The sequence below is a fragment of the Ciona robusta genome, chromosome 3 (assembly GCF_009617815.1).
Source record: "Ciona robusta chromosome 3, ASM961781v2".
Lineage (NCBI taxonomy): Eukaryota > Metazoa > Chordata > Ascidiacea > Phlebobranchia > Cionidae > Ciona > Ciona robusta.
In genome coordinates, this window is record NC_143237.1 from 3,615,088 (window position 1) to 4,134,781 (window position 519,694).

The 519,694-nt window shown below is 34.4% G+C and overlaps 51 protein-coding genes and 6 long non-coding RNA genes across 116 annotated transcripts in view; 30 read left to right on the forward strand and 27 right to left on the reverse strand.

Moving 5' to 3' along the window:
- The window catches only part of LOC149738249 (growth/differentiation factor 8-like), a 4,376-nt gene extending 3,447 nt beyond the window's left edge, over positions 1-929 (reverse strand). Inside the window, exon 1 of the mRNA XM_089875011.1 lies at positions 1-929. This exon is cut by the window's left edge and continues 92 nt beyond it. Within this exon, the coding sequence (XP_089731137.1) occupies positions 1-578 (578 nt within the window). The 5' untranslated portion in view covers positions 579-929.
- A 3,238-nt stretch (positions 930-4,167) lies between these two features.
- LOC149738250 (protein shisa-like-1a) lies at positions 4,168-6,068 on the reverse strand. Its single transcript, XM_089875020.1, has 3 exons — positions 5,886-6,068; positions 4,955-5,153; positions 4,168-4,812 (listed from the first exon to the last, which is right to left on the reverse strand). The coding sequence occupies exons 1-3, from the start codon at positions 5,941-5,943 to the stop codon at positions 4,689-4,691; spliced, it is 381 nt and encodes a 126-aa protein (XP_089731146.1). The 5' UTR covers positions 5,944-6,068; the 3' UTR covers positions 4,168-4,688.
- A 2,061-nt stretch (positions 6,069-8,129) lies between these two features.
- LOC149738251 (neuronal-specific septin-3-like) lies at positions 8,130-15,014 on the reverse strand. The gene is made up of 8 exons (XM_089875014.1): positions 14,234-15,014; positions 12,814-12,936; positions 12,536-12,617; positions 12,232-12,369; positions 11,373-11,490; positions 10,128-10,229; positions 9,474-9,622; positions 8,130-8,818 (listed from the first exon to the last, which is right to left on the reverse strand). Exons 1-8 carry the CDS (start codon positions 14,334-14,336, stop codon positions 8,563-8,565), a joined length of 1,071 nt encoding a protein of 356 aa, XP_089731140.1. The 5' UTR covers positions 14,337-15,014; the 3' UTR covers positions 8,130-8,562.
- A 3,714-nt stretch (positions 15,015-18,728) lies between these two features.
- LOC149738252 (tyrosine-protein phosphatase non-receptor type 23-like) lies at positions 18,729-37,785 on the reverse strand. Of its 2 annotated transcripts, none has more exons than XM_089875004.1 (27): positions 37,113-37,783; positions 36,481-36,689; positions 35,597-35,673; positions 35,037-35,218; positions 34,490-34,570; positions 33,899-34,033; positions 33,278-33,453; positions 32,616-32,810; positions 32,358-32,423; positions 30,587-30,732; positions 30,213-30,304; positions 29,818-29,904; positions 29,188-29,314; positions 28,771-28,931; positions 28,064-28,215; positions 27,618-27,797; positions 26,787-26,965; positions 24,158-26,187; positions 23,734-23,906; positions 23,088-23,290; positions 22,625-22,731; positions 22,002-22,183; positions 21,668-21,772; positions 21,064-21,202; positions 20,220-20,330; positions 19,951-20,064; positions 18,729-19,609 (listed from the first exon to the last, which is right to left on the reverse strand). In XM_089875004.1, exons 1-27 carry the CDS (start codon positions 37,251-37,253, stop codon positions 19,061-19,063), a joined length of 6,099 nt encoding a protein of 2,032 aa, XP_089731130.1. In that variant the 5' UTR covers positions 37,254-37,783; the 3' UTR covers positions 18,729-19,060. The 2 variants fall into 2 exon arrangements, with proteins under 2 accessions (XP_089731130.1, XP_089731132.1); XM_089875006.1 differs by having other exon boundaries at positions 19,608-19,746; positions 37,113-37,785.
- A 3,476-nt stretch (positions 37,786-41,261) lies between these two features.
- Positions 41,262-42,323, forward strand: LOC149738253 (large ribosomal subunit protein mL43-like). The gene has a single exon (XM_089875017.1). It carries the CDS (start codon positions 41,359-41,361, stop codon positions 41,986-41,988), a length of 630 nt encoding a protein of 209 aa, XP_089731143.1. The 5' UTR covers positions 41,262-41,358; the 3' UTR covers positions 41,989-42,323.
- Positions 42,083-43,755, forward strand: LOC149738254 (putative palmitoyltransferase ZDHHC24). Its single transcript, XM_089875016.1, has 3 exons — positions 42,083-42,324; positions 42,593-42,773; positions 42,837-43,755. The coding sequence occupies exons 1-3, from the start codon at positions 42,087-42,089 to the stop codon at positions 43,270-43,272; spliced, it is 855 nt and encodes a 284-aa protein (XP_089731142.1). The 5' UTR covers positions 42,083-42,086; the 3' UTR covers positions 43,273-43,755.
- Positions 43,291-44,812, reverse strand: LOC149738255 (KATNB1-like protein 1). The gene is made up of 6 exons (XM_089875019.1): positions 44,675-44,812; positions 44,253-44,422; positions 43,812-43,910; positions 43,651-43,758; positions 43,501-43,594; positions 43,291-43,425 (listed from the first exon to the last, which is right to left on the reverse strand). The coding sequence occupies exons 1-6, from the start codon at positions 44,702-44,704 to the stop codon at positions 43,393-43,395; spliced, it is 534 nt and encodes a 177-aa protein (XP_089731145.1). The 5' UTR covers positions 44,705-44,812; the 3' UTR covers positions 43,291-43,392.
- Positions 44,813-45,113: 301 nt separating this feature from the next.
- On the reverse strand, positions 45,114-50,035 carry LOC149738256 (RNA 2',3'-cyclic phosphatase ANGEL2-like). Its single transcript, XM_089875010.1, has 9 exons — positions 49,309-50,035; positions 48,714-48,747; positions 48,483-48,621; positions 47,724-47,834; positions 47,453-47,643; positions 47,052-47,179; positions 46,627-46,800; positions 45,938-46,048; positions 45,114-45,887 (listed from the first exon to the last, which is right to left on the reverse strand). Exons 1-9 carry the CDS (start codon positions 50,000-50,002, stop codon positions 45,550-45,552), a joined length of 1,920 nt encoding a protein of 639 aa, XP_089731136.1. The 5' UTR covers positions 50,003-50,035; the 3' UTR covers positions 45,114-45,549.
- A 2,115-nt stretch (positions 50,036-52,150) lies between these two features.
- Positions 52,151-62,724, forward strand: LOC149738257 (corticotropin-releasing hormone receptor 2-like). 3 transcript variants are annotated; one of them, XM_089875657.1, is made up of 14 exons: positions 52,159-57,034; positions 57,385-57,505; positions 57,680-57,731; positions 57,786-57,892; positions 58,125-58,244; positions 58,307-58,386; positions 58,518-58,574; positions 58,864-58,973; positions 59,499-59,631; positions 60,769-60,925; positions 60,981-61,114; positions 61,492-61,737; positions 61,798-61,918; positions 62,002-62,724. In XM_089875657.1, the coding sequence occupies exons 1-14, from the start codon at positions 56,987-56,989 to the stop codon at positions 62,244-62,246; spliced, it is 1,731 nt and encodes a 576-aa protein (XP_089731783.1). In that variant the 5' UTR covers positions 52,159-56,986; the 3' UTR covers positions 62,247-62,724. The 3 variants fall into 3 exon arrangements, with proteins under 3 accessions (XP_089731785.1, XP_089731784.1, XP_089731783.1); XM_089875659.1 differs by lacking the exon at positions 61,798-61,918 and having other exon boundaries at positions 52,151-57,034; XM_089875658.1 differs by lacking the exon at positions 58,518-58,574 and having other exon boundaries at positions 52,158-57,034.
- LOC149738258 (uncharacterized) lies at positions 62,409-73,844 on the reverse strand. Of its 2 annotated transcripts, none has more exons than XM_089875655.1 (19): positions 73,542-73,844; positions 73,216-73,312; positions 73,066-73,123; positions 71,516-71,563; positions 71,283-71,371; positions 71,095-71,224; positions 70,678-70,814; positions 70,233-70,414; positions 70,073-70,176; positions 69,387-69,817; positions 69,203-69,283; positions 68,411-68,846; positions 68,175-68,346; positions 67,276-67,324; positions 66,759-66,923; positions 66,432-66,509; positions 65,890-66,069; positions 63,836-65,833; positions 62,409-63,557 (listed from the first exon to the last, which is right to left on the reverse strand). In XM_089875655.1, exons 1-19 carry the CDS (start codon positions 73,705-73,707, stop codon positions 62,564-62,566), a joined length of 5,595 nt encoding a protein of 1,864 aa, XP_089731781.1. In that variant the 5' UTR covers positions 73,708-73,844; the 3' UTR covers positions 62,409-62,563. The 2 variants fall into 2 exon arrangements, with proteins under 2 accessions (XP_089731781.1, XP_089731780.1); XM_089875654.1 differs by having other exon boundaries at positions 66,432-66,512; positions 73,542-73,843.
- A 2,681-nt stretch (positions 73,845-76,525) lies between these two features.
- LOC149738259 (uncharacterized) lies at positions 76,526-78,244 on the forward strand. Its single transcript, XR_016384711.1, has 2 exons — positions 76,526-77,567; positions 77,729-78,244. It is a non-coding gene; the product is annotated as an uncharacterized LOC149738259 (long non-coding RNA).
- A 725-nt stretch (positions 78,245-78,969) lies between these two features.
- LOC149738260 (uncharacterized) lies at positions 78,970-94,359 on the reverse strand. The gene is given in 14 exon segments (XM_089875170.1): positions 78,970-81,496; positions 81,840-82,040; positions 82,236-82,757; positions 82,895-83,537; positions 83,540-84,194; positions 84,252-84,302; positions 84,481-84,528; positions 84,729-84,782; positions 88,927-88,980; positions 89,374-89,439; positions 91,139-91,171; positions 93,443-93,472; positions 93,854-93,908; positions 94,066-94,359. Coding segments are annotated over 13 exon segments (2,487 nt in total). The 5' UTR covers positions 93,856-93,908; positions 94,066-94,359; the 3' UTR covers positions 78,970-81,368.
- Positions 94,360-100,305: 5,946 nt separating this feature from the next.
- LOC149738261 (uncharacterized) lies at positions 100,306-102,011 on the forward strand. The gene is made up of 2 exons (XM_089875169.1): positions 100,306-100,505; positions 100,579-102,011. Exon 2 carries the CDS (start codon positions 100,582-100,584, stop codon positions 101,890-101,892), a length of 1,311 nt encoding a protein of 436 aa, XP_089731295.1. The 5' UTR covers positions 100,306-100,505; positions 100,579-100,581; the 3' UTR covers positions 101,893-102,011.
- Positions 102,012-103,141: 1,130 nt separating this feature from the next.
- Positions 103,142-118,601, forward strand: LOC149738262 (uncharacterized). 3 transcript variants are annotated; one of them, XM_089875163.1, is made up of 26 exons: positions 103,142-103,351; positions 104,874-105,038; positions 105,390-105,548; positions 110,186-110,328; positions 110,418-110,547; positions 110,622-110,727; positions 110,803-110,984; positions 111,610-111,752; positions 112,202-112,459; positions 112,738-112,885; positions 113,032-113,146; positions 113,206-113,378; positions 113,451-113,660; positions 113,728-113,919; positions 114,180-114,344; positions 114,398-114,446; positions 114,502-114,638; positions 114,708-114,881; positions 114,946-115,590; positions 115,704-115,756; positions 116,047-116,734; positions 116,791-116,953; positions 117,358-117,484; positions 117,535-117,624; positions 117,686-117,738; positions 117,845-118,601. In XM_089875163.1, the coding sequence occupies exons 1-26, from the start codon at positions 103,288-103,290 to the stop codon at positions 117,903-117,905; spliced, it is 4,593 nt and encodes a 1,530-aa protein (XP_089731289.1). In that variant the 5' UTR covers positions 103,142-103,287; the 3' UTR covers positions 117,906-118,601. The 3 variants fall into 3 exon arrangements, with proteins under 3 accessions (XP_089731289.1, XP_089731290.1, XP_089731291.1); XM_089875164.1 differs by having other exon boundaries at positions 113,454-113,660; XM_089875165.1 differs by lacking the exons at positions 103,142-103,351; positions 104,874-105,038; positions 105,390-105,548 and adding an exon at positions 107,496-109,003.
- Positions 118,602-119,079: 478 nt separating this feature from the next.
- LOC149738263 (uncharacterized) lies at positions 119,080-135,050 on the forward strand. Of its 6 annotated transcripts, XM_089875162.1 has the most exons (24): positions 119,081-119,362; positions 121,175-121,351; positions 122,708-122,755; positions 123,390-123,560; positions 127,562-127,704; positions 127,782-127,911; positions 127,970-128,075; positions 128,155-128,336; positions 129,261-129,409; positions 129,469-129,726; positions 129,927-130,086; positions 130,149-130,260; positions 130,333-130,508; positions 130,565-131,032; positions 131,089-131,250; positions 131,318-131,360; positions 132,205-132,287; positions 132,502-132,666; positions 132,751-133,857; positions 133,945-134,317; positions 134,378-134,504; positions 134,576-134,677; positions 134,735-134,802; positions 134,865-135,050. In XM_089875162.1, the coding sequence occupies exons 1-24, from the start codon at positions 119,305-119,307 to the stop codon at positions 134,950-134,952; spliced, it is 4,656 nt and encodes a 1,551-aa protein (XP_089731288.1). In that variant the 5' UTR covers positions 119,081-119,304; the 3' UTR covers positions 134,953-135,050. The 6 variants fall into 6 exon arrangements, with proteins under 6 accessions (XP_089731286.1, XP_089731288.1, XP_089731284.1 ...); XM_089875160.1 differs by lacking the exon at positions 122,708-122,755 and having other exon boundaries at positions 119,080-119,362; positions 133,945-134,047; XM_089875158.1 differs by lacking the exon at positions 122,708-122,755 and having other exon boundaries at positions 134,585-134,677.
- Positions 135,051-136,072: 1,022 nt separating this feature from the next.
- On the reverse strand, positions 136,073-141,709 carry LOC149738264 (dipeptidyl peptidase 4-like). The gene is made up of 18 exons (XM_089875166.1): positions 140,948-141,709; positions 140,794-140,889; positions 140,633-140,727; positions 140,447-140,524; positions 140,335-140,390; positions 140,165-140,276; positions 139,645-139,796; positions 139,290-139,455; positions 138,924-139,068; positions 137,839-138,020; positions 137,615-137,753; positions 137,416-137,553; positions 137,259-137,357; positions 137,065-137,199; positions 136,878-137,011; positions 136,702-136,823; positions 136,505-136,643; positions 136,073-136,427 (listed from the first exon to the last, which is right to left on the reverse strand). Exons 1-18 carry the CDS (start codon positions 141,072-141,074, stop codon positions 136,167-136,169), a joined length of 2,376 nt encoding a protein of 791 aa, XP_089731292.1. The 5' UTR covers positions 141,075-141,709; the 3' UTR covers positions 136,073-136,166.
- An 11,197-nt stretch (positions 141,710-152,906) lies between these two features.
- On the forward strand, positions 152,907-156,314 carry LOC149738265 (uncharacterized). Its single transcript, XM_089875168.1, has 3 exons — positions 152,907-153,892; positions 153,960-154,123; positions 155,006-156,314. Exons 1-3 carry the CDS (start codon positions 153,302-153,304, stop codon positions 155,559-155,561), a joined length of 1,311 nt encoding a protein of 436 aa, XP_089731294.1. The 5' UTR covers positions 152,907-153,301; the 3' UTR covers positions 155,562-156,314.
- A 9,271-nt stretch (positions 156,315-165,585) lies between these two features.
- LOC149738266 (tubulin epsilon and delta complex protein 1-like) lies at positions 165,586-169,956 on the reverse strand. Of its 3 annotated transcripts, XM_089874439.1 has the most exons (10): positions 169,816-169,948; positions 169,670-169,758; positions 169,441-169,550; positions 169,220-169,377; positions 168,546-168,691; positions 168,049-168,147; positions 167,756-167,842; positions 167,204-167,371; positions 166,660-166,777; positions 165,586-166,312 (listed from the first exon to the last, which is right to left on the reverse strand). In XM_089874439.1, exons 2-10 carry the CDS (start codon positions 169,676-169,678, stop codon positions 166,122-166,124), a joined length of 1,086 nt encoding a protein of 361 aa, XP_089730565.1. In that variant the 5' UTR covers positions 169,679-169,758; positions 169,816-169,948; the 3' UTR covers positions 165,586-166,121. The 3 variants fall into 3 exon arrangements, with proteins under 3 accessions (XP_089730565.1, XP_089730563.1, XP_089730564.1); XM_089874437.1 differs by lacking the exon at positions 169,670-169,758 and having other exon boundaries at positions 169,816-169,956; XM_089874438.1 differs by lacking the exons at positions 168,049-168,147; positions 169,670-169,758 and having other exon boundaries at positions 169,816-169,956.
- On the reverse strand, positions 169,957-171,205 carry LOC149738267 (baculoviral IAP repeat-containing protein 5-like). The gene has a single exon (XM_089874443.1). The coding sequence runs from the start codon at positions 170,921-170,923 to the stop codon at positions 170,507-170,509; it is 417 nt and encodes a 138-aa protein (XP_089730569.1). The 5' UTR covers positions 170,924-171,205; the 3' UTR covers positions 169,957-170,506.
- A 4,910-nt stretch (positions 171,206-176,115) lies between these two features.
- On the forward strand, positions 176,116-177,859 carry LOC149738268 (serine/arginine-rich splicing factor 3-like). Of its 2 annotated transcripts, none has more exons than XM_089874440.1 (5): positions 176,116-176,394; positions 176,515-176,649; positions 177,271-177,339; positions 177,399-177,455; positions 177,569-177,859. In XM_089874440.1, the coding sequence occupies exons 1-5, from the start codon at positions 176,186-176,188 to the stop codon at positions 177,666-177,668; spliced, it is 570 nt and encodes a 189-aa protein (XP_089730566.1). In that variant the 5' UTR covers positions 176,116-176,185; the 3' UTR covers positions 177,669-177,859. The 2 variants fall into 2 exon arrangements, with proteins under 2 accessions (XP_089730566.1, XP_089730567.1); XM_089874441.1 differs by having other exon boundaries at positions 176,121-176,394; positions 177,581-177,859.
- LOC149738269 (DNA-directed RNA polymerase II subunit RPB7) lies at positions 177,332-180,202 on the reverse strand. The gene has a single exon (XM_089874442.1). It carries the CDS (start codon positions 178,561-178,563, stop codon positions 178,045-178,047), a length of 519 nt encoding a protein of 172 aa, XP_089730568.1. The 5' UTR covers positions 178,564-180,202; the 3' UTR covers positions 177,332-178,044.
- Positions 180,203-180,375: 173 nt separating this feature from the next.
- Positions 180,376-188,801, forward strand: LOC149738270 (uncharacterized). 3 transcript variants are annotated; one of them, XM_089874434.1, is made up of 17 exons: positions 180,376-180,449; positions 181,715-181,834; positions 182,389-182,460; positions 182,537-182,695; positions 183,548-183,810; positions 184,785-184,943; positions 185,005-185,129; positions 185,483-185,513; positions 185,794-185,839; positions 185,896-185,956; positions 186,025-186,109; positions 186,159-186,210; positions 186,421-186,503; positions 186,700-186,820; positions 187,165-187,316; positions 187,736-188,059; positions 188,653-188,801. In XM_089874434.1, the coding sequence occupies exons 1-17, from the start codon at positions 180,407-180,409 to the stop codon at positions 188,734-188,736; spliced, it is 1,980 nt and encodes a 659-aa protein (XP_089730560.1). In that variant the 5' UTR covers positions 180,376-180,406; the 3' UTR covers positions 188,737-188,801. The 3 variants fall into 3 exon arrangements, with proteins under 3 accessions (XP_089730560.1, XP_089730561.1, XP_089730562.1); XM_089874435.1 differs by lacking the exon at positions 180,376-180,449 and adding an exon at positions 180,463-180,601; XM_089874436.1 differs by lacking the exon at positions 180,376-180,449 and adding an exon at positions 180,597-180,736.
- Positions 188,802-190,536: 1,735 nt separating this feature from the next.
- Positions 190,537-200,043, reverse strand: LOC149738271 (RAS guanyl-releasing protein 2-A-like). Of its 3 annotated transcripts, none has more exons than XM_089874447.1 (19): positions 199,910-200,043; positions 197,289-197,421; positions 196,509-197,034; positions 196,327-196,429; positions 196,035-196,091; positions 195,817-195,945; positions 195,592-195,751; positions 195,362-195,535; positions 195,180-195,296; positions 195,026-195,126; positions 194,856-194,964; positions 194,632-194,793; positions 194,299-194,406; positions 194,126-194,241; positions 193,912-194,059; positions 193,530-193,566; positions 192,506-192,685; positions 191,028-191,815; positions 190,537-190,946 (listed from the first exon to the last, which is right to left on the reverse strand). In XM_089874447.1, exons 3-19 carry the CDS (start codon positions 196,642-196,644, stop codon positions 190,803-190,805), a joined length of 2,769 nt encoding a protein of 922 aa, XP_089730573.1. In that variant the 5' UTR covers positions 196,645-197,034; positions 197,289-197,421; positions 199,910-200,043; the 3' UTR covers positions 190,537-190,802. The 3 variants fall into 3 exon arrangements, with proteins under 3 accessions (XP_089730573.1, XP_089730574.1, XP_089730572.1); XM_089874448.1 differs by having other exon boundaries at positions 197,289-197,439; positions 199,910-200,038; XM_089874446.1 differs by lacking the exon at positions 199,910-200,043 and having other exon boundaries at positions 197,289-197,450.
- A 2,342-nt stretch (positions 200,044-202,385) lies between these two features.
- LOC149738272 (double-strand break repair protein MRE11-like) lies at positions 202,386-214,048 on the forward strand. The gene is made up of 17 exons (XM_089874454.1): positions 202,386-202,561; positions 205,328-205,374; positions 206,041-206,137; positions 206,314-206,484; positions 206,752-206,839; positions 207,137-207,278; positions 207,483-207,597; positions 208,149-208,334; positions 208,931-209,186; positions 209,804-209,924; positions 210,327-210,430; positions 210,688-210,822; positions 211,263-211,387; positions 213,005-213,100; positions 213,312-213,427; positions 213,582-213,661; positions 213,809-214,048. Coding segments are annotated over exons 1-17 (1,911 nt in total). The 5' UTR covers positions 202,386-202,559; the 3' UTR covers positions 213,839-214,048.
- On the reverse strand, positions 213,952-223,567 carry LOC149738273 (uncharacterized). The gene is made up of 27 exons (XM_089874445.1): positions 223,374-223,567; positions 222,971-223,283; positions 222,458-222,632; positions 222,304-222,404; positions 222,092-222,244; positions 221,818-222,032; positions 221,576-221,757; positions 220,772-220,904; positions 220,439-220,622; positions 219,972-220,079; positions 219,727-219,907; positions 219,506-219,672; positions 219,220-219,433; positions 218,841-218,956; positions 218,568-218,783; positions 218,141-218,384; positions 217,857-218,058; positions 217,488-217,543; positions 217,265-217,429; positions 216,946-217,209; positions 216,572-216,789; positions 216,324-216,521; positions 215,739-215,939; positions 215,157-215,345; positions 215,004-215,101; positions 214,627-214,777; positions 213,952-214,422 (listed from the first exon to the last, which is right to left on the reverse strand). The coding sequence occupies exons 1-27, from the start codon at positions 223,505-223,507 to the stop codon at positions 214,114-214,116; spliced, it is 4,887 nt and encodes a 1,628-aa protein (XP_089730571.1). The 5' UTR covers positions 223,508-223,567; the 3' UTR covers positions 213,952-214,113.
- A 1,333-nt stretch (positions 223,568-224,900) lies between these two features.
- Positions 224,901-229,765, forward strand: LOC149738274 (uncharacterized). Its single transcript, XM_089874453.1, has 8 exons — positions 224,901-225,062; positions 225,131-225,251; positions 225,655-225,735; positions 226,290-226,357; positions 226,731-227,148; positions 227,209-227,447; positions 227,690-229,016; positions 229,110-229,765. The coding sequence occupies exons 2-8, from the start codon at positions 225,143-225,145 to the stop codon at positions 229,355-229,357; spliced, it is 2,490 nt and encodes an 829-aa protein (XP_089730579.1). The 5' UTR covers positions 224,901-225,062; positions 225,131-225,142; the 3' UTR covers positions 229,358-229,765.
- Positions 229,766-229,919: 154 nt separating this feature from the next.
- On the forward strand, positions 229,920-237,023 carry LOC149738275 (uncharacterized). The gene has a single exon (XM_089874464.1). The coding sequence runs from the start codon at positions 231,829-231,831 to the stop codon at positions 232,933-232,935; it is 1,107 nt and encodes a 368-aa protein (XP_089730590.1). The 5' UTR covers positions 229,920-231,828; the 3' UTR covers positions 232,936-237,023.
- A 72-nt stretch (positions 237,024-237,095) lies between these two features.
- Positions 237,096-238,465, reverse strand: LOC149738276 (mitochondrial import inner membrane translocase subunit Tim17-B-like). Its single transcript, XM_089874468.1, has one exon. It carries the CDS (start codon positions 237,750-237,752, stop codon positions 237,270-237,272), a length of 483 nt encoding a protein of 160 aa, XP_089730594.1. The 5' UTR covers positions 237,753-238,465; the 3' UTR covers positions 237,096-237,269.
- Positions 238,466-242,833: 4,368 nt separating this feature from the next.
- LOC149738277 (radial spoke head protein 3 homolog) lies at positions 242,834-244,123 on the forward strand. The gene has a single exon (XM_089874465.1). The coding sequence runs from the start codon at positions 242,899-242,901 to the stop codon at positions 243,907-243,909; it is 1,011 nt and encodes a 336-aa protein (XP_089730591.1). The 5' UTR covers positions 242,834-242,898; the 3' UTR covers positions 243,910-244,123.
- A 4-nt stretch (positions 244,124-244,127) lies between these two features.
- On the forward strand, positions 244,128-249,643 carry LOC149738278 (uncharacterized). Its single transcript, XM_089874456.1, has 10 exons — positions 244,128-244,260; positions 245,347-245,449; positions 245,574-245,696; positions 246,129-246,864; positions 247,136-247,231; positions 247,478-247,613; positions 248,191-248,222; positions 248,280-248,334; positions 248,414-248,478; positions 249,107-249,643. The coding sequence occupies exons 1-10, from the start codon at positions 244,202-244,204 to the stop codon at positions 249,190-249,192; spliced, it is 1,491 nt and encodes a 496-aa protein (XP_089730582.1). The 5' UTR covers positions 244,128-244,201; the 3' UTR covers positions 249,193-249,643.
- A 1,710-nt stretch (positions 249,644-251,353) lies between these two features.
- Positions 251,354-264,740, forward strand: LOC149738279 (MAM domain-containing glycosylphosphatidylinositol anchor protein 2-like). 4 transcript variants are annotated; one of them, XM_089874449.1, is made up of 23 exons: positions 251,355-253,677; positions 254,575-254,716; positions 254,781-254,914; positions 254,990-255,160; positions 255,449-255,628; positions 255,691-255,853; positions 257,011-257,123; positions 257,571-257,710; positions 257,994-258,109; positions 258,166-258,290; positions 259,079-259,239; positions 259,298-259,430; positions 259,728-259,824; positions 259,999-260,325; positions 260,541-260,647; positions 261,174-261,311; positions 261,367-261,402; positions 261,460-261,627; positions 261,783-261,920; positions 261,998-262,122; positions 262,186-262,297; positions 262,356-264,118; positions 264,347-264,740. In XM_089874449.1, the coding sequence occupies exons 1-22, from the start codon at positions 253,560-253,562 to the stop codon at positions 262,466-262,468; spliced, it is 3,057 nt and encodes a 1,018-aa protein (XP_089730575.1). In that variant the 5' UTR covers positions 251,355-253,559; the 3' UTR covers positions 262,469-264,118; positions 264,347-264,740. The 4 variants fall into 4 exon arrangements, with proteins under 4 accessions (XP_089730578.1, XP_089730575.1, XP_089730576.1 ...); XM_089874451.1 differs by having other exon boundaries at positions 251,357-253,677; positions 261,786-261,920; XM_089874452.1 differs by lacking the exon at positions 254,990-255,160 and having other exon boundaries at positions 251,354-253,677.
- Positions 264,741-266,791: 2,051 nt separating this feature from the next.
- Positions 266,792-268,606, forward strand: LOC149738280 (uncharacterized). The gene is made up of 4 exons (XM_089874466.1): positions 266,792-267,082; positions 267,140-267,235; positions 267,315-267,529; positions 267,656-268,606. Exons 1-4 carry the CDS (start codon positions 267,005-267,007, stop codon positions 268,266-268,268), a joined length of 1,002 nt encoding a protein of 333 aa, XP_089730592.1. The 5' UTR covers positions 266,792-267,004; the 3' UTR covers positions 268,269-268,606.
- A 2,872-nt stretch (positions 268,607-271,478) lies between these two features.
- On the forward strand, positions 271,479-276,623 carry LOC149738281 (putative sodium-coupled neutral amino acid transporter 6). The gene is made up of 12 exons (XM_089874455.1): positions 271,479-271,803; positions 272,052-272,166; positions 272,767-272,930; positions 273,318-273,444; positions 273,676-273,797; positions 274,029-274,170; positions 274,257-274,541; positions 274,611-274,690; positions 274,753-274,853; positions 274,946-275,070; positions 275,126-275,270; positions 275,627-276,623. Exons 1-12 carry the CDS (start codon positions 271,748-271,750, stop codon positions 275,797-275,799), a joined length of 1,635 nt encoding a protein of 544 aa, XP_089730581.1. The 5' UTR covers positions 271,479-271,747; the 3' UTR covers positions 275,800-276,623.
- Positions 276,624-277,946: 1,323 nt separating this feature from the next.
- On the forward strand, positions 277,947-280,239 carry LOC149738282 (uncharacterized). The gene has a single exon (XM_089874467.1). It carries the CDS (start codon positions 279,118-279,120, stop codon positions 279,925-279,927), a length of 810 nt encoding a protein of 269 aa, XP_089730593.1. The 5' UTR covers positions 277,947-279,117; the 3' UTR covers positions 279,928-280,239.
- A 4-nt stretch (positions 280,240-280,243) lies between these two features.
- LOC149738283 (dolichyl-diphosphooligosaccharide--protein glycosyltransferase 48 kDa subunit-like) lies at positions 280,244-283,832 on the forward strand. The gene is made up of 8 exons (XM_089874461.1): positions 280,244-280,404; positions 280,463-280,573; positions 281,403-281,539; positions 281,877-282,022; positions 282,649-282,790; positions 282,852-282,952; positions 283,008-283,155; positions 283,217-283,832. The coding sequence occupies exons 1-8, from the start codon at positions 280,266-280,268 to the stop codon at positions 283,607-283,609; spliced, it is 1,317 nt and encodes a 438-aa protein (XP_089730587.1). The 5' UTR covers positions 280,244-280,265; the 3' UTR covers positions 283,610-283,832.
- A 273-nt stretch (positions 283,833-284,105) lies between these two features.
- Positions 284,106-288,496, reverse strand: LOC149738284 (integral membrane protein GPR137B-like). 2 transcript variants are annotated; one of them, XM_089874462.1, is made up of 9 exons: positions 287,995-288,492; positions 287,268-287,669; positions 287,007-287,056; positions 286,604-286,688; positions 286,038-286,193; positions 285,805-285,954; positions 285,299-285,424; positions 284,794-284,915; positions 284,106-284,447 (listed from the first exon to the last, which is right to left on the reverse strand). In XM_089874462.1, the coding sequence occupies exons 2-9, from the start codon at positions 287,646-287,648 to the stop codon at positions 284,411-284,413; spliced, it is 1,107 nt and encodes a 368-aa protein (XP_089730588.1). In that variant the 5' UTR covers positions 287,649-287,669; positions 287,995-288,492; the 3' UTR covers positions 284,106-284,410. The 2 variants fall into 2 exon arrangements, with proteins under 2 accessions (XP_089730588.1, XP_089730589.1); XM_089874463.1 differs by lacking the exon at positions 286,038-286,193 and having other exon boundaries at positions 287,268-288,496.
- A 1,791-nt stretch (positions 288,497-290,287) lies between these two features.
- LOC149738285 (protein numb homolog) lies at positions 290,288-300,894 on the reverse strand. 2 transcript variants are annotated; one of them, XM_089874459.1, is made up of 9 exons: positions 300,633-300,894; positions 298,195-298,269; positions 296,252-296,287; positions 294,513-294,728; positions 294,203-294,389; positions 293,976-294,084; positions 292,289-292,419; positions 291,647-291,784; positions 290,288-291,103 (listed from the first exon to the last, which is right to left on the reverse strand). In XM_089874459.1, the coding sequence occupies exons 1-9, from the start codon at positions 300,759-300,761 to the stop codon at positions 290,796-290,798; spliced, it is 1,329 nt and encodes a 442-aa protein (XP_089730585.1). In that variant the 5' UTR covers positions 300,762-300,894; the 3' UTR covers positions 290,288-290,795. The 2 variants fall into 2 exon arrangements, with proteins under 2 accessions (XP_089730585.1, XP_089730586.1); XM_089874460.1 differs by lacking the exon at positions 296,252-296,287.
- Positions 300,895-303,884: 2,990 nt separating this feature from the next.
- LOC149738286 (choline/ethanolamine transporter flvcr2a-like) lies at positions 303,885-308,379 on the forward strand. Its single transcript, XM_089874938.1, has 11 exons — positions 303,885-304,556; positions 304,644-304,765; positions 305,233-305,371; positions 305,435-305,599; positions 305,667-305,734; positions 305,806-305,909; positions 305,971-306,081; positions 306,145-306,250; positions 306,387-306,498; positions 306,832-306,875; positions 307,733-308,379. Exons 1-11 carry the CDS (start codon positions 304,100-304,102, stop codon positions 307,886-307,888), a joined length of 1,584 nt encoding a protein of 527 aa, XP_089731064.1. The 5' UTR covers positions 303,885-304,099; the 3' UTR covers positions 307,889-308,379.
- Positions 308,380-308,649: 270 nt separating this feature from the next.
- LOC149738287 (caveolin-3-like) lies at positions 308,650-310,329 on the reverse strand. Its single transcript, XM_089874943.1, has 3 exons — positions 310,173-310,329; positions 309,916-310,103; positions 308,650-309,290 (listed from the first exon to the last, which is right to left on the reverse strand). The coding sequence occupies exons 1-3, from the start codon at positions 310,254-310,256 to the stop codon at positions 309,134-309,136; spliced, it is 429 nt and encodes a 142-aa protein (XP_089731069.1). The 5' UTR covers positions 310,257-310,329; the 3' UTR covers positions 308,650-309,133.
- A 3,274-nt stretch (positions 310,330-313,603) lies between these two features.
- LOC149738288 (protein kintoun-like) lies at positions 313,604-324,874 on the reverse strand. 2 transcript variants are annotated; one of them, XM_089874936.1, is made up of 17 exons: positions 324,289-324,874; positions 322,753-322,918; positions 321,068-321,210; positions 320,572-320,749; positions 320,360-320,467; positions 319,880-320,085; positions 318,983-319,178; positions 318,546-318,671; positions 318,244-318,343; positions 317,693-317,814; positions 317,215-317,395; positions 316,247-316,481; positions 315,811-315,951; positions 315,239-315,271; positions 314,916-314,961; positions 314,687-314,794; positions 313,604-314,049 (listed from the first exon to the last, which is right to left on the reverse strand). In XM_089874936.1, exons 1-17 carry the CDS (start codon positions 324,370-324,372, stop codon positions 313,940-313,942), a joined length of 2,283 nt encoding a protein of 760 aa, XP_089731062.1. In that variant the 5' UTR covers positions 324,373-324,874; the 3' UTR covers positions 313,604-313,939. The 2 variants fall into 2 exon arrangements, with proteins under 2 accessions (XP_089731062.1, XP_089731063.1); XM_089874937.1 differs by lacking the exons at positions 322,753-322,918; positions 324,289-324,874 and adding an exon at positions 321,601-322,712.
- Positions 324,875-326,867: 1,993 nt separating this feature from the next.
- Positions 326,868-354,751, forward strand: LOC149738289 (multiple epidermal growth factor-like domains protein 8). Of its 6 annotated transcripts, XM_089874910.1 has the most exons (44): positions 326,871-327,602; positions 328,591-328,809; positions 329,356-329,451; positions 329,985-330,080; positions 330,954-331,248; positions 331,304-332,307; positions 333,210-333,301; positions 333,735-333,883; positions 334,382-334,535; positions 334,609-334,741; positions 335,248-335,331; positions 335,576-335,763; positions 336,310-336,438; positions 337,323-337,524; positions 337,817-337,898; positions 338,063-338,189; positions 338,648-338,786; positions 339,226-339,344; positions 339,983-340,214; positions 341,857-342,040; positions 342,098-342,203; positions 342,264-342,415; positions 342,838-342,983; positions 343,040-343,227; positions 343,642-343,766; positions 344,101-344,368; positions 345,004-345,120; positions 345,547-345,653; positions 346,296-346,393; positions 346,692-346,810; positions 347,021-347,484; positions 347,542-347,749; positions 347,809-347,941; positions 348,119-348,221; positions 348,730-348,903; positions 349,298-349,525; positions 349,859-350,070; positions 350,470-350,538; positions 350,599-350,659; positions 351,541-351,771; positions 352,606-352,763; positions 353,416-353,562; positions 353,717-353,896; positions 353,981-354,751. In XM_089874910.1, exons 1-44 carry the CDS (start codon positions 327,433-327,435, stop codon positions 354,525-354,527), a joined length of 8,235 nt encoding a protein of 2,744 aa, XP_089731036.1. In that variant the 5' UTR covers positions 326,871-327,432; the 3' UTR covers positions 354,528-354,751. The 6 variants fall into 6 exon arrangements, with proteins under 6 accessions (XP_089731038.1, XP_089731037.1, XP_089731036.1 ...); XM_089874912.1 differs by lacking the exon at positions 353,717-353,896 and having other exon boundaries at positions 326,868-327,602; XM_089874911.1 differs by lacking the exon at positions 329,356-329,451 and having other exon boundaries at positions 326,870-327,602.
- On the reverse strand, positions 354,103-356,097 carry LOC149738290 (uncharacterized). The gene is made up of 2 exons (XR_016384633.1): positions 355,299-356,097; positions 354,103-355,212 (listed from the first exon to the last, which is right to left on the reverse strand). It is a non-coding gene; the product is annotated as an uncharacterized LOC149738290 (long non-coding RNA).
- Positions 356,098-358,347: 2,250 nt separating this feature from the next.
- LOC149738291 (U5 small nuclear ribonucleoprotein 200 kDa helicase-like) lies at positions 358,348-368,737 on the forward strand. The gene is made up of 4 exons (XM_089874916.1): positions 358,348-358,581; positions 359,708-360,101; positions 362,356-367,772; positions 368,006-368,737. The coding sequence occupies exons 1-4, from the start codon at positions 358,450-358,452 to the stop codon at positions 368,492-368,494; spliced, it is 6,432 nt and encodes a 2,143-aa protein (XP_089731042.1). The 5' UTR covers positions 358,348-358,449; the 3' UTR covers positions 368,495-368,737.
- Positions 368,738-373,566: 4,829 nt separating this feature from the next.
- LOC149738292 (uncharacterized) lies at positions 373,567-375,770 on the forward strand. Its single transcript, XR_016384632.1, has 2 exons — positions 373,567-373,926; positions 374,210-375,770. It is a non-coding gene; the product is annotated as an uncharacterized LOC149738292 (long non-coding RNA).
- On the reverse strand, positions 375,718-377,694 carry LOC149738293 (uncharacterized). Of its 2 annotated transcripts, XR_016384631.1 has the most exons (4): positions 377,412-377,694; positions 377,084-377,194; positions 376,838-376,929; positions 375,718-376,282 (listed from the first exon to the last, which is right to left on the reverse strand). It is a non-coding gene; the product is annotated as an uncharacterized LOC149738293 (long non-coding RNA). The 2 variants fall into 2 exon arrangements; XR_016384630.1 differs by lacking the exon at positions 377,412-377,694 and having other exon boundaries at positions 377,084-377,405.
- A 228-nt stretch (positions 377,695-377,922) lies between these two features.
- Positions 377,923-384,866, forward strand: LOC149738294 (CLK4-associating serine/arginine rich protein-like). 5 transcript variants are annotated; one of them, XR_016384629.1, is made up of 11 exons: positions 377,924-378,282; positions 379,156-379,256; positions 381,158-381,286; positions 381,595-381,782; positions 382,119-382,390; positions 382,672-382,738; positions 383,105-383,158; positions 383,359-383,466; positions 383,728-383,829; positions 384,393-384,495; positions 384,638-384,866. XR_016384629.1 is itself a non-coding variant. In XM_089874941.1 (11 exons), the coding sequence occupies exons 1-11, from the start codon at positions 378,157-378,159 to the stop codon at positions 384,755-384,757; spliced, it is 1,413 nt and encodes a 470-aa protein (XP_089731067.1). In that variant the 5' UTR covers positions 377,933-378,156; the 3' UTR covers positions 384,758-384,866. The 5 variants fall into 5 exon arrangements, 3 of the variants coding, with proteins under 3 accessions (XP_089731068.1, XP_089731067.1, XP_089731066.1); XR_016384628.1 differs by having other exon boundaries at positions 377,928-378,282; positions 383,725-383,829; XM_089874941.1 differs by having other exon boundaries at positions 377,933-378,282; positions 383,105-383,201.
- Positions 384,867-387,660: 2,794 nt separating this feature from the next.
- LOC149738295 (neurexin-1-like) lies at positions 387,661-412,762 on the reverse strand. Of its 17 annotated transcripts, none has more exons than XM_089874925.1 (32): positions 411,530-412,762; positions 411,314-411,411; positions 411,011-411,028; positions 410,523-410,552; positions 409,576-409,716; positions 407,038-407,198; positions 406,824-406,850; positions 405,783-405,944; positions 404,411-404,632; positions 404,188-404,295; positions 403,887-404,006; positions 403,629-403,793; positions 398,870-399,065; positions 398,701-398,814; positions 398,512-398,604; positions 398,411-398,440; positions 397,382-397,501; positions 396,781-396,834; positions 395,987-396,158; positions 395,077-395,202; positions 394,866-395,010; positions 393,425-393,572; positions 393,184-393,363; positions 392,995-393,114; positions 392,699-392,716; positions 391,536-391,723; positions 390,956-391,124; positions 390,436-390,522; positions 389,822-390,004; positions 389,617-389,756; positions 389,489-389,540; positions 387,661-388,783 (listed from the first exon to the last, which is right to left on the reverse strand). In XM_089874925.1, the coding sequence occupies exons 1-32, from the start codon at positions 412,273-412,275 to the stop codon at positions 388,131-388,133; spliced, it is 4,986 nt and encodes a 1,661-aa protein (XP_089731051.1). In that variant the 5' UTR covers positions 412,276-412,762; the 3' UTR covers positions 387,661-388,130. The 17 variants fall into 17 exon arrangements, with proteins under 17 accessions (XP_089731051.1, XP_089731060.1, XP_089731043.1 ...); XM_089874934.1 differs by having other exon boundaries at positions 387,661-388,552; positions 398,378-398,440; XM_089874917.1 differs by having other exon boundaries at positions 398,378-398,440.
- A 3,163-nt stretch (positions 412,763-415,925) lies between these two features.
- On the reverse strand, positions 415,926-419,776 carry LOC149738296 (uncharacterized). 2 transcript variants are annotated; one of them, XR_016384684.1, is made up of 5 exons: positions 419,288-419,776; positions 418,628-419,051; positions 418,396-418,573; positions 416,696-416,810; positions 415,926-416,570 (listed from the first exon to the last, which is right to left on the reverse strand). XR_016384684.1 is itself a non-coding variant. In XM_089875340.1 (5 exons), exons 1-5 carry the CDS (start codon positions 419,463-419,465, stop codon positions 416,495-416,497), a joined length of 981 nt encoding a protein of 326 aa, XP_089731466.1. In that variant the 5' UTR covers positions 419,466-419,771; the 3' UTR covers positions 415,926-416,494. The 2 variants fall into 2 exon arrangements, 1 of the variants encoding a protein (XP_089731466.1); XM_089875340.1 differs by having other exon boundaries at positions 416,696-416,820; positions 419,288-419,771.
- Positions 419,777-427,698: 7,922 nt separating this feature from the next.
- On the forward strand, positions 427,699-429,775 carry LOC149738297 (uncharacterized). Of its 2 annotated transcripts, none has more exons than XM_089875342.1 (2): positions 427,699-427,768; positions 429,085-429,775. In XM_089875342.1, exon 2 carries the CDS (start codon positions 429,125-429,127, stop codon positions 429,539-429,541), a length of 417 nt encoding a protein of 138 aa, XP_089731468.1. In that variant the 5' UTR covers positions 427,699-427,768; positions 429,085-429,124; the 3' UTR covers positions 429,542-429,775. The 2 variants fall into 2 exon arrangements, with proteins under 2 accessions (XP_089731468.1, XP_089731467.1); XM_089875341.1 differs by lacking the exon at positions 427,699-427,768 and adding an exon at positions 428,284-428,362.
- Positions 429,776-431,300: 1,525 nt separating this feature from the next.
- LOC149738298 (uncharacterized) lies at positions 431,301-456,667 on the reverse strand. 4 transcript variants are annotated; one of them, XM_089875337.1, is made up of 23 exons: positions 456,436-456,667; positions 453,815-454,105; positions 451,562-451,721; positions 446,145-446,284; positions 444,817-444,900; positions 444,296-444,400; positions 440,565-441,360; positions 440,280-440,412; positions 439,748-439,874; positions 439,207-439,302; positions 439,096-439,144; positions 436,499-436,595; positions 436,026-436,124; positions 435,403-435,528; positions 434,994-435,147; positions 434,441-434,503; positions 433,743-433,859; positions 432,799-432,975; positions 432,574-432,741; positions 432,439-432,516; positions 432,196-432,244; positions 431,611-431,720; positions 431,301-431,556 (listed from the first exon to the last, which is right to left on the reverse strand). In XM_089875337.1, the coding sequence occupies exons 1-23, from the start codon at positions 456,532-456,534 to the stop codon at positions 431,416-431,418; spliced, it is 3,459 nt and encodes a 1,152-aa protein (XP_089731463.1). In that variant the 5' UTR covers positions 456,535-456,667; the 3' UTR covers positions 431,301-431,415. The 4 variants fall into 4 exon arrangements, with proteins under 4 accessions (XP_089731463.1, XP_089731464.1, XP_089731465.1 ...); XM_089875338.1 differs by having other exon boundaries at positions 436,026-436,121; positions 440,277-440,412; XM_089875339.1 differs by having other exon boundaries at positions 434,994-435,141; positions 440,277-440,412.
- A 2,643-nt stretch (positions 456,668-459,310) lies between these two features.
- On the forward strand, positions 459,311-464,711 carry LOC149738299 (N-alpha-acetyltransferase 30-like). Its single transcript, XM_089875371.1, has 4 exons — positions 459,311-460,115; positions 462,092-462,215; positions 462,475-462,530; positions 464,204-464,711. The coding sequence occupies exons 1-4, from the start codon at positions 459,414-459,416 to the stop codon at positions 464,339-464,341; spliced, it is 1,020 nt and encodes a 339-aa protein (XP_089731497.1). The 5' UTR covers positions 459,311-459,413; the 3' UTR covers positions 464,342-464,711.
- Positions 464,712-468,492: 3,781 nt separating this feature from the next.
- LOC149738300 (monocarboxylate transporter 13-like) lies at positions 468,493-472,735 on the reverse strand. Its single transcript, XM_089875367.1, has 5 exons — positions 472,509-472,735; positions 470,587-470,777; positions 470,237-470,380; positions 469,136-470,110; positions 468,493-468,918 (listed from the first exon to the last, which is right to left on the reverse strand). Exons 1-5 carry the CDS (start codon positions 472,640-472,642, stop codon positions 468,710-468,712), a joined length of 1,653 nt encoding a protein of 550 aa, XP_089731493.1. The 5' UTR covers positions 472,643-472,735; the 3' UTR covers positions 468,493-468,709.
- A 1,393-nt stretch (positions 472,736-474,128) lies between these two features.
- LOC149738301 (epiplakin-like) lies at positions 474,129-480,735 on the reverse strand. 2 transcript variants are annotated; one of them, XM_089875369.1, is made up of 5 exons: positions 480,513-480,735; positions 480,063-480,209; positions 479,296-479,474; positions 478,435-478,501; positions 474,129-475,438 (listed from the first exon to the last, which is right to left on the reverse strand). In XM_089875369.1, exons 2-5 carry the CDS (start codon positions 480,175-480,177, stop codon positions 474,315-474,317), a joined length of 1,485 nt encoding a protein of 494 aa, XP_089731495.1. In that variant the 5' UTR covers positions 480,178-480,209; positions 480,513-480,735; the 3' UTR covers positions 474,129-474,314. The 2 variants fall into 2 exon arrangements, with proteins under 2 accessions (XP_089731495.1, XP_089731494.1); XM_089875368.1 differs by having other exon boundaries at positions 480,372-480,513.
- Positions 480,736-483,580: 2,845 nt separating this feature from the next.
- LOC149738302 (ras-associating and dilute domain-containing protein-like) lies at positions 483,581-505,593 on the reverse strand. 3 transcript variants are annotated; one of them, XM_089875365.1, is made up of 19 exons: positions 505,373-505,593; positions 505,055-505,172; positions 501,966-502,155; positions 498,174-498,339; positions 496,744-496,922; positions 496,029-496,658; positions 495,425-495,579; positions 494,918-494,997; positions 492,508-493,519; positions 492,401-492,438; positions 490,189-490,326; positions 489,984-490,107; positions 488,491-488,701; positions 487,652-487,824; positions 487,418-487,568; positions 486,596-487,153; positions 486,313-486,500; positions 484,906-485,024; positions 483,581-484,274 (listed from the first exon to the last, which is right to left on the reverse strand). In XM_089875365.1, the coding sequence occupies exons 1-19, from the start codon at positions 505,576-505,578 to the stop codon at positions 484,175-484,177; spliced, it is 4,536 nt and encodes a 1,511-aa protein (XP_089731491.1). In that variant the 5' UTR covers positions 505,579-505,593; the 3' UTR covers positions 483,581-484,174. The 3 variants fall into 3 exon arrangements, with proteins under 3 accessions (XP_089731491.1, XP_089731490.1, XP_089731492.1); XM_089875364.1 differs by having other exon boundaries at positions 496,029-496,661; XM_089875366.1 differs by lacking the exons at positions 501,966-502,155; positions 505,055-505,172; positions 505,373-505,593 and adding an exon at positions 499,031-499,207 and having other exon boundaries at positions 496,029-496,661.
- LOC149738303 (uncharacterized) lies at positions 483,757-484,786 on the forward strand. Its single transcript, XR_016384689.1, has 2 exons — positions 483,757-483,970; positions 484,204-484,786. It is a non-coding gene; the product is annotated as an uncharacterized LOC149738303 (long non-coding RNA).
- Positions 505,594-514,527: 8,934 nt separating the features above from the next.
- Positions 514,528-515,124, forward strand: LOC149738304 (uncharacterized). The gene has a single exon (XM_089874530.1). The coding sequence runs from the start codon at positions 514,657-514,659 to the stop codon at positions 515,077-515,079; it is 423 nt and encodes a 140-aa protein (XP_089730656.1). The 5' UTR covers positions 514,528-514,656; the 3' UTR covers positions 515,080-515,124.
- Positions 515,125-516,080: 956 nt separating this feature from the next.
- LOC149738305 (uncharacterized) lies at positions 516,081-517,910 on the forward strand. Of its 2 annotated transcripts, none has more exons than XR_016384605.1 (2): positions 516,081-516,746; positions 517,139-517,910. It is a non-coding gene; the product is annotated as an uncharacterized LOC149738305 (long non-coding RNA). The 2 variants fall into 2 exon arrangements; XR_016384604.1 differs by lacking the exon at positions 516,081-516,746 and adding an exon at positions 516,763-517,053.
- Positions 517,911-519,694: the final 1,784 nt, after the last annotated feature.

A 519,694-nucleotide genomic window follows, 5' to 3' on the forward strand; every position in this document is an offset into this window, starting at 1 on the left:
ATGCCATAACGCCGCATCAGCTCCATAATAGGCGCTGAATCCGTTGACAAGGGTTGTTCTGTAATGTTTGGAGGAGAGGAGAGTCTCAACTTGCTTAAAATATTTTGCTTTATCTTTTCAATGCGCATTGACCTCATTTCTTCGCGCTCAGAACAAACTTTATGTCGACCACACGAAGACTGCTGTTGGTCCATACTGTGACGACGATCTTCATTTGCAACTGCTTCAACACTTTCTATAATGATAGGAACACTTTCGGTAGACACTGTAGAGTTGCGTTCCACCAAATTCAACGTTTCGTTCCTATGCTGTTTGCCATGCCTTGAGCGAATGGAATTGATCGGGCGGTTTCTATCTGAACGGTCAGAGCCGTCTTTGCTTTGGAAACTTTGCTCGCTATGCATAGTTATAGCGTACGTTCTGTCATCAGATCTATCGGTTTCTGGTACGCTCGGCGACAATAAAACCTGACGCTTCGTTCCTTGTGTGCTTGTGATAACATAAGCGAAGACGCAAAATACAAAAAAAGTTGGTGCCGGCCGCTGCATGCTTGAACTTCCTAATATTACGTGAACCATTTCGTTGAAGTTCTAATAACACTTCTGAGTTCAGATTGTGGTTAGATAACCTACAAAAAAAATTAGTCAGAGTTAAGTTACACTGTACATTGACCCTGTCAATGAAAGACTAAATCTAGTTTCAGCGGAGGTCCCGGTATGCGGCCTTACACTTCTTCTTTCCTTCTGCGCTCAAACTCTCTTGCCCAGGCAGAACACAGACTTGGCGACATAGCTAATTTAGCTGAGCGAAGTGTTAAATATTTACGATATAAAATCGTGAGTGTTTCGTTCTAAAAATCGGCCTTAATTGCACCCCGCCGGGTATACACTCACTTTCTCAGTCCGTCGTTTGCTTTGTAACAACACGACCGCGAGGCGAAACTCGATCCTACAAATAGCTTTTTACGTCCGAGAAAGTTACTGCTGGACTGCGAACTTCGTGTGTGACGTTTATCTACGCGAGCAGCTTAATTTATGGCAAAACTGTTAAGCCGTAGGCGTTGGTGTGCGCACGATTTAAGGTTGACCCGGCAAGGCGTTGTTGCTTAATTAGTTTGTTCAATTTACAACCTGTCCATTAAACTTAAGTCAGTAAAATACCGGACATTGGTATGACGTAACAGGGCGTGAAGATACATCCCGAAGATTTTATAGCAGCAGCTCATAAAGAACTGCCCGGATTAATTTGGGTTTGACTTCGACTTTCTCTCTACCATTACATAATACTAATTCTGTCACAGTGAAAATTTAACTATAGACAATATTAGGTAATTACTAAATATTAAGTATACGGAAAACACCATCACGAACGGGGTATATATGACTATAACGACCTGTAATGTGGGCGAAGACGCGTGAGAACTATAGACCCATAATTAAATACCACATAATATATACTTGAAACTGCTTGGTTTCAATATTTTAGGTCGGTAAGCTGCTGTGGTGTTTCTTGCGCACTTTTAAAAAATTTTCCGCTTAGTCTTAATGATAAAACTGACTCGCATGTCTGTGAACTATGGTAACCGTTAAACAAACAGTTTACCTAAGTGTTGATTATTAGTAACGGCATATTGTTTTCAAGTATAATTTTTTTAACAGGACCCATTACGCATGTATTAAATATAGGTGAACAGTCTCGTGATCTTATCCGGCCAATATCTAAAGATAACAAATTTGTACAACGGACATACGACTGTAATAAGCCTTGTACCCATAGTAAAACGCCTAAAGGCAACTTCAATGTTGTTTCCAGATTAGCATCAGGTAAAAGCACAGAAATGCAAATTATCATCTTGTCCAAATCACAATAGTTCTATAGCCGGACGCTTCCTACGCATTGTTATGACTTCCATGTCGAATTATGCGCGGGATTTTTACAGCAACGATATCTGTTTATGTAATAAACCAGCGACGTTGTCTGAGACAAAATCCTGCGGAATTCGATCACCAGAACTCGGTAGCCCCCTTGGGCAAATTATTTCATCGATCATTTTGAGAAGTGAACAATTTATTGGCGAACACACACCTGTAAAGCAGGTAAATTAAATTCCTTAACTGTTAAACTATTGCGACTCGACATTGTCATATTATTTGATGATCTTAAGCACACATATTCGACATTTGTGTAAGGCTACTGAAATGAAGGAATTATTGGCATGGGCGTTAATGTATTACTTCATCCTTTACAGGTGCCTTGTAAAACCTGTTCCGCATGCGTATACCTCACAGCTGGATAAGCATTGGCTTACGATTTATGAGAACAGCGAGTATAATAATTTAATAAACGTGATATAAATCGTTCGCGCGGAGCTCGGTTACATTTTCTAATGCGGTAAGTCACGTCTACTAGTACCAGAATGATGTTTTCGTACAAGAAACTGTTGATTTTTTTACTGTTTGTCACACTGTTGGTAATAAGTACAAAGCATGTTTAAAATTTTGAAAAGCGTTCATAGAGTAATAGAAAATAAATGAGTCGTCACATTTTGCCGGTCGTAAAACTGCTTTTTACCTTTAAAATCCCAAAGTCAGTAACGTTATCCAGCAGTGACCTAATTGTCAGTACGATTACATATACGAATGATGGACAGCTTGGCGCTGCTTCAACTAGTTAGCCACAGCCAACCTGGCAATAAAAAGTTTCTAAACCGGCGTGTGTCAACTGATTGCCGGAATAGCTCTGTTCCTTCAATTCCCGAGAGAAATGTTCTGTATCGTTGTTTTAGCAGCATTGCTGCAACTTTCACACGCTGAAATTTCCCTTAGCGAAGGTAATTTTCTGTAACGTAAAGATTTACCAGAAACCAATTATTCAATGTTCTCCGATCTTTTGCAATGCCAAACATGGTTTACATTCTGCCCCTTTGCCAGAATGCTGAATAAGGCATTAGAAGCACGCGCCGAAAATTGAATTAGTTTGTTTGGGGATGGAAAAAATCGGTAACTATTTCGTTTTGTAAATTTTAAAAGTAACTTTTTAGCAATGACGTTTAAAAAGAAAATGCCTAATGTGCTTAACGCTGACGTAGTCAGGCCGCTGGCATCGATCATCGGTTGTGAAAAGAAAGAAACTGCAGGGATACTTTGATTTGTGTACCAAATATCGAACATGGTAAAGAACTCGTTTTTTTTTCTGTCCGGGCGCTCTGTGATGTACAGAAAATTATTTGTGGACCGCAAGCCCGGCGACAACTCGCGCCACAAGTACCAAAATAATTGCACCCACTTAAATCTAGACACTGTGGTTAACGAGATTCACCACAGCAAAGTTAATATTTTAAAAATTACAAGCACCTTTTAAAGTGTTCGTCGCTTCAACCACTCGCCGGTTCGACCCGTTGGCGACGACCAAGCCTTTCGGCCTCTTCAACCAGGTCAACACTTTCGCGTTTTTAGCAAAGTTTTGCATGTTTAGTCACGGATGGAATACTATGATCCATGAGACGTTAACATGTACCACACGACCGGGTGAAGGGCATTTTAAGGCGCCTTAGAAACCGGCGCTAATTCTGCACTGCATTCCTTTTGATTAACGCTCATTTGCAACCGCTACGACTTTAATTTGTTTCAGCGCCTCGTGCGCTTTACAATTAATCTAGTATATCTGGTAAGCCCAATGAATGGAGGAAAATTACTTTATTCAAGCAACACAATCGCAATGTTTTAATATTTTTTTCAAACAAGGCTTAGAAACTTCTTCCAAAGGGGGGCTGGATGCATGCTGCGACGAAAACATGTCGGGAATGTTAATTTAACTTCCAGAGTACAAATTTAACAGTAAGACGTCCTATTCCCGAATTCAACTGCTTACCTATATTTTAAAACTGGAAACATAAATGCGCGCAAATAAAGGTAAAAAAATATAACGGCTCTCTAGCGACATGTTGTGCCTAGAAAAATTGAAGCGACCAAAATTGTACAGCGATTTTTGCTCTCTAGTCCCACCGTGCGAAGCAAATAAAGAAATTAACTACAACAAGAATTTCCACAGTATGTGCAAACACCTAAATACAAGTTTTTATGCAAACACCTAATACAAGTTTTTATATGACAATTGACCCACTGCCCTAATAGTTTAAGTAATGTGTAGTATACAAATTACAAAGACTGTCAGTGAATATAGATGTTTTATTTTAAGCACATTAGATACAAAAAGTAACATTTGCAAATATCACATAAAAGCACAACAAAAAAAAGAGGATAAAATAAAAGATATCACAAGGTGCTCTAATACTAAATGAATACAAAAAACGCAAATGTTACAGTTTTCTTTTACAAACATTACCACAACTAATAATACATACTACAAATATACAGACGTTATCATGTAGCTAAGTTCTGCCCTTTCAGAATTTCAGAACAAGTTACAACATGAAAAACTTTACAACTTACATTTTATGCACAATATATGAAGGTAGTATCTTGTAGCTGTACAATCATTTAATTTTGTAAAAATAAAACTGAGCTTCTTGTGCAGCATGCAATAAAAAATAAATTTACAAAATTAAACAACATTTTACAAATACTGTTCTGCTTTTAGATGTACTATTATGAAGTAAATGAATTATATTTAACACAGTGATTTTAATGTTGGCAGTCTGGATCCATTGAAAAACATGTACATGATATTTAAAATGTTTTTCCTTTCTGTCGCCTTTTCTTCCAAACACCAAAATGCGAGACACAGTCCAATGCCATAATAATAACCAAGATTCCACCATATATTGAAACAACAATGAGGGAAGCACTGTCCCTGCAAAACAAAATTTATAAACTGACTAAAAAAAACACAGCCAAATCTGTAACAGAATTGTTTGTTAAATTAATGTTAAACAAGGAATGGGAGAAAACCAGCCAAAAATTTGAGATTTTTTATTTTAATCTATAGTCAGTACCTTGGTTTTGAAAGGTTTTCCATTTTTGCTGCATAATATATTGATTGAGTTTCGTTACTACAGCAAGTTAAAGAAACAGATTTATTTCCGCAGCAATATTTATTCTCCTTCATCTCATGCAACCTTGGACATCCAAAAGCTTGCAGCATTTCCCCTTTTAAGTTGACAATGTCTTCGCAAATTTCAGACGCACATCTGGCTAACAAGTAGAAGACCAAAAATGGTTGTTGGATTTGATAGAAAACTTTTTAAATGAATGTTACTTATTTAACCTCGCATGTTAGTGGCAGTCGGTATAACACAGTTGCTTAATTTTAATTATTTCATACACCTAGGTAACGCTTACAAATTAGTAATTACATTCGTAAGTCGGTAAATGTTTAGTTTTTTTTGTAGTACTAGTATATGTCTGATAATAAAGAAAACTAATAAGGGGACACTGGATTGGAGCAATAGCTGTTAATTGTCTTGCCTAAAGGTAGGACGCATATAAAGGGACACACTATGGTAGCAGCATTGTTTATATCCCATTAAGGGGCACGCCAAGTATATGCACTTGGCAGGGGCGTCAATATTTATACCATGCCACAAAAAAATTGTTTCATTAGAATTTTGGCAGTAGTAAAGAATCCTCCTCCACATTACAGATTAGGTTGGTGGTGTTAGCAGTTGGTAGGTATGAGTTATTAGTTGGATGTTGGTGGTTATAGAGGTCAGTAGTTAGGGGTTACACGAAAATACGAGTTAGTATTTAGCTATGTTCAGTGGTAAGCAGATAATGTAGTGGAAGGATTCTTCACAATCACCAAATTTAATTATGACAACTACTGAACGTTTTGTGAATGTTTAACCGAAATACAAAGTTTTATATACACATAAAAAACACAATAACAAAGTTTTAATTACACATAAAAATATTAAAAGCATTTACCTGTAAGTATAAACAAAAACAGAATTTGAATCATCATCACACCTCTAGTAATCGTCATGTTGCTATCAGTTCTTTCACTAAATATTGAGGTTTAAAATAAAGACATAAAAATTAACAGTTCACTTTTAACTTAAGTAAAACTACAAATACGCAGTATCTATGGTTAACTGCGCGGAGTTGTCACGCTTGACTTCACCGATTCACGTGACCTTGTTTGTGTTCACGTTTGGTTGCCTGTATGTGTTTTCCGTCAAAAAATCGGCGTGTGTTGCGTTATTCGCTGTATTATTTAGTTTCTTTGTCAGATATCGGTTTCGTTGCCAGAAAAAAATCGTTTTTGTACCCTTTAATTCTTGACATTATCGTTCCCAAGGATCTTAGAAACTTGTAAAAACAGTTTTCCTTCTACGACTAAATACGCCGATGCATTTACAACTGTGCGCGATTTTTGTTTGACTCTGTTTTAAGAAAACATTTTTTTATATTTCGAATCTCTATATATTGTGTAGGCAATGAACTACCGGGTTAACTATACATGTAAAATGTGCCTAAAATTTTAATAAAGTTGATGGCAACATACAAACCTTTGTTTACGTATGTTCGATTTAATATCGTGATGTTTATACTACCAATATGTTATTTTGCGGGAAAATCCGTACATTTGACGAATATATAATTCTTTGAATGTTTTTTATATTACTACCAAATAGAAGGTTGAAACTTTGATGGCACCATTAAGATCACATTTGGGCATCTCTATATACAAATTTTCATTTTTCGTTACATTTGGGCATCTCTATATACAAATTTCATTTTTCATTTTTCATTTTTCGTTTCAGTATATCCCTTTAACTGTTTAAATCACGATTAGGATATTTGGACATTAGGTGCTAAATGCGTCCTGTCTTCCCCTATCCTAAATGTTTTAATATGATATAGGATTTTTTCGGCATCGTTTCACAATTAATAATTTAGGCATCAAACATGCACCAGGTTTAAATTCTAAATATATATAGTAGGTAGGGGGAAGATGGGACATCTGTAGTACATAATATCGAAATATCCTGAGCGTGTTTTAAACAATTAACGACGGTATATGGGAGTCGCGAGGATACGGTTTTGTAATTCTTTGATTGTTCTTTGTTTACTGCCAAATAGAGTGAGAAAATGGAATGAAAAGGCGTCCCATCTTCCCCCACCGTACTATAATAGGGTTGGGAAAGACGGGAAACTTATCCACACATTTCCCAATATTTCCAATATTAAAGTTTTTGGGGTAATACCACGAATTAGTAGTATCATACTTTTATTAATTGACAACAATTCAATTAAACGTACATTAAAACACACTAGGAATAGCAGTTATTTAGCGATTCGCACAACAGATGAAATTTTACCACATCGAAAACAGTGTAAGTGTGGACGGGACAGTGTAAAATCTATGTTAATTTTGATTAATCATTGATTCTTTGATTAGAATTAAACGTGGATAACATGAAACGTATTAAATATAATATGAAACGCATTAAAAGTCAAGTTTAACTTGTAATAACACAAATTATAATAATTATTTATAAAGTTAACATTTTTGCTACAAATTTGGAATTGCTACATTTTTTTGCACACGCCCTTATTTTTTATGAATCTCCAAGTGCAAGTGACTAAATTTCGAATACTTTCACCATATATTATAATAGGATGGGGGAAGATGGGACACCTTTTCATTCTATTTTCTCGTACATTTTGGTAGTAAACAAAGAATATTTAAAGATTTATAAAACCTTGTCCTTGCGACTTTCATAGACCGTTGTTAATTGTTTAAAACACGATCATGGCTTATTAGATTTGTTATAACGTAAAAGCAACTCCTTTTCATTTAATTATGACTCAGGTTAGTCCAAAACCCGACTATGATACGCTTTCCTTGTCTAACCCTCAAAGATCGAGTATGCTAATTACATCTGAAACCGGTTACGTTCGTGTAAACAATGAAGGTGGTTAATGTATCACATTACAATAAGTTCATGCTCCCCTGCATACGCCTATTTTGACAGCTATGAAATGTTATTACTATTTGCGGAACGTTTGGTATTATTTAATGATTTTGATTCAAGTAGCTTCAATCTTAATGGAGATTTGTAGAATGTTTACGCACAGTCTGTTAGAAGCTGATGCGTCCAATTTTAAAACGCCATCCAATAGGTCATTTACTAATGAAGTGATACCATTAAAGTAACGTGTAGCCTGGGTAGAACGATTAACAATTTATTTGTAATCAAAATGAAGATACAGTAGAGTAATAACGACACTATAATGCTGTGAGTGGCTCTTGGTTATAAGGAAACGGTTAAAATAAACGTAAGCGTAAAACGGAGCAAGTATATATTGCTAACATTTAACATATGTTTTATTTTTCATTTTTTACCAGGTTGGTTTGCGTTTTGTGCCCTTGGGTAAAAACCTTTATGTAGCAGCGGAATAGCATATAGTTTGAACACCATGCTTAAAACTACAGAACAAGGGCGCGGTACAAGTTAATGCAAAATTTGACACAGAGAATAACTGCTTCAGAATGCTTACGTTATATCAGCTCATTGTCTCCACACAGGTTACACACGATTTAGCGGGATTTCGTATGTCGTGAGTAAAGGAAAAAAGTAAAATTATAGAAACAGCGTTAAATTTTGCTTTCTGACAATGCTTCTACCACTTCTTTCTGGCTTGCTGCAATCGCCTTCCCAGTTTCGCCAAGTTTTGGTGTGTTGGCAACTTTTTTATGATTCGGCTCACTGTTGGTGATGTCGTAACTCGGTGAGCTTGGAGTTGACCCTACTGAATCAAGCGGAACTTTTTTTAATGTTTCTAACCTTCTGTGTCGGTAAAGCTCGTAATGAACCTGGGCGGTAACTTCTTTAAGATCTTGAAGGTTTGTTCTGAAAGGTTTATATATGGGTTTAAAATCTGAAAAGGCATCACAAAACAATCTCATTAAAAATACAGTGTCTTGATAAAAAAAAACGGTTCCTTGCGATTTTAAGTGTGGAACATTATTTATAATATAGTAGAGGGGGGACGGGACATCTTTGGCACATCATATTTAAATATCATGACCATCTTTTGAATGAATAAATGAATGAATGAATGAATGAATGAATGAAACTTACTTTTTGCTCACGTGGCCGGAAAACGACAGTCGTCAGTCGTTATCACACGGGTGTTCATACACCTCGTGCCAGCTAACGATTTACCATGTATGTTACTTTGTGGGTGATTATATATTTTTTTCTTTTTTTATGTATGGATAATAATTTCGACAATCCATTAGTGACCATTGGGTTGAAGCAATTGCCGTTGGGTGTCTTGCCCAAGGACATACGCAGCAGCGTTAAACAATTAACAACGGTCTATGGGGTCTTAAGGATTCGGTTTTATAATTATTTGTAAGTTCTTTGTTTACTAACAAATGGGACGAGAAAATGGATTGAAATGGTGTACCCCTCCTACCATACTTTGTTACTAATATTAAGAATTGTGTTTGAGCCCAGTTTGTTCGACTATTATAATATCTATATATAACACAAATTAAACCTTATTATCATATTTCTTAAATGATTGAATTCGCAGTGAGCATCGTTCTCCACCTCGATTACTCCCCAACCCGCTTTTCTACCCAACACAGCTTTGCTTCCAACTTGATGCGTGGTACTCGAACCAACAATGGCAAAAGGTAGTCGTTCCTACATGAAATTTAACAATCCCCTATTTGTTAAAAACATGTTTACACATTTTGGGAATAAAATTTTATTGCTATGATAACAATTTTACGCATTTTATGAAAGAAATTTTATTGCTATATCATATAGTAGGGTGGGAGAAGATGGGACACCTTTTCAATATATTTTCGCCTCCAATTTGGTAGCAAACAAACATTCAACGATTGTTTATAGACCTTTATCCTTACGGCTCCCATAGAGAGTTGTTAATTGTTTAAAACACATCAGGATATTTGGTTATTATGTGCGAAAGGTGTCCCATCTTTCCCCACCCTATAACATTTTTACAGATTTTAGGAATGAAGTTTTATTGCTATGATAACATTTTTACATATTTTTTTGGAATAAAATTTTGTTGCTATGAGAGGAACAAGCTTAAAAGTGATGTTTGACACCAATATATTTACTTAATCCTTTTACAACGTATGCCACCATGCAATTGTAAATGTCTAGACGTCGGTAATAATACCTTCAGTTTAAGATTCCTTTGCCTCTCAGTCTCATCATCAACATCAAGGTTTTCTAGATCAGGATACACACGGATATTGTGCTCAATCAGCTGCTGTTGGATCTGCATACAAAGTGTACGCATGACGTCACCAAGCATGTGATATCAGGAAGTTCGCAAGTGAATATACGCGCGTGTATAGCCTACATTGGCGTATCATTTATAGCGCATATAATATCCTCCATTGGATTTAACACAAACCGGAAACAAAACACACATTTAGACCTATGATGTAGGTGTAACTTTGATTTTCTCAATACTAATAATGCGTAAGGAATTACGTTCGACCAAACGAAGACGCCATTATTACTGCGAACAAACTTCGTTTACGTTCGTTAAAATATGTCAATACCGATGCGTCATTCACGACACAAATGCATTCAACTGGTATTTAAACTCCTGTTTGCTAAATAATTCACGTGTGAATCGCTATTGTGACGTTAGTAATCAACGTGTGAATCGCTATTATGTCGTAATCAATTGCCAGGTTCAAACAACCGCTATTATGATGCAATGAATCCACGTGTGAATCCCTACTATTTCGTAATAAATATGCTGCTTGCCTGAGGAAAACATTGCATATAAATATAAAGCAGTGTTGGAAACGATTTAGGCAGTTTATTTCAGCGATATTTCGTTCTGGAAACCTACTATTTCCGACGGACGGGTCTTCGTTTGTAAGATAACCACACACTCGTGCGGGCTTGACGAAAGGCGCATGCGACATAGCTACTGTGACGTCACTCGCCAGGCAATCGGATTCGACCGTTTCTCATTACACGGACTCGCCGAACGCGCGTAATTTTAATTTGTCTCATCCCTACGTAATTCTGAATACGTTTACGTTTGTATGAGCTTTTACAAAGCACATATTTAAAGGGTTTCCACCCGAAAACAAAGGGTTGCAAACCGTTTTTTTTTTCGCGCCTACCGGCGCGAGGACTTCCTTTTTTTCTGGTTTTTGCAACCCTAACGTTTAGTAAAACTTTACGCCTATGCGCTAAGGTATTTATTAACACTTAGTTATCCAAAGTACAAACGGTGCTTGGGAACTTAAAGGTTTAGCGAAAGTAGTTTGTAAGGATTAGTGACAATAAGTGTATACGGTTGATTTTGATAACTCCTAATTTAACAAATATTTACAACCTCACAGTTGACGCTCCAAGTATAACTTACAACGACATAGTTTTACTTTCAAGTACTCACTGTCGCTTTGAACCGTTCTCGTTCTTCAAGAGTAAGTGAGTCTGACTTTGCAATTACAGGAATGACGTTTACAATTTCCACCAGCCGTTTCATGACTTCAATATCAACTAGTCGGAGGCTGTAATACATCATCAAATGTCAAAATAAACACAAGAACTAATAAGCGTTTTTAAATGAATGGTTTTCATGTTTGCAAAGCTTGATATCCAATAAAGTTTAATATTTATGTATTTGTTTCGGTAAACCGTTTAACACAACGGTTAGGTTTTTAAAATTAGTATTAGTTCTGTAGCTGGTTTTATGTTCACTATATACGCAGAAATACGTGTTTCTATAACGACTATAAGTATAATTTGTGCCCAAAGGGAAGTCAAAATTTGTGTGAATGTATCTTGTTACAATTTAGGCAACTCGCTTATAGGAAGTCCAACGTCTGGTGCTACTTTCAAATTTCAATGCTGTCAAATGCGTCGTGGGAATTTACGCAAAAAATACCTTCATTCGAATATATGTCAAATTGGAAGTTCAAGTGCATATGTATATGTGCTTAAATACCGCCACATACATTTTCAAGTATAATGGCTACAATGATTGTACATTCGTTTAAAATCGTTTTCTAAACCTGATACATAGTAGGGTGGGGTAAGATGAGACACCTACTCATTCTATTTTCACGTCTCATTTGGTGGTTAACAAAGAACGTTCAAAGAATTATAAACCTTATTTTGCGACCCCCATAGACCGTTGGTAATTGCTTAAAACACAATCAGAATATTTGGATATTCTGTGCTAAAAGTGACCTGATTACCCCACCCTACTAGATATGATAACATTTGAATTGGACATGACTTTGACTTACGAGTGACCAGAGGGTGGGATGAAATAAATGCAACAGTGCACTCTAGTGTCGGGTATCCTTTTTCTTCTCTTGATTGAAATTTCTTCGTTTAAGTACTTCTCATATTGTTCGTTGACATGTCGCATTATTGGCTGCCAGCTAATAAAACAAATTTTAAATTAACGTCTACAAGGCACTTTATACTTTACTGATGGGCAGATTAACCACCACTATAAAATATACAGGCGATTGTTTTGTAGGATCCATTATAACCTATTAATGAGAGTTGTAAATGCTTTTGACGTGCACAGTACAACTTTCCTACCAGTTAGTGTTGTCAACTTGATCCCCAAAACCTGGCGTGTCTGTTACTGATAGTTTGAGGAGAATCCCTTTTTCTTCGATTACTGAAATATATAAAATATATCACAAGTTAATGCGTGTGTTCGGTTTCACGACGATGAATGTTCCTTGTGACGCATTCTCGTGTTAGAAGATAAAACGTGTTAGGTCGTGTTTAATCTTCGCACGAATTAAGAACTCGGCATTTAACATAGATGAACAGACAGCACGCGAGGGAAATGCATTAAACAACATGCTCACCATGGCTGATCGTTTTTATCTCCACAGTGGATGGTGTGTGATAATCTTCCTCAGGCTGCCGACGACTTACTTTTGATTTGAAAATTGTGTTAACCAACGTAGATTTTCCGAGCCCGGCACTTCCTGTGTGTTTGGATAATGTGATAAATCTTACACCACAGCAATAAAAAGCGTTCCGACGCGCTCTAGAATTCCTCTAAAAAGTCGCCAACCTAAGCATTACATCATTCCTTTTCACGCGCAAATGCCCACACCAGACATTCCATCGGCGTATAAGGAAAGCGTAAATGTTTTTGATAGTCATTATTTTTCGGTTGTGTCTAATACCAGCGTGACTCGCTTAGCTATAAAAGTGTATACGAGCGAAGGTCTGATTGTATTTTATGATTTGTAATGTATCAGTTTTGTGGGTGGTCCCTGATGACACCGGCTGATAAATTAAAGTGACGGTTTACTTTGGTATGTACACAAAGATTGTTCTTAGCAGCCAGGAACCTATCGAAGGTTTGTTTTAACCAAACACACGACCACTTCACCGCTTACGTTGTGATTGGTGTGCAAATGTACATCAGTCTACGTCGACACGTTGTGTCGAATTGCGCAACGAAACTGTAAATGCGACATTTTACCTTTAGTGGTAAACAATATGACCGTGAAGCAGACGAGGGTATTGACTAAACAACATTGAATAAAACGGAAAAGGTAATTCTAAAATGAAAAATATTTAGTGGTTAAACCAAATAAACTATATATATTATACCGTCTATATGACTCGCGAGGAAGCACGCTGCCGGCTTAATGGAACGTGATACCCGTCATAATACCTACACCCAGGAGATGGTTACGCATTCCATGAATTATTTAAAGTAAAACAGCCATCGACACTATAGGAAAGTGTTAGTTGAGAATGTTGACTTTGGCCTAACAAATGAAAACCGTTATTTTCAAACCCATCTGGTAGTATCTGAGTCCGTGTAAGTAAAGACGAGATACAATTTTACGCGGAAGGTTTTTCGCCACAAGCTTAACATACGTTGCTTATTGTGTTATCTTACCCCATATATATATATATATATATATATATTACTATGTAACGTTACACCGTATAGATATTACTCCGATATTTAAACATCTATCATTGGATTGGATTACACGGTCATGTGACAAACTTAAAGGGTCGTTTTAAATTGGATTTCTAGTTAATATAAGATTGCTAGTATACGCTACGTATGTGCTTCTTACGAAATTAGGAATTTATACAATAAATTCTAAAGAATATTTCCTGTTAAAGAATGGTTAAACTGATATGACTTAGTCTGCAATATGGTTATATGAGTAGTATACTACATAATAAAACACTGGAAATTTTAAACAAAACAGTAGAAAGGTTGCCAACCCTTCAAAGTATAAGGTTACTTACCTACGACCATAACGTTGAATTCAAAACCTTGACGAAGAGCCTTCTTCCTTATCTGTTCAGTAAGCGTGTCAATTCCAACATAACCTTCAAGCGGCGTTGTCATATTTACAGTTATATGATTATCTAAATTTAAATTCTTTAACCAGCATCTGCAGTTTAATATCACTTAACTTGCGATGTCTGCTGTCCTGTTTAAACCATAAAATCAATGAATGTCTTACAGTTGGTACATTCACACAAGTGCCTCTCAAAACTGTAAACCACATAAGACCTGTGATTCAAATGTTCACTCTCTGCTTGGTTTAAAACGCATCTCGTCTAGACTGAGCACGCTTTACACAGGCAGGAAATTACCACTTCCTGATCCAAATCTGCATGCTATACAGCTTGGTGTAGAGGCGAGTTTTCACCGCAGTTACACACCGACGCGAAATGTCCAACCACCGGCCACCAGCACTTGAAGTAAACACGCAAGCTAAAATCGAATACTGCATATGATCGATTGGCGGCAGCTAATTTTTGTCAGCTAAATTTAATCACCTTGCAAACAAATGCTGATTATGTCAAAACAATATATAATAGGGGTACACAACAATTAAGCGAGAAACTCTTTTAACTAATATTGTACAGTACTACACTAAAATAAATCGCAAAACGGCTGTGCAATACCTATCTCCGGATTAGAGCTATCCACTGACTATCAACCAAAGCGAACCTACAGCTCACATGAGTCAACTCTAAAACGTCAGCTTTCTCTGGTTATCACGTCGTTTGATCTCATTGCACGACACGCAGCTTTTGGTCCAAGTCAACAGCGTGTAATTTGTAAGGGTAAAACATGCCCTCGGGCTACTGTGCAGCAAATTGGCATAATCATTACATCTGCAGCGTGAGACGTAAAGGCGATAAAAGGTGGCCGACAAATTGCACTGATTCAAAACACTGAGTGCCTAGAGCACTAATCCGTTTCAATACTATTAACACCATTCAATCAGTTTCTGTACAACTGGCGTCAGTGGCGTGTTATCAATTTTAAATAAACCTTCTTTCTTCCTTTCGCTGTTCCAATATAGCAGTTTACATGTAATTAATAGATGCCTATATATAAGTAACAACTACGTTTTATGAACTAAAGTATATGTGCCACATGGTCAACCGTATGTAGCTACAGCTATAGTTTACTAACGCTATAACAAACAACCTGCAGCCCTTTAACTTCGATTAAATAATTTCAAGTGACTCTTTAAACAAGAACGACGTGAGTATCATTGAACATGTTAGTAGTACTAATTAGCGATACCAAGACATGTCACACAACAGAAACACGACTTTGCTCGAAGCTGACTGTTTCATACAATGTAGGCGTGTCCAGCATACACATGCGACATACGCGCTGGCTATTTTCAAAACTTTATAAATTATTCATGTTTCAAAAATACATCCAAAGATTCAATGACGTAATCCACAATAAAGCAGACAGCATATGAAGGCGACTTATTAAACATATGGCAGTGCATGTCAAGGGAACTGAAATCTCTAACGACCCGGAACAACAAGCAGTAGTTATCTCGCACTTTGCTTACTCAGGTCGACCTGCGATTAGTCATCAGTTTCGAGTGAAGGAACGTATTGTTCTGCTTTAAATAAAGCATGGCATAAAAGTCAACATGTACTGTCGCATTGTGACCGGGTTGAAATACTGAACAAAGCAAATAAATTCACTTAACCATTCCTACTTTTCTTACGGCGTTTTCACTTTATCGTTCTACACTCTCTATGGCCGCTATGTTTGAATGTGACGATACTTTACTGCGTTGTCTAAACATGTATCAGCCAGCTTGGCATTAAGATCCCTCGCAATGTTTGCTTGCGGTTGGCATCGTTCCATAAAGATCAATCAAATTGTGATGTGTCCACTTGCAACTAGACTACTAGAGAAATGGTGAGATACGGGTTGTACCACTTCGCTGCCTTTTCTGGTAGATTATGCAAGTGTTTTGGCAGAAAGTCACTTAAACTCAAGTAGCTTCATAAAGATAATCCTCACTCCGTGTTTTCTTTGTGTTGTGGCACTAGTATAATATTTTACCAATTTGTTTATGTAGCTACTGATCACACACGCTCTCTATTATCGGTAGTCGAACAAACAATCTTTTCAGCAAATTTCTATACTTAATAAGGCGCCTACAATCTACGTTAAACCTATATTATGGCCTTGTAGGTCTCTGGACAACAGAAAATAATGATCTGCAATGCGGTCAAATCCGCCTTAATCCGGATTCCATGGATTCCGACTGCCTACTCAAGCTTCAGGGCGTTGTTTCGAAAACTTTGCACAGTTGCTACTGAGCTCTAATCACGTATAATTCTTTCCCCTCGACTGAAGAATAAGGCATATTGTTACAATTTTAAATAACTGGGGTCTGTATTATCACACGGACTGAAGTAAGCAAACGTCAGTCGGCGGATCGAGTTACCACGCATCCTCCCGAACGTTACACTCGATCATCATACTGCTTTTGATTCAATTCTAACTTCTCTTAACACCAGTGTGTACCCAAGCAAAAATGTTAATATAAATATGAAAATTGAGGGAAATAAACGTGTGGAACAAATAAAGTTGTTTTAAATCTTTATAATGTTGCAAATGATTTAATTAACGTAAGGTAATTACAGTAAAGTAAAGTCTATTTTGTAAGCCCACCTATCCTAACCGGCGGCGTGATTTATATATTTCCTTCTGTTTGTTTGGCAACTCAACCAATCTTTAACGATCCGTTAGCGCGGGTTCGGCCCATATGTTAAGCGTAGCATAGCGATCCAAGTATGCTCGTAGTTTTACGCTTAGTTGAAAATAATCCTCTTTTCGCTTCTCGTTCATAGAATGGCTTAGTGGTTAAATGTAAAATAATCGAACTCATCTTGGGTGGTTTACTAAATCTGTAGATAAGAATCAATACTACAAGGCTAAGAGAAACAACATGACTTGACGTTGTGCCTATATTAAATGTATATATGTCCATTTGTACCTAACAACAAACTTTCGTCATGGTGCTGACTGCAAACTCACAAGTGTTTGCTTAAACAACCTTTACTGCTCAATAAATTTGCCAGCTCAATATAGAAAACGGAATCGCTCATTCTGTATTATAAATAACTCTCAATCTTACTACAGTAGCTGTTTTGAAGCTCTGTTCAAATCACTTGGTTAAACGGCTCTCAGTAACAAACGTTTTTCAATCGTTTCCGCCTTGCCGCCACAGCGGGTGTGTGCCACAATACTGGCACGACTGTGACGCGCTGTTGATTGTGTTCCCGCGTGAGGAACTTTATGATTCCAGAATCCCCACTGTGAATCATGACTGCTCCCCGGAGAGAGGACCTGAAGACTAAACCACGAAAAAGAGACGCGACCGACTGTAAAGCGCGAACTAAACTTGATGAAAAAGCCGACTCACATCATACAACTTACACAGCGGTTACACCCAACTAAAATCAAGAGCCCAATCTCTGTCAACCCCGGCGAAAATTTTATGAGTTTTACAATTCAAGACAAACACACAATATTTTATAAATCGTTTAAAAAAATTATGGAACGCCTAAATATATCGCATTATGTTTGTACAATTTCATACCCACTGCATAGACAAGAAAGTTTATTCTAACAGGATGTCTCTATTTTCTAAACGTTCAAAACTGTTGGCTCGGTTTCTAAATGGTAACTATTTCGGTTATTTCCGCTTTACACACAACATGCCCTGGTACATTTGCACACCTAACGCTGGCCAAGGTGCTTCATACCTTCTTTAATCCACCTTGATTGTATATACTATCATTAACATTTCCTAAACCGGACGGCTTCTATATGGCAACGGTAGAACAACTTACCATATAGTAGGGTGGGGGAAGATGGGACACCTTTAGCGCTGAATATCCAAATATTCTGATCGTGTTTTAAACAATTAACAACGGTCTATGGGAGTCGTGAGGATACGTTTTTATAATTATTTTACTGTTCTTCGTTTACTGTCATATGGGAAGAGAAAATAGAATAAAAAGGTGTCCCATCTTCCCCACTCTACTATACAAAATATAAACCAAAACCCTACACACCGTATGCCATTGAGAACTGACTGAATCGTAGCAATACAGTAAACAGAGGTGGCCCAGTTTAGTCAAACAGATTAAATCCTGACGTTTTTGTAGTGTAGATGATAAAACAATGATTTAAATTAATTTAAAACAAACAAACGCTAGTTTACCTCTAGTAGGGTGGGAGAAAATGGGACACCTTTTCGTTCTATTTTCTCGTCTCATCTGGTAGTAAACAAAGATTATTCAAAGAATTATAAAACCGTATCCTCACGACTCCCATAGACTGCTGTTAGTTGTTTAAAACACGATCAGGATATTACGTGCTAAAGGTGTCCTATCTTACCCCACAGAACTATATATACGAAGTCGGTACCACCTTACGAACACAGACCTTCAACAGTTTATATATATAGTGTTTTTAATACGACAAACATGGACGATTAGTTAGAAGCACACCGCATACAACGGATACATGAATGAGGAAAAATAAGAATCATAAATATAAACAACTCTACACTGTAAGAATAGTCCATTGCACAGAATGTTTACACATGTGATGGCTACACCACGCTTGGGTATATAACAGCACAAATAACTGTGTCCTTGTGGAGACATAAACTGTTCGTAATAGTATATTTTAAAGCAGAATTAGATCATTTTCACATGAAACATTTAAATAACACATCAAATGATTATGAAACGTTTAAAATTAGAAAAAAATATTTGGAGCGATTACTTTTTCAAGCTCCACAGGGGGTCTAAGTCTCCAAACGGATCACTCGCATCAGATTTTGGACCAATCCTATCACGTGGTTTGTAAAAGTCAGCTTTTGTGATTTTCTTCTTGTCCTTGCTCTCTGGCGCACCTAGTGTGAATGACTCTGGAGTAAGCTGGTCTAAAATTGAAATGTTTGTTTCTTTTGGTGGATTCAATGCTGGTTCGCTGTTGTTAGTTGGTTCTGGTGCCTTCACTTCACTGGTATCAGGTTTTGGTGCTGACGGAGTGTTGTTTGTTGCCAAAACTGGTTTGCTACAATTTTGAACCACATCTGGTACCACTATGTCGGGTGAACGTGTTTGAGGCAATTTCTGAGTGTTTGTGACATCACATGATGTGATTGTCCCCTGGACAAGGTCACTCATGTTGCTTCCCATTAGAGCGTCTAAGTGTGATGTCATATGCGTTTGTGACATCACAGCTGTGGAATCGTTGGTAGGCGTAAAATTGTTTTTAATCTCATTATTATTCTGCATTGTGTCTGCTGTGTTCGTCGGAACTACCTGGTGATAATAAATAGATTTTGCGTTATACATTGTACAAAACGTTTTCATATCGACTACATACATGCAAACCACATGTAAAGTAAACGTACACTACACATGTCATGCTTAGAATGTTGCTTCTTACCAATGTCCTCCTAGTTTATAGCATAGTAGAGAGATGGTATGTTTATATAATAATAATATCTTTATTTGTCTTTTTGATTACGGAAGCGAAGGTTTAGAAATATTTTAACCGTAAAGACAACATAAAGCGCCAAAACAACAGTTGTTAAAACTCACTTACAGTTATATTTATCAAAATTATAAAGTTGGGTGAAAGTGAATCGGTATATATTTACCTTTTCAGGCTTTACTGTCATTTTTTCTACACTTGCTTTAATAGAAGACAATGCACTGCTACCAAAAACATCAAAAGCATTCGTAGTAGAAGTTTGGTGCGTAGGTTGATGTGTCTGGTGATATTAAATTTAATACAAATTAATAGAAAAAACAAAAAAAATTGTTTGTTTCTTTGATTACTAAAGCAAAGATTACGAAATATTTTAAACGAAAAGACAAGATATAGCGACAAAACAAAGAAAATAGAATTATGAAAATAGTTTCATACCAGCACAGGAGATTGTGGAATAGCATGTTTTGTATCAACTTGAACTCCACGTTGAAGCAAGAGGTCGGCAGCATGAAGATAAACCAAGTCGTGCACAAACTTCAATTGGGCCTAAAAGTTCAAGTTGAAAATTTAAAATACTGTACAATATATTACATCTGCAGCCAGCATTATATTAAATAAATAAATGAAATTTATTTTTCGTTTCTTCGGCCAAGATAACAGAACAATGGAGTTGACAGAAGCGTTTATTCAAATTTCGTTTCAAACACTTGCATCGTAACCAGGACATACCAGGTTTGAGACTCAATGTTGTCACCATTGTGGACAAATATGTACTTAGCCAAGACACTTATACATACACAGTTGGATGCCTAATAACTCATAACAAGTGGGCATGTGGTAAAATATGACATCCAGGTTACCAGGTTACAACTCTAAGCTGTCCTGCCACACAAGGACAAATAAGATACACCCATTCAACAAGACTGTAAAAAATATAAATCTCCCAAGGAAATGGTAGCCAAAAATTCATTACATTCTTGGCATTTAAAACAGAAATAGTAGAGTGAAGAAAGATGAGACACCTTTTTAATCTATTTTCTCGTTCTATTTGATAGTAAACAAAAAATATTCAAAAAATTATAAATCCGTACCCCCACGACTTTCAAAGACCGTTGTTAATTGTTTAAAACAAGATTATGATATTTGGATATTATGTGCTAAAGGTGTCCCGTCTTACAACAGTCTACTTTTAAATAAAACATTTAAGATCATATACACCAGCACATGCTAATAAGCTTTAATTTACCCTAATAAATGGTAAAATAAAATATCTTGTGACCTTTTCTTGAACCATAAACTTTCTCTTCTTCCTCATCATATGAACGATGTTGAGAACATCTGGGATCCCTAATCCTGCATCCATGTCCTGGATGGAAGAATAAGCAGAGCAGAATGTTCCCGTGTGTCCCACACCGTTTCTACATCATAGGAAAAGCAAACTTTTAAAGATATATGTCACATTAAGTAAGCAGCGGGATTAAGTATTTGTTATGTAAGTAATCTAATAAAGAATATGAGGCTTTCTGCTAAATTTAAAAAAAAAACAAGGAATCTTGTGGTCATGTAACATTGTAAGATTGATAAGCAGGCATGAGTAAAGACACAGCTTCTTGTGAATCACAGGCTGTGATGTATGATTAAACATACTTTTTCAGGAATAAAAGAAGTACACTTTTATGTCAATGCTAAAATGTTCAATTAAATCTTTTTTACATTGATAAATGAGAATGAAACTCAGTTTATTAAAAACTTAACCTAAAAGCATTATTCATACAATCATTTTTTTTGAATGCGGTAATATACTAAACTCTTTTTCAACCATGTATTTCTTGTGAATTATGCACACGGTTCGAATAAGAGTAAATTGTGAAGATGGAACTCACTCGCAATGAATAATGATGGGACATTGTAAACTTCGCTGTTGTGAGTGGAAAGTGTAAACGATACGCATGAACGATAACAGGTCATGTGAGGAAGAAGGGAGACCACTGTGAAGTAAGAGGTCTTTATTAAAACTTTATATTTATTAAAAATGGTTACAAAAATGTTTTTGTTTAATAAAAGGTTAGGTTTTGTCAGTTTAATTCACAACATTTCTTTTGCATGGAATATAGAAACACAAGATATTTTGTTTCTACATGAACCATTAATTTTTTTATGTTTATTCAGAACTTCAAAAACTATTAACTGTTATTTTTTCTTCATAACCATACTCACTGTTCAGGCCATGCAGTAAACTGGAGTTGAATGACAGATCTTGGTAAACTACTTTTCGCGTGCTTCAGTGTGAAAGTACGTTCGATGTATGTCTCGTGTACACGACTCGTTGTGAAAGTAACAGACAGCGGTCCGTGCTTTTGTAATATGTTCCGATCTTCAGGCCAATACATGGCACATTTCTGTGTGAATTAAAACAACCATGTTAAACATTTTACATTAAGTTTTCTATTTTGTACATATTAGAGCGGGGAAAGATGGGACACCTTTAACACCTAATATCCAAATATCCTGATCGTGTTTTAAACAATTAACAACGGTCTGTGGAAGTCGTGAAGATACGGTTTTATAATTCATTGAATGTTCTTTGTTTACTACCAAATGAAAAGAGAAAACTAAACGAAAAGGTGTCCCATCTTCCCCCACCCTACTATACATTACCAGAAATTATAAATGAATTATGACACGTACAAAACAATATATTTTCAGTATGGTGTTGAGATATAAAACTGGCTAATAGCAGCGGAATATTTAAACACCAACGCAAATTTTAAACAGAACCAAAGCTGTTTTTTTAATTGTATGTTTCTTATAAAGAACTAAACCATTGGTGTTGTCGTTACCTTTGGAATATCATTTTTGCTGACCAACATTACGATGAGGTTGACTTGTTGTTCATGAACCATTAACCAGAAATCGGCAGAAGAAGCAGGCAGGGGTGACTGAGTGGCTGAGAATGATTGGTTTGTATAAAGTATCGGTAACTATGGTAAGAGCTATTTTTTAGCTGAGAGCCTGAGACACAACAGAACACCATTCTAGAAATAGAATAAAATTGCTAGACCAACATTCTAGTAATTTTTTAGCAAGGTTACAATTAATTTAATTAATGTGAGTTTCAAAAGTTATGGTTTTATAAATCCAGGCGGCAGAGACAGGTAATAGTTTAAACAGCTAAAGCAGTCTCTTGAATGATTTATAAAATAGATGTTAAAGTTAATTTAAAACTCATGGAAAAATGAACTATGCGATGCGCTTGGAAAACTTTAACAATAGTTTATAATAACCACAACACTTCACACATACCAATAAATCGTGGTGAGTAACATGAGATACCATCCACCAAACTGGCATTGATATAATCATCTTTTGACTCGGACAACAAAACCCTGCTTTGATCGAACGGTAAAATATCTTGGAATCGATTTTTGTAAGAAGAACAACGACCGATCGCTGTTGAAAGTTGTCGAGAATACTTTTCTTGCTGCTCGGAAAGTTGTTTCCAATCTCTGTGCGAGAAATGATATCAAAATAAAGTTAATAATTTGTTGATAAATAGAAAAAAATTTTAATAAAGAAATCTTAGGAGTGTCATGTATTTATTTTCATGTCGTAGCATGTTGCAGGTATAAGAAGTTACACCACTATAGCCCTGTTTCATACACCTCATGTCTGCCGACAAGTTATAACAAAGGCAACTTTTTGATTTTACAAGTTTTTGAAACTTTGTTTGTACCTATAGATCACATTTGAGCATTTTTATCAATGCACAAATTTTGGTTTTAGTTGTTATGCTCCTTAACCCTGGTATCTTAAGTTTAATTGCCATGGCGGTGGGTAATCTGCTAAAAATCCTATATACACATGTCACATACTTACTATCTTTTTGTAAAATAAATCATAAAACAAGGAAGCAAGGAGTTATATCACAATACATGTTAGACTAACATACTTGTCAAGCTGGCACAGTGTTCCAGGTGTCTTGGTAAGCAGTGAAGATATTTTGCGATGAAAAGCTTCTGTGTCAGTTTTAAACTGCATCAGTTCAGCTTCTCCTTTATACGGTATTTCCTCAATTCGACGAACTACAATATTTTCTTCATCAGCTCGTACTGGAACCAGAACCTATTAACAAAAAAAATTAGAATTGTTATTTTAAATGGGGTTGTGAGTTCTGTTTATATGTATGGAAAGTATCAGCAATGATTGAACTAAACTCCTTTAATTTATTTAATACTTTAGTAGAAATGTCCATTTACAAATGACTGTTATCTTATTGCATTATTTTGTCAGCTCAAAGTTAATTACAATGCATTGCAACTGTGTTCTAGCATCACACGTAAAAATAGAGAAAAAGACTTTTATATAATACGTACCGGTTTATGTGCTGGTGAAGTGTCAGTTTCTGGACTTCCAGACAACAATTCATCAGCAGAAGTGCTGGATAATGTGTGTTGCAATGTGTGGGGTATGTATGTGAGGCCTTGAAGGTCATGTGATGGTTTGGGTGGAACAACAACCTCTGTCTTGGGCTTTCCAATTACTGTTGGTTGCAATGGTGCTGCCATTACGTTTGTTGGAGCAAGTTTCGGCAGGCTTTGTGGTTTTAAAGATGAATTTAGAGTGAGTGGTTGCGTGGTGCCATGAACATTGTATGGCTGGTTAGATGGTTGGTGATGTTGGTTGCTTGGTTGGTTCGGGTAACTTTGCATTCCTTGGTTGGTGGAGACTTGTGGTTGTCTGGTTGTTATTGGTGGATTGCCAAAATGATTATTTGTTGGTGCTGAAGATATGGTTTGCTGGGAACGTGGGAATTGTTGTTGATTGGTGTGTGATGGTTGGCTGTTTTGTTGAGGAAGGGTAGCTTGTTGTTGTTGTTGTTGAGAAATCATCTGACCCTGACTGGATGTCGCAAATTGAGTTTGAGGGTTGTTTTGAATCAGTTGTTGTTGTTGATGTTGTTGTTGTTGTTGTTGTTGATGTTGTTGTTGATACTGACCATGCTGTGCTGGTTTAAACTGATTTTGTTGTTGTTGTTGATTTTGCAATTGCGGTGCAAGTTGATGATTTCTTTGTTGGTTTGGATGTTGTTGGTTTGTTAGATTTGGTTGCTGTTGTCTGTATGGTGGGTGAGTGGGTTGTGTTGGGTGTTGAGATGGGTGTGGAGGGGGTGTGGGGTGCTGGGGTGGATACCTTTGCATGGGTGCTTGGTTTGTAGTAGGTTGGTTTGGAAATGAGTGGGCTTGCGTTGCCTGGTTGTATGGTTGTTGAATTTGCTGGTTTTGTTGAATAATTTGTTGATCACCTTTTGGATGTTGTCGGAAGCTTTGTTGTTGTTGATAAAACTGAGGAGGTGTTCCTTGTTGTTGGGGTCGTTGTGGTATATGTTGTGGTTGTTGTTGTTGCACTTGTTGAGTAAGATGAGGTTGTTGTTTTGGTTGATGCATGTGATGACCCAGTTGTTGTTGCTGTTGTTGTTGTTGTGGTATAACCTGCTGTTGTGGTTGCACAAAACGTTGGTTTTGTTGTTGTACATGGTGGTGAGGCTGTTGGTGTTGCGCATATGAAGCAGCTTGGTTGGAAGGTGGCTGGTTATGCGTATGTGGCCCCATACTTGTTGGTTGGTGTGGTTGTTGATAACTTTGTTGATACGGTTGTTGTTGGTGTGGGGATGGTGCAGGTGAAGGGTGGTTGGGATGGTTGTTTGGTGCAATAGATTGACCATGTAAAGATGGACTTTGGCCATTTGACCATGTTTGTGGTTGAACATGCAACTGGTAGGATTGGTTGTTACTTGGAGGGATGGCACCAGCTGAATGGTGTTGTTGTGGCATTACATGTGGTATGTGTTGAGAACCAGATGTTGGGATTTGGTGGTAAAACTGGTTGGCTGGTGAATGAGTAGGTACTGGTGCCTGGTATTGGGATGGTTGTTGGTAGTTTTGTTGGTGGTGATATTCTTGACTGGTTGCTGGTGCTTGGTAGGTTGGTTGGGTGGAACCTGGTGTTGGTTGGTTTGGGTAATGGTTTATTTGTGGTTGAGCTGGATTTATGTTTTGGTTAGGATGTGGTGACTGACTGGTTACAGATGGTATTGAACCAGATTGGCTGATGTATTCCTGATAAATCTGGTTTCCAGATATCTGGTTTGCTGGTACGTTGGAACCAGTTCGTGTTGGTAGTGAGTTCTGTTGCGGCAGCGAAACCGGGTAATTCTGGTTCTGGTAACTTGTGGGAGGGGGTTGGTCATAATGTACACGTGGGTTCGACAATATTGTTTGCGGCACATTGTGGTTTGGGGGTAAGGGTTGGGGTACAGTGGGTGAGATGGGAAGTCCCCTGGTGCGAGTATTTTCTCGTGAACGAAGTGCAACAGGTGTGTTGGAAACAACAGGAAGGTCCATACCTGTGGTGGGGAATGTTATGTATGTTAAACCTAATGTGGAATAATGTGGAACAATAAGTTATGACAGGTTTCTCAAATATTGTTTAACTAAACTGCTGTTTACTTTTAATCTGTTCCAACACCAGTTAAAAGTTTAATAAATAAGATCAGTCAACAAGATAGTTTTAATTACATACCAAACAATCCTCTTATATTGTAATTGGAACCCCATATGTATAAGTGTTGTGGGGTGTAACGTGTAACTGGTTGAATTTTGCAATTTTAAGCTTAATATCGCAACCACATAAGCCAATGGTTCCCAAACTGTGGTACGCATCACAAATATACAGCAGTGCTATGTGGTACTTCTGGAATAATTTAAACCAATTATTACAGTCTGTTACCCTGTTTATTTGGCATATTACATACATTTTACCCACAACTTTGAGATAGGCAGTGTCAAGTTTGTGTTACGAATTCCTGCCAAAACTACGCAACTAATCAGGCAACTTTTTTGTTTAACATTCACAAGCTAGTATGTCAGTGGTACGGGACCGCTGCATGGACCAAGAAGTGGTACGCGAGTAGATAAAGTTTGGGAACCACTGACATAAGCTCACCTGCTGGTAAACCTCCAGACATCTGCAAATATCGAAGAAATGCCGGATCGTTGAATTCTTCCAAGTCATCTCCAAGATCTTGCAAGCTTGATGACAATGATGAAGGGGGTTTGGAGGTTGGTGGGGGAACTTTAGGTTTGGGGGCGCTGGGTCTTGGGGGGGCTTTTTTTGCTTCATGTCTGAGGTAAATTCACACTTGATTATTTGATTCATAATGTTGTATAACTAGTTATGACAATTCAAAGCCGAAAATAAAGTAGGACACAGTTTCTTAACCTTTCATGGTCCATTGCCCTTATGTTGACACCGAACACCCATGGTGTTTCAGTCAACCCCGCTTAAAGAGGGTGGTCCGATTAAACGTGGGCCGATTAAGCGGGGTTGAGTGTATTATTAGCGGGGTTGACTGTATTATTGTATTATTATTATAAGTTTTTTTATGTCTCCCAAATAAACAATGGGTTGCCCCTTGTTTGGCATTTGTTGAGAATCTGTATAGGGTTAAAGGGGTTTAAAAAGGCCAACCAATAAAAATATCAAACTTTGCCTATAGATGGAAATGTTCAAACGTGATTTAAAGGTACAACCAAAGTTTCAATAAACAACTTTTAAATAATCGTGTGAAGTTTAACCATAGAGGTAAAAAATCAGTCGTGCAACAATCACAATGCGTTTCTGTTTTCCAAAGTACTTTAAATTTAAGATTGCATTTGAGCATCTTTATCAGGCTATTTATATTTAAAATTAGATATTTTGTTTGTAAACTTTTCATGCTTCTTTAATGTGCTATAGGTTAGGGATTAGGATTTGTCTTTAACATGAAAATCTTACTGATCCATAATCTTCTTTCTTAAAGTGGAATTCTTCTCGTTCAGCTTCGTTATCTTCTCTTTTACATCCTGACTCTTCCCAAGGAGCTCAGTGAAAAACAGACTCCCTTCCCTGCATCTTTGAACCGCTTCTTCATATCCAGTGCATGAGAGGAGCAGAGCTTTGGACTTACTTTTCACTCTGGACAAAAAATTATTTCAATAATATATGTATAGTACTGTGGGGTAAAACGGGACACCTTTAGCACATAATATCCAAATATCCTGATCATGTTTTAAGTAATTAACAACTGTCTATAGAAGTCGTGAGAATATGCTTTAATAATTCTTTGAATGTTCTTTATTTACTATTAAGTGAGACGAGAAAAAAGGATGAAAATGTGTCCTATTTTCCCAACCCTACTATATTAATAAGAAAAAAGTAGTCATATTATTAAGCCATCTTACTTATTAACATGTTCATCCACTATTTTACGAATCTTGGCATATTTCACATTTGCTTCAGTAACCGCTTCAAGGATATTTTCTTGTGCAGTGAAATTTTGCTTCAAATACCCAATTTTTACATCGTGTTTCTTTAACTCATCTTGAAATAAATCCTGTTAAAGTTGATGAGAAAATTAAAATTAATACACTAACTATACACCAGATTGTTCTTATTGCCCAATGAGCCTTAAATGGGCATACCAACAAAAAATCAAAACTTTTTATATAGATAGAGATTCTCAAATGTGATCTGAAGGGATAACCAGTTTAAAAAACGAATTAGCCTTTGAAAAAATCACTTGCACAAAAACGTTGAAGTAAAAAAATTCAGTTTTGCGACAATTCATGCGATTTCACATAAGAAAACGTGTCACTCAACTTTGACTGTTTCTAGTTTTTAAACTACAAAATATCTTTTTCTTTTCGGATTTGGTATGGTTCAATTGCAAATTGAAACATATAAAGTCTATATTTTTTAAATATTTTTTATATATTTACAAAGAAAAGTTATACTAAATCGGATATAAAATTTAAATTTTCTTCAGTGGTTTAGAAACTAGAAACAAAATTGAGAAAACTTTTTCCACATCTGTTTACTGTTTTACCACCTCTGCATTGGCTTTGATTATTATTAATACCTACACGAATTTTACAAAAATCGCACAAACCTCCGCATCAATCCCCGGTCGTGTCATGAGCGCTGATGTTACATCATCTTCCTCCAGATCGCTCCTCAGTTGAGCCACAAGTGTTCTCCTCTGCTCTTCCATCTCCTGGACCTTGGAACACAACTTCTCCATCAGTGAGATGTGATTTCGATCCTCGTCACCTGGAAGAGCAGATTACAAATACATCACAAGCTCATATAGTAAACTCCGAAATATTCTTTTTAAAACATATTAACTATTTTTCTTTTAATTTTTTTTCCTTTCATTATAAAAAGGTTTAAATTTTTATTTGAAATAACTCAAACTATGAAAGTGATCCAGCAAAACAACAACAGCAAAAAACAATTTAAAGCAAAAAAAACAATAAGGAATATATATCATCTGTAATCCAAGCAGATAAAACTTTCATTTTCTTACTTAGTATATCGGCCATGCTTTTAAGATGACATTCTTTTTTCACAGCATCCAAACCATCAGCAACGGTGCGTAAGTTGGTGATGTGAATCTTCATTGCAGTATGAAGGTCATCATTCATCTTACGAGCCTATCAAGACACTTATTTAGTTTATTTCACTGTTTTTCATTTCTTTGTTCAAGTAACACTGGCATATTATTAATTCTGTTTGTTTCACACCGAATTTGTAAAAAAAAAATTATATTGTAAACAGCACATATGCCAAACTTTGTAGATAAATTTTTGTTACCTAGAATACACTATATATAATATTATTGTGGTACACAGTTTAAAATACTATGTTTTTTATTTGTTTGTATAGAAGTACATTGATATAAAGAAAGTAATATTCACAATTTTGCAATATTGTGTTTATTGCATTACAGCAAAACTATGCATTAGATTAGGGTGTCCAATGTATTTCTTGCACAGTTGAGATGAGAAAAAGACACATTAAACACTAAACATTATTGTAGAAATTATTTTACTTAATTTCTGTTAATCCACATTCTACACATATGTTGATGTACAAAATATAAAATACATAAATTATTTACACCACTCAGTAAAACATAGCATTAATATTTAAGTACCTTGCTGTGGACATCCTTGCACACTTCGAGCATCTTGCGAATTTCGCCGACCTCATTCGGTGACTCAGCAGTTTTTCCGCACACATCCTGTCGGAAAAAATGTTTATAACCATATTTATCTGACTGTGTAAAAATTTATTTTTAATGTTTTGTTAAAATTGACCACTTAATTATATAGTAGTTTGGGGAGGATGGGACACCTTTTAATTCTATTTTCCCCTCCCATTTTGTAGTAAATAAAGAACATTCAAAGAATTATAAAACCTTATCCTCACGACTTCCATAAACAGTTGTTAGTTGTTTAAAAAAAGATCAGGATATTTAGATATTATCTGCTAAAAATGTTCGGTGTTTCCCCACCCTACTATATAGACCTTAATTATAAAATCTTTTACCTTAACTTGTTTAGTTTCTAATTCTTCATCATCAATCACTTCCTCTGCTTCTTCCAACAGTGTTTCCACATCCATGTAACGATCCGATAGTTCTATAAACATCGGATATATTTTATCATGGTGGAAACACAAAAAAATCCAATATTCCTATATTTACCTAAGATTTTTTTTCAGAATTAATTTTTTTTTTCAGAATTAAATTTTTTTTTCAGAATTAAGTTAAAACCAGGTTATCCCATGTTAAAAACCTATAATCTTTACAACACAACAAGATGTTACTATATTTTTACATAAGTGTGACAATTTTAAATACTGTTTATATTCGAATATTGGCTTATGCTAAATTAGTGATGCAATTGAAATTTCATCCCAACCTTTCATAGCTGAAGTGAGTTTATTAATTGGAGATTGGTCAACACTGAGAGAAGCACAGTGCTCCACAAGAAGAGGATCAATATTATCTGCATCATCAACTTTTATCAGTTGATCAGGATTAAGTTCAATAGATTCCTTGTATTGCCTGTGTGTAAAATTGAACTTGTAATATGGGGTCAGTATTTAGCATTGGTTTGATAAGTGGCAAGACGCAAAATCTCACCCCAAAACAAAACTAATATACTTGACATGTTTATGATAGTAGTTTCTATGCTGCATACCGCTTACCAAAACACTAATACTCTGACAGGAGCTCATAGGCGCCGAGTACGCGTTGGCGCTCGAGTACGCGTAGGCGCCGAGTATGCGTAGGCGATGCCTACGTACCAAATAATAGCACGGAGGCGGCCTCCGTATACGAACTAACAAAAAATATGTATTTTTACTAAATTTATTAATATTTTCGTGTTTTTCTCCCAAAAATATACCATTGCAGTAAAAAAAAATCAAAATTAACGATGTGACAATAAGAGAACGAAAATTTAGGCATGGGTGACCACGTGGTACTTGGGCAGAATCTGTTCTATAGTTGTTACGTATGAGTAATTGTCTTATTTACATCACAATCATCACTTTGAACATGCTGTAATCATGCTTGAAACAGGTTAGTAACGTTAGTTCAAACCAGGTTCAAACAAACGTTGTTGATCCATCGTTGTTAAAGGATAAAGGTAGTTAGATTATTATTCATTGTAGATGGGACAACCGGACAATTCCTTATTTGATCCAAACGTTCAACTTCAAACCTGTTTTCAAGCTTCTACAGGCTGAATAATCAAGGGGACAATCGCTATTATGATGCAAACAATCAACGTGTGAATTGCTATTATGTCGTAATCAATTACCAGGTCAAACAATCGCTATTATGATGCAATGAATCCACATTTGAATCCCTACTATTCGTAATGATTATGCTGCTTGGCTGAGGAAAACATCGTAAATATACAGCAGTGCTACTTCTGGAACAGATTTAGGTTGATTATTACCGCCTACATTGTTTAGAAACTTTAGAATAAGATAACATCGTCTGTTTAGCCTGTGGTTGTTCTTTATTTTCTAACCAGGTAACATTGAATGTGTTGCTTTAGCTTTGTACGACGACGCACGAAAAGGTTAAACAACGACGCACGAAAAGGCTAAATTATGACGCCTGTGTTGGCTAAACTACGACGCACGTGGACGTTAAACTACGACGCCCGTAAAAGTCAATTAGAAAGCTCGTCTCCTCAAACAAACGAATTATGTATCGATCAATCTTGCAAGTACACACAAGGAAAAGGATCAACGCGTAACACTGACGTCTAGCGTTGAGCAAGGGTAAAATACCGTCAATCGCTGTTTTTAAAAAAAAAGAACGTCAAAGTGTTATGACGTCACGATTGTGTTACGTCATAATAGACTTCGCCTCCGCACTACATTTCAAAACTCGGCGCCTATGCAGCAGCTTATATGTTTGTTAGATATTTTCCACCATGTTTTAAAAGAAAACCAACACTTGGTTATTTTAAAGAGTGTTGTTACATGAAACGAATGAAGCATCGCAAATCACCGGACTTTTATTCTATGTTAAAACGCGCCATAATTATTTGGACCTGAAGGCCTTATTGTATATGAATTTAAAACAAAACTATCACCTTGAGATACTATCATTTTTTATTTTATATAAAACAGGTAAGAAAACAATAACAATTAAATCCAACACAAACTCACGCAAGTATTGTGTCTTTTTCTTCTTGTTCAGAAACAATTGGACGAAGAAGTTTAGCTTTCTCTTCGCTACAAATGAAACAATTATGTATTTATTAAATAAAAAGCAAAAACTCATGACTAAATATTCCACATTTTAACCGGAGTAAATTTTATCATGAAATGATATCTTTGGTTATGAAGGTAGAAATCAAATCTTTGTTTCAAGAGATTGGTCCGATTGATTTAATGCAAATTCTTAAAAAAACAATCCACTCCAACCTGTATGATGATGCAACTAAATGTGCCTCCAATGGAATAAGTTTAGCGAACATGTCAGGTCCTGTGACAGTTGTATTGGATGGATCAAAGGGAAGTGCTTTCACCAATGATGCTCCTTTGATTTCAGGAAGTAACGCCACACTTGTTGTTCTTTCGTGGTAAATAAAGTCATTGTCTTTCTTAGCAGCATTGTATCTATGTAATAATGTAAGTAAACACATTTTAGAAAACTCTCATCGAAAGTTTTTAATGAAAATCTACTAAAGTGGAATACTGAATAAAAGTGAATATATATACGATATATATATATATATATATATATATATATAATATATTAACAGCTTAAATGAATCTGTTTTTTTGTCAGCCCAAAATATTCAAAAGTAATAGATTCTTTAACACTTATTTACTTGCAGTAATGGTACAAGGGGTATGTGTGCAAACCTTGCGTTTAATGGTCATTGTTGGCACACTTTATTCTGCTCAACAATTTTTAGTGACAGCGTAGGTTAATAAACACTTTGAATAAATAAGAAAGCTGTATATTCCCTGCACAGACACAACACAGCAGACTCCAGACTTAAGTTACTTCATAATTTACATAAAATTGTTATATATACCAAATCAAAATTTGCATTTAACTTTATAAACCAAACTATCACCTTCCATGAAAAACATCACTTGAATATTTGAGAGCGTTCTCCACCTTATTCTTCACGTCACCTTTCAAACTCTTGGATGCTTTCACTGCTTGTTCATAGAGCTCGACAGCAGACGCAAGGTATCCAACACCTTCTCCATATCGCTCCTGATCCCAACTACTACATCCTGCATAGTACTGGAGAAATGAAAAATATAAATAAATTATGTTATTTATTTTATTGGTCTTAACTATACTTTACAGCTTATGTACATATAAGTATAGAACTGAAAAAATTTGGATTTTTTATTAAATAATGTATAGTACGGTGGGGGAAGATGGGACACCTTTGGCGCATAATATCCGAATACCCTGATCGTGTTTTAAACAGTTAACAATGGTCTATGGGAGTTTTGAGCATATAGTTTTATAATTCTTTGAAAGTTCCTTGTTTACTACCACATGGGAAGAGAAAATAGAGTTATTAAAAGGTGTCCCAACTTCCCCCATCCTACTATATATTTATTCACTTTTAGCATACCTATTAAGAAACTAGAAAAAGCTACCCATTACAATAGTCACTAAGTCAAATAAATTTATAATATATAAATACAAATCGTTAACTAATTATTGTTCAACCTACCCTTGCAATAGCTGTGTAATATGTGGTTTTGAAAGTTAAAAGTTTAAGCCAAATTTTATTTAGAGAGTCTCCCATAATTGCTTTTGCTTCCTGGTTTTGCAAACTTGTCACTGCAGCTTTAAAATAATCCACAACCTGCAAAAAATTAAGTTATATGAAAATTTATACCAACAACAACAATGACTGATAATTAATAATGATGTAAAATCAAGAACACCAGTAACAGAGTTTCATTTTGGAAACTTACCATTGTTACTATTTAGACTTGGCGGTACTATAGCCAGGCACCTAACTTGGGGTGACAAGGGAACATGGCTAGCTATGGAATTTTATTCACCACAATAAGCAGTAAAAAATACATTCGGTAAAATAAAAAAACTGCAAATAGGAAATTAAAGTTTCTAATGATCACTGCCTCCCATACAATTGCTAGCACAGTTGAAAAAGTTTAAAGGGTAATTTATAAGCAAAAGGCCTATGCTATATGTAACTAAATAAAAATTTGAGTCAACACTAACTGTAACATACCTAGTTTGTGCCCTTATTGCAATGCTCTAACAATATAAAATACATTAAACAAACCAGCCTTACCTGTTGTGCTATCTTTGAAACAATGCTATCTTTTCTGTTGTCTTGCATTGATTTTTCAAGCAAGCATTCTTGCCCTTGACCCTTAGAATAAGTTTATTAATATACTGTTAAAGAAATACACCAAACGAGAACAAACTTGAATATTGATAACATTTGTGAGAATATGTTTTAAACATGTTTTTTTATGTTTTTGGTTGGTAAACTTGATATTTTCTGTTTTTTACTCTTTAATCGATTGAGAGTTTAATAAAAGTTGATTATTTATGTGAGGTTTATTATTGTGATAGGATATAACATTAGTAGAAAGCCATTTTTACGCGCAGAAGTGCTTGGCTCTTAAAACAATTTCAATACTTAGACGAAAAACAACACCCAGCGATTATAAAATGCCATGCCTTGAGATCGAAAATGGCAGCAACTACGTCACAGACGGGGGACAATGAAAAACAAGACTTATTGTTTTACAAACCGCTTTCTAACTTGGTCTCTACTAAATTTGCAAAACATCGATAACGGCAAAAATCTATACAGAATTAAACCCACTTACCAGCATTGTGTTTATAATTAGCTTCAGCATGAACTGGCTTGAATCTGCAGAGAGTGTTGTGTCCAAATTATCAGCCAGATATTGAAACATTCCAGCTGAACATTGGAAATGAACGCATGATGTTTTGATGCCTTCTTCTGATGTGCGATTGTCCATTTGTCCAAGAATTGAATGACACGCCCCTTTGAAACATAATAAAGACAATGCACAACTGACCACTTATAGCACTTTGGGAAAATTTCTATATTTTCAAAAGGCATAAAATGTATATATATATATTTATTTTTTTAATTTTTCCAACATGTGTTATGAAAGTTCCTTAATAATTTTAAAGATTGTAAGAGAGACCTTAATAAAAGACCTTAATAATTTTAAAGATTGTGTTGTAAAAAAAGCCAAAAAATTACAGCATAGTTTACTAAAAATCCCGTTTTAATGTTGCTGAAGCCAGTATAAAAAAATTAAAGGTTTGTACAACACAGTATATATAATAATAATGAAATAGATTTATATTAGTAGCTTTCATATGCATTCTGCATTGGATTATAACAACAGCTTACCGATGTTAAATATGATCGCAACCTGTTCGAATGTGAATTCATTATGTTGCACGTAACCACCGGAAAAAGCATCTGCCCTGTAATTAGTTGAACAGGTGTAGGTATTAGTTGCTCTTAAAATATGGATAACAAACTGAAAATAGTCCAAAATCTGCCTTCAATGGTTTTAATCAAAATTCCTGCATTTTTAATCTGTTGTACAATGTTAAACCAAGCAGTTTCTTTCAAAATACCAGAATATTCATAATACCAAAAAAATTCAGTCTTTCATGTGGTTGGTAAGATAATGAAAATAACAATTTCACCAAGCTGTACACTTAATATAAAATTGATGTACAGATAGTCTATATAGAGTTGAATCCACAATTTCAATTAAAAACCAACTACTATATCGCATGTGTGTTCTACTATCTCTAACAATGAGAAATCATGCGCTACATAGCCTATTGAGGCGATATTTCAAAAAAATTAAAAGAAAAGCTTTACCTGCTACTGTGTTTTTTACACAATAAGGTATTTCAACATTTTGCGCAGGACCGCAACCTTGGCTTTAAAGCCATTTTCAGTTACAGATAGCAAAGAGTTATAGACTGAGCACGAAAAAAATGGTTTATAAGTTTCAAGCAAACTATCACATTGCACAAAAGAATAGATTCAAGTAAAAATTACTTTTATTGAAGTACGAACACTGAATAGTTAAATACTAATTCAGCTATAAAAAATTCATTAAAAAATCTTAGCATTATCTAAAGAATAAAAAAGATTTTCTAATGTGTGAGATATGGGTCTTAAGCGAGAGGCACAAAAGATGCCACGGAAACAAATATAAATAACGATAACTTGTCTGTTCAGCTTCATAAGGCCAATACCTCTTGTCTACTTACCATCCAAATACAACTTTTAAAGCATCAGCCCCTGTGAAAGGAAACCGACTCTGCATGTAATGTAGCTGCCCATAATATTTCTTCAATGTGCTGCAACCATCGAAGTCTGGAGCTGGAATCACTTTATAGGCAGCTACATGCAGATTGAGAAAGTTCTTTATACAATCCTTGTACTTGTCCGGGTTGTCCGAGTAAAAGTCACGAATGTGCTAAACATATTTATGCTTGTAATTATTCATGACTTTAAACAGATGTAGTATGTAAAATTAAAACCAAAATTTGCAAAAATTAAAGCAACAGAGTGAGACAATTAGTGGATACGCATAAAAGATTACTGACAATTTCAATTCATTGTCTGTAAAAACACACTCTTCAAAACTTGATCAACGGTAGATCAAAATAAAAATCTAATATATATATTTATACAATCAAATAATTTGGGCTGAACATTATTGAATTAACTTAGAACTACTAGGTCACATTCAACGGCGTAGACGGGCAATATCAAGCAGAAAAAAGAAAGATTAATTAAATTAATTACCCCAAAATTAAACTTTACAGTCTGGTAGAAAATACCAATAAAAAAACAAACAAGTTGAACACAAAAATAATTCAATAGCCTATTATATTACCCTTTTCAATTCTTCCTCGATTTGGTTTTGAAGAAGTTCTCGTGTTCCATCTCCCGGTGCATCAATCCAATCCATTGCAGCGTATTCTTGGTTGTCCTTCATGTCAACTTTTAACATGGGCAACCTTGGTACAGCCTCCATGGTGGTTGACTAATCAATAACAATATTTTGGAAGGTAATTCTAATTCATTAATGTTTGAATGCAATCTGTGTTATGTATACCAAAGTTACAGTTTTGTTGATATGATTAATATGATAGGCCTGGCATGATGAACTTGTCTATGTCGTGACAACATCTTGCAAATGCAAAACCGGTTTGCGCATGCAGTCTAAAAAATCATACTGCACAAGAAGTTCATCAAACATACAATCTTAAAATGTCCTATGTAACTTCATAGTTTTGCAGATGACACATCATATCAAGGTGTAAAGGATTTACAAGGTACAGTAATAAAAAAACAGTGCATAATCAAAACAACTTTCAAAAACTTTGTTCAACCAGTTTAAGAAAACTTTAAAAAACACACGACACAAATCATCATTCTTTCTCACTATCATTGTGTCAAAGAATATACTTATAATTGTAACAACAGGTAATCCTGTCGACCAGCAGCGGCAGGAACACCGCTTCAACAATCACATTACATGAAAACAAACCAATTACATTGTTTTAAACTTATGTGTACCGTTGATTTAAACGAAAAACAGCACCCAGCAATGATAAAATGGTATGCCGTGGGCTCCGTAATGGTGGCGTCTATGACGTCATAGACGCGCGACAATGGATAACAAGACTCGTTGTTTTACAATCTGTTTCCTAACTTGGTCTATACAGTACTAACTTTGGGCTAGTAGGCAATAGGAGTACGAACTGTCTAAAAACAATGGAGCAGAGCTCTAATGAATGACCATGTATTACAATAATTCGCAGATTAAAACCCTTGTACAACAACAAGAAATCACAGATCTAATGCGTGAGCACGTTTAAAACTAATTAGCATAGTATTAATTAACCCTTTTACTACAACGGTCGACTACGCTCGATTAAAAACAAACCCGAAGTAACCAACAAAGCGGTTTTCAGTAGCCATTGGTGACCGTGGAGCAGTAGATAGAATGCATTTTTTACATGTATTATAAAGACTTATTATTATTATGTATGAGGATTGAGTGATTGGTAAAGAATATGTGTAAATACGCTCTGTACAACTCCCATACCCTTGTATACTTACATTAGTTAACTTTGTCGTTGCTTAAAATCGCTTGTTTTCGTGAATTTGGATAAACCGTAGTCATACAGTAATTAGGTAATGTTAGAAGTTATTATTATTTATATGGTATTTAATTAAAAATAATGTTTCAATTACGATTAATGATAATACTGTATAAGAGTAGTGCATTTAATGCGTCCCCACTTAAATGCTAATAGTTTGATTCAGTCGTGAATCGTTGTGTGGATTTTTTATCTCACCAACACGTGCCGTCGTTCCCTCCCAAACTCCCAGACAGTGTTTCCGCTATGTAAAGTGCATGAGGAAAGTAATCGTTAATTAATCGCTCATTGTGCGGTTTTAAATCTGAAAATTCAGTTCAAAAATTATAAATATATATTATGATTTGATTTCAATCAAGAGAATAAAGAAAATTGCTAGAATTAAGAATTGAGATAAGTGCGAAAAAAATCACGAAAAAAACAACAACAAGAACAACTGTTTGACGAAAAAGGATCTATATGACCACTAACGTGCTCAATTAGCGGTCGACTATAAAACCATAGTACTCTCTTAAAGAGTACTAGAATGCATTTAGAAACGTTAATAACTCATCTAAAATAACAAGAGATCAAAGATTCAATGCGTGAGCACGTTACAAATTAATTAGCATAGTAATAATAATAATTAACCCATTTACTACTACGGTCGACTGAACTCGATCAAAAACTTCTAATGCGTCCCCAACTAAATAGAAATAGTTTGATTCAGGCGTGAATCGTTGTGAGAATTCCTTATCTCACCAACACGTGCCCTTTCCAAATTCCCAGACAGTATATAAGCGCTGTCTCGACAAATCTAAATGCTGGTCTAACGGTTATGTCGCCCGCTTTATAGCCAAACGTCCCGGGTTTAATCCTCGCCTGCCGTGACCACTCTTTTGGATTTATTTTCTTTTATTAAGAGATATGGGAGACTAATACTATATACACTTTTCATTTATATTTGCACACTAAACAAAGCCAAAGGTTACCGATTACTGTGTTACCAACGAGTTCCCGATGCTTGGCAGTTTACTTGACTCGTATTGGCTAATGTTATATCTGCCTCTATATTCCATATAGTTTGGTTTTATTTCATCATTTTTCTACAAAGTAATTGTGTACCGTGTAATATTTAACTGTTTTGATCAGTTTTTTATGAAAATGCTCTTAGCAATAGTCGCAAAACACCTTAACAATCGTTTTTAATATTATTACGCTAAATTTACAATATAGTATTCCTGCAAAAAATTATATTCATTTTTTCATTCATATTTATTCGAAATTATCTCCGACGTTTAATTTGGAGCGAAATAGTTTACGCGAAAACTGTTACATTTCGCGCCAAAGCCGTTCATCGCTAGCGATCATCGGCAGAGTAATAACTGTTTCCAAACGATTTTCTTTCGCTCGTATCGCTAGCGATGGAGGAAGTGAGGTCAGAAAATCGCCAGACTCTCTCGAATCACCCAGAGCCATAGAAATACCGAGTAGTCCAACCCATTGTTACGTAAAACACAAATTGAACGGCAATTTGGGTCCAAAATAACACAGTAGGTATAGGGAAAATGTATGTTTTTCGGTAAATTACAGAAAAGCTTGGGCCTAAAAACAAATTTAAAGGTTGAAAAATGTAAAAAATATGTGTTATTTGTTTTCTGTGTCAAAAAAAGTCTAAAATTAGAATTAGAAGCGGTTGATTTGCGACATTTTAGTCATTTAATGCGGCTAAATTTATACATTTTTTCTAAAAAATGTTTGGTAAGGTAAATAGAAGCTGTTTTACACCTTCCCACAATAGGAAAACACAAACAAAACTTAACAAGTTCGTTTAAACCCTTTGTCAAAGTCACCACTTTTGCTCTATTTTGGACACACATAGACGGCAGTTGGACTACTCGGTGTTTATACGACTCTGGAATCACCAGCCATCGGCGCTGGTGTGAACCCGCATTAAAGTAAACGTTAATTAAACCAACACTTATAGATATATAGGCGTTAATAAAACCCTAATTATGCGGTTTGAATTCTAAAAACTTAATCTCAAATTTATAAATATATATTAATATATAATTATATATATATGATTCGATTACAATTAATAGAATTAATATAATAGCGAAAAAACAACAAGTATACGTACTCAACAAATGTTCGACGAAAATAATTCTATATGACCACTTACGTGCTCAAAAATCTCTCACGTGACCGCTAGTTTCCCAACTTGTATCTATATGTTTAGATATCTATGGTCGCAAATTTAAATGCGTACATTTGATTTACATCGATTACATTTTGACGACTCCTGTTGCACTGCATTTCAGTGTTTCCAGTTTTAAAGGCTGAGTTCTTCACTAGCACAAAAAAAATATTTGCGTATATGAAATGAATGATTGTAACTTACTTTATCCTTGAGTATAACCGGGGAAACGACAGTAGGTATAACAATGTGTTCATACACGTTGTGCCAGCTTACAATAGCTTTAGCAAAATGTGTTGTAATAATAAAGTTTAAATTGGTGTGTGTTATGGACAATACTAAAAGGAGAGACGGAGGTAAACTGAATACTAAAAGTAGAAGGCGAGGGGGGAAATACCGTTACTAAAACGAGGGAACTGATGGAAACTGTTTTTACTCCAAATAAGTGGAGGGACGGAGAAAAATGGTGTAAGAACTGAGGAAAACTCATGTTACCGCATGATGATAAGTCTGCTGTAAAGTTTCCCTCCGTCTCTTTACTTATTTGGGGTAAAAAGTAGTTTCCACCAATCTCCTTCCTTATACTATAGTAACGGTATTTTTCCTCCTCCCTCCCCTCCTTTTAGTATTCAGTTTTCTTCTTTTCTTTCTATTTGTGTTGTCTCTTGTCTGTGTGTTATGGTTAATCCATAAAAAGTTAATCTGTTTAAATACAGGATAATACCATTGCTGGATTAGAACTATAAATATAAATAAGTTTTTTTTACAATTGTTACTTCTGAACTGGATTTAAAATGGCTGGTGTAGGTGGATCCAGCGGTTTTACTGGAAAAACTTCGGCACATGCATTTTTAAAAAGTGTTTTGCAGAATGGTGTTGGAAAACATGTAAAACAGTTAAAACGGATCACATTAAACTTCAGTGAAGCTTCACCAAGCAGTCGGCATGTTCGAAAGTTTGTAGAGAATGATTTGGTGGAATTTGCTAGAAAACATCCTAGTGTCGTAGTTTATGCGATGCCGGAAATGGAACAGCGACCATCAGTGTGTGTGGAGTATTTGAATGGAAGGGAAGAAGTTGCATCATTGGAAAAACTTGAACCAGATGAAATTTTGCAAAAACTGGACACCTACAGCAATAGATCTGGAGTTGAAATATTAAAAATAGTAAAGGATATTCATACAGATCATCCTTCAATTCAAGGACAATGGCACTTATTTACCAATAATACCCATAACATTACAAAAAAATTGGATTATCAAACAAAATTATATGACACATGGGAGCATTTATCAAACCCATGGGAACAGTACTATAGGCAGCATGAAAAACATCGACTGACCAACAGAGTCAAGTTGACATTGGAAGAGAAAAAGGATTTGCCTCTTGGAAAATGGGGTCCTGTTTTAAAACCAAGATACTAAATATAAAACATACGTTTTGTAAATCTAATTGGTCGTTTAAGGCTTTTAAAAATGTTATTATTGGTAAAATAATCGCAATTTGTCTACAGGTTCACAAAATGACACAGCCTTCATTTTTAAATCGTAAAAAGGTTGCATTTATTCACACTGTTGGCGTGGCATATTTCTTCCTTGCAACATTTGGAGTTGTGTATAGCTGTATTTTTATAGCATATCCGGTAGTATACACGGAACCAAAAGATATTCAATGGAGGAGCATTTGTTTGATCTACGTCTTTATAAACATTATTGGAAACTATTTTCTTGGAATTCTTAATAAAAGCAATTACACTCCAGGTGGATACAAAATAATATATATATATATATCTACTATTTAAATATATAGTTGGGTAGGGAAAGATGGGACACTTTTAGCACATAATATCTAAATATCCTGATTGTGTTTTAATCAATTAACAATGGTCCCTGGAAGTCGTGGGGATATAGTTTTATAATTCTTTAAATGTTCTTTTGTCTAAATGAGTCGAGAAAATAGAGTTAAAAGGTGTTCTATCCTTCCCCACCCTACTGTACAAATAGTTACAGTAGTTACTACTATTGACAGGTATACAAGTTACTGACCCACCAACGTCGTGGAAATTTTGTAGTGTTTGTGATCGATATTGCCCACCCCGAACACACCACTGTGAAATTTGTAAAGTTTGCATCTTAAAACGCGACCATCACTGTTTCTTTTTCTGCCAGTGTGTTGGATTACGAAATCAAAGATATTTTATTCCATACACGTATGTATTAATGTTTTATTTTTTGGAAAGGACAGATCCATATAAATGAACAATTCCTTTCAGATTGTATGTCGCTTTAGGATCCCTTCATGCCATGTACATCATTACAGCATATCTCAACATGAAGTATGTTACTTTTAAATTTTCAATCTATGCAATTCTTTCCTACACTTTACCAGGAATTGTGTATAATTGGGTATACACTTATGGAAACATTACTTTAACAACTGCATCTTGTATTTTGCTTCTGTACTTATTATTTAGTGCTGGATTTGGTTCACTGTTTCTGTTCCTTGCTCAATGTTTTCTTTTGGTTAGAGGTCAGACCCCATATGAGTACCACAAAAATATACACACTTTCAATCATGGTGTAGTAACTAACCTTACTCAAGTATTCGGTCAGTTTTGGTTTCTTTATTTTCTAATACCTCTTCCTTCTAATATAATGTCTAAACAGGGCATCTTACCCTGTGGCACTTCTAATTATAAGGATGTGTAATTTATTCAGTTAAAAATGTTTAAATCAATTATTATTTTATTTTCAACTTTTTTTATTAATGGCAGTTATTTATTCGCACAGTGCAGCTATGATGATCCATTTGATCTTTATTCTTTAATATCACTTCAGTTGATTTAGAATTTCATGCACAACCTACAAAATATTATGCACTTTATAACTATATAAGAATAAGTAGTTTTTATTTGCATTAAAAAAACACAAACAAACCTTTGCCTTGGTTGCAGTTGTGCCTGATTTTTTTGATAGTCTTTCTACAAGCTCATTTAATGACATCAACTTAACATAAATTGGTGGCAAGCTCCTAAAAATTCACCCAATCTAGTTATGTTTTAAAATATTGTTATTTTAACAACCTACAAGCTGGAATTGAGTGGTAGATTATTTTCATGTTGCTTCATATTGTACAATTCTCGATACCAGGTTTTCATCATGGTTCTTATTAAATCTAAAGATACAACCACATACCTGCAAACAAAGTATAAGTAACTGTACTCATTAGTCAATTATATCAAACCCACTCCTCATATTTCTTTGTTAAAAGTCGTTCCAGTATTGGCAGAAGTTCCAAACAAACACCAAGTGTAACCGGCTGTTTTTGCTTTTCATTTTCTGTTAGGCTGCAAGATAGGTGTTTCAGTTATTTCAAAAGGTTATCAGGAGATACTGTAAAGGTATAGTACAAAGGCGCTGTGGAGAAGTGTTTCAAGAAAAAATGGGTTTAAGGCTTGTCACTGCTATCATTGTAGGCGTAGTGGTCACTAATGGGTTGAATTATCAGCCATACATAAAAAAAAGAAAAAATTAACACCCACAAAGTAACATACATGATAACTCTGACATGAGGTGTACGAAACAAAACATTCGTGTTATATCCACTGTTGTTTTACCGTTTAAAGCAAGGTTAATTGCAGAAAGCAACATGCAGGTACAAGTACAACCAATGTTTAAACTGTCTAAACCTTTTTGTTAAAAAAGGAAGAATGTCAACAAACAAACTGTCATCATTGGTGCGTAGAAGATACGAGATAAGCTGTGTGAAATCTTTGCTTTTCCAAAATGTAAGAGCTGCGTTTATTCTCATTGCACGAGTTTGCAACACACTTATCACAACTTGATGTTCTTTCATTATCTGTAACAAACAATGCTGTAGTTGTATATCCATGCATCACATATTTAATATTACAACTTATTTGTTTTTTTTTGTTTATTCGATGGTAAAATAGGTAATTTAGTTAAGGAGTAAGTTACATCGTTCTCTTAGGAAGAGGCTTCTTAATTCTTATAAATAGTACTGGTTGGCAACTAGCATGAAGTCAGATTAATATACGTTTAATTATTCCGTGCATAAATTTAAATGAACTAGAGAAAAAGTTTCGTTCACCTGTTCGCAACGTGTTTGATGACTTGCCATTCTCGTGTTTTTTAAAACCACTGTGGAGGACGGAGGAGTTCATCAGTGTTATTGTGGCGTCGTTAGCAACACGCACAAAACGTACGTAAAGCCCAAAGGGTCCAGAACAAATATCTACTTTGGTCCAGAACGCACGAAAGATTTTGAAAGCTCAAGTTCATAGGGGTGAAGGAGGATCTCTGGGCACCGTGTTTGTCATGTAAAGTATTTTTAAAAAGTACAAGTTAAATAATTTTTTTCTATTTAATGTACCGGAATCGCATGAAACTTTTCTATTCATAGACCATTAAACTTGCTTCTGCAAGATGTTTTACCCAAGTTTCTTGCAACTACTTCAATCAAAGAACTCTTTTATACACTTTAATGGATAGTAGTAATATACGCTTACCTACACTCTGGTTGTTCATACTTGTTAATCAGATGGTCAATAAAATGTATTGCATCTTGCACATAAAAGTAATAAAAAACACTTTGCACAAAAAATAAAAGATATATTAGTAGATAATATAAATTCTAAGCAGAATGGAGCTACCGATAGAAACAGCACATGCAAACCAGAATAATTTTTAAACATTTTTTTTGCACCGATTGGCATCTGAAAAAAGTTTTTTACATTACGCTTATTTATTTAGGTTTCAAACAGCAGTATTGATTACCAACAAGCTGTAGGCTCATTTTTGGAAAACACCTAAAAAGATATTGCAAACTAAATCTGACATGCAAATGTAAGGAATATGAAATTCAATGTTTTAGTTGAAGTTAAAACAATAAATATAATAAACCAAACTGAAGAAACATTTAATAAATTAGGAACCACACTGTACCTTTAAACAACACAAAAATATCTATTTCAACAAACTAACACCAAACTCAGCAATTACAGGTAAGTGGTCGGAGGAATGAAGTGCATTTGGGATTCCTCCGACTTTATAAACATTTTTTGCCAATGAATGAGATAAACGACCACGTAGTTTTAACTTGACAGAAAATTTAGGTTGATTTGATTGACAGCTTGAAACGTTTAATTTGTTATTCTCAGAATAAAAGATGTAATCAACTGTTGCACCATTGTTTTGCATTGTAGTAGCTTCATCAAGTTGATGAGGTTGATTAGATGACATTATATTACCAAATCCATGCGTTAATGTGTGTTTGATTCCATGAGGAGAACTCTCATCTGGAGCTGTAATACAAACGTTTACACACAAACATTAACACAGTAAGATTACTCACATTGTGTGCAGTCTCCATTTATATTTAAACATTGAGGCAACAGAACAGCTGGTAGTTCCCGATTTAAACCTCCTGAAGTAATTTGACCTGAAATCTGCTTTGCCGACATACCTGTTATGTTGCGTTTATAAAGTACATAAGTTTACTTCAATAAAATTAACAAATAACAACAAAATATAGCGATAGAACCGTGATGATAAAATTACCAAATATTTAAAAATTTATAGTGGCTCAAAAGGTGTTGAACAAGTTACAATTAAACCAATAAAGCGGGTATATGATCCTAAATCTAATGACGTCACCAGAGAAATTGATTTTAAAAATAATTTAGGTTTTTGATGAATTTGTTGAGACCTAACTATTAAAAAGTTGTATGTTGATTTGTAGCTGAAATACTTACAAATCAAGCTAAAATGAATTTATTTCAAACCTAGGTCAATACAAATCAATATTACGACAGAATTAAGAATAAGAATACACAAAGAATAATAAATGAAAAAAGTCTCTACCAACAAAAAGTGAACTTATCAACATTTTAACAACTGTGGTTTAATATGAAACACTGCAATACTTTCTAAAAAGAGTAAAAAAAATATTTCTGTTGTAATTGCAGTGTTTGCTCCAACCTAATTCACTAATGAGTTGACCAGAGGTTCAGAATCAACCTGACCATACATGTAAAAGATTACCTTGGTAGTTGATGTGACCAGAAGTGACAAACTGATACAAAGGTGAACTTGGTGTGCTGTTGAAGTCACCACATAACACTAATGATGGATGTATACCAGTTTGTCTTAGACTGTTTTGCATAGCGTTTCTCACAGCAGCCAAAAACGTTGCTAGTTGAATCATTTTAATATCACCTAAAGAGAAAAAAAAAACAGTTAAACTGCAAATTACCATTTTTATTGTTATATTTTTTTAACAAATAATTTTAGTTAACGAAAAGTGATGTATCCACCAAGAAAAGTTAAATAGCATGAATACTGTAATGTGTACTATAAATATGTATTTAAAAATACTCAATAGCTTACTGAAACAAGCAAGTAGAGATATGTACTAGACTTACGTTGCATTTTATTTATTACTATTAGTTAGCGAATAACTATCAAACCTCTTTTTGGGTTGTATAAAAGATGTGTGTTTCCAATGCAAACAGTTGCTTCATTCATGTCAGGGTGAAGCATCTTTAACATAAGAATCAATCCAACATTATGACATTTTGTCAACTCATCTTTTTGTCTGAAATTCAAATGTTTCAAATTTCATACACCTCCATAACACAATGACAAAAACTCAAAACAGCTGCTTCTGCAAATTTATTTTGTATACCAACATTTAAATTGTCCCATTTTATTTACCCAGGTGGAGGCAACCTGAATAAAGCATTGAAACCTTAGTATAAAAATGTTCCCGAATAAAAATAAAATTTCTGCTATATTTTTTTATGTATTAATATATTATGCTTGGCAGCAGAAGTTAATACAACTGCAGTTTTTAGTTAAAATAAACTACCTGTAGTATTCAACAGGAATGGCATCAACAATATGAAATTTATTTGATCTACATGCAGTTAATACACCATCTGGTTTAGTTGGGTCACTGCCAGTCCGCTTCTTGTATGCAAAGTTATAACCTCGTGATTCCAGCCATGGTTTAACTTGAGCTTCATAGTGACACTCTTCTACTTCTTGTAAACAGATAATCTACAAAACGAACAACAAAAATAAATAAAGCTAAATATTCATTTGTTGTACACAGTTTAATTTTTAAAACATATTCTTACATCTGAATTAATTAAAGACATTTCTTTCATTAAATTTGGCCAGCGAAAATCCCATTGAAGAACATCTGGATCACAGTCAGAGTACAGATACGAGTTGATGTCAAGAAGTTTCTGAAAAAATGTAATTATTGAGGAAAATGAAATGAAGAATTATTACCAAATTTAAATGTTTCTGAAATTTGATAGTTAAGTCAACCCCACTTAATCAGACCCATAATTTTTTACTGGTCCGAATTTGAATCTAATTTTTGTGCAATTTTTTAGCTTCAACAAACCACTTTTCCACCATCAATACGTTTTTATGGGTGTTTCTTTATCGACAATCGTGTGCAGATGCGCGTACTATTTAGATTGAAAAGGTGAGTCTTTCTTTATTGATGTGTTTAGGGGAATAGGACAAAATTTGTTCAACCCGGATTAATTGGATCAGTTTGGCTTGGTCCAGATGGTCCGATTAAGCAGGGTTGACTGTACTCCAAGTCATAATGTGGGTATTGTGTATTACCCACTAAATAGTGGCTAAATCCAAGTAACTCATACTTATTTACGAGTTACCTAGTTTGTAACTTTGTCAGTAATTAAAGCAATTGCTGTTAAATACATTGACAAATGAATTACTTTACTATATAGTATACCCTACAATGGTAGCACCAAACAGCATCAACCTATGAAATCTGCAAACTTCTGTGACAAAAGCTTTTAACCAATATCCTACAGCACCAGTTCAACTTAAAATAATGAAACTTTAAAACTAATCACCTGGGCTAATATATTATAAGACATTACAGAAAATGAATCTTGTTGTGTAGTTGGAATGAAACGTAAATGTTTCACTGCTTGTTTTGAAGTAGAAACCTGAACCCATTGTCGTCTTAACTTTTCAGGTTTGTGATGAAAACTGCAATAAATATGTTTCTCTAATTGTTATACAGGATGAGACATGTTCACTGTTGCTATTAATCTAGTTCAAAGTGAAACACATTAACGTACTTTTTTCTTCTGTTGTAGATGCCATGGCTGTTATCTAAGAAAAATAGAAAGTGAAACATTAAAATATACATATGTAGTGATGTTTAGTTTGTTACTAATAACAAAGGCAGCTGGCAGGTGTAAACAAACATAAGTTATGTAACATTTGAGGATAGTATAGTAAGTGTCCGTACATTGCTATTAATATACTTGTAAATTGAATGGTGGGACAGAAGTATAAAGGGGGCTGTACACAGTATCCGGCATGCGAATTCGCTTGCGAAGTCGTATGCAAACTCGTGTCCAATTCCCCATGCGGCAGCGAAATCCGGACAAAACAGACAAAACGGACGAATTCTGGATACTGTGTACAGCCACCTTAATAATGCCAAGTGCATGATTATTAAACGGTAGACCAACTATATATCTTCCCACCTAAAATTAAAGATGAAAGATTAAACAGAATTACCTAATCGCAAACCAAGGTTATTATGTATAATGTGTTCCACATCTACCTTCAGGGTGCTTTATGATAAACAAATACAAGAGGCAACAAGAACTCTCCAGAAACCAGAAAAAGATTGATATGAGCACATACAAAAATGTAGTTACTCACAGGTTAAATGTGATGAATGGTTTAAGCCGGTATTCCATCTAGCTTGATCTTGGGAATAACCTATTTCCGATTCATAATTGGAAATTTTATTACTTGGTGGAAAAGAATGACTACTCGAATGATGACCATCATGTGTGTCGCAATATTCTGATGACCTTCTTGTGGGTTGGTATGAACTGCTTTTTAAACCAGAGGGTTGCCTTGGATGGTAATCATTATTTAACTTTCTACTATAGTCATTGTTTGAGTTATGATCAGTAAACGTTGAAAAATAACTTCGTTTTATGCAGTGACTACTCGTAGTTCCATATTTATAACTTGGTTGCTGTTTTTCTCGATGAACATTCCAGTTTTGATTCATTTGACAGCGGTCATAGGATGAGCTGAACTTATTTTTCCACACATGTGTTTGAGAATTTCTGTCATTCCATGAAGCTTTAAACTTAGGATGAGTTGAACTGTTTGTTTTGCTATTTCTTTGAGGATTCACACAACGATCAGCAGCAGTTTTCTGTCTATCTACTTCTGAACTGCCATCTTTACGACCAGTAACTATAGATGAAATACCACAGGCCTTTTTATCAACATGTTGTAATTGTCTTTGGGCTGACTTTACCCATTGAGCAGGAACAAACTTATGCGGATAGCTTGATGCCATCCACCTACCTAACAGGTCAAAGCGACCGGCAAGCATTTACCTTTAAAAAGTTAAATATTACAATTACAATGCATACAAATATTTGGTAGAAAAAAAACATTTCATTTAAATGTAACATACCATTCATATCATACTTTACATTATTATATATAAATTATAAGCCTAGCTTTTACTTTTTATAATAGTAAATTGGTAAGTAGCACTGTAGCAGCAGATTACTCAATATTTGACTAACTTAACAGAAATTCATACATATTTTGTTCATAATGTTTCTTGGTTTACACAACCACAATTACTTCTTAAGATTGCCTTTTTGCTAAAATAGAGATTTGCTGACAGCAGCTAGACGTTTATTTTAACTTTCACAAGTTCCTTCACCTTCCGTGTAAAAACACATCATTGTTGTCCACTAAGTGTAAACTAACTGTCAATCAACGGACGTGATGACATGCAAAAAGAGGTTGATGCTACCATGACGTGCGAGATAAAATACAAATGATTGAACTGTAATAAGTAACCGAATAAGTAAGTTCGTTACGACTGTCAAAGTTAGTATAGAAGTTGATTACGGTATACTTGCTATGCTTACAGACAAGAGAGCTGGGCTCTAATTACTGGGCACATATGGTCAGAGCCAGAGCCATAGAAATACCGAGTAGTCCAACCCATTGTTACGTTAAACACAAATTGAACGGCAATTTGGGTCCAAAATAACACAGTAGGTATAGGGAGAATGTCTGTTTTTCGGTAAATTATAGAAAAACTTGACCTTAGAAACAAATTTAAAGGTTAAAAATGTAAAAATTATGTTTTATTTGTTTTCTGTATCAAAAAAAGCCAAAAAATAAAATTAGAAACGGTTGATTTGTGACATTTTAGTCATTTAATGCGGCTAAATTAATATATTTTTTCAAAAAATAATGCTTGGTAAGGTAAATAAAAGCTGTTTTACACCGTTCCACAAAAGGAAAATACAAACAAAACCTAAAAAGTTCGTTTAAACCTATTGCCAAAGTCACGGCTTTTGCTCTATTTTGAACACACAAAGACGGCAGTTGGACTACTCGGTGTTTATACGACTCTGCATATGGTTGTAACCAAATTCATAGAAACCCCAAGTATGACTAAATAAACGAATGAATGTAACTTGTTTTATCCTCGCGGAACAGGAAAACGACAGTCGTTATAATACGGGTGCTCATACACCCCGTGCCAGCTTACACTACTTTGTGAGTGATTAATTTTTAGAGATTTTTTATTTTGTTATGTGGGGCTGATAATTTGGACAACCCATTGTGACCACTGGGTTGGAGTAATTGCCGTGTCTTGCCCAAGGACACATATACGCCCACAATGGTGGCAGCGAAGAGCCTTGAACCCACTAGGCCTACCTCTAGCAGTCGCGCGCTAAACAACTGTGCTAGGCAAAATGGCCGTTAATTTGTGTCCAAAATAATACAGAAGTAAAGGCGGGTTCACATTACTGGCAGTAAAAGCGCTGCCGATGGAAGAGAGCGATTGTCGGCCGATATGTCTGCCGACAAAGCATTTACACACAAATGTAAAATCGCTTGGTATCCTGTTCTGTTTGGCGGGAAGTTTGAAATTACATTTAATCGTTTCAATGTAAATATGCGATAAAAACAGAGGAAAATACCCATGAAAGAATATAACTTTGTTTAGCAGGCATTGGCTTTTAAAAATAATGGCGCAGATGCCGAATTTGTCAAGTAATTGGCTAATGTTATATCTGCTATATAGTTTGGTTTTATTTAACCTTTTTTGTACAAAGATTGTGTATTAAACACGCCCGTGTAATATTGAACTGTTTTATTCATTTTTTTGTTGAAGTTGTTCTTCACAATAATTGCACAACACCAACAAACGCTATTTTCAATAATTTTACGCTAAATTTATAAAAAAGTATTCCTGCAACAAAATATATTTCTTTTTACATTCATATTTACTCGAAAATTTACTCCATGGTTTAATTTAGAGCGAAACAGTTCACGCGGAAATTGTTACTTTTCGCGCCAAAAGCCGTTCATCGCTAGCGATCATCGGCAGAGTAGAAACTGTTTCTAATCGATTTTCTGTCGCTCGTATCACCAGCGATGGAGGAAGTGACGTCAGAAAATCGCCTCTCGCCAGCCATCGGCGCTAGTATGAACCCGCCTTAAAGGAAACTTAGACTTTAAATAATATTAAAAGCTGGAAATTGTGAAGATACAAGAATGATTTGTTTTCTACATCGAATTCCGAGTTTGTAGGTTCGTGACATTTTAGTCATTTATTATTATGGTATTTATATATTTTTGGGTTCTGGATTATGCTACCCTTTTATATGGCTTTGGTTATAACATCGATACCTAAAGACATTTTTATACATAGGGATAAAAAAGGATTGTTAAGAAGATGTGTAAGTGTTGTGTTAAACGAATTAAACGACTCCGGGAACATGTGTTGGATTGTAAACTTATATTAGATAAATCTCGGAACAATTGTTGAACACATAGACTACGGCGCTACGTCAACGAAGGACACATATAACCCGTATTTCTAGGTTAATCTTGTACGCTTTGGTAGTCAAGTTTAAACGTTCTTTGTTTTGCCTAACTGCTACAGTTTTTTATGTACCTGCAGTATGTTATTGTATGAAGTACTGATATTGATCTGATTCAACAATAAATGGTTTGTTGGAACTGTATTTGGCATGAGTGCCTGTGGGGGAAGATGGGCACCTTTGGAACATAATGTTCAAATGTCTTGTTTGTGTTTTAAACAATTAACAACGGTCTATGGGAGTATATAGTTTTAGAGTATATAGTTTTATAATTCTTTGAATGTTTTTTGTTCACTATCAAATGGAACGAGAAAATAGAACAAAAAGATGTCCCATCTTCCCCAGCCTACTATATATATTCTGTGCATTATTGTGTTAATATATACCAACACATTATTTTAAAATTACCCATCAGGTATAAATTATTAAATTACAAACAATTATTTTAAACTTAGGCAATAAGTACCAGTACAACTATACATGTGGAATAAGGTGGGCCACCAAGTGTTTTTTATAAAAATATTATTCTGCAACTTGTAGGTAATCCAATAAATTTGTTGTTGTGCTAGATGTTAACCTGTTGTGCTAGTTTCTTTACCACATTAACTCTAATTAGGTAGTATTGTGAATGTTGCAGCCAAAATAAAGGGAAAATTATTCTTGCTTTTTATCATAGTAGGCCTATATATCTATCTTATTTCTTCTGTCAAAACTAAAACTATAGTTGATCAGAAAGAATCAAACTGAATGAAATATTACAGCCTGTTTTAATATACCGCGATACTCGATTGATGGTTTAAACTCGCAAACCATGAATTTTGAAATCAATTTCTCCCGCGTCCCACTTTACCCCACCAACACAGCAAAGTTGGTGGCTCGCACTTCATAAATAAAGTTGTCCGCCGTTGACTTAGGTTGCTGTGCAGGCGGCAGTGCAGCGATAGTGCCGGTGTCGCGGAAATCTGGTTCCCCAGAAATCTGGTTCCCATTGGCTACTGCGCATGCGGAGACGTGGTATATTTTTATGAGAAATTTTTAAACCTGGTTCCGAACGAATCATATATTCATGTTTTTATATAGTTTATTCTATTTAATGCGAAAATGTAGGTTTTGTCGCCCTTTTCGTTGTTGATGTGTTAACGGTAGTGGTCTGGTTATACTGGTTATACGTCATAATGTATAATTTAAGTTAAAATACAGCATAAATTTCTATTAAAAAGATAAACCCTTAACATAAACTTACGAAGTATGTAGCATCTAACAACTGTTATTTTTAGTCGGAAACAGAGTTCTAGATTCCTCATAAAATAAGTTATAAGTATAGCCTGTGGGAACCAGTTTTCTTGGGGAACCAGATTTTTCGACACTGGTGTCGTGATATAATTGTTCTGATTGATATATTTGTACCGGGCGCAATTGCGCATGCGCCGAGACGCTACTGCGCATGCGCAATAGCTCGGAACAAATACAATACGAGCTCTAATAAATACGTATCGACTGAAAAAAAGTTCCGGGAAAAATAGTTATCACGTGAGCAACTTAAACAAATTTGTTTTAAACATTTAACAACATTTATGCAACAAAGAAACAATTTTGTAAAAGCTGATACGCGCTTATAACGACGTGTTGACAGCCCTCATATCGTAGCAAATGATATGCCATTATTGGCGTATACGGTGTTTTTCGACAAGGTACTATAGTAGCAGTTGACTTTGTTCTAACATAGATATAGTACACATGATACTTTTTTAACCCAGTGTAAACATAATGCATTGAATATTAAAGAACGCTGGTTATTTAATTACGGCACAGCTGTTGTATGTAAACGTGTGTTTAAAGATCAACGTCTTGCGTGTTTTACTATTTTCGTAACCAATAAAACCTTCTGTCGAGTATATTTTTCTGTGAACCAGCATCTGTTTCCGACTTCACTTTCTGGTATATATGCTAAAAGATATTCATATTGTTTCTTTATCAAAAGTGCAGTAAATGAGCTTCCAATAATCGACTGTGCTTAAACCTATTTACCATCACTTGGCGGTGAAACAACAGTTGTTATACCACAAGTTATACGTTTTGTGTGTTACGTTTTGTATACCTCGTGCCCGTTTACGAGTTACCACGCGTATGTAACTTGTTATTATTTGGAAGGATTATTATTTTTTTTTAGTGTATAGCTGCTGACAACTCAGACTCATGTTTTGTCACTACATCATCGTATTGCGCAATAATGTGTTCAAGAAAACAGAAAGAACAAAGAAGGAATTCAGCGGAGCACATTAAACGTCACTGGAGATAGAGAATGTGGTGGTAGTTCATCGCCCTTTTCCGTCCTGTGATTCATGGAATGTTGTTTTGTTCTAGATTTCTAGAAACGAGAAAATATTATTATTTAAATAATTAGCATAGCTTTGCCCATATAATGTAACTTAAGGATGGTATGCAAATTTTGATTACCAGAAATGTGTTTTACAAAATTTCACAGTGCAACAATTAAAGTTTCATGCTATACCGCTGAGTGAATGATGGGATTTCGAAAATACCTGTAAGTTTTTTGCAATAGCTCGATTAGCTTGCGTTTAAATTCGATGGGGTCCTCAAAAGTATATGAGACTCTAGGTTACGGGCCAGTGCTTTATTTAGCACTCCACAGTTTATACCATCAGTTCGACAACCTTTTTCGTAAATATACGGTAGAGTAGAGTGTGAAAAGACGGGACACCTTTACCACATAATATCCCAATATTCTACTCGTGTTTTAAGCAATTAATAACGGTCTATTGGAGTCGTGAGAATACGCCGTTATAATTCTTTGAAAGTTCTTTGTTTACTACCAAATGGGACGAGAAAATACAGTGAAAGGGTGTCCCATCTTCCACATCCTACTATATATAAATCAATACAGAAGTGTTAATCTGGTCAAAGCATTAATCAGTTGAAAATTAACAAAACAACAACAAGTTTCCAATAGTATCTATGTTCTAATAAACACGCTATATAAAGTTAAACGGAGCACATTTGATTCTAATAAATAGTAATTTGTACACAATGAAGCAATTCAATTAGGCTTTTATTACGACATGCACGATCATACATTTCCCATTAGGAACATATAACCACGAACCACAGCTCTTTTTATAAAACCTTTAACTGAGTCTAACTGTAACACATTCTCTTATTGTTTTAGAGGTAGATGTGCGGTGTTTTAGCAATCTATTTTTCTTGTATACAAAAGTAATATGAGTATTGAATAACGAGGTGTTCTGGATTAAAAGAAATTATACCACCAAAAACTCAAGTAACTCTGCCAGCGAAAATTGAATAGCCATGGCTTATCAATAAAAGTTACCCATTCACGTCTGATTAGCCAGCACCTTAGCCACAGATTTGAATCATACTTAAAATTAAATCAACCGTAAAACCAGTGATCTAAGTATGATTACGTGTTTCTTCATTACTAAACAGAAACTTACTTAACGTTGCCAGCTGAACTAATCGTCGATTATTATGCAAGGCTATATACCACCTATACAATGCAATGCTTTGAAACGGTCTAGTTGCCCGCATGAGTGGTTGTAAATAACAATGTTATTCTAGCTCAAATTTGGTTTTCGAAGCTCTTGTTTCAAATTTGTCAATTTCACAACTTAACCAAAAAGCGTAGCGAAATAAATAAGGATGGTACAATTCAGTGAATTTCAATACAGTCCCAAATAATATTGTTCCTTAAAACTGTTGGTTATAATCTGTAGCAGGGAGGCCAATCTCATATTATGGACCTGAACAAACAATGGTTAAAATATACTGCGAATTTTATAAGTAACCTGCCAACAATCTCGTTCAATGAGAGAATTGAACGATCCGTGCGTTTTTTTACAAAGCTGGTTTTGATCAGACTCGATCGCTCAGGCTTATCGCCAAGGCAGCCCATTTCATAAAGTGGTAATCAGTCAAGAAAGTGTGCAGCTGTTGTGTTATAACATTAGAAAAAAACGTTGACTAACTGAAACATTTTATGAGCACATAATGAGTATTTTTGATTGCTGCGCATTTTCGTTAAACCACTAACAGCCATTAGTTTAATATTTAGTTTTAACATTATTTTAAAATCAGTAACCAGTTACAATCTAAAGTAAAAATGTAATTCGAGAGTTAATTAGGCAACACTTGAGTGAGTTTAAGTGTTGCTTAGCACAGCAATATCATCAGCGACGATATGTCTCCAAAGCTTCGCTCTAATTATGTTGAACTTGAGACAGCGGGGTAACCACAACAATGTAAGGTCGCGATTGAAATATACTCAGCTTTGATACTGGCAGCATGCTCCAAAGAAGTTCAAACTATTGCGAGCGAAACCGCAGCATACTATAAGCGGACGTGACTAATGAGATTACAACAGCTCAAGTAGTTTTACAACAGCATAGGGACTAAGGTGTCTAAATTCTTAGAAGTTTAACATGATGAAAGATGCGATGTTACGGATAGCCTGCTTGATTATATTACAGGTATACTATGCATGATTTGTATTTATAAGCTACATAGTAAATTGCTTTCATTATTTCTCTAAATATATTCTTAACCGGAAGTATATAACATAAACTTAAGTATAAACGTTTATTTTATTAAATTCAAAGCACAAAATTGGATACAAATTTCACAAGTAAGTGTTATAAGGAAGCCTACGTACACCGTAGTCGTGATCGCTGTAGGCCACGTTCCAAGCAGATCGTAAACGTGAAATTGAGATATCGTGTTTTGAGAATCGAACAGGGAAATCAGAATACTCGAAATAAGAATCTATCACTGCGTGTTTTCGTACATGACCGCGTCAAAGTACATAATAATATATCTGCAGATGTTTCCCGATAGAACTAGCCCAAAACACACTGCAACGATGTTTACCTCAAGCGGTCAGACCACTTTATCACCGCAGCCGATTGACTTCAGATCTTCGACTGATTCGAATGCAAGATCAGGTAAACTACTCTACTGTTATTGTTGTGCTGTGTATTTGGACGTGTGGTCAATGAAATAAGTATGTGGTGAGATTACGACGAATGATGAATATCTGACACATAGACAACTATACGCTGATAAAATTGACGAAACATTTTTCTGTGCGTATTTCATAAAAATACCAATTTTATCAGAAAATACATCAATACGAGATCCCGCAATTGAGGAAGCATGTAACGAATACAGGTTAGTGCAAATTGTTACAAAATATGTATTTAAGCTCTAAATTTACCCAATTAGATCAATTGCCGCAAATTACACAAACAAGCGTGAAGTTCTAGAACGTATTATGACGTCACAAGCGGCTTGTCAAGTTATTCACTTCTGCGAAATGGAGAATAAATTTGGTGAGTAACTTGATAACAGAGCTCACCTTGTCCGCAAATAATTCCGAAACTGTTTCTAGATAATGTACTTAAACTACGAATTTATACATTAGCGCACTAACGTTGTGTTTTGGTGAACTGGAATAAATTCACGGCGGGAGAAATATTCGGATGTTTGATCATTATATTACATCGATAATTTTTGTTTTTTTTAAAAATAGTTTGTTAATTTTCTTTTTAATTTATCGTGCAGATGGTTTCTGTCCAAGTATGATAGATGGGTTAGGTACATGTTTCCATCAATCGAAAAGTGGTCAAACGGCGTCAGTTAGTTGTTTGGAAGAATTGAATGGCATACCATACAATACTTCAGGTAAAGTTTGTGCAAATGTTTAAAAGAAACATAAAAGTCATAATATCTTCTTTTCCCCGCAGATACGGTAACCAGAAAATGTTTGGAGGGCGGGCGTTGGGAAAATCGATCAGAATATAACTGCCGACCTATACTTGACGAGGTATGCTAGGGCACAGGATTTTTAGCTGCTGTGTTTTTTCTCTAATACTTGCATGGGCATTATAGTAAGTTTGATGACTGGAAAGCATGTTTTGTATAAAAGCTGTAGTTATTTATAGTTGCATTGCTTAGATTGTTTGCAAAGATGTCGCTGAGTTCTTCCACACGTATGGTTTTACACCAAAAGAGGTGAGACGGTTTCGACATATTTTTGTTATTTTTAAACAAATTAAATTAATTTTCGAATTTAGAATTGTTGTTTGTCAAGTTTAATTTATCACAGAGTAATAATCGATTTTGTTAAAAACCATGAATTATGCATCGGAATGAATTTAGATTTTGTATCGACTGTTAGCTTTGTTATGCCAAATATGCACGGTAATATTTGTAAAATGCATCTTGGTAAAGTAGTTTATATACCTTTTATAGACTATATAGATGTTTTGGTGCTTAATAAGTAATGAAGTGATCTTTTCAGAAACAACCGTGTGAGATTCATTTTGCTAATGTTGTTAAGATTTCAATGGCTGGTCGAGGTCTATCATTGTTTACATTGATAGTAGCCTTCATTATATTTTGTTCAATTAGGTGAATATGCTATATATGTATTTAAAATGATTACTTTATAGTTTTTTTATAAACTTTTCTCATGGAAATCATGATTTTCTCGATTTATTTAAACCATGTGGTCAGCAAACACTCATAGTCCAGACTCGAATTTTGATTTGATCAATTTTCTTTGCTTTTCACCCAACGGTCAAAGTTTAGTGACACTTTTTTATGGCCAACTCAATTGTCGTACGGCCGTTTTTTCCAGTTGGATTTACGGTTTTGACATGCACTTTTTAAAAATCTGTTTGAAACTTTGGTAGTACCTTATAGATCACATGCATTTCTATCAATACACAATGTTTGATTTTCCATTGCTGGTAGCCTATGCCCCTTTATGTGCATAGTAGTTATATAGCAATACGGCCTAATTAACCTGTAACGAATGTTTTCCAAATCATTTTCTGGCGGTAAAAATCATTATACCACAAAAACACATTATCTATGGTAAAATTAAATGCTATTATAGTACACTCTGTAAATAATGTCCCAAATATTTAATAGATCACAGTGGAGTTACAGAAGCGGTTGTCTGTACATTATTCATTGGAACTTTGTCATGTCTCTAATGTTGAGAAACGTGTTATGGATATGCTTGTACCTCTTTATGGGTTTCAGCAATAATGAAAACAAAACGGTAAACACCAACACGTTCGATATGTTTCGTTAAATTATGTAATATTATCGGGCATGATAGCACATGCTTTACTAAATGGATGTATCATTTTCAGTTATTTTAATTTATTTTCAGTAAGTTATGTATATTCATTTTCATTTGTTTATTTATTAATGAATGTTATTATATCACTTATTTATCCTCGCGTGGCGGAGCAACGTTAAGGTCATTATAGGAACCCCGGCAAAAATTTTCATTTACACGATACATCTGGTGCTTCATATAGGAGGATGGGGAAGATGGGACATCTTTATTTTCATTCTACTTTATCGTCTCATTTGGTATAGTAAACACAGAACATTAACATTCAAAAATTATAAAACTATATCCGCACGACTTCCATAGAGCGTTGTGAATTGTTTAAAACACGGTCAGAATATTTCGATATTATGTGCTAAAGATGTCCCAACCTACCCCAAAGTACTAAAACTATGTTTCCGTCGCAGCGTACGTATTGCCACATGTCCTTTATAGACACTTTGGATTTTTTTAGAAGAAAACATGTCACTCAGTTTGACCGTTTTTTGCTAGTGTTTATTTTTAAATATTTTAGATTTTTACAATTAATGGATGCTTCTGACTTTGAAATAATTATCGAAAATGGCCGCGCCGGGGTAGGCTGGTGTTTTGCCAAAGAAATATAACTAAACGTTGATGTTGCTGTGTTAAAACGTTAAATTAAAATGTAATAAAGTCTAAACTTCACAATATCATGAAGCATATAAGCATCCACTTAACAAATTCCGAAATATTTTGTTAGTAGAATAGAAACTGGAAACGGTCAAGTTGGGTGACGTATAAATTTCTTATGGAAAATCCCATGCATTGTCGCAACACAGCGGATTATTTTACAGCTGTTTGATTTTACGAGACTGTTTTGTTGTTTTAACTTTGTTGGTTCATGGAGAGACCGTTTGAGAATGAATAATTTACATTCCTTTAAAACATAAACATAAAGGTTACATATTTCGTTACTCGATCTGCTCAGATATGATACATACCGCACATTTTTGTTCGGCTTATTCTCCCTTTTGTTGCGAAAAGTATTTTTGTAGCCGCGTATAAACAAAACTATTCTTTTGATTTATTTTAAACCAGATAATCTGCCCGATCATGGTAACGGTATTTAATTACGGTCAAACAACCAGCTATTGTTGGATGTTCCTGGAAGGTATATACCTGCATAGATATGTTGCGATCCAACTTGGTAACGACGATAAATTGTCATGGAGGTTTTACGTAACCGTTGGTTGGGGTAAGTCTCCTAAGTTTTAGTGTTTTTAAATTGTGACGAAATGCTCTTTATCCAGGATTTCCTGTGTTGATAATGAGCGCATGGGCTGCAACGAAGTCTGTTTTAGAAACCGGAACATGCTGGTTGCCTGGTCAAAGCTTAAGTAACGCAGATTACATCTTCAAAGTGCCGGTGCTAATTGCACTTTTGGTAAGCTAATGTCTTAATAGAAATTTTGATACCACACCAACAATTATCTCTCTTTAGCCGGAGCATTAGTCGCGACAGTTAAGGAGATTTTCCTGATTTTTGTTATCAAACTAATCACGCCTGAGGCCATGTAAACACGGAATAAACCAAGTTAAACAAACAACAAAAACAAACTATGCAAAGACCTTCTGTATAAATAGGCCTATTTTTATCGCAAGCTTGATATTTTATTATTTAGTCATATATCATATATATTAAGGAGAGGTTTTGTACCTACCTGATTAGTAATTTAATTCATGTAATGTCTCCACCAGAAATTACCCACAAAGAAAACTCCACGTGTAATAAAACTAACAAGCAATATCGTTACATCGCAGATAAACTTTGTGATTATGATCAACGTTATTCGGATCCTTGTCGTTAAACTCTGCAACCCACCAGCTCGAAGGCCTGCTGACGGTTCTTCTATTGAAAGCACGCATTACTTCAAAACAGCGAAAGCAGCCTTAGTGCTTTTCCCATTGCTTGGTTTGACCTACGTTCTATTTATTATCAGTCCAGGTTATGGAACGACCGGCGAAACAGTTTTTCTCTATTTCAATACTGTTTTAGATTCTTTTCAGGTAAATATTTTATAAGCGACTCGAATTGGAACCAGATTTAAGTTTATATTTTATTCCAAGGGTTTCTTTGTTTGTCTTGTTTACTATTACGCACATCATGATGTACAAGTAGAAGTGTCCAAGAAGTTACGACGAGTCAAATCTTGTTTTATGTGTACCAACAGAAAAGAATACAGCAGGCGTAAGAAAAGTTTTTTTCTTATGCCAACAGCAAAGTTTTGTTATTTTTGGCAACTACGTGTTATAACTATGATAATATTACAGAGAACCAGTGGTCGCGCCACCTGTCAAGGTCGAAGCAAGCGAACGGTTGTGCTGGAAATGAGAGAAACCGCAGCATTACTCTTGTTACAAGTGCACTCAACCCTTCACCAGAAATAATTGAAACTGAGAACAGGGATATTTCACACGAGAACACATCGGATGATAACCAGATAACAAATGGCTTAGAATGCACGTCTTTCTTTACAGAAACAAGCGAATTATCCAAACCAAAAGACCTGACATAATCCCTATTACAGACACATGTTTATATAAGAAAACGTTGCCAAGGTTAATCGTTTCGTACAGTTCTATTTCACGCCTTTAGTTCCATGTTTTTAATCACCAACTGTTTTGCATTACTATTATCTTGCCTTATTGTCGCAGTAGAGGAAAATATTAAACTCAACTTATTCAAATAGCTTAATTTTATTTCGTTTACTACACGAGTCTATTATGATCGTATTGAAATTATAGCAACAGCCGCATTTGGAAGCAACTATTTCGTCCGTAATCGGCGAAACCAAAGATCACTTATAAGAGCAAAATATGTCTTTTAAATCCGTTAAGTGTCAGAGTAAGAAGTCGATGGAGATTGATCATACGAATATTTCCTTTTACGATGTCGACGTCGATCTTTCTTTCGCTTCTTTCCGCGGTTTCGGGAGCGGTCACGTGACTTTCTTTCGCTTGAAATGCGTCGCTTTCTTTGTGAATAATCTTCATCACGAATTGAAGACGAGCGACCTCGATGTGATCGTTCACGCGAATAATGACGTCTAGAATTTCTTTTTGTAGTTTCATCATCGTCGGAGTTTTCCATCCTTCCATCATCACTATAATCAGATGCTCGCCTCCTTCGCTTCCTATCAACCATCTCCTTCCCACTCTTCTTTGATTTAGTTTTCTGATGCGGGGAACCTGAATCGCTTCGATGCTTCCTCTTATTATTTTCTGCTGCTGCATCTTCCTCACAGGGAGTAAACTCCTTTTCATATTGTGCAGTATCCGAAAGAGGAGCATCTTTCACTTCACTTTTGGATTCATGGGAATATTTCTTAGATTTATTTTTATGCTTCTTTTTCTTCTTCTTCTTCTTTTTCTTCTCAGTTTTATCCGAAATTGATTCAGTGTTACTTAAACCTGATAAAGGTTGAAGATCCAAAGCATCTTCGTCATGATATTCCTCCCCACGAGAAGACCTCATGGATGTCACATTGAGAGCTTTTCCCTTTACAGAAACATGAATTTCTTTTTTCTCTTCAACATCTTGCTTTGTATTTTCGGTATTTACTAATGACACTTGGCGATTTTTTACATCTTGATTTTGTTTATCATCGTTTTGTGGAAGAGTGATCAGAATTTTTGCATCCACTGAATGTTCAGCTATTGACGAAGATTTACCAACTGTCGAAGCAAGATCATCGGAAACACCTTTCATCATTTTATCATCTTTGATGACTTCACTTTGAAGAGATTTCCGTTTGATCCTAATCCTCCTACTTTTACCTGTAGCTTCTGATGTTTCATGGGGAATTCCATCATCTGAATCATCCCACCTACAAACAAGCCAGTTAAGTAACACAAGTAATAAACTGCTCCCAGTCCTTACTAATGTCAATCAAATTGAACCATACACTAAATGAAAATCAATCAGCAACAAAAATATACAAGTAAGCTTGTAGGGTGATAAAACATTGGACACCAGTGTTTTTAACTCTTGGAGTTGCAATGTTAAACAAATTTTATTAAATCATTTAAACCAAACCATTATTAGGCAATAAAACATAAACAACTGAATTACTAAAAGTAGGATTTAATCTTTAGATCTAAAAACCTTGATTTTGGTAGATTAATCTTCACAAGTTCATCTCCAGGAGGTGGGGGCGCTGTGCCATCGTATTCAACAAACTTCTTCTCTTTCCCGGATGGTTCTGTATTACTTTTATCTTTACTTTTCTTTCGAAGTGACTTTTTGCTCTTTTCTCGAGGAACTAAGTGAGATTTTGACTTTGAATGCGATGGTTTGGCGTTTGGTACGATAAGGTTGCTCAAGCGCTGTTTGTCCTCAACTGAAAAAACTTCTTTTACTTTGCGTCTGTGTGTTGAAGGTGCTGGTACTTTGTCAGAGGATTTCAAGTTGTTCTCAAAAGTTTCATCAGTCTTTGTAAATATAATGGGAGACGGAACTCGTTTGACATCTTTACTTTGCATATCATCTGTATGGTAAACTATTGGATTTTCTTCCTTATTACCCAACACTTTATTGCTGTCTTTTTTATCTGACACCTCATCGCTTCCTTCAGCATTGGCATCAGCTTCAATTTGAGATTGAGAATTCAAAATCTCGTGCTCTACAGAGGACTTCATTTTACTTTCATCCTCATCAGCAGCTGAAACAACTTCAGGAATGTTTTCATCCGAAGCATCTTCCTGTAAAGTTTCATTATGTTTCTCTTGTTTAGATTTTAAATCATTTTCAACATTATGTTCTGCTGTCGTTTCCAAAGGAGAAATTTCTTTAAATGTGGAATTTGTAAATCCTTTTAGTTTAGCTGAATCATCACCTGTTTTGGATTCAGGACTCTTGTTTTGAACAGAAGATTGGGGTTCACAAGTGTCACCATAGAAATTCTTTTCAACAATCTTATTACTTGCCGACTTGGTTGAAGTCTCGGAAATCTCATTGCTTGGTGCTTGAGAAACAGGCTCTGGTGTTACATTAGTCGCTTCATTGTTATTTTCATTATTTACTCCTGGTATGCTTTTCAGTGTAATAGAAATTTTCTTTTTACTTGATACAGGCTTAGGCTTTGAGGTTGATTTGCTTATTTTACTAGATTTTGATGATTTTGAGGATTTATCATCAATTGTCCTTTTAGAAGAGTGAGATGTAGATTTTTCTTCAGATTTTAAACTTTTGGAAGATGATCTTGTTTTTGATGAAGATTCTTTATGATGATGACGATTATAATGAGAATCCCTCGAAGAATATCTTCGCTCTTCTTTCAATCGATTCTTCTCATCTTTGTTTCTTCTATCATCTCTTCTGCTTCTTCTATCATTATCTCTGCTCTTGCGTGACTCGCTTTTTTTAATGATCTCCACTTCATCCGGAGGCGGTCTCTCATCACGAACAGGAGTAGCATCCCCATCATCAACAACACGATCTGGAGAAGATGTCCTCACACGTTTATCACTCGATTCTCCTCTTCTCACATATCTACGTGAATCCACATTACGTCTACTTCTGCCACGCAAAGCTTCATCATCATATCTTCGAGAAGACCTCGGTGAAACATCATCCACCATTGCGTTGTCGTAACCGCTTGCAATTGCCTGCAATCTATTACCAACTGGAGCATAAAAATTGCTGTTGTCTTTGTATAGTTGAGCTGACTGTTGGTTAAAATGAGGATGAAACTTCCCTTCCTCACGCCATTGACCACTACCTGGCAGCAGTGGGTTGCTTCCAGTACCAGGAGGCGACGGTGATCGAGAATATCGGGGTTGTACGAAGCGATCGTATGGTGGGGGTGGCATCACACCTTTCTCATACCAGTCCCTCTCATATGCTTGTCTATAATGAGCATATAATGCTTGATCTCTTTCATAATCTGCAGCTTCCTTTGATGGAAGACCTGGTATGACTGGGTTTGAAACAGTTCCACCAATCACAGGAATGGGGGGATGCGAGGAATTTTTATTGTGACGTTTGTTGCCACGTGAACGTGCATCTTTGCTCCGTGATGGAGGAGGAGATCTTCCTCTATCTGATCTTCCTCTCCCATCTTTCCTTGGAGTGGGAGAACGGGAATTACTGCGACTGTATTTCCTAAGTAGAATATTCGTTAATATTTCAAACCAATAATTATTATATTATTAAAAAACCTGCTGCGTGGAGGTGATTTATGTTTCCGCTTAGTATGTTTTCTGCCTCGGGTTGAATCATGTCTTTCCCTCGATCGTGGACGACTCTTTTTTCTACTCCTAACTTTGGAGGATCTTTTCTTCTTATATCCTTTATTACGAGGACTTGTTGAGCGACTTCGTGAATATGAACTACTTGACCTGCGAAAAAAAACAAACTTTAACTGGGTTATTCACAAAAATAGAGGAACATAAATTATTAAACAGAACTAAATTGCAAACAGCTGCAACTGTAGGCATAAGTTTGTACATTGGCAAGACATAGAAATTACTCCCATCTAGTAATCACCAGTGGTTGTGTAAATTGGTAGCCTATTCATTGCAAATAATCACCCTCTAAAATGCACAAATGGTAAGTTGAGAGTAAGAAACTATACAAATTTATTTACCATGCCGTAGCAATTAAATATAAATAACAACTTTAAAAAATCGATTTACAAAACTGTTAACCAAAAGAAACAAGCATCCCTGATATACTTAGTATGTTGTTTTATTCAACTCACCATGATGAGGATCCAGATGAATATGAAGAACCTGATGAGTTACTTGATGATGAATCACTATATGAGCTGGATGAGTAACTTCTGCACAAACATAACATTTAAAACATATTCATATGTATTCTCATGAAAACAAACTTTAAGTAATAATTTGTTTCAATATAATTTAAACAACAAATTTGTAACACTTTAACCTGACCCAGCAAACCAACCATGGTTTTTTCTAACACTAAAACCTATCACCCTCAGTCATTAACTCCAGAAACGATTAACTTTCTTTGTCATCTATGAAATGTGAATATACCAATTACCAATACAATCCTATTTCACCTTCTACGTCTTCTTCTTGTTTTGTTTTTGGACAAATTTTCAGTAAATTCATCTGACATTAAATCAAGTTTGGTTCGTTGGCCCCGATGGTTACTCCTCCTCCAATCATCTGGATGTTTTCTCGGAGGTGGGGATCGTTGTTTGCGTTGCTGACTCGCAATATGGCTGAAACCATCAACATAGATTAGAACAGTGGCTCCCAAACTGGGGACCCTACAGCAGTTTTAGAGCGTCCGCAATGAAGCAATGATTGTGGTCCAAAGCCAAACCTAACATTGATGCGTTAATTGCAGCAAAACAAGTGAACCCATCCCATTAAACAGCTTACCGTGTTTGATAGTTTTAGCTTTTTCTTTTATTGGTGTGGTTTTTGCATTTTTTCCTACAGCATTTTCTGATTTTTATAGGGCGGCAAAATATCAAAAAAATTGCAAAGGGTCAACCAGGCAAAATTTTTAGAAAAGTTTAGGAACGGCTGCATTAGAGTATCAAAGTAAATGTTAAAATAAATATTTACCTCGATGATGATGATACAGATGGAATAAGTCCTGTCAGTGTTGGAATACCTGTGGTATATGCATTAGGTAAGGTCCGATGTCAATTGAAAAGTTCAAAACTCTAAGCCTTGTTACTTCTAACCGTTTTACAATGAAGTGCCTAGTTTTGTCAGCTCTTAAATTGCGGATTTGAATAAAGGCTTTTTAATTGCTAAGAAACCTAATACAAAACAATTAGGGCTGTGTAAAAGTTAACGGTTAACAGAACTTATTCGCAGAAAGTTCAAGTTATTAACCGGACTATGACATCATAGGGCATACACGTATATCAATATCTGTCTTATTTACACGAAAGGTGTGTGTCCGCGTTCGCTGATTATCGCAATAAGACAAAGAGCGCAGCGACGCTGTGGCTTTGATCGTGACCTACAACTGCGATTACGTCGTCAATCTTGATTGTTAATACCGCAGGGTATGTAACATTATATTGACGTAATTGACAACTTAAATGTCAACCAAGCAGCATGTTTATTACGAAATAGCAGGCATTTACATGTGGATTCATTGCATCATAATAGCGATTGTTTGACATAGTAGCAATTCACACGTTGTTTATATGCGTCATAATTACAATTCACATGTTAATTATTTAGCTGACTGGTGCTTTAAAACAGGTTTGAATACGAATAAGAAAGCATTACTTTAACGTTAAGTACGTTTGTGCGTGTATTCCAAGCATAGTCCAATCGTACATCGTAAAGCTGCCTTTAAATTCGCAAATCAAATGCGATAAACAAGACGCTTTTATTAGGATTACACTTGTATTGGTTAACCGGTTAAAACTGAACGGTTAACGATTAAACAAAAAATGGGAAAATTCACAGGCCTAAAAACAACCATAAATGAAATGTCATCTTACTCGATGGTGGAGGACCTTGAATCAATGATTGGATGTTGATCCCTGGTGGAGGAAGATTTGGAGGAAACCCTGGAGGTGGCTGAGTAAAGGGAACGGATCCAAGAGGGAAGAATGGTGGGAATGGAAAAGGAGGTGGGGGACGTTGGAACAAACTTGGATGTGAGGCCGATTTCTTTATAAAAAGATGTAGTGTCAATTATATTTATTTTGTATTTTTGTTTATATTTTTAACTTACTGAAATTACGGGTGGTGGTCCAAGAATTGACTGTGTGAAGCTAACAGGTTGCTGTGATGTAGGTTGGAGTAGGGTGGGCATTCTTGGTAAACTTGGTGGTGGGATGTTTATGTTAACTGGTGGTAGAATGGGAAGTGGGAGGTTTGTCGGTGGAACATGGGGTGTTATGACAGCTTGTGGTTTGGTAACTACTGGGTGCTCTATTTGGGGAATATTTGGGTTTATTGAATTTGGTTGTTCAAACTTTGGTATATCTTCTATTGGTTTTATATTTATATCTAATGTTTGTGCTTTAACAGCTTCAAATGAATCTGTATGTTCAGGTTGTTTATCGGGTTGTTCATTAGTTTCATTTTTGTCGTGTGGAAGTGGATGGATTCCACTCAGCTTCTCAGGAACATCATTGACAATTTCATCTTTTTCATCTTTCTGCTCACTGAAATTTAAGGTTATTTTAAACCAACTGAATCATTTTCAGTATTTATTAATTACACTTTAGTGTCAAATGCAGAGTTGTGTTTAATTTAATTTTTGAAGCTAAAGAAAAGGCTTAAAGATTACATGCCACATGTGTGAAGCCCTAGCCCCTATCTTATAGTGATATATACCAGGGATTGGCAGGGAACCTGGGATTTAGTACTGCCTTGGCTTTTACCACAAAATGACTTACACATAATGCTATGTGAGAAAAACAAAGGGTAATACTGTTAATGGTGTTATAGGAGTCGTGACGTAATAAAAAAAAAAACTGTTACACTGAGGGAATACAAATGTTGAGTGACAAACCCAAACCTGTTTTCTTCAAGAGGACGTACAACTTTAGCAACGGGAGGTGTAATACCAGGTGGTCCTGGCTCAACCACAGCTTTTGGTCTGATTACAAAAAAATCATTGTAACAATAAAACTATTTTTAATGAAATTTAACACTAAATATATTTTTACTAATACAGATGTAAAAAAAACAAAGAAACTTACTTTTCTTCAGTAGTATCAGGTGTGGAGTTAAAAGTATAGTTTTCACTTTGTGGAGTAATACTAGTTGTTGTTGACTGATCTGATGGCGTGGTTGTAGCTGATGATGGAAGTACCTCAGATGATGATCCTCCAAGCTTAATTCTGATTGGTTGATTTGAATCAACAGGTGATGAGCTTCGAATTTCATTGGTTCTTTTTACAATGGAGTAACCACGGGGAGCGATCTGGTCAGTTTTAGCTTTCACGACGTATGCACCAGATGTTGTGGGACGATCAAGTTGAGAACCTGCCTTTGGTGGTCCGTAGCTCACTTTCATCGGAATGTTTGTTTGTTTTGGTTTTGTAGATTCTGATGCAGCAGGTCGAGGCCACACAGGGGCATTGGATCGCTTCTTTGCAATTCCCGTGTCATTTTTAAACTTGTTCACTGCCTGTAAAAAAGTATAGAAATGTAATATAAAACTACAGCATTTAGAATTGATACTAGAGAATTTTATAAAGTAGAAAATCGGATAAAAAAGTTTTCCATGTACAAACAGTCAAACATGCTTATCAGGAAGAGAGACTTATTTTGAAGCTGCCATTAACAGGAGTTTCTTGAAAACTTTCGTACACAATTAAAATGTAGTGTCAAGATGATAACTGCAGCTTTTCGTGCAATAAAATATTGAGTTGTAAACACGCACCTGTCGAAGAAACTTGTTGGCAATCAATGAATCAGGTGAAATGTTTTGTTTGTGGCAAGTTGGACACTGGTGGTCATCAGAATCAAGTAATGCATTTCTGATACCTTTAGTGAAAAGTGTTTAAACAATTGAATCTAATATGATGTCATAATGCTCTTACATTCATCACAATAGCTGTTTCCGCAACATGGAATAACAACAGCATCTACGAGCAAATCTTTACAAAGAAGACAAATCAACTCATCAGGAATCGGTTCATCTTCTTCCTCATCTTCAATCGACTTCGTTTCACTCTGAGGAATAAATGGAGGTTTCTCTTTCTTCCCAACTTCATATCCTTTCCTAGATTGAATAAAGTTTTTGTCAGCTCCTTATTACAAATTGTCACACTTTAGAGTTCGCTATAAACAACACCAGCAAAAAAACTTAGTAAAAATAATGTAAATATTTTCACAGCACATCTGGCACACCATTGTGCACAAGTTTAGTGGCATATATAGAGGGGGTGTTTAATGTCCGAATACTCCCCCCAAAAAAATTGTTTTTAAAAAACTCTGTAAACATTCCAATCTGATAATTTTTAGCTAAGCAACAAATCTTATTACTTGTCCATAAATGGGACGACATATTTGCCATCAGTGGTTAACATCGCTCCTTTACTCTTCTGCGTTACTTCAACCATGTGACTTCGGGGAATCCCCGTGGCATGCCGGTAAACTTTTGGTTGTCGGTCAGGATCAACCTGGTGAAAAGTATAAAAAAATCTGCTGATATAGGAAATTAGTTTTGGTTCATTATATATAACTCTAACATGGTGTTCTCCATTAGTTAGTTCGGCACAACAGTGGTTTTATGTTGTGTAAATATTCTATTTCTCTTGTTTTTCGATTTTACCAAACAGACTTTTTAAATACAAATTTTACCTACAGGCATAAAAGACAGTATAAGAAGCACTGTAATAGTAATAAATCACATGCAATATTTGCATCCAATTAAAGCACTTTTTATTTGCCCGAACTTACTTTTGGTAACGAACATTGAGTTGAATAATGTCCCATTTGATTGCAACGAAAACATCTCATGATTGAAGTTTGGCCAACATTATTGCTTGTGTATTTATTGTAAGTACCATGGCGTGGCGGTCTTACAAAACTGAAAATAATTAATGAATTAAATAAAAAGTATATATGAGGCAACAATACATTCATACTTGGCGGGATCATATTCATTTGTTGATTGAGCAATGGCAGCTTTAATCTTGTCTTCCTCAGATGCATTAGCTTCAGCAAGGTTACTTGTCTGCAATATTTTCATAGTTTAATAAAAAATTATACTCATTTCATGGAGGCATAAACCAATAATTGAAACAAGAACATTCATTATGTTGTATTTTATTTAATAACATAATTTACTGAACTAGGAAAAAAATGCTTTTCCACCTACCTTTGCAAGTTCTTCAAAGCTTAGTTTCGGTTGTGTGGAACTTGTGTCCTTTGTTAGAAAAAGAATGAACGTGAAGCAAAAGCAACAAATAAATATTGAGCACAACAAGGACATTTTACACAGTGTCGATCACACCACATTTCAAGTGTGATCGGTAAGTGACAATAAAATACAACGATTTTTCTTAAATCAATTAAGAAATGTTTAAAGCATAAAAAGAAGAACAATTAAGTATTTGAATTACTATTTTTTAAAAGTCAAATGTATATAAACAAATACATAAGGCTAACTGATTCGGACAAGTGTAACATTTTAAATATTTATATATATATATATATATATATATATAACAAAAATAATGTAATAAATATATTATGTTATAACAAGTTCTAAAAACATCTTTGATAAATACAAAAGTCACTTTAAAGAGTTAATCAAATTAATTCAAAGTTTCTTGTAAGAAATAAAAATTTACTGTTTGTACAAAAATAAAACGCTCTTTAATGTACATGACTATGAGCACAACATATCAGAGAGAAATGCAAAGGAATGATAACATATACTTCTATCAATCTAATTTATAAAAAATATATCAATAGTGTTTTCATAAAAAACATCAACTACAGTTTAAATTAATCAAGGTTAGCTCATGATTGTCAAAATGTCATTGTTGTAAAAAGCAAGATAAAAATATGCATTAACTCTTTATTAAAACGGTTAAACGAGTGTAAAAAACCTACAACATCTATAGACAAGGTTGCCCGATTTAAACTAATCAATATTTCATTCAACAAAAAAATGATGTTTATTTGAACTTTAGTTTGCCATTGAATCAACATCAGATATTTCGTTGTTAACTAAAATAAGGTTTGTTGGTACTTGGTAGTAATGTAAAAAAGATTTACCACCAGTTAAGAAGTTAAAATAAAAATCTACTTGCCACGCGTAGATCTTACACAAAGTAGTTTAAAACAATAATAGTATGGCAACACGGGTTATATATATAGCATACATAAGAATAGGCAATGATTCCTACAAAATATGTAATTGCATTACATTGATTTAGGAAAATATATATATATTTGAACATGAAGTTAGGGTTAAAAATAAATTCACTGATTTAACTGCAGAAATCTATTTCTTCAACTAAACCTAGGTAGTTGTGCCTGTTTAACATTTATTACATAAGACACAAAAATCACGAAAGTGCATTTATTCGTTTTCATAATTGAATATGATTTTTAAGCCATAACAAGACAATACTAGAACTTGAATGAAAGCTTATGTTAGATATTCACTTCACAGTGACATGAATATTATTAACCACTCATATAAAACTCTTCAATCTTATAACACTTATAGTAGCATAATGCACATACTTGAACTTATTACTTCCAAAGCCCTTACTTTCAAAGTAAGCAGGCAAACATTGGAAACATAACAGTAATTACAAAGCATTGCAATACTATTTCACAGACACATATCTTCGAAAAACACTGAACAAAAATTCGGGGTCAAAATGACTGAAAATAAATGTAAAGTTTACATACTTGAGCTGACTTTGATGCAACACTGTAAGATGAGGAAGTACCTTTTTCACTACGTTTCCTGATAAAAAGTATATTGGAAATAAAATGTAATAGCAGAGTCAACAACATTCACTTATTTCATTTTAATGCACTCACACATAAGGCACTTACACAACATAAACTTTTGAATCTCGTACAGGACCAAGCGGTATTCGTCTTACTAAAACTGCTGTATTTTTTGGTATCAATGCAAGATCATCTTTGTACACTGTATATAAAGAAAACTTCTATAATTTACAGAAATACATGGAGAACATTTTAGCAGGTATTTTCAGAAATATTGTTAAAAATTTCCCTCTTTGGAAGGAGTTTTTTCTTTTTTTTTATAAATCCACAAATTCAGTAACTTAAAGACATAATATATCTGCACAAAAGCTTTTGCTAACAAACATTGAAGTAATATTGATAAAATTACACCAAAATCGGTTAAAAATTACCTTGTAAAGTCTGAGCATTTGTAATTTGAAGATCCACTTCTGTACTTTTAAGTTTTTGCTTTTCCATAATGGATTTTTTAAGGTCCACAAGGGACAGACTAATTCCATCAAAAGTAACATTTTTGTATTCTGTACTGCACGAGAATTTATAATGGATTGCCGACATCACCAACTGAATAATATGACCCCGTTGAGTTAACACATGTGGAGGTGTTTCCAAAAATACATATGATGGCTTTTTTACTACTATTCTGTGTTCTTATACTTCTGCAAAGTTTAAAGTAAATTGTTATTTGGGAAACAAATTTCGATAATCCTTTAGCTAGTGACAAGTTAAAAATTGGTTGGAAAATTTGTTTTGGGAAAAAAACATGGACATTTGTTTTGAAAATGTGTAAAAACATGAACTGTCACCATATTTGGCGAACTTGCGCAAGATTAACAGTTTAATACGTTTCGATATAATATATCTTGCCATATACGCTTGCATTTTTAAACATTTTTTTTCAGGTTAAGGTGGCTGTACAAAGTATCCCAAATTCGTTTGTTTTGTCTGTTTTGTCCGGATTTCGCTGCCGCATGCAAACTGGGTAATGGGTTTGCATACGACTTCGTAGGTGAATTCGCATGCCGGATACTATGTACAGCCACTTTTAAAATGCAAAAAATGAAATCAACAAAGTAAGATGAATTTAAGCGAAAATAAATTCGCATAAACAGTCATATCTAACAGACAACTCTGACTTGACGATAGTACTTTGTTTTTAATTCCAACTAATAATATTCTTTCTTACAGGTTTCGAGTTATGACAAAATAATTTACATGGAGCTATACAAGGAAGACGGAAATTTTTTTCCGCTAGGAGGTGATGACAAATTCGTTTCTCTATACTATGGGGAGCAGTTAGTTTCACGTTTGTTCATTTTTCCGTATTTTTTAATTTAAATAATTACCGACACCTAGCGAAAAAATTTTCCGTCTTCTCTGTATAGTCCCATGTAAATAATTTTAACTTTGTTCAATTTATGACATCTCGCATGGGAAATACTGTAACACAGCACCTTTTTACTTTCAGGGTTAATTTGTAACAAGTATGACAGACTTTTTACAAAGACATATACAGTAGGTATTAATGAGGCGTGAGGCCCAAGGAACATTTAAGACTAAAATTTTTACTGGTAACCGGCTAAAGGATTACCCAAATTTCTTTGTTAAAGCATTATTATTGCATAAACAAAAACTAGGGTGCTAGTGTTCATCATCGTTTATTGTTTAATTAATTTTATACAACTAAAACGCCAGCAAACTACAATTAATTGAAACTGCAGTGGTACTGGTACATAAAAGTTTCTCTGGAATTTCTTTTATGTGCTGGTCTTAATTTATGTAGGAAACGGCGTTTACAAGTGCGTCTAAGCGTATTTTTACTTAAGCTTCTAAAGGCATTTTTAAAAAATAATTAGATCTATTCTTTCTGATGGCAAACAACAGAAACAAGAAGCAAGATAAACCTTCCAATACTCGCACAGTACACCGAACCGAACAGAAGTACAGAACACATTACTTATTTTCAACAGCGCCCTCTATAGAAACAAGAGAACCGAGCTGTAATAAATTGGCACGCATTGTTACAAATGATTGGAGAGTTATGAAAGATGTGTAAACTGTAAATACGCACTGTACAACACTGTGACTCTATGCTGTTGAGTTGTATACTTACAATAGTCTACTTTTTACATTCATTTATTCATCCATTCAACTAGAAATAATGTTTTTAATTGTCATCTGTTCGGCGCCAACATTGTTTCCTACAACAATATATATTGTTTCCTACAACAAAATATTAGGTCTAAGTGCGATTGTTGTAGTTTTAAGTCTAAAGTGGGGTAGTTGGTAGTCCAGTGGTTACCGTTTGGAGACGTATTTTTAAAGGCCAGAATCCGATGTTCATTCAGCGCTGCTTTGTGTTTATTTGATATATAGTACAATGGGGGAAGATAGGACACTTAAGCACATATTGCCAAATATTTCCCAAATCAAAATAGATGACGGTTTTTGGGTAATAAATTAAAAGCAAACCTTTCGAATTTTGACAATGAAAACATACAAAACTACAATGTGGGGGAAGATGGGAGATTTATGAGACAAAATCAAACTGTACGAAATATTCAAGATTGTTTTATGAAGCTATGAAACTAGTTTAACCGTTTGCACACGCAAACTAAAAAAAAATCATCGGCTTTACTATGGTTTAGCGAGCATTAAAAAATAGCACCTTACTATTTCGCATTTTTTTACCTGTTCAAAGTATACTGTTTCTATTTTACATATTTTTTTTTAATATTTAAAAACAGTAATCAGCTTTGACGGGCATTTTATGAAGTCGTGATAATACTGTCGAATAATTCTGTTACCTTATTTTCCTGATTATCATTAAATTGGGGTCCGTAAAATAAAAATTAAAAAAGGTCTCGTCTGAGAAAGTGTCCCATCTTCCCCCACCCTACTATATATTGATATGAGCCATTAACAAATAATGGCGGTGATCATATAGGATAGTTGCTGTCAATGTACGTAGAGCTTCATGAAAAATAGTGTAGTAATGGTGGTGTGAGATATTAGTACCTTATATTCCATATTTTGTAATCGTGTTTTTGATAATTAACAACCATATTTGGAAGTCGTGAAGATACGGTTGTATAATTCTGTAAATATTTTATACTTAATATTAAATTATGGACAGTAAAAAGAAGGAAAACGTAGACTATCTAATCTTACCCTAACCTAGTACATGATTGTTTCTCTTTGGGTGTGTTTTTATAATAGAAAACCTCGAAGGGTGGTGTGAAAAATATGACCGACAGTTCACAATACACTGAGACTCATGAGAAAAGGGTTTGGTGCTAGTTTCTCACTCTTATCTTATTCCCACTATCTTAAGGTTTATATTTTTGTCTCAAATTTGGCTATGCTACATTGTAAAATTATGAAATACGGTTTTATTATTATAGTAGGGTGGGGAAAGATGGGCCACCTTTTCATTCTATTTTCTCGTCCCACTTGGTAGTAAACAAAGAACATTCAAAGAATTATAAAATCGTATCCTTACGACTGCCATTGGCCGTTGGTAATTGTTTAAAACACGATCAGTGTATTTGGATATTACGAGCTAAAGGTGTCCCGTCTTCCCCCACAGTACTATATGTTATAACTTTCAGATATAGCTACACCAGCTTATACAGTGACTCAGCACTTTTGTATTCCAGTGGTTCACTTTCACCAGTTTTTAAGAAGTTGTTTTGTTTTTGAAACTTTGGTGGTATCTTCTGATCGCATTAAAGCGTATCTATCTTATATATACAAATTTTAGATTCCGGTATTTTTTCGTGGCGAAATTTCGGCGTCTTCTGCGACTTAACTTAAACACTTCAGTTGAGGGGGCACACCAAGGAAAAATTTGTTCATTGATAGAAATGCTCAAATGTAACCTAAAAGTACTATAAAAGTTAGCCAAACCTATACTCATACAGCTTCTAAAAAATCGCCAAAAGAAAACCCGTCGGAGTAAAAAATCAGCTGCTTTTACAGTACTTTTGTGGTAGCGACGTTCTATTACCCCAGAACAGTGGTTCGCGTCCAACCACGTGTCGTAAATATGAGGTATAGTCATAATTTCTGAAAAAGAATATGTTCAGTTATATATGTGGTTTTGTATGTCGAGTTGAGAAATGTTACGGAATAATGGTAATTGAATATTGTTCTGATGAATAACAATAGTGATTATTACCTGAATAATTTTGTTACTAGTTCTGATGTTAAAACGTTAATTTTCACAATAGTATTTAAAGAAACAGTTGTATACTCGGCAAACCAAGGTATATAGCCCTGAAGTTTCGACTGTTTAAGAAGCTAGTTAATGGTCTAAGATTCTAAGCAGATTGTACTAACTTGTTCAGTGTTACTCTGATTTAATAAGGCCCCTGTAAGAAGAAGAATTAAAATAAAACTACCAAACAGCAAAACAGGTATTCATAAATTGTTAAAGCGAGTGTCAAACTAGGACTTATAAAAAAACACCAAATTGTATAAAATTATGGCCTGCAGCTGTTTTTAATTTAAAACTTACGTTTATTCGTTTTTTTAAATCATTTTTTAGATCAGTTCTAGTTAAACTGTTGCATTACAGACAAAAATGAACCCGACGAGGCATGGACGAATTCATGGAGCAACACTACTTACAATGTTAAGTTTGCCGGTTGCTGCGATAGTAACATATAGCTGTAGTGTGGTTTTTCGAAATGTCTGGTTTATGGCATTGACCAAAACACTGCACCACGATGTTCTCCATACAAAACTGTATATGGTAGCTGCATTTTCCAGCACTATGTTGCATTCACTTTTACTGATAACTGTGTGCCACTACAAAATAACCTTTTTGCTAGATATGGTGACATGCTTGAATAAACCTCATACCGCCTGTGATCACCAAAATTCAATATATATGTTTAAGATTGCTGTATTATCTTGCTTATATTTTTCATTAACGATTGACGTTATATTGAACTTACCGATCTAGAATATTTGAACGTTAATGGTAATTGGAATTTTAACCATTAAATACGGTTTATGCACCCTGTTTCGGTGAACCTCGTAGACTCACATTTTAAAATTGTGATGGCGTTAAATAAAAAAAAAAATTATAAGAAGATTTGGTGGTAAATACCTGCAAAACAACAAACATTTTACAATTTTGTTCGACAGTATTCTCACGATCTTATAAAATGAGCGACAAAGATGATTATTGGCGTTATAACTATTAAAATTAGGTGTTAAACAAATACAACATTTTAATTGGCCAATAAAGCATAATAATAAGATGTTCATTTTGGTTGCTTGCTAAATCATATTAAAACTTCCAAAATTTTGTAGTTTGCGAGTTTGAATATTTCAGTCTATTTTATTAACTACGATACTGGATTGAGGGTAGTCGCAAACTATACAAAATTTCAGAAGTTTTAGTATTTAGTAGCGAGCAATTCAAATGCGCATCTTAGTATTATGCTTTTTCATCTATATATATATATAGTGGTGTGGGGAAAGAGGGGACACCTTTAACACATCATATCCAAATATCTTAATCGTGTTAAAACAATTAACGAAGGTCTATGGAAATCGTAAGGATATAGTTTTATAATTCTTTAAATGTTCTTTGTTTACCTCTAAATGGGCCGAAAATAGATCTAAAAGGTGTCCCATCTCCCCCCACCCTATGTACTGGTGAGAAACACTTTTTGCTGGAAACAATTTTCCGGAAACAAAACAATACGTTTTACAAAAATTGTTTCTTACTTGGTTTTTGATTTTTTTTCTTTTACCGTTACATGGCAGCATGGAGCTATAAATGAAAAAATGATATAAATTTTTGAACTTTTCTCCTTAACTGCATCGACCATAATACGATGTGTAATATAAAGTAATCGTCATAATCGACTGAGTTTATGAATTGAACTACCCTCCACCTCCCTTAAAGAATTCTCGGATTTGTATTTCTATGTACAGACAAATTATCCCACGCCACATTGATTTTTTTCAATTTTAATTTATGTACATAAATAAAATCACAATTTTAAAGAAGAAATCAGTAAAAACGAATCGGAATATTCAACATGTATTTATCTAATACAGAAACTACCAAATCAAATTACAATAAAAGAAGAAATTGATAAAAACCAATTGTTTTTCTATGTATAAAAAAATTATTATTCGCCACATTTGAATTTAAAAAATAAAATTTTGCCAAACTAATCTATGTACATAAAAAATCACAGTTTAAAGAAAGAATTTGTAATATCAAAATAGAAATTTATTGGTAATATCAAAGTAGAATTTTCAACTATTATCTAATTTAGAAACACTAACAAATCACAAGTCAAATCACAATACGGAAAGAAATAAAAAAATTATTATTCGCCACATTTGAATTTAAAAAAGAAAACTTTGCCAAATTAATCTATGTACATAAAAAATCACAATTTGAAGAAAGAATTGGTAATATCAAAATGGAATTTTCAACTATTATCTATTTTAGAAACACTAACAAATCATTAAGTCAAATCACAATACGGAAAGAAATTGATAAATTATATATCAAGTGGGGTAATAAAAACAATGGGGTACTTGGGGTAAAAAAGGACAACCACCCCCCTAGCCCGCTAAAAATAGTTTTATCGCAAACAGCTTTTGTGGGTAAAAACTATATTAATTTAGCGTATTTTTTATCCTAACTTTCATTCTAAGTGGTAATTATATTTTCAGTATGACACAAATTAGTAAATCAAACAAAAAATTGACAATTTTTTTTATGGGGTTTGCTAAGAGCATTTTTTTGTCTGAAGGCTGTTCATGATAAACCTTATATGAATGCAGTTATTTGCTATGTATTAAAGTACCTTGCTTCTGATATATTTTAATTTTTGCAAACATTTCATACATATATACACATTATTCATATTATATTTTTTGCACTATTTCTCTTGATTTTTTTAGCCCAAAATTGCCGTATTGGAAGGGTAAAAAAATGTTTTTTTCTGTTTTAGTTTTTTTTAACCCAACAGGTCAGTTTTATTATGTTGCTAAATTTAGTTTAGAATAAGTTAAATGGTCATATTTTAAAATTTGTAAAAAATGGATCTTTAATTTCTTTTAATTGGCTTCTTGATTTTTGTTTCACAAAATTTTCTCTCTGTTCTTTTTTTGTTCGTTGCCGCAAGAGCCAATGGTCTGTGTACTTCAATAATTTTTTAAATTCAGCGGAATGAAAATTCTCATGCTGTGTCTCTACAAACTGTATGAAATTTTTCAATGTACAAAGATAAGAGTATTTTGTGCCATCCGCACCTTCTCCGGTTAGGGTACTTTGTATATTATGGTAAATTATTCCTGGTGATTTTAAGTCTGCTTCACACGTGATTATTTTACTCAATTGATTAACATAGGTTTTTGCTGATTCTTTCGTGGTTGGGTTTCTTTTTGCAACACCCAATTCTACGAACTCTTGTTGATAATGAGATAAGACAACTTCCAAATTATACAGCTCCCCCCCTTTTTTTTAAACTGCATTTAATTTTAAATAATAGTATCAAAAACAGATATTTTACAGCTTGGCCTATATTTTCTAAGGATGTAGTTTAGGTTAAGACTGTTTAGTTACAGGTCATTTTTATGATTATATTGCTGAATTTAGTTTAAATTAAGTCAGATGTCATTTAGAACGTCATTTAGTTGAATTAAATGTAATCCTTCGGTTACTTCTTGTGCTTTATATAGGTTATGAAACTTACGAGCTTTGTTTTTAGTCTAATAAATGTTATTTGTGGGTAAGCTTATGTTTAAAAGGAAGTAGTTCAGTAAAAATGATAAATTGTAAGAGAAGCATTAGTTCAAGGCTGTTAGAAATGCGTTAGTTTTGATATTTATGAGACAAAATAGACCGCATAATGCATATTGCATAAGTAATAAGTTGTCTGATTAATATTTGTATTATTACCTTGTTTTTGCATTGTTAATTTGTTCTTTTAATTAAGTTTAGTTGCTTTTTAAAACATTGTTTTTTATTGCCCGCAAATGTTTTTTTATCCCAAAAGTCAGGAACATAAAAAAAACAGTACAAGATTTCGAATAAAATTTTAAACAATCATAGAAATCCCACAATCTTTTATAGGCATGTGTGATAAATATTATTCCTAAACACTAACAAAAATTTTTTTAATGCTGAAAATTTGTGAATTTTGTCTTATATTACCCCAATTGATGATTATTAAAAAACTTCAGAATTCTCTAGAATTTTCATAGAAAAAGTCCATTCTTTTTTTTGAACAACTTTTCCTCTTTTTTCTTGGTGACTCTTTCATCGTGTCCGTGTCCGAATGCACAATGCAGCGTTTTTGAGGTGACCCTTTAAAAAACAGCACCATTGTGACAACAATTAAGAAGAACATGAAATGCTAACCAAACAAATATTTAAACCATGTTAAACATACTTCTGTAAATAGCTATACAATATTTCTTACATGTGAAAATAGGTATTTACTTTATCCTCTGACCTCTTCAAGTGTCATATTTCATACAAAACATACACCTCAAGCCTTATATAACTTTTATACATGCAAAAAAACTTCAGACGACCCGTTAAGGGCAGTTAACTGCAAAATAAAGCCTCGAATCCTTTATTTAATGGTTAAAAAGTGAGTATGTGACAACAGTGCCATACAAAAAAATATTATATGAACAAAACTTACAAGACAATGGAACTCTTTTGGCAGGATAAAACAAGTTATCATCCCATCTTGCTTTGCACTCTTCTTCCATACAAACGTCCTCAAAACATTTAAGTCGTTTTCTGTCTTTAGTTTTTAAATCTCTCAAACGATATACATCTTTAGGTTCAGCATCGTCCAAAAATACCACTCGTATAAACTTTGCAGGAATGGTAACATTGTCTAAATAAAATAATTTTGTAAGGTAAAATAATTTTGTAAGGTCAACTGAAAAGCATCAACAACACAAAATAATACAAAAATAACTTAAAAAAGAATATGGTTTTGAATGAAAAAATGTTTAAACATACACTAAGCAATTTAAGATTATCTGTACACAAATTCAAAAGTGTAGTTGGTTATTAAGTAAACACTTACCTTGGTCTGTAATTGAGTTGAAGTAAGACTGAACAGGAACATTTGAACATTGCATATCAGCTTCAATAGGTTCGGTATCCGAAGAGGAGCACCCCACATCACCTGGTGCTACATCTGAAGAGGAGCACCCCACATCACCTGGTGCTACATCTGAAGAGGAGCACCCCACATCACCTGGTGCTACATCTGAAGAGGAGCACCCCACATCACCTGGTGCTACATCCGAAGAGGAGCACCCCACATCACTTGGTGCTACATCCGAAGAGGAGCACTCCACATCACCTGGTGCTACATCCGAAGAGGAGCACCCCACATCACCTGGTGCTACATCTGAAGAGGAGCACCCCACATCACCTGGTGCTACATCCGAAGAGGAGCACCCCACATCACCTGGTGCTACATCCGAAGAGGAGCACCCCACATCACCTGGTGCTACATCCGAAGAGGAGCACCCCACATCACATGGTTCTACATCCGAAGATGAAGGCTTATGACCAGTTGTAATTTCGATTGAAGACTTTTCTGTTGATAAACGAAGTTATTACATTTGTCATTAATTAATCAAAACATAGTGGTTATTATTATTATAGAAGAATAAGTTAAAAAACTGACAGAGACATGTACATTAATCTAAACCTGAGAACTGCTGAAAAACTAACCTGTAGCAATTGTTTGCAAAGTCATTCTTGCCTTTTCTACTAACTGGTGTGGATCTGATATATCATAAACTTTTTCAGCGATAGCTATTGAATGTCCTTTTGACCTCGCTACTGCCACCTGAACATCTTTCGGGAGTTGGCTAACACCACGTGTAATTAACTTTCTAACTGCAGTCACACTGATGACTGACCCGAACACCAGTTGGCATCTTTTTCTCCAGATACTGTTGAATTCGGAAGCGGACATCTTTTCTCTGTCACTTATAAATGATGGAAAAGCTTTTAATTTATTTGAATAGGACGTTCCTTTCCATGAATGTCCTGATGCAGCTTTTAAGTCATTAAGCTCCAATTCAGAAAGGACAAGGCAACCATGTTGTGCCTTTTCCTTTTGGTCTTTTACGTAAATACTAAAATTTCCCATATCTGTTTTTTGAGCATTATTTAGTTCGTCAAGTGTTAGTCCAGTCAGTACAGATGATCTGCAGCCAGATTTGCACACTACTCTTAAAAAGATATCAGAGTACAGGTGTTTGACGCCTTCTGGCGTTGGTTTGGGATCTTCTCGAATACTTTGCATGACTTCTTTAAATTTCTTTTCATATTTTAAAATTTGTAAAAATGGATCTTTAATTTCTTTTAATTGGCTTCTTGATTTTCTCTCTGTTCTTTTTTTGTTCGTTGCCGCAAGAGCCAATGGTCTGTGTACTTCAATAATTTTTTAAATTCAGCGGAATGAAAATTCTCATGCTGTGTCTCTACAAACTGTATGAAATTTTTCAATGTACAAAGATAAGAGTATTTTGTGCCATCCGCACCTTCTCCGGTTAGGGTACTTTGTATATTATGGTAAATTATTCCTGGTGATTTTAAGTCTGCTTCACACGTGATTATTTTACTCAATTGATTAACATAGGTTTTTGCTGATTCTTTCGTGGTTGGGTTTCTTTTTGCAACACCCAATTCTACGAACTCTTGTTGATAATGAGATAAGACAGTTTCCAAATTGTACAGCTCCCCCCCTTCTTTTAAACTGCATTTAATTTCAAATAGTCTAAAACTGTCAGCTCTTACATCTACTTCTTTATGATTGTATAGACAATGTAGTTTGATAGACTTTACTACTCGGTGACAGAGAATGCATGAATAGCCTGTATAGTTTTTATATTCTCCAGAATTTTCTTGCTTTAACTTGTTGTCATACAGCATGGCTGTCTTATCAAGATTTGAATGGTGTAATCTGTGGTGTGTTGTGACATTCACAAATTTCATGGAACAATAGGGGCACTGACGAAACTTTCTATATTTAAGTATTTGTTACTAATATTACATGAATAGTTTCAAAACTACACTTTACCTTCCGGATTTAGAAACTCTTTCTTGATTACCTTTGGTACTAAATTTGCACCTAGAAAATAACAAAATATAGCATTAGTTATATATGTACATACATTATCATGATACCATCAAAATAATACATATAGTCAAATACAAAAAAATAATATATATAGATAATAAATATTTAATAATAATATATATAATATATAAGAAACAATATATTAAATTTGAAATGAAATCAGACGAACCTTGGAGTCTTTGTCTTGGTTTTCCCATTGTCCCTCCCAGAAATCACTCTTAAACACAATGAAACATTACTAGTTACATTAGTGGAGACACTAAATTAATTGTAAAAAATACTCTAAATTTTAGGCTGTTTTTGAAATGATGTCAAAATAAACGAAGCAGTGCTAATTTTACTATTTTAGTTCATAATATATATATATATATATATTTGAATTCATAAACAAAATTCTTAAAGTATAGAAAACCATACTTCTCCAAGCGGCCTGTGAGCGAGTCCAACTGATTTTTAATCTCTTGTAAGCTTCTGAAATCATAAAAAAAAACAATTACATTATTATCTTAAATAAAATTGTTTAACCAAAAATCTACCTAATGTATGATTAAATGTTAATTTACATACGACCCAGCCCAACGTCACGTCAGGAAACGGCGCTTGTGTCCGCCATTACGGAGCCCACAGAGCGTGAATCGCCTATACAAATGCATGGTCGGCGTGTGTTTATTTGGTTCTTGTAAGCGATACAACGCTAGAAAACACGTATAGCGGTTGTTTTAACATTTAAAATATAATTTCTAATATAAATCTTGTTATATAATATTAAATCTAAGAATTAATGTGGAGTAAATTAGTATTTTGACTGGTTTTCAGCGTACAGTGTGGTTTAACAGGATACTTTACGTTGGCGATTAATACTAGCAGCAATCAGCTTAGTTTACATAATAGTATATGATCATACCTACGAATCTACAGAACCATTATATACTACATTTATAATCCAACATGAGTGGACATGCAGCTCCAAACTGCTTTTAAGTACTAGCAGATAAGGTGTTTGCGTTTTCCGATTTCATAAAGACCCGGAACGCAGAAAAGGTAGCTTATTAATTCAAGCAGAGGACCAAAAATGGTAACTCAATATTGTTTTCCTCAATGTCACTTCGATATTAGGCAAATTTTATAAAGATACCTTAAGTTTCGTTGCCGGGTATACGTGTTAAGTTTGTGAGCCAAAAAGTAAAATCACGGCAATTTACATGCAAAACTGCAGCTAGATACACCAGTATATGTTAATGTTATGCGTTTTTGTTTGTATTTTTATATTTTAAACATGTTCTTTTATGTTTTTGGTTGGTATACTTGATATTTTCTGTTTTTTTACTCTTTAATCGATTGAGTGTTCAATAGAATTTGATTCTTTATGTGAGGTTTATTATTGTGATAAGATATAACATTAGTAGAAAGCCATTTTTACGCGCAGAAGAGCTTGGTTCTTAAAAATCGCAATATTTAGACGAAAAACAGCACCCAGCAATGATAAAATGCTATGCCGTGGGCTCCGTAATGGCTGCGACTATGACGTCACAGACGCGGGGACAATGGATAACAAGACTCGTTGTTTTACAATCCGTTTCCTAACTTGGTCAATACTAACTTTGCCCCAGCCTATTAAATAGGAGCTGACAAATGTTACTTCGATTTAAATATGATCAAGTAAAAATATTTTTAGCAATACAAAAACAGACGAGAGTCTCTGGCTGCTGTCAAAACCTGGGAACATGTTTTCGATACGATCAATTGTTACGTCACATGCCCTATTGCAGCGTAACTATTTATTATGACGTTTAAAAATATAACAATCGGGAGGTATGTGCTCACTGCTCAACCAACTGCGAAATCAAAACATCCTGTATCAATAATTTATCACATAAAGTAGAATAGATATTGATGTGAACAACCAATAAAACATTTTTATTGCATAGGACAGTGATTGTGGTGAATTTAAAATGATATTACATTTATTAAAACGACGTATCAAATCGGCAGAAACAAATGAAAAGTTTTACGCACGTTCATCGTGGATTAAAAATGTAACGATGATTACGTCATAATGCCTTTGATAAACTATTAAAATTTAAGAAAACAATTGTGGTTTATGTGCTTCTATATTTCGTATAATTGTTTTATTTCCGACATATTTTAAGCCAGCAACCAAGAATAGTTTAAACTTTGAATGCAGGTATATTGCGTGTATGTGATTTTTAATTGGTGCAAATATAAGAGCGAGGAGCGACGCTATCAGTAAATTGGAATCAACGCAAATTGTAATACATTATTACAAAGTATCTTCCCGGCCGAGCTTGGACAGAAGCCAAAAAACATCGTTTGTTGGCACCGCACGAGAACCAGAGTTTCATTACGTCATTTTTCACGAGAATAAATTCACAACGATTGCTTCGGTTGATAAGTGTTAAATGTATGCTACCGCATGCGTCTTCCTTTATTTCCTACGCCGGCGCAGAGCGTAAAAATGTGACGCTCATACACATGGCGCCCTCTATAACAGAGGGGGGCGCCATGCTCATACACGATGTTTCGATCTCGTGGTTGGTTGGACAGTGGGCACATTCGTCCCGATTGTTACGTAATGAAACGTCATAGTTAATAGTTATGTTGCAATAAGACATGTGGCGTAAAAATTAAGCGCAAAATGACCAAATTGCAGCATGGCAATGTTTGTTACTCGAGCGAATTCGTTAGCTGATAATTACGAACACGCGACGAACATAAAATATTAGATCGCAGCTTTAACAACCGTTTCTATCGCACAGGCGCCCGAACTAGACTGTGGTGATGGTTAGTAATACGCTTTATAACAAGATTTGGTTGCTTGGGTGACAGACGCACGTAAAACATAACACGTCCGGATTTTAAATAAAATTAAACGATCACCGTCCGGATTTACAACTTTTACAATCCTGCAGGACTTTAATTATAAAACTAATAAAAAATTATCAAATACATAATCATAACAAACTAGCAAGTCATGTTCTATTACGACACCATTAAAGTATGCCAGATATTAAGATTTTTAAAATGGTACTGTTTTGGTTGGTTTATTAATAATTATTATTACATGTAAGGTCTAGGGAATTGAGGACTACCTCTGCATAAATGAGACATTTTCCTGTAACGAATGTAATTAGGAAGAAAAATTTACAACACATAATATGTTAAAACACACTACAAACTTAGAATTATATAAACACACAGTTTGAACGAATATTTAAGAAGCAAAAATTAAGTTGAAGTACTTTCAGTCACTTTAAAAAAGTAGTTTTTTTTTAGTAAAGTGGGGTAATGAAAAACAATGGGGTAATTGGGGTAAGAAAGGACAACCCCCCTAGCCCACTAAAAAAATCATTTTATCGCAAACGGCTTTTGTGGGTAAAAAGGACATTTATTTGGCTTATTTTTTATCCTAACATTCATTCTAGGTGGTAATTATTTTTTCGGTAAAACACAAATTAATAAATCAAACAATAAATTGACAAAAACAACTTTTTATGGGGTTTGCTAAACTTTTTTTTGTGAGAAAGCCTTTCATGATAAACTTATTATGAATGCAGGTATGTGCTACATATTTAAGTACCTTGCTGCTGGTATATTTTAATTTCAAATTTTACGAACATTTCATACTTTTTTCTCTTGTTTTTATTTTACCCCAAAATTGTGGGGTAAAAATTATGGGAAGGGGTAAAAAAACTGTTTTTTGTTTATTTTACACCAACCAATATTAACTTGGTGATAAAATTAATTTTAATGTTATGTATGTATATTATTTTAATTTAATTAATAGTTTAATTGATTTTAAAGGTAATCAAGTATCAAAAACAGATATTTTACAGCTTTGCCTACATTTTCTGATGGTGTAGTTTATGTTTTACGTTAAGCCTATTCAGTTACAGGTCATTTTTATGATTATGTGGCTGAATTTTAAATTTAGTTCGGATAAAGTCAAGATGTCATTTAGATTTTCAAAAGCCTTTACCATTTAGTTAAACCAAGTGTAGTGCTCTAGTTACTTCTTGTGCTTTATATAGGTTATGAAACTTACGAGCTTTGTTTTTAGTAATAAATGTTATTTGTGGGTAAGCCTATGTTCAAAAGGAAGTAGTTCAGTAAAAATGATAAATTGTAAAAGAAAAGCTTTAGAAAAAGGCTGTTAAAAGTGTGTAGGAGATATTTTGATTTTGTGGAAAAAAGAGGAAAAGTTGATGTTTCTGAGAAAATATAGACTGCATAATACTTAAGTTGTAAGAATTATATTTGTATTATTGCCCTGTACTTCAATTATTATTATTTTTTTTTTGATTAAGTTAAGTTGCCTTTAAAACCATTGTTTTTATTGCCCCGCAAATGTTTTTTTTACCCCAAAGCCAGGGGAATAAAAAAACAGCACAAAATTTCGAATAAAATTTCAAGTAATCATAGAAATCCTACAATCTTTTTTGGACATCAAGGTATGATGGATACTGTTCCTCCAGACTAAAAATATTTTATTTTTATTTATTACTTTGGGGGAAAATCGAAAGTTTATATTTTCTGTTTTTTATTACCCCACTTGACTATATATTAGATTTAGAACATAAAAAAATATATATAATACTTGTCCAAGCGTCTTGTAAGCCCGTCCAATTGATCTTTAACTTCTTTAAAGCTTCTGAAATCACAAATGTAAAAATGAATCGTGTACTTACACTAAAGTTTATTGGGGCTTAACCTCTAAGTTATCCAAATGAAGTGGGAAGTCGAATAATGCATATCAGATATCACATTAATCAGATTTTCATGCAGCTTAAATATTTGCTTAAGGTTATTTGGATTTTTAGCAAAGAAAATATGTTTAAATGAGAGACCGACCGATATCAACTTTTTCCACCGATACCGATTAACTTAATTGTATAGGCCTATAAATGTATTATTAATTAATATTTTAGATCATGAATTTGCTGTGTGTGTTCATTTTACAGTACAAATGCTCTCTATCGTCATTAACCATGATATGAGGTGTATAATGAATTATTTGCAAATTTGGTTATACATAAATACAAACCTTGAGTCTGAAGAAGCACTAGTATCTGCATTGTTATAATCAGTGCAAAGAAAAAGATCCTCCTCACTGCAATAAAAAGGTATATGTATAATACAGTTATAGTTAGGGATGTGCCGAGCCGAGCCCGAACTCAAAAGCTCGTGCCCGAGCGTCTCCTTTTTTGACGCTCGGCGCTCGGCTGAAAACTGGGCCGAGCGCCGAGCCTTATGCTATAATGTTGCACGCGAGAGCAAAAAGTATTAAAAATGAAAAAAGTGAAGCTACTAAAAGATAACGAGACTAGTCAGCGTAGCTTTCTCTTTAATTATTTTTCGTTCGTTGTGAATTTGCTCTGTCGCAAGTAACGAATCGCAACGTCAGCGAATTTGCCCGTATCGAATTACAGCAGGTGTCGAAATACACGAGCGCCCAATGTTTTCGTATCACATTTTAAATAAAAAGCCAAAAACTCTTAAACTTTTTTATAATGAAATAATATAAATTGCTGCAACCACGGTTTTGCAACCACAGGGTTTTGCAACCCCACCTTTACCGCAGACACGCACGCAGCCAGAAAGTGCTAAGATGCACACACACGCGTTGCATTCAATATAACATTCCTTCGCTTGGAATTAGAACAATTTTTCATTCAATTGTTACGTCACGTGTCCTATCGCAACGTAACTATTAATTATGACGTTTTATAATATAACAATCGGGAGGAATGTGCCCACTGCCCAAGTTGGGCAGCCCAACCAACCACGAGATCAAAACATCGTGTATCAGCGTCACATTTTTACACTCTGCGCCGGCGTATGAAATAAAGGAAGACGCATGCGGTAGCATACATTCCACACGTAACAAACGAAGCAATCGTTGTGAATTTATTCTCGTGAAAAATGACGTAATGAAACTCTGGTTCTCGTGCGGCGCCATCAAACGATGTTTTTTGGCTTCTGTCCAAGCTCGACCGGGACGATACTTTGTAATATCATATTACAATTTATGTTGGTTCCAATTTACTGATAGCGTCGCTCCTCGCTCTTATATTTGCACCAATTAAAATTCACATAATCGCGATTTACCTGCATTAAACTAATCATCAGAAACAAAAATTATACACAAACTACAGATCGTATGGAAGCAAATAAAACACGATTGTTTTCCAACAATCTCGTTTGTGATGTAACGATCGTAAAGGTTTATTCTGACGTAAATAATCGTTACATTATCCAAGATGAACATGCGTAGAAACTTGCTAGTTGTGCCACTGGCTGTAACAGTTATAAATATTTTTTTAATTAAATATTTTTTGTATGAATTTTACATTTTGCAATAGTAGGAATTATGAAAAGCGAGACGCGTCTTTAACCGCAAACCACGTGTTCTGTATTATTTTGATTAGCGGCGCTTTTCGGCTGAATAGGAACGCATTCTCGTACGCCTTTCTCCTTGATGACGTCATAGGTGCTCGGGCTCGGGCTCGTGCCGAGCTTTTCGTTGAAGCTCGGCGCTCGGCGAACCCGAGCTTTTTCAACTTCAGCACATCCCTAGTTATAGTATATATATATATATATATATTATTAGAATGAATCTAAACATACATCCTATCAATGTTTAGTTTGTTTTTCCTCCATAGAAAGAAAACAATACTACATTAACAGTTAACAAAAGCCCAGAACTTTAAATAGCACCCAATATCAAATAGACAAACTAATTATTTATTGATTAATGTAGTAAATGGTACTCAATGAATGAAAATATTTAAAACAATTTAAGTTCTTACCAATCAAAAGGTGATAAAAACGAGTCCGTATCACTAAAAATAAAACAAATTAAAAATAGAAGAGGTGTATAATGGTAAACATTTTATTAATCCTACAATTAGCTTAATGTTCAAATCATGAACAGCCAATAATGTTTGATATAGTCCAGCACTCCAACAAACTAATTAAATATATATATACAGTGCTGCGATTCGTTGCCAGGTGTCGCCGGGCGCAAATTTCGACATCCAAATTCTGGCGAGACACTTAATCATTCTGACGTCATAATACGTCACATCAGTGCCGGATTTAGAGGGGCTGTTTGGTGTTTGAACACCCGCCTCAGAAATATTATACATATTTTCGTTTACGCAGCTCTAAACGAATAACTGCGTGCGTCAAAGTAACGATCGTTTGAAGTTGATTTAAAATTCTGTGACTTAAAATCAACTACAATACGACTGCTTTTAATATATGTGACAGATTGCGCAAGTTATTTCAATCGTTATCTATATTATCATATATACATGCTGACGAAAAGATCACTCGACTCCCTAGTCACAGGAACGGTAAATCGACAAAGGAAATGCGACAAAATTTACAAACGGGCATACATTAATTTGATATTTTATTGGGTATTTTGACACCGGCAAGCAGATTAGACGAGAAATTTGATAAAAACTTTTTATGGGGTTTGCTAAACTTTTTTTGTGAGAAGGCCTTTCGTGATAAACCTTATATGAATGCAGTTATTTGTAACATATTTAAGTACCTTGCTGCTGGTATATTTTAATTTTAAATTTTTCGAACTTTTTATACTTTTTTTCTTGTTTTTTTTTACCTCAAAATTGTCTTATGGAAAGGGGAAAAAACTGTTTTTTTTTTGTTTTTTTTTACCCCAACCAATATTAACTTTGTGATAAAATTGATTTTAAAGTTATGTATGCAGATTGTTTTCATTTAATTAAAGATAATTAAGTATCAAAAAACAAATATTTTACAGCTTTGTCTACATTTTCTGATGATGTAGTTTACGTTTTAGATTGAGACTGTTCAGTTACAGTTTCAGGTAATTTTTATGATTGTGTTGCAGGATTTAGTTGAGATTATGTCGAGAAGTCATTCAGATTCTCCCAAAAACTTTTTCACTTAGTTAAATCAAACTTTTTCACTTAAATCTTAAATAAATAAATCTTAGTTAAATTATGAACTTTGTTTTCAGTCTAAAAAAATGGTATTTGTGGGTAAGCTTATGATTAAAGGAAGTAGTTATAAATTATAAAAGAAAAGCATTAAAACAAGGCTGTTAAATGTGTGTAGGAGATATTTTGCTTTTGTGGAAAAAAGAGGAAAAGTTGATGTTTTTGAGAAAATATAGACTACATAATGCATAAGTTGTAAGACTTCTATTTGTATTATTGCCCTGTACTTCCACTGTAAATATTTTTTCTTTTAATTAAGTTAAGTTGCCTTTGAAACCATTGTTTTTTATTGCCCCGCAAATGTTTTTTTAAATAATCATAGAAATCCTACAATCTTTTCTGGACATCATTGATCAAGGTATGATAAATATTGTTCCTCCAGACTAAACATTACTTTTGTTTATTACTTGGGGAGAGAATCGAATGTTTTCTGTTTTTATTACACTTGAAAATACTTATTATATGTATACGTAAGCTAAAAAGGTAATTACCGCTTACCGCACATTGTGTATCCCAGAGCAGGAATACACAATGTCTCGTTGACCGCGAGCGAGCATACCACATACACAGTGAATGTTCAATTTTATAATTTTTTTACAATGTCAATGTTACCTCTTATTCACTACCCAGTCCGCGCCCGATTGTCAAAAAAGAAACACTCTGTTTCTTCTTAAAATGTGCCAGTGTCTGCTAGCGATACGTATTATTTTGACGTTGAAATTTCTAAAAGTGTACGCAGAAAAAAATCTTTCGTGGCACAGAGTATCGATCCAAAAATATGCCCGCCCATCTGTCGCAATGGTTTTTATCAAGTTTAGTTTATTTCTACATAGAAGGGAATGACATGCCGATTATTTGCAACACAATAGCAGTTCAATTATAAATCAATTGTTTTCAACATAATTACAATTTACACGATTGTTATTTTCCGCTCTCGCATGCAACATTATATCAACAGCATAAGGCTCGGCACTCGGCCCAATTTTCAACATAGTGCCAAAAAATGATACGCTCGGGCACGAGCTTTTTAGTTTGGGCTCAGCTCGGCACATCCCCATCAAATACCAATAGAGAAGAATCAATGTTTCTTTTTTATTATATAGATTAACATAAAAAACTCACCTATCACTACTCTCACTGCTGACAATCTCCCTAATATTAAATAATGTCATTATATGCATCGTTGTACTGGATATTAATTAGCAATTATATATATGTACATAGTTTATTGTATCTGTAGCATAGTTGTTTATGATTTAGTGGCATGTTTATAATATTAATATCGGATAAGAATATTAAAAACATATAAATATATAAACTATTTTAAGTGTTTTTTTTCCTTTACATTAAGGAGGCTGTTTTATAAACACAGTAAAAATTTTAACAAATCGATTCTATATTTCATGTTAAAAAAGCCGTTTGAACTGGAAAAATCATGCTTGCCATCACAAGTTTGCTATAGGAACAGATTGGTCCACACGACTAACATAATTCCCCAAATTTTAAAAAGCATTGTAAATGTATTAAACTTACATAATATTCTGATGAAGATGGTCTATCAATGATCCTAAATTGAATTATATCTGCACTGTAAAGTAGAAATTAAGTGGTTAAGAACAGGAAAAACGTAAACTAATGTAATAATTCAAGCCTCGTCCCTATATACAAGCACTGTTAAATATATAATTTCAAAACACGCACACGTGAATAACACATATATATATATATATATATACTGAATTTACCTTCCGCCAAGTATTGTAATTTTTCCACTAAAATACGATCACTTCAGATATGCTGAAAAATTAATTCTTGTTTTTAAAATTCTAAAACGTGGTCTGTAAGAACTAATTAATTTTTAACATTAACAGCTCAGAGAAAATATCACGTGACTGTGAACGTGCGGTATGATTGGTTAAATGTTTACAGTAAAATGGCGGGCAAAAAGCTCAACCAATTAGAGAAGAAGGCAGAAGGAACCTGACAGTTACGTTTCTCTTCTATTCTTTTCTTTTTATGGGACTTAATTAAAGCCACGAACAAGATCGATAAAGCGTGACCGATAAAATGAAAGATAGGGGAAAGATTTCTCTTTTGCTCTTTGAGAAAAAGAGCAAAAGAGAAGTGGGAACAGGATACAAGTTGTATAGTGTTTTTTAATGACTACCACCACGATCCAGTCTGATAAGAGATTTTGGTTATTAAAACACAACTAAAACTGCAGCAGTAACAATTAATTGACACATATATGATCGCCTCTAGTAAGCGCAATTAATATTCAATGTAATTCTTTTTAAATTGAAACCATGTTTCGATTTAATCGAAGAAATATTTGAACAACACAACTTGGTTCATTGTTTGAATTTTTTTCTTAAGCGAGATTTTGTGGCAGTCTAACCTGGAGAAAATACAACACGAATAAAATGCATTTACTGAATAGGTTGTAATATTTTTATATCACATGTTGTTTTAAACAAAAATACATTATTAGCATGGAAATGTAGCGGCCCGTCGTAGTATTACGTCACACAAATTCTGTTGTCCCCAATATTGACCTCAATGTTTGACGTCGCGCGCTAACTTTCCGTTAACGCGGCGGATGCACCCTGCGGTTAACCGAGTTAGCGCCGATGCTCCCAATTGTAACCTCATTCATTATAACCTCGTTATCGCCATTTATCACGTCGATTCGTCTGACAAAACAATATTATATATAATCGACATAAAGTTACAAAGTATACGATGTTAAATTTCGTGTTTCCATATATGGCTATTTTTACCCATATAATACACATGAAAATGGTCCATGTTTACAAAAACACGAACGTTAATTTTATAATTCATATTTACATTTTAAATTAAATGGTATATAAAGAATTATTTTTTTACACGATGAAAGTTCTAATAATATAAATAGATGCGACAATTCAAAATTGTGGCGTAAGCGACGTAGCAGCACGTTTCACAAGTTGGCGACAAATCAATACGATTATTAAATCTTAATTAAACAATAATTAAGCGTGATTACGTAAACCTATTTATGACGTTTTTATATGTTCATTCTTCATTAACTATGCTATTAGTAATTATACCGATAAAGAATTAACATATCATCGTGGATGCCAGCGTTTTAATAATTAAAAATATCGATTATATTTTAAAACTTGTAATCGTGATGTAATTGAAATATTTAAATGACCTATATACTTCTTGCAAATATTTCATTTAGCAAACTGCATACATTTCTTATATAAAATGTTTAAATCTTGAAATGTAAATTAAATTGAGGTTTTTCATTTACTGATAGAGGTTTAAATATTAAAAGTGGGTGACACGTGATAACTTAGGCTAATCATAAATTTTACCACTTTTACACCACAGCAGGTTTATTATAAATCAAGACGGTAGCACCTGAAATTTCATGCTATATAAATATTTTGTGTAATACTACAATTCATTTAATAAACATTAGACTAAATCGGTATTTTCGTTTCTACAAACAAAATATTACGTTTCTGTAGAAACGAATTATTGTCACAGAAACGAATTTAGCAACATTTTTGTTTCTCAAAACGAAATATTTTGTTTCTGTAGAAACGAAAACAAAAAATTGCAATAGACGCAAAACAATATTATATATAATCGACATAAAGTTGCTTAAAGGAAGCATACGATGTTAAATTTCGTGTTTCCATATATGGCTATTTTTACCCATATAATACACATGAAAATGGTCCATGTTTACAAAAACACGAACGTTAATTTTATAATTCATGTTTACATTTTAAATTAAATGGTTTATACAGAATTATTTTTTTCACGATGAAAGTTTGAATAATATAAATAGATGCGACAATTCAAAATTGTGGCGTAAGCGACGTAGCAGCACGTTTCACAAGTTGGCAACAAATCAATACGATTATTAAATCTTAAACAATAATTAAGCGTGATTATGGAAACCTATTTATGACGTTTTAACATGTTCATTAACTACGCTATAGTAATTATACCGATAAAGAATGAACATATCATCGTGGATGCCAGCGTTTTAATAATTAAAAATATCGATTATATTTTAAAACTTGTAATCGTGATGTAATTGAAATATTTAAATGACCTATATACTTCTTGAAAATATTTCATTTAGCAAACTGCATACATTTCTTATAAAATGTTTAAATCTTGAAATGTAAATTAAATTGAGGTTTTTCATTTACTGATAGAGGTTTAAATATTAAAAGTGGGTGACACGTGATAACTTAGGCTAATCATAAATTTTACCATTTTTACACCACAGCAGGTTTATTATAATCAAGACGGTAGCACCTGAAATTTCATGCTATATAAATATTTTGTTTAATGCTACAATTCATTTAATAAACATTAGACTAAATCGGTATTTTCGTTTCTACAAACAAAATATTACGCTTCTGTAGAAACGAATTATTGTCACAGAAACGAATTTAGCAACATTTTTGTTTCTCAAAACGAAATATTTTGTTTCTGTAGAAACGAAAACAACAACAAAATGCAATAGACGCAAAACAGTATTACATATTGTTGACGGTGCAGGAACAAGTCAAATTGTCGCGTCCATCTTAACGTAACGACTGTATAACACAAGGTCGACAACTCAGTTTATTAGGTGACAAACGAGCGGCATTAGGCTAGAGACAAACGTGGGGACAGCAAGAGTATAAGAAAGCTCCCACTGCCCTGTCAACACAGAATATACGAGGGCTTTTATAGCATAAAACATGTGTGCGAAAGCAGTAACAGGAAAGAACGTTTTACACTGAAAAGTGGCGTCAGTTCGACAAACGAGCGGACTGGGCATACAGTTTCTAAAAACGCAAGATGTGCCGCTTAATCATAAACACAGTTACCCCAGATGTAATAGTTACGCAACACAACTGTTTCATATTCTATCTTTAAGCATTAATTAAATTTTGGATAAATTAAAATATTAAAAATCTGTGCTTGAAGCACACTCAACCGCTACAATATAATCGACATAAATTTACTTAAAAGAAGTATACGATGTTAACTTTCGTGTTTCCATATATGGCTATTTTTACCCATATAATACACATGAAAATGGTCCATGTTTACAAAAACACGAACGTTAATTTTATAATTCATGTTTACATTTTAAATTAAATGGTATATTAAGAATTATTTTTTTACACGATGAAAGTTCGAATAATATAAATAGATGCGACAATTCAAAATTGTGGCGTAAGCGACGTAGCAGCACGTTTCACAAGTTGGCAACAAATCAATACGATTATTAAATCTTAAACAATAATTAAGCGTGATTATGGAAACCTATTTATGACGTTTTAACATGTTCATTAACTACGCTATAGTAATTATACCGATAAAGAATAAACATACCATCGTGGATGCCAGCGTTTTAATAACTAATAATATCATTTCTTTTTTAAAACTTGTAATCGTGATATAATTGAAATATTTAAATGACCTATATACTTCTTGCAAATATTTCATTTAGCAAACTGCATACATTTCTTATAAAATGTTTAAATCTTGAAATGTAAATTAAATTGAGGTTTTTCATTTACTGATAGAGGTTTAAATATTAAAAGTGGGTGACACGTGATAACTTAGGCTAATCATAAATTTTACCATTTTTACACCACAGCAGGTTTATTATAAATCAAGACGGTAGCACCTGAAATTTCATGCTATATAAATATTTTGTTTAATACTACAATTCATTTAATAAACATTAGACTAAATCGGTATTTTCGTTTCTACAAACAAAATATTACGTTTCTGTAGAAACGAATTATTGTCACAGAAACGAATTTAGCAACATTTTTGTTTCTCAAAACGAAACATTTTGTTTCTGTAGAAACGAAAACAAAAAATTGCAATAGACGCAAAACAATATTATATATAATCGACATAGAGTTGCTTAAAGGAAGTATACGATGTTAAATTTCGTGTTTCCATATATGGCTATTTTTACCCATATAATACACATGAAAATGGTCCATGTTTACAAAAACACGGACGTTAATTTCATAATTCATGTTTACATTTCAACCTAAAAGGTATATACAGAGTGCTTATAAGTGTCCCATCTCCCCCCATTGTACTATATATCGCGGATTAATTGAGTGAATTAGAGATGTACTATATTCTAAATCAAAATAATCCGTTTCTGAAGAAGCATATTGATATACACAGAAACAAAAAACTTGGTTTCAGTTTGTAAAGACGCATTATACTGTTTCTAGAAACAATTTATTTGTTCCTAGAAACAATTTATTTTGTTTCCGTAGAAACAGTTTTTTTTTTCGTAGAAACATGTTATTTTTTGTGCCCGTAGAAACAGTTTTTTTTTTCGTAGAAACATGTTATTTTGTTTCCGTAGAAACAGTTTATTTTGTTTCCGTAGAAACACTTTATTTTGTTTCCGTAGAAACAGTTTATTTTTTTTCGTAGAAACATGTTATTTTGTTTCCGTAGAAACATGTTATTTTGTTTCCGTAGAAACAGTTTATTTTGTTTCCTTAGAAACATGTTATTTTGTTTCCGTAGAAACAGTTTATTTTTTTTCGTAGAAACATGTTATTTTGTTTCCGTAGAAACAGTTTATTTTGTTTCCGTAGAAACACTTTATTTTGTTTCCTTAGAAACAGTTTATTTTTTTCGTAGAAACAGTTTATTTTGTTTCCGTAGAATCAGTTTATTTTGTTTCCGTAGAAACATGTTATTTTGTTTCCGTAGAAACAGTTTATTTTGTTTCCTTAGAAGCCTGTTATTTTGTTTCCGTAGAAACAGTTTATTTTTTTTCGTAGAAACATGTTATTTTGTTTCCGTAGAAACAGTTTATTTTGTTTCCGTAGAAACACTTTATTTTGTTTCCGTAGAAACAGTTTATTTTTTTTTCGTAGAAACAGTTTATTTTGTTTTCGTAGAAACAGTTTATTTTGTTTCCGTAGAAACAGTTTATTTTGTTTCCGTAGAAACAGTGTATTTTGTTTCCGTAGAAACAGTTTATTTTGTTTCGTAGAAACAGTTTATTTTGTTTCCGTAGAAACAGTTTATTTTGTTTCAGAAACACGTTAGTTTGTTTCCATAGAAACAGGTTATTTTGTTTCCATAGAAACATATTATTTTGTTTCAGAAACACTTTTTTATGTTTCTGGTAATAATAATATCATATTAGGAAGACCAGTGCGGATTTACAGTAAATACTACTCTTTGTTGCCATCCAGTGTGCGAAACGAAATAAATTGTTCAGAAACAAATTTTAATTTTTACAACATAAACAAAGTTGTTTGTTTCTTTTGAAAAAAAACGTTTCTAAAATTTTGTTTCTGGAAACAAAATAGTGCATTTAGAAACATATTTCGTTTCGGAGAAACAAATTTAGAAACAAAATTTCAGAAATGCATTGACTGAGATAGGCTATACCATACCCTACTGTATTATGATAAAAAAGGTTTATTTTTGCAACAAAGAGTTTTATAATACTTAAAACATATGAATCGCTTTACCGCGGGCTTTTGTTGGACCGTGAGAATACTGTCAAATATTATGTGTTAGTTATTGTTTGTTATAAAATAAGGACTCGCAATAAAAGGGGATTTTAAAAAGTGGCCTAACTTAAACAACGTCCCAGTTTACCCTATATATACTGTATTTTATATCGGCGTTTGTACGTTTTATGTGATCGGCCCAACCAAGAATAGAGCTAATAAACAAGAATATCGAAACTATATTATTTTTATTAACTATTTCGTTAAGTTGTGAACCTTTATAATTATTCACCCACAGATTACGCTGTTGCAAAGCGTTTTATTATTTTAGTTGTTTGAGCGGCTACTACAACTCGCTTAGTTGAAGGACTTTTCAAGAGCACTTAGTTTCGTGACTCGGTCGAAAATTTGAGTTGATCTCGAATCTAATGGCTTCCAAATTGACTCTTCGCCCCCATCAGCCTATACTTTGTGTAGGTTTTAAGCGTTAGTTTTGCTACTTTAGGTTCAGGACGCGCAGCAACTAAAACCACAACCGATTTAATCTGTAGGGAAGGAATATTAGGCATTTAGTAACTTAAACTGCGATCAGTACCTCGAAGCATGTATTATCTGAATGAATGCACATCATATAATATGTGCACGAAAAGCGCAATTTGATAATAATAGAAGTAAGTACAACTAATGTTTTCAAGATTGCTTTGCATTACTTTAATTCTAGAATAAAAGTAGTGTTATTAACAGAATATGACAGCAACACCCCCAGAAGAATGTCTCCTTTCACCAAAACTTCGCGTAGCTGCATTAAAACGAAGAAGACTACGGCTTACAGGTACTGACGACATTTCGAAGTCAGCACAGGAATTTTTGAATGCTCTTCATGATAACTCTGAAATATCTCTCATGAAAACTGATTCACTGAAACCGCTTCCAGCTATAGAAGTAAATGACCGTCCGACAAAACCGCGTCCTGCTATATCAAGAGAGAACACAGTAACTTTAAGTAACAATCCTCGTAATTGTGATTTCTTGGATAAAGCAGAGTGTAATGAAGGAAATAAACGAACTCGAGATTACGATGCAACATTCATACTTAGCAATGAACTGGTATGTGACGATATTGTAAAGACCAACAGTTTAAGGAAGACGAACCAACGTCGACGTTCAGAACGGCACAAACTTGAAGAATACAATGTTGCCACATCTTCGATTGGAACAAATGAGACAAATTCAAATAACACAATTATTCCTATATTACCAAAACCCAAAGAAAAGGAACCTCTGTTATCGAATTCTAACCTCGCTAGAAACAGCAAAAACAAACAGGCCTCTGAAAATAAAATTTCAACGCCAACACGTCGTCAACGTAGAAGAAATAGAAACCCGCCAACTGTCGTGACGCCTATTAGAAATTTATCGATTGAAGATAACTCTACTTTATCTGTTCCTCGAAGTACAAACAAAAGTAAATTAAATAAACTAACTGAGAAAGCTGAACCGTTAACGGTTTTAAACGTTAAAAATGGCTTGGCATACAGTTGTGTGGATGACAGTCCTTTAAATTGTAATGGGAACAATATCAGAAGGTCGAGAAGAAATCGTCAAAATACATCTTCATCGTTATCAGATTGTTGTATCACAGATGGACTCTCGGATGCGATGAGTATGCTGTCGGATGATCAAGAAGCATACCAGCCCACCCTACGTAGCAACGATAAAGAAGAAAAAACTAGGAAACATTTTAGTAACCAGAATTTATCTACGAGTACAGCTAATGAATCCTGTGACTCAGGACTTGGTATCTTTACGTCACCCCGACGTCATAAGAAGCGGGCCCGCCCACGGCCTGTAAATGCAAGTGAAAACGCAGAGTTATTAAAGACCCCGATAAACAACTGCAATTCATCGCCGGGGATAGTCCTCGAACCGATTGTGTTAGCTTCAAACGAACTATTTAGTCGAGAGGAGATGGAAGGTTTAAACGATAATCGACAAACTAGACGCAAAACGTACAACAAATACCTCCCACCGTTGTCTGAGTCGTATAATAGAAAATAGAAGCTCCGATTATGCATACGGCGATAGTAAATACAATGAGTGGATCCTTGTATTTAATTGAAAAGCATAGAACGTATACGTATATTGCATTGTTAAAATACAGCTGTTTCTTCATGATACTTTAATAGTTTCTATAACAATACAAAGAACGGTAGAGTGATAAACTTAAGTTTTGTCTCAATGAGAAATTCAAGTTTGTCTTATTTTATTCCGCTACTTGCCAGGGCATACAAGAATAGATAAATGAAGTGATCGGAAACAATTAATCAGGCAAACGAATAAATGATAGATTAAATTTAACTTGTTTATAAACTAAACAAATGAGTGATATAATAGGGTGGGGGAAGATGGGACACCTTTTTATTCCATTTTCTATTCCCATTTGGTAGTAGACTAGGAACATTCAAAGAATTATAAAACTGGATGCTCACGACTCTAATAGACTGTTGTTAATTGTTTAAAAAATGATCAGGATATTTGGATATTCTGTGCTAAATGTGTCCTATCTTCCCCACACTACTATATATGAATTACATTTCGGAAGCTATTTGTTGGTGTATTAAGTATTGACGTACAATATGGCATTTACAAACATTAAATGTTTTGTGTAAAAATATGTTTTATCCATCAACATTCACAATGTTTGTTTCGTTTTTAAATTAAAAATCTGGTTTAATACCGAACAGCAGCTGATTCAGACTACTTTCGGTTAATTGCGATATTCGATCTTTGTATTCACTTGGTTTTAATCATTTTGTCTTGCAGTTGGCATGTTTCTTTGATTGAATCCGCAGCAATGTCGAACGCCTTCTGTTCTGCCCTCCCTCCACTTTTTCACATTTCTCTTTCTCAACCCATGTAACATTGAAGCAATACTTCTTCTATTGCTTCTCTTCCTCACAAAACCAGATGTTGCTGGCTTCAAAAACATGACAACGTGTTGGTCGAGCAATAGAACTGAAAGTTTTTAAGCTTAGTTTAGCCAGGCGAAACAAAATATAGTACTCGTTGTGGTATTGGTGTGGCAATGAGAGATAAAACAATCACGAATAAAATAATCGAACTTCGATATTTTGTTTTCAAAAAGATTCAGTTGATGAAGCATCGCCAAGCTTTCAATCTTATTATATTCTCCGGAAGCTAATTATATCGATGACTGGAATATATTTAAGCAAACAGCTTTAACGCGCTGTTTCTAATACGTTGTAGGCAGGAATGAAATACGAAAATATGTTTTTGCAGAACCATATTTTATGTTATTCCGCTTATCCAAACTACCAACAGATGTAGTTTCTACATTTAGTTTATAATTTAACAAGTATGTTTATCTCTGCTGTTGTAATCTGAATTGAGGTAATAACATGAGCTTATCCAGCATAGAAGCTGGGAGAAAATATGTACGTGCTGCTACTACTTGCATGCTGCTTAGTGATCGTAACCACTAAGCAGTTAATTGGAGGTATGTGTAACCGATTCATACAGTTGTTACATTTATGTGTTGATTGTTTTTCCGTTCATGTCTCTCGACTGCTCTACTATACTCATGAGACCGATTTTGCCAAACTACACTTCAGCGACAGGCGTATCACACATTATGGTTGGATAGTCGTCGCTTTATTGTTGCGCACGCAAATACCTTGATTTTTAATTTTAGCGAAGGCAAAAACAACAATTGACGTACTGTTGACTTATTGATGTTACTTTTCCACGTGCTACTTAAGCTTCTTTGTCTGTATAGTACTGTGGGGTAAGATGGCACAACTTTAGCACACAATATCCAAATACCCGGATGTTTTAATCAATTAACAACGGTCCATGGAAGTCGTGAGGATACGGTTATACAATTTTGTGGATGACTTGTTTACAACCAAATGGGACGAGAAAATAGAACGAAAAGGTGTCTCATTTCCCCCCCGCACCCTAATATATGTGGTTCATTTACCACTTGTGATCAAGAAGTATTACAAGCGTGTATAGGAATTAGTTTTCGTTTCTTGCAATCTTAACATCGTATTGTTCCTCAAAAGGTGACTTGTCACCTCCCAGCTTATAAATAATAAAACTCTTTCAGGCCGTTTAGGTTTTTAGATTTAATTATTGTGAGCTCTCATATTGATCAGACGTCTGAGGAAAACTCCTTAAAACGTTCTGTATATACGAACATAAAAGTTATTAGTGATTTTATTCAATTTAAAACTGCTTTGGTCTAATGAAATGTCAATGCGAGCCGTAACAAGCCAAATTTTCCGTTTTCGTTAAGTCAATTTACCCAAGTGAAAATCAATGAAACCTTTAGATGTTTTATCGTGACACATATGAAATGTACGTTGTGGTTTTGCCTCTGTCAGTTTAAATATTCAACTTCAAATTAAACTCGAACACAAAATAATTTTAGCGTTATCTTTAACTTTATGCATTTTTAACGCTTTTAATGAAATACCGTATATTGATTCTGTCGACCTTAATACACTTTGTCAAATCAATTTTGTTAAATAACTGAGAATTAACTATGCGGTAACACACGGTCTTGTTTTTCACTCTAGTTTTAGGCGTTCCACAATCGGATTAGCATGTGGCAGAATTGCTGATATTGATTTGCGCCTGTTTCCACTCGCCCCCTCTCTCGCTCTCTCTTCCCTTTTCTGCATTTGTTTAATTGGTCGCCGTTAAAAACGTCAAAGCCTATAATTGATTTCGCGGCGATTTAGTGGAATCTGCAAACTGCCAATTGAACGCACGTTCGTCTGTTCGACATGCTCACGTTGGAACACACGTCTGGAACTCGCTGATTACAACGCCAGTTATTGATCGTTGTAATCAGATTTAATCAACCTATTTCCTGTAGCACTTAGCTTTACTAAACTACATCTCATAATCACGGTAACATGATGATCTCTCAATATACACTATAGTCCATAAAAACAGCCAAAATTACAGAAAAAACATTTCTAAAAATGATTTACTTAATCTGTTTAATTTAGAGGTGAAATGCAATCAAGGTGAAACCGTTATACTTCCTTGTGATGTTACCCACGATTCCCAAATGTTCTCACCCTACGTCATCGAATGGTTACGTCACGGTGAAAATATCCCAATCATGATGAAAATATGGAAAGGTCGTGCGCAAGTCAGCTCCGCATATGGAGGTAAATAAAACGTTTTTACTGCGGAGTAGGAAGGGACACCTTTGGCAAATAATATTCAAATATTCTTATTGTGTAATAAACAATTAACAACGGTATATAAGAGCCGTTAAAATAGGGGACGAGATAATAGAATGAGAGGGTGTCCTATCTTTCCCCACTAGACTATATCACAAATCGAATAGAATGATTTCATAAGTTGTTTACACCTTTACATGCACATTTACCGTAAGGTAAACTATATTACCTGTTTTACTATAATGCGTAGTAATAAATAACTTTACCATAACAATAAACAAGTGTATAATCTCGAACGAGATAAAATTATGATGATGAACGAGATGTTATTTAAAGGACGGATTTCGATCAAGAATTCAACAATTCCAGATGCGTCTCTTCTAATGCGCAACGTAACAACGGATGATGCTGGAATATATGTATGCAGGGTCCTATTTCTCAATGAAAAGTTCCCAATGAAAGAAGACGATGTTACTGTTCGTTTGGTGGTGGAAGGTACATACGTATAAGTAAATATATTTCATGTCCCAGCTCCACTGGTTTAGGCGCTTGCACAGTATTTAAAGCGTACACACGGTTCGATGCTCGACGTCGATATCAATTCGGATTGGCGCACGTGTCCTTGGGCAAGACACTTAACGGACATTGCTCCAACCTAGCGGTCACCAAGGCCATAACCTTTATTTTATTCAAGGTCATAAACACAGCCACAATGGTGACAGCATTAAGTTCTATATAACGTTTACAATTTGTGCCACGTGGTTTGTAACTCTTAGTCTATATATTGTAAATTTGTGAAAAGTTTTTGGTTACCAGTTCAAACAGAGAAGTATGTTTATATTACATTGGTGTATGTAACAGAGAGAAACGATGTGCAGATTTTGCTACACGAATAATTATTTCTGTAAACCTATTTACATGGGGCATGACATTGAACGTGGTCCAATAATTGAAATTAATTTGGAGATTATGTCGAGCGAATGTACATACATATTTCATAAACCACGTGGCCACGTACTTGCAGTGCTGCACGGTTAAAATTCAGTTTATTTCTTCATCCTATTCATTCCTCCACATATATAGTAGGGTGAAGGAAGATGGGGCACCTTTAGCTCAGAATATCTAAATAATATCCTGATGGTGTTTTAAACAATTAATAACGGTCTATATATGGGAGTCATGAGGATGCGATTTTACAATAGTTTGAACTGTCTATGTTTACCATCAAATGTGACGTGAAAATAGAATAATAAAGTTTCCCATCTTTCCCCACCCTACTATATATTCGTGTGGCTAGAGGGGTTCACCGTCTAGCTGTCATGCTTGTAACTAAAATTTATTTTTTAACCGAAAACACCCATTAGTGTCCAGTATAAGTAAACGCTTGTAGTCATTATGTTGAAAACAAAATACCGTACATTCGCTTCTAATCCCAAAAGCTTGTACCAAAAACGTTGATGACAATTTTGTTATAAAATAAATTTGATTTAGTAAAAAATAAGTAAAACGACAGACGGCGAGCAATCGTCATGATGTCTTCGGTGTTATCGATTTCTCTTCGGTGATTTTGGTTGTTCACTCAGTGTTATTGGGATGTGGGTGATATGTGCACGTTTGCTGCAATTCCTGTAGCACCAAAGTGTTGAGTGTGTTAAACAAGGTGTAGGCTATAAGCTTTACTTTATAAAATATCTGAATTAACACCGCTAAATTATTAAGTCCAACTCTAAGATTATGATATGGTAGGACGGGGGAAGATGGGACACATTTTCATTCAATTTTCTCTCCCAATTTGGTAGTAAACAAAGAACATTTAAAGAATTATAAAACCATATCCCCACGACTCCCATATAGACCGTTGGTAATTGTTGTTCAAAACACGATCAGGACATACCCCACACTACTAGAAAAGTACTTGGCACATAACTCAACCTTGATATATTAAATGATAACTATTATGTTGCCTTTACCTCGCTGTGTATGTTTTCAGTTGTAACAACCCAGTAATTATGTACATTTTACCTCGTTAGGTCTACATATTCTAAACATCAAATATTTGCTAGTTTTGCATGTTTAAATTGATAATCCGTACCAAAAGCGTCGTTTCTTCTTTGTCAACGTTTCAAATTGCGCCGTTTTCTAAATATAAGAACTAGTTTCAAAATATGTAGGATTGTTTCTTGGTGTCTTAAAACCAAAGCTTTGTTAGCAAGTGGTTTCAGGCTGCATTTGGGTATATTCGGAGCGTTCGAACGAACCACTGTTTTTACGTCGTTTTTATTCGGAAAGGTTCGGTTTTTACTTGTAAGTGCAACCATAGCGCCCTCTGTCGGAAAGGCTAAAAAGTAGAACGTTTTTAGTAGGAGGCGCCACAGAGCAATATACTCGTACATACGTATATATGCAGAAGCTGTACGTTGATTACGGTACGTTGATTATTAACATGTGAGGATAAATTTCGTCATTTTAAAATACATTTTTGTTCTACTTGGTTAATGACATATGGGGTCAAATTCGAGGTTACTTGCATACAAAATTCAAATGTTCATACGTATGCAAACTTTTTTCTACAGGCGGTTAATTTACGTCAGTAGTTGTTTAATTATTTGTACGTCACCTTTTTTAGTATTTTATTGGTTTGTGGTCTATAAAAAACTCTAGATTAAACATGGCCATAAAGTGTATTACCAATGCTAGTCTTAATTGCTTATTGTGCTCGATTTATGTACCTAAAAAGTGCATTGTCAGATAGTGCAATCTTTAATTAGCGTCGTGGCAGCGCCCGGGCAGTCGATATTCTTGCTGCCTATCCTTTTCATCGAGTGAATTACAGCGCAGGATCCAGGATTAAGTGCAGGCGTTTAAATAAATTAGCATTGACCGCCAGTAAAAGCAGTTGCAACTAGTCTTGGCAGTTATGGCTTCTAACATACGTAGTTGCAGTTGCAGAAGTCTTATAACTTATTTATAAACGTACAACGACTAAGTGGGTGTTCGCTCTGAAGAGTATATGTGTTGCTACTGGCGTAAAGTAAGAGCGCAGCCGGCGTTGAAAGATTGTTTTATATATTTTGTATTTGAATCGGAAGTGAGATCTTAACTGTAGGTTTAGGGGAAGGAATGTTGTGACGTTGCACACCCTGGGGCGCCGGTAGATTTTATTCATTACCACTTGCTTTGCGATCATTTAATAAAACACAGCAATGCCATTTGCAAATATAAGATTTGCCTCTTCTGACGTACAGTATAAATGAAGATTAATTTGAGTATTGACGTTTTAATATAACTCCTCAAATTTATTCGTCGATTTGTTGTCTGAGTAAAAATTGAATGTGTGGATTTGTAACTTTGGTCAATTTTTCACCGATCATGTTAACGTGTACCTGCTTGCTATATATTTTATTGCGATAATTTCGTTCCCATTTTTTTTCATGAGCTAGTATAATCAATGTGCCAACAATAATTGGCCAGTTCAATAACGTCGATCGTTCTCTGTTCGATCCTTGCGCGCTTAGTATAGCTATCACTTGTCTCTCAAAGATATTGAGCCATATTTGCAGAAAAAATAACCGCAACGATGTCTGGATGGTAGCTGCCCCACCTATATAGATCGACTTCTTTCCAGCCGAAGCAAGGTCGAACAAGTAGTGTAGCAGATTCTGTCAGATTATGTACTGTAGCCGTATATATAGTTCCGTAGCGTATATAGTTATTACCATTTATTTTAAAGATTGTAATGTAGTTAGGTTTAAAGTTCTCTACAACACCGTGGAGTTGGATATATCATTGCTAAGATTATGAAAGTTTCGCAAGAATGTTGTATTCTTCAAAGATAAATGCAACAAGCTGTCGGGCAAAGAGTCAATGTACAGCATGGTTGAACACGACTATTGCTTACGTCATAGTCGTAAATCTAATTATTCGCAGTGCTCGTGCAGGTCTCAACGGAGGTGATGCTTACTTTTATATTAATTAAAGTAATTTGTTACATGTCTTACCACAAATTTCATTGTAAAAACAGAAACAGACGTTTTTTTTTATATATTATTGTAGTATCATTGTATTACAAGGGTTGCTAATGCAATTTGCAACTCAATAAGTCCTAAAATTCAACTTAATCTAGCGATATAAAATATTAATGACTTCGAAATACAGTATCGAAAGATGGTACAAGTGCGGAAAACAATAGCATGGTGACATACGATTTTAGTTTAACTTATTTTAAAACATTGGCTATTGGCTGCTTTGGTTTAGTTAAAAACTTGTTAAAATTGTAAAAAGATAGTAAGTTGTTTTTTTTGCAATTGTGCAATCATTCAGTTGTCAAATACATTTAAATAACCGATTGATTACTGACGCGAATATATAGATCGTATCAGTACACAAACTACTAAGACATCGCGTATGTGTGGTCGAATGGCGTTGAAAATGATTTGAAATATAATGGAATCCGATTACGGGATTTCGTTTCTGCCCGGATTAACTTCTTACATGATATGAAGCTTGAGATTTTATTGAAACCTTATGATTGTAGTTAATTTAAACTAATCCGCTTGCTTCGGTATTTACGTTGATTAATTAAGCGTCATTTAAAACGACGATTGATCAACATGTCGGTGGTTGAACCGCTTATATGGAAACCACTCACTTTCTTATCTTCCATCGCCCAATTAGAATGCAGTAAACACATTCAAACTTGTTTCCATGGCAACATGAGTCACGGTTCATTGCCTGCATCGGTGATTGGGGGAAAATTTTCAAACGTCAAGTTGACAAAGTGCAGCAAGCACTGAAACTTATCTGTGTCTGCTTTATGAATCGTTAAATGTATTAGACACTATAGCAAAAGTATAGAACTTTTACAAATAGTGGCATTCAAATTGAACACCGGGCGACCTATAACGGAAGTATAAATGCAATAACTTCTCGTACGATCGATGCTATTAAACAAATCCCATAACGATGTTGGACTTAAGTTATTAATATTATTGATGAGTCGAAGCAAAGCAATGATAAATTTAAAGCATCGTATTTGCCTGCGATACCCGAAGGGACACCATCGATCCATTTTTTGTGCGCTACGTTACATAGATATTTGAAGCTCATGTAATTTGATGCAAAGTACTTTTCAGCTCCTCCCACGCTTGTGGTCACCCCACCACCCACTGAGCAGGGCAAGGAAGGGAGCTCCCTACTGTTAAGATGCTTAGCGAGTGGAGTACCACAACCTGTTATTACGTGGACGAAAGATGACTGGTCCATTCGAGATGGGCAGGTAAATTTGGTTTAAAACTATTATAACTCCTTCACAAAAGTTCAATACACCAAATTGATATAGCTAAATGCTAAAAACCATTATTTCAGAATGGTATAAAGTTAAACGAAGGGGAGCTTCATATACCGAAACTACGTCGTTCTCACAGTGGACGGTATACGTGTCGTGCCCAAAGTGTACAAGGTCAGGTCCAGCACACAACTGTGGTATATGTCTCAGGTGAATTCATGTCACCAGTCATATAAAATGTTTGCTACAATTTAGAAAAAAATATCACACTCGATTTATTTCAGCACCTCCCGTTTTTACCAAATTACCTCAAGATTTTACGCCAAAAGAAGCGGGAACAGCTTTGTTCTCGTGTGAAGCCAAAGGTTATCCATCAGCGATATCGTACAAGTAAGTATAATTCCAACTAGCTTGCAGTACTTAAGTCGATGAAACGCCCAGAACCCAAAATACCTCGTATTCTAGGTGGTATCACAATGGTACACCTGTTACATCTTCTGAGAACCTTCGTGGTAGATACAACGTGTTGGACGACCACACTTTATACATATATGACGTCATATTGACAGACAAGGGTACGGTCACGTGTGAAGCAACCAACGGTTACGGTTCACCGATCACATCTTCTGCAAGTCTTCGAGTGGAATGTAAGATATTCGCAACATTTCAATCATGCTTAACTCAACTGTCATTCTATTCATTTACGGCTTACCCATTATTCAGCTGCAATCTTTAAATAAAACGTGAGCACATACTATTATCAATGACAGGCATTGAACTTAAATGTATCTTTTAAGGGAGTTTTAATGTATAGTAGGGTGGGGGAAGATGGGACACCTTTGACACATAATAAATAAATATTCTGATCGTGTTTTAAACAGTTAACAACGGTCTATGGGAGCCGTGAGGATACAGTTTTATAAAAAATCGTTGAATGTTTGTTTACTACCAAATTGGAGGAGAAAATAGATTGAAAAGGTGTCCCATCTTCCCCCACCCTACTATATCTTTTGTATACTGGCTACATACATGCTGCAACCTTCTAGGTGCCTGGCATTTGACTATTGGTTTTAATCACTTAAAAATATAAAGTTGTCCAATCATATACCTGCCCACTGCACAAAATCTTGGATTAAAAGAAACGACCCAAAAGTTATTTGGTTGTTAAGTAGACGTCGTTGTTGAACTGTTTAACTAGATATTTTTGTACAGTAAAAACTACAGTTAAAACTAACATTAAGACTTACATTAAAAATTAACACCATTTTTTAGTTCGTGCACGCGTGACACACATGCCATCGATAGTATATGCGGGTATTTCCCTGCCAGTCAAGTTGTTCTGCCCTACTTTAGCTGAACCACAAGTGAACAGAATAATCTGGGAAAAAGATAATTTCGTAATACGCATTCAGCAGGTGAAATAATATCTATGCCTTCTGTTTTCATCGATTTTCTGGTCTTAAAACAATGTTTTGTAATGTGTATTTTTCTGTATAGTGTCTGTGCAGTTACGGACACGAGTATATGTGTTGTTTTGACTTTTGGCTTTTTTAACCAATGCCATCCAGCCGCTTAAATCACTTTGTGAAGAATTCTTCTGCTGAACGTGCTTTAGCAAGTGGTGAAACACAAGCAAACGTTTGTATCGATTTCGCATTTGCGCTTGATCAAGATAAAAGAGTTGACAGGATGATCTTTCCGTGCATTACTTCGCATCCAAACCTTCAGTTATTGAATTATTAAACATTCCCCAACCTCACTTACTTTTTATTTGAATTAAAAGTGTCAACGATGAATATTGACATAAATTCAATATCTCACAAGTTTTAAACGCGAATGTTTTAAACAATTTATTACTTTTCAGAATTCAAGAATGTCAACTGATGGTAATGGAAGTCTAATCATCCACTCAGTAATTCAAAGTGACGCCGGTCGTTACACATGTACACCTTATAATATCGTGGGTACTGTAGGTAAATCCCCACCAACACACGTTGTCATAAGGGACCCTCCGAGGTTTACAATTCGTCCAAAAGGAATTTATGAACAAAGCGTCGGTTCACAATTGCTGATCCCATGTGCTGGTATCGCTGATCCTACACCCAGTATATCTTGGCGGAAGGTATTTTCCTACATAGCAAAACTTAACATTCTATTACTTTTATTCGTCTCTTCGACTAAGGTGGTAAAGATTTTGGAATATTTTAAACGAAAAGACAGGATATAGCGACAAAACTGCAGTTGTTAAAGCACGCTAATAAGTAAAAACATGTTTAAGTTTAATTGAAAGAAAATAAGCGTGGTCGCTACACCTAGCGGACAGACGAGTCAAAACTTTAAAAGAATAAAATAACACACGAAAGTTTGTTGTGGATAATATCCTTACTTATTTATATACAGGTATCATCCAAGGTACCAGCGACATATTGTGTTGATGGTGGTAATCTAAGTATTCTATCATTGCGTAAATCACATCATGGTGTTTGGCAATGTGTTCTTTCAAATCAAGTCGGTGATGTAACAACTAATGTTATGATAATTGTTACATGTAAGTTGATTTAAGTTTGTTTTATAAATTGAGCCATATCGGTTACAAATAGGGCGCGCTGTTATAAATTCTCATGTTTATAATTTTTTTATTTTGTTTTGTTTATATATTTTAATGCAACCTAGTAATAATTTAATTTCAAACAGATACGACACCACATGGCGTCAGTAACTTAACAACATGGGTCGTAAGCGATACTTCGGTTTCAGTAAAATGGAACGCCGGGTATAGCGGTGGTTACACTCAAGTGTTTACGTTATGGTAAGACAATAACCATATTAAAAAATATGTTTTTATTTTTCACAATTTTTGTTTCCAAGGTATAAACGTTTGGACCAGGGCAATCATACATGGAGAACAATATTTTCCAACACTAGGAATGAAGCTGTACTGCAAAACTTGATTCCAGGAACGACGTATGAAGTGGCAGTCATTCCGTCTAATCAAGCTGGAAAGGGACCATTTAGTGTAACCAAAACAGTCAAGACAAGTGGTATGTATTTGTACATATTTTAGTTAAATGGACTGCTAAGCGCACGGGTGCTTAGGTTTATTTTCGTTTCAGTAGCAACCGCACGCAGTTCCCCTACGCCAGCTTTCATTGCTCGACCGTCAAATCTTGCTTCGCGAACTACACCTGATGGTAAAGTTATTATAGAATGGGAATATAACGACGTCTCTTCAGTCATTGGTTACGTAATAGAATACAGAAGAATTGGTGAAGACCTCTCCATTTTAATCACTACACCCTTGCCAATCCCGGTTGCCAACGGAGGTTACTTGTTATTGTTATTTTATATTTTACTAAATTACGAACAATTTGATTTACATTTATACCATAGTTTCAGAAGTGCGACGAAAAAGAAGTTTGGTTGCAGAGTGGAAACGATTAGACATAGCACCGAACAACGTTTCATCTTACGTCATTGAACCAAACAAACTGTATCGGAATCAAATATACGAAATACAAATAATGGCTGTTACCTCATTCCAGTATAGCGAACCAAGTGTTCCTTTTAACATATCCACAAAGGGTAAAACTAATTAACATACATTAGAATATTATAGTAGAGTGGGGGGAGATGGAACACCTTCCTATTCCATTTTCTCGTCATATTTGGTGGTAAACAAAGAACATTTGAAGAATTTTAAAACTGTTTTCCTCCCGAGTAAATTGTTACAAACACGATCAGGATGTTTGGATGTTATGTGCTAAAGGTGTCCCGTCTTTCCCCACCCTACTATATCTAATTAGCCTAATGCGACTGCCACCAATATAAATGTTATCACCCAGGTTTAACGGCCTACCCAATATATGTTGACAAAGAATTTGTGAAAACCGGTGATGGTTCCATCATAGGTGGGGTGTTTGGTTGTATCCTGGCCATTCTCATCTTGGTAGGGGTGATCACTTGGCTGCACCGTCGACGCAAACTTCAAAGAGAAAACAAAACAAATGGTTTGAATTGTTATTTTATTCTTAAAGTATGAAAGCACATTAATATATCTCAGGTTCTCCTTCAAGAAGTAATGTTTCTTCCTCCGATGAAAACCAAATAAGGTAAACTAATATCTTTCAAAATTTTGTTTTTATGTGTAATCATTTATTTGCGCAGTTATGATGATAAACAAGATAAGGAGCGGAATTTTCACTTGACAAGAACTGATGGTTTTACTTCAGCTGCCTCGGACCAAACCTACAAGACTAACGTTTTGAAAAACCGGTCCGTATTTAGTTCTGAAAATAACATAGGTTAGTAAAAGTTACCACGCTTATGTGAATGATGGATACTTTATTGATTATTTTTTTCAATATAAACAGATTCAGAAGACTGTTTGCTCCATCAATCGTTTTCTCAAGATGTTGGTGGCTTGAACCATAATCAAAGAAGTAAAGATAATGACTCCATTCGAACCAGACGTGAAACTGCTGTCAAAGTTTTATTCGCCCAACAAGAGAATATGCGAAAGGTTTTGGGAGTAAAATACAATAAGAGTAAGTGTTTTTAAAATGATATTTCTTTTGGTTTTAACCGCATGACCTGAACATTGTTCTGTAGATGCCACGTTACCAAGTCGACCATTTTCCGGTGTACCCGATTACCTCAAAGAAACTTTATCAACTTCATGTGTACCTGATTTAAATGGAACTACAAGCAGTAGAACTTTTGTACGACGTATATCGTTTGAAGACAGACGGCACGAAGAGTCACCACAAATTAAAGATGATCTTGTTTTTGGTGTTGTTGGCTTTGACTCGCCCCACGGTGTCACCTCTCCACATCCAAACTTATGTCAGGACAATGACAATGTAATTTCAAGAGATCACCAACAACAAATCGATGACGTTGTAATAGCTGGATATGGAAGTCGATTTTGTGACATCAGTGATATTACGTCACACCAGACTCCACTTTTGTCTTCATCTCCAATTAAAAACCGTCCCAATGATCAAAATCCACTCAGGGAGCAATCTTTTAACAAAGAACAATTTCTCTTGCAACACAGAAGACCAAGAACTCGAGCCAGCTACAGTTGTGACTATGAGCGTGCTAGACCGCATCGGTGGAATCAAAACCACAGTTTGGACGACCGCTCCGTAGCGCTAGAGATCGACTGCAGTAACAGTGACATCGAGGTTCGTTACATCAAGAGTCTGACGAAGCAAGTCGTTAAAGAACTGTTAAGGAATCCTTTAAAAGTTGGTGAGTATTATGTGTTGAGTTGTAAGCATGATTGTAACTAAGTGTTCGCAAGCATGTTGATAGTTGTTGTGATGATATAACAAAATAAAACATGTTCAGTTTGTTTTGGAAAGGATCAAATAAGATGGGAATGAAGTCGGAGGAATCGTCGTTCTCGCGACAAAAGGTATTTATTATTTGATGATAATTTAGGATTTACCGCGTGTAATGCACTTGTTAACTATGATTAACGGTAGATCATCAGTTAAAAACAATTAAATTGTTACGAACTATACCCAAATAACGATTTAAAAAAAATGGGAACAAAAATATTGTACAAATCGTTTCGAGAAGGAAAATTTGGAAACAAAAATTCGTTTTCGAAACAGAATTCGTCATTTCGGAACGAAATTGGAAACGTTTTAAATTTTTAAAGGCAAAAATGCATTAGTGACTTTACCCAATATTTCAATACAGAGACCATCGATAGAAAGGAGCGACATCTCACCGAAACACCGTACGTCACTTGAGGCGCTGTTGAGTCCCACCCGTGAGATAAGGAGAAGGGAACGAGGATTTCCTCAACTTAAGTTGAAGGAGGCAGACGAGATAAACACATCCTCCCATCCAAGAAATACGAGATCTAAGTTTTCCGGTACAGCACCACAGCTGTTGGATCAAAGTTTGCAACCTAGTATTGAAATATCAACTTCTTTCATCCCGAAACCGACAGTGATATCCCTTGCCGACATCCCTGATTCTTTACGAGTTGAAAACAATGACAAATCTGTTTCTTCCCCAACTTCATCGTCGTCGTGTAGTCCGCGTAAATTTAAAGCTCACCCTCAAAACTTCGAGCCTTCTAAAACATGTTCGCCGGATCAAATCAATAAGCCTTATAATCTAATGCAGGATCTTCAAACTGACACGAGCACATGCCAATGGGGAAGCCTTGGTAGACTTTCTAAACTAAAAACTCTTTCCTTGCCGATAAATTCTTACTTACCGCCGGAAACTGCAGTTTCTGGCATTGACGCATGTCTTCAAACCGACCTTCGGGGCGGAACCACTTCTTCAAATAATTGTCCAACGATCAGTAATTCTTCGTTCAATGGCGATAGTACCATTACCACCGGAGATGTTCGGTCTGCCAATGCATTTAAAGGTTAGATTATTATACACAAAAGTTTTAGACAATTACAATCCGTCATCCTTCATCAGATGAACAAGCAAAATGCAAGTTTTTCGGAGGTGGAGCCGATGAATGTACCAATACCGCCCACCCACGTCATAACCGGCATGGTGAATCAACAAGTAGTGGTTACGTCACACAAGATACTTTACTTTCATCACCAGGAACTAAGGGAGCAAGGAATTCTGACAGGTGTGTATCGCTCTAAGCTTACACTGTGCGGTGCATTTAAACATTACCTGGTACTAAATGTTTATGTATAGTACGATGGGCAAAGATAGAACAACTTTTTATTCTATTTCCTCGTCCCATTTGGTAGTAAACAAAGAACATTTAAATAATTATAAAACCGTATCCTCAGGATTTTTATAGGCCGTTGTTAATTGTTTAAAACACGATCATGTTATTTGGACATTATGTGGCAAAGGTGTCCCATCTTACCCCACGATACTATATTTGTTTTGATAGTAAATATTGTTTCAGACCATATGTGTATCCCAATTATAAACTGGACTACATTTTGGTAAACGAGTAATGGCAAAAAATATATCTCTGGACTACATTTTGGTAAACGAGTAATGACAAAGTTAAACCAGGTCAAGACGGGACAACTCCTCTGTGGAAGATAATTATGAATGGGATTCAGAATACGCAATGGAATCAGAAATTCTGGAAGCTTTGAAGAACTTTGAAAGTCTCAAATCATCAACTTCTGTTTCAGAAGTAATTTGTTTCATTTGTTTAATAAAGATAACTAAATCATATATTTGCAGGAATTACGACGCCAGCTCTGCAAGTTTACTGTAAATGCAGAATCTGATGATTCTTCTATGGGTGTCGATGCCACGTATGAAGCAATAAAGGTTTGTTTTTTGACTTTATTAGTAATACTGCAACAAACCAACGTTCAAACATTTTGTTTAGAATGATTCAGAAATGCGTGAAGAGGATTTGAAAAAAGAAGATATTGAACGAAGGTAAGAATATTTAATTAAGTAAAGAAAGAATGTATTTACACTGTTTTGTTTCGCGTTGATAAAAAAGATTCTCTTTATAACTCCAACTCACAACGTTTCTGTTTAGGTGTGCAATTCTAAAGCGGGAATTTCTTCACTTTCGTCGACTACAGCAAGATGAATTTTAAATATCGTTTTAACTGTGCCAAGCACTGGAGAAGAACTTAAGCTTTATTAGATCAGAGTCAATTATTTTTGATATCTTGTGTTGCTGAGGTATTGCTTAAATCGAATATAAGTTCATCTTAATTGGGGAATATGTTGTTTTTAAAGTTTATTTAATTATTTATCTTTAATCCTCTTTCGCCAAGAACTCAGTGTTAATTTTACGTAAACATAAATTTTTCTGTAGAATTTTATTCTTCAATACAAGACTTCCAAATGCAGTTAAAACACAGACCTCTAATTTAATATTTAAAAATCATCTATAGTTAGTTTACTGTAAAGCTACGTGCTGAGAATATAGTAAGTCAGACACTGAGTGTTTGTTCAACTTTACTAAAACGAAGTTGTCAGTTTATTTCTTTACTTGCGGTGGGTTGTGTCACAATACAACTGATGTTAATAATTTATTTCCCTCTACTTATATCGGCCTCTTATGTAGTTCACTGCGACTGGAGATTCAAACTGAAGAAAAATAATGAAATGAAACATTTTTTTCTTTAAACTGTGACGTAATCCTGAAATACTGTTAGTGTAAATAGTTCGTCGATAATTCCTTAATATAAAGTGTCACATTGGCGAGCAAATATATACTTTCGGAGAGAGGAACATGACCCGTCCATATAATCAAATATTACACTTATTAAAAATCGATTCATGCATTGCCGTTGGTAAAGTTCTGAATTGAGTCCTTCATATGTGCACGGTTATAGCTTGCTGTGGTGAGGTGCCATATTTACTCAATATGTACATAAGCGATACCTGCTTATATTAGCTATGTAAACACAGAATATAATTAGTTGGCTCGAAGCGAGAGTGCGAACCGTCACAGCTAGGGTATAACAATCTTTATTACTATAGGGCAAAATTTAAAAACGATCGTTCATTTTAATAAAATCGAGCTTAACTATAGCTGGTTATACGACTTCGTACACTATTGTAGCCTGCTATAGTTGTTAAAACAGAATAATTCAAAGCAGTTCTTTGTCAGTGAATGAAATTGAGTGTCGCTGTGCTTATATAAATATAGAGTAGACAGAAGACTAACAACAGATACTTAAAAAGAAACTGGTTAAAAATCGCACTCGAGAGGAAGAAAGAGAAAACGAAAGGCAGCGTCTTGTAGGTGATATTTATCACGGACGTATTTTTATTCGCTGGGCATTTTGGTACAGGTTGTATAGGAAGACAACCCAAGTTTAGCTCGTGCTTTCAAATATTATTGGTCCCATAAAGGTATAGTGAAAAATGTGTGTGCAGAACTAGAGTGATCTATAGGTCAACACCTGAACCACCGAATTGGAAAGTCTATCTGACTTTTGTTGCTTATTTTAAAAACTCAAATTGTTGAAACAACAGTGTTAAATGAATGGACAAAGTCAAGCCCTGTTGGTTGGAACTATATTCTGGATTTTTTTGTCAGGTGAGGTTGTATATAAATTTTTTTTCAGGATATATAGTAGGGTTGGGGGAAGATGGGACACCTTTTCATTTTGTTTTTTCTTTCCATTTGGTAGTAAACAAAAAACATTCAAAGAATTATGAAACCGTATTCTTACGACTTCCACAGACCGTTGTTAATTCTTTAAAACATGATCAGGTTATTTGGAAATTATGTGTTAAAGGTGTCCCATCTTCGCCCATCCTACTATATTGCAATAAAGTGATGCTTTCAAAATCTGTTATAAATTGTCTATGAACGCCATCGTGGTTTTACGCCAACACGCGTTAGTAGACCCCTGTGTGTTATAAATCATTAACATGTTTCTTACGCCGGGACACGAAGTCGCATCATTGAAGGTTTCGTTCAATGAACGAACATGAAAATCTGCGGGTTTCGTTCTGTATAACTGTCGCGGTTTTTCACAGCTGTATCCCTTCCTTCGTACAATTATCACTTCGCGACCGGAGGATATGTTTCATAGACATAGATCAATATTTTGCGCCGAATTTTAATGGATTTACGACACTACCACAACAAAATTACACCCTTGAGTTCATAATATCACCATACAGTATTTGTTATATAATGGTATCTATATTTATCGTAATCTTTTTCACTTAAATTTGGAACTGCATAGCTAGGTTATTGACTGATCGATTCATTTAACATTTAATAAAATGTTATATTCAATAATTGATAAGTCATTCGGGACATTTTTACTCAGTTTAACAAAAATAGCGAACACAGGGAGTACGTAACACACTAAAAATTTGAGAAATGTGGTAACGAAACCTTCTTGACCTAAATGTTTGTTACAGTAACACTGGAACACGTATTTCTTTAATCGAAATATAGGGCAACGTTTTTTTATTGTTGTGATTTCAATATTTGCTTTTGCAACAAAGCAAACAAATTGAAGTTTTTTAAAGTCTTAACTTCACTATGGATATTGAAAACAGGGCAGAACTCCGTTCCCATAAACCTTAGGGCCGAAAAAGCAAGGCAAGACAGAATTTCTTTGTTCGAATGTCGGCTACCGTATTTACAATATAATACCGCTCAAAAAGCTAGCCTATTTTCAAGCCAAAGTTTTGTACACGATCCGTCATTCAAAAGCACTGAAGCGCTTGATATTTTACCTGAATTCGTATAGATCGTTATCAACAACTTGATCGGACGTAAATATTTTATTAAAATAAAGGGACTTAATATTTTGGTTTCATTGTTAAATTTTTATAGCAATTTAATAACGTAAGCTTACTAAATGTTAAATTAATAATGAGACTACCGCTGTCACACAACAGCATTTTCTTTCTGCAACATGAGCTTTGATGGACGCAGTCTATCACTGATGGTTTTCCCACGAAGATTATTTGTTCTTCATTTTATATGCAAGCGAATATTTTTACACTGCAATTAAATAAATCATTGGCCATTACAATAAGTTTAACTACATAAAACGAAAGATTATTTATAAAAATGATGCCAATTAAAATAAAACTTGATTAAATATTGTTTGGACATATCCAACATACTCAATCGTGGGTCATCAGCTGCCAACAATCTTATTGAGGATTGCTGCGTCGGAGAAGAAAAGTCGTAAAATATTTAAGGATTTCCTTTCAACGTGTCGTTAGAACATCATTTATTTATGTCGGTGCTTGGGCAAAGATAAGCGGTTATAATCAATTCCATTTCTATCAGTCGGTTCATAAAATTAAATTAACCGCTAAGTTTATCATTTTTTTTTGTAAGAACTTTTTTTAAAAAACAAACAGTTTATACTTTCAGTTGAAACAAGGGGTCTGATATCAGTAAGCGTTGGAGCCACAGCATTGTTACCTTGTCCTAGTTCACGAAACGATCAAGATCTCCCCCACGTCATAGAATGGTTACGTCAGGACAGGCCTGTTCCAGTCTTTATCAAAATAGGAAAATACCCGCCGCATGTCAATCCTCACTTTAAAGGTTAAATAACTTACTTTATAAATCAATCTAATAGGGTGGGGCAAAGAGAAACAAGGGGTAAAGCGGCACACCTTTTAAAATTTCTTTCTCACGCCCCTGTTTATAAATACATAAAAAATCTGCAGAGTATTTTTCTGACCATATCATCGTATACTTAAGTATTATACTTAAGTATTATACTTAAGCATTATACTTAAGTATTATACTTCATTTTATACTTAAGTATACGATGACCATATAAAGAGCACGCCAAAGCCGATTACAGTTTTCAACTATTAAAATCAGTAATAAATGGAAAATGTATCTTTTAATATTTATAAAAGGCGTCATAATAAGGTGCTAATTTTAAATGGTCGCTAAAACATATATTAAAACTGCCGAAATAATGTCGTTTGCAAGAATCACCAATGGAGCATTGTAGTTTATTAAAAATACAGGCCAAAATTTTTCTTTCAATTTAATTTTGTTTAATATTTTGTTCAGTTTGATTTTATCTCTTTAAAAAAAAGATTTTGAATAAAAAACTAGGATAGGATTATGACATGATAAAATAGATTTGGGGCAATATGGGATCGGATTTTAAACAATTGACAACGGTCTAAGGGAGTCGTGAGAATACGGTTTTATAATCCATGATATATATTTTTGTTCACTACCAAAAGGAACGAGAAAATAAAGTAAAAAGTGTCCCATCTTACCCCACTCTGTTATATAAAGTTTACGTGACAAAAAAAGAACAGTGCAAACAGTAAATTTTGTTGCATTATACGCATAAGCTGTATAATAATATTGTAATATAAAAACTTGTGCAAATTTAAGCATAGGATTATACAATTTGTCAAAAATATTGTTATAACTTATAGTGGAATTTTTAAATATAACTTGACATGCATTTATGAAATACATGATTTATCAATTGATGTTCGAGCAATTCCCATTATTATTCACTAATACCAATTCTTCATACAATAAGAATAACTCACTCTATAGAGTCTATACCTGTGCAAGAAAATGCATCTTTAAGCTTGATTTTCAAAGCGTGCAATATTATTTAGTGTTATTTACGTGTATTTATGATAAATAATTCATAAATTAATCAAAACAAACATAAATCTGTCCTGAAAATTTATCCGACTGTGTTCGAATTGCAAAATATAACACCTATAGAGTGCGAAGCGATCGAGTGTTTTAATATAGGTGCGCTCAATTAATAAAGGCGTCGTATTACCGAAAAACGTCTTGTATTTTAATGGGTAAAATATTGGGCAATATGTGCATACTTATCCCATCTTACCCCACCCTACTATAGTTCAAATTGGTTTTCATGCATATAGTTAACATTAAACTTAAACATAGTTTTGGAGTCCTTAGCAAATGGTGTTAATGGCCAAGAGAAAACTAAAGGTTTGTTTCTTTTTCATGTCTGATATGTTTGTGATATTGTGCAGCATGTAAGGCTTTGTATTGGCATAAGCTGCTTGTCAAGAAAAATATTTCTTGTTGTGTTTTTGTGTTGTATTATTCCTTTATAGAAAGTTTTCTAAACCCACGTATAGTGTTGGTTATAAATGTAAACGATCCACATTTTTTGCCACCATTAAATGCATGTATTTCAGCGCATGTTAATACGACGCTAATGCAGTGTTTGTTAATGTGTCTACAAGGAAAAAAAAAAAGCTTTAAAATTTAAAATTTAACCAAGTATGGTGTACGTTTCAACTTTGATTTACTTTTTTTTGCGCTGTTGTTGTTTAACCACCCCTCTATAATCACAATACTCTAAGAAGTATGTGATACACTTTATAATTATATATAAAAATCACTTGTGTGTTACACCCGCTACGCTTAGACATAAGACGTTACATTTTCCTCGATAGAATTCATACCAACGTGCACATTCATTAATTCTCTGCTAGTAACTTTTTTGACAACTGATTTTTTGACAACATCACTCATGTCCATTTATAATGCTGTTCTCTCATGTTAAAATGTCGTTTCAAATATTGGTTTTCGTATTTTATTGTTTTAAACGCAACAGGACGCATGTCACTGCTATCCAACACTGCCACCTTACGGATACAAAAAGTAAAACTAGAAGACGAAGGATGGTACGAGTGTCGTGCATATTATTTCAAACATGCTGTGGAAAGTTCAAACGGAACTCTAGTTCACCCATCTAATGGAACACTTACCAAACTTTACGTAACCGGTAAGTTACTTTATCGTATAACGAAGTTATTTTAAGTAAAATAAATCTGTTTACAAAAGTAAAGTATTTAATTTCAGCTAATTATTTTTCGGTGTGACTTAAAATAGAGCAGTTTATCTTTTTCTGCCATTTTAGTTAAACAGTAATCACAGTTCAACAAGTGTCTTCTATATAAATATTAGACATACCTACATACATATATGTGGTACTGACTTTAATGTCATGGTTATACAACCCAACGTCTATGTATTTTGGAATGGCCCTCTCAGTAGCAATTGATTTTAAAATAACCAACCCCACACTAGTTAAAATCCAACTATAAATGAAGTTACAAATTAATGACCACAGTTAAAAGTTAATGATTTGTTAACACTACATTAAAATTTGCGATCAACGAAAAATTGTGTTGCCAACACCGTGGCACAATTGATTAGAGATTTCGACGTATACTGTTATTGGCTCGAAAAAGCAATTCTGTCGAAGATTTTGTTATCGTTGCCCGCTACGCATTGGGACGGATATAATAGGATGGGGTACCATGGGACATGGGGTAAGATGAATACTTTTTAAAATCTCATCAGCGAAAAATAATATTTTGTTTTAAACAGTCCCATCTTACCTCGCCTGTATGCAAATCGTCAAACATCACCTAGTATATATGCGAACCGCTAATTAGTTTGTTATGTAATTTAATACTTTCCTTTAAAACGTTGCCAAGTAAAAAAGAAATGTTAGTTCTAAGTCATGGTATCATCCAAAACCATCATACGTTTTGATTTTGAAATATTGCGAAATGTGTGCTTAAGTGTCTCATCTTACCCCAACCTAATATACATACGACACACTGATTTATTCGTATTGAGATGGTATTATTAAATCTGAGGGATTTTTAAACTAGGGTTTGGGATGTTTGTAAGGGGGTGGGAGAAAAGATGAAAAAATAAATTGTTGGCGTTATAAACATTTTTAGCCTTTTTATCTGTTTAATTTTGACGCAGACTTTTTTCTTGTCACGCCAGCATTTTCTGTGAGTTAACAATTCAACATTTTTTTCTGATAGAAGTTGATGACGAAGTTTTCATTTGTTATTATTTTTAAAAGGTATGGTTAGTTAAAAGTGGCTTGTGTCGAAATATTTACGAACCCGTGCTATAATAGGATTGCCAACGCAGCAGAAATCGCCTTTATCCTCGTTTTTAGAAACGTCGGTCGAAGCAAAAAAGATTTAGCGTAATCCTGATCCTAATAAGACATTAACGTTAAGCGACATACGCGCTATTTATTTCCGAAGCCCAGGGTGAGTTGACGCATTTTCGAGAGATGTTGTGATAATTTTAATATTGATTGATTGGTGATAGATACTCCATGTGTATTAGATGTGATCAATCATCTTACTTGTAGGAGGAACACATTTGTGACTCTGGATGTATATTTCCACCCAGATTGGTGTCTTTTGTCTAGTTCGTTTCGAGAACAGAATGTTGAAACGTTATGAGACACTCGATTCAAGTGAATGTTAACACTCGAAAAACAGAACGCAGCAAAACAGAACTTATTGTGACAACACAATTGCCACTTGGTAGTTTTACCATCAGTGTAGTTGGCATGGTAACACCTCAAGTGTAACTTCAAGTTTAGGATTAACAAAGGTGTGGCATATTTACCAGCACCACGTGTAGCGGACATTATAGTTGTGTTGGTTTTAATTTGTTTCAAGGTCTGATGCAAATTTTAGGTCGCCTGGGAATTCTTAATGAAACCCGTATCGAAAATATGCAATGTAAACGAACTGCTTGTGATATTCATAATTAGTTCGATCGAAATTTGTAATGTTTCATGCAATGAATTTCGATTTCGGCCAAAGCGAGCGACCACGCAAGAGTAAATATTGCAGGTGGATTAACCGATCGTTGGTCGTTATTAAAAAAGGAAGGATTTTCATTTGCGGGATGCTGGCTTCGCTCAGTATAACAGCTTAGAACTGGGTAGCAAGGTTTTTCGTTTCACCGGTGATGTAATCTATATGAATATATTCCGATTTGATTTGTAAAATTCCCATGCTCGACGTTGTTTTTAATTGTATTATAAACGATCCGACATTATAACTTACGTCATTAGGTTCTACTTTGTAAGAGCTAACTAACTCCGCACTTAAGTTTTATGTCGTGGTAAAATTTCCACATGATTTTATTTGTACTGGATTAATTATGACGTCATTATTTTCTGATGTCTGAGGGATGTCGCCATTTTCAAGATATATGAGAGTTTTGTTAAAGTTTTTTTTTCGATATAGAATTTTGCTTTTAATTGGTCGAAGTTTTCTTTGTTCGTTTAGTGACATTAGAAGCGAAATTTAAACTCAAGAAAAGAGGTTTTTAAGACCGAACTAGCGAAGACTATTCTTTTGAGCTTTTGTTAGTTGTCAAAGCGTTCGCTTCAACTCAAAAGGGGCGTGTAGTGCTACTTAATTATTCAGACCGCAAGACTGCTTGTAAGACAGAACTAGCTCATTACTCTTGAGTGTCGTTCTACATGTAGTCATGTTTGTGGAAATGGCTCGAGATATATGTGGGTATGGAAGGTGGTAAATGCAGCATTCAGCATCGAAAGATATATTGTTGAAATAGTAACCGGGTATAGGAAGTCGATATTCTGCAGTGAAGACGTTTTGTTTGAACTTGCCGAAAGCCCTTTATCATTTTTTTTATTGGGGCTGCTGGAGTGAAATATTAACATGTAGTCGCACGTGTTAGAGAGAGAGAGTTGTTGTTGTATGTTGTTTATATATGTTGTATATATGTTGTATATATGTTGTATATGTTGTAATATGTTGTTGTAATATGTTGCAGGGCAATATATAAACCGTAAATGGTTAAAAGCTTTAGGTTTGTGTCAATTAAACAGCAAAAATAATTCATTTACCTAACTTGTAAACTGAGCCGGTAAAGTAAAAAATGTTTCTGTTAACTACTGGTAGTTCGTGATGGCGCATTATCGTGTCGATTAGAAGGACATAAGATTCCACTCCATCGATTCTTCACTGATAGCTCCATATTTCATAATACTAGGAGTTGCGAATATCAACATTGTAGAAGCATCCGTTACTTTACGTTGTTGAAAAATCAATGTGTGGATGAGACATTTTTCTTTAGAAAGTTATCTTTTATTTAAACAGCAGTAAACTTTCTACGTGATTTTGTTAATGAATTTATTAAAGCCGAAATATGAAAGTTTTATTATTTGATGTTTAATTTCGCAGCGTGAAACTAAATTTTTTTGAAGTCGGATCAGTTCCCTTTAAATCGAGTCGAAATAATTAGATCTACGATCGATGGTTAGTCACCAGGGGTTGAATGCAAACTATTGACTTATGGAAGACGATTGTTTGTGTAGACTCCATATCAATCAATGCAATGTTTCGCATAAAGATGAGGATATAATTTAGGATTTGCATATTTCGTCCAAAATTAAACGTTTTAGATCAATGCAGGGCCTGTTATAGTCACTGCGTCCAGTTAGTCAAAATATGGGTTTATAGTTGTTGTTATATGCAGGTGTTTAGCTTACATTATACAAAATTAAAATTAAATATCATGAACTGTTTATTTCTTCAAGTATTCGTGACCAGCTTCGTTATTTGTTATTCAGGTATATAAACCATATACCTATATATGTATAAGCCATACATACCACCCTTTAGCCGCTTAAACCACAAACCAATTAAGTTGATTTGTAACATATATCGTGTTAATAATTCAGTCGGTGTTTAAATTAATATTTATGACTTTTGAATTAGTCTTCTGTAAATTATAATTTATTTGTCGTTGCTGTTGTTAAAACATCTTTTCGTATAATGTCTAAACAGTAATTTTTATTACTTACAAATAAATTAATTGCCTTTTTGTAATAAATTCGTATATTGCTTTGAGCAAGTTTATTTGAAAATATGTGTTCACAGTGAAAAATAATTTAAAAAAACAATTTTCTTTTATTTACCTTAGCGCCCCCTGCCTTTAAATCGACCCCACCACCCTCAACCGTGGCTCGTGTTCGTGAATCGTTACTTCTGCAATGTCGTGTTGTCGGGAAACCCCCTCCTGACGTCACATGGAGGAAGGATGGCTGGTTGTTGCAAAACGGCGAGGTTGGAATCATTGCAGTTTTCTTAAGATTTTCCGATTTTTGCTGATACTTTATTCGTTATAAAACTCACTTTTGTAGAATGGGATTAAAATCAACGGAGGAAAACTTCTCGTTAGATCACTGACTACGTCACATCGTGGCAACTATGAATGCCAGGGCAGAAACCCACAGGGCCAAGTAGAACATACGACATCTGTGTTTGTACAAGGTAAACTACGGATAAGGTTGTACTAAAATAAATGAAATATCATCAAGTTATCTTCCAGCCCCGCCTGAAATTACGGTATCTCCGAAAGATCTTGAGGCAAAAGAAGAACAAGACGCTTTTTTTTACTGCAAAGCAGAAGGATATCCAACTGATATAAGCTACAGGTCATTACAGAAGCTTAAACATTTAAATTAATCTACCCATTACACTGAATATTACTGATTTATTCATCTATACACGCAGTTGGTTTTTCAATGGGTTGGAGGTTGGTAGTTGCCCACAGTTACGCGGTCGGTTCAGAACATTTAACGACGGAACATTCGAAATTGAGAGTGTTAGCAAACAAGACTCTGGAAATATAAGTTGTGAGGCTGCGAACGATTTTGGGATTGCACCACGTGTGACTGCACGGCTTGTAGTTCAATGTAAGTTTGATGTGTAATGTAGAAACAATGAGTTATATACGCAAGTTTGTTAATAAATCTGTATTAATAGGCAACCCCAAACCTGCGCCGTGGTTTATTTTCGAAAAATATTTGTTTCAATTTAGTAATAGTACGGCCATTAGAATCCATGTTTTATAACGACAAAGACAAGAATCCTACAATGAGTTAATGCATGCGCTGTGCCTGTGCGCGGAGGGAGCAGCGCATATAATACCCTGGTATGTGTTTAGTGCAATTACTCTTGCGCCTTAATCAAATTCAACGCTCGATCTGACACGCACATATTACATTTTGCCGCTCAGGGAATTTTCTATGCCATATTGCGCTCTATGAATCTAGTGATTCGTTCACGCCAAAATCAATTATTGGGGTCGAGGGCTGTCAAGTGCGTCCATTTCGAAGTAGTCAGAATGCTGTTGCGGTCGTGTCGATTCTGACAACCTTCGAAGGCGAGACCAGAGTAACACGGGTTGGATCTCACGCCAAACCCTTCGCTCAAAGCGCTCGTTTACTTGACTTATTTTAGACCCTTTTAGCCAATTTCGTTATCTTAACGAGATATAAACAAAACCACCCGTCCCGGTGTCATTATTGCTTATCTGATATAGCCAGTCTATTATTGTTCGATATATTAATATTTAATATCATTCAATTTGCCTAAATCGCTAATTACAAAAAAACAAGGCTGTGCTGCGGTTATTGCTGATCAAAATGCCTTCGAATAATCATACTGTCACAAAATTAGATTGAAAACTATAGTTTATCCTAATTTTGTAATGTCGCCAATATTGCCCCGTGTCTTTAGATTGGTGTATTTGCTTTCTTCTCTATAGTAGCAGAAGTCACAAAACACAGTTAACCTTTAACATCGTTGAAAGATATCAAAACGATTTGTTTTACTAGATGCCGCCCAAGTGGTCGATATGCCGCCAATTAACTTCGCTGGAATTTCCCTTCCTTTAATTTTACGTTGCCCATCGATAGCTGAACCGGAGGTCAGTAGTGTAACGTGGAGGAAGAACGGAAACAGCGTTGGAAGTGGCAACAACGGGGTAACATTTGGACAGAGCTGTATAATGTTTTAAGGTAATAACATATGTTTAATTCACAGGGTGATCGTGTATTTGTAAATATCTCGGGAGATCTCATATTTAAGGCCATCCAGCAATCTGATGAAGGTCTTTACTCATGTACACCTTATAACATATTGGGGACGGGAGGAGAGTCTCCTAAAATGCGACTAGTTGTAAAAAATCCCCCGCAATTTATTGCGAAACCTGAAACGCAATATGAACTGGAAATCGGGAAGCCTTTTATTGCGTCATGCTACGGGAACGGTGACCCCCCGACAACTGTGACCTGGCGAAAAGTAAATATCGAAATAAGACATTTAATATAATTTTTTATATATATTAAAAAGTGTCTTTTATTGTTAGATAATTTGGCTACTTGAATTAGTTACAAACTATTGTCTATAGTTGTAAAAATCATAAAAACTTTATTTATCATTTCGACAAAAGTGGACGTTTAGTTATTAATACGAAACCCACTAATGTAAATTTGTTTAAGGTGGAAGCAGATAATAATTACTTCAACGGTGACCGTGTCTCACGAAATCATAGCAGTCTCTTCATTACCTCTGTTTCCAAATCTGATAACGGAATATGGCAATGTGTTCTTTCCAATGCTGTAGCGAATGTAACTACTAATACGACAATTAATGTGAAATGTACGTTGATTAAATATTGCATTGAATGATTTGTATCCCCCCTACTTTATGTCTTTATACAGATACAACACCACATGCTGCGAGTGAGGTTACAGTTGCGACGTCATCGAGCAACGCGACTGTCAAGTGGGTGCCTGGATATGACGGTGGTTACCCGCAACATTTTATGATCTGGTGCGTATACTCGTTGTTTTTCAATGAACAACATTTGTTTTTTACTCACTAAACATGTACTAATATTACTAGGTATAAAAAAGCTGAACAGGGCGACCATACGTGGTCAACGTCTTATGTTGAAGGAGGTCGCAAGGTGGCGACTGTAAGTCGTCTCGAACCAGGAACAGTTTATCAATTTTCATTACTCTCGGAAAATGTTCTTGGTAGTGGTCCTTTTAGCAGAACTGTCACCAAGAAAACTAAAGGTAAATATCATCTATGAACAATACGGCGTGACGTTTGACGTTATTTTATTTATCAGTGATTACTAAGAACAAGAGCCTTGCATCTGTTACACACGTCGCAATACCGCCACCTCGTGACCTTCAATATTACATCGAATCAGAGATAATTGTGTTATCATGGAAACCACCTACGCTCCCACCATCTATTAGTTTGCTAGGTTTCTTGGTCGAATTTCAAAAACAAAACAATAATCCTGATGAAGCTGCCCCTCTTGATAAATCTATAGAAAATCGATCCAAAGAAACAATGAGCAATGCACGATTGAGAAGGAATTCGATCTCATCACCAGTGATCGTAAAAGGACAATTAACAGAATCGGATTCAAATGCATGGACAATCTTAAATGCGGTAGCCGCTAATACGACTTCATACGGCATACCAGCTGGTAGTCTGGTGCAGAATGCGATTTATCGATTTCGTGTTTTATCCGTTACCAGCGAATCATACGGATTGCCAAGCCAATACGTCACCGTGAGCACCGAAGGTCAGTTGCTTCCAACACTTTTCCTGCATTTTTTAATTTATTTTACATGCTTTCAGGGCTTTCGGTGTACCTCCCCGCTTCACCTATTGGGAATTATGCTTCCTCATCCATCGCGAATGCTGGCTTGATATCCGGCGTTATAACCGGATCTATATTTATATTTGTAACCATTGCCATTGCTATCGGATACTGGCATCACCGATACGGAGCAACTTCGGGTTAGTGCAGGTTAAGCATGTTGATTTTAGGAAATACTTATATTAAAATACTTAACTTCTTTTTTAGCACTTCAACAAACGAGCTACTTAAAGGAAGATGCCGTAGAAAGGTATATTCTGTTTTGTCATCTATTTTTAACATATATCTTTAACAAAAATTTCCAAAAACACCAACATCTTGCCAAAGAGTCACTTTGCCTTTCGATCGTTTATAGTTTTACCCTGATTGCCATTTACAAAACTTACGTTTCTTGATTACGTCATTTTCCGCTTGTCTGCACTGATTTTTGGCAGTTATTCCCACTGGAATAACAGCTTCGTTAAAATTTTATGTCTTGGTCGAAGTAGCATGGCACGTATAATGAGCAGCAATAAGAGGTTCCAACAGCACAAACAATTCGCATAATACAAATTGCATGGTGCAGGTTTCATTATTAGTTGGTATTGTGCGATTAGATAAGTCTGTGTGCTTACTAGCTTACGTTGTTTGACAGTTAAGCTGTTTTTTCTACGTTACAATGAGGAAAGTCAAAGTTCGAAAGCGATTTTCCTTTGTGATTGTTAATTGCCGTTTGTTCTTTTCTTCACTAGCGTAGTCGCCATAGAGATTAACTCTCAAGTTTGTTCTATTCAGTAGGTTAAACAAACTTGACTTGTATTTGATGACGTCATAGAGATAACAATGAGATGTCCTTTCCCACCTTTTGATTAGTTGTTAAAGACGCAGCTGGTGACATACTATTTGAATGACGTTGTTTAGTAAAGGCCAATTCGTTCCTTAATTTAGCAAACTGGTTCCGACTAGTTAAGACGGTTGTTCTATATGTGCCCACATTTAGTTTTAGTACAGTAACGACAAGGATGTTTCGAGCGTTCATAAGGTATCCTGTGATTAGTTTCGTATTTTGTTGAACAATTTGTATGTCATAGTTTCTACAACATTTTGATTTTCAGCTTTCTTACCAACCGGAAAGAAGACCAAGATTTTGCAAAATCAGAAAACTATAAATATGATCTTTCTCCGCCTGAAAGCTCAGGTATACAGAATAACTTTGTAAGATTAAGTGTTTATGGTTTACTTTTGTTTTATTAGAAAACCTAGAATCAAAGGCAAATGGTAATTCTTTATCTAACAACTTAATTGGCCTGCTGGTACCAACCTATTTACTGTAGTGGTTTGATTACGTTATGTACGAGAATGTAGACTACACATTAGGTAATAAAACCTAGTTAGTAACCACTTTTTTGTAGTTTTGTTCACGAAAGAGCGAAGGGAGGAAAAAATTAATGACGGAGTTTTGTGGAAGATGAAAAAGAAGATTGAAAAGAACAAAAAGAGAAGAGATGATCATAAAGTAGAACACTACTTTGAGAAAAATAAGAAAGTGAAACGCAGCAAAAGTTTGTCACAACACGGTATAGAGTTTTACGATTCACCTTATATTGTTAGATTTATTATTTTCATCGCATTGTTGTCTTTACTTTTTCTCACCTGTTTAGGTAAAGAAACAAGCAAATTATCTTCGATTCAGAGATCACTAGATGGAAAATTCCATGTTTCTAATGTCCGCAAGTCCGATGCATCTTTATCATATTCCCTCGATCAACCAAACCAAGTGACTTGGAGGAAAGCTGGAAGAAGTGAAAGGAAAATGAGACCAATCAGCGACTCTTATCTTTCGAGAAATCCTCCGAAGATGTTTGAAGTGGAGGAAAGCATCATAGAAGAGGAAGGAACGTTGGAAATTGATTGCAGCAGAAGCAATATAGAAGTTCGGTATCTCAGAGATGACGCTCAAAGATTTTCTACACGAAAGTGGGAACCGCATTTCAATTATCCCGCTAGTATGGGAGGAACACTACCTTTAATGAACTCAACGGTGAAGTCATATGAACCGGGATTGAATTTACCACGTCATCTTTCACCACGTGCTGACGTTAGTTTACATTCCACAGACTCACATCTATCTTGTCCAGCAGCAGAATATGTTTATCTTCGTGACATAAATAACGATACTGCGACAAATTCGGTAACTAAACGAATTAGTTCGACATCTCATATTATGTTTCCGAGGCTCAGGCCAACTTCAACCGCTTCATTAAATTTTAAGTATCACACAACTCAACACCCACGCCACAATGAAGTTTTAAGATTAAACGAAACGAACAAAAGGCATCCTTCAACTAAATCTCTCTCAACAAGACAAGTCAATCAGCAGTTAATCGTAAACACCGCAAACGATTTTGCACCCTGTAATAATAGAAACATGCAATCCACACAACAGCCGTTGATAGCTACCAATTCTTTTACCACTCACCCAAGCACGACCACCAATAACCATAAGATGACATTAGAAAAACAAAAACATCTTCGACGATCATCGTATTCAACTTCTCTACCGACTTTAAATCCCCTGGTTAAGCAAAGCATGACAAATAAAGATGTAATTTTATTTCGTCGGTCAATATCCGAAGAAACTCTTGGGTTACTGGTCTCGGATAACGATTCAGACCAACGTATTAGTTTTACATCGGGAAGCGCAAGCACTGTTCGCCATCAGAACTCACGGGAAAATGTAGCTGATGCCAAACCTATATGCAAGACAAGTAAGTAAACGATTACAAACCGTTAGTTTATAAATGTTTTGATTCATACAGAATAGTCTCATCATTAATGTTCGTTATCTTGTTTAGATAATTATCCCCATGGTGATGAACATCGGAAGGAAATATCAATGACAGATTCTGCTCATCACTTATTTAAACAAAGTCCTCCAGAGATGGGTAGTAGCAGCGGGTATGACAGTTTAAACTGTTCATCATCAGACGCATCACATCGAAACAGCTTCATGTATGATGAAAATTATCACCATCATGAAAAAACAAGCCATAGTCATCATCATTCAGAAATACTCAACCGATGTTTCAATCGTGTTCCTCCCCATGCTCAAATTCATTCACCCTTGCATAAATGCAACGCTGCATTTGATATCATCCATAAATCTGTGAACATTCGAGACCGTTCCGATGCTCGCTGTAGCAATTATGCTTCATCGTTGGAATTAAGGTTGAAACATGACAATTATGTAATAGTGATGGCTATTCTTAAACTCACATTTATATTTAGGTGTCGTAAAGATACGTCATCAGTAGATGAGAAGTATGAATGGGATTCTGAATACGCAATGGAAAGTGAAATCATTGAAGCAATGAGAAATTTTGAAAGTCTAAAAAGCACCGGAAAAGTGTCAAAGGTACTTATTGTACTACTAAACTACATATAAAAAACACTTGGAAAAAGACTAACCCGTGCACCTTTTTTAAGGATTTGCAGCTTGAACTGCAAAAATTTGGCATTGCGCAAGATGAGAGTTTACAGTCGGATAATTCGAATTCTGAAGAAGCAAGAAGCAACATAGTGTCACAGGTAATTTTACAAATACCTCGTAACGTTCAAGTGTATTTAATATTATTTAAATTACAGAATGACTTAGATTGGGATAGTCCTTCTCCTGACGATGTAATGTATACAAAGGCTAGCATTGAAAAACGGTAACTTTCTTGTTTTTACAAAATAATGCATTTATTCATGCTGTATATTTCGTTGTACACAGGTGTGCGGCGTTAAAGGAGGAATATATGGAATATCAAAGAAGAAAGAACCCTGACACTGATGTTATAGGGAAAAGCGAAGATTATTGAAATTTCTTATATTTTATTTTAAGAAATTAAAATCAATCGGCGTAAACCACATTTTTACAAAGCATTTCACCTGCAAATAAAAATACAAAAAAGTAAAATCGCAAATCTACGCACAGACGACATGAATTAGTATGCGTTAGTTACAGGTCGTTTTATACGGTAAAGGGCGCGGGAAGACGATCGATTGTTCTAGTTTGCACTTTGGTAGGATTTACAGAACTGGGAGGGTGGGGTAAGAGGGGATACTTTAACACATATTGCCCAGTATTTAAAACATATGGCAGTTTAAAATATCTTAGAATTACCCATATAAATTGTTAAATTACATACAAATCTTTAAAGTTTGAGAATAAATATCCGCAAAACTATGAGGTAGGGTAAGATAGAACAAAAAAAAAGATTCTATAATAATAGTATTTTGCAACTTGTATTTAACCTATTGAATTTAACTGGTTGAGCTAGTTTCTTTATTACATAAACTATGAATGCCTATATATGTACAATTTTAAAACGTAGTGATTGCGTTAGTTGCAACCTCAATTTGATCTATGTTGACCCCTACCTATTTTTCTCATGATACATATAGTAGGGTGGGAGGAATTGGGACACCTTTTCATTTTGTTTTCTTTTTCCATTTGGTAGTAAATACGGAACATTCAAAGAATTATGAAACCGTATCCTTACGACTTCCACAGACCGTTGTTAAATCTTTAAAACACGATCAGGCTATTTGGAAATTATGTGTTAAAGGTGTCCCATTTCCCCCCACCCTACTATATAGATCTTCCTACAAAGCTAAACTAATTTTACTTCACAAAAATAAACTGTACGAAACAATATTTTTATTATTCCACAAAACTAGTTTAATAGTTCACAGTTGCAAACCACATTTTTTTACCATGATCCAACGATCATTAAAAATTAGCATCTTAATATTTCAAATCTTTACAATGCTTTATTTAACCTTTGTTTTTATTATTTGCCTGTATCATACGTTATTATTTTCACTGTACTATCTTTAAATATCTGAACAAAACTCCTGACAGCCTGTATAATTCAAATAATTTTCATTTTTACGTATGCATAACCTATGCATAACCTAAAACAAAGCAATGCCATATACACTTCCAACATTTAATCAAAATCTCAAAAATGTCTAAAATTAAAAGAATTAGCAAAATTCCGCTTTTAAGAATTAAACATCATGTTAAAATCTACAAGTTAAAACAAATTTCCATTTGTCTCGTAAGTAGTTTATAAATATTTTTGTAACCGTTGTCAACTCGAGACATGCTGTGATCATCATCAGCAGCGAAGAAAGCTCCAAACTTTACGTCGCCTTCAATGAGATACTTGGAGAGTTGGGCCGAATTTTGAAAGTGAACGTTCTCATCTCTAGTTCCATGGAATAGATTGTAATGATGTGAACGAAAACTTTCAATTCCTTGCAGCGTAGTACTTTTCTCATAGCCGTCCTAAAAAAAATTATTACTTAGAAATGTACTAACTTACTATGATGCGTTAATGCATGCTTGTTGCTATATGTACTTACAGGATTGTCCTTCGGTTGTTGCATGTATCTCTCCGTGTAAATGGTATGATAGTACTCCCATTTTGTAACTGGTGCAACAGCAAACCCACATTTGAAAACATTATTCACATCTTCCCCAATCGTACGCGATGTTGCATATCTGTTAATATATTAGACAAGGTAATTTGGTACAAAACAAACCAAAGAACATTCCTTACCCTCCATAAGACCAACCCCATATAGCCATCCTTGTTTCGTCAATAAAACTGTTTTCGTTTGCTAATTTCTTTGCCGCTGCTATTTGGTCGTGAGGTTCATACTGACCAAGTTTCCGATACACCTTAAGTACAACGATAAAGATTTTTATTTAAATCATTAACGCATTAACACAAACCTGGTGCATGATTTCATCTCCACGGAAGCCGGTACCTCTCCCATCGAAACTCATCACAATGACGTCACGAGCGCTGCTGACGTAATCCTTCCAACTGACACCGAAACGATCTTCGACCTCCTGGTAAGCAGGTCCTGAAACACAAAATGTGGTTTACAGTGCCCAAAAAAAGTTGTAAAAACTTTACCTGAGTATACTTGAACCAACATTGGGTATTTTTTACTTTCGTCAAAATTAGGAGGTAGTTGAAGCATATAAAACCATTCCCCTGATATTCCCGGTAGAGTTAAATTTCCATAGATGCGCTCACGGAAATAATAATCTGAATATTAACACTATTTAAGATTACCAACATATTGTTTAAAATAATAATAAACAAACCATTCAATGTTTTAACTAAATCTTCGTTCCCTTCGACCACTCTTACAAAATCAAAATCACCACCGGCATTTCTCTTGTGAAGTGTTGATAAAGGCGCAGCTAAATGGAACGCATTGCCGTTTAGATATATACTTATTTGTAACTAACATTAACTCACCGTTGCCAGATCCTCCACAATTTATAACCACGTGACTCCCATCAACACTAAACGATGGTGTGACCCAGTTGCATCTGTCCATAAACACCGTATTAAGAGAACATGTGATGCAGAAGCGAGTCTTATCGCTACCGGAACCTGTGCAAACATATCAAATCAAACACGTACTTATTTTAACACACCATTATACGAACGTCACCTTTAACTCTCCACATGTGACGTATGCGAGGCAATCCTGTACTTGGTTTGCTTTCCAATTCAGTACTTGTGAAATAAATCCAATCGTTTATTTCATCGTAAAAGTAAATTGGTGAATACCCCGAGCTTGTGTCTGTCACCTGCAAAAACACATGGTATGGTATATGATTTGCAAGAGAAAAAATTAATCGCCATTTAGCCAGCATATTAATATTTATAAATTACTTCAAAGTCGCCGGATGTTCTCCAGTCATCCTTATTGTCATTAACGTTGAAAACAGAGATATGCGGGAAACCGTCTAAGCTTCGCACAGTCAAATAAACCTCTTCATTGTTAGTGGGAATAATATGAGCAACTTTGTAATGACCCAACCAACCTGTCGTGCTCTTGCTCATCATTTCAGAAACTGTACAAGGGAGGTTAATGGGTCTCACTCACGTAGAAGATTAAGCGAAAGAGATAATAAAAACTAACAGGTGACAAACAAGTTATTCTAACACTACATTAAATAAATAATTAAGTATATGAGTACAAGTGAATAATGAAGATTCCTTGAAGAAGAGACTACCGATGCCATTAAGGCGAAATATATATATATATATTAGTATACAATTAATTGGACTTGATTTTGTACGATATGCTTAATAAGATGCTCATTTTGAATGCTTGATGAATCATATTAAAACTGCCTACATTTGTAGTTTCCCAGTTTGAGTTATCAATCCAGTACCGTAGTTTAATGAAAATAGACTGAATTATTTCGTATACTTGGGTTTGGCTCATAAAACGTGTTTTAGTTTTGTCAAAAAACTGAGATATGTGAATGCATGAGAAAACTTGGCAGGGGTCGAAGGGCTTTTAATTAAGAATAAAATCAACCCCAAAGTATGCTAAAATATAGTAGGGTGGGGGTTACCAATCTTTAAAAGGTTTGTTTTAACTGAATATTTTATACCTTAGGGGTAATCCGAACATAATATACTGATATAATAACAAGATTTATGAAAAATATATTCGAAATTGAGACATGGGCCCTTGGAGATAAGTTATAAGAAAGAGCTCGAGCGAAATAGAGTATGGCAATACCCAATTTGTGGCAAAAAGTATAAACTTTATTTAAATTTTCGTTATTTAAATTTTCTGTTATTATACAAGTTTAAGGGAGTATACCAACAACAAAAACAAAATTTGTATATTGATAGAAATGCTCAAATGTGATCTAAAGTTACCACAAAAGTTTCGAAATGTATTAAGACCAAACTTATATTGGGTTTTTCATTTAAATTACTTCATAGTCTTCTACACTTACCATGTGAACAAATAAAATCGGGCTTTCCACAATTTTCCACCACAGCTTCGTTTGATATTCGGTTCTTCCACAGTGGGCTTAATATGCTGTTTCCACGCCAAGTTACTGAGTTAAGGTAATAACCGTCGGACCACGAAGAAAAATCCTAAAAGCAAAATTTTCTGATTTTTAAATGTAATAAATGTTGTACATATCAGCTACAGTCTAAAACAAACGGTACGCTGATCCTACATTAGAACAGTCTAATTTATGTTTAAGTCTTATAAGACTCTTAAAAGTTTTGTTCAACTACAAAGTTCAACTTTAAGTCTTATAAGTTTTGTTCAACTCCACATACACAAATGAGCATAACCACCAAATTCATACCGATGTTGTAAGATTTGTTATAATCATAGTGTTTACGTCCAACACAGAAATTGATGTAAACGGTATAGGTGTACCAGGCTTTGGGTAAGGAAATTTTATCATTTCTGGATATTGATAGTTGTTGTACACCGCAAACTCGAACGGTAAAACATCAGTTTGATAAATTCTGCAAAAGAGTTTGGTCATTTCCTTATATGGACGAAAACAATAGTCAGTTGAAATTGAATTTCTATAAAACATGTCATAGTTGCCCTATAGCTGTAAAACTATAACATGTTTTAAAAATATACGCAACGTTATGGAGTTTGCTTGATTAAAATTAAATTTGCTTTAAATAAAGTAAACAATTTATTACGTTGCATAAGCCAAGTATTGACTGTCAGGTGACCACCACATCAACGAATCATCGTCCGTTATTTCAACACTGAACAACCAATCAGCGATCCCGTTGAACACCATCTGTTCATCGCCATTGCTCGTAATTTGATGATGATCAAGGAAAGAATTCTATGAGAAGAACTTTACAATGTTGTGTAAAAACAATCACGTTTCTATATATTTTCCAAAAATTGTCAGTTTCGTATAGTAGTGTGGGGTAAGATGGGACACCTTTAACACATCATATCCAAATATTCTGATAAAAAAACGATATATGGGAGTCGCGAGTGTATGGTTTTATATTTATTTGAATCTTTTTTGTTTACTACCAAATAGAACGAAAAAAATGAAGTGAAAAGATATCCCATCTTCCCCCACCCTAATACATAACAACTTTATTTTAGATTAAATTTTAGATGCGACAGTTTGACAATAACTCACGTTACCATACTGTGTGTTAGTATAAAAAACTTAGTATTTTATTGTATGCGACTAACCTTGTACAAATAAATATTGAATTCGTAAACGTATGAAAAATCATGACCACTGGCAGACCATTGAAATTTTTGAAGATTTTCTTTCGGAAGTTTAGAAAGATTTTGTTTCGTTCTGCACAAAAGGCGTGATTATTGTTACTCGCTTACTTAAGAAACCTTGTGTTTTATACCCAGTCGATATTTCATAAATGTCACATGAGAATGTCCTGACGTAATGAGCATAACCCTAAAATATAAAAATATATTAATTGAAGGTTTGTGATAGTTTTACGAACAACTTACGTCCGTTTGCATATAAAATATGGCCAGGTAGTTTTGGTCAGCAGAAATTGTCCATGAGAAAGGTTTCTCCGTGTTTGTCTGCAGAATATAAACTCAGTCGCAAGCTTGCATAAACTATCGGAATGTTTGTTGTAGGCTAATAAAGCACTCGACAAACACAAGATGACTATACACTTCCATACTAACCCATGGATCGCCGTTTAAAATTTCTGTTGCAACGTTTGTATCAACATCAAATTTATAAATAGCGCCTGTGTCGTTCTTATACACATATTCACTGCCTACAAAACAAATTGTTATATAAATTTAACTTCCAATAATTTCACTTCAATAAGCGACATGATCACCTGACACCCATCGTGGGTAGAACGAATTAGCTCGAAAAGTTCCATCCAAGAAATCATCAAATTCCATCCATTGTTTATTTGGCATTTCTTTTACATCTATATTATAAGAGAAACAAAGTTTAAAAAATGTCGGAAGAAATAAAGTAATGCCTACCTCGTTCGTGTTTAACTTTCACTTCTGACGGATTATCTTTTCCAGGCATCTGTACAAACAGCAACCATGTTCCAATGAAGGTTCCTGTGAAACATACTGCGGCAAATAGAACTCTGTTGATGTTCATTGTATCTGTGCAGTAAGACGCCACAATCTTTCTAAATAATCCTATAACATACACAGATGCATAAGGGAGGTATCGTTTAATTATTAACCTGGCCACATTACGACAGCTATTTGTCGATTGCCATCAGCACCACCATGAATAGTATTAAACCAAAAACAAAATGCAGGTCTGTCAATTCTAGATTACAAGTAATACTTGGTAAGAAAATGTGGTATATGGTTAGTAGCTAAATCACACATTTCCTGATTGTGTTTTAAACAATAAGCAACGCTTTTTAGAGTCGAAAAGGTTGGGTTAATTAGTTACGAAATATATTGTTTACTACCAAATAGGTCTTGAAAATTACTGAAAACGTATCGCATGTTACCCCATACTACCATATATAGATGTATTGCTATCATTTAACCTATGTTTGTTTGCAACTTCTTAGTCTCCAATTTTTACACAAATGTATAAAAATGTTTCCGATTTATTTTTAGTTTGGGCTTGAAAAAGCAAGATTATCGCCAATAAAGCGCATGGCTTTGACTACCTAAAAGCGTGTCGACACTTAGATATTTTCTGGAAATTTGTTTAAAATCGTCAATAGAGTACACAGCGCACATGCGGTAGATGGCGTACGTGGGCTGTGTAAAATCAAACAACCGAAACATGTCCTCGTGCAAAAAAAACATGTCCTCGTGGGTCGTACTAAATGGTCGCAAGCCCAGCCACGCCACAAAAAAGGTGCTACTCTGTAAACTGCATCTGCAGTTGGTTAGTAAAGCACTCGCTATAAAAACAAGTTTCCCCCAAAACATACGTGGTAACTCGTAAGCACGTGATGTATATAACAGAACCAGCGTGTTATAACGACTGTTGTTTTTTACCGCCACGTAAAGATAAAGCAAGTTACATTCATTATTTATTATATCATGGCAAATATTTGTAAAATCAATGAATGCATGTAGTAGGGTGGGGAAAGATGGGGCACCCCATTAGCACATTTTATTCAAAACATTTGAACCGAACAAACGTGTTTAGAACTTTATTCAGTAACCCATAATGATATTAAAAGCCACTGCGCCTCAGTCAGGGTTATTCAAAAATAAAATTTAGCTCATATATGGCATATAGGACACGTCAGCAAATCGTTTTCTAACTTATTCCTTAGCGATATAGCGCTCTGTCTATGTAACTTCATGTAACGGGTTATATTAAACAATCGTTAAACAGTATTATAAAATAACATGTGAATAAAAAGGAATATTTTGTATACATAACTGTAACTAAACATATTGTAATGGTGTATGCGTTTAGTAATGAATACAACTGATGAAGAATATATACCTGAAACAAAATCTTTTTTAAAAAAGTGATAAGCCTGGAAGAGGCGGGGGTCACGTGCCTGTTGACCTCTACGTGACCGAAACCATCGCTAAAAAACGAGCAAAGTTTACACCCTCTCATGGGAATTTCATGGGAAAATAACTTCACACAACTCGCATATTTTACGAACCGCATCTAAGCACCAGACGCGTTTTAAAAGAATATTTCATATTTTAAAGCTTTGTGGCAAAATGAATTTAAAGCAAAAACCTAGCGTAAAGGGCAGATTAATAATAACGATGAAAAGAACGAGTTTCACTTTTTTGATTTATATTAATGACGAAAAAGCTTCCCCATCAATACCAACACATTGCATCGCCATGCCGTTCTCGTGTGAAAAACAAACCACAAACAGTAAGATTAGACTCTGTAAATTACCGCAGTCGACACAACCCAACTTCGTCCTTAAATAGTTAGTGCAGCATAAAGGAATGGCGGGTCGTTAATCCAAATGTTATTAACTTTTCCAACAAAATAAATACACGCGCCATTCATGTAACATTCAACTTACATATTGAACAAAGTAAGTGTCAACAAAATAGCCATTTCCTTACCACCAACAAGGCCTAAATATGACTTATAGTTTTGTAGTGTAATTGGTAGCGCTTCAATTACAAACTGTATATATATGGGCGCTTATCGTCTAGAGACTTAGCGTGATTCGCATTTCTTGAACGGCAGTTATTCTGCCCCGGAAACCCAATCCGTGGCGTTAACATGCCATACAGCCGGCCCCATGCGTACAAACTCAAGAGGCTGTGGGAACGGGGTACGGGGTTATAGTAAGCAGCAAAAGGCCATCGTTTCGGCGCCACACTCACACGGAAAACGCTTGAACGCTCCTATGATACAAAGCCAAGAGGATTTAGACTGCTGTTTTTTAATTAATCATCATAAAATCAAGAGTCCTACAGTATCAGATGTTTTGGCCAGTCTAAATGAACTAATAATTTATTCTGACTTTCATTTTTAAATATTGTTGAAAAAATACCCGCAAATAGGTGAGAATAAGGGAATGACAATATAAATATTGCATTTGAAATTGGATTATCACGAAATGTAATACATTTAGGCGATTTTTAGAATTTTAATCAGCGCGATAAAAAAACGAAAAAAAGATTACTCTGCAATTGGACCGCTCATCTAATCTTTGCTCACATATGCTGTAACAACATACGATACGGGCTGGTGATCAGCGAGTCCCCGTGCTCTGAAATTGTGACAACGGACGAAACAAATCCAATCATTTAATGACGTTGAAGTAGGATTAGATGAAGAAACAAACATGAGACATTATAACGCATTTATTCGTCATCAGAAACAGACAAATGTAAAGTAGGGTTGATAGCCCCATATACATAGAAGGATGTTGTGGTCTCGATTACGATGATCCAGATATCTGAGTGGGTGTTCGGGGAATCCCCTCTTTCGTCACAGTATCCAACAACGAGGATTTGAAGAATGTTTCGTTTGCTTCGTTTCTTGAAATCAGACAAGTGTGAAACAGTGATCGATGATGGGTTAATTACGCGCATGCAATCTTTCATTGCTACATGCTGATGTTAGTTTTGTAAAGTACGCATAAAACTAAGCACCAACAAAAAATTAAAATACAGTAACTAAAAATTAAAATTTATTGAGAAACCTGAAATATTTCCAGCAACAAACCTTTAGAAATGTGAGTGTAAATAGAATGCAAAAGCAAAAGTTAAATTCTTTTAAAACAGAAAGTGACAGCCATACCGGTATCGCTAGAAACCATTATATACGTTACTTATATGAGTCATTAAGGACTTAGGCGAAGCGAAGTATACGCCACCCCTAAACTTGAAGTGGTCATCTATTAAGTTACATTTTTCCAGTATGTTGACTTAGCCGTTTCGCTCCACGTGTGTTCGCGATGATTTGTGGTCTACACTATAACTGGTGGTTTTAAAACACCACGAATTACTCGTCGCTAAATGTTTGAACACGGGTGGGCAGTATTTATTTTTTAAGGAGCTTTGGAAAATTACTTATTCCACCAACGCAACGCCGTTATAAATATTTATATGGAAAATATTTTGTATTCTATATTTGGGGCGAAATTCTCAGGAACGTTTGGTGCAAACGAAACATTTAAATCTTATTCTGTTTAATTAAGCAGAGTGGTTATCTAGTCTGTTACGTTTATTGTATCAAGTTTAATAATTTTATTATTTTTGCCCTAAAAAAATATATATATAGTAAATTGGGGGAAGATGGAACACCTTTAGCACATAATATCTAAATATCCTGATTGTGTTTTTAAAAATTAACAATGGTCTATTGGAGTCGTGACGATACGGTTTTATAACTATGTAAATGTTCTTTGTTTACTACCAAATGTGACGAGAATATAGAATGATAAGGTGTCCCCCACCCCCCTACTATATACAATTAAAACACGTAACGGTTCCATGCGTGTTTGATGCATAGTTATGATTTTCAGTACAATTGAATAAACCAAGTTATCTTTTAATGAAAATTATACGAAATGGTTTACAGTTCGCGTACAATAATATACAACGCGCTGCTTTATATTTGTGTAATGTTTTTAATTTACGACATAACCATACGTAAGTACCACATGCACAGCTAGGCTATTATATATTTTTATAATACCTTATTTTAACCTATTGGGTGGCCATTTATATCAAGTTTGTAATTTATACGTGAGTGTAAGAGACATGGTTAATTCCATAAGTGGTTGACACATCTGGCCAGGCGTGCAGCTAATCGTCGCGGTGGGGTATCAGGTAACAGAGGCTGTTTCGAATAAAATGCCTTTTCTCGAATACGCACCAGATGCAGATCATATATATTAGTGTACGAACGTATAAGAAGCTGTAGGGTGCAAGTCTAATCCGGCGGATATACGCAGATGTAGTTAGGTATATTATTGTGGATTTTTTCGCTTGAAATGGATGAAATTGGAACCCGAAGTTAGAAGTCTGAAAGATAAACAGGTACTTTTGCTAAAAAGTTCGTGGGTTGTTTAAATGTATATGTGCAGAGATATCGTTAGGTACTATGAACTTATCAATACAGCAGATGATGAGCTTGCTTCACGGCTGTACCCTGTTTTTTCTTATATAGATGATATATACGGTTTTTCATTCTCTATTCCAACATTCGGGCAAATAGCAGAAAAGTAGAGCTTTTAAAACTTTGTAATACGAAACGCTCGCCACTTAAGTAATCGCTTTTGCGTGCAGTTTTTAACCAATTCTGTAACTGCTTTCAGCAAACTTGTTTAGACTTCACGAAACTCTGTTTTAAATTTTCGGCTAGAATTTCGTCTCGGTCAATAAAGTTACTCTCAGAACATAATACCATACTTGTCAAACGACCTGACACGTCGAATTCGAATTCAAACACTTTTTTAGCAATATATTTCTTATTAATGCAACATACGTAACAAGCTATATATCAGCATAATATTACCCATTAACAAATAGGGTAAAGGTTCGTTTTATCATACTGCTATTACTTACGTGTTTAAAGTTTAAAAGTGTGTAATATCCTTGCCTGTGGTCAAGGTGTATAGCCTGTCACATCAAAGGGTTGATCGGGCGGGAAATCATTGTAATATGTTGTAAGTAGCCCTTTCATGTCCCCGCTCTACAAACGAACTTCAGTTTGTTTATAGTAGAATTCAATACGATTGAAATTTGCTCGAAATCTTCGAGAATTGGACACCGAACACGACTAAGACATTTATACTGTCGGGTTGGACCGGTGAAACACGTTGACCAAATCGTTCATTCTGCTCGGGGATATCTTTATTTTTCGTACATTGTTAGGTATATTTGGCTTCCTTTATGGATGAAATATACATGACCGGTGCAATACTATATTTAGATATTTAAAATTTCGCAATTCCAGTATCAATTCACCTACTCATCTTCAGGTAATTGTCGCGAAAATCGAAGACAAGATGAAACTTTAGAATGCAACTAATACAGGTGTTTGCGTCCACGAGAATGGCGCCACAGCACTGCTTTAAACCAGGAAAACAAAACAAAAAAATTGTTTTGCAATTTAATAACCCACAAACAGCGTACCTGAAGTAAATTTAATGCCAGAAATGCTAAGAAGTATATTTCGCTAAATACAACAAACACGCTGTTATAACGTTGCTTCTGAAAGATAACGTCGCGCGTTGCTCATAACAGAAACAAAGAACACTGATAATCTGTTGTGTTACGACATGCGTGAGGTGGAAATCAACGTTTAGTCACGAAAAGTCATATAAGAAACAGATGTTTAAGTGTAAAGTTTAAAACGCCGCAAAGGTGGTCTGATGTTCATGTTGTGATATGCTTGTAAGATCACAGAACATTAACCTCACAATGTTTTGTAAACTACACAACGTTTATAGTTATATGTACTTCCGCACAAAAACACCGCTCATAGATTTTCGACTGCAAATGTGTTTGTTTTCAAAGTTTAACGTTCTTCGCTTGAGGTTCAGAATTTATGGAGTCCATTTTGTTTACTTATAAACACACTACTAATTTACGAAATTCAGGAATACGATGGCTGCACAAAATAACAAAGTGCTAGAAACACATTTCTAGTAAATAGTCCTGCATTAGTTTTTTGCTCCCAAGTAAGTTAATAAAGTAAATAATAAACTTCTTCAGAAATCATATTTTGGCATTGCAGCTTTCATATATCGATAGCGGCCATTTTCGATGCATGAGCAGACTACAATACACACCACTTCACTACACTGACACTCTATGTAGCCACGCAGAAAGATCAAAACAGTGTTAAAATGATTAAAATACTTTTAGTTAACTAAGGGGTAATATTTTGATTTAAATCTTTACAAAATTCGTAATCAATACTTAAACAAAACATAGTTAATACAACAATATTAACTGTATCATTATTTATTGGACAATAGAAATAATAAACTTAAGGCAGTATATAGGGGTTTGAAGCGTAAATTAACAAATTACTTATTTTGGTTCGGTTGGGTGCTTCACTGAATGTAGTCAATGTTCATAAACCCTCGATTCCGACTTTCTTGAGATTAAACGTAATCGTGTATCATGTTACCCGATATCGGAAAATGACAGACATGAAAATTGGAAATTTATCCGTAGATCTGACCGTAATCGAAAATTAATGGAAGCTGTTCAAGTTTGTAACTGAACGTGGTGGTATACTGCTTAGTTTTTTTATTTTAAGTAACTTTGGAGTTTCCGATGCGGCAATGTTCCATGTAATGATTTAGCAGTATTTGGTAAGTGTGGTCCGTAAATAAGACCAGTATAAAGCTCAATACACGATGTCTTATCATAATATAGATCACGTAATAGCGAGAGGGTGGAGCATTGCATGGAGACAGATGATACCCTGTAACTACAAGCAAGCGAATATTCGTTTATGAGTTCAGCTTAAATGTGCCGCATTCCTTCTTGGCTATAATGGCTAGATTAAATCTTGCCACGAATACTTGAGAATTATCGATGGTCATGATAGCAGTTTTAGTAGAACCAAGTTAAGGCAATAGCTTCTAATATATTTCAGCCCGAAAAACAGACAACCAATTGAGAAAAGTCGGATAAAGTTGGCTTTAAAATTAGAACTCACTTTATAAATCCCGTGAGGAAAGATTTCGAATTAAGATTTCGCCATTTCTATCTGTTTCCAAAACTTTTCCCAGGTGGGTTTCAAAGAATTTGATCCCCAATCCTTTAAGTATTAATATTCAGCGATGAACAAATTACTTTTGTCGAATCGTATACTAAATCATTATATCCCTGTATCAGCTAAATAAAATGTAAACAATATTTATACCTGCTTCGAAACCAAAATTTCTAAAGCAAAAATTGTATTTGGGAAACAATGTTTCCATGCCGGTAGGACAAACCAAGGTCTCCAAATTTCTCGTATTTGTTCAACGAACCGTGCATCGTGGGTAATCTGAGATGCATTTTCGAAAAGTTTTGAGCAATTATCAGGGATCACGTGGTGTTGCTGCAGCAGAAGGTCATGCGAAAGCACAAGAATTACGGAGAAATTCCACTTGTACGTGAGAAACGTTCCTGTCGCACGAAGCAATTAAACCTTCTATATACACCGAAAGTGTTCACAGTTCCCACAGATGGTGTAGAATTTTTACTTGCAATGATTATGATCTTGTAAACATCAAGAAATATAACTATAGTAGGGTAGGGGAAGATGGGACACCTTTCATTCCAATTTCACTTCCAATTTGGTAGTAAACAAAAAACATTCCAAGAATTATAAAGCCGTATCCTTACGACTCTCATAGACCGTTGTTAATTGTTTAAAACATGATCAGGATATTTGGATATCATTTGTTAAAGGTGTCCCATTTTACCCCACTCTACTTTATCCCGAACTAAAAAATATTTTTAAACCGGTCATGGTGTGGGGGACAATATCATTTAAGCCTGTTAAAAACGCGATAACAGTTGGTTTAGATTTTTAAACTTCGAAAAAATATAACGCTTTAATATACTTTGGTTAAGTTGCTGTAATCAAAATTATTTAAATATGATTTTAGGTGTCTTTTTTGTGACAGGAAACGTCTAGGTTTAAAACGTATTTATTGACTCTCACTTTTCCGGTGATGGTTTTGATTTCATTTACACGTTTTGGTGCTTAGCTATCTTGTAGCACGGTTTAGTGTGATACGCATAAACAGGTTGTTGAAAGTGATGCTTTGTGCTAAACAATGTACGCGGGATGTCTTAGTCACACGCACGTTTAGATCTTGCCGCTGTTAGCACCTTATGTTACTAACATAATGTTTATCCATAGGATCAAAGGGAACGCTTAGTGTTTTACAAATAACAAAATATCGTTTCACTGGGAATTTTATTTGTATCCTAATGGGAAAAAGTCATTTTATAGGAAAAAATCTAACCACTTTATATAATTATAGAGGGGGAACGTGATAGCGTTTCTACACCGAGCATTGCTTTGATATTGAGCCACGTCAGTAACGAACGATTTGAAATTAAATTAAAACAATTTGTTTACGGTTGACACCAAGCGCGATTGATGTTCACTCTCAGGACACTTCATAATATGTCGCGGCCTACAACAACATTACCATGGCTGTGAAATGAACAGTCGACTTTTAACATCTTTCAGTCGTCTGGTTAAAAAAAGGAGTCAACCGGTACAAGATTAGTTTAGTTTCTGACACTAATACGTCACACTCAGTTAACGTTGACAACGATTCAATGACGTATCACGGGTCGGTCATGGTCGAGTGGAAATATGGGGAACTCAATTCTGCAAAGTGGATTTCTGGATTATGACTCAATCCGTACCGACAAGGTGTTACATGACGGGAAAATATAAAAATGTAAACAGTCTGACCGCGTTTTAAACGTAGGATTGCTCTTTATAACGATGGGAATTAAAGCTGCTGCTGGTAGAATTCCCCACGGTAGTTTTGTTTGAGAAAGGTTTGAATTGGCAATTAGGCGTGTGAACGTTTGAGTAAAACATGGATAGAACGATTTATTGTGAGTCGTGTTTTGGCTACTGAAATCAAAGTATTTATCACCGACTTAAGTGATTGATGTGTTTGTTTGAAATGTGGATCCCCGCACCATTTACAATAAGCTATAATGATCATGACACGGATAAGTATTTAACACTTCTCAAAATACTGTCAGTTAAGTAAAACTTCAAAGCGTTTTCTGAAAAAAAGAGTTATCTATACCAACTTTACTTATAAAACATCTTGTGACAATGGCAAACATATGGGGAGTTTGCTAATACATGCAGACCAGTTGCGGTTATGTTTTCGCATTTGTGTATGGTATTAGGTTTAATGCGTATACTATTTTATATCATGATACTATATCATTTTGTACAATATCATGTTGTCGTAAAAGTGAAAAGGATTATATAGCTTGCCTGGTGTAAAAACATGGGGTGCGGGGTGGCCAAGACCCAATGCACCATCGGCTTTGATGAATCACGTTAATTAGGGGCTACGTGGGAAAGAGGGGTGGGCAGAGAAAAATCTGTGGGAAAATGATTCGTCTTCACGACCCAGCGCCCCCGATAAGACAGATAAAGGTAGAACGTCGCTCACACTCTACTACCTTTGCACTGACGAGCGATAACGAGTTTTTCTCTCAGTGGAAACCAGCGAAAAGTTAAGAAATAGACAGTGACCGAAAGTGCATTAACTGGTTTGCTATCACATTCTATTATTTGTTTAACTTTTGTTTTTATCGAAACATGGACGCTGAACTTCGATTAGTGTGTGACGTCACTCAACACACTGTGATCTAAAAATTGGCAACTTCCTTTTTCGTCTCGAAGTGTTCGCCCTCGTGTTTCTCTTGGTCTAACAAACGCAATAGTTGAAATAAGTGAGCATCTGATAAATTTGTTAGAATAAGAACTTAGCAATGAAGTGGAAAAAGCGAAAACAATGGTTTATCCGAGGTAGTAGAGTAGATTTCTAAGCAACACAGAAAGTTTGTAACAACAATGAAAGAATATTAAACGCACTGAGATTATTGTAATTGTAGTAATATACCTTTCATATTTTCAAACGATCTGTCAACTGCTAAACTGCCAATTAATATTAACGCATATTTGCATAGTAATTATTTACTAATTCCGACACGCAAGGACCGATTTCCCAACGCTGTTTGATCAAAGGGAATCGCTTTGCTTGTTTAATGCGATCATCAACGCTACAAATGTCAGCAATCGGATATTTTAAGCTCCGTATTAAGTCACGTGCTACGAGCGTGATGAAGTGGAACGAGTTGTTTACTTTTAAACTCACGTGGCGTTAATTGGTCGGATTAAAGTGCGCGTACATGTAAGAAAACAATTGTCTATTGTTTTTCTTATAATTTTGTCTATAAAAGCGGGAACTATCAAAAGTATTTGTTAACCACTAAATTAAAGATATCACGTAACGGAAAACTGGATTAATAAAACTTCAAAGATTTTAAAAAGTTCCGTTCTAACAACAAAAGTGGGAAATTAACGAATAAAAGCTAAGTAATTTAAATAGGAGGTATAATTTTTAAAATAGTCAAACTTGACAAGCTATAGATACCAAATTAGTTAGAAGAGAATAGCGATACTTTTAAATTGTTAGGTGCGTTGAAATATTTGTATAACATTAATTTTGCCATGGGTGGTAATAAAACCGTTTAAAACCTTTAAGGTGTGTTTTCAAGCTTTTATATATATTGTAAATGGTGTGTTTGTTTACTGAACTGCATTAAACATTCTTGGATTGCATTCTTATATATTTAGTATAGGGTGGGGGAAGATGGAACATCTTTTTGATATTTTCTCGTCTCATCTGGTGGTAAACAAAGAAAATTCAATTAATTATAAAACCGTATCCTCACAACTCCAATAGATCGTTGATATTTGTTTAAAACACGATCAGGCTATTTGGATATTATGCACTAAAGGTGTCCCGTCTTCCCCCACTCTTTCTACTATATACAGTGGGGTGGGAGACGATGGAAAAGATTTTCATTGTATTTTCTCGTCCAATCTGCTAGTATACAAGAAAAAACATTGAAAAAAAGTAATATTCCGTATTCTCACGACTTCAATAGACCGTAGAATACAATCAGAATATTTTAATATTATATACTAAAGGTGTCCCATCTCCCTCACAGTACTGTATATGAGTAGTGTTTTGATAAGCGATAAAATGGCGGGTATGATGAGTATTGGAGCGTCGATCTACAAAATATCGTTGCATGCATTATACATAAGGCTGAAACCACCACATGACGTTTTTACAAGAGGAAAAATAACGAAACCCTCTGGTCTATGTGCAGATCTACCAAAATCAGCAACGATAAAGCAATTTGTTCATGCCTATGCATCTCCTATTAATGTAGTATAAGCCGAGGATACACTGCAATCATTATACATAAATGCTCTTTTTGAATTATAATCACGGTTACCTTGTCAACGCGTTCGAAAGCTTTGTTTAATATTCTAACAGGTGGCGCGGTGGAGCGAATACGTTTGTTAATCATTGGTGTATGAGCGACACTTTACAGTGTTGGTTATTTCAATATGATGGCATATATCATACACGATACCAACATTAAAAATGGGTTTTTAGTGTAATTTATTTGTAAATCGAACGTATTCCTAAAATTATACCCTAATTGTTCATAATTGCAACGTATGCAACGATTAAAAGTTGGAGTTTTAAGTCAAAAAGAAATAAATAGCTTAGAAGGTGGAAGATTAAAAATAAAGTGAAACGTATGTTTTTGAAGAGTGTTGTCTGCCAACCTTGTGCCCTTACGTGAAAAAAGAGATTCGAAAACGAGAGAACTTGATTGATCGGCTGGTGACATCCGACAGTAGAATCTCAAATCAGAATCTGTTTTTCGTGTCTTCTCGCGCACTCCTTATTAATGTGTTAGATTCAATTTTAAGCGACAGTAGTTTGGGTGAATGTACACCTGCGACTGATGTTACTGAACCACTTTGTTTAAATAAAGGAGGAAGAGAACAGAAATAGACTTTAATTATTATCGCATGTAGTCAGGTTTTGCGGTCAGATTGAGTCTTTAATTTGTGTTTGTATTAAATTAACGCTGGTTGTGTAGCAATGTACTAAAAATTACCCTCAGATCAAATATATTGCTGAAATTCGTCGCCATTTTAGTTTTATCAGTTCCACCATTAACGTTGGATGATAATGTTAATTTGGGAAATAAATTTTATATTTTTCATTTTAGAACTGAGTAAAACACTTGGAGTGTTCTGCACTTAACGAGGTTTTCATCGTAACGGAAACACATTATTCTACAATCACGGCCTCAGAGCCAATGATGGCAGCCACCCTGGCGCTTAATCCTTACCCAGCAATGCTTCCCCAGGTCGTTCAACATCCATCTGCTGTTGCCGCTGCAGCAGCTGCGCATTTTTCCGCTGTTTCGGCCGGACCAAGCACACAAATGAACCCCGGCATGATGAGCGGATACGGCGGGATGACAGGGCCCACACAACCGCCGACGACACAAAATGGACCCGGCCTTTCGTTTGGTTTCACACAAGAACAAGTGGCTTGTGTTTGCGAAGTACTTCAACAAGGCGGAAACATAGAACGTCTTGCAAGGTTCCTTTGGTCGCTTCCTGGATGTGAACATCTTCACAAGAACGAAAGTGTCCTGAAAGCAAAAGCAGTCGTCGCATTTCACCGAGGAAACTTTCGAGAGTTATACAAAATCATCGAAAACAATAATTTTTCGGAACACAATCACGCTAAACTTCAACAGCTTTGGTTGAAATCTCATTACATCGAAGCTGAGAAACTGAGGGGTCGTCCATTGGGAGCCGTAGGAAAATATCGGGTTCGACGAAAATTTCCACTGCCGAGGTCTATTTGGGATGGTGAAGAAACCAGCTACTGCTTTAAGGTATTTATTTTTTCGATTGATTATTTAAGTATATTGAATAGGACATTAAAATGCCCCTAATTTTCAGGAAAAATCTAGAGCCGTTCTGCGGGATTGGTATACACACAACCCATATCCTTCCCCGAGAGAAAAGCGTGAATTGGCTGAAGGTACGGGACTTACTGTGACTCAAGTTAGCAATTGGTTCAAAAATCGGCGACAACGCGATCGAGCAGCAGAAGCTAAAGAAAGGTGAGATAATGTAAAGTTAAATTATTTGGATTGTTGTACATAGTATATCGCAGGCGATTTATAGACACATATCAAGAAAAGGTTTTTTTTTTATTTATAGACTTTGTAATGTTATCCGCTCGTTTCAGAATATTCTACGTGTTAACTTTATATATTTAGAAACGTGACCGCATATAGATCATCGTATCTCTCCAGGTTTCATATCTCAATTACGAATTCGGTAGTAGCGCTTTCTCATAAGTCAAACTATACTATTAATTTGATAAAAAAAAACTTTTGCTTCAAAATAATATATAATACCGAACTACGTGTGACATATTAGTAAGAGCTTCATGGGTAGCAAATGTTAATTCAAAAGTTACATATCGACGCGGCCGATAGAACATAATCTGCGACAATAAAATTGTACATTTTGTGGTTTAGGGTAAGAATATTCCCGTTAACATATAGTTTTTCATATGAATAATATTTTTACAATTAACATCGCTATTGCGAGTCGTGAGTTTACGGTTTAAAATAACTCTTTAAATATTCTTTGTTTACTATACCTAATAGAGGGATAAAAAGAATAAAAATATGAACCATATTACCCCACCCTACCATTAGTTTTAAATTTTCATTTATAATTTTCGATAACGCAATGCTGGCGTCGCTTCAAAAAATTCACGCAGCAAAAAAATCCTAGACCCGGAGACGCAGCGTCGCCATTTTGTTGAACCGCCGTTTTTTGATTGCGCATTTTGGTTTGTGCGCATGGAAATATAACACACACTTGTCACATATGCGATGTATTTTACAGAAATACTTTAAAATAAATAAAAATAAATATGTTAAATGTAAAAGTAATTTAATAATAATTAAACGCGCTATTGATATTTATAGAGATGGAAGCGACATGTCCCAGGGCGGTATGTCCATCCCACCATCGGGTATGGGGACACCACCGCATCAACAAACGGGAATCGACAATATCAACACACCGGCACATGGAAGTCAGATTGGAGCAGACATGATGGAACAAAAATCCAGCATTGATGTGATGTCACAACAACATGTTCATCAACAACAGCTCCATCAACATCATCAAGATCAAATGATCCACCATCACTCACACACTCCTCCGCATCCATCACATCATCCCATGAATCCGCATCATCCGCAGAACAATCGCCTCCCACCACAAAGTATGATTATGAGTTCATTAAACGACACACATCTCCAGCATCATGGTGTGCTTCCGTCACAATACACATTACCCGGCACACCACATAGCGGACAAATGACTCCGCTCCAACACCCAGAGATGCATTACCCAACTCATCCGCAGCAGTTATCTCATCACATGTCATCATCCGCAAGCAGCCACGCAGCAGTGTCAATGCACGAAACAATGTTGCAGCATGGATTAGCGAACAACCCAGTCGAAATGGGATCGTAACTTTTAAATTGTAAGGTGGATAAACAAAGTTTTATTTTTGTATTTGCAGTCACGCTATTTTATTATTATTGTCTATAGTTATACGGATATGCACAACTAGAATCAGATGCTGTCGTACCACTGTTGATTAGAAAATTGTCAATATAGTTGGCCACAACACATTACCATACATTCGACAGCCATTCTAACTTTAATTTTAGAGAAATATTTAATAGCATTTTGTAATGGCATTTCTCTACACAATCTTATTAAATATTTAGTAGTTTTCCTGACAAGCATGTTGCATTACACTTGTAAGAGCCATAATGTTGACATCTGCATCGCAGATATATCGCTTCGGTGACGTGTAGTAGTCCATGTGCATATTCACACGCTCTAATATCCGCTGCTTTTACTCGAATCTTAATGTGTATTACTGTGATGTCACAATTAATTTTCCATGTGCTTAGCAGTGACCAACAAACATGGATATTTTTTACGATTTGCTAGATAACAGTGTGTTTCGTATATACTTTATTTTGAACCATGACCAAGACGCATGACAATTTAAATTGATTTTTGTTGATATTCAACACATAGGGCCATTCCTTGACGATGCTATATATTTGACCAATTTTTTTATGTTAGTCGTTCGCAAGTGTTTAACTGATTCTGACATTCCTTTTCAATATTACATGCACTCAAACGTTTGTATCGCTCATTTTGTATGCTTGCGCTGAGTGTTAAGAGCAAATTAATAAAAAGCGGATCTTATTCTTAGTTTGTTTTATGCTGAATAAACATGTTTGTTCTTCTGGTATATAGCTAAAACATACACTGCAAGATGCCAGCAGTTCTCATGTATTTGGGTGAATAGGGGTCAATGAAACGATTATGGGACAATTAAGACAACGGAGATGACAACTGTACTAATAATGAATATGTTGTTTAATTTATCTCCATATATAGTTAAAAAAATAAACATAATATGCCAAACTTAAATAATGTAAACTACATAAAAAGATATGACCACAGTATGCTTGTTGTTGAGCATATATGGGTGTTTGAATTTTCCTGCGATGCACTTCGCACAAGTTGTACAACCCACCAGGTGGTATCAAATTTCACGAATTCCCTGCTTGAGCAAGTTAGGGTCCGTGAGAACGGAAACTAAAGTAAAGCTCGCTGAGTTTAGCTTTTGTTTTTGCGACAACATTTCTTAAATACGAGTTAACGAACAAATTATGAGTGCAAACATATTAACGCTCTCAGGGTTACAATAGAAATGTAGAAGGGCGATAGACCGTCGGTGACTTTTGGTTTTCGGTAAATAAAATAATTTTGTAATAAGTTACACATGGTACAAATACTTCATTTACGAAAAAATTAGCAAAGGATTAAACCGTTTATTGGATAACTATTATACTTATTTTGTTAAACCTCAAAATCGATTGGCAAAGCGGATTGTAATTACGTCGGATTAGCGTAATGGCCGCACGATTTTTTGTTTTGTTATTTGTTTGCTATACAAGTGAAAGAGGCTTTTGATCAAAGTGAATGTTTAGCAACAGTTAAAACTAATTTAAAAATACGATTGTATTTTAGTTGACGAAAAAACATACAGATATAATAGTTGTTGAAACGAAAGATATAGACACAATAAAATAAAATGTTGGGTTTTATGTCGGAAATTTAACATGTTTCCCAGATCGTATAAAGTGTATTTCCAAGTTAAACGGTGCTACTATTTCATATAAATACGTAATAAAAAGCGCAGGAAATCCATGATCAAAGCGAATACTATACGCACAAAGTCGATGCCAATGGCATACATTACGCTGGTGGTCGCTTTCTCATTATTTCTGTAATATTATGAAGAAAATTAAAGTTTTGCGCGCTAGAAGAAAAACTATATATAGACTCTCGTTAAGTACCTGCTGTGAGTGTTCCACGCTGAATTTTAGGGAACGCTGGTGCATGATGTTGTGTTTACGTTACCTCAATGTGGTGGCCACCTGCTTGCGCGAGATCCAACGATCGGTCATCTCATTGTGGTGTCCGGAACAAAGCGGCTGGAGGCTGCTAGGACATCAACAACAAACACTAGACAAATCAAAATCACTCAATTGAGATGAATGAGTTTGAAGAGGCCGGCACTTCCTATATGCGCCACAATTTGATAGACTGCCCGAGGGAAATGCGAATAGCACGCGACAGAACGGACAAACACAATCACGAATATTTACAAACATTATTTGCAGCATTCGACACTTTGAAACAAAAGGCAAAATGTGTAGTTTTATTGCTATATGATTAAAATCGATAATTACATTTACCAAACATTGTGTGCATAATGTTGCACATGCTAGTACAAAGAAACATTATCGATAAACGGTATCGGTTAATATGGCAAGGCGATAAAAACGCGGGTAAGGCATAAATAAACATACGAATGAATGATGATTCCTCTAATGGGGAACACGTGCGGCTCTTGTGGCAAATTAAACAGAAATTTCACGCTCGCCTCGATATGGTTAAGATTTTTAGATAAGTTCTCTACGAAAGTAGAATCCTCAGTAAAGCAGTATCAAAAACGAAAATGATTTATGTTTCATTTGGTTAACCGTTAACACCATTATAATTTTGTTGCAAGAAGCCTTTAACAAACTTAAGTCTGGCCAAAATTGCAAACCAAAAATCAATAAACTATACGACTAGCAATGACGCAACACATATATGGGTCATTTTGCATTTTTATAAAGAGTTGGAAACAGGTGCTTTCTATACAACACAGCTACAAACCGAAGATTTCCTTTCCGCTTCTAAAACAACTAAAATAGTAATTTGAAGACTTGGAAAAGACGAAGAAAACACGTGACCACGATCGAGGAGTCACAGCAATTACAATGATCGTGTCTGGTTTCGAAATATTTTTCTTCTCCACCGTCACAATTACACATTTAGAGAACAACGAACAGGAAATAGTGATGTTAAGAAATGGAATGCCGGTGATACTTGAGAATAAAGTCACACCGGTTGTAGATATTTTAAACATTGTAATTGTCCTAGATAAAAATCTACAAATGTTTGTATAAAACCTGCCGCAGCCGAATGTAGAATATATGACATCATCGTTACCAATTAACGATGCGTTTAAATCTATAGTCTGTGACGTCAGACAAAAATTGCAGCATCGTGATAAACAAATTTTATAAATTGTAAATGCACTGACGCCGTATTCAACTTTCGCGTGGTTTGTTGATGTCGGTCATGGGAGATTGTACATGAAGTGTTGGTAGATATAGTATGACACCAATACAACGAGCTTATTACACATGCCCCCTTTCATCGATAGTGTTGATCAAACAGTCCACATCCCAAAGAAAATGTCCGACATGAGAACCATTTTCAGTTTAAATTTTTGCTTGTTTTTTTAAATGATATTTTATTTAAACATATAAAAAAAACGTAACAAAATTGAATACTAGATCAAAGCAAAATGGCGCCGCATAAAGATTTGATTATTTTAAAATTTTGCTGGATTTCTAAAAGGAAAGAAAAAAAATCTACGTTAAACAATATGGCTTTAAAAAGTATCGGAAGTACGTTTAAGTAGTATATGCTGAAGAGAAACAGTTAATATATAAGAGGCGTGCCTACGGCGGTGATAACGATAAAAACGGCATGTAATTACGACGATGTTAAAAACGCTTTTCGGTTAAGTTATACACCCTATGCAGATACGAATGTTGATAAGCGCTCGTATCACATCGCATTATGCTTGCCGCACTTCGGAAAATCCAATAAAAACAGAGTAAGCGTATTTTAACGCAGTTGACTTGCGCGCAAACATCGGAAGTGTGCGCAGGATGCGTTTTACTCTATAATAGGAGGGTAATGGGAATTTGCTGGAACAGATGATATCTCTGTGTCTTCAAGTAAGATCATCGCTGCAAGGTTCGAATTATACAAGCTCTCTTTGGTGATATAACGTTCAGAACACGCCGATCCCATGTTCAGTAACGCTGTTGATTGCTAAATGTGCGTTTAGAATGTAATAATGTATGTTCAGTGTTTTAAGCTTGAAAGTTCACTTGGTCTTTCTTTATTTTAATTTAATGTCGATTCTTATATCAACAATCTCGACATATAGTCATTATCTCGGAGGCGATAACATGAAACAATTTCCATATCTGAGGATTCTTGCGTCACCAGCACCATCGGTCAGGGGCTAATAACGCATAAGTGGGCAATTCTTCTGACCATCCCTTTCACCTCGTGTACATGGACAGAATATGAAATTGTTGCAAGCAAAATTGATGCATGTCAGTTTATTCCATTTTAAAGTTATTTAAATGTATTAGTGTAGTTATTGTGATCAATTCTTACGAGTGTGAGTATTCTGCCGGCAATAGATGCTTAAATGACTGAATAAAGTCAACTTTGGGTAAAAAGCAGAAAAAGCAGCCGCAATAGACGTTTTACTGGCACGTGCCTCATTCATTAAAACTCAAGTAACCGGAGAACTTTACTTCTTCGTCAATTTGACAACCGTATAACACCAAATAACGATAAAGAATTACAACTTCGCCACATCGTAGATATTCTCGCCAAAATGAAGGTGCTGGGCAAACAAAGAACTTAGGAGATAATTTAACAGCAAACACTATGATAGTGCAACGAAGCGAGGAAAATAATAATTGCTTTAAATAAATGTTGTTTTTTCTGATGGAACACGAATTTGATAAGATTGAAGAAATAATTGAACGTGAAACACTGCAATAACTTTTAAGAAAAACGAACATTGTTTTAAATTGACCCAGAAAAAGAGAGTAGCGCATAAAACTGCTCATTTAGTTGCCGAGCTTACCGACAGCTTTTGGATAAGTGAGTGTCATTCTCAATTAACTGACTTCAGGGTTGTGGGAAGCTGACATGTCAAAATACCGGAACTCTTTTAGCCGGAACCTCGGCGACTTTAAGCTCAAGCTGCTGCTTTGATGCAACTGTTCTTATTTACTCACTGCAAGTGTGGGAAGCAGTGTTGCCAGCAGATCGTCTTGAAAGAAATAACTTATGTGCATCACTGCACTGGTTTTAGCCGTAATGTTGACTGATCACACAATCTTAACATATTCTTACAACGGGCAACATCCCCGGTTAGTTTCTTTAACATTCCACTATATTATGTCATTTATTTTAATTACTTGCTGATTCGTTGGAGCACTGATAACAGTGTTGTTTTTAGTAAGAAATACAGATTTAACCGGCGTATAGGATCGGGTGATTAACAATATATCTTTCATAACTTTCTCTTTTTAAAATACGTGTTTCATTAGGGGCCTATCGCGCTGCTTTACTTCATAAAAATATAAGTCACGTTAAAGAATGAATGTCATATATTGTTTATTGTTTGTACCAAAATAAAAGGCGCCAAGTGAAGTTTGTGCTTAAACCACATCAATTTCTTCGTATTCAAACTGAAGGCGGCAGATGAGCATTTTCAACGTTGTTTACTTTTCACACAACATACAACTTTCAACAGCAACCATACCACACACTTACTGGGGAGTCGGTCACAGTTTGCGAGAAGAAAATTACCCGGTTGAGGGTGAAAATGAGTTAAGCCCCACTCGCTGTGTGCCCAAAACAAACAAGACCCCATGAGCAGCAGCACCACAAGCTTGCTTGAAAGGCGAGCTCAGCTTCAATTAAAATATCGAATGCATCGTACCTCGCAGCGGCCGACTTCACCCTGACAGCCGATATGTTGTTATTTACATCAATTTGACCACACGTTCTCGTTGTAACGTTAGCCAACCCCACCTTTGGGTATCGGAATTAGAATGGTTGGTCGAATATCAGTTGAAGCAATTTAATCACCCCCACAAGACACACCTTTCCTGTGCAATAAACAAAATATCATCGCGATGATGATACACTTATACCTTTCTTTTTTCAATGTCGAAACTGAACTTGGGTTCGGTGGATTTTTAATTTATTAATTGGATCGATTTTATTCAATTTGAACCAGTTCCAATATAAGGACGACCAATAAAATACCTAAAGTTAACCTATGTAAGAATACACCAAACAGGTGACTGGAAATAGTTTAATTGCTTCAACACACACGGGTATTGTGCATGGTGGTCACGCAGAAAAGCGAATTGAATGATCACACACCGAATGTGATACAGCGGTGACTTTTTAAGCCAATAAAATATAAAGTTACATCCAAGGAGTGGGAACTGTCTCTTCCTGACTCTATCTTTGACGCAGCTTCTTAAATAACCAAGTCATGTTAAATTATTCTTCTGGAGCGAGTAATGTCAAAATTACTGCTATCATGGTAGGGTAGTTGTTCGCGGCCTCTTTGAAGTGAAACCGTTTACGTTCTGCTTCGTCGTCCAGCGACTACCGTTTCATTGTCACGCGTGTTGGTCAGAGGTGATTTCGCTCAAATTATTCTAACCCCGCAATATAAATAGGTTACCAAGATCAAAGTTAAACTTCTATAATGCGGTAATGCTATTTATTAGCGGAAGTGGGTAGGCGAAGATTATTGAATGCGCTCGATATATATTTTAAGTGGGGATGAAACATTTTAAAATTACTTTAATTGCACGAATTGCTTTTGCGAAAAAGAAAATGGCGATTAGTTCACCGTCAAAAGCACATATAACATTAGTTTTAAACAACTATTGCGTTTTTTCGGACGGAAGATACCAGCTTCCGGCTTAAAACACCCCTATAAATGGGAAAAGGTTAATTAGGGGTTATGAAGCCGAACTAATCCGACAGTCTGCCCCAGGTTAAGTTTCCCAAAGCATTTTGTTGCACTACTTGGTCTGTTGCCTCTGTTGTTTTAGAAACGAAAACCAAAAGACAAAAAAATCTTGGAACGAAGATAGTGACAAAGAGTATATTTTGCTTGTGTTTAAATATTAAGGTGTCGTATATGCACACACGTAATTTACATATATCTGCTTTCCACAATATTTATGCGAAACTACACACAACGTACAGAACGTTTTTGTGCACACCTCCAGAACAATGAGGGCATTAAACACCAACTAGGTATAAATAAGCCGTGAAATTGGTGATTTAATAGACCCCGTATAATTTACGTGTTTAATGAAGCGGTATATAGTGGCAGTAAGTCAGGGCGGGTAAACACTACGAGTCTAATTTTCTATCCTTTTATTTTTATATCTTTCGGCCATAAAATATTGCCTCATGTTTTGATGTTAGTAGCTGCAACACAATCTTGTACAAATCATATTGATTTTGTTTCACCTTGATTGGCATTTGACAATCGACAATCCATTGTGACGTACACGTATGACGTAACATACAGCAATTTGTCCATAAATGCGAGTTGAACCGAATCCAGAAGGTTGAACGAAAAAAACGGCAGTTCATTACTGCATTTGTTTCTACCCCACCCTTTGGTAAAAGAAACATTTTTATCGTAATTGAAAAGACTGCACGAACCGTGGGAAGAAAAAATAACAGGTGGGGATAGGATTTAACTTTCGTACCATTAATGGGTTCCCACCAAATCATTGTTTGTCGCCTAGGATGAATCAGAAAACAAAAGTAAAATGATAAAACATGCGGATGTGAAGGTTTTTGGCCGTTGTAAATGGATATTTTGTACTGCTATAGGTGTAGAGTAATTATGTACTAACCACAAAACTATGGACAGTTTACATTTAATCGTACATTATGTCACGTAAGAGACCTCATTACGTCACACCAGTTAGAGACAATCCTGATTGTATCCTAGTGTTTGCAATACAACGTTAATATTAGCAATACGGATTACCGGTCATTGTTGGGGAAAGATACCCGATGTCTGTCATAACAAAACACGCCGATTTAACGCGGACGTACCGTCAAAAATCACCACAGTAAAGTATATAAGGTTGTTGAAATACGAACTTGCGAAATTGAAATAGCGTAAAATTAATCTTTCAACAATGGACCACAGTGGCTGCGACGTTAAGTTTCGGCTAAGTAAACTAAAAAGCCGGAAATGCTGATAACCAGCAAATCGCCACTGCCAATGCTGAGCATCTATGATTGAACCGTTGTTTTGAAATCGAACCTTAGCGACCAAAGAGCAATAAATGGTTCAAGTAAGAGCTTTGGTATGGTTCAAATAGCTCGGTTTGAACTGAACAAACGGTAACTTTACAGAAACCTAGATTTTTTTCGGGTGTGGGGCTCAAGTTTTTAACCTTTTGCGGTGCGGGGACACCTGGCGGAAAAGAGAAGAAATATTAAATTGTTTCGAGGTTTAAACTGTATATTTAACTTTCTTTAAAAAGATTACCATGACATTGTACATTTTTGAATAAAACGAATTTACCCGAACACGGCAGAACAAAAGGAAAGATACAATAAATACATGTGTATGTTGCTAGTGTAAAGTATTTAATAGTTTACCGTTCTAGAGAGGGAATTTACATTATACTTAGGTAGTGACGTAACCTGGTATACGAAAAAAGGTTGAAATTCAATATAAGGACTCACTTGTATCAACAATAGGTACAATATAACTACCCTGTCCAACATGGGATTACATTACTGTGAGAAATCATAACGCGAAACCAGACGCGAATGACGTCACCACAGCTTACTATTTCAATTTCGGTGGCAAAACGATGTCCCTTTCGTAACAAAAAAAACAGAAAATTTTGAAACAAACCATAAAAACACACAACAAATTTTGGATACTCTCAGCAACTGTGTTTTATATATTTCATGGCGAGTGAATTAGTTAAGAAAAGATCGATGTCTAAAACCAGCGTTAAATGTGTTCACAACGTTTTCACGGTAATTATTAGTTCCACGCACCGTCTACTATGTATCAGAATTTGGCTTTACATAAATGTAAAATTGAGTCACAAGAGATTCTATCGTATTAAATTACCCTTAACTCTTTGTTAAAAATCCATTGTGAAAATAGCTAATAAGTGACAGGAGACGGTTCAAAACAGGTTTCGTTGGCCAGAGTAGTGAACAATGCTCAGGGGACAAAAACAGGAATTTTAGACTGATAACATTTCGACGCCGGAGCGCTCAGCTACCTGATACTGTTATGTTTGTTACCCAGCACGGCAAAGACAAAGAAGTGCGTCGACAAAAGCTTACGACTAAATGAAACGCACCGATGTATCAGGTAACTTGGGAGGTGGATGACGCCAACACAATGCGTTGTTTCCTACCTTCCACACCAAATTAATTCAAAAATTTCCCAACCTCTCGGACAGTGAGTGCCGGATAGCTTAGGCTTGGTCTCATCCGCAGCCTTTTCAATGCAGACAAAAGTCAGTCAATTCATTAGAGTTAACTGACAAAAGTAATATAATACTTCCAAAACCCTGATCAACCAGATTATAGATTCAGGTTGCAGGTAATCAACTGACTGAATAAAAATAAACTTTGATAAGTTAACGGTTTGTATTTCCATTTTTTTATAAAATTACAATTACATATTGTTTGAACCGTAAAAAATGTTTCAAACTTACAAAAAAACAAGTGTTGGTTTCACTAACCGAAAAAAGTATCATGACGTCATAAGGTTTAAACTTTCCTTTAGATGCAAAAGGCTCTCTACCGCCATGTGTGAACAAATAAGTTTTACAAATAGTATCAAAACCAGGGTTTATTCTTAAAAGCCTGTACCTCTTGTCCGGAACATTGTATACAGTGGGGTGGGGGAAGATGGGACACCTTTTACCTCTATTTTCTCGTCTCATTTAGTGGTAAACAAAGAACATTTAAAGAATTATAAAACCATATTCTCACGACTCCCATAGACTGTTGGTAATTGTTTAAAACGTGATCAGGATATTTAGATATAATGTGCTAAAGGTGTCCCATCTTCCCACCCTACTATATATCACTCTTTTGATAATTGTCGAACTGGTGCGTTCTCCAAATAAATACCGGTTACCGGTGTTTTTTAAATTTCTGGTTATTCGCCAAGCCTATATTCAAGCTTCCTACGTGGTTGGATCTCACCCACACACAATACTTTTGTTTTTGCACATACAAGTGTGTTGTAATCATAAAGCTATTTAAACGAATACATTCACTGTTACCGAAAAACACATTCCACCGTTTGAGATAATAATGCGAACAGCAACGCGATATGCGCCTATTTGTCTTCGTGTAAAATACTATTATTTTGAATATAAAGTAAAGTGGAATCTCGCAGTCAACCACAATCGAATACATCAATTCACATTTCATATCTTTGGACGGTGGCTCGCAGTTTGGTTAACAAAAAAACAACATAGTAATCTGGGGGAAGACGGAACATCTTTAGCACATAATAAGCAAATATTCTGACCGTGTTTTAAACAATTAACAATGGTCCATGAAAGTCATGATAATACGGTTTTATATTTCTCTAATGTTCTTTGTTTACCACCAAATGGGACGAAGAACGAAAATGTGTCCTATCTTACCCCACCCTACTCGATATAAGTTTACGAAAATACAACCAAGAATTGCTATACACTTCATATAATTGCACGAAATAAACAAACGCAATTGTGTTAACAAAACTTAGAAGTGGTGATGCTTAATAAACATGACTTTTCCACCCATCACTTGATCAGCAACGTGTGACAAGCGATCATCAATCTCTTGTTTAATGTTGAGTACCTCAGATGACTTTTTCCTAAGATTTTCACAAATCTCTTTTGTTTTCGTTGATAATTTCATTGAATCTTCTCTCGCAATTTTCCGAGACAATGCTATAAATGTATATGTCAAAAAGCTGAACATTCTGAATCTATGTAATCGTTTGAACCTATCTAGAAGTCTGGCATATTTTGTGTGGCCACTATTACAGTGACTTTTTACAATTTTTAATAAGTGAAGTGAAACTGTACATTGTTGTTCATGTATAATGAGTTGGTCAGACTAAAGAAAAAAACTGAGGTGCAATGAAACAAATTCAAAAGAGAAAACAATTACAAAAAATTAAAATCCCCACCAATATTTCTCTACTTCTGTTTAAAAATATTTGAAACAGTCTTTGATATCTAATTATATATAATATAAGTCACAAGATATTAAAAGAAGCTTATTAAATTCTTACCTGATTGAGGTACTAAACTAGGCTCATGTTTTAAGCTAATTCGATTAAAAACGTTGTCCAAGTTCTGATCAATCTCGAACTTGTGCTCAATACCTGCTTGGGTATGCCTGGCTGGGATCTGTAATACAGAACTTGTAATATTCATTAATGTACTGAGTAACTGCCCAAACATGTGTAATGTTTTAACCACTATGCAGTTCTGAAACAATGTACATGACCTAACAAAAAGCTAACAGTTGATTACTTTTTTTTTATTCCTCAAATAAAATGTTCGCTATCGCTTTCAAAGAAATCAAAAATCTTTTTAGGTTAGTTGTATGTAAATTGTTTGCCCAAACTTAATGTTTCAAAACATTTGTTTGAGGAGAGGTAATATGTATGTGTTTTATCAAAAGAAAGAAATAATGAATCATGCAGATTGCTAACATCTATCATGGCACAATTGATTAGAATTAAATACAACTATGGGACATTACACAATTTCATTTAACTGGAAATATAAGCCTCTTCAAGTTATATTTAATGAAATAATTCCTTTAAATACCTTGCTTTCCATTACTGTGCACTCCTTTTTCTTTTCAAGCATTTTCATTTTTACATCACTTATGTTTTTATTATATATCATTAAATTTGATTTAACAGATTTGTTTGGAGCTTGAGGAAAAACCATTTCATCATCACGCAACTTTATCCCTTCATCCAGACATTGCTCCTTTGAAAATAAAATGTGAATCTATTAACATTAAAATGTAAAGAATAAAATACTACATGAAGAAATTGTACCAAGTATGGTTCGTTTTTTAATTTATGGTAGCTGTAATAAAAATATATGAAAGTACTAACTACACGCTACAAATATTCTTAATGCAAGTAATTCATCATGGCTGTTCATAATGTCATAACACAGATGTCCTATTTTATTCATCACATCTTCGTTTGCGAAAGTTGTTGTTAAATGTCTTGCCCAATGAAATAAATGCCCAGAATAAAAGCAGGATCAAGCTTCAATTAATCCATGCATCTGCTTGTTAGGGACAAGTGATCTAATCATTCGACTACGGTAACGGATTTATATACTGATAGCAACAAAACATACCATCCATTGCCAAAATAAAGATTCCACGGTCTTCCATTTAACATAAGCGTGCAGGAGCTGAATTTTTTGCTCCAAATGATTTTCCACCTAACAATATTAGAAAAAGTACAGAAAGTTATACAATTTTTTGTGTATTGGTTATCGTAAAACATTTATTAAGTTTTTCGAAATGACGTACGTGTGGGTTTTAGCTAAAAAAAGAGGTCTACAAAGTATATTGTTTAGCTTAAGTACAATTGTTGAGAGCTGTTTAAACAATAGGTTGTGTGTTTAAAAATATGAAAATGGATTACCAGCTGACAAATAGAAGGATATTTAACCATAAGAACATCATCAGAAACATGATTTATGTTTTTATTATTTGTTGAAGCTTTTGACGATCTTTGCAACATCTAAAAATATGCTTAACATAAATTTAGTTAGATCTATTATTCAAAAACAACGAAGCAGATATTAATGTAGATGTAGAAACAACAGCAAGTCAATCACATTTGTAACTCAATCCTTAAACGGGATATTATGTGATTTTTACTACCAAAAGTTTTTAATGATATTAAAAATATTACAAATATTTGAATGTGACAATGTCTGAGTGTGACATCTTTATCCAAAATAAAAAAAATATTAAAGGTAATAATTGCTGTAACTAGCAAAATTAACAATAGGAAATGCTACTAAGATTCTGTTAAAAACCTCTTTAATAGCCTATTCCAATTATTGTATTGCAAGTAGGTTACACATATTACCAAATTTAACCAGTAAAAATCTCTATCCTTAAATGAAATATTACATTTGCCTCACTCCTTGCATTGTTAATTCTCAGAGATCTCAGATTATTTGAAATTGCTTCAATCCTTCCCAGCAGCCAAGAAACATATTGAAATTGATCAGCAACATTCAAGCTTTCAAAATCTTGGTGACAGAAACCTGAGGGTTCTAAAATACACCTGTTTTATTACTAGTAATGTTGTTTACCAAATTAAATCCTAATTTAACAACATAATTTCTATTTATACCAATAAGAAGATTTTGTTACAATAAGATCATATTATTTAGAAGAATAACAAACAAAAGCAGCAAAATATCGGGCGCCTCGGAACAGTGGTCAGCATGCTTGTATCAGCAAAGAATATACTGTTCGAGTTTCAATTCTGGTTTTCTATTGCAGGTTCATCCGCTCATGTGTACTTAGGCAATACACTTACTGTTACTAATAATTAATGCACACGATGGTCCCTTGTCTTTTTTATTTGTCAGCCATAAAGTAAGAAAAACAATCACAAAGTTACATATTTGGTAACTTGTTATCATACACAAAAGCTATTTTATATATTATTGGCTGTTATCGTCCCGCAATGTGAGAACAATTAATATATATATTATATATATATATATATATATATATATTATACATTAAGTAGCCTATACCATATATAGGCCTATTAAACATAATGTTATAATTACTTGATGTCACTCTTTGTTTTTCTTTCATCAAAATTGTAAAAACATTAATTTCTTTACGTGCTTCATTACAAAGTCGTTGCAATAAAGTTGTGCAGTGTAGGATCCAAGCAAAACAACACAGGTAATGACGACTTGAAGAGTGAACATAGTTTGGATACCTATGAAAAAATAAATACTGTTACATCACAACTCAAATATTTGATGCTTTTCTCATTTCAAACCTGTATATTAACATAATTCTCTGAAGGGAAGTGATATTCAATTGTGAAACTAATTTAGCATCAGAAACATAAGACAAGACAAACTGTAGCAATTTCATCATCTCATCTTCCTGAAAAAAATAACATATAGTAGGGTGGGGGAAGATGGGACACCCTTTTCAGTCTGTTTCCTCGTCCAATTTGATAGTAAACAAAGAACATTCAAAAAATTATAAAACTGTATCCTCACGACTTCCATAGGCCGTTTATTGATTGTTAAAACACGATCAGGATATTTGGATATTATGTGCTAACGGTGTCCCATCTTCCCCCACCCTACTATATATATAATTGTTGATTGAAACTAATTGGGAAGTTTATCATGTTATGACTCACCGCATCTTTCAGATCTAACTTTGCTCGTCTGAATAAATCAGGTGTTAAATGATTGCAGACCTGACCATATTTTAATAATCGGCAAAGTTGAACAATGCTCTGTTTTACTTGGTTGGACATACTTATTCATAACTAACAAAACTATAAACAAAAAATATATAAAATACTTATAATACAAATAATTTTACAAAATGTAGAACTTCTTTAATACAACAGATTTCGTAAACAATATATATTTATTTATTTCTCTTTGTTGGTCTATCAAAGAAATATCATGTTACAAAAAATACAGACAATCATATCGCATTATATATATTTCTTGTATATCATTCCTATTGGTTCTTAACTGGGGGCGTGTGAGACTTGTGGTTTTGGGAATATCCATGTCGATTATTTTTATTACCAAATATGGCAAATACCACCATAATTGTATGAAATAAAAAATTCCCTGTTGTCAGTTGTAACTTGTTATGCAGCATGCTGGGGCGCTGTGGCAGGAAAAAAAATCAGTACTACAATTTCTTGCACACAAGTTTTGTTGGAATTTTCAATAAGTGGCGTTCTTCAAAAAGTTAACCACTGCTGTAGACACTGGTATGTAAGTGATGTAATATCTTGCGATGTAATAAACACGTTAACAGATGGCAATTTTTACCAATAATAACCTAGCCAATGTAAGGGATTTAACCCTTTAGTTTTTTAACTCATCACAACAAGTTTCATGTTTCTGATTAAATTCTGCCAGAAATTTTTCCGAAGCTTTTAATGCAGACTGAATTTCTTTAACGTAAAATAGTTTAATATCATCTGCAATTGTTATGTCTAAAAGATCCTTTCCTTTGTCATGAAGGAATGGACATTTTGAGCTATGCATGCGATGTTCGTCATGAGGATCATCATTCGGTTCCCAGCCCTCCATCTCTTTCTTACACATAAAACACCGAGCAAGGTCAGGTTCACTTTCAGGGTTAGGTCTGAAAAACCCTGTAGCTGCCATCTTTTCTGCAACACACTTCGCACCATCCTTGCTCACATAAGGCCAACCAAGGAAAGTTTCAAGTCGTTTTGAATAGACAAACATTGCATGCACGTCACTACCGTTCGACATTTTTTGGGCTTGATTGGATTATGTTACTATTTTCACAATTTAAACAAATTTATTTCTATGGTTATAAACAACAGTATTAGGTACACATTGACGAAACTGTTAAACAGTTAATGAGCAATAGTTCATAACAATTCTAATATAGGTTGGTCTGTCGTGCAATTCACGTTACCTTATAAAACATAACCTACTCTCCACTCATATAAGTAACGCATTTGTATTGTATTTACTATTTCCCCGCAACTCTATTAATATATAAAATAAAAATATCTAAACATCTATGCTCTATTTAAATTTAACACGCACCACTGAATTTACCGCTCTCTTCGAGCATAGATACCTGAAAATATGATTAATAGAAAAAAAAATATTAATAATAAAATATTTCCGACTAGTTGGCCAGAGAATATTAAATATTGATATTGATATACACAAAGTAGGGTGGGGGAGGACGGGACTCGGGCAAGCAACGAGATTTTTTAAATCTTATTTTACCGATACCCATTCAATTATAGACAAAACAAATTGTTACTATTCGACAGTAGTCTTAAGGTCTAACAATGTGCGCGGCAAAGGCAGTTACCGTTGTTCAGTATTAAAAATCGGTATTGAAAAAATACATTTATTACAACACTTTTTCTATAGATAAAAAGTCATAACCAAAAGAGCAAAAGCTCTAATAAGTGAGCACGTATTAAATTAAATGACTTAAGGTGTCTGAACACAGTATCCGGAATTCGTCCGTTTTGTCCGGATTTCGCTGCCGCAAGCGAATTCGCATGCCGCATACTGTGTACAGCCACCTACAGTATTAATTGACTCTTTTACTACAACAGTCAAAAAAGTTCGACCAAAAACAAACCAGAAGCAACTTTTTCTAGTTGCCTTTGGTGACTGTGGAGCAGTAGGTAGAATGTGTGGTGTTTCATTTATATTCAATTTAACTATGTTCTTTATTCGTTTTCAAACAGTCCCCGCTATCGTTTTCCGTGATTGATACCGTCACGACTCGGTGAACCCACGTGTGCGCTTTTTCGTGTAACCTTGCGTTCTCGTTCACCGCTAGGTTATCGACTCCTCTCTGCAGTCACATTTGGTTCAGGCGACGTGATAGAACGTTCTATTACTCGCAACGCGTGTTTGTGTTGCAATATCTATTTACTTTTATATTTTACATTTCTAACTGTTTTAATTTGTATTCTATTTGAAAAAGGTTTTTAAATAAAAAAAAAACAAACTGCTAAACACGATCTCCCGACGCTTCAAATGCATTTGTACTTATGATGTATGAGCATTGACTGATTAATAACGAATATATGTTTAAATACGCTTTGTACAACTTCCGCATGTGTTGACTTGTAAACTTACACTATTTTTCATCGCTAAAAAAACATTTGTTTTCGTACAAAGTATAATCACGCATTAACTATAAGTTATGTTACTTAGAAGATAACATTAACCATGTCATGTTTAACTAAAAACCAGTCATTATAGATATAATGGATGAGCACGGTTTAAACGAATTAGTATAGTATTAATTAGCACTTTTACTACAACGCATTTTACGTGTTTTAAAAACCGACGTCCAGCTAATCCGTTTTAATATCGCAACCCCTACATTTTTATAAAATCGACGCCACTGCTATTATTTGTCAAATAAACCTATTTGGGGCAATTCTGAATTCTTATTAAAACCAAATCAGTGCAATACAATGGATTTGTAATGAAAAAACACAAGTTCGACAAAGAATACATAAAATGTTTGTGTATATTAGCTTATTACGCATTTATTCTTTAACCACACACATATAGGCTATTATAGTATTTTGGATACTATAACAAATGAAGAAGCATTTATATAAGTTGGCATAGGTGTCAATTCAGCAATACTGAGGTGACAAGTAATTCTCTATTCTCAAAGCTGGGTTCACAAAGCCACATTTTACGTTTATTCAGGTGACCTAGTTCAGCTCAGAGATGTAAACAATTATTTGCATTAAACAGTTTATTATGAAACTCATTTGTATATACCAAAAGGTAAAACATGCTGTTATTGTATGATTACAATGTATTGAATAAATTAACATGTACAACCTACTTATTGCATGGTAATACCCAAAAACTCTACCATTTTACAAAACAAAACGGTGATTTAGGATTGGCATCGTGATTCACATTTTAACAAAATTTGGGATGACGTGATTAAAATGCATTTACAATCACAGCTTAAAACATAAATAAATTTCATTGAATAGTATGAATAGAGTAGGGTTTGGGCCTGATTGTTTCTATAGACACTTAACAGCAGGTTAAAAGCTGTAGTGACCTGTAAAACTGGGGTGACAAAACACACTATCTCACTCTTGTTTTGTAAATTGGGGTAACAAGGCACCCTCGGAACCCTAACTGAACGCCTATGAATAGTGGTACATAAATGTCATTAGGTAATATACTTCTGTATACACTATTGTTTAAGAATTTTTTCTTGTTGCTATGCATAGAAAACCATCTCTTTAACTGTTATGCTTTTCTTGAGTTTGCTCTGCGTAATAGATTATATACAGAACACAATATGACTTACAGTGTACAAGGCATAAATATTGGTACATGTTAGTCTTCGCGAAAACTACGTTAACAACTTAAGTAACAGCATCAACCTATGTAGTTAGTCAAACATTTCGCTTGCCTGCTAGTGCTGTTATCAAGTGAAAGTATGTAAACATTGGTATACCGTTTGTAGCGGTTGACTGTGCTCTGGCACAGACTTAATGATATAAAGATAGCTAAATTTAACACTAATGCATAAAGATTGAATATAAAGCAACGTTGTATAGCGAAAAGAAAAGCATGACAGGGATAGAATGCAGTTTCGCTGCTTATCTAACATCTACTTTTCCGTCATTCTAATCGTAAAAATAAAACAATTACCCAGTTGTGTGTATGCCAGGCGAGGCAATTGCCACATGCCAATGACGCGTTTTATTGTTTTGCTACACGTGTTTTTCGTTATATAAACCTTTCACTTTCCTGTACTGTCAGGCAGTAGGGGGCTTGTAATACCCTGCTGTTTTCACTTTGTATTTACCGTACTGGGAGACAGTACGGGGCTTGCAATACCCTGCTATCTCATTTTGTCTTTCCTGTACTAGCTGGCAGAACGGGGCTTGCAATACCCTGCTGTCTCAAATTTTCTCTAAGCACGATGCCGCACGTTCACCGTACAATAAACTGAGCTGTGCCGTACAGTATCCTACATCGATGTGCAATCTTGTTGTGGAGTCGGATAGCGTGTGCAGCGGGGCCGGATGGAACAGCGTCGTCGCGAGGCTACGGAACGTGAACTCGCGAACTACAACTTCAAAATTAGCTGCCCCCACACGTTCTACTTCTATTAAAGTGGCTTTGTTTAAGAACTCGTAATAAATTAATGCTTACCACTTTAAACACAACCAATATATGGTCATTGAATAATCCGTAGTTCAATATTCAATCTCTACAGTGCTGAGTAGTAGGTACTAACCTTATTTCACGATGTAAACTGTTCTTGGCCCAATTGCACGCTGTTAGCATTAACTGAATTTGTTTGTATGAAAGCAAGTGTACCAACTTACGGTGACAATTTAACGTCCAAACTATAATGTAAACGATTTACTAACCAGACTAAATAAAAAATATGATCGTCCGGCGCCGTGGTATAGTGGTTAGCGCGCCTGCCTGTAACCCAGAGGTAATGGGTTCAAGGCTCGATGCTGCTACCATTGTGGGCGTATGTGTCCTTGGGCAAGACACTTAACGGCAATTGCTCCAACCCAGTGGTTACTAATGGGTTGTCTAAATTATCAGAAATACATAAAAAAAAAAAAAAAAAAAAAATTACTTACAAAGTAACATACATGGTAACTCGTAAGCTGGCACGAGGTGTTAAACCCGTGTGATAACGGCTGTCGTTTTCCGGCCACGCGAGGATAAAGTAAGTTACATTCATTCAAAACATAAACAAAATTGCCAGCCAGAGTCGTAGAAATACCGAGTAGTACAACCCATTGTTACGTAAAAGGCAAATTGAACGACATCTTGTTTCCAAAATAACACACAGCGGTATAGGGAAAATGCATTTTTTCGGTAATTTGAAAGAAAACTTGTTCTTCGAAATAAATTTCAAAATTAAAAAGTCTAAAAAAACATGTGTTATTTGTTTTCTGTATCAAAAAAGCCAAAAAATGGAATTAGAAGCGGTTGATTTGTGACATTTTGGTCATTTAATGCAGCTAAAATTATATATTTTTTCAAAAAGATGTTCGGTAAGGTAAATAGAAGTTGTCTTACGCCTTTCCACATAAGGAAATCGCAAATAAAACGTTTCGTTTAAATTCATTGCGAAAGTCACCGCTTTTGCTCTATTTTGAACACACAAAGACGGCAGTTGGACCAGTAAATAGACATACAACTGATATCTATGTTCTTTGAGTTGGACTACTCGGTGTTTCCATGACTCTGTTGCCAGCGAAGCAAAAATGAAAATTCGGATTTCTATGTTATTTGGAGTTTTTAGGGGAAGTCCCGATTGAGTCGACCAGACGGCCACTATTTAAGATAAATGCGGAAAAAAGTCGCGAAAAAAACAACATCAACAACAAGAACAACTGTTCGACGAAAAAGGATGTATATGACCACTACCGTGCTCAACAACTGTTCGACGAAAAAGGATCTATATTACCACTAACGTGCTCAATAACCAAACGGGCCTAATAAACTTGTTGGTGCAGTTTAAGAAACAGCCAAATCTTCCTAAAACCACTATGTGTCAAGCGAAATGGGGATGAAGTTGTAAAAAAGAGTGCATCACGGTTTTGGGCAGTTGCGCGTTCTACTCTATTTTATTTCTGTGAAGCCAACCGATTGCGGATGAATATCTGGAACCTTGCGCATGCGCAGTTATTCTGCGGAACTGGGGATGTTTTGCGAACGTTTCGCTTTTTGCGCTACAGTTCTGGTGAAGGTCTAAAATACCTGCGTTTGTATTTATACGCAGTCAAAAGATTTGTTAAAGTATAGCTTGTTGCCATATTATGTTGTTATTGCTTACCAATGTTATACTTGTCACAGTTATTCCAACTATTTCGCGCATAATTTTGGTAATTTTGCAAAGAAGCAAGTTTTTCGTTGCGATATATTAGTCAAATATATCATATTACATATATATATGTATATCTAACATAAAATTGTTTTAATATAAGAAGTAGCACAATTTAAAAGTAACTGAAAATGTCTTACCGAAACTCTGGTCCCTTGGATTGCAAGGTTTATGTTGGAAATCTTGGCAGTCAAGGATCTAAAAATGAACTTGAACGTGTTTTTGGGTACTATGGTGCTCTCAAAAACGTGTGGGTCGCAAGAAACCCTCCGGGTTTTGCTTTTGTTGAGTTTGAAGATAATAGAGATGCAGAAGATGCCGTTCGTGCACTTGATGGAAGGTAAATATTTGGTGCTTCAAATAATCAATAGCCCATTTTCTTATTCAAGTTGTGGGGAATACCATTTGATATCAAAGCATAGTAGTCATACTTAACATAAATATTTTTATGGTATTTTAGAACCGTTTGTGGAGTAAGAGCGAGAGTTGAAATGTCATCTGGACAATCCCGTCGTGGAAATGATAGAGATCGTGGACCACCACGCGGTCGACGAGATGATTATTATGATAGAAATCGACGTGGTAGATATGACAGGTGACCTTTTACCTGAATGTTTTAGCTGTGAACTTATATTAAACAACTTCGAATTTCAAGCATAAAACAGTTTTCTTGTTTTATATTAAAGGATGGTATGGCATATGTAAGTAGTTTCGATTGTGTCAAGGTGGTATTTTAATTGTGATTAAATTATAGTTGTGGAGCTGTGTATTTATAGAAGCTAAATCCGTTTGCAAACGTTTTCTCAGGCTCACCACAACCACAACCAATGCCCAACTTCAGCCTGTAATCGTTTTTTAAAGCTCACCTACTTAGCTACTACACGACTACAATGCAGCAACTATAAACTTATCTTCAATCAAATTCACCTCCTCATCGCGCCCATTCTACATTCCTACTGCGTTAAATTAAACAACGGATCGATAATGCCAACCTCGGAACTTCATCTAATATTCTGATAAAACTAATTTCTTCATGCATCTGACAACCACCACTTCGTCTTCTGCCAGTGAACAACTATTTTTATTGCTGTTTAAGTTTTTCATTTTTAAAAGATAATTTTAAAACAACAGCTGTTCAAGTAAATTAAATTTAGGATAAACATTTTTTGTGCTTTGTAAAATCCATTTATTGTACTTAACTAAATTATAAAACCAGATCTCGCTCAAAGAGTCCACGCCGTCATTCAAGAAGTCGCAGTAGAAGTCCTCGCAGGGAGAGAAGAAGGTAGTGATGTTTATTTATTTTTCTGGTTGTGGTAAAAGTATTAACATTTTTTATTACAGAAATAGCTACAGCAGATCCCCAGTAACGAAAGATAGGGGTTCACAAAGTCCAAGAAGGTAACGAGAACAAAGTGGTGTTATAAATACAGTTAAAACGTACAGTATTTATTGTCACAAATTTCCCTAATCACAATTGTTGATTTTATAGTTCGATATTCTCTGTTAAACAGGTTATTTTTTAGATCTGTATCTCCACCACGAAGATCCTTAAGCAGAAGTGTAAGTCCATATGGTAATGGACGCGACAGTAGAAGCAGAAGTCGTTCATAATATAAAACACAGAAGTTGCTGCCAAGAAACAACTTCTATATGCTGTACAAACCATCAACAATGTTTGTAACAAGCAGAACTATACATAGCACTACAATTGGGGTACTGTTGTATGTGGCTATGTTTTATGCATTTTAAATTTTGAAAGCGCTGTATATCTGCTATAATAATAAAACATTGTTTAAATAAAATGCATGTATTTTTCGTGATCATTTTAGATTTCAAAATTTTATAGTGTCTGGAAATGACGATATAAGATCAGTTGATGTCACAGAATACTAGTAGTTTTTACCAGCAAGGACTAAATATTTGAGTGGTTATACTGTAAGAACTAAATTGGCAGCTTTGTGAGATATTCTGTATATAACAGCTTAATCTAACTGATCAATCCCAAATAATCATCCATTAGGGAACCAATGGCAAAAATATCATTTGCATCAACCCGTGTTCCAACAATTTTAAGTCTTATTTCATCATCTTGTTGAATAACCACATCTTCATCATCTGTTTTATAACACGGTGGATGAGATTCAGGGTCAAATTTCATATCAGCAGGTATGGAGTGTCTGGATATAAAGCATGACATGGGGCCGATTTCTGTAAAGAGTCCAACTTTATTTACTTGAGTAACAACAGCATCAACAACTTCTCCTTTAAACGGCCGAAAAACAATTGCTTTGTATTTTATTGGATACAAAACAAATCCTCTTCCTGGTTGTATTAAACCATCTCCAATATTGTCAATGGTAGTGACAGCAATCACAAACCCATGTTTTCCTGTGCATGTTCCTTCAACTTCCGTAAAGAGCTTTTGTTTTACTGTTTCCAGAAGGTTAGGTCCGAAATATCTTGGATGCAAAAGTATTTCGTGTTCCAGAGAAATGTGGTAAAACATTATTTAAAGTAAACTTGTAAAATATAGGAATTTTAGATTAAATAGATTAAAAAAACTAATACGGTTACAAGTAACTCCTACGACAAAACTTAACACATAAGTCTACATAAATAACGAACAACTACTCAACCTAAAATACGTACACTCTCACATTCTAGTACTCATAATACATTAAAGTATTGTTCTGTCCTCCCCGTAAAAAAGTGGTTAGCAGCACAGAGTTAGAACAGTGGGGATCTAAAGATAAAAGGTAGAAACGTAAAACAAGTAAAGTCCGCATCCAATGTTGCTTGTGTAATATCATAATATCATACGCTCGGCTAATTGGTTGTGTAATATCATCATACGCTCGGCTAATTGGTTGTGTAATATCATCATACGCTCGGCTAATTGATTGTCGGTGTTTATCTCGGTGGGGCAAAGTGGTTAGAGCGCCTGTCTGTAACCAATAGGTAATGAGTTCAAGACAAGTTGCTGCTACCATTGTGGGCGTATGTGTCCTTGGGCAAGACATTTAATTGCTCCAACCCAGTGGTCACTAATGGGTTGTCCAAATTATCAGCCATATAATATATAAAAAATGAAAACACCCCTTAAAAAAATAATCACCCACAAAGTAAATGGTAACTCGTAAGCTGGCACAATGTGTATCAACAGCCGTGTTATACCGACTGTCGTTTTCCGGCCACGCGAGTTTAAAGTAAGTTACATTCTGATTCATTCATTCGCGCATATTAACATTGATAAACACATTGCTTTAGACTTAACGCCAAATTTAGTCTTAGTTCCACAAATGGAAGAGCATCAAATGGGTATCCAACGGCAACCCATATGATATTGGGTCATGGTGAATTCTCCAATGCGTTACAGATGGTGGTAAGTGCTGGAGGTTGATAGTTCCAATTAATAGTTAGCAGATAACCTAGGGGAAGGGAATCTTCACCAGCACGGCTACATCCCCATGTCTGATGTGTGTTTTCTAACATGATTTTATTAAATCCTGTTTTGTTTTATTCATTCTACCCATTTTACCGATATTGCCTTAGTTTCCTACTAAAATGGCTCCCGTAATTCGTCTGATTTGCGTAAGGTCAACGATTTATTACGTCACAATCGCAGTCTGTTCGTCACAATAGTGGTATATTACATACATTACAAGACGGTATGGCCTTGTTTTTTCCCCACTGTTTTAACATAGAAATCAAACGTAATAATACGCATTATATGACGTAATAAACCAACCTTGGTTTATTCATAACTGGTGTAGAAAATATGTTGACGCATCACAATTTCAAAGTTAATTTTCGACACGAACGCCCGAGAAAAAAATCATACAGTAGGTTTCAGTGAGACCTAAGCAACATTTTGAACCCAAAATTTCACGTGGCCACCAGCTAAAGCATTACCGCCACAGGCGCCACTGCCTAGCAGTGGTTTCAAGGCTCGTCCCTGCTAAACAATTATACACAAAGTTACATACGTGGTAACTCGTAACAAGGCACAAGGTGAATGAAACACCGGAGTTATAACGAGTGTCGTATTCCGGCCACGCGAAGATAAAGCAAGTTACATTCATTTATTCAAAATCCGATCAGAGTTAACCAAATTTACTACAGACGTCAGAATAACTGCGGTGCACTAAACCGTAATTTTGACCAAAAATAAATTGTATGAGAAACAGTGATGCCGAATTAAAAAAAACACAGGTTAGAAAGTTTTATAAAACCATGCTTGGTTCAAGTGTTTTACAGAGTTTAATCATTTAACTGTTTTAAAAATTGGTTTGCGTGCCTGTGTATCACTAATGAATTGCCAGCCATACAATACGGTATATTCTATAGCTATGGCCCAAACGGGCTCCAATGGATCCCAAACTGCACCAATAGGTTCGTTCCAACGGGCTCTAACGATGGTAAACAATCATAGTTGAAGCACAGATACAAAATTAAAAGACCAGAAACATTCTACTCTTTCTATAGCCACAGCCAAAGAACATAGCTGATATCTATGTTCTTTGGCCACAGCAATATCTACCAAAGTATTTACTACAAGTTTAATTTTTCTATACCTAATAATTGGAATTCTAAATTTAACTTTTATCTGTAAAGAAATTATATACGGATTAACAAATATATCCAATCTTTGAATCTTATAATGGATTACATGAAGAAAGGTAAGGTAATTCTTTAGCTGGTGGCCACCTAAAATTTTGGTTTCAGTATGTTCCTTAGGTCTCGCTGATACCCACTGTATAATTTTTTTTTTTTAAAATTCGAGCGTTCGTGTCGAAAATTAACTTTGAAAATGCGCGAAATCGTACTGCGTTATCGTATTTAACATTACCAGCCATTATGAATTAAACCAAGGTTGAATTATTACGTCATAGAATGCTTATTGTTACGTTTGTAATATACCACTATTGTGATGTAACAGATCGCGATTGTGACGTAATAAATCGTTAACCTTACACAAATCAGACGAATTACGGTAACGATTCATGTTTTCGCGCATTTTTAAAGTTAATTTTCGACACATACGCCCGAGTTTTTTCAAAAAAAAATTAGACAGCGGGTATCATTGAGGGCTATAGAACATTTTGAAACCAAAATTTCAGGTGGCCACTAGCTAAAGGATTACCGAAAGGTAACTGGTCTTGATAGACAATATACAATGCGTCGCTTTCAGTCTGTGTGTTTCTAGCAAGCATATTTTAAAAACTCTTTAAAGACTTTTTCATTTCGGTAATCCGAAATAATGTTCTTAATGCTTTCTTATTTAACTGTACTGACGTCACACGGACGACGTGTGTTCAGCTTTTGTGCAGAAGAAATATAAAATGACCTTTCGCAAAGTTTGCTCAATTATTGCTAAATAACGAAAAACTCTAAATACCACAGTACAGCCTATACAGAATATCCACGTATGGCATAAAAAGCACATAAAGCATATACAGCGCATGCAGCATAAACATAAAATGCAGCATATAAGCAAGTTTATGTTAACACAATTGCTAAAATCATTGAAGAGTTGATGGTGTTAGCCAACAGTGGGCACTTTGTATTGTAATGAAGGGGCCTATATAATTAGTAAAACACAAACTAATGATAATAAACTCTGTGCTTTGCAATGTTTTTTATTTTACAAAATAAAGGTGGATTATTGTACGATAACGCCGACTTTGAGGCCAGTGAACTGTTTCATGGTCAACCTGTCATACGATCGGGAAAGCAGAAAAAATCTTCCAAAACAACAAATCTATCAACTTCTAAAAGTATGTTGATGTCATTTGTATAATTTTGTGTTGCTGCAACGATGATATAAATAAGGTTAAAAGAGGAAAAATCTAACAGACCAAATCCAAACATAAATATATAATAACTTGTAAATTGTTTTTCTGTTGTGCAAAATGTACATAAAGAATCTATTGCAATGTGGATTCCTGGTTTTCTTTATTAGGTTACCCTACTAAAAGGATTTTTTGAATTGATGACAAAAACAAAATCAATTGCGTCACACATAACCAGATGACTTCTGTAGAAATAAGTTGGAAGTCAATTTTTATTAAAAACTTGCTAAAAATTATTGGTTCTGATTTAGGAATATAAATCACAATATAACCATGTCTTGGTGTACAATTCCTTCCTCTTTCAAATTACAACAAAAATATATTTTACTAACTACAAAAAAACTTTTGAATTTTTTTTGAAAACATTTGTCCGGATGCATATTTGCATATCTTGCCCCCAAAAGCATTAAACTTGTTGAAGTAATTAACTTTCTATGTATGAAATCTAAGTATGTATATATAAATGTTGTGTTATAAAGGTACAAATAAACCACGCAAGAAAAGAGGTCGGTATCACAAAACCATCCAAACCCCCAAGAGAAATATTGACGGTAAATCTTCTTAACATAAATGTTTTTTATTGGAAACTATGATAAATAAAAACTTGTGCAAGTTTTCTGTTTTCAGATGGAAATTCAGACGATGACCCGACTTTTGACCCCAATTTTGGCTTCGACTCAGATCTGGAAGAAGGATGTAGACGAAGAAAACCTAGACTAAGAAAAAGAGATATCAATGTTGATGTGAAGAGATTTGATGCAGAACGTGGAATCTTCTATAAGCCAAGTAATAGCCTTTATATAGCTAGTGCATATAATATTATATCAGGGTATCAACTGTAGAAGTTTTAATAAGTTACGTATGCACCATGCAGTATATTTGAATATATAGGTAGGTTGAATATTAAAATATTGACCAGATACCGCATACGAGGTACATTAGATTTGTCTAAGCAGCAGACTTTTTACCTGTAGGGATGGGTTGTACAATTCTGTGAAAACAAACCTGCCATAGTTTAGTAATTTGCAGTAGAAAATTGCAGTGTTGTACTCATCTTGCCATCCCAGGTTAAGTTGCATATGTCCTTCATATAGCCATCCAAATCATCTTAATTTACTTCATTTCAACATGATATGATCAGACAACCCCGGTTAAAGTCAGTACACTGGGTAGCCCATGTTGTTCCCAACCATTAATGTTTCCAATGGTGTAAAATAGAAATTGTACTTTTTGCCATAAGTTTTTTAAATATTGGGCCACAACAAAATATTCGTGTTCGTAAATATGTGTACACTTGAAGTGGGATAAGTCTAACACAGGGTTATTGTTATTTAACATACCCACTTACCCTTTCATAGAGGTAAGTTTGTGTGACCACATCAGGCTTAAAATGAAAAAAATTAAACAGATCTGGTAGTATGTGTTTATTGTATGGCGTATCAAATTCATACATTTAAAACCCCTACATTTAAAAGGTGCCAAAACCTATTTAAAAAGCAACGTGATAAACGATGAGGAAAAGTCATAATATCTATATGTTGTAAACTTGTAACCTATCTTTAACATTGCGTATTGTCTTACATTGTTGCATATGAAGTTATATTTTATCTTCTGCATATTTGGTTTAAAATATCACAGACACAGCTGAAGTTGGGGGTTTCATTATACTGAGAGGTCAACCATCAGTGTCTAATGTACGAGATGTTGGTTTAAACAAACAAAGTGAAAGTCAGCAATATCATAGTAGTGATGATGGTGTGTTGGCTTGTGGTTTGACTTCAACAGAATCTGTGAAGCAATCTTTAGATGATGATAATATTGATATCTGTGGTGGGCAACCTGTTTTGAAACCGACTGCCTTTTGCTATGAAGAGAATGTTCATTCTCAAAATAAATTTGTAGTAAGTAGACCAACTGTTTTGGATTGGTTATTATGTTAGTTCTAGTTAAGTATCATCAACTCTAATCATTTATATGGAACATTTATAGTTTTTTTATATTGTATTTATGATATTTTTTTAACTACAATGGTTTAATTTTAACTTTTTCTCATAAAGCGCTTGTTTTAAAAAACAGATTCACATATTGATATTTATGCAATGATTAAGCTTAAGTTTAATTTAAAAATACTAGCTATTTATGTAATGTATGTTACAACTTTATTTTGGCCTTTAAAAATAATCTATTATTTTACATGGGCGAAAAAAATTACATCCCTTACGGCTAATTTACAAACTCAAATTGTAGGCTATAATATTTGATAAAACACATATAAAAAATATATATTTGATAAGAATAATAAAGTGAAACACCTTCGTCAACGCTCCAACATTTGCCCTTCAGTCCTTAGTTCCAATTTTTTCATTGAACATAGCTGCATACCACATTTTGCTGACTTGGCACTTTTTCAAACCCTAAGACTGACTTTTTTGTAAAGTTAATAATACAGAGGTGTCAGGGAGACATAATTAACATTTTAATATTAAAAAAGTGCTGATTCAGCGGCTCAGCATATTATATAGCTATAAGCTATGTTCAAAAAAAAGATTTAAAATTTTATAAAGTCTATATTTCATTGCTATTTTGTTATATATTTAATCCAAAATTGATTTTTTTTAGTACTTTGGTGGACATTAGAAAGGTTAATTGACAAAGTTAATTTAGTTGACCCTCTCTTTCATGCAAGAACAGGGCTATTTTTTTGGCAGTTGAATTGGTATCTGTAGATCACATTTGAGCATCTATACACCAGCTTTTCGTTGGTAATTGCTCTTTAGGTGTTTCAGGTTTACTAACATTTTAATAAACACAAAATTAAAAATCATCCAAAAAGTGTCCCATTTATTTTTTCCCTAAACAAATATTTCTGTTACAGAAAGAGAAAACTAATGAGAAAGATGAGTTTGTTGCTCACATTGGTAATATTGTTAAACTTTATTCGATTGCATTTCATGGTGGTTTGAAAATCTACAGAAAAGTTCGAGAGTTAGACAAACTTTACATTAAACAGTATAATCAGATTGGGGCAACAAAGGTTTGTTTATTTTTTGTGACTCACATGAAGAAGGAATTAACATTTCTACATGTCATTATAGAATTTTAAAGAAACGTCACACATTGAAACTTTTGTTGAGTCAAATTACGTTGCTGTAGAAATACAACAACAAACTGGTGATGTTGTGCAATTGGTTTCACCAGATTTTAATCCTGACCTTCCAAGGTATATAGAAAATTAAACACCTTCGTCTGCATGCGTGTACTTGTTCACAATGTCTAATAGTAATTGCTCTTGCTCCTATAGAGATTAGTAATGTTGTCCAAAATAGGGTAAAGAGAAAAATTACTTATAAAATTGCGTACATTATAAGTAGGCCCAAGGTGCATGTAGCGATCACTAATGTTGTACGGTATGCTCACTCTTGCTGTAACTTTAAGTTACCACACAACGATGAATAAATAATGAAAAAATAGTTTTTTCTTAACTATGTTTGCTTACAATATTGGTGTTTATTTAATATGTTTTAAAGATTTTAATGTGAACGCATGTACTTAACATTTTATGTTTGTTAATAGGAAGCTTGAGTTGTCCAGAGGTATTCATACAGTAAGTATTCTTTAATTGTGGTTTGTTTATGAGTGGTGTATAAACATTTTCTGAGCCTTAGACATGACAAACATAGTTTATTTTTTGTATTTATGTTTTTACTTAATATCAGATTCAATGGTACCATAATCCATGGCTTAAGGAAAATACATTTATGTTATATATTTGTGATTTTAGTATATCCGCAAGGTATATGATTATGATTGTTGTATTTGCTATTTATTTGTACTTTTTAAAATATTTATTATGTGATTTATAACATCCCAATCAATATTTGCAGAGAGGAAAATGCAAAAGTAAGTCTGATGAAAGTTTGGATAACGAAGGTATATTTCATTTATGCAGTTAAACAAATTTTGTATTCTAATTGTACCATCAACAGGACAAGCAAGTGACGTTTTACGAATTAATTCATTCAAACGTTGTCGCCCACGAAAAGCAAGGTAGAATTACTTCAATTCATTTTTTGTAAAAAATTAAACAAATTTATTTTTTAATTTTTCTTTGTTAGTTTACAGACATTGTATGAGGAACATGTAACACTTTTAACATATTCTCAACGTTCAACTTGTGTTGCATTTAAACAACTTATACAGGTAAACAAATTGTTTAATATTTCTATTATATTAACAAAATAATTTACAGAAACTCCTTGTTGCAATAACTGATCCCGAATGTTTATCTCTTCATTCACAAGGTAATTGTTGTTTAGCATATGTGAAGCTACCACTGATAGTGTGTTATGAAACAACTGTAACTCTATGCCCCACCATTCAAGGATAAATACCAAATTATCATAAACTTTATGCATCTCGTTCAGCACAAACAGCATGATTTAGAGTTGTTGTCCTAACTGTACAATGCTATTCCTGTTATGATCAGTTTTTATTAGATTTATTATTAACAGATAATAGCTGTGAAGTTGCAATTATACTTAACAAACTGAAGAAACGTTTAATAAATGGTATTCTGGTCTCACAAGAATTTCTTGTAAGTTGGACTTCAGATTACTAAAACTTTGTTGTTTATTAAACTACGCATTGGTCTGTTAGTGTTAAATGAATTTAAGTTCTGATTTTTAACCAACTGGTAATTTTTCCCTTGTATTAAATTAAACTGTACTGGTATGTATACAGTTAGTTATCTCTTGAATTTATTTTTACATATAATGTTTAACAACATTCAGGATGAAGTTGAGCGTCGTCCTTGTATGTTTCAACGCGCCGGTGGTGGAGGGAATCTTTGTGAGGCGTTGCAAGATAATTGTGATGTCATAGCTGATAGGATCGTCACGTTATCTGGCTCGCGTAATATTACTGTTTACCTTGATATTTCTGTTTTTCTATATTTTCCGCTTTCGTAATATTACTGTAATACTGTTTTATAACTGTCAAAATTTTAATACTCTTTTTTAACCAAAACTAGCTCTTGAAATAACCACAACAAAAGTAAATTTTAAACATCTGAATTTTACTGTTTTGGATTCCGGTTCCTACCACAATATAAGTTTGGAAATTATTTTTTTTTTTAATTAAAATTTGTGGTAACATAGGAAAGGAGTTGTATTTTGGTAGCCATTGTGAATGTTACAGGCAGTGCTTACTGTAAAAATATCATAATAAGCTTTACTAATGTTCAATCTTGTTTACAGCTTATAGTACAAACACTCTGCTTCAAGAACAAGATGAACCAGATCAAAAATACTTTGTTAGCAATCAGTTTGGTGACAAATGCAAAGCCTACCATACTTTACACCATTATAAATATCATTTATTTGAACATTGTAAAGACAAATACAATAACGTATGTCCTGTTTGTAATTTATCTGTTTGTATTAGGTTTTTGTAAAACTTTTATTGTATGCCAAGATGATAAGTTTAATTGTACATTATGTACAAGGAGAAAGCGATTCTCACTTTATTATTTGTTTTATTTTTGTATTATCGCTGGCAAAGGATTATGTTTGTTGTTGTTCCTTGTTTTCTTTATTTTACAAAACCTTTTTAATTTGAATATTTGTCAAATTTGTGTTTATAACAAATTTATAACTGATAACTGTTAACCCGTATCAAAACCAGTTAAATTGCAATTATGAATTTTTTTGCATAAAGATTCAAATAAATATAGTTTTTTTAAATATTAAAATTAATTCATTAGAGCTGCAATACCACTTGCTTACTCTTTAAAATACGCTGGAATGTCAGTTGTTCATATTTGTTCAGATCACCAGAGAGAAAGTTGTTACAATTCCTCAAGTTGATGATGATCACCTTCACGTGACTGTTGATCATGATTCATGTGAAGAATCTCCACCTTACCAAAAATGTTGCAAAGATCACGTTGATGAGGAGAAAATTATAATCCCATCTGCAACCATAACTTCAAATCAAATGGTTAAGAATACACCCAATGAAGAGAATACCAAACATTCAGCAGATATCCATGTAGCTGAAACTATTGATCCGAGTAAACCAAAAGCAGACAGATGTTCAGGTATACGTTCAAGGGTTTATGAATGTTTAGAGGATGATGCCTGGGTAAATAAGGTAAGAAATTCTTTCTATAAGACTATATTTTTAGAGCTGGAGCATTAACAACTGTAAAGGACTAAAGGTGGCTGTATACAGTATCTGGAATTCGTCCGTTTTGTCCGGATTTCGCTGCCGCATGTGGAACTCGGCAATGGGTTTGCATACGATGCCGGATACTGTGTACAGCCACCTTAGGTGAATAAGTGTCTTTTTCCTGCGCCGAAGTGCAGTTGGTTAGCGCGCATGCCTCTAACCCAGGGGTAATGGGTTCAAGGTTGTCACTGCTATCATTGTTGGCAAATGGCTTATCTAAATTGTGACCATACATACATAAAAAAAGTCTCCCACAAAGTTACATGTGGTAACACAAGCTGGGACGAGGTGTCTGAAACAGAATACCTGTGTTATCACCACTGTCGTTTAGCTGGGTTTAATATATTTATTATAAGTACCCAAGACCTGTAACTTTAAGTATGTATTTAGCCGGCACAATGTGCTATCTAAAATAGATCTCTGCATGTTTATGTCTAACAATGCAGATTACGTATCAGCAATAGTAAAAACAGTGCTATATAAATGACAAATGTTTATATTTTGTAACTTTGCAGCTTTACAATCACTGGATTGGAATCTTTACTTGGATATCTCAGATTCTACAAGAAGATAAACTTCGCACTTATTATGACTTTTAAATTTTTTAATGTTCAATTAATTTGTCTTTTGTTAACAAATATTACATTTACATGTAAATTTTTAATTTTCCACATTTGCTCAATGTGAAATGGAAAAAAAAGTGTCATTTTCATAAAATATTCGATCTTAAGAATGCCAAACATAAAAAGAGGTATAGTAGGGTGGGGGAAGATGGGACACTTTTTCATTCTGTTTTCTCGTCTAATTTAGTAGTAAACAAAAAATTTTAAACAATTATTAAACCGTATCCCCACGACCCCCATAGACCGTTGTTAATTGTTTAAAATACGACCAGGATATTTGGGTATTACGTGCTAAAGGTGTCCCATCTTCTCCCACAGTACTATGTTTGAAAAATGTCCCAATATATTGTTACAGAAGCCCCCAGGTTTCGTACATTGTAGATAAGTTTTGTAATAACGCGTGTGGACTGTGGTTATTCCTTTCTATTCCGTTCGTTGTGGGTGAGGTCCACACCCGGCGCCGTGGCTTAGTAGTTAGCGCGTCGTTTTCCAGCCACGCGAGGATAAAGAAAGTTACATTAATTCACCCGTGAAGACCAATTAATTCTTTCATGCGATCCACTTTATCTGGGACCCCCATCAACAACACAGTCCCCAATTCCGTCCACGACACACATTCCAATCAGCTTAATCCGCGATCCTCAAGTCATTAACTAAATCCAGTGGCAGAATTTAGACTAAGTTTGTGTAACTCATGTCATCGACTTCTGTCCGCAACTTTGCGACATCAAATCGCAGTCAGACACGTATTTTGGCACTTTTTACCCTTGTGTGCTTCCGAATTGTCACACTGATCAACTTTGTGTAGAATGTTTGTTTTTTATATGGCTTATAATTTGGACAACCCAATAGTAACCGCTGGGTTGGAGCAATGCTTGTTACCTTATTCGTTAGGTGGCGCACAGATGCAAAGTCTCGTATAGTGAGGTGGCGGAAGATGGGACACCTTTTTATTCTATTTTCTCCTCCAATGTGGTAGTTAACAAAGATTATTCAAATAATTATAAAACCTTATTCTCATAGCTCCCGTAGACCATTGTTGATTATTTAAACCATAATCAGGATTTTTGGATATTATGTGGTAAAGGTGTTCCATCTTCTCCTACAGTAGTATAATAGTACGTAGCGCTATATCGTTTAAAGCTGGATCGGTAGAAAATTCTCTAAATATGTTTTTTTATGACGAATATTAAACTTTATATACATATAAAATCAATACTTTCTGGATATTTTACAATCGATGCCGGTAAGGTCTAGTTAGTACAGTGCCCAAAGACGCAATAGCGTCAATACTATATATAGTAGGGTGGGTGAAGATGGGACACCTTTTTATTCGATTTTCTCGTCCCATTTGGTAGTAAACAAAGAACATTCAAGGAATTATAAAGCCGTATCGTCACGACCCCCAAAGACCGTCGTTAATTGTCCAAACTACTACCAGGATATTTAAATATTATGTGATAAAGGTGTCCCAACTTCCCCCACTCTACTATATATCAATCCGAAATATTACGACACCGTGTTGGGGCGTCAGTAAACCACAATTAAAATAAATAAACATGATTAAACTAGGAATGTCTTGTTAAAACGGTTGAAGTCAATAAAAATTGAAATCAATTAAATGATATCCGATTTTATCTAGGATGATAAATTATATATTTTTTCGGTCTATTTCTATTAACTTCAAAATAAAATCAATTAATATAAAATATTTATGCGTTGTTGAGTTTAACTCAATAAATGAAGTAAATGCGTAGTCTGTAAGTTTCGCTCGGCTAACTGTTCTCAGAGTTTTTATTAAACGTTTCACAACACTTGATAATAAAAGTAGTTCCACTGCACCAAAGATGTTGCGGAACAAATTGCACATAAAATATTGATTTTACATCAAGGCGTTAATAAAACAGTAAAATTTCAAATGAGAACACAAAATACTATTGCAGTTGTTGATGGTTTTGCACATTACGTATGCTTAAAAAGTTCAGCTGTAGTAGCACCGTAACCCCTTCATTAGTTCGCAAGAGCAAGCAAAACATAACGAATTAAACGTGACTCTCTGACTGCATATTGTCGACCTGCACTTGTAAATTCTTTATAATGTCGTGAGATTTGGCTAGCTCTTTCGTGAGGGCTTCGTTTTCCTTCCGCAGTCGACGGTTTTCTTCTTCGAGTAAAACTTTTACATCCTATTTTTGATATTAACAAGGTGTCAAAAAAGTAGTGGTGAAAACACAATTGCTATTTTAAGATTAAGACTATTAACGTACCGTGTTTTTATCATCTGCGGCGTTTGATGAAGAAAGCTTTGTTGTTGCAGGGTAACAAAAATGAGAAGCTGCTTTTTCTTCAAATACAGGAGTAATTGTGCCAGATGGAGATGCTGCATTAGTTACATTCCCACATCCACTTAAACCACTATCTCTTCTTTCAGCCGCTGGTCGATCGGATATATCCGTGGTTTTGTTTAATTGACTTCGCAATCGTGTTTTGGTTTGAGGAGTGCCTATTATCGAAGCTGGTGCGCCTACCATGGCATGCCCCATTGCGCTGTAACTTGGATCAAACTCTTTGTCGTCAGTAAGGTCTTCTCCAGTGCTGCCCAATCTTTTCGGCTTAAAAGAAGACGGGTTCCCGTACAAAAACGATGAGATTGGTGAGGGTGTATCAGGGGGTGAGGCGGAAGATGCCTCCACCACTCCACTAGATGTTGGGAGGATGGAAGGAGCGGTTTGCGTCCCAACTTCCACATTCCCTTCCGATACTTTCTTCATAGAATTCTTTTTCTTCAGAATATTCTGCATTTTCTTTTGAAGCGACACTCGGCCAAGATCACCGGCAAATGTCGATGAAGACACTTTTCTCATGGGCGGGGGAGTTTTCGACATCAACTTTGCTTTTCTTCTATCATTTGGCTGGAGTTTTGTTTTTCGAGATCCGATTTCGTCAACCGAGGCAAGCGACGACGACCGTATCGTAGATAAATTTTCGTTTTGATGAAGATCGACGTCAAAAGCTTCGTCTTCAGTTATCGATACGGCAGAAGCTGATATTGTATCTGAAAATATACCCTTTTTATCGAAACTGCGAAATGAATACCAAATACTTCTTTAGACAACAAATTGCCACCTTCTACTACTATAACATCGTGGTGGCTGAAACATTTGTTTCGACAATATGCCTATTACAGCTGGTGTCGTAATGACAGGTTGCTAACCTTATTGTTATTTGCCACATAAGAAAAAAGAGCGAGTTGTGGTTGTGTGTCGTCGTGTGAGGAAGTAGTCGTAAGACGTCACGGGTATTTCCCGTGAAACTATTACTGATACACAGTAAAGTATTCGTCATAATATTGATGGTCACAACAAACCAATCGTAAAAGTAAACATGCGGGGGTTTATTGATAGGTATAGTTGGGTAGGGGGAGATGGGACACCTTTTTATTTTGTTTTCTCGGCTCATTTGGTAGTAAACAAATCATTCACAGAATTATAAAACCGTATCCTCACGACTCCCATAGACCGTTGTTAATTATTTAAAACACGATCAGTATATTTAGATAAGATGTACGAAAGCTGTCCCATTTTCCCCCACCCTATACGCCATTATACAGAACAGTCGCATACAGCTAGCTCCCTGACAAATTTATTTTTCATAAGGACATTTTAACGTTTTATTCAGTTCTATCGAAAACCCATGCTTATTTTGTGCCAGGTAGCAGCAGTTGATACAGGCACAAGACACTTACCTCCGTTTAAAGAGAAGTCCGACTCCGAAGAAACTGACGATTTTTCCCGAAGTTTTTCGCTTTTTTTTACTTTTTCCACTGGACTTTGACTCGATATACTTCCGTTTCTGCTTTGCTGTTTTGGCCGGCACTCCTGTACGATCCTTTCTTTACAATGCTTGTGACAGTTTATTCCGCAACCTTATAACGTATATAGGGAATGTTTATAGAATAACTATATCCACGCAGACGCATTGCCTATAGGATATTAGTAAGGGACCAACAATAACAAACGATACAGTTTCCGGGATTTATAAAACTCACATCACGAACCTTTTGTTTGTGTTGTGTACTGGAATATATGAGGCGTTATTATAGTTATTCCCCGAGGGCAAAAGTAAATGGTTCATAAGTTAATATTTGTTTTTTTTTCTACAGGAAAAGTTTAACCAAACTACATTTCCTTCTTTAAATACGAAGGTAAAGGTTCACTGAATTATTGCAAATACTATAAAACATTCGCAATAAAACTATTTGATAAGACCGATTATTAATATATAGTAGTGTGGGGAAAGATGGGACAACTTTCATACTATTTTTCTGTTCCGTTTGGTAGTAAAAAAAGAACATTCAAAGAAATATAAAACCGTATGCCTATAACTCTCATAGACCGCTGTTAGATGTTTGAAACACGATCAGGAAATTTGGATATAATGTGCTAAAGGTATCCCGTCTTCCCTCATTCTACTATACAGCTTAATCTTTTCTCACATGAACCGGAATACTTAATATGTGTTTAATGTGATATACGTCTATTGAAAAACAACGATAGCAACTGTTCAAATAGTTTAGACGGATTCACGAAAGGCTACAGAGCGTGGTAAAAATGCGAGTTGCGACCGTTCGTTTCCAATGTTATGTTGTGGTAAATCCTACCATGAACTGTAACCTCTCCGTGGATAAAAGGTGAAAATATATGAATAATTCAAAGGACTTTATTTTTAACATAACCAGCAACTATATTTAGAGTAGACAACGGACTAACCTTTACATTTCCAACCTTGTTTGACCAAGCCCCACAACTACAAAGAAATTATAACGAATATCAAAGTATGAAATCTTATATGAAAATATAAGGGATAGATCTATAGCACAATATAGTTACAAGCTCGTCACGTTACCAAAACATACCAAATTTAAAACTCGAGTCTTCTACCAGTGTAAAGGAGGTTTGGTCAAGACGGTAAGACGTTTTACTGTAGTTTTGGTTTATCAAATTAAAAGACCTTGGAAAAAAATCCTTAAGAAAGCTACATACTTGACAGTCCATATTTAAGAATATGGTGTTCAACTTCAATGTGGCAACCGTGCGATAACTGAGTTGTTCCGCGAAACAAATAAGTTAACATCCCGTCATTCTGACTTACCAGTTTTTCACATTCCTCGCAGAAAGTTGGGTGAAAATAAGTTGTTTCAACAAAATCATGTTTGAAAACCTGATATACTTCGTTGCGTCTAGTTGAACTTATTTTTAAGAAGTAATCCAACATCTCAGATATACTGATGCGTCCGTCCCTAAATGACACGTGTTATGTGTGCTTTATAATAGCTACTTCCAAATGTATAACGTGTGGTACTTACTTATCCTTATCAACAGTAGAGAACGAATCAAGGCCAGGAAAATTACGAATAAATGTCTCAAATTCGGCTTCTGATATAAAACCATCCGAGTTTTGATCGTAAGCCTTAAACACCGACTATGAAAAAACAAAGTTAATATCATCAACGTAGCCACAAATTAACGTCGAACTTACAGTGACCATCGCAGTGACGTGTTGCCGAATAGTTTCGCTATCAAGGTGGCACGTATAACGAGCGAACTCACCAAACCCCATGTTCTCAAACTTAGATGGAGAATTGTACTGTACCAAAAAAAGTATTTATATTTGAACAAAAGTGTCGCAATCTTAGGGGTAGATGAATTGCACACACCGACGTGTATGATCGTGATTAAGATATAACGCGTGAGTAAAGTCAAGGTTATGATAAATTGTTTTTACAACATATGCAGAGCAACACACGCATTGATTTAACATGAAAAAGCTTTTAAACTGTTAAGTTGCTGATGATATTTTATTTGAACTTACATTAGCTGCGTTGTTATGTTTGACATCTCTCGGTTCACGAGAAATTGAAAGTTGGTATATCTCCTCCTCGCTATAGTAAAGGTAAAGTGAAACGCGCAATGTGTTTACTAAGTCTCTGTTCACTTCATAGGGAAATGGTGTTCGTTGAAGATATGATATTTCCTTGAAGGTGAAACGAGTATTAAAGGTAGAATTACATGCTACAAAGCTTTAATGGTTCTTACTTGAAACCGGCCGCCGATGCCTATCATCTTTCTAACATTAATCAAACCATCTCCCACTCGATCTGGAAGCGCGGCATGTAAAGCAATTAAATCTTTCATCAAAATTCCTCTAAAATTTGTACACAATTAGTATATTAATGCATATATATATAACAAACCTTATGCCTTACATTATAGGAATCTTGAATTCTTTCCCTGCATCTGAATAAGCTTTTCGATATGCTCCATAGTTTGATTTGGAATCAAGCAAATCTACGAATTCTTCCAGAGCCTAAAACCACAACGTTACCAACATTAAAAATATAACAACCAAACTAAAGTTACCTTCATAGTCTCTTTAGGAAGAACTGCCATTGTTTTCTTCATTCGTGATATAACAGTATGTGTCAGAGCACCCACTATTGCCATTAATGTGTTAAAGTTTCTCATTGCGTGAAGTTTCTAAACATATTATAAATAATGAAACGATTCAAAGTGTGATTGTTTTGAATATTTCTAAAACGTACCTTTGCGATTTCCACGAATTTTGCGATCGCGACCGCGCGTTCTTGTGCTTTAGGATGACCAAGCACCATGCATTGCACCCAGTGCGTAATGTTATTAAACAACACAACAGCTCTTTCTAGTTTTGGATTGTCCTTAATTGCACCATGGACAGCGTAATTGTGAAAGTCCGATAGCTACAAGATTGTTATTTAAATTCATGTTTAAGTTGTTTAAGAAAATTTAAACTTACGGTCAATCGCCTGAAACATTTATATTCAAGATAGGAAATATGAATGGCAAGTTCTTCAGGTTCCAAGTGGTTAAATACGAGAGATACTTTCCGACGTTTCCTATTTACTTGGTTCGGACGGATAGAAAGATGAGCTTCGGACATCCATTTATAAGAACCCCTGCGTTAATAAGTATAACACGCATTGACATCGTGACCTGAAAATGTTTAAATATATAGACATACTTATTACTGAGGTCGATGATTGAGGTGTCTACGTCATCATCATTCTCGGCATTTGATTGTAGTTGCTGCAATGCTCGAACGAGGTTTTTATCAAGATCGAATATGTGAGGAAACTCATGAAGCCACGATCTGAAAAAAAAAACAATATATAAAATCCGTTTTATATGTAAAATATACAAGAATATTTATAAGGCTGTATTAGGACATGACAATTTCACCTTATGGAATAAAAAACCTTTTTCTTCGTAAGTTGATCATCCTTTGCGCTATCGAACGTATAATAAAGTTAAGAAAATCAACAGCACAATGAACATAATTGTAACTTAGTTTTAAGCTTATAACATACATCATATTGTATTGATGTCTATATTATATTCCTTTATATAAATTTAAACTTAGTATATGGCTTAAACCTATGAGACTGTCTCTGATTTTTTTAAACTGAAATAACATGGTATTGTTGATAACTATCTGCGTAAACAATTTTATAAAACTGATAAGAAAGGATATAATTGACTGAACAACACCAACAGCTGTTCTGATGTCATAAACCATAGATGTGTGAGAAACAGAACTCGAGGAAAATTTTCGTCGGAACAACTTCCATCACCATCTGTGATGCAATGGGTATTACATTCAATGTTTTTTTTTTATTCCACGAATAAAGTATTGGGTTTTGGAGATCAACTTACCATAACAATCAGCACACCTCCGCACTAGAGCTTCAACACTGGCTGTGTGTGGCTCGTCATCACGTTTAGATGCAGATTCGTCCAAACCAGGTACGCTGGCTGTTTCCACAGTTGACGACTGGACAGTACGCGTCATCACACGTGCTGACGTCACTCGAACAACTCTATGACCTTTAGTTCGATTCTTAGTGTTATCACGTACGAGAGGCGATTTGCCAAGCGAGACACGATGTGTAAGTTTTTTTTCGGTAGGAGACTGCTGGTATTTTTTGCTTGATAAGAAAAGCTTGGTAAAACTTCGAAAGCGGCGATGTTTTATCAGGACTTGTTCATCTGGTGGTTCTTCCTCGGTAACTGAAGGAAGCCGACAACGATCGTCTTTAATTTGTGTAACTCTTGTAAGTGAAGTCCGAGTTGGTATTGTGTTGATAGACTGTGTTAGATGACGTTGCTTTCGACAGGCGGTCGAATCAAGGTCGCAATGTGTTGAATATGTTCGAGATCGCCGAAGTTCTTGTCGACCAACCTGGTTACAAACATGGATACATAACATTTTATTTTGAATAAAACATGCACGGTTAATCTAAATATGCATATTAGCGTTATTGGATATTTCGTTATACAAAGTTCTAAACTTCTGTCGCAGGTTGACAGAAAACAGGAAGCAACTGTAATGCATCATGTGCGTAACCGTTGCATAATGTAACTTTCCCTTTATATGACGTCACACTGAGTTGTGTCACACCCTCTAAAAATAAGAAACTTATAGCACAGACTAACTTGTGTTAACGTTGCTTTCCCTTGTGTATATTGCTCAAGTTCACTTTGTTGTATTGAGCTCGTTGATTTTCTTCTTCTTCGATATTTTTCTGTTAAGAACTGCTCGTCACGTGGGTAGGTCACCCGAGCGTGACTAAACAGTTGTACCCAACTGTTAGACATTGTTTAGATAGTTTCACATATAAAACACTGGGTAGTAAATGTACTGGGTATGTTAAAGATAACTCGTATATATGCTTATAGTTAGCTTGAAACATTGTTTGTAACTAGACTAAACTAGTTTATTGCACTTAACAAAATACAAAAAGCACAACCTTCTGATCAATTTAAGTAACAGGCTAGATTAACAAAATCACAGCCAGATTTGATTAACTGGCCAACTGCTAGCCCTTTTATCTACATATTTTCCTCCCTCACGAACTGTTTTTGTTCACAAATTGTCTAATCAACTAGCCTATGCAGCAACCCCTTCCAAATAAAATTCGTTTACTGAAACCGAAACTTATACTGCAGATGTGATATATTATTATCTGGCTCCACAACGAGGCGTACATACGCAGGAAGTAAATTGTTTGCAGTCATTCGGATCTATCAATACCTTCGATACATCGCAGTTCTCTATAATTTAAAGTTAAACCTGCAACTCACTATCTTTTAACAAGAAAGCAGTAAAATTTTAATTGTGGTCACCGCAGTCACGCTAAGTAAGTGAATAACGTCCAAATGTCCAATGTAACTGCTGTGCAAGAACTAAAATATAATCTGTACCACTGGCTGCATGAACAAAGTCTATTCGAAGTCCTTTTTCGTGGAAATTGCAGTCAACATATACATTGCGCTATGCGTAGCTCAACTCGTGCTCATTTGTGTCAATTTGTTATTCAAAGTTTTAAGTAAAGTCACCGACAATATTTTCCTTTCTCTAATTTGTCTTCTTAATCCTGTTAATGAATTATCAGCCAAAATAGTCGAAAATCATAGCCGAACTCGTAACGTACAATCATTATAACAGGGTGGCAAATTTTTAAACAGTTTGATAAGCAAGCTACTTTTGCCTTTATTCCTTAGAAGACATAAACCGACGCAGGTTCTTTGAGTACATCAAGCACACATCATCAAGCTTAGTACACGGAGCATTTGCACATTAATGGTGAATCAAATAACGCAAAGGAAGTCTGATGTTACTAATATCACGTGTATTAAGCAACGCGACATAAAACTGGCTGTATACCTCATACTTTATTCGTATAATAATTAATAACACAGTTTGTGTTCAATCTCACGACTTTATATGAAGTAGAAAACAAAAAAACGGGTCATCCACAAATACATATAAAATAAAAATATAGGCCTACAAACAATGTTAACCAAAACTGTTTTGGTCTTAAAGTCATCTGCAAAAATCCTGGTATAATTTCTTTAAATAACTTGAAAATTAATAAATCAGACGGATACGTTTATTTTACAAGCACCTACTCTGCAAGAAAATTACATTTTATGGCACATAAAGGTTGTAATAAAAGTAGCTTATATTCATTTTTACTTTTGCGCAGAATGCATTAGCATTGTGTTTAAAGTAATTACCTTGAACACGTTTAGGCGGTTTACAGACAAAACAAATGGCATAATGGTGCTGGATTGAGTTTTATAAATTATTTAGTATGTCACCAATACAATGAGATGCGCACTTGTGTGACTATAACTATCCTAATACAGGACCATGCCCGTGTTTTAAGTTGATGGGTTGAGTCATGTGTCTATATGGTAAGTCCCGCGTTGTACCATTAACTATAATTGATTGCATGCGCAATATCAAACAAATCGCCAACAAAAGTAATCACGCGCCAATTGCATTTGTTAAGGAGAGTGGCCAAATCAATAAATGCCATATAGCATCAAATCAAACCCATCTGGAAAAGGCCGGAGACCCAAACATTGATTTCGTTAATTTGGTTGAAAAGTTGCACGCGTACACCACCACGTGGTCAAATATGTATGTAAATACCAAACGTGAATGTGTGCGTCAGAACATAATGAACAATCCATAACTTAGTCAGCCTAAAAGGTAACATAAGATTTATAAAAACTCATAAAAGGTACCTTTTGTTTTATAATGAAAAGCATCTCCATTTTAAAATATACTTTAATTTACGCTACATTAATGGTCATACGTAAATGCCACTTCATATGGTACATATCATAAATTATATATTTTAACTATGAAGTTATACGTAAATTTTCTTCAAACAAATATTAAAAAGATACAACTCATATTACGCAACAAAATAAGATACGGTCAAGCTTAAGTTGGTTCCACAAAGTATTAGTTTTCTGCGACTAAACTGTCCGGTCTAAATTTCTTTATTTGTGCTAATAAATGTTAGTTAGTACTAATCTTTGTGACAACTAATCATTGTTATACACTAAATAAGTTGCTTATTATTTGTACATCTTATAAAAGTATCACGCGAATGTGAGCTAACAAATGCACTGCAAGCCAAACATTACGCCTACGGGCAAAATATATTTTCAATTTAGTTGTCAGTCACAGCGCATTGCGTAAGTGGTTTAAATGAAAGCAATTTTAGGTTAAATAGAGAATGATGAGTTCATGAAATTACCTTGATATTCCTTCTTCTTCTTCTTTAGTTTAGCAAGGTATTCCATTTCTTTCCAAACATGTTACGCAATGTATTAGCATACTTTTAACAAAAATCTTATTGAGAATAACTAAAAAATAAAGGTGTTTAAGAATTGTGATAAATCATTTTTTAATCTGTAGAAGTCAGAGTCTGCGTCACAAACTCCACAAGACGATCGCCCATGCTTGACCAGCCGTATCATAACAAAGGGTTAATAAGCTTATCTTGTTAGTGTTTGAATAGTTACTTCTATCGATTACCTTTAATTGTCGCCTCTTAAAGTAAATGCCATGTTATGTTCTACATTGTTGTCTGTCTGCACATGTGACGTTGTTTTATAATGCACCAGTGCGAGGTTGCAAACGAGTGCAAACTAAGCTGAACTTTCTGTGCGACAAACAATGTTTAAAATACTCTACTGTCTCGCTCCATTTATAACTGTATGTTCCAGACCGCGAGTACTGTTCCATATAAACCAGGACGAAACTATTATGAAACGTTTTACCAGTTTAAATACCAGGACGAAACTATTATGAAATGTTTTACCAGTTTAAATAACCTACTGTATAAAATCAAATATATGACTTAGTCAAAATATTTAACAAATGGTCTATAGTGTATTTTCCTTTTTCTGTTCTCCACAAAAAACTCCTTTCACACCCCGGCACTTACGGATTTATATTACGGTTGTAAATCTGATCAAGAGCGAGCTTTCGTATTGTCACTGGATAAAATCCATATTTCTTGTCAGTGGTACCGCAGCGGAAGACATCAGCGCCATTACCCGTGACGTTTAATCGATGATGTATAAATAGATGGCTAGCTGGATAAATTGTGTGACATTTAATCTTTTCGCTTTCTGATCATTTATTATTGTTTTAACGTCTAGTTGCTGTACATATGTAAGGTTATGCACATATATATATGGCATCATCCGTTCACCTACTATCGATTGCAATGTCATTTGCTCATTAATTTTCATGCATTAGCGCTCAACAAATTCTTTAAGCAGTATCAAGTTAATTTTTGATTTTCAAACACAATCGTGTCACTGTTCATTCAAGCATGCACTCTATGACATCATAAACTACTGTATTGCTGTTCTGAAACGAAATAGCTCTGCGGAAACAATTACAGACGAATATATGACGTCACAGTAAACTGTTGGAAACCGAGTCTACATTTAAGCTATACACAATTTGAAATAAACATTGTTCCGTAAACAACTAAGGGTGATTTGCAAACTTATATGCATAAATTACCATAATTCGAAGATCGGCATGCCTAACTGTTAAGTATTAAAAAAAACAATGACTGTCTAAACTTCCCCTTTACTAAATGGCCAAGCGTAGAACGTACTTTCCACTGATTATAAGTAACTATGATGTGGTTACCACAGAAAACAGGGTGGTATGATATACTACACACTACTACGGTTATTCATTACTGCCAAAACAACAAAGGATGTCTCACGTTATGATCTCACAGTTATTTTACCGCGCATATTAATACGTCATAACCACAGCTAGCCTACTTATCCGTTGAGTTGTTACCAACGTTTTAAACTACTTACTCACCAACTGTGCTGTTGTAAATGTAACTATTCAAGAAACTACATTCACTTCGTTTCTAACCGACCCTGAAATAGCTGCTGTAGTACAATGACAATACAAAACTTTTTAAAGATGCCGTTGACGTGCATTAGAAAGGCAATACCACGATATTGGGTAATAGGAAAACATTAGACTGTTGGTGACGTTATGCTCTATTTGTGTAAATCTAGCGACAAACGATTGTGACACACAGTTACACTCTATTATCCGCACTGCTGAATTATCTAATTAACGCTTCACTGCTTATCACTTCCCCAGCACAATACTTGCTCGAGTACAGTCCATCATTCATGTGTGCAGTGCGCAAATAGCGCCGCAGGAGAAATAGCCAAAGCATGTTCAGATGCTGTGAAGTCTGACGTTTTCGCCATAATTCATTGCTCTAAGTCTAACGATACAATTCGTCACTTCATGTCTCACAAATACATTGTATGTCGTGAATGTAAGACAGGTATGGAACTAATAGATATAGTGACGTGTACTATTCTCATCCCTTTGGCTTTGACAATTTAAAGGGCACTCTACTCATCTACTGAAACCAAAATAAGTTGAAAAAGATAACAAGCCAATATTAAAGGGCACTAAAGTAGTCCTTCCTTTTTCGTTCGATCATATCATTCATTGTAGTAATTATAAATTTTACCTTTTTACGTCACTGAAGATTTTCGTATGTGCATACCTATTTAGTGCATTGGAAAACAACGTAGCATTGTTTCTACTTTTTTATTCGTTTCAGTACTTTTACGTAATATATTAATTCTTTACAAAAAACTGAGGTATTTTTATCAGGGCTTTGCAATGTAAGCTGTGAGCACTGATGTAACTGTAAAAATTATTGTTTGTTTGCTCTCTTGGTCCTATTATCACTCTGTGCAGTGTGCAGGATGTTCGCTTTCTGTATTGGGGAATTTTGAGTTCAGGAGCATTTGGCGGGAATGTTGTTGCTGTTTCTCAATCCAGATATTTCTCTTAAATAAATGTAAAGTCACGTCTCATTAAAGAAAAACCACAACAAAATGTAAGATTTTTTTATAATAATGTGTAATTAAAGGTAAAACCAGTTCATAAGATTTATAATTACACTATTTACGTTCTTTTGCTTGTACAGTGTGTAGGTCAGGATTGTAAAAGTTGTAAATCCGAACGGTGATCGTTTAATTTTATTGAAAATTCAGACGTATTATGTTTTACGTGCGTCTGTCACCCAAGCTACCAAATCTTGTTATAAAGCGTATTACTAACCATCACCACAGTCTAGTGCCTGTGCGATAGAAACGGTTGTTAAATCTACGATTTAATGTTTTATGTTTATCGCGTGTTCGTAATTATCAGCTAACGAATTCGCTTGAGTAACAAACATTGCCGTGCTGCAATTTGGTCATTTTGCGCTTAATTGTTACATCACATGTCTTATTGCAACGTAACTATGAATTATGACGTTTCATTACGTAACAATCGGGAGTAATGTGCCCACTGCCCAACGAACCACGAGATCAAAACATCATGTATGAGCGTTACATTTTTACGCTCTGACCCGCGTAGGAAATAAAGGAAGACTTATACGGTAGCATACAATTCAACACATAACAAGCGAAGCAATCGTTGTGAAATTATTCTCGTGAAAAATGACGTAATGAAACCATGGTTCTCATGCGTTGCCAACAAACGATGTTTCTTGGCTTCTGTCCAAGCTCGAGCGGGAAGATACTTTGTAATAATATATTACAACTTGCGTTGGTTCCAACTTACTGAGCGTCGCTCCATGCTCTTATATTTGCACCAATTAAAATTCACATAAACGCAATATACCTGCATTCAAAGTTTAAACTATTCTTGGTTGCTGGCTTAAAATATGTCGGGAATTAAACAATTATACGAAACATAGAAGCACATAAACCACAATTGTTTTCTAAAATTTTAATAGTTTATCAAAGGCATTATGAGGTAATCATCGTTACATTTTTAATCCACGATGAACGTGCGTAAAACTTTTCAGTTGTTTCTGCCGATTTTGATTTGTCATTTTAATAAATGTAATATCATTTTAAATTCACCACATAAAGATTTCTTGTGACATGATTTGTGTCAAAATTAGTATAGCGGGTGTTAGGAAAATGCATTTTTTTAAATATTTACATGAACCGTTCCGTCATTTTAGCTATTCGCGGTGTTCTCGCAGGGTAACCAATACGGTTAAAATAGTGCGCACGTTTATGTCGTCAATAAATACTGAACTAAGAAACCAAAGAGTGTATTGTTGGGCGAACGTAAGAAAGTTAATTTTAATATAAATAGGATTTATTTCTATTAAAATAATCCGGACGTTTTTCGATTATCCGGACGGTGACATTATCACTGAAAAAGGGGGTATTTTTACAATCCTGGTGTAGGCCTATTCCTATACAAAAACTACCTTTGTTCCGTAAATAGGTTAATTTTTCATACATTAAGCTAGCCTGAGCAAAATGAAGATTTTGTTTTTAAGTTCCTGCTTGATTGCTCTAACTTAATGTTAGGGAACAATTAATTTCAAAATGTTCCTTAGGCCTCGCCCTCACTGGTATACTCACTGTATAATTTTTTTGTAAAAAGTTGGGCGTTAATGTCCAAAATTAACTTCGAATTTAAATATGTGCGAAAACATGCTTCTTCAGTGTAATTGGCCTGCCTTGCAGAAGGGTAACGATTTATTACTTAATAATATATTATGTTACTTTTGCCACGTTATAATCTTGTTGTTTGCACCGTTTTAGTGAAAATCCTAACTCCTAATCCAGCCCCAACTCCCAACCAACCTGGCCCTATGAAAATACATATTTTGTAACCTAGAAATCAAACCTAGTAATACACATTCCATAACATAATAACTAATTTATTCTTTCTTTAATTCATGACGGTTTGTGTGGAAAATATAGTGGCAAAATTAGTTTTCCACACAAATGATACAGTCTTTTAAATAAAAATTTTAAAGTTGCTATCAGTGAGGTCTTGGTTATATTTTTTGACCAAAAATTGTACTGGTCACCAGCTAAAGAATTAGTTTTTAATATTCTTGAAATATTTATATGCAATATTAATATTCCAATTGTACCAATTAAATCACAAAACTCATTTTTATATATACTCTACAACCTGCTCTTTTTAAATATAAAAAATATCAAATTATAAAGTTTTCTTCGCAAAGTAGTTTAATGTTTGTTAAAAACTTTAACTTATATACTATAACTAAAATGAAGCAAAAATCGTGAGTCTAATTATTATGAGCCAGATTTTTATACATTGAGTAACGATTAAATCATCAAACATTCCACATATTAGTATTGTAGAGAGATTAAAGTCCGAACCAATGGTTACAATAACTAGGTGTTTGTTTTAAAAAGTCAAATGGGGTTGTTTTTTTGTCTGGAATGGAGATGTCTTAACTAAACAAACACCTGTAATTTTGACAATTTTTTCCGTTTAATATAAATTTGTTTCCGTAGTTGATAAAATATTGATGTTCTGATTTGAGTAAAAGAATAATGTGAAGGGGGAATTGTGGGCTTTTCCCACAACCTAAAAAAATATTAAAATTTGTAAAAAAACCACCACAGGCAAATACATAAAGAGTAGCTTGTTTTTCCACTTAGCCTCAATGAAGCAATTAATAAAACCTAAATTTTATTTGTAAAAAAATAAATTTAAAATTTAAATTTTATTCAATGAAGCAATTCATAAAACCTAAAAAATTATTCATAAAACACTAAAATTAAGCTGGTATTGGTTAACACTTCTTTATGTTCAGGTGTGAAACAGTACAGGATGATGAGAATACCATGAGCATTTTAGTTGGTGAGAAATATTACTTAAGACTAAGAGGGCATACCAACGTAAAATGAAAATTTGTATATGGATAGAGATGGTCCAATGTGTTCCAAAGGTACTACCAAATTTTTTAAACATTTTTTCTGAACGTTTTTTGAAACTTTGGTGGTACCTTTGAATCATATTTAAGCATTTCTATCAATACACAAACTTTGAATTTTCCTTGATATGCCCATTTAAAAATATCGTTTTTAAGAGCAGGTCTGTTTTTTGTAGAGATGAAACTTTTATATTAGTTCAATTAACAAAGCACCAAATTAAAAAAAAAACAATTTTTGGTTGGCTTAAATTACTGGAATGTTCTTTTTATATACTTAAAACAACCGGAACCAAAATCCTCTATTCCAGTCGTTTCTAACTAGAATCCAGTTCTGGTTGATGGTGTTGGATCTTTAGTATGTGAAATGTCCTGCATGTAGGCAGGAGTTGCTTTTTTATCCCTTAGTCCCATTGGGTATACTTAATAATACATAATAATATAAAATATACTTTTTTTAACAGTTTTAACACAACCATTACTATGTGTCTAAGACATGAAACAAGTTTAATGGGGATTCTAAATATTATTACTGTAGGTTGCATCATGTTCTGTTCAAATGTACTAGCAGGTTTTACATTGTGTTTAAATTTTAGCAAGTGATGTTCATCTTGGATATATAGAGAAGAATGGGGAAAGGGGAAAAGATTCGTTTGTTGCTTTAGAAGAAATATTTACAATTGCCAAAGAAAGGTAGAATAATTTCGGGATTTTATTATTTTACCTAATATCGTTGTGGTTAGTTAGTTAGGATTGTACATAATGACTGTAGCTTATCAGTTAGAGCACGCTTTATAGATAGAAGATAAACACACTTAACTTATTAACTGAAATAGCTGTGGGTAAAACTGACACGAACGTTTATTTAGAAATGTTGATTTCGTTTTACTTGGAGGGGATTTATTTCACGAAAATAAACCTTCAAGAAAAACACTGCACACGGCAATGGAATTGTTTCAAAAATATTGTCTTGGTGATCGGCCGTGTAGTGTCAAAGTGGTTAGTGACCAAGCTGTGAATTTTGGCCACACATCAAGTTCGTGAGTAACAAATATTTAACTTGGAGCATAGAATGTCTGGTTGATCTGTTTTGCATTTACATTGAGATGATTTCTTAATTGTTTTTTTTTAAAGTTTGACGTTCAACGGTTTTAAATGATAAAATGTCAAAGTGAACCTTGTGTTCTAAGTCACAGAATAACTGTTTTTTTCAACCAAATATAATAAAAATGTGTAAAAATCCTAGCTGTAACCTGTAGGAGTATGTAGCACACATTTGTATGATTGACCCTCGATTTTTGTCACAGGATAACGTGTGTTAATTATGAAAATCCGAATGTTAATATTTCTCTACCTGTGTTTTCCATACATGGCAATCATGATGATCCATCAGGGGTAAATACTTTTCTTTGAACAGACTATTAGCTTCGCTTAAATTCATTTATTAAGTATTTAAAGTTAAGGTTAAAAAATACAGTTATGTTTCCTTCTTTTTAATTTTAATACACATTCAAAAAATTTAAAACATCAAATAAGAGGTTTTTACAATGGCATGTAAAACAAATTTAAAAAATGGCAATATTAGGTTTGTTCATAAAATTGTTGAAATATCAAAATAAACGGTTTTTGGTTACTTTTAATGTTTGTACTGTAAATACCAAAGTTTTTCTGTAACTATTGTTCATTTTAAAGGCTGGAGAACTAAGTGCCATTGATTTATTATCTGTCACTGGTCTTCTTAATCACTTTGGAAAACAAACAAAGCTTGATGTTATAAGTCTCTCTCCTGTGTTGCTACAAAAAGGAACAACCAAGCTTGCATTGTATGGACTTGGTAAGTTGTGTCTATTGCAATGTCATATGTTGTATAGAGTTGGTTTTGTACTTGACCGTAAATATCACGAGAATAAGGTATGATTATGATTTATGCTTGCAAATAGTACCAGTAAAATTTAATATGGGGAAATAGCAAACCCATGGTCCATGGTTATGTTTGTGAGAATAAATTAAACAGAATCATAGTTTGTTTTGGAAAAAGGTTCCATGAGAGATGAACGCTTGCATCGTTTATTTTTGAACCACCTTGTAACCATGCTCCGACCAAAAGAATCGCTTGATGACTGGTTTAATGTCTTTGTTCTTCATCAAAACAGGTGAAAACCATTAAACTTCTGGCATCAACCAAAAATATCAATGTCACACACACCTGTCTTCTGAAAATTGGCTAGCTCTCTGTTAAAGTTTTTTTGTTGCATAGAGTTGGTTTTCTACTTGAGCAGTATTGTGCTGCATGGACTAACATAGGCAAATAATGTTGAAAGCAGTTCATAAAATTTTGCTTCAAAGTCTGAAAATTGTGGGTGTATTTTAAGACCGTCACTACAAGTGTGAACTGTAGGGTAGTTGATTAAAAATTAGATTAAAATTATGTCAAGTGCTTCTGTGCGTGTATATAGGTGTGGTGTGTAATCAGTATAGTAGGATAGGGGAAGATGGGACATCTTTTTATTCTATTTTCTTAGCTTAATTTGTGGAAAACAAAGAACAATCAAAGAATTATAAAACTGTATTAGCAGGACTCCTATAGAACGCTATATCGTTTAAAACAGGATCATTTGAATATTATGGGTTAAAGGTGTCCCGTCTTCCCCTACCCTACTATACATATTTTACCACATTTTTATGAATAAGTGATACTTAAAAGGTCAAAACACGGAGCAACCAACTACATACCAGAACAGTTTCTTGATGATTTCTTCGACTTAATCATCTGGGGCCACGAGCACGAATGTTTAATTAACCCGCAGTGGAATCCAATCAAAGGATTCTTCGTCATGCAACCGGGAAGTCCCGTTGCTACATCTTTATGTGAAGGGGAATCAAAACAAAAGTAAGGTTTATTATTATTGTTTATTTGTTTGTTACTTACTATATTTATTTTACTTGTCACAATTAAATATTAGGTGATTTTGTTACAGTATATATATATATAAATATATAAAGAATAAAGTTAAACAAGGAAAAGGATTAACACAGCTTCTTGTTTTATGCTTTGTAACGTAGTATAGAGCTGTCTGTTAGCAAATTTGTGTTGTAAAATGCATTCATGACAAGAGTACTATTTCACAAAAAAAGGTTAGTTTGTTAGATTTGTTTTCGATAACAAAATATTGAATGAATAAAAGAATGTAACTTACTTCATTTTCCCGTGCCCGTAAACGACAGGTATTATAACACGAGGTGTTTTGTTTAATACAACTCGTGCCTGCTAACAAGTTACCAACTATGTAACTTTTTGGTGTGTTTTTACTGAATGGGTGACAACAATATAGATAACCAATAAATAAGTGACTGCTGGGTTGAAGCATTTGTCGTGTAAACCCATAATATCTGTGGTTAGAGGCAGGCACACCACATTGCCACGGCGTTGGTGAATTATTTTGTAAGTGTAACAGAGTATCATGTAAGTTTGTGTTCATGTAACAGAAAAGTAGCTGTCGTGAAAATTCGAGGCCGTGAAATGAAAACGGACATTATTCCTCTAAAAACTGTACGTCAGTTGTATGTTGAAAATATCACGCTTGCTGATGGTGTTCACCCACCTGCGGGGTCTTCACCAGAAGCAATAGAAGCCTTATCACAAGCTTACTGTGAGGAAGTTGTTGAGCGACTGCTTTTACGAGCACAAAGTCAGAAATCTGGTCACCCCCGGCAACCACGTAAACCCCTCATTCGACTCCGAGTAAGTTTGGTTCTAATTGGTTATTAATTCAAATAAGAGAATTTTGAATATTTTAATAAAGAGGCTTATCTTATGGCATTGAAACGTTAGTACCATTAAATTGCTGGAATAGCTCCTTTAGAATGAGTTTAAATAATAGAAATGATAACTCCCATGATTATTATGGTCAGCTTTGAAGCTATTTTGGTGTTTTTAATTACCAGGCATGGGAAAGAACCAAAAAATGGGAATTTATAAATTACCTTTTTAGAATAACTCTGAGTTTAATTTTACTTCCCAGAAAACTTTTATTTGAATGAATGTAAATCCTTATGTGGCCAGAAAGCGACAGTCGTTATAACATGGGTGTTCTGTTTTTATACACCTTGTGCCGGCCTTTGAGTAACCGCGAATGTAACTATTGATAGTTTTTTTGTGCTTATGTATGTGTATGGCTGATAATTTGGACAACCCATTAGTGGCCTCTAAGTTGAAGCAATTGTTATTAGATGTTTTGTAATACATAGGCATACAAGACCACAATAGTACCGGTGCAAGCCTTGTATACCGCTAAGCAATTGTCCTATGGCGCGACATTTATATTTAAAACAATCTTATTAAATTTTATTCATTTACAGGTTGACTACAGTGGATTTGATATATTCAATGCGTACAGATTCGGTGCAAAGTTTGCAGACAGAGTCTCCAACCCAGAAAATATCGTTCATTTCCTTAAAAAGTCTGTGAAGAAAATTCGGGGTGAATAACATTAATGTTTTGCCAGAATACTATCCTGTATTGAAATTAATATGTTTGTATATCGTAAAGCAGAGCCTTTAATCAAGCGCCCCGGTTTTGTAATCTTAAGTTAACGAGTTAGAGGCTTGATGCTGCTACCATTGTAACATGGTAGGCACAAATTCAGTGGTTAGTATTAGGATCATACGGCAATCGGAATCGCTCCACAAACTTGCATTATTGGTCACTTGTAAGTGTAAAGCCAGCACAAATTGTAATCTAAACTTATAATTCTGGATGGTTGGTCACATACACATACAGATAAATGAATAATAATAGAATACAAAGTATTTCCAATTTGTTCTGTTTACCGGGTGATTGGTAGGAATTTCTAAGAAAGTATAATAAATATGTTGCTTTCAGATGATTTGGATGTAAAAGATATGGATGACTTGATAGGAGCTGAAGTTGTTGAAAATGTGAAAATGGAAGATCTTGTGCAAGAATATTTAAATTCGAAAGATGAGGTTTCAAAGCTATTGTTTGTTTTGTGTGAATTATTAAAAATATATAAATAAACAGGTTTGTTTTATATGTTTATCACATATGTAAGATTTCACATTTGTTCTATTCTAGTGTAGCCATTACGACTGAAAGTAAAAATAGAAAAAACCATCAATGACAAATAACCTGTGACTAACCTGCCGCACTTGGACAACAGTGATCTGTATTCTCCTTTATTCCGAACACTTCATCGTATTTGTAACAATTTTTTCGTCTTTAGAAAGAGCAAATGCAAGTGTTGAGTGCACGTGGTGTAAGTCAAGCTGTGTCAGAGTTTGTTACAAAACAAGAAAAAGACGCAATCAAAGAATTATGTTGTCATCAAATTAAAAAGACCAAAAACTATTTACAAGAAGTAAGATAAAGATGTATTTTATAAAATATTAGCATAAAATGACATTTTGACATTTTTTTAACAAAATGTAGTAAAAAGTATGAAATAGAACAAACATTTATGTAACTTTAAATTTTATACTTTAATATTTGAATACTGAATAGTTCAATTAAGTGTTTTAGAGGCGTTTATAAGACATCCTATCATCCTATATGCGTTGCCAAAGTCCTTTTTGGCCATTTTATTTATGTTGAACGTCGATCGTTAAGTTACGTTAAGTTATTATTTTGCACAGCTTGCTTTAAAGCAGAATCTATAATGAGAACAAGAAGATTTTAGTGTTTTATTTGAATTATAAACCACTGTGGTGAATGGTTGCGACACTCGTTTCTTTATTTTTCTAGCTCATAAAATACATAAGAATAGGATTTTAATAATTGCCTAATTTTGTTTTCTTTCAGCAAACATTTAATTTGGATCAAAATGAAATTAAAGAACAAATAAAAAGTTACCAAACCGAACGACTAAAAGAACCATCAACAAAAGAATCACAAGAGCTGAAAGAAATTCTTGAAAGAACCAAAGCGTGAGTTTGGGATTATTTATCATCATACTATGGTTAAAGCAGATTTGACCTTTGATACCCGTGCTGTTGCATGCATTGCACAAGCTGTACTATTAAAAAGCTAGATATGAAACAAGACTTGAAATTAACTGAAGTCGTAACCAATCTGACCAACTTGTTTATTCGCGTTTGGAAAAAAGCGAAGCGTAATTTGTGATATTGGTAACAGTATCAACTATTTGAATACTATATAGGCATACACCACTTCATACAAAAGAAGATTCTTAGTATGATGTCCTTTTTATATACATATTATAAACATACATTCAGTATGTTTGCTTTAATTGCTGCCAATAAGTTTATATCTGATTTGAACAACAGTAGTTCTTTCTAGCTGAAAAAAATGTGATCAAAAATGAATATTTCACAGCATTTCAATATTCCTTTGAATGTTACACACCTTACCACAGCTGTTTACACTTGGCAAGTTTAGTACAAAGATAATTTACCAAACTTTTATAGTAACACTTTGAATTTGGTGGGAATTTTGCTTTCTTACATTTTTATGTACACACCCTATTGCCAGATGCCAGGTGTCAAAACTATGCACAGCACCTTGTATTTCTTTTAAGACAAACGTTCGAATAGAGGTGTTAGGCTAAAAAAATTTTCTTCGGCATATTTTATGCACTTTTTCAATTCCTCAAGCTCCATTGCATGACTTATTCGCTTCCAGCAGTTTTCATTACTATATTGGTTCATGAATAAATGTAACTTGTTTATCTACGTGTGCCCAGAAAATGACAGTTTTTATAACAAGAGTGTTCTGTTTCATACACCCTGTGCTAGCTTAAATAGAGTTATGAATGTAACTTTCTGGATGACTGTTTTTTATGTATTGCTGACGATTTAGACAACCCATTAGTGACCACAAGGTTAGAGCAATTGCCGTTAAGTGTCATGCCCAAGAGAAAGACACATATACTTACAATGCTAGCATGGACGAGCCTTGAATCCAATACCCCTGTGTTACAGACATGCGCGCTAAACAATTATGCTACAGCGCACCCCACGTCACTTTTATTTTTTATGGTAAATTCATAAAGCGACTGTTTTATTGATTCCAAAAATACTTTGCTTATTAAAATTGGTCCAGTATAGGCGTAGATATTCGTCCTCAAACAGTGATCTCTAGCGCTATCCTTTTTTTACTACGAGCTTCGTGATTGTGACATAGGAACGTACTAGTCACAGGACTGATTCATTCGTAAAAGCGAAACCTGCGTTTTTTGTGGTTTTTTGCGCTTTTTTTGTTCTCTCGTTTTTTGCTAAAAACACTGTCTCTCGCCTTTCTCAGTGTTTCTGAATGAGAGCGGCCACGCTTCAACAATTTTGTGACGTGATTTGTCACGTGGGTAGTACACTTCTCAATTTTTTCGCCACGCAACTTTCAAATCAGTTTTATGAATTTCACGGTGTTTGAGCTGGAATATCTTTGGTTATACAGAACCGATTAAAACAAGTAAGGTGTCGTTGGAATTAGAAAAACACACTCTATCTATTAAAGTGATGTACATTTTAGTGTGTTTAGGCCCTTTAAATTAAAACTGCATAATAATATTATTTCTAAATATATAGTTTCAGTAAACGATCGCGTGCTGATTCTTCTAACGATTTTTCATCTGAAGAAGAAGAAGAAATACCTGAACCTGTTGTGCAACCCAAGCCTAAACGGTGAGTTTCACTTTGATTTAAAAGCCAAAAATTCTTAACTAAGTGCTTCTTATTTTCAATTGTGAATTCTGCATAACCACTCTATGTGAACAACTGCCACTAACTATCAGCCTTCATTTTGTTGACCTTAAATTTTTGGAATGTAAGATAGTTAATTTAAGCATGTATTTTTAAACTAGTATAAAAAACTATCTTTTTCTTGTTTGTACAGTGGTCGTGGTGCAAGAAAAACTCGAGGTAGCAGAGGTGGTGCTCGTGGCAAAATTAAAACTTCACCTGCAGCTTCTTTATCTAATTACTTTTCCTCATCACGAAACAGCCGACCAGGTAAATATGTTGGAACCAAATAATGCCTTTGGTTTTATTTTGTTAATTATTCTAGTAGTATTGTATTGTTGTTTAATTTTTAAATAATTTCATTTTTAAACATATTCCCTGGTTAAACTGTCCTTGGAAATTGTAAAATACCAATTTAATCCAGGTGAAAGTCAAAAGATGAACATTACAAGTAATCTAAGTAAACGAAGTCAAGATAAAGGAGTCTCCTACATATCATCTGATGTAAGTTAATCTTTTTTTCATAACATTGAATCAATGACATTTATTAATTGATGTACATTAGCAATCTTGTTTATTGTTCTGATAAACACATCAAAATAGTTCAATATTATAATGATAATATAATTAAAGAAATGTTAATATTTTTAGGACGATGGAAACCCATTTGCAAAGTTGTGAGATCATTTAGACGGGCAATAAACTTAATAACAAACTTACATTTGGACAATTGTGGTTTTTATTTGTTAAATTCTATTAATTCTACATCAACAGGCTGAAATGTACACAAATAATAATTTACATTGTTTTATTTCCTTCTTCACATTGAAGCAAAGATATTTACAATAGTTGTAATATGACGCAATTAAAATATTGAATTCTTGTTATTGATTGCTTTGTGTTTATTGATGTATTTTACAAATGTCAAGAGTCTTTTTTTACAAAGCGTTGAATGTTTAAACATCGTTCAAAACAGTTTCGTACATTTGATCATCATCGTCAAATCCTTGTTTTGTTAAAACCTGCACCACTGGTATGTCTTCTTGTTCAACCTTGGAAGACTTGTTTTTTTTCTTTTTTTTCGACATCTTTACTTTTTGTTTGCTGAGCTTGTCTTCTATGTTTGTTGATTCATTTCCATTTGTCTCGCGAAATTCTGCGATTAACTCGCGAACCAAAGTTTCCACTTCACCAGTTTTATTACGAACAGATCTGATGATGTGGTTCAAGTTTTCTACATTTTCGCGAATTTCTTCAGTTTGTGACTGGAAACGAAAATTAAAATGTGAGTTACTCTTTTTATATTCAATTCGTTTAACTAATTTGGTAAATAATATGAAGTAACACGAAAACTGCTTTTGTCATAGGAATCAATCCTTGTTTAACCAGAGTATGATTATTTATTCGGCCACCAAAGCAGCTGTACAGCAGAAAAATACAGTAAACCTGCAAAGTTTCACTTGTAATACCTTGTTAGGGTTCATAGCATTTGCAATGTTCTTAGATGAAAGATCTTGATTCTGCAGCAAAGCTCTTTTTAGTGCGTTGCTCTTTCTGTATTTATTTGGATGAACAGTTTCTTCTTTTCTTACAAACTTCTTACGTAAGAAGTTTGGAACACTGAAAATAATTGATTAAAGTAAGTATGTTAATCTGGTAACAGGTTATCAACACGCAAAATAATTTTGGGCTTGTTACAGGATATCAACACGCAGAATAATTTTGAGCTTGTAATTTATACCATGCCTGGCGGTATTTTACTCAGTGGTATCAATACTTTCTGCGTTTTTATTTTATAACTGCAAAATTATGTATTCTACAGAAAAACAAATTTTATATAATGTACCTGAATTCAACTTCCAGTGCAAGTTCAACCTGCATTTTAAGTCTTTCCAACGTTGCGTGTTCTTTCACTTCTATGATGTCACCAACAGCCAAACCAACCTGTTCATAGATAACATTAGAATATAGTTAGAGGCAATCAATAAACAAATCTCACCAATAAGTTCATGACTATAATCATCATCACGATAATAAAGATGCTGAAAACAAGATAAGTCACTTCTTTATAGAAAACTTGATTTGAGAAAGAAACTTGGTCTCCAAAGAAGATTCCACCAAAATCAATTTCACCGACCATCATGACCGTTGTTTTTAAGATTGCATTGAATGACTGCTCAAATTGTGGCTAACAACCAAAACAGGTTCATATCGTTATTTATCTGGCACAGTAGGGCAACGCATAGTTATAACCCGAATGCCGTATTGTGGCTCATATGTGGTGGCTTCAAACACATCACGCCTGCTTTACTGGATATGCCACTTCATATCATGATAAATTTTTTTAGGTAATTTTATTTTGACCTCTTGCTACCAAATTGGACAGCTATTAGGGACCATTGGGTTAGGGTATTTACAGTTGCTTGTCTTGCCAAAGAATAAACCTTCCCACAGTGATAGTAGCATTTAAGTTCAACCCTGCTACCTTTCATTTATAAAACATACACGCTAACCCTGTGCTACCATGTATTAAATAGTTCAAATTTTAAAAGAATAACTAAATTAAAAATGTTCATTTTACCTCATTTTGCAGCAATGTGTGGAAGGTGAAGGCAAATGACAATATGAACAACAGAAACACGAGAGAAAATTTAACAAATGTTTTGAATACATCATTGAACATTACAACATATATGCCAAGGTAAGGAATTTTTCTGATGTACAACAAAAGATTCATCCATGAAAAAAATAATGCCATCACGCCACACTGCCATTGCCAATTCTGAAGAATAGTAAAATGAATTGTTTAAAAGAATATAAAACCTGCCGAAGTGATTGTTTCATTTATTGAAAATTAGTAAAACCCAAATTGCTTAATTAATTGTGAACAAATAAAATAATTTTGTGAACAAATAAAATAATTTTGCAACATCAAAAAGTTTGCATGACAAAAAGTTTAAAAACAAAAGGTACTGTTCAAATAGTAATTGATTGATATCAGGTGACCACAGCCTTACACTATATCCGGTTGACATACTTTGTATTGAATTATATCGCAAGGCAGTGAGGAAAAATATTTAATTGATTTATTGGTCCTTTATTGAAACATAATAGTGAAAATAATAATAGTTCGATTAACATTTCTTTCATTAGTTTCAAAAGTTACCTGTCGAAGACCTGTTTCTGTTTGAAATGCTTCCACTAGCGGTCTATATATTTCTTGTTCAGACAACATTTCTCTTGTATATGTTAGATCAAATTCATTGAAGTTCAAAGACAAGAGAAGACAAAGCACAAACAAAATGAGTTCAAGGAAGAAGACGGGTTGAAATGCTTCCAGCTGATAGTTCCAAACTTGCATCACCTGTTTAGATAATGGTAAATAGTTTGAAATTGTTACTAGTTTTCTCTTACCAGTAAGCCCAGATTAATAAGACTTAAAACAAGCAAAGCAATTCTTGCTGGCTCCTGCCAAACTTTGATGAAGTGACAGCCGTCCCCCCATTTTGCATGTGCCCCTGGAAGAATGTAGTAACATGTTGACTCCCACGCTGAATCGAATGTTTGCTCCGGGTAAACAGACATGATGTACAAAAACTCCTGATATTCCGTGTTTCTAACAGTTTCTGTCACTGCAATGTTAAAATTTGTTTTATTTATTTTACACAATTATTCATATTGTGGGCACAAAGTGTATAAAATCATTACATACAAAGTGGATTAAGCGATTCACATTATAATACTTGCTACATGAAGATACATGTGTTGAATTTAATTAGCGATCTCACCATTGCAATATTCACAAGTGAGTGCACATCTGGTTTCCATCTGACTTCTTGATCTTTCACAAAGACCTTGTTGCTTGTAAACTGGACAGTAACTACTTCTGTCACTACATGGGTCAAGTTTTTGAAAACATTCCGTCCACTCTGTTGGTTTGCCAGCATCATTTACAACATAACAACAACCTCTTGCTTCACAATTCAGTTTGTTTGTTCCAGGCGAACCACATGGCTTCTTATGCTCTTTCGCAACATTGCACAAAGAATCCTCTGTCAGATATTTAAAAAAATAATCAGTTTAAAGATACACTGTATAATATTTTACCTTCTGAACAATACCCCCACTTTAAGTCTTCATCAAAGTTATATGTGTAAGCACACCAAATTCCTCCAGTAGAATGAATTAGACATTCTGTAAACTCAGCCCCTTTGTATTTGAATGGAAAATGACAGGTTGCTCCCAATGGGGCGTTAGATCCTTTCACAGAAACTAACAACAAATGAAATTAAACTCTGTATATTTCAATATAAACACAGAAAGTACTAACTTGGGCATGAAGTAACATTGCATGCTTCTCTGGTACGTAAAGCTGCATCTGTGTCACTGTAAATATACATAGTGAAAAAAAATTAATTATCATTATATCCCATGTTTATCTATGCGTGATGAGACGAGTTATTATAACCCAGTTGTTCTATTGCCCAATCACAAATTTTTGTCGTTAATAGTGTTTTATGTTCTGTGATTTCAACAATCAGTTGTTGAATTAAAGCAGTGACTGTTAAATTTCTTTAGAAACACACAATCCCATGTAAGTAGCAGAAATCTACTATTGTATATTGGTATAATGATTGTTTAATCATTAGTTTATTACCTTTATATAATATTTTGCATTTTTAAATAATTTTGGTCGTACCTGTAGTTGGTGTAACACCAAGGTTTTTTCAGTTGGGTTCCTGGATTTCTGCAGAAGTTGCCATCAAGACCAGCATCAGGGAAGAGATGGGAGTTGGTGCTTGTGCGTGACCATGGTAAGCAAGGTTTTCCTGATTCACTTTTGTTTTCAAAACCTCTATACTCCGCGCCTGATTGCAGCAGGCTGAAGCAGGTCTCTGGTGCTATTAATTAATATATTTTAAAACCACTTTCTGTTTAAACATGATTATTTCATGCGTAGTTCATGCATAGGGTAAAGCTAACCTGTGTAGTTGTTGATATGATCTGCTGTAAATTCACCATAAAATCTGCGATTGCCAAGTGATTTAAGATAATCAATTGAATAAGGGGGAGGAATGAATATAAGATAACAATTTAGAAGCCCAACAAACAGCATGAGAAATATGAGGCTGCTGTAATAAACTAAACCACCATACTTCTTCCATTTGTATTGCAACAATGCTGTTACTACCGGATGCTGTAGAAGGCGCTCTCTTTTTCGATTCACCTGTTTAGTTTAAACAACATAGCTTAACTGTAAAAGCAGTGGTCACCAATGGGTTGTCTAATTTATAAATTTTAACAAAAAGAAAAGAAAATTTGCAAAGCTACTTGTAAGCATGCATGAGGTATGTGAGGCAGGACACCCATGTTTTAATGACTGTTGTTACAATTGGAGAACATTGTTTACCATGATACTCAGTGGATGGTTGTGCCTCAAGACACTTGTATCTTCTGTGTAAGTGATTGCACTTTTTGTGAGTTTGCCGTGATCGTTGAAAGCTTCATACCCAGTTTCTGGGATGACAGGTTTTTTCCCGGAATCATCATCATGATCGTTATGATGGGAATCATTCCATTGTATCACAGTATACATATCATCAAGAAACTCATAATCAAGTTTTACCTGAAGATTAATCAGTAATAAAATGTTTAAATAATTAAACAAAGCAAGGATACAAACCTCCAAACTGAGATCATCTGGCGGTTTCTTATTGTCAGTGATGCAACGACTGAATGCAAGCTCTGCCATGTCTGGCATTTTAACAATCAGTTTCCGTACTGGGGTCACAATAAGATCTGTAAATATGATGTTCGGTAATTTGTTAAAGATATTTAACCTCACATAGCACGAAACTGTTGTTTATCATGTATGGTGTCTTTATACACCTTAATAACAAAGTTTATACCTTTTTTAAGCGAGATTTGTTTTTATAAGACGAAAAATTTGGACAACCAACTAAAACCATTAGGTGTGAAACAATTGTTGATAAGTGTCTTGAGGCAAACATCTCAAAATTCCTAATCACTGTCACCATTACATATGTTGTAATTCAGTTTACCTGTGAGTGGATCAGTGTATCCGTTTCTCATGGCATTCTTCCAGCTGCTGTGTTGAATTATTGCTTGCACGCATTCACGTTTATCTGCATCAATTGCGCAATCCAATGGGTTTCTTCCATCCACCAATCTATAACTTACATCAGCTCTCCAATCCAATAATATCTTCACGACATGAACATGCCCGTTGACACAAGCTTGGTGTAATGGTGTTGTCTGCAAGAGTAAACCACTCCGTAAGATTATAAAGTTTGTAATACTAAAATATGTTTGTTTAATCATACTCACCCTTGCCCCTCTTGGTGGGTTTAATGGAGACTGAGCTTGCAGAAGTTTTTGAACTGTTAATTCGAAGCCCTTGCTACAAGCACAATCAAGTGCCGTCCATTGTTTTGTGTTGCGCAATCCAACATTAGCGCCGTGGTCAAGCAGAACCTCAATGCAGGTGGTGTGACCTTAGCAAACATCTCTAAATAGTTATTTTAGTGTTTAACTAAGAAATTGTATACCTTCTATTGCACTGAGGTGCAAGGCAGTATTTGCATTTTCATCCAAACTGTTGATCATGGTTTTATCATGATCAAGTAATTCTTTTAATGCCATATGTTGACCATGAGCTGCAGCGATATGCACTGGTGTTGACTCATCTTCATTTTTTGGATCAATTCTTGCATCATGTTCAAGTAGAATCTAAAATCAGCATTTGATTGTGTATTGACTTTAAGTGCAATGTTAAATTAAAATTAATACTGACCCTTATAATAGGAAGAAACCCCTTTTTAGCTGCAAGATGCAACACGCTGTTTGCATTTTTGTCAGTTTCTTCCAAAAGTTTGCGAACCGCTTCATATCTCAAAAGTTCCTATTAATGAAATAATCAATGAAAGTGGCTTTGTCCGGGTGTGGCCAAAAAATGTCTGTTTCATACACCTTGTGCCCACATTGAATACAACTTTACACATTACCATATGTAACTTTGTAGGGATTGTTTTCTTTTTGTGGCTTTTAGTTTAGGCAACCCATAAGCGCCCACTGGGTTGAAACAATCGCCGTTAGGTGTCTTGCCCCAAGGACACGTATACCAATACAGGTAGTAGCAACAAGCCTTGAAGCCATAACCTTTGTGTTACAGGCAGGCGCGCTAACCACTGTACCACAGCGCCAGACAAATGTTAAATAAATGTACAGAATAAGGTAAACATATAATATCTACAATCATACCTGTACAGCAGATGTTCGCTTATCTTCAACAGCAAGCATCAAACAATTCTTATCATTTTTATCCGTAGCGGTAACATCTGCATTGTTTTCCACCAACCATGATATAGTTTCCAAATGGCCTTGTTTACAAACGATCAATAGTGGAGTGAGGTTGTCTTTATCTCGTATCTCCAACTCGGCGTTGCTAAAAATATGGTTCCACGTTAATGAACCCCGACTCACAGCCCTTTAGAAACACGACAACCGCCAAAAATGACCAATCGATTTTGTTATGAGGCAAATAAATAATTAGGCCACAGTTCCATAGCAAGAATTTTAATAATGAATATTTACTATTGCAGGAGTAATTCCACTATTGCGAAATTGTTGTGTTGTGCAGCAAGCAAGAGTGGAGTTGCCAAACTGTCATTCCTAGCATTTACTCGAGCCCCACTTTCAATCAACAGCTTCGTTATTTCCATGTGACCTACCGTGGAATATATATTAGTGTGAGGTAAGACGGGACACTTAAAATGTATGGCGTTTTTTAGGTACCATGAATTACTACTACTACTAGGTCTTTATTAATTAAGAACCTTTTATTTAGCGATTCGCACACCAAATGTAATTTTACCATTTCGAAAACACACTGTTATTATATTATCTTGTTGTTAAATCAGTATATTATGTTGAATTAACCCTCAGGTATAAATCATTAAATTAAAAGAAACCTTTCAAGGTTTATTAATAAAAACTACAATGTGGGGGAAGATGGGACAACAAACCAAAATATATATATTCACATTAACAGTATTCTGCAACTCGTAGTTAGCAACTTGTACTATATAACTGTATTACATTTGTGTTCCTCTATCATTAAATTGATATTCGTAAAAAAGGGTTTAAAAAAGTGTCGCACCTTGCCCCGTGTCCCAACTCACCCCATCCTCTTTAAACGCCTTGTTTGGTGGAATTGCCTAATGATTATGTATTGCCGTTTTTTCATTGTTAAAGAATAGAAGAAACGCTAGGCCGCCATAAAACTGTCTTGTGTTTTATTGCACACATATACATGCCAACGATGTTAGCACCAGTGTATTTTTTGACAACGATTCGTATAAACGTGGTCGTTTACAATAATTTGATGTCCTATGTTACCTTGCGATGCAGCTATATGTAGCGGCGTTACGTTGTGAGCTCTTGGCAGGTTAACGAATTGCAAAACTTCGTCTAGTTTGCCCGACCACGCTATTAACTCTAATGTTAAATCACGATGTCCTTTGTTAACAGTCACATGCAAACACGTGTTCTTTCCCGCATCAGGCCGCATCATCATTTTCCTGAATCATATTAAAAAAATAATATTCTTTAATTATTCGAAAATGGTGCAATGAACGTACTTAACAAGACCCATGCTCCCAGCCCGTTCCCCTTCTCTTAATATCTGCCTCACAATATCTATGCTTCCCTCGGAGCAAGCGAAGTGAAGAGCTGTCATTAGATCGTTATCGTACATTTGGAAATCTGCTCCTTGTTCTAATAACAACTGAACAATTTCCACGTGGCCATGTGTAGCAGCCATCTGTAGTGCTGTCATTCCCTGACTGTCGGTATTCTATAATGACAGTGTATTGGAAGGTTACGCGTAATTGCTTAGGTAGACCGTATACATACATCGATGCCGCATCCACGACATTTCAGCAGTTGACGAACAGCATGAAGGTTGCCTTTGATACTTGCGGAATGTAAAGGAGTCTGACCTTCAATGTCAACAAAATTAATGTGAGCACCTCGTTCAGCTAATAGTGCGATGACTCCCTTTGTTTGCTGTGGAAGAAACAAATTTAAAATGTAATTTATTATCTTTTTAAGTTAGACAAATCAACCTCGTTAACGTATGGATCATCTGTACTTCGCTTCTGCTTGTGTTTGTAGCGAGCTGCGAAATGTAAAGGTGTCGCCCTACCCTCGCCCCGTGCATCCACGTCTGATACAAACACAAAATTAAACCGAGTCTTCTTACTTTGGTACAACACATACTTGAGCCAGAGTTGATGAGCAGTTCGCAAACATTATAATGATTATGACGCGCTGCAAGATGAAGTGCCGTTGCTCCTTCGTCATCTGTTGATGCGTTAACCAGGCGTCGTCTTTGAATCTCCGGAATGCTTTGTAACATTTTATTTAAAGTGTCTGTTTCACCATCTCTAGCAAGCTGCAGATTGGAAGATATGTTATCTTTGCTGTGAAAGCGTATTTACGATTATCATCGCGGAATATATGGTAATGGGCCAATTTTGGTCTAAACACCAAGTCCCATGGCGTGCCACGCTGCCGGACTTCACCCACATGAAATAATCATTGCGAACTTGCTGTGACGGATATGAGTGTATTCGGGTAATTGCTAACCAAGTCGTCACTAATATGTTGTAAAATAGGCTAATATAAAATACAATCACACACAAGTTGCTGGTTATTTGTTAACCCGCAAGCGATGTATGAATCCACTGCATTGGGTAGGCAATAGGATGCCCGTATTAAAATTGTACTTACCTGATGCAAAGTTACTTTGAACATCCCTGAAGCAATCGACCTCTTTACATCGACGTTCACCAAGTATTCATCCCACTGACTTTTCTTACGTTCAGTTGCTTTACGGAAAGCAGCGTTGTTTTCATCATCTCCGTCTCCCATTGGAGGAAATTCGACTTTGCGACGTGGTAGTTGGCTTAACCTTGACACGTCCAGTTCAACAATCCCTGAGTCGTTTGCACTATCAATGCTGCCTTCAGATTTCAGTATGCCTCTACCAGCAATCTCATTAACGTATGTATTTTCTTGGTAGGGGTCCGTATAAGAATCATCACTGTAAATGGTATACAATAAAATTTTAGTATTCTAGTTAAATATTTAGGAGTTTTAACAATTGTTTATCTAATATCAAATTAGTACTTACTAAACCGGTGCATCAGCTGAATCAAGTTTATTATATGTTTTCAATTGAACAGATGGTGTTTTGGAATAATCTTGATCCGAATTTACAGACCACGGTCTCCATTTCTTTCGCTCGTCTCTGTCTGATGACGACATAATGCTTTAGACTTTGTAACAGTTTACATTTATTCAAGCGTGTTTACTCTGTCTTAGTATATTTCTACACAAACAATGAAATAACATGGTAACATTAGGTTGTCATTTTTTAAAAAAATAGACAAATCTTGACATTGTGTTGCTTGTACAAAAACTTGGATTATAATTTTACATCCTCGAAATCAACGAAGCAAACTCTGCGATAGAAAATGGTTTAAACTAAAAACAGTACTTTTTATTTCGGCTTTTATTGTTGGGTTGCGTTCTGCACCAATTCAAAAATCGAATTATCGCGCATTCAAGTTAAGGCATAATGTGGTTACCAAGAGCTACAGCTGAATGACGTAACATTTTTTGTTCTCCACACGCTATGCCTGTTAATTAATCGTTGTAATTGTTTAATTAATTACCCGTGCTGTGTTTGATAAAATTCCCAGTTTCAAAAGGCCCATTTTAAGCTAGGCCGCAAATGGCTTTAAAGAACTGCCCTGAACAATTAAATCAAATTAAATAATAAAGACAACAACATTCGTCCAGTTGATAATGGAATTGCAGAACGTATATAGAATAAACGACTGTACTTTAATAACATAATGGGTTTCTTGAAATATCAAAATGTATTAATTTGTGACGTAAATATTCTGCTGATTACGTAATAAACTACAACATTAACGTTAATACAGTATAAGCTAACGAGTTAATTTCGTTGTAATTTTGATATTTATGTGTATGACGTTAAGAACTGAGTTCAAAAAGGTAACTGGGATAAAACACGTGTTTTAATTGCCTTAATTAAGGACGTAGCGAAGCTGACTGACCGGTTTGCACAAAACGTAATAAAGCCCCAAGGCGATAGATAGAATTTCTGTGTGTGAAACCAAAGACATCAGTCGGATTGAATTCTGGGGTATAGTACGTATATACTAACATGATGAAATTGCAGGCAGTTTTACATTCGTGGGTTGTGGTGGTTAATGTTATTACAGCTATGCAGATTTCTATGACTACCATTTTGATTCAGTTTAAATTTAATGTAGGATTGTTATTTGCGTGTGTATATGCGGCAGAGTCGAAATATGGTGAAACAAATTTTAATTTTTGTACATATAGCTAATATGGTCAAACTTATATAGTAGGGTGTGGAAAGATAGGACACCTTTTCATCCTATTTTCTCGTCCCAGGTGGTAGTAAACAAAGAACAGTCAAATAATTAGAAAACCGTATCCTCACGACTATACCATATAGATCGTTGTTAATTGTTTAAAATACGATCAAGATATTTAGATATTATGTGCCCAAGGTGTCCCCATCCTCCCCCACCCTGCTGTATATGAACAAAGAAATTTAGAATGAAAAAAAAGTTAAATGTATTCTAGTCTTGCTATATAGGAAGTTCGTTTTGTAATTGAATATTTTCTAACCACAGAACATGTATAGTGCTGAAACACGCACACGTCAATTAGATACTGTAATTGGGTGATCACGACAAGCGAGTCACGGAAATTTACCTAACAGTAATTAACTCGATGTAACGACAACTTTCAGCACATACAGGTATACGTTGTACAACATTGGTGTATATATTCTAGTTTCAAAAGATAACAATTTAAAATACATTTTAGTGTTCTGCCAGCATGGCGCTCCCGATGTCTCCTGGCATCCTTGCTGCTGTTTGTATTTTATCTGTTGAACTTGTCGTGATCATTGTGGTTATTACATTTCTACTGTGGAAGAATCACCGAGGTTAACTATTTTTATTTGTCCCGTCTTACCCCACTTTGTAGTTTTATGTAGGATTTTATCGCTTTTTTAAGTGCTGCACGGTTTGCTTTTAATTCAATAATTTATACCTCACGGGTAATTCAAATATAATATACTAATATATGATAACATGATAATATATGAAAGTATAACTCACATCCTCTGGTATAGGTGAGCGCTATAACCAATGTGCAAGAGGCCGGTTTATAACATATATTCACTACAAGTTATAAATTGCAGTAAACCTATTGTCAATTTTAACGGCGTTTATATATGTGTGTGTGTGTTTTGTACAACTTTATACGGTGCAATTTTAAAACTTGAAAAAAATAACCAACTTTATTAAAAGTTATAAAAATGACTTTTTATTACTGTTAAAAAAAAGGTACAAACAAAGGTCATGATATTCCTACAAGTAACGAAGGAAATTTTCAGAATGACGAATCTCTCCCTATACAAAACACAGGTAATATATAGAAACTTCTTTATTCTTGCATGGCTAAAGTAGCTTTATTCACTATACATTTTATTCGACATACACCTCGGGCTAGCTTACAAGTAACCACGTACGTAGTTTTGCGGCGATTTGTTTTGCATGGCTGAAAACTTAAGCAACCCATAAATAACTACTAAGTTTCTGGGCAAACAGTTTTTCCTAAAAAACACATATCCACCAACAATGGTGACAGCCGATTAACCATACGTATAAAGATATCGCTGTAACCACTTTGCCACGACGCCAAAAGGTAAATGGCAAAGTAATATATTTTTTGTGGGGTAAAACGGGACAACGGGGCAGTTTTGTGGGGTAAAACGGGACCGTTTAAGCACATCTTATCCAAATATCCTCCGAATATTTTAAACAATTAACAACGAAGTATGAGAGTCGTGAGGATATGGGTATATATTCTTTTCAATGTTCTTTTTTTACTACCAAATGAGACTATAAAATGGAATGAAAAGGTATAACAACCCCCTTTTACAGTAATAAAAATTGTATAAAATAAATTTTAATGACAGTTGCAAAAGAGGACGAACAGTCTGTTCATCAAATCGAGCAAGATGTAGAAGAAATAAAGGAAGATCGGGTGAGTGTATGAAGGTTTATGTGGAAAAAATGTAATCATTGCGCGTGTAGCTGTGTTTATGAAAGTGTTCCTTCAAAAACGCAATAAACCAATTTAACAATTAGAATATATAGTGGGGTGGGGAAGACGGGACATTTTTAGCACCGAATATCAAAATATACTGATCGCGTTTAAAACAATAAACAATGGGAGTTGTAAAGATACGGTTTTATAATTCTTAAAATGTTTTTTGTTTACCACTAATACCACCAAATGAGACGAGAAAATAGTTTGAAAAGGTGTCCAATCTTTCCAACTCTACTATACAGCTTATGTTTTTGTGTATAGTTTGCACCTTTACAACTTACAACATTACAAACTGTTTCCAATGCAGATGATCTATGAAACTAGTTCCAATACTGATTCAATTGAAAAGAAGCAACTCAGCAGCTCATCTGACTTGCCTTGTACATCATCTGATGAAGATGACGGTACATCACTACATAGCGATAAAGAACACACCGAGGAAGCTGAAGAAACGAATCAAACGTGTGCTCTGGAAATAGGAACTCTAGAAAACAGTCGACTGCCAACTCCTCCACCCGAGGAAACAGTAATATCTGAACCCATCAACAACAGTGCAGCACCGGAATGTGAATCATTTGTTGCAACCCCACATTTAGATACACCGGGATCATCAGTTGAAGAAGAAACTGCTTCAAGTCCTCAAGAACCAATCCCTAGAGCATATTCCGCATGTGATGAGAAAAATAAATACTCAGAAAATGACACAATGCCTCGGACGAAATCCGGTAAGACGCGTCTATAAGTTTGTTACTTTAGTATAAACCTAATCATTATACATATCTCAGAAACAATCACACCGCTTGGGCCGAGTGATCCAATTGGTGGAATAACATTATCATTAAGAATCGATCACGGTATTGCGCCAATCTTTGAGAAAAGAGGAATGGAAGATATTCAAAATAATCAAAGCTTACCAACGGCGAATGAGAAACAAGAGGTTCCTAACAAAATTGAAGTGATAAGACGGTGTCACTCACAACCACAAGAAGATGAACATGTTTTTTACGATCCTTATCAGAAAAAGGTATATATTTCAGTAATTTATAGAAGTGTGGGAAAAGATAGGACACCATTTAATTCTATTGTCTGGTCCCAATTGGTAGCAAGCAAAGAATTTTCAAAGAATTATAAAGTCCTATTCTCACGACACCCATTTAGACCGTTGTTAATTGTTTAAAACACGATCGGGATATTTGGATATTATATGGTAACGGTGTCCCATTTCCCCCCACAGTACTATACAATATAATTATAACCATATAACAGTTTCTCAGTGTTGGAGATCCCTCTGCATCGTCGAGTACAGACGAAGATATGGAAAGTTTAGAAGTCGCCAACGGAGAAGAAGCGATAGCAGGAATCATAAACGTTACTTCTGGCGATAAACTTACTATTTGTCAAGCTGTGGAGAAAGGTTTAATTCCCAAGAAAACTGCAATATCGTTGCTTGAAGCACAGGCTGCTACAGGTTGCGTTGTTAACCCCCGAAGTGGGGTTAAGCTTTCTGTCACGGACGCCGTGAAGTTGGGTATAGTGGATGAGCATTATAAAACGGCACTTATCGCAGCAGAAGGAGCTTTTTACGGATATTTGGATCCTAGAACAGGAGAGAGTATTTCGTTAAACACGGCCATGAAACGAGGTATATTTCCACGAGCCCAAGGTTTGCGATTGCTTGAAGCGCAAGTGGCAACCGGTGGAGTTATCAATCCATGGACAGGGAAACGTTATTCACTTACAACAGCGGTCAGTAAAGGTTTAATTGATCAAGAGACTTCTGATGTACTGATGACAACTGATGATCAACATGATTTCTTTGATCCCAACACAAAGACACGATTGGGCTATGCAGATATTCTCGGAAAATGTATTCGCGATTTGGATACAGGTCTTAAATTTTTATACATCGAGGAAAAACCCAAAAACAATTTAAATCAATATCAACCGGACCTGTTGTCATTCAGAAGTGCATTTAGAAAGAAAGTAACATTGCAAGATTTAATAGATGCTGATCTTGTTGAAGCACCTGTCATTGAAGCCTTTCAAGCAGGTAAAATTAACAAGGAGCAGTTAAGAGATATATTCCAACCTATTTTAGTTGGTTCGGACCCAATTGGTGGTGTTTGGAACAGAACTACACATAAGATTTTGTCGATATCTCAGGCTGTGGACGTTGGACTACTAAGGCGTGGGACAGCATTAGAATTACTGGAAGCACAGGCCGCGACAGGAAGCATCATAGACCCAATGTCGGGTAAGAAAATGTCAGTAAGTCGGGCAGTGAGCGTCGGGCTTGTTAACCGTCAGTTTGCTACATCGTTGAAGCGTGCCGAGCAAGCGACCATTGGCTACACGGAACCTGGCACAAACCGATACATATCTTTGTTTGAAGCAATGCATCGTGGTGTGGTAATTGAAAGTTATGGAATCCGTTTGTTAGAAGCTCAAATAGCAACCGGCGGCCTCATTGATCCGATAGCAGGATACAGGATACCTCCTCGTATAGCAATGCGACGGGGATTGTTCGACGAACGTTTGGCGTCAATTTTATCAAATACGAATGAAATAAAAGGATACTACGACCCATCGACAGGTAGCTAAATTATATTTTTTTTATTCAAATTATAACTCGTTGAAGTATGTATACATTAAAGAAAGCCTTATTCTTCTAAACCTTTAATTTCAGAGATGAACTTGACATACGGGGAGTTAATGGCACGCTGCGTCCGAAAGAAACGTAAATACGGGGATTTGCTTTTATTCCCGATTAAAGACACAGCACCAATGGCATCTATGCAGAAGGAGCCTTACAGAAAACGAAAAATAATTATCGTGGATCCCAAAACGAAGAGGCATATGTCAGTAAATCAAGCGGTTATGGCTGACGTAATCGATCAGGAAACCGCAGAGAATTTGAAAACTAAAGAGAAGTAAATTGGGGTGGCAGCTTCTTTTAACTATGCTGTATAAACCAACTTGAAAAAACAAACTGTAAATATTTTACTGAAGCTTTTTTTAACTTTCCGTTCTATGAGTTTTTGCTTGTGAAAACTAACTACATCCGTGTATAGGCCTACGGAAATGGAATACATGAATTAAACGCAATTTATTCAAGTTCTTCCCCCACCCTATAGGCCTTCTATACGTATGCTATGTTAAAGATTACAAAGTCAGTTTTTAACTTTCCATAGCTCTTTGGCGCCACACATTGACCGCTCTCACCATTTCTAAATATCCAAGGCACTGTTGTTTTTGCAGTGTCTCTTTCTATCCGGAGAAGCTTTGTTTAAGTACATTTTGAATGTTGAATTAAATATGACCATTACACATAAACTGCATGTGCGTCAGAGTTAAATTCTAACATTATTCTTATATACAAATATCCGTCACCATGGTGAAAAAAAGGAGAAAAATGGGACACGATGGGGAACAATAGGACAGCTGTACGTTCTTACGTCCGTACCTCAATTGATGATAACCAAAAACGTCACACGGTTATTCGAAAGTATTTTTACGACTATGTGAAGTACGCTAATTACTGTTCTTATATATTATTATTTTGTCATTGAAAATCTGTTAAAACTATAACATCTTAAACCTTACAAAAACACAACAACAAATAGTTGAATAATTTATTCACACATTAACTAAACTACTAAACAAAGAAGTCATTCCGTTCAAAATAATGGTAGGGAGAAAAGTCATAGAACTGTAATATTTTATGTACTAAAGCAATTATGGTTGATAGGGTTAACTTAAGCGTATGAAGTTGTTGCCCTTATATAGGTGTCGCTCGATAAGTTGTTCTGCTTCAATTTGTCACGGCTTGCAAGTCATTCTGACGCAGTAGGTGGAACACTATCCCTAGCCTCGTAGCGTCTAATTCCAATTGTGCTTTTGGACAAATCGCCAGCTACATACAGCTTCTGATGAGAAACAAACAAAATGTACAGTACAAACGATAATAGGTAACAACCATTAGATGCAGTAAGTGCACACTATCATGCTTCGGCTTGTTTAAAAATGTTTTGGTTTTGAGTTGAACGCAAAAATAGCCAAAATAATGAACAGTAATTTGACCACAAAATATAATTTTTAACATTGGAAATGACTTCGGATGGTGTTGAAAGTATCATTATTGCACTCGGCATCCTCAATTCTCTAATATAGATACCAAGATTATGTCTCTAGCTACTCTAGACGTCGTTTTGGTTCAGCCCTCGGACTAAAGTTACAAACCCCGCGTATGCTGGGAGGTCCCAGTCCTTATCTTAAGGAGCGTAGGCTAATACCTCTAATTGACCGATTTAGAAATGTTAACTTTAAGTTTATTACATAACTTAGATGCTGGGATAACAAAAAGGATACAGTGGAATAAACACACAGGAAATGACTTACAAACTGTATCCTTGCGTGGCCTGAAAACGACATGCAGTCGTTATAACACGGGTGTTCTCTTTCATATACCTCGTTTGTAAATCTTTATAAAGGAAACAGAAGCAGCGTTCGTGTGGTAAATATTATTCGTAGTCAGAGACGTCATATTTCGTGGTAAACGTTAATATTGACGACCGCGTACGTGTGTTTAAGTATTTACATAAGTTAATTTGGTTTGCTAAATGTATTTCACATTGGCGTAGTTAGGCAACTTTTGTATCGTTAACAGTTTGCGAGTGAGCTCTTTCAATGCATTTATAATGCGGGTGCACGTGTTACTAATATATGTAGGTAATATAAAAACGGCAAAAAAACAGTATAGGATTCTAATAATCGGGTTTGACCAGCACAACCAAGTCGGAAGAAGAATCCGTAGGTTAACAGACAAGCCTATACGTGGCTGATAACCACGTGATCGCGTACCAAGAGATAACGGTGATGAATGCAAATACATGGTACACATATAATCTACACTGTGCATATTTTGAACACGTATACGTAAACCATTATTAGACAATTAAATGTTTAAAACAAAACTAACCAGTATTCGATATACCATGGTAATTTTATTTAAATAGGCTTCAATTATGAAACGCTTTGTGTCTTCGGCATTTTAAACGTGATATGAAGAATCATCAATTTTTAAAAGGCCGATTAGGTAACGTTACGTGTTTACTATGTGTTACGTTCTGTTCTGATACGCAACGATTCCTAGAAAACACACAACACTTCCCACAAAGTTCATGCGTTATTCTTCATTTGCTCGTCTTCATTGTATTACGATAGAGGTGAGCCTATATGAGTAAGTGTTATATATCGCATTGGAAGGTATTTACAAAGCATCTATATTGTGTATTGATGTTCCATTGATTGTTAAACTTGAATTACAAGACCCCGGATCTTCTTTAAAGCCAAGACAGCAGTCGTGTTAGTTGGTTCTCTTTAGCATAATTATTTATTTTATCAGTATGAAAGGATTTACTGAAGGGTATGGCGTCACGACTAAGAATTCATCTGATGACGTCATTGTTCCAAAAACAGAGCAAATTCAGTTCATTATTCCTTTGACAATCGAAGCCATCATTGCGTCATGTACTTTATGGTTAGCTGTGAGGTTGATTTACCACGGTGTTAGAACGAACAGATTCAGGCAACGACATCAAGCCGATGTTAATGGTGGTATTTTATACAGCTTTGTTCTTCTTTCTGCTGTTATTCTTTTTGGACGATGCTGCTGTTTCATTTTGAGTATATCACTTCCTCCTTATAAACCCGTATATGACGTGGAATGTGACCGTTTGTTCAGATCCGATAATGCCATTCAAGTTGCTACGGTGGGCTTGGTATTTTCATCGCTATGGCTGCGGCAGAGGGCTTTATATGCAAACCCGCTAATGAAAAAATCTCAGAGCAAATTGGTTCTGGCGTTGAGTCGCTTCATTGTTTTGCCCATACCGGTCGGTGGTGTTTCTTTTACAATATTATTTTTGGTTAGCGATAGTACTGGTTTCAGATCATCATATTCTGGTTGCATATATGTAGGTAGTAATGCCCCAGTCGTTTCAGCCAGTATTGTTATTATTTCTCTACAGTTGGCGCTGTTACTTCTTTTTATTATCCCCCTTCGACGGCATTGGAAATTATGTGAATATTTCTTTTCATTTCGGAAAGTTTTTATGCGGTGTGTAAACAAGCAGGAATCTGCAGGCCACGTCACAGATACATCAGCAGGGGAAACTGATCTACCGGAAGCTACAATACCAAATAAAGCAAAGCCTGCAATAAACTTACCAATAAACTTAAAAGTTCTTCACTTGCTAAAACGGTTGACGATTGTCACTGCAGTTTGTGTTGCTACGGACGTTTTAGCGACGATACTTGTCGCATTTATTATAGGCAACCACGAAAGTTTTTTAAACTTTGGATTAGCCGTTTATGATCTTAATCTTTTAATTAATGTTATCAGTGTTATCGTATCTTTCAATGACTATAGAAAAATACTCTTTCCGTGCACCAATACCAAAAGAATTGAAATAATATATCCAAAAACTGTTTGCAGTGCAACAACTTCATAATTTGCCAATGTTCTAAACAACGTACAAGTGTTATATACGAGGAATCATTAATTCTAAAGTAGTCGGTTGGATTTTATTACGTATATCTACTATGTGTTACATTCTGTTCTCTATACGCAATGTTTTCTACCAAATACGCAACACCTTCTACAAAGGTCATGTATTATTGTTCATTTGCTTGTCCACCTATATATTGTTACGATAAAGGGAAGCATGTAGAAAAGTATTATAAAACTACCGACTTTTTTGTAGTTTGCGAGTTTTAATCACCGATCCAGTAGGCCTGCCGTATTTAAATAAAACAGGATGAAATAATTTGGAGAGTTCGTTTTGTCGCATAAAAATAGTGCCTATGCATATATTTCAGTTTTTTACAAAACTAAAACTAGTTTTATGAGACAAAATTTTGTCAAACTATACGAAATATTCAAGGTTGTTTTATGAAGCTATGAAACTAGTTTAATCTTTCACACTGCAAACTACAAAATTTCATCGGCTTTAGTATTATTTTTGCGACATTTAAAATTAGCACCTTACCATTTCGCATTTTTTACGTGTTCAAAATCCACTGTTTCTATTCTACATACTTTTTTGAACATTTTAAAACAGTACTCCGCTTTGACGCGTGTTTATAAAGTCGTGATATTACTAAATAGCATTATTTTCCTGATTATTATTAAATGGGGGCAATAAGAAAATTAAAAAAAGTCTTATCTGACAAAGTGTCCCACCTTCCCCCAACCTACTATATAGTAGAATAGGAGAAGATGAGACACCTTTTCGTTCTATTTTCTTGTCTCGTTTGATAGTAAGCAAACAATATTCAAATAATCATAAAACCGTATCCCCATACGACTTCCATACACCGTTGTGAAATGTTTAAAACACGATCAAAGTATTTGGATATATTGTGCTAAAGGTGTCCTATGTTCTCCCACAGTAATATACCAAAGTGGATAAAATCGTGCAATTAATGAGTAATAATCCTTAATGTGCCATTAATCGGTAACTTTTTGCTTTTTTACATTTCAGTGTTAATATAGACAAAAAGTTTATAATATAGTAATAGTCTCCTATATCTCCTAAAAAACGAGCCGCTTTTTTCAAGAAGTTTAATTTTTGACCAGGTTTCAGTTTTTCGTGACGACATATTTTTCGTGACGTCACACTTTTCGTGACGTCACATTTTTCGTGATGTCATACATTTGTGACGTCACATTTTTCGTGACGTCACAATTTTCGCAACGTCACATTTTTTCGTGACGTCATATTTTTCTGACGTCACATCTTTTCGTGACGTCACATTTCCGTGACGTCACATTTTTCGTGACGTCATATTTTCGTGACGTCACATTTTTCGTGACGTTATATTTTTGGTGACGTCACACTTTTCGTGACGTCATATTTCCGTGACGTCACAATTTTCGAGACGTCACATTTTTTCGTGACGTCATATTTTTCTGACGTCACACTTTTCATGACGTCACATTTTTGTGACGTCACATGTTCGTGACGTCATAACTTTTCGTGACGTTATATTTTTCGTGACGTCACATTTTCGTGACGTCATAACTTTTCGTGACGTCACACTTTTCGTGACGTCATATTTCTGTGACGTCACTTTTTGTGATGCTATATTTTTGTGACGTCACGTTTTTCGTGACGTCATATTTTTTCGTGCCGTCAGAATTTTCATGACGTCACACTTTTCGTGACGTCACATTTTTCGTGATAAATAAAACATGAGCACACGTTTTTCGTGACGTCATATTTTTTCGTGCCTTCAGAATTTTCACGACGTCACATTTTTTATGACGTCACACATTTTTATTCTATTTTCTCGTCGCATTTAGAAATTAAAGTCAAATAAATTTGTATTCTTACGACTCCCGTAGACCGTTGTTAATTGTTTAAAACACGATCAGGATATTTGCTTATTATGTGCTAAAGATGTTCCCAACACCCTACTATACATTATAGATTATATACTATTGTATGAAAATGGATCTTGTTCAAAACGTATAACGGGCATTTTTCGAACATCAATTGATAAATATAGCATCCTACAAATGCATATAAACTTGTAAAAACAGATAATAGACAGAACTACTAATAAAGTTTACATTTTTGCCACAAATTTGGTATTGCTACAATATTTTTCGCAAAGGCAAAGTGCAATTGACTTCAGTTCGAATATATTTTTCATGTATTCTCTTGTTTTTATATCAGTATATATATATGTTTGATTTACTCGCCCTGTGGTATAAATTTTTGAGTTAAAAGTAAATCTTTCAAAGTTCGGCAATAATAACCTGTAAAACTTAATCTGGGAGCCCTGCCTATTTTTCTCATGATTATATTTCAGTTTTTTCACAATATTAAAACTATTTACGCTAAAACGATTAAATTTTCAACATTTAGCAGCAGTAATCGGTTGTGATGTGCGTTTTATAAAATTGTGATAATACTGTTGAATAAATTTGTAACATTTTTTATTATCATTAAATGTTTGACCTTAAAAAGAAAATTAACTTCCTATAACTAATAATTTAAACGACCCATCAGTAATCCCTAGGCTTGATATTGTTATATATAAGTGGACAGCATGGGGGTTAATTCACGTAAAACAAATATCTTGCAATCATAATTAAAAAAATTTAAATCTTTCGCTCTTTTTTCCTTTCAAATACTGAAATCGTTATTCGTACGTTACACATGATAGAAAAAATGTAAACTTTTCCTATGGAGCCGCAAGGATAAGGCAATTTATATTCATTGGTTCGTATTATTTAACTGTACACATATATACATTATAGTATATATATGAATGAATGAATGTAACTTACTTTATCCTCGCGTGGCCGGAAAACGACAGTCGTTATCACACGGGTTTAACACCTCGTGCCAGCTTACGAGTTACCATGTATGTTACTTTGTGGGTAATTATTTTTTTTGGATTTTTTCTCTTTTTTATGTATTTCTGATAATTTAGACAACCCATTAGTAACCACTGGGTTGGAGCAATTGCCGTTAAGTGTCTTGCCCAAGGACACATACGCCCACAATGGTAGCAGCATCGAGCCTTGAACCCATTACCTCTGAGTTACAAGCAGGCGCGCTAACCACTATACCACGGCGCCGGACAAAATAACCACTATACCACGGCGCCGGACATATATATATATATATATATGTTGGATACTACGATAACAATTCAAGAAGCAACGTGTGAAATGCAATTCTATGCATTATATCTGTATAAATGTTGGCATATAGTAATAAATACACCAATACTGACGAGATAAGTTATATAACAAAAACATCTGTTCGACCGTATTCTTTGGTCCGACCAACAACAGAGGAAAGCTCTATTGAGAGAGCAACAATACAATCCAGCGACATAGCACAGTTGGTTAGCGCGCACGCCTCTTACTAACCAGATAGGTAATGGGTTCAAGGCTCTTCGCTGCTAACATTGTGTGCGTATTGGTCCTTGGACAAGACACTAAAATAATTACCCACTAAGTAACATACTTGGTAACTCGTAAGCTTGCATGAGGTGTGTGAACAGTGTGATGTGTTCCAAATTTATGCCAGTTCACTCAACTCGCAAGTACTATAATTAATTATTTACGTACTCAATAAGTTCAACTATTCGATGCAAAATGATTTATGACTACATGTGATGCTCAGCAGCTGTTCGACGAAAAAATATCTATAAGACCACATATACGCTCAATCAGTTCGGCCGTGGGGTGATGCAGCTTGTTATATATTCACACAGAAAGGCATTTATTATACCAAAACCAAATTTTCTGTAGTTAGTTTAAAATCTAGATAAGGTCAAAGTTTAGTTACACTTTTTCTTATAGGAAATCCCATGCATTGTCGCTTAACCTTTTTTACTCCAGCGGTTGTACTTTCATCTTTCATGAAACATGAAATTTGGTATTTCGGTCAACACACAAATTTTGATTTGGTATTCCCGCGTTAACAAAAAAGACAAATTGTGACATCTTATTTTTAAGTTTACCATAAACTAATCAGCGGATTCCTTATTTAAAAAAAGATTAATTATAAATTCCAAATCAAAAGTAAACATTTGCTACTCTGTCATACACTTAGACATTGCTTATTGTTGTTTCCTTATTCACAGGTAATAAAAGTGGACAGTTTATTGACTTTTTTAAAGATAATATGTAAGTGGTTGGTAATACTAGCTGAAAAAATACGGCTAAACAGCATGGACATATTAACTTGCCTAATGTGGAAACAAAGTGTTTTGTAGTAATTACATGTTACAAATAATAAATAAAAACAATTTCAACAACAATTTATTGTAAGTTTTGTATTCCACCGGAAAGAGATTGATCATCAAATTGTGGAGCTACAGGTTTGTACATATCTGCTTGAAATCGATTTAATGCTATTCCAACTCCTTCAATCAGTGCTAACAACACACCACCGATGGCAGCTGAACCAATTGCTGGAGCCATCCCTTGTCTTATCGCTAGAATGAAACCTGTACCAGCGCCACTTAATATGGAGTTCCAAGGATCTTCTTTTTGCCGCAGAGCAACTAATGAACAGTCGCACAGTGAAAACGTAAGTCCCCATACACCAAAGCTACCAGCAGTCCGGGGTGTTTTTATCCTTGCATTAGCCATCGCTCCCAGCAACCTGTTGGATATCCCTTTTGGTGCATTTCTTGCTCCACCCACCATGGAAAACAAACCTCCACCCAAGAACCCAAGCGTATAAGCTCCACCACAATCATCTAAGATTCTCCATGGACACGGATCTCTTGTATAATCCATATTAATGTTAAAGTTTTAATTATTTAAGCATTACAACTAACAGCTACACACCTTGGAAAATATGTGTATGCAACATAATTGTTAAACAAAACCCGCAAAAAATACCCAAATTCAAGCAAAAACAGTTTTTATGTGCAAGAACAAGTTCGGACTCTTCAATATAAATACCACCCAATAAAAAATATTATTCTTATTCAATATATATATACTTAAACGGCGAATAAAAAGATTAAAAATGTGTCTACGGGTTAGCACTTAGCAGTAATGGTTGAAAATTGGGTTAACCACTAACCTGTGTACCAGACTGGAAAATATGTCGTGCGCGGAGGATTTAATTTTCAAAATTGGTTAAAAATCCGCGCAATTTTCGCGGTATTACTAGCAATCCGCAAAAAAAAATATCAATCCGCGCAAAAATATAATAAAGCGCGTAAAAATCGCTGCAAGACTTGATAACTTTTCCTGTTTGTAAATGCGCTTGGATAGAAACTAAACTAAACGGTTGAGAACTAGCTGCCTTTTTCTTACGTTCTCTCACGATTATGACGTATGTCTTTGTGTGTTTATGACTCTATCAGCCAACGTGCGTATGCCCACAGAAATAAAAAAGAGTAGAACGCGCATCTCCAATGTCGGTAAAGGAGAGAGGTAATACACTCTCTTTCTTTCGCGAGTCGTTCCCGCTTACTATTGTAGTCAATAAAATCCAGGGCACTTTATGTAGTTTTTCTTTTTTTTTTGAAAAATAACTAATACAAGTATATATATATATATTTAAAAAAAAAACGTTTGTTTGGACGTTTAAAAAAAAAATTAAATGTTTAAATTTCATAAACAGGAGCTAAACTGTAAGCGTTAACCTACCGAATAACTAAATTGACCTAAAAAACTGGAATAGTTGTACCACTTAGCACTTACATATTAAAGGCTTGTGAATGTTAAACGAAAAACGCACCTGATTTTTCGGCGGGAATTCGTAGTACAAACTTGGCACTGGCTTTCCCAAAGTTGCGTATAAAATAAATGTAGTTTGCCAATTAAACAGAATAAGGCTGTAACAAACCACCTAAATATGTTCACTGTTGTAGTGCTGTATATTTACAATGTTTTTTTTCAGCCAAGCAGCATGTTTATTACGAAATAGTGGGGATTCACACGTGGATTCATTGCATCGTAATAGCGATTGTTTGACCTGGCAATTAATTACGACATAATAGCAACTCACACGTTCATTATTTGCGTAATAATAGCAAATGTCCCCTTGATTATTTAGTCTGCAGGTGCTTAAAACAGGTTGGATATTTGCCTTTTCACGATGCGCCTAAGTAGAAATCGATTTGAAAAAATACTTTGTACATGCTTAAAGCAACGCTTGTATTAAAAAAAGCTGGGAACCATTGTAATAAGGAAATAAGGAATATAGCATGAAATGACACGCTTCACTAACTTATGTGAATTAAAATAATGCTTATGACAATCCCTAAAAAATATTTGCGATCGTTTAGGTGGAACTTAAATTGGTGCTCGTGTACCACATGGGAGACCTTTGCGTACCACAGTTCGAGAACCACTGGTTTATAAGCATAATTATATCTCCTTCAGTATATTCCCCAGTTGGCCGACTGGTCACAAACACACGAAGACGTACGCAGGGATGCACAATATTCTAGGATATCTTAAAATACTTTATTTCGAATCTTTTGTATTTATAACAAAAAACGGCAAAGCCGAAACGTATAGCAACCTTTGAAAAGACGCTGCAAAACGTTTTCTCTCGAAAGTCCCACAAACACAAGAATCTTTTTTTTCAAAATTATTAAATTTAAAAAAATGTTAGTTTAGTTGAAGAGATGAAGTATGATAGCGTTATTAAACAAAATGGCGAACGTATGAAAGCGTTACACTGTTACAGTAATGTGCATCACTAGACGTACGTCATAATCATTGCGCGAGAGAACGTAAGAAAAAGGTTGTCAATTCCTTTAACCTCAGCCGTTTAGTTTATACTGTATTTGTTTGGTTCGCTACTTTACTTGTAAATTAGGAGGTTAACAATTAAGTTTCAAGAATCAGACGATCCGCGCAAAAAAATCGCTCGTCCGCGCAATTTCGATCTCCCCAAAAAAATCCTCCGCGCAGTTTGCAAACTTTCCAATCTGGCCTGTGTACATAGCAAATACTATAAACAGTGGCAACCTGGGAATAAGTTGAGATTGAAAAGCCCCAAAAGCTTATATAAAGCACAATAAGTAACTGAAGCATTTAAGATATTTTAACTAAATACTTAAGGCTAAAAATCTAAATGACATCTTAACTTAATCTGAACTAAATTCAGCAACCTAATAAAAGTGACATGTAACTAAACCTAGCTACATTATCCGATAACACTGGTTTTCTCACCGCTCTCTGCTTATTTCGGGTAAAAATATTTTAACCCTTCCCTCCACGGATTTTTCCCTCCATTCCTTCTTTTAGTGTAATCCGTCACGCACAAAGTTACATCATGGTAACTCGTGCACGAGGTCTATGAAATCCGTGTTATAACGACTGTCTTTTTTTTCGGTAACCTAACGACTGTCTTTTTTTTTCGGTAACCAAACGATAAGGCACGTTAAATTTATATAATTAACTTTTATTTGACTGGCGACCTTTGTTGCTTTGCGCAGATGATGAAACTGCGAAGTGAACCAAAGTTAAACGTGGTTTACGCTTTTGGGCGCTATTGAGTTATAAGTATATTGCCCCCCTTTTAAAATGGCAAGACTGGTTTTAACATTGAACCGTCAAGATAGAACTTTTCACCTTTTAATTTTGTTGTTCTTAATGTGAACACAAATGACTAAGACTTGGTATTAAGTATTACCTAGAAATATTGGTAAGTAAGTCTGTTTTAAAAAAGCCTTTGCTTGAAAATTTCAAACTGTCTCCGTTATCAGTTGTTTTTTTGTTTGAAATGTCTCCAATATTTACTTTATTACTACCTTTTGTTTTACTTTTTCTTAAGAAAAAAAACTGTTTTCAGCGATTCATTAAGGGTACAGTTTTGTATAAACATGTCTGTATTACATACTCTGATAAAGAGCCATCTCTGGCTATAAAAAAATGACAGACTTTACGCAATTTCTTTAATAAATATTTAAGCTTGAAAATTGCTTGTATGCAGCTGATGGTAAATACATGGAATGAATAATTTTTTTATTTACCCTTTGAGCTATGGGAGGTTTCAAATTTGGGCGCATGGGATTTAACGCTCACAAGTGGGTTGCCTGGAAACGGTTTCTACTAAATTGCAGTGTAAAAACAAACAATCATTTGAGTTTGAGTTTAATATTGACGGTATTTTTTGTTGTCTGTACTAATACAGAACTTATATCTCGTGTGTTTGAGCGTTAATTAATTTAAATTTAACAGGCCAAACTTCTGCTTATGTAATTCTTTAGATTGTGGCAGTGAAAATTTTTGTGTTCAAATGTTAGTGATATAAAAGTTAACATTAAAAGTTCGCGAAAACTTGATTTGTTACCCTATTCGCTTCGCATGTCGTTTGTAAATTTTGATTTAGCGCATTTTTTTCGTGATAAAATACTAAAAAATAAAATCAAAGCTGTGAAAAAAAAATAAAATCAAAGCTGTGCAGCCTTAATATAAAGCCGAAATAAAGATTTACAATGTATGAATATGTGTATTTGACCATGGTATAACCACCATACCATAACTAAAACATAGAATTCCTGGGGTTAATATTTTGCATAACTTTAAGGTTAATTAATGACCCCTACCTTTAACAAAAAGTTGTACATCGAAACCACATTTAGACAAAAGATTGGAGAGAATGAAGTAAAGTAATATTTATTTTTCCTAAAGAGTATGTGTTGTGAGGCAATGTTACATATAGAAGTAATAGACGAATTGGGTTTTCCCCACTAACCTCCCATTGAATCTCCACTTTTCCCTGCATAAACCAGTTTCTCTCAACTCAAACCGTTCATACAGGCATGTAAAAAATAAAAATCCGGCGGTTACCGATTTGCATTTATATTTTTCCGGCAGTTTTCCTGGCGCGTGTGTTCTGACGTCAAATTTTTCCTCTCTATCTAGCCCCGCATTCGTGTGCCGCTGTCACCATGTACGAGGCTTTTGGATATAAGCCAACCATTTCTCCCGCGGTCCTTCGTAGCGTAAGAATTTAATTAAAAACGTGTCAATCATGTTTCGTCTTTTCCCGATCAAAGTCTGTTTTCCGCGACGATTTTCACGTGTAACACACACGTAAGTGTTACAGGACTAAACATTTAGCCGTAAAATTAAAGTTTTGCTACTGAGCTTTTCTAATAAATACGGCATAGTGTCATTTATACTACGCACGATAAACTTTGTCCGGCCAACATTGAAATTAATAACAGACGCTAGTTTAAGCAAGGAATACTCTACTAGGATTGCTACTTTAATAAAACTATAAAACTGATCGGCGATTTCCAACTACAGTTTAAAAATCTCACATGTTTCTACCTACAACGAATTTTTTTTGTAATAATAATTATCGGGAATTTAATAGTGCTTTAAGATTGTCTGTGTTTTATATTCCGTAACACGAGTTGAAATATTTCTTCGTATTGTTACGTATTACATTAGTCACAATCCCTATTATGGCGCAATCAAATACCGCAAGTGCATTACGACATAGCTAGTAATGTTACGTCACAATTTCCATTGTCTCCGCATAAATGCCGGATTTATGATAATATAAAGCTGTTTGTTACGTCAGAACTGCACGAATAGGTAACTTACGCATACGTTAACACGAAACAAAATGTTACGCAGCCGGCGAAGTAAATAAATTCCAGATTGCCACGGCGGCCGTTTTTTGCCGGCAGTTTTTAAAAATCCGGCCGATTTTTTTTTATGATTTGAATTAAAAATAGTGATGTTGGTAATTAAAGTTAGTTATCTCCCGCGCCCCGCTGTGTAAATCAAGCATAAAAATTGAAAAAATTAAATTTACTTAAATACTTAAATTACACCTTAGGGGTCAAAATACAGAAAAAAATATAAGAAAATGCACATTTATATCTTCTATATTAGAATGTAACATTTTTTTTACTACCAGATATATATTTTATAGATTATTTTTGTTTGGTAGTACAAGATGGCTGCAGTGATTCCACAACAGCCTGAAACTGGAACATATGCCTTCCAAAGCAAACCACGTGCTGTTCATGGAAAAACCAAATATCGGTTTCAGTTTGATGAAAATGAAGGTCCAGTTCCATATGGAAATATTATGTATGACAGAAGAATCGTTCGTGGTAACACGTATGCCCAAAACACGCTACCCATAAGTGCTCAGCCAGATCCAATTGAAATACAAAGACAACAAGAGATTCGTCGAAGAGCCATTGCAAAAAAAAGAGCAAAAGAACAACTTCGCACAAAATCACCCGATGCAGTTGAAGGTAGAAAGCATACTGAAGTACAAACGGAACTTTACCTAGAGGAACTGAGTGATCGAATTGAAGAAGCTGATGTTGATACCCAAACTGATGCATTTTTAGATCGACCACCTTCTCCTTTGTTCGTTCCAGCTAAAACTGGGAAGGATGTTTCAACACAGATAATGGAAGGAGATCTCTTTGATTTCAATATTGAAGTGAAGCCAATTTTGGAGGTTCTTGTTGGAAAAACAATGGAACAGTCTTTACTGGAGGTTCTTGAAGAGGAAGAATTGGAAAACTTGAGACAACAGCAAAGAGAATTTGAAGAACTAAGAAATGCTGAGCTGGTTGAGATGCAGAGACTTCAAGAACAAGAAAGAAGGCACAAAGAGGAAAAAGAAAGAAGAATGAAACAGCAAAGAGAGGTTCTTAAAAAAGAGAAAGAAACTGCTGAAAAAATTGCTGCCAGGGCATTTGCTCAGAGTTATCTTGCTGATTTGGTTCCATCTGTTTTCAGTACCCTACGAGATAATGGATACTTCTATGATCCGGTTGAACGTGATGTAGAGCAAGGATTTATTCCTTATATTATGGAAGAAGTGGTGAAAAAGGTTGACAAGTCTGTTTGTGCACGTACACTTCTTGATGATATCATCCGCTCTGTGGTGAAAGATAGAGCAGCAGCTTTCAGCAATCTTCCTGCTCCAACTTTGATAGATCAATAAAGTTAAATTTGTTTGTATTGTACAGCTTTGTAATAAAGATATTTTGTTTATAATATTGTTCTTTATATGATTACCAATACATGTGTTTTGACCAACATTTTAGTTTTGTCATTTCCAATGTGCATGTTGAGTAAAAATACAATTGCTCTGAATAAAGGTATTTGGGTTTCTAAAATTGTTCATATTTTTAATGATTGTTCGTTTATATTTGTAGGTTAGGTTTAAGTCAACAAATTTGTTGTATTTTTTAAAAATTTATTATTATCAACGAATAGTGGAACGCGTCTCCACAATGGATGGCATACATATATATGACAAACAACTAAAATTTCAAGAAAAAATATCTGCTATGTAAGTAAAACACCAGCTCTGGCACAATGGAATGTAACTGAATGTAAATTGCTTTATCCTTGCGTGGGAGGAAATCGACTGTCATTATAACACAGGTGTTCTGTTTCATACACTTTTTTTTATGTATGGCTGATAATTTGGAAAACCCATTAGTGAAGAATGCATACGCCCAGAATGGTAGCAACAACAAGCCTTGAACTCTGGGTGACAGGCAGGCGCACTAACCACTTTGCCACGGCGCCAGGACAATGGTTGATGCACTTGCTTCTAATCCAGAGGTTATTTGTTCAAGACACGTCGCTACTATCGTTATGGGCGTATGTGTCTTTTGGCAAGACACCTAATGACTATTGCTTTAACTCAGTGGTCAAAAATAGGTTGTCTAAAATGTCAACCATACAATATAAAAAAGAAAATCACAAAGTTACATAAATGGTAACTTGTCAACTGGCACAAAGTGAATGAAACAGATAATCTGTGTTATAATAAATGTCGTTTTCCTGTTTTGCAAGGATAAAGCAAGTTACTTTATTTAATTATTGCATATTTAGCACGTCTGTTTCTAACACAGAGGTTACAGGTTGTTTTCACCTATGGGTTACAGGCTCGTCGCTGCTACCATTGTGGGCGTATGTGTCCTGGGGCAAGACACTTAGCAGCAATTGCTCCAACCCAGTGGCCACTAATGGGTTGTCCAAATTATTAGCCATACATAACAAAAAAAAATCTCCCAAAAATAATCACCCACAAAGTAACATACATGGTAACTCGTAAGCTGGCACGAGGTGTTAAACCCGTGTTATAACGACTGTCGTTTTCCGTCCACGCGAGGATAATAAGTTACATTCATTCATTCGTTTTACGGACTGTGCCATGCAAAGAGAAAAAAAATAACATTTCTTTATTCTAAAATAACTTTACAACAGTAAAATTCAAAACAAAATCAAAGTAGCTGAAGTATATGAAAATAGGTTTTTTGTATTTACAAATGTTAACTTTTTGTTTTGTCCTCGCACATATTAACAGTTTATCACGATTTAACAAATACAAAAACATGAATAATACAAACATGTCATATCACGACAGACAACAGGAACGATCTAAGTTGGAGCGACAATTTTATACAATAACCAGAAATGACAAGAAGCTTCATTCTTTACAAAATACCAAACTGCGATCCTATTGGAAAGTGAGTAGGCTATACATTACTTTTGCAAACAACTTTGCTGATGCAGCTATCTTGTTAAGTGCTTTGCTGATGCAGCTATCCCCACACTGCATCATATTTTCTTTTAAAACAACCTTGTTTTTAGCAAATATGTGCTAGAGAAAACACTGCGCGGCAACGAAATGAAGAACTACTGGCAGATTTTTCAAAGTTGAACTTGAAAATTTTAACTTTACAATCCCAAACCAACAAGCTTCGTAGTATGAAGGTATGGTTTTTATCAAATCTATACTCTCAAGCATGGTTCCTAAGTAAATAATAATATTTAATTGGAATGTGGTCATTGAAGGGTTGTACAAATTGTCAATCATACTAAGAAAAATCACTCACAGAAGGTAGTAACTTGAAAGCGCGCAGTACAATGAAGGATAATTAAGTATGTTCCAAATAACATCATCTAGGCTATATGGCTATATAGAACTTAAACCAGGTATGTCAGGATTCTTTTTGTTATCTGTTACAATTGGAAACAACATGTTAAAGCTTTATCTGTTTGAGATACCTCTCAAAGAAAATTTATACGCTCTTTCCCATTGTAAGAAATAATATTTGTTTCGGTTATATATTGATCCCATGCACAAGAAGCTAGTTACATACAATATGACTTTTATAGGCAACACCAACAATCATTATTTTGTAGAAAGAATATGAAGAAAAAGTATCAAAATTATATCCTAAGTGGAAATACGAGGTTGAGGTTGCTGCTGCAAAGAAACAACTACAAAACAAAGGGTTTGGGAATTTTAATTCATCACAGTCAACTTTGGTGCCAACTATTCCTACTTCAAAAAAGCCTCTGCAGTCACAGCCTCAAGCACCTGCATTCACAAGTTACATTGCTGAAAATGCAGAATCAAGTTTAACAAGTCAATCATCTCAAATTTCTCAAAATCATATGGTGAAAGAAGGAAACATAGAGGATGTTCATATCCCTCCACTGCAACTCCCATTGTATTCAGATAATGAACAATTACCTATAGCAGCAAAATCAACTTCTTTTGTTAACAAAGACCCAATCAGTTCAAACTCCATGAGCAAGTACGAACAACCAACTCTTGTAATCTCCAACAATGCTGATAATGATGGTTCAGCTCATTCTCAATTAAAACTAGATACATCCACACCCACCCCTGTATCACTACATTTTGAATCTGACATTGATCAAAAAATTGATGAACAACAATCTGATTTAGATTCAGTGACAACCCCAAGTTCCGAGTCGGATTCATTTAACAGTGATATAGAAAACGCATTGGAAACCCAAACCAAACCAACGAATTCAAACCAAACAAAATCTTTTGAACATTCTCTTCATTCAGAACTTGTAAAACAGGACCCACCATCAGATCACCATGCTACCAAAATTGTTATTCCAAGTATGTATATAACTTGATTCTTTAATTTCTTTAAAAATAACTTTTGCCCTACTTAATTAATATAACAAAATGTATGCCGCATGTCATGCAAAACCTCCATCAAATAAAGCTAAATTGGCAACATTTATAATATCAACTGTCAAAACATTGGTTCCCAAATTCAATTTGCCAAGTTTATAGTATGCTTGTCAGCAGCAATTTATATTTAGATCATACTGCAAAACTTTTGCATTCTTTATAAGTCATTCATGTACTTTCATATTATTTATAGGTCCACACGAGCCAGCAGTTTTTGAAAATAACGAAAGCATATTAAGTGAAAGCTTAACAACTGAAACATCTCCCCGGACAGATGCTCCGCTTACCTGTAAGATTTTCCTCTATTTACGGTTTACAACTTGTTTTACAACTAAATTACAAGCTCATTGACTCAGCTGCCTTCCAGTTAGAACAGTAATGTTGTTAAATCTTTCTATGTGAAATATTTGTTGTTGGGTTTAACAATAACTCCCTTTTTTAACTTTTTTTTCAAAGTTCTTTTTAAAACTTTTTTTAAAGTTCAGTGCACCTCTTTTTTAAGCCTGTTTTTGCTTTATTATGTTAATTTATTCAGCAAGCTCGGCATATCAAGCTTTGCTTAAAGGCCATGGTTTGAATCTATCAAGTACACTGGGTGAAGGTGGTTTTGTGGAAGATGATAATGACGTAGAAAATCTACTTTCACCGGTTGGAACTTCTCGCTTAAATAGGTGAAGCTTAAAAATACTTCCTAAATGAATAAATGAAACTTACATTATCCTTGCGTGGCCTGAAAACGACAGTCGTTATCACACGGGTTTAACAGCTCCTGCCAGCTTACGAGTTACCATGTATGTTACTTTGTAGGTGATTATTTTTTGGGGATTTTTTTGTTATTTTTTTGTGTATGGCTGACATTTGGACAACCCATTAGTGACCACTGGGTTGGAGCAATTACTGTTAAGTGTCCTGCCCAAGGACACGTACGCCCACAATGCTAGCAGCGTCGCGCCTTGTACTCATTATCTCTGAGTTATAGGCAGGCGCGCTAACCACTATGCTACGGCGCCAGACCGCCAGTACTTCGTTGTTGGTTACCTACTCATATGTGGTAGGAACGATGTAGCCATTTTATCCAAAATAAATCTATTAATGGCAGAGGTCTAGTTCGCAGTCTAGTTCTGGTTCGTTTGGTAACTTAACTTTTTTACTTTATTGTTTGTATGTGTTGTCATCTAATGCTCCTAAATGAGAGCAGATGTATTTATATAATATAAAACATACAGTTAACATAACTTTTATTGTAAGGTCATCTGGTGAAAGTGATGAATATATCTCAGGTTTGTTGTTTTACTAAACAAAGGTTAAACATAAAAACTAAATTCTATATTTCATAGAACCTGATTTAAATCCAAGCAAAGTTGAACCAAGTCCACTCACTTTACCTACAATGTAAGTATTGTTTTTAACTTTTTACGCTTAAATATATTGTTATTTATACATTTATAATATGTATCTTGTGGATCCACAGACCGCAGGAGGATAAGTTGCAGCATCAAACTCAGAAAAAAATCATTCCTAAAAAGAAACCTAAAGGTGAATTTTGACATTAACTAATGGTTCCTAATGGCTGTGTTTAAAAAGTTGTTTCATGGACCTCGGTTATTTACTTTGTAACTGATAGAAACCGGATTCAAGGATCAAATTCAGTGTATGGTCTCTAACCATGTTGTTTCAACCCAGTGGTTATGACTAGATCTTAATTAAAACGTAACTTTCTTTACTCTCCCTTGGTTGGAAAACGACGGTTTTATACACCTGGTGCCACCTTAACCATGTTGGTGTTTTTTTCTGTATGGCGGACAAATTAGACAATCTATTAGTGACCACTAGGTTGGGCAAGTGTCTTACCACACATACGCAAACAACAATACCAGCGGTTAGCCTTGAACCATTACCCCCTGGGTTTAACCACCCTATATGAATATGGTGTGCAGTACAATATCTTTGTTTGAAGTATTTCTGATTTTTTATTAATAAAAACTGCTTGAATGTGACTTTTAAAATAGTTATTAATGTGGATTTAAAAAGGCCATGCACTGCAATGATGATTTGGTACAATCAATACTTTTAATTTGTTCGAACATTTTTAAATATTTAAATTAGTCATGTTCAACTGAAACACAATGAGCTGTCTATATTAAACCAACAATTTAAACTGCAGCTCCTTGGGACACAGAATCTGAATCAGAACAACACTCAATTGATCATCCAAGTGACAATGATGATGATTTTGACTTCTATGACTGACATTATATTAAACAATAAATTTAGTAAAGCTGTCTATGTTACTCATGCAATGTTGTAGGTTAGACCAAACATTATACAATCACAAGAAAATACTCTCAGTAACTGTGTGTTGTTTTTTGACAATTTTGGGTTGTTGTTGTTTTATTTTGTAGGCGGACTTTTCCGCACATATCTTAATTCTAGCATTTATTCTTTAATCTCTTGACAATTCATAATACATATTTATAACTTTTATACTAATTATACGGTTTAAAAAAAACGAAAAATTAACTAACAAATGCTTTATTAATTATTGTAAGTTTACAATTCGTATTTACACGTATTCTTTGCCAATCACCCAATTCTCATTCATTATAAGGCTATAACCCTACATGAGGTATAATACATGTATAAACTCATTCTACTTACTTCTTCACGGTCACCAATGGCGAATAAAAGCTGCTTTGTTGTTTTTTTCTGGTTCGCTTCTAATCGTGGTTAGTTGACCCGTTGTAGTATAATATAATTGTGAATTAAGATTATGGTAATTATTTTAATGCGTGCTAACAGCATTACCCTCTTGTTCCACCTTTTATGAAACGATTTTTTCGTCTTCCCAACGTAGGCTGCTTCTCACCGCATATATCTAGGTAAATACCCAGCAGGCTTGGTTATTAGGAAGTTCACGTGTGTTGATTGTACAATCCACAATGTCACACATATTTCGTTTAATCTATAGTATACGGTTTAGAATTGTTAAACAATCCATAATGGACGCTCTTTTGAAGGATTTTCTTGGTTGCATCATAAAAGGACTTTATAGTATTCCCATGTAGGTTTGTAGTTACCAAATGGATGGCAACCCTTTTTGGTAAAACAATCATTATTTCAGTAAAAAAGAGGACCATTCCACCTATCATTCAAATAAGCGCTTCACTGTCAAACAGATGCATGTTCGTGTATTACGATCCACCATGTCAACATAGCCGAAATATTCTATATGATGCACAGCCTCTACACCTTTAATAACGACTTCGTCTAGGTTGTAAATAAGTTGCTTGGGGAACTAAACAAATTTTCCATCTTGACGGCTGTATATATGAAAACGATCTTACTACAACATGTAGGTATATGTCTCCTTATGCCCCATACATTATATAACCTTTGTCCGACGCTGTGGTATAGTGGTTAGCGCGCCTGCCTGTAACCCAGCAGAGGTAATGGATTCAAGGCTCGACGCTGCTTCCATTGTGGGCGTATGTGTCCTTGGGCAAGACACTTAATGCCAATTGCTCCAAGACATATACAAAAAAAAATCTAAAAAGATAAATAAATACCTACAAAGTAACATACATGGTAACTCGTAAGCTGGCACGAGGTGTTAAACCCGTGTGATAACGACTGTCATTTTCCGGCCACGCGAGGATAAAGTAAGTTACATTCATTTATTCACATTCAACCTATTCTCGTGCCTTGCTGGCGAGATGTTTTCGAGGAATTTAACATTCTAATATATCGCCTTTTATTGTTCCTCGAATAAACCTAGATTAAAAACCAAAAATTTCTACTAGAATTTGTTTTAGAAAAATGTTCTTTTCATCAGAACTGGTATATCAAGTATAGAAAGCTATGATAATAACCTCTCACCACAGTTGTGCATAAACAAAATATATATATATACACGGGTATTCTGTTTCATACACCTCGTACCCACTTATGAGTTACCATCACGTATATTAAGTAGGATAAGATTAGACATTTTAATCTCTTTACAAAGAATGACGTCATTGCATAATTGCGTGTTTAATTGGCGCTAGGTTGTTAACCGAGTTGTTTATGGTCACGTTTTTCCGCGTGACGGATGGATTCTTAGTTGGAATTAACTATCGAAGGTGTCTTGAAGCTGGTCCCATTAATTCACCGTAGCTAAAACGTTGTGCCTGTTTCTCGTATTCCCAACAATACGTAACTTAGGCAGCACTCAACGTATTCGGTTTATTCACTCTCGAATATCATTTATTTCGTTTTTTTCATTCTCTATATATCGTTCTCTGTCTCTTCTCGTCTCTCTTCCTACGAATCACAACACGCTTATATACGCAACAATTTCACGACGATAAACACACAAACAAAAGAAACAGCGTGATAATTGCAGGGTCTAGATACGTAACAGCAGGGGTGTTTGGTCAGGCTCCAGACCTTGCAGTTACGTTCCACGACTTCCGCGATATGCCTTTATCTTTCCAGATAAGCCTATAGAACGACCCAAAAACTCACGCGCACGAAATGTATAGACACTAACAACATTTTACGAAATAGCAGCTCTTTGGGGTTGGTGAAACCCTAAAGTTGTTGCGACGAACTCGCACCCCTGATTGCTTTAACATAAAACTAATGACGTTATTAAGGAGAAATGCGTAGGCTAGTACGCGAATAATTAGTACCTGTTTAGTCGAAAAGCACCGCTAATCAAAATCATTAGGAACGGGTGGTTTGCGGTTAAAAAGAGGGCTAGTTTCGCAATTCTCAGTGATGCAGGATATAAAATTTATATAAAAAAAACCGTAGGAAAGTGGCTTTTGTTAAAATATTCACAACTGGATAATATTGCTAAAATTTTTTTTTTAAAGTTTGTGGTGCACCCTTGTATACACTTGTATACACACTCCTTACCTCAACTGTTCTCACAAGTTTTAAATAATTCCACAAAATCGACGAAATATTTCGATCTATTTTATTAAACTACGATACTGGATTATTAATTTTAACTCACAAACTACAAAATTAAGGCAGCTTAAATACCTATAGCAACAGTAAACGCCTTTGCCGCGCACTTTGTTGGACTGTCAAAAAACATACTGCAACATATTTACCAACTTACCCCGTGTCTCAACATACCCCACCCTACTATAATATTAAATACAAACAATGTAAATGCAAGTTGGTTTATTTATAAAGGCAACCAGTATTTTGTGTTCTACAGAACTCCTAATTATTGAAATCTGGATCATCCTCCACCAATTCGTCAACTAAACGGGTATAAATATGTGATCTATAATAATTCTGGATATAAAGTAGATAAGAAAAAAATAAAAAATGTGTTTACAGTAACGGTTTTCGATAACTTTGATTAAAAGAAAATAAATTTAAAACAATTGTTGCAGCGTGCGAGGATCGACCTCGGAACATTACGATCTGTTCCCACGCGCTTAAACGGTTAGGCCACCATTTTCAATGATGCGATCTGTTTATAGTTGCAGCTATTCCCGACAACATTAGGAAATCCCGTTTGTAGCATATATGCTTTCTCTACATTTACCACACTGCACCATAACTATAAATATCCACTCACCATGCCTAATCTTCGGTGCTGGTATAAATATGCAGCTGGATTTTGATTAATTTGGTAACTACTAATATGATCACCACCTTAAAGTGGCAATTGCGTTTGGAAAATGCTATATCTTGAAGTTTAATAACTGGATTCACACTTAAGTAAAGATTTTGTTTTTTAAAAAAGTTCATTTCCTTCACTAACTTTATAACATTGCAGCTTTTATACCACTTATAGTCATTGCATGAGTCCAACACTTTGTGTTCAACAATATTCTGTCAATATGCTTTTGTATCGATTCAGGGTAATTTCAGGATAATGTATATGCCGATAAATTGGAAATGCCGGCACTGAAGCCACAGTTATTGTTTCAATTACGCTCAATGTTACCGAGAAGATACATTTCCTCCAATATGATACGATATAACTTATGTTATCAGGGAAGAATTTAATTTCCAAAATAATTTTGAAACTTATTGCCCTGGTAAAGCGTTCGGTTACCTGTACAACCATACCTTAGCCTAAAGATTACGCTATACGAACGCTGGGTACTAATTCCCGCCGTTTCATCGAATATTTATGAGCCCGTTTACTCACGCGTATTGGTGCACCAGTCTTTAATGGCCATATCGAGTATTCCCAATGCTGGTGTGCCTAATGGGCATGCGTTCGTTGTTGAAGTCTGACGTTCAATCATTAGAGAACAAGGAGAGAATATGTGTCATGTAGCAGTATGTGCATTCGCTAATATACTAGTAATATACTGTAGTGAATTTAGACGAGGTAAGGCTTTAATTGTAGCTAATAGGCAAAAAAAGACTTAAAACCTGTAATGCTCTTTTTAGACATAACTGTTTGATAGTTTTAAACTTATGTTAATTTGGTTTAGCATTCGGATAAGTTTGCCCCAGTATTCGGATAAGTTTGCCCCAGTATTTCGTAGAATGCCCACTGAAATCAGTTATGCTAACTAACTAAGCACATTGTAAAGGAACTTTTTACTGTATGCTGTAGACCTATAACGTTTTAAAACATTATAGACAATATAGATAAAATGTTGTTTAGCTTATTCAAGTATCTAGCATTTTACATTCACATAGCAGTTGCTATAGTGGAAAGAGCAGATATAGACATTAATCGAAGAATGATAGGGGAACCTACAAATTCTTACCGTAAGTTGTATGTAATACATTGCACTTAAACTTTGCTGCAATACTGAACTTTTAACAGTTTATTTTATCGTTATATTTTGTTCGAAAATGTATACAATTTCCCTGTAAAATGAGAGGAATATAGCTACGCAGTGTTTGTTCGTTAAATAGTGGTGCCGTGTCTCGCGGGATTTTGCTTGTCTTCGGAGGGGTAATAATTACGTGACTCGCCTCAGCGGTCATTAATCCTCATCGATTGGCTGAAACCCCACGAATTCTCAAACTCGTGTTTTCTATCAATTATCGCCCCATTGCGGATAGACTTACGAGTTCTGATGTTGCATAATTCATGAAGTGAATATGGAAACCTTTTTAACGTTAATTTTTCTATGAAAGTACAAGCATTAAGAAGTTAAACACCCGTTGACATTAAATCTTAACATCTTTTAAACATAGCACAGTTTTGTGTTAAAATGTCATGCCTAATGTACCGTTTAGCATTTGTTTTAACCCACATGTTATAAAAATAATATATCATCTCAAACTGAGGACGATTTAAAAATATTGTGCTTTTTATATTCGATTTATGTAAAGTATAAATTCCACCAAAACTGTTAATCTGCATCGATATAAATTATATTTTTGTGATATGTAATAAACTCATATAGTTGGGTGGGGGAAGATGGGCACCTTTTCATTTTGTTTTCTCTTTTCATTTGGAAGTAAACAAAGAACATTTAATGTATTATACAACCGTATCTTCACGACTTCTACAAACCGTTGTTAATTGTATAAAACACGATCAGGCTATTTGAATATTATGTGTTAAAGGTGTCCCATCTTCCCCGACTCTACTATACATGAAAACTAATAAAACTTTGATTGGAGTCATCTCTTTAATGAGAGTATGTATTTTAGGAGTGCCAACTGTTCGTATTGAACCAAACTCAGATGTTGTTTATAATTTCAAAGAATATGATGATGTTGTTGTAATTTGCGTTGCTACTGGCCACCCAATGCCAAGCATAAGATGGACGATATTTGGTGGGGCATTAGAACGGTACTGATAGTTTTCGAAACCCTACGATATCATGCGTTGTATATATTTACAAATATATTTTCAGACGAAACCTCAATCTCCGCAGCTCTACTTTGCGCATTCCAAACATAACACGTGATGAGAATTGTAGAGTATCCTGTCGTGCATCGAATGGCATTGGAAACCCTGCCATTACTAGTAAAAGAATAAACGTTCTATGTAAGAAACAGAAAAAAATGTATAATTTAATAAATCATCTTTGTGCAAATATTCATGTTGTTATTCACCCCAAAGATTTAGATCGGCCAGTGCTTACCGCGCACCTAACCAACAAATGGAGAATGCCAAGTACAAGTATTTGGTTTGAAAACACAGTATACCTACACTGTACAGTTACAAGCAATCCAGCAGCAGTCTTCACTTGGTTGCTAAACGGGACTGTTATTCGACCAAATGAACAAAATGGTAAAGTATAGTAGGGTGGGGCAAGTTGGGACACATTTTAACTCTATTTTCTCGTCCAATGTGGTAGTAAACAAGAAAATTTCAAAGAATTATAAAACTATATGCTCAAGACTCCCATAGACCGCTGTTTAAAACACGATCAGGATATTCGGAAATTTTTGCGCCGAAGGTGTCCCATCTTCCCCCATCCTACTATACATTGATTGAAGGGAACTGTGCATGATAAGTGCGTGGACTAACACATGTTAATGTGACAAAACGATTCATGGTTGCTTGACACATTTGTAGGTTTATTGGTGCAGCGAATAGACGCATACAGCAAAGATACTTCAACTGTTATCCTCAAGATAAAAGATGCGCAAGAAAAAGACTTTGGTGACTACCGGTGTCAAACATCAGTAGTCGGCTTTACAAGCAAATATCTCATTTCCGATACCGTTGCAAACTTCACATATTCTCCGTTAATTGGTAATTTTGTTAGAAACAATTTATTCATCTGCTTATTTAATAAACCATATTATCTTACGCAGCTCCACCAAGAATAGGTCGTATAACCCCAAAGTTAATCAAAGTTAATCCTGGTGGAAAGGTGCGAATACAATGTGACATCATCAGTGGATTTCCCGAACCCAAAATCGACTGGGTCACTGAAACCGGAGTGTTTTCAGAAAGAATTGTTATTTCTAAAATGAGGTTTGAATGTGGAAACTATTTTATTTTATGTTGGTCGGAACGGTATATATAGTAGTTCGGGAGAAGATGGGACATCTTTTGATTCTATTTTCTCGTTCCATTTGGTAGTAAACGAAGAACATACAAACAACTATAAAACCGTATCCTTACGACTCCCATAGACCGTTGCTGATTGTTTAAAACACGATCAGGATATTTGGATATTTTATGTGCCAAAGGTGTCCCATCTTCCCCCACCCTACTATATAGTAGGGTGTGCGGGTGAGACGAAACCCGTAAACATATATTGCCCATCATTTAAAAACTCAAAATACATGACCGCGAATTAATACTATCATACTTTTAGTACTTGACAACAATAAAAAAATATTAAAACACACAAAGAGTTATTTAGCGATTCGCACAACAGGTGTGATTTTAGACTATAAAGATTCAAAAACAGGCGGGATAAGACAGGACAGTTTAAAATCCTTGTTAATTTTGACTAACAAACATATTCATTATTAGAAATATACGTAAACAATGCAATATAATATTAAGCTTTAAAAATCAAGTTTAAACATTTTTTGTCTCGCAGTCCTTCTATTGTTTAAACACCTTCAATATGTTATTGTAAGACGAACTGGTATTGTTCGAAGAGTTTATTATCGATATAGATCAACAATTGATAAATTTTGTATTCTACACATACAAACAATCTTGTAAAACGGTAATAAATGGGTAATACCTATTAATAAACTTTATAGTCTCTGTCGGACATTGGGTATTGCTGCGTTATATTTCACACAAGCCACTTCTTCTAAATTATCTCCTAGTACCTGATGTGACCGAATTTCGAATATATTTACCATACATTATCTTGTTATTAAGTCACTATATTATATTTAAATTACCCATGTGCTATAAAATATTAAATGAAAAGCAAACCTTTCAAAGTTTGACAATAAAAAATTACACAGTGGGGTGAAGCGGGACAAAAAAATGAAAGATTTTGTATTAGTATTCTTGCTGAATAAAACATGCAAACTACAAAATTTCGGTAGTTTTGCTGTTACTAGTGTGGCCATGTATGTGACTGCACAATGCCTTGACGCTATTAGCCGTAAAAAAAAAACAATCACCCAAAAACTTACGCATAATTCTTATTTCTATTTCAGGAATATTTTAACAATTGACGGTGCGATGCCACAAGACAGCGGGAACTATTATTGCACCGCAAATAATCAAGTGGGAACCAAAGTTGAAAAACGAACTACTGTGGTTGTGAGGGGTAGGTAGAGCTTTTATTGCATAATTAATCTAAACCAGTTCTACTTATTTGCATGTATATTTAGTTAACTGTCTTGATTAAGTTATAATACACTTGCCCGTCCATTAATTTTTTCTCGTGTATTTACATAAATCACGTAAATCGTGTAAAACACCAGTGTTATTAAAGCACCCCGCATAAACACTTCATTTGCTGTTTCATTTAAATTAACTACCAAGAGAAGTTAATAAATAATTAATTCGCTTTTAATTTGCGGCAGCGAATTTAACGCATTCCACAGGTCACTGAATGTTAATTCCCCCGAAACTAAAAACTACGTTTAAGTAATCCGATAAGCTTACAATTTAAATGAATTTTAAATTCCAAATTCGAATTAACATACACAGCACTAAACGATAATGTGATGTTAATTCGCAACCAAGATTTTTAATATCTTTGTATAACCAGATATTGGTCCAATGACTTACTGGTTGACACCGGATCCGTTACGTGACGACCGAAGCTTCGCTGTAGCGACCGACATCAAACTGACGTGTCATGTAGACGCTGCTCCTTATTCTGAGCTTCAGTACGCTTGGTTTAAAAAGGTACAAACACCATGCTTGTCTATCGCGCTAGGCGTATAGGTACAACGCTAGGCGTATTGGTTATTGGGCACAACACGCGAAATTGCTCTAAGAATCCAGCAGCTCAAGATTTCTCCAACGTGTCGACCAAACAGAAAAAGCCCCTAACCCATGGCAAGTCGTGAGCAAGCATAAAATGTCTAAAATAAGGAAACAATGTAATAACGCGTGATGTTGTCCGCCACATAACGACAGATTAATTGCACGCGTTTATTCATTTAAGCTTGCAAATTTCTCTACACAGAATAGTGGCGGCGAAAGGGTGCGAATCACCGAGAGAAACTCAAGGGACAATATTTTTATAAGATTCCTGAACTCCGAAGAGAAAAAAAGAGGAATCACTTTTCCTGCTAAATCCAGGTACATATATCACACCAGCATACAACAAATCAATGTTATTTATTATTTTTATGCAGCCAGCTTCAAATTCGGAGGTTGACTGAAGATGATTATGGAACTTACGTGTGTTCTGGTAAACTACCAACTCTTGGTCCCAATGGAGCCGAATCTTTCGCAGTTATTACTGTTAGTAGGGAATCAGGTATATAGGCTATATACATTTAAGCAGTTTTATACACTGTTTGGTACCAATGTTTTATTCTCTTAAATAAAATATACTCATTAATAGTAGTGTAGCAATTAACATTTACTATTTTATCTTTGGAAAGAATGTTTCGTGTAATAATGTGAACCTTTTTTATGTTTGCATTGAAAGACCCAATATTCAAGCAAGGACGTTGGTTTCGTACTCGCATAAATAATTAAAGCTGAGGGCTAATATAAGCGGGCTGCTAGTCAAATAAAATTAGTTTCGGCTTTCGAAGTTGTGCGGAAAGCATCAGCTATGCCACGTTATGTCGAATAGTCGTTATCTTCGCTGGCGAAGCGTAATTACAACTGGGAGTATTTGTCTTCATTATGAACTATTGAACGCACACGCTCCATCAATACAGTAGATTACTGATCGTTATTAGTGTATGCACTCAAACAGAGAGTACAATACGTGCTGCATTAAAGCATTACCATAAATTAGGTCGAGGGAAGATGGGACACCTTTTTATTCTATTTTCTTGAACATTCAACGAATTTTCAACGAATTTCAAAAGCATTTCCCTGCGACTTCCATAGACTGTTGTTATTTGTTTAAAACACGATCAGGATATTTGAATATTATGTGCTAAAGGTGTCCCGTTTCCCCCAACCCTACTATATAATATCATTTTTTCACAAACCTGAACCTTATATTATTAGTCTAAAATTGTCACTACATAGTCACCGTTCACTGTGCAACATGCTGACATTGTTTTATATTTTACTGTTTAATTGCAGCCCCAGCCAAAATAGAGGCAATCGAATCACGCGTGGTTGTAACAGAAGGTGATCCGGCTTCACTTAAATGCCGAACAATTGGAAAACCAAAACCGTTGGTGATTTGGTTTCGGAACGAAAACACGACCATGCCGAGTGGTAATATGCAAGAAGTAACATCGGTTTGTATTGTCGTGTTCTTACCAATATTAGAACAAAATAAAATTCGTTACTTTTTAGGGTGGCGTTCTTGTAATCAATAGAACGAGCAGGGAAGACGCTGACTTGTACACATGCGCACCAGCTTTGTATAATGGTTTCAGCAAACACTCGAGGTCACAATCAGATGCAGTGGTTGAACTGCAAGTTCAATGTTAGTGATACCTGGCTAAAATAGTTTAATTAAGTATATAGTAGAGTGGGGAAAGATGGGACACCTTTTCATTGTCTCGTCCCATTTGGTAATAAACAAAGAACATTCAAAGTATTATAAAGCCGTTTCCTCACGACTCCCATAAATTGTGGTGAACTGTTTAAAACACGATCAGGATATTTACATATTATGTGCCTAAAGTGTCCTATCTTCCCCCGCCCTGCTTTACAACAATTATAAAATTAATCGAATTGATACAATCCTGTGCGCGTGCTTCCAATATCTTTATTTGTATAGATAAACCTACTGTTGAGCCAAGCTACAGGGAAATTCGCCGCCCTCTCGGTTCTGATGTAACCTTGTCATGTTTCGTGAGCGATGCTAGTCCAATGATGTAAGCATAATTCCCTATGACGATAAAAGCACAATCCAACAATGTAACCGTTCCGCACACTATAACATACATCAGTTAAGGCTTATATCTTACTGAACAGGCCCCTAACATTTATTAGAGCTATATAGACGTACATCACAAAATCGTTTCATGTCTCATAGATTGTGTTTATAGACCCATTACTTATGTTTGGAAGAAAGAAAACGTAGTTCAGACAAGCTCGTCTTCTGGTCAACATCTTGTACTACAATCTATCCAAGTTCGAGATTGCGGGGTTTACATTTGCGAAGTTACCAACGCTATCGGCAAGGCTCGATGTGCGCTAAATGTTACAGCATTTGCGTTTAAACCTGAGTTTTTATTCACTGATGTTGGTGAAGGTGAAGGGGATCTTACTAGCACTGTATTTCCCCAAACTAAATCTGATCCTGGAACTTTCATGTATTTACTATCGTGGACACAAAAACATCCCAACGCAGTAGATGCAGTAACAGAATACAGGTTTGTATTTTAATATGATAATGATATTCTCGCAGATGGCACACTAGAATGCATATTACGACTTTGTATAAAAACCAACCGTTTTTTTCGTTTAAGAAATTAAGTTTAAAAAAAAGTATTTTGAAACTGTTCGCCGCCCGCCATCTTGTTTTAATAACTTTTTTATACTTGGTATCATTAACTTAAAATTTTCGTTTTACTGGAACTATTTACAGAATTAGATGGCGTCTCACTGAAAAATTTTTTGCCAAGAACAGAGGAATGTCTTCTAATTTAAGCGTTATTCCCAATGCATGGATTGAAGATACAATGCCAGCGAACGGTATGTGGCAATGATAGTGCGCACGTACGATATTTGTTTTTTTCGGTTTTAAGACTATAGATACCCAGCTTTGGTCGTCAATAAGTTGCCTATATGGGCAGGAGTCATCTTTCCTTGAAAAAGAACAACAACAACAAAAAACGATTTTATATTAAGTTACACATACATGATGGTAACGGGTATAAACGGGTACAATGTTTAAATTGGTAAAACAAGTTAGTGTAAAAGTGAATGTCAGAATTTTTACTTGTGGCACGTAAAAATACGCTTATTTTGCAAAAATGGATTTTCTCTGACAAACCGTAAAAAATATTGAGTTTATCTCTAAATGCCTATGATTAAATTTCAAATATACTTTTCTATAATAAATTACTGAACATTTCAAAGTTTGACTATAAAAACCTACAAAACTACAAAGCGTGAGCTTAATAACAGTGCCATCTTCCCTATACCAATATATACCCTTATATATACTGATAGAGTTCATGTATATTTTATAACAACATTAAACTAAAATACAAATCAGGTATACTTTCGTATGGTCAACTGCTTACATATCAAATAAGCGATTTGGTAAAAGGTGTTTACCAAGTAGAGGTAACCCCCAAGACCATATTTGGATATGGTGATTCGAACACAAGGGAGATATATGTGCGAGAACGCAGTAAGTTGTTCATTATTTATTTCCTTATCTTTTTACGTTAATGGTATTTTTACAGGATCCCAACGTGAAACAAGTCCGACATTATCTCTGGGTATGTACCTCTTGGAATAGGAAGTGACTTTATTTATAAAATAATCTTTCTGTACAGACCCTTCGTTCTTTTGTCAATTTAATGAAAATGATTTATGTGGGTTCATACAAGAGAAAAATCCTAATATGGACACAATAGATTGGACAAAAAATTCGGCAAGAACTCAATTAAGAAGAACCAAGAACACGGGTCCTTCCGCTGACCACTCTACTTTAACTAAAGAAGGTACGGTTTAACTCAAATATCGGTACGGTTGCATATTGCTGGTTAGATAAGCTTACACGTAACTGTATAATATCGGACCCGAAGCTCGATACTATTGTAGTGAAGTATTCTTTCGGTTGCATATTAGTCGAATGTTCCTAACGGAAAATTGTTAGCAGGTGGGTACATGTACATCGAAGCTTCTCTGACAACAAAAGGAGACCGGGCTCGCCTCATCAGTCCAATTATATTTGATAAAACTTCCTCGCGACAGTGCCTTAAATTTTGGTACCACATGAGAGGACGACATATAGGTATTTTTGTCCCAACCCTTATTAATAATAACATCGAAAACTCCACTTATTGTTCCGATTATTTGATTTATGTTTAGGTATCCTGAGGGTGATGACGAAGAAACGTGGTGAAAACGAAACGGAGATTTGGAGAGTAAGTGGTAATCAAGGGGACAAATGGAACACCGGAGATATTACAATTCAACATACTGTCCCGTACCAGGTTCTGTTTCAAAAGGATAAATGATAATTTCTGTAACAAATTATATTAATACTTATATTGCAGATAATATTTGAAGCTGTCATAACTTATGTTGATGGTTATCAAGGAGATATAGCAATTGACGATATTTTGCTTGCGGATGGAAAGTGCATTGTATTACCAACTACTACACCATGTATGTCATAAACTATAAAATCTATCCTTTATAACTTAATACCTTCGTATTTAATCAGATTATGTATCAACAACATCGGGAAGCATCGGTTCATCATCATTCAACTATTTGTTCGTTTATTTAAAGTACACAGCAACAATTCTGATAGTATTTCATTTATTCTCTTTGTGAATATCACTTTCGTTCAGATTGTCGCTAGGTGGCGACAAAGAAAGCAAGTGATCAACGAATGTGAGATGTGATAAGATAACAATATATCACGCCCTACCATGCGCTTAGTTTGTTTCAAATTGTGAATTAAAGTCTATTTAAAACAGGTTCCAATATAAGGTTAACCAATAAGCTTCCAAGATTTTATTTTCGTTCCCAATTATTTTTTAACTTTTCCTCCACGTCCAATCCTTTATTCGTGTACGAGCTTAACAAATGTTGATACTTATTCATTTTGAAAAGCACGCATACTGGTCAATATTGAAAATATAACGATTAAACTTTCCGTAAACTTCGCTTTGAAAAAGAAATGGATGACGGCCACCATGTTTCGTAGATGGATCTCTTTTCGCTATTGTCATTCAACCACCCGGGGTTGGGGAAGTCAAGCGCATTTCCTCGCCGTCTTACTTTTCATGGCGCGTGCAGTTTCCTTTATACAAAGCAATAGTTCGCCCCTCTTATCGAGGCGTGACGGGAGGTTAGAGGGTCTCGTGCCGGGTTGGCCATTAAGCGCGTCCGACATGGGAAGTGGCTGTGAACGAGCTTTGGGGGGACAGTAATCTCAACACAGATAGCCCATTATCGAATCTAGTATCAGCCTAGAATTAACCAACTCGAATGAAAATGAGAATTGGTTTTAACAATGGTAACATAACAGGCTAAACCTCCTGAATGAAAATCGATTTATTTTATAGTGAAGTAAGAACATTTATACAACCAAAACTACGAACTCAATTAAAGTATAGGACACAAGCGTAAAATGAATTGGTAACATTAATAACTGACGGTCCCATAATAAATGTTTTTGCTTGTATATAAAGATTTTAATTTGGAATTGATCAGTTTGCGTGGCGATGCTTATATTTGCTGTTGTATTTGCCACCCATGTTTTTACCAGGCACTCACGTCATTTGTTACCACGGTGTTGTTTATTCTTCTTCCAGCAGTGCACGCGCGAGGTGGCATCGGATTTCGCGCGTGTTGTCCCGTGTGTGCGGTGCGTCTGCTCATGCCGTGACGTAGTGTGGGAAAGTGTCCGGATTTTTCACGCTTGGCAACCCTTCATTCAACGGCGTCTTTCAGTGGCGCACGCGTGCCGAAACGACCGATCCTCTTACATCAGACGGAAAAGCTTTGTTGTCTGGCTTCACTGGCTGAGTTAGGGGGCCTGGTCGATAATGCATCAACTACATACATTCGCTAATATGTCAAACATATAAAAGATTTAAAATACAATGTTCCATTTATAAGATTTTCTTCACCAGGAACATAGTTTATTATACCTTGGAATGAGTTTATCCTATTATATATGTGGGTTTCACACCATATAGTGTTGTGAGAAATACCATGAATGGGTAAAGAAAGCATTCCATCTGACAACCACAGCGGGCATTTTAAACGGCCTCTACTAACTTTGGGTTATACAAAAAACTATACAATGTCATGTCGGAAAAAAATATTACTGTTTACTGAAGTTGTTACATTATTCAGATTATCGCCATAAACAAGAGTCAACTTTATACTTTATCGTCGTTGTTTGGTGGCTTTCGCACATACAAAAGTGTCAACTTTTAACCATAAAGTTGAGCGCGACTATAAACATTACGGGTGAGTTGTATAGTGCTCTACTTACCGCAATATAATGCAATTTGTTACGGCTATAAACCACGTGAGTGTGGAAAACTTGCATAATGTCGCAATATTTCTGTATAGGTTCTAATTCTTCGTATTACGTAGGCGTGACGAGAAGCATTTGTTCGGCATTTGTGATGTCACTCGCAACCACGATTATTTGTTACAGTGAATGCGAAGCTAATTTCCTATTACTAAATGTAGGTTGCGCATTGATCGCTATTTTGTGAGATGATTGATCACTTTGAAAGGGAGAGATTAGAAAGTTTCCGATCACTCCACTGTCAACATGCGATCTATTGATCACTGCTGTGAGGGGAAAGCGGTCGGGTGGAAAGAAGGGGACGCTTTCGCGGAAGGCCGTGGGAACACAGGAAATTGTAATTAGCAGAAACAGAGCTGCAGATGACAAGTCTCTGCGGGCGACAAACATAATCTTTGAAACAAATCTCTTCTCATTGAAAATATCCGGCACCGACGTTTGCGCTTTCGCCAATATATCCTCTGTGTAATCGACGAAGCTTTCTGATAAAAATTGCAATAACCATGATTTGATAGAATAACAAATTCTATGAAATAAAATGTATATTTTTGTGTATTTACATTTTACTGGTCCAAGTTATAAACATTATTAAGGCCTGCAAACGAGCAGTATTATACAGTAGGGTGGGAAGAGATGGGACACCTTTAGCGCATAATATCAAAATATCCTATAATCGTGGTATAGACAATTAACAACGGTCTTTGTTAATTGTAAGGTAACGGGTTTATAATTCTTTGAATGTTCTGTGTTTACTACCTATTGGGATAAGAAATACAATGAAAACGTGTCCCACCTTCCCCCACTTTAAATAGAGTAATTGTGTTGGTCTCTTGAAGTAATTTGTGTGGTGTTAAAAACTATCGTTATCATCTTGACGTGTTTATTCATAGTCAGTTTTACTAAATTTATTGTTTTGTTTACGTTACTACGACATTGTGTCGTTTACTGAATGACTACTGACTTTACCACAAAGAGCTCCCAGTCAGTTTACGAAGTAGTGTAAAATTTATTGCACCATAAACACCATTGTTTGTAAGAGCAGCAAATCGGTCCAATTTACGTCGAACAATAAGACTCATACTGTTACCCCAATATAACAAACGATGTGGACCACCATTCTCAATATATTGAAATGGACCACCATATTCACCAGACCAGCATATAAAAGAAATGGACCGCCATACTAAATATGTTCACTGGAAACAAGTTACTACGTATAAAAACGGATTGACCTTTGATTAAATCGCTGTATTATATCCTTAACTACTTGTCCTTTAATTAGTTTACGGAGAATTCGGGATGGCATGTTTTTGTGACATCAAAAACTTAGCTTTATAACAATTTACAACAAGTTTTGCATGAAAGGTTATAAATACATTGGAAATATGTGGAACATGTTTGTAGCCGTTGTGTCGTTTTTGTTGGCAAGAGCACAGAGCATCGGGTAATAAGGAATATCGACTCGTGAGAAAATAGCGAAAGCAAACATGCGACACTAATTGTTGGCGCCTGTAGATTGTGGGAACGTGCTGCTTAGGAACAAACTGTTTGTTAAGTTTCGTAAGGAAGCTTTAATCGCGAACCAAGCTAATTAAGTCATGGCCCACGTCCGAGCTATCGCGTAATTAACTCACTTTACAGTGTAAGCTGGAAACCATTTAGTTCGCCACAGCATTTTCGCATAGCGCGTGGGAGGGCTGTGAGATGGACGACTAACCATTAAACGTAACAGAAGGTTGTAAAAAATTAATACCGACACCTGCATTTGGTCACTCTCAACGTGGGAACTGATTAATATTGTATGACGATATTTATTCGAATTACCAACGCAATGATGTGAACACACTGTTTTTGAGCTTGTTTATTTTACTTCGCATTGTAAATTAACGTACATATATGGTAATTAAGTTACAAACAATTGCCTAAAGTGAAACATTCGAAACTGGTGTGTAATGTAGGTGCAGAATTTATTTCACCGACTTTTAACCAACTTAAATCACAATCGAGTTTTATATTCTGGAATGCCACAAAGCACGTGAATGACGTAATCCGGTGCTTAGGAAGCCGAGAGGTTGGACAGGGCGACCGCCGACCGCAGCTCCTAATAAGTGCGTTTAAACGGAGCCTGCTGAGCGCTAATAATACGCCAAGTTGGTAAAGGATTAGTCGGCTTTCGGCGACGGAGAAAGGATTGTGACTGAGAGGCGTGAGTGAAATAAAAGAAACAAAATGAGGGAGTAGCGAGGCCGCACGCGCCATCGCGTACGCGCGTGTTTACACTCGACGTGATTGCTGGTGAGGAGCGTGGGAACAGTCGGTAGAGTGAGTTCACACAGCGCCTGTAGAGGTCCCCCCCGCTCAATCATCGCCTTTTTCTACTCTCTCTTAGTTTATTTATTTCGCAGCCGGTCGCGCTAAATTGCTTTGTACCAGGCTGAAACGCAGAAAAAAAGAGCGAAAGTAGAATCGCTGCCGAACCAAAGGCGACTTGCGACGCGCACGCGACTGCGAGTATATAATCCGATGTGTGACTGTGGTATGCCATTTGTGAACGCTGATAGGGCATCGAGCAGTGTATGTCAGGCAGTCTTTATTTTATACAATTTAATTAGAAAATAAACGAGTTTTATCGTTTACAGCATCAAGTTTGGTATAGACGGCTAATTTCTAAATTGATGAATTAGTCAATATTCAAATCTTATTATTTGTTTTTCAGATTTCAAAAGTAAAATTTGACTTTTCACGCTTCGTGAAATATAAATATACTTCTTAGTATTTCGGAATTACTTTTCTGCTGCTTCTTAAACTATAATTCATAAATGAAGACGGTAATGACTCCACAATCTTCGACTGTGCAAATTGTATCTTCAAGTTCGATCATGAAAAATGACCGCAGGGTAAGTTGTTTGATAAATATTCAAAAACTTCATAAATTAAACTCTTTGTTACTCCAGGCATCGAAACCTTTGATGGAAAAACGACGCCGCGAAAGAATAAACAAAAGTCTTAACGAATTAAAGTCAATTCTCCTTCATGCACTCCGTAAAGACGTAAGTAATATTATACCGAATATTGTGTAGATAGCAAACGACAAGGAATTTGAAAATAATCAACGTTCTATTTTTCCAGCAAAGTACCTGTCATTCTAAATTGGAAAAAGCTGATATACTAGAAATGACTGTACGATATCTACGTGGAATTCAACGCCAAAGAATGAATGCTGCTATCACACTCGATCCATCAGTTGTCTCCAAATATAGAAACGGATACGTAGAATGTAAAAATGAAGTATCACACTTCTTGGAAAATTCATCAGAAAATGTTCATCCTGACGTGAAATCCAGGTACGTCGTGCTTGTGATCTTCATACCCATATGTGTTTAATATTTTTTTTATTTAAATATTCAGTAAATAAAAAAATATTAAGAAAACCTAAGTATTCAATATTTATAACATTATTCTTATTGCAGGTTAATAAACCACCTTGGGAACACTTTACCCCACCAGCCTGTCCATCAACTTCCACCACACATGATGTGTTCAAATGCTCGCACTGCTCCTCTACTCACAACCACAGCACCCGTCGCCGCAGGTCCCAACGTTACACCTTTACAAATCCAAATGTCGCCCAACACTCAAATCCAACAAGCTATGGCAGCGGCAGCAGCAGCAATGGCACAAAACCGATCAATTCTCACGCATCATATGAACTACTCAAGTGAAGAGTCTCCTCGACCTTCACCGGATGCAAACATTGCATCAATAAATGAATCTCAAAGAAGAAACAGTTCTTCATCATTTACATCATCCGGGTTCGTGTCTCCCGGCTCACCCCTCTCGCCTTCGACATCCCCGAGCAAAAGCAATGTCCAAGGTAGTTTCATGTTGTTTCCTCAGCATTGCTCACCTGTCTCACCTATGTCCGCGGAGGAGGGAAGACACGAGAGCGCTCCAACATCACCTACCGCTTCCTCATTTTCCCCAACCCCGGAATCTCACCATCCCACAACAAGCCACGTTCGTTCCATCTCGCCATCGGGTAGTGAGATGAGTGATTCTGATCCAGTATGGAGACCATGGTAAAATGGAAATAAAACTTCCAAACGTTTCATCCGTACTATTAAAACCAGCAACTGAACGTGTTGATATTTTTTAACTCGCGCATATATTCGCTAAATAAAGCTTTCTAAAGGCTGCTACATATCTTGCTTTTCATGATGATAGTTTTGACTTCAAATTAATGTTTGACAATTTCGTTTTTAAAAAGATTCGCAAATCGCGATGAATATTTGTTTTTAACGCGGCGCATTTGTATTGTGCCTTTAATGTTTCTTGTTGACGGCGTGATTTTTAACGTCATTTTCAGTTCAATACCTTTATATTGCGATAAAAAATAAAACGGAAAAATTAATTTGTTCAAATTCTTTGTATCCGCACCATTTTTTCTTCTCAGAAAAACAAGTACTTGGTAAAGGTGGTGTAGACTGTAGATTGTATAATGTACAGACAGCTGGGTACAGAATTGTGTTGATATTGTATTTCCTGGTTCAAACGATATAAGTTCATGAGATCTGTTCGACCCCGAGTCATTTCCACAACTCTCAACATGGGCCTAGCAGATTGAACAAAATTAAATCTTATTGTTCTTGATGAGAAAAACGTTCATAGGTTTTAAGTTACTTGTCGTGAAGCGTGCTTCCTTTATATGTGGCTTGAGAACAACGCTGTCCTTCGACCTTTCATCTTCCAAGACCGAGTAAAAATAGTCGAAAAACAATCAAGTGACGGCGGATGTAATGTCCCAACCATATGTCGTTCGATTCGACCAAAACAAGTCTTTATAACTTTTACTATCGTTAACATGTAGTATCGTTAAGCACTGGACAACAAACATGACAGTTGGTGTTAATGAGTTGTGCAACATATACATTGCTTTAGAGTTTAGAAGCACCTAACGTCTTCTGTTTATAATAGAACGCGGTGGGTACAAGCGAAAGTAAACGCAGGCCATCGCCATTGTTTGATTACAATGAAACGATTGGGTGATTCAGACCAACCAATGACGTCATCAGTTTAACTAATACGCATGACGTCACAATTAAGTGTGTGTTAAAACGAAAAAATAAGAAAACTAAGCCTTTTATATATGGAAACGTTTATTATTTTAGCGTTCAAATAAATAATCGATTTGTCAATTTCAAACAAAAATATAAAAGAAAATTATTTAGTCAAGCACTCTGCAACTTACATGTTTAACTCTGTATTACGAAGACCGCCATTTTGCATCATGGTTTCACGAATTCATTGAATTCTCAATTTGGGTTGTTTAGTGTACTAAACCTGGTGATGGGTAATTGGCTAAACATTAATATCAATATCCAACATAACTCTAGCTTTATATACGTCAAACCACAGAATATTATGATTACAATTATGACAACCAAAAATAAAAGAGTTTTTATGAAGAGGGTTACAATAGAATTCATTCCCCTTCTACCGCAGAAGACTGAATTTATTTATTGCAGAGAATGAACTTAAATACCTTTATTAAATTAATTATTAAAGCAAATGAAGTATTATTTAAACTTTACTCTGCCTTTTTGTTTGCGGCAACACAAAATACCACGAGCCAAACACCACAATATTCCACCCTTTTATAAACTTATTGCTGAACATGAAGAGCGGTTTTTCGAGCATTTACTCTGAAGGATTTTTATGGGGCTAATACGTTCTAGGATCTTTTATGAGGCTAACACAACTTAAAGAGTTTATACAACTGTTAATGGGCGATGTTATTTTAAAGATGTTTTGATCTGTTATGATTAAGGAAACGCAGCCATATAGTTGGTGGACGGAAGCGATGGTGTGGAACGTGTGCTTGGCTGAAAAAGCGTGGGAAAGCGATACATGGCGGGTTCACAACAGCGAGACGCATGCCTGGTGTCCTTTATTATCACAACATCTGTCAGCAGACGCCACTGAAGAAACTTCCCTCCGACTTTCCTTCATGCTTATCAGATTTTTTACTTTCTAAGAACGTTATTTAAATATATTACAGGTCTACGGTTTAAGTTTCAATGTTTTAAATATATTTAAACATAATCACTTTTCACATTGCCCTCCAATGGTTTTCTTCCACCTTGTAACGGACGTTCATTGTGTTGCGACGAACACACTTAAGTTAGCCATCGCAACAGCTTTTACAATTCATCTTGCACATGATTTTATAAAGTGTCAGATAAAATATTTTTATTTTAAGTTGCTGTTTAACAGCGGAATCCTAAACAACAACGAACACTTCAACATTAATGTTGTGCGCTCCCTGGCGTTAAGTAGTTTCAATACAACTTCCCACTAAGTGGAGCTAAAGTAACCATCATTGTGAAGTGGTTTGTGCACTTTCCAAAACATAGTCCGATGCGACCGCACAGTGGTTTGTGCACTTGCTTTTAACCCAGTAGTCCTTTATAAGTTATTAAAATTATCAGCCGTTTATTAAACAAACACATTAAAAAACACAGTTTGAATAAACTGTTATTTTTACTCGACCCTATCCCATGGTTAATTGATGGTAGATTTTTACTCAGATATTGAATTTGTATTAGTTAAAGAAAGAAAAACCAACCACAGTTTTATTCTTATGTCAGAGCTGTTGGATTTTAACCGGAACCCGTTGAAATCCACCGGAACGCAGCTCGGAACCTCAATAAATATTTTAGGTTTTCAAGGCGTTCCGGTGGCTGAGCGACACCTTTAACTCCGATTGAAAGTTATTGAATTATTTTGTTATCGGACCTAACTATCATACGTTGTTTTGTTATCGAAACTGACTATCTATACATTACGTATTTTCCTGTCCAGAATTACCGAAGATTGTATACAAGAACGCGTATAAACAAACGACTTCCTGCAAAAGCAAATAAAGCAAATCAAAAGTTTAAACCAACCGAGGCCGTTCCAGTTTAACAGAAAATCGGGTCAATTACTTTTATCAAATGTGCTCTACTCCTATTTTAATTCGTATTAGTGAAGTCCTTGTCAGTGTTACTGGTGAATGAAATTCAGCCAACGTTATTGGTATATGTATCAACTGTTTAGTGTTTTGCATTGTTAAATATTATACAAACTTCAACAACTATAAACAATGTTTGTTTACATTACGCTATATCATTAGCCTAACTTCGCGCTGAAACAATAACAAACACACATCCATTAATTTAGTATTAGTTAAACTCATTAACATTAAAGTGGAGGTCTAATTTCAATTTTTTAGCATTTGATAAAATATGCAGGTTAGGCGAAGCGTAATTTTTTGCAATTCTGTAGCTTGGTGTAAACGCTGACGTGCTTCGCTATGTGATTTCGCAAACTCGGCAGTGCGTCTCACTCCTCTCTTTCACGCAATTTCTTCTCTTTCTTTATTTATTTCTCCCGTTGCAGTTTGTGTTGCGAAACTTTGCTTGTTCTCACTCTGAGTCAGCGTTGCAGGGGTTCGGAGCGTGTTGTGCTGTGCTTGTGGATCCATTCTTATAAAACATTTCAACAACTTTTAAGCTGGAAATATGAGTCGCCTAAACGAGGTAGAAATGCAAGATACGTTTCAAATGGAAACTAACAAGTAAGAAAATTAACTTAACGATTCGTAACACTTATACGTTATTTGGTTAATTTGGAGTCGGATTAGTAATAAAATATACAGTTGTCATATTTAAATATATTGTATGTTCCACTGAAATAAACCCACCGTGAAAATATTGTTCGTTGCTAATATCATTTTGTCTTTTTTTGTAGTATTTAATCGAATGTCTCATTATATTTATTTCGTTCGATATATATATATATATTGTATATATGATACCCTTTCAGTAACTACAACAAATTTCACGATCCATGGGTGAGGTCAGGAATGAAAGGACAACGAGACGAAACTTTCATTGCCGACGATGACAATCATATTTATAAAAGGAATGACTCCACACAGGTAAAATGAAATGGGTTTTAACTGTTACAGTTATCCAAAATACGAATTTGCAATATATGGTTTAAACAATGTTGTGGGGGGGGGGAATGGGACACCTTTTTATTTTATTTTCTCATGCCATTTGGTGGTAAACGAAGAACATTCAAAGAATTATACAACCGTATTCTCAAGAATTCCATTGACCGTTGCTAATTGTTTAAAAAACGATCAGGAGATTCGGTTAATAAGTGCCAAAGGTGTCACATCTTCCCCCACCGGACTATAAATTGAGTTGTTATCGAATACAACCAGATTAATAACTTGGGTTAATGTTAATCGTAGGTAATTCATTTCACACTGCACTCTATGTTCTGCTGAGTACTCAAGGTTTTATTTATCGCCGAGTATTCGTTTCTCGCACAACCTACTGAGTTCAATAAGCTATAACCTTTGTACCCGAGACAAACAAAGCGACAAAATGCACAAACAGCCCCATACACACGCGTTAAAATTAAATGCCTATAACGTTATCTTCTATATTTCGTATGAGCCTGCTTTCATGTATTTCCTATTTACTTTTACTTGTTTATTTCGATTAATACACAGTTTGATTTCTTATAGCCACTGACAGATAGTCAACGAAAGCTTAGCGTCTACCATCATGAACCAGCACAAGGAACCGCTTCATTCGCCATCAGTGTCTTCAACTTAATGAACGCGATCTTGGGTTCGGGTATCTTGGGTCTCGCATACGCAATGGCTCAACTTGGCATTGTTCTCTTCTTGTAAGTTAGTAACTATAAGGGATGGTGCGTTTATTGAGAAAGGCATATAGTAGGGTGGGGGAAGACGGGACACCTTTAGCACATAATATCCAAATATCTTGGTCGTGTTTTAAACGATTAACAACGGTCTGTATGAGTCGCGGGAATATGGTTTTATTCTTTGAATTCTTTGAATGTTCTTTGTTTACTACTTAAGGGGGCAAGAAAATATGAAAGGTGTCCCATCTTTCCCCACCCTATGTTACATATAGTTCTCCTGAAATTAAAGTAAACATTTAATCGTTTCGGTTATTCGGAGGGAGTTTATTGTATTTTCTGGCATATTGTTGGCTGATATGTCTTTCGAGACATTGTTGGCTGATAAGTTATACTAACGAAATATTGCAGCATATGTTCCATCGCGGTTGCTTTCCTTGCCCTGTACGCAATACACTTACTGCTGATCTTGTGTGAACAAACTGGAGTGAAGGCGTATGAAAAACTTGGATTCAAAGCATTTGGACTACCGGGACGGGTACTGCATATATAAGTCACATATCTGTAACGCCAATTATCAGTTAAACTTTGAAACGTTTCACGCAACATTGTGCTGCCAGTATAACGTGAACTAAGGTTTAATTCTGCCATGAACTAAACAACAAACTCATGTAAAAGTTTAACTTTGTAAAAACTTTATGTAATGATCGACTATTGTACCGAGATTGTAAATCAACTTGTAACGTATTTAACAATGTGTTGTTGACAGATAACTGCTGCTGTTTGCATCCTCATGCAAAACATCGGTGCCATGTGCAGTTATTTATTCATTGTCAAATACGAACTCCCCAACGTACTGATGACCTTTATGGGTTTAACTGAAACTGACGGGTAAGCGAAAATATCGATAAGGACTGGATATGATCTGTAATTCAGCGTAACAACGTTTCGGAAGCTTGATAAATATTTTGAAACTGTCCTTGCTTTATGATCTAAATTAGCTTATAGTCTGTAACCTCTGGACTTACATCCATCGCTGATAACAACAAATTCATTTGCAGTATTTTTATTATGGCAGATATTTCACTGTTGCACTTAACAGCAGAGTTGTGTTGATTTCAGGTCTTGGTATTTAAACGGTGATTATTTGGTTGTGTTGGTCACGTTGTGCATGATTATGCCGTTGGCAACTTTCAAAAATATCGGCTTTCTAGGATACACCAGTGGTTTCTCGATATCGTGCATGTTTTTCTTCACTGGAGTGGTAAGTTACGACGCTGTTGTTCGTACGGCATCTGTTTGTTTAATGCCATGTCAATATTTCTACAAGTCAATTATTAATTCTTCTAGGTTATAGCTAAGAAATTTTCTATTCAATGTCCTTTGTTCGACCCGGCAATATTTGAAAACAGCAATTCGAGTGCATCAGCAAACGAGTCTTATCACGCTGTCACTGATGATATACTGGAAAATATTACGTCAGCAACAGAAGTGGTGTTTCGTAACATAACTGAAATGATGGCACCAACAGAAACCGATCTGTTCCAACAATCCTTGGAAAGCCGAGCAGAACGTCTGTATGAAGACTTTGGTCCCCAAGTGTGTATTGCTCAGCCACTAACATTAACCAGCAGAGTAAGTTCGACCTTCTATTAAAATATTTTCTTCTTTACCAACAAAAACATTCACATTTTTTTATTGCAGTGGGCTTATAGTATTCCTACAATGACGTTTTCATTTGTCTGTCATACAGCTGTGTTACCAATATACGCCGAACTGAAAAGGTAACTTTTAATCTTCTTTTTCCCAAAAAGTATTTATAACTTGAATTCATGTATTATTATAGGCCATCACCTGCTCGAATGCAAAAAGTAGCAAACACGTCGATCAGTTTCTGTTTTATCCTTTACTCTTTGGCTTCACTTTTTGGTTATTTGACTTTCTACAGTAAGTAATCTATATGTTTAAAATCGCCTTCAGTAACCTGTGCAACATATCGAATTGCCACGAACATTATTTTCTGACAATTTCGATTTTAGATTGGATGGAAGCTGAGATGTTGCTAATGTACAGTTATGTTAATGCATCCGATGTAATGACTCTGATTGTTCGACTAACGGTGCTAATTGCTGTGGTGTTGACTGTTCCCTTAACACACTTTCCCGTGAGTATAACTGTACCGTTAACAAAGATGTTTTTATTAACCAGTTTTATTACAGGCTCGTAAAGCGCTTACCTTTCTAATATTTCCCAATCGAGATTTTTCATGGTGGATCCACATTGGAATTATGACATTTTTGTTGTCTTTGATCAATCTACTGGTTATATTTGTACCATCTATCAGAGAAGTTTTTGGAATAATTGGTAAGATTATATCATTATGTTAATGGTATTAAAACACCCCTTTCATAAATTTGTCACGTAGTACAAAGTAAACGCATAAATATTGGATGACGAAATGCAAACATTACCTCATACAAAGTCATTGTAAAGTTTAACAACTTTTAATGTGGCAAAAGGATTACCTAATGATTATTAAACAAACATTGCGAAACATTACCCTTTCAAACACTCTGGTTTACAGCCGTAACAATACTTTTGCTGATATGCCATGGGATAAATGTGCGTGCACAACGCTGTTTTTGTCTCATAGTAGAAAAAAAATAGAAAATTGTTTTATCCACACGTTACTTTTAAATTCAATTGCGATGCCTTTGCAGGTGCTACCGCTTCAACGATGCTCGTCTTTATTCTCCCATGTCTCTTCTTCCTTAAGATTGATCCACGGCCCATGAAGTCCGCAAAAAAGATCAGCGCTGCTGTAATGATGGTTGTCGGGCTGTGTTTGATGACGGAAAGCCTTATTGTGATTGTTGTCGGTTACTTTGATTAAGCTGTCTTAGATAATTTCAAGTAGTACAACATTCGTCATTCAAACAATTAACCGCATTGTCACAAAGCGAAATATTAAGTTAACGCGCGAGTATGGCTCTGTCTTCCGCGTATAACGTTAATGATAGAATAACAAATTAAGTGCCTTTATGTCAACAACATTGTTCTTATTTTTGTTTTCTAATAGTTTGCCTATGGTCACATAATGGAATGAACACATTGAAAGATTGTTCAGCCCAACTGGTATAAGTTGAAAACACATCATACCTTATGGTCAATGGGGTTAAGATGGGATACCGTTACACCTGAATCACACATTTCGTGATCGTAGTTTTAACGATGAAAAAAATAGTACGAGAAGAAAGAATTAAAACATGTCCTGTCTTACCCCACTCCGCTATAACTTTAAAAATATTAATTATAAGACATTTATATACATGGTTGTATTATAGATCAGTGTGATAATTTCAAAATAAATACACCTAATTACCGTAAATTTATATCTGTTTAAGAAATGTCTAAAATGAAACTTTTACTTTCGACTGACATATTTTAACTATGTTTACTTCATAAGTATCAACCGGATATGAGGTAAATAATGTTTTAATGGCTTATCTGGTATGAAAAAACGTAAATAGTGTATATCCGACGTATAGTAGCTGAGCCATTAAAAGATTATTTTAAGCTAATAGCTATTTAACATTTTTCTCTTGAAGTTGTCATGTGCAAATTACATATATACAACATATAGAGACAACAGAGTTTGTAAATTCTTGGTAATCACTTTTCCTTTTTTAATGGGAAATAAACAAACAAAACATTGTACTGGTTTTAAATGTAAGAGTAACAGCACGCACTTTAAAAATAAGGAAATAACATCGTTAATTAAACAAGTGTGTAACCGGAATCAACATTATTTTACCGTGTAGACGCTCGTGGCAAAAAGAACAACCGTTCTATTTTCTAATCCAATTCGTTTGGAACAAATAAAATCAACACTCGGCCAAAATTTATTATACGACCCTCCTTGAACACTTGCAGACATGCTGACGTGTACACGTTAAAACTTTAGTTTTCGGTATAAAGTAAGCAGAACCGAGTTGAGTATGTTATTTGAATGAATGAATAAATGTTACTTCTTTTATTTTCGCGTGGCCGGAAAACGACAGTCGTTATAACATGGATGTTCATACACCTCACGCCAGCTTACGAGTTACCGTAAGTACGTGACTTTGTGGGTGAATATTTTTTTTTTCATTTTTATGTGTAGCTGATAATTTGTGCAATCCATTAGTGACCACTGGGTTGGAGCAGTTACCATTAGGTCTCTTGCCTAAGGAAACATACGCCCACAATGGTAGCAACGACGCGCCTTGAACTCCTTACCTCTTGGTTCGAGGTAGGCGTTCTAACCAACTTTGCTACGGCGCTGGATATTATTATTGCTATACTTGACTGTTATAATATTGTTCTATCGTATTTGATAAACAAAAAACGTAAACCATGTTTTAGGCTAATTGTAACATTTATAGTCAAATCATTTTTGCCGGCTTTAAATCAAAAACCTTACTTTCGTGTAAGGTTTGCGGAAGGTTTCCAACAGAGATGCATTAAATGTGGTCAAGTTTGTCATGATATTTGGTCCTACCTTCAATACCACCCGACCCAAATTTAACGGGGCCGCCCCAAATATACCTCGCAGATAAACAAACATTTTAAGGCGTATTTTAACCAGTTTAATTTTACAATCAAGCACGCTTTTTTCGGAGTTATGCATTACGTACTTACGTCTATTGTTTATCAGGATTAAATAAAATGTATCTTCGCTGTTTATGTATTTCCACCTTTCTACAACCCTACTAAAGCAGTTAAAAAAGAAATGGGTTTAAAGACGCTACATACTGTTACAAGCATTGTGTTATCAAGACACATATACTGGTATGCTAGACAGTTTATCAATTTTATGCAAGCAGAAAATATCTTAAGACGAACAAATTGCTCGTTAGTGAAAAGGTTATATATGCACTACGTGCACAACAAATATTAGATAAAGATGTATAGGGGCAAACCTCAGCGAACCGTAAATTTCACAACGCGGCATTAACCGCTTGATTTAATGAAACTATTTTCTTTGCTGACGTGAAACGTTGCGTTGTAAGGATATCTGCGTGTGTGTTGTATTTGTGAGCGGTGTTGCTGTAGTTTTGTTAGGATTCGGGTGGTACGATTTTTCCATATATATATGGTTAACCAAGCATTAGAGTGCACTGTAAAATGTTTAATAAATGTATGAAAGGGATTTTTCTAGACAATAGAGTTTGTTTGATAATATTTTGTAGCTATATTTTTATGATTGGAAGAGTATTGTAAGTTTGCATTTCACGGATTTTTAAACAGCAATCTGGTTTTGTGGTAGATTAGTAATTATATGATTAAAGGTGAATGATTGTGCAGGAGGGACTTGTAAAGAATGGGTAATCAACAGTTTGTTCTTAGCAAACTGCAAACATGATTTTTTAGAATTTAAACGACATTTTCGGCTGCCATTAAACTCGTCTTAGCTATTTTCGTCCACCATCCTCTGTCTCCCCATTCCTATCTACAATCAACAGCGTATACGGCCCCAATTTCTCAAAAATTACATTTTATTGTCAGTGGTCATATGTGGAAGTAAAATTTACATTACCTTACATGTATAAATTATTAAGATTAAGCAAGTTCTTAGGTAATCAACCAGTTGCTCAAGGAGATATGGCGGTGCAAACACTAGCGCTTTCTTATTCGTTTCTCTTTTAGCTTTGATATTAAAATGTTTCTTTAGGTTTTACTGATATGCACTGTATTATTTGTTTCAAAGTCTGGAGGTGATAAAAAAGACGTAAAAACATTCTTTGTCAAGTAATTTGCCTGACTTGCGCAAGGTTAACTATGTACGGTGAATATTAGCGAACTCAAAGAAAAATATTTTGAGACAAAAAAACAATAGCTAAAGGATTACAGAGCGAAAAGCGTTATCGTATTTCAAAATTTTCGTCACTAGAATTCGCCTGCTTAGGGTTGTACTAGCAGGTTTTTCATGTCACAAAACTTATATATATATATGTAAATATGTTACTTATGTATACTATGATTTGGTATAAAATGAGTCCGGGGTTAGGGGTTAGGGTTGTGTTGTGTTAGGTACTTAGCCTGAGCATTTTTGATTTCGGCACCTCGCTATAACGTTTCTCTTGCTAACATTAACAATTTGTTTTTTTGTATAGACCAAGCTACTAGCTCTTAATGACTTTTTCCAATATTCTTTATTTTATAAATCGTAATGCACCAAACAACCTTCTTTGCCAATTCATTTGAAGAAGTGCTTCATAAATTTGACCTATCTAATAACAAATGTCCCTTGTGTGAAGAAAATGAAATTTCCTATAAAACAGATCTAAAGAAGCATTTGAACTATGTACATTTCCGTTACGCAATTTTTCAAAAAGTTGATGGGAAGCAAGGAATTATTTTACCATGCCGGCGAAGCTGCTTTAATCGAATTAGCCTAAAAGAAGTGAAGCGCAGTCATTATCATTGTCCATTTTGTCAACGTTGCTACGGGCGAGGCAATTCATTTAAAGTTCACTTGAAGTCGCAGGAAGGGAGATGCAGCTTGGTGAAAAAGAATGAATCTGAGGGTATGTCAAACCAGGAATTGGAGGTTTGGATTGGCACTGAAGACCAAGACCAACCTGATGACATTTACTTGGCAGATGGCAGTATGTCTGCAGATATGTATAGTGGACATACAGATAGTTCAACCTATTCACCAAATAAAACCATGTCAAAGAGTCCTGTACATCCTTATGATGCAACACCCAGCTACATGGTTCCATCAAAAAGAAAGAGACATTCTGTAAGCAATGAATTTGAAAGTCATACCAATGTATCTATAGCTGAAAGGAAGTTTGATAGCGTCATTGGAACAAACTCAAATGATGCAGACGATTTATTTTTTGCGTCAATTGCTGCAGAAGTTAAGACATTACCTAAAAAGACAAAATCTGATTTAAAGCTAAAAATACTGTCACTTGTAAATGATTCTGTTCAATCTCTTGAAAATAATTTTGAAATTGGAATATCTAGTTAACATGGCATGCGTGATTGCGTGTTTACTTGTGTGGTATTAATGTTATGTTGTGGTTGCATATAAATTCGTTATGTATGTCACTGTCCGTGGTTCTTAATCTTGGTGCAACAAACCAAAATAATAACAACAAAAGTAAAGATTTGGTAAACCAACTACATTTAACAAAACTTTATGTAAGCTTACTTACAACACATTAAACTATTGGTCTTCGTATCTGTATTTAAAAAAACTTCATCATCCATCCAATATTGGCCTGCTAAATGTGAGCAGTAAACCTTTCCGAATTTTATTGTTTTCTTTTTCAATACTTAGGTTACAGGTTTTTTAAACATTCCAAAATGAAGCAAAGTTATTTCTGTTTGGTATTGCTTGCCTGCCTTGCGTTTGTGTGGTCGAAGCAAAACAAAAAGACTTTGGTTTTATATGACAATTCTGATATCAAAACTACTCATTCAATATTCTTCAAATCTTTGTCGGGTAAATAATATGCCTGTTATGGTGATTGAAAGATTCTAAACATGTGCTATTTAAACAGACAGAGGTTTTGATTTAACGTTCAAATCCGCTGATGATGCCAGCTTGGAGTTGATCAAATATGGGGTGCAACTTTATGAAAATCTTATTATATTTTCCCCATCAGTTGAAGGTAATGATTTTTTATTCACCTAATTTAATAATCCTAACATGGAAATTTTTTAATGTAAAAGATATTAATGCATGTTACACAACAATTAGGTGTCCAACTTCTAAAATACTTCCTTTTTAATTTTTCTCTACTAGTAGATATAAGCAACATTGAAATCATATGTACAATGTACTTGTTCTGGTTTTTAAATATAAATGCTAATGTTCATGAATCATGAGTAACTCTAATAAGATTCATTCAAAGGAAAAAATAGGTATATATATATATATATATATAATTATATTTGTATTTCAAATATTGTCAAAATTCCAATTGGAAGATCGCATATATGATAAATCGTTTTTACAGTTGTTAACTTTGTTAGTTGTTAACTTTGTTAGTTGTTAACTTTGTTAACTTTGTTAGTTGTTAACTTTGTTAGTTGTTAACTTTGTTAACTTTGTTAGTTGTTAACTTGTTGCCATTGTGGTAAAACATGGCTGAACTAACCATTCGTTACCATGAACCTGGAATTGCAAAATTTAGCGGAGGTTTCAGGGGTCTCGACCCTGTTAATAAAAATATAAATATATATTATTAATTTAATATTTGGATATCATATAGTTTCCTATTTCTATGTTGCTTAATGCTTATATCTACTGGTAGAAAAGAATTTGAAATTCTAGATTCTAAAATGTTAATTAAGTTTATTTGTTCTGTAATGTTTTTCCCTAGCTAACGATTACTTCGATTTATCTACAAAATATTTTCCAGTCTAACTGTTTGTTCGTGTGTTTGTTTACACTTACAGTGTTTGTTTGCAGTGTTATCATTAAGTTGAACTTTTCAGATTTTGGTGGTGGCATCAAAGTTTCAACAATCACAGATTTTGTAGATGGTGGAGGTAATGTTTTGGTAGCAGCTGATTCAAGCATCGGTGATCCGATCAGAGAACTTGCTTCTGAATGTGGAGTGGAGTTTGATGAGGTGAGGTCGTTTAGTAATTCCGCATTAGGCTTAAGTTGTTGGGGACTTTATTCAAGGTGTAGAAATGGGATTTTTAATATAAAAGAGGGAAATTTTACTAACAAATTTACATTTGAAATACCACCTTTATTTTTGTTATGATTTCACCAATGCTACGACCCTATTGGAAAAGTAAAATATCTACCCAAAACCCACCGGGCACTGCAGTCTTTACTTCCGGGGTTGTCGGTTGCATTAGGAATGAATAGATTTTGTATCACCAATAAATTTAAGTTTGTCATCCCTCATCATTATAATATGTTTGGAGTTTGGTAATATAACAATGATGTTAATACAGGAGCGAACCAAAGTTATCGATCATCATAACTTTGATGAAAGTGATAGAGGATCGCATACAAAACTTGTTGTTGATCCGAGCAACCTCATTAAATCTGAAAACATTGTGGGGAAACCAAAATCACCAATCTTATTTAATGGAATCGGGTATGTATTCTTAATTTTTTATATTTGGATAAGCTTCTGGTCTGGTACCATGGCTTGGCGATATCGATACTTATCAGGGTATGTGTCCTTGAGCAAGATACTTAAAGGACATTGCTGCAACCCAGTGAGCTTTGATGGGTTGTACAAATTGTAAGCCATATCAAAGTTAAAATCATTAACAAAGTTAAGGTGTGGTAACTCGTAAGCGCACAAGGATAAAGATGGTGTGTAATAAGTGTATGATTGGGCTACAATGTCGCAAAGTTGAGGACGAAAGGACCAATTTCGACCAAATCTGGCTTAATCTTCATATCCTTGACAAACACCTCACCCACAAAGAATATAGCTAAAGTTATGAAAAGAATATATATAATATATATTATATATATATATTTTCCAATTCCCAATATACTGTGTTTTATTTTTTTACTTATCCATTATATTTTTATTGAAATACTTTTAAGTTTAATGAACAAAAGGCAGATAACCAAACCTGTTTTTTTACATCCTAATATACATTAAATGAATACTTATGAAAAAATTGGTCTTACTCTTTAACGCCAATATTAAGATCTTAAGATTAGTCAAGAGTTGATGTGCCAATATTGAAACGTTATAACTTTCAGGATGGTACTTGATCAGGAAAACCCACTTGTTCTACCAATAATGAAAGGTTCAGCAACTTGCTACTCCTACTTTACTGATGACAAAATTGAACAATATCCTCTTGGAGTTGGTACAAACACTGTGTTAGTTGCAGGATTACAGGTATATTATCAAACTGTTGAAAGTTACTCACATCACTATGGATTTAAACAAATATGTTTAGGCTCGCAACAATGCACGTCTTGTATTTGCTGGTTCACTTCAAATGTTCAGTGATGATTATTTGACTTCTGGAGTTAAACAGGATTCACCCGGTTCAAAGGCGTAAGTCAAAAATGTTAGGCAGAATATTTGTTTGCTTACATGTGATTTATTTCAGGTTTGCAAAATCTGGCAATGCTGACTTTGTAATCACCCTTTCTAAGTGGGTGTTTTCAGAAAGTGGTGTGTTACGAGTTGGAAAGATTAATCATCATAAATTGGGAGAGAAAGTCGCACCTGATGCTTACACCATCACAGATATGGTGGTATGTTGAAACTTATTTGTGGTAATTTTTATGATTATTGTTTAAAAACCTGTTCATACAGCACTTCAGCATTGTAATCGAAGAACGTACTATTGATGGAAAATGGAAGCCGTTCAAGGGTGATGATGTCCAGATGGAATTTGTTAGGATTGATCCGTTTGTGAGATTACCCATCAAACTCAATCCAAAACTAGGAGCTTTTACCATTGATTTTAAACTACCCGATGTGTATGGTGTTTTCCAATTTAAAATTGATTACTCCAGATTAGGATACACATTTTTAAAGAGTGCCACTCAAGTTTCTGTTCGCCCATTGCAGCACACTCAGTATGAGAGATTTATATCATCTGCATACCCATATTATGCCAGTGCATTCAGCATGATGCTTGGTGTTGTTATCTTCTCTGTGTTCTTCCTTTACCATGATGATGCAAAGAAAGTCAAATCTGAATAATCGGCATAAAATATATTTAAGAATTTTCAAAGGAAAAGTCCTTTTTATAAATATTTTTGGACTTGCGGGTATTGGTTGAAACTAATGTAGGAACAAAATTGTCACTCTTGTTTCACATGTTTAGGAAGTTTACTTCTGTGATATGATGTGAACTCTTTCTTGTAATTTCCTGTGTTTGTAGATCTCTTTACTACTTCGAAGCAATACAAATTGTGGCAACGTCTTTTTGCTTTTTCAGCGAAAATCAAATTAAAACTGAAAAATCTTAGTTTTAAGTCTACTTGGTTGTTCAGTGGTATTGTTTGAACCTTCTATAAGGAAACCTGGCACACCTAAATGTGGCTTGGAGTTTAATAGATGGATTCAAGGCTCATTGTGTATCACTTTTCCTATGGGAAGTCCCGTATGCATTGTTGCACATTCCAAGTACCTTTAGATCAATTTTTTGTTGGTATGCCTCTCTGGCAGTTTATAAAAATAAAATTGACCAGTCACATTAACTAAATTTAAATGTATTATTAATTTAACACAAATATAGCAACAAAACATTTTAACACTGATAGATTCAAACAATAAAACTGGGCAACATAACAATCAATATATATTAGTACATGTTAATATTCAATCATAAAATCAAAGTTCATTTTTTCTTTATAAATTTTTTTTTATACAACTTATCTATATGAAGTGGCATGTACAACTTTAATATAAATATATATTAAGGTTTATAAACATATATTGTTAACAATATTAAAATTATAAATAAAATATATTATAAATATTAACAATTATAAATATCCTTCAATTGTTACCAGCTTCAGCAGAGATAGAACATCGACTGTAAAGTAAAATTCTTGGTTATTCGTTTTTAGTTAAAGTAGTTAATGATATGTAAATACAATAAAACTGACATAGAGTAAGCATCAATTCAGGGGGTAATAGGGCAACTCAAGCCTAAATCCCAGATACCCTGACTAGTATTAGCGTAAGATCACAGACCTTTATCTATATAGAATACGATCACTAGTCCTCTTATATGTTAACATTTTACCAGGTACAAACAGTTTGGCATTTAAAACAAATACATTACCCAAGAATGCTTGGTTTGTGAAGCTTAACAGAAAGCATGGAAGGTTTCAAAAGTATATAGATAAATATATGTATATTATATATAATTAACTTACATTGCTTCAACCTTTCCCTTCAGTTTTTGTTGATTTGCATCTTCACCGTAACAAGAAGGATTGTCAAAGAAATAAACTCTCTTATTAAAACTACAATTTGTTAAATCATTTTCCCCATTTTTCTAAAGGAAATAAATAACAAAAATACATGAATAAGCATAAGCAAAATAGCACAGCTGTAATGGAGTTGCACATCACTAATGACAATTCAAAAATACAATTGGAAGACTGTGCATAGAACAAACATACGTAAGTCATTACTTGATTTTGGAAAAGTCATCCAAGGTACAAAAGAACACAAAGTCATGCTTTATAGCGGTCAGACCTAATGATTGAAGTTCTTGTACACCATTAATTGACAAATGTGTTATATGAACATTGTGCATTAAATGTATGTAACATCTCAGAAACTACTTTTATTATCTACTACCAAAAGAATAAGAACAACTGTACTCAAGATTGAGTGCGCATAGCATACACATACCATATAATACTGCAGACTTACCGCTAAAGCGTCAACTTTTTGAACACGAAAGAAAAATATGGATAATGAAGTTGGCAGCAATTCCCAAACAAACAGCACAACACCAAATAAAATATATGAGCTGTCACGGAGGTTTACTAGATCTGCCTGAAAACAAGGATTATTATATAAAAAATTATTATTACCATTTGATTCAACTATATATACTTATTAGTACTTTAATAAAAACTAATCTAACTTTGACACAATCATTCAAAATTAATAAAAAAAAGAGTGGTTCTATTAAGTAATCAGTGTCTGATTCGGTGATGTCTAGCAAATAATGGGTAAAGGAAACCTGATTTCACTACAAACTATCAAGCCTAAGTTTAAGATACCATTATTAACTGGCTGTTTGTTTTTATTCTGAAAATTAAATTATGATAAAATGTGGTAATTTAAGGTGTACTATGCAAAAATACTTAAAACACCTAATTATAGCTTTAAAATTTATATAAGATACACCTAACTTTAAATACTACCAGTACCTGGTCCGACACATTGTACCAATCAAAGTTGAATGAAGATAATTCTGAGCATCTTAAAGGGCTGATTGCAAGAAGGTTGTAAACCGCACGAGATGAATAAAGCAACACAATGATTATTCCCACAGATGTAGCTTGACATACTGTTGTGCCCTGTTGATTAATATAAAATGCTACTCGGTGTAGTCCTAAAAACGGTGTGAATATAATTGTTACAAAATAGTGAACATTTGTACCTTAGCTTCAAGAAGAATATTCGCAGAACAAGTTTTTGATATTTTAAAAATGCTAAATGCCAAAGAAAAGGCACACGCCACGAATAACAAGTCATTCACAAAAACTCGTGTTATAACAATCCCTCGTATTAGAATCAAATTTGGTGTATGCACATCCTGTTAGAAGTAAATTATACTGTCAAAATATTACATCACTGGTTCACTGTTATCTAAAAACAATAGTAGTTGTTCGGCAGAGAAGAAAACTTGGAAAAGGAGATCAAAACATTGATCAAATTTTTATTGTCAACATTCTGGATTACATTATATATATATACACTAACATTATATATATACATTATAAAAGCTGGGCTATGTGTAAGATTAGCCCATTTATATCTGTTACCATACCATGTACGATGTACAATACAATAAGATTTTACAAATTTTATACAACCAAATATATCCCTAACTAATTGTAACTGACAAACTGAGCACAAATTGTAAGATTTTGAATCAATATTTAGATGTTTTAAATATTGTAACAAATATGCATACAGTGATTTTATGCAAATAATCATAATTACCTCGTTGCTAACAATTACAGCACAAGTGATATTCATACCAAGAAATAGAAATGAAGCTGCAAAACTTGATATTCTTAATGGTATTCTAAAAATAAAACATTTATTCGGTAAATGTTAAAGTTTAATATCCTATTCAGATAGTCTTAATAATATCGCAAATATATATATATATATATATTTATTAAACTGTCTTTGTTTTGTTCATTCTAGATTTAACACACCATGTGTCTAAAAGAACAGCAACTTACATTTCTTAATACCTCAATGAACTAAAAGAGTTTAATTTTAAAGAATAACATATGAAGGCAAATGTAGTTTGACTATACATAGCAAACAGGAGACTTTTAGAATACATTTGCTCATTTGAATATGCGAAAAATTGTAACCATGGTTTAAAACTTACATGTATTTGTTTGGGTGGGCAGCATATTTCGACATTGACTTAAACATCACCTGAATATTTTAAGAATTATTTTTTATTTAGTCCATTAATTTGATTTAAAACTAAAACCTAATTCAATAATTATAAACTAATTCTAGAATAAATTCATTTGAGTAAAAATTATTAAGTTTTTGCAACAAATGTCAATTTTTTCATAAACATCAACTAATTTTTAAACATTGTTCTAACGTAAGTATGTATATTAAATCTGAATAAGCTTACCTGTGAAAAGTACAGATTTAATAAGCATAAGGTGAAAAACTGCAAACATACAGGAAAGCAATACAATAGCCAATACATCGGTCCTGAAAGTTCATTTGCTTCAATCGTATTTTTAAAGTAGAACGAAAACAAGGTTGCTCGAAGTGCACTCCATATAAGGCATAGAAATAAAAAGACACTTTGAAAGCTAATTCGTTTGTAGTTAAACAGCAATATCAGCCACAATTGAATGTACACACACACAAATACGCAGCAATAGAGCAGCAGGTAGCAAACGGTGAGACTGAGTGTAACATTGCTGGATACTGAAGGTGTGAATGAAGCTGGTGAGCTGTTTCCTAATCTTCCAATTGGATAACTTGAATTGTGACAAGAGGCCATTTTAAGGTGACAAATTAGACTCTAAAGATAAATAGACATTGGATTATAACTCATGGCTTATGCACACAATGTTAAATAGTCATTATACTTAATAAAAATGGCTGTTTGCCCTGCTATATCAACAACACTTCTTTGAAGTTACATGCAGCTAAACTGAGAAGCCTAACAATTTGTTGTTTTATTTTATTTTAACTTCCTTTCCCCAATCTCTAATCTCTAAAAAAAATGTTAAGGATATATAAATAAATTTAGCGTTTAGAAGGAATATAATGGCACTGGTTCCTTTAATTAGTTCGTTCGTGGATATAGCAGACATCAAGACATACACTAATTAAACCAGTCGAACCTTTAGCCGCAAGTAGATGTTACGGCACTAGTAATAAATTCTCTGGTACGGTACAGATAAAGCTGGTGGGAGGTGTTGCAGGTTACTAATAGTTAGGTAGGAGGTAATAGAAGTTATAGTGGCAATCGAAGTTTAGGGTTGAAAGTTATTTACTGGTTAGTGGTTGTTAGGTTTAGCATATAACGCAGCCAGGAAGGACTGTCCACTGGCACCCATATTAAAATAGATAAGCAAACTCATTATTATTTAATCTTAGTATTACGAACGGCAGATACTAAAACGTGTAAACTCAGGCATATTTTTTTTTAAATTTAACTCCCGGGCATGTTCTGTTGTATTATGCCTGAGAGTTAATGCATAACAGAATATGCCTGAGAGTTGAATATAAAAAATTATGCCTCAGCTTTCATGTTTTAGTATTAACTACTAAAAATCAAACCCTTCATTTGAACCATTAATTCATCTTACTGCAGCAAAAACAACAACAAAACAAAGTATGACGTCACTAAGAAAAGAGCGCTGAATAACAAGAGAGCCAGAAATTAAATAAACAGGCACGTTTTATTAGAAAATGACAAAGTCTGAAATGCCGAAGCAACGAAGAAAGCTTCTATCTTACTCCGTTAAAAAAATATGTGTAATACACATCTTACTCATATTCCTTATCAGAGAATATGAACTATATGTGCAATATTGGAGATTAGTTGCCCTACGCCGTGGCAAAATGGTTAACGCGCCTGCTTCTAATCCAGAAGTAATGGCCAATGGGGTCAAGGCTCTTCGCTGCTGTTGTGGGCGTGTGCGCTAAGTAGGTGTTCCGTACGAGCTTTCGGACGGATTAAACAACCGGACATATATAGTAGGGTGGTGGAAGATTGGAAATCTTTAGCACATAATACCCGAACGCTCTGATCGTGTTTTAAACAATTACGAGCATCCTGTGGGAATTAGCAAACGGTTTAATAATTTTTCGAATGTTCTTGTTTACTACCAAATGGGACAAGAAAAGAATGAAAAGGTGTCCCATCTTTCCCCACCCAATACTACACCTGTATAGCATTGAGGCACGGAAAAGAATGTTAGATTTTCAAAGTGTATACAGTATTTTTTCGTTGTATTTACGTATAGTCATATTAATGGATTCACCTATTATTCAAAATTAACAATAATTTTAAAGTGTGGCGTCTTACCCTGTGTTTCCGAGTTTTTAAAATTACACCTGATGTGCGAATCGCGAAATAAGTCATCGCGTGTTTTATTATATTTTTTGAACTGTTGTCAATTAAAAAAAGGAATGCTAGTAGCCTGTCAATTCGCGGTATCACCCAATAACCGTCATGTACGCCCTATATTTTGAATTTAAAAATGTTGGGCAATATGTTCTTAAGTGTTCCATCTTCCCCCACTCCACTGTATAGAATTTAGAAATATTGGGCAATATGTGCTTAAGGGTTCCGTCTTTACATAGACAAACTGAATTTATTTCTGATGGATGCATGTGATTCACATGTATCGATTATTCAACCTTAGGGCATCATCTTGTTCATTCATTATTTTCCAACACACGCTCATCTGTAAATCATGCAAGTGTTAACACAATGGTAAAATGCAGAGCTTTCTATACATTCAAAACTTTTCATTTAAAGTGCAGTACTGTAATAAGTGACTATTTTCCCGCCGCCATGGCTCAGTAGTTAAAGGAGCTGCTGCAATTGTGGTTGTGCCATTGGACAGGACACATACCCACAATTGCATCAACCTAGTGACCGTCTTTTTAATCTTTATTTGAAGTGAAATTCGTTTAAATGTAATTAAAAAATGATTAGTCATTTATTGTTATATTTATTCTACGCATAATCAACTATTTTCCGTTGTTTTCTCTTTTAAAATCATTTTTTAGAGTGTGAACAAACTCCGCAGTAATAAGGTGGTGTAAGAAGTCAATATTAACCATATGATGTTTAACTAACGATGAATGTTAATAAAGTAAACCAGTGCTTTAAAATTTTCAATGCGTCCCAATTCAATAATTTTTTCCAACTTTCCGCCAAACAAGTACAAGATACCAAACGATTTTACAATTGTGAAAATCCTTTGCCTCACGCCACCATTAAGCGTAGGTACTGCGCGCGTACCACATAGTTTTTAGTTTGGAAATTTAGTTTAGACTATAAATTTACGGTTTTTAATAGATTGTGAATCTAAAAAGTAGGCTTATTGTGCAATAATAAGTGGCTTTTCATTCTCCCTGCTTGCATTCATGCTTTTCTTATAGACAAATTTAATATCAAAATTTCATTAGGGCAAGAATTCTATTATATTGCCGAGAGCCATACATCTTATTTTGGCAATTAGAGTTTTCTTGATATTGTCAGAAAGATAAAATTTAAACACTTAAAACCAGAACAACAGAAGTATTCGTTTTTACCATAAATTACAACATTATTGCAATATGCTGCTGATTGGCAATGATACACTATTGTAATAATTTATGACTTGTACATTAAAATAAACAAAAATTTAAGTGTAAAGTGCCGCAAATTTAAAAAATGTCAGTACCTTAAATTGGTTAAATATCACAACTATATACATAAATTTAAACAGCAATAAAAAAGGGTTTAATTATTCACAAGCACTTTAATATGATTAAACTTTATAAAATAATTGTTTTGAGTATAGTGACAAACTTGATTTACTTTATATTAAAGAAAGAACACCATGCAGCACCTCCTTAAAATGCACCTTTTAAAGCAAAAGGTCATGTAAGTTCATTATTGCTGTACTGTACATATGAATTAAAGTTAAATTTTAACTTCAAAGCCAGATTTATTAGACCATGGAGGTATCTGAGATAGCTGGCTTGATGGATTTACAGTATCACTAAACACGCTGTACTGCTGATTCAATGCTGGTGCAGCAACGTGTTTTTCAAGATTATTTAGCCATTTATCTGCTTCAGAAGTGGAATAAGAATTCGTTGGGAAACTTGAATCAAAACTTTGTAAACGCGTGTCTGCTGCCCATGGGTTTGTATCATGAATAGGTGAAGAAGATTTTTGCATAAGCGAGTTGTTTAAATTACTCATTGGAGTTGTTTCAACAACTGGTTCTAAAAACAAAATAAAAGAATTATTGATTTTGATACAAAAATAGTCAAATATGCCACAGCGGTTGGAGTAATCAAAACCAGAATTTGGTGTGTAAAAAAAAAGGGCCCATGAAGTTATTTTTTGGTTTAGTTGTATTCAATTCGGAGGTTTAGTTGTATTCAATTCGGACTCTGTCAGCACCGGGTATTTTAACATCGGTTGCATACTTTAGAGACATTTACGTTTAAACTGTTACATTAGAAAACATTGGCGTAAAATCGAGTTTCTGGTAACTTTTGTTCATTTTATGATCTAAAAATATGATCCTGAGTAATGTAGGATATTGATCTGCAGTAAAGAAGATAGAGGTACTAGTAATTAAGCATTGCAGACATTCTAAAAATGTTACATATGTGTAAACTGATAACTTATAAGTAGACATACGATGTATGAAACCAACACCATATTACAACGATAATAAGAAATTCATAACGATAATAAGAAAAGTAATAAGAAAGTTATAACGATAATAAGAAAAGTAGTTTTAAAAGGTGAAAAATTACCTCGTTTGACAGATGTTGGTGATGATAATCGTGGCATCGGTGCTTTGGAAAATGGATCATCATTATTGTTAGAAAATGTGTTGGTTATTTGCGAACAGATTCCACTGATGTCAAAAGGCTGCTCTTCTAATTCTGGAACTTAAATTCAGATTGAATAAGTTAAATATTATTTCACTCATCTAACATTTTTTAATTATTATTAAACAAAAAACAGTTAGACATCACAAATAATGTAACAACTTCGCAAAGTTATTTTAGCCTTAAACGCATTTAGAGTAGTGAGTATCACAGATGCCTAGAGTTCAAAATATGCGTCGAGACGATACTATACTATTTTATTTTTGTAAGTATATAGCAAAAATGAGAAACATCAGATACACCACCAACTTTATGACGTTAATCAAAAAATAGAAATAAGTTTGAAGATAATTTAATACTGCACTAACTTTCCAAATAAAGCTTGATATAGCTGACATCCTTTGCCTATAAAATTCAATTAAATAAAACCTAGTCAAAATTTTGTTGATAGGTTAAACATGTTGCATGTTCACAACATAACAAGGCGAGCTAAAACTGAATACCGCGCCACAAATGATATTCTTTAATATTTAGTACAAACAATAAGTGATACAATTATTTTACCAGGATTCATAATTGGCCTGTGCAGTCTGCTGGTGTTTGATGGTAAGTTGTTTAATGGAAGGGAATAATTTCGCTTGAATGGAGAATTCAATGCTTTGTCACCATCCTGCTTGTTCTTTGAAACAAATGTTCTGGAAAGTTTATAAGAGCATATCATACAAATAAAAAGTGCACTTATTCGTTTATATACTTGGAGGGGTCACACAACACAACGACAATGTTAACAGTTAATTTGCAATAAAATAAACACACTAATCTCTAGGCTAGGCAGTAACCGCCAATAAGTTGCTGAAGCCATTAAATGATAAATCACTGATAGGCCGGGTTTTCCCCATGAACGAAATACTCTATTGTGATGTCACAGTGCCTGGGAGTGCAGTTTTTGAAAAATATGATTTTTTAAACCTTCATAACTTTTAAATTCAAACAAACTTTCACCAAGTAGCTGTTAATTTATCATCAGTAGATATAAACTTTGTTCTTATACCAAAAACGGCGCAACCATGAAAACCATAGATAGGGCTCTTTAAATTATTATAGCTATGTTAATCAGGGGCGTATACAAGGGGGGGTCACGGGGGTCCGGACCCCCCCCTTTGAATATTATTTGAAAAAACAAACATTTTTTTTAGTAAAAAAAATTTTTTTTTGGGGGGGAAAATAAGAACACCTCCTATTAAAAAATGGTAAAGCAGTCATATCATTGTAGTTTAAAACCAATTTTATGTTATATTTTATTAAATTAATTTAAGGTCTTTAATCTAAAGTTACACTATTATTGGTGTGAATATTTATACCCGGGATTAGTATAAGGTGCTTAATCACGTGTAAAAAAACTAGGAATGGGCGGAATCAGAATTCGTTAATTTCGGCGTTATTCGATGCATTTTTGTATATGTAATCGAATCCGAATATGAGTGGTTGAATACGCGGACTTCACATTAGAGTTTGTAACGAAACCTAGTTCAAACAAATTCGATCGTTAGAAATTTACTCTTGGAAAGTCAGGAAGGGCGGCACCTGCGAGTTACTGTGTGGCCAGTGTTTCCGCTTAGGATTTCGCAATTAAAGGCGAAAAATTACTTACGTGGTTATTTAAATAGATTTCTAAAGCGGGGGGTTCTTACAGTAGAAAGGTGGGGGTTTAAGCACAATTTTTTTTGCGCCTTTGGCGCAAATTAGTGGGTAGCCTTTTGAGCAGGTCTATTTGCGCCAGTGTGTGCATTATAATTTATGTTAGTCAGGGTATGTTTTTATCAGGCGCGTTACGTTTATACGAGGCCATTTTCTAAACAAAATACTTGCTGACCCCACGGGGGTCCGGACTCCCCTTTTTAAATTCCTGGAAACGCCCCTGATGTTAATAAAAAAAATTAAACTTTTATTTCATATATACAATGTTTATTTTAGTAGGGTGAAAGAAGATGGAACACGTTTATTCTATTTTCTCGTCCTACTTGGTAGAAAACAGAGAAGATTCAAAGAACTATAAAACAGTATCTTCACGACTCCCAGAGACTGTTGTTAATTGTTTTATTTGGACATTATGTGCTAAAGGTGTTCCATCATTCCCCCAGCTTAATATATTTATAAAGCAGAAGTATTTAATATAAATTCTTTATGTAAATTAGCGGACAGTGTTGAAAAATGTATTTTTCCCGCTTGATTAGTGAAATGATAACATTACCTTTGAGATGCTTGTCTTATTAGATGTAAAGGTGCATGTCGTCGTGGTATAGCACTTGGATTATGAACTTCAACTTGAACATGGTTTACATCACTTGTGGTTGATAAACCTGTGCAGATAAACTAGAATTAGATATTGTAATAACATCGTGGTAATGTTAAAAAATAGAACATAATAGCAATTTAATAATTTTCATTGGACAACAATTTTTTTTTCATAGTTTAAACCTGAATTAATTTGTTTTGCTTCTTCTTGTTGTTCTGTCAATGTCTTCACTCTAAATGAACCTTCTCTTGTAAAAGTTGTTCGATTTTGATCATAAGTAACAGTTACACCAGTTTCTTTTTCTCGTTTTTGTTTCTTTTCAAGGCAAGCAGCAAATGCACAACCAACCGCGTGACTCAATCTCTCACCCTGTGACAATCAACATTTATTTTAAACAAATATTTTAGTACATGAAATAGATTTGGCACATACTCTGCAACAATTTGGATCTAACAAAGACTTCACATGCAATTTTTTTAATGATTAACCTACCGAATCTTTTACTGCAAAGAATGAATGGCATATCCATCTACGTGTTGTTCCATCTCTACATATGTAAGAGAAAGCTCTCTCGTAATTTCTGTCAGGAGCACAAAATGAAACTTTTTCAATTGTTTGATCGAGCAACAAAGCTTTAGTTGAATCTTCCACAACACGAAGAGCATCTGGTGAAACGTACAACATCGCACGAATCTTTTTCTTTTTGCCCTAGAAACATTAAATTTAAACAACACTGAAGTTTTTTTTTTGTGGATAAGGTCTTTATTGCGTTTACAATCCAAAAAGTTGGGGCAATATATCCCAATCATAGATATAACTCGTTTTATTCGGGTGCACTGTGCAGCTCATACATGGCTTACACATCTGGGCTAAAGTAGTTACCTACGATATTATACTATTGGAGTTAACAAAGTTCATGCACAAATTTTCTATAATGTAACACCAGAAAGTTTGACATTTTATGAAATACATTTAAAGAAAGACGAATGATTACTAGTTAGTGAGATTATTATGTTAATTGTTAAGCTTTTTGTTAGTTTCACATTCAATTAAAGCCGACAATTCCTAAGTAGCAGCCCCCGCCCCCAGTACAGTGTAAACCAAACCCCAACTTCTTGATTTTATTTAAATAATATTTCATATTTTCATTATAAATTTTCACTAAACAACATAATAACCCAAATTACTTAAGCTGTTTTTTAAATGTTAATTCTATCATAAAACATTTTGTCAACCTACACACTGTGTTTCACTGCAACATCTATCAAGTATGTATTTGATATTTGAAAGATTTATTCCACCTAATGAAAGAAAAAAACACAACAACATTCGCTAAACAATTTAAAAATATCAGAAGTTTAATTCTTTGGAAAAAAAGTAAAACAAAACATTTTTTTGAAATAAGAGTTTATAAATATGTCCAAAACTTTTATGTATTGCTTATCTCAATTGTCTTCGCTAAATATTAAACTAAAAAACTTTTCAGCCGAATATTAAACCAACCACAAAACAATTGTACCAGGTTATTCTCGTCAAATTCAACCAGGCACTTAAATTATTAAAACAAACACGTTCAATGATGATGACATCAAAATATCAAAATATAGGCTTGTAAAACTTTTTCCAACGAACATATCTATGAAACAGATTGTTTTTGACTAACTCGACCCCCACAGTAAAAATTGAGCCGTATGGAAAAGGTTAAATACCTTCTGTTATCAGGTACAAATGTAATGTTGTATATACGAACATAGAAAAATGTTAGTGGATGTGTAATACAGAACTCCCTTGATTATCCTTACCATCCTTGATTGACTAAAATTCTAAAATCTGTTTATAAAGGGGCTTTACAGTGCAAACATAGAATAAAACAAGTTTTTAATTCCCATATATACTATATATACATCATAAATGTTAATGATGCTTCATAGTAATTTTAAATTAGTTTCATTTTTATTTCATACAGTATCTGGTTTTATGACATTGGTTGATCATCAGGTTGTATCATTTTAAAAACTCCCTTATTCAATTGCTTTTTTTGCCAGTTTTGTTAAATATTTTTCTAACTAAATAATCAAGGAAGTACTGTACTTATGAAGTAGATCATTTTGTGATAAAATAATATCTTGTTAATTTTATATTAGATGTATAGTATCATGTCACATTTCTACAATGAATGCTACAAACATTAATGTTCATGCAATCAACCTTTCATGCACATGCGTATTTACCCTTCCAAAGAATGAAGGAACTCTTTTTTTCTGTGCCTGCATTTTAAATTATTACTTACCAAATTAATAAACCACAGGCAGGCTAAACGATAAAAATACATCCACACATAGCACAGGTGATGCAAAACACAATATTACATTTCTACTTATAGTCTGGCGCTGATATCCTTATTTACAGGAGTAGGCACGCTGCAGGCAGCACACCTAAGTATTTCTTTCTCGCAAAATAATTTTACAAAAAATTCGCAAAAAAACCCTTAATGTTGTTTTTTTTACAGTTGTGTAAAAAATACAGTTAAAACATTTAATATTTAGCCCGTAGAGCTTGAAACCGGATAGAGGTTCGCTCTTTCACACTTCGTTAAAGTAACAAATTGTCACAACTGTAATGAATACTTTGTAGTTTGTTTTTGATAATATATAGGACCTCTGGATATTTTATCATCCCATAAACTCCTTCTCTTGTGATACCAAGTCTGAGTAACAGTTTATACTATCAGTATCTATGACGTAACACATATCACTAAATTTTCAAATTGTCCCAAACTGTCGGCATAAATAAGATGAGCTCGCAAGCCCATTTTGATAGATGCACATTTTTACCGTGGCCTGCACACTGTTCTGTAAAATCTCTTACACCCAGCCCTGTACGAACAATAGGGTCCAGTGAGGAGTTGCTTTTGATTTTGTTGTAAATCTCTCTATAGCCTTTTCATCACCGCACAGACATGTTATCAGTTTGATTGATTGATTATCCTTAACTTTGCATCCTGCCCATTGTTACATCCCTTCAAAAGGGAATATTATTTCCACACAACCGCGTTTTTCTTTATATGCCTTTTAGTTCTGATAATATGGTATCATTATAACTGATGTTGCTGAGTAAGTAGTAAGCTATATCTGTACCACAAACTATTAGTTACAATCAGGATTGCAGAAATTCCCCTTTATCAGTGATAATGTCACTGTCTGGATCCTGCAAAAACCTTCAGATTTTTTTAATAAAAAAATCCTGTTTATAAATATAATAAAATCAACTTTCTAACAGACACCCCACAATATACTTATTATTTTTATAGCTCTGTAATTATTGACCACATAAACATGTGCTCCATTTTAACCGCATCGATTACACTGCGAGAACAACATGACGGAACGGTTCTTGCAAACATTAAAAAACGCATTTTTCTAACACTTTGTAATATGACATGAGAAATTATCGACTCAGCCAAGCTTGGTCAGATGCCAAAAAACACCATTCTAAGGCACCGTGCGAAAATCAAAGTTTTGGGATTTCCAGTTGCAAGATATATACACTTGTTATTTAACACTTTTAAAAGTCCGCACAATTTAGCAATCACGTGAGTTGTAATTTAACAGACATTGGCATTTCTTTGCCACCCCAAAATTAGTTTACAACGTGAAAAAATCGACACTTATGATCACATCTCAATTCTAATAAAATAGTTAACCTGTGTACAACTGTATCACAAGTGTATAGTGGTGTAGTCGCATAGTGAATGTGATTTGAAGGGGAATTTAAGGGTAAAACATTTTTGACAAATTTAGTACAACGTGGTTGCATTTCTTTGGACAATAGACATTTAAAAGAAACCTAATTGTGAGCTTTTCTCATTTGCTGCTTCATTTTAATACAGAAACAGTGTTCCTCCCTATCTAAATATTTGTTGTAGAATACAAGATCTTTCAAGTGTTACAATCCACAGTTTCTTTTTAACATAAATATATCTTTCAACATTTTTTACTTGTTTAATACACATTTTGATTTATCACTATCACTTACATTCAATGTGCTTAGAAAAGGTAGGTAATAGGTGATATATCTGATGAAAAAGACCATTTTATTATTAGTTATTTGCTGACAGATCTGTTTTTGATTTTCTAAAGCCAAGTATTAAAAAATAGCAAAAAAAACAACTTACGGCTTTAAGTTGCTTGACAGCTTGTTCACATACAGCCATTCCCCTTGATTCTTCAACTTCAATATTGCCCAGATACTAATATAAAGAACATATATATATATTACAATTCTAGCATAATTTTACACAAAAGTAGAAATATTTTAAAATCAATAAAAATGTGACACACTTTTCTTTATTAAAGAAATGTGCCGTAAATATTTAATATTTTCGTCAACATCCTTGATTAAAAGCGTCAAAAGGCTTTTCACGTAAATGTTGCTATTTAAAATTTTAATAAACTGTTAGCTATATTTGCCAGCAGTAAACAGAGAAGTTAAAAACTTTGATGACATTGGGTTTTCTACAATACTGTTGCATTGAAAATAATAATGGCCAGGGATTTGCTGAGACCTGAGAGCACGATTGTTATTACCTCCTTAGCAAAATATAACTGAACAGATTGTAATTTTATAATTTAAAATAAATAAAAACTAAAGCAACAATTATATATATATATAGATAATTTTAATTACAATTTTGTTAATGAAAAAATATTGCAACACTGCAATTTACAAATGTTTAGCTTTTTTCAGTTTTTATTATTAACAACTTCCGACCGAAATACTGGATGTATCAATTACTACCATACTGTATATAAAGATGGTGTTCATAATCACTATTATGACACTTCCGCTTCAATAATGAATATTTCGTAACCCAGTGTGAAATTTAAATGTAATTTTCTAACTACATTCAATAATCAAGGAAGTACTTTTGTTTCTAAAAAAGAGACACGTCAGTCATGCGCTTAGTCATCAAAAACAATGTTTTATACAACCTGCTAGGGATGTGCCGAGCCCGAACTCAAAAGCACGTGCCCGAGCGTCTCCTTTTTTGACGCTCGACTGAAATCGAGCGCCGAGCCTCATATGCTATTGCTATAATGTTGCACGCGAGAGCGAAAAATACTGAAAATGAAAATAAGTGAAGCTACAAAGTGGAGACAACGAGAACAGTCAGCGTAGTTTTCTCTTTAATTATTTTTCGTCTGTTGTGAATTTGCTCTCTCGCAAGTAACGAATCGCAACGTCAGTGAAATTGCCCCCTACGAATTACAGCCGGTGTCAAATTACACGAGCGCGCAATGTTCCTGTATCTGATTTTAAATAAAAACCCAATACCTCTTAAACATTTTTATAATAAAATAAATAAACATTCTACACCCAACAAACAAAGCAATCGTTGTGAACTTATTCTCGTGAAAAATGACGTAATGAAACTCCGGTTCTCGTGCGGTGCCATCAAACGATGTTTTTTGGCCTCCGTCCAAGCTCGACCGGAACGATACTTTGTATTATCATATTACAATCTCTGTTGGTTCCAATTTACTGATAGCGTTGCTCTTCGCTCTTATATTTGCACCAATTAAAATTTACATAATCCCGATTTACCTGCATTTAAACTAATCATCAAAAACAAAAATTATACACAAAGTCACAAACTACAGATCGTATGGAAGCGAATAAAACACGATTGTTTTATAACAATCTCCTTTGTAATGTAACAATCGTAATGGTTTATAAAAGTTATTCTGACATAAATAATCATCAGATTATCCACGATGGACATGCGTAAAACTTACACCAATGTTTCATTTATTAAAAAGACGTTTCTAATTTAGCATAAATAATGTAATATTAGTCCTAATTTACCGCATTAAGTAGAATAGAATTTTAGTGTGCAAGACCAATATCTAAAGCGTTTATATCGCTTCAGAGATAACATTGTTTTTTATCTGTATGACAGACCCTTTTTGAACGCGCTAGTTGAACCACTGGCTGCAAAAGTTATAAATACTTTTCAATTAAATAATTTTTATTGGAACTTACGAAACAAGACGTCGTTTTAACCGCAAACCACGTGCTCTGTAATATTTAAATTAGCGACGCTTTTCGACTGAATAGAATCGCATTTTTGTCTGCCTTTCTCCTTAATGAAGTCATAGGGGCTCCGGCTCGTGCCGAGCTTTTCGTTGAAGCTCGGCACTCGGCGAACCCGAGCTTTTACAACTTCTACACATCCCTATAACATGCCTACTGTAATAAAAGATACCAGAAGAGCTGACGCAATAACCTTAAACAGTGAAAAATGTTGTGCGGGTCGGTGCAAAATAATTTATTTCAGATGGAAATCCAGACAAAAAAATGTTAAAAATTATGATATATTATAATATATATACATTTAAAAATAAAACTTTCCAAAATAAAAAAGGAAAGTTATATTATATATTATTATTATGTATAACTTATAAGTATATATAATATACTATAGTCCACTCAACTTTTTGGGGTTTTAAATTGGCCTTTACATTGGATACTAGAGAAACCTATTAAATATCTTATTGTTTTGAAGAAATGACTTAAAACACATAATAACATTACAATACAAATAAAACTTACTTTAACATGAAAGCTACATTTGGCTGACTTAACAGTTTCTTCATCTTGTTGCCACTGATGTGGTTTACTGCTCTCTGGTATTTTGGGTTTCTTTTTACGGCGAAAACTTTGTCGCAACGTTCGCATCATCTTAATGTGTTTAGGTTATTTAAATACAAGAACATTCAATTCCACCAACGACTTAGCCCTATCCTTAAAAATGTTAAAAAACTTTACTTCGTTTGTGCCCTCTAGGGCCACTAGTGAGAAACATCATGATCTATATTCCATCATAGAAATCCAAATACCAAACACATTACACCAGAGGCGTATAAATGTCTAGACCAACAATTTCTATGATTTTGGTCTAGTATAAACACCGAGTGGTACAATTGCCGTCTTTGTGTGTCCAAAATAGAGCAAGAGCGGTGACATATAAATTTACCCCCATTAATTGAATAACTAGAATATCACAAATCAAAATTCCTTTATTTGACTATCTTCTAATTCCTTTTTTGACTATTTTTATACAGAAAAAAAATACATGTTTTTAGACTTTTCAGCCTTTTATTTTTTTTTTGGGGGGGGGGCAAGTTTTTCTGTAATTTACCGAAAAAACATGCATTTTCTCTATACCTACTGTGTTATTATGGATAAAAACTGCCGTTCAATTTGTCTTTTACGTAACAATGGGTTGGTCTAGTCGACATTTCTATGGCTCTGGTCTGCACCAGGGTACGTGCAGAGTCGTATAAACACCTATGGCTCTGGTATTTCTATGGCTCTAGGTACGTGTGACTGTGCATGGTGCACACAAGCATGCCTGGAATACATCAGTACAAAAGGGTATACAAGAGTGCATCACACAGGTTGCATCACAAACTTCAGAAATTGCCCGTAATAAAAATACCAGCGGCGTTTTTCTACTAAACAGGAGCTTGGTACGCATTTCTTCCTGATGACGTCATTAGTTTAACGTTAAAACAAAAGGGGCATGAGTTATAACAACTTTAGGAGTTCACTAACCCTAAAAAACTTCGACGAGCACTGCCAGGCCAAAGTTAAAGACAAAAATAGAAAACGAATTGTAAAAAAAGAGTATTGTTATTAATTGTACCCGTATCTGTCACCTCATCTTCGTCGCCATTACGGATGGAAGGACCTAGCATTTTATAATTACGTGTTTTTTCGTCTAAACAAGGCTCGTCGCCGCTACCATTGTGTGCGTATGTGTATTTGGGCAAGACATCTAACGGCATCTGCTCCAACCCAGTAGCCACTATTGGGTTGTTCAAATTATCAGCCATACAAGAAAATAATAATCGCACTGACAAAGTAACATACATGTTAACCCGTAAGCTGGCACGAAGTGTATGGACATACCCATTATCGTTCAAACAATACCATTTTTAACAACAATATAATTTAGGTAACATGGTAAAAACTAAAGCACTTGAGCAAGAAAAATAATGTTTAAACTTGATTCTCAAAGCGTGCAGTATTATTTCGTGTTATTTACGCGTATTCCTAATGATAAATTGACTTTAAATCAAAAAATTAACGATGATTTTAAACTGTCCCCTGTGTTCACTTGTGTGCTTGGATTAATCACTTTCCGTGTGTTTTAAATTAAATTTTAAATTGTATTCAATTTATAAGAGTGTGACAGTCATGGTAATACCGAAAAACCTTTTTTTTGTATTTTTATTTTGGAAATACTTGGCAATATGTGTTTAAGTGTCCTATCTCCCCCACTGTTCTATATGATTAATACAAACTTCTTCTAATATGATCAACACGCCGTGGCGTAGTGGTTAGCGCGCCTGCCTGTAACCATTAGGTAACGGGTTCAAGGCTCGTCGCTGCTACCATTGTGGGCGTATGTGTCCTTGGGCAAGACACTTAACGACAATTGCTCCAACCCAGTGGTCACTAATGGGTTGTACAAATTATCAGCCATACATAAAAAAATGAAAAAATCCAAAAAAAAATAATCACCTACAAAGTAACATACATGGTAACTCGTAAGCTGGCACGAGGTGTTAAACCCGTGTGATAACGACTGTCGTTTTCCGGCCACGCGAGGATAAAGTAAGTTACATTCATTAATGGCGTGATTATAGTTAGTCTAAATTTCTTAAAACAACTTTTTTTAAGGACGACTAGGTTAACTAGTGTAAGTGAGTTATAATACATGAATAAATGCATTCAACTAATAACCTACAGTCACCAATAAACCCACTTTGTTGATTACTTCTGGTTTGTTTTTGATCGACCTTAGTCGACCGCGTAGCAAAAAAGGTTAATTATTGAGCACGGTAGTGGTCATATAGATTCTTTTTCGTCGAAAAGTTGTTCTTGGCTTTGTTGTTGCTAATAGGGCAATTTTTTTCGCACTTATCTTAATTCTCAGTTCTAGCATTTTTCTTTACTATCTTGATTGAAATCAAATCGTAATATATGTTTAAAATTTTTAGACTAAATTTTCAGATTTAAAACCGCACAATTAGCGTGTGTGCTTCGAAGCGTAGACGAGTGCTTTTTTCTTATCGTTATCTTCAATATAAACACCACGTCTTTCGTTTCTTCGCTCTTTTAGTTTACCGCTCGTAATAAATTATTATGCAGCCGCCACAATAAGAATAGTATTAAATTCTAACATTACCTATAATACTATGTGATTACAGATTATCCAAATTCCCAAGACAAACGTCTTTAAGCGACGACAAGGTTAACTATAGTGTGAGTTTACATGTCAACACATGGTACAGGAGTTGTACAAAGCGTATTTACACATATTCTTTACCAAACTTTCATTCCTTGTACGTCTTAAGTTTAATAAGTTATAATACACGAATAAATGCATTCTATCTACTACTCCACAGTCACCAATGGCGACTGAAACCCGCTTTGTTGGTTACTTTTGATTGATCTCAGTCGATCATTGTAGTGATGGGGTTAATTAATACTATGCTAATTAGTTTATACCGTGCTCATGCATTAGATCTGTGATCACTTGTTATTATGTTAGTTAGTTTTATACTTGCTTACTCATTAAAGCTCTGCTCTCTTGCTTTTATGGACTTTGCTTCAGTTTGTTTGGATTTCTATTTATCGACCACCGTAAGAGAGAATGTTAGAAAAAAAGTTGTGTTTTTCTTTCAGCTTTCTGACCCTTATAATCGAACGTAATCTCTTATCTATGCACATTTCATAAAATGTATACCGGCTTATGTTACATTATAAAGTTTTGTTAAAGGTTGGTGGATTGGTGCGATGGTTGTGTATCGTTGTAAAGATGTAATTGTAAACCGTGCGCAATTGGTGTACTTTAGTAACGTATGTTGTTATGTACACTTCTTCTAAAATCTGGTAATATTAATTATTAAATAAAATACCTGGATTCTCTAAATTATTTCATGCTGGTTATAGACTCCCACGTAGTTCAAGTTCATTTTGTTTAATTCTTCCTGCGGTGTGATTGTATAATGGAAGAGAAAGAATCAATATGCAAGTATGAAGATACTGTGGTGCAAGAAAGTGCTGATGGATTTACAGTCACCGTGGTTGATAAAAAGAAACCACAAAAAATAATAAAAGAAAATGAAGCAGAAGATAAACCGCAGGTTAAACTGTATAAAAGGCGTTTTCTTATTTTGGGAATATTTTGCATATACTCAATGTCAAGTGCTTTTCAGTGGATGGAGTATGCAATAATTTCTAACATTATTGTAAAGTACTATAAAGGCACAAGTATGCTTGCTGTACAATGGACATCGATGATATATATGCTTTCATATATCCCCTTAATGTTTGTCGCCACTTGGATGTTGGATAAATGGGGTTTAAGAAAGATCCTATTGGTTGGTTCTGCTCTCAATGCAATCGGTTCCTTAATTAAGATCGGAAGTGTCAATCCAAATCTGTTTGCAGTATCATTTTTCGGTATGTTTGGTTTCCTTATGTTTATTAAAAGGCGAAAAGCACATAAAAAAACATATGTGGATAATTGTTAGCAATCCTTTCCTACAGGACAAACAATTGCAGCATGTGCACAATCTTTTATTCTTGAAATTCCACCGAAAATTGCCTCCGTCTATTTCGGTCCCACAGAAGTTTCTACAGCCACCTCTATGGGGGTGTTTGGAAATCAGGTATGAATGATAAGCCAAGGTTTATGTAAGAGATTGACATGTTTTTTCAACAAGTAATATATATTATTATATATATTTATTTTTTTCAAAAAACCACCTACGTACCTCTTTCAATCTGTTTAAGAGGCAGATTGTTTACTTGAATTGGATTTACAACACGACTGTACTTTGAACCTACCAGGTCTCAAAGTCTGTTATTCCAAAGTCTAGCCTTTCTTGTTTTTATGTGAAGTTACAAAAATTACATAAAACTTACCAAGATGGACTTTGAGCAGTGTTCATACCCTTAAAGATTATGTTTTGAAACACAAATTTAAATCTGCATGGTCTTCTATTTAATTGTAGTGGGTACTTGTCTTACTTTTAACTTTAGGCCATGTTTATAGTACTTATGAAGTGGTGTTTTGTTAAGAACTATTTTTTCTTTATTATTAAACTTTAAATTTTGTTAATTTTTTCTTAATTAGCTTGGAGTTGCTTTGGGGTTTGTTCTTCCACCTTTAATGGTCCCACTTGGTACAGATGATGAAATAGCATCAGGACTTCGAATAATGTTCATTTCTTCAGCAGCTGTTTGTACTCTTGTTGTTCTACTAATATTTATAGGTAGTTGAATATGTTTGGTAGAGTCATCCAACACTCACACTAAGCAATCTTGATACTTTACAGTGATAAAAGATGAGCCACCACTTCCACCAAGTAAAGCTCGTGCTATATCAATAGCAGCAGAATCATCCAACCAAGCCACTCATGCAACGTCGCTTAATAACTATAAGCGTTCCATTAAAGTTTTGATGAAAGATATACCGTTTCTGGTTTTATTAATTTCTTATGGTAAGATTGTAAAATACTGTTTAGGCCTATATATATAATTCTTTTTTTTAATTTCGTTTTGTTATAGGTATTAATACTGGCACCTACTACGCCATTGGAACATTACTGAATCAAATCATTGAAGAGTACCATGAAGTTGGTAGTTATGTTTTTTTGAATGGAAATAGTTTACATTACGCATATCACTAATCACATACTGTGTACAGAATGCTGAAAAACAAATCGGTGAAATTGGCTTGACCATGGTGGTTGCTGGTTTGGGTGGATCAGTTATTTGTGGACTTTTTCTAGATAAAACTAAATTGTACAAGTAAGTTGTGAGTGTTGTTGTTCATATGCATCGCTGTTGATACTATTTTCCCTAATTGCAGGTCAACAACTGTTGGAATATATGTGCTATCATTGGCGTTTATGTGTGTATTCTCATTCACACTAAGCCTTGGTCTTCTTTGGTTGGATTACCTCACAATAGGCCTTCTTGGGTAACACAATCACACAATGACTTGTAAGTTGTAATGATTTAAAAAGCTTTTTTTATGTTGTAGCTTCTTCATGACGGGTTACTTGCCCATTGGTTTTGAGTTTGCTGCAGAAATTACTTTTCCAGAATCTGAAGCCACTTCCTCTGGATTGCTGAATGTCTCAGCCCAGGTGATAAAATGAGCTTGTTTATAAAGCAGTGTATGTTGTTAACTTTAAAGTTTACTTGGAACTTATTTAATCGATACGATAGCTTAATCCATCCTTTAACGAGATTTAAACTTTTTTATGAATTATTTATGAACAGATATTTGGAATCGTGTTAACTCTGAGCTCGGGGCAGCTTTTAGATCATTTTGATGCAGGTGCTGCAACCAAGTTCATGTCAGCAGCACTGTTGGTGGGAACTATACTAACAGGTAGAATTTTGAAAATACAATTTGTTTATTTGTTCTACTGTAACACTTTTTGTGTTGCAAAAATAAAAAAATTAAAAAAATGTGCAAGTTTTGTGTGGCAAAAAACACATGTTTTTTATTACTTTATTGAATCGTTTTTTTTTACACGGTTGCAATTGGTTACATACCACTTCACTTACGTCACTCGCGTCTCGCACGCAATTCCATAACTCCAGTTTATCGACCTGCGTTAATTCAATTAGCATGGCTGACCCAATTTGTCGGAAAAGATTAAACCGAATCTGTCAAAATCAATCGTACGTATTGTTTTGATCCTTTAATTATTTTCTACAGTTCTTATAAAGTCGGATCTGAAAAGACAAAACGCTAATTACCAGGTATGTAGTGTAGTTACTTGTTGAATGAATGGATTTATTTACCTGCGTGGCGGGGCAGTTTCTTACATCTCGTGCATGCTTTTATCTCTGTTAATAATTGTTTATGGGGGGATTCTGTTTGTTTCGTTGAAGGCATCTTACCCGATGCCTTGTGCCTGGTTGCGATGCGACGCTCTAACCACAGAGTCGGACAAACGGGTTTTTATAACAAATAATTGTTACGTTTATAATGGTGGTTTGCTCCGGGTGGTTGCTTTAACGGCCAATCGCCTGGTCTGTCTGTCTAGTCTCGTATAAGCTCAACTAAATACGGATAGCTATAAAACGTAATTTAATAAAAGTAGTCCAAAAAAAATCCTAAAAATTTACAATTATCGGTTACATAGAACCTTTCGTGAAATAACAGCTCAATAGAAGACTTACAAGCATCATCCATCGACTTTATGTAACAATTAGCTCACAGTAAAACAACCTTTCGCCAACACAATATAATCAGAACAACTGACACACCCAAAACTAGAAGGAGGAAAAGCGCGCGGCATGTAACGCTAGTGGCAAGGAACACGCGGAAACGTTGAGTTAAACAAATGTAGAAAACAATTCGTGCGTAATTAGTGGATAACAACTAGTAATAAGGGAACACAAACAAACACAAATAGTGTGAAGAAACAGAATCTAAATTAACAGACAGTACAGCTTTTACACGAGTAACAACGAATACAACTATTACTAACGTAATAGAAACTAGAGTATAGGCCTACATATCTTAAAGACAAAAAAAACGGCTCGGGTGTCAATCAAATAATAATGTTACATCCACGACAATGATATTATTTAATACAATATTTCGTACGCAGATACCAAGCGGAAAAGAAGATATCGAGCTTACTAGCAAACCGATTCTTAATGCCAATTGTAATAGTAACAATAATACAGACCAAAATGCGTCTGATGACACCAAACTTATCCGTTTAACCTCAGTCTCATCATGTTACAGCACTGGATTGGAATGATGTAACTTTACGTGACAGTTAATAATTGTTGTGCTAATTCTTACGGTTTAATAGTTATTTCTGTATCTTTACATTGCGCTACCTTGTTATTTGTTATTGATCAGGTTTTGTTGTCGTGTATATTATATACATCATCAACGTACTGATACCGTGTGCTTGTGTATATAGGTTTACAAACCATTGGTGTTAACTTGGACGGTTTATTTCCAGGTATGCTTGCTTAGCTAATATTATGTGTGCATTATGAGACGTTATCGGGAATTGAGTGTTTGCATGAGATATTTATAGATAAACGCTCCAAAAACCAACAACGCTTCAAAAATAGCCTCTGATGTTTACCACTGCTCGCGTAACATTTGGGCACGACCAATATATCGTATGTTCATATCTAAATGCATTTCATATGCAGTCATCAATTTATTCACTCGCGTTGTTGGTTTGATTGTTGTGAATAAATTATATATTACAGACAAATAAAAGCCACACGGAAATATATATGTACTTAACAGTGTTATAGCAAACTTAGTTGAAGTAGCATACCAACGATAAAAAGTTTGTGTTTTGACAGAAACGTTTAAATTTGTTGTAAAAGTACCACCAAAGTTTCAAACGAAATAGCTTCTGAAAATATGTCTGCCACAAACGCAAATTCAACCGCTGGAGTAAAAAGTCGGTCGTGCGAGAATGCATAGGTTTTTCAATAATAAAAAGTGTCACTCAACTTTGACCGTTTCTAGTTTCTTAACTAAGAAAATTCCAAATTCTTGTTTCGGATTTAGTATAATGAATGCTTTTTCTTAGCGAATATATAAAAAAAATTCTCTGCCGACTCAGCACTTTTCCTCATATATGTAGTAGGGCGGGGGAGAATGGGACACCTTTAGCACATAATATCCAAATATCCTGATCGTATTTTAAACAATTAACAACGGTCTAGGGGAGTCGTGAGGATACGCTTTTATAATTCTTTGCATTTTCTTTGTTTACTACCAAATTGGGCGAGAAAATAGAATGAAAATGTGTCCCATCTTCCCCCAACCTACTATATATATATAGTTGTATAGTTAACTAGTCGGGCTGTTCATATTTTAAAATTTAGCGTATGGCATTTATACAGTGGTACACATTCATGTAAGGTATCCTTTCCAACTTAAGTCATTAAAATTATGGGTGTACCAGGTTTCATCAGTATAACAATAATAAATCATCGCACAATATTTACAAAACGAAATGTATAGGCTACAATTAAACAACTTCGTATTTGTGACGGAACTTTATGTCGCCGAACATTCGGCCAACAGCTTCATAGCATGGATCGAGCCAACAGCGGACGCAGGTCGACCAGCAGAACTTACAACAACCCAAGTCAATCGTCATTGCTTTGACACACGGTCCAATACACCTGAGTTTAAATTATACGTAAGCACAATAAGGGTTGAAAGGTAGCCTATACGCGTCATGAGGAAAAGTCGAGTAAAGTATAAAAGGTAGCTCGATTCTGCCATCAGTATGGTCGACGCTATATATATAGTGTCTTTCGGCAAAACAGATAATGTTTACTTTCTCTTGTGATCGGAAAACGATATTCAATAAAAATTAGATGTTCTGTTTCAAACACCTTGTGCCAGCTTACGAGTGATCTAGTAGGCCTATGAGCGATTTTTTGTATGGTTGACAATTCGAACAAAGCTTTTGTGACCACTGGGTGGGGACAGTTGTAGGTGTCGCTGCTATCAATGCGGGCGTATGTATTCATGGGCAAGACACTGAACAATTGCCCCAACCCAGTGGTCACTAATGGGTTGTCCAAGATGTCAGCTATGGATAATAACAAAAAATCCCAAATAATCACATACGTGGTAACTCGTCAGCTGGTGCAAAGTGTGGCCTATAACAGAACATCCGTGTTATAACGACTGTGGTTGCCCCGGTTTGTGAGGGTAAATAAGTTACATTAATTCCTTTATATTATAACATTAGCAACGAGTATTACGTTGTTAGCAGTTTGCCATGGAACATACACTTACCAAATGTGGTAGCAACTCTGACAAGCAAACACAAATCCCCACAAGAGGGCGCAAGGCCCACCGCATAAAATCGATAAAAAGATGTACCAGCAACTTTTAGCACATCGAAAAGTTTTGTAACTACACGACCAAACACCTTTTACTGAGTGAGTTCCATCCGGCTCCGCAAATGCGTCTTCAAACCAAACCTATGACACGAAAATATAAATATACGTTTTGTATTCTACAGTAAACCGTTATAGAAATTGTAAACATACCCTGACATGTTCGTTTTTCCCTGTTGGATCTCTGTTATCAAGGTCAAACCCGTATTTACTGTCAGCTACACTAATTTCGCTCATGTTTCTAGTTTGTGTGAAATGATATTCAAAAATCAAACGTATCTTATATATAACGTGGTGTTGCTATGCTGTCAAAGCTGAAGTCAATATTTATAATGCTATAATAGGTGGAAATAACCGTCATTCAATGATCAGCACGAACCAATCGTACTCATTCAAAGAAAATATTCGACTCTTTATAGCTATAGTTACCACCTGTTTAAGTAAATTTTCAATTCAATGCCATTTTATTGAGAAAGGTTTGTCCATTTGAGGTTGATAAGATTGTGATGAATAGAAAATATGGTCACAACAATAGTTACTGCTGGGCCAATACATGAGGTTTGTTTACATAATACGATATATACCGCAATGAACAATGGACGGTGAGAAAAGAACCGTTATTATTCAGCGCTTTAAAAAAACTATAATTATACCATCATAGGTGTCGATTGATATAAGTTTCGGTACTTGTCTGCTTTTAAACCGAGTGTGGTAACAACCAACAATATACCAAGTTTACAATTGTATATTAACTAATATATTATAGGGTGGGGGAAGACGGGACACCTTTAGCACATAATATCCTAATTGTGGACTTTTTTAAAACTCTGTTTACGAGTACCTATTTATGATAGACAAAAACAAATGTTACAGTAATATTCGACAGTATACTCGCAGTTCAACAAAATGCGCGGCAATAAAGGTGGATACTGTTGTGGATGGTGAGAGCAAAGAGATTAAAACACAAAAGAAGTTTTAATCTATTTGGTGATAGTTCTTATGTAGTACCTTGGTGTAAATAAACGTTGGTTTACATTTTATTGAGTATCCAACGTGGTAGAACCTACCATGGCCTATACTTAATATATTGAGTCAGTAGGCCATGAACCTACTAACACAGACATCTGTGCTGATGGTCATCAGCGCACGCATGAAATCAAAACATGTTGAAACGCTGTATCCACCTAAATGTATCTACCGATATTCAGGCCAAGTTCTTCCAGTGTTCCTGTTTACTACGGTAATGTAGGTGAACCTGTTTACTACGGTAAGGTAATGGATTCAAGGCTTGTCGCTGCTACCATATGGGCGCATGTGTCCTGCTTGAGCAAGACATCTATAGCGACAATTGCCCCAACCCAGTGGTCCCTGGCAGGTTGTCTCAATTGTCAGACATACGGTATATATAAAAAAACAATTATCCCCGAAGTTCCATACGTCTTGGTAATTCGTAAGCTGGCACAAGGTGTTTGAAACAGAAAATCCATTTTAGAGACTGTCGTTTTCCGGTCAGCTATGATAAAGCAATAAAGTTATACATTTTTATTCATTCGACTAGTTATTGTATATACAGATACATGTGTCATTTCCGCGATGGTACAACCACGGCCTACTAAAGATATCTTTAAAAATAGTATAGGCCATGGGACAACAAATTGAAAGTTTTCTATTAATAGTATTCTGCAACAAGTTAACCTACCAAAATTAACGAGCTGCACTAGTTTCTTTGCTATACATACAATTTATATAGTAGGGTGGGGGAAGATGGGACACATTTTCATTCCGTTTTGTCGTCCCATTTGGTACAAAACAATAAACATTCAAAGAATTAAAAAAAACTTATCTCCACGGGTCACGGCACACGTACCATTGTTAATTGTTTTGAACATAATCAGGATATTAAGTGATGCAGGTGTGCCGTCCTATTTAAAATGGTTAGGTTTTTATGATTTTATTCTTAATTACTGCCATGTTTACTACTTGCCTAAGTATTTCAACCAACTCAAAATATCTACATACACTCCAAGTTGGTTAGCCCGTCATGTCTCTAACCTAAAGGTAATGGATTCAAGGCTCGTCGCTGCTACCATTAAGGGCGTATGTGTCTCTGGAAAAGATATTTAAAAGGGCAATTGCTCCAAGCCGGTGGTCACTAATGGTTTGTCCAAATTATCATCCACGAACACAAAAAAACACCCCTAAAAATATTCACCAACAAAATAACATGTATGGTATTTCGTAAGCTGGCACGAGGTGTATGAAACAGAACATCCGTGTTCAACGACTGTGAATTTTCGGCCACGCGAAGACAGCGTTAGTTACATTCATCGACTTCTGTCCTCAACCTGGCGACACCTCATTGCAGGCGGACACGCATCATTTTCGCACCATTTTTGATCCTCGTGTGCTTACGGGTTACCACACTTTTTAACTTTTGTATGAATTTTGCTTTAATATGGCTTATAACTTCATAACTAGCCCGTTAAGTATCTTCCCAAGCAGACATACGCTGATCAAACCGGGTACCCTATAGTTACGATGCAAGCGCCACCACGGAGCCTCGGCGCCCGGATTAAACTGCGATACTAGATTCAAACCAAATGTGAAACGTTTAAAAATGAACATCTATAGTAGGGTGGGGGAAGATGGGACACCTTTGACACATAATAACTAAATATCCTGATCGTGTTTTAAACAATTAACAACGGTCTATGCGAGCCGTGAGGATAAAGTTTTATAAAAAAATCGTTAAATGTTTGTTTACCACCAAATTGGAAAAGTAAATAGACTGAAAAGGTGCCCCATCTTCCCCCACCCTACTATGTAATTGATATGTGTTTTTGCAGCAATAGAACAACTGTTGTATTCGTTTTGACTGCAAGAATATACTGTCGAATACTACTGTAGTTATTGTTTTCGTTTATTAACAAACGGGTATCCGTAAAGTGGGATTTAAAAAAGCCTTGTCCTACCCCACTCTACTAATATTGTATCCCCATTTGGTTATAAATCTATAATTATCAGTAGCTTATCTTATTGTTACTAAATATTTTCCCTTATAAATGATAATTGTTGGCAAACATTGTTAGTTTTGGTAAGCGAACTTTCCATTTTATGATCGTGGCATCATTAAAAAAATACTAAAAATAGTCCGTGAAAATTTAGCTTTGGATGCAACCCCGGCGCCGTGGCGTAGTGGTTAGCGCGCCTGCCTGTAACCATTGGGTAATGGGTTCAAGGCTCGCCGCTGCTACCATTATGGGCGTATGTGTCTTTGGGCAAGACACTTAACGACAATTGCTCCAACCCAGTGGTCATTAATGGGTTGTCCAAATTATCAGCCATACATAAAAAAATCCAAAAAAAATAATCACCCACAAAGTAACATACATGGTAACTCGTAAGCTGGCACGAGGTGTTAAACCCGTGTGATAACGACTGTTGTTTTCCGGCCACGCGAGGATAAAGTAAGTTACATTCATCATTCATTCAACATACTAGAATCACTCATGTAAATGATTCTCAATTTCAAATAAGTAATAAAAAAATAAAAGCTAACTAATGTTTTAGATGGAACACATGGGTTACAAAACAAAACATATATTTCCAACAAATGCTAAAATAACATATTAAAACACAAAAGGATATGCACTTTAGTGAGAAGAAAATTACATAATACACAGTTTAAAAAAAATAAAGTGTTTCTTTACATTAAAGTGTAACTTGCATTTAACTCGTACTTTTTATTGGGTTGATTTTATTCTAAAAAACATATTATTAAATATACAAATTTTGATTACAGTGTCGCAATACTAAAGATACAGAATAACCTACTCAACATATACAATAGCACACTGCTCGTAAAAAAAGTAAAAAATGAACTTATTTTATAGATTTTGTCAATCACCAATTCTATTCCCCTAAATGTCGTTATCAAGTTGGTTTATTAATTCATCACAAGACAAATTGATTCTTGATGTTGTCACATGACCACGTTCATTAACTTCATCATCACATACAGTTATGTGCGCTAAAACATAAGTTGATATAAATCTTTATTCCTATAGCTTAGCTAGTAATAATTCTCGCACTTAAAATATTAAAATAACAAAAAATCCACAACATATTAAAACCTACAAATCCAAGGTGGCTTTTACAAATTAATTTTGTGTACTGTACCATTTATTTTCTTAAAAGAAATCTTAAACCACAAATTCAAGGCAGCAAATTTAAAGTTGATAATTTAAAACAAAGTCTTTAAGTATAAAGCAATCAAAGAGGAAGTTGCAAAATAGCAAATTAACATGATTGTTGGTTAGGGTTTAATTTCCTTCTAACTATCAGTTAATATGGAAGCAAAGGGTGGCATAAGTAAGGTGGGCGATACATTGATATAGAAAAAACAAAATTGTAAGATGGTCAACATGATTTATATAACACCTGATAACAAGAATTTTTACATTAATTAAACTACATTTAAAAAAAAGCTTCCAGTACAGCGTTAACTTTTAAAAGGTGCTGCCAGTACAACAGAGATTTCACAAACCAATTTCTATTCGCCAACCAATATGTAACTGATAGCACAGGAGTGTGTGTTGGAAATACGGCAATTAAAGCCGATATAACCATGTGCATTTGCCTAGAGGTTCTACTACGTTACCACTCACCTTTATCAGGGGAAACATCATCATCGCTATCAACTGATTCACTTGTGTCATGAACTTCTGGTTCCTGTGATTCCGATTCACATGCATCTGGCTCGCATGATTCCAGGTCTATTTGTAAATGTAATTATTCAAAATATAACAACTACCACACACTACAAACTAACAATACGCTAAATTAAAATTTCTAAAAAAGGTAATTTTCATAAACCAGAATATAGTTATAACATACCTGATGTTTGATCATTGCAAGCAACAGTTTCTTTTATAGCTGAATTCTAAAATGCAATATTTTTTTAGTAGTTTTCAAAACTGATTGTTTGGACCGATTGAAGTCCATACAGCGTAGCTTCCACAGAATAAGAGAATTAATTTTTAGTGATTTTCATTCGATATAAGAAAAACATCTTTTTGCATCTAGTGTTTTTTCCTTTACAGTGTAAAATTGTCTACTCAAATGAAGAATTCCACGGTGGGCGTTGTGCAAAAGTTTTGAAAAGTATGAAAACCAAATTAAAAAAACACATTTATAATATATATATTGAAGACTATTACCTTTTCTGATGTGTTAGAATCCAACTCCTTTTGCTGTAATGAAATTCATAAGTTATTATTCCTTATCCTCACAAGATGAGGCAAACCATAATTACAACCTGCTAATGAGTTACTATGTTCAAAGCCTTTTCATATGGTCATTTGTACAACCCAATAATGAACTTTGGTGTTGGCAAAATACTGGTAAGTGTCACCATAGAACGCCAAACCAAGGACAGTATTAGGAACAATTACTTGTTGGTTATAGGGTCGTGCAAATCAAAATTTGCATATAGGTTGAGATTAAAACTAAAGTTTCAAAAAATAAAACGGCTTCCAAAAAAAACAAGCAAAAAATTGAATACAAGAATGTAAATTAGCGAGTGATTCTGTGAGTTTAAGTAAGCCAGACAGGACCTTATAATACCAAAATTCACAATAACAAGACCGTCACGTGTATCACCAAGCAGGCTGAATTTCGGAACTTATGTTTATAATGCCGTTCCATTTTTTTTAGTTATGAGAATGCTATAAAGGCCTCCAATATGCGATTATTTAGGTAACAAAACTTATTTCTATGCGAAACAACATACCTTAAGTTGAATAATGAGCAAATCCTCTTCAACGCGCAGCATGCTACAAACAGCAATAGGAGAAGCCTTTACACCGTCCGCATGTTTAAACAGTAGTGTGTATAAATCGCACACATTTTGACCTGATGCAAATCTTCTTACCTGAATAAAAAACATTACTAGCCAAGTAAAATAAAGACCGTTTTATTATAAATCTGTTTCCAACTAAATTCATCATGTTTTAAACCTAAAGAATCTTAGTAGAGCTGTTTAGACACAGCGCACCAGAACACCGATCTGGCAGATCGATGAATATTTTAGGTTTACTTAAACGACTTTTAGTAGGTCTGGGATAAATAGCTTTATTGAACTTATAATTCCAAAAGTAAAGATCACTTAAAACTCGAAGTAAAATGTCATGTTGTAAAACATTGTGTATAAACATTTTAATATCTACCTCCAAATTGTCTTTGTCAAATCCAGCTTTAATGTTGTGCCACTGATGTTTGCTTTGACATTTTCTTAAACAGAACACTGCGTTGTTTCCTGAAACATCAACCCGAGACCTTTGTGGGTCAATGGTGGAACCAGCATCAAATTCTATCCATAATTGAAAGACTGAGTTGACCATATCATCATCAAGGCATTCTGACAAGCAGCAAAACTGCAGCATATTGTCATATACCGCATACCTAATCATAAACACAACATAATAAGGGATCATTCATTCATTCCTGTGCAATGTGGTCACATGGCAAACAAATAGTTGTAATCTGGTGTAATTATGAGTTTATAACATGCACCGTGTCTAGTGGGGTTAAACCTAATATCTGATTACAAGTTGGTAAACACTTTGTGGGTGAGTGACTTTTATTTATCTTTGTAGAACCACCATGTTTAGTTGGATCAATTCATGGACAGCACACGCGCAAAATACAAGGATACACGAAGGTGCTAATTATGTGATGCATGCCAATCTTGTAAGGTGCTAAGCAGTGACCATTCTAATTTTAATGTGATATTAATTTTACAGCAATCTTTTAGGAATTTTGAAACAACTTGGGTCTTACTTTTTTTTAAAAGCTCTTATGTAGTTCTCTTTTTTTCACACAGAGACAAAACATAGGTCTATTATTTAAATGCTAAACTGCTAAATGTTTTTATACTAAGAAAACGCCCCTAGGAAAAGTATGTGTTAAAGTTTAGGTCAGGAAAGCCAAACATTTATTGCATTCCAGTAAAAATTAAAACTAGGTGACTTTGCACACACCCACAATAGTAGCAGCTACATAACTGTTAGTTTATAATCCATTGTTTATAAAGCAATCGTGATAAGCACTGTGATAAAACAAGGGACTTCATTATGTATGTTCTTATTTTAAATTTAAAACTATGCAACCCATTGGATCCATAAAGTAAACATACCATAAACTTTCTTCAAATATGTGTGGAACTTCAATGACAAATGTAACAAAGTGGTTGTCCTGTTGGAAAGAATATTGTGGGCATCTTCGAATTAGACCTTCATACTTCATCACCATATCGATCAAAAATGCAGAACTTTTGGTTAAAACTTCAACTTTTCCTGGAGCAGTTGCTGGATCAGCTGAAAAATATTAAACAATAAAGCTATATACAATTACAATTGGTAATTCAACTATTAAAGTTTATTTTTAAAACATCTGTTAAATAACAGATCGAAACCCTTAAGATTAAACCAAAGGCTGTCCCTCCAGGAGTGCTCTTTTATGAAAAATGTGCTTTCAAAAAACAATTTGTTTGCAAAAGGCAGACACATGGAAAAATAGTGATATTTATTACTTTTCTCCCTAAAAATCTATCAAAAAAAATTGATTTGTCCGCTACTAGGGAAACCTAATTTATACTTTTGAGCAAAATTTACCAAAAAGATCATCATCGTCCTTCCAATTGACTCCTTGTTGATAATGCCTTCGATCATCTTCAACAAACACAGCTTGTTTCTGCTGATCACATGTTTCGACATTCTTCTGCTTTTGCTTTTTACTTAAAAAAAGAGGATCAGATAAACACCCTTTTTATATTTAATTGTAAAACATTACAATATTGTTTATCACTTTAAACCAGCAGTGATAGTATTAAATCTGGTACATGTATAGTATTGACATTTATGTATACAGTATTTCTTTGAATATTCTGTCTGGTGAGGAAAATACTTTTAAATGTGTTGCTGGACAAGCAGAAAATCCAAACAAAGAGATCTAATAGGTCATTATTAACAGGGAGATCAAAGGGATAAAACACAGATTACAGTAAATATTATAAAGTGGGCTTACAATTAAGAAATCCCATTTTCTTTTTATTACAACATAAAAAATCTGATGAAGTAATGTTTGCTTAAATTTTGGTAAAAAGTACAAATAATTAAGTAAGAACTGTAATCTTTAAGATACATTTTTAATTAATTCCACATACTTATTTCTATGATGGGAAGGATCTGTATGTGTAGTTTCCTTGTTTGTATTTATTACTTTTTCACTGTTTGTGTTTTCACCGCCAAGATTTCCTTCGGAATCTAAAGATTACAGAATTGGCATTCAATAAGTTATTTGTTAAATTTAGTAAAATAGGATATTTTATTCGACAATTAAAAGCCCAAACCTTGGTTGTTAATTGACAACTGACAACATATGAAATGGTAGGGTTCATTGGTTTGGAATTTTCCTAAGATTTAGATAAACTTGATTCTATACGTATAATACAGCATATTTAAATACCTTTTTGAGTACATTCTTTAACAAGTTGTGGACAAGTGAAGGGAAGAAGTTTAGGGGGAGGGGGAGCGGGTAATACTTCAAGCGTGACAGTTAATCGGTGGCGATTCTTGTCAAACTTCGCAAAACCTATAAATAAAACTGTAATCACCCACCAGACCTCTTAGGGGCAAACCAAAAAATACAATTTGTATGTAGATAGACATAATGGTACCTTTAGATCACAATTGAAGAAATCTATATATATACAAATTTTCAGTCTTAAATTGTATGCCCCTTTACCTCTCATACAACCATTTTCATGCGAAAAAATATTTTACAACAACATTCTAAAGAAATTATAAACCAAAGCTAGTAGGCGACCAAAACAAGTAAAGGTTAATTCAGAGGTTAAAAAACCGTAGTAAATAGTAATCCATAGATACAAACTATGTACCAACCTTTATTTTCATCCACAGGATAAGGAAGTTCAAAATCTAATTTGTATTTGGCTGGTTTGACCGACTCCAAAAGCACTCGACGTTCAAATACTTCAAGGTTTACAGAGTTAGCTGCACTTAACAATGGAAGGTCGATGGTTATGACGAGTTCTTTGGGCCACGTATCTGGCATCACATCAGGTGCAAGCCGATAATTCTGAATATAATAACATTTTGAAATACTAAAATGGTAATTATTGTATTATTTTAACACAAGAAAATGACATTGTTATAACTGAATGCACTTGATTATGTTTGCTAAGTTTTAATTTGCAAAACAGCTTCATATGATTTGATTAGAATTTGATTGTTCCATTGTACTGAAAAGTGAATATATGGTTGCAGTTCCAGGGAGGCAGGATATTGGTATGTGCATCTGATATTATAGAAATGAAGGAAGGCAAATTTAGCCCACCTTCTTTATGCATCTGAACTACAGAGCGAAAGCATATTCTTGTAAAGATAATAATTGTAAGATACATTTTTCACTCTTACACAGTGTGTTAGGGAACTAAGAAAGCAGCCTTTTCCAACAAAATCGATCTAGCAAGACATGTAATTTTGATTCAAAAGGCTAAAAATCTAGGATTTATGGTAATTTTATTTGGACAATATTAAAAACAAATTTAAGATATTTTATTTAAAATTGTAATCCTGTTCTCTTCCCAGTAGCATAAATGTTTTCAATACTTCATATGTTACTATCTGCAATTAATCGGCGTGGTATTACTGCTTTATCTTTTATTCGATTCCTGTAATACATTTCTACATTTATCTAAATTCTATTCCTTTTTTTAAATGACTTTCCGAAATATAGCGAATAAAGTATTGCACAGTGTACAAACAAAATTAATAAACCTGCATATTAAAGTATCCTCGATGTGTTATGCTGTACTCTGGTTCAATATAACCCCATTCTAAATCATTTTTTGTTGCAGCTTCACCGTTGAATGTATGTTGCTTCATTTTTTTTGCTTTTTCCACATCTTGTTTACAGTGAGGGTAAGGTTTAGCTTTTGAAGCTTGTTTAACTTTCACTTCTGATTCAGTGTTTTCTCCATTCACTGTGTATAACATGTAATTAACAGAAAATTAAAATTAAAAAATCCAATTTTATTTTAAAAGGTTGTTTTTATTTCATGGGATGGTAGGCGAAGTGTAGGCGAAGGATTTAGGTCACAGTTGGCCTAAGCCCCATTACCTATGATTTCTGGCAAATTTATTTTGTATATTGCACTTAAGGCACTTGGATAAAAACAAATTAAAATTTGCCAATTCTGTTGTATTTTTAAAACTATATAAGGACGAAAGGACCAGCCATACATAATAAAGTGTTACCATCAGCAAATGGTGGACGAAGTCGAACATCAACATCTTCTAATGACGAGGAATCTTTTACAGTTTCATTAGAATGTGGTGTTCTTATAACAGATGACATTGGCAAACCTTTAGTTAACGCAGATATATATAAACAATATAAATATTAACACAATTTAATACATTTAATAATTAGTTTATATTGTCTAATAAATTCCATTTAAAGTCCATACCTTTAAACGTCATTTTTGGCATACGTATGTTTACTTTATCTAATTCAACATCAAATTGTCGTTCAACGGCATCAAGTGCGGTGTCGTGGATCATTTTTCTAAAACGATCATTTTTCTTCAACAGGTAATAAGTATCCGGGTGAAAAACGACGTCATACACCATGCATTTTGTTCCAGACTAAAGATCAAATTGTTTGTTTTAGATTTTTTTAAGTAAACCAGTAACCAGAGCACAAACTTGCACAAAAGTCCTGCTTTTTTTAGAAAGAAGATTGCCAACAATTATAACCACATTCCTTATAACCTGTAGCACTAGACTATACAACCTAATAAATCATTTCGACTCAAATTATAAACATTTGACGTTACCCAAAATTCTTAACTGGTACAAACAGACATTTTTTTGTTGGACTCACTTTTGTAACATCACAGAACAGGGAAAATTTTAAAAATATTAGACCATCTGATTAAATAATCTTTTATTAACAAGTTGTACTTTATCAACATCCTCTCTAGCTTGCGACACACTGTGTGGGATTGACCACTGCATTCCTCGTGTCTTGCCTTGCATCGATGGCCGACTTCTAGGGTGACCTAGGTTTTCATTGGTGCATATGTTGATGAAACATTTTTGTTTCCCTAAAATTGGTAAAAACAGCTGTCATTCTGTCACAAATGTGTTTTGTTTTTTAAATAATGAGACAGTGGAATTTATTGTTTGTCTGGTCAGATAGGGAAACAATATTCACCCGTGTAGACGTGTAATTCAATACGGGGCGTTTCATTCCACTGTTGCAAAATGCAGAGTTTAAATAAAAAAAAAAAAATATTTTTAAAACAGAAATGTTACACCAGTTTTTACTATTTTAAAAGTTTTAGATTTATTTTTTTTTATTAAAAAATTGGATGAGAAACACAGGTCTAGGGATGCACATTACAGAATAATTAGGTATTCTAGGATATCCTAGAATACTTTATTTCGACTAGAATTTCGAATCTTTTTATATTTATAGGAAAAAATAATTTTACCCGCATAAGTCAGTTTATTGACTCTTTAATAGCAGCCTTGTTGGATCATAAGCTGTAAAATAATCAAAAAATTCATTGGGTAGTTTCATTGGGTAGTGTCACGAAACGTATAGCAGGCTTTGAAAAGACGTTGCGAAACGTTTACTCTCGAAAGTCCCACACAAACAAAAATTTTTTTTCAAAATTATTAGGTTTTAAAATTGTTATTATATTTCTTGCGATGACGTGTGATGACAACATTAAACAGAATACTGAATCCCGTAATTAGATTCAAATACAAAAGGATCCAAATCTCATAGATTTAAAATTGTGTAATGTGCATCCCTACACCGGTCGCCTGTAATTCGCAAACAATGCAATTGGTTATTGCAGAGAGCAATTTTACAACACAAAAAAATAATTAAAGAGACAGCTATGTTGACTTGTCTGTTATGTTTTAGATTATTTACTCAGGTGAATTCATTAATAGAAATACACACAAATAACACAAAACAATATATATTGTACATTTTGAAAATCAAGTCTAAACAATCTTGCCCCACTGGCCACTGCTATAGTTTTTACCAGTTACCTAATTTTATTCAACAAGATCAAACTGTGCGAAATATATATATATAATCCTACTTTATTTAACTACGACACTGAATTGATGATTCAAACTCTCAAACTACCCAATATCGGTGGTTTTAATATATTCAGCAAGCATTTAAAAAAGCTTATTATAATTATTCTTTTTTCATCCATTTAATAAATGTTGTATCGCTTCAACACAGAATTTTAATACATTTTTTAAAACAATACTGGCAAATAATACTGCAGTCTGCAACACTTGTTTTTGTCTATCATCAAACGAATACAATTATACCCGTATAAATAAAATTGAAAAAAGACTTTTTGCCACATCTTTCCCACCTTTTTTACATTTTTAATATGATTATCATTTGTATGATTCGAACCATACCATTCCCACTTTTCAATATTAAATTGTTTTAATCTTTTATACAAACAACATTGGATTTCACTTTTCGCACCACATACTTGCTTGTAAGTTATGATGTATGTTATATATGTACTTTTTAACACTTTTAATACAAAAACCGAGTATATATTAATATATAAACAACATTTTTGTAATGTCCAGACAACACTTGCCATTTACACTTGTTTTCAAAACATGCCCAGGATTGGGGTTAATAAACTTCACATCCATTCCTCTGTCTTTTTCTAACATCGCAATTTCTTCTTCATACCTTTTCCGATTCTCAGGATCTGATATTTCTTCTGCATATTCTCGTAACAAATCTCGGAACTTTTCATCCTATTAATTAAACAAAAAACATGTTAGGAAGTTTAATATTTGTTGTGAAATGCAGACATGGTTATTAAGTAAGTTGTGAGTGAAGTTTTAAAATGTAATAGTGTGTCTGTAGTCATAAACCAGTGATACGTTAGAAAGTTTCTTTAACTCTTTGATTGCACTCTTTGCCAGATGCTGTGATCCTACCATGAGCTACATAATTGTAGGTAAATTTGTGAAAAATATTTTGGCATATTTAAGTGGTAATCAGAGTTTTGTTTCCAGTTTTTGGCCATTTTTGACTTTTCAAGGTATAAATGCCAGTGTACAAGAGTGTGCTGTGTCTTTACAAAGCTGTTTAGGTCTTTAAAATTATATTAGGAAAGCTGGACAAGTATATTGAACAAAATTCATAAAAAAGGCACCCTTGGATTTATCTTTACAGTTTGTGTAGGTTTAGTTTTGATACTTGCTGGTATGTATGCAAACTGGTATGTTTTTAAAAAATGAACTTTTGTAACAAATATATATATATATAATAATTATTATTTTGCCCAACTCAGAACATGATAAATTAAGCTTGTTGAGGGGTTCCTTTAATTAGTGCATGTCCAATATGTTCACTATGTCAGCTATGTCCACAATATTCACTATTACCCTTTTTGCATGGTCACTTTTATGCGCGTAAGTACTCACATATTTACTCGCAAAAACAAAGTTAACACGCATAACGTCATAATTTCGGGTATTATTTTTACAGTTTTAAGTTGGTAATAGCACCATAAAGTATAAAAACTTATTTTATAAACTAGGTTTAACAATATTGCGCTTAAGGAAGCTAACTCAATGTTGATACGCGCATAAACAAATGACCATGCAAAAAAATAACGCGGTTAGCGAGTTATCATATGACGAGTTAATGCGGATCGTTATTCGTTTACCATGCAAAAAGGGTATATGTGTGCTATGTCCACAGCATTTACTATGTCCGTGATGTCCACAATATTCACTATGTCCACAGCGTTTGCTATGTCCGCTATGTCCAATACTCACTACATAGTGGACATACTGAATATTGAATATACTAAAGATTATTTGCAACCATTTGGGTAGAATTTGAGGCTGATCTCCACAAAAGTATCCCCTGAAATAACCTATTCTATTGATAGCCTACCTTAAATTTTACAGTTAAAGGGAAAACCAATGTAACATAACAGAAATACTTTCAGTAAAAACGAGTAAAATGTACGGTAATTTAATAAAACACTTAAAAATGCTTTAAAATTTACTGACTGTTGTGGCTACGCAAATAATAGTTTTGGCATGTGCTTAATAATAGTAAGATAAAGATGCAACAAATACAATAAAGCTTAATGAATAGACTACTTTACCTTCATGCATTTTGTTAGTCTATCAATTTCGTCATGACTTAAGTCCAATTCCTTTATTTTGTCTCCAAATTGATTTTCAGACATTGTAATTAGGAACTTGAACTTACAGATTTAAGCACTAATAAATTTTTTTTTTTAAAACCTAAGAATTTTTATTAAATATCTAGACTAGTACAACCCAATATATTAACCCCTATAACCACTAACCCCCTAACCATCAACACCTAACCTCCTAAGAGTCCTAACCTAGGGGGGTTAGTGGTTAGCAAATAAGGTGGGGGGCGGGGAAGATTCTTCACTAGCACCTTATTTATATATATATACATCCTGCTGCTTCTGCAAAAAAACACCGAACCCTCAACTTTATCTTTTGAGCCTACTGGCTACTGTAAACTCCCGTTAAATATTCGTTAATTTAAAACCCTCCCTACCGAACGTGGAATATTTTACATAAATAGCTGATAAAATGTTTTCAGCTTCCTTTTTGAGATTTTGGGTTGGCAACAGGCAGGCCAGGCTGGTTAAAATTTTAATTTTCTCTATTTAACGGTCTTTTTGTATTATAGGAGCGAGCTACAAACGCTGTTTTATAGAGACAGCACAGCAGCATTTAGTTTACAAAACAGTAAAGCTTTAATGAGTGAGCACATATTCGATTTATTAATATAACATTAATTAATCCTTTTACTATTACGGTTGACTTAGCTCGATCAAAAACAAACTTGAAGTAACCAACAAAGCGGTTTTCAATCGCCATTGGTGACTGTGGAGCGGTAGGTAGAATGTATTTATACATGCATTATAACTAATGAGGACTTATGGTATGTGAGGATTGAATGATTGGTAACGAAAACATGTTTAAATACGCTTTGTACAACTCCAGCATGTGTTGACCTGTAAGCTTACACTAGTTAACGTTCCTGTCACTGAAAAACGTTTGTTTTCGTGAATTTGACAAACTTTAATCGCGTAGTAATTAGGTCATTTTAAAAGTTAATATTATTTATAAGATGTTTATAAATTACCTTAAAATAATGATTTGTTGCATTGTGCAACTCGACAATAAAAGTGACGTCACATTACCCAACCACAATACTCCGTTAATCATGTCAACAGTGCGGATACGGCTCATCTCATGGGAGACTATTTTCAGAAGGCTCCTACGGAGCCTTAACCCAACCAGCAATCCTGTATATTCAGTGGGGCTATAGATTCAATTACGATTAGCGATAATAAGCAGAGTTCGTATATAAACATATATATATATGGACTTTGATAATAAGGTATGAGATAAGTGTTTTTAATGCGTCCCCGATTAAATCGTAACAGTTTGATAAAGGGGTCAATTATTGTTACTTTTTCTCACACTCAATAGCGAAGAACAGTACATAAGTTACCTATATTATAATATTGTATGGAAATTAATACTTTTTGAACGACAATGGGTAATGTTCCAGCATCAACTGATAAATATATATCCTACAAATGTCTATGAATTAATATTAACAGAAAATTGAGAATAACTATTAATAAAGTTCACATTTTTGCTACAAACTGGGTATTGCTACACTGTGTTTTTCGTACAAAAGCCGCTTCTCATAAGTTAAAAACATTAAGTGCAAATGACTGAATTTCGAATATATTATCTTGTTAAGTTGTTATTATATAAGTATATCATATTTGAACAACTCCTGAGGTATAAATTGTTAAATTAAAAGTAATAAACCTTTCAAAGTTTAGCAATAAAAACCTACAAAACTATAATTTGGGGTAAGATTGGACTTTAAATTGAAATATAGTAACATTAACAGTATTCGTCTGCAACTTGTAGTTAACCCACCAAAACTAACCGGCCGTGCTAGTTTCTTTGCCATGTAAACTTTATATGTACATCTTAAAAATCATATTTTGTTTATTTTTTTTCCGAATTATAGTCATATTGACCCCTGCCTATTTTCTTCATGTTTCTGCAGCAGAGTGGGGGAAGACGGGACACCTTTTAACTCTATTTTCGCGTCCCTTTTAGCAGTAAACAAAGAAAATTTTAACATTGATGAAACTATATCCTCACGACTCCCTTAGACCATTGTTAACTGTTTAAAACACGATCAGGATATATGGATATTATGTGCTAAATGTGTCCCATCTTCCCCCACCCCACTTTATCTTAGTTTTTTTACAAAATTAAAACTATTTTTGTGAAACAAAACTAAACTGTACAAAATATTTAAAATTTCGTTATGAATTTATGAAATTAACCATTCACACCCGCAAACTAAAATTTTCATTGGCTTTACTATGAATGAATAAATGTAACTTACTTTACCCTCGCGTGGCCGACAAACGACAGTCTACAACACGGATGTTCGTACACCTCGTGCCAGCTTATACGAGTTACCAAATATGTTACTTTGTGGATGATCATTTTTTGTGAGTTTTTTCATTTTTTTATGTGCGACTGATAATTTAGGCAACCCATTAGTGGCCACTGGGTTGAAGCAATTGTCGTCAAGTGTCTTGCCCAATTAAAAGGACACATACGCCCACAATGGTAGCAACAACGAGCATTTTTGAACCCTGTGCTAACTACGGCGCTGGACGAGGATTTATTGATCATTCAAAATCTACTATTCCAGGTCTAAAAAAGTAATCACCCACAAAGTTACATAGTACATAGTATTTCGTTAGCTGGTACGAAGTGTATAAAACAGAACAACTGTGTTATAACGACTGTCGTTTTCCGTACTCGTGGACTTGCCCCGTGTCCCAACATACCCCAGCCTACTTGATTTTAGTCAAGATACTTTTCTATAGCTTTGGCCACTATAAGAACTGCACGTATGTCGTTTGCCCGTAGAAAGCAATTCTCTTCCTTGGTATGCATTGCAAAGTGACGACACAAGTCTGCTCGCAGTAAGCGATAGAAAAACAGAAGAAATGAGATAGATGGCTGCCGAAGGCTAAATGTTGCGACCGATCGGACGTCTGACTCAAAGTTAGTGGTCTGACTGCGAAGCTGTTTGGTAATTGTTGAAGCCAGATTACGTATCACTCAACTTGACACGGCGTTTGTTCCGCTGGTATTGATAAAATGTGTAGAGTCATGTTTACGTTGAGGAAGTCTTGACGATTTGCGACAAAAATATGATCACTGCTTCTGACAATGCCATTACGAGAGTGTTTTTGGTGTTCTTCAACATAACCTGGATGCTTCATTCGTGTTCTTCGCAATGTCACACAGGCCGAAAAGTGTATTCCAATTCCACAATTGGTTACCTTTCTGATGGAAACGGTAATTATCTACCCAACCAAAGGTGCGTACTTTGATACTTGTAATATTATTTTGTTGCTGCATAATAACTGAATATCTCTAGCACAACTGCATGGTACCATACTGTATTTAAGTTTGGCAGTACTATATATATTTTAATGTGTAAGAATAAAACTTCAATAATTCTTATTTTTAGTTAAATTGATTTCTATATTGTCCGGCGCCGTGGCGTAATGGTTAGCGCGCCTGCCTGTAACCATTAGGTAATGGGTTCAAGGCTCGTCGCTGCTACCATTGTGGGCGTATGTGCCCTTGGGCAAGACACTTAACGACAATTGCTCCAACCCAGTGGTCACTAATGGGTTGTCCAAATTATCAGCCATACATAAAAAAATGAAAAAATCCCCAAAAAATAATCACTTACAAAGTAACATACATGGTAACTCGTAAGCTGGCACGAGGTGTTAAACCCGTGTGCCACGCGAGGATAAAGTAAGTTACATTCATTTATTCATTCATTCATATATACATATATATATTATCAATTCTAATTACAACAGTTTAGCTGGATTTCATTATGCAACTAAATCCTTCAAAATCACTGCTTATGTTTTGAAATGGAAAAGTTTAGTTTACCATTTTATAACTTTTGCTGCACATAAGACATTATTTTAACTTGTGGCAAATGTGTGGTAAACTAAACTGATAAAATAGAACTATGTTGATTAGGCTTTTTGTATTGGTAATACTTTAGCTGTGACTGGTAACCAATACAAAAATTTGTTGCAAAATGTTTTTAGGTCTCGCTTTTACTGTATAATGTTTTTGTGTAAAGCTGACATTCATAATACTGACATTCATATTGCAAATTAACCTGAAAAATGTGTAAAAAAATACTTCGTTGCTTTTAACATTAAAAATTTAACTTTTATGCAACTATACCCATATTTCTCCATATGACCAAATTATCCTCTGGTACTCTATATGATATAATACAAAAGTAAATCATCGCATTATTTTACTTGTTTCAGGTGTGAATGGTTGATTGAGAGTCCAGATGTTCAGCTTTACCCATACATTGCTTTAACATTCTTATCTCAAGACACTGAATGCAGTTATGATTTTATAACTGTACATGACGGGAACACATATACTTCGAAAGTTATAGCAAAAATAAGTGGGGATTCAACTAGAGCCCCTTTACATATTCTCCATGCACACTCTGGTAGTATGTTGTTGTATTTTTTCAGGTAAGCCATTTCTAGTTACATTTTTAATAGCCTTTTAATAAATCTAAGTATTTATATATAAATATATCTAATAAGTAGTTATATATATAAATATATATTTTTTTTGCTTGAGACAGGTATTATAATACAGGTGTCATATACCATGGCATTAAATGTAGTTTAAAGTCATTTTCTTGCACATAGCAACAATACTGATAGCAGTAATAAAAGGTAGAAGAACAGTGCCGGTAAAAATGTGTTTAAGTTATTTTGCTTTTCTGGAAAAACTGATGAAAAGGTGATGTTTCTCAGAAAAATTTTGACTGAATAATGCATAAGTTGTGGGCTAATTAATAATTTTTTCGTCCGCTTGATTTGTTGACCCTATTGCATGAACGTTGGTGGAAGGTGGCGTTCGCTGTTTTTATTTTATACAGTGGTAACCGTTTGTTTATCGGTAAAGATGGTTTATCTATTACAAAATGCGATATATACCTAAATATATATATATATTAATATATTATATATTTGATTTTTCAACTACCAATTTCATAAATGTTTTAACAGTGACAGCAACTATGTCAAGAATGGATTTCGTGCCAAATTCAATATTTATTCATGTTTAAATAATTGCAGTAACAATGGGCGTTGTATTCAAATGAGGTAGCTGTTGTCTTACTATTGTAATCAATGTTCTATGTTATAAACTTTCCTAACTTTTCCTATAGGCTATTGCAGAAGAAATAAATACTAGCCTATACTTTACATAATGTTTCCTTTTTGTTGTATTATTAGTTTTATAATAAATTTATTTTAATAATAAATTTCTATACTTCTGGTGGCTGGTGCGTTGTAAGTCCAGCAATTTGTTTTAAATATGCTGTAAAGAAAAAGTTTGAAAGCCAATGAATAAAACAAAAACTGATTTTTTATATGCACCTAAAATTGGAATTTATACATTTGTTATAACTTGAACTTGATAACAATATATAGAGATTGCCCATCCAAAAAAATTGGCGCACCAAGAAATTATCTTCCAATTTATATTTTTTTATTTGATGACGTCCTCATAAAATTGATGACATCATCAACAGGGTTATAAAAATTAGTAATAAAATCAGATATATACAATGTATTTTAATACTAAATCTTATTTAGGTTTCATTAAATTTAAATATCCATATTGTATGAAATAGATGTAGCTGCAATGCTGGTTGGATTGGAACTTCGTGCAACCAACGTGGCTGTCCAAACAACTGCAATGCACCTCACGGCATTTGTGACTTTGAAAGGTTATTTAACATATATATATATTTCATAGACATGCAAAATGCAGTATAGTAGTGACTGGCCAAAAATTGCTGGCAACATTAGGTCCAGCAGAATATATATATATATTCAAAAAATGGAACTTTTTCTTTGATCCAAAATATCCTTTAGTTTGTCTCATTTATTTTAATGCAAGCTGTTTTCAACAGTCTAACTATATTTGAGTTCAAAATGTTTGAATGGTAATATTCGTGTTTACCTAATAGCATATTGATTCAGCATATTCGTGATAAAATAAAGACAATAATTATAGGTGCCACGTCGGCAAGTCATTACGACTCCAGAACGTTGGCTTTAATGCATAAAGCAGTGCCTTAAGCAACACAATATTAGTATTACTTAACTTTTCACTGCAAACGATCTGAGAGAAATTTTAAGTGGGCGAGTCTATTTCAGTTTATATAAATATGTTTCTTATATAAATATCACTTCACCATGAGTGGTAATAAGTGGTCCAGCGGTCACTAATGGGTTGTCCAAATTATAAACCATATTAAAAAATCATACACAAAGGTAAAAAGTGTGTTAATTCGTTAGCACACTTGGATATAAAATATGGGAAAAATATGCCTCTGACTGCGATGTGGTGTTGCGGCACTGGTTGCTCAAAGGACTTAAATGGGCTTTCCGGTTGTTGGTCTAATGGGCCAAATCTGGTCTAAATCCCAGGTCTTTGACAAGGACCTCACCCATGGAGAACATAAACAATAAAAAATTACAAATACCTGAAATTATATCGTCAGACGTCAACTAGCATTTAGCTAAATTACATCATAAAAAAATATTTACCTGAAACTGACATTATTACTGTTGAATATTTTATTTGTATATTCCAGATCCAAGCATTGTATTTGCAATGCTGGTTATATTGGTAAAGGTTGCAATCTCTATACTCCTTCATCAAGTCAGAATAATAGTTGGACAGCGGTTAACAACTTTACTTTCTTTGGAGATGCTGCTCCAAGTTTATCATTTCATGCGGCAGAATTTGTTCATTCGTTCTTGTATATATTTGGAGGTTATGATTTAAATGCAATGAAGAATGGATTGTATCGATATAACTTCAGGGAAAATTTCTGGACTTCATTAAGAACTAATATGATTGGTCCAGCACCTCGTGCCTTTCATACGGTTTGTTATTTAAATTTTTTTACTGTATGTTGTGATTATTTTACCCATTTATCAGATGAACTACATCAGAACCGAATATTTGGATCAACTACTCATATTTGGAGGTCAATTTGAAAATGGGTCATACAGTAATGACATGTGGATGTTTAACATTACTTCCAACTCATGGCATTTAGTTATTCCTTCCAACAACATTTCTGTTACTAGGAAACTTTCCCAACATGCAGCTTGTGTGGTTGAACATTCTAATGTGCAATACTTGTATGTATTTGGTGGCCTTGTTGGTAAGAAGGATGATTCAACGTTTTCGAGCGACTTACATATGTTTGATGTAAGAAAAAAGAAGTGGAGCACATTGTCGGACTCTTCTGGTACTAAAGAAACCAAACGTCGACTGGCTGGTCATTCAATGGTGTACGACAATGTCACACATACTTTGATTGTATTTGGTGGTTTTCTTGCATCTAAATCTATTGCCAATAGATCAAATAGGTTGTTGTTTTTCAATATATTGAAGAAATACTGGTATGAATTTGAAATGAATGATTCACCACCACCCATGGCGTTTCACTCTGCTAATATTGCTGGTGATTACATGATTATACATGGAGGCAGTGTACATATGCATGAATCTGACGAGTCATGTTATAGCGACAATACTTATTTCTACCACTTAAGGTGTGCTTCTTGGAAAAGTTCAAACTCTCATCATGGTGGAAGGTATGGTCATGTTTCTGCCATGTTCAATCAAAATGTTGTGTTGTATCATGGTGGGTATGATGGAACTGTCTCAAATAGCCTGTTAGCTTACAAAGTACCTAAGTATGCAATGAACACTATACCATACTTTGAAATCTGCCAAAGTTACACAGTAAGAGATATTTGCTCATCTGATGTAAGATGTGTGTGGTGTGAAGATGGTTTAGTAAGTCATCATTCGTTTTGTACCAACAAAGAAAATGGATCAAACTCTTGCAATGATCATCAATTAACACCTTCTACATGTGGTGGGATGTGTCAACATCTTAAAGTTTGTTTTTCATGTTCAACAGTGCGCAGGTGTGTAAAAAAATTGTAAGAATGGCCAACTGAATTAATTGTATTACTTAGTAAAATAGGTCACCTTAAACAAGTCCTAATATTTAAAGAAAGCTAATGTTCATTTTGAAGTTAAAGTAATTTATATCTCAATTTGTGTATTATGTATGACAAATATTTGTTTATAGTAGCAACCCACGAAATTTAGATCAAAAGACAGCAGCTCGTAAAAGCTTCCGTAACCTTAAACCTGGCAGCTTTTAGTTTCCGGTGACGTAATTTTTCCGGGAATACCCAAATTCATGTGCGGCATAATCATGTGTTTTCGCGTGTTAAATTAAAATGTTTTATCGCAAATAACTTAAAAATATTCGAACATGTTTTATCCCGAATAACCTTATTCACAAACAATTTGTAATGCCCGATACATCCAATACATTGGTTCAAAGTTTTTATTCTAAACATATTGGTCATCCTGATGGATGCACAATGTTGGTATACGGCGATCGCCATGAATTTTATTTAATTTACTAATAATTGAAAGATAGAATAATCTGCGTGCCTCTAATTGAAATAATTGAAAGATAGAATAAAAGTAGGGTGGGGAATGACGGACCCATAAAAACATATTGCCCAGGTTTTCAAGTGATGCCATGAATTAGTACAATCATACTTTTATTATTTTACAGCTCATAAAGGAAATATAATAAAACACACAAGCAGTTATTTATCCATTCAACACTTGTTGGGCTATGAAAACACTGTTGAATAATACTGTAACATTTATTTTTATCTATCATCAAATCGGTACCCGTGAAGAGAGATTTAAACAAAAAGGCGGTTTTGCCTTTCTTCCTCCACCCTACTATATATACTCTTTCGTTTAATAGTTTTTTTGTTCCTTTCAAAAATATTTTCTTTAGGTTTGATTTTTTGGAAGGTGAATGGGTGGCAGGTCGCTGTATATGGAATGTTCATGATAGAAAGTGCTCTTCTGCAAACACAACTACCAATAGTATGTATATATGCTTTTACCATCCCAACCTGCTTAATACTCGTCTAGTCAATCAACACCATCACTTTTTGACCAACTTAAAGGAGCATACCAACAAAAAATGAAAATTTGTAAAAAAGCCGAAAGAAAACATGCAAAAGTAAACAAAAATCGTTCACGCAACATTGCAGGAAGATAGAAAAAACTCTTTGATAAAAATGCTTTTTTTAATTTAAGTTTTGAGTACAGTCGATTTATTTTTTACACTTGCATATCTTTAGGCACGTTTTTCAAAACTGTTTTTTAAAACTTTGATGGTACTTTTAGATCACATTTGAACATCTCTATTCTCTATCCATATAAAAACAATTGTTTTTTTTTGGTATGCTTCTTCATATGTTTTTCAACCTACATAATGGAGTTTACTAACATTTACCTTAATTTATTACTTTAGATTTGCCTGGTGATGAAACATTGGAACGATCTTGGCGAGGAAATCCCACTAATAATATAATTACTTCCAAGCTACAATGTGTAGACATGAAATTAGCTGAGGGTTTTATCAGCCAGTACTTTCGTGATGATATAACTTCTCCTTATAAGGTTTGTTAAAGTCGTTCCCTTGCAGTCATTACTTTTTGTTTACATTTAGAAGTTAAAAAAGATCATTTTGAATTTCTTGTGGGTTGTGAGTTACTGTACATGCATTAAACGACAGTCCAAAGCTTATGATGTCACAGGTGGACCGAAATGCTAGGACTGAATTCGCTCATATCTAATCTAAAACCATAGTGATAGGCCTCAAAGTTCTAGTCTCTGCGTACACAAAATGGTTATGGAAACGCAGCAAGTCCAAAAGATAGCGTTTGCAAAATCGGCAAGAACATTTAGTCATGGTATACGACCGGGCCATCTTTTTGTGAAGATAGAAAAACTAAATGTGTTGCATTATGTACAACATAAAGCAACCTTATTCAAGTAAAAACAAATGCATTAACATAATCAATCATGCACCTACTACCTGTTAGGTGCATAGAGCATAGCAGTAAGTTAACAGAATAAGAACAGAAACATAAATCTCTCATACACAACATTACATAGGTTGCTTTTGTACAAGGACCTCTATCTTTAACTGTTGTCCACCACGGCATACCTACACATAATTATACCGTTGCCGTGCAAGGGTATCTCCATCCATTGAATAAACAACTGTTCCCAAACCATATCCTCAGATTTAGACTGACTTCCCGAAGAGGTAAAATAAACAGAGTTTTAATAAAGTGTTCATTTTTTAAAATTTCCTATATTTCAACCATTCATTATTACAGGATCTGCAAAATTTTATCTAAGCAGAGATGACAACGACACAAATAGCAATTTAATTGTACAAACAAGACAAAATAATAATTTTGTGCGCTCCACCTCTCATAATATTCACAGAAGACTTTCTTCAACTGCGAGGTTAGTTTTATGAAAATATAAAATTTTGACTGGCATTTGTTGAGTTCTAACTTGAATGAAGATGTGCAGATCTTTACAGATATTTTTACACGGCTTAACTTAACTAAATAGTCTTTTCCATTTTTTAGCCCTAATTGAATGCGTTCACATTGCCATTTAGCCTTGTTTTTTAAGCAAGGATGTACATCTTGAATTTCAACTGTTTTATAACTAATTGTTTAGTAGCATTACGCTAACAGAAGAATTCTGCACAAACTAAATAAGATGCTATTTATCTTTTGGGAGCCATGTAGGCAAGTTAAATGTTGCTTTTGTCCTCCAATGGCACTACAGCAAAAGTGCTTGCTTGCGAGTTACAGCTTTTGGTGACTGATTTATTTCTTAGTATGGCCATTTGAATAACCCAAGTCACTACTAGGTTAGAGCAATGTTCTTTAAGTGTCTTGTCTGAAGACACATATACAAAAAATGACTGCAGTGAAACTTAGTTTGACCATTTATTACAGATACTATTACAAGTTAATATTCACACATACCGGTGAAAGTCACTCCAATATTCAACCTGAAGTTAGTGTTGCGTGGACAGCAAGGTAAACATTAACAATATTAACATTATTGTTTCTTTTCCATTTTTTTTAAATGTTTAATTATATTTTTACTCAATTACTAATGTAGTATATTTAGCTGTTGTTGTATTATTTAAAAAATTTAAAACAATACATTTGCTTTTACACTCTGTCTATATAACAGATGAAATGTGGGTACAGTTTTTTTTAATTGTTACTTTCCATAATTATTTTTGTAATAAATAATCAGGAAACATTTTTCTTACAGAAGCAACTCCAATCCACATTTAAACTTTTCCATTATCCAATCAAGATTTCTTGAACCATACAACACAGACACTCGCTCAAATCCTTGCAATTCCTATTTAGGTTGTTTATCATGTCTTGCTGATTATAGTTGTGTATGGTTCATTCAATCTAACACCTGTGCGATGAGATCAGATGTATCAAATTCTGGTAATTCTGTTTTTTACAAAATAAGTTATTAAAAGGACATACCAATCAACAATTAAAATACTTTTTCTTATGCCGAATCCAATGGTTTGTTGCACGACAAATTATTTTCCCTAAGTGGTTTGATTTGCAGTTTTGACACACAATTTATGTTGAAAGTTTTTTGTTTTTTTGAAATATTTGAGCCATCTATATACAATTGTTTACTTTTTGTTGGTATCTCCCTTTAAGTTTCTTGTAAAAATTGGTGCACTGGTAAGTTGTTTAAAAAAGTGAGTTAAAATATGGCAATAGTAAGTAATGTAAAGCTTCATAGTAGAATATTTAATTTTTTAAACTGCTATATGTTATTTATTACCACAACTGTTAAGATTCGGGATTCATTAAGATATAATAATGCTCAGAAAAATTTTAGCTCTATACATGGGTATAGTAGAAGACAGACCTAAAATATGTGAAAAATATAACATAATATTAACAGGTGATGGTTTTAATAATATAATTATCTGGTGTGCATAATTTTGATTTAACCATCAGTTGTTCAAATAGACCTTGTTCATGGTTTGGTTACCGACCCACATTTTTGTGAGGCATGTGCCGACTATACATCGTGTAATGAATGCAACCAACATCATGGGTGCTTGTGGTCCAACCATGGAGTGTGTCATTATACAAAAGGTAAATATCATGTTTATGCTGAATAAAAAAACCTATGCTTAAGAATAGGAAACATTGATATTTTATTAAATTAATATATGATTGTGTATTATCATCGCTATGCGCTGTGTCCCCAGAATGCTGTAACTGTACACAAGATGATGCGCTATGTTTTGATTTTTTTAAAAGATGCATGTAGCATGTTTGGATTTTAATGCTTGAGACTGCAATTATTCATTGACTTTTTTGAATCAAGTTTCACATTCTGGATGCTATTTACCATTTTTCTCCCAGTAAATTTTGCATATATATATATAAATGCTTTGTTATGCTAAGATAGTAGTCTAGTCAGCATTCAGTTGTATAAATAGGTGGGATTTATTACTATGGTGGCTTGTTATCTGTTTATTCATGTCATACCATAGTGTGCTTATTTACCAGTTACCTGGTTAAACAAGCCTGGTTTACATGATGGTTTAAAGCGGATTTGAATCCGACTTGTCAATCTGTTACTTTCATTTTCCGCGTCAGAAAAAGCCAAGTCTGACTAAAGGCTGCCAACCCTCAATACCCCTTAGTCTAGTGATTTAGGGTCAGATTGAGCGATCAAGTTTTATTGAACAAACATAAATTTTGTTGTTTATTATTTATTAAACAATAATGCCGTTTTTTTGCAGAATAAGATAGTAACAGTGTGGGTTTACACCTGGCAACAAGTTTTACGGGATAATAAATTAATTAACATTTAACAGACAAATGTAGATTGCGTTATTAATTATAAACATACTGCATCCTTTGAACAACCGAAAAGTTGGTGCTAGTTAAAAATTCCCCCTCTCCTAACCCCTTAAATAATGCATAAAAGTTTCATTTTAACTTCTAACTGATTTGGTGTATACTTCCAGAAACTGAGTTAATTAAAGAATGTCCTACATCATGCTTTGGAAGGAAAACTTGTCAGGAATGTTTGAATGGAAGGGAAAGTGGTGGTGAACTATGTACTTGGTGTGGAAGTTCACAAACTTGTTACTCCTTCAAACTTCATCTACCATTAAACTTATTTGCTTCTTGTACAGAGTGGTTTGAAAATCCAATGCAGTGTAAAAAGTAGGTTTTATCTTTACTATAAGTTGTTTATTGAATGTCATTATGACACACCTATGCCCCTTTCTTACAACTACACCTAATATCCCTTACAAGTTCCAATATATACAACTATGTGACTGACAGTTTCGCCAACCCATTAGTGACCACTGGGTTGGGGCAATTTCCATTTCATTTTAAGTGTTGTACATCTATGTTGCAAAGATACAAAGTCTCTAATCCGGTATATATTGATTATTAGACAAGGACTACTATTGTCAGATCTAATTACATGATAGATTTTCTTTAATTATAGTTGCAGTGGTCACACAACATGTGGAGAATGTAATGAAGATTATTTATGTGGATGGTGCAGTTCGCAAGAAAATCGTCTTATTGTAAATACGAAAACATTTTAAAATATTGTTTTATCTGATTTCTTTCCAGAAGCATTTCTTTCAAGTTTGTTTTTTGTTGTTGTTAATTTGTCTTTTTTATGTTTTTTGTTAAAATAACATTTTTTTATTGTACATAAATATTAATTGTTCCTCAATTGTTCCAGGGTTCAAGGTGTTTATTTGGACATTTTCATCTCCCCCATTCCGAATGTCCAATCAATAATCCATATAGCAACGACTTGTTTGACTGGGACTATGCAACATGTCCTGATGTGGATGAATGTGAAATGCGTGAGTATGGCTATTAATAACTTATCATTTGTTAATTCTACCTCTCCAAATAAATAGCTTTGTTCTGTGTGAATGAATATGTTTTTTCTGTTTGGCTTGTGTTCGACCTGGTTTATTACATTTCTTGATTTTTCTAAATCTTTGCAGAGCTTCTTAATTCTTTGTTTCGTCACGCTCAATATTGCTCCCCAAAAATACGCATATCAATTTAAAATACTTGGTATTCTTGATTTTAGAACTGAATAGGCATATACTTTTAATTAAGACTAAATCACTAGGGTTGTTCGTTGTTGGTTATGTGTGTGATGGTAATCATTAATCTAGTTGGTGATTTGAACTTTAAATAGCTTATGACAAGCCATTTAAACTGTGTTAAGGACCATATTTAACTTATAATAAGTAACATATTTAATATAGAACAAGGCATAACTGTTCAAGTCACAATTAATTTGACCCAGGTATCCATTCATGTGATATCAACGCTTTATGTTTAAACAATATGCATTCTTACACATGTCAATGTAACCGTGGATACACAGGAGATGGGAATTCATGTGTGAGAACATGTGATATTGAATGTGTACATGGTGTATGTAGGTAAGTAACATTAGAGTTGATGATTTTAATGTAACAAGTAAACATCTATGTTAGGATTCAATAAATTAGTTGAATCTTAATATTGGCAACTGCAGTGGTAAAGTCAACCCATATAGGTGCAAAGTATCTTGTGAAAAACTTTCTGTCATAAATTTATGCTTCTCTGCTTCAAGTATTGTTTTTATCATCTTAATATTTCGCACAAATAGCTGAAAATCTTTCTACTGTTCAGTATTTGGGCCAAAATGAGTTTTTCAAAAAAATAACAAAGATAGTATTAATTGTAGTATGTATTATTACCTGATACCAACTTCTATGGGCGTGGTCCAGATTCTTAAGCATGTATTAAGTATATGTGGTTTATAATAAGACACTTTGTAATCTTTAAACTTTATTTATTCCCTCATTTAATTTCTTGTATTTGTTTTTTCAATATTAGCAATGAACCAGATTATGCATGTGTGTGTGATTTGGGATGGTTAAGCATGGGAAATAATCTTACTGGATGTGATGAACAATGTTTGTGTAACTTCCACAGCACATGCAACACAGATATTGGTGAGAGTTCCTGATTTAACAGCATTGTTTTAATTTGTTATGTTTAATCTTAGCTTATTTTAACCACTGAGGTTTCAGAGGTAAATCTCATTGATTGTTTCTAATTAATACAATCTTTGTTAAAATAACTTAAAAAATAAATTGATAAATATTATGTTGTAACTTATTAACAGCAGACCAGAACTAGTTTATTTAGTTGTTAAAAATTAGTTAAGATATTTTTTCTGTTTATTTAAAAAAGTTGTATACCTTGCAGGTTTGTTTCTTGAATGATATGTTTTACGGTGCTGTTATAGAATGGCTAGCGGTCTAGTATTGTAGGCATATGTATCCTTGGGCACAGCACAATTGGTTTAGCCCAGTGGTCACTAATCAGTTGCTGAAATTGTCAGCTGTCACACTAACTTACACATTTGTAAACTTGTAAACCTGAACGGGTTTCATGAAAAAAACATATATTATATTATAACAAGGAATAGGCCGAATCTAAACGTCATTGAATATTTAGTAGATACAATGAACTCGAATAGTTTGGATCTTAGCACATTCCTAGTTATAGCAAATGTCGTTGCCAAGCCGGCAAGGATAAACAAGCTACATTCATTCTTACAACTTGCACTTTAATAATTGCATTCCAGCTATTTGTGATGCATGTCAACATAACACACAAGGTGTTCATTGTGAACAATGTATTGTTGGTAGTTATGGAGATCCAACTTCACATGCTGGTTGCAACTTATGTGATTGCAATGGACATGGGGATCTTCAATATAATATTTGTAATTCACAATCTGGGGCATGTTTCTGTACTGGTAATACAGCGGGGGATCATTGTGAGATGTGTGCAGCTGGTTACTATGGAAACTCAACGTAAGTTATTGTATGGATCTACCATGATGTGTTAATAAAAATTATTAGAAACTTTTACATCAAGCAAAAAATGCTATCATTACTTTATGAAATTCCTAAAAATGTTAAAATTAACAGATTGTCTTCAAGCTGAAGCTGCAAAGTTTTCTTATCGTAAAAAATAGCAGCTTTTTCCAGCTGACTTGGCCCACTTTTTTGGGTTACCACAATCAGTAATTTGTCACTCAATAAAATTGTGGCTGAAATTAAATATATAGTACAATGGGGGAAGGTAGGACACTTAAGCACATATTACCAAACATTTCCAAAATCAAAATAGATGACGATTTTTGGTTAATACCACGAATTAGTACTATCATTCCTTTATTAATTGACACCAATTTAATAAAATATAATAAAACACACAAGGAGTTATTTAACTATCCGCACAACAAGTGAAATTTTAATTCGAAAACACACAGGATAAAATGGGACAGTTTGAAATCATTGTTTATTTTGATTATTAAGTGTATTTATAAATAGGAATATACGTAAATAACACAAAATAATACTGTACGCTTTGAAAATTAAGTCGAAACATATTTTTTCTTGCCCTACTGCTATAGTTTTAACATGTTACCTATACATTATATTATTGCATAACAATTGGTATTGTTTGAATGACAATGGGTAATGTTCGAACATCAATGGATAAATATTGTATCCTACAAATGTATATGAACTTGTATTAACAGAAAATTGACTATAACTATTGATAAAGTTTTTATTTTTGCTACAAATTTGGTATTACTACTCTGTTTTTGCCACAAGCCCCTTCTTATAAAATTAATACCAAGTGCAAATGACCAAATTTCGAATATATTTTCAAAATATTATCTTTTTATTATATCATTATCTTATAGTTGAAAACCCCCTGAGGTATGAATTACTAAATTAAAAGCAAATCTTTCAAAGTTTGGCAATGAAAACATACAAAACTGCAATCTGGGGGAAGATGGGACTCTAAATTGAAATATATTTACATTAGCAGTATTCTACAACTTGTAGTTAACCTACCGAGTTTAACAGGCTGTGCTAGCTTCTTTGCCATGTAAACTTCATATATATACTGTTAAACTGATATTTGTTTGTTGTTTTTATTTCAAATTAAAGTCATATTGACCCCTGCCTATTTTCTTCATGTTTATATCTCAGTGTTTTTTTTTACAAAACTAAAATGAGTTTTATGAGACAAAATCAAACTGTACGAAATATTCAAGGTTGTTTTATGAAGCTATGAAACTAGTTTAATCGTTCGCACACGCAAACTAAAAAAATCATTGGCTTTACTATGATTTAGCGAGCATTAAAAAATAGCACCTTACTATTTCGCATTTTTTACCTGTTCAAAGTATACTGTTTCTATTTTACATATTTTTTTTAATATTTAAAAACAGTAATCAGCTTTGACGGGCGTTTTATAAGGTCGTGATAATACTGTCGAATAATTCTGTAACCTTATTTTCCTGATCATCATTAAATGGGGGTTTGTAAAAAGAAAATTAAAAAAGAGTCTCGTCTGACAAAGTGTCCCATCTTCCCCCACCCTACTATATAGCCATTTTTCCAAATTTAATTTGAATTTTTTGTTTAATTGTTATAGAAACCATGGTGTATGTTACAAGAAATGTCAAGGTCGTCACTTTGTTCGAGATATTCATGGATCTGGTGCATTCGGTACATTATTCAATTCTAATGAAAAAAAGTATTGCTGGTTTATAATACAAGCTCATTCTACAACAGATATTGTAAAACTTATTTTCAACAATTTGAAAATAAAGTGTGAGGTGGGTTATATTCTGACTGTGTAGATTGAACTGTTTTTAAGGAGTTAATAATTACAGATTGAACGAATGTATATATATGATGGAATACCCAGCAATACCAATGCATCTTTACTTGCTGCTGTATGTAACTCATTCGAGTCAAACTTTGTATTTTCTTTATCAGGTATGTTGAAATTGTTTCAAGTTTATTTACCTCATGTTAAAATTTTGAAACTTTTTGTAGACACTCTCACCGTTGTGTTCGATGCAGTTGCATTGTCATCTGGGTTCAGTGTAGTATACAACATAGTATCCCGTGATAATGATTCACAAATATTATCCACTTTTTCCATGATCAATTCATGTCATGCTTCATCTGAAAGCAGGGAACTAAAGGTTTAATGTATACATTTTGTTTTTTTGTTCTTAAATGAAATACATAATAACTCATAGGGATTTGCCCCCAAAATAAAAGCTCAATCAGTCTTTGCAACTCCTTGAACGGGCAAACCAACGAAAAACCAAGTTTGTATATATAGACTAGATCACATATGACTTTGAGCATCTCTAACTATATTATATACAAATTTTAATTTTTGTTGTTATGCCCCTTGAATCAGCTAATGGTGGTCACACTCACAACAATCCTCCAATAGAAGCAAATTTATGTACAAAATACTCCATGTTACCACTATTTTAGTTTTTGATGGTACAGCGAACTCAGTGTTCAGTATATCTTATATATGCCACGAAAGGTTGAGGAACTGTGTTAGTGAAATACTTCTAACATTTATTGTTTGTGGTATGTTGGGATGCAGATCATGGATGGAACGGAGGGAATACGCCGAATCAATCTGCTAAATAATCCAAATCCTGCGTTTGGACATACATTGGTTTCATACAAAGATTCTTTAATGTTGTTTGGTGGTTTTAGATTCGGAGTATTAGATTCTTCTGTATACATGTAAATATGTTGTATCCGCATTTTGTTATTATTTCTAATTAATGTTCCTTTCAAAGATATAACACAACAAATATGCTATGGACTCCAATCATGTCTACAGTGGCACCAACTGGTCGATATTTCCATGCAAGTGTTGCTGTACCAACATTAAATCGTATGTTAGTGTTTGGTGGTATAACTTTCAACCAAATACTCTCGAATGAGTTATGGGAATTTTACTGGTCGCACAACTTCACTAACAACAGTAAGTGAAATTTTACATAAACAAACATTCATATTTCCCTGCTTTAAAATATTATTTCCATCATATTGTTTGGCCGAACATATTGTTTTTTAGATATTTAATAATATTTATCTCTTATACAATCCTTGCCTGTTGGTCAACGTATCAGTATGACACAGGTAATATTTTATTGTTCTTAACCATCTAAGTTTCAAATAAATAAAAATCAAGGGAAATAGAATAGTAATTTAATCACAGAATTAAGTTGTACAATAAACATAGAAGCGTAATATACATAATTATAAATATGGGTGTTTAAGTGTCTTGCAAAGGATACAAGTGCCAACTGCAGTGCTTGGTGACATCATTTAGATTTTCAATATTTTTATTGAAATGATTTTTCAAGAAATATTCCACATTATATTGTTAAAACAGAATGGAGATTGATTGAAAGTAATTCTACACCACCCATGGTTGCTGCACATACTTTCACACAATGTCAAAATGGAGATTTTATTTTAATTGGTGGATTATCAGTCAATGGTAAAATCAGTAAGGAGGTAAAATTTAAAATATTTTTTAACTGCGCATGCATTGTGTGGGGGACAGTTTTCATGTTATTTTGAATCTTTTAGTTTTATTTTATGGTTATTTTTGTTTATTTAGTAGTTAGATTCTATTATAAAAATACAACTTTATTTAACACAATTTGGACAATTTCAAGCATTATTTTTACCAGGATTTGTCAAATTTATCCTATGGTCCACTGCTACATAACAAGAAAGTAATTTATGATTTCCCACACATTTATATGATTTTACCAATGTTACAATAATTTATGTGTCAAATTATTAGAGTTCTGTGTTTTTTGTAAAATTGTGAAAACGTATACAGATTTGGAAATTCAACCTTTATACATCTTCATGGAAGCAACTCTCATCAAGAGGATTAAATTTTGCTGTGTTTGGTCATACATCGATTTGTGATGTAACAAACAATGTTATCTATATTTTTGGTGGATGGAAAGCTGGGAAAAATGCAATTTCAAATAACTTATATTTGTATGACATAACTTGTGAAAGATGGAAACACATTGATACGAGGTCAGATGTGCATCACCCACCAGCCATGATGTTTCATTCTGCTGCTCAATTTAACACGGGTGAGTTAAAAACTAACTACAAACAAGTTGTTAAAATAGATTAAAAAAGCTCAGTTTAACTTTATTTGAAAGTCCAAAAACTTTTGTTCCGAACCACATATATATTTACTGTTAGCCCTTTTTTTTATAAATCTGCAATCCTCATCATAGATCTACGTTGCAGATTTAGTTTGCTGATTTGGGCGATTTTACCTGCACAGTCAGGTACTATGTAATGTACTTAAGCATTCATTAAAGGATTAAAAAACATGTTCCTGGAAACATAAGGTGTATATCGCGTCAGAAACCGAAGTATTTTTTGTTGGACTATCACATGTTCTCTAGGTTTTTGGTATCATATGAAACATATTTTTAAAAAAATGCAGCAGTGCTTTCAAAGCAAGTAATAAAACATTTTAAATATTCTATTATGAAGCCTTTTTTCAGCATTATTTTGGTAGATAATTCTTTCCTTTTACAAACAAAACCAACTTCAAAAGGTTTTACCAACTATAAGCAAATTTATGAACATATTTGTAAATACGTGGTTCAAAATTTCTCACCCAAAGTTGTTAAATATTCTAATGTATAAAATTGTGCGATGTGATTTCAAAAGCCTTATAAATAGTAGTCATTCTGATCTAATTTCTCTGTAGTTTCTGATCGGGGGTTCGTTATATTTGCTGGAGGAGTTTATGTGAAGAATGATATTTGGAAATATTCCTTTGGATCTCATTCGTGGACAAATCTCACTTCGCCAGCAAGAGCACAAGGTTTTTCAAATTTGGGATTTTTTTCTTAATAAATAATTCCACGCATTCCACTGTAGACTTTTTTGATTTCACATGTATTTTTTGGAAGCTGTTTTGTTTTTTGAAACTTCTGGTATCATCGAAGCATCTCTACCTATTTACATTTTTTTAAATTTATTTGTTATGTTCCTTTAGAACACATGCCCTTTTCACACTACATTTGGTAGCTGGCTGATATAGTATCAGCGATACTATACAACATTTAACATTTTTTCTCTTTATTATGGCAACACTCAGCGATTACTGGGTTGCAGCATTCTCCATTAGGTGTTTTTTACATAAACCTAACCCAACAATAGTGGCGGCATTAAATAACCCATATCAATTTATCAGTATTATTTATATTTTTCTTATACGTTGAATAAAGTGTCATATTATTTATTTTAGGTATTGGTATGGGGTCTTCAGCAGTCACAATTAATACAACAACAGAAGGTTTATATATTTATGTTTATAGTGGAAATTATGATGGACTCTTCTACAATCATTTACACGTAGGTTGTAGATGCACTAATGGGATGCTGTACTTTTAGAATACTCTTTTAGAAATGTGATCTAAAGGTACCACCAAGGTTTTTAAACACGTAACAGCCTCTAAAAAAATCTGGTGAATTTGAACCGCTGGAGTAATTTATTTTCAACCTGAATGCCAGATTATTTTAAAATAGAATAGAAGGTATCATGTAGACAAAGAAACATTTTAGGATGAAAAAAATTGACATTCATTAACTTTAAGAATGTGTGCAAAAATTCTGCGTTCAACGTTAGATCTGGTATTTCACCATAGAAATAAAACTGAACGTTGATGTAGCTTTGTTGATTGCACTTTTTTCAGAAGCTGTTTAGTTTTGGAAAACTTTGGGGTATCTTTAGGTCACCTTTAAGCATCTTCAACCACATTTAAAATTTTATTATACGCTTGTTTGCCCATTTAATAAATCCAACTGTTTCCCAATGGTAGTAGATTCAGGAATTTAACAATATAATGCAACAACAATATAATGCTTGAATAAAAATCTTGAAGTTATATTCCATCTTTATTATGGTGGACATAGACACATCATTTGTTAGTTGACCATAAAATATATTGACGAAAAGTATTAAAATTTTTTTTTATTAAAAACATGATTGTGTAGATGTTTAATGCAAGCTGCAGTTTGACTGATGCTCAGCAGCTTAACGAAGAGGTTCTCGAAGGAAGAAATGAACCAACGGTATTATGTAATGATTTGAAGTAAGTTTATATTGGAACATAATAAAAAAATCAATATTCAAAGCTTGTTGCTTCTCTATTATTGATGTGTGTTCTTGGGCAAAGTAATGACAGTCTTGATTTTTTAACTCAGTGGTTACTAATAGCTTGGGGAAACGGGCATGAATACAGATAAAAAATGTACATACCTAATTATTTGCAAGTACTTCAATATGCAGTTGAACACCTGTGGTCAGGTTTGGAATTCTTGAGTTGCTCTATCATGCTTAGATAGTTATATTAGTTATATGCAAATATTAAAAAGCTCCATATGTTACAGATCATGTCGAGAATGCAACTTGCATTTTTCTTATCAACGCAGCTGTATGTGGATAAATGACCAATGTGTTGTGAACCAGTGTTCAAACAATGAAACCATGGAAAATATTCATTCATTTGGTAAACAAGGGAGCATAGAATGTAGAAATAAAAGCAAATGAATGTAGAAATAAGTTATATTACAATTTTTACCTTTGATAATAAATAGTATGTTAAATTTTCAACAAACTATTACAAATGCCATGTAACCAATCACCAACAATGATATATTGTACACAATGTAGCCAAGTATTGGTAGTTGTTATTAGACTAATTGATTTATATTTACAGCATGTTCTGTATGTAGTGATATGGATTGTGAGGATTGTTATAACTCTGCACATTGTCACTGGGTGCCCGGTAATGTAACATCTCATAACAAGAATGGATATTGTGAAGAAAATACAAACAATACAACACAAGTGAAAAAGACTGCTCCTCTAGCAATACATAACTATACAATGTGTTTCCAGCAATGTTCTATTTTTACTTCCTGCAATACTTGTTTGTCTAATTATGATGATATTTCTGTTTGCTTGTGGAGTACTCAAGTAAACAAATGTATGTCAGTTGTTGAGAGTATTCTTCAATGTAGCGCTGGTCTGTGTGGCCATGTGGTTCAACTTGGTTCTCAATGTCCAACACCATGCAGTTACTTCACATATTGCAATCATTGTTTGTTGAATGAAGGCTGTGGTTGGGTGGGTAATGACGATGGATCTGGTCACGGTGAATGTACCGCCGGCACTTACCTGGTAACATAATTCTATCTAGCAAACTAACTATTCATTTCAATTTTTTCTTACGTTTAGGCTCCTATTGATTTGCAAGCAGTTGATTCATCACAATGGTGGTTCATTTCATGTCCACAAGAGAATGAATGTTTGAATGGACATGCAAGTTGTCAAAATCAAGACAATGAGGATTGCCAAGATACCCATGATGCATTTGAGTGTGTTTGTGCACCCGGCTACACCAGAGACAATATAACATTGTTGTGTAAACCGCACTGTCAATCAGGTTTGTTTGTTAGTTTAAAAAATTGCTTCTCAGCAAAAGTTAAAATATGTTTTCAACAGGTTGTGTGAAGGGTGATTGTATAAGGCCAGATGTTTGTCAATGTAACTTCGGGTATACTGGTGAATCATGTGACCTGCTATGTCCGTGTAATCACCATAGTGATTGTATTGAGTTGACACCTGATACTTACAAGTATGTATTTCTGGACCATGTTTTAATATAACTTTATAAATTCAAGAAACATTAAAATTCCAAACAAAGTGTGTTCAATATGTGTAATTTCAGTTTATTTTGATTCTGATAAGAGTCAATAATCTTGCTTTTTATAATTTCCATTGTTTGAACTTAAATTCAACCTTGTGTGTTAAGTTGCACGGATTGCCTTCATAACACAGTGGGTGAAAGTTGTGACCGATGTAAACACGGATATGTTGGGAATCCAATCAACAATCAAACTTGTGTTCCTTGTCATGTAAGTGTTTCTATTTATGCATATTTTACCTCATGCTTAATTAGCTGCGTTTTTAAATTATTACTCAACAAAAAGTTTCCCAAAATTCGGCAAGACTCTGTTTTTTGACCATGTGAAAAAGCTAATTGTGTATTTTATACAGTCATGATTGCATATGTTGGTTCTTTAAGGATGACAACACGTTTTTGCAACACATTATTGTACTCATGAAACAAAGTATTATAAAGTGTATTTGGGGTAGACTAGTAGTTTTAATATTAGTATGATTTTGCATCAAAACTCTTTAAAGCTAGCTTCGAGATTCTCTAGAATTTACTACAGTGTTAATAAAACCTAATCCGTTAAAATACATTACACCTGCTCTTTATTTGTATTGATTGTGTATTTATAATACTTTTTTCTACCTTTCTGAGTAGTTTTATAGTGTGTTTTACTCACTTTGTTTCCTGTTATTCCCACATGCTTGTTTAAATTTATCATCTTAGAAAAATGCTTGTCATTGTTACAGGTTGTATGCAACCAACGATCAAATGTTTGTGTCAGAAAATCTACCTTAACCTTTTATCGCAGTCAAACAATCAATTTATATGGACCGTCTCATGTTGATGATGCTGTTTGTGTGGATTGTGATGGAAATAGTTCGGGAGATTATTGCAATGAATGCATTGATGGATATTTTATGGTGGATTTTGTTGTTTATTAATTTTATATGGATGCCAATTTAGACAACATATCAGTGAGCAATAAGCAGTTATTGTTAAGTTAAGGACACACATAGTCTCTTATGGTAGCAGTGAATTTACATATTGGATTTGGAAGTTACAGCTCATTAGTGGTGCCATTGTGGTTCGCTTTTGAGCAAGACTCCTAACAATGTTTGCTACAACCCATTTCGCTTAATGATTGTCCAAATTGACAATCCTACACAAAAGAGTTTAATTACTTTTAATTCACAAGCAAATATGCAATGTATAAATCCACCACATATGGTTTGCGTAATGACACCTGTGTTTTTGAGTTGTTCCAACTTGAACGGATAAACATGGTAACTATAAATAAAAATATGTACTTTGCAGCTAAATGGAGCTTGTCACATGTGTTATTGCAATGGACATGGTGATAATTGTGATAAGATTACTGGTAGTTGGTGTAATTGTAGAAACCACACCACCACGTCCAACCCGCTGTGTAATGAACCATCGAGGTTTTTAAATATTGATGATAAATGTTGGCAACAGCAATGTGATGCATGCCAGGGTGGATTTAAAGGAAATCCAATCAATGGTGGACATTGCTACAGGCTGGTAAATATTTATTGAACTTAAATTTTCTTTACTTACCCCCAAAAAAGCTTGATACAAAAAAAAATTGTTTTTGTTCGAACAACATCAAAGTTAATTATTGTTTAAACATATGTATTGAAATAAATATTTGTAATTTTTATATGTATGTAAGATGTAATTGTAATGTGTACTTTCTTTCACTGGAACTAAATTAATCTTTGAATTCTCTCATAATCTATTACCTGGTTTCAACTAGAAGATACCAGATGTAAGGCTTTATGCTGCAATAAACATAATCACCCACCTAAAACACCCATGGTAACTTGGTAACACGTAATCTGATTGCTAATCCAGGTCAGTATAAATGATGAATGGTGTTTTGACCCAACGCTTCTACCTGGTTGCGCCACACATGATTATAACAAGAAGTTGGAGATGAAAGCTGGTTCAACAATTTTATTTGCGCTTCATCCCAAATTTTTGAATGTTGATATGAGGTTGATTGTTGAAGTATCTTCTGGAACTGTTGATATTTTTATTTCTGATTCAGATTCAGTATTTCGCATGTAAGTTGTTGCAACTTCTTGGTAACTAACTTTAGAATAATACGTTTCGATTTATATGTTTAATTGCCGCTGTTACAATTGTTGGTGCAAACCTGTCTTGGCCAAGACACCTTAATTTTGCAGTAATGTAGAAAAATTTAATCTTCCAACCTTTTAGCATGAGGAGTATAAAATCTAAGCTTATATAAAATCATGTTATAACTATAACTCCGGTCCTCCACCACAAGGAAAAGTAAAGTATTTATTCACATTATGATACATTTAAACAGTCTCGTTCACAGCCTACTTTTAAATTTTTGTCAAAACTTCACGAATTTATGATTTCTTGTCGATGTTTCTGCTTTTCTTAGATATCCAATTGTTCTAATATACATTAATCATCCGCTACCTTTTGTTTAGTGTTGAAGACTCCACATTTGAACAGAAGGTTGAAATATCAGCATCACATAATAATTCATTACAAGACAGGTAGTATTAATATAAAGCAGCTTCTAAACCAACATAACTTGATTTGTTGTAATTTTGTAGACGAATTGAACGAAGTGTTTTAAATAATTCCAATTCTGATGGTTCCTTGCATGACAATCATGTACGTATTGTTTTTCAATTTTAAATAATTAATGTTTACATAACAATAACCTGTAAAAGTGGTTTTCAAACCTTTTTATCTAGTGATCCATTTTAGCAACCCCGTGTAACTAATGTCATCTTTCGGCCAATATCAAAACAAGGTTAAATAAAAAGTGTGATGTTTTCCAAGCAGGCCAGATATGTAGACCAGGATATTTGAAAGTTGTTTTGTTTTTTTGAAACTTTGGTTGTACCATTTAAGCCTCTCTACCTGTATACAATTTTTTTGGTATGCTCTTTTAAGTACATTGTAGGATTTAAAGTAAAAATATTTTTTGCCTTGGTGTATTACTTATTTTTCAAAAGCTACCACCAAAAACTTCTGCACAGAACTGCACAGAATTTCCCTTTAATGAAAAAAATAATAATTGAAAGAATCGGTACAGAACTTCCACTAATTGAAAATTATTGGTTCAATCATTAATATATAGATTGTAACACCGTGAATATTTATGTGATCATATGATCCTTACCTAAACTTAGGTCTGTTGTTTGCATAATTAGGCTAATCAGCAATATACCTAGATAGGATTTTCTACTGTCCACAAATAATGATGTAAAATGATTTTTGGCAGTAGAATAAATGTACCTGAAATAGTTAGGCTAATCAGTTATAAAAAATGTTTTGATTAAAAGAAAACAGTAAAACAAATCTTACAAGATACACCGTATGTGTAATACTTGTTGCCAACATATGTCTGTGCAATACCAACCATCGCTTGTATAGAAGTATCCAATATGTGCTTACTGTGACACAAGAACTATATATATATAAAATGTTTTCCTGTATGCTGTCCCTATTTTATATTTTTCAAGTTTAAATCTGCTTGGTATGTTTAGGTGATGTATTTGAACACTTCGGGCTTCAACAGTTACACCACAATAGCACCAAACAAAGTGCTTCATGTACAGAATCTACAAAACATGTTGGTTGTATCTTTCCCACACTCCCATTATAACTTTGAAACAGGAATTTTTTATGTGGTGATCCTATCACGTGAATTACGATATGAAGCAAGTAATAAAAGTGTGTTGGAAAAAACATCAAGTGGAAGACTATTGTTTCGACAGGTTTTATTTCTAATAAATAAAAGAAGCATATTCACGTAATATACAGAGCAGCGTTTTTTAACGATCCTTTTCAATGCTTTCTGGTTATGCCACAAAAAAAACTGCCATTTACAAAACAGAAACTCCATTAATGAATTAAAAAAAGGTATTTTAGAATTATACTTTTATAAATATTAATATTTGCCATAATAATGCCTTTGTAGAATTTCATATAACACTCGCTTTCTCTCATTATTAGGTATTTAATAGTGCAACAACATATCCAAAGCTGTTGTGGTTCAAAATTATATAAATGCCTTTTTATGATAAATATAAATATACATAAAAAAATATTTTTTGGGAAATATGAAACTTTTATTTTATAAATACAGTATACATATTGTAGTTGGTAGAATGTCTAAACTTGATGGTCTCTGCATCACTTGAAAGTATCAAAAAAATGGTTGTTAAAAACTGCTACTTTGTATACTATATACTGCGATCACCCATGTTTTATAAACCACTGAGAACCATTGGAGGAAAAAAATCAGTAATGCATTAGAGCGCTTTTGGTTTCTAAACTACTTAAAACATTCATGATTTCATTAAAGATGTGTAGACTATTACACTTAATTTTATTTTTTTGATCAAACATAGCTGAAAGGACTATGAACTTTTTCGTGCATTCCTAAACTTGTTTTTTAAAATGAATGTTTAACTTTTTTGTTTCCAAGAACAAACTTTCACAATGTTAACACAGTGAGCATGTTATTTGTTGTGATGTCACGAGTCATCCTATAATATTAAATTCAATTCCAATTAAGTTTTATAATGGATTTTTTTTATTTCTTACAGGACCAAACTAGAGTGGACTTATTTGTTTTTTTTTCTGTATTTTTCTCTTGTTTCTTCCTTTTTCTGTCTATATGTGTTGTAGCTTGGAAGATAAGACAAGCTGTTGCAGCACAGCGGAACTTGTTAGCTCATCACATTCAACTTCAACACATGGCAAGGTAAATATTTAGTTGATTTTTTAGTTATTGTGGCAATGTATATGATGAGTTTTCAACATGCTTGAATGTTGTGGTATTGTATTTTTAACCTAGAGGTAATGGGTTCAAGGCTCATCGTTGCTAGCATTTTGTGCGTATGTGTCCTTAGACAAGACACTTAACAGCAATTTCTCCAACCCAGTGGTCACTTGTGGGTTGCCTAAGACTAAGTTGTCAGCCATACATAAAACAGAAAGTCTAAAATAACATTCACCGACAACTTATATTTTTTATAACTTGTAAGATGGCACGAGGTGTATGAAACAGAACACCCGTGGACCACGGGTCGTGGTAAATGAACTGACTTTTTCCGGCCCTGCTAAGAGAATAAAAGAATATCACACAGTTTGAGATCCGTGCTGTGTTCTACGAGGATGTCAACATAAAATTTCACAACAATTAGTCATTTGGGGTTGTTTAAATTGTCAGCTATACATTTAAAAAAAATCCAAAAAAAGTATTGACTCACAAGGGTACATAGGACAGGGGTGTATGTTTCAAACAGAAAAACAGCGTTATAACAACTGTTGTTGACCTGCCACTAAAGGATAATTAAGATGCTTTCATTAATCTGTTTTAACTCCAAACTAATGTATATAACAATTTGTTTCAGTCGCCCTTTTGCTTGTATATATTTGTATATAAGCCATTCATCAACCACAGAAGTCTATACCAAGTCCGACGCAAAAAAGATTTTAAAATCCAAACTATCTTATTTATCAAAAGATGAGCCAAGTAAAAAGATGTCTACGCATCAAAGGTAATGAAAGAATTATAAGTTTAACTTTACTTGTAAGGAATACTTCATTTGGAATAAAATATAACCATAAGATATTGTTTATAAATTGAACTAATATTGATACCAAAATATAATTCCTTAAAGAAAGAAAGTGATGTCCTTATTTTGTATGTAGAAACGTTTCAAGAGTTTTGCTTCCTCCTATACTTAAATGCTCATTGGAAAATAAAACTCCCGATGGGTTTACCTCTGTAATGAGAAAACAATGTGCTTGTCATGGTATTTTAAATTTGATGGATACGTCAGATCAGAGATCAAATGTAACCAAATCTACAAAACAACAAACTAGATTAAGGTAGGAGCATAAGTTAAAACCTTTTATACTTGCTTTATCACACTTCTAGCAATTGGTCACATTTCTGCTATATTTTCATTTCAGATTGCACTGCACTTACAGTAAATCAGATAAAAACAATGTTGAAAAACATATAACAGAAGAATATTTGGAACACAATGTTCCATTACTGCAAAATCTTTCCAGTGGTGTTGATGGCAATGATGAATTTCTGCATGTTGCTTCTAATGTTAATTCTACTGAAGAAAAGAAAGAAATTCTAAATTTTGTGTCAGGTCTCGAATCAAAGACAAGTGTAAATGAAAGTATTGAACTTCCTCATTGCGTATCAACACCTGTCATTTACAAACCATCCTCACCAAGATTATCAGGCAGAAGCTTAAGAAGTCAATCAAGTTTTAGAAACAAGCATTTTTTTAAAAGAATACAAAGCCGAGTTCATGGTCCTTTATCTTTTGAACCAACAAGCGATGGACAAGCAGGTGTAGCTACAGTGTTTATACAACTGCCATCTGCTTCTACCATAGGCATTGGATCAGCACTAATGAACAAGAAATGTTTATCATTAGCTTGCTATGAAGAGTCCAATGTTTTAAAAAAGTATAGTTATGTTGAAACAAAAAGAATTTAGAAATTTTTTTTCTTCTAGTTTTGGTGAGATGAATATTTCTGTAAAGCTTTCTAATTGATGCAGCAATAAGCACATGTTTATGTTGCAACACTGCCAGTGCTATCGCATTATTTTTTAACAAAGTACTTTTTAACATACACATGCATGTTATTAGGAATTATTCGTGTTGCCGTTGGGTTAAGAAAATAATATGCACTTAGAGAATGTTGTGATATGCAGTTCAACTGTTGTGTTTTGTTGAGCCCTGCCGCATGCATGATATTCAGTTAAGCCAATTAAACATTAAAGTTCTGATTGGAAGAAAAGTGTGCGTCAGGACACAACCCGTACAATGGGGGGAGTCAGCCTTAAAGAAGGTTGACAGAGCATGATGGAAAAACAACACCCCTAAAAAAATGCCACCAAAGTTTACAATAAAGACTTTCCAAGGCACACTTATGTAAGATTTAGATAATGGCCTACACATCATGGTTTAAAGAAACCTGGAATAATACTAAAATAAAGAACAAAAACGAAAATGGGCAGCAAGTGTAATCTCGGGTTAGAATTGATTGTTTGAGTTCGTTCATTATTGATTTCAAATATTAATCATTGTGATGCCTGCAGCTCGGTTTTGTCAAGGTGAAGGGTTCCTTGACTTTATCCCATGTTGCTTAGAACGTACAATTTAAAGTACTTGGGGGCACTGTTAAAGATAGAAAGAATAAAATGAAATATAGGTTATGCAAATATCAAAAAACTATTAGGAAAATAGGTTAAATATATACTAACGTATGTTTCTTCATCTCTAGTCGAAGCCAATGTCAGTATATATGGCCTTAGGTTATAGAAACCCGAATAGAACAACTTGTTGTTACGTGAAAGGCAACGTTATTGCCATTTTCCGCTCAAAATGTTTTGATTTTAAAAATATTTTCTTACACAGTATTTATTAAACAGGTAAATCAACTCGAAATTGTAGGCTAAGGTGCTAAGCAGATGAAAATTTGTAGTTTGCAGAATACTGTAAATGTAAATATAGTACAATGGGGGAAGATGGGACACTTAATTACATATTGCCAAATATTTCCAAAATCAAAATGTATGACGGTTTTTGGGTAATACCACGAATTAGTACTATCAGTACTATCATTCCTTTACTAATTGACAACAATTAAATAAAATATAATAAAACACACGAGAAGTTATTTAGCGATCCGCACAACACGTGACTTCAATAGGATGAGTCAAAGTTAGTATAGATATAGACCTATACTAACTTTGGGATGAGTCTGTTTGCAGCTTTGACAGAAAAAAAAGTTGTTGTACCATCTAATAAAAGGCCATCCCTTTTGTAAACCGTACAGGTAACCACGTGGCCTATTGTTTTTTATACTTCCGTTTTGGTCTCGTTTGTTTGAAACTCGGACTTGTTCGGTCACGTTTTCTTTTTATTTATTTTCTGACTGCTGTAGTATATACAACCTTTGTCGAAAGCTGCATTTGCAGTCAGTTTCTTATCAGTTACATTTTATTCTTCTAGCGACGCCAACAATACAGATCGTGAAATATGTTTTGTATAATATTTATCCCCGGAACTTTTTTCAGCCGGTACGTATTTATTAAAGCTCATATTATATTTGGTCTGAGTGTCTCAGCGCATGCGCAATAGCGCCCGATACAAATATATCAACCGGGATGGAAAGTACCTATATCACGACACCGAAAAACGACAGTCGTTAAAACACGGATATTCATACACCTCGCGTCAGCTTACGAGTTACCAAGTCCAAGTGTATGTTACTTTGTAGAACTGTAGATGATTATTTTTTATGGGGGGCTGATAATTTGACAACCCACTAGTGACCACTGGGTTGAAGCAATCGGCGTTAGGTGTCTTGCCAAAGGACACATATACGCTCACAATGGTAGCAACGATGAGTCTTAAACCCATTGCCTCTGGGTTCGAGGCAGGTTTGCTAACCAATTGTGCTACGCGCTGCTGGACAGTTAATACCCATTAACCGCGATATGTAACTTGGGTTCGGTTTATTTCCGTTCTTCATGCTGTCCCGAAACGAATAATATTGCAACCGGTCAGTCTGACTGCCAAACTCGGCTAGTGATATCAGTTGATATCTTTTTTTATTATTATAGCGATAAATTAATACAAACAATGGCAACTATGCGGAAGCAATCCACAAGTACACAGTTCAGGTGGTTGCACCCCACTTAAAGAAGTGTGTGGACGTTCGCCCACATATTTAAATATATTGAAATCAGGTGGTTTCGCTTGGATTCTAGACCGGTATATACAGAATCGTGCACACAATAATAAACAATTCACAAGAAGGTCAGTAATACCAAATAAATGGTAGCCTACCTTAAGTGAAAACTAAAGGGCCTCTGGACCCTTGCACAAATCCAGTTTTCAACTTTATACCAGAAATCCTTAACTTTCGGGCAATAATAAAACGCGTGTAATAAGGTTTCTATTTCTATTTTGCATGAAACGCATCGGTCAGCGTCTTTAAATCCCAATTTGAAAAGTTTTTCATTTGTTACAATAGCGTGGTTTTGTAATTTTATTTGAAAAAAATCTTAATTTTGTTTCCAACGTGCAAAAATAATTGTTCATGTAAACTTTTTTCCAGTCGCCTATGTTCCCAATCATTGCACCATTTTTGCTGCGTTCCGAGAATTGGTTCCTCCGACGCCGCAACAATGCTTCGGTACATCGAGCTTGTCGAATTTAATTCTCCTAGGCCATTTAACAATTGTTGCACCCTACTGGTGCTGTTATTCTCTATCACTATATTGCCTGTGTCCCAGCTTTCAGGTATAGATTTAATGAGTTCGTTATAGCGTTCGTAGTCGCTCTTATTATCTTTAACGTTGTATTTTGTAACAATTTTAGTATAGCTCATATAGTTTCCCCCTTCATTTATTAGTTGATTATAATTTACTATGCCGACATTTGCAAACTCTTGAATGAGAAAGGAATGAGATCGGTATTTAATTTTCGCGTTTAACCACAATGTTCGCGAGCTATTAATTTTCTCCCCCAGTGCACCACAGTCATATATCCCAGAGCCATAGAAATACCGAGTAGTCCAACCCATTGTTACGTAAAACACAAATTGAACGGCAATTTGGGTCCAAAATAACACAGTAGGCATAGGGAAAATGTATGTTTTTCGGTAAATTACAGAAAAACTTGGGCCTAAAAACAAATTTAAAGGTTGAAAAATGTAAAAAACATGTGTTATTTGTTTTCTGTGTCAAAAAAAGTCAAAAATTAGAATTAGAAGCGGTTGATTTGCGACATTTTAGTCATTTAATGCGGCTAAATTTATACATTTTTTCTAAAAAATGTTTGGTAAAGTAAATAGAAGCTGTTTTTCACCTTCCCACAATAGGAAAACACAAACAAAACTTAACAAGTTCGTTTGAACCCATTGTCAAAGTCACCAATTTTGCTCTGTTTTGGACACACATAGACGGCAGTTGGACTACTCGGTGTTTATACGACTCTGATATATCCGTTTGAGCGTTAGTAAAGTGGTTCGGAGCGCTCGGATATCAGTTGATATCTATGTTCTTTGGGCACAACATGTGGCGCACCGCGACACTTAGCGGAATATTGTACATCTAAAACGTTTTAAAACGATTTTTTGCGCATTTGAGGTAAATGTAAAGGTTATGATAAGTTCAGCCAAGTTTAATGTTTAGGCCATAGTCTTAATTAAAAATACACTGTGCTATACACTTTACTTCTGTTTTTAAACTATTTATATATATATTGGTAAAAACGGTAAAAACCTATGTGGTAAAATGGTAAAACTGTACTATAATCTGTTTCGTTTTTGATAGATTAAAACTTTATATATACCTGTGTATTAACAAGTACTAGTTAAATAAAGTTTCAATAAAGATTTAAAACATGGCGGATGCCTCGGCACGATCGTTGCAATATGAATACAAAGCAAATTCGAACTTGGTGTTACAAGCTGATCGATCTTTGATTGATCGGCGACCAAGAGATGAACCAACTGGAGAAGTCCTTACACTGCAGGTAATTTTTGTTATGTCTAGATAGACTCAGAAATAAAACACATTTCCTCATATTGTATTTTTGGGCACTAGTGGAGAATGCTCCGGTACATGGCAGATGGCAGAATAGGCGGGTCCCTTTAATTGTGCATGTCCGCTATGGCAACTATATGTCTGCTATGTCAACAATATTCACTATGTCGGTAATTCTTAAGCTGGTAGCCACCTAAAATTTTGATTTTAATATGTTCCTTCACTTCCTTGGGCCTCACTGAAACCCGCTGTCTAATTTAAAAAAAACAAACTCGGGCGTACGTGTCAAAAATTAACTTTGAAAATGCGCCAAAACGTGCTGCGCTACTGTATTTTCCACACAAGCCGTCATGAATTAAACAAAGGTTAGATTACCGGTCATAGAATGCGCATTGGTGCGTTTGATTTCTACATTACAGATTACGTAATTTTAGGGGTTATTGGTTGGGATTTTGGGCTTAAGGGTTAGAGAATAGGGTTAAGGTTTTTACTAGCATAAAACAGTGCGAAAAAACAAAGCTATAACGTCGCGTAACATATTTAATATATAGCAAATAAAGTCAAGCGCTCGGCCGAGCAAAGTCAAAAGCTCGGCCGAGCTTATGACGTCATCAAGGAGAAAGGGGTACGAGAATACGTTCTTTTTTGGACGAAAAGCTTCGCTGATTAAAATCATTTAGAACACGTGGTTTGCGGTGAAAGAGAAGACGTAATGCAGCACTTTGTATTATTTCAATATAAAAAAGTTTAGGAATTTATGGTTCTTCATTAAAAATCAGTCTAATCAGATACGAAACATTGGGCGCTTTTGTACGATACCGACTGTAATTCGAGACAGGCAAATTAGCGCTGACGTTGGGATTCGTGATGTCTCGCCCGGCCACGCGTCTTTTAAATCGTCGGCATATTGCGATCTACTTTTATACGAGTCTCCAGTGCTGCATTATTATGAAACAAAGTTTGACTTGAGCGGCGGAGTAAACAATTTCAGGCTGTGTTTAAAATAGTTCAGCCAATAGCGCTGACATCCTAAATATTTAAAATAGGCAAATAGATATATCTTATACTTTAACAAACACAAATTATTTACACATAACTTATTATATTTTTCGTAGGGTAAGCTGACTGAAATTAAAATGGGAGATCGTGCTCAAAGAACGAAACCTCCACAAATGGAAGAGCGAAAAGCAAAACGAAGAAAGCGTGACGAAGATGAAAAGTTTCAAGCAAATCTTCGTGGTAGAAGTTTGCTCTCGGACGGTGTGGATGAAATGGTTGGGATTGTTTACAAACCTCGTACGAAAGAAACCCGGGAAACCTATGAGATTCTACTCAGTTTCATACAAGCTGCGATTGGTGATCAACCCAGAGATATCTTATGTGGTGCGGCTGATGAGGTCATTGCTGTGTTGAAACAAGAAAAGTCAAGAGACAAGGAAAGAAGAAATGAAATTCAGCTTCTACTTGGTCAACTAGAAGACTCTCGTTATCATGTCTTGGTAAATTTAGGTAAGTTTTAATCAATTACTATTAGGGATGTGCACGTCTAGCCTGCATGCTACTGCTTTAATGTTAAACGCAGGAGCGAAAAATATAAAAAACAAATAGAGTGAAGCAAATAAAAGATAACCAACAACCAGCATTGCTTTCTCTTTAATTTTTTTTATTTGAATTAAGAGTGCCCAGTGTTTCCTTATTTGATTTTTTATAAAAAGTAAAATTTTTTGAAACTTTTTCCAATAAAAATTTCCGAAACTGTTTTTATTAAAAATAAAAATTTCCGAAACTTTTTTTATGAAAAATAAAAACTGTATAGCCACCTAGGGTAGCAATTCACTAGGGATGTGCTGAAGTTGGAAAAGCTTGGGTTCCAGTCGGAAGGCGTTGCTAGTCAAAATACTACAGAACACGTGGTTTGCGGTTAAAGAGACATGTAATTTTCAATAAAAAGTATTTAATTAAAAAGTATTTATAACTGTTGCAGCCAGTGGTGCAACCAGCACGTTCAAAAAGGGTCTGTCATACAGATAAAAAACATCGTTATCTCTGAAGCGATATAAACGCTTTAGATATTGGTCTTGCACACTAATATATCTATTCTACTTTATGCGGTAAATTAAGACTAATATTACATTGTTTATACTAAATTAGAAACGTCTTTTTAATAAATGAAACATTGGTGTAAGTTTTACGCATGTCCATCGTGAATAATGTAACGATTATTTACGTCAGAATACCTTTGGTAAACCATTACGATTGTTACATCACAAACGAAATTGTTGGAAAACAATCGCGTTTTACTCGCTTCCGTACGATCTGTAGTTTGTGTATAAAATTTTTGTTTTTGATGATTAGTTTAAATGCAGGTAAATCGCGATTATGTGAATTTTAATTGGTGCTAATATAATAGCGAGAAGCGACGCTGTCAGTAAATTGGAACTAACAGAGATTGTAATATGATAATACTAAGTATCGTCCCAGTCGAGCTTGGACAGAAGCCAAAAAACATTGTTTGTTGGCACCGCACGAGAACCGGAGTTTCGTTATGTAATTTTTCACGAGAATAAGTTCACAACGATTGCTTCGTTTGTTAGGTGTGGAATGTATGCTACCGCACGCGTCTTCCTTTATTTTCTAATTTCTACGCCGGTGCAGAGCGTAAACATGTGACGCTCATACACGATGTTTTGATCTCGTGGTTGGTTGGAACAACTTGGAAGTGGGAACATTCTTCCCGATTGTTATATTATGAAACGCCCTAATTTGTAGTTATGTTGTTATAGGACAAGTGACATAACAATTAAATGAAACAGGTTCCAATTCGTAGCGAAATAAAGTAATATTGAATGCGTGTTTTAGCACTTTCTGTCTGGGTGCGTGTTTGCGGAAATGGGGTGTGTCATTACAACAAAACAGCCCCCATGGTTGCAGCAGTTTATTTATTTCATTATAAAAAAAAGTTTAAGAGTTATTAACTTTTTATTTAAAATCAGATACAGTAACATTGCGTGCTCGTGTAATTTAACACCGGCTGTAATTCGATACGGGCAAGTTGGCTGATGTTGCGATACGTTACTTGCGAGAGAGCAAATTCACAACGAATGAAAAATAATTAAGAAGAAAGCTACGCTGACTATTCTCGTTATCTCTTGGTAGCTTCACGTGTTTTTCATTTTCAATATTTTTCGCTCTCGCGTGCAACATTATAGCAAATGCATAAGGCTCGATTTCAGCCGAGCGCCGAAAAAGGTGATGCTTGGGCCAGAGCTTTTAAATTCAGACTCGGCTCGGCACATCCTAACAATTCACACTTTGATAATTTACATCATAATGACGATTCACACATGAAATATTTAGCTAACAGATGTTTGAATACTGGTTGAACGTTTGTTTTTCAAGGCTTGCGATCAAGCATTTTAAAAATCTAAAATATTAGTGAAGTTACCCGGACAGAGTAATTACGATACCCGGCCGACTCCAAATACCACGAAAACATTGATATTCGACTGGGCAATTGGACCGGGATTCGCCCCGGTGCATCCCTATTAGTTTTTGCCCCTTCGTGCAGCAATATAGCAATAGCATAGGAGTTGGCTTGGGCCCCCTACAAAGACCCTATAAATGATTTTTTTAGCAATATCTTGAAAACGGTTAATGCTTTTTTAGTGAAATTTTCTGTATAGATGATATAAAGGTCAAGTTTTTAAATTAAAATTATGTAGAAGGTTACTTTGTGATTTAAACTGATGTTATTCTTTAACAGGAAGAAAAATCACTGACTTTGGTGCTGAAAGTGACTTAAAAGCAACGGATGAAAATATTGATGAAACGTATGGAGTTAATGTTCAGTTCGAATCTGATGATGAAGATGGTGATGATAATAAGTACGGGGAAGTCCGTGAAGCTTCGGATGTTGAAGATGAAGTGGAAGAAGGAGTTGAAGCAAATGTTGATACGGTTGTGTCCGCTAATCTTACAAATGAAGCTGGTGGTATTAATGTGGCTAAAAATAAAGATCTTCATCCTAGAGATATCGATGCTTACTGGCTGCAAAGAAATTTAAGTAAGGTGTATGATGATGCTATTGTTTCTCAGCAGAAAGCAGAAGAAGTATTGGAAATTCTTAAGACAGCTGGGGATGACCTTCAGTGTGAAAACCAGCTTGTTCATCTGCTTGGATTTAATCAGTTTAACTTTATTAAGACTTTACGACTTCATAGGCAGATGATTTTGTATTGTACCTTGCTTGCTAGTGCTCAAAGTCTTGATGCAAAACAAGAAATTGAGAAAAAAATGGAAAGTGAAGCTGACCTCAAAATGATCTTGGAGCAACTTCACGACACTGAAAAAGAAGATATTATCCGTGAAGAGCAAGATCGAAGGGAAAGACTCCGACGTTCGAAAGTTGATGCGGATTTGAAAGCAACTGATGCAGAAAATGTGAAAAGTGAAGATGTTTATCAACCAAGTCAGAAATCTATTGATCTTGAAGATCTTGAGTTTAACCAAGGTTCCCATTTAATGGCGAATAAGAAATGTCAGTTGCCAGATGGTTCCTATCGAAAGCAAAGAAAAGGATATGAAGAAGTATATGTACCTGCTTTAAAACCAAAACCATTTAAAAATAAGGAAAAACTTGTTAGCATTGAAAGTTTGCCTAAATATGCTCAAAATGCTTTTGAGGGGTTCAAATCACTAAACAGGGTGCAAAGCAAGCTTGCAGACACAGCTTTAAACAGTGATGAAAATATTTTGCTTTGTGCTCCAACTGGTGCAGGAAAAACCAACGTTGCACTTCTGTGCATGTTAAAGGAGATAGGAAAACATATCAACGTGGATGGATCAATAAAACTGGATAACTTTAAAGTGATTTACATCGCTCCGATGAAGTCTTTGGTTCAAGAGATGGTTGGAAGCTTTGGAAAGAGACTTGCCAACTACGGTGTTAAAGTCGCTGAGCTCACTGGTGACCATCAGTTGTGTAAGGAAGAAATAAATGCGACTCAGGTTATCATATGCACCCCTGAGAAGTGGGACATCATTACACGTAAAGGAGGTGAAAGAACATACACTCAGTTGGTTCGTTTGATAATCATGGATGAAATACATATGCTGCATGATAGTCGTGGCCCTGTTCTTGAATCAATTGTTGCACGAACAATCAGATCAATTGAAACCACCCAGGAAGATGTGAGGTTGGTTGGATTGTCAGCTACGCTACCAAACTATGAAGATGTTGCTACTTTCCTCCGTGTTGATCCAGCAAAAGGTTTATTTTACTTTGACAATAGCTTTCGCCCCGTTCCCCTCGAACAACATTACATTGGTATCACTGAAAAGAAACCAATGAAGAGATTCCAAGTTATGAATGAAATTGTTTATGAGAAAGTGGTTGACAATGCAGGCAGAAACCAGGTTTTGATTTTTGTTCATTCCCGTAAAGAAACTGGTAAAACTGCCAGAGCAATCCGGGATATGTGTATTGATAACGACACATTGGGGCAGTTCTTAAGAGAAGGTTCAGCATCAACTGAAGTTTTACGTACAGAAGCTGAACAAGTTAAGAATATGGAATTGAAAGATCTTCTGCCATACGGGTTTGCCATTCATCATGCTGGTATGACTCGTGTTGACAGAACGCTTGTTGAAGATTTGTTTGCGGATCGACACATACAAGTTTTAGTTTCCACATCTACCTTGGCATGGGGCGTCAACTTACCTGCTCACACTGTTATAATAAAAGGAACACAAGTGTATAACCCTGAAAAGGGTCGATGGGTTGAACTTGGTGCATTGGATGTTTTACAAATGATGGGTAGGGCAGGTCGACCACAGTATGATACTAAAGGTGAAGGTGTCCTGATAACTACACACAATGAGCTTCAATATTATTTGTCTCTTTTGAATCAACAGTTACCTGTTGAAAGTCAAATGATCTCCTGTCTCCCCGATGCTTTGAATGCTGAGATAGTGCTTGGGAATGTACAGAATATAAAAGATGCTGTTAATTGGTTGGGTTACACATACCTTTATATTCGTGCACTGAGACAACCATCACTGTATGGAGTGGAATCACCAGAAGACGATCCGATGCTTCAACAACGAAGAATTGATTTAGCTCATGCAGCTGTCACAATGCTGGCCAAGAACAACTTAGTGAAATATGACAGAAAATCTGGTCAGCTGCAAGTTACTGATCTTGGACGAATTGCAAGTCATTATTACTGTACAAATGAAAGTATGGCCACATACAATCAACTTCTAAAACCAACATTGAGCGAAATTGAGTTGTTCCGCGTATTTTCTCTTTCATCTGAATTTAAATATATCACTGTCAGGGAAGAAGAAAAATTAGAGTTGAACAAACTTTTGGAAAGAGTGCCGATTCCTATTAAAGAAAGCATTGAGGAAGCTTCAGCCAAAGTCAATGTGCTACTACAAGCTTACATATCCCAACTTAAATTAGAAGGATTTGCTTTAATGGCGGATATGGTTTATGTCACGCAAAGTGCAGGAAGACTTATCCGTGCTTTGTATGAAATTGTTCTTTATCGAGGTTGGGCTCAGCTTGCAGATAAATGCCTCTCACTGAGTAAGATGATTAACCGAAGAATGTGGCAGTCAATGACCCCACTGCGGCAATTTAAAAAAGTCCCAGATGAAGTTGTGAAGAAAATTGAAAAGAAAAATTTTCCATGGGAACGGTTTTATGATTTGGGTCATAATGAGATTGGAGAGTTAATTCGGATGCCAAAGATGGGAAAACTTCTTCATAGGTTAATTCATCAGTTTCCCAAGATGGAATTATCAGTCCATGTTCAACCTATCACCAGATCAACCTTACGAGTGGAATTGACGATCACACCAGATTTTCAATGGGATGAAAAGATTCATGGGAACTCTGAGGGATTCTATATATTTGTGGAAGATGTTGATGGTGAAGTAGTCTTGCATCATGAGTTCTTTCTTTTAAAAAGCAAATATGCATCTGATGAGCATGTTGTCAACTTCTTTGTTCCGGTGTTCGAGCCTCTTCCTCCTCAACATTTCATCAGGATCATATCGGATCGATGGATCGGATCAGAAACCCAACTTCCAGTTTCATTCAGACATCTCATCTTGCCAGAGAAGTATCCGCCACCAACCGAGCTTCTTGACTTGCAACCTCTTCCTATTAGTGCACTAAGAAACTCAGAATACGAAGCCCTATATGAGAATGACTTTCCTTGTTTTAACCCAATTCAAACACAAGTTTTTAACGCAATCTACAATGGAGATGAAAATGTATTCGTTGGAGCTCCTACTGGTAGCGGGAAAACGGTTTGTGCTGAATTTGCTTTGCTGCATGCGTTGAATCTTGACCCTGATTCAAGGTGCGTTTATGTCACACCCGTCGAAGCTGTTGCTGATTTAATTTACAAAGACTGGCGTAAAAAGTTTGAAGTCAGTTTGGGGAAACGAGTTGTCCTGTTAACAGGAGAAACAAGCACGGATCTTCGTTTAATATCAAGAGCATCAATCATCATCGCTACTTCAGAGAGATGGGATGTTATTTCTCGACGATGGAAGCAACGGAAGAATGTTCACACTGTATCGCTCTTCATTGTTGATGAAATTCATTTGATTGGAGGGGAGAGTGGACCTGAACTTGAGGTTGTTTGTTCTCGAATGCGGTACATCGCATCCCAGCTTGATAAGAATATTCGAATCATTGCACTTGGATCTTCGTTGGCAAATGCTAAAGATGTCGCTCAGTGGTTAGGATGTACAAACATGCATACATTCAATTTTCATCCAAATGTACGACCAGTGCCGCTTGAACTTCACATTCAAGGGTTCAACATCAGCCACACTCAGTCAAGACTTCTCAGCATGGCAAAACCTGTTTACAACGCTATAACAAAGCACTCACCAAAGCAAGCCTGCATTATATTTGTGCCTTCCAGAAAGCAGTGTAAGCTTACTGCAGTTGATATTTTAACTTATACTGCAGCAGATGCCTCGGCACAGAGGTTTCTTCACTGCAATGAATCGGAGTTAGGTGCTTATTTGGAACATGTTAAGGATGCTACGTTGAAAGAAACACTGAGCAATGGAGTTGCTTATTTACACGATGGTTCAACTGAGTTGGAACGTACTGTTGTGGAACAACTGTTTTCTTCAGGTGCAGTTCAAGTGCTTGTTGCTTCCCGTAGTTTGTGCTGGGGATTAAATCTCGCCGCTCATTTGGTTGTGATCATGGATACCCAGCATTACAATGGCAAGATTCATGCATATGTTGATTACCCTGTGACAGATATATTGCAGATGATTGGCCGTGCCAATCGACCATTAAAGGACGAAGAGGGAAAATGTGTGATTATGTGTCAAAGCTCAAAAAAAGACTTTTTCAAGAAGTTTGTTTACGAGCCACTGCCAGTAGAATCCCACCTTGACCACTGCTTGCATGATCACTTTAATGCAGAGATTGTCACCAAAATTATTGAAAACAAACAAGATGCTGTTGATTACTTGACCTGGACTTTCCTTTACAGAAGAATGAGTCAAAATCCAAACTATTACAACTTGCAGGGTGTCTCGCATCGACATTTATCTGACAGTTTATCTGAATTGGTAGAGAATACTTTAGCTGATCTTGAGCAATCAAAATGCATTTCAATTGAAGATGAAATGGATATCACTCCGCTAAATTTGGCTATGATTGCCGCTTACTATTACATTAATTACACCACAATTGAGTTATTCAGCATGTCTCTCAATGCAAAAACAAAGATACGTGGTTTGATTGAGATCATTAGTAACGCTGCAGAATATGAGAGCATCCCTATTCGACACCATGAAGACAGCACACTGAAACAACTTTTACCAAAAGTTCAGCACAAGCCACAAAACCTAAGGTTTACTGATCCACATATTAAAACCAACCTCTTGATCCAAGCTCATCTTTCAAGACTTCAGTTACCAGCAGAACTACAATCTGACACCGAACAAATACTTGGAAAAGCTATCCGATTAATACAAGCCTGTGTTGATGTATTGTCTTCAAATGGCTGGCTTTCTCCAGCTCTTGCTGCAATGGAGCTTGCACAGATGGTAACACAAGCAATGTGGAGTCGAGATTCCTATTTAAAACAACTGCCACACTTCAGTGCCGACCTCATTAAACAATGCACTCAAAAGGTAACAATTTTATATTGTATTCATAAAATTAAGAAATTTAGGTATTTATTTTATTAGCTTATTTGTTTTACTGCTATAAAATTTCATAATTGCCAGTATTATGCTGACAGGAGATGTAACTTTACAGACTATGAAATACTAAAGTATAGCCAGAGACTAAAAATATATCCACACATTCAACTCCACTTACATAACATAAACAACAAAATAAAGAAAATGTTTGTTTACTGCAGGAGATTGAAAGCGTGTTCGATATTCTTGAGATGGAAGATTCAGATCGAAGTCAACTCCTCAAGATGAATGAGTCGCAGATGGCAGATGTTGCGAGGTTTTGCAACAGGTTCCCAAACATTGAACTGAATTATGAAGTTCAATCTGAAGATGATCTGCACGCTGGCACCCCCGTGGTCATTAATGTTGTGTTAGAAAGGGAAGATGAAGTAGCTGGTCCAGTGATCGCTCCATTCTTTCCACAGAAGCGTGAAGAAGGTTGGTGGGTGGTGGTGGGTGACCCGAAGACAAACAGCCTTATTTCAATCAAACGACTTACACTTCAACAAAAAGCAAAAGTGAAATTAGATTTCATTCCTCCTTCTGCTGGTTCACATTCCTATACTTTATATTTCATGAGTGATGCTTACATGGGATGTGACCAGGAGTATAAACTTCTACTTAACGTGCGAGAATCTGCTGGTGAAAGTAGTGCCAGTGATTCTGATTAAAATTATTAGTTTTTAATCTGCATTATTCGTTTTTTTTTTTTCGCTAAATGGGATTTGCTAGCTAAAATATGTCAATTTATAATGTACATATCTAAAATTCAGTTTTACCAAATTATGAACTGCTGTGTACCAGTTTTTTGATTAGTTAGCTAACTTTATGCGATGGTAATTTCAATCATACACATGGTAAATTGTATATACTCAAACCAATTGATTGTATATAATTAAAACACAAGTTGTAAACTGCTTTGTCAACCTATCTCAACCTACTATATCTTTCCGCGCGGATATTTTACATTTAATGGTCTATTTTCTATTTGAGTAAGGTTGTAAGGTACATACAAAGGTTGCGGTAGAGCTGTGCTTACAAATCCAAACACTGAACTACTAAGAAATCCATCTATTAACCAAAATTCACAAGGAACTTAAACTTTCGCGTCTTACCCTGTGTTTTCTCAAAAAGGGGAAAATTTGGTGTGCGAATTGCTAAATAACTCCTCATGGGTTTATAAAATTTGTGTCTTCAATAACGGTAGCAAAGATTTAGACATATTTTAAACGAAACGACAGATAATAGCGACAAAACAACAGTTGTTAAAACATGCCTACAGTAAAAAAACATATTTACATTTAATTGGGGAAAAATAAAATAAAAATAAAGGGGGCTTAACGTCTTCATCGATTCTGTTTGGTTTGTAATATAGCCAATTCTGACATTTAGGCAATAAAAAGTTTTTATTAACATAACTTTGGTAAGTGCCCATACGTATTGTTAGAAATATATATATAAACTTGCATAAAAAGTTTATTTTTCTACAACTGTAAACTAAAAAAAAAAAAAATAACAAGAGAGCCAAGTTCTAATGAGTGATCACGTATAAAACTAATTAGCCTATTATTAATTAACCCTTTTACTGCAACGGCCGACCAAGGTCCCGTCATAATCAGAAGTAGTTAACCGAAATGGAGCAGTAGATACATTGCATTTATACATGTATCATAACTCATAAAAACCTATGATGTATGAGGATTGAGTGATTGGTAAAGAATATATATGTGTAAATACGCTTTGTACAACTCCTGTTTCTGTATGTGTTGCCTTGTAAACTTACACCGGTTAAGGTGTGTTCACATTACGTGCGGTAAAAGCGCTAGCGATGGGAGAGAGCGATTATCGGCCGATAAAGTATTTACAAACAAATTTAAAATCGCCTGGTAGGCTATCCTGTTCTGTTTGGCGAGAAGCTGGAAATCACATGTATTCGTTTTTGCGTAAATATGCGATTAAAATAGAGGAAAATGCCCGGAAAAGAACGTAATTTCGTTACAGCATATCCTTGGCGTATCACAAAAATAAACAAGAGATCACAGATCTGATGCATGAGCACGGTATAAACTAATTAGCATAGTATTAATTAACCCTATCACTACAATGGTCGAATGAAATCGATCATAAACAAACCAAAAGTAACCAACAAAGCGGGTTTAAGTCGCCATTGATGACTGTGGAGCAGTAGATAGAATGCATTTATTCGTGTATTATAACTCATTAAACTTAAGGCGTAAGGATTGAAGTTTGGTAAACAATATGTGTAAATAGGCTTTGTACAACTCCTGTACCATGTGTTGACATGTAAACTTACACTATAGTTAACCTTGTCGTCGCTTAAAGACGTTTTTGTGAATTTGGATAAACCGTAAAAAGTTAATATTATTCATATTGTGGCGGCTGCATAATGATTTATTGCGAGCAGTAAACTAAAAGATCGAAGAAACGAGAGACGCGGTGTTTATACCAAAGATAACGATAAGAAAAAGGCACTCGTCTACGCTTCGGTGCCCACACGCTAATTGTGCGGTTTTAAATCTGAAAATTTAGTCTAAAAATTATTAATATATATTTTACGATTTGATTTCAATCAAGAGATTAAAGAAAAATGCTAGAATTGAGAATTAGGATAAGTGCGGAAAAAATCGCCCTATCAGCAACGACAACAACAAAGCCAAGAACAACTGTTCGACGAAAAAGGATCTATATGACCACTACCGTGCTAAAAAAGAGTAGTACGCGCAACTGCCCAAAACCGTGATACCTATATACACTTTTTGCTATTCACGTGAGTGACGTGGCCGCCAAGTCCGTTCCCATCTCGCTTGGTCTCCATTGTAAAAGATAGGCACACAGTGGTTTTAACTTTTTATTCTACACCAACTTTTCAAGTTTATTAGGCCAGTTTAGTTATTTGGAAGGTTCAGGCGGGCTTCTCTAAAACACGCAATCTACACAACCTACGCAATCTCCTCTAAAACACGCAATCTACGCAGTCTTGTTTTGTCAAATTAGTAAACGAAGTTTTTTAAATAAACAATTATATTATTTAACCAAATATGTCCTAAACTAACGCAATCTATAGAATTAACACATAGCGCCACCTTTCGGTCAAGTCACGCAATCTACACAATCGGATATATACATAATCTGCACAGGCTAATTTTGTTAAAAAATTAACCAAGTCTTTTTAAATAAATTTATCTGTCATTTAACTGTGGTATACTCAGAATATCAACTCAATCTACAGAACAACACGGTAGACAGTTAACGACAAATTTAAAGTATGCATTGCAGCTGAACGTCATCAAACGTCAACTTTATGTTTAAAAGTACTCGTTCAACACATTTTTTTCAATTTGCTAGGTAGTCCAGTGCAGAGTCCGTATATAAACGCTCTGGTCTAGTGGTTAAGGTTCTGATTTTGCAATTGTGTAGCACGGGTTCGATTTCCGCTGTCGGAACATTTTGTTGAATTTTTTTATTGTTTTTTTGTATGTAGGGTTAGGAGTTAGGGGTTAGATAAATTTATTTAAAAAAAACTTGGTTATTTTTTTAACAAAATTAGCCTGTGCAGATTATGTATAAATCTTAGATTGTGTAGATTGCGTGACTTGACCGAAAGGTGGCGCTATGTGTTAATTCAATAGATTGCGTTATTTTATTTTAGGACATATTTAGTTAATTAATATATATATTTATTTAATAAAAAAAATTGGTTTACTAATTTGACAAAACAAGACTGCGTAGATTGCGTGTTTTAGAGGAGATTGCGTGTTTTAGAGAAGATTGCGTAGATTGTGTAGATTGCGTAGATTGCGTATTTTAGAGAAGCCCGGTTCAGGCTAACAGTTTAGCGCTTGTTTAGGAATTTTGTTTAGGAAAAAGTAAAAACGTTCAAACAAGCGGTTTGTTAGAAATGAAGATGTAATTTTAACTTATAAGCAATACGTATAAAAACAATACGGTCCTCCAACAGCATACGCATTGCGCCTATAAGTTAAAATTGCATCTCCCGCCAGTCCTCCAGCAACCGATAGGAGTTTGCATGGCACCGTGGCTACGTTTTGCTTATACGTTAAAATTGCATCTCCAGTTCTACAACAGTATTATATGTATTTCTTTATAAATTAAAATTGCTTCTCCAGTCCTCCAGCATATACGTATCGGTTTTAAAGGGCCTAAACACACCCCTAATGTACTTCGCTTTAATCGATAGAGTGTGTTTTTCTAATTCCAACGACACCTTACTTGTTTTAATCGGTTCTGTATAACCAAAGATATTCCAGCTCAAACACCGTGAAACTCAAAAAACTGATTTGAAAGTTGCGTGGCGAAAAAAATGAGAAGTGTACTACCCACGTGACAAATCACGTCACAAAATTGTTGAAGCGTGGCCGCTCTCATTCAGAAAGGCGAGAGGCAGTGTTTTCAGCGAAAAACGGGAGAACAAAAAAAAACGCAAAATAGCACAAAAAAACGCAGGTTTTGCTTTTACGAATGAATCAGTCACGTGGCTAGTACGTTCCTATGTCACAATCACGAAGCTCGTAGTAAAAAAAAATAGCGCTAGAGATCACTGTTTGAGGACGAATATCTCCGCCTATACTGGACCAATTTTAATAAGCAAAGTATTTTTGGAATCAATAAAACGGTCGCTTCATGAATTTACCATAAAAAATAAAAGTGACGTGGGGTGTGTTTAGGCCCTTTAAGTTAAAATTGCATCTCCCGTTCTTCAGCAGCATATAGGCGTCAGTCGTCACAAACCCACGCAAAAAGACCAAGGTGATCCTAGAATACAGATATTATAGCGGCCATTTTCGATACCTTCTACTGGTGCCACCAACCTAAAATTTGGACACTGTACTAACTAGACCCCAGCGGTACCGATTCTGAAATCAAAAATTTAAAATTCCAAAAAATATTAATTATGAATATTAATATTCGTCATAAAAACATACTTATAGAATTTTCGCACGCACCAGCTTTGAATATGTTGTAGCGCTACTTAATAGCTACAAAATGAAACTTTTTTTTCTTCAAAAAAATGGGGGCTTGGGTATGAAATATTAAAAAGTATGACCATAACTTGAATCATATAAATATCAAATTTTCAATTTTTTTTGCAAAAATATAACTTACGCATACATCTATGTTGGTCACTAACATACCATCCCCATTAAAAAAATAATTAATTTTATTTTTTTTTTAATTATGAATATTAATATTCGTCATAAAAACATATTTATAGAATTTTCGCACGCACCAGCTTGGAATATGTTATAGCGCTACGTATTAGCTACAAAATGAAACATTAATTTTTTTTTAAAAATGGGGGCTTGGGTTCAGAATACAGACAAGTATGAGTCAAATATCTCAAATCATATAAATATTAAATTTTCTAAAAATATTCGCGAAAATATAACTCACGCATACATCTATGTAGGTCACTAAAATATCATTCCCATTAAAAAAATAATTAATTTAAATTTTTTTTTAATTATGAATATTAATATTCGTCATAAAAACATATTTATAGAATTTTCGCACGAACCAGCTTAAAATATGTTATAGCGCTACGTATTAGCTACAAAATGAAACATTATTTTCTTCAAAAAAATGGGGGCTTGGGTTCAGAATACAAACAAGTATGGTCATAACTCAAATCATATAAATATCAAATTTTCGATTTTTTTTGCGAAAATATAACTTACGCATACATCTATGTAGGTCACTAAGATGTCATTTCTGTCAAAAAATAATTAGTTTAATTTTTTTTTAAATTATGAACATTAATATTCGTCATAAAAACATATTTATAGAATTTTCGCACGAACCAGCTTCGAATATGTTATAGCGCTACGTATTAGCTAAAAAATGAAACTTTCATTTCTGTCCATTCATTGTCGTCTGATACAATTGAATCGAGCATATCAATTAAAGACCCTAATCTTAGAGGCTTCAAGAACAAAAAACCTTTGGTATTAATTGAAACAAATAAATTAAATTCTTGATGTTTCTATACTTACGTACGGATAGGATAAAGTAAATGGTGCGGCAGTCGAAGACTTTATTTAAATTCAAAGCATCACATTTGAATGTACGTATTTACTGTTTATTATATTATTTTTTATTATATGTATAATTTTTGCGTTCGTGCAAATAAAATATATGAACAAGGAATTATAGTTATGACTCATACTTGTCTGTATTCTGAACCCAAGCCCGCATTTTTTTGCAGAAATGAAAGTTTCATTTTTTAGCTAATACGTAGCGCTATAACATATTCGAAGCTGGTTCGTGCGAAAATTCTATAAATATGTTTTTATGACGAATATTAATGTTCATAATTAAAAAAAATTAAACTAATTATTTTTTGACAGAAATGACATCTTAGTGACCTACATAGATGTATGCGTAAGTTATATTTTCGCAAAAAAATCGAAAATTTGATATTTATATGATTTGAGTTATGACCATACTTGTTTGTATTCTGAACCCAAGCCCCCATTTTTTTGAAGAAATTAATGTTTCATTTTGTAGCTAATACGTAGCGCTATAACATATTTTAAGCTGGTTCGTGCGAAAATTCTATAAATATGTTTTTATGACGAATATTAATATTCATAATTAAAAAAAAATTAAAATTAATTATTTTTTTAATGGGAATGATATGTTAGTGACCTACATAGATGTATGCGTGAGTTATATTTTCGCGAATATTTTTAGAAAATTTAATATTTATATGATCTGAGATATTTGACTCATACTTGTCTGTATTCTGAACCCAAGCCCCCATTTTTTTGAAAAAATTAATGTTTCATTTTGTAGCTATTACGTAGCGCTATAACATATTCTAAGCTGGTTCGTGCGAAAATTCTATAAATATGTTTTTATGACGAATATTAATATTCATAATTAAAAAAAAATTAAAATTAATTATTTTTTTAATAGGAATAGTATGTTAGTGACCAACATAGATGTATGCGTAATTTATATTTTTGCAAAAAAAATTGAAAATTTGATATTTATATGATTCAAGTTATGGTCATACTTTTTAATATTTCATACCCAAGCCCCCATTTTTTTGAAGAAAAAAATGTTTCATTTTGTAGCTATTAAGTAGCGCTACAACATATTCAAAGCTGGTGCGTGCGAAAATTCTATAAATATGTTTTTATGACGAATATTAATATTCATAATTAATATTTTTTGGAATTTTAACTTTTTGATTTCAGAATCGGTACCGCTGGGGTCTAGTTAGTACCATAGTTTAATAAAGAAGTAGTTTCACGGGTAAGCGATATCACGTGGTTCGTCACGCATGACTGTGGTCCCACTCCGCGGCAATTTGACTGGCAGAGTATAATGTTACTTGTATTGTGTTGGTTAGTAGGGCGTCTCTAATGTTTGGTGTAGCAACACAAACTTGTCTTACAATATAAAAACTAAATAGTATCCATGTTCGCAATGACAACATCTAAGTACTGCAGTGAGTGTATGTGACTAGTATTTTGAATTGGTTTTTATAACGATTTTCTGTTGTTTTTGCTACCAGACTTCGTTGTACTTGTATACCCCAATACCCGAGGTCAATTAGCAATTATGTGTACCATTTCTGTAGAGTCTGATGAAATCATTCAAGAATTTATGAAAATACCTGAGTTTGAAATTGAGAAAGCATTGATACAGAAATGGGTTTGGAATCACAGAAAACTTGTTCAAGTCTACCTACTGAAAGACTGTTAAAAGAAATAATGAAAAACTTAGATCCTTCAAGAGAACTTACAAAACACGGAGAAGTGTTTGCCAAAAAGTGGATAGCAAATGCCAATTGCAGTAAAAACATTGACATTCTCAAAATCAATATTGCAGACTACCCATCCTGTCATGATTGTAATTGTTTTTTAATCCAGCACTTCCCAATAAATTCAGTGGTCCGCATTTGTTGTTAATGCTTAGCACAGAACGCTAAAAAAGTACAAGAAATATTGATAGCACTTCTGGACTTACTTATAAAGACATTAGTGAAGTGGAAAAAGATGGAATTAAGTATTTGGCTGGTTATACCATTATGAAAGCTTCAAAAAAGTTTGGATCCGAAATGATCCGAAGCGATTTAAAACGCAAAACAAAATAAAGCTTTCCAAACTGTTGACCACACATTTGTTTTTTAAATTTGGATCTCGAGGAAGCACCTCTGTCCTGATTTAAAAACAAAAATAGTAAAAAATCTAAAGAAAAGATAAACTTGGATAGAGCAGCAGGTCAGATCAGAGAATAATCACTGTGAGTCAAAAGGATGTTGCTTGTTATACCATTTTTTAATAATACAACATAGTTTTCTTGGTCTTTGTTCTTTTATTATATTTTAGTTACGCTTGACTTCTGTCTGTAGTGATCTGTATTTCTCATTTTGGTTTTTCTAGAATTGAAACATCTTGTTTTTTGAAGAACTGAAATAAATAAACAAGCAATGCTTAAGACAGAATGTGTTATGTTAAAGTACAATAGCTTGCCAGCATATAGTACTGTTGTTGAGAGGAGTAGTAAGTGCTATAAAGCTAAGACGTGGCAACATCAGTTAGCAAAATTCTTGCTAGAAGAAGTGATTTAAATAAAATGTATGTTTGAACTATGTGGCAACTCAATGCCACTAATAAAATTGACTTCGTCAAAACAGACAATAAGAAATGCCCTGTTATCATCGAAACCCGGAAGTACACGTTTTCTAAATATGACTGGAGAATTGGGTAAAAAAGTGTTGTTGACACACATCTCTCAATTATATGATTTGGAAAAAAGTCTACCAGATTAACAACTTGGACCCGCCTGACAACTGCTCACATTAATCTAGCTTTTGCAAAGGTGTACGCCGTATAGCGTATCATACGATACCAGTACATATGGTATAATTAATAGACCCATTGTAATCAAATTAGAAATTACATAACAGATGAAAGTTAAATTAAATATTCAAGCTTTGTATTTTCTTTACAAAATTGACTTACTTTTAGATGGTACAACATTGTGTCTTGCACAGGTGAACACCCATTGTATATGATAAACAATCCAAGATTGATTTGGTTAGAAAGAGAATTTTCTGCCAAAAAAATGGAAAGAGTATCAAAGTTAAATTTATTAGCATATTTTGAAATCTGTATTGTAATATACGCCTAAAAGCTAAAAAAACACTATATGTAGATTTACAACTCATATTGATTTAAAGTTAAACTTTGAAATTACATGAAACTCACCTCAAAAGGGCAAAGAATGCTTCCGTTCCATCGCCAACTAATGAGAGTATACTGTTCACTACACGTTCAGGAACTTTCACACAAGATATGCTTGAGGCAATGTTTTGAAATCTAGTATGGATTTTATAAATCTTATCTGCCAATTGCTTTAAGTTTCAAAAACAACTAGGTAAGTATTCCCAAAACCCAGATATCACAGAAGCTGCCTATAGAACCCAACATAATATTTAAAGACGAGCAATTACGAAAATGAAGGAGGGGAATAGTTCTCATGGCAAACAAATGTGTAGTCAACAGTATTACACAAACCAGTTAAGTTAAAACAAACCTGTATACTCATATTATTTATATTTCTTCACCAACACCAGTTTATTTTATAAAATAAATGAAACAGCAACAACATACACGGCTGGTTAATTTTACACTTGCTTGTTACACTAAATATAATCTATTTAAATATCCCAAGTTAAAGTACAGCGCGGTAATGAGCGCACAGCTAATGCATAGAAACATAAACCTATCTATGGCTGACGAGTGGGATTGAAGTCAACCGTGACGAAATATAATAAAAGAACAAAGAGTCGGTGAACTATGTTGTATTATTAAACTATGTTAGTACAGTGTCCAAATTTTAGGTTAATGGCACCAGTAGAAGGTATCGAAAATGGCCGCTATAATATCTGTATTCTAGGATCACCTTGGTCGCAAAAAGCATATAATCGTGAGAGAACGTACGAAAAAGACAGCCAGTCCCTCAACCTCAGTCGTTTAGTTTCTCCGTAGTTGCGCGTCTTATTAATATTTTTTCTTTTGGTAAAATGCACCGAAGTAGGTCGAGCTGTATATGTTTTTTGCTGGGATCAACCCGTTAATTTTTTGGTGACTGTTTCGTTTTTTTTTACAAATTTCGTGCTACCTTCAAATTTATTTTAAGCATACCGGTAGGGAGGTAGTTGATCCATGATATAAATAGCATCTCTTATGTCTATTAGCAAATTTAGATTTATAGTTGGTTTTGCCCCTCATTAAAATAATTTACTTACAGCCACTTGTATTGTGTAAGAAAGAAAAGCATGTGGCATGAAGCTCGAAAACAAGAAAAAATTGTAAAAAAAGTTATCGTAGATTATCGTAAAAGAGCCGAACGTCGACATGATTTTTATGATAAAATTAAACAAGATCCTACAAAGTTTATGCAGGTGTGTTTATTTGTTTTAATTCGCCAATTTTAAGTTTGTTTTGCTGTTTTGTATGTTTATTTACCAGCCCCAATTTACCCAAAAAGATTATATAATTGTCGGTAGTTGTATGTAAAAATAGGATTTGTTTTTAGCCATTTACCAAGGACAACGCCCTTTCTGCAGTATATGGCAGTTCTTGACGAAATCCCATGTGTGCATGACTGTTGCTTTTTGCTATACTCTGCAGACTGGAACACATAGTTGTTTTTTTTCTACATTTTTTTCTAAGTTTTTTTTCTACATGTCAGCTGGTGTGACCTATGTTATAGTCAATGACCATTTTCGAATGATCCAAAAAAATGCCAAAAAAAATTTTTAACAATGGCTTAGTTAAAGTAGGCCAACCTAATTAATAATAAACACACATATTTAGAAGACTAAGTTTTTCATGTTGATTTTTATGGCCGTTCTGTGTGCTTTGTATAAATCCTTTTTATATATATATATACATATTATATATACATCCATTTAAATTTTGTTAAAAAGCTTTGTATTCTTTTATTTGACTATTTACATTCTCATTTTTATGGTACATTGAGTAGGATAACAGAATCCTACAATGGAACTTAAAAAACTCCAAAAAATTCCCCATTTTTTATTATAGGACAATATTCACCGAATCCTACCCATTTTATCTGTATTAAATAAATAAATATTAGTTTAAAATAAATATAGATTTCCTCAAACCAAAACATTGAAAACATTCATATATGGTTAAAGTCATTCCACCAAACAGTCAAGCTTTAGTAAATGGCAAGAATCTTTAAAGATATATATATTGAATATTTTTTTGACCAAGTGAGATGTTTCAATTTTAATTTCTTCACCAAGGTCCATGGAAGAAGATGTACGTTGCATATTGATGAGAGTGGGCATGGAAGTAATAACCACATGGTGGCATGGCAGGGTGATAAATCAAACATGATTGATCGGTATTTATTCGTTTCACTATACTTTGTTCAATAGTTATACAGTTGAATGCCTTTGATTCTACAATTATATATACAGACGTGTTAAAAGCGCCTTTTGTCGGATTTTTTAAAAACCATTGGCAGTGATGGCCAGCAGGTAAATTCAGAATTTGTTTACTTCACGTCTGCATAACATTTGTAGGTTCTGTTAGTGGTTTGTATGATGTTAAGTAAAGTAGGGTAATAAAAAACAATCGTGTACTTGGAGTAAGAAAGGACCCCTAGCCGGCTAAATAAAACATTTTGTTGCAAACAACTTTTGTGGGTAAAAAAATACTTATTTGACTTTTTTTATCCTAACTTTCATTCTAAGTTCTAAATATTTTTTTCAGTAAAACACAAATTACTAAATCAATCGAAAAATTAACAAAAAAACTTTTTATGGGGTAAACTTTTTTTTGTTACAAGGCCATTCGTAATAAACTTATTATGAATGCAGTTATTAGCTACCTATTTAAGTACCTTGCTGCTAGTATTTTACGAACATTTCTACCTTAACGAACATTAAATTTGTGATAAAACTGATTTTTAAGATATGTAGGTATATTATTTTATTTAAGTTAATGATTTAATTGATTTTAAGGGTAATACAGCATCAAAAACAAATATTTTACAGCTTTGCCGCAAAGCTGCCGCATTTGCCTATATTTTCTAGTTATGATTTATGTTTCAGGTTAAGACTTTTAAGTTAGAGATCATTTTTTTTAATGTGTTGCTGAATTTAGTTTCACTTTAGACTAGGTTAGATGTCCTTTAGATTTTTAAAAGCCTTTACCATTTAGTTAAATCAAGTGTAGTACTTCGGTTACTTCTTGAGTTTTGTATAGGTTATGCAACTTATAGGCTTTGTTTTTAGTCTAAAAAATGTTATTTCTGGTTAGCTTATAATAAGGAAGTAGTAAGGTAAAAATGGTAAACTATAACTTCAAGAAAAGAGAAGCCTTAGAAAAAGGCGGTTAAAAATTCGTGGAAGATGTTTTGCTTTTGTGGAAAAAAGAGGAAAAGTTCGGATTTTTTATAAAATGTAGACTACATAGTCATACTGCATAAGTTGTAGGACTGATATTTATACTATTTCCCTGTACTTCCATTACTATTATTTTTTTCTTTCAATTAAGTTAAGTTGCTTTTAAAACCATTGATTTTTATTGCCCCGCAAAAGTTTTTTTACACCAAAGTCGGAGGAAAAAAACTGCACAAAATTTTAAACAAAATTTCAAATAAACATAGGAATCCTACATGTTTAGCACTGTGAGTCTGTGACCTTCGTGTATTTAAGTCATCGTGGCAATTTGGCTTTCTTGGCATAAAATTGTCATGATTGACATGTTTTCATTTTTGCGTTATGATAAGGTTCACACAAGAAATCGTTAGCTTATAGACAAGAACCGCGTTAAAAGTATTATATACTATGTGCTGTATGCAAAACGCTAAAATAGGACTGCAAATTTAGTATTTTTAAAAAATTTTATATATATTTTTTTTGATTAAAAAAAATATATATTTAGTAATAGTATATATATAAATATGTATATATATAAATATTTTTTAAAACGACTTTATTAATTTTAATTTTTTTAATCAGTATATATATATATATATATACATATATGTATATATATATATATATATATACAGTTTTAATATATATATATATAGTTTTAATATATATATATATTTATATAATAAAAATTATGTAATATATATATATATATATATATATATACTGATTAAAAAAATCACCTTACCAGCTATGTCATAATTACTTTTTTAAAATGCTACCTATGATATCTGTGGACTACAGGACTTTATTTAACAGTGATAACTTAAATTTGTATTATATATATAACTTTTATTTGCAGCTTTGATGCAAGAGCTCATTTGGATTATATTCCAAATATTGCAAAAGATCAACCTTCCAGCGACACCAGCAAGGATGTTCGTAAATCCAATTATGAAAGATTTCGAATATTGGTTTACAACAAACATAAGTATGTTTTTTCTTTTATTCATAAAATTAAATAAACATATATATATTATATAAATATTATGTTTTTATTGTTTTGTTTTATTTCCAAGATTGACTAAACACAATTTTTTATTAAGTTTTCACACAGTACTTGTGACACTCGCTCTTTTCTAAGTTTGAGACAATGCTGCTATCATAGACTTGTGCAACATGACACTATTAAACAATAAACTCAACAGGCATTAATTGGTTGTCTAGATTGTAATCAATAATTAATGATATGTTAGTGGTTAAACGATAACTCACATATTTTAGTGTTATATTTTTCAGATGCATAAAGGAGTCGGAACATTTAAAAAAAATCTTTATAAATGAAAGTTATGCTGGAGCTGTCCACCATGATGCAGAAGCACAGAAACAAATTTTAGCTCCGTCAAGAGCCACGATTGCTTTTAATTATGATTCTGTCAATGAAGGAACATCTAATAATTATAACAAACACAATCATCCACAAAATGGTATTTCTTTAACAGCATGAGGTTTAGTACATTATATAGCCTGTACATTTTTGAACACTCCTATTTTGTGTTACCTTGAAGGTAAAAACATTAAATCAATAGTTTCTCTATCACCAGATTTGTTTATTCTTTACTACACACATACTTGAATGGTAAAATAATGATTGCATCAGAAATATACAGTCCACTTATGTCTGTTGGTTTTACAGAATATTCAAACTAGTTATTTTAAACACTACAGATGTATCAAATATCATTTTTAATCAATTTTTTGAGTAAGAAGGTTTTTTTAGTGTATTCGAAAACAAATATTTTCAAATAAAGTGATTTATTTAGCTGAAAGTGAAGATGAATCAGATGAAGATTTCCTGGATGATGTTGAAGACATTCCTCTCCAACATCAGTTCAATCAAGATGTTCTTAATGATCTAGATCGATTTTCCATTGAGTTTGGAATGTTTAGTTCAGATTTTTCAACTTTTCTCAGCAATGACTTTAAAGCTTACATGAAGTTAACTCAAGCTAAAGCTGTTGAACACGAGAAACATAAGATGGCTGGTAAAAAGTCTCGACGAGAAAGAAGACAGGCAAGAGATGTTAAATTGAGGGTGAGTTTGTTTTGTCCAAAAGTAATATTGTAAATCAAAGATATCTGGTATTTTCCCTGACAATGGGATGAGAATTTGAACAAACCGTCAGTGACCACTCTGTTATTCATTAAAATGGATCTTACCTTATAAAACTTTAATTCTGAAGTAAATGTTGCTACTTTTTTGTTTCTGTGTGTTAAATTGTTCTGAGTTTTTAATATACAAATGGAAAAACAACTTTGTCATTTGTTAAAAGGATTTGTGACAGTTTTAAAATATACTCACAAACATTCTGATAGAACCGAGTGATTGGCAGACTGAGCTACATGCAATCTTCTAATGATTCTGATAAGAGCAAAGATTCAGGTTTTTATAATTTTATGTTGATAAAACTAACTTTATAACACAGCTATAGTTTTTATATTTACTGCAATAATTGAATATCTGCTCCAGTTTCGAATAATCTTTATAACTTGTGGTTGCAGCAGTAATAATGTTTAAAGGCACATAATAACTGAAATGATTCCCCCCTAAAAATACCACTAAAAGCCTCGGTCTAAATTAGAGGTGTGCTTAACTAAAAAATCCTTTGTTTTACTGAATTTGTGTGCGACATCTTTGGTCGACAAAGCGTTAATAAATTGTATTAAATAAGGTGGAGATATTTGAACAGATTCTCATTTCTCAATTATATTTTTACGATATAATTTCTTAAGTTTGTTTATATTTTAGATAGCAATTCATCAGAGGATGAAAGACCAAAGCATGGACAAAGTGGAGAGGATGGTGAAGAAATAGAGTTTATCACTAGTTTTGGAGAAAATAACAAGTCTGTTATTATTGTTCAGCATTTCTCATGTTTTAATTTTTCTAAAGACCTTAAATGAATCGTGACAAATTTTGTACAAACACTGGTTTGTTAAATTCGTAAGTTTATTAATGTATTCACAGGTTAGTTTTTAATTAGGTTTTTTAATGTTTTACAGTGAAAGTTCAGAACAAAAAAATTCAAAACAGAAATCAACACATAGTGATAAAGTTAAGTCAAATCACCAAAAGAAGTCGTATTCAAGTTCCGAGAGCAAATCCCGCAGGTGACTGTAATGTTTTATAGTGATGTTAATTGCATGAACAGATATCGGATAATTGAAAGTAATCAAAGGCTATAATAGTGAAGGTCTCGGGGCTATTTGTTAGAACAGATTCGCAATCAATAACCACGAGACCTTGGTCACTCAGCCTCAATATTTTATTTAAATATGGAACAATAAACCTTTATCATACCTTCACCTTAAAAATACCCTTAACAAAATATAAATTAAACCGTTTTATGTTTTGTCAAATGTTTGCAGCAGACAATCTCACTCAAGAAGTTGGACAAGATTATCATCACCGGATCGTTACTCGCATTCAGAAGATCAAAGATCACTTAAACATAAGTCTTCCTTGAAAAAAATGTTTGTTTTATATTACCATATGTATTTTAATAACTTGAAGGGTAAAGCATATAGTTTCATGTACCAGGTATATATCTCCAATACTATTTTAATATTTTAAACGTCCCAAAGTTAAAATTTTGTTTGTTTATTGATTTTTTTTAATTTTAAAAGCTATAAATTATTTAAATTTGTTATACATAATGATTGAAATTGGACATTATTATAAAAATTTAAAAAGGTTTGATTAAAAAGCAATTTAAATCTGATATTTTTAGGGTCATTATTCTTTAATATTTTTGATAAATTCATTCTATGACCATCATTTAATTTAGATATCACTCACCATTTTTATTTTAGTTGGCAAAGTTTTAAACCACCGCCTCTGTTTATATTTTCATGAAAAGATTTTATATAATTTTTAGGTTTAATTTTTTTCTGTAACTGATGTGTCAAATAGTTTGATATATGAAGTCTATGCTATAGCAGCCTGCCTTGATAAACTGTTGATAAAAGTTATTAAGTAAATGGCTTTGAATTGTTGTGGGACATTGTAGAGAATATAATCGAGAATTTACCAACAGAAGTGGTAGGGATAGTAAACATGGAGCGTCAGAATCTGATCGGAAACCAATAACTCCACAAGAAAAACTTAAACTTAAGATGCAACGTGCTCTTAAAAAGCAGGTAATTACGAATAACTAATGTTAGAAGTTTGTGATTTTAAAGTTTTTTTTTTAAATACAACAAATTAACAAAGTAGATAATGAAAACATTAGAAAATGTAAAAAAAATAAAACTATGTTTGAATTAATTGTTTACAACTTAGCTCAAAGCGGATAGAATTGCGACAGCTGAAAAACGATCACAAGCTTACCATGAGCAAGTAGAACGTGAGGAAGAGTTGCGTGAAATTGCAAAGAAAATTCGACGTAGAGATGATTGGTAAACTCTGTATATAAATTTTAACTGGCAGTTTTTGAAGTTGTGTTTGTGTGGTTTGAAACCGAACAGTTATTCAAATCCAAAGCAACAAAATAAAAGTAAATTGTTTCATATTCTTTTTGGGTGCATTAAAGCTATGTTAAATGTATTTTTTGGAAATCGTATTAGATTAGGTAAGGTTAAAATGCAGGGTTGAATTCTGGTCAAAATCCATTGAAACATTTTACTGTAGATTCAATAGTTAAAACTAGAATGCTATTTCAAGTGGCTTTTGTGAATCATTTTAAACTTTAATTGCAATAAATTTCATTGCTTTGTTATCTGAATTTATGTATTGTTTTGAAAACTCTTGTCTTATAAAATCCAGGTCTGGTCTAGTTAAATAAATTACATCACCATATTTAACTTGTGTTCCAGTCAAGCCTGGACCATCACAGTAGTAGATAAGTAAAACATGGGAGAAGATTATGTTGCAAATTTATGCTGCTATTTCTTTGAATTGTCCATATATTTCATGCATATGAGTTTCTGGGTCGTTCTATCTGTTTATCTGGAACGATAATATGGAACGTATTAACGTAACTGCAAAGTCTGAAGTTAAACAAAATATTTCTGCTGTTATGTAGGCCTATTTAGACGCTGCAGTCACGCTGTTTATATAGATATATAGATATATATATATATATATGTATGTAATATTTCTGTATATTTTGTATTGTGTAATTTTAGCGTAAATAAGCCTGTTGTAGAGAACACGGGAGAGGAAACGCATAAGCATGTAGAGAAAAATGGGAGAAGATGGGACACTTAGGCACATATTACCCAAATCAAAATAATAAAATAGATGACAGTTTTTGGGTAATACCACGAACTAGTACTATCATTCCTTTCTTATTTGACAACAAAAATATATTGAAACCCACAAGTACATTCATAAATTTTAAACTAAATTTTAAGATTTAAAATCGCATATTTGCATTAAATTTACTGTTTGAAAAACGCTAAATTGAAAAAAAAACGCTATTCTTTTCAAAAACGAAAAATTTTAAAACTTACCTTAAATTATAATAAATAAATTCGCTTTAATAAATGTTTTGAACTAGGCGTAGTTTTATACACCATACTAGTACAGAAGATCGCCCAGTTAGCGAGTATTTACCGATTACTTTTCTGTTTGTTTAAAAGCGCCAATTCTAAAATATACCTTTAGTATTAATCAATCGCATGTATTCGGTACATTAATTTTAACAAAGTTTTTTTTACGCCAATTAGTTTAATACGTGCTTACTGACTAGAGCTTTTCTCTCTTGTTGTTTTGGACGACTTTTTTTCGAACAATCTCAGTTATATCTCTTAACTAAAATCAAAATAAAACCTATATTTATTAAAATTTAAAAGGCAACGCTTAGAATTAAAATAACTGGCGATTAATTATCCTCTTTTGTGGTGGATTCTTCACGAAATCGAGACTTCTCCTAACAGCCAAATCCAATTTCGTTTGCAATTTTTTGACCTAGTATTGCACTGTTTATGTTTTCGTTTGGTTAGAAAATCGTTTACACTCCAGTCTCGTCTACACTTTAATCTCTATATTCAAATCCTAAGCAAACCCTAACGTTTTTACTGCTTACGAGGAGCCTATGCTTTAAATTGTAGATTTAAATCAATTAACATCAAGAGAAACCCTTCACGAACTCGAGCTCAAGAGCCGAAATAAATTCCGTTCATTCATACATCATAGTCTGGACGTTTAGCAGCTTGAAATTTTGTGAAGAACAGTTTAGGCTACACCTTGAAATTAGGTTAGTACGACTTATCACTGTAGAAATGAAATGTTTAACTGTAAATTATTCATTGGCTTAAATTTATTGTGTTCATAACGGTAAGCATCGACTTCCTACGATTTTTTAAATAAGAAAAAGAAGCCCCGATGAGTAAGCACATATTAAACTAATTGGCATAACATTATTTAGGCCGTTTTCTACAACGGTCGACTGATGTATATTTAATAGGAGGGTCAATCTTTGTTTGCATTCCTTATAACTATAACACGCGTCCTCCCAATCTCCCAGACAGTATAGTCGCTGATTCGACAGTTCGCGTGATAGGGAATCGTGGCTTAATTGGTTACTCCCGCTTCGTGAACATATTATATCCTAATGTCACGAGTTCGATTCTCCCCCGACGTAACAACTATTTTGGATTTATTTTCTTTCAATAAAAGAAAACGGGAAATTATCACTTTATGTAAGTTTCATTTATATTTGCACCGCATCTTTAGCAAAGCCAAAAGTTACCGATATTGGGTTACTAATGGGTTTCCGATGTACGATAGTTTACCTAACTCACAAGCTTTATAATCATTAATTACTCATTAATTAGACCATTTGATACACCTGGTTTATGTTATAAGACTAAGTTTAGTTAGAAGTAATGTATCGAATATTATTTATTGAATAATGTTAAAGGTATACATTTAGCGTCCTTAAATTACGTTTACGTTGTAGTGCAAATATAAATAAAATGTATTTAGTAATTGTCTCCTTTATCTCTTATTAAAAAAACTAAAACTAAAACATTTGTTACGCTGGGCTAGTATCGAGCTTAGGACATTACATTCTGTTCCCTTACGCTTAAACTGTAAGACTACATTTTTCAGTCACACAATCTCTGCTTATTATTCTACGTGCTCACTCATTAAAGCTGTGCTTACCGTTTATTATAACGGCATATTACGTTAAAATTATCGAGGTATAAATTGTTAAAATATAAACAAGCTTTTTAAGGTTTGGCAATCAATACCTGACATCTTCAATTTGGGGTAAAGCGGGACACCAAGTTGAAAATTGGTCTCTCTTGACACCGACCATCTTACCCCAAATCTACTATAATTCAATTAGCACGCTATTTATCATACAAACATGTATTTTGCAAAAAAGAAATACTTTTTTAAAAAATCTTAAACTGGCTAAGCATTGCTTCTCCGATAACCTGAATATATGGATGATGTGTTTTCACTTGTTAAACAACACGGTTATATCTAACGGATAGTATTTTTACCTTTTTTATTTTGATCCACAATAGGAACAATGTTGTTTATTGGGTGTAACTAATATTACATGTTATGTTAAATTCATGTAATTGGATGTTTAATGTTTTACCACTATCCGCATAGCAGGTTTCGTCTCTTTTTAACAGTACGTAAGTAACAGCAGTACAGTTATATTTTTTTTAAAAGAATTATACAGGTAATTTTATTTGGTAATGCGGTATTCGATAATAAAAGAAAATACAAAATCGTTCTTAGTGTAAATTTGGCTTAATTTCAGCCGTGCTTTCGCAATACTTTATTGATAATATTTAATGTTTAAGTTGCTCTAAACGTAATATTCTTTGTCTTTATCTGAAGTTTGAAGAATTGATTTTCCTGTCACTAAACCGTTTTGTCCAACGTTCATAGTTTTCTTTCCTTTGTTTGGCATCACACCATAATTACGTTCTCGTTCATCGACATTGTATGAGATCTCGTCCCTGTTCCGATATCGATACATTACAAGAAGAAGTATCAACACGCAACAAGTTGCTGCCGCTGCGATGCCAGCTATAACAGCAGTTGTCATTGTCGATGTTTTTGCTTCAATGATTGGGACCGAACCAGTGACAAGTTGAGGAACATTCAAACTTTGATTCTCACGTGGATTCGAGTTTATATTAATATTTCCATTCTGGTTCGTCTTTGCTGGGGTTACTTTCGGTAAAGCAACTTCGGATTTCGTTTGGTCTTCATCTGGTGACTTGGCTGCTCCGGTGACGTGGTCGTCATTAAAAATACGATGTGAGGGGGTAGAAGTGTGGGGGGTAGGACGCGTCGGGCGGACGGGAAGAATCGGAGGCGGCAGGCGCGTCACAAAAACCGGATTTTTCCGATTCAGGCCGGCTGAAACTGGCCTCGTTGCGTTCCTGGCGCCAGGATTGACTGTCCCGTCCCCGGCGAAGACCCCGATATTGTGTTGATACGAATCAATGTCACCTGGTATAGTGGGGTGGACGGTTGGGGGAGAAACAAAAACACGAGTTTCGCCAACTTTAATATGTAAGATTTATAGGTTTGGTTAGGGGTTGAACGGTGCGGTTGGTTTTACATTTAAAGTGTGAATGCAGTGTCGTGTGATACATTTCTGGTATTTGAGGTATATCCCGTCGTGTTCACTGACGTGTGTTTAGTTCTACCGGAACTATAGTTTATGTGTATCTCGCAAATATTTTTTCGCGGCAACAGTTGTATATTATTTGTTTTTTTTTAAATGCGTCATTCTCTCTTGAATGCTTTCAATATTCATGGTCGCCATACATTTCGCATAGTGTTTTTTTTGTGAATATGGCGTATATACTGCATTGCGGTTAAACTGTATTATTAACAAGGATTAACATGCATGTCCACAGCATTAAAGGTATATTGCTGTATAGCGTTTTTTGTTTGGCGGAGTTACAGGGTGTCATTGCCCAGTATTTGTACGCTGTGTTCGTATATGTGTGGCGATGTAGGGGGAGGGGGAAGGTGGCAAGGGAAGCGAAACGCTTAATTAGGAAAGATAAACCTTTGCGAACATAATCTACGACCGCACTATACCTCCATAATTTATAGAATTTTTTTCATTTTTGTATTAAAGTAAAACTCATAGTTAAATGTATTTATTTTAAATCATAAAATGGGGAAGTATAAAAATGTGCTTACCTGATGAGTTAAGACATAAGTCTTCATCTTCACAACCATTGCCGACCATTGTCTAAATTATAAAACAAATAATAGAGTTACTTTTTATCTTTTTCCCAGGAAAAACTTTAAGCTGCTAAATAATAAACCTTTGAGGATTTGGTTGTCGAAAATGTTGTAAGAGTAGCCATTGTCGTGGTTGGTGGCGTTATTGCGGATATTGTTGGATTTGCAAGAGAATGTTCTCCAATTATTTCTACATCTCCAATTAGTTGAACGCTAGGATCACCTGAACAGCAGCATGTCATAAAATACCTTCGGTAACAACGTTTCTTAATTTAACAACAGCCATACCTTGTGCTGCTAACTGGAACACTCTAACATCATTGAAAAAAAATCCCATCATTTGTCCATGAAACGCTTTCCTGATTCCTGGTGACCGTTTCGAACGCATTGAATTTAAATATGGCGATGACTGGTCCAGAAGTCCACCAATTTGAATGACTGATTGCGAGTTGAAAACAGTATTACTATATTCTGAAAAATACCAACATACTTGTTCTTTGGAGAAAACATATAGTAAGGTTGCAAATATTTCAAAAATAGAAAGGTGTGGGAGACGGGAATCGGATAAAAACGGGATTTTTCAAAAGGACATTTTAAAAAAGGCACGTCTTAGACCTATTCCCATTTCCTTACCCTGTACATAACTTTAACAAAATGTGTGTCACCATGACTGGCGTTTTTATTGGTATACAGTTTTTGAGAAAAATCCGCTAATTTTAAATCAAATCAACACATGCTTTTAATATAAGTCGTGCAGTACAAGCATAACAATAACATAACCGTTTCGTGCACATATTAGAGTAGCAACCAATTGCTTCGGAAAAAGTTATCATAAAGTTATCACAACAAAACAGTAAAGCTACACGACAGGATCATGCGTGGTTGTTTAACCATGTTAGTACCTTTGCTTCTAAGCCACGTTTCAACAGTGGAAAGAACTGATGTGGGTATAGATGGTTTTGCAAGGGCAAACCTGTCACGTGAACCCCCTATACAAGAAAAGCAGGACGTGAAATTCAACTGACGTTGTTGCGTCAATACTCTTCAATGTGCTACCCCAGCAAGAGTAACGCGATTGGATTTTGGTTCTTACAAGACTTTTGTTAGTGTAACGGAAGATTGAACGCACAAAGTGAATTACTTATTCGTAAACGTAAAGAATGGTTAGTACGTGTGTTATGAGCTCTGTTAATGCAAAACTCACTACTCTCATAACAATGATTTGATGCGCATGCAGTTAGGTTAGCTACGACGCTATTACATAACTATCCAACTGTCAGGCGGGCTTACTATACATGGAGGAATCGGCAGATATTTAAGTATCCCATGCACCCGTTACAAACGTAAAAAAGACAATCTACAAAAAAACTATTTGCTACTAATAAAACTCAAAGCAAATACGCCTTTCAAGGTTCGACATACCTGTAGTGGTTGCCGTTCTTTCCGGCCAGTTGTCCACTCGCAAAGTGGCATTCATCCACTTGCGACGTACTCTCACGGTGTGGTACTGGCCATCAGAAACTGGAGAGTGTTCTTGAAGTTTGACGTCAGAATTACCAATGTTGAAACGCAAAGTCACCCGACCATTTTCCTGGTACGAATAATGTTTGGTCATTGTAGGATTGTGATTGTTACGGTTGAGAACATTTATGATTGACTACTAGCGCCCGCGCTTATGTAAAACAGTTTGCAAATTTCATACTTATTTGATGATGCGAAAATGCAGAACACCACTGCAAATATTAAATTACATTGAACACCTTAACAATCCGTCTCACAGCAACCGGTCTTGAACCAAGTCAACTTCGAAATTCAACTCTACCACAGCAAATAAAACAAATTATTAATACAAGACAAATTGTTAACGTTGACACGAAACCGCTTAGTTTTAGTCAATTGGAGCATCAAAGGTACATCTGACACGCGCCATGCGGTAAGCCAAACCGTGCATTCACATCCGAATACTGTTCTACAACACATCACACCGGAACTCTTGTCTCACTATGGACAGCTGAAGGTAATCTTTTGGTGTCGAGGTCATGGCCGAGTACACCCGCGCCATCACCGCATTATATGAGCTTGTTGCAAAGTAGATATTGAGAACGTCATAACGAACGCTTCGATGCGGTAGAGGAAGTTTATATGTGATAGCTCCACCAGAAAACAAGAAGGCAACCGAATGCATGGGCGCTAGTGTCATATGAAACATACGTATCATATTAAATAAAATTAACGTAATCTAAAACGGTGGTACCGGAAAAAATATATGTCGTATTTATTCTTAAGCGTTTTAATATTTGGGGCACCGGGATACCACCGTAGGAACTCACGATAGTAAGTTGCACAAAGTCTTGTTCGACTTTACCATCGACCCGCATGATGGCGCAATCGCGCACACTGGTTGTGAATCCAATAGTGAATTCATCGACCCTTGTGCTGGGATATGTATTCATCCAACGGTATAATATTATACCATTTCCCGGGCCAAATCGGTATGTTGTGTCCTCTGTATGAAAACACAAAATTATCGTGAGGTAAATCCGCTAAAAGAGCTCATTTGAAGAAATGGTCCTGGTTCTCCACTGTGCATTCTACACCTTCATTGCTAAATCACTTAACAAAATAATCGAATGCAATTCAACATATAGAGTGTTATTGTATACTTCAACATAAAATATCAAACATAACCAGACAGTTTATTGTCGACCGATTTAGCTTTCCAAACGTATGCTTCTGTTTTTAGTAACCCAATTGGAAGAGAACCTATTTAATATTTTTTTATAACTGCTGAACAACAAGTCATCAGTAATCTAAGTCTTAAGTAGTTATATTCATTCAAGTATAAATCCGAGGAAACAGTGGCGCATCTTGATTGAGGGTGCACCCTTTACAATGAAAAAACGACGCAGCATTGTTTATCTTTTAACGATATCCCAAAAACAGTACGATTAAAAAAAATAATAATTTGGTGAGATTTAGCTTAGTAGCCGTTGACCAATTATTAAAACAAACGCCTGTAGTTTCGTATTGAGACACATATGTACAATAATTAACAACAATACTTACACAAGCAAATCTTATTAATTTAATGACTGTTTTCGATTAAAGCATGCAGTATTAGTTTAACCATAATGAAGTCACTTTTGTCAAACAACAATAGCTTACCGGGCAATGTTCGAACGTCTGTAGTTACGCATGGTGGTTAAAAGTTGCATATGACCATGGGAAAATGAAGTTGGATTGCAAACAGAAAATATGATTGATTAATGAGAATTAACTCAGATAAACTAAATGTAAGTGAAATGGTTAAAAAGAAATAATGAAATTTAGTTCACAATGCAGCGCTAGGGATAACCAATGGAGGAAAGACAGAAATACAGGAGCTCTCTGCCACCCTGTCATGCTCAATCTTTGTTTTGGTAATGAAAATGGTTTTGCATCTAACATTAATCCAAACTTACGTTGTTGGCAGCGTCTTCCCACGTATGACGTCATACTACAATCGCAAGAGAAATTATCCCATTCTTGCCGACAAATTCCTCCATTGCTACATGAGTCGGGCGTACATGAAGCAGTAGGTGCTATGGATGCAAATTTGTAAGTTTTAGCATTTTAAGGCGTGCGTTTGTGATCCAACGACAGTACATTACCTAAACAACCCATTACCACCGTCCCAGCCGATGAAATTTGGTCTCTTCCGATAATACTTGATATTCTTCCGTTTAGATCTAGAGAACCTATGCAACCTCTGAATCCAGTTCGTGATGAAATTTGTTCAGGTAATTTGTTGTAAAACATATCTTGCCTTACACCACCAACATACAAGTCACCTGAAAGATAAACAAACGAATAGTTGCAGTAGTTCACAAAGATACAATCCACAAATTATACCACTTAGATCCAAATTCTTTCTGGCTGAAGTCCCGCGATGAGTCACTTGAACGCGGTCAACAGATAGAATGTGACGATTTTTTTCATCTCGGATAATTCTTACATCATGCCATTCGTTGTCGTTTACAATTGGAGCAACCGACATAATCTGGAAAAAGTATTAGTTGTCACGCTATCAACAACATTACTTTTAACATCTTATATATAATATTTTATAACGTAAGGTTGAAGAAGACGGAACCGTTAGGAACATATTGACAATTTTTTTTAAAACTTAAACTATAAGACGGTTTCGGGGTGATACAATTCCAAACAATAAATTGACTGAATTTTGAATTGATTAACATGTATTATCTTATATTAGTATAGTATGTTTTAATTACCCCTGAGGTATTAATTATTGATTTAAAAGCAAACCTTACGAAATTTGGCAATAAAAATCTACAAAACTACAATGTGAGGAGAAATGGGACACAAAATTGAATTAACCGGCTGTGCTAGTTTCTTTGCAATGTAAACTTTATACATATAACTTTAAACCGTTTTTTGTTGTTGTTTTTCTTTCCAAATTAAAATAATATTGACACATGCCTAATTTCCCTATGTTTATATCTTATTTTTTTAGAAAGCAAAAACTTGTTTTATGAGTCAAAATCAAACTGTACGAAGTATTCCAGGTTGTTTTATGAACCTATGAAATTAGTTTAAACGTTTACACTCGCAAACTAAACACTTTCATCGGCCTTACTACTATTTCGCATTCTTTCACTTGTTAAAGAAAAACATTTTTATTTAACATATATTTTTTTAAATTTAAAAACAATTTTCGGTTTTGACGCACGTTTTATATAGTCGTGATAATACTGTTGAATAATTCCGTAACATTATTTTCTGAATATCAGTAAATGGGAATCCGTAAAAAGAAAATTAAAAAAGTCCCATCTGACAAAGTGTCTTAACTTCCCCCACCCTACTATATATAATTTAAAACGGTATTTTTAGCTAATTTTATTCCTAATTTCAGATATACTGACTCCTACTTTTTTTTACATGTATATATACTTCAGTTGTTTTCACAAAACTAAAACTTATTTTATAAGACAAAATCAACTGTGCAACATATTTTATTTCACATTTTACGTAACTTCGTTACTATTGGTGATTAAAACTCGCAAACTACAAAATTTCAATAGTTTTAATACATTCAGCGATCGTTTACAAAAAAAACTTTTTACTATATTACATGGTTTTTTGAGCTATTGAAAAAATGTTGCATTCGTTTAAGACCGATTTTTAATACTTGACAACAGTAACCGCCTTTGTCGCGCACTTCGTTGTTTGGGGGAATAATCGAATTATACACATGAGTATTTGTTTTTCTCCATATCAAATTAAAAGCCCCGTCTTTCCCCACACTATTACACGTATAAATAAAGATTACCTGAGGTCCATTGCCAAGGTTATAGACGTAGTATATTTTTCCTGCCACAATTTCAACTGCGATAAAATCAGAACCGGATCCGGCGTTATACATAAGCAAACCATCTTGAACAGTTGTCTTCAAACTGAAGAATAAGTTCATGGACCTGTGAAGAGATTATTTTGTTATAGGACTGTATAAACTGTAACAAAACAAATGAAATATTACTTACACATATGCGTCAAGTGTTCTGAGGGCTATGTAGCTGTCTGGGCCACGAAAACTGACTGGGTTAGCGACAATGAAACTATTTCCCCACGATGCATTTGTAACACATTGTATCGACGAATCCATGCAACTAACAAACGAATTTTTTATGTTAAAATGGCTTGCTAACAAAAATTTGTATATGATAGAGACGTCCAAGTGTGTTCTTAAGGCACCACCGAATTTCGAAAAAACGAGACTGAAAAATCGAATGAAATCAAACCGCTGGAATAATAAACTCGACCATGCGATAAGGCGTGAGATATTTCGGGTAAAATGTTACTCAATATTGGCCGTTCATATTTTCGAAAGTACTAAAGATCTTTTTTTAATTTCCCATCATTACTTTTTTTTAGTTTTTCGATTTTTTAAACATAATTTTTTATACGATCAATGTTTTTTTTTTAAATTCAGGGACCAGAGAGGCATATTTTTATCAAAAAAGGTTGAAAATTACTTTTGTAAATTCGAGGAAAGTACTGACCTAGCTCGGTAAGTAACTATGCTTATTCGAAAAATTCACAATTAATAAAATATTTTTTTTTGTATTCACAAACGAGAATCATTCGTTGTATAGTAGGGTGGAGGAAGATGGGACACCTTTTTAAACTATTTTCGCCTCCAATTTGGTAGTAAACAAACATTCAACAAATTTTTATAAAACTTTATCCTCACGGCTCCCATAAACCGATGTTAGGCTCAGGATATTTGGTTGTTATGTGTCAAAGGTGTCCCATCTTCCCCCACCCTACTATAACACTAGAAAAAATGATCAAAAAAGTGCTACGATTTTTTTGGTGGTACTTTTATATAGGCATTTCTATCTATATACAAAGTTTGATTTTTTGTTGGTATGTTCCTTGAAGATTACTTACCTATCTATTAGATAGTTTTGATTAAAAACAACATTTTCTAAATGGCCCACAAAACCACTAGTTATAACATTTCTTTCGAAGTTCCCGGCTGAGGAAGTGGGTTGTGATGTCATAATTCTTCCGAGGTGAATGATGTCAAACTCTAATTTATTATGACGCCCAATAAGAGTTCCTGAACAAAAGATAAATTGTTTTAACTAAAATACCTGTGCATAGGTGTTAGATTGCCACACCCGATTGGGAAAGTGTCCCACGATCTTGATATGTTTATTTCACAGAATCTTACATATAATCACACTAAAATATTAATAAAGTTCGCGCAATTGTCCGTCGACAGTCTTAAAAGACAAAACGTAGGAAACCATAATACAAAGATAACACGGCTATTTCTGCTACAATATCTGAATAGGTTTGTAAATTCAATTTTATGTCAATTTAAACTTTACAAAGTCATTTTTCAGACTTTATTTTTTTACAGACACAACATGCTAGTTCTAAAAATACAAAAGAAAACATTTGAACTAAATATGTGTGAGATATAAACTCAATAAATCTAAGCTTATTAATTGTGGGTTGTACTCAAATCGTGAAAGCAAACTCACAACCTTTAAGTTTCGAGATATGTCATTGCATTAAAATCACTTTATTTTATTTGAAGGTGTGTTGAGTAAAGGGCACGTGCATAGCAGGAAAACTGAATAGGAGTGATTTCTTTAATTTGGCATTGTTTCCAAACAAAAGTCATCTCCCAGCATTGGGCTAAATACTAAAGTGCAAGGCGTGGTGGACCTTACCAACAAGTGCATGTTGGTCTTCTTTATTTCCAAAGACAGGATTGACTGGCAGTGCTTAACCAGAACAATGTGAATAAATGAATTATGCGCTATGGCTTTGAAATAGACTTTATACATATTCAGACAAATTACCCGATGTACCTAATATGTGTAGATCGGATAATTTGTCTGAATGGAACATTATCCAGGAAACATTCCCAATCAATATCCATTAGAGAACATAAAAATCCATTTATGTCGTAAAATCTAGCATTGTTACAGCAATGTTCAACGTTACAACATCAACGGACTGCTCCGTTGACGGCCGTCACCAGTCTATGATTAGCTTATGCATTATACATATATCTCTGTGGGGGGTATATAGGATCCAATGATCATAAAATCCGCATTTTCCTTACTAACGTTTTATTTGCCATAAATCAATCATTCAACATGTACACGCCAACTAACGAAAAATACGGAATCATCGCAAACCGGTCTCGTTTAGGCAAACATATTACCACTTTCATATTTTCGTTTACAACTTCAGTATTATATATACACAATGTATCTTGGCAAAAGAAAACCAAGTTTTTCAAACAGACTAACTAAGTCAACTCACTTTGTTTGGTTCGCCCGTCGACATTAAGTGCAACTCTTTGTCCTCTTCTTGACACGGTCACTGTGTGCCAAGCTCGATCATTAAATCCACCTTCTATATACATTGTGTCTGGGCCTTGACCTATGACAACAATATCTCATATTTGTTTGGGTTGATATTTCAATAAAAAAAAGGTCAATACAAAACAGTGGTGAAGGGTAGGTCTATATATATTATATTCACTTTCAACTCAATTAATTGTCGATAAAAATGACACCGCAAAACGATAAGTTTGTTCCTTAATCTTCCTTATTGATATTTAATAAAACCTGAAATATAAATCGATTTGTGGGCACGAGGTGCTCGTGAGGTCCAGCTGCAAGATTATAATTAAAAATCGGAACATCTGGTCCTTATGGTCTTGCTGATGAACGTGGTTCGTTACCACCAGGCTTTACAATAAATCATTTGTCAATAGTTGTTAGACACGACACGAATAAGGCTTGTAATATAGACCGACGGGCAACTCTTACTTCCTTGATACAATGGGTTTTACTTCCACTGAATTATTAATCAGAGGGTAACAATTAAATGGAATGATCCAAAAAGCTAGATGAAAATTTCAACAATCATATTAATCCTGAAAAGAACACGTGTATGAAAAGCGAACTAAAGTGTTCGGAATTGGCAACAATAGATTAGTTCGATCGAAGTAGAGAGTTGAATTTGTTCCAGCTATTTCCAATTTACTGGCTTAACTACTGTTGGGTAGGAAAGCAAGGGAAGTGTGGAACACAAGGTTCATAGTGTAAATTATTAATGAGATTGAGCTCACAACTAAGAAAGACAGTTTCTTGTGCAATGTACCGAGCTATAAGTATAAAAGTTTAGGGATTCCTTAAGATGAAGTTTAATTTTCCGATAAGGCTACTTAATTACTCCCGTGAACAAAATCACTTCTAATTTAATACAACTGTTAAAGTACAAACAACACAAAATGTGGCATGCAAAACATACAGTGCATGATGAAGTGTAGATAATACAACTTACGAGGTGCTGTGCAGTTTTTCATTGAACAGTCTGTTTAAAAATATATTACGTTCATGAAACCAATTATTTGATAATTGAGTGCTTGGTTATACATTACAGACCTATATTGATTGTAAGTTTGATTCGACCTTTTTGAACGATTTCGATCATAATTTTGTCTCTGCTCCTATTCGAGGTGGTTGCAAATAACAATCCTAAATAATAAAAAACATTATATTCATTTTGGTATATCATTCCATGGTTGTTATGTTAACCAGTTGAGTACATTACAACGTAATCTAAATTAAGACCTGAACTAAGAGGTGTTTTGAATCTTAAACTAATCTCTTCGCCTTCAGTCTGAACAGTATATGTCATAGGAAACCTCATGTACTGCGTTCCATCATATCCTGATGCCATGACAGCTGAAAACAACGGTTGGTGAGTTAAAGATCATGCGATGTGTTTTTAAATAGGTACCTTCACTACACGTGTCTCCCTTGTAAGATGTATTGGTGCAATCACAAATAAAACGGTTCACGCCATCTTTACATGTAGCTCCATTAAAACACGGATTTGATGAACACTTGCTTTCACCAAGATTGCGGCAGTAGGGTCCAATATCCCGTGACAATGATGCCGGCGTAAGTCCGATTCCCCGTGATTTAGCAAGCGACTTTATAAAAATAAAATGCGTTGTTAGTTATTTTTGCAACCAAAAAAGGAATAATTTACTCAATGTGCATGGACGAATTGATGCTGTATACCAACATATTTACTATAGAGACAATCAAAAAATGTTTTATCATTTATCGTATAAGATATTTTTCTGATCTGTGTTAATTATATATCAGTATAATAAGCTTTTATTAACCATTCCATGGCGAGGTTACTCACTGCTTTCACACTGGGTCTCATTGCGTACTATGTGTGATGGTTTGGTGCCCCAAAAACATTTTTGCTAGTCAACAGCCAGCTCTGAACTAAAATAAAACCTAATGCGTTCATTCTTCGTATATAAGGTATGCGGTAACTACCTTGAAATAGTTAGTGCATATATTCAGCGGTGGTCCGTGCAAGTGCATACATTGTAGACACAGAAGTGTAGTTATTTGGACAGTAACTGATGAGGCCGACGTTGCACTTTGAACAGTTATGTCCATTCCGAAATATATATTCGAGAAATTTATAAAAATAAATCAAAACACTTAATAAGTCGTACTTTTAAAATGTTAGGTTCGTGAAGCTGTTTGGAAATATTTCTAAACGTTAAAATAGCCAGTAAAAAGCTCTCTGTAATATGCCAACAATAATTAAGGTTTGTACTTTTCTGGCAAGGAAAGTATACAAGCAATAAATGATAAGCCTTGGTTCCCTGTCGATAGTGCTCTTCAAAGCCATGCAAAATACATGAGACGTGGGGCTTCATGGTGAAAATATCCATTATCCATCTTATAAAAACAACGAAAAAGTAAAAGCTGTAATTAACTTGTTTTCTACAAATATAAGATGCTGATGGAAGTACTACACCTCATGTTACATTTTAGCTAAAAACGTTCATTTCAAACTTATATCGTACTCAAATTGACTTAGTTATGAAGCTACTATTCTTGATATATGTTGGCATTGAGTTGCAATTAAAACTTAACTCCCCAGTACTATTTCGGGTAAATAAAATCATAGGTTATGAGTCAATAAATTTATTTTCTCAATTCCCTATTAAAATATTTCATAAACAAAAACAATGACTACAAAGGAGTTGTTTCTCTGGCGACCTTATACCTGACTACACCAGTATTTTGTTTCCTTTCCAGTACAACCTATACACGCACTACGCACATTATTACAGATTACACTGGACCGCAGACGCAGTATACAACGTCATAACAATAAATTGACCCATTAGAAAGCATTAATAATTTGACTAGAATAAAGCCTCTTGACAGCTATATAGAAGAAAGTATATCTCTCAAGAGACAAAAAGTACAAACTATTAATTAGTAATCAGCTTGCTATAGGCAAATGTACGCTGACTACTGCTGCTCTTTAGCTGATTAGACAACTTATGTTCGTGTCGGGTTTCCAATACACTTTTGTTGCGTTAATTTAGTAACTGATGCACGACTGCTAGAATCACTTGCACTTGTAACAGATTCGGTCCCCACTTTCTCTCGAGCTAAAAGGAAAAAGGCGTTTTCCTGCCGACTACCAGCGCGCCTGCATATTTCCTAGAAGGCTCGGGTTCAAAGCTTATCGCTGCTACTATTGTGTGTGCCCTTGAAGGACACTTAACAGCAGTTACTACAACAAGTTTTTAAATAAATGTATAGAAAGTTCAAAGCGAGGGAACATTAAAAACTTACAATACAAATACTAATTGGAACAATATTTTTATAATTCTATATAGCAGGGTTCCAGAATTATTTGACAGTATTATTACGACTTTATAAAGCGAGCCTTAAAGCCGATTATTGTTGTTAAATATTTATAATGTGTTAAATAGAAAGAGTATCTTTTGAATAGGTAAAATGCGAAAATGTAGGCTAAGCCGCTAATTTTAAATGCTTGCTAAATCATAGTAAAGTCGATGAAATTGTGTAGTTGGCGAGTGTGAACCATTAAACTAGGTTCACAGATTCATAAAAAAAACTTGAAAAATATATAAAAATATTTCAATTATTTGTACTATCTTTCCTCACATTATAGTTTGTAGTGTTAAAAACTATATAGTGGTGGAACAAGAAAAAAAGGTTAATTTTAATTTTTAAAGCGGTTTTATTTTGTGTTATTTACGCGTATTCCTAAGAATAAAATCACTTATTAATCAAAACTAACAAAGAAGTGTCCCGTTTTACCCTGTTTGTAAGCGAATTTGTAAAATTTTACCTGTTGTGCGAATCGCTAAATGTCTCCTCGTGTGTTTTATTAAATTTTCGAATTGTTGTCAATTAATAAAGGAATGATAGTACTAATTCGTGGTCTCACCCCAAAAAAACGTTATGTATTTTGATATTGAAAATATTGGGCAATATATGGTTACGTGTCCCACCTTCCCCCACTGCACTATATGAAGAATATATAGGCCTATGTTCGATTAAAACTTCTAGTGGTGTAGATGTATAAACAGTCGTATAAATTTCAACATTCAAATGATCTAAGCTACCGTATTCTCTTCACACATAATGCATTAAAGGGAATAGAAACAAAAGAAAACACTGCCAAGCAATCAAGATAATTCTATTTTCTGTTAATTACTTAAGGGTTTTGCTTGCGATAACGTTACGACACAATCAGAACGGAGTTGAGGAACCAGATTTTCTAGTTTGCCGACTTAAAAAAACAACCAATTCGATGAAATGTCATTAAATTAAAGATGTTGTCATATAGTTTTCGGTTACCTTGAAATATATATGGCACATTTCGCAATATACATATAGTAGGATGGGACACCTGTAGCACAGAATATCTAAATATTCCGATTGTGTTTTAAACATTTTACAACGGTCTAGTAGTCGAGAGCATACGGTTTTATAATTATGTGAATTTTCTTTGTTCACTAACAAATGTGACGAGAAAATACAATGATAAGGTGTCCAATCTTCCCCCACCCTACTATAATAATAGCAACAGTTAAACTATGCCTTATCGTAGAAAGATTGCTCCATTATACAGATAATAAATTAAGGTTTCCCAATATCATAAACCAGCTTCACGAAACGTCAGTTGTGCAATAAACCTCGTTAACTGAAAAAATACCCATTACATTTAAGTGGCATATGCAAAACAACTTTCAATTAAGTGTTTTAAAGTTTCGCTGTCAAAGAATATTTATTGACGGAGAACATTCTATATAAATATACTAATGGTCACTTATGATAACGTTTGTGGTTGCCATTCTTAAAAGCAAAATATATATATCTACATTGAGTAACAAACGTATAAAAAGTACAACTGTATAACCACCACACTTTCTACTTATGCTGCCGAATCTAAATCAGGTGTGCTTTTCTGCCTTTTACTCCTTTTTGCAAAATAAAATACGTTACAGCTGAGTCAAGGTCGACATCGAATTAAATACAATAAACGTTGCGACGGACTTAAGTTACAAACGCAAATAAACTTTATAATACATGCTATAATCGGTGTTTAGCAACACACTTATAGGAACGACGGTTATAACAATGTTTTCTAAGTTAGTTTCACGTGGATAAATTATCATCTAAATTCCAGTTTATGTGAATATTCACTTCTAAACAAGCTGTATTAGTTTCGGCACATCCCAGTTCTAATCAAAGAACTTTTAAATAATGTATATACTATATAGTATCGCTATAAATGATTCACGCTGAAAATAACAAGTATAATGGAGCATGGTTGGTAGCCTACGGTTTATTTTACAGTTTTAAATTAATCAATGTGTCGATGTTAATTTGTTGTCCAAATTTAGCAACGACAAAGGTGTCTTACGTAAAACCCCTTAAAAGTGGACTCAAGGCTTTTGAAAAATAACTCACCTGTGAAAATGTCTGTTGCTCTCGCGCGCCGGTAAATAGGTTACATTCATTCATTAAAGACTCATATATTTATACACATTTGTTACGCGGGGAAATGGGACATCATTTCATTCTCTTTTTTCGTCCAATTTAGTAGTAACCAAAGAGCATTTAAAGAATTATAAAACCGTATTCAGACGGCTTTCATAGTTGTTGAATGTTTAAAACACGATCAGGATATTTGGTTATTATGTGATACAGATGTCCCGTCTTACCCCGCCCTACTACGTAACAGTAGCCCTATTTGTTAATAATTTTAAATAACGTTTCAGTATAATATACAGCAAAATGTAAATATAAGACGCTGTTATTCACACGCAAACAGCTCTATACAGCAAAATGTAAATATAAGACGCTGTTATTCACACGCAAACGTACAGAAGTAATATACCGCACGCAAACGACGTAACATAAGTAAAACATTAGAACTAAAACATTAAGCATGGTGGTGGCCGCTACCCATATATTTCTACGCCTTGACAAATTCATAAATAATTCATATAACAAATCTTTGGCACATCAACAAACATTAAATTAACCTTTTCGGTGTACTAGACTTGGTCTGACCTTTTATTTCACAACTGAAGAACGGTTTGAATTTTTTTTGTTAAGTTAAAACATGATAAACAGAGGAAACACACATTCCGTCGGTAAATATTCATTTATTTGATTATAAAGATGCTTACTTGGACATCTAGTTCTTCCCCGTCCATACGTAGATCACGAACGCAACCAACAAATCCTTCCCGCAGGGGGGCAGTCCAGAGGTAAGGAAGTCGTTCGAAATTTCCACCAAAATCCACACCGGCCAAGGACAGCGGTCCGTTTAGGTCTAAGTTGGTATTACTTCCCTGCAACATATGTAAATTTCAAACATTATGAAAGGTTTTTGTACGTACATAAGAGTTTTTAACTATAATAAACCATTAATTAAGTAAACCTACCTCAACTTGAAAGCGTTTCGCCACACCATCAATTGACATCAAAATATCTTTTCCTTGTCTATTGACTGAAACACGATGCCATTCCCCATCGTCTAGTCGCCGATTACGGTCGGATCGATACTATAAAATATCAACTAGTGGATAACAGCGAAGGAAAAATTATCTACTGCTGCTGTTGTTTTCAAGCATAATAATTTAGTTGCACTTTACCACGATCAATATATGTACAATTATTACCACAACGAATTGAATTGTTTTTTTTTTTTAAAAACTAAGATGCTATTGATCGGAATTTTCTTACCCTTGATACCCCTGATCCAAGATTGCAAACAATGTACATCAAGCCTCTGTTTAACTCCAAAGCAAATACATCACTTGATTGACCGGAGCCGTACAATAACAAACCGTTCTAAATAAAAAACAAAAACTTTGAACATGTTGTTTACGTCCAAGGAATGAAAAGCTAATGCGATATGAAAAATAAGGTGAATAGTTTGGACAAATTGAAGTAAAAAGTAAACTACCGGCTCGTTGGTCCTGAAATTACATTCTATCGACCCTTGATGAGAATTTTTCCAACCAGGTATGAGAAGATACGATTGTGGTGTAAGAAAAGAAAGAGGACCGGTCACGTCTTCATCTTCGCATACGAAATCAAGATTCCCGTTAACCGATAGACTTCTATCATGGTCACGAGCTAACCGAGACAAGGACAAACGCATGAAGTCATTGTTGGCATAAGAAACCTTTATAACACAAATTGTAATGGTTACAAATACCGCAACTACCGGAACGCTAGTTGAACAAATTATATCTATTCATTTTCCGGAATATCGTTTCGGTGGGTTCGGCTAATTTTAGCACTGGCTAACACATTGACGCCCTTCCATATCATATTTGAATTCGTGTAAAGATTACATCTATAATCTTTATTAGTGCAAAAACATAGCGACCTTATAGTGGTAGCTTACCAACTGTTTATGCTTTTAAATATAAAGAAGGAACAAAAACCAATAATTATGTATATTAAGGCGGGATAAAATGGTTCATGTTTTTATATACCCTTTTCTTCCCATTTTGTAGTAAACAAAAATATTTACAAAAATATATAACTAAAGCCTCGCGACTCGTTGATATTTGTTCAAGATCAGAAATTATAAGATTTATGTACTATCATATCTTACTGCACGTTACTATATGTTGTAATAAACCTAAACTTAATGCCTTTATCGTGTAAGCTAGCGGCAGATGGCGCTGGTGCGCCAAATATTACTACACCCAGACCAAATTAAATATTTATAAGAGTATAAGCGGATTACTGACTCAAAATAAGTCTGCTGTCTCGAAAATTGGATTTTTACATTTAAAGAGACAGTTCTGACATGTTCAATAAACTTAAAAGTTTTAAATGAGTTGCGAGAAATCTGGAATGGTGGCTTTCCTGAAGGGGAAACACAACAGCTAACCAACTATTATAATTAAAAAAAACACGATCGTAGTATTAACACGTTATGCATATCGTTAACCTATCATTTGTTCACATCACATAAATGCACAAATAATTCCATACAAAGCAGCAAATTGTTTAATTCGAAACTTTACTTCCTGAGAACCACTTTCAACACAACAATCAACGCTTATATTGTTTGTCAAAATTTAAACAAGGTTTTTCTTCAAAAAGAAAATATCGAAGTCAAGCTGCTTCACTTCATAAACAAAGTAACATGATGCTTAAATAATCAATAATTTATAACAACGGAGACGACTCATAAACCATGCATAAGGCAAGGCGTATACAATTTATCACATGACCTTGAGTTTGCAAAACGATTTCACCTTTTGTTTTTAAAAAAGATTTTGTGCCTCTTTGTGTGGATTTAATATATGTAAACTTACCTCTTTAAGACAACCAATAAAATTGTTTGGAATTTCAGACCCGGGTAGCTGTGACGTATCTGGACTTCCCCCAACATATATGACGTCATCCAGAGTAAGTTGAGAGTATTCGTCTTGAATATGACGCGAAAATACGCGAGCCTCATCCACAGCAATATCCACCTTATAGAAATAATGGTTTCCATTGTAGAATAATGTAGAAAGTAAAATGCTTTGCGAGCACTGGCATTATAATAGATGTCAGTGATATCTAGCATAAAACATCCTGTTTAGTTTGCAGAGGATACATTAAATTAAGAAACAAGTATATGCGTAACAACCAGTTTTTTAAGTGGTTGGTAAATATTCCTTGGTTGATGAAGTTAATGCGTGATAAAATGTATTGTTTGCCTCATATACAACGGTTGTGTCGTCACGTAATTAGTTGAGAAACATCCCACCCAATTCAAAGCGCGCCTAACAATGACAATAATTCGGGTCTATACTTTTGTTAAAGCAGGCGACCAAACCCAACAAGATGCCCCTTGGAGTTTTCTCAAATAAATAATTCATGGGTATGGGAAAATTCGATGGCGAGATGAACTGTAAAGGAAACTAACACCTATATACATATACCATCGAAAGACTTGGCATATATAAATATCCCTTCGGTGATCGTATTCACATCAACTTTTTGGAAAACAACTTTCATCAATATAGATTAATATAGGATAACGTAAGAACATTTCATGCATGACCGATTTTCATTAACTCCCGTGCTTCGTCTAAACATCACATATTGCAGTGACGCCGACGGTGATGACAATGCCAGACATGCTGACGAGCATCTACAGCGACTGACGTCACTTGATGACGTAAACGGCCAATAGTTAAAACTATCTCGCCCTTCTCGAAGACATCTTTGAGCGGGTAAACATATGTTATACAATCACACCGGAATCACGCATCCGGGTAAACAACATTCGTGATATATGAAAACTGGATGAATACCGATAACCACATTCTGATTGGTTGGGGAACAACAGACGGGAGATGCGTTACCATGGCATCGCCTTTTCTATCCGTCGTCTGAGATACATCAGCAGGTAGCAACAAGTTCGTATTAGGTCAAATACAATATGCTTTTCAACAAATAATATTATGTTAATATTTGGAACCACTACAATTTAGATCAAATGGGATTTTCCCCAAAAAGTGCTCCAGCGGTAAATACGCAATCAAGTGGAACTGTATAAAGAAAGACATTTAAACTTACCCTTTTTAACGTCCGATTCACAGTCACTGAGTGCCAAGTGTTATCATTAAAAGAACCGTTAACTGGTTCGACCAAAATTTCAATTGCACCAGATCCAAGGTTCACAACTAGTTGTACCACTCCTTGTTTAAGTGATAGATTCACGAAGTCGGCGGATTTTCCTGAAACACATTACCTTTAAACATAGGGCGTAAAAGCGATGTTTCAACATTTGTTCTCATAATCGCAGGTACCACAAAGAGTGAGTGTAGTAATGTAGCAACGAAAAAAGTTTTGGTAGCAACGCCCGTGTTCATTGTCATTAATTATTTAATACGCTATGGCTGAAGCAAGCACGCCAACATAGGAGGGCCTTTGATTTTTGCTTGGATACATCACGTATTATTCCCAAGCGTATCTGTTCAATTTCTAACTTAAAAATATGGCCTAGTTTCCCTATACATATACTTTAATTGTAAGGTTATAAATGGGTTATAACTTTGCTATGGCTTTTTGTCCATGAAGTCAAAATCGTTAGGAATGTAACTCCCATTAATAATGCAGGGCTGTCGCTTCACATTCCAATTGAAAAGTATTCGATTTTGACAAGGCCAGTTGCACACTATGTGGAAAACATGGAAAGATCCGAGAACAAAATCTTTCTACATCGCCTGGCATTTTTAGAGCTATAAGTCAGTTGAATTACTGTCGGTTGAGTATAATGTTTGATTTAATATTGCCTTTGTAGAAATACAGCAATATTTGTAACTATTTTTGTTGCTTCTGTAAAACACGAAAAAATAAAATAAACCACGATAGTTTTTAAGAAAATAGCGAGCACCATTCTATGAGTTGTAATACAGCCCATTAAAACAGAGAATTACGGCAATGATTTTATCGATTGTTTTAAGTTGATTTTAGAATTTTAAAAATTAAGGTAATTATTACTGGGATTTTGAATATCGATCATCTTTGTAATGAAAAACGCAAAATTGCGATCGTTAGTGTATCAGTGCATAATGTGAAAATAAACTAACCATTAATCATTCTTTCAGCGTTTTACTAAAGGATATTTATACAATTGTTGCAGCACCAACAAAAATCTACAGTTTTTTTAAAAAAACTATCAATGCCGGGACAATGTATGTTTTTATAAAAAAACGAACGATGCAAAATATTCTATGGCCAAATATATTTTATGTTATAGAATATGGGATGTATGTTTTACAACTAGTGCAGTAGGGTGGGGTAAGATTGGATACTGAGCCACATATTGCCCAATATTTCAAAATATAGTAGTGTAGGGGAAGATGGAACACCTTTTGTATACAATATCCAAATATCCTGATCGTGTTTTAAACAATTAACTATGAAAGTGGCGAGGACAGGGTTTCATAATTATTTTAATGCTCTTTTTTTGTTTACTCACCAAATGGGACGATAAAATAGAATGAAAAGGTGTCCCCATCTCTCCCCACCCTACTATATATACCGTTTTTTATTGTTGATACGGTATTGTTAGAACTTAAGTTGAATGTATTTAAACTGTATTAACAGAAAATTGATAAAAACTTAAAATAAAGTTTATTTTTGTCACAAATTGTTGTGTTACATTATATTACGCATAAGCCACATCTCATAAATTATTTCTAAGTGCCTGTGACGGAGTTTCGAATATATTTTTCATACAATATCTGGTTATTACAACAGTATATTTGAATTAGCTATGCGGTATAAGTTATTGAATTACAAACAAATGTTTTAATGTCCCACAATAAACACCTGCAAAATTACAAAGTGAAGCATTATTTTAATTGTGTTTTTCAACATGTGTTAACTTGACGAAATAAAATGATTGTGTTAGTTTCTTGTGCTAGTTTCACATAAACTATAGGTATGTACAATTTTAAAACGTAATTATTGCGCTAAAAGCAACCGTAACTTGAGTCATATTAACCCCTACCTATATCTTTATATACTTTTCTCATTATCGTTACAAAACGAAACTAATTCCATTTGACAAAATCAAACAAAATACTGTTTTAACAAAATTTTATCGGTTTTACTATGATTCGGCAAGCATTTAATATGATGACCCTATTATTTCGCATTATTGTACCTTAAAAAGACACTTTTTTATTTTACATTCTATTTATATAGTAGGGTGGGAGAAAATGGGACACCTTTAGCACATAATGTCCAGATATCCTGATCGTGTTTTAAACAATTAACAACGGTCTATGAGAGTCATGAGGACATAGTTCCCTATTTCTTTGAATGTTCTTTGTTAAAAAGTGTGCCATCTTCTCCCATCGTATGTTTAATAACAACTGGCTTTGACGCAAGTTTTATATAGTCACGAAATTACTGTCAAATAGTTCTGTGACAATTTATTTGTTTGTCGTAAAAGAAAATTTAAAAGTGTTTCTATCTTACGCTTCTTATCATGCTAGCCTACTATATACATAGTTTTTTTTGTGTTTAAAATTAAACATATGTTGTGGTATTTAAATGTTTAAAACTGCTTTAATAACAGATACATAAACGTTTTATACTGACCTGTATGAAACATTAGACCATTTCTTTGTCTTGTTTTAAATGATAAAATGATCCGGTCGCTGTAACTCGAAACTGGTTGTTGGCTTAAATCATAACTTAGCCATTCTGAACCACGAAACGTTGCTACAGCTTCATCGATGGCTGGATTGTAAGAACAACACAAAATTTACTTACTTTACTCTATCGTACATGTTAATGCCATTTTATTTATGCGTTGTAAAATTAGTATATACGTTTTCAGCCATCAAGCAATAACTCAATCATGCATTACGTGTTATTTACAACATTAAGATCCAGAGTTGTGTTTCACTTGACAAATTAGGAAATAAAAATGAAATATTAGGTTTATATCAAGTAATATGCATCTAAAATGAATCTAAAATGAAAGCGGACAACATCTAAAATGAATTTGTTTATGGAATGTATTAATTTTTTTAGGTGGGGATTGTCATCAAATTAAATTACGAAACTGGAAACGTAATATCATTCGCGCGTTTATTTGAAACCTTAGCCTAGCCTATATATCAGCTTAAAATAAATATTTCATACTTTTAGGAACAAATTAACAGCAATACAAAGTTCATAACTTAAAAACAAGAAGGCCACATTCTTATATGGCCCTAAACAAAATAATATTCAAAAAACAATTATTGTACTTTTATTGGTATTTTTTCTTGCGAAATGGACGTGACTATTAAAGCTAAAGTGGTTTTGATAAATAAGTTTAAAAAATATTAATTTCAACTGAACTTGTCTATCGGGTTAACGTTTTACTGTTTTTGTAATTAACTCGTTTTTATTGCGTCAGCGTTTTCGGAACCATCGTTTTTAAGACGCACATACACAGATTTTGATAATATGAATAAACAACATTTGGTGAGAAAATGTTATTGATGACGAATGAATGATGTTGTGAAGGTAGTAGAACATAAATTTGTTCCGCTTACCTCTATCGTTCTGATATATTTCAAAGAAGTCTGTTTAAAAATTGATTTTATTTATTCCGTTGTAAAGCAAAAGATAAACATAACATGGATGATGTTAATGTGCGGAACTTGAATTTCAAACCAGTGTTTTGCATTCGGTTTGATGCTACAACTGCTTTGAATTTGAAATTCCTCGATGCCGTAATTACCCTTCTATAGTCTTTTGGGAGTTCGTATAAATACAACCTACCGTCTGGCCTCAGCAATGCCCGAGTTAACAGCGTTATTGTTCAGCAACTGACATTATCATTAACAGTTAAAGTTGTGGAAATTAAAATTTTATAAAAGTGTTCTTATAATAAGAAGCCAATGGCTATTTGTGTGTGTGGCTTTCCAACATATCGGCGATGGAAAAGAAAAAATTCGATGAAATATTCACTTAAAGCGACTAGAAGAGCACAAGTCAACTAACAAATTTTAGCATGCGCGGACATGCAACATATCCATACCTTTGTTTTTCTGTACTTCTGTTGCAGGCAGCGAATGATTACGTTAGTTTAACTAATTAAGTTCTTATAAAAAGTGGTAAGTTAAGGACATCAGACGGGTGGGAAAGATTCATTAATTACATTAAAACATTTTTGTTTTACTATTTTAAAGAATACTTGTTTATTAAATGAGTTATTAAAAAGGATGGAAAGCAGTTATTTTAAATTTCAAAGTATAACAAGTGTTAAACACAGTACAGTCATTCTTTCAACCTCGACCTGGGCTTCCAGGTTTAAACCACAAATTTGAAGAAGTAAACTTACGTAATTCGCAAAACTTGCCGTCGAACCTTGTGGTGGAACAGTCGCATGCTTGTTTTCCTTCTTTAACGTAACATGCACCTTGGTTTTGACACGGGTTGCTAAATGATTGAATGTATTGAACATGTAATCTCTAGTTTATATTAAGCTATATTAAATTTCAGTGTAATAAAGGTGTATATTCATAACGTATAAAACTTGCAGTAGTAGAGTACTCACCGCAATTCGGAACATAGTTGATTTCCAGGTATTTCTTGAACTTGTTGCTTCGAAATTGTTCGCACAAATCTTCCATTTATCATAACTTGCCGAACAGAACCAACAAATTTTCCATCAAAAAATGCAAATGGTAAAGACAATGCTTGTGTCCGGTAGTTTTTTGGCAGTGATCCAACATAGGTATAACTACCAGTGATGAGTTCCGAATGAGAAGTAATTTGTACAACACCAACGACAGAATTCCCATCGACAGTCAAAGTAATGGAGGGTGACACACGTTGCACAGAAACTGAATGCCATCGTTTGTCATTTAAGTTGCTTCCACAAGTAAGTACTGCAGGAGCAGTGTCGCCAAACTTATATCGTAATCTAATTGTCCGATTACGCAATGACAGATATATATAACTTCCTCGACCGCCATCATCTAAGTACAACAGAAACGAATTCTCGCGCTGTGTGCGAAATTGTAAAGACAAAGACTTTTGCTGATTGATATTTACACGCGTGTTCCACGGTGGGAATTTGCTGAATTGACCATTTGTGCCAGGAAAACGGTAAGTAGATGGTGATGTTGACAATTCAGCTGCTAAAGCAGTTGATTTTGTAAAAGATTGCTTTGCTCGTCTGGTATGACCAGGACTTATTGAATCATAACTCCATCTCGCCATCGTGTTTGACACTACATTCGAAATTACCAGCAACTTAATAAACAAACGTAGAGGCATAGCAGTAGTCCAGCAGAGCATTGTGAATTGATTTCTAGTTTGATATTGAATAAGTTACAGCATTTAAGTATTCGTTTAATGTTCACCGTTGAGGTACGTCTAGTATTAAAAATAAAACGTATTTTATTATTTTAGTACATGCTGTATCTTGCTCATTTCAAAAAAATATATAATTCGCGTATTTGAAACCGAATGCGTTGAATGAAGGAAATGCCCAAGCTATTAACTTATCTGTACCTTCTGACGTCTACATTTTATTTCTTGTTAAAAGCTTCAATATCCACGTACTAGCTCAATTTCAATATGTGATATTAAAGCGTATTTCTATATTTAAAACGCCCAGCATTAATTATGTATGGTATAGACAGTGAAGGGCCTCATAAACATGTGACCGTATGGCTGCATTGTTGTGGGATATGTAGTTTGTTTTGTTGTACCAAACATCGCAGTATGTGTTATTTTTTAAACACCTTGTTTTACATGTTCACCACATAACCTACAGCAATCGATAGTACATTACACGCACGGTCCGTTGCATTATGAACTCAAATTAGCATTGAAAAGAAACGCCGGCACCAACAAACACAATGCAATCAATGAGATCGATCGAATTCTCTGGGTCCGACTACAACCTGATCGATGCAGGAAGATTGCAATGGAAAACGTTGGTTGTTTTCGAAAATACATCTAGCCATAGAAAGTATCTACAAACAGACCTGTACTTACGCTTATCTAGTAATTAATAAATTTACTTTACAAATTCTAATGAACGTTTAAACACGAACTGATAAAAGCGGAATATAACAGATATCTTCCTTACTATCTAAAACTAAACTCCGTTGGTGGCATCTGTTGACCGATGTTGCTACACTGAGAAGAAGTCGGCTTTTTTCTTATGTACTCTCATTTCCACGGCACCGTAAATGTTTATCTCTCGTCTGCTGCTTGCAGCTTTTTAAATTACATAGGTTAAACTTATACTGCAGTCTGTTTTTCACTTCTTGCTGTGTAATTTGTAGCATGATAACATGGGATAGAGAAAAAAGCCTCGTTACCGTTTATTTCGCAAAAAAATGAATTGTTTCATTCATTTCAAACATTTCAATATTACGAAAATATTTAATTTTCAAATCGATAAAAACACATAATGTTCTGCCTGAATACGTAATGTTAAGTTGAACTTTATATTAACTATATTTCCTTTTTGTTGGAGTGCCAATAAGACAAAGAGAATATAAAATACGGCACAGTTACCGATACTGCTCATAAATTATTGAGTAGTCCTTTCAAGTTGCCATTATCGCCAGGACCATTCATAGCTTTTTCATATGATCTTATGTTTAGTTAACAAAAAAAATCAATTGATGTTTGTGTCATATATTTATGATCTGGTAAATGATCTTATTAATTTGAAATCTCCTAATACAGTTTTTCATACTGTATTATTCACATATTGTCATACATTTACGAACATTATACTAGGTTGGGGTAAGATGGGATACTCATTGATGAACGAAAAAATTCCTAATAATATATGAGTCTAACAAAGTGCGCGACATATAGATGATTAAGGTTAATAATTTTAAAATTCGGCGCTATTTTGACAAACGCTAAAACAGGCATAGCAAAGCTTAATTTAAATCGCTATTAAAGCTGTCGGAATTTCATAGTTATTTTAAATGATCAATCCAGTATCGTAAATTCATAAAATCAGGCTTTAAAATTTCATACAATTAAAATTTGTCTATAAAAATAGTTTTAGTTTTTTTAGAAAATCCGAGACATGTGAATGACAAAAACAGGCAAGGGTCAATATGGCTTAAATTATGGATGAAATTAGCACGAAAATACAGATTTAAATCTGCATGTATAAAGCATTCGTTGCGCAAAATCTAGTGCAGTCAGTAAAATTTCGGTCAAGTACTACTACAAGTTGTGGAGTACTATTAATATATATTTTTCTTAATATTGAACAACAAAATGGTTTTACCCCGGCCATCTTACCCCGTCTATTTTCGAATCGCTGAAATTACACCTGGTGTGTGAATCGCTAAAGAACTTTTTGCGTGTTTAAATTTCTGCTGGTAACCAGTAAAGGTATGGTTATATAAATTCATGCTACAACCGAGACCCTTATATACTTCGTTTTTTTTTTAATATTGGGCAGTATGTGCTTAAGCCTCCCATCTAACCCTACATATGGTGGTGGAAAAACAACCACAAAAATGTTTTATTATCAATTTTATAACTATCATAATTTTATTAGTTCCCAACACTTAAAAAATCGCTAACCCAAGTACAACGGTGTAGCCTATAAGTTGCCCAATTATTTGGATAAACATATCTTCTCTTGAAACCTTATATATTTGAAATTGAAAATCAAGTAATAAACAATCATTGTATTTTTCTACTTCTATAGTTTGGAGTGATTATACTGGTTGCCTACAGTATGTTATTGTAAGAGAATGTAAGTTGCATTTATTAAAAATACAAGAGAGCATAGCTCTAATGGATGAACACGTTTATTGTAACTTTGAGAAGAAAAGATAAACGAATTAATAAAAGTACAATATTGACCTTAAGTCGTGCTACCGTGAATATTGTTGCTACGGTGTCATGACAAACTGGTTGAATAATGGATTGTCAGCAGTACAGACAAAATCAATTACCAAGAAAGTTGCAAACGTGTTATATGTTATAAGGATATAGTATAATGATGGGACGCCTTTTCGTTCAACTTTTTTGTCCCATTTGGTACTTAACAAATAGCAGTCAAAAAATTATAAAATTGTTTCCTTACGACCCCAATAAGCCATTGTTAATTGTTTAAAACACGATCAGGATTTTAAACATTATGTGATAAAGTGTCCAATCCTACCCCACAGAACTGTATCTTCTAATCGATGTATAGAGTGAACAGACCTAACCGTTGGCTCAGAGCAATTGTATATAAGGGTGGGGTAAGATGGGATACTTTAAGACATATTATCAAGTGTTTAAACATTAAACCATCATGTAAGGCTTTATAGTGATACGATAAACATATGCTGTCAAACCTTTAATAATTAATAACATTTGTCTTTGGGTTATTATTTTTTGCATAAAAATTTGTATCTAATTTAGTTCTTGGTTAAGAATGCACTAATGTAGTATTTCTTCTGCCTAGTAGGGCCAGTTTCATGAACTTGTTTAGCACGATGCGAATTAATGGTGTAGCAAAGCATGTTTGAACAGCTTGTATTTTATGCGCTATAATTTTTTTTGACGGGTCACCTTTATAGCACATAATATTCAAATATTCTTATCGTGTTTTAAACAACCATCAACAGTTCATGAAAGTCGTGGGAATATGGTTTAATAATTCTTTAAATGCTCCTAGTTTACTAACAACTAGGACGAGAAAATTAAATGAAAAGGTTTCAAATCTTCGCCCACTCTACTATATATAATTCCTGAGGTTAATTAGTAATAATTTGATCGTGAGTTCACAATTAAAATATATATATATCAGCTCTATTATTCTTTACACCTGTTGAATCAGATAGTTTATTGATTTGATAACACTCAAATATTTCATAGGTGGGCGGTATTTATAGTTGCCAACAAATACATAAGGACCATCTGCTACTCACGTACCTTATTAACAACAGATTGACAAAAACCAAAACGAATTCTTTGAATAAATAAGTTTATTTCCAAACTGCTGTTTAATTTTTCTTTGTTTAAATTCTTAAAAAATCCACAGTTTCATAAAAATTATTTTAAAGATTCCTAAATCAAGACTATTAGATTTTCCCTTATTTAGATAGTGTATGGCTGACGATTTAAAATTTCGATAATCCAACATCCTGGTCATTTAGTGTTTTGCCCAAGTCCACTGACGCCAACACTGATAGCCGCATCAAGTCTTGCCCACGTGGTGTTATCAATTATATTACGAATACTCAATAAAGCACGACAATATAACAAGTAAGAAGACATGCTTAATATATAGTAAGGGGGAGATAGGACACCTTTAGGACATAATATTCAAATATCCAGTTCATGTTTTAAACAACTAACAACGGTCTATATGGAAGTTGTGAACGGTTTTGGAATTCTTTCACTGTTTTTTGTTTACTACCAAATTTGGCGAGAAAATAGAATAAACAGGTTTCCCATCTTCCCCCACCTTATTATATGATGAAAAGGATGTTATTATGTATATTTGCAAAATTCACAAAGCCTTTAGCAAAACATTCTAATCCGTTGGCAACTTATAACGACAAAGAAACGCGTGTGGGTTCATTGTACATCTCCGATCGTACATTGCAGAACTGGGAAGGATATATATTTAGGAACATGGATTTTTTATTATATCTTAAATAGTTCAAAGTATTCTTAAGTTTGTATCAATGGTAAATCTGAAAAAGTGTAAAAAATGGCTTTTATGTTTTGTTACCTGGAATACAAAGAGCCTATACGCATTAACGAACAATCGTCCCCGTCATCAAATAAGTTTCCACTTGCCCATTTTGCATAACTCACTTTTTGACCGTTGCTGTATTTCCAAACACCTAAAATATCCTTTGGAAGTGTTTAATCATATTTGACGCAACTATATATATATTCGTATTTGTTATCACGAAGTGAAAGTACAATATATTTTTAGCTTTGTTTAATTACATGTTTTTCATTTTTTTGTGTAATGTATAGTAGAATGGGGGAAGATGGGACACCTTTTTATTCTATTTTCTCGTACATTTTGATAGTTTACAAAGAACATTTAAAGAATTGTAAAATCTTTTCCTCGCGACTTTCATAGACCATTGTTAATTGTTTAAAACACGACCAGGATATTTTGTGTTAAAGGTGTCCTATCTCCCCCCCCCCACCCCACAATATATACTGAATCATCGGTTTGTTCTTGTTATAATGATTTGATTATCATATTTAGCATTGAAGAAAAACGAATTAACAGTTATATAGTAGAGTGGGGAAAGATGGAACACTTAAGCACGTTGCCTAGTATTTCCAGATCAGAATATATGACGGATTTAGGGTGGTACAACGAATTAGTATACCATCATTCCTTTATTAATTCATAACAATTTAAAAATATATTTTAAAACACACGAGAATTTATTCAGCGATTCGCACAACAGTTGAAATTTTACAAATTTAAAAACAAATAGGGCAAGAAGGGACAGTTAAAAATCTTTTGTCAGTTAAAAATTGATAGGAATAAACGTAAATAACACGAAACAATACTGTATACGCTTTTAAAATCAAGTTTAAACATTCTTTTTCGTGCCCAACTGCTCTATCGATGGCGTAATGCGAAAGCTTCCATACATGTAGTTATATATATACCGGTAATACCCAATTTGTATAAAAATTGTAAACTTTATTATTAGTTACTATCTATTTTCTGTTATTACAAGTTTACATTTATATTTGTAGAATACAAAATTTATTAATTAATGTTTAAACAATACCCATTATCGTTGAAACAACAACACATTTCATACAATAATATAACGCAAGATAAATTATAGCAGTGGGGCAAGAAAATTAAAAATGTTTAAACGTGATTTCCAAAGCGTTTAACTTTATTTCGGGGTATTTACTTGTATTTCTAATAAAAAAACATATTTTATTAGTTGTCACATATTCAAGATTCTAAACCGTCTCGTCTTATACCCTGGTGTGTATTTTAAAATTAGTAAGTTTACACCTGTTGTGCGAGACGCTAAATAACTACTTGTGTGTTTTAATATACATTTTTGACTTGTTGTCAATTAATAAAAATATGATAGTACTAATTCGTGATCTCCTATACAAGCTGTCATATTTTCGATTTTAAAACTATTTTGCAACATTCCATCTTCCCCCACTGTAGCATGTGTGCTTTATTTGATTTTCTAAGTATGGGGCAAAATGATCTTAGTACCCCATCCTACTATACATCTTAAACAGCCATAGAATATTGGTTTCTATACTTAAACGATATGTTGATGGTACAATTGACATTTTTAAACATTTCTAGTTTGTATTGCTTTTTTTCATTGTCATATTTATTCTGTATTACAAGATAGAAAAACGAACCGAGAGCTTACATATAATGCCTAATACATGTGTATTTATTGAGCTACGTCTAACCTTATATACACCGGTCCAGATTTCCTTTTCTTTAAATCCAATTTTCCATAAAAAGAACAAAGTCGAATTCCACGTTTCTTCGTTGTCACTAAAAGCAAGATGTCCACCTCGAACAAAACAAAAGTTTTCCGCCTCCCAAAAATCAAGTTGGTATGGAATAAGACGGTAGCAATAATTTCTAAGTATTTTTTTATTATATTAAAGAGAATTTTTGTTCACAAACCATACAAACCCGTTAATAAAATCGTTTCCCTTTATGCATGCAGAGTAATTGGCCCAGAGATAAAGTTGTCTTGTTTTACCACTGAGGTAATTTGTATTTTTTAGCAGATCCAACAATAAGCCGCCATGTTTTTTCGCCATGGTCTTAACCTGTTTGTCATCCAGTGTTAATGATGGCAAACTTTGTACATCTTTCGAAACACCCAATATGTCATATTCTAACGATTGTGTGCGAAACGTTACATCGGTTATCATTTGATACAACTTCATGCCCCCTCCGATTCCCAGAAGAGACAAGAGTATTGCCAAGAAAGACGTTACAAACAAAGCAGTTCGACCAGATTTGTGAACGGCTCTTTCCTGTATATCACTTTGTGGGGAAAGGGGAGGAGTAAAATGAACTTTTTTGGTTTGGTGAGAACTGTGTTTACATCCTGGAAAGAAATATACTTACGACAGTTCATTTGCGTGTAGAATAAATATTTCATATTTCACGTTTAACACGAATTTTTATTTGATTTGCAGGATATGTTTTATAAGTATTTAATATTATATTATATTCTATAAAACGATTTCATTCAATTAGACTGTATCATTTAAACTTAATATGAATGTTTTACTCTAACATATAATTTTATTCTATTATTTTATTTTAACCTATGTTGCTTACCATTATTCACTTTATTCGATTTATTAACGTTCCCACAACCTTCACTAAGATCTAACATTTCATGTGAAAAATTCATTTCAAAGCAACTGAAAGCTAAGTCTTGTGAAAGCTCTATATTCCTATAGCACTGTTCTGAGAAACGTGATTTGAGTTCTAGGTTTATGGCTTTATTAAGCATCGGGGAGCAGTTGTTCTTTTGTTCCGAACTAATGGTTCATTAGAACAGTAATAAAATCGAAAGTAGCTTAAAATGGCTAGAAATCGTAGTAACTTGTTTTCACTTTTAAATAATTTATAATCAATATTAAACTAATCGCCATTCAATCGATTTACAATTTGAATGCATTCGTATAAATTAACATCAGTGCTGCTTCAATTATTTAATGCACATACCTTATTTGTTTAGTCTAACCGTTTTAGTAACTGTTTTAGGACTGATGAACAAGGAGAAATTACAGTTTAAAATTAGATTTATGTAACCTATAGGACTATATTGGTTCGGTGGTGTAACGTATTGTTTCGTTTAGCGTTGAACGGTTTTGGTTTTTGTGTGTGGTTTGCTGTGGCGTTCTGGTGTGTTGTTTCCCAATTTACTTCCATTTTGTGTTTGGCTTTTGTGTTGAATTGATACGTCTCGCGCTTGTTAACCTCTAAGCATGATTGGTCGTCGTGGCGCGAGTGCGCCTTTTTCTTCTGTTTTACTTGCATCAGCCCAAAGATTGCATAAGATCGGCAGTTCTCGTTGTGTATATGGTGTAGAAACGTTGTATTGTGTATTGGATTAACGTGGTTGTAACGTGGTTGTATTCGGTTACGTTGGTCAAAACTTTATAGTGTTTGAGCGTTATCCTTACCGTTCTAATCGTTTTATTATAGTAGTTTTTATATGTTATTAAACTGTTAAGAAATCCTACATCAGTCTGGTCAGTCGCGGTAGGCCGTTAGAGCAGCGTCCCGGACCACACTTTACGTAACAACTTTTGGCGATCCTGCCAGGACGCTGTTACCGCTTGACTGTTGTAGGTATTTCAGCACAGCGAGGACTCCACGACGACTCTTTTTTATATCGCTTTTAGAGTATTTTTAGCGTTTTACGATTTTTATCCTTGATATTATGGCTTTTAATCTTTTTATAACACCACCGTCCTACTCGCCTACCGGAGATATAACGGATTTTTTGGCGTTGTTTAATTCTTACTGTGAGAGCGTGAAAGCCAGTGAAGAGGTTAAGCGTCACCTCTTTATATCGACAATAGACAATGAACTAAAATGGCAAATTCAGGGAAAAGACCCTTGCATTTTCAAGTTGCCCTACAAAACGATCGTGGAAAGAGCTATTGCAGTGACCAACGGCACGCCTCACCGAGAGAAGACGCGCTCCGAGCTGTTTACTCGCCAACAAAAGCGAGACGAAAGCAAGCGCGAGTTTGTCTACGCCCTAAAGCATCTCGGCTCCCGCGCGTACGCGGACGAGGAGGAAACCAGCATGCGTAACGAAGTTCTCTATCTGGCGTTAGTGCATGGCCTGGTCGACAAAGAACTGGCGAATTCAATACCAAAGAAAATAGGGTACTCCCGAGACTTCTGGGATGCAGCGGAGCTTGTAATCAATTCAGAATCCTCATCTCAAGTACTGGAAGTAGCTCCTATTGCGAATGTTCCCAAAAAGGAAAGCGTGACAAAACAAGTAGACACGACGAGGGAGGACTTGATCACCATGAGGTTAGAATTGGAAAACATGAAGCGCATGTTAGCTTCATCTGGAGCACCACGAGTGGGAAACGTACCAACACGACCCACCCCAACTGCTGGTCGCGAATGCTTCAGTTGCGGTCAGTACGGACACATCCGAAGATTTTGCCCAAACTTACAACCAAGGGTAAGGAACAGTACGATTTCTGATAATGTTGTGAGAAATGGACATTTCAATAACCGAGAACCTTACAGCAGGGTGCATTCGACAGGACGAAATATTCGTGCTGACTCCGCAAGAAATGAGATACGAACCAAAAGAACAGGAAACGAAGAAACGGTGAGCCTATACCGCTTTACAAACGTTATGATCGGGAATATGATGCTTCCCGCTCTCGTAGATACTGGTTCAGCTGTAACTTTATTACATTATGATAAATATATGGATTTGAAACCCCAAAACGGATTGTCTCCACTTCCTCCTAATGTTAAATTCGTTGGTGCGAATGGTAGATCGGTGACTGTACTGGGTAAAACGAAACTAACACTAGTTATCGGCGGTTTGAAAACGTTATCCGAGGTGTACGTTGCGAGAGATATCTCGTACGATTTCATTCTGGGATTGGACTTTTTGCAGCAAAATCATTGCCGTTTGTGTTATAGATCAAACTTGATGTCTACGCCGAAATCCAACGTCCCACTCTTGTCCAAACCTTATATCCCGGAGTGTCATGAAGTATGTGTAACTGAAAAAGTCGAAGTTCCTGCGTTTACAGAGGTAATAGTACGTGCTTTATTCAGTCGACATGGAGTAAATAATGAACTTACACCAGAATTCCCGGCGTTTGTCGAAAGAAACGAGCAGTTTTGCTCTCGGTTCGGTTTATTGACGGCCAACGGTATTACGACAGTTAAAAATAATGAGGTACATGTAAAATTGGCAAATTTTACGAATGATCCTGTGTGTATACCGAATGGAGTGCGGATTGCATCCATTGTTCCCATATCTGCGTATGGTGATGTGTCGGACTGTCCCCCTAGTACTTGTGTAGTACTAGGATGTAACAAAAGAGAAACCGCGTACGAACGAAACGCTCCAAGGCGCAGTGTCGCATCAGTTTCCCGCAAACACCTTAATCAATCTGCTGTAACTAAACATAAGTTGGTGGTCGACGGCGTGAACCTCAGTGACAAACTTAATGAACAACAGAGGAAAGCCGTAGAACGCCTGTTGCACGACCATACCAATGCTTTTTCTGTTTCGAACACAGATTTAGGTCAGACGAACTGGGTAAAACACAACATCGACACGGGAGACGCAAGACCGATAAGGCAGCCCCCAAGAAGAACCTCACACCACACGCGACAGCAGATCGAGGATATAATTTTGGAAATGAGAAGTCAGAACTTGATAAAACCTTCAACTTCTCCGTGGTCAAGTCCAATTGTTTTGGTGAGGAAAAAGTCGGGTGAGCCACGTTTTTGCATTGATTACCGCCAGCTAAATGAGGTAACTAAGAAAAACAGTTACCCTATACCACGCGTCGATGACAGCTTGGACGAAATGGCCGGATCCACTTTCTTTTCAACGCTGGACTTAAAATCTGGCTATTGGCAAATACCAATGGATGCAGATTCAACAGAGAAAACCGCGTTTGCTAGTCACGCGGGACTGTTTGAATTTACCGTAATGCAAATGGGCCTTTCTAATTCCGCAGCCACATTTCAAAATCTTATGCGAATAGTATTAACAGGTATGGAATGGAAGGGAGTGTTGGCCTATCTGGACGATATCGTTGTGTATGGACGCAATTTCGATGAACACTTACAACGATTAGATGAAGTGCTGAACCGAATCGAAGATGCGGGACTCACTCTGAAACCATCGAAGTGCAACCTGTTCGAAGAAAAGGTTCGATTTCTTGGACACATTGTCTCTAAAGATGGCATAGCCTGTGATCCGGACAAGATTGTAGCTGTAGCTTCGTGGCCGGTACCCAGATCAGTGAAACAGGTACGTCAGTTTGTTGGTTTGACTTCGTATTATCGGAAGTTTGTAAAGGATTATGCAAAAACTGCCGCACCGTTGCATAAGCTTACAGAGAAAGGACGCAAGTTCGAATGGACAGACGAATGTCAACAGTCATTTTCCGCTCTAAAAGATATGCTGGTTGTGGCCCCTATACTGCAATACCCTAACTTTTCTCGTTCTTTCATAGTAGACACAGATGCTTCTGACCACGCCCTGGGATGCGTGCTTGGACAAGTCATTGACGGGAAAGAACATGTGGTGGCATATGGTAGCAGGACACTCACGAAAGCAGAACGACACTACTCTACCACGCGAAAGGAGTTACTCGCAGTAATCTTTGCAACAAAACTATTTAAATGCTATCTTTTAGGCCGGAAGTTTACACTACGAACAGATCACGCATCTCTCCGATGGCTATGGAAATCTCGGGAAATCTACGCGCAATGTGCCCGTTGGGTAGAATACTTGGCCCAATTCAACTTCGAGATTGTACATCGCCCAGGAGTCAAACACAAGAACGCTGATTCGTTGAGTCGACGAGACGAGGACGACAACTGTCCGTACAACGTCAAGGAGGAAAAGATATCAAGCAACAAAAATGAAATTCGCAAGGTATGTGGAATTGATTTACTTACTTCATGGGGCTGCCCTTTGACCGAATTACGCGAAGCCCAGCGTAGCGATGAATGTCTGGCCCCGGTTTTTAGCTGGCTAGAACGTGGAGTCAGACCCAAATACTGTAAAGTTAAAAAACTACCCTCAGAATCTCGTCATTATTGGACCCTGTTTCAGAAATTAAGACTCGAAAACGATGTTATATACGTAAGAGGCGATGTCAGTACCATACCCGGCTGTGTAACAGATAAAATTGTAGTACCACAGGAATTACGTCCGAAAATCTTGTTTTCCCTTCACGATGTAGCACACGGTGGGGCACATCTGGGAATGACAAAGACTCTGGGAAAGATTTCGGAACGATTTTATTGGCCACAGTGGCGAGAGTATGTTCAAACCTATTGTCGGCAGTGTAAAACCTGTGGACTGAACAAAAGACCGACCAAAAATTTAACCGCACCTTTAGTACCATCACAGGAAACAAGAGCGTTGCAGCGGATCGAGATTGACGTCCTTGGCCCCCTCCCAATGACATCACTAGGGTTCCAATACATACTCGTCGCCTGTGATGTGTTCACCAAGTATGTACGAGCCTGGCCAATGCGTCGACAGACAGCGAAGGAGACAGCAAGCCTGTTGTACCATCGATGGTTCACCGTACATGGAGTGCCAGAAACTATACACTCGGATCGAGGTACAAATTTTGAGAGTAAATTGTTTCAGGAGTTCGTTCAACTCATGGGGAGTAATAAAACTCGCAGCACGGCTTATCATCCGGCATGCAATGGTGGAGTTGAGCGTAATAATAAAACAATAACTGCCATGATCCGAAACTACGTTCAAAAGGACGAGAAGGGCTGGGACAATGCATTGTCAGCCGTGGTAGCCGCTTACAATTCAAGTAAGCATGAGAGCACTGGCGTCGCACCTCATTTTCTGTTGACAGGTCGAACACTTCGTCTCCCAGCAGACTTGATGAATCCGACACTAAACCACACAGCCGGAGAAAATTTAGAAGAGTTACAGGCACAACTATTATTGGCAGAAGAAGTAGTTCGCGAGAAATTAGAACAGCAACGGGAACGAATGAGGAATCAATACGACAAAAAGAAACACGGAGTCGAAATGAATCTCGGTGACGTAGTTTTGTTAACTAACCCAGCGGTGCCGGTTGGAAAATGCAAAAAATTTCATCTTCCATACAAAGGCCCCTTTCAGATTATCAAACGTCATGGCCCAGTCAACTACGTTATACAAGATAGCGACGGCAAACAACAAACGGTACACTACAACAGGCTTAAGCCCACAACGGTTCCTTGGCAAAGTTGGGCAAACAGAAATGGAAACAGTTGCGACGAGACGCAACCATCACCGCGACCACAACCGTCATTACCCTACTGGGGCCATGTATTAAGTCACACGGCGGAACCCTCGACGACCGATGTGCGCGATGACGAGCGCGACGATGAGCGCGACGATGAGCGCGACGATGAGCGCGACGATGAGCGCGACGACGAGCACGATGACGAGCACGATGACGAGCACGATGACGAGCACGATGACGAGCACGATGACGAGCACGATGACGAGCACGATGACGAGCACGATGATGAGCACGATGAGCACAATGACAATGTAGACGCCAGGGGAGCTAGCCTTGGTACTGATGGGATCTGTTCCGAAGGCACGGCTGGTGCGCGGCCGGTGCGCGTAAAACGCAGATCAACACGCTACCCGGATGATGTTTTTTATTTATAATTTTGTTTGTTGTTGTTGTTGTACTGTTAAAAATCCTCCAGGAGTAGGATCATTATGAGTGGGGGAGTGTAACGTATTGTTTCGTTTAGCGTTGAACGGTTTTGGTTTTTGTGTGTGGTTTGCTGTGGCGTTCTGGTGTGTTGTTTCCCAATTTACTTCCATTTTGTGTTTGGCTTTTGTGTTGAATTGATACGTCTCGCGCTTGTTAACCTCTAAGCATGATTGGTCGTCGTGGCGCGAGTGCGCCTTTTTCTTCTGTTTTACTTGCATCAGCCCAAAGATTGCATAAGATCGGCAGTTCTCGTTGTGTATATGGTGTAGAAACGTTGTATTGTGTATTGGATTAACGTGGTTGTAACGTGGTTGTATTCGGTTACGTTGGTCAAAACTTTATAGTGTTTGAGCGTTATCCTTACCGTTCTAATCGTTTTATTATAGTAGTTTTTATATGTTATTAAACTGTTAAGAAATCCTACATCAGTCTGGTCAGTCGCGGTAGGCCGTTAGAGCAGCGTCCCGGACCACACTTTACGTAACAGTGGATTCAAAATTTAACTGAGAACTTTTTATAACACACAAATACAATGGAATAAGGATTTTTTAAAAAATGGTATTGTCTTGAAGTTGAATAAATATAGAATGTAGATGAAGGACCTAACATAGAATTTTAAACATACACATTTTCCTAAATAAATCCACAACAATGTTGTTAGTTGGTCGCATGTTTGTCTGCGCAATGCCAAAAACAAGTTGTTTTGTTTGAAGGTTTTTAATTAAATTTCCTAAGTGGTAAACTGTGAACGTTAACCTTTCAAAAAACAAACTGGCCTATTGAACTTGGATAGTTGGAGTCGTTTTTGAAATAAACAGCTAAAATGTTCTAAAACTACTATGCGCCTATCTTGTACATTGGAGACCAGGGAAATGGGGACGAAGTAGGCGGTCACGTGAATAGAAAAAAGAATATATCACGGTTTTGGGCAGTTGCGCGTTCTACTCATTTTTTTATTTCTGAGGGTTTACCTACTAACATAACTTACAAATACCTGATCATACACAAATATAAGTTACATAACTTAGTAAATACTCATACGGTTTGTTATAAACATAGGTATATATTTACAACCGGTAATTCATTTCTCTTTGATGCTTTATATATAGTGTTGTTCAACCGGCGCCGTGGCATAGTGGTTAGCGCGCCTGCCTGTAACAAAGAGGTAATGGGTTCAAGGCCGGTAATGGGTTCAAGGCCCATTACCTCGAAGAGGTAATGGGTTCAAGGCCCATTACCTCGCTGTTACCATTGTAGGCGTATGTGTCTTTGGGCAAGACACTTTACGGCAATTGCTCCAACCCAGTGGTCACTAATGAGTTGTCCAGATTATCAGCCCTACATAAAAAAAATTAAAAAATCCTTCCCGAAAAAAATCACCCACAAAGTAACATACATGGTAACTGGTAAGCTGGCACGAGGTGTTAAACTGGTGTTATAACGATTGTCGTTTTACGGCCACGCGAGGATAAAGTAAGTTACATTCATTTATTCGTTTATTCATTCATTGTATACTTTGTTTATGTATCTTATACACACTCTTTTCTTGTATATTCCCTTTTTTGTGTGATCAGCGAAGATGTAAAACACGACCGTAAAACCGTAAAAGTTTGAATATTCCCACAGAACAGAAAAACAAATTTGTCATTGCCACCTAGCGTAAATTTTCAAATCACTTCTTCCCATAATTTCATGATTTCTATAGGCATTGGTATATATATAAAAAACATGGAGCTATACAGAAAAGACGGATTTTTTTTCCGCTAGGAGGCGATGACATATTCGTTTCTCTATTTTATGGGAGCAGTTAGTTTCACGGTTTATACACATAACATATAAACCCCTAACCCTTAACCCCTAACACTAACTCCTAACTAACCCCTAACACTAACCCCTAACCCCTAACTCCTAACCTCAAACTCGTCAAACAAAAAAAAATGAAAAAAAATATAAAAAAAGTATTCCACTGTGCGGGATTCGAACCCGGAAAAATGAAACAAAGAGAGTTTACGACCGCACGCAAACCGCTACACCACAGACTGGGCGACAATAAAACAACGAAAGAGCGTATATACCCGACCTAATGTTGGAAATATGTTCTGACTAGTGTTTTATGTATTTAGAAAGGTATTTTTATTATTTAATTAATTTGTTTTACACTTATTAACACTTTGTAGTGCTGTTTTGTACGTTTTTCCGTATTTTTTAATTTAAATAATTACCGCCTCTAGCGGAAAAAATTTTCCGTCTTGTTTGTATAGTCCCATGTATATAAAAAGAGGGCGTGAGAGAAGTAGGAGAGGTATTTAGTTGATGTTGTATGGTTAAATAAGTAAGTATGTTTTGTTCAACTTGTTTAAAGTTTATATAGGCCAGATTGGGAAGTTGTTTTTTGCGCATGTTTTTTACAATATATTTTGCGCGGTAATTCGTCTGAAATACCCTGTTTTATTTTTTAAGTTTTTGTCATTACTTCCCACCTTTTCAATGTTGTCTTTCCTTTATTGCTCTTACCCAAAAAAACAAAATAAAAAGTTTTAGGTATTACGTAGCACTATAACATGTTCAAAGCTAGGTCGGTAAAAAAAATCCATAAATATATATGTTTTTTTTTGGTGCTAGTGAAGAATCTTCCCCCCTCCACCTTATTTGCTAACCACTAACCCCTAGGTTAAGGGGTTTATGTGTTGATGGTTAGGGGGTTAGTGGTTATAAGGATTAGTAGTTAGTGGTTATAGGGGTTAGCAAATAAGGTAGGAGAGGAAGACTCTTCACTAGCACTGTTTTTTTATAACGAATATTAATTTTCTTATTTAATATTTTTTTTTTTGAATTATTAAAGTTTTATTTTAGAATCATTACCGCTGTGGTCTAGTTAGTACAGTGCCCAAATTTTGTAGTAGTAGCAAGCGTACAACTTTACAAGGTTTTGAAACTTGCCGCTATAGTTTTTGTGTTCTAGAATCACCTTTTTATAAACTTTTTCTAGAATACAAATACCATACCAACTCAGTTCTGATGACTGTAAATCAAAAACTAAAGTTTTAAGGGGTGAACATCTTGTCAGGAACGTTTTCAATGGAGTGTCGTAATAAATTTGGACCAGGTGGTCATTGTATTTGTTCCAAGCTGTTGCGCATGCACAGTAGCGCCTGGTGCAAATATATATCGATCGGAACGAATATATTACGCCTCTGGCTATTTTCTGTTTGGTTTTAAGAGTACGTTTTGAGTTTAAAGTATTCAGTGGGTCTGAGGGTGGAGGGTGGAGGGTGATACACTCTTTACTACGTTTATGTTTTATTTTTACTTCTATTCTATTTCATCATATCAATTCGCAATCACAGCAAAATATATTTATGGTTTTCAATTCAGTTTGTTTAAATTATCCTAGCTGCTGACATATATTGAAAGCTTGCCTAACCATAAATAACTGTATTGTATCTGTTTGTTAATTATTATAAAATCACTATGCCAACAAGAGTTACGCAATATGTGCCTCCACAGCTTATAAAAAGGCTGGCATCTGATACTTCAAGAAAGCTTGCTTTGCTGTATTTCAACAGCTAATTTTTTATGGAAGTATATTATTTTTAAAATATCTCAAATGCCATTCGTTATTAATGGAAGCGTTCTTTTTCTTTGTAGAAAATTATTTCAACTGAACTTATTTGTGTTGTACGAAATTATGAATTACCACATTGAAAGGCCAACTTCCAGAGTAATCCGTCCTCCAGGAGGAGGCTCAAGCAATATTTTTGGTTCTACCAACCCAGAGCCAGATAATTTGAAACCATCCGATAACCCAAATTACACCAGTACAGTTTTTGATCACTGCTCTAAAGGTGTAGAATCTGGTACTACCAAAAGTGTTGTAAGAAGAGACCCGATAACTGGTGAAGTGATTGATGATGGTAGCAACGTAAAACAAACAAAACAAGAAGAAAATGATGAAAAAGAAATTGAAACAAAAACATCATCATTTGATGACAAAGAAAATTCAAGTGTATCCGACCATGAGCCACATTTGGGTCCTATTCGTAGTACATCGGGTGTGCGGTGTGCACAACCCCCCGGTGGGCGGTCCTCTATTACTTTTGGTTAAGTTAAAATAGAAAATTCAAATTTTTGAACTAAAACGCAACATTGAAATTCTGATAATTCATGACTTTCTTTTTATAGTGCTTGCTTGGTGCTTCTATTATTTAATGTATGTATATATCAGTGTATGAATCAATAATCAAAATGAACATAAATAAAGTTCTAATTATATTAGCATAAAATTGCCAGACATAATGTATTAATTATAAAAATTACTATTAAAACTAACAGCGTGTAATTTGTAATATATGTATATTGAGTTCAGCACTAAAAAAAAGGGAATCATGTTAATAACCATTAACTAGTACAAAAGTCTAAAATAGACCTTTTGTAGAATATAGAGTTCAGCACTAGAAAAAAAAGACAGAATCTATCTCTAATGGATGGTCACGTGAAGTAAAATGTAACCTACATGCACGGTGTGGTGATATATTCATTCCGAATGATAAATTTGTATCGAGCGCTATTGTGTCGCTAAAACACAATACGAGCTCCAATAAATACGTACTGGCTGAAAAACGTCCCGGGGAAAAATATTACTTAACGTTAACACATATAGCACCGTTTCAAGGTACATTTCTACCATCTGTACTGTTGGCGTCGCTATGTCTGCTTTTGTCAGATATCATGCTGTGCGGATCATTACCAGTAATCAATAAAATAAACACCCAGATCACGTTATATTGTTTTATTTTGTAAAGCAAAGACAAAGTAGAATATAGTTTAAAAATAAACTTGACCTAGATCAACTTAAGCAAATATTCAGTTTGTACTATACACAGCATGTTTTTCTTTTCCAAGCAATTTTACAATGGATTAATTAAAAAAGTATGGTAGCCTTCGTAAGACATCGTGTTTAAGAAAAGTGTTATTAGGTTAAGTAAAATGCATAATTAAACTCGCTCAAAATAAGTTTGTTTGTAGTAATGTAGTAGGCTAGTTCAACGTGTAAACGTCGTGTCTGGAACGTTTTCAACAGAGGGTCGTAAAATATTTGAACCGGTGTCGCGGAAAACTGGTTCCCATTGGCTACTGCGCATGCGTAGACATGGTACATTTTTATCAGAAATCTTTAAAACTGCTTCCGACCGAGTCATATATTCATGTTTTTATATAGTTTATTCTATTTAATGTGAAAATGTAGGTTTTGTCGCCATTTTTCGTTATTGATGACGTGTTACGCAGGTCGAGAGAAATAGAATACAAGACCTATTTAAAACGAACCGCCTGAATAACGTTCCGGAGAAGAAATGTTCAGTTTTTATTTTACACAAAATATTTTCCAATACTTTTCTGCTTGCTTTAATCGAAAACTAAAATTTTAACGTGCAAACTTCATGTCTGGAACGTTATCAACAAAAAGTCGCATTAAATTTGTTCATAAGAATAGTCTCCCATAAGTTAAATCAAATCCCCTGTGTTGACGTTCCACAAATAAAATAATCATCGACAAACACAAAGTAACATACATAACTCGTAAGCTGGCACGAGATGTATAACGACTGTCGTTTTCCGTCCACGCGAGAATAAAGAAAGTTTTATTCATTCATTCAATAGCGTGTTGTGCAACAATTTCATATTGTCACGGACAGGCCAATTAAAACACCTTATGAACTTCCTTGTCTTCCAAACTCAAAATGTGGCATAGAGTAGAATGTAGATATTGTGATAAATTTTAAATTGTAGATGTATATTGACTTTTAAACATTAATTAATTAATTAATACCATCGGCTGCACAAACTAATAAAAAATCTTTCATATACAAATATATTTCATTCCAAGCCAGAAAAAGTAACAAATCTTTCTATACTAAATGCAGCAGCTGTATTTCAAATACAATTAATTTTACATTGCACCAAAAAAAAAACGATTAAGTATCAGAATAACTTAGTTTGGTTTAATGCTTTTTGTCCTTGACCTTTATCCATCATTTTTGTCCAATTAGTTTGCCCAACCACAAAACCAACTTCACGCATTCGTTTTTGAGATTCCTCAGCATCAATGTCAGCCCATCTTACCTGGTGGTAAATATACATTTTATACTTTTAATTTAAAAAAAATGATTAAATTACCCTCTTTTTGCCTGGAGCAGAGTGCCTGGAGTTGTAATCATCAGTTACACTTAGAAAATCTTCCATACTTCTTTTAATAGCAACACTTTTCTTAATTCCATCTAACTGATCTACTCCATGGAAAAAACACGATGATTAGAAATACAAGGGACAATAACAAATAAAAAGTAATCTTATTCAGTACCATTTCTAGTTGCTTCACTTCTTGCCTTATTTTAAGTTACAGTATATGCAAATTGCATGTTACTATGTTTTTGCTTTTTATAACTCCAATTTGGAAAATCCAGTACAGATCAATGGGTCGGAGAAATGCTTTAAAGGTTTTATTACACACACACTGAAAGTGTTTACATGATGTAACTTACATCATCTAGTTTTTAATGTTATATTCTCAGTATGTGAATGTTGCATCTGCTGTGCTATGATGTCATTACAAATATTGGTAAAGCAGTTGTAAATTATTCAGTTGCAATACAATTGCATGCAACTTGAATAAATCTTCTAATATTTTGCATCATATTAACAACAGTATAATAGGTTAACTAATTTAGTTAGTGTAAAAAGATCAACATCAAAAATAAGCACCAAGTTTCGCTGTGGCGGATTCATTTTCCCATTTGCTTTTAGGGACTTCCTACAAAATAAGTGAATATGTATTTTTAAAATTATGTTAATACAATGATTATTCTAATCAAGAATAATTTTCAGCCAGTATTCACTTTTTATTAATCACCTAAATCTGCTGTAAAATGCTTTAATTAAATTAAAGTAATTCTTTAAGTACAGCATTGCATTTAATGTTAAGATATTGGTAGATAATAAGCATACCACTAATTGTTGGTCAACCGGCGAAAGGTTGGTCTTCATTATATCTCCTTCAGTGTCAGAGGCATCTTCCATGTTTACCTAATTAGAAAAACAAGTTAAAAAAGTGAATATACCTTGAATGCAAATCAAAGTAACCTCAGTAATTTGTGAGTTTTTAATGAAGAAAGATAAGTCTAACTGTTTCAAATCTGGTGGTGTTTCTTGCCACACTGATTGTAACGCTTCGATCTCTTTCCTTGTACGCTTGTGTACGTTTCGATTAAAACAAACATCAACATCTGACTGCAACTCTGCCACGAACACCTGATACAACAAACATTTTTATCTACATGTAATACATTTTGTAAAATAGAACTTAACATTAAACCCATGTTGTTCAGCAGCTTGATAAAACTCAAAGAAATGCTCCACTTTTTCGTTGATGGAATCAAGTATAACAAATGTGAAGAAACCATCATCTAAAGTTTTCTTGAAGGATTTTAACAAACTCGCTCGATATGTTTGTTCCATTTCTGGTTCATGTTCATACTCAAATATCTGAGGAAAATAATATATTGAATAATTTTTACTTATGGGATTTCCCATAGAAAATAGAAGTCAATAAACATTGACCGTTTCTAGTTATTAAACTACTGGAAGATAATACTAAAGAAAATATTTGGTGTTTAGGGTGAATAATAAAACTATAAAATAGATTTTATTATGTTTTAATTATTCGGTTTAACATAGCTACATACCAGATTATGCTATACAGTAAGTTTTCTAATGACCGACCTTTTCCGAAGATAAATATACAGCAGGTACGAAGGTACCAGTGAGTAATAATAAAAATTTATTAATTTAGTATAAAAAAAGTGTCAAAAATTAACCAATAGAAGAAAAAGTGCTCAGTCAGCATAATATGCAACTGGATCAATCGTAAAACTTAAACTAATAAAGTCTATATTTGATAATTTTGTTATATATTTACAAGGAAGAAGTTTACTTTGTGAACATTCTAATTTAAAATTGACAGTCATGAAAACGACAATAGTTTAGACATAGGATGGGGTAAACAATACTTGATGTCATGAGTTAAAAATCATTTCAGTTTGGTAGTAAATAAACCGGCAAAGAACTGTGTAATTATTTTTTAACAAATAATTAAACATATATTTGCCCTGACAGTTGAAAAATGACTGTTACACTAAAAGCTATAAGTGTCCACTGTCTACATATAAAAGTCACAGCCGTGTCTACATCTTACATGTAAGATGTATCAGATTTAAACGTTGGTATTAACACCACAAGCCTGAGATACAAACCTTCTGCTTAACCATCTTCCCAGTATCAGGATCCTTGACAGATTTTTCACTTTCAGTTATAAAATAATCATCCAATGATAGAACTCTTGATGATATATTGTGCTCATTTTCTTTATCCTTTAATTAAACCAAAATATTTTTGATATATTAAGTCAAGTCAATAGTGAAAATGTTTAAAATTTGGTACCATTTCCCTCCTGTGTGTATTTGGTAAAACAGTAAAGAGTAATGGCTTTAGTATTTGATTGTGTGAATACACCGATGCAAATGTTATTAAGGAGTTTTACCAATCAGAATTACCGGATCTCTAATTGATCAATGGAAATATGGCTGTGTAAATGATCAATAATAAACAACAATTTCTATTTGTTTGAGAAGTAGTTTTTTTACGACATTTTCTCCAACCAAGTAAACTGTTTGCTACAAGGTAGTAGTAGTGATTTACACAAGGATGTATTAAATGGAATATCGATTGTCTGACAGTTATTTGCAATATTATAAATAGCAATTGTTTGTTTGCTTCATTATAGCTATTGACATTTTTCATCAAGTAAAGGAACATCACATTTGCGATAAATACTTTTTATTCAGGTAAACTAAACAAGCAAGTACGTTGCAAAGTCTTTACCAGAACCATAACTACAGAATAAAGAGTTAAAACGCATCATATTACCAAATAAAGATCAAAACATAATCACCCGTAAGACTTTAGCAACATAAGTTTTTCCACTTCCGGGCAATCCACGAAGAATGACAGCTATCTAGAAACCAAGACATGGAGAAAATTTAAATATGAATATATGTGTTTTTTAGGATATATAAAAGCATGAAAAGCTTATTATAGGTTGTGTGGCTAGAAATTCGATTAAAAGTTTTTTTAGGGCAAAAATTAATATATATATTTATACGTATATATTTTAAAATATTATCTATTTTGCGTATTTAGTGTCTGAATGTCCAAAACAATGTTAAGTGTATACTATATCCTAGGAGCTAGGACCCTTTGTGTAATTTACATATTTGCTGAAGCGTGAAGAGTAAACCATCCACAGTTAGCCTTCTAGATATTTAGGTTTCTAAACTTCTAAATGTTTGTGACTCTATCCTATTTAATTTAGATAAATTCATAATTTTCAACCTGATATATAAATGTAAGGGTGATTATAAAATAATACACTCGATTCAAAATCATATTTTTACTCTGTTTTCATTCATATTTCTTAGGAAATGTTTTTGTAATATTACTTATACCTTTTTCGGTCGGCTTAATCGGCCAGGTAAACATAAAATATCTTCAGCACTGGTTCTTGAAACAGGCCGACATAATTTGGGAGCTGAAGTGTTTTGTTTAATAGTGCAATTTGCGGTGTCAATATCTCGCCTCCAAGAATTAAAAGACCTGTTTCTATACAACATTAGAGATGTCATGTGTGTATGTTGTTGCCGCTGGGTAAATGTAATTTATGTATTTATAAAGAGATCTTTTGGGTTTTGTTTTTGTCTTAAAGGACCAACGTTCACCTGCCATTTGGTGAGACATCATCAGAGTTTGCCGGTGAGCGACATAAAAACAAGCAACAGAAATTATCTTGCATAGTTATAACAACATAATTTGTATAAAACACTGAAACGGAATTAAAAATGCATACTCAAAACTCACCTTTCATTTGTTTTAGGCGTGCGATTATTAAATCCAGTGAAGTTATGTATGTTTGAATTTTCTCCATATTCATTATCTCTCTTTCTTTCATTAAATTCATCGTGAGATTTATTTTGATTGTAAAATCTGCAAAGAAATTGTACAAATAATGTTTAATGTCAATAGTTTCAAACCGACCCAGTGGACAGAAAAAGAATGTCAAAATTGTTACTCATAACCAAAAAACACTCGTAGCCCCACAATGGGTTCGGTTTGGCGCCATGGTTTAGGCGCTTGTATATTATGCAAAGGGCACTGTGTCCGATGCTCGGCGCTACTAGCATTGTCGGCATATGTGTCTTTCAGCAGAACATTTAACCGACATAGCGTCAACCCACAACACAAATGGGTTGTCCAAATTGACAGACATACAGAGAAACAATTACCCACAAAGTCGCACATGCGTTGACTTGCCAGGCAATAATAAACATTTAAATTTGGCCAAAATCTTAGGTTCTCTAGAACTAAAACATAGAGCCCCAGAATGTGGGGACAAATATGTGTCCTTCACTTATAACCACAATGCTATATTCATGCTTGTTGTTACAAGAAGATAAAATGAGTAAAACAAATTGTATTTAAACCTTGGTGAAATATTTCTTTCATTCCTTCTTGTAAACCCAATATTCTGTGCTTTGTCATATCTGGGAAAATCTTCATTTTCATAATCCATTGCCAGACTTCTATAATAAATAAACTGTTAAAAAGCTTCAAGATACAACATATTTGTGGTTTACTACAAGTTTAAGTAAATTTTCTAAAATTACACATAATTTAAACTTTATTTCCTATTGTCTTCCTATGAATAACTTTTACCATGCCACGAAGAAACTTTTGGTAAAATGTTAAACCTTTTAGGTTGCCAGAGAATAAACAAGTGATAGATAATTTTGTTCAATTAGCCTTTACTTTCGAATGAATTCAATGTACACAAAGTTTGCACAGAAATAATGCCTTGAATAAAACCAGTTAAAAAGGTTGTCACTTTGACGATACCTTATGACTATTGCATTGTTATTCTATTAAATAACTGCCATTATAATTTGGCCAAAATTACCTTTGTCCTTTCTTGTATCCATCCTCTTGATGCAAAATATCCCGAGGAAAGTGAGGTGAATAAAAACCACTACTTTGTCTTCCCATCTCTGTTGGATCTAACAAAGTTACATTTTACAGAAGTTGCACTAAACTCAATTACTTACCACAACAACAAGGGCATACCAAAGTAAATCATTCGAATACTAATATAAATGCTTGAATGTAATATAGTGGTATTACCAAATTTTAATAAAACAAAACAGCTTTTTTAACATAAGCAATATACTGATACTATTTTAAGACTGCACAACACTGCACCTAAAAACTTTCAAGCCAAAAGGAACTCAATTAACACTAATTTCTAACAGTTGCACAACCAGCTCATTACAATAAGTGTAGACATATTTACAACTAGTGAACGTGAACTTTCATTTCCAAGGCATGCTTTATTGATTGCTCACACCATACCTGTTTTACTTTATGTGGTAAATTAAAATTGATATGCAATTATAAAAAAGACTATATTTAATCGGTATAATCAGATAAAACATTAATGTAAGTTTTACGCATTTTTGTGAATAATATAATGATTATTTACGCCACAATAACTTTGGTAAATTATTACGATTGTTACATCACAAACAAGAATGTCAGTAAACAGCGTTTGATGTGCTTACATCTGATATGTAAGGGTTGGTTGTTCAATATAAACGTCATGGTATAATCATATTGATAGTTACTTATGTTGCAATATTATGTGACATAGCAACTAATTTTTAATATAAAATGTATATGTGCAGGGGGTTTTATGGTGACGTGCATGTCCTAGGCAATTGGGCTGACATTAAAGGGGCATACCAACGAAAAATAAAAATTTGTGTATGGATAGAGATGCTCCAACATGACATAAAGTTTCCCAAACCGATACAGCTTCTAAAAAAGTCAAGTTAAAAAAAAACGGCTGAAGTGAAAAAAGTTTCTAAAATATAGTAGGGTGGGGGAAGATAGGACACTTTGTCGGACGAGACTCGTTTTTAATTTTCTTTTTACGGACTCCCATTTAATGATAATCAGGAAAATAAGGTTACAGAATTATTCGACAGTATTATCACGACCTTATAAAACGCCCGTCAAAGCTGATTACTGTTTTTAAATATTAAAAAAATATGTAAAATAGGAACAGTATACTTTGAACAGGTAAAAAAATGCGAAATAGTAGGGTGCTATTTTTTAAAGCTCGCTAAATCACAGTAAAGCCAATGAATTTTTTTAGTTTGCGTGTGCGAACGATTAAACTAGTTTCATAGCTTCATAAAACAACCTGGAATATTTCGTACAGTTTGATTTTGTCTCATAAAACTAGTTTTAGTTTTGTAAAAAAACACTGAGATATAAACATAAAGAAAATACGCAGGGGTCAATATGACTTTAATTTGAGATAAAAACAACAAAAAAATATCGGTTTAACGTTATATATATATGAAGTTTACATGGCAAAGAAACTAGCACAGCCTGTTAAACTCGGTAGGTTAACTACAAGTTGCAGAATACTGCTAATGTAAATATATTTCAATTTAGAGTCCCATCTTCCCTCACATTGTAGTTTTGTATGTTTTCATCGCCAAACTTTGAAAGATTTGCTTTTAATTTAGTAATTTATACCTCAGGGGATATTCAACTATAAGATACTGATATAATAAAAAGATAATATTTTGAAAATATATTCGAAATTTGGTCATTTGCACTTGGTGATAATTTATAACAAGTGGCTTGTAGTGGCTTGTGCCAAAAACAGAGTAGTAATACCCAATTTGTAGCAAAAATAAAAACTTTATCAATAGTTATAATCATTTTTTGTTATTACAAGTTCATATACACTTGTTGGATACAATATTTATCCATTAATGTTCGAACATCACCCATTGTCGTTCAAACAATACCAATTGTTATGCAATAATATAATGTATAGGTAACATGTTAAAATCTATAGCAGCAAGCCGGAGTAGGGAAAGAAAAAGATTGTTTAGACTTAATTTTCAAAGCATACAGTATTATTTCGTGTTATTTACGTATATTCCTATTTATAAATACATTTAATAATCAAAATTAACAATGATTTTAAACTGTCCCATTTTATCCTGTGTGTTTTCGAATTTGTAAAATTTCACCTGTTGTGCGGAAAGTTAAATAACTCCTCGCGTGATTTATTATATTTTATATATGGTGTCAATTAACAAAGGAATGATAGTACTAATTCGTGGTATTACCGAAAAACCATTATCTATTTTGATTTTGGAAATATTTGGCAATATGTGCTTAAGTGTCCTATCTTCCCCCATTGTACTATACTAAAGAAAATTCAAATTTTATTTTTGATTTTGTATACCAAATGCTTCTTTTTCAAAAAAATATAAAAAAAAATGCACTGCGCCACGGCCTAATTTTTTTTAATCCAGTGGTTGAATTTTAGGTTTTAAAACTTATTTTTTTCAAAAGCTGTTTCTTATTTTCAAACTTTGATGGTACTTTTAGATCACATTTGAACATATCTATCAATACACAAATTTTGATTTTTCGTTGGTGTGCCCCTTTAGAATATGAAACACTTAACATTACCTGGAATTTCTTGCTCATAGTTAAGACTAGAGGAATTCAAATCTTCAAGCTTTAAAATAAATAAAACAATTTTAATATAAAATTGTTAAGTATTACACAAAGAAGTATTACATAAGTTGGATCAATTGCTTTCGCTTCTTCCATCAACATGTTATCCCTCATAGTTCGTAACACAAGTTCCCTTTCTAAGTCAGGATCCATCTTTAACTAAATTATAAGTAATGACTTAAATATTGTTGAAATTGTGACAAAATTGTTGGAAATATATCTTAAACTTTTGTTCGGACCTAATTTAAGCCAACTTTCCCAAGCGCACGGCATTTTGATCATACCATCATCTTATACTGCCAAATTAAATCAAAGATACTGTTTATTCCAGTGTTAACTTATTGTCGCAATCATTCTTACACCAGCTACATGCTGATTAAAAAAGGTAATTTACTTTTTCGATGTCATATTAACGCGTAGTTGTTTCTTTGATTTTATAGGGGTTCATGTCTTTCAAAACCGGAACCTACACTTCTTGTTGCCCTACTAACTGTATGTTAAATCAATAAGGGAAAATGACATTATGAGAACATTAATGACCCAAAGCAAATTTTACATATGGAATTTTGGTCTGTTTAAAGTAAAGTTGTAATTATATACTTACATATTTTTCTAACAGCTGATCATAACTGGTATCATTGTCACCTAATGATTGAATATTAATGGAATTCGAAGAAGCAGAAATACTCAGGTTTTCTCCCATGTTTCTTGGGTTAGCATGGTGCTCATCACTGCAAAAACGATTAATGAATAAACAAGATGATCGCTTATTCTGCTACTCTTACCACCGTCCATTTTATATTGATATGCAGACTTGTTGTTGTCGTAAAGCACACAATACAACGTAACGTTTATTTTTTAGTAGAAGAGTAATTTTATATATATTCAACATATTTACTAGTTTTTATTTTATTTTGTTAAACATTCCACATATATATATCAATTTCATCTAATCTAATAACACCTATTCTAAGAGCAAGATATAACACTATGTAAATGAACATTCAACCACTTGAAATGTACTTCAGTAGTCTATTTAAAATTTGTCTCTTTAATAAAAATCTTATAATTTTAAGGTTTCAATCATTGTGCTTCTGCAATACTAAAGATACTTAAAGGTACTTTTAGCTTACTACTTTGAATTAGAGTTTTGTGAAACAGTATGAACAGCAGAAAGAAGGTTGTTGAGATCTTCAGTGCTCAGTTCCTTCGCTTTTTCAAACACTGCAGATTTTATGTCGGATTTCTCTGTTTCTGTATCTCTGGTACCTGCAAAAAAATCAATTGGTATTTTTGCATGAAAGCAAAAACAGTTATCCAAACTGTTAATCATCAAATATTAAACATATTCTTAAATGTGTACAACAGAAAATTCAATTACCACAATGTATAAAACTGGTACCAAGAAAAACAATAGTCACCTGGTAAACTTTTAGTTTTATCATCTTGTGCGGGTATAATACTAGCAAGCTGAAACTTTAGTTTCTGCAAATTTGTTTCAGATAATAAAGCATTCGTAGCTAATTGTTGAGAAGCTTGGGAAGTTGTTTGTAAATCTCTATGTCTGGAAGGATTGTCTGGCGCCCAGTTTTGGCCTTTACTTAATTGATTGTGTTCAGGGAAAGTATTTGTGTGCTGTATATTTGTTGATGGAATGTAGTTTTGTGAATGTGGTAATGATGTTCCTCTTAAGTTTTTATTATCCTGCTGTAGATGGGAGGTTCTTGTATGATTGTGAAACGGAAACCTTTGAACTCGTTTTCTTGAATGTAACGGTGCTGGACTTGGATGCCTTGAATGGTATATTTCTGTACTTACCTTCGAAAATTGATGACCAGGATTGGATAATCTCTTATTTTTAGAACTATGAACCGTGCTATAATTTTGAGACTGTTCATGTTTAAAGCTGTTGGTATGAAACGGTCGAACAATATTTGTGTTTGATGCTTTACTGAAATTATTCCAATTAGGGTTTTCAGGTTCATTCTTTTGTTTACAACTGTTACTTGGACTCATTATAGGAGGCTTCAAGGGGGGTGGAATCAGCACAGTTTTTTCCTCTTTTGCTTCATATCTTTCATGACACATATTAGGCTTTTGTTTTGCTTCTTGGTCCTCAATGTGCTTGTTAATAGCCGATATATTATATTGCAATCGTTCCATGTTGGCCTTATTAGAATTAGTTTGTTTCAGCATTTCTTCCTCCCAATGTTTCCACTAAAAAAAGTAGTTGTTACCATCTAGCATTTATGGCACAAACCCAAATAGAAATGATTGTTATGTTACATGTATAGACAAGTCACACAGCACTGAAATGCTTTATTTCTTTAACAACTGACAATTCTTCTGTAAAATAAAATCCAAATGAGATAGAATCACCAAAGTAAGTATAAAAATTTACCCTCAGAAAGACGCTAGGACTCAGCAAACTACACTACATGAAAAACATGGCAGAAATGTACCTTTGTTTTGGTGCCAAAAATAAGTGTTTAAACCTAAGGTGGGCAATACAACAAAGCACACTGGTGCAAGTCATTCATTTTGGCTTTATTTGCATGCCACTGATTAATTGTCAGATGTGTATTAGGTAATACGAGTTGCAAGAGCATAGCTTTTATGAATAGGCTTTAAAACTACAAACATATTTAGAAAATTGATACCGAAATAGGTATTTGAAAATCGCCGCTAATTAAAATCATATGAAACAAACTTGGAGTCTAACACCGGTAATATCCTGGTTATGAAATATGTAGTTAGTAGTACAAGGTCAAATACTTTAAATGAAAAACTATTAAGCTTTAATTTTTGGCTTTTAATTATGAAACTTGTAAAAAGCACCGCCCATTTGGTAATTCGCTGACGTTGCAATTTGTTAATTTGCAGAGGACAAATGTTAACGTTATCTATGACGTCTTTCGTTGCAACACATCACAAAAATAAATACGCGCTTTCTTTATTTCCTATGCCCGCGCAGAGCGTAAAAAGTGAGGCTCATACTGATGATATTTTGATCTCGCGGTTGGTTGCGCAGTAAACGCATTCTTCCCGATTGTTATATTATGAAACGGCATAACTAATAGTTACGTTGAAATAGGACAAGTGACATAACAATTAAACAAAAAAATATTCCAATTCCAAGAGAAGGAATATAATATTAAATGCAAGACTGGTAAGTGCATCTTAGCACTTTCTGACTGTGTGCGTGTTTGCGGAAAAGGTGGCTGCATGATCGCTAAACAGCCACCCAGGTTGCACCTCCTGTTTAGTATAAAGAGTTTTTATGAAAATGAAAAATGTGTATATAGTTGGAGCAGAATTGTAGAAATACCCAATTTTTAGTGAAAACGTCACCATCTGGATTGGTTAAAATTGGTTAAAAAAAAAAAGGGGTTTTTTACTAGAAAGTTGATTTAAATTTTTTATTTAAATCAACTTTTTCTCAGCTAGGCGACAACATAGCTATTGTTTGTTTTCTTTATTTCATAATTATTGACGTTGCAACCTTAAAAAGCTTTATACATCATACCAGTAACTTAGGACCTTAGACACATAAAATATGTTATGTTTAGACTTTTGAGACGCGAGACATGAGATTATTATGTTTTATCTTTGCATGGCAAAAAGTTATATTACAGGTCTTATTACAATGGTGTAAAAAGTATCAGCATTTTTTTTTAAACTGATGGCAGTAATGGCCAGCAGATGAACCAGAATTTACCTTTTTTACCGTTAACGTAACAGTCGATTTCATAGTAATCTATACATCGTTTCTCTTTTACTTATTCATAATACGTCACACTACAAACCTACATTTGTGTATGTTTGGGGAGTGTAGATCAGTTTAGTACGAAATATAAACATACTCCATTAAATCACCAATGAATTGTCAGTACTTCTTAAAGAGGAAATTCATTGTCGGTAGAAAGCATAGGTTGCATTACATTTTATTTTGTTTTCAAATAGAAATAAAAATAATTAACAATCAACCAGCTAACACAAGATATACCCTATTGTTCTTCCCAATTTCACCAATTTTTATTCCAGACTTTATCGGTTACAGCTGTCTTTTAATTTATTATGTGCTTGAACAATCCAATAATTTTGTTATCAGCTGTACAAGTTCCACCACAACAAAACTTAAACTGGCGCAAGAAATCAAGGACGAACAGAACGTGCTCTCATACGAAAACTTTTCTTATTTCTATCTCTTTATTATCTTTCAATAGTCTCCAACATATTTCCCGCTTCTGTATACCTTTGTTATATCCACTCTTTTCTCTCATTGTACGCTTTTGTTCGGCACCCTGGTTTAGGCGCAGCATCGAAACCAAAGTGTCCCCGGTTCGATGCTCGGCAGCGGTACTAAAACAATCGGCGAATGTGCCTTTAGGCAAGACACTTAACGTACATTGCTCCAACCCAACGGTCACTAATGGGTTGTTCAAATTGTAAGCCATATCAAATAAAAATCATACACAAAGTTGAAAAGTATGGTAACTCATAAGCACACGAGAATAAAAAAAATGGTGACCTTTGTCCTCACCCAAAAAGAATAAAAAAAAAATTTGTCGCTTATGACACGTCTTTTCCCCCAGTGCGGTCACAGCGCGGGTTGAACAGAATTATTTTTACCAGAATTTTAAATCTGTTAAAGATTTTTGCGCGTATAGGCCTAGTAAACATTATCAAAATAAAATTAGTTACTGACTTTTATTTATTAGTTGTCAAATTATTAGGTTTAAACCAACATGTGCACAGCCAACTAATGAACTGTGTGCGACAAATGCACGGCCAAGCAAACGCACAGCTTGGGCCTTAAAGGGAAAACTGGTTACGAATGTATCGTTGAGTTGTATTAGAAAAAACAGGATGAAAAGATATATGAACCGAACGACACTGACAAAGGTCCATGGTTGAAAACACCTGGCCTACATCACGTAATTTTGAATAAATTATTAAGAATAAATATAAAGTTCACATCGTTTTGTTTAAGTGATTTGCTGATTAATTTAAAAAGTGTTTTTTTTGTCGCCAAAGACCAATTATCGGATATACACTGTAAATTGCTGTGCTTAATTAAACTCATAGAGAAGCAACTTTCCCATCAGAGTTCACCCATACCTGAATCTAACTCTTAATATTGTACTCATACCTGACTTTCATATTGAATAAATTGTGCTTGATTTGGATGTGTCTTATGTCGGTTTTTCCAATCATGAAATTGCTTTTGCCATTCCTTGTACTGCTCATTAAACACCTGTAATCAAACAGAAATTAAAAGTGCATAAAATGCACAAACTGAATATCTATCTGCCTATAATTTTAGAAATTTCAAAGCCAGAATAGGGGATCTTTCTACTTAATGAAAAAAAAGCGAGTGTTTCTTTTTTCGATGATCGGGCACAGATTGGGTCAAAAATTAGACAAAGCATTGACTTTGTAATTTTTTTTAAAAATTAAAGATTCACTGCGTATGTGGTACACGTGCACGCAGACATTGTGTACTCCTGGTCTGCGAATATGGGGCCAGTGCAGGTATTTCTTTTTTAGCCTAGTAACATTTAGCAGTAGTTAATATTTGTTACTATGAGTTTGCCTACATTGGCATATGAGAACTTGGGCACCTATGTTTAACGTAATGTTATAAATTTTAAAACAAGACAGTAGGCCTACCTCAGCCTTTTTCACTAGTTTTTCATAGTGAATTTTGAATTGTTGCCTTGTTGCACAAACGTCTTCTCCCAGTGTTAGCTCCCACTGAAATAATATTAAACTATACATGGTAACTCGCTGGCATGATGTGTATCAACAGAACACTAGTGTTATAACAACTGCCGCTTTCCAGTCACGCGAAGATAAAGCAAGTTACATTCACTTTAATTCACTTAGAACATATAAAACAGAAGTAACTACAGCATTGCACTAAATTCAATGATAAAAGATTTTAAAAATCTAAACGAAAGAAAAAAATCTAAATGTTTCTGATAACTACATAACTTTGAAATAAATTAAAATAATACAAAAAAAAACAACTTTAAAATCCATTCAATCACAAAATTATTATATGAGGAGGTAAAAAAACAAGGCCTATGTTGTGTTTTTAAAAATAATATACCAATAGTACCATAGGACGCACGTCACATCACATGCATAGGAGTAAAGTTTGATGAAACGTGAGGGTTCCCAAAAAACAGTAAAAACGTGGTCTTCGCCCCGGGAGTTGCGAAAAAATTGGTTTTCAACCCTTTAATATGTGCTTTGTACATGCTCATACAAACGTAAACATGTTTGCAATTACTTAGGAACGAGACAAAATTAAAATTACGCAGACTCGGCGAGTGCGTGTAACAAGAAACGGTCGAATCCGATTGCTCAGCGAGTGACGTAACAATAGCTATGTCGTACGCGCCCGCATGAGCGTGCTGCGTGCGGTTATCATACAAACGAAGACCCGTCTGCTGGTATAAGTAGGTTTCCAGCACGAAATATCCCGGAAATAAACTGCCTAAATTGTTTCCAACACTACTTTATATTTATATACATATACGATGTTTTCCTTAATCAAGCAGAATGTTTATTACGAAATAGTAGGGAATCACATGTGAATTTATTGCATCATAATAGCCGTTGATTAAATCTGGCAATTCATTATGACATAATGGCAATTCACTTGTCGATAATTTACGTCATAATGGCGATTCACACGTGGATTTTTTAGCAAACACCAGTTTGAATACCAGTTGAATGCACTTGTGTAGTTAATGACGCATCCGTATCGACATATTTCAACGAACAAAGTTTGTGCGCAGTAATAACAGCGTCTTCGTTTGGGCAAACTGGAACGTAATTCCTTACGCATTATTAGTCCGGAGAAAATCAAAGGGTTGCCAGGCAACCCTGATACCCCGTAACTTTACGCCAGTGATCAACTGAAACAGTGAAGGAAATTTGTAGAATGTTATAAAAAACGTCGCATTTAAAAAAATATATATATATGCTACCTTGGGTATTTCCACATCTTGCTGTGATAAGCATTCAATAGATTGAACTTTATTTTCAATATCTGGTAAAATTTCTGTAGTTTTGGTTTTTGAAGATTTATCCAACTTTTCAAGATTCTTCGAGTGTAACTTGTTTGTATCTAAGAATGTTCTGTTATTATTTTGGGCAAGTGTGCTTTTACAATAAATTTATCACATACAAATGATATATACAGACAAGAAATAGTTCAACAATGTTAATTGTAGAAAAAAAAAAATAGAAACTACTAAATTATTCAGGCAGGCTTATTTATTGTCTGTGGTGTATATTTCGTAACACACTAATCTATATTCCATTTTGCCTCCAAGTAAAACGTAAATGACACAAACATTGTCACGGAGGAAACTTCAGAATTTTTTAATTGTTAAGGATCGGCTCTTCATTGCAGCGTAGACGAGATTAACTATTACAAATATTCCATCCATCAGTTGTAAATAAAAGTCTGTTGAAAATTTTTTCATTGATGGCAAATGAACAGAGGCAGCACTTGTGTTAAAATCGTCCATTTTTGAATGATTAATAGTTTGTTCCAGCCAAATCTATTACTTTCGTATTCTTGCGAGAATGCGTCTATCGCTCCATAATAAGGCACTTACCTCTTCTGTCATAAAGCCTAAGCGAGTGTGAATGAACGTATGAGTTTAAATTTATTAAAGCTTGCTAAGCGTTTTGGAGAAAAAAGATTGAAAGTTACGATTGGATTGAAATATATTAGACTATCAAATATAAATAATGTTCCACACAGTTGCATAAAACGTAAAAGTGTAAATTTTAAAAATAAGCTTGTAAGTCACTCGATCGACTGTTCATAACTATTTTTGCAGAAAAAGCATGGCTGCCAGGTTGGAATTACGTTTAGACATTTTAGTTATTTGAGTTTTATTTGAATCAAAGACAGTTTTACATTATACCAGCGGTTCCCAAAGTATGGGTCGCGACCCAAACATGGGTCGCACAGGGTTGTAGAATGGGTCGCGCCAAGGTGATGATTCAAATTTATTAAAACGAGTTTTTTTCTTTTTAAGCGTTCGGGTTAGGTTTGCGCTGTAGTTCAGCCTTATATTTACCATGTTTTTCTTAGCCAGGTGGGCTGTTTGTTACGAAATAGTAGGCATTCACACGTGGATTCATTGCATCATAATAGCGATTGTTTAACCTGGCAATTAATTACGACATAATAGCAATTCACACGTCGAATATTTGCGTCATAATAGGGATTGACACGTAAATCATTAGGCATGTAGGAGGTTTAAAGCAGGCTTGAATGTTAAAGAGGCACATGCATCGTATTTTAGCCTTTTTTTCAATAATACATTGAAAGATCCACACAAACAGTTGAAGATTTAAAAAACTCGGGCGTTTGTGTCGATAAATAACTTTGAAAATGTGCGAAATCGTGCTGCGTAACCGTATTTTCCACACGAGCCGTTATGAATTAAACAGAGGTTAGATTATTACGTCATAGAATGCGTATTGTTACGTTTGATCTACGTTACAGATTACATAATTCGTTAGGGTTTATTGGCTGGGAATTAGGGGTTTAAGGTTTTTACTGCCATAAAACAGTACGAAAACAAGTCTATAACGTCCCTTAACTTACGTAATACGTCACTATTGTGACAGAACATAATACTATTGTGACGTAATAAATCGTTAACCTTATACGCAAGTCAAGCGAATTACGCTGCCGCAGCATGTTTATCGCGCATTTTCAAAGTTAATTTGAACATTTTGAACCCAAAATTTTAGGTGGCCACCAGCTAAAGGATTACCTATGGGTCGTGAGATGTTTATAAAACTCTGATTTGGGTCGCGCTAAAAAAACTTTGGGAACCACTGCATTATACCATACTGTTGTTTAAGAATGTAATGGGTTGAGTCTTTTACGAAATACTTCTTGTCAAATTTATTACTGTTACATTATACCGTTTTATTCGCGAAGGTATGTGGACATTTGTTTACTCCAGCAAATGATTAGCATTTTTACCAGATGGTATGAAATATAAACGATTGGTATTAGTAACTATACCGGCAAATACAACATATTAAAGAAGTTATAATTGCTTTTCTCGTGAATACATCACTTATGCCAATCATAGCGTATAGCTTAGTCGCAAATGGAGAAGGATTATAATACGTTTCATTGCAAGGAAGACGTAACATTGTGCAAAGACAAATGAAATTTGTTTATTAATAGTCTCTGCACCTTTTTTTCGGTTAAAAAAATACTTGACCTTCTATGTGATATTTTTTCTGACTTCATAGCATTTTTTTCTGACTTTATAAAAAACGACAGGGAGGCCTCTATGGCTCCCTGTACTAGTCGCTTATGGTGTCATTCCTCGCATAATCGTGGTTTATTTAAACCAATCACAATTATTGACCCAAAATTATACCAGACACTTTGATCAGGATGTATGAAATCTTTCTATTTGGTATGGAAGCTCATAAAACAGGATTGTATACGATAAATCTCGAAATACTCGAATTAGTGTCCATAACAAAATAAAAGCGGACATTTTATTGTGTTGGAGATAAAAATTGACCAGAGGTAAATACGTATATGTATATAAAAGTCCCTTATTAACTGCGCTAGCCCGAACTTAAAAGCTTGTGCCCAGCGTCACCTTTTTGGATGCTTGGCTTAAATCTGGGCCGAGTGCCGAGCCTTATGCTATTGCTATAATGTTGCACCAACTTGCACGCGAAAGCGAAATATAATAAAAATAAAAAAGATAACGAGACTAGTCAGCAGAGCTTTTTCTTTAAATATTTTTCTGTCGTTGTTAATTTGCTTTCTCGCAAGCAACGAATTGCAACTTCACCGAATTTGCCTGTATCAAATTATAGTCGGTGTCCAATTACACGAGCGCCCAATGTTTCCGTATCTGATTTTAATTAAAAAGTCAAAAACTCAAAAAAGTTTAAAAAGTAAAAACCTAAACCTTTAAAAAGTATAGTAAAAATACCCCTTGATCAGTTATAGCATCACCGTCCGGATCGTTGAAAAACGGCCGGATTTTTTAACAGAAAGAAATCCTATTTATAATAAAACCAACTTTGTCCATTCAACAATATAGATTAGTCCTTGGTTTCTTAGTTCGTAATTATTGACGACATAAACTTGCCTGCTATTTTAACCGCATTGGTTACACTGCATGAAAACAGCGAATTGCTAAAATAACCAAACGGTTCGTGCAAACATTAAAAAATATGCATTTTTCCAACACCTGCTCTATTAAATTTGACTTAAATCATGTCATATGGAACCTTTATGCTGTGAATTTAAAGTGATCTTACATTTATTCAAAATACGTATCTGAATTGGTATGGAAACAGATGACCCGGTTTTCTGAATTTTAATTGGTGCAAATATTAGAGTGAGGAGTGACGTTATCAGTAAATTGGAACCAACAGAAATTGTAATATGATATTACAAAGTATCGTCCCAGTCGAGCTTGGACAGAAGCCAAAAAACATCGTTTGATGGTACCAGTCGTGAACCATAGTTTCATTACGTCAAGAAAATTAATTGGAATGTATGCTACCGCACGTTGCTTCCTTTAGCCCAATATTTATTACTCCAGCGAGTTTATTTCATGCGATTTTTTTTTAAAAGCTGTATTATTTTTAGGAAACTTTGATGGTACCTCTAGATTATTTTGAGCATCTTTATCGAAATACAAATTTTAATTTTCCTTTGGTATTCCCATTTAAGTGTTTGCAACATCAATAAAACCCAGCATTAAGGTGGCTGTACACAGTATCGGAAATTCGTCTGTTTTGTTCGGATTACGCTGCCGCATGCGGAACTCGGTAATGGGTTCACACACGACTTTGCAAGTGAATTCGCATGCTGAATACTGTGTACAGCCACCTTTACTGGTGAATCAATAAACTCATATAATCAATTGTATAGGGTAACTAACATTGGCGTAGAGTTTTGAAATTGCGTGGGAGTGCGACAAACACGCAAAGACAATTTAATTGGGAATTGGGATGTATCTTAACGCAATAGTTAGACCTTCTATGCGACAGGAACACTTATCGCAATGTAACATCGTTTAACTTGCAAGTGTAATATCGTTCAATATTTTAGTAGTCTAGAATTTATTTACTTCGCCGGCTGCGTAACAAATCGTATAATGTAACAAAAGATACCTATCCGTGTAGTTCTGATGTAACAAACAGCTTTATTTTATCATAAATCCCGCATTTATACAGGCAAGAGACATTCGCAATTGTGACGTAACATAAATAGGTATTTCACAATAATAGGAATTGTGACGAATGCGTATTACGTGAGCAATATAAACTAGTATTTCGACACATGTATGTTCGGGAATTAATTGCAAACCAGGCATTCTTAAACCGCCACTAAATTCCCGGTAATTTCAAAAGAGGAAGTTGGTTGTCGGTAGAAAAGAAAGTGTTGGTTGCTATAAACTGCAGTCGGTGTCTCGGTGATCGCCGATAAGTTTTATAGTATTTTAAACTAGCTTTCGTTATTAATTTGTATGCTGACCAAAAAAACTGTGCCGTATTTACATCAGGAGAGCTGTTTTTTCATGAGCAAAAAAACATTTTACCTGCAAATGTTTATCTGACAGTTTGTGTGTGTTGCAAGTTGAAATCTTCGCGGTAATCTGGCTTTGATCGAAAAAAAAAAAAGAAACTAGATTGACATTTTTTAATTATCAAGACCGCGTGAGGAATCGTTGGTTATAGCCAAAAAACACTGTCAGTGGGGCAACAGAAGAAAATTCGTTAAAATATAAGTAAAAAACTAAAACACCACTGCGAATTTAGTATTTTTAACACGATTTTAACATTCGTAAAACACATAAGCAGAACGCATGCGTCTATACGATTTACGAAACTGCCAGATAAATTTAAATACGAATCAGTATCGGCCATATTTTTGTTTTTTTACATGCCTGAGGCACATTCGCAACGCGCAATCAAGTAAATTAAACATTGCTATTCTATACTCCAATATCCCATACATATTATGAGATTGTCTGGTCTCGCACACGTAATAATGCTAGTTAATCCACGATTCCTTTGTTTCTGATTGGTCAATCAGAGAGGTGTAAAATGGGCGTGATTTGGGGCATATTTACAAACAATACGATGTTATGTTGTAATAATCATGTTTGCGCAAATATAAGTCAAATTTTAACACATTTCTTTACAAATTAATGTCATCGTCGAAACATTTTGCGCACGTGCAGTAGCCGTGCATTTAACAGGAGTAGCGAATTTGTAAATTGGCAGGAATGCGTCGCACTCCCGCACGCCCGTACTCTACGCCAGTGGTAACTAACCATATATATGGCCCTTGACAGTGTCTGTGTGCTATGCGTGTAAACCTTACCTTGGTTTAATTTTTGTGATTTTAATTCCATTTTGTGCTGCCAGCACTCAATTTGTTGAATTGTGCTTAAACCAATGAACCAATCTTCTTGGATTAGTTTTTGTAGTTGAAATTTTAGTGGGTCGGTGTCTTTCATAGATTGCAACTCAGATAACCACCACTTAAATAAAATTGTATGATAAAGCAGTGTCTTGTATTACATAATACAGCAGTGTAAGACACAACATAACTAGCGCTGACGACTAAGTAAAAACTGCCAGTTTATGATTTTATATTACCATGCCCACATTTTAAATTTTCTATGAACCATTACGTAGCTTTATAAATTTTTATATCACAACACCAACGCAAAACTTAATTTGCAACTGTCATCAGTACAACCATGTAACACAAGCTTTACAGTCGGCAGCATTAGTACACAAATGCAGGCAGTTTATTCAAAGATGTTGGCAAAACCACTGATAAGACCGGAGTCTACACACGTCTCAAAATATTTAAAAACATTTAAAAGAGCATACCAACGAGTAATATAATATATATATACATATATATACAGGCGCGCCGATTTCTTAAATATCTGGGGTATGCGAGCGAACCTGCGCGTTGACTATGACGTCATATACGTCATTGTATACGTGCGGCGCATACGTAATTTTTTTCGGCGGGAATACGCAACACAAACTTTTCACTGCCTTTCTCATAGCTGCGTGTAAATACATGTAATTTGCCTATTAAACATGGCAACAGGCAGTAATAAACAACCTAAATATGTTCTAGAAGTATAACTGCTTTATCTTTACGATGTTTTCCTCAGCCAAGCAACACGTTTATTACGAAATAGTAGGGATTCATACACTGGCGCAAATAGCCGTGTTTAAAGGGGGGGTTCTAATCTGCGCCGAAGGAGCAAAACAAATTTTGGCTTAAACCCCCCCCCCACCTTTCTACTGTAAAACCCCCCCGTTTTACAAACTTATTTAAATTTTTAAATTACCACGTACGTTGTCATGTTATTGGGTTACGACGGCGAAGCTTATTTTGCGACGTAACAACAATTTATATGTGGTTGATCATAATGTCCAATGACGCCTCCGTTATAAGCTACATCGTAGATGTAAAAAAACACGTTAGAATTACGTTCCTTTTTCTTTTTGTGATATCGTAATCGAGTTAAATCTAATCGTGTGACACACGGCGAAAATTTTTGATATTCGATTAATCGATTGTATGAGATAACGTCACAATTTCTACACATGCGAAACAGTTATAGATAAACATCCCAAAGCAATAATAAAACTGATCTTGACGCATGGTGCTGCGTTGGTAAGCTGAGAAAAGGACCGTTCAGCATATTCGATGACGTTATTTAACCTAATTCACAGTGGTGAAACAACCGAGATTGTATAACCGGTGCAAATCGAGCATCGTTTCTATTGGTAACGTTTTATTTTAGCGTTTTCTACAAGCCGAGAAATTAATTAAAAACCTGTCAATCAACGCCGGCCGAGTGCCGATATAAGACGGTGCACCGCCATTGGCATTGACCAAAGTTAGCATTGACCACATGTTAAACTCGATTTTACATTTACATATTATCCAATTACAAAGTTGGCAGAGTGAAATGTTGTATTGACGACTGGTCTCGTCATGAATACGGTTGAATTTATATACTTAATTCACATTTCGTTTTATGATATTGCACCTGTAGCCAGGCATGTAAAATGTGCAAATCGTTAAAGTTTTATTAATAAGCTTCTGTGAACAATTAATAATAGCCTGGTCCCGAGCGCTAATGACGTTATTAAGGAGAAAAGGCGCACGTGAACAAGTTCGGTTTTAGTCGGAAGGAGCCGCTAATCAAAATCTCACAGAACACGTGGTTTCCGATCAAACGAACACGTGGTTTACGATCAGAGAGACCGCACAAGTCGCGAGTTTCGTGAATTGCAGTGTTGCAAGATGTATTATTCATGTAAAATTTATTTAAAATTGTTACAAAAGATTTTGCAATAATAAAATAAAAGTAATTTTACAACTTTTCGCCTTAAATTACGAAATCATACGCGGAAACACTGGCCACTCAGTAACTCGCAGGTGCTGCTGTTCATGACTTTCCAAGAGTAAATTCCTAACGAACGAACTTGTTTGAACTAGGTTTCGTTACAACCTCCGCATACCCTATAAATATTCTGAGGTATGCGCCGCATACCCGCATACCCAGGATCGGCGGCCATGTATATATATAATACTTACTTTTTCTGTAGTGCTTGGAGGAGGAGGTTTAGCTTCAATGTGGATTGGAACTTTATCTTCTTGTGGTGGGGGTGGGGGTTGAAAATGTGGTGGAGGTGGGTGTGGCATATGATAAGGTGCTGGCGGTATAAACGGTCCCAATGAACGGTTTGGTGGTAAAGGGGGTTGTGTAGGGTGGTTTGGTGGTAATGGAGCAGGTAGTGTGTAATTCATTGGACCTCGTACATGATTAAACTGGTTGCACAAAAAGCCTCGCTGGGTAAACTGTCTGACATAATTTGGTGGCCTCATCTGAAATTAAGGAAATTATGTGAATTTAGATGTTTTCTGATTAACAAATGACTCACTGTTAACCTTAGCAAGTCAGAAAAATTACACTGTCAAAGCTGCCAAAGCAGGTAATACTTTAGCTTGTAACCAGTAAATTTTTTGGTCTAAAATGTTCCTTAGTTCTCATTAATACCCGTTGTATACATTGTTTTAACGAAAAAGTCAGGCTTTCGTTTAAAAATTACCTTTAAAAATGTCCGAAAAATGTGCTGCGTACGTCATAGAATGCATATTACTAAGTTTGATTTCTATGTTACAGAATCAGGGGCGCAACCAGGGGGGCTGTTTTGCTGTCATGACAGCCCCCTTTTCCGCAGACACGCACGCAGCCAGAAAGTGCTAAGACGCACACACACGCGCGCGCGTTGCATTTAATATTACATTCGTTCGCTTAAAATTGGAATAACTTTTCGTTCAATTGTTACGTCACTTGTCCTATTGTAACGTAACTATTAATTATGACGTTTCATAATATAACAATCTGGAGGAATGTGCTAACTGCACAACCAACCACGAGATCGAAACATCGTGTATGAGCGTCACATTTTTACGCTCTGCGCCGGCGTAGGAAATAAAGGAAGACGCATGTGGTAGCATACTTTCAACACTTAACAAACGAAGCAATCGTTGTGAATTTATTCTCGTGAAAAGTGACGTAATAAAACTCTGGTTCTCGTGCGGTGCCAACGAACACGTTTTTTGGCCTTTGTCCAAGCTCTGCCGGGGCGATACTTTGTAATAATATATATTTCAATTTGTTTTGGTTCCAATTTACTGATAGCGTCGCTCCTCGCACTTATATTTGCACCAATTAAAATGCATAATAATCGCGGTTTATCAGCATTTAAATCAGTGGTTACCAAACTTTATCTACTCGCGTACCACTTTTTGGTTCAAGCAGCGTTCTCAAACCACCTACATACTAAACTACTAAAGGCTCGTGAACAACTCATTTTAAATAGTGAAATTAAAAACCGCACGCACACCTATTTTTTCCGCGGGCATGAACTTGGCACTGCCTTTCTCAAAGTTGAAAATAAAAGTAATTTGCCTATTAAACAGGGCAACAGGCGCGGTAATAAACAACCTAAATATGTTCCAGAAGTAGCACTGCTGTATATTTACGATGTTTTCCTTAGCCAAGCAGCATAATTATTACGAAACAGTAGGGATTCACACGTGGATTCATCGCGTCATAATAGCGATTGTTTGACCTGGGAATTGATTACGTCATAATAGCAGTTCACACGTTGATTATTTGCGTCATATTAGCGATTGTCCCCTTGATTATTTAGCCTGCAGGTGCTTGAAAACAGGTTGAATATTTGCCTTTTCATGCGCATAAGTAAAGATAGGCTTGCAAAAATATTCTGTACACGCGTAAAGCAATGCCTAGGTTTAAAAAGTTAGGAACACCGGTGTAGGGAATATAGCATGGAATGTCACGCTGTACGTAATTTATGTGGATTAAAATAATGCTCACGACAATCACTAAAAGATCATTTGCGATCGTTTGGTGTGAACTTAATAAGGTGCTCGCGTACCACCTGGGAGGCCTTCGCATACCATAGTTTGGGAAGCACTGATTTAAACTAATCATCAGAAACAGAAATCATACAAAAACTACAGATCGTATGGGAGCAAATAAAACACGATTGTTTACCAACAATCTCGTTTGTGATGGAACAATCGTAATGGTTTATCAAAGGTATTCTGACGTAAATAATCGTTACATTAACATGCGTAAATCTGCAACAATGTTTCCTCTGTTTATATTAATTTAGATACGTCTTTTTAATAATGTAGTGTTAGTTTTAATTTACCGCGTAAAATAGAATATATATTCGTGTGCACAACCAATAAAGGGAGTGTTTTCTCGCGTCAGAGATAAACGTGGACTAGACGTAAATATGACAGCCCCCTTTTGAACGCGCTGGTTGCGCCACTGTACAGAATACGTAATTTGTTTGGGGTTAGTGGTTGGAAGTTAGAGGTAAGGGTTTTCACCAGCATAAAACAGTGAAAAACCAAGATTATAACATGCCGTAACCAAAATTTTCACTGGTCACCAGCGGCAGTATTACCGAAATTAGCACTGGTCACCAGCTAAAGAACTACCACATACCGTGTATAAAAGAAAAAATTATGTTATAACAATTTTCATTGTCAGCGCTTGAGAATAAATATGATGCATTTATTCTTTCCAATGAATACATACCCTACACTAATACCGTGATGGTGAGTTGACAAAGTTATAAAATTAACTATTTTTTATAAAGCATAAATCATACCGGTGGCGGCGGTCGGTTGTTTATCGTACTGTGGCCAGAATATTGCTGTTGATTATACATATTTGGCATTGACATTCTGGTTTGTTGTACTCTTTTCATGGCTGCATTCCCGCTTTAATAACCACTAAATCCTGCCAGAATTCTGCTGAAGTAATACACCGTCATTTTGACAAAAATCAGAGTTTTAAGAAAAAAGTATTGTCAAAGTGTAAAATTTTAAATAATTCCACTAAAAACTCCGTAGCGTTTAATAGTAAAACGACAGCGGATCTTGGTAGAGTAAATGTATCTTTTTGATTAAAAAAAAAATAAATAAAAAACGCGCCACCATCGTAACAATTTTTTTTAATTCGAGTTAACATTATTATCAAAAATCGCGAATTTTAACCTAAAAAGTGGTCATGTTTTAATTGTCTTGCTGGGAAATTTGTAAGGACAACGGATCTTGTAAGAGTGAATGTATCTCTTTGAATAAAAAAATAAAAACGCGCCCCCATTGTAACAGTTTTTTTTTAAATCGAGTCAATATTATTACCGAAAACCGCGAATTTTAAACTAAAAGGGGTCCTGTTTAAATCGTCCTGCTAGGAAATCTGTAACCTTTAAATACAAAAGGACAACGGATCTTGGTAGAGTGAATGTATCTCTTTGCTTAAAAACAATAAAAGCGCACGTCCATTGTAACATTTTTTTTAAATCGAGTCAACAATATTACCGAAAACCGCGAATTTTAACCCCAAAAGTGGGCATGTTTTGCTAAAAAGAAGAAGAATTATTAATAGCGATTCTGGACTAACTTATAAAGACATTAGTGAAGTGGAAAACGATGGAATTGAGTATACACGCAAACTTTTCCACTAAAAGGCGCTGACTTAACGGTTAATAACGGTTGAAACGAAAACCTGTGGATTTACGTTTAAATTTAGAATAAAAATTTAACTTTACATTACTCGCGAAAGTTGAACTTAGCAAGTAACAATTAAACACGTCGCATGCTAATCTGTCGCAAAACGAGATTTTGCCTTACGCAAAACGTTTTGCGGCAAACGTTGTCTTTTGCCGCTTAACGCTATTTGTGTGCAGCCCGCTTTAACCTACCAAATAGCTAAACTGTCTTGATAAACTTGAATAGTTGGTGTCGTTTATTTTTTTTTTTATATTTTTTATTTTTATAATATTTTTATTTTATATAATTTTTATAATAGACTAAATTTTCAGATTTAAAACCGCACAATTAGCGTGTGTGTACCGAAGCGTAGACGAGTCCCTTTTTCCTATCGTTATCTCTATGAACACCGCGTTTCTCGTTTCTTCGCTCTTTTAGTTTACCGCTCGCAATAAATCGCTATGCAGCCGCCACAATATGAATAATATTAACTTCTAACATTACCTATAATACTGCGTGATTATACGGTTATCCAAATTCACAAAAACAAACGTCTTTAAGCGACGACAAGGTTAACTAGTGTAAGTTTACATGTCAACACATGGTACAGGAGTTGTACAAAGCGTATTTGAATGAATGAATGTATGAATGTAACTTACTTTATCCTCGCGTGGCCGGAAAACGACAGTCGTTATCACACGGGTTTAACACCTCGTGTCAGCATACGAGTTACCATATATGTTACTTTGTGGGTGATTTTTTCATTTTTTTATGTATGGCTGATAATTTGGACAACCCATTAGTGACCACTGGGTTGGAGCAATTGTCGTTAAGTGTCTTGCCCAAAGACACATACGCCCACAATGGTAGCAGCGACGAGCCTTGAACCCATTACCTAATGGTTACAGGCAGGCGCGCTAACCACTACGCCACGGCGCCGGACAATTTACACATATTCTTTACCAAACTTTCAGTTCTTGTACGTCTTAAGTTTAATGAGTTATAATACACGAATAAATGCATTCTATCTACTGCTCCACAGTCACCAATGGCGACAGAAACCCGCTTTGTTGGTTACTTTTGATTTGTTTTTGATCGATCTCAGTCGACCATTGTAGTGATAGGGTTAATTAATACTATGCTAATTAGTTTATACCGTGCTCATGCATTACATCTGTGATCTCTTGTTTTCTGTGGTAATATTGGACGTTTTTATTATTCTTTTTTTCGTTGAAGTTGGTGTTAACAACAGTCACAAAACACCTTAACAAACGATATTTTGAAAAAGTTCACCCAACATTTACAATATTATATTCCTGCAACAAAATATATTCATTTTTTTCACGCGAAAATTTTTATCTTTTGCGCCAAAGCGGTTCATCGCTAGCGATGATCGACATAGTAGAAACTATTTCTAATCGAAAGTTTACGAGTGGCCTCTCTCATATGCGGGTTTAGGCAGAGCCATAGAAATACCGAGTAGTCCAACCCATTGTTACGTAAAACACAAATTGAACGGCAATTTGGGTCCAAAATAACACAGTAGGTATAGGGAAAATGTATGTTTTTCGGTAAATTACAGAAAAACTTGGGCCCAAAAACAAATTTAAAGGTTGAAAAATGTAAAAAACATGTGTTATTTGTTTTCTGTGTCAAAAAAAAGTCAAAAATTAGAATTAGAAGCGGTTGATTTGCGACATTTTAGTCGTTTAATGCGGCTAAATTTATACATTTTTTCTAAAAAATGTTTGGTAAGGTAAATAGAAGCTGTTTTACACCTTCCCACAATAGGAAAACACAAACAAAACTTAACAAGTTCGTTTAAACCCATTGTCAAAGTCACCACTTTTGCTCTATTTTGGACACACATAGACGGCAGTTGGACTACTCGGTGTTTATACGACTCTGGGTTTAGGTACCTGGTCCTACCTCATGGTTGGTGGTCCCACTAATATGTTCCTTAAATATTTCCATCGTGTGTGTATACTATATTTTGGGGTTACCTTGGTGATCATACAAAACTAATTTCTTCATGTAGGATCATCAGTCGCTACGGTCTAGAATCAGATTGCGTTAAGGTATAGTAGAAGTGATGGACCGGTGTGATGGAAATGCAAGCGTGCCGTTCAATACAAACTTGGAACAAGTAATACGTGCTGGCTACACAGGTGGAAATGGAGTAACCTCAAATTGCAAAGAAAGAAATACAAGCGTGTGTCTTAAAAATGGGAACGCTAAAATAAATAAAGGTCATTGTGATAAAATGTCCAATAATTTGCAATTTACTATGAAATGTAGTAGTTCAACACGAACTGATTGCCCCAACTCAAACAGCACAAATTGTTTTAAAAATCCCAAAAATCATGTTCATGGTAATTATCAAAAAACACACGAGGAAAAAGAGACTACTAAACCGGATGTTTCTGGCGAAGATAATCAAGTTAAATACACCTCTGCCGAGGGCATGACGGATGGTTTAGAAAATAACAACATTAAAAGTCTGATAAATAATGAGCAGCATCTTCAACCAGACCAACATTGCACCCAAGACATGAGTTACGCTCTAAGCTGCTTAACAATATCCAATACAAAAGGCCTGTACCCAATAAATGCAACAAACGATGATCATTCAGAAAATATTGTTTGTGCAAGCAATGGAATATGCTATGCACGTTATAGCAGTGAGCTGCAAATGCCAGCTATCATGCATTTAATAACAAAGGATCTATCCGAGCCATACTCCATTTATACTTATAGATACTTTATCCACAATTGGCCTCATCTGTGTTATTTGGTACGTAGTAAATTTATTATTTTAACTTTAAATAATTATATAAATATTACAAATAATTTTTAGTTTTTGTAATGTAGCTTTTAGTTTTTGTAATGTATTCAACCCAGTCGTCACTAATGCGTTGGTGCTAATTGTTAGCCTTAAAAAAGCTTTATTTTAGCTCCCAAATTTGCTCTGCCATGGAAAGATAAAATTTGAGCTAACACTTTATTATTCTTGTGTGGCAGAGCAAAGTTGACAATTTAAAATAATTTCATATTATATATATATATACATATATATATATAAGTACAATATATATAACAATATATATATATTGTACAAACTAATGAGCAGTGGCATCCTTAGAAAACAATTAGTGGTAGTCTTTAAAAAAAAATTATTTCAACTCTATGCTGACTCAGAACTTTTTTTCTCTTTTTTTATATTAGAAATATATATATACATTTTTTTGTGTTTAACATTAGGTTAAAAAATATGCTTAGTCAGCGTAATCTGGTACGTACCTAGGTTCAATCGATAAATTAAAACATAATAAAGTCTATGTTTTACAATTTTTTATATATATTCTTGAAAAAGAAGCATTCATTATACCAAATCCGAAATAAAATTTGAATTTTCTTTAGTATTTTAAAAACTATAAATGATCAAATTTGAGTGAATTTCTTTCTAATGGAAAATCCCATGCATTGTCAAACAGCCGATTTTTTTACTCCAAACTTTGATGGTACCTTTAGGTTAAATTTCATCATATCTATCCATATGCAAATTTTCATTTTTTCGTTGGTATTCCCCTTTAAGCTGTCTAGCGCCCTAGCGGTCTCATTATAATCACTAAATAAACCAGTATTGCCTTGTATTTATGCGTGTAAGAAATATTTCTTGCAAACGTATTAATACTTCACTTGATCCCATGAGTGAAAAGACAAATATTCAACCTGTTTTCAAGCACCTGTAGGCTAAATAATCAAGGGACAATCGCTATTATGACACAAATTATCAAGGTGTTAATTGGCGAATTGCTATTGGGACGTAATCAATTACTAGGTCAAACAGTTGCTATTATGATGCAATGAATCTCTGTGTGAATCCTTACTATTTTGGAATAAACCCGCTGCTTGGTTGAGGAAAACATTGTAATTATGAAGATGTTAATATACTTTATACTTATATAACATATTTAGGTTGTTTATTGTAAGAGTCACAGTTATAAAATAGTATTGCCTCCCCATGCTTCATGCAATCTTTAGTATCTCTAAAACATCAACTTTTATTTACATTTCCACAAAATATGTAATAAAACTGAACTGTAACTAAACAGTTTTAACCTAAAACATAAACTACATCACCCGAAAATGTAGGCAAAGCTGTAAAATATCTGGTTTTGATAAATGGTTAACTTACAATTAATCAATTAAACCAATAATTAAATTAAACTATTATATATAAATTATATATATAACTATAAAGTTAATTCTATTACAAAGCAAATATTGTTTAGGGTTTAAAAAACACAGAAAAAACAACAGTTGTTTAATTTACCTGTTCCCATAGGGCAATTTTAGGGTAAAACAAACAAGAGAAAAGTGTGTGGAATGTTTTCAAAATTAAAATATATCAGCAGCAAGCTACTTCAACATACAGTTAATAACTGCATACATTTATCACAAGAGGCCTTCTCCCAATTAAAAGTTTAACAAACCCTATACAAAGTTTTTTGTCAATTTTAGAAAAATTAATGCAAATAAATATAGTTTTTTAACCATAAAAGCTGTTCGCAATAAAATATTTTTTAGCGGGCTAAGGAGGTTGCCTTTTCTTACCCCAAATACATCGTTTTTTACCCCACTTTAATATATATTATTATATATTTATGAATATATATATTGTACCAGTCTTACAAATGTATATAATGGGTATCCCCAATCATGTTATTGTTAACTATTTGTTTATTTTAAGTACCTACTGCTTTGCAGGCTATACATGAAGCTAATTACGTTGGTGCTATAGTATGTAAGCTCGATCTGCATAAGAAAATAACTAGAAGAGGTTACATTGCGATGTTGGCGGTCGATGAATCTGTGAGAAGAAAAAAAATTGGTATATTTTGTACTAAAAATCAAAACGCTAATTTTGTTGGCCAGTACCACGATTATGTCATGGTTACCTTTGTACCAAACGGTACGTAGGCTATCTACTTCTGTTTTTTTAAACAAGCAGAGGAATCATCAAGAGGCAACAAATAGTCAACTTGAAAAGGCACCTGTTATTGAAACATAAAATTTGGTTTCTTTACATCAAAATTGTCCTCCACTGAAATCAAGATCATATTGCTTAGTCCGGATTCTTTTCTTAATAGGTACCAACTTAGTAAAGATGGCAATTGAAGCAATGGTAGAGGATGGCTGTGATGAGGTATGTTTTACCCAACTTGTACTGATTGAGTAGCTTGTTGCTGATAAAAACCCTAATTTTTAAATTATTATCCTGGAACCTTCAGATCACAAGTTAAGTATCTATATACATAAACAAATTTAAATTTTCGTTAAAATGACCCGTTGCCTTTACCCCCCTTGGGGCTAGTAAAGCAAATATGCATTTAAAACATTCTGCCTAAAAATTAAGGTTTTGGTTCTGTCAAAGTGATTTTATTTGATCTCTCGGTTGATCTAGGGCCTACCAATTAAAATTAAATTTTAGAAAGCTCAGCTGTTTTTTTCTTTTTTTTTACTTAAAATTTTTTACTTAAATTATGTTTTTGTATGTATTATACAACTGCCTTTTGCCATTACATGTTGTTTTAGGGTTATATTGTAATAAATTGTTTTTGGCAAGTCTTATCAAAATTATAGTAAAAATCAACTTTTAACATATGATGTCAACTGGGCTCTGGCTATGTGACGTAATTGATTCTTTTGGCATCACTAATTAAAAAAAAAACAAACTTTTATTTAGGTAGTACCTAATCAGAAATGAACTTATTATATTTTGCCTAAAAACCCAAATTACAAATAAATAAACATTTTCTGTTGATTTCATTTAAAATTCACCAAAAAATTTAAAATAGAGTCTTGTAGTAAGTTTTCCAAAAGATAAATGTTTAATTGATTGTTTTTTGAAAGCTCAAACACCTGTTTCGCTAGACAGCAATATGTGACAGTCGGTCAAAAATAGAAAAAATATGTTACAAAAGTACAATATTTTTCTTGGAAAGCTCTATGCTGCTAATTGGGCAAAGCAAAACACTTGTTATGCTTAAGCTCAACCAACTAATGCAGTGGTTTCAATATTGTTTTATCACATGTCACAACTCAAGATTAAACCATTTTTTTATATTTAATTATTATTGTTACTGTTCAAGTCAATTATATTTTATTGTTCATTAAATGCCCTTGACCACCCCCCAAAAAAGCGAATGAGAGTCAAGTCACAATAATCATATTCATAAACCACTGCCGCACTAATGGGTTGTCCAAGTTTCAGCAAAATATAATTAATAAAACAATATCTCATTACACTCTGATAAGTCTATAATCTATATATTTGGTTAACTGTGGCAAAGTGTTTATCGCAGCTGCCTCTAACCCAGAGGTAATGAGTTCAAGCCTCATTGCTGCTATCATCATGGGTGTATTTGTCTTTGGGCAAGACATTTGACCCCAATTGCTCCAACCCATTGGTCACTAATAGGTTATCCAAATTTTTAGCCATATATAAACAAATCTAAAAAAATAGTCACCCACAAGTAAAATACATGGTAAATCGTAGACTGACACGGGGTTCATTACCCCCTATGTTATAATGACTGTCGTTTTCCATCCACCCAAAAATAAAGCAATTTACATTCATATTCATTCAACTACTACAAACAGGCACCCATTCTATACAAACCACCCTATATAGTGTGGGACTCCCTGTAGTATAAATATTTGCTCAAGTCTTCCAATCATCTTGCCATTCTGTCAAGCAAGGATAAACAACTGAATAGCCTTAGCAATCAATGTCATTTAAAATAACGAAACGAAGTAAATAACTTATTTATTTGTGAATTGTGACTGTAAGTAACTTGTAGATTTAACATTGTGCAGGTTGTCCTTGAAACAGAGGTGACAAACCAGTCCGCACTAAATCTTTATGAAAACCTGGGCTTTATTCGGGACAAAAGACTTTTTCGATATTATCTAAATGGTGTTGATGCTTTACGATTAAAACTGTGGTTATGTTAGTAATCTCAAATAATTTATTTGTGAGAGCTATACTTCCTGTATAAAAAAAAGTTGTAATATCATAAATGTAACGAAAAATTATGACAATTTTTTTTTCACAAACAAAACAGAAGGGCATTGTTGTGTTTTCATAATTCCAATTTTTATTTGAAGTTCAACCCTTCTATTGTTTAATCATAAATATTATTTAATCTGTGAAACGTACTTAAACATTTCACTTTTTTGGAAATTTTATAAAAGTAAAATGTGTATAGAAACTTTGTTGTATGAACGAAATTATACAACCGTTTTATTTAACAACAATATCCAGATGCATTATGTTTAAGTCGAAATGTTTGTAATGCTCCAATAAAGTTTTAATATCACTGTTTTTGTGTAATAGTCAATAACATATTTATACATGTGTGTTTACAATCGCTGTTTAAAGCCATGATTTTTACAATACCCCTTACTCGTCTTTGTTTCTTTGAGAGAATCTGCCACGTCAAGATAGGTGGTAAAGGCGAGACAGTTACACCACTGTTATTGTACCATGGATATTGGTTACACCCTACAGACAATACAATATAAGTAAAGTAAGCAACATTTAATTAAACAATATTAAGGTTCTAATTAGTCTAGACCAATAGATATTGATCCCAAGAATGGAGCATGACGGAAAAACAAAAAATTCAACCAGTTTACAATGAACTGTTTCCAGGGCACTCAATGTAAAAAAATTCTTGGTACTTGCCAAGGGCAATATGTTAATACAAATCATTGTTTATATAACAAATAATATAAACAAACACGGAATAAACAAAAAAGAAAAGTAAGGAGCAAGAATAATGTCCAGTTGGTTGCTTAGGGATTGAAAATTTAGACATAGGAAAAAAAGGATAAAAAAATCTAAATATTTATAGTACAGTGGGGGAGACAAGACACTTAAGCACATATTGCCCAATACTTCTAAAAATCATAATATATGACGATTTTAGCATTTGCACAACAGGGGTGATCTTACCAATTCGAAAACACACAGGGTAGGTTTAAACATTCCTTTTCTTGCTCTACTGTTTGAATGATAATTGGTATTGTTCGAATATCAATTGGTAAATTTTGTATCCTACAAATGCATATGAACTTGCAATAACATAAATTTGATAATAACTATAGTAGGGTGGGGGAAGATGGGACACTTTGTCAGACGAGACTTTTTTTAATTTCTGTCCGGCGCCGTGGCATAGTGGTTAGTGCGCCTGCCTGTAACTCAGAGTTAATGGGTTCAAGATACGGACCCCCATTTAATGATAATCAGGAAAATAAGGTTACAGAATTATTCGACAGTATTATCACGACTTTATAAAACGCCCGTCAAAGCTGATTACTGTTTTTAAATATATTACAAGTTCATATACATCATTTGTAGGATACAATATTTATCCATTGATGTTCAAACATTACCCATTGTCGTTCAAACAATACCAATTGGTATGCAATAATATAATGTATAGGTAACATGTTAAATACTATAGCAGTAGGGCAAGAAAAAGAATGTTTAGACTTAATTTTCAAAGCGTACAGTATTATTTCGTGCTATTTACGTATATTGCTATTTATAAATACACCTATTAATCAAAATTAACAATCATTTTAAACTGTCCTATCTTATCCTGTGTGTTTTCAAATTTGTAAAATTTCACTTGTTATGCGGATCGCTAAATAACTCCTCGTGTGTTATATTATATTTTCTTAAATTGTTGTCAATTAATAAAGGAATGATAGTACTAAGTCGTGGTATTACCCCAAAACCGTCATCTATTTTGGAAATATTAGACAATATGTGCTTAAGGGTCCCATCTTTCCCCATTGTACTATATAAATAAAGTTTACATTTTTGCTACAAATTAGGCATTGCTACACTATTTTTCGCACTAGCCGCTTCTCATAAATTTTTGTGCAAGTAACTAAATTTTAAATATATTTTCTAGAGACCAAACGATTTCAATTTTTACCACCGATATTTGACACGATAGCAAAACATATGAAATGATCAGTGTTAATCAAAATTAGTTTATAGTAGAGTGGGGGGAGATGGGACACTTTAGCACATAATATTCAAATATCCTGATGGAAGTCTTTGAATGTTCTTTGTTTACTACCAAACGAGACGAGAAAACGGAATGAAAAGGTGTTCCATCTTCCCCCACCCTACTATGTTCAAGATATTGTAGGTAAAAAAAGAGAAAATTGTTTGGTCTGTATGTTTTTAGTAGGAAATATCAGAGGTGTTGCTTTTGTAAGAAACTAGAACGCACATAAACCTAAACTACGACGCGCCTAAAGGTTAAACTTCGATGCACGTAGGGACTAAGCTACGTTGCACGTGGAGGCTAAACTACGCTGCACGTGGAGGTTAAACTACGGCGCACGTCCTTTTCCGTCGATTTTTTTTCTTGCACTTTTCCTAATTCTCAATTTTAGCATTTATTGTTTAATCTCTAGATTGAAATTAAATCATAAAACAAATTTCATTTTATATAGTACTGTGGGAGAAGATGGGACACCTTTAGCACCTAATATTCAAATATCCTGATCAAACTTTAAACAATAAACAACGGTTTATGGAAGTCGTGAGGATATGGTTTTATAATTCTTTGAATGTTCTTGTTTACTGCCAAATGGAACGAGAAAATAGTATGAAACGTGTCCCATCTCCCCCCACTCCCATGAAGGAACGAACGAAAAACGTACAAACGGACGGGCGAACGAACGGACGGTATATAAGAACCGTAACTTCAGCGCTTTTGGTCAAACAAGAAAGTAATCCTTGTGGTTAATCGCTAATTAGGCGGATTTAAATCTGAAATTATAGGCTAAAAAATATAAATAGTTATTATGTTTTGATTTCATTCAAGTGTTTAAAGAATAAATGCTACAATAAAAATTGATATAAGTGCCAAAAAAGTCTCGCATACAACAAGAACAACTGCTCGACGAAAAAGAATTTAAATTGCCACTTACATGCTCAAAGGCACCCCCAAAAGTATTATATAAATATAAGATTTTATCAAACTATGTCTTGTAAAGTTTAATGTGCAAACGTGGTACCCGGACGGTAAGCGTAGTTGCGTTAAACTGGTTCGAGTTGTATTAATAATTAGTCCAACCTTCTGCGCATGCGTAAAAGCGCCTGTCACAAATTCAACAGCCGATCCTAATATATTACAACACCGGCGTGACAGACACGAAGAAAGGGGCCGGTAGACTTTGCGTTAGCTGTAGCTATTTTTCCGGTGTATATTACTGAGCACGGTAGTGGTCATATAGATCCCTTTCGTCAAACAGTTGTTCTTATTGTTGTTTCTTGTACGACTTTTTCCGCACTTACTTCAATTTTTAATTCTAGCATTTATTCTTTAAACTATTAATTAAAATTATATCATAATATATACTACACTTTTAGAATTAAAACCGCATAATTACCGTTTACTTTACTGTTTGATCAAAAGCGCTAAATTCAAAATATAGTAGAGTGGGGGTAGATGGGACACCTTTAGCACATAATATCTAAATATCCTGAAGGTGTTTTAAACAATTACTAACGGTCAATGGGAGTCATGGTCATATAGTTTTATAATTTTTTGAATGTTCTTTGATTACTACTGAACGGGGCGAGAAAATAGAGGTAAAAGGTGTCCCATCTTCCCCACCCTACTGTATACCTTAAAATTTAATTAAATGATTACACTCTATAAAATAATTTAAACTAAGCATAGTTTTATAAACCATACTGCATACGGTCGCCTAATTAATGAGTAATTACCGATTACTTTTCTATCTGTTTAAGGCGCTAATTCGTAGGGAAAATGTACTTTAACTTTTAGATTGAAAGCCAGCATAAATGAGTTCAGTACTTTATGTGTATAGTTTGAAATAAGTCTTTAATTTAAGAAATATCAGAAAACTTACTTCGTTGCTATAATCTTTCTTATGTGCTGAATTCAACATTTATATATAAAATCCTCCACTCCTAATTACAATACTGCTATACTATGTCAGTTTTCTTAAATTTCTTAAAGTTATATCCGATGAGTTAAAGTGAATTATTTTACAAGTAAAACAGGCAGTGTGATTCGATCATCAAATTGTCTACAGCACTTACACTTGGATCAATTAACGTTTTTTTGTTTATACTTTATGTTAAAGGTTCGTCAAAAAGAAGTAGGTATACAAGTGGATCACAAAATTATAAATGCAAGTAGTATAGTTATCAAATGTAGTAATCGAGATCAACATTAACGTAGATACAATATTTCAACGGTTGCCACAGCCTTCGTCCAGTTGATTTTAATTACACGCCGTGAATATTTTAACGATCACTTTCTCTTATGCTAATCCGCTGATCTCTTGCATTAAAATGTCATAATCTTCGTCAGTTGAAACAACTGCTGAGTTTTTCCTGGCTTTTTCCTCCTTTCTTCGAACGAATTTAGAAGCTGGAACTTCAAGCCATAACACGAATGAGGCGATGAAAAAGCAAATTGTAGCAAGTATGAAGCTGTACGTATATGACTGCGTGGCGTCGAACATCATTCCTGATGAATACAAGTGGTAAATGAAGAAATATCTTTAAAACTATAACTTTTTGGGGTGCCGCTACACTATAAACGAAAAAAGTTATCAGTGAATTTTACAATTACTAATATTTAGTATTATTTCTACTTTATGGGTTAAGGTCAATTTCCCATATATATAAATTGTAAACTGGTTACTGGCATATATACCATAAAGACGTATTGACTGCCACAATACCTGCAATTGGAGGTCCTATCAATTGACCACACACACCACTAAAGAAGAGACAGAATCCATAAGCGCTGCGTAACGTCCGTACTCCCAAAGTATCAACGGTAAGAGGAAGAATATTGCCTTGCCAACTCCCGGATCCACAGCCGAAAAGAACGCAGTAGATCGCCATGGTTAGGAATGAATTGCACAAGAGGCTACACGCCGTCGCAATTGCCATCACCCCAATATAAATCTTGTGAAGATGTATTCGTTTTATGTATTGTCTGTCAGCGAAGGCGCCAGAGGATAACTGGGCAACCACCTCAGACAAACCAACAAACGATAACAACATCGCAGACTCGTATTCGCCTATTCCTAATAGCTTGGCTCTAGCAACAGTATGTACAAGTGTGATAGAATACCCAAACTGAGTGAGTACCAGGTTTAAGGTGATTACAGCCCACTTGGGGTTAAGCAATAAACTGAAGTCGAGAGTCGATTTTTGCTTCGGTTGGTATACAGGTTCTATTTGAGGAAAGTGGTCTACGATCAAAGATTCTGTTACCCCATATTGTTGCACCCGTTTCTCAACTTCTTGCTGCATCATTTTCAATTTTTGTCGATCACTTATTGCTCTGTGTGCAACAAACCCAGATTTAAAACCATCACTCTTGGTAAATTCATCGTTGAAGGTATGAGGTTGCATCTGATTGTCCCGGTGGTTCTTTAAAGTTGTGGTGGGTTCGAATTGCAGTTCTTCTTTAAGTCGTAAAGGTCGGAACAGCAATGCACAAGCTATTAGATGCAATTCTAGTCCAGCAACTATCAAAAGACATCCCTGCCACCCGTAATTAGTTACAAGTAGTTGGAGCAAAGGCGCAAGGAAAAAAGTCGCTGCGCCACCACTTCTGGAAAGTCCGTTTGCAAGTGAACGACGAACTTTAAAATAGCGACCAATCATGGTTAAAGCTGGAAGAGAGGCAAAGGCAAAACCAATTCCTATAAAAAAGCATTAACATATTATTTTTGATCAATCGATAATGTCTGCATTATAATTCAAAGTTTAAATTACCGGTATTGCAACCGAGTTTGTATTAACATACTAAACAGCTAAAATAATTCCACCTGTTACGCAGCCAAGGGAGCCATACAAATAGTATGGTGAAGTTGCGTAAACGCTCATGATGAGACCAATAACAACCAAAACTCCACCAAGGGCCACGACCTTCCTTTCTCCATATTTATTGCTCAGCGCAGCAGAGAGCGGGGCTGTTGAGATTAGTCATTGTGAATGATTATAAACACCATTATGCATTTGAATCAGCTACATACGACATCAGCAACGTGCTTAAGTTAATTTTACTCTTTTTAGTGATGACATTTAGCAAACCAAACGTTTAACATGACTAAAAGTCTGAGTGACTCCTTTAAATCGAAAAATATCACACAAAATACAATAAAATACTAATACTTACCAGCAGTAGCTCTCATAGACAAAGAAATTGAGTTGATCCATGAGATGGCTCCAGCGCTTTCTTGAAAATATGAACGGAATGCTGGAAACAGAACGCCTAACGACTTTAACATTCCGATAACCAGCATATTGTCGAACCAGACAGCGACTACAATCACCCAGCCCCAGCCACCGTCGGGAGGTTCAACGTATCTATAATTTCATTAACAATAACAGTATAATTGAACAACTGAGCTTAACATTGCGACATCTACCAAAGTACACAAAATACAAGCAATTTAGCGATATTATGGACGGTTACGTAGCATTGCATGTTCGCTGTTTATGGGAATACCCTTCTACATATTGATACCAATCAAAACCACATTTCTACCCAAACAAATTAAGTTATTTAATCTTATACTTTTGTTGTTATAGACCGATATTTATCATTTACAGATAATCGGTAAAACGTGTCGATACAACAACCGGGATATAGTCGGGGGTATGATGGGACACATAAGCACGTATTGCACACCACTATTTAAAAAATTAAAGTATAAGACTGATTTTGGGTCATACTATGAGTTTTTACTACCATCTTTTATGAATTTTTTAAAATTAAGTTTAAACATTCTTGCCCCATTTCTAAAGTTAAGCATGTTAGTATGCTATTGTAGGAAAAGGTGGTATTGTTTGAAAAATTAATGGAATTGTTATATTTTCAATTAATAAATTTTGTATCTTGCAAATATACATAAAAGTTTGTAACAACGAAAATTAATAAGGATTTTGAATAAAGTCTATGTTTTTGCCACAAACTGGGTATTGCTGTTCTATTATCCTTCCAGCCAGTAATCATAAATTATCTCCAAGTGCATGTGACTGTTTTTTGAATATATTTTTCATACGTTATTTTATTATTTATTATATTGGTATATATTATATTTAAATAACCTCTGATGTAAAAAGTATTGATTTAAAAGAAACCCTTTAAAGTTTGGCAATAAAAGCTACATAACTACAAAGTGGAGAATTGAATTGATTTTTATATTAATACCATTCTGCAACTTGTAGTTAACCTAACGAAATTAATAGTTTGTGCTAGTATCTGTGTCACGAAAACTTTATATAAGGGTGGGGGAAGATGGGACACTTAATATCCAAATATCCTGATTGAGTTTTAGGCGATTAACTACAGTTCATGGAAGTTGTGAAGATAGGGTTATATAACTGTTTAAATTTTTTTGTTTACTACTAAATGGGACGAGAAAATAGAATGAAAAGGTGTCTCATCTTCCCCCACCCTACTATATATATAGATTTAAAATAGTAATTTTGGCTGATTTTATTCCTAATTTAAGACATATTGACCCCTGCTTATTTTTGTAAAGCAAACTGTACGAAACATTCTCTTTTTTTAAATTTAAGGAACTAGTTTAATCGTTTCGCTCACCTTAAACTACACTAGTTTTAAACTGGCGTGTTGTTACAAAACGGCGTGCCGTTTTGAAGCCTGAAAAACAGGCCATACCAACAACACGCCTTTGCCGTATTGCGTGTTGTATACGCGGACAAAACCGGCGTGTTCTAACAACACACTTGAATTTCTAGTGTAGAAAAATTCATCGGCTTTATTTTTAGCAAACTTTTAAAATAACACCGCTTTAAATAAACTGTATCTATTTAACGTATTTTTATTAATATTTAACAACAGTTATTGGCGTTGTCGTGCGTTTTATATCATAATACTGTGAATAATTCTGTAATATTATTTTTTGGCTTTCATTAAACGGGGGTCCGTAAAAAGAAAATTGAAAAAACTCCCGTCTGACAAATTGTCCCATCTTCCTTGATACTACTATATTTAAAACTAAGTAGTCAATCGTTACAATTATTAACCCACTAACGTAACAATTTCCAAGAAATTACAAACTAACTTACTGTTTGCTGTTCACAATCAAAGGATTTGTATTATGCAGAGATGGTCTCTTTCCATTTGCGTGCTTGTTGTTGTTCGTTGACGAGGACGAGCTTTGTGTTTGGTTATTAACATTGTTTACAATATTCGAAGACATCTCTATTCCATTAGCTACAGGCGTTTTAATATAACATTCATTGCATCGTCTTAATTAACCTATTAGAAACTAAAAAATTAAATGAACGACGCTAATGAGAAGTTATACCATGAACCGCTGTTCTAACTAACTTACAAATCTTCTTCTGTTCCATTTACCCTTAACACCGAGCTTAAGGTAGGTATCAGCATCGCTTTTTAATTAATTTACTTGGATAAAGAGATAACGAGCCTTCTCCGACAAAGAATCACAATCATACAAAAATTACCTACGACATAAAACTAATATTGTTGGGGTCATAGGTTCAAAGTAATTGGCAATAACAACCAGCCACACAGTCGTTAAATATTGATGAAAATTTCGCTGACTTGCCAAATTGATAGCAGGGTTGTTTGCCATGGTCGTTCGTACATGCTGAGTTGTCAAAAACTGCGATACAATGTTAAACCTATTGTCCGATCTCACAATTCCATGTCGTTCATGTATTTTACACTCATCGTCTTACTAACAAAGCGTCGTTATCATTAATGTCATTCTTCCATGATTATATATTATACTTTGCCTATCACAATACCATACACCGCTTATAACAACAAACTGTATATCTCACTGTAAACAAAATCACTAGAAATAACTTACGTCACAACAATACTGACAAAAACAATTCACGTCAGTCGTTTATAGCTTTCAGTTTACCAAAACACGAGAGCAACTATTTACACGCAACTTGTTGACATAGGGCTTATTAAGAAGCAGTTCCTTGATATTAACAACAAAAAGCCGTACGCTGCAGTTAAACAATAGCGTTGTGACGTTGGGCGAGTTCGCCAATACATGACGCAAGCCGATTTTCTCCCGGCGATATCGGAAACGGTGACGACATAAAACACACTTTTATTGGAATATATTCTGGAATTATTTAACTGCAGTACCACACACTAGAACACTCAGCTTCTATATTATTTATAAATCGGGTCAAATCATGGGGTAAGACGGTAAGTAAAGGGTAATTCACGAAAACTGTTTTTTTAAGTGCAGCCTACTTTTGTAAATGTTTAATTTTGTTGTCAAATGTAATTTAAATCGCCACAGTAAGGTTTTCGCGTAGATTTCAGCTCAACACATACACTGCCAGTTGCATTCGTACTGCACGCACCGGTAATTATTCGTGTATAATGTTACGTTTCAAAACTGTTCATAGTTACTGTCGGTTAACGTGGCAGTTTCTATAACAGATAGGTAAACTGTACTCATAACTATTATTTGATATATTTTAAACTGCTAAATGAGAAAGACTGCACTAAAAAAAGATTTCGGTAATTTGTTATCGGTTTCGCTGACTTGTTTATCACTGATCTTACGCTAATGCTGCAGCTCATTCTATAATAGGTTAAATGAGTTCACCCATGTCAGTGTTATTCGAACAAATTAGGTCAATACAGACATGGCGGTAGTAAACAGCACGAGCTGTACTAAAGCACTACAGTTTTAAAAGTTAATTGTATTTTGAACACATTATAAATTATTATTCTTTTATACTCCCCATTTCAATATTGTTTTATATTACCAAAAAGGCAACAGTAAATAAACGTGAGAAAGTTGTATTCTTGGTAAAATGTATGCCTGTACATTCATGTAAGTCCGTTATTATTTTGTCGCAATATCAATGGTTTTATGTGCTTGCAGCGACAGCAGTTGGAATGCTTTCTTTACTGCTAGCTCGAGAAGATGCAAGACTTGATATTCCAGAATAACTTGCATAGCTAAATCTTCTTCTTCCTATTTTTTCAAGGGGATAAAGCCTCAGCCCCGTGTCTTCGTCTATTATGCTTCTTTTCATTAACTCAACGTAAGTCACGTTTTCTTCGGTGTTCGGATCGAAAAACGTTTTCAACTCATCAAGTTCGGAATGCTCAGGTTCATGTGAGCAAACGGAGGAGAGTTTGTCCGCTAACGTTTGATTAAGAATTCCTTGCTGTACAGCAATGTCAATGGGAAGTTTGATGTTTTTTTCATGATCAATAATTCCCCCAGTGGCGAGTTGAGCTTCGAGGAGCCTGATACCGTGAGACTCGATTACCAGACCCCTTTCCATGGCTTGACCAAGCGACATGACAGAATTCGAAATTTTGCTCTTGAAACCAACTACAGCTCTTTCGGCACGTGATACCACAGACTCATATACTTTGTCCAAAAGGCCAAGCTGAAACGCATCCGCCACGGACATTTTTCGACCTGTTATTGGATCTATGATGTTACCAGTTGCAGCCTGTGCTTCAAGAAGACTGATTGCCGTCCCCCGCCTCAAAATGCCGTCTTTAGCTGAGCGGTAAATTGATTTTTTTTCACCTGATTCTGATATAATGATACCTGCAACTGGACACTCTCCAAAAATATAAGGTTTTAACGTGTCTGGAACCAAAGCATCATCCGTGATATCATCGGACTTTGAAAAGGTAACCATTAAATCATCAGCCGTAGTTTCATCTACCAAACCTAATTGCAACAGATCGATTAATTTTACTTCTCGCCTCCACCCACCAGGTATAACAATATTATCAAATCGTTTCCAATCTGCTCTGTTTCCATGATCATCCGGTTTTGAGAATTGCAATTGAGACTGGTGATCATGAATCACAACCTTTTCGATAGCATTAGAAAAATCTTCGACGTCGTTACTTCTTATGGAATAACTGTTTGATTTTAATGTAAACGCGTTAGCTCTTACATTTTCAACTACTAAAGTATCGTCCTCGTGTCCTTCGGTGTCGTCATACATCATTTGTTTTTCTGAACCTAACATGAACAAAATGTCAAAATGTAATAATAGTTAAAATATCAATTGTATTAAAGTAACAAACGCTGAATTGTTTTTTTTTTAAATGGAAGCGATCGGACTATTACTTTCTTAAAGGGACACATACCAAATAAAAATAAAAATTTGAGTATTGGTAGAAATGCTCCAAGGTAACCTAAAGGTACCATCAAAATTTGCCAAAACGATACTTCTTCTAAAAAAATCGTGTGAAAGAAACCCGCCGGATTAAAAAATTTCGGCTGTTTCGACGATGCATGGGACTTCCCATAAGAAAACAAGGCACTGGAATTTGATGGTTTATAGTTTCTAAACTACTAAATTTTATTAGGTTTTAATTTTTCGCTTAAACCCAGGTACATACATTGTCCGGCGCCGTGGCATAGTGGTTAGCGCGCCTGCCTGTAACCAATAGGTAATGGGTTCAAGGCTCGACGCTGCTACCATTGTGGGCGTATATGTGTCCTTGTGCAAGACACTTAACGACAATTGCTCCAACCCAGTGGTCACTAATGGGTTGTCCAAATTATCAGCCTTACATAAAAAATGAAAAAATCCAAAAAAATAAATAATCATTCACAAAGTAATATACATGGTAACTTGTAAGCTGCCACGAGGTGTTAGACCCGTGTTATAACGACTGTCGTTTTCCGGCCACGCGAGGATAAAGTAAGATACATTTATTCATTCATTCATTCATTCATACCAGATTATGCTGGCTCAGCATATTTTTAAACCCTATGTTCAGCACTAAAAACGGACTTTTTTAAAAAGGTACAGCATAACCAAAATTTTAAGTGCCAAAAATTGACTAATAGGAAAAAAGGTGTCGAGTCAGCATATTATGTATCTATGTTTAATCGAAAATTAAAACATTATGAAGTTTGTATTTTTAGATTTTCTAATACAGTCACAAAGAAGAAGAATTTATTATACCAAGTCAGAAATAAAATTTAAATTTTCTTTAGTATTTTACAAACTAGAAGCGATCAAACTTTAGTGAATTTTTTCTCATAATAGGAATTCTCATGCTTTGCGCCACAGCTGTTTTTTTAGTTTTGATTTTGCGAATATGAAACACCTTTTTTTGAAGATGTTTTGTATTTTAAAACGTCGATGGTATGTTTAGATCACATTTGAGCATACCTATCAATACCACAGAAATAAACAAGAATAGAACGCTCATCTTAAAGGGCCTAAACACACCCCACGTCACTTTTATTTTTATGGTAAATTCATAAAGCGACCGTTTTATTGATTCCAAAAATACTTTGCTTATTAAAATTGGTCCAGTATAGGCGGAGATATTCGTCCTCAAACAGTGATCTCTAGCGCTATCTTTTTTTTACTACGAGCTCCGTGATTGTGACGTAGGAACGTACTAGTCACGTGACTGATTCATTCGTAAAAGCGAAACCTGCGTTTTTTTTGTGCTTTTTTGCGTTTTTTTTTGTTCTCTCGTTTTTCGCTGAAAACACTGCCTCTCGCCTTTCTGAATGAGAGCGGCCACGCTTCAACAATTTTGTTACGTGTTTGTCACGTGGGTAGTACACTTCTCAATTTTTTTCGCCACGCAACTTTCAAATCAGTTTTTTGAATTTCACGGTGTTTGAGCTGGAATATCTTTGGTTATACAGAACCGATTAAAACAAGTAAGGTGTCGTTGGAATTAGAAAAACACACTCTATCGATTAAAGCGAAGTACATTTGGGGTGTGTTTAGGCCCTTTAAATGTCGGCAAAGGTGAGAGCTGATACACTCTTTCTCTTTCGTGATTTGTTCCCGTTTACTGTTGTAGTCAATTGAATCCAGGGCGTTTTGTGTAGTTTTTCTTCCTTTTTTTTTGCTTAATTTAAATTTATATTTATATTTCTAACAAACCGTTTGTTTGAACGTTTTTATTAAATTTATTAAACAATTAAACTTCCTAAACAAGTGGTAAACTGTGGGCGTTGACCTACCAAATAACCAAACTAGCCCGAAAAACTTGAATAGCTGATGTAGGTTTTAAAATAAACAGCTAAAACCTCCCAAAATCACTGTGCGCCTATTTTTTACAATGGAGACCAAGCGAAATGGGGACGGAGTTGGCGGTCACGTGAATAGGAAAAAATGTATCGCTGTTTTGGGCAGTTGCGCGTTCTACTCGTTTTTATTTCTGCGATTAATACACAAACTTCGATTTTTCGTTGGTATATGATCCTTTAATGAACATACGAGTGAGAAGCTTTAAAACATGCTAGTCGTAAAAATATACGTTTTTGTAAAAAAAGGCATGTATTAAACCAGCATATACTTCACCACTGTTTGTAATTTGTATTATCGCTTTAAGTCTTTATTTTTTCAATTTATAGAATAAATGATTAAACATAAGTTGATGGGTTTCTAATAAACATGTAAATGTAATATCTCATATTAATTAATATAGTAGGGTGGGGGAAGATAGGACACATTTTCATTCTATTTTCTCGTCACATTTGGTAGTAAACAAAGAACATTTAAAGAATTATTAAACCGTATGCTCATGACTCCGAAAGACCGTTGTTAATTGTTTAACACGATCAGGATATTTGTATATCATGTGCTAAACGTGTCCCATCTTCCCCATCCTACTATATAGTTTAGTAAAATAGACTATGATGTGTCTTAATAGAACTGTTGCTGGTCTATAGCGGTTGCGATCTGGATAATGAAAAAGGTGAACGTTGAGTGACCCCTATTCTTTACATGACTCCTTTTTAATAATTTTGGAACGATTCTGTTCTATAGTTTATCAGTTTATTACGCTTTCCGTCCAAATCTCCAATGAGTACTTTGATTGTTCAATAAATATGTGTTTTTTAATCCGAACATTTATTCTAAAATTCATAATGATATTTTATGATTGGATTTTATTCAAGTGGCGCGAGATGCGTGAATTAAGATGTCTCCATATAGGGCACATACGTGTCTTATAAAGTTACATTTTAAAAATTACCTTCATTTTGCTCTTGGTGCTGATCTGTACAGTTGTTTTTCGTACTTCCTGACACTTGACTAATTATCTGAAATCAACACAGGAAAGATGCAACTATTCGTGCTAATGCTTAAAAAGTTATTGATAATAGGTTATACTTCTTAGCTCAAAGTACCCGAATGGGGAGATTGTAGTATATAGAGCATAGGGTGGAAAATGCAACGCCTTTTCCGCCTTTTTCTAGCACCGTTTGCTAGTAAACAGAGAATATTTAAAGAATTATAAAACCGTATCGTCACGACTCCTATAGACTATTCTTAGTCGTTTAAAACGCGATCAAAATATTTGGATATTTTGTGTTAACAGTGTCCTGTAACCCCCCACCATACTATATATATATATTATACATGTGCGATATGACACTAATGCTATAATCATCATGCAGTTAAAATAAAATAATTTGTATGTTTTTACTGATCCGTGGGAATAAATGTATCTTATCCAAGGGCACATGATACATACGTGGAACATGGTATTGAAGTATTTGCTTAGACCTGAAATGCTCCGTTGAAAGGCAAATGCTGTAGTGCTGTACTATATGTATGGTAGGGTGGGGAAAGATTGCTTGGACACCTTTCCGTTTGGTTTTCTCTTTCCATTTGGTAGTAAACAAAGAACATTCAATGAATCATAAAACCGTATCCTCACGACTTCCACAGACCGTTGTTAATTGTTTAAAACACGATGAGGCTATTTGGATATTATGTATTAAAGGTGTCCCCTCTTCCCCCATCCTACTATATGGTACAATAAATTAGTTGCATTGTGCTCTATGTGAAAAATAGTATATTTCTCTAAAAATATTGTATATATAGTACTTACCTCTATATGCCTTGGACTTAGTTTCTTTTTTGTTTCATCCTGTAAGTAAGCATCCTTGGTCTCGTCGTCTTTACCAAATGATACGTTTTCTGTTCCATGTTCACTTTTTTCATTATCCTCAAATGTTTTCGCAAGAACGGTGCTATCATTTTCACAATCATTTATGTTCGACCGATTTTCTGGTTTCATTAAGTTTATGAACAAGTGATATTTGAAACTTTAATGCATATAAAATCTATAAAACCAATGTTTTCATATTGGTAGATTTTAATAATTAAGAAGCATAGACTACCTTATTTTAGTATTATATCATTATACTATCTTTTAATAACCGCTGAGGTATACACTATAGAAATAGAAACAAGACTTTCAGAGTTTATGACAATAAAAACCAACGCAACTACAACGAGGGGTACGACAGAGCAAAAAAAGATTATTTTTATATTAATTGTATTCTGCAGCATTTAGTTACTCTAATATCAAAATTAACAGGCTGTGGCATTTTTTTTGCCACGTAAACTATATATGTACTCCTAAACCTAATTATAAGACATGTCCCCTACCCATTTTTCTCATCATAGGTATTTGCACAAAGCAAAAACCTTTTTTAGGACAAAATCAAACTGTACGAAATATATCAGTCTATTTTTTTTAACTACACGATACTGAACTACAGATAATAACAGACCTAAAACTACAAAATTTTGGCCGTTTTAATGTTTCATTCTACTACAATCAGTTTTAAATATATTTATGGATTATCTTACCGGATGTTTTTCTTGTGAAGATACGTTTGCAAAACAAGCAAGACATTAGAACGACAGTTGTTGAAAATAAAGCTGCCAGTGATAGTATAGCAGATGGTAAATAAGTAAACGGCATCTTAGAAGGTTCACATAAATCTTTGGAAAACTCTAATAAGAAATCACCATAAAGCGTTAGTTACGTCATTTCATACAATATACCTTCCGTGTTTAAAATTAATATTTTTCGTTTATAGCTTGTTTATGCTTAACTTAACATTAGATTGCAAAAATATAAGCTCTGCAAAAACATTTTACTGGATAGACAGAAACCTTGATTTACGTTGTATAAACATCACTAATTGTCCTTAGAACTTCTTTTCGCAATTCCTCACAGTGTATAAAACGAATTATGCAACCACTAATTATAATTTTAAGCTCCTAATTACTGTGCTTTATCAGAACTTTCATCACCTGAGGCGGAGAATTCATTAAAACTCTTTCAACGTTAAAACCCGGCCGCGCGTATAAATATTTTTCTGTCACCAAACCTTATGAACCTTAACTTGATGTCGCGACAGTTATTTTAATCGGCTGTTTAGACTAAAACTGGTAAAAATAGGGAATATATGCTACATACACGTTTCAAATAACTGCATATAGGGTTTATAATTTGTCTGAAACCCAATTGCATACTATAGACTGTCCAAGTAAGAAAAACATACACAGCACACAAGGAAAGGGAAACAAGATTCTAAGGATATTCCGTCCACGTATGGCTATCGCCGAAAGCTGCAATAAATCGAGAATTTTGCCGTAAGCGATTGTGCCTGCGCCTTATTGCTGTAACGAGCTGCATTCTTCGTTATCTGAAGGCGTTTCATTTATAGCAATATAAGTGATCTATAAGGTTTGCATGTGGTCTATATATGAAGTGTTCAAAATGAAAATACAAAATAAATCGGGTTTGTATTGATAGAGATAATCAAATGTGGAGTGGTAGCACGAAAGTTTCAAAAAAAACAGCATCCAAACAAAGTTATACATTACAATTTTTTTTTCTTCGAATGAACATGTTACATAAAAGTTCAGCTTTATTTTAATAGCAAAATACAAGCTTATAACGCCGACGAAAGCACTTTTTACCGAATTTCCTAAATTTCAACATGTATGACATTTTTGATGATAGTTCTTTTAGCAAAGCAATCACGTCCGTAAAAGAAAAGATGACCTATAAATTTCTATGCAGCATTTTTTTCGTTATTATTTTGTTTGGAAATAAAAATATACTTTTCAGTATTAAAACATTATTCTTGGGATCATTTTCGCTGCCACGTTTTTACGACAGCAATTACCTTTAATGATCATTTTAAGAGATTTTCTGCGTATCTCGTATACACGTGTGTTTTAGTATCGTGTAAAATTTAACTCGGACATGACCACTTTTTATGTGAATATCTGTTGGAGTTAACGTGAACAGGCTTAAATGTATAGTAGGGTGGGGGAATATAGGACACTTCGTCAGACGAAACTTTTTTTTTAATTTTTCTTTTACGGACCCCTATTTAATGATAATCAGGAAAATAAGGTCACAGAATTATTCGACAGTATTATCATGACTTTATAAAACGCCCGTCAAAGCTGATTACTGTTTTTAATTATTAAAAAAATATGTATAATAAAAACAGTATACTTTAAACAAGTGAAAAAATGCGAAATAGTAAGGTGCTATTTTTTAATGCTTGCTAAATCATGGAAATATATAGTACAATGGGAGAAGATGGGACTCTTAAGCACATATTGCCAAATATTTCCAAAATCAAAATAGATGACGGTTTTTGGGTAATACCACGAATTAGTACTATCATTTCTTTATTAATTGACAACAATTTAAGAAAATATAATAAAACACACGAGGAGTTATTTACCGATCTGCACAACAGGTGAACTTTTACAAATTCGAAAACACACAGGATAAGATGGGACAGTTTAAAATCATTGTTAATTTTGATTATTAAGTGTATTTATCAATAGAAATATACGTAAATAACACGAAATAATACTGTACGCTTTGAAAATTAGGTCTAAACATTCATTTACTTGCCCTACTGCTATAGTATTTAACATGTTACCTATACATTATATTATTGCATAATAATTGATATTGTTTGAACGACTATGGGTAATGTTCGAACGTCAATGGATAAATATTGTATCCTACAAATGTATATAAACTTGTAATAACAGAAAATTGATAATAACTATTGATAAAGTTTTTATTTTTGCTACAAATTGGGTATTACTACTCTGTTTTTGGCACAAGTCACTTCTCATAAATTATCACCAAGTGCAAATGACCAAATTTCGAATATATTTTCAAAATATTATCTTTTTATTATATCAGTATCTTTTAGTTGAAAACACCTTGAGGTATAAATTACTAAATTAAAAGCAAATATTTCAAAGTTTGGCAATGAAAACATACAAAACTACAATGTGGGGGAAGATGGGACTCTAAATTGAAATATATTTAGCCTACATCAGCAGTATTCTGCAACGTGTATTTAACCTACCGAGTTTAACAGGCTGTGCTAGTTTCTTTGCCATGTGAACGACCTAATTTTCAAATTGTACAGTATTATTTCGTGTTATTTACGTATATTCTTATTTATAAATACACCTAATAATCAAAATTAACAATGATTTTAAACTGTCTCATCTTATCCTGTGTGTTTTCAAATTTGTAAAATTTCACCTGTTGTGCGGATTGCCAAATAACTCCTCGTGTGTTTTATTATATTTTATTAAATTGGTGTCAATTAATAAAGAAATGATCGTACTAATTCGTTGCATTTCCCAAAAACCGTCATTTATTTTGATTTTGGAAATATTTGGCAATATGTGCTTTAGTGCCCTATCTTCCCCCATTGTACTATACCATTAACTGTAACTTTATATTACATGTATAGTAGGATGGGAAAAGATGGGACACCTTCAGCACATATAACTTCCAAAATGCTGATCGTGGTGAATGTTCTTTGTTTACTACCAAATTGGGCAAAAAAAAGAATGAGCATCTGTTCCATCTTCCTCCACCCTACTACATAACACCGTCCGTAACTATATAATGCATATACACCACCATTTGCAACTATATAATACATATACACCACAATCCCTAACTATATAATGCACATACACCATCATTCGTAAGTACTATGAACGTTTATTGTATTTTGGTTGTTGTCCGTAAGCATCCGCACATCTGCGCGTCAGTAAATTATTGTTACCCTATACAGACATATAGCGACGCCAACAGTACAGCTGGTAGAAATGTACCCTGAACCGATGCAAATATAGGTTAGTAAGTTTGCCCTTGAATTGTTTTTTTTTACAAAGCCACATTATATGTTTAACAAGGTTGACCTGGTTAAATATGTAGTAGCATCACATGCACAATATCGTCCGGTACAAATATATTTGTCGGAACGAATATTAGGAAACCCGCACAATGTGTTGAGAACTTTAAACACTAGTTAACCTTGTTGACATGTAAAAATGTTTAATGTTGAACTTAAACGTAATGTTTCAATTACAATTAATGATACGAAGGTATAATAGAGATGCTTTCTCGTTCAAACTTACTAACAAATTTCAGGAAAAAATGAATTATTCTATCTTACTATATTTTAATATGATTTGACTTTAGTTAAGAGATAAAAAACTTGAGATGTAAGGGTTGAGAAATGAGATTTGCCTAAATGGGCCCCACAAATAAAAACAACAACTGTTCCAATAAAAGCACTTCTACGACCCTTAGGTGACCAACAATTGCTCGGGAATAAAAAGATTTGTAATGATGCACTGATAATTGTTCTTTTATGTTATTCTAAAAGCAAACTGACACACCATGCACATACTTTAAAAAGAAGGTATGTAAACAAAGTGTTGATGATCTAGTTAGGTAATCAGATAGATGATCATTACCATCATATTAACTATTCAAAAAAAGTTATTAATTACAATTTAAGTTTACTGATTTTAGCAATTCCGCAAAATTTGCTGCAGTTATTAATACCTGGGTGTTCTGTTTCATACACCTCATGGCTAATTACAGATCTTCATATTTGTTTACATCAGCAACTTGACGAGGTAATTTTTATAGCAACATCCGAACCACATCGACCAACCAGAAGTCTGATATTGTCACCAGCTTGCCACACTGCCCGCATTGCCCTGTCGCAAAGGCAGGTACAGTTATTTGGGTCATAAAATACAGAAAGTAAAATGGTTTAATTAACATGAATGACACTATATGAGGTAACTGAAGCAGGCAGTACACCTATGTTTTAACATCTGTTTTTGCCGTGCAACATGAGAATGTATTAGTTCAATTATTATTCTAATATTTTAATTCATAACTGGTGGACAAGCCTGATAAAAGGTACTTTAATTCATCTCATATTTTACATTTCACTGGTGCTATATTGAGTTTTCTTTCTTCTTGCATACCACAGTGCTTATCATTTTGACGGACATTATTAAATTGTACATATCAGATTTATAAAACCTGATGTTTTAACTCTTAGTTTTTATGTTCACAATTGTTTATATTTAAATCATTTGCATGCGACCCAAGATCTCTGTATTTGTGTGGCTTCAACTATGTTTTGTTGCATTTTATTTGTTCTATATATGATGATAACGGGTGGTGTAAATCAACATTAAAATTGTCAAATACATATCGAGAGACCTTGATTTTCTGATATACTAGCAGTGGCAACAAAGTCTTTATAAATATATATATAGGAGATAAATCAAAAATCATGTAGTACAACAAATTAGACTTAACATGAAACAAACTTACTCATGGTAGGACATGTTTATTAGACTGACACCATTTGCTGCCAATATCCGATCACCCAGTTGTAATCTCCCTTCTTGTAACCAACATCTTATTACATCATGATGCTTAGAGTGTATGTGCTAGAAAAATATGAAGAACTTAAAGCGGCAAACCAACAAAAAATCTAAATTTGGTATTAGGTAGAGGTAGAGATGCTCAAACAAAGGTACCGCCAAAGTTTTAGAAAACCAGAAAAACAAACAATTGAGTAAAAAAAAGGGTTTCTTAACTTTGATGGTTTCTAAACTGCTAAAGAAAATTCGATATCTTTAATTTGTCACAATGAATCTAATGAATAAATAGGAAAAAAATGAAACATTGGAAAATATGAAACAATATAAAATCTAGACTGTATTAGGTTTTAATTTTTCTAGTTGCATAACCGATTGTTCTCACTTTTCAACACAACAATCAACCCTTTTTTACATAGAAAATGATACAGAAGGTACCAGGCAGACATAAAACTTTTTAAATTTAAAAAAGGTTGAAAATTAACTAATGTCAGCGATAATGCACAAAACTCCCTGTAAAAAAAGTTTCACTCAACTTTAACTGTTTACTAGTACTACTAAAGATATTTTTTTTTCGGATTTGTTACAGCGAATGTTTTTTCTTTGTAAACATACAAAAGATTATAAAATACAGACAAAATTAGTTTTAAATATTTTATTCGGTTATCGCGATCAACGCAAAAGTGAAATCAAATAACCGTTCGGTTTACGATTGCGTCGTAGTTTAGCCTCATATTTACCTTGTTTTTCTTAGCCAGTTAGAATGTTTGTTACGAAATAGTAGGGATTCATTGTATTATAATAGCGATTGTTTTGCCTGGCAATTAATTACGACATAATAGCAATTCACACGTTGATTGTTTGCATCATAATAGGGATTGACACCACATCATTTAGCATGTGAAGGAGGTTTAAAAACAGGCTTAAATGTTTGCTTTTTGAATCTACCTTTTACGTGCGTCGTATTTTATCATTTTGAACACCAATGTAATAAGACTTTATTTTATAGTTTTTCGCGACCCCCCTTCCGAGTGTTAAACACCCCCCTAGGGGGGCGCGCCCCCAAGTTTAAGAACCACTGTCCTAAAGGCATCGCAACTTTCAGGTTTAAAAACACTAGTCTTTACTAATAGTCTTTTGGATAATAGTGCTTGAAAGAAACTGATTTACAAGAGAAAAAGTATAAAAAAAAACGGTTACAACATGTTTGTTTTAAATATACAAAAACACAGTATTGCTCCAACCCAGTGGTCACTAATGGGTTGTCCAAATTATCAGCTATACATAAAAAGAAATAAAAAAATCATTTATTTATTCATTCATCCAATGAAAAGTAAATGAAAGTTAGAATCCTTACCTTAACTGACGGACCGTCGGGAATTAGTGATCGAACGAATATTCCTGGTAAACCTAATGATGTAATAGTGCCATCCACCAACCCAACACCAAGACCTTGTTTTCCTTTTTTAATGTCCACAATAAAAACTTCTTTTGGCATACTGTTATCACTACATACTGATGTATCAGCTGGAGACTCTGAGATTTCTGTTTTAAAAAATTAAGTTATTTTGCATAGTATCAGGATTCACATAGGTTTTAGAAAGTCAGAAGCTTATCAAAACTTTTTTTAAACTACTTACCATGATGTGTAGATTTTGAGATACGAGAATTAAATGACTCTATTTCTGCTACTGGTAGTACAAGTAAACTGTCGCAATCTTGTCTAAGTTCTTCTGCTTCAGATTGGTTATTCGAAAGGTTAAACTCAACCAATTTGTTTATTGCTTTTGATGCATTTGCTTCTTCATCATACTTCCAGTTCTTTACAATATAAGCCTCAGGTTCTGAAGATGACGAACATGATGATGATGATGAAACAATTCTTCCAAAACCCCCAGATGAAGCAACATTAGCAGCAGAGCTCTCGGATTCAGGAAGAAGATCCGGGTAAGACATTGGAACAACATCTGGAGAGGTGGGCATTGTAACTTTCAACTCATTGGACAAAAATGATTGCTTCTTCTCATTTTTAAACTCTTTGCATAGTTGTTCAGTGTGAGGACTATATACTTTGTGTTTAAAACTGGCGATCAGATTTTGCAGTTTTGGATTGTTTGGTAATTCACCCAGGTTGATTCTGGAACCACTGACAGGAAGTGTAAGGGGAGGATGACTTTCATAACTCTCCATCACTGCATCTATTACAAACATTCAACTGTTTAACAACCATACGGAAAATATAAGTATTAGGTAACTTGAACCAATACATTATGCCAACTTTTACCACTAGTTATTATTTCCTGTTTGATTAAACCCCCCTGTTCCTACTATCAAACTGGCTCATTTTACTCCGTAACGTTTAATTGAGCAGGCTGAAATAGACAACCCGATTTAACTCTAATAACCATACGTTACACGTATATATAAATAAGGGGTAACTAAAACTAATATATGGGGCTAACCTTCGCCACTGGTATTCATTTCCACTTCTTGATCAGGAAACCAACTTGTTGGTTTCTGTTGCTGGCCAGTCATTTGGTAGCACTCAAGCACATGACAGAGCTGAGCAGAGTTTAAGCCATGAAAGTTTTTACGAAATGTTGACCAGGTGTACTGCATAAAAATGAAACAGTCATAATTTAATCATCTCAGGTGCACTTGCCACATGTAAAATATATATGCCATGGGTAACAAACCTTTGCCATTTGTGTACGAGGGGTGGCTAGTAAGTTTGCCAAGGTAGATATCTTGACAAGGAAAGCCGATACTTGATATGAATATTCAAATTCAATTGCCCAGTTCTCTAGTTTTTCCAAGTTGCCACGTATACGAACTCCCATTTCCCATTTGAAATATTTTGTTGAAGCATCTGATGTAAATGGAATCATACACTTTTAATATAAATAAAAACACAGTGCAGAAGACTAGTCAAATATTTTTAGCCTATCTGACGTTAATGAAGCGCTGAGTGTTTATCAAGTTACTTACAAATGAAATTGTTTTGGCCATTATTCAAAAAAGCTATTTAAGAATGTGGTACAAACATGGCTACTTACTAATACATTGAAGACCTTGTACATAAAACTATAACTAAGGCTCATTTTTGGGCAAAGATAATAAACTAGACAAGCATTAAAATATATCATAGTCTTTTAGATACAAGTTGACTATGGATAGGGTTGATGTATTAGTTTCATGTAAAAATAGCACTTGGACGAGAATTACCAGTGACGCCACCACTCACCAGTGAAAATATAACAGGCCATAACTTAAAAACACGATAATGTTTTAAATAATTGTATATAGGCTATTTAACAAAAGGGACTATCTGTACACGTGTTACCAACTATAAAATTAAATTTCAGTTCTCCTTTAACCAAAATAAATTAAGCAAATATCACAGTCAACACTATAAAACCAAAGTTTTCACTTTACTTTCACATTCACTAATTGTCATCAAAATTTAAATTTTAAACCGATATGAAATATTAATAAATGTAATTTTTATACAACATGCAAAAGGCACTCAACATACCATTTTCCATCAACGTATTGAAAAGTGAAACATTTGTAAAGAAAAACAGATAGGCGAAGAGCTGATCAGCAATCTGTTGATTCACTAAATATGTTTGAGTCATCTCCCAAGCATAGTTGTACACTTTAATCACATGATTGACACTTGGTGTTGATTCAACATCAGAAAATGGATTACAATCCAGGATAGCCGGTAATGAACCATACAAAGTCTATGAAAACAATTAACCAGTGGTATTTTGACACATAAAGCAGTTTTCTAAAATATTTTCTAAGCACAAAATTTCATTTCAATCTGCGTACCTATTTTAAATTTACTTGCCGATATGCCAAAACGTGGAATGTTATTTCCGCAAGGTGGTACTGAGAATTCTATTTCTTTCTATTTTATCGGATGGTATTTGCTCTTACCAGTAGTTTTATATTGGTTATTTTAAACAGTATATAGATATATATTTCATTAAATTTAAACTGTATTTTCAATAATCTCCAACCCAGTGGTCTCTAATAAGTTGTCCAAATTATCAGCCATACATAAAAATCTCCCAAAAGAGTTAATCAAATCCACAAATTTTATTCCCGAACTCTTTGACTCATAACTGTGCTGATCACAAAAAAATGCCTGTACAAAAATCTTTTAACAAAATTTTTAGGAATTTAATTTCATTTAGCAGGGCTTGAGTTAAAAAAACCATTTAGCAGGGCTCGAGGTGAGTGCTATGCTATAAATATAACGCTAGGTAATACCTTAAATCTAAAACTTTATTTTCGTCAAAGTAATGCGGAAAAGTTAATGTATAACAACACAATTCTTTTCATTACTTTTGTCTTTGCCTGAGTCCTGGCTTCCGCCACCCAACTATATAAATGTACATATTTACTATTTTAAAAAGAACTGTGATGTTTTACATAAACATTTCTGTATTAATCTATTTTAAAGTAACTAAAGCTTTAATTTTAAGGTGTTACTCAGTGTTATAATCTATTCGAAGCTGGACTAGTACAAGATTCTATAAATACTTTTTATGACGAATATTAATATTCACATTTATTTTCTTGGGAATTATTTTAATTTTATTTTAGAATCTTTACCGCTATGGTCTAGTAAGTAAAGTGTCACACTTTTACGTTAGTTTCTTTATTCTAGAATCATCTTGGCATCCCCAGGGCTACTATGAGGGCCTGCACCACTGGCGACAATATCCAGGGGTGCAAAGGTGCGATGCACCTCGTAAACTTTTGAAAAGTAGTTGGATACCGAGTTAAAAACACTGAAGTTGTCCAGTGGTCACATACTAATCACCAAATCAAAGGAGTATTATGTTGTGTTTAAGCGAATTTAGTAACTTTGAATAAGATTAAAAAAATATAATATAAAATTTAATATTTGAATTTGAATGCCTACTACTGGGATTTTGTATGTGTGGAAACAAAACATTTATTAAAGACTCTAGATTAGGCTAATTTTGAACTGCTAAATCAAAACTATGGTACCTTGGTAAGATAATACACCAGCTGTTGGAATGCATACATTACGACTTCTTCAAGTAACCCTAAGATTTCTTCATTAATTTCAAACTTCTTAGCTTCATCCAGGATTTTTGAGCTAACATAATTCCTGAAAAATAACACATCTAATTGTAAAAGTCGCCTACAGTTGAATTTCAATAGTACAGTGGTAAAGAATGATTTTACTCACTTCTTTTTTGCTTCTTCCACACAATCAAGGACATGGGGAATTAGATCTTTCTGAAGGAACTCAAATATCTCAAGAGTGTTTGACATCCAGAAGACAACCAGGCGCAGTGATTTAAGAAGATGTTCAGATGGATCATTACTGAAAGAATAACTTATATATACTTAAATATATGCTTGACTAAGAAGAATTTAAAAAGTCAGGTTGTCATGGTTTGATCACGTTATTGGATCAGTGCCAGCTCTATAAACTAGTTCGGCTAATATATCGGTTTACCAATATCGTCGGCCGATATTTATGTTCTACCTATAAACGGTATCTGTAAAATAGCGCGATAAAATATTTCACGCAAGCAACATGCGTCCCACTTGACCTTTACGTGTGTCGTAGTTTAATGTCTATGTGTCTTGTTAGTTTAGGCTTCTGGTGCGTCGTTGTTTGACCTTTACGTGCGTCATATTTACAAGCGTCGTATTTAGGCGTTATAGTTTGACCTTTACGTAGGTTGTAGTTTAGCCTTTACATGTTAGTTTGACCTTTACGTGCGTCTTAGTTTAACGCCCACGTGCATTGTAGTTTAGCGTTGTTTGTGTTTTTCCTAGTTTAGTACAAAAGCAACAACTTCCTAAGAACATGCAGACCAACCAAACTATATAACTTGCAATGTGATTAATACTGATCATTTTATGTTTCGCTATAGTGACAAATATTGGTAAATATCGGTATCGGTGTAAAAAGTTGATATCGCTAGGTCTCTACCTCTACTATAAACACTAACGCTTTTTATCTTTAAAAATTCAAACCGTTCTCATCCAATGGTTCCAAATATTTTTTACAGTATTTTATACTATTTTATAACTGTGACTCAGTAGAGCAGGGGTTCCCAAACCGCGGCCCGCAGGAGCAAATTAAATGGCCCTCAGAGGACTTCAAAATTACCGATTGCCTTCGTTCACAAATAAACATAATACTTTAAAAAATCGTCTAAAAATGTTTTATTGATTTCTGTAATAATTTACATTGTCTTTGTTACGTCACAAAAATAATTATGACTGTCACAGCATCAGCCAACCTTACTGTGAAACTTTGTCTTTTACTCCGCAAGTACGTAGTTTAATCTGTTCTAGAAGCCATGTTTATTACAAGCATATGTGTCGAACTTCCTGACCTAACTAACAGTATTCGATATAACCAAGTTTTGGCCAATACAAGTCGCGTCGCCAATATAGCAAGGAAAACCTTGCCCGACGTATAATTATAATTTCACATATTGGCCCGCGATAAAATAAGTTTGGGAACCCCTGCTGTAGAGCAAAAACAACATATATATATACATCAAATACGCAGTGTTTTTGCGATTACGGTTGGATCAGTTAGGAAATTACCTTTGATTACGTTTACCGGTTGCATTATTTATAAATACAATTCTTAGATGAACATATTGTCTGTTAGACTGTTACGTCACAGTAGCAGTTCACAGTTGGGATATTTGCGTCATAATCTGGATTAAGTAACAATTAGATTGTTGTAACATAGCAACGATTGTTGCGTAAAATATTATCACAACAGTGATTAAATGCATTTAATGCGTTAGGATTAAAAGTCTACGTTGCTTCATTGAATAATTCCGCACGTATATTAAATCGTATTAAATCGTTGTTAGTATATAAAAGTTACTAATGACGGTGCAATGCGAAAAGTTAAATAAATAAATATCTAATAATAAAGTCTATGTTTTATATTTTTTTTATATATATTTTTGATGAAGAAGCATTTATTATACTAAATCGGAAATAGAATTTAAATTTTTTTAGTATTATAGAAACTAGAAACAATCAAAGTTGAGTGAAATTTTTTCTTATGAGAAATCCCACGCATTGTCGAAAACAACCGAATTTTTTAACAGCAGGTTTTTTTCATGTGATGTTTTAGAAGCTGTATCGTTTTGGCAAACTAATATACCAAATAAATAGTGAACTGTTTACCACACTGATTACTGAGCGCAGGACATTTAAAGATTTCAGTAATTTGTTTTGTGTATTGTGTCATCCCTTTTTGCTAGCCAATACCACGTTTGAAATAAGTTTAAATCCTGGACCTTGTGACTGCGGAGAACAGCCTTACCGACACAGTGATTTTCGTAAGACAAAGACACTTTTTTATTTTTGACCTACCATACCAATGTTTTTTGTGGCAAGTCTTATAAAGAACTTACGATTGAATGTCTTGAACTGAAACTTTTCTGGTTGCATTCTATATTAGAAATATATAATAGTTAAGAAAATACTATTGATAATAAGTTTTAATCACTGTTGTACTCACCAAAACAAACGTTTGCATGTGGCTTGCTACTTTAAACAATGACTCATTCTTATCAGCAAGATCAAAGTTTAAGCAAGCATGGGTGATCATGTGGCAAAGGAAATTGGCAGGTGCAAGTGGCTCTTCCATATTGTCAAGGCAAAAGTTAGAAAAAATGTCGAAAAGTTGGTCCAAAATCTCATCTTCATATTTTCGCTCATAACTGAGCTGAGTCTCCATGATCGCTGGTATTTCGGGACAAAACGGAGATGAAAGTGTTATGTCAGCATAATTCCTTACGGATGATTGCTTTTCTGTTACATTACTTGAAATTAAAATTTCTTTTCTATTTTTGGCGGAAGGTGAAGGGACAACACAGCAGTCAATGTTTATGCTCGAAGTAGGATCTTCGTATTTGTATATGATACTTTTACCGATACATAAAATATCTCCATGAGTCAACGTGTGATTTGACAACACTCTCACACCGTTTACTGTAACTTCTGCCCTTGATTTTAGTGGTGACACCACAACACGCCACTTTTGCGTTGCTTTAAAATTTTTGGTTTCATCAAAAAGGGTTTCTAATTGTCGTCTGATAACGCAATGGTGTCGTAAAACTCCAGGTGCCTTCAATTTAAAATCGGATACTTCACTGCCAACTAAAATCTCATCCCGTTCGAGAAAACGCTGAAAACCATTTGCTTCCGGTGTGTCACCTAACACAGTTAGTAGATAGGGCACTGGTGGCGGTGGGGTAATCTCATTGCTAAAAGAACAAGTTTCTGCACTTTTGGTTTCATGAGCCAACTTTGCTTCAGTTGGGCTTTGGCAAATAAATGTTGGTTTATCTGTTAACGGGATTTGAAGTGGCAGGGATTTAGGTTCATAATCAGCTTTTGTATCGGTGTTAGTTTTTTCATCTAAGTCTAACACGCATGAAGATGGAGCATATTCCTCTTCTGACTCTTCACTATCCGTTGTAGGTTGGTTAGAAGAATGTACGTAAAACGACGAAACGCTTAAATTTGGCCTACAAGCATAAAACAAGAGAGAAAAGTTCTATAAGTGAAAACGCATTAAAATCAGTGTGGACTCTGATTAAAATGATTGAGCACGGTAGTGTTTTTAATCTCTTTGGTAGTGGTCGTATATACCATTTTTCGTCGAACAGTTTGTTCTTGTTGTTGTTGTGTTTTGCGCGACTTTTTTCCGCACTTATCTTAATTCTTACTTCTAACATTTATTTTCTCTATTTTAGTCCCTATATCTCTTATTAAAAGAAAATAAATCCAACAAAATAATGTTTACGGCACGCGAGGATCAAATCAGTGACAATGACTGTAATAGTGGGCGCCTTAACCATTAGACCAGTAGATACAGTAATCAAATTTGTCGAGACAGCGCTTATACTGTCTGAACCTCGAAGGAGGTCACCTGTTGGTAAGATAAGGAACCCTAACACCTTTAACACATAATATCCAAATAGCCTGATCGTGTTTTAAACAATTAACAACGGTCTGTGGAAGTCGTGAAGATACGGTTTTATTATTCATTAAATGTTCTTTGTTTACTACCAAATGAAAAGAGAAAACAAAATGAAAAGGTGTCCCATTTACCCCTACCCTGCTATATTAACTAAATCCTTTTACTACAACGGTCGACTGGGCTCGATCAAAAACAAATCTGAAGTAACCAACAAAACGGGTTCTAGTCCCAATTGGTGACTGTGGAGCAGTATGCAGAATGTATTTATACATGTATTATAACTAATGAAACTTATGACGTATGAGGATTGAGTGATTGGTAAAGAATATGTGTAAATACGCTTTGTACAACTCCTGTACCATGTGTTTATTGTAAACTTACACTAGCTAACGTTGTCGTCGCTTAAAATCGTTTGTTTTTATGAATTTTGACAAACCATAATCACGCAGTAATTAGGTAATGTTAGAAGTTAATATTAATCATATGATGTTGAATTAAAAATAATGTTTCAACTACGATTAATAATGATACGGTAAAAGAGTAGTGCATTTAATGCGTCCCCACTTAAGTGCTAATAGTTTGATTAAGTCGTGAATCGTTGTGTAGATACAACACGTGCCGTCGTTTTCCTTCAAACTGCCAGACAGTGTTTCTGCTATGTAAAGCGCATGAGGAAAGTAATCGTTTATTAATCGCTCATCGTGCGGTTTTAAATCTGAAAATTCAGTCTAAAAATTATAAATATATATTATGATTTGATTTCAATCCAGAGAATAAAGAAAAATACTGAAATTAAAAATTGAAATAAGTGCGGAAAAAAGTCACGAAAAAAACAACAACAGCAACTGTTCGACGAAAAAGGATCTATATGACCATAACGTGCTTAATAATGGCGCCCTCTATAACTTATAGAGAGCGCCATGGTACAAATCTTATAACTTACTTGGATTTTTGCATAACAAGTCGTTTTGCTTGTGAATTGATATCGCGTGTTTCATTATCTTTGCTTGCTGCATTTAGTACCTGAAGTTACAAGTAACTTTTAATAAGAAGAAAACCAACTTTATGTTACTATCAAAACTTATTCTTTAAATATGACTGATAATTTTAGACAACCCATTAGTGACCACGGTGTTGGAGCAATTGCCGTTAAGTGTCTTACCCAGGGACACATACACTCACAATGGTAGTAGCGTTGAGTCTCAACCCATTACCTCTGGGTTACAGCCAGGCGCGCTAACCACTATGTCAGGCTATAACGAAAAGACAGAATATAGCGACAAGACAACACAGTTGTTAAAACAGACTTACAGTTAAAAACATATTTACTTTTAGTTAAAAGAAAACAAGCGTGGTCGCTACCCCTGACAAACAAGTCATTTATTTTAATTAAGTTGAACTTCTAATAATCTAATAGAAACAAAAATGCGCGTAAAAAAGAAAATATGACCTCCGATTTTAATCGAATTTCAAATCGTCTACAATGTCCATCTAAAGGTTTCCAATAAGATTGTAGTTTAAGTGGCCGTTCGTGATCGTTTAATGGTCTGATGTAATCTTCCTTAAAACTCTCCATGCACGACGAAGATTCAAGAGAAGAGTTCGCTGTCACACAGAAATTGAATGAATGAATTAATAAATGTAACTTACTTTATCCTTGCGTGGCGAGAAAACGACAGTCGTTATCACACGGGTTTAACACCTCGTGCCAGCTTACGAGTTACCATGTATGTTACTTTGTGGGTAATTATTTTTTTCGGGATTTTTTAATTTTTTTATGCGTTGTTGATAATTTGGACAATCCATTAGTGACGACTGGGTTGAAGCAATTGTCGTTAAGTGTCTTGTCCAAGGACACATACTCCCACAATGGTAGCAACGTCGAGCCTTGAACCCATTACCATGGCAGGCGCGCTAAGCACTATGCCACGGCGCAGGACAATACTAAATTGTAATATTTTTTAAAAGAAGTTTAGGTAATTCTTAATTATCATATTTTTACCCACACGGCTACATACAAGATTCGGTAATGATAATATAAATGTGTTAGTTACCTTTACTCCTGCTTTTCTTTATCATCTTTACCTTCAGTCCATTATAACGTGATTGCGGTATGTTTTCTGTTGTTAGCCGACCTATAACCTCGCAAAGAATATATTTTTTCGCATGCTGTCGCTGTAAGCCATATCGTTTCACTGCGGTTTTTACAAGTTCAAGTGCGCTAGATTCTCGGGTAGCCATAACGCTCTTATAGTTCGCACCTGGGCTTATTGCATCTCCAAAGATCTTCATAATACCAGGAAGATTGGCATCCGAAGAAAGCTCTGGGTTATTTGCTGTACCTCTAGAATCTTCCAATCCAATATCAGATACGCTCTTAGTCTCCTTTCGCTCCCGAGAAGATGAGCGTTGTCTGTACTTCCTTAAACTTGCAAACAATCTTCTTGCAGAAGATGATCTACCGGTTCGATATGATGACGTCATCGTGTCGCTCTTTTTTTGTTTAAGGCTTCGCATACGACCTCTGCGTGTTCCACCTTCCTGTTGAAGCTCATCAGTAACAGCTACTGGTAGGTTTACAGTTTTTCCTGCAATATCTCTTTGATCCTGTCTTTGAGTGTGAGTCAGTTCATTTTGTAGTTTTTGTAGATTCTGATATTCTCGTTGACTTACGTTACTGGCACCTGCTGAAAGCAATAACAAAAATATATGTCTTGAGTGTATGACAGAAAACATCTGTCGATTTGACACAACAATTTTTGTGATTACCTTTTACGGAAGGTGAAAACGCCATGGCACTTCTTGTTTCTGTTTGATTAGTTTCAATAACTTTTAAACTTCCACTGCGACTGCTTCCACTTAAATTTGTTTGCCCAGATGAAAAACTTGGTGATGACGTCACCAAACTTTTTGTTTCTTCATTATTTACTTTCGTTGCCAAATTGAACCTTTTATTAACAAATAGAAAATAATGATGCTGTTTTCTAAGCTTTCTAGTTAGTATTAAATGGTGTCACATAGTATAATTCTTAAGTAGTGTCGCAAACGACGCAGCCGAACATAAAATAAAGGCAGTTGTACAACAGATGGCTGTTCACGGTAACTGGGTATGAAAGGGGAAATTAAATTTCATCAATAGCCCTCGAACTTTAAAACCTCTTGACGTATAGGCTTAATGAGGATTGTGTAGTGTTTTCACAAAACGTGGTAAAACAATATATAAACCTCTCATCCAATTAAAACAACACCAAGACAAGCATATTTTCAAACATATTGCAGGTTAAATATTTTTAAATAGCTTTGAATAAATAAACGTAAGGACCGGCTTTATCCTCGCGTGGCCGGAAAACGACAGTCGTTATATAACACGTATGTTTTGTTTCATGTACACCTCGTGCAAGCTTACGAGTTACCACGAATGTAACTTGGCGGTTAATTGTTTTTTTTTGTGTGGCTGACAGTTGAGACAACCCGTTAAAGGGCCATCCCAACAAAAATTGTATATTGGTAGAGATGCTCAAATGTGGTCTAAAGGTGCCACCAAAGTTTCAAGAAGCAAAACACCTTCAAAAAATCGCAGGAAAAAAGGCGCTGAAGTAAAAAAATCGGCTGCTGTGCTACAATAAATGGAAATTCCGATAAGAAAAAAAATTAGATTGAACCAATCGAATAAAGTTAAGTGGTAAGCGAAAAGGTTCCAAGTCAGCATATAGTATGTAGCCATATGTTGAATCAAAACACTACCACATAAAAAGTCTATGTGTTACAATATTTTTATATATTCACAAAGAAGAAACATTCATTATATCAAAATTTTATTTTACTTCAGTAGTTTGGAAACTAGAAACGGTCAAAATTGAGTGACACCTTTTTTCTTTTGAGAAATCCCATGCATTGTCGCGCGGCCGACTTTTTTATTTCAACGGTTGAATTTGCGGTTTTGACACGCATTTTATTTTAAAAGCTGTTTTGTTGTTTGAAACTTTGATGGGACCCTGGCCTATAGGATCACAACAGAGCATTTTCATCAACACACTAATTTTGATTTTTTGTTGGTATGCCGCTTTAAAAAGACACTTACAATGGTGGCAGAGACGAGCCTTGAACCCATTGCCACTGGGTTACGGGCAGACATGCTAACCATTATGTAATAGCGCCAGTTAAACTAAAAATGTAATAGAACCATTACGGTAATTTACTTTTCCACTAATTTTCTTGTCTGTTCTGGGGAAAACCCATCTCTTTTTGTGCTTTGCAGTAATTCCAAATTCCGGTAATTTCCAGTTGTCACGTGGAAGGTCAGAGGGGACTTGGAGTTTACAGCTAGTTCAAGTGGTCGATCTTCTGGGTCAAGTAAGATCTCATCTAAAAATGAGTTACCATTTGCGTTATGATAAACGTTTTGACTTTCGTACAATTCATTTATTTTAGTTAAGCTATAAGAAGAAGTTTTTGGAATGCAGCATCAACGTTTATGTAATACCACAACAAACCTTTTAAAAAGAATAATCTTACGTTTTCTAAGCACTAAAAATGTGTACTTTATAGGCAATTGCTTGTTTTGAAAATCCGCTCTATTGGGACACACTGCATTAAACCGCTTTATCTATATATTCTTAAGTTTCTACGTAGAAACCAGACGATCCCCGTAGTTTAGCGGGGTCTATTTTTTTAAAAAAACTTCTTTTTTCTTTGACTTTGATGAAGACATTATATACCGATTTCACGCTTAACAAAGGTTTGGTCACTGATGCAATATAACTCTCCAAAATTGTTTCGCTATGAAACTCCGACTCGTTTAAACTCATCGAGTTTAAAGCAAACAGATTTCGCCTATTACCCTACAAATATCCCAGTAACAGTGGGTGGTCAACCATTTGACAAATATTTATAGAAAATGGAACAAAGAGAACGTATTAAATGAATATTACGATACTGCGGCATCACCATGTATACACCATTAACGCAGTTCTTCGGGGGTTCTTTATATTATATATAGTAACCTTAAACTGAAAGTCTTTTAATTTCTTATATCGAAATATCCAAATAAACTTACTGAACTGATCAGACGTTGAAGTGCGATCAGAAAACGATATGTCACAATCAACGCAATCAAATGAAACGTAGGTCGGCTCGCACATTCTAACCAATTTTGTACACAGTATAAACACTGCCCTTCACCATACATTTCAAAAAATCCAAATCTACCTATTGGATCTGTAAAACAATTCTGTTGTGAAGAGTACTCACTATATTCTATGCATATCAAACAAGTTTCGTAAATCCAGTGTCGTCACAAAATTATCTTAAAACTTATTTTTTGTCCGCAATACCAAGTGTTCCGCCAGCTCTAGTCTAACTTAATTAGCAGTCAGCAATTATAATAAGTGATCGCTATACGTACGGTACAGCTTACACTGCCACTTAAAAGCTGAACAAAACAAAATTGAGAGACACAGTTAATAATTATGCCGTAAATTCTGTCACTGAACAGAATCATCTGCCATGCCAGCAGCATTCCATGAAACAATCGTGAACATGAATTAAGAATGATACAAATTAATCTAACAAAAGATATCTTGAACATTAAAATTGAACTTGTTCTTAGCAAACGAGAAAATATATAATTCTTCTCATTGTTTCGTCAACCTTTACTTAATTTGCCCTCAAAACAACCACGTTGTATTGTTGTTGAACCAAACGCTATATTTCGCAATTAAGGAAGTTATAGGAGAGCAGCTACGTATAGCTTCCGTTGCAAAAGGAAAAAGTAAAATTTTCTTCAGTAGATTTTGTCCGAATGGCAAATGGAATGATTATTCGTAAACTCAAATATAGTTACATTTGACTTGATCTGAGATCCTTGATTAAGGAATGTTCAGACCTCATAATGGGCTGACTGCTTGCTGTTAATTAGCAGCACTCGAGCAGGCACTCAAGAATAACGTTAAATGTTTCGATTGTCGTTGCTGGCTGGTTTCAAACGCTTAACGCTTACTGTATGCATCAAGAACACCCAAACAACTAGTTTCACTAAACTACACCACTCGATATGGTAACAGAAACGCTTTTATGATCATAACTATTTATGAAAAGTCACGAGTATAGACTACACTGCTGTACAAACAACGTTACCTAACGAAGTTATTTTGGAACATATATATCTTCGTATGTTTTGTAATATTTAGGAACGTTCAGTTACAGAAGCACAATAGAATCATTGTAGGATAACACTGGAGTAATCTTAATTAATGAATGAATCTCAGTAACTAAAGAAGTATATGTCTGGTCGGATTACAGCCTTACATTGTTTCAGATCTTTACGTTGGTGCTGAGTCCAAGCTATAATGAAGCAGATTATATAGTAGGAAGCGGGATGGTGGGCCATTTCCCCCTTTTTATGAATTTGATTACAAACCAAACCGAAATCAGAGTTAACAACAACATTTTTAATGGCTGGAAAAATATATGATTTAGGTGCTAAACTGCTCGCTGAAACAAATTTAAACGACTGAAACTTTATTGTTTGCGATAATTTATAAACAAAATAATTATTTCCAAATATATATATATATTAAACCGTTTGTTCCAACGTTTTTAATTAAATTTAATAAATAATTCAATTTTTCTAACAAGCGCTATAAACTGTAAGCGTTAACCTATACCTAAAGGTGACTGTAGTACGCAGTATTCGGCTTGCGAATTCGCTTGCAAAATCGTATGCGAACCCGTGTGCGAATTCGCGTCGCATTCGCATGGGATTCTTCGAAACGTTTTGTCCGATATCTATATGTACACAGTATCCGGTGTGGGGAAAACAAAACGTCTGCGAAAACTATTTGTTTTCAAGTTTGTAAAGAGTTCTCAACAAATGGGTATCGCGTGTGTTTGTAACAATTTTAAAAAAGTTTAATTACAATTGATTACGACATAATATTTTTTGACCTGACAATTGATTACGACATAATATTTCGTACAGTTTGATTTTGTCTCATAAAACTAGTTTTAGTTTTGCAAAAAAATGAGATATATCGTCATAGGAAAAATAGGCAGGTTAAAAATGAGTTTAATTTGAAATAAAAAAGTATCGGTTTAAAGTTATATATATAAAGGGTACATAGCAAATAAACTAGCACAGCCTGTTAAATTCGGTATAGGTTAACTAAAAGTTGCAGAATACTGCTAATGTAAATATATTTCAATTTAGAGTCTCATCTTCCTCCACATTGTAGTTTCGTATGTTTTCATTGCCAAACTTTGAAAGGTTTGCTTTTAATTGAGTAATTTATACCTCAGGGGATATTCAACTATAAGATACTGATATGATAAAAAGATAATATTTTGAAAATATATTCGGAATTTGGTCATTTGCACTTGGTGATAATTTATGAGAAGTGGCTTGTGCCAAAAACAGAGTAGTAATACCCAATTTGTAGCAAATATAAAAACTTTATTAATAGTTTTAATCAATTTTCTGTTATTACAGGTTTATATACATTTGTAAGATACAATATTTATCCATTCATGTTCGAACATTACCCATAGTTGTTCAAACAATATCAATTATTATGCAATAATAAAATATATGGGTATCATGTAAAAATTATAGCAGTAGGGCAAGAAAAAGAATGTTTAGACTTTATTTTCAAAGCGTACAGTATTATTTCGTGTTATTTACGTATATCCCTATTTTTTTACACTTATTAATCAAAATTACCAATGATTTTAAACTGTCCCATCTTATCCTGTGTGTTTTCGAATTTGTAAAATATCACCTGTGCTTAATTAAGTGTATTATCTCCCCCCATTGTATTATACATATAGTGACAATGCCATCAAATCGAGCATTGAACCCAGTATTTTTCGGTTGTGATGCGGAACTTTTTCTCTTCATATTGTATTAAATATAAATCTTCAAACAATATATAAGTTCCAAACAATATACCTAATAAAAAATATGCATACTTTCAAATTATTACTAATATGCAAACCTCCGTTAATAACTTCTCGTATATTACATTTCACATCAGCTGAAATTGAAAATTTTTCGCGTAATGTAGGTAGAATATCACGCACTTGGTCACGATCGGAGAGCGTCATCAAACGGAAACTTTCATGTTTACTCAACGAAGATTGATAGTAAAATCGAACAGGACCAGAGTAGGTTATTTCATCAAAGGTCTAAACGTAATATATTTCCTAGATATCATGGCTTAGATTAATGTAGGGTGGGGTAAGATAGGACACGCAAATAAATAAAACTTGCCTTATCCTCGCGTAGTCGGAAAACGACCGACGGTATAACACGGGTTTCATGGTCCTCGTGGCTGCTTACTAGTTATACCACGAATGTAACTTTGTAGGTTAATGTTTTTTTTGTGTTTGTGTGTGGCTGACAGTTTAGGCAATTTATAAGTGACCACTGATTTGAAGCAATTATTGCCATTAAGTGTCTCGCACAAAAACACATACGCCCACAACGGTAACACCATCAGCGACAAGCCTTGATCACAAAACCTCTGGGCATAGGAGGCATATATCGGATGGAAGAATCTCATATTATGCTTTTTCATCCATTTAAGCACGTTGTATTTGATCACAACCAAGTTTTTTTATTACCTAAAAAAAAATCGCCTTTACCATTTTCTATGACAGTAAGAATACTGTTGAATAATAATGTAAATATATTTTGGGTATTTTTAAACGACTATACCAGTCCTGTTGCACCTGTTGGCCCCTTCACAGAGTCGGCATCGCAGCGCGTATATATGTCCCGCTATACGAGACCCATAAACCCAATTGTCTCCCATTCCGGTTATAAATTGTAACGCTTTTTCCTTTCGCTCACTCTAAACTAAACAAGAAAATGGCATTCGGACACAAGTATTATTCGAACCGGTTTGCGTTTCGAAACAGTTGTAGCCTGTAGTTCACGATTGTTATTCTAAGTGTCAAAATAACATTCGCCGACGTATTGTGCCGTTGTTGCTGACTGTTGTTATAGTGTCGTGTATTAAACAATTCAAAACTTCGGTGGCTCATGAGCTTATTATAGACTATTTAGACAGAGGACGACATGCCCACCCGTGTTATTCGAATTGAGTGCAGCATGCAAACCCAAAAGTGAAAAGTAACACTTTTTGGAGTCTCAATGCTCATACCATCTTCTCCCACAATGTAGTTTTTAGATTTCTAGGACCCCTAACCCCTAACCCCTAACCTAAAAGTGCTAATAACACCCAAAAAAACTCTAACCCGGTAAGAACGAAACAAAGAGATTAAACGACGGCTCGCTAACCGTTACACCACAGAGCCGAGGATAGTACACAGAACGAAAGAGTTTACTACCTAATTTGGGAAAGATGTTCTTACTAGTGTTTTATATATTTATAAAGGTATTTTCAGTATTTAAGTAATTTGTTTTACACTTATTACCAATTTAAAGTGTTTCTTTGTGTATTTTTTTAAAATAATAATAAAAAAATGAGCGCCCACTTGTGAAAAAAGAGAGTGATGATCTGTTAATGAGTCGTAACTATTTAAAAATAATATACTGATGCAATAAAAAGATAGTATATAGAAAATACATTCGAAATTCAGTCATTTGCACTTGAAGATAACTTATGAGAAGTGGCTTGTGCGAAAATAGTGTGTAGCAATCAATTGGAATTCAAACAATACCCATTATCGTTCAAACAAAACCATTTTCCATAAAATAATGTAAAGTAGATAACATATTATCAATTACAGCAGTAGAGCAAGAAAAGAATGTTTAAACTTGATTTTCAAAGCGTACAGAATTATTTCGTGTTATTTACGTGTATTCCTTATAATAAATACACTTGTTAATCAAAACTAAAAATGATTTTAAACTGTCCCGTCTTATCCTGTGTGTTTTCAAATTTGTAAAACTTCAACTGTTATGCGAATTGCTAAATAACTCATAGTATGTTTTCTTATACTTTTTTGAAATGTTGTCAATTAATAAAAGAATGATAGTATTAATTCGTGGTACGCTTAGATAAAAAAATATCGTTTTAAAGGATTATATATAAAGTTTACATGCTGGTAAAGAAACTATAGCGCAGTCGGTTAATTTTGGTGGAACAACTACAAGTTACAGAACAATATTAATTTAAAGATATTTCATTTTTTGTGCCATTTCCCCCCAATTGCAGTTTTGGAGATTTTTATTGCCAAACTTTAAAAGGTTTAAAAACTTATACTTCAGGGTTAATTCAAGTACAATATGTGACACCCCAAAATGGTCTTATATTTTGATTTTGAAAATATTATGCAATATGTGCTAAAGTGTCCCATCTTCCCCAACCCTAGTATAGGTCTTTCTAATAAACTAATGAGTTAATTTATTTTTAGTTGTTTTAAGAAATTCCTTATCACCTAAAACATATGGGGATTTATTTTTAGTTGTTTTAAGAAATTCCTTATCACCTAAAACATATGGGGGATTTAAGAAATTCCTTATCACCTAAAACATATTTAGAGTTTTGGTATTAAAGTGAATTATTGTCATTTTACTGTTTTGGCGGCCATCTTAAAAATGACAATTTTCTGATGCTCCGATTCTTTTAGATTTTCAATACATTATTCTTGATGATAAATACTACAAAACAAAACGTTGAAAACACTTTGTAGGAATTTTGGGGCCAAACCATATATTGATCTGACTAAGAAACTTAACGACAATTTCTACAACTCAGTGCCCATACCAATGGTTATTGTCTAAACTGTCAGCAATCCGCAAAAACATCCACCCACTAAGTTATAGACGTGGTAACTCGTAAGCTGACACGGAGTGTATAAGAAACACAACATCCGTGTTATAACGACTGCTGTTGTTTTTTTAGCCAATCGAGGATAAAGCAAATTTCGTTTCATGCAAACCATAAAAAATTATTTCGTAATTGGATACAACGTTAAATGCAAGTTATGGTGCGCAATAGAGAATATATATATCTTAAAACTATTTAAGTTACCGCTTTACAGGACATTAAATATTTCATGATGATGTTGGTTCCACTTTTCAGTACGTGTTTATTCACACAATAAGTAAACTTACGCTTAAAAGTTTCACTCTAAATGCTCCAATTTCGCTTCTTCTATTGAAATTGTCAACTTTAACCCGAAGCTGGGCCCTTCTTTCCTGAATGTCATCATCGATAGATTGTCGCTGTCCTCTGGTTAGATATGAGTTGTACGAATTTCGTTATTTAGTTGAATGGGAAAATATGGGACACGATGTAAAGTGGGAAACTTTTTATTTGATTTGTTTTATGGCCTCCTACAGTGACAACCCGCCCAAAAATTACGCCGAGTCCCGTTTCCCCCCACCCTATACTACAATAAAATTGTCTAGCATTCAACAGAAATATGTCACCTTTTAGTCGCACGGTTATGCAACTTTCTTAGGTGATCAAGTACGACAGGATCTGTCAGCACGACGTTAGGATCTGAAGCGTGAACAAGATGTTCAGGAGATAAAACGCTGTCCTGAGACATACGATCATCAAAACATTCTTCTCGCTTGCCAGAATTGTTTACGTCCTTTGTTTGTAACGAATCTTGGTCACAAAAACAATCCATTTGTCTGATTGCACAGTTTGCCTAATCACACTAAACTATACATTACAATTCATTACAATACTACAACATATAATTCACTAACATTAGGAACGCCAACAAGTACACTAGCCTATACAATTTAACCTTACCGACCATGTTCTGTAAAGTAAGAAATTACTTTAAAACCTATAAAGCCGGTCAAAAGCCGTATCTTGTAAAATTATCGCACTTGAAACATAATTGGTATAATTAAGGTTTAATCTCTATAAAGTGCAATGGTTTTTCTCTAGGCTGTTAGACACGTGCAAAAATAGAGCATTTGTAGCTCTTAACATGTAAACGTTTATAAAAATATAAAAATGTACATATCGTTAATATTGTTGTAGCGTTCCTGTCCTATTTACGTCGTACATTAATTATTTTCATTAACGTTTTCCGTCCTGTTGTCTTTTTTCCCAGGGTCGGCGTCACAGCGCGGACATATCCCGCTACGAGTCCCACAAACTCAATATAACTTTCTCACACGGCCCTAATTTACCTTGTCTCCCATTCCCGCTATAAATTGTGATGCTCTTACCTTTCGCTCATCCTAAACATAACGAAGAAATAGCTCTCGGACGCAAGTATTATTCGAACCGATTTGCATTTTAAAATAGTTGTAACCTCTAGTTACAAGATAACATTCGCCGACGTTCGTGCCGTTGTTGCTGACTGTTGTATAGTGTCGTGTATTAAACAATTCAGAACTTCGATGGCTTGTGAGGCTATTAAGACAGAGGACGACATGTCCACCTTTGTTATTCGCATTGAGTGCTGCAACCGGCTAACGAAAAAGTGCGAATTAACAGTCGGTATGACGATCCATACGATGTTGTTCCAAAATACCCAAATCGAATTTTGTGTTCCACATAGTATAGGCCTATAATTGTTATAAACAACCACATAAGCATAAAGCTGCGAAAACAGCTATTGAAAATATTTTTGCATTCAGATATTTAAAAGGCAGAATAAAGTAGAATAATACATTTTTGTGTTCATTTATGTATAATATATATAGTATACGCTTACACACCGCTACAATTTATATTTTTAATATATATCGGAAAAAACAATCATAAGCACGGAATATTAATCTCATAAATTCTTACAAATATCTTGCTTAATTTGATTTCATCCTGTTTGTGGATTACATCGACAATTTTCTACATATACGTTAAACACTTCTGGTAAATTGGTATTTCTAAAAACTCAAAGTTGTGGTAACAAAATCGCTTCATATAGGCATATAAGAAAACATCTATTCATATATGTTGTTTTAATGTATCAGTGAGAACTTTAATCTGTTCTTGATACAACATAAGCTGTTCTGGCGAAACTTTTTTTCGAGGCTTCAGATAAATAACACTCAAAGATGTCTAGAAATGTTAGCTTGGCAACACACAGCAGTAGAAATACACGTAAAACAACTGACATGGAAAATTAACAGATGTTAGATGAAGCAAAAGTTATATAGATAAACTTTATATTTCATTACCATCTTAATCTAAGGTTGAAAATATCTATGCCTTCCATATCCTTACTAACCTAGCATAAAACTTCCAATGTACACAATAGGTTTTGTGTACTGATGCTAAAACCTTTTGAAAGTGGTGTTTGTCTAATGATTAAACGGAATATGAATCGGTTTTTAAAATCGAGACTTGAAAGACAAATAATGTCTTTGTAAAAATCTCTCCTTTGGCAAATCTTTAACTGTGGGTAAAAGTCACCTTATTCTCATCCGCCACTGAATTGATTATATCAAACGGTTTTGTGCAAAGAGAACTAATTGCTTACAAAACTTTTCCTTTTTTTGGATTAAACGAGTATAAATAGCGCGAAATGAGATCAACAACAAAAGAATACAAATTAGTATATTATATAACCTCAGGGCATGATTAAGAATATATATGAATGTTATTAAACATCTATTTTATTTAAATATTTTTTTGTATGTACACATTTTATCTATATATTAACAAATGTTGTATTTGTTCAACACCAATTTTTTACGCTTATATTCCCGGTTTATGATTATTTTGCAACATAGAAAATTAAATGAACATTATACAAAAAATGGAAACATTAAAGAATTTTAATGTGCAGTAAAGTGAAGAAAGTTGGGACATTTTGTCGGACGATTTTTTTATTCTCTTTTTATGGACCCTCATTTAATAAACATCAAAAAAATAATGGTATTGAATTATTAGACAGTATTATAACGACTTAATAAAGCGCTCCTCAAAGCTAGTTACTGTTGTTACATATTAAAAAATATGTTAAAAAAACGGTATTTTTTAGGCAGGTAAAAAAAAGCGAAATAGAAAGTGATAACTTTGAACGCTCGCTAAATCATAGTAAAGCCGATGGAATTTTGTAGTTTGCAAACGATTTGCCTTGTTTCATACAGGTTCGTATAAAAAGCTTGGATATTTCGTACAGTTTTATTTTGTCTTATAAAACTAAAATTAACAACGATTTTAAAGTGTCCCTGTGTGTTTTCAAATATATTAAATTACACCTCTTGTGCGCGAATCGCTATAAATAACCACTCTATGTATAATGTTTGTATATAGCCTAGTAGGGTGGGGGAAGATGGGACACTTTGTCAGGCGAGACTTTTTCTTAATTTTCTTTTTGCGGACCCACATTTAATGATAATCAGGAAAATAAGGTTACAGAATTATTCGACAGTATTATCATGACTTTATAAAACGCCCGTCAAAGCTGATTACTGTTTTTAGATATTAAAAAAAATATGTAAAATAGAAACAGTATATTTTGAACAGGTAAAAAATGCGAAATAGCAAGGTGCGATTTTTTAAAGCTCGCTAAATCACAGTAAAGCCAATGAATTGTTTTAGTTTGCGTGTGCGAACGATTAAACTGGTTTCAAAGCTTCATAAAACAACCTTGAATATTTCGTACAGTTTGATTTTGTCTCATAAAACTAGTTTTAGTTTTGTAAAAAAAACACTATGATATAAGCATTAAGAAAATAGACAGGGGTCAATACGACTTTAATTTAAAAAAAAAATAAAAAAAAATATTGGTTTAACGTTATGTATATGAAGTTTACATGGCAAAGAAACTAGCACAGCCTGTTAAACTCGGTAGGTTAACTACAAGTTGCAGAATACTGCTGATGTAAATATATTTTAATTTAGAGTCCAATCTTCCCCCACATTGTAGTTTTGTATGTTTTCATTGCCAAACTTTGAAAGATTTGCTTTTAATTTAGTAATTTATACCTCAAGGGGTTTTCAACTATAAGATACTGATATAATAAAAAGATAATATTTTGAAAATATATTCAAAATTTGGTCATTTGCACTTGGTGATAATTTATGAGATGTGGCTTGTGCCAAAAACAGAGTGTAGTAATACCCAATTTGTAGCAAAAATAAAAACTTTATCAATAGTTGTTATCAATTTTCTGTTATTACAAGTTTATATACATTTGTAGGATACAGTATTTATCCATTGACGTTCGAACATTACCCTATGTAGTTCAAACAATACCAATTGTTATGCAATAATGTATAGGTAACATGTTAAAAACTATAGCGGTAGGGCAAGTAAATGAATGTTTAGACCTAATTTTCAAAGCGTACAGTATTATTTCGTGTTATTTACGTATATTTCTATTGATAAATACACTTAATAATCAAAATTAACAATGATTTTAAACTGTCCCATCTTATCCTGTGTGTTTTCGAATTTGTAAAATTTCACCTGTTGTGCAGATCGGTAAATAACTCCTCGTGTGTTTTATTATATTTTATTAAATTGATGTCAATTAACAAAGGAATGATAGTACTAATTCGTGGTATTACCCAAAAACCGTCATCTATTTTGATTTTGGAAATATTTGGCAATATGTGCTTAAGAGTCCCATCTTCTCCCATTGTACTATATATTTTCAAAATAAAAATAGATGACGGTTTTTGGGTAATACCTCGAATTAGTACTATCATTCCTTTATTATTTGACAACAATTTAATAAAATATAATAAAACACACGAGGAGTTATTTAGCGATCCGTACAACAGGTGAAACTTTACAAATTCGAAAACACAAAGGATAAGACGGGACAGTTTAAAATAATGGTTAATTTTGATTAATAAGTGTATTTATAAATAGAAATATACCTAAATAACACGAAATAATATTGTTTGAAAATAAAGTCTGACATTCTTTTTCTTGCTCTACTGCTATAGTTTTTAACATGTTACCTATACATTATATTATTGCATAACAATTGGTATTGTTTGAACGACAATGGCTAATGTTCAAACTTCAATGGATAAATATTGTATCCTACAAATGTATATGAACTTGTAATAAAAAATTGATTATAACTATTAATAAAGTTTTTATTTTTGCTACAAATTGGTTATTGCTACTCTGTTTTTTGGCACAAGCCACTTCTCATAAATTATCACCAAGTGCAAATGACCAAATTTCGACAATATTTTCAAAATAATATATTTTTATTATATCAGTATCTTATAGTTGAACAACCCCTGAGGTATAAATTACTTAATTAAATTCAAATCTTTCAAAGTTTGGCAATGGAAACATACAAAATTACAATGTGGGGGAAGATGGGATCGACTCTAAATTGAAATCATGTTTACATTAGCAGTATTCTGCAACTTGTAGTTAACCTACCGAATTTAACAGGCTGTGCTAGTTTCTTTGCCATGTAAACTTCATATATATATAACGTTAAACCGATATTTTTTTGTTGTTTTTATTCAAAATTAAAGTCAATTTGACCCCTGGTGGCTATTTTCTTCATGCTTATATCTCAATGTTTTTTTACAAAACTAAAACTAGTTTTATGAGACAAAATCAAACTGTACAAAATATTCAAGGTTGTTTTATAAAGCTATGAAACTACTTTAATCGTTCGCACACGCAATCTAAAAAAAATCTTCGGCTTTACAATGAATTAGCTAGCATTAAAAAATAGCATCTTACTATTTCGCATTTTTTACCTGTTTAAAGTATACTGTTTCTATTTTACACATTTTGTTTAATATTTAAAACAGTAAACAGCTTTGATGGGCGTTTTATAAGGCCGTAATAATACTTCCGAATAATTCACTAACCTTGTTTTCCTGATTATCATTAAATGGGAGTCCGTAAAAAGAAAATTAAAAAAAGTCTCGTCTGACTAAGTGTCCCATCTTCCCCCACCCTACTATATGATACGAATCATTTTTACTCATTGCGTGTTTTAACGGCTGTCGTTTTGCTACTAATTCCATTTTCTTCGCTGTTTTCATCTATTATTACTGTAGTAGAGAAAATATTAAAAAAAATCTTGTACACATCAGGCAAGTTAGCTCGAAAGATATTTGTGTACAGTACATTAACTTACGAGTTTTAGATCAGTTCATTGGTGACTTATAGTTTATTGCAAAACAATAAAATTTGTTTATAATACGTGCAATTAAAATCTGCTTGTGTTAGCACCTAATCAAAATTGTCGGGGATCCTGAATTAGAGTTCTACCGCACCCAAGATTTTACACCAACCTAGAAATTTTTCCCCTTTTCTGAAAGATTAAGATACCAACATAAATTTTCGATTTGGTTTTCCATCAAGCGGCAGTAAAGTGTGCCGTTTAAATATTTATGTGTACTTACGCTTTCTGCTGCGAGTAAGTCGAGAAGTAATTGAACGTATAAGAGCATGAGTGGTTGACATTCGTGGGGCTATAGAAACTTGTGGCATGAAATCTTTGTTGTTTAAACGTTTGCGCTCTGGCGGCACCAATTATCTGGAATTTGATTTAGATCGCGGGGAGTGGTTCGATAATATCGACATTCTTGAATCGAGACTAGCATGGGAAGATTACTGACTGTGCAGTAAATCTTAAGTTTCAGTGCAGAAAAATCGCAAAATATATTACTTTACTTTAACAGGTACGCTCACATGTCAGCATCTTCGAACAAATGTATATAGAGACTAGATGGCATGTTTCATTGACAGGTTAAATAAAAATATATGATCGATGAGAATTAAATTAAACGGAAAGCTTTAAAGGGGGGTTGAAGAGTATAGGTTACGTTAAAATGACTTGTTTAAGTGTAATATTAACTTCGTCTTGTGTAATAATTATTAGTGTATGCTGGTGTTACAACCGTGTGTTTTACCAGATCACTAAAAATTCGCTTCCAGATAAAAGGCTACACGTTGTTTGTTTATTTGGGAAAACTGTCTCTCGGGACGTCTACCCTAAACATCTAAGCGAATTACTTAATTAGTCAACCCAAACATTGACTTTCTTTAAAGGAGATTGTTAAGGTTCTCCCTTGGGGTTGGTAAAAGATAATATATGTTAAAGAAGTTTGGTTAATTCTCTTTGTGGATTGTTTTTGGTAAATATACGTTGTATTCGAAGTAAAAGGTTTTAAATAGGGAGGTACAATGCTCTTATTTTATTTTATTGTACATTTGTTTACGTTTCTATAAAACCATTTAATATACTGGTAAGTGTACAATCCACTTGAATTATGATATCCTAACAGTATATATTTATTTAAAAAGTTTGAAAATTGTATCTATAAATAATATAGTACAGACTTAACAAAGAACGGAATATGACATAGGTTTCAACTTCCGTTTTAACGAGTTGTATTTTTATCAAATCTAAATATTGTGAAATATCTATAGTGGGGTGGGGTAAGATGGGACACGTTTAGTACATAATATTCAAATATCCTGATTGTGTTTTGAACAATTAAAAACGGTCTATGTGAGTCGTAAGAAAACAGTTTTATAATTCTTAAAATGTATTTTGTTTACTATATCAAATGGGACGAGAAAACAGAATAAAAAGGTGTCCTATCTTTCCCCACCTTACTATTTATGCTTAGGTTTAGGTTACAGCAAATATTTCAAATTCGTATACTTACTTGCAAACTTTGCGAGAATCGAGGCAATGTCTTCAATGACATCTTGCATTAATTATTTAGCGCGCGGGCCATAGATTGCACTTTAAATATCATGTATAACAAAGAACGTTGTGAAATATTTTTGACAACATTAAGTTGGGCACAACGTCTGTATAGGTACTGTTGTCATACATATAAGTAAAATTACAATTACATAGTGTGTTGTTATTTTCTGCACTAGAATGCTATTGACATGTTACCTACAAAACACTTTTAAAAATTGCTATTGTTGCAACAATAATGGGTATTGTTCGGAATTAAGTCGATAATTATTGTATCCTTCAAATGCATATAGGCTACACTTTTGATAACAGAAAATTGATAATAGCTTTTATTAAAGTTTACGTTTTTGCTACAAATTGGATGCTACACTGATTTTCGCACAAACCACTTCTCGTAAATTTTCGAATAGGGTGGGGTAAGATAGGACACTTTGTCAGACGTGACTTTTTTAAATTACTCTTTACGGACCCCTTTTAATGATAATCAGGAAAATAATGTTACAGAATTATTTGACAGTTTTATCACGACTTTATAAAACACGTCAAAGCTTATTACTGTTTTTAAATATTCAAAAAATACGTAAAAGAGAAACAGTATATATGATGATGAAATTTTGTAGTTTGCAATTGTGAACGATTGAACTAGTTTTATAGCTTCATAAAACGATCTTGAATTTTTCGTACAGTTTGATTTAGTCGCTCAAAAACTAGTTTTAGCTTTGTGAAAAAAACTGAGATATATACATGAGGAAAATAGGCAAGGGTCAATATGACTTCAATTTGTTAAGGTTTATATATATATTTGTGGAATACAATAATTATAAATTAAAGTTCGAACAAGACCCATTGTGGTTCAAACAATACCAATGATATACTCATTGTCGTTCAAAAAATATTGATGCAATATTTTTATTATATCATTATATTTAAATTACCACAGAGATATACATAATTGAATTAAAAGCCTATACAAAGCTCAATGTGGAGGAAGGTGGGACACCAAATTAAAATGACTTTGTATTAACAGTATTCTGCAACTTGTAGTTAACCTACTGAAATTAACCGGCTGTGCTAGTTTCTTTGCCATGTACCCTTTATACATATAACTTTAAACCGATACTTTTTTACTTTAATTTTTTTTTTTTTAACTTTATATACAAAACTTTAAAAAGATATGTTTTTTAGTTTTTTTACCCAAATTAAAGTGATATTGACCCCTGCCTATTTTCTTCATGTTTACACTCAGTTGTTTTCACATAACTAAAACTAGTTTAAAGAGACAAAATCAAACTGTACGAAATAGCATAGGTTATTTCATTAAGATACTGGATTGATGATTTAAAATCGTAAAAAACCTACAAAACTTCGGTAGTTTGAATATGATTCATCGAGGATTCAATGAACATCTTACTATTATGTTTTTTTAGCCAATAAAACATGCTGTAGTCGTTTAATACCGAAGTTTATTACTTAACAATATTTATCATTTCTTTGCCGCACTTTGAGGGACCGTAAGAATATTATCAAATAATACTGTAACTGTTTTCGCGTATATCCTCCTACTCCACCCTACTATATAAAAGCTAATTGTTCTGCTATTTTTACTACGAATATATTGTATAATTATGTACCACCATTTATAATCGGTTTGGGTATTTTGATACTCAGAAAACGCATTTTATCAAAGAACGATATTACTAAGAAGTATATAGGAATAAGGTGATTTGTGTAAATCCTTACAAATGAAATCTTGGCCTTTCCATTTGGGAAATTTACAAAAAATGCAGCAACGTATTCCAATCTTTCTCAACTATTCTATAACGTCGATGTGTCCGGAGCATTTATCCAGGCTTGCTTAAATACAAGATTATATTAAAACTATCATTATTAAGGTACTTTTGAAAAGTGTTCAAAGGAAAGTAAAAAGGTGCTTACATTGCTTTTTACATTTTCGCAGGATTCGCAGGGTATTTGTATATTTATGTAAGTTTCTATATTTATAGAACTTTTGAAATCAAGAAGGCTTGTAATTCTCAATCTGTTGGTATATTCGAGGAGAACTTGACGACAGTAGCAGTGCGAATTTAAACATGAACAGTAACAAGTCAAAGATTCCAGAAAGCGCAGCGTTCATTGACATTCCGATGGCGCACAAACGTTTGCGAGAGGATCCACTTGCAAAGTTCAAGTATCTACTCAAACCAGGGTTATTTATTGCTGCAGGAAGTGCATTCGTTTGTATTGGGATTATATTAACAGTGTCCCATTTTTTGTACGAAGACACGATAGACCCAAACAATAAAGATCCTAAGCCGTATTTCACCTACGGGCCGATTTCATTTGCCAGCGGATTTATTCTTTTCATGATCGGAATAGTTTGGTTTTCTATTAAGCATTTAAAGTGGATAACAGGAACAGCTACACCTATCGCTACCGCGGCAGCATCGGCTGCGATGGCCCTTGCGACAAGTGCAACTCTAGCATCAGATCAAATGTGTGACCCAACTGTATAACCGAGTGGCATGTTTGTTGCGAAAATAAATGTTGTTTTTAAATAACATTCAGCTTATTTGTATATTTAACGATCAGAAAGAATAACAAAGACGAATCAGAATTTGTTTATAAATAGATAGTTTTAAGAAACGAAACAACCGCCAAAAATCGTGGGAAATAAAGAGTAAAAACGGTTGCGCAACATTACATAGGATTTCCCATAAGAAAAAGGTCAACAAACTTTGCCATGTCTAATTTCGAGACATCAAAACGTCTTTTGAGACGGAATTGTTGAAATGAAATTCTCGTTTACGGCAGTGCAGCACTATTTCGTGTATTATTAAACGTAACTGTCAAAACGAACGCAGCACGACTTTAAAAAAATGGAAATTAGCTGGTAGAAAATATTCAATGTAACAAATCCTAAAAATGAAAAGAATTTCTCATAGAAGTTTAGATCCAAAATGATCCTAGTGTATAGCGCTTAACTATTACCCAATTGATAGTAAACGAAAAAACGATGACGAATGTAACGGAATTTAACTTGTCCTCGCGTGACCGGAAAACGATAGTGGTTATAACAAGAATGTTCATACACCTCGCACCAGCCTATGAGTTACCAGCAGGTGTGTTACTTTGTGCTGGGTGATTTAGTTTATGGATTTATTCGTTTTTATGTGTGGCTGATAATTTGGACAACCCATTGGTAACCACTGAGTTGAAGCAAATGCCATTAAGTGTCTTGCCAATTGGTCACATACGCCCGCAATGGTAGCAACGACGTTCCTTGGACCCATTAACTCTGGGTTGAAGGCATGCGCGCGACCAACTGTGCTGCGGTCCCGGACGTTAAGTATTAATCGACAATCTAGAAACCATGTACGAACCGATCAGCGGCAATGGCGATTACTGTTATATGAGTACTAAAATCCGGTATTTAATTTATAGTATTGGAGATATTTCTTGTCTCATATTTTCAAATATCTATCAGAGTTAAAATATGACGCATTAATAACTATACTTGTTCTCGTTCACACACAAGCCGACCTATTTGGCTGATCCATTCGTAACGTGTGAAACCGGTAGCATGTTTAATCACTGCAGTGGCGCAAAATGTTACTGTTGTTTTAGACATGAAGTTGAGCGAGCTAACACCTGTTTGAGATATTGCAGTTTAAAGTGCATATGACACGGTCAAACGACTTTGCCTAAAATTAAAGGTATAACTATATTAAACACAAATATAATGAATTTAGTTGATTTATTTGCCTAATTAATTAAATATTTGCAAAATAAGTAGTCGTTTCGAAAAATCGCAAGAGATTTTCGCTATAGCGAAGTGTGACGTCATCGAGGGTCAAACGCGCGTGAGAAAACTGTGTTTAGATACGGGTGGCGAGAAAAGTCTTTGTTTACATGTGAGAAGCGCCTTATTTTGAAGATGCCGAACCGTTGCGTTGTTGGAGGGTGTTCAAATAGCTACAATAATAATGTAAAAATACTTAAATTTCCGAAAAGCCCAATATCAAAGCAGTTGGTGAAGTTTGTGCAACTGTACAAGGGCGGATTTTGAGCAACCTTTCAAGAGCAGTGGTATATGTGGTAACATTTTAAACCCAACTGGAAGAAGTTGGATCTACTACTGAGATACTGTTGGAGTCTGATATACCTACAGTAACTGGAAGAGGTAATGCATATAAAGCACTTTATGAAGTCAGTAAAAATGTGTCACCAGCTCAGCAAAGTGGTGTAGAAGCTTTCCACATTTTATTAAACCACTTCGCTTCCAAAACACTACATTTTTCATTTAAGGGGATTTATTTTTAAATAACAGCAGTATTTTTTCCAGAAAATTAATATACAATATTTTAGACTAACTAGCATATCTGCATTAAAATGTGAAAACCGTCAGCAGGCTTAAAATGCAGTGATGGTGAACTATATGCTATACAACATATCATTTACAAGGAGCAAAGAAGGACGTATTGCAAAAAGTAATGACTGCACAAAAATTTGGTGTGGTTCTATCTTCATAGTTTGAATTGTTATCATAAACATTCAAATTTTAAATATTTGCAGAATACACACACGAACTGTACATCTAAATAAGTTTAATACTGGATAATATGATGGTTCTCGGCTTCTCGCTCATCTGAACTTTCTTGGACACCACCTTACCTTTAACTTCTAATTACCTTGAGCCTGACAAGGAAGTTGCAATTTTACCCCGTACAAATTGTTTGTCTATGTATATTTTTTATTGTAAATATTGCTTTTTTTACAAAAAAAAAATGGCGGGTTGAATCCAGTAGAGGTGTCATTTGGAAATGTAAATCTAGTCATGTTAACAACACATGATGGAAAAGGCACAAGAACACGTTGTCCATGGTAGCCCCATGTCCAACCTAACAAATTGTCTGTAGGCCACATGTCTGAATCTCATAAACAATAATAAACCGGACATAAAACCATATACATCTATAATATTTTTTTTGAGATTGTGCAGGTTAGTTAACCCATACAAATTGAACAACATACTAACTTGTGTTGCGCTAAACTATAGAGTCCACAGCACAACCATAATCTTGCTTGTAAGCTAAGTGTGCTGTCTCTAAAACCAAGGGATTGAGCCTTGGAATCATGGGGGTGCTTCGTGATACAAGTAACCTCACTGATTTCCATTAATTGATTCAGTCGCCTCACTTCCAAGTTAAGAGCAACATAACATATTAGTGTATTAGTAGTATTTTTGGAAGGTTTTAGCTGTTTATTTTAAAAACTACACCAACTATTCAAGTTTATTAGGCCAGTTTAGTTATTTAGTAGGTTTTAATAAAATATAATAAATCACTCGAGGAGTTATTTAACTTTCCGCACAACAAGTGAAATTTTACAAATTTGAAAACACAGGATAAGATGGGACAGTTTAAAATCATTGTTAGTTTTGATTATTAAATGTATTTTTAAATAGGAATATACGTAAATAACACGAAATAATACTGTACAGTTTAAAAATTAAGTCTAAACAAACTTTTTCTTGCCCCACTTCGGCCTACTGCTATAGTTTTTAACATGTTACCTATACATTATATTATTGCATAACAATTGGTATTGTTTGAACGACGATGGGTAATGTTCGAACACCAATGGATGAATATTGTATCCAACAAGTGTATATGAACTTGTAATAATAGAAAATTGATTATAACTATTGATAAAGTTTTTGTTTTTGCTACAAATTGGGTATTACTACTCTGTTTTTGGCACAAGCCACTTCTTATAAATTATCACCAAGTGCAAATGACCAAATTTCGAATATATTTTCAAAATATTATCTTTTTATTATATCAGTATCTTATAGTTGAATATCCCTGGAGGTATAAATTACTAAATTAAAAGCAAATCTTTAAAAGTTTGGCAATGAAAACATACAAAATGACAATGTGGGGGAAGATGGGACTCTAAATTGAAATATATTTACATTAGCAGTATTCTGCAACGTGTAGTTAACCTACCCAGTTTAACAGGCTGTGCTAGTTTCTTTGCCGTGTAAACTTCATATATATATAACGTTAAACCGAATTTTTTTGTCGTTTTTATCTCAAATTAAAGTCATATTGACCCCTGCCTATTTCTTTATGTTTATATCTCAGTTTTTTTTTACAAAACTAGAACTAGTTTTATGAGACAAAATCAAACTGTACGAAATATTCAAGGTTGTTTAATGAAGCTATGAATAGTTTAATCGTTCACACACGCAAACTAAAAAAATCATTCGTTTTACTATGATTTAGCGAGCATTAAAAAATAGCACCTTACTATTTCGCATTTTTTACCTGTTCAAAGTATACTGTTTCTATTTTACATATTTTTTTTAAATATTAAAAAACAGTAATTAGCTTTGACGGGCGTTTTATAAAGTTGTGATAATACTGTCGAATAATTCTGTAACTTTATTTTCCTGATTATCATTAAAAAGGTGTCCGTAAAAAGAAAATTAAAAAAGAGTCTCGTCTGACAAAGTGTCCCATCTTCCCCCACCCTACTATATGCTAAACCATGGCCTACTCAATATATTTGAGTAGGCCATGGCTAAACTAGTAACAGTCTATCTTGGTACGTGAACCCGCTGACGTCATTATGTCACACTTCTTTACTGCGATTTTGTAGTTGTATTTTGCATTGCTGTATTGTCTTTTATGTCCTCTTTTTTGTGGGAGGAGGGGGGTGTAACAATCCTGTTAACCATTTTTGAGCCCGTTGGTGATTGCTCGCGCCTAATTAAGTGTCTTGCCGTATTCTTGACACGCGATCACGTGGTGTTAGCGACGTAGCACCAGCATGGGTCGGCTGGCCCGCTAACCAGATTGAACAGCTGTCATTCTCTTGATTTCGTTGTACTGGGCGGACGCATTTTTTGTCATACTGTGTGTAGCCTATCTGATTTTATATGAACCAAATAAAAAACAGTATCACACCCAAAAACCATCAACGCTTATATATATATATAAGTCTAGCAAAAACCGTTATGTATTTTGATTTTGAGAAGTATTGGGCAATATGTGCTTTAAGTGTCCCATCTTCCCCATTAGTACTATATTTATTATTGAATTTATATTCTTGTGTATTACAGTA

Coding starts and splice junctions, on each gene's coding strand:
- LOC149738295 (XM_089874917.1), bottom strand. CDS start 412,275: ATGCTCTGCTGGACTACTGCTATGCCTCTACGTTTGTTTATTAAGTTG. Junction 409,717..410,522: donor AATATATCAGAACGATAGAG/GTAAGCGGAACA, acceptor CTTACAATCCAG/CCATCGATGAAGCTGTAGCA. Junction 404,633..405,782: donor TTATTGGTTGTCTTAAAGAG/GTAAGTTTACAT, acceptor TGTGTTATAAAG/GTTTCTTATGCCAACAATGA.
- LOC149738283 (XM_089874461.1), top strand. CDS start 280,266: ATGAAGCAAAGTTATTTCTGTTTGGTATTGCTTGCCTGCCTTGCGTTT. Junction 280,574..281,402: donor ATTTTCCCCATCAGTTGAAG/GTAATGATTTTT, acceptor TGAACTTTTCAG/ATTTTGGTGGTGGCATCAAA. Junction 282,791..282,851: donor TGTTAGTTGCAGGATTACAG/GTATATTATCAA, acceptor AAATATGTTTAG/GCTCGCAACAATGCACGTCT.
- LOC149738274 (XM_089874453.1), top strand. CDS start 225,143: ATGGCGCTCCCGATGTCTCCTGGCATCCTTGCTGCTGTTTGTATTTTA. Junction 225,736..226,289: donor TCTCCCTATACAAAACACAG/GTAATATATAGA, acceptor TTTTAATGACAG/TTGCAAAAGAGGACGAACAG. Junction 227,149..227,208: donor AATGCCTCGGACGAAATCCG/GTAAGACGCGTC, acceptor TACATATCTCAG/AAACAATCACACCGCTTGGG.
- LOC149738261 (XM_089875169.1), top strand. CDS start 100,582: ATGACAGCAACACCCCCAGAAGAATGTCTCCTTTCACCAAAACTTCGC.
- LOC149738288 (XM_089874936.1), bottom strand. CDS start 324,372: ATGTCTGAAAATCAATTTGGAGACAAAATAAAGGAATTGGACTTAAGT. Junction 318,344..318,545: donor TAAAGAATGTACTCAAAAAG/GTATTTAAATAT, acceptor TGTAATCTTTAG/ATTCCGAAGGAAATCTTGGC. Junction 314,050..314,686: donor TGATGTTTCCCCTGATAAAG/GTGAGTGGTAAC, acceptor CTTATGTTTTAG/CGCACATAACTGTATGTGAT.
- LOC149738250 (XM_089875020.1), bottom strand. CDS start 5,943: ATGACGATTACTAGAGGTGTGATGATGATTCAAATTCTGTTTTTGTTT. Junction 5,154..5,885: donor GTTTTTGTTTATACTTACAG/GTAAATGCTTTT, acceptor TCTACTTGTTAG/CCAGATGTGCGTCTGAAATT. Junction 4,813..4,954: donor GAAAACCTTTCAAAACCAAG/GTACTGACTATA, acceptor TTTGTTTTGCAG/GGACAGTGCTTCCCTCATTG.
- LOC149738270 (XM_089874434.1), top strand. CDS start 180,407: ATGGCCCAAACGGGCTCCAATGGATCCCAAACTGCACCAATAG. Junction 184,944..185,004: donor ATCAGATTGGGGCAACAAAG/GTTTGTTTATTT, acceptor ATGTCATTATAG/AATTTTAAAGAAACGTCACA. Junction 186,110..186,158: donor CATTTAAACAACTTATACAG/GTAAACAAATTG, acceptor AATAATTTACAG/AAACTCCTTGTTGCAATAAC.
- LOC149738253 (XM_089875017.1), top strand. CDS start 41,359: ATGGCTGGTGTAGGTGGATCCAGCGGTTTTACTGGAAAAACTTCGGCA.
- LOC149738272 (XM_089874454.1), top strand. Junction 209,925..210,326: donor GTCTGTGAAGAAAATTCGGG/GTGAATAACATT, acceptor TGTTGCTTTCAG/ATGATTTGGATGTAAAAGAT. Junction 211,388..213,004: donor ATTCTTGAAAGAACCAAAGC/GTGAGTTTGGGA, acceptor CTAAATATATAG/TTTCAGTAAACGATCGCGTG.
- LOC149738256 (XM_089875010.1), bottom strand. CDS start 50,002: ATGCTTGCCGGTCGCTTTGACCTGTTAGGTAGGTGGATGGCATCAAGC. Junction 48,622..48,713: donor ATCTACAACAGAAGAAAAAA/GTACGTTAATGT, acceptor TATTTATTGCAG/TTTTCATCACAAACCTGAAA. Junction 47,835..48,482: donor CTTATAATATATTAGCCCAG/GTGATTAGTTTT, acceptor ACATTTTTTCAG/AAACTTCTTGACATCAACTC.
- LOC149738300 (XM_089875367.1), bottom strand. CDS start 472,642: ATGTCTTCGAATATTGTAAACAATGTTAATAACCAAACACAAAGCTCG. Junction 470,778..472,508: donor TTGATTGTGAACAGCAAACA/GTAAGTTAGTTT, acceptor ATGAAATTATAG/ATACGTTGAACCTCCCGACG. Junction 470,381..470,586: donor GTCTATGAGAGCTACTGCTG/GTAAGTATTAGT, acceptor TAATCTCAACAG/CCCCGCTCTCTGCTGCGCTG.
- LOC149738279 (XM_089874450.1), top strand. CDS start 253,560: ATGTTGTTTAGCTTATTCAAGTATCTAGCATTTTACATTCACATAGCA. Junction 261,312..261,366: donor GATATATGTGCGAGAACGCA/GTAAGTTGTTCA, acceptor GTATTTTTACAG/GATCCCAACGTGAAACAAGT. Junction 261,921..261,997: donor CATGAGAGGACGACATATAG/GTATTTTTGTCC, acceptor ATTTATGTTTAG/GTATCCTGAGGGTGATGACG.
- LOC149738286 (XM_089874938.1), top strand. CDS start 304,100: ATGGAAGAGAAAGAATCAATATGCAAGTATGAAGATACTGTGGTGCAA. Junction 306,251..306,386: donor TGCTGAATGTCTCAGCCCAG/GTGATAAAATGA, acceptor ATTTATGAACAG/ATATTTGGAATCGTGTTAAC. Junction 306,499..306,831: donor GGTGGGAACTATACTAACAG/GTAGAATTTTGA, acceptor TATTTTCTACAG/TTCTTATAAAGTCGGATCTG.
- LOC149738282 (XM_089874467.1), top strand. CDS start 279,118: ATGCACCAAACAACCTTCTTTGCCAATTCATTTGAAGAAGTGCTTCAT.
- LOC149738258 (XM_089875654.1), bottom strand. CDS start 73,707: ATGTCGGCAATCCATTATAAATTCTCGTGCAGTACAGAATACAAAAAT. Junction 71,372..71,515: donor GCTTTGAAGAACTTGCAAAG/GTAGGTGGAAAA, acceptor AAAATATTGCAG/ACAAGTAACCTTGCTGAAGC. Junction 71,225..71,282: donor AATGAATATGATCCCGCCAA/GTATGAATGTAT, acceptor AATTATTTTCAG/TTTTGTAAGACCGCCACGCC.
- LOC149738269 (XM_089874442.1), bottom strand. CDS start 178,563: ATGTTTTACCACATTTCTCTGGAACACGAAATACTTTTGCATCCAAGA.
- LOC149738285 (XM_089874459.1), bottom strand. CDS start 300,761: ATGATGCGAACGTTGCGACAAAGTTTTCGCCGTAAAAAGAAACCCAAA. Junction 292,420..293,975: donor ATAAGACAAGCATCTCAAAG/GTAATGTTATCA, acceptor TAAACTTTCCAG/AACATTTGTTTCAAAGAACA. Junction 291,785..292,288: donor CAGGCCAATTATGAATCCTG/GTAAAATAATTG, acceptor TCTGAATTTAAG/TTCCAGAATTAGAAGAGCAG.
- LOC149738281 (XM_089874455.1), top strand. CDS start 271,748: ATGAGTCGCCTAAACGAGGTAGAAATGCAAGATACGTTTCAAATGGAA. Junction 275,071..275,125: donor TTCCCTTAACACACTTTCCC/GTGAGTATAACT, acceptor GTTTTATTACAG/GCTCGTAAAGCGCTTACCTT. Junction 275,271..275,626: donor AGAAGTTTTTGGAATAATTG/GTAAGATTATAT, acceptor ATGCCTTTGCAG/GTGCTACCGCTTCAACGATG.
- LOC149738257 (XM_089875657.1), top strand. CDS start 56,987: ATGATGAAAGATGCGATGTTACGGATAGCCTGCTTGATTATATTACAG. Junction 58,245..58,306: donor CATACCATACAATACTTCAG/GTAAAGTTTGTG, acceptor TTTTCCCCGCAG/ATACGGTAACCAGAAAATGT. Junction 61,919..62,001: donor CAGAAAAGAATACAGCAGGC/GTAAGAAAAGTT, acceptor ATAATATTACAG/AGAACCAGTGGTCGCGCCAC.
- LOC149738275 (XM_089874464.1), top strand. CDS start 231,829: ATGAAAGGATTTACTGAAGGGTATGGCGTCACGACTAAGAATTCATCT.
- LOC149738302 (XM_089875364.1), bottom strand. CDS start 505,578: ATGGATTGTTTTTGTGACCAAGATTCGTTACAAACAAAGGACGTAAAC. Junction 496,662..496,743: donor GTTTTCACCTTCCGTAAAAG/GTAATCACAAAA, acceptor TATTGCTTTCAG/CAGGTGCCAGTAACGTAAGT. Junction 492,439..492,507: donor ACATGCAAACGTTTGTTTTG/GTGAGTACAACA, acceptor TTTCTAATATAG/AATGCAACCAGAAAAGTTTC.
- LOC149738262 (XM_089875163.1), top strand. CDS start 103,288: ATGTACGTGCTGCTACTACTTGCATGCTGCTTAGTGATCGTAACCACT. Junction 110,329..110,417: donor GGTCCATTCGAGATGGGCAG/GTAAATTTGGTT, acceptor CCATTATTTCAG/AATGGTATAAAGTTAAACGA. Junction 111,753..112,201: donor TCGTAATACGCATTCAGCAG/GTGAAATAATAT, acceptor ATTACTTTTCAG/AATTCAAGAATGTCAACTGA.
- LOC149738284 (XM_089874462.1), bottom strand. CDS start 287,648: ATGGCCTCTTGTCACAATTCAAGTTATCCAATTGGAAGATTAGGAAAC. Junction 287,057..287,267: donor TAAATCTGTACTTTTCACAG/GTAAGCTTATTC, acceptor TAAAATATTCAG/GTGATGTTTAAGTCAATGTC. Junction 284,916..285,298: donor AAAAAGTTGACGCTTTAGCG/GTAAGTCTGCAG, acceptor TATTTCCTTTAG/AAAAATGGGGAAAATGATTT.
- LOC149738255 (XM_089875019.1), bottom strand. CDS start 44,704: ATGGCAAGTCATCAAACACGTTGCGAACAG. Junction 43,911..44,252: donor CTTCCTTTTTTAACAAAAAG/GTTTAGACAGTT, acceptor CCTATCTTGCAG/CCTAACAGAAAATGAAAAGC. Junction 43,426..43,500: donor CAACTGCAACCAAGGCAAAG/GTTTGTTTGTGT, acceptor AATATTTTGTAG/GTTGTGCATGAAATTCTAAA.
- LOC149738276 (XM_089874468.1), bottom strand. CDS start 237,752: ATGGATTATACAAGAGATCCGTGTCCATGGAGAATCTTAGATGATTGT.
- LOC149738294 (XM_089874940.1), top strand. CDS start 378,157: ATGTGGCATGAAGCTCGAAAACAAGAAAAAATTGTAAAAAAAGTTATC. Junction 381,783..382,118: donor ACACAATCATCCACAAAATG/GTATTTCTTTAA, acceptor TGATTTATTTAG/CTGAAAGTGAAGATGAATCA. Junction 382,739..383,104: donor TGATAAGAGCAAAGATTCAG/GTTTTTATAATT, acceptor TTTATATTTTAG/ATAGCAATTCATCAGAGGAT.
- LOC149738264 (XM_089875166.1), bottom strand. CDS start 141,074: ATGAACATCAACAGAGTTCTATTTGCCGCAGTATGTTTCACAGGAACC. Junction 140,277..140,334: donor ATTTATGAAATATCGACTGG/GTATAAAACACA, acceptor CCTTTTGTGCAG/AACGAAACAAAATCTTTCTA. Junction 139,069..139,289: donor TAACAAATCTTACAACATCG/GTATGAATTTGG, acceptor TTTTGCTTTTAG/GATTTTTCTTCGTGGTCCGA.
- LOC149738268 (XM_089874440.1), top strand. CDS start 176,186: ATGTCTTACCGAAACTCTGGTCCCTTGGATTGCAAGGTTTATGTTGGA. Junction 176,395..176,514: donor GTTCGTGCACTTGATGGAAG/GTAAATATTTGG, acceptor ATGGTATTTTAG/AACCGTTTGTGGAGTAAGAG. Junction 177,456..177,568: donor GGTTCACAAAGTCCAAGAAG/GTAACGAGAACA, acceptor TCTGTTAAACAG/GTTATTTTTTAGATCTGTAT.
- LOC149738297 (XM_089875342.1), top strand. CDS start 429,125: ATGAATTACCACATTGAAAGGCCAACTTCCAGAGTAATCCGTCCTCCA.
- LOC149738263 (XM_089875162.1), top strand. CDS start 119,305: ATGAATGGACAAAGTCAAGCCCTGTTGGTTGGAACTATATTCTGGATT. Junction 119,363..121,174: donor ATTCTGGATTTTTTTGTCAG/GTGAGGTTGTAT, acceptor TTATACTTTCAG/TTGAAACAAGGGGTCTGATA. Junction 131,033..131,088: donor CGTCACCGTGAGCACCGAAG/GTCAGTTGCTTC, acceptor ACATGCTTTCAG/GGCTTTCGGTGTACCTCCCC.
- LOC149738278 (XM_089874456.1), top strand. CDS start 244,202: ATGGATGGCATACATATATATGACAAACAACTAAAATTTCAAGAAAAA. Junction 248,223..248,279: donor AAGTGATGAATATATCTCAG/GTTTGTTGTTTT, acceptor TATATTTCATAG/AACCTGATTTAAATCCAAGC. Junction 248,335..248,413: donor CCACTCACTTTACCTACAAT/GTAAGTATTGTT, acceptor GTGGATCCACAG/ACCGCAGGAGGATAAGTTGC.
- LOC149738277 (XM_089874465.1), top strand. CDS start 242,899: ATGGCTGCAGTGATTCCACAACAGCCTGAAACTGGAACATATGCCTTC.
- LOC149738289 (XM_089874910.1), top strand. CDS start 327,433: ATGATCACTGCTTCTGACAATGCCATTACGAGAGTGTTTTTGGTGTTC. Junction 338,787..339,225: donor TGTGTACATGGTGTATGTAG/GTAAGTAACATT, acceptor TTTCAATATTAG/CAATGAACCAGATTATGCAT. Junction 348,904..349,297: donor GCATTGATGGATATTTTATG/GTGGATTTTGTT, acceptor TGTACTTTGCAG/CTAAATGGAGCTTGTCACAT.
- LOC149738280 (XM_089874466.1), top strand. CDS start 267,005: ATGAAGACGGTAATGACTCCACAATCTTCGACTGTGCAAATTGTATCT. Junction 267,236..267,314: donor TTCATGCACTCCGTAAAGAC/GTAAGTAATATT, acceptor CTATTTTTCCAG/CAAAGTACCTGTCATTCTAA. Junction 267,530..267,655: donor CATCCTGACGTGAAATCCAG/GTACGTCGTGCT, acceptor TTCTTATTGCAG/GTTAATAAACCACCTTGGGA.
- LOC149738252 (XM_089875004.1), bottom strand. CDS start 37,253: ATGGAGGCTGTACCAAGGTTGCCCATGTTAAAAGTTGACATGAAGGAC. Junction 29,905..30,212: donor TAGAAACTAAACAAGTTAAG/GTAAAAGATTTT, acceptor TTTTTCCGACAG/GATGTGTGCGGAAAAACTGC. Junction 21,773..22,001: donor TTTACTGCATGGCCTGAACA/GTGAGTATGGTT, acceptor CTTACTTCACAG/TGGTCTCCCTTCTTCCTCAC.
- LOC149738298 (XM_089875335.1), bottom strand. CDS start 456,534: ATGAAAAGAGTACAACAAACCAGAATGTCAATGCCAAATATGTATAAT. Junction 440,413..440,564: donor TAAAACTAAAAGTTTACCAG/GTGACTATTGTT, acceptor ATTTTTTTGCAG/GTACCAGAGATACAGAAACA. Junction 432,742..432,798: donor CTGAACAACATGGGTTTAAT/GTTAAGTTCTAT, acceptor TTGTTGTATCAG/GTGTTCGTGGCAGAGTTGCA.
- LOC149738266 (XM_089874437.1), bottom strand. CDS start 169,935: ATGTCCAACCAAGTAAAACAGAGCATTGTTCAACTTTGCCGATTATTA. Junction 169,551..169,815: donor AGTTAGATCTGAAAGATGCG/GTGAGTCATAAC, acceptor TATTTTTTTCAG/GAAGATGAGATGATGAAATT. Junction 166,778..167,203: donor GCACAGTAATGGAAAGCAAG/GTATTTAAAGGA, acceptor TCTGTATTACAG/ATCCCAGCCAGGCATACCCA.
- LOC149738273 (XM_089874445.1), bottom strand. CDS start 223,507: ATGTCGTCATCAGACAGAGACGAGCGAAAGAAATGGAGACCGTGGTCT. Junction 222,033..222,091: donor GTCGTGGATGCGGCATCGAT/GTATGTATACGG, acceptor CTGTCATTATAG/AATACCGACAGTCAGGGAAT. Junction 219,434..219,505: donor ACCCACCAAGAGGGGCAAGG/GTGAGTATGATT, acceptor TTACTCTTGCAG/ACAACACCATTACACCAAGC.
- LOC149738291 (XM_089874916.1), top strand. CDS start 358,450: ATGGCGGATGCCTCGGCACGATCGTTGCAATATGAATACAAAGCAAAT. Junction 360,102..362,355: donor TCATGTCTTGGTAAATTTAG/GTAAGTTTTAAT, acceptor ATTCTTTAACAG/GAAGAAAAATCACTGACTTT. Junction 367,773..368,005: donor TTAAACAATGCACTCAAAAG/GTAACAATTTTA, acceptor TGTTTACTGCAG/GAGATTGAAAGCGTGTTCGA.
- LOC149738271 (XM_089874446.1), bottom strand. CDS start 197,450: ATGTCTAACAGTTGGGTACAACTGTTTAGTCACGCTCGGGTGACCTAC. Junction 195,127..195,179: donor TTCCTAAAGAGACTATGAAG/GTAACTTTAGTT, acceptor TTGTGGTTTTAG/GCTCTGGAAGAATTCGTAGA. Junction 194,965..195,025: donor GAATTCAAGATTCCTATAAT/GTAAGGCATAAG, acceptor TACAAATTTTAG/AGGAATTTTGATGAAAGATT.
- LOC149738267 (XM_089874443.1), bottom strand. CDS start 170,923: ATGTCGAACGGTAGTGACGTGCATGCAATGTTTGTCTATTCAAAACGA.
- LOC149738254 (XM_089875016.1), top strand. CDS start 42,087: ATGACACAGCCTTCATTTTTAAATCGTAAAAAGGTTGCATTTATTCAC. Junction 42,325..42,592: donor TAAAAGCAATTACACTCCAG/GTGGATACAAAA, acceptor TACTATTGACAG/GTATACAAGTTACTGACCCA. Junction 42,774..42,836: donor AGATATTTTATTCCATACAC/GTATGTATTAAT, acceptor AATTCCTTTCAG/ATTGTATGTCGCTTTAGGAT.
- LOC149738304 (XM_089874530.1), top strand. CDS start 514,657: ATGAACAGTAACAAGTCAAAGATTCCAGAAAGCGCAGCGTTCATTGAC.
- LOC149738301 (XM_089875369.1), bottom strand. CDS start 480,177: ATGCCGTTTACTTATTTACCATCTGCTATACTATCACTGGCAGCTTTA. Junction 478,502..479,295: donor TAAGTCCAAGGCATATAGAG/GTAAGTACTATA, acceptor TGTTGATTTCAG/ATAATTAGTCAAGTGTCAGG. Junction 475,439..478,434: donor GCACCAAGAGCAAAATGAAG/GTAATTTTTAAA, acceptor TGTTCATGTTAG/GTTCAGAAAAACAAATGATG.
- LOC149738251 (XM_089875014.1), bottom strand. CDS start 14,336: ATGACAACGCCGCTTGAAGGTTATGTTGGAATTGACACGCTTACTGAA. Junction 12,370..12,535: donor CAAGTTGACAACACTAACTG/GTAGGAAAGTTG, acceptor TTGTTTTATTAG/CTGGCAGCCAATAATGCGAC. Junction 11,491..12,231: donor ATCCCACCCTCTGGTCACTC/GTAAGTCAAAGT, acceptor GATGTATTACAG/CCTCCGACTAGTTGATATTG.
- LOC149738265 (XM_089875168.1), top strand. CDS start 153,302: ATGATGGCAGCCACCCTGGCGCTTAATCCTTACCCAGCAATGCTTCCC. Junction 153,893..153,959: donor AAACCAGCTACTGCTTTAAG/GTATTTATTTTT, acceptor CCTAATTTTCAG/GAAAAATCTAGAGCCGTTCT. Junction 154,124..155,005: donor GCAGCAGAAGCTAAAGAAAG/GTGAGATAATGT, acceptor TGATATTTATAG/AGATGGAAGCGACATGTCCC.
- LOC149738299 (XM_089875371.1), top strand. CDS start 459,414: ATGGACCGGTGTGATGGAAATGCAAGCGTGCCGTTCAATACAAACTTG. Junction 460,116..462,091: donor GGCCTCATCTGTGTTATTTG/GTACGTAGTAAA, acceptor ACTGCTTTGCAG/GCTATACATGAAGCTAATTA. Junction 462,531..464,203: donor TAGAGGATGGCTGTGATGAG/GTATGTTTTACC, acceptor AACATTGTGCAG/GTTGTCCTTGAAACAGAGGT.
- LOC149738296 (XM_089875340.1), bottom strand. CDS start 419,465: ATGCTTAATAAAGCCATAAACCTAGAACTCAAATCACGTTTCTCAGAA. Junction 419,052..419,287: donor ATCGAATAAAGTGAATAATG/GTAAGCAACATA, acceptor ATTTCTTTCCAG/GATGTAAACACAGTTCTCAC. Junction 416,821..418,395: donor TCTGGACCGGTGTATATAAG/GTTAGACGTAGC, acceptor ACACTTCCAAAG/GATATTTTAGGTGTTTGGAA.
- LOC149738287 (XM_089874943.1), bottom strand. CDS start 310,256: ATGAGCGAAATTAGTGTAGCTGACAGTAAATACGGGTTTGACCTTGAT. Junction 310,104..310,172: donor GGAAAAACGAACATGTCAGG/GTATGTTTACAA, acceptor TTCGTGTCATAG/GTTTGGTTTGAAGACGCATT. Junction 309,291..309,915: donor CAGAGTTGCTACCACATTTG/GTAAGTGTATGT, acceptor ATTTAAACTCAG/GTGTATTGGACCGTGTGTCA.